The sequence below is a fragment of the Cetorhinus maximus genome, chromosome 20 (assembly GCF_964194155.1).
Source record: "Cetorhinus maximus chromosome 20, sCetMax3.hap1.1, whole genome shotgun sequence".
NCBI lineage: Eukaryota > Metazoa > Chordata > Chondrichthyes > Lamniformes > Cetorhinidae > Cetorhinus > Cetorhinus maximus.
The window spans coordinates 66,784,806-67,361,521 of NC_135898.1; the positions used below are offsets into that span (position 1 = coordinate 66,784,806).

Consider the following 576,716-nt stretch of genomic DNA (forward strand, 5'->3'; position numbering starts at 1 on the left):
TGCTGTGTTGGCTGCCGGACAGTTTGTGTTGCTACAGCACATGTTTTCATAAAGCCATTTTTTAAGGGTAAAGTAAGAATGAGCTTGGATTTAAGTTGCATTTTACTTGACCTCGGGATGTCCCAAAGTGCTTCACAGCCAATGAAGTACTGTCTCTCTTGAAATGAATCACTTGTGATGCAGGGAAATGCAACAGCCAATTTACAGTGAGGTAAATGGCATCAACCTCCAGCGTGCGCCCGCCAAACGAAATACCTAAATGACGCGCGATGACGTCGGAACGTACGCCTGATGTCATCGCGCGTCGGCATGTCGGGCCCGGTCCTGCTCGCCGACGGCAATATTCTGGCCGCTATCGTTCAAATGAGACATTAAACAGAGGTCCTGTCTGCCTCTCAAGTGGAGGTAAAAGGTCCCATGGCACTGCTCAAATATAAGGAGAGTTTCCCCACTTTCCTGACAATTATCCGTTTATCCCTAATACCACTAAAAACAAACAGTTTAATTGGTCATTTACCTCATTGTAAATTGGCTGTTGCATTTCCCTGCATCACAAGTGATTCACTTTAAGAGAGACAGTACTTCATTGGCTGTGAAGCACTTTGGGACATCCCAAGGTCAAGTAAAATGCAACTTAAATCCAAGTTCATTCTTACTTTACCCTGAAAAATCGGCTTTATGAAAACATGTGCTGTAGCAACACAAACTGTCCAGCAGCCAACACAGCACTGTGCAGAAATAGAAACAGGAAGTGTTGTTGGAAATACTCAGTGGGACTGGCAACATATGCAGACAGAGGCCAGAATTATTACTTCTGGCGGCCGGGCGCAATCAGCAGGCCCGGGTACAGTCGGGAAACGGACCTGCGATTGGCCCCTGACCGCGATTTCGCGCTGGCTGGCCAGTCAACAGCCAAGCCAGCATGAAACACGAACTGAAAAGCTCAGCGCTGCCGGGGTTGGGGGTGGGAAGAGGGTGGGCGATGACGTTTCCTCGAGCATGTGTGAGCGCTGCAAGAGAACTCCCTGAAGGCAGACAGCTGCCTCAAGGAGCTGCAGACCTGAAAATCTTAAAATAAGGTTTCTTTTAAAAACCGGAGAAAAAAATGTCCAAGCATCACAGTCAGGCACCTGAAAATATACCCAACGAAAATGCTGTTCACACATTTGTAATTTTTGTAAAAATTCACAATGGAAACCTCATCCGGCCTTGGGTGAGGCTTGATGAAAAATGTAAAGGCCGCCCTGCCAAATCGCCCGTCTGCCAACAGTCAGGTTGGATGGGCCACGAAAAATTGGAGACAATTGCACCGTTAATGGGCTTAATTGTCCTCTTAATTGTCAGAGGGCTTCCAACTTTTACGTGCACCCACCGATCAAAATATCGTGCGACAGCTCGCCCGACGCCCTCTCGTGCGATTTTACACCCGACCGGGTCGGGCGTGAATCCACCCGCGGGACGTAAAATTCAGCCCACAGAAACAGAGTTAACTTTTCATGTCGAATATGGCTCTTCTCCAGGACTGAAGGCGAGTAGAAATGTGACGGGTTATATGCCATTGAAAGGCTGGGGTGATGGAAGAACAAAAAGGAAGGTCTGGGACATGGTCAAAGAAGTTTTAAAGAAGATTCACATTCAACTCAAAACGTTAACTCTGTTTCTCTCACCACAGATGCTCCCAGGCCTGCCAAACATTTCCAGCACTATCTGTTTTTGTTTCAGATTTCCAGCAGCACAATATTTTACTTTTATTACAGAATATTAGACTATGTAACTGACTGGTTTAATCATGCAAAATTAGATATCAAAAACAGGGCCTATATTTAAGTTTATGTTAAATAGAGAAGAAAAATAATTCAAATATTTTTGAAAAAACAGATTTCCTTCAAATACCAATTCATTCATTCATTCTTACTTACAGCTTATGGAGCTACATGTGTAAATACTGATAGGCCCACAGATGTTCTCATAAGGATTACTTATGCTATTGTACAGGGCGACTACGGCACTTAGCAGTGTAAACAGCAGTCCAAAAACGAGGAACAGGATAACTAGGATGTGGATAGCTCTTGTAGTGCCTGCATTTTTAAAACATTCCAAAACTGAAAGTAAAAAGCACACAGAAAGAGTTAGGATGTTGCATTCAATATGTTGACATACAAAACCCATGAAACCAATCACCCCTTTTCTGTAATTTTCAAGAGATTCTACACGTTTACAATTTTCCTGAAGGTACTGAATAATTACCAATTAAAAAATTTAGCTTCTAATTTTCTCTACTGGAATTATGAAACCTTGACATAACTATTCTTTTGTGAGTTTGGCTTATTTGGTCTGCTGTTGAATGGCTCTTATTTAAAAATAGAAATAAAACCAAATCAGTCTATCTAGGATTTTGAAACAACCTTGCAATATAACTTCCTGCTCCGAGGTTGGCTGCCTGGCTTAACCTAGTCCAATTTATTGGAAGTATAATTCATTCTTTACAACCAAGTTATAAAATGGAGAACTTGATGACTAAAACAAAAAGGTAATCTTAAATCTACTTCAATTGAATTACATGTTGTGTGTTTTTTAATGATTAGCCCAGTATATCATTTAAAAAAGAGAAACAAAAATTATGAGCAACACATTTGTCCCATCATCATTCCATGAAATCAATTATTGGTGTCCATTTGATTCAACGCATAACTGTAAAATATATTATTAAAGATAATATTATTCCATGTTTAAGCAAGGGGATAACATAGATTGCTTTCTCAAGGAGAATTCAATTATTGTCAAAGAGTCATAGCCAGAAACTTACCTATGTCGTGCGGGCTGGGCGGGAGTGGGCGGGGGAAGGCGCGGAGCCGATCAGCTGCGTGCCATCATTTTACGTGGGCGGGCCAATTAAGGCCCATCCAGCATGACACATGGCCGGTAGCGCTACCTGTGCAGGCGGGGGGAGGAGGGAGAGTCAGGGCCTGCGCTCTTTCGTGCATGCGCGCAAAAGAGCAGAAATCCCCCTGAGGCAAAGGGCCGCCTCAGGGAGATTAAGTAGATAATAAAAGTTTGTAAATAATAAAGTTAAAAATTATTTAGGCATGTCCCCTCATGTGACCGTCTCACATGAGCTCAGACATGTTTGTGAATTGTGCAAAAAGTAATTAATAATTTTATAAAACCTTCAGGAAACCTCATCCCGCCCATGGATGAGGTTTCCTGGAAAACGCAAAGGCCACTTGGGCTCTTCGCCTGCCCGCCAACCTTAAGGTTGGATGGGCAGTGTTGCTAACTACTTTAATTGGTTTTTTAATGGCCTTAATAGGCTGCTGACAGTTTGGTGGGCGCGCAGCTGCCTCTGGCACACGCCCGCTTAACAAAAGATCTAAATGACGCGCAATGACGTCAGGACGCATGCCCGACGTTGTCTCGCGTCAGTTTGCACGTCGGCGTGTCGGGCCCGCCCCCCGCTCGCCGATGGTAATATTCAGGCCCATGTGTTGGAGAAAATACAGTCAGAAAAACTTGTACTGTCACTTTAAAGTGGTTACTGTGTTTCTACCTATAAATCTGATATACAGTGTGGATTTTATTTACAATGATGAAATACTGGTGGGTGGAACTTGTCCCATTTTCCTCAATTAGAGTCATTCGAGTGCAGGGTGGCCTCCCAGAAGATTCCCACCCTCAAGTTGGAGCCTGAGGTTCCAGGATGCAAAATCCCAGCCGGATGCAAAAGCAGAAGAAATATCTGGGCATTTAAAGGAGCAAAAGTGCTCTGAAAGCATCAGCTGAGACCAAGACCTAATAAAGTGAGTTATTTTTGGTTCGCAATGAGAAAGAGGAAGCCCCTACTATATCCTTTCCCTCTTTTTATACGCTTTGGGGCCATTATCATTGCTATCTCAGGTCCATCACCACTTCCTACCAGATGACCCTGGTGAGTGGCAGTAACTGGATAGGTAGCAAGAAAATGGAACAGAAGACTGGACTTAAACCTCTTGTCGGCATTTACTGTGGGTTAGGAATGGCCAGCAGTACTCTTGGCAGTGGGAGATGAATCAAGATTGACGCGGAGAGGCCATGTCATGCCTCACCATCCCATTTTCCTGCCATCATGATAGATGATGAAAATTCAGCACAATATCTCTCAGCAAATGCACATAGTACAGGCAAGACATTGAACATGTCAATGCCCGTGAACAGAAAATACGCCTTATTCTTTTGTATATTCAAGGCACCATTTATTACAAAGGGCAGATAGATCAAAATATTAAGTGGCTCATAGTAGACTAAATTTGACTATTCAAAATGGTACAGTTCATGTTGCTGGATTTGTAATATATGTCAATCATCAGGGATAAATATTTGAAGGAGGAGAATTTGCAGATCCATGGGGAGAGGTGGGGGAATGGACCTAATTGGATTGTTCTTTCAAAGAGCTGGCACAGGTATGATGAGTCAAACGGCTTCATTCTGTGCTGCATGATTATATGATCCATTCTCTCACAGAACTCAGCCTCATCCTCACCAATCTACCTGTTGCAGATGCATCTGTCCATGTTAGTTTTGATAGGACAGTTCAACGCGCAGCCCTTGTGGAGACAAAGGCCCGTCTTCACATTGAGGATACCCTCCATTGTGTTGTGTTGCAGTACCACCTTGCTAAATGGGATAGATTCTGATCATATCTGGCAACCTGATACTGGGCAGCCATGAGGTGTGGGCCATCAGCAGCAGCAGAACTCTGCACAACCACAATCTGTAACCTCATAGCCTGGCATATCCCCCACTCTACCATTACCATCAAGCCAGGGGATCAACCCTGGTTCAATAAAGAGAGCAGGAGGGCATGCCAGGAGCAGCACCAGGCATACCTAAAAATGAAGTGTTGCCCTGGTGAAGCTACCACAGAGGACTACTTGCATGCCAGACAGCGTAAGAAGCATGCGATAGAGCTAAGCAATCTCAACCGATGGATCAGATTTAAGCTCCTCAGTCCTTCCACACTCAGTCGTGAATGGTGATAGACAATTAAACAACTCACTGGAGGAGGATGCTCCACAACTATCCCGATCCTCAATGACCGGGGAGCCCAGCACATCAGTGCAAAAGATAAGGTTAAAGCATTTACAACAATTTTCAGCCAGAAGTGCCGAGTGAATGATCCACCTTGGCCTCCTCCAGAGGTCCCAAGCATCTCAGATGCCAGTCTTCAGCCAATTTGATTCACTCTACATATTAAGAAACAGCTGAAGGCACTGGATACTGTGAAGGCTATGGGCTCTGACAGTATTCCGGCAATAGTATTGAATACTTGTGCTCCAGAATTATCCACACCCCTAGCCAAGCTGTCGCAGTACAGCTACAACACTGGTGTCTACCTGGAAGTGTAGAAAGTTACCCTGTGTGTACAGGTATGTCTTCTACACAACAAACAGAACAAATCCAACCTGGCCAATTACCACCCCATCAGTCCACTCTCAATCATCAATAAAGTGATGGAAGGGGACATCAACAGTGCTATCAAGCGGCACTCGCTTAACAATAATTTGCTCACAGACGCTTAGTTTAGGTTCTGCCAGGGTCACTCAGTTCCTGACCTCTTTACGGCCTTGGTTTAAACATGGACAAAAGAGCTGAACTCAGGTGAAGTGAGCATAACAGCCCCTAACATCAATGCAGCATTTGACCAAGTATGGCATCAAGGAGCCCAAGCAAAACTGGAGCCAATGGGAATCAGGGGAAAAAGCTTCCGCTGATTGAAGTCACAAAGAAAGATGATTGTGCTTGTTGGGGGTCAATCATCTCAGTTCCAGACATCACTGCAGGAGTTCCTCAGGGTAGTGTCCTCAGGCCAACCATGTTCAGCTGCTTCATCAATGATGTTCCCTCCATCATAAGGTTAGAAGTGGGGATGTCCAATGATGATTACATAATAAAAACAGAAATACCTGGAAAAACTCAGCAGGTCTGGCAGCATCGGCGGAGAAGAACAAAGTTGATATTTCGAGTCCTCATGACCCTTCAACTGATGTTCAGCACCATTTGCAACTCCTCAGATACTGAAGCAGTCTATGTCCAAATATAGCAAGACCTGGACATATCCAGGCTTGGGCTGACAAGTGGCAAGTAACATTTGTCCCACACAAGTGCCAGGCAATGACCATCTCCAACAAGAGAGAATCTAACCATTGCACATGACATTCAATGGCATTACCATCACTGAATCCCCCATCATCAACATCCTGAGGGTTACCATTGACCAGAAACTGAACTGGACTAGCCATATAAATACTGTGGCTACAAGAACAGGTCAGGGGCTAGAGATCCTGCGACGAGTTACTCACCTCCTGACTCCCTAAAGCCTGTCCACCATCTACAAGGCACAAGTCAGCAGTTTGATGGAATACTCCCCACTTGCCTGGATGAGTGCAGCTCCTACAACACTCGAGAAGCTTGACACCATCCAGGACAAAGCAGCCCACTTGATTGATACCTCATTCACAAACAGTCATTCCCTCCACCACCAATGCACAGTAGTAGCAAGATACTACAAGATGCACTGCAACAACTCATCAAGGCTCCTCAGAGAGCATCTTCCAACCCCATGACCACTACCACCTAGAAGGACGAGGGCAGCAGACATATGGGAACACCACCGGAAGTTTCCCTCCAAGCCACACACCATCCTGACTTGGAACTATGTCGCAGTTTCTTCACTGTCGCTGGGCCAAAATGGAACTCTTGGAACTCCCTCCCTAACAGCCCTGTGGGTGTACCTACACCATATGAACTGCAGCGATTCAAGAAGGCAGCTCACCACAACCTCCTCAAGGGCAATTAGAGATGGGCATTAAATACCGGCCTAGTCAGCAACGCCCACACCTTATGAATGAATATTAAAAAAAGTATGATTCTATTATCCATCCTCTCCTAAAACCTGAATGTTTAAATTCTCTTGTAAATCTTAGCACTGTGTAGTAATTTAAAAAATGCAGCAATTACCTTTGACAGTCCCGTCATCTACGAGGATCGGACAACCAGATTTTTCACGTAAACCTTCAAACAAGCCGTACTTGAGTTTCATTTCTCCAACTGCATCACCACTTTTATTCTTGCAGTTTATTACGGTGTCAACCCATGAATCTGTTGCCATTATTGCAGATATTAACATACCAGTCCCCAGACTGACAGAAAATCCTGCCGCAAACATTAACCTTTTCCTTAGAGACGGCATTTTCTTGGGCTGCTATCTTCTCAGTTACGTACAAAATAATTTTAAAACAAAATGTGTTTAAATTTAAATGTTTGCTATCACAAATTTTATTGACAAAGCAATCGCAGTCCGTTTATGTCCACAGTCCAACTCAGCTGTCAGCTTGCCTCGTGAATCCTGCACTTTTCCGGAAATGAGAGAAAAGTAATGGACCTTGTATCAAGAGTAACAGCAATAAAGTGCTCCAATGATTAGACCTTGCCCAGGAGCAGATGGTTGCCATAGTTTTACTTAGTCACAGGGAAATACAGAAAAGAGATGTTTGGTATCTCCTCTTATCTTTTTATGCTGTGCACCCTTTTTAGATCAAGACTCCTCATGAACTGAAAAAAAACATTTAGATTTTGAATTGTTCACACTTTTCCTGCTCAGATACCATTGGTTTATTTCAGATTAACCAACATAAAACATGGAAAGTTACAAAACATATACTGCTCTTGAAGTAACTAAGTGTCCCATTTGAAAGGGGCACCGCTAACCCACTGTAACAAAACATCAAAACTGAAGGAAACTGAAATCAAATTAAAATAATATTCCCAGGGGTGATGAAGGATCCCAGTTTCCCCTCCCTGGGTGCCCACCGGTCACAGGAGACCTCAAGATTCGCCATGGGCAACGCGTGCTCCCTCTCCAGGGATGTAGCCGGGAAGAAAGGCAGGCCGTGAGGCCAAATGGCCCACTCAGCCTCCCGCTACCTCGATCTGTTGATGGCCATCTTGGCCAGGCCCAGGAGCAGACCAACGACGAGATCTCCCGATTTGTCATTTCAGGGGCTAAATTGGATTGTCGGCGGCATTGGTCACTGGTGTAGGTTACAGGATTACCCCACATCCAATCAAAGTGATGCAGGCACGCTTTGTGCTGCCTGCCCAATTCCAGCATTATGGCGTGTATCCCACAGTGAGTGCACTACTGAGTGGTTGGAAGGAAAAGTCATGGAACTTCCCAAGATGCGAGTGGGTAACGAAGCCATGGGTAGCTCAACTACTGAAGTGAACCAAATTAAGATTTCACCAAAGAGAACTTTGACCAACTGTGAAACCAAAATGAAGAACAAGTCAAAACTCTGCGGCAAACAGTATCAGATCCGAAAAGCCAATTGGCTATATCTCCAGAACCCTCTCTGCAGCCGAGAAGTGTTATTCCCAACTAGAAAAGGAAGGTTTATCAGTGAAATTTGGAGTGAAGATATTCCACCAGTGTCTGCATGGATGACATTTCACCATTCTGTCGGACCATAACCATTGATGGGTTTATATTTTTTCATTCATTCATGAGATGTGGGCTTCACTGGCTGGGCCAGCATTTATTGCCCGTCCCTGGTTGCGCTTGAGAAGATGGTGGTGAGCTGCCTTGAACCGCTGCAGTCCATGTGGTGTAGATACATCCACAGTGCTGTTAGGAAGGGAGTTCAAGGATTTTGACCCAGCGACAGTGAAGGAACCGTGATATGTTTCCAAGTCAGGATGGTGAGTGACTTGGAGGGGAACTTCCAGGTGATGCTGTTCCCATTTATCTGCTGCCCTCATCCTTCTAGGTGGTAGTGGTCATGGGTTTGGAAGGTGCTGTCTAAGGCGCCTTGGTGAGTTCCTGCAGTGTATCTTGCAGATGATACACACTGCTGCTACTATACGTCAGTGGTGGAAGGAGTGAATGTTTGTGGATGTGGTGCCAATCAAGCAGACTGATTTGTCCTGTACGGTGTCCAGCTTCTTCAGCGTTGTGGGAGCTGCACTCATCCAGGGAAATGGGGAGTATTCCATCACATTCCTAACTTGTGCCTTGTAGATGGTGGACAGGGTTTGAGGAGTCGAGAGGTCAGTTACTCATCACACGATGCCTAGCCTCTGACCTATTCTTGTAGCCACAGTATTTATATGGCTAGTCCAGTTCAGTTTCTGCTCAATGGTAACCCCCAGGATGTTGATAGTGGGGGATTCAGTGATAGTAATGCCATTGAACATCAAGGGGTGATGGTTGGATTATCTCTTGTCAGAGATGGACATTGCCTGACACTTGTGTGGTGTGAATGTTACTTGCTACTTGTCAGCCCAAGCCTGGATATTGTCCAGGTCTTGCTGCATTTGGATATGGACTGTTTCAGTATCTGAGGAGTCGTGAATGGTGCTGAACGTTGTGCAATCATCAGCGAACATCCCCACTTCTGACCTTATGATGGAAGGAAGGTCATTGATGAAGCAGCTGAAGATTGATGAGGCAGCTGAAGATAGTTGGGCCCAGGACACTGCCCTGAGGAACTCCTGCAGTGATGTCCTGTGACTGAGATGATTGACCTCCAACAACCACAATCATCTTCCTTTGTGCTAGGTATGACTCCAACCAGCAGAGGGTTTTCTCCCTGATTCCCATTGACTCCAGATTTGCTAGGGCTCCTTGATGCCACACTCGGTCAAATGCTGCCTTGATCTCAAGGGCTGTCACCTCGGGAGTTCAGCTCTTTTGTCCATGTTTGAGCCAAGGATGTAATGAGGTCAGGAGCTGAGTGGCTCTGGCGGGACCCGAACTGGACGACAGTGAGCAGGTTATTGCTAAACAAGTGCCACTTGATAGCACTGTTGCTGACCCCTTCCATTACTTTACTGATGATCGAGAGTAGACAGATGGAGCGGTAATTGGCTGGGTTGGATTTGTCCTGCTTTTTGTGTACAGGACATACCTGGGCAATTTCCCAAATAGCCGGGTAGATGCCAGTGTTGTAGCTGTACGGGGACAGCTTGGCTAGGGGCACGGCAAGTTTTGGAGCACAAGACTTCAGTACTATTGCCGGAATATTGTCAGGGCTCATAGCTTTTGCAGTATCCAGTGACTTCAGCCATTTCTTGACATCACGTGGAGTGAATCAAATTGGCTGAAGACTGGCATCTGTGATGCTGGGGAAGGAGGAGGCCGAGATGGATCATCCACTCGGCACTTCTAGCTGAAGATTGTCGCAAATGCTTCAGCCTTATCTTTTGCATTGATGTGCTGGGCTCCTCCATCATTGAGGATGGAGATATTTGTGGAGCCTCCTCCTCCAGTGAGTTGTTTAATTGTCCACCACCATTCAACTGGATGTGACAGGACTGCAGAACTTAGATCTGATCTGTTGGTTGTGGGATCAGTTAGCTCTTCCTATCACTTGCTGCTTATGCTGTTTGGCATGCAAGTAGTCCTGTGTTATAGCTTCACCAGGTTGGCACCTGATTTTTAGGTATGCCTGGTGCGGCACCTGGCATGCCCTCTTGCAATCTTCACTGAACCACAATTGATCCCCTGGCTTGATGGTAATGGTAGAGTGAGGTATATGCCGGGCCATGAGGTTACAGATTGTGTTCGAGTACAATTCTGCTGCTGCTGATGGCCCACAACGCCTCATGGATGCCCAGTCTCGAGTTGCTAGATCTGTTCGAAATCTATCCCATTTAGCACAGTGGTAGTGCCACACAATATGATGGAGGGTATCCTCAATGTGAAGGCAGGACTGCGCGGTGGTCACTCCTACCAATACTGTCATGGAGAGATGGATCTTTGGCAGGCAGGTTGGTGAGGATGAGGTCTCACATGGGATGTTTTTCCCTCTTGTTGGTTCCCTCACTACCTGCTGCAGACCCAGCCCAGCAGTTATGCCCTAGGACTCGGCCAGCTCGGTTAGTAGTGGTGCTACCGAGCCACTCTTGGTGATGGACATTGCATTGCATGAAAAAAGATGTTCTCTTCCAGTCCTAAAAATGTGGATTAAGCAGATGATTCAGATCCACGTGCAAGACTCCATGGTACATTTTGTGCCCTTGCCACCCTCAGTGCTTCCTCCAAGTGATGTTCAACATAGAGGAGCACTGATTCATCAGCTGAGGGGGGGCAGTAGGTGGTAATCAGCAGGAGGTTTCCTTGCCCATGTTTGAGCTGATCCCATGAGACTTCATGGGGACCAGAGTCGATGTTGAGGACTCCCAGGGCAACTCCCTCCTGACTGTATACCACTCTGCTGGGTCTGTCCTGCCGGTGGGACAGGACATATCCAGCGATGGAGATGGTGGAGTCTGGGACATTATCTGTACGGTATGATTCTGTGACGATGACTATGTCAGGCTGTTGCTTGATTAGTCTGTGAGACAGCTCTCCCAATTTTGGTACTAGCCCCAAGATGTTAGAAAGGAGGACTTTGCAGGGTCGACAGGGCTGAGTTTACCATTGTCATTCCTGGTGCCTAGGTTGATGCTGGGTGGTCTGTCCGGTTTCATTCCTTTTTTGTGCCTTTGTAGTGGTTTGTTACAACTGAGTGGCTTGCTCGACCATTTCAGAATCAACCTCATTGCTGTGGGTCTGGAGTCATATGTAGGCCAGACAAGGTAAGGATGACAGCTTTCTCTTCTCTCAAGGACATTAGTGAATCAGATGGGTTTTTACAACAATCAACAATGGTTTCATGGCCATCATTTAACTTTTGATTCCAGATTTTTTATTGAATTCAAATTCCACCATCTGCTGTGGCCCTTGGATCCCCAGAGCATTACCCTGGGTCTCTGGATTACTAATCCAGCGACAATACCACTAGGCTATCACCGCCCCCTATTCAGTGAGGATAAAGCCGTTCTGCCAATAGCCTCAGCAAGAATCAATGCTGGGCTTTGATAGTATCGGCATGTGAGTATACCTTTATGCACTGTCCTGGCTTCCATGTTCCAATGTGGACGCACTCAGGCGTCTCCCGTTACCAGATAGAATTGCACATGCTCCAGTGCCGCAAGAAGTTGTGCTTGAGGTGAATTTCTTGGATTCTTCGCCTGTGTGTGCGAAGAAAATAAGGAATTGGATGAACAGAGATCCAATTTTGTCGAAAGCCTGAGACCTTGGTAGAATCGGCCCAGACTTGCACTAAGTGCAGTAATGGGCGGTAAAATGACATTTTACCCATCAGCCACAATGGCGATTTTTAAAGCCGTATCATCCAAAACCCACCACACTACTTATGCATTCCCAGGAAACCATGGTGGGCGGGGTCTGATCCTCCTGCCACACTGTCACTTTGCCACTTCATCACGTCAGGCACCACATTTAAAGTACAGCCATGCTCAGTGCTCCCAGCCCAGGACTGCAGCAAAGAAGACATAGCCCCAAAAGGCAAGAAGTCTGTAGCCCTCCAGCGCCTTTTGGATGCCGTGGAGGCCCACTGTGATGTCTTCTACCCCTGCTCTGGCCACAAGAGGGGCAGCTAAATTACCACTCCAGCTTGATAGGCGATGGCAGTTGTGATCAGTGCCAATGCTGCACAGAAGAGGGTTAGCCAACCAAAGCAGATAGAGGATGAATGATATCATCCGCGCAGCCAGGATATGGCAACCATCTCATCACTCTAAGCTCACACACTCAACCCCATCACACATTCACTGGCATCTCACTCACTGTCAGCTCAAGGGACATCACCACTCACTCTCTCACACACACCCTCACATCTCCATCTGGCCTCATCACCTCTGGAGACTGCCTCCTCAGCCCTCACCATGTTGAGGTCACTTGCACAGATGAACATGTGCCCCCATACACACCCTGTGTTACCCTCCTTCCCCAGTACAGCCCTTGTCCTGTAGCCTCTTCCCTTGCCCTGGGGCCACTTCTCCCCCTTCCCCAAGCAAGAACTTGCCCTACAGCCGTTGAAAAGCCACCCACATATGGCTGATTTGGTCGGTAGAGACCTACTCGTGAGCCCCCCTAAAAGTGATGTGGTGCTGTGTGTGAAGCCATGGCATTGGTAGAGTGCTGACCGAAGCAAGGTAGACAAACAAACCTTGAAGTCCCAAGCGGAGTGCAGCCTGCCAAGTGCACACCTTATAAATGCTGTTATGAAACACGTCAGCGTGTTTCCCCACCAATGTGGGCAGACAATCCAGAGTGAGGGGATGATTCCGGCTGGCTGGCCTTACAAAATCATGTGTTACAATGAGATTCCCGACGTCCGATAGCAGGAAGCGCGGCCCACCAACAGCGGGCAAATCAGATGGTCGCAAACTGGTTTCACGATGTCGTGAAACTGGTTTTTTTAGGCCATCTTGCCATATTGTCCTCTCATGCCACAGATCGTGCCTCATGCCAGAGGGCATGGAAAATCCTGGCCCTTGTATCGCAAGGATGGTCGAGTTCACCTGTATGTGAAGAGATGATGAGACCATCCCATGCCCGAAAAACAGAGTTCAGTTGTCAAGATGGAAACTTGTGGGAATCAAGAGTTGGCATCCCTTCACAAGAACGAGAAGCACTCTTGACAGAGCTTCACAGTGCGCATCCAGGTATATTGAAGATGAAAATGCTTGCACAAAGCTATGTCTGGCAGCCATGCACTGACAGTGGGATTGAAAGCCTGGTCAAGCACTGTCTCTGCTGTCAGCAACAACAGAAGTTGTGTGTTTCAGCTGCACTGTACCTGTAGGAGTGGCCAGGTTGACCCAGGGTTAGACTACATATTGATTATGTAAGTCCATTCTTAGGTACCATGTTTCTATTGATCGTCGATGCACATTCTAAGTGGATGGATGTGTATGAAATTAAATCACTGACATCAAATGCAACTATTGAAAAGCTGCATCAATGTTTTAGTATACCTGGCCTACTGGAAGTCATCATTTTGGATAGTGGCACAGTATTTACCAGCACAGAGTTTCAGAGATTCAAGAGTTTAAATGGAATTAAGCAGATTAACACAGCACCATAGCATCCCTCATCAAATGGTTTAGGTGAAAGAGCTGTGCAAACTTTCAAAGCAGGAATGAAGAGGTTATCCAAAGGTACTCTAAAAACTCGACTTTCCCGCTTTCTTCTCAATTATCATACAACTTCCATTCACCTACGGGTTCAACACCATCTGGATTATTGATGAAACGCTGCCTACGTACAAGGTTAAGTCTGGTGTTTCCAAACTTAAGAGGGGAAGGTAGAGAAGAGTCAGAGTAATCAAAAATTGAATCCCAATATTCATAGCAAAGCTTGAAGATTTACTGTAGGATATTCAGTTTTCGTGTGGAATTTTGGAAGTGGGCCTTGTTCAGTCACTGGAACCATTGTCTCAGAAACTGGTCCCTTATCCTTCCTGGTAGAAGTGGAAGACCGAATTGTTCGAAAACATGTGGATCATTTTAGGAATAGAGAGACATTCCAACAACCAGCTATTCTGCCAATGACTAACGTCGAACCATAATCCCCAGGTCGACCTAGAATGGATATATCCGATGTCTCTGTAGAGTTGCCTAACCTTGAACTGCCACTTTCTAATGATGTACCTGATGCTGCAGCCCCTGATCATGCCGATCCAGTGGGAGAAGCTCAGATGGGAGCTACACTGCTCTAACCGAATAAGGAAACCACCTCAGAGACTTAATCTTTAATCATCTGACCTGTATATACATATATGTTGTGGATTAAAATGTTCTTTGTAAATAGAAAATGTAAAAAAACTAAACGGGGTGGAAATGTAGTGATTGAAGGTATAACCTTTTTCTCCTGCCTATCAGAGGTTACGTGATTGTTCTTGTAGATTCCGACTAATGAACCCTAAGCGTGGGTAATCCGGGAGGGGCGTGGTTTTCTAGTCGTGGACCTGGTTCAAGCACGCAGCTTCTGAGAGAGCTCTCTGTAATAAGGTTATCTGTTTCAAGTAGAAACCTGTCTGGTACATCAAGTCATTACACATATCTAATTGCAAAACTGCCACTTAAATTGCCACTCACTTTCCAAGGCTAAAGGGCTGGTGTTGGAAATTCACACCATCATACAGTAGTAAAGGTTTTGGGTGGAATTATCCCAGATTTGCACTAAGTGCAGTAGCAGGCGGAGAAAAGGATGTTTTACCTGCCGCAATGGCGGCTTTTCATGCTGTATCATCCGCTTCCCGCCTCATTAATTATGCAGCCAGAAGAAACAAGCCATCTCGCTGGTGGGCAGCCTCTGAATCGCCTGCCACACTGTTACCTCACCGTTTCCTCACTCCAGGTGCCATACCTAAACTGTAGCTGCGCACACAGCTCTCAATGCTTGCAGTTCAGGACTGCTCCAGTGAAGACATGGCCCTGAAAGCCAAGGAGAGTTCAGTGACCCATCACTAGAATGCCTTCTGGAGGCCCACCATGATGTCCTCCACTCACCCCCCACTCTGGCCACAGAAGGTCCAGCAATCTCACCACTCCGGCTTTGGAGGCGGTGGCAGTGGTGATCAGTGCCAATGCTGTACAGAAGAGGTCAGCCATCCAGTGCAGAAAGAGGATGAATGATCTCATCCCTGCCACCAGGGTAAGGCAACCATCTCATCACTCTAAACCCACACACTCACAAGCCCATCACACATTCACTAGCATCTCACTTACTGCCAGCTCAAGGGACATCACCACTCACTCTCTCACACACACCCTCATACCTCCATCTGGCCTCATCTCCTCAGAGACTGCCTCCTCAGCCCTCACCCTCTTGAGGCCACTTGCACGTATCAAGATGGGTCCCCTCACACATCCTGGGATACCCCCCTTCCCCAGTACAGCCCTTGCCCTGCAGCCTCTTCTCTTGCCTGATGCCACTTCTTCCCCCCATCTCCAAGCAAGGCCTAGCCCTGCAGTCATATTGAAAAGCCACCCCCGCCTTGTGGCTGGTCTGGTGGGTAGATACCTGCCTGTGAGCCCTCCTAAAAGTGATGCAGTGCTGCCTGTGAAACCTGGCGCTGATGACCGCATGTGCTGCCTGAAGCAAGGTAAGCAAACAAAACTCAAAGTCCCGAGCGGAGTGCAGCCCACCAGGTGCATGCCAGTTATGTTCAGTTGTTAAGTACGTCGACATGCCCGAATGATCCTACGTAGGGGGTTGATTCCGGTGAGCAGGACTTACAATAATATGCAGATGTATAGAAATGAAGTTCCCGAGCTCCAGTGGCGGGAAGTGCGGCTCGCCATTGACAGGCAGAGCGGACATTTGGAAACTGGTTTCACAACGGCATGAAACCAATTTTTGGCCTTCCCACCATATTGTCCATTCACGCCCACCATGACACCCGACACCAATGGGCACAGAAAATTCTGCCCTCCGTTTTTTTTTAGCTTTTCCTTGTTGTGTTGCTGCTAAAAAGTTAAGTTTAACTGCATCATTAAGAGAAACAGGAAGCATATGGAAAATGATGAAATGACATTCATTACTACCATTTGGAAACAAATAGGCACATTAGTGAGAGGCAGCATGGTTTTGTGAAGGGGAGGTCGTGTCTCACCAACTTGATCGAGTTTTTCGAGGAAGTGACAAAGATGATCGACGATGGAAGGGCAGTGGATGTTATCTACATGGATTTCAGTAAGGCCTATGACAAGGTCCCTCATGGCAGACTGGTACAGAAGGTAAAGTCGCACGGGATCAGAGGGGAGCTGGCAAGATGGATGCAGAATTGGCTTGGTCATAGAAGACAGAGGGTAGCAGTGGAAGGGTGCTTTTCTGAATGGAGAGCTGTGACTAATGGTGTTCCGCAGGGATCAGTGCTGGGACCCTTGCTGTTTGTAGTATACATAAATGATTTGGAGGAAAATGTAACTGGGCTAATTAGTAAGTTTGCAGACGACACTAAGGTTGGAGGAGTTGCAGTTAGTGAAGAGGATTGTCAAAGGATACAACGGGATATAGATTGGTTGGAGACTTGGGCGGAGAAATGGCAGATGGAGTTTAATCCAAACAAATGCGAGGTAATGCATTTTGGAAGGTTTAATACAGCTAGGAAATATACAGTAAATGGCAGAACCCTTAAGTGCATTGACGGGCAGAGGGATCTTGGTGTACAGGTCCACAGGTCACTGAAAGTGGCAACGCAGGTGGATAAGGTAGTCATATGGCATGCTTGCCTTCATCGGCTGGGGTATTGAGTATAAAAGCTGGGAAGTCATGCTGCAGCTGTATAGAACCTTGGTTAGGCCACACTTGGAATATTGTGTGCAATTCTGGTCACCACATTACCAGAAGGAGAAGGAGGCGTTGGAGAGGGTGCAGAGGAGGTTTACCAGGATGCTGCCTGGTCTGGAGGTTATTAGCTATGAGGAGAGGTTGGAGAAGCTTGGATTGTTCTCACTAGAGCGACAGAGATTGAGGGGCGACTTGATAGAAGCTTACAAAATTATTGTTGTTTATGAGTGGCATTGACAGAGTAGATAGTTAGAAGCTTTTTCCCAGGGTTGAAGAGTCAATTACTAGGGGACATAGATTTAAGATGAGAGGAGAAAACTTTAGAGGAGATGTGCGGGGCAAGTTTTTTACGCAGAGGGTAGTAAGTGTCTGGAATTCGCTGCCAGAGGAGGTGGTGGAAGTAGGTATGATAGTGGTGTTTAAGAGGCAGCTTGACAAATACATGAATAGGATGGGAATAGAGGGATACGGACCCCGGAAGTGCAAAATGTTTTAGTTTGACAGGCAATTTGATCAGCGCAGGCTTGGAGGGCCGAAGGGCCTGTTCCTGTGCTGTACTTTTCTTTGTTCTTTGTTCTTTGACATCAACTTCATTCTGCAATAAATCATACCATGTGAGTTTTGGAGCCTATCCCAAACTGTGACTAGGAGGATGCCCTTTCTCACTTATTAACAGAAGTGATGGTAGCGTTCAAATTCTTAGAAAACAGCTTCAGATAGTTCCCATCGATACAGTTACCAGCAGGATAGCTAATAAAATGAGATCACTGAAAACCCTTATAATTCACTTACGTTTATAAGACTGCATTTAGCTAACAGCGGAGGGTATATAGGAACACACAATACTTGTTAATGACTAGCATTTCAGCTCCTCCTAGTGGTTCTATCAATTATTTCTAGTCCAAAAGAGATGCAGCATAAAGGAAAATTGCAAATAAAACAAATCAGTGTAAAACCAGCAATGATAGGTGACTGGATAGCCCAATGGATTAGTATTGTTCTTTTCCTCGAGACCCTGAATTCGATTTCTCTCCAGGTGGATGGAAGTTGTCTCCATCTTCTGGTTGTTAGGATACCAATACAATTTCTAGTGGAATATCTTACCAAAAAAACGTTCATTACTTAGCACTAATTGGCACAAAACTAGCAATTTCACTCAGGGAGGCAGTAAGGCTGGCTGGTGTAGGAAAGGAAAGAAAATCATACTGATGCAACCAGGAAGATTTTGGTGTGGCTGGGGCTATAAGGAGCTTTGCAAGAGAGATGATTATAATCCTACACCACCACCCCTACTGAAGGCAATTAAGATTGGCCGGATGACTTATCCATCGATGTTCTGTACAGTTCCTGCTGTCTTAAACCCTGACCTGCTTTTCTGAGCAGGCAACAAGGAGACAGGCCTGAAACTGGTGGGATCCTTCTTTATCTTTGCAGAGGGAATGCTGTTAGGGGCAGGGAGCAGGTAGGTCCAGGCCTGGGGAAGGGGCTGCTACTGAAAATGGTGGGAACATTTTTCAAAGTTTTATGGATCATGTCTCTAATACAATAGTTTAAGGGAGGGGGTGGAATGCATGGGATTTTTTGAGGAGGTCTGGGGAGCACCCAACCCCTGACTGTGGCCAGGCACAACTGGTTCCAGCAGCTAAAAACAGTGCAGCTGAGTTGCCCTGTATTGGCGTGAGCACCCACTGAAATCATGCAGATGAGGTACTCTCCCCTGAACACCCTGGTGAGATCAATGCAGGAATTCACTCTTGATCCTGCGGGCCCCACAAAAACCTTTGGAGCCCCTTCCTCTTAGCTGCCAGGTTTTCCTATGTGCATAGGACCCTGATTTACATAGATTAATGAGTATACCACATGACTCAGGCAGATACCAAGTCCCTCAGTGGAAGGCCCAAGTTCAAATGGCAACGGAGGGGAAAGGGCCTCTGAGACAACCACCTCAATTTTAACACAAAAGCAAAATACTGCAGATGTTCAGAATCAGAAATAACAAGAAGAAAATGCTGGAAATACTCTGCAGGCCTGGCAGTACCTGTTGAGAGAAAAGCAGAGTTAAAGAGTTGAATTTTCCATTTATGAGACTAAGTGCGGTGGTGGGCGGTGTTGGCGGCGCCCACCCTGCTGGCCAGAATGGCAGGAACTTGTGCCCGATTCCACCCTTGGAAGCTCATTAATTATGAACGGGTGAGTATCGGTCTGAATCACCTGGTGGGAGGAGCTGGCAGGGTCGAAGGTCCAGCCGCCACATTGAAACACCAGTCCAACACATACTCTCATCAGCCCACCTGTCTTCAGGACATGTGCAGAGATGTCTTCCAGCCAAAAGAAGAAGGCCATAAGCCTCAAGAAGAAGGCAGCACCTCGCTTCACCCACCAGGCCCTCCAGGCCTTGATCAGAGGAGTACAGGCTCACAGGCATGCCCTGTATCCCAGGGATGGCTGCAGGAAGCCTGGGAGGCCATTGCAGAGCAGGTCAGCGCGGCTGGCAATCATGCCTGAAACACCATCCAGTACAGGAAGAGGGTGAATGATCTCATCTGCTCCGCCAGGGTAAGTCATCCTTCAACTCCCTCCAATATCAAACTCTCATCAAGGCATCATGCACTCAAATGGCTAATCTCTTCAGGGATCTCACACAACCATTAGCAGGGGACACATATATCAACACTCATTCTCTCACCAAGACTTTCACATCATCATCCCATCTATCATGTTGCTCACACTCCATCCTCTGGCTCTTCTGGTGAAGACTCACCACATACAGGGGACATGCATTGCACCCAACCTCTGCTCCATCCCTTCTCATCACATGCTCTCCTCCTCCCCTCCCTCTCCCCCTCTCCACTCTCCCTCTGCTCTCTCCCCTCCCACCCCTCCCTCTCCATCTCCCCTCCCTCTCGCTCTCCCCTCTCCCCCTCCCCTTCTTTCTTCTTCATACAAGCCAAGCTAGCACACAACAGGCGTGAGAGATCGCAGACCGGGGGAGGGATGGCCGACATCATTGCCCTCACTGAGTTTGAGGAGGCTGCAGCTCAGCTGACTGGGGAGGACATGGATTGTCCCTGTGGGGAAGGGCAGATCAGCCTCTCCCAGCAACCCAGTATGGATCACAGCTCCATCATCTCATCAAATCCTGAAAATCACAGTGAGCCACGTGCAATCTTATAGAGCTCATGCTCATCAACTGAAAGACTATTTTCTGTTTTCTAGGCACCAGCAGATCGAGCTCACAAGGCTGCCAAGCACCAGTCTGAGTCCCTAGACCACGTCCGAAGAGGAAGCTCTGGAAGAACCGTCATGGCGCTCATACGCATCCTCCACTAGCTCAGGACACGCCTGTCGTTGGGGCACAGCTATTGATTAGGCTCGGGCTCACTTTCTGGAGAACACCTCACTGACACGTCCTGCAGCAGTCAGAGGCAGTGTTATGACCGGTCCCTGGGCGATATTCCCCCAATTTATTGTGACCCCTGACAAGGTACCCCAAATTGCTATGCTCCCAATGAGGAGGAATGAACTGACTACACTTCTTTATTCAACTCCCTTGGTCGGTCGCAACAAGGTTAATTTAAAAAGGATCCCTTCCCTCCTGGATACCTTTTCCCAGTCCTAATGTATTTATGTTTTAAAAGGAGCCTGTAGAACCAGGCTTTCTTGGGTCAAAGAAAGAGTGAATTTATTGGTTACTAAAACGTGAGAAAAAATAATAAAAACACAGCATACATACACGCTGATTAGAAATGAGAAGTGAGTCCAGAAATAAAGGTTTAAAAAAATATACGAATCAGTCCTTTGGCTTGCCCGTGAGGAGTAGATGGTGAAACGTTGCAGCCGTTAAGTTGGGTGATTACGGTAGAGCTGACTTTGGCAGTTGAGCGGTGGGTTTGGAGAATCTTTGTTCTGCAGGTTAGCTGAAAGTAGTTGTCTTGTTTCTTTTTTGACTGTTGCTTTGCTGACTAGTGACTTGCCTCCAGAAATCAGAGAGAGGGAACTCTTTTTACTTGAAAGCGCAGGGATGCCGAGTTGATGTTCTTCAGTTGTAACCTTCACAGCACACCCTTGCACACCAGGCCTGGAACACCAGAACTAACACACAGATACCAGGGTTGCACTTGGCTTTTAACCCCTTTTCTTGTGTATTCCTAGAAGAGAAAAAACAAACATGTCTTTTGCCCAGAAAATGCTTTCTTTCAATTTAGATCATGTCCACAGTCTGGGATATAACTCATAGGAGATGGTTTCTGCTGAGATGGTAGCCAGCCTTCATTATTTCCACCACCACAGGAGATTACAGTTCAGTTTTTTGCATTGCATCTTTTCCTTTGAAGTGTCTCTGTCTGAAGTAGGCCTTTTAGGTGCAACACTCTGTTCTCTGAACTAGTTGGTCAAGTATAATCCACATAGGAATTTTCCAGCAAGTGGTTACTTTACAGTCTCAGCCAACTTTTGCTTGTATGTCCTTTTTATAAAAAACATGTCTTACTTATAAGTTAAACATATCCATAAGTCATTCGGGCTATGGCCTGGTGTCATGGCAGCAGGGACAGCCCAGGTCTCCGGCACTTGGAGAGTTGCTGGAAACCAGTCACCTGCTCAGGCCGAGTCAGATAGATTAGCCTCTGGAAGCAGCTGCCAACTCAATGCTGGTGTTTTGTTTTATTCATTCATGGTACGTGGGTGTCACTGGCTAGGCCAGCATTTATTGCCCATACCTGTTCAGCAGGTATTTAAGAGTCAACCACATTGCTGTGGGTCTGGAGTCACTTGTAGGCCAGACCAGGTAAGGAGGCAGATTTCCTTCCCGAAAAGACATTAGTGAACTAGATGGGTTTTTACATCAGTCAGCAATGGTTTTGTGGTCCTCGCATGCTTCCCCTCTTCTTATTCCAGATTTTTCATTGAATTCAAATTGCACCATCTGCCAAGATGGGATTTGAACCCAGGTCCCCAGAGCATGACCCTGGGTCTCTGGAACACTAATCCAGAGACAATACAACTATGCCACTGGTTTCCCCTAACGACCGGTGGCAGCGGAACATCAGGCAGACATTCGACAGTCACTCAGCAGACTAGAGCAAACAATTGAGGAATCTGTTGGCGTTCTGTCTGATGTCATAGCTCTGATATGCAAGAACCTTGTGGTCACCATGGGAAGGCTGGCGACCACCGTGGAGACCTTGGTCCAGCAGGTTTTGACGGATTTGTGCTCGACCCTGCACTCCATGGTCACACACCCTGCTGGGTACCATCAAGGTGTAGGTGACATGGGGGTGAGGCACCTTGACCTCCCTTCAGGCAAACTATCCCCTGCAGAAGTCAGGGCGGGGCCCTTGGGCACCTATCGGGAGGATGAGCGTCAGCTGGACACCCCAGGGACCTCCTCTCAGTGCACTCCAAGGGTGTGCAGCCACTGACAGCCCCCTCCGCCTGTGACCCCATCCACTCCAGCTTCTCAGGCCGCCGAGGGCACTTCTGCCCTTGAGCAGGTGACCCTTATCAGGCCCGGACCCTCCAGGCTGCCAGAGGACATCCGCCAAGGTCATCACAGACATCAGGATGTAGCAGTCAGCAGGCTGCCTCCACTTCTGCTGTGGATGTAGGGGCTGCACCCAGGTTTGGTGGTAGAGTTAGGAAAATTAAGAAATGTTGATGTCACTTTTAGGTCACGAGTGAGCTATAACTGTAAAAATATTGCACTTTTGTGAATCTATTTGATGGTTATGTGAATATTTTGGTCAACTAAAGGCACTATGAGTTTTTACATTGGAATCCTCTTATGCCGAGGTTTAGCCATCATCCCACTCGGTGATAGTGTCCCACATTGAGATTAACCCTGCGATGTCAACCTCAGTTGAACTAGTCTCTGCACCTTTGTGTGATGTCAGGGAGATGTGTTTAAACCTTTACTGGAAATGTGTGTTGTAAGCGTTTCGAATCCTTCTTTCTCAAGGAACACCATTGAGTGAGGGCAGATCATCAGCATCGATATTCTAGAGGCATTTGTGTCTCCTCAGTGGTAGTGGCAGAAGACAAGACATGGATGGGAGAAGATCCCTAGGCATGTCCACGTCTCAGTCGCAGCAGTGTTTGCATCATTAGATGGCGGCGAAGGTTTCAAGTCTTCTCTCGCATCGCTCCTGTTCCTCAGTGGACTCTCAGTTCCAGGGCACTGCAGACAAAAGCAGAGATTGTGGCCTGGCGATTCATGAGGCCAGAATGTGCATGTGTGAATGCAGCACCTGTTCTTGCTGCGAGTGGTTGGACATCCCCTGAGATGAAAGGAAATGGCATTGAGGCCTAGGAGAGATGTGGCCATATGCCCTCACTTAACTTTACTCTTCCTGGAGCCCGCCAGCAATTAAAGCATCAGGGGCATGTCTCCCATGTCTTCCTTTCTCCATGTCATGATCGTGCTCATACTGACCCTCAGCAGCCTCAAGAGGTTCCTGGGCCTCCAGATCTTCATCCTCCGATGAGCTCTCATCCTCCTCAAGTTCATCCTCCGGCAGGGTATCACCTCTTTACATAGCCAGATTGTGAAGGGGGCAACACACTGAGATGATGTGGGAACCCCTGTTGGGAGTGTATTGGAGTGAGCCACCTGAGCGGCCCAAGCATCTGAAGCACATCTTCAGAAGCCCTATGGTCTGCTCTATAAGGGAGCGTGTGGAGCTGTGAGCTGTGTTGTACCTCTCCTTGGAATGACTCTGAGGATGACGCACCGGTGTCATCAGCCAGTGTTTCAGTGGGTTCCCCTTATCCCCAAGCAGCCATCCCTGCAAACTTAATGTCTCTTTGAAAATCTCAGGCACCTGGGAGTGACTCAGGATGTAGGCGTCATGGCAACTCCCAGGGTACTGTGCAGAAACGTGCAGTATGTGCTTCCAGTGATCACACACCAGCTGTGAATTAATGCAATGGTAGCCCTTGCGGTTTATAAACATTAGGGGTTGCTGCCATGGAGCCCGTATAGCTACATGGGTGTAGTCTATTGCACCCTGCGCTCTTGGGAGGCCTGAAATGTCGGCGAAGGGGGTGAATCTCCCAGCCTGGCTATCTTCCCCAGAGCAAACCTGACGTAATGATGGGCCTCCCTGTAAAGGGTACCTGTGATCTCCTTTATGCATCGATGTGTTGCGGACTGAGAGATGCTGCACAGATCCCCTGTTGATCCTTGGAAAGACCCAGAGGCAAAGAAATTGAGCGCCGAGGTCACCTTCAAAGCCACTAGCAGGGGATACACTTCAACTCCATGTGGCGTCAGGTCTTCATGAAGAATGTGGCATATGTGATGTACCAGGTCTCGGGACAAGTGCAGATGTGCACGGCATTGCCTCTCACGCATTTGTAAATAGACATTCTTCTACGATAAACCCTGAGTCTGGCGAGTTACCCCCATTGTCTGGGTCTCTCCTCCTGACCCTCCTGTTCATGCTCTGGTTCTGCTTGACAATGTCCCTCCTGCTGGAGCTGCGTATGGCGTTGTCTCTCTGTCCTTCGCCTCCTTCATTGCATTAGGACCATGACAAAGGCAGCATTGAGTCCATAGGCGCTTTTGCCTTCTCTCTGAAAGAAAACATTGAAGACATTAATGATTCAAGGGGCAAGAAAGCAAAGCTCAGAAGATGACACGTTTGGAAATTGTAACGGTCCACAGTTTTTCCTGCCCTACTTGCATGGTGGTTGATGCCGCCTTGTCCCTGAGGCACTAGCGCACAAATCGAGTTGACCAAGATGGCATCGCAGATATATAACATCTTGAGCCCTTCGTGGGATGCTAAAGTTTCAGTGAGATAAATGACCCAACCAAGCTCTGTACTCCAATCTCTGATGTGGCATATTAATGACCAATCAGTTGCTCATGGTCAATGAGTGGATGTCCTTTGGCTCATTAGGAGTGTCAAATCTGGTGAACAGGTAACAGGCCTTGATTGATGGAATACCATATATGATACAACTGTGCCTCCTTCACTATTGCCTGCATTCCCTAATTCTACATTCCTATGTGTTACTCTTGAGATGCAGTGACTGTGATGTGAAGCCACTGAGTTCTGAGTAGCCCTTTAACAGTGCTAATGAAGCCCTTTAACAGTGGCTTTCAGTGGCTTTCATCACAAGGAGGTCTTCCTCCTTTCTCTCTAAGCAGACACCTGCTCACTCCTGCGGAAACAACAAGTTAGAGGGCGACCCCAGGAAGTACCACTTTTGTTTGCCCTTCCCCCTCACAGCCATTCCACAGCCATCCCCCCACTTTGCCCCCTCATGTTCACCCATCCCCCTCAGCCATTCCACAGGCTTCCCTCCCCTATGCCCCTTTCGTGTTCACCATTCCCCCTCACAGCCATTCCACAGTCTTCCTTCCCCATTGCCCACCTTGTATTTGTCATCCCCACCCTCACCTCACAGCCCAACCTCGATTGAAGTGTTAGTTTTGAAAGTGGAGTTCTGCCTGACTACCACTGCACAGTGGGTCCTTGTGGACAACGGTCTCAGCCACTGGGAGTAGAAGACCCCTGCACTCCCCAGCCCACAGTACTAGTCACTGTCTGAAAGTGGAGGCTTGCATGAGTACCACAGCACAGTGGTGTCCTTTGGGACAATGTATACAAGGAGCAGGAGCAGACCAACCCTACAGCCCCAGCAGAGTGGCATTCATTTCAACAAGACTGGAACAGCGCTATGGTAGGTAGGCTGTGTATGTTCCACTCACCTCAAAGCTACCAGCGAACTGAGATCTGACTTGTGCACGCCAGCCCTTTTCAAACGGGTTTGAGGCCGACATAATGTCCCACTGTCATAACGCAAGATTGGAAGGTGTGACAAGATTCCAGCGAGCAGCTGTTTTAATGAGCATTTGTGAGATGTTAATGAATGCAAATGGTGTTCAGGCCACTAGTCGGCAGGATAACTGACCTGCCATTGGGAGAATTGCAAACTGTTTTTATACCGGCAGATTTCCGACTTTTTACCTGCTGCTGTATTCTCTGCTCCAACCCACCACGAAACCCTCCGCAGGTGGGATGGGAAAATTCCACCCAATATTTCAGACCAATGATTGATCATCAGAGCAGGAAATGGGTCGAGATGTAACAGGTTTAAAGCAAGTAGAGAGGCAAGAGGTGACATCTGTGAGAAGGTGGGATGCTGGACAGATTATGTGACAAGTGAAATGATCGTGCAAAACAAAAGGAGATGGTAATGGGACCAATAAAGATACAGAAGGTGTGTCTAGAGGAGGTGTAAATGGGAAGATGTGTCTAGAGGAGGTGTAAATGGGAAGATGTGTCCAGAGGAGGTGTAAATGTGAAAATGTGTCTAGAAGAGGTGTAAATGGGAAGATGTGTCTAGAAGAGGTGTAAATGGAAATATGTGTCTAGAAGAGGTGTAAATAGGGAGGTGTGTCTAGAAGAGGCGTAAATGGGAAGATGTGTCTAGAGGAGGTGTAAATGGGAAGATGTGTCTAGAAGAGGTGTAAATGAGAAGATGTGTCTGGAAGCGGTGTAAATGGGGAAATGTGTCTAGAAGAGGCGTAAATGGAAAGATGTGGCTAGAGGAGATGTAAATGAGGAGATGTGTCTAGAAGAGGTGTAAATGTGAAGATGTGTCTAGAGGAGGTGTAAATGGGAAAATGTAGAAATATTGCTAACAGCTGACATCGAAAAACAAACACGAAAAAATGGGAGCAGAGGTTATGATTTGAAATTATTGAACTCAACATTGAGTTCAGAAGGCTGCAGATGTCTAATGAGGTGTTGTTCCTCAAGCATATATCGATCTTCAGTGGAACAGTGCAGGAGGCCAAGAGCAGAGAGGCCAGAGTGGGTATGGAAAGAAGAATTAAAATGATGAGCAACTCAAGGTCGAGGCCATGCCTACGAACTGAATGGAGAAGCACTTTGACTTTAACTTCAGTCAGGCTGAGAAATCGCCTCCTTAGTGCGTCATGCATTTGCTTAGCTAGTGCCATCCTGTCATGAAGATTAAAAAAGATAATAAATGCAGAATGGTGGTGGCATCATTCTTCAAGCTTGCTTCAGCTATTCAGAATCGATGGACAGAAAATCTAGCTCAAGAGATTTGGGGAAAGGAAGAGCAAAACAGAGAAGTGTTGTAAATAGAATTCCAAATACACAGGATGGAATTTAATTCAGCCTGTCGCTGCGGGGAGCATGGGAGTCAGGCCCACTTAATCACAGGGGAGGCCATGTGCCAGTCTCCTGTTAGTGGGAAAACCTCCCGCAATTAAGTCAGAGATGGGAATGGGCCCATGCAGGAAACTTGCTCGCTTGTGTGTTGTGATGTCAATTAAGCTCAACAATGAACCAGTTGACATCAGAATTTAGTGGTGTCTTAGGGATTAAAAGGGGGTTACACAGCTTTCCAGTGCTCCTGAAGGCTGCCCAACAACCCCGTTGGGTTTTTCTGCATCCTACTGGGGTGGAGCAGCGGGAGAGTCCCCCTCATTGTCAGACACTCTGAGCCCAATCGAGGGACCCTGTATCCGGCCGCTAAAAGCAAACCCCACCCTTGCCTTGGAACCCCCTGCTGCCCCTTTCCCATGATCCCCTCCCCACCCTCACTCACCTGAGTCCAGGGGCAGAATTTTTCACCTCGCAGGTGGGCATGCGCCCGACCCGATTGGGAGTGAAATAGTAAGCATCCCGGTGTCATCGCGAACTCTCGCAATTTTTTGGTCAGCAGTGAGTCCGCCGACAATTAAGAAACCTATTAAGGCCCTTAAACAATTAATTGATTTGTGATTTTCGCTGCCCGCTCAACCATTTAGTTGGCGGGTGGGAAAATAGGCCAGGCGGCCTTTGCATTTTTTACGAAACTACATCCACGGGAGGGATGAGGTTTCAACGGTTACTAAAAAAAAAATTATTTTACATTATTTTTTACATGCTCCTCATCATGTGACTGAGCCACATATGGGGGCATGTTTATAACATTTGTAAAATTTTTATTTTTGTATTTAAAATTCTTCAGCTCCCTGAGGTGGCTCCCTGCCTTCAGGAAACTTTCAGTGCTTGCTCCCCAGTGCATGCACAGACTTCAGCACTCATGCTCCTCCCTCCTCCACCCCGGCAGCGCTAAGCATTTCAGCATGCCTTCCATGCTGGCTGTTAATTGGCCAGCCAGCGTGAATTTGCAGTCGGGGCCCGATCATGGGCGGCGGTCTGTTTCCTGGTAGCTCTCAGGCCTGCTCGCTCGATAAGGGGAAAACACCCTTAGTGAGTCTTTGGAACTCTCTTCCTGAAAAGGTGGTGGAAGCAGAGTTTGAATATTTTCAAGGCAGAGGTGGATAGATTCTTGGTAAGCAAGAGGGTGATAGGTTATCGGAGGTATGTGGGATGCAGACTTGAGGTTACTATCAGATCAGCCACGATCTTATTAATGGCAGAACAGACCCAAGGGCTGAATGGCCTACTCCTGCTCCTTGTTTGTATGTTCATATGTAACATCAGAAACTGTGAGCAATGTCAGATGTGCTAGTTTTAATAGTTCACATTTGTTTTCCAATCACTGTTTGATGATCTCCTTTCTGTGCAGCTTTTTCCTATTCTGTTTAAACATTAAATTTGTAATAGGTATAATGATACATTCTTCTCTAAACAAAACACTTCAGACCTAAACTCAAGCTGGATAACTATTGACATTCCCATTGACTTAATGATTTGAAAGCACAGACATTTGAAATTTGGCCTCCGATGCAATATTCCATCGAGATTCAGAAAAACACAATTGTTAATATAAGATGAAGTAAAAAGAAAAGCAAGAAATAAAGGAAAACCAATGAAATGTTCAGGCAATTATTGCCTTATTATGCTGCGTACAACAAACAGGTAGCAAGGTTTAATTAAATATTCTTACACATAGATCATCAGATTCAGGGAATTTATAATACATGAATAGGATGGGAAAAGAGGGATACAGACCCCGGAAGTGCAAAATGTTTTAGTTGATGGGCAAAATGATGGGCGCAGGCTTGGAGGGTCGAAGGGCCTGTTCCTGTGCTGTACTTTTCTTTGTATTTTTCTTTCTTTGCTCTTATCTACTTTAAGTCCCATTAATTTCTCCAATACTTTTTTTAAACAAATATTAATATCTTGCAGTTCCTCGTTTACACTTGATTCCCTTTATTCTCCTTTATTTCTGAGTATTTTTCTCTGTGAAGACAGACACAAAGTATTTGTTTAATTTCTCTGCCATTTCCTTATTCCACATTGTAAATTTTCCTGACTTTGCTTGAAATGGACCCACATTTATTTTTACTAATATTTTCCTTTTTACATACCTACAGAAGCATTTACAATCAGTCTTTGTGCTTCTTGCTAGTTTACTCTCATATTCTATCTTTTCTTTCTTCATCCATTTCTATGTCCTCCTCTGCAGATTTCTAAAATGCTCCCAATTCTCAGGCTTTCCTTTTTCTGGCAACTTAATACATCTCTTCCCCTGCAACAGTTGCTGCCACTTTGCCTGGTTCATCTCTTCCTCCAATTTCCCAGGCAAAATAAGGTAGCCTTAGCAAGGTGCCTGTGAAAAATAGGATTCACAATATGTGTGAGCAACTATTGTTCTGTAGTAACCGCCTGAGTGTGGGACAGTCCCTTGTGCTTCTATCTGTTTAACTTGCAGGGTTCAGTTGGTAAAGAAATTACTTATTCTTGCAGGCTACAAGATCTTGTGTTTAACTGTTTGTTTTTAATGGATTCTCTCATTGCTTCGACGGACAAGTGTTCATCAAGAGAAAAAAAAATAGTTTGCAGTCTAGGTTGATGTCATTTCATGTTGGGCCAAGTCTTGACCTGCATAATCGCAAATGCTGAATTTGAAGTCAGTGTTGGAGGGATGGGTGGAGGCATTGTTTATTAACTGAAGCCTGGGTTTTCACCATCACAGAGAACCTCTCTATTGTGGCAAAAATCCCAGAAATGGGCAAAATTTCTAAGTCCTAACCCCGAACCTGGCCTTTTCCATCTTTGCGGGAGTGGGATTGGAGCAGGGCTGGGGTTCACGCATGCACGATTCACAGGGGCAGCTGGCCATTTAAATTACTAGCTGCTCCCACCAGCTGTTCCCATTTAAGTGGGATATTTGCTCCCTAGCTGTGTGAATCCCAGAGTGCGCAGAGGAGACCAGATAAGAGGAAGCCTGAACTTAGTGGATTCTTTGGTGAGCTAGGGTACTCCTTTGCAGAGGTAAGATACCCCTTTGGATAGGGTCCCGGGACACCTTTGGGAGAGGTAAGGTACTCTTTGGGATTGTTAGAATTAAACATGGGGAATTATGCACCTATTAAGACAAACACATTGGACCTGTCAAGCTATCCAGGAACTGTCAAGCTATCCAGAAAGTGTCAAGCTAAACAGAAAGTGGCAAAGCTGTCAGGAAGTGGCAAAGGATATTACGTGAGTTGACATACAGGGAGTAAGGGCAAAGAGTGGTGGATGGGGCGGTATGGGGTAGCACGAGTTGGCACTAAGTTGGCATGGGGGAATGAGGGGCTATGGGGGGTGAGTGAGGGTACGAGTTAGCGTAGGGGGTATGATGGGCCATGGGTGTGGGTAGAGGGGCATTGGCTGGCATAGGGATATGAAAAGTTATGAGGTGGGTAGAGGGCCATGGACTCGCATATGGGATATGAAAAGCCATGGGGTGGGTAGAGGGGCATGGGGTGGGTAGAGGGGCATGGGGTGGCATTGGTAGGCATGGATGGCACGTAGGCAGTGTGGGGTTGGTGAGGGCTGGAGGGATGTTTTTTGTTTCTTTTGAATTTAAAGACAGTGCTGGAGCCGACATGGGGACAAATATCAAGGCCTGAATCTTACTCATGACATCTGTTATAATCCTCATTTCTCTGTTTTATTTTAACTTTTATTTCCTTTGTTATCCAGGGCACATTAGCTTTGGATGCTGTACCTTTTCCCTTCAAAGGAATATACTTAGTTTACACCTGAACTATCGCTTCCCTGATGCCCTCCATCGCTCCATTACCACTTTCACCTGCAATTACCTTTTCCAGTCTACCTGCACGAGATCCCTTCTCAGTCACTGAAATGAGCTGATTACCAGTTGAGCATTTTTACCTTTGATGTTTTCTGTTCTCTTTCCATAATTACTTTAAACCGAATTATATTGCAGTGTCCAATCATAGATGAGGGAGCAGATGGTGGTCAGGGGATGTCTTTTCTTAGGGTTGGGTAGCTGATGGTGTTTGGGAGGGTTTACAGGGTAGCTTGTTGGACTTGGAGGAAACATTCATGCACCTCCTGGCCCACAAGCTGTGCTGTAAAGGCATCTGCCTTGTAGTTACAGCCCTTATAGCCTATTTTTACCTGCCAGCTTAACAGCTGGGAAATCTGGTCAATTGTGGTTAAAAATGCAATTACTATTAAAATGCAGCCCACAGTTTTCCTAAATATTTCAAGGATCAACCTACCTCCCATGAGTGGATTGGCAGCCTGAACCTCGTTCTGTTGCCAGTTGTGGAGGGATTGGGGTCCTTATTCAGATACCTACCTTCTAACCTCCCAACAAACCAAATCCACCAGTTTTCGTGGTGCAAAATTACCCTCTGCAAGTTCCTGGATGACAACTATATCTCCTCAAAGTTGATGCTCTTTTTCAAGTGCACTGACAATCAATTTGTTTATGACTAGATTCCTTCCATAATATAAGAATATTGCTGATGTATTTGTATGATAAGTAAAATCATCTGAGGCTTTGCTATTTTCAATCAAATCAGAAAAGTTCAATTCTGGTTTAAACTGATGAAACAAAACAAGAATGTGCCTAATCACAAATCCCATAAAAACCACAAATCCCATTGGACCCATCCGCTGCTCACATTTAGCTCACCAGTTGTCTTCATGCCCTGTCTACATGAGATTGCCAATTTAATGCCAAATTATGTTCAATTTTAATCTGTGGGCCTGTGCCCAGTGGGAAATGGGTCAAGACTGCACAAATACATTTTACATTGTTATGATGTGGCAGATGATGTGTGCCTGATGGACCAAATCCACAAGAGAAACTTGGTTGTGCTATCACAACGGTTTTGCAATTTGTATTTATTATGAGATGTGTGCACTGAATTCAGAAGTAATAAGTCCACCAAGACCTTTAGAGATTTTAAAAATTAAATTAAAATATTTATTAACAAAATATAAAATATTTCAAGTACACGTATAAGACTACAATTACTACTGTAATAACTCCTAAAATTTCTAATTAACCTGACTCCCAGTTACACTCCCTTTAAGTCAACAGTCCAGAATAGATTTTTGACTTAAAATAATATCCACTTGACATTGGAATTCCAAATAGCTTTTCCCCAACTTCAGTTTCATTATATAGCAGACTTATACATAAATGCTGGAGGCTTCATTAAGACTGTTTCACACACTCCTGTTAGATGTTACATGGCCTTCTGACACATAGCCTTTCATTCTCCTTTATATATGTTTCTCTCTTTTTAATATGTAAATTCTATTGTTCCATATGTCTTTGAAACTGTATCTTCCTCATAATATAAAAACTTTCATGTTGCCAATATTGTCAGTAACCTTTGGGAAAAATAAACAAAATTCTTAGCCTTGCTTATCTAGTTAGTTGTAAACAGATTAAGATTTGAAGTACAAATCTCTTCATTTATCTAGAAATGCAAATTCCCTTCACATCTTACATCTTTAGCCAGCATCCATGTTTACTCATTAGCATGTCAAGCACCGAGCTTGTCTCAGTACACAAACTTGCAGTCTAATTGACCCCACACATAATTAAATCACACAGCCAACTATACTTACCCCATAAATCTACTTCACAATAAACCAGAAAAATATTGTGAAAATGATTATACTTTCATCACAACAGGTAATTGTTATGACCGATGCAGTTGGTAAAGCGGAGTTATTTAAAAATCCCAGAGGGAAACTTTAAACAACTGTCATAACCTACTATTTTAAGTGTTATGGTTGAGATGTGACTCTAAATTCAGGAATCAGACCACCAGTTCTCGAGGTTTTACATTAAACAAAATGAAACATTTTATTAATTTACGTAGGTTAAAATATATATACACATGGCTACAAATTACTACCATCATAACTTATAACAAATTCCCAAACTAATCTCCATTAAGGCAACAGCAACCCACAGACTTAACCAGACACCAGGCAAAGCATTTTCAACTAACAAATTCCAAATTAGGTTTTTTTTCACTTTGGTTCCTGTGGAGAGAGTTGGAGGCTTGCAGCTGCCTTTTGATCTTACATTGCCTCTGCTCTGCACACCTGAAAACTGCTGAAGTTATACCTACCAGCCCCTCTGAATGTTAATTCTCATTGTATCAACAATCCCTGAACTAAACCTCTCTAATAATAAAAACCCCTTTCATATTACCACTTTTATTAGTAATATAAACATATGGCTTGGTGTCTGCTAGCGAGGCATCGTTTTTCACCCCACTTCTTGAATGTCCTATTCAAAAAATGCAAATGCAGACTATCTCTCTTACATATCAAAACTAGGACAAATCAAAGCACCCAGACTAGTTGACTGTAATTCAATTAAGACACACCCACAGACTAAACCTTTATTTTTAAAGAAAAATATTTTCCAATAATATTATAAACAGTAATAGCTTCATGACATAATTGATTTCTTGCTGCCATCATACCCAGCTGAATTTGCCCCTAACGCGCAAAGATGAAAGTTGCACAGAGTGCTAGTTTACTGGCCTTCCAATCCTCACTATCTTTTTGTTGAAAATGTATTACCTTCCTAAAATACACTCATGAAAGATAAAGTTAGGTTCTAAAAATAATTCTGAATATGTGCACTTCATAGATGTTTATTTCTTAATACTGCTAATGTTGGCTATTATGACTGTGCCCAACAGGAAGCCCACAAGCTTACTCTAGCCCACACGTTCCTTTCATCCAGTCCAATTCTTCTCAAAATAGAAGCACAAAGCCTCTTTCAATTATGGTTACTTCTGTTAGAAGCTTCAACGGAACATAGTTGAAGTTGACTTTATGCTTGGGGCAGGTGAACAGCTTGAATGCAATCCTTTAATGCCTTGGAAACTAGAAAGGGCAGGACCCTGAATGTTGGGTTTCGATCAATTAGTGAGCATCTTTCTTCTTATACAACTTATATTCAGATAGCACCTTTAAAGGAATAAAACATCCCAAGTCAAGCAAAACTTGACATCAAGCCACAGAAGGAGATATTAAGGGATTTAACCAAGAGTTTGGTCAAAGAGTTAGGTATTAAGGAGTATCTTAAAAGGTAGAGAGAGAGGTAGAGAGCCAGAGAGGTTTGGGGAAGGCTTTCCAGAGTTTAGGGCCTTGGTAGCAGTAGGCATGGCTGTCATTGGTGGAGTGATTAAAGTTGGGGATGCTCTAAGGTGCCAGAATTGGAAGAGCGCAGAAGGTTGTGGGGCTAAAAGAGATTACAGAGATAGGGAGGCATGAGACCATGGTGGGATTTGAAAACAACCATGAGCATTTTGAAATGGCTCTAAGCTGGAAGAGCTACAGCTGAATTTTTTTACAGCCTTCAGTCTTTGAGGGTGGATGCTTTTTTTTTCTGTATTTGGGAGGTGTATTTTTATGTGTGTGTGCGTGCGCAGTTTATGAAGTCTCTCATTTGTGGGGGTATGAGGGTTTGAATTCTTGTGCATCAGAGCTCACATTTCTTTGAAATACGTGACCCACTCACTGGTTTTAACATGAGTAAACATCAGCTCATAAAGTTTAGGCAGGCTTAGCCTAGTGCATAAATGGCACCAGCTGGTTTCCTACAGCGCCACACAATTCGCAAAACTGCAGGTTTGAATCTTGAACTGTGTTAAGTGCTTTCAACCAATTGACTTTAGCACCCAGGGGTTAAGAAGCCTTTTCCCGGTCGTAATTGTTACTCAGTAACTTCCCCTGGGAAGGGTAGATGAGAAGACGATTGTGTTTGGCGGCGATGCCCGCCACAGTCGGATAGCATAAAGTTGCCATAAATAATTACTACGTAGATAAGGTATCAGTCAGACTGGAAGGCTTCCAGCCTTCGGAAGAAAACTTGAAACAAAATCCTTTGGGGACTGCTAAAATTCAGGTGAGGCCATTTCGACAATTTTGCACTCGATCTTACAGTATAAAGAGATGTCAAACTCTGCCGGCATTTTCCAGCATCCGTGTAAAGTTAGCGGCAGTCAGCTCCTCCCTATAGCCCACGGTGAAGGAGGGAGGAGATACTGGGAATGTGTCTCTGTGCTCCCGCATTGTGCTCTTCGTGGTAATTCCCATTCCCCGCAGCAGGCGGCTGTCTGAGCTGAACACATGAAGGTGTAAGGCTGGAATCCGAGCGGGCACTTTCCCTGCCTCAGTGTTGGTGTTCAGGGAGGTGCAGTTTCTCTATCAGCTGCAGCAGGCGGAGAGCAGCCACTTCCTCTCGGTGAGTTCCCCCGGATCCCCGCCAAGCTTCTTATTTGGGAATAGAGTAACTCGGGTCTAACCCGGCTCAGTGATAGCTGTGTACCGGGTCTAACCCGGCTCAGTAACTGCAGTGACCCGGGTCTAACCCGGCTCAGTGACAGGGGAGTACCGGGGTCTAACCCGGTTCAGTGACAGGGGAGTACCGGGTCTAACCCGGTTCAGTGACAGGGGAGTACCGGGTCTAACCCGGTTCAGTGACAGGGGAGTACCGGGTCTAACCCGGTTCAGTAACTGCAGTGACCTGGGTCTAACTAGTGTCTAACCCGGTTCAGTGACAGGGGAGTACCGGGTCTAACCCGGTTCAGTGACAGGGGAGTACTGGGTCTAACCCGGTTCAGTGACAGGGGAGTATCGGGGTCTAATCCGGTTCAGTGACAGGGGAGTACCGGGTCTAACCCGGTTCAGTGACAGGGGAGTACCGGGTCTAACCCGGTTCAGTGACAGGGGAGTACCGGGTTTAACCCGGTTCAGTGACAGGGGAGTACCGGCTCTAACCTGCTTAGTGACAGTAATAGTAAAGCTTTTTTTTTACTTCAACCCTGTCACTGGCTGCAGTGTGATTGACCAGGGTCTGATCACATTGGGACTTTACGCCTATCCCGTGTGTTAACATGAAACTAAACCGGACCACAGTGGCTGCAGGTTGGTGATGTTGAGAGAAATGTAGCAGAGGCTGGCGGGGATAACCGACTACGAAGAGGCGGATTGGGGAAACGGTATGGTCACATATATGGTGCATTTGAGATTGTCTGGCTGTATAATGGGAATGCTGAGTGTGTCAGTTGTAATATTGAGGTGCAGTGAGTCACTTATAGATGGCAAGAGCGGGTATAGATAAAATCCTCAATCTTACAATAGAAAAGGGGAACCTAGTCGATCAACTCTTTCTGATCTTTACTATTGACCGATGAGGAAGTGCCCGTTAACTGGGTGCCTGGAATCTACCACTTCTACACTGGTCTCTTTCACACTGGTCGGTTTAGTTTATTTTCTGAAAACATACAGGGCGAATTTTCTCTCAGTACAGCTTACAACACTGGAAAGCATTATTAGCAAACTAAACAACGGGGGTTTGTACATCACAGCGTACCAGATGAATCATGCAGGATATTTACACATCCCAAATCTGTTACATCTCATTTCATCCGGCGCACATATCGGCCACTACACAAGGGGCGGACATGATTTGTGCTGTCCTTTGCATACCGATTACTGGAATAAGTAACAGTGCCTGTTATATCAGCACAAAATAAAGTAGAAACTAATTGGTCTGTTTATAGCGATGAATCGATATTGTAAGTGGCAATGTATATTTTTTTAGTTGATAGATTTGATTTATTTGTCGGGACATTTATTGCTGGATTGAATAGATTGTGAATGTTCAAACGAGCCTAAGATAGACCTATGTTTACACGTGACTCTGGTTCTGTTGGCGCTTAGCTTTGTTGAATTGAGTTTAGCAATAAGAAGACTAGTTGTGGGCGCCCAAGAAATTAGCAGAGAACAAACATTAGCACCATGGCACCCAAAATCACTCAATTTGAAAACAGAAAACTCTGGAAAGACTCAACAGGTCGGGCAGCATCTGTAGAGAGAGAAACAGTTAGAAGAAGTTAGAGATGTAACTTGTTTCTGAGCAAGTACAGACCCAGGGAAAGACGGGTGGAAGAAAGAACACAAAGGAAAGGGCTTGTGTTAAAGTGGAAAGTACAAGTCATTCATGGGATGTGGGCTTCGCTGGCTGGGCCAGCATTTATTGCCCATCCCTAGTTGCCCTTGAGAAGGTGGTGGTGAGCTGCCTTCTTGAACTGCTGCAGTCTATGTGGTGTAGGTACATCCACAGTGCTGTTAGGAAGGAAGTTCCAGGATTTTGACCCAGCGACAGTGAAGGAACGGCGATATATTTCCAAGTCAGGATGGTGAGTGAATTGTAGGGGAACTTCCATGTGGTGGTGTTCCCATTTATCTGCTGCCCTTGTCCTTCTAGGTGGTAGTGGTTGTGGGTTTGGAAGGTGCAAAGGGCCTTGATGAATTCCTGCAGTGCATCTTGTAGATGGTACACACTGCTGCTACTGTGCGTTGGTGGTGGAGGGAATGAATGTTTGTGGATGTGGTGCCAATCAAGCGGCTGCTTTGTCCTGGACGGTGTCCAGCTTCTTCAGTGTTGTAGGAGCTGCACTCATCCAGTCAAGTGGGGAGTATTCCATCACACTCCTGACTTGTGCCTTGTAGATAGTGGACAGGCTTTGGGGAGGCAGGAGGCGAGTCACTGGTCGCACGATTCCTAGCCTCTGACCTGTTCTTGTAGCCACAGTATTTATATGGCTAGTCCAGCTCAGTTTCTGGTCAATGGTAACCCCCAAGGTGTTGATAGTGGGGGATTCAGTGATGGTAATGCCATTGAACGTCAAGGGGCGATGGTTGGATTCTCTCTTGTTGGAGATGGTCATTGCCTGACACTTGTGTGGTGTGAATGTTACTTGCCACTTGTCAGCCCAAGCCTGGATATTGTCCAGGTCTTGCTGCATTTGGAAATGGACTGCTTCAGTATCTATGGAGAAGTGAATGGTGCTGAACGTTGTGTAATCATCAGCGAACATCCCCACTTCTGATCTTATGATGGAAGGAAGGTCATTGATGAAGCAGCTGAAGATGGTTGGGCCTAGGACACTACCCTGAGAAACTCCTGCAGTGATGTCCTGGAGCTGGGATGACTGACCTCCAACAACCACAACCATCTTCCCTTGTGTTAGGTATGAATCCAGCCAGCAGAGAGTTTTCTCCCTGATTCCCACTGACTCCAGTTTTGCTCGGGCTCCTTGATGCCACACTCAGTCAAATGCTGCCTTGATGTCAAGGGCAGTTACTCTCACCTCACCCCTGGAGTTCAGCTCTTTTGTCCATGTTTGAACCAAGGCTATAATGAGGTCAGAAGCTGAGTGGCCCTGGCGGAACCCAAACTAGGCATCAGTGAGCAGGTTATTGCTAAGCAAGTGCCCCTTGATAGCACTGTTGGTGACCCCTTCCATTACTTTACTGATGATCGAGAGTGGACTGGTGGGGCGGTAAGTGGCCTGGTTGGATTTGTCCTGGTTTTTGTGTTCAGGACATAGCTGGGCAATCTTCCACATAGCCGGGTAGATGCCAGTGTTGTAGCTGTACTGGAACAGCTTGGCCAGGGGCGTGGCAAGTTCTGGAGCACAAGTCTTCAGTACTATTGCCAGAATGTTGTCAGGGCCCATAGCCTTTGCAGTATCCAGTACCATCAGCCATTTTTGATATCACGTGGAATGAATCGAATTGGCTGAAGTCTGGCATCTGTAATGCTGGGGACCTCCGGAGGAGGCCGAGATAGATCATCCACTCGGCATTTCTAGCTGAAGATTGTTGCAAATACTTCAGCCTTATCTTTTGCACTGCTGTGCTGGGCTCCTCCAGCATTGAGGATGGAGATATTTGTGGACCCACCTCCTCCAGTGAGTTGTTTAATTGTCCACCACCATTCACGACTGGATGTGGCAGGACTGCAGAGTTTGGATCTGATCCGTTGGTTGTGGGATCGCTTAGTCCTGTCTATGGCTTGCAGCTTATGCTGTTTGGCATGCAAGTAGTTCTGTGTTGTAGCTTCATCAGGTTGACACCTCATTTTTAGGTATGCCTGGTGCTGCTCCTGGCATACCCTCCTGCATTCTTCATTGAATCAGAATTGATCCCCTGACTTGATGGTAATGACAGAGTGGGGTATATGCCGGGCCATGAGGTTACAGATTGTGTTCGAGTACAATTCTGCTGCTGCTGATGGCCCACAGTGCCTCATAGATGCCCAGCCTTGAGTTGCTAGATCTGTTTGAAATCTGTCCCTTTTAGCACGGTGGTAGTACCACACAACACGATGGAGGGTATCCTCAATGTGAAAGCGGGACTTTGTCTCCACAACGACCGTGCAGTGGTCACTCCTACTGATAATGTCATGGACAGATGCATCTGCAGCAGGCAGGTTGATGAGGATGAGGTCAAGTATGCTTTTCCCTCTTGTATGTTCCCTCACCACCTGCCTCAGACCCAGTCTAGCAGCTATGCCCTTTAGGACTCGGCCAGCTCAGTCGGTAGTGGTGCTACCGAGCCACTCTTGGTGGTGGACATTGAAGTGCCCCACTCAGAGAACATTCTGCGCCCTTGCCACCCTCAGTGCTTCCTCCAAGTGATGTTCAACAGCTGAGCAGGAGATTTCCTTGCCCATGTTTGACCTGATGCCATGGGACTTCATGGGGTCCGGAGTCAATGTTGAGGACTCCCAGGGCAATTCCCTCCTGACTGTATACCACTGTGCCGTCATCTCTGCTGGGTCTGTCCTGCCGGTGGGACAGGACATACCCAGGGATGGCGATGGTGGAGTCTGGGACTTTATCAGTAAGGTATGATTCGTGAGATGACTATGTCAGGCTGTTGCTTGACTAGTCTGTGAGACAGCTCTCCCAATTTTGGCACTAGCCCCCAGATGCTAGTAAGGAGGGGTTTGGAGAGTCGACAGGGCTACGACTGATGTTGTCGTTTCCAGTACCTAGGTCAATGCCAGGTGGTCCATCTGGTTTCATTCCCTTTTTGTGTCTTTGTAGCGGTTTGTTACAACTGAGTGGCTTGCTAGGCCATTTCATAGGGCATTCAAGGACATTGCTGTGGGCCTGGAGTCACATGTGGGCCGGACCAGGTAAGGACGGCAGATTTCCTTCCCTAAAGGGCCATTAGTGAACCAGACGGGTTTTTACAACAATCGATAATGGTTTCATGGTCATCACTGGACTTTTAATTCCGGATTTTTATTGAATTCAAATTCCACCATCTGCCGTGGTGGGATTCGAACCCTGGTCCCCAGAGCATTACCCCGGATCTCTGGATTACTAGTCTAGTGACAAAACCACTCTGCTATCGCCTCCCCCAGAACGTGTCATTAAAGGACAAGGCAGCGGTGGATGGCAATGGGACAAAGTTTTTTTTATTCAGCTACGAGATGTAACTCTGGCCAGCATTTATTGCCCATCCTTAATTTCCCTTGAGAAGGTGGTGGTGAGCTGCCTTCTTGAACTGCTGCAGTCCATGTGGTGTAGGTACACCCACAGTGCTGTTAGGAAGGGAATTCCAGGATTTTGACCCAGCAACAGTGAAGGAATGGCGATATATTTCCTGGTCAGGATGGTGAGTGGCTTGGGGGGGGGAAACTTCCAGGTGGTGGTGTTCCCATGTATCTGCTGCTCTTGTCCTTCTGGATGATAGCAGTCGTGGGTTTGGAAGGTGCTGTCTAGGAGCCTTGGTGAGTTTCTGCATTGCATCTTGTAGATGGTACACACTGCTGCCACTGGTGGTGGAGGTAGTGAATGTTTGTTGATGTAGTGCCAGTCAAGTGGGCTGCTTTGCCCTGGATCGTGTCAAGCTTCTTAAGTGTTGTGGGAGCTGCACTCATCCAGGCAAGTAGAGTGTATTCCATCACACTCTTGTCTTGTGCCTTGTAGATGGTGGACAGGCTTTGGGGAGTCAGGAGGTGGGTTACTCGTCGCAGGATTCCTGGCTTCTGACCTGCTCTTGTAGCCACAGTATTTATGTGGCTAGTCCAGTTCAGTTTCTGGTCAATGGTAACCCCCAGGATGTTGACAGTAAATATAAGTTCATTCATGTGTGTACACAGAAGTCATCCAGTGTCCAGCTCTTGAATCTAGCAGGCCAGTCATATATACAGCAGCCTGCATTCTGGAGTGGGGGGTTGAGCAGGGGGTGAGGTGGAGGGGGTGCTATTTAACTGTATCTCAAGAGCAAGGAGCAGTCTGCTATGAAACCATAGTAGAATTTCTGTTGTTGTTTAAGCAGATTTTGCCCATGTATCATCTTGTAGATGAACAGCTGGATGTGTGCAAATACCTGTTGTACTGTAATATTTGACCCTTTTTACAGGAAGACACCGCTAATATTTTCAGTCAACCAATGCCTCTCCAGGAACAGTAGCATATATAGTTTAGAGCAGGGAAGAATATAGAATCATAGACATTTACAGCACAGAAGGAGGCCCATCGATTCTGTACTGGCAGAGAAATAGCTATCCAGCCACTTTCCAGCTTCTGGTCCACAGAAGATTACGGTACTTCCCAGTGCACATCCAAGTGCTTTTTAAGTGCGATGAAGGTTTCTGGCTTTCACTTTCAGGCAGTGAGTTCTAGATACCCAGCACCCTTTGAGTGAAAAGATTTCTCTTCGATCCCCCCCCTAATCTTTCTACCAATTACTTTAAATCTATGCTCTCTGGTTGTTGACCTTTCTGCTAATGGAAATAGACCCTTCCTATCCACTCTATCTAGGTTCCTCATTTTATTCACCTCAAATAAATTCCCCTCAGCTTCCTCTGTTCCAAAAAAAGCAACCCCACTCTTCCGTCACAGTAAAATTCTCCAGTCCTGGCAACATCCTTGTAAATATTATCTGTACCATCTCTAGTGTGTTTACATCCTTCCTGTCATGCGGTGACCAGAACTGTACTCGGTACTCTAGCTGTAGCTGAACTGGCATAACTTCCCAGCTCTTATATTTGATGCCTTGCTAATAAAGGACAGTATCCCGGATGACTTCTTAATCATCTATCTACCTGTCCTGCTACTGTTGGGGATCTGCACTCCAATGTCCTGTGTTCCTCTACATGTCTCATTATCCTACCATTTATTGTGTATTTCTTTGCTTTGTTTGCCCTTTCTAAGTGCATTATCCCACATGTACTCTGGATTGAATTCCATTTGCCACTTTTCTGCCCACCTGACTAGCCCATTGATATTTTCCTGCAGTCTATGAAATCTTCCTTCCTGGTGATCAACCACATGGTCAATTTTTGTATCATCTGTTAAGTTTCTTAATCTGGCCCCCTACAATTAAGTCTAAAATATAAATTTGTACCGTGCAATGGGACCTATACTGGGTACTGCGGAATTCCACTGGAAAGTCACAGAAATCATTACTGTTTGCTTCCTGTCACTGAGGCAATTTTAGATTCACTTTGCCACTTTATCTTAGATCTCATGGGCTCTTACTTATTTAACCAGTCTGCCATGTGGGACCCTTTGTCAAAAGCCTTGCTGAAAGTCCATGTAGACTTCATCAAACATGTTACCCTCCTCAACTCTCGTTATTACTTGAATTTCCCTTAACAAATCAATGCTAACTGTTCATGGTTAATCTATGCCTTTCTAAATGATAACTAATATTGCCCCTCAGAATGTTTTCCAATAATTTGCCCACCGCTGTGGTTAGGCTGACTGGCCTGTAATTACTTGGCCTATCCCTTTGCCCCATTTTAAGCAATGTTACAATGTTAGCAGTCCTCGTCTACCATGCCTGTAGCCAGAGAGGATTGACAAATGATGGTCAGAGACTCCATTATTTTCTCCCCTTCATCTCTTTACAGAGATATATTTTCTGCTTTCTTACCTTTATGCCACTATCAGCACCTTCTTTAGCCCTTACCACTACCATTAACACTCCCTTTGTCTTGTGTCCATGACATCTTTGTCAACCTCTCCTTAGCCTCCACCGATCGCTGACCTTCTATCCAGCTTCACCTGCTCCACCTCTCCCCCCCCGCCCCCCCCCCACCCCCTCCCCCTTAAGCAGTATAAATTTCATCACATTTCTACATCTCTTTAGCTCTGAAGAAGATTCATACAGACTCAAAGCATTAACTCTGTTTCTCTCTCCACAGATGCTGTGAGACCTGCTGAGTTTTCCAGCATTTTCTGTTGATTTCCAGCATCTGCAGTATTTTCCTTTTACATTTTATCTGGGCCGGGCGAGTTGCCTACTTTCAAAGATGCTAAAGCCCTTAATATTTTCCCTTTCACTATGTTTACCGCATCCAATATTTCATGCGCCTCCTTAACTGAAAAGTCTTCTATGAAGAGACATGCAAAGTATTCATTCAGAAATGTGCCCACCTCTTCCATCTCCACACAAAGGGTTACCTCTCAGGCCTTTAATAGGTCTTGTTCTGAGTTATCCTTTTGTTCTTTATGTACTGTAGAGTAAAGTGCTAACATCAGAAGCATACATGATGCTGATATAAATATGATGTCAGATCACATGGCTGAGAAGTGAGAGAGATCTCGAAAGAGAAGTTCCAACCTCATGTAGAGGTCCAAGTCTGTAAATACTTGTTGTAAATAAAGAGTTAATGTTTTTGAGAAACTATAGACTCAAGCTGCTGGGCTTGCTACGTATTGGCTAAAATGCACTTTAGGAATTATGCACATTCTATACACTGATTCTATCCCAGTTAATATTAGGGTAGTTGAAACCCCATGCTATTATTGCCCTATTTTACACTTCTCAGAAATGCACTTACATATTTGTTCTTCCCTCTCCCTCTGACAGTTTGAAGGTCTATAGTATGCTCCCAGCAGTGAGCTTGCCTTTTTTTTAAAACATTTTTCATTTCACTCTAAATGGCCCCTTTTGATGAGCTAGTATATCATCTCTCCTTACAGTTGTAATAGTTTCTTCAACCAATATTGTGTCTGATTATAGTCCTATAGTTTTTAGGATTAAATACTTGTTCACAGAATAAGCATAATTGCACCTCCAAATGGCAAAAAATGCATAACCACAAAATATTAATTAAAATAAAACTTAATTTGCCTGCACACCATTAATTTAGTAGCTGTGGGATATTATCCTTCTACCCCAATCACTTGTTGTTTTAGTAACCAGGGGAAATAGTTTAAGTTTTACATTGGGTTTGGGGTGCCTTTTCCTCTGATGATCAGATAAAGTTTGGATGTATTGATATAAAAGTGTATTTGATAGCTATAAAATGGTGGCCCAGATCTTGTGATCAGTGGCAAAAGGGATAGAACTCTACATTCACCTTGCTGATAGCGGTCCACAATGTTTCTCTGGTCTTTTGAGTGGAGACTTTCTCTAATCTGGAGTCTGATCTGAGACAGAGCCCTCTACAGGGCATCTATGAAGTGTAAGAGCAGAGCAGGGAACAATTAGACCTTTTACCCTGCCTGTCTCTGTAAGGGTGTTGTTCAGGCGAACTTGAGGAAATGATTGTGAAATCATTTGGAGGGCAATTTCTGCAGATTGGTGTTAATTTGTAAATCCCCAATTCCAGCCCTTGGAAACAAATTGGGTTATCAAAGCAAAACAAGTAAAACAGTAGGCAAATACCTGGCGTTTTATTTTTATACATTCTACTTTTGGTACTTTATGTGTGATGGAGTCATACTAGACACACAAGTTTCCATACTTGTGGATCTCCAGTTCATTGCTTCCAGGTCCGGAGCATGGTTGTAATGTGTGCTCATTATCCTGTCATGTTTACCCTTTAAGGCTTCTGCTTTGAGTAGGCAGAAACAAGTAATTATAGCTACTTGCAAATGCTGAGGTCAGTTAGAGAGCAGTTGTAACTGCTTGCAGGTCAATGATGAATTTTCTTTTAAAATTGTTCTATAGTTGCAAAGTACAACAGGCATGTATTAGACATGGGGCTTATTTATTTTCTGGACTATGCATAATGAATAGCGGGGTCTTAACTTCCCTCACACTATCTGTCACATGAACTCTTTTAAAAGTAAAATGCTTGATCTTGCTGAAAGGAAAGCTAGCGACCAAATGGAAATTTTAACGACAATGTACAATAGCTGATTGTGATATCATTGTTGATACCATGGTGCTGGTCTAAAAGTTAAGATTCTGACATGCATGAGATACGAGACTTATTATATCAGAGACATGGATAATGTCAAGAAGACATAATAATGTCTATCATGTTATTGGAAATGATTTTAAAATAGAGTTCTACTGGTGTCTGTTTGTGTGTATATGTGTCTTAATTGAATTAAAGCCAGCAGGTCTAGAGGCTTTGATGTGTAGAAGAGAAGTAGCTTTGAAATGGTAATTAGGTAAACACAGGGAAGTTACAATGTGAAGTGTAAAGGGGGCAATTTGCATTTTTAAATAAACCATTCAAAAAATGGGTGAAATATTACACTTAGTCAGAAGAAGTCAAACAATGTGTTTACTTATTCCAAAGCTTACTAATAAAATTGGTGTGATGAAAAGGTTTTATTGTTAGCAGAGGTAAAGTTCAAAAAACCTAGTGAATATAATGAGAATTTGCATTCAAAGAGGAAAATATGTATAAAGGAAGAGAAGGCTGTTGGTAAAGAGAAAGGATTCTAAGATCTAAAGCCTCCAACCTGTAAGCCTCAAGCTGCTATGTGCAAGGATCCAGAGCTGAAAAAAACTCAGTTTGAATATGACTGTCCAGAGTGTGCTTTGCCAGGGGCCTGTTTAAATCTGTGTTTTCCTATGCCCTTAACAGAGGTGTAACCAGGAGTCAGATTAATTAGAGGATTTTTGTAGTTATTATAGTAGTAATTTTGTAGACATGTGTATGTGCTTACAATCTTTCTTGTATTAATAAATGCTTAATTTAGTTTTATAATAAATCTCTTGAGACTCAGTGGTCTTATTACTACTGAATTCAAAGCCTGCATCTTGAAACATACAGATTGCAAAATAGGTTATGACAGTTGTTTCAAGTTTCCCTCTGGGATTTGAACAGCCCATCATTTAGCATTGGCTGTGCCACAATAATAGTGGGTAGAAGGTGAACTGTAACAATTATGTTCTAAATGTATGATTAATTAAAAACTTTGAGTATAACTTTCAACATAAGCAAGCACACAAATAAAGAAAAGAATCAAAAATTACAAGATTTCAAACTGATTCTGCCTCATGTATAATAGACAGTTATTTAAATGTATAACAGTAAATCCCATCAATGATCCTTTTAACTATACCAGACAAACATTCAGCTTCAGCTGAAGTAAAAATTTTTGAACTGAGGACTCTAAATAAAGCAAAAATAAAAGCAAAATACTATGGATGCTGGAAATCTGAAATAAAAAATGGAAAATGCCGGAAAAACTTAGCAGGTCTGACAGCATCCATGGAGAGAGAAACAGAGTTAACATATCACGTCTATGTGACCCCTCTTCAGAGCTCTGTTGCTCTGAAGAAGGGTCATACAGACTTGTTTTTATCTCTAAGTAAAGCAATTTTTACAATGTAGTAACTGAAGTTTTAATGTATTTGTTGAATTCTCTTCATCTTTTTCCTAAGAAGTATTCTGTACACATTGCAGGAACAAGCAGGGACTGTCGTACTGTATCATGTTCTTTAGTAATGGGGAATTTACACAAGGATCAGTTTCCCATTAAGGAATTTTGTGACAGTATAGATATCCCATATGACTCTTCACACTTTCTGCATTACAACAGTGACTGCACTTCCAATGTAGTTTAATGTCTGTGAAATACTTTGGATGTCCTGGGGTCGCAAGTTCTTTCTTTCTCTTTCTTACTGCACTTAATAGTGGCGATTTTATTGATCCTCAGTCATGCAACATGGTGACGGTTATGGGAAGCTTAAACTGCTGGATTCTGTCAAGAAGGATCTTTTAAATTGAGGGGCAAATGCCTGCCACCAACTTAACTGTGGACACGATCAATACTGCACTGTATGCTGCTCATTCTGCAGTGGATTTTTGGAATGTCCCCTTGTGACTGCATGTTCTGATGTACCTCATTCTAATACATTAGACATTTTGTGATGTTACAATGCTATTATTATGCATATGCAGGGGACAATTTGTCAAGGTAGCTTTGTGCATGTGCAACCACCTAGAATGCACTTTGGTGCCAGTTCAGCAAATTACCAGGGGTGTAAAGACATCGGGCTGCCAGATTTGTCCAAAATAATGTGTGCAAATTGGCAGCAACTTGTGGTAAGGAAGAGATAATCCATGACTTGCAAATTGTTACACGTTGCTGGCTGATTTGCCTCACTCTGCCATCAGCTTCACAAAAATGGTATCCCATGCTTAACTGCCCATAAGTTTGATAAAGTTGCTTCATTTGCATGTTAATTGCCCTTTAAACTTGCCACAAAGTTAAGTCCAACAATTTACAGCGTAAGTATCCGTTTAATGATTTCATTATTTTTCATGACTGCCAATCAACCTTTCTTTCTCAGAAAGTAAACAATTATAAATGTGGGATGTCATTCCTTCAGGTGGCAAATTGCTTTAGGAGATTTTAGAAACATCATGTTTTAAATTTTGCTGGACCAGGGGATCTTGAGATGTATCTTATGAAATATACTTATTTGGGTGGGCTTAGGTTTAAAAATGTTGGCTCACAAAGTTCCTGGAAGTGTGAACGGATAGTGGTTCCGCAAGGAAAACAGGGCATCTGAAAATGGAAGCAATGGAGAAAACTTTTACATTTTGAGACTAATCCTTTAACTCTCTTCCTCTCTCAATCAAATATTTCTTTCCATCTTTTTATTTCTCCTTCCATACTTGATCTGACATTGAATTCACTCACCCTAATTTACCCTTCTGCTTAGTCCTCCCTCTATTTCTCAATCTTTAAACCTCACGATAAAGGGGATGAACAATTTGCCTCTTAGCTCATCAACATCCCAGGTGCCATGTTGCCCTGATGGTGCCATTATCAATTCACACTTACAATAACTTTCTGGGCAAAGGTTTTTTTAAACCTTAGCTGCATGAACAAGTCTTAACTAACAGGGTAGGTTGCTAAACAAAAACAAAAATAAAAATACCTCGAAAAACTCAGCAGGTCTGACGGCATCTGCGGAGAGGAATACAGCTAATGTTTCGAGTCCGTATGACTCTTCAACAGAACAAGATGCCTAGTCCAGCAAATTCTGATCCAATATATATTCTTGGGTTGCATCCTCAAGGCCCAGGATAGGCATACACAAAATGGGAGCAGGAGTAGGCCATTCAATAAAATCATGGCTGATCCTCTCCCTCAACTCCACCTTCCGGTACCATCTCCATGACTTTTAATTCCTTTAATATCCAAAAATCCTTAGATCTCTCTCTTGAATATATTTAATGACTGAGCATCCACAGCTCCATGTGATAGAGAATGCTCAAGATTCACAGCTCTTTGAGTGAAGAAATTTCTCCTCATCTCGGTCCTAAATTGTCAAACTTTTTATCCTGACACTCTGACTGTTAGTTCTAAATTTTTTAGCTGGGGGAACACCCTCCCTGCATCTACCCTGCCAAGCTCCTTAAGAATTTTAGATGTTTCATTGAGATAACCCTCTCATTATTCTAGGGAACATGGTCTTTCCTGAGTAGTCTTTCCTCATAGGACAATTCTCCCATCTGAGGAATCAGTCCAGTGAACCTTCAGTGCACTCCCTCGAAGGCAAGCATCTCCTTCCTTGGGTAAGGAGACTGAAACCTTACCCAGCATTCCAAGTGTGGTCTCACCAAGGCACTATTTAATTGCAGTAAGACAACTTGGCCATAAAATTTGGCTGTGTAGCGCCAATTTATTTTGATGCTGAAGGTGCAGCTTTGGGATTGAAATAGAGTTTGCACTGCATGGGAACATTTCTGGCTGTGAAAGGCTTGGCTTTGAACTGCGCCACCTTGGCTTGGGTGGCAGTCTGGGCTGACTGGCGACAGGCGGTGGCATAGTGGTATTGTCACTTGCCTAGTATTTCAGAGACCCAGGGTAATGATCTGGGGACTTGGGTTCGAATCCCACCATGGCAGATGTTAGAATTTGAATTCAAGAAAAAAAATCTGGAATTGAAAGTCTGATGATGACCATGAAACCATTGCTGATTGTCATAAAAACCCATCTGGGTCCACAAATGGAAATCTGCTGTCCTTACCTGGTCTAGCCTACATGTGACTCCAGACGCACAGCAATGCTCTCTGAACAAGGGCAACCAGGGATGGGCAATAAATGCTGGCCTAGCCAGCGATGCCCACATCCCATGAATAAATTTTTAAAAATCAAGGGCACTGGTGGAGAAGCAGGGATTGGGAGGATGGATGCCATCATCCTGAGAGACAGCAGGTTTGTGCTTCACGGAGCCCCTGTCAGTGGAACTGGTCGGCAGCTCAGCCATCCCAGCAGTGTGTCGGAGTGCTGGACTGCTGTGAGATATTGCCAGCTGCTTTGAACACTGCAATGGACAATGAACATAGTCACGAAGGCAACAGATCTTGTATGACCTTAGTCCGAGTTTCCATTTCAACAGCCAGACTTTGGGTGGGTTCTGCCCATGTTGCAATAGAGGCTGAGATATTAACCATCCCATGCTTCATGGGTGGTCCACAAGTATGTAAATAAAGTTGCCTACCACTTCCAATGCTAGAAAGAATGGGCTTCAAGCTCTGCATCATAATGGCGCTGGATTCTTCATGATCTTTGACAGTGACTGCACGCTATCTGGCAGACTTGCCAGTGCGCCAAGTATTTCTGTGCGCATTGTCAGTAACTGAGCTGGGGGTTGTGAATGTGAATGAGTGTGACAGGGTTTCTTCAGCATCAGTGTCTTCTGCGCTTTCACCTCTTTCTCTTCCACTACTGCCAGGCCAGATTGCAATTCTTGGATATCTAAGGAGAAAGGTGGGGTTGTAGTAAGGGGAAATGAGAAAGCCGGATGTGCATGACACCACTAGCTGCTTTTCCTTCATCGCTCAATCTCTGATTTACAAGTGGGATGGGAATAGGAGGATTAGGTATGAATTTACAGCTACCTTTGATGATTTCAGCACTGCTGCTGGCACAGGCCTCTTCCTCAGTCATGGCGGCTCCGCTGGGATCAAACACTGTCTCCTCCATGGGCATAAGGACATGTTGGGGCATGTACCCCTCCAATGAGTACCTACTGCCTCAAGTTATGTGCCACCTTGTCCTGCAAGAGAGAGGGGAGTTTGGTACAATATGTTTTGGTGATATTGTTGCCCTGGTCGAATAGCTGGCAATGTGAGATGTTGAGTCTTGCAGCAGTGATTAGTGTGTGAGAGAGAGGCATTGGGTATGAGTTGTGGTTGATAGGGATGGTTGGTATGTGAGTGATGGGGTTCTGGTGCATTGAGCAATGTCTGATACTTGTCAAGCAGTTGGGACATGGCATTTAAAGATACATTTACCAACCTTGCCTATTGTGTGAGGCTGTTCAACTTCTGGGGCACTACATCCAAGTCTTCGGGAGTACATTGCTGGTAATGACTGCAATGGCTGCCTGTTGCCACGGCCTTCTTACTATCTGGCTCGATGTCTTCCTGATCCCCAAGGGAATCCTGATCCTCCTGTGAACTCCTGCACCAAGGCTTCCAATGCTGGATCAGAGACCGTGGGTGGAATTTTCCGTACTCGCTCACGTTGAGCGAGCTTGGCGGCATGAGCGGATAATATGGTGAGAAAGCCAGAAATCGGCTTCACGACGTTGTGAAACCAGTTTGCAATTGTCCGCTCAGCCTATCGATGGCGCGCCACGTTTCCCGCCATCGGACATCGGGAATCTCATTGTAATACATCTGCATATCATTATAAGGCCAGCCCGCTGGAACCATCCCCCCACATTGGATCGTCCGCCCAACATGTTTCACAACGGCATATATAACGTGTGCACTTGGCAGGCTACGCTTTAAGAGGAACCCGGAGGTGAGTGCACAGTAACATTGCACAGCGCTCACCCGGGTCACTTATTGGACTTCAAGGTTGAAGCACATTGGAGCAGGGGAGGTGGAGGATGGGTAAGGCCTGCCCTGTGGTTGAGGTGCTTTGGAGGGCGGGGGCAAAGGCTGCCTGCGGTTGAAGGTAGTGCACATGCGGGGTGGAGGGGAGGGATGTGGCCATACATTAGGGAAATATTTTATAAAGTGATCATTCCTCTGCAGCTGAGACAGTTCAGACGCAGCCACATTGACATGCTTGGAGTCGGGCCTCTAGCTTATCTGCCCACTCCAGCAACACAGAGGCCTGAAAGTGCCACCAGCTTCTCCAGAGCTTTTCACCCCTCAGGCACAGACTGCAAACTAATGAGCTTTTTAGTGGACTGCAGAATAATTGGACGACTGGACACGTTGTACAATCTCCTTGCTAAAGCTGGCCATGGAGCAGTCACTGGTGGAGGTGCTCACAGCCCCTTGCAATGTCATCATCCCAGTTTGGACCAGTCTCCCCCATGGTTCAAGCTAAAAGTGTGACCTTGCAGTGCAGGTTAGGAGAATGCCTGCGCCTGAGCTGAGAGCACAGCATGCAGTCCAATGGGCAGAGCTGCCACCAATTGATCAGGTGGAGTAGGGCGGAGATGATTGGGGTTTGGGGCAGCCATGGAGTGCACCAAACTCTGGCCGTCCAAGTGGTGGCCAGAACTCTCCGGGAATTGTTAAGGGGCCTTCAGACTTAACCAAAAGAGGTTCTCAGTACACCCATGCTAACTAATGCATCTCTCTCTCTCATCCTGCAGTAGGAGTACATCAGGATCATAGAGCCTGGTGAACCAGCTGTATGCCTCGTGGCTTACAGAGAGTGGAGACGATGGAGAAGAGAGCAACGGAGATGCCTGGCTGCGCAGAGGGAGAAGCAGCATCCTCAGGAAGAAGGGGTGGCTGGGGCTACCAGACACACCGCTGAAGAGCCATAGGGAGCCGTCGCTGGTTGGCATCTAGCTACACCCAGGGTCTATAGACACCGCCTTTCATTCCTGCGGATGACCGAGAACCAGTGTCGGCAAAGACTGAGTATGTCTAGGGAACTAGTTGGTCACATTTGCCAGCTATTGCAGGATTTGGCACCACGGGGACATGGAGGGCATCTACTGCCAGTGGCCGTGAAAGTGACCATGGCACTCAATTTCTATGCCAGTGGCTCCTTCCAGGGCTCCACAGATGACCTATGTGGGATATCACAAGCCTCCACCCACAAATGCATCCATGAGGTCACAAGTGCCATCTTTGCAAAGGCACACAACTTTGTGCATTTCGCCCGGGACCAGGACAGCCAGGATGCAAGAGAGATTGGATTTTCCCAGATCTCGGGTTTCCTACAGGTGCAGGGTGTAATCGACTGCACTCACGTGGTGCTCAGATCTCCGTTGCAACACATGGTCAACTATGTCAACCGTAAGGGCTTCCATTTGCTGAATGTGTAGCTAGTGTGTGACCACCATGATCGCAGGTCTGCACACGGTTTACAGTAAGTGTCCACGACTCCTACATTCTCAGTCAGCCTCGGATCCTTGCAGTCTTCCAGGGCCTGCAGGGTTGGCTCCTTGGGGACAAGGGCTACCTGCAGAGGCTGTGGCTGATGACACCCGTGCGGCGGCCTCAGACTGCAGCAGAACGATGGTATAACAAGGCTCATGCTGCAGCTCGGAAATTGGTGGAGCAAACCATTGGAATGCTGAAGATGAGGTTCCGACGCCTGGACCAGTCTTGTGGAACCCTGCAATACAGTCCACAAGGGGTGTTACACATCATCATCGCCTGCTGTGCCCTTTATAACCTGGTGCTGCAAGAGGGAGAGGAGCTGGCTGAGAAGAAGATGGAGGAGCTGGAGGTCTCCTCTGATGAGGAGCATGTCGATAATGATGATGATGATGAGGGTGAGGAGGTCCTCAAAGGCGACGATGATGGTGATGAGGCCCTCGCACTGGCCAAACGAGGCAGGTGCACTTGGGAGGCAGTGAGGAGACACCATAGATCCTCACATTGCATCTATGGACGTTTGACTCCAGTCTGGCTTATGGCAGTGCACATACCCTCTGCGGTAATGTTCTTACCCTAATAGTCGCTTAATTGCAGGAGGATGATGACGACATGCAGTAAGGACACTCAATAGATCTTCACATAACCTCTGAGAATGTTTGACTCCTGTCTGGCTGAGTGCAGCTTGTTTGTGCTTTGTGATCAGGGTCATATCATGGAGATGCAGCCATGAAACTTTAAATGCACCTGATCGTTTATCCGCCTTCAGCACCTGAGCCCTTCAGGAGCACAGTGTCACTGGTCACAGATGCTGAAGAGATGGGGGCCAGCCACCATCTTAAAGGTGCTGTGGACACACAGAGAGAATGATGGAACTCTGTGACGCCTGCCCACTACATTCTGACAGCAATGACAAGCGCCATCGAGGTGCAGGCAACAGTAATGTGTCCAGGGAGTGTGAGGCCAGATCACCACTTTGGTCTGAAGGCTGCACAAAGCACAAACAAGAGGCCCTGGACTGAGACACCTGCCTTTATCTTGTGCAGAAAGGTTTCTCATCTGAGTGACACAAACATTGCTCATCAGAACAAGGAGCCATAGGCAGGGAGACATTGTTCAGAGTTTATTTACAATGGTGAACATTATGTACAAGTGGTTAACACCCGTCCCCAGGCTGTGCAACTACATCTTCCTAACCTTTCTAACACTGCCACTACATCTTGGTGCTCCCTGGACATCACAGCGATGGTGAGGCAGCCTGCTGACTGTTGTGCCCTGTCAGTGATTACTTTGGCGGGCGTCCTCTGGAGTGCTAAGAACTGGAGGGCCCGGCCTGCTTTTGGTGTCCTGCTGTGTGGCAGTGGCACCCTCCTCAAACTGTGGAGCTGGAGCTGCTGGGGTCACAGGAAGAGAGGATTCGGATGGGCTGGACACTCCTAGAGTCACTTGGATAGATGGCCCTGGGTGTGCACCTGCTGATCCTCCTCCCTATGGGTGCCCGAGGGCCCCTGGCTAACTCCTTAAGGAGAAGTGAAAGCTGGAGTGAGATCGGGCTGCCCTGCACCACTCTCACGTACATAATGTTGGAGGTCAACGCTGGCTTCAGCGATGGAGTTCAGCCCGTGCAGCAGTACAGGAGTGACATCCTTGACCAAGGTCTCCATGGCGGCCGCCATCCTACAAGTGTTGACCTCGGTGCGTTGCAATGCCGGTGCTATCACCTCAGACCGAAGGCAGATGGACTCCTCCATCGTGCCTTGCAATCTGAGGAGTGCAGCGGACATCCCTTCCTGATGTTCCCAAGTTTGCCTTCGCAGCTCCAGCAACTGTGACATGACCGAGTCCAGAGACTCGTCATCTAACTCAGACTCAGCAAATTTCTGGCCTCCAGCAGTCCTCCGAGTGTCTGGGACCAGGGAAGTCCCTGCCGCCTCCTGCTGTGGATAAAGAAATTACGGTTTGCTCGCTAGATTGTGATCCTGAGGCTACTCTAAAGCTAGGTCTCACAGAAGTGTGTGTCTCTGCACTGATGGATGATGTGGGTGAGCGCTGTGATGAAACTTCAAGGAGGATGCCTTCAGATTCCTCTTCAGAGGTTTCACCGGGGCTTGATTGGAGGCCCTGGGTTGTTGACTCCGTTGGCTATTTCCCAGATGTGCTTGCGAAAGCAAGGAGAGATAATTAGTGCATGTTACTGGCCTGTGAAGCAGGACACATCATTCACAGCACGGTTGCACTGCTGGATCCTCACTTGGTAGAGCACTGCCGATCTCACCGTCAGCACAGTTGGATGGCTCTGTTTTCAAAGTCCGTGAGGACCTTGATTGGAGTTGTTGACTCCGTTGGCTATTTCCCAGATGTGCTTGCGAAAGCATTCCTCTACCAGTCTGCGGCCAGTACCTCTTGTTGTGTGCCAGCTTGTCCTGCATGAATAGAGATGGAGTGTAAGCAGGATATCTGCCAGGCCAGATGATAAATATGCCTGGCCTGTGTAGGTGGTGAGTGGTCCCATGGACAGGATGAGGACAATGAAGGCGTGTGTGAGAGAGTGAATGCTGATGTCCCTTGAACTGGCAGTGAGTGAGGGCCCTGTGGATGTGTGATGGGTATGTGAGTGTGTGAGTTGAGAGTGATGAGAAGAGTGACTTACCCTGGCAGAATGAAGGAGATCATTCATCCTCTTGCGGCGCTGGGTGGCTGTCCTCTTTTGCAGGGCTTTGGCGCTGACCACCGCTGCCACTGCCTCCCAAACTGGATTGATGTTGCTGCCCATCCTGAGGCCAGAGCGGAGGTAAAGAACATCACGGCGGGCCTCCACTGCGTCCAAAAGGTGCTAGAGGGGCATGTCATTTAACCTGGGGGCTGCAGCCTTTTTTCCTTTCGGGGCCATGTCTTCCGTGCAGCAGTCCTGGGCTGGAAGCACTGAGACATGTGCGCAGGGCTGCACTTTAAAGATGGCGTCCAGCATGATGAAGCGCTGAGGTGATGGTGTGACAGGCGAATGAGAGCCTGCCCCCCATCAAAACAGCGTGTTGCCCGGAATGCATCGTTAATGTGGAAGGTTTGGGATGATACGGCATGAGAAGCTGCCATATTGGCCAGCGGGTAAAACGTCGATTTCCCCCACCCGCTACCGCACTTCATGCAAATCCGGGACAATTCCGGCCCATGACTGCAAGGCCTTTGCTCTTAGTCCTGGTGCACTATGTTTTCAGGTTCTCCCTGGTCTCCAACTTATCTTTCACTACTTTCAGCCCCTGCTGCAGCCAGAGTGCACCTTGCCTTTAAGAAGTGCAGTCTAGATTTTACATCGCGCTAGCCTTGTTCAAGCTTGGTCCTTGTGCTGAAGAATGCAACCATGCAACACATTCAGCAATGATCTGCATGCGACAATCACTATAATTAGCAGGCAACACTAAATTTGCGTGCTGCCTGTATTACTTTGAACAGGCACGTGTTAATCGTGCATCACGATCCCTTCATCCGATTTCGGGCACTATCCAATTTTGCTCCCACTGATACAGAAACATTACAAATCTACTTGATCGGATTTTAATTTTTATGCCATCTCACAGAGTGTAAAATTCAGGTGGCTGCAAGTATAACGCCATAAACAATATTGATTGGAAACATCCCTGCTCTCAGAAAAAGGTTTCATTTAAAAATACTGCCAGTACATAATCAAATTGAGCTTTGTCAATTTGTATCTACAAATGGAGATAGATTGGATTTCCTGAGGTTGGAAAAAAGAGCCAAATGTTTTGTACTCAAATAGTTGACTAAAGGGATTCACTTTTTTTTTTGTATATTGCATATTTTAAAAGCGATTTAATTGTTTACTTTTTAAGTACATTGGTAAATCAACACCATTTTAATTGTGCTTTCTGTGAGGTTGGATGCAGTATAACTACACAAGTAAGCAGCCAATTTGAATGCAGCTGTGAGCTAAGTGTACTGCAGAGTCTCATATTAACCTTCTAAATATGAACTTACTGAGATCAAACTTGCAAAAATTAGTCAATTCTCCAGTGTTGTACAAATATATCAAATACCATATGCTCCAATTGATTTAGGTACATAGGATAATGTGTCATGTCAGCTGAGGCTCAGTTGGTAGCAGTCTTGCTTTTCAGTTAAAAGGTTGTGGCTTCCACTTCCACTTCAGGACTTGAGCAAAAAAAAAGCAAGGTTGATACTCCAGTGTAGAACTGAGGGAGTATTGCACTGTTGGAGGTGTTGCCTTTTAGATGAGATATTAAACCGAGGTCCTGTCTCTCCTCTCGGGTGAATGTAAAAGACCCCATGGTACTATTGCAAAGAAGAGTAGGGGAGTTATCCTCGGTGTCCTGGCCAAAATTTAACCTCGAATCAACATCACAAAAAAATTATCTGGGCATTATCACATTGCTCTTTGTGGGAGCTTGCTGTGTGCAAATTGGCTGCCACATTTCCTACATCATAACAATGTGTTCACTTTAAACGTACTTCTTTCTAGTCAGATGCACAGTTCCAAAAATATCTTACACTATCTCTCGTAATTCTCAATCTATTTTCTCTGTAAAATGTCTATCCAGTTCCCTCTTGAATGAGTCTCTCTTGAGATCTGCCCCCTCCTTCTCTCAATCCTAACAGTTCCATGTATTAGTTCTCCTTTTTGCTGTTGGAAGCTGTCTGCTTGTTTTAGAATTCATGATTGTTGGGGTTGATTAAGGTTTACTTTCTCTATACCCGTTAGAATTTTGAATACCTCGAAAGATCTTTCCAAGATTTCTTTCTAAAAATATGAGCATTCCAGTTTCTATAGCTTCTCATGATAGCTCAGGTGTCTAATTCAATATATCAATTTGATTACCATTTGCTGTACCTTCACTTGTAGTAGGATGTTGGTTGTATGGTGACCAGAAGCGCACACAGATCACTCAGGATAAGTTTCCACAAGCTTATTATGATTCCAGGATCTCCTGTTTTGCCCGTCTGGCTACACAGTCCAAGACTCTGCATTATTTTTGTTACCCACCCAACGCTTATGGTTTTGATGAGCTATCCAGAGTTACCCCCAGATCCTTGTTTTTATGTTGTATCTTGCAGACTAATGCATGTTAGTTTACAATGCCATTGATTATTCTCCTCCTTCATTTGCATTTATCCAGTTATTGTGGGCTCAGCTTGTTCATCCAGCTATGTCCCCTGTATTCATTACTTGTTTCAAGTTGTTTGCAGTCCCCTTGTATAGCATGATCTTCCTCCTGTAAAGTAATGTGATGCCATATTATTTCATATTTTTCCAGTTGAAACATTAATCCCACCTTAAGGATACCTTCTACTGTGTTACCTAATATCAATATCAGACTCACTGGCTTGTCATAAATTATTGTTATGTTTCTTGTTTATAAACTGGTATTACTCTCACCCTACTCCATTGCTTAGGCAGCTCTGTGGATTGGCTCTACATTAGCTTGCGTTTTTTAGATAGTAAAACCTCTGTTGAAATTATTAGCTGCTGGAGCACTATTTGCTGTTCTTTCCACTTATTAGCTAAAGTAAACATATGCACCAATTCAGGGGACAAGTGAAAACTGAGGGTGAAATCATATAACATACCTCAATAAGAGGCAAGTGTTAGGAATATAATATTTTGTTTTTTTATATGCAGAAAATCTAATGATATTTTTAAAAGGAAACATACAGAAGGTGTTGGAAACATGAAATAAAAACAGAAAGTCTTGCAAATACATGTTGGGACTGTCAGTATTGGAGAAGATTAGCTCATGTTTCTAAACTTTTGTATTGAACTCCACCCAAAACAGTAACCTACCTTTTCTCTTTTCAGATACTGGCAGATATTCTGCATACTTACCAAATCTTTTCCTTTATTTACACTGTTCTAGAGCCGTTTTCCATGCTCCTCAGGATTAAATTCAGATCTTTGATTATCTGATCCCAAAACAGCTTGAAAGATCTCAGGAATGTCTTTGGAGTTTTCTGAAGGGCTTAATGAATTGGTAAATTCAGATTGACCAGGTTGATTGTAGTCACAAGCTGAATGTGTATCTCTCTGGGTTTTAGGCTGGGATGCAAATGCCACGGTTGGCCGCAGCAATAATTCTCGCCTTGGGGGCAATAAGCACCACACCCTGGTTTTAATGTGCACTGTCAAAACTGGTGCCCAATGTTCAGCAGGCAATTATTCCAGGGCTAGACTCGCTCTTCAAAGGGTGTGCATTGGCACCCTATGTTGTTAATGGAGAGGTTTTTAATGTTCCATCTCACCCCTATCTTCAAGGCTATCATGTCAAATGAACAGGCCAGTTTTTGACCAGGGCGAAGTTATTGCAACCGGGGTTCTTCCCATTAAGAGTCAGATTGAGGTTGACTTCCAGCACAATTTGAAAACCAGAGCAGTGCTGATCGATGTAGGCTGAATCATATGGCACATGGTGATAGAGGTTATTGCTCAAGGTATCATAAGTCATCTGACACCAGCGCTGTGTGATGTCACAATATTGAGCAACCACATCTTTTCAAATGATCTACTGAGCTGCTTATTTACCCACAATGATTGTCTACCTCAAAAGATCTGTGCTGTGCTCCTGTATTGTTCAACATTTAATGTTGTGCCTTACCTGATACAAATTTGCCTAAATTAATTTATGCTGATGACATCACCTTTGTAACATAAGGTGAAGACCTCATCAACATAGATGAAAACTTCATTAACTCGAAGTTAATGCCAAAATATTGCCAATGCCGGCAGCTCCAAAAATTTGATAACAGCTTTTCAAATAAAATAAACACTGCTAATTGGCTACTTAATGTAACATTTTGTCACCAAATTGAACCTCTCTGAAGTACTTGGCTATAACTTTGGACAGAGCCCTGACTTTTAAATTAAAACAGAAAGTGCTGAAAAAACTGGTCTGGCAGCATCTGTGGAGAGAGGAGCAGAGTTAACATTTCGAGGCCAATATTGACCCTGACTTTTAAAGCTCTTCTGGAAAAGGCTTGCAAAGAAGTAAAAGCAAGGGCCAGGGCAATAGTAGAGGTCAAACACTGAAGCAATGAAAACTGGGAAAATTCCAAGTTTTTCTAATTCTTCAAATGTTTATTAATCATACAAACTGAATGCTAAAGCACAACAAGATAACTCAGATACTTGATAACAACGAGGGGAGGATTTTCCCCTCATCGAGCGGGTGCGGCGGGCGGGCCTGAGAGCGGCCGCGAAAGGGCCCACCGCCCGCGATTGGGCCCCGACTGCGATTTCATGCTGGCGGGCCAGTTAACAGCCAGCCAGTGTGAAACGCATGCTGAGAGCCTCAGCGCTGTCAGGGTGGAGGCGGGAGGAAGGCGAGCGCTGAAGCCTGCGCATGCACGGGGGTGTGCTCACTGAAAACTCCCTGAAGGCACAGGGCTGCCTCAGGGAGCTGAAGATTTTTAAAAACAAAATTAACGGTGTTAAAAATCCGGAAAAAATGCCCGCACAGCGGACTCATTGCACCTTTTACATTGTGATTACTAAAATCCTGCCCAAACGCTTTTAAAAAATTTAATTACAGAAACCTCATCCCGCCCGTGGATGAGGTTTCGCCAAAAATGCAAAGGCCGCCTGGGCCATTCGCCCACCCGCCAACCATAGGGTTGGATGGGCAGTGAAAAAGTCAACTTAATTACCAGCTTAAGGGCCTTAAAAGCCTCTTAATTGTCGGCGGGCGCGCTGCCGACGCTCATGTGTGCCCGCCGACCGAAATATTGTGCGATGATGTCGGGATTCTTGCCCGTTGTCATCACGCACTATTTCACACTCGGGCGTGTCGGGCCACATGCCGAGCTCAAAATCCTGCCCCAGGAAACGTCTGCCTTTGGCATTAGGCCTGTTGGTTTGTATTTCCAACTTTCTACTTAATGCTTGGAGACTTAAGAGGCTAGGAATTTTTTTTTTTTGAGGAGACAGTTTGATGGCTGTCCCTCCATATCTTTTTTAATGGCTGGCACATCTACATAATTTGGGAATGATTGGGGTGGAAGATTATGTGCTGCTGCAGCACTTAAATGCCTGCAGCAGCGTAAAGGAGCCACAATGTGAAACCTCATTCATGTGTAGCTCATTTTTTCTGAAAATATTGGAGGTGACGGCTGGACAGCACAGAGCCCTTTTTATTGTAGCCATTATAGTGCCTCCTGATACACGGGCTTTACTCCATGTAGCTGCTCATGTCAAAATGGATCAGAAGGTCACGCTGAGGAGGGATCTCTTTGGAATGGATAAAAGGAAGTCTTGGGTGAGTGCCATCAGATAAGTGGAAAAAAGTGACCAGAGACTTGGTGCCAATTTCCATATTTGGTGCATGACCATTCAATGCAACAGAAGTTTATTGACCATCTAAAATAAAGCAAGATTGGAGGTGCCAGCCACATGTTACAAGAATGTAATATGCTAATCATATCTACATGCAATTACCTCTTTCTTCCTGAAAAGAAGTGTTTGAACAGTTTTCCATCAATGCCTATTAAGTTGTGCATTTCATTTTACAACCCCCTGACTTCACCTGAAAGCGTTCCTTCAGACCCATCATTACCTGTACCCACCCCACAAATGCCAAGTGTAGAATTATGGATTTCAATCCACTTCCAATTTTCCTGTACAAAAGCAAAATATTGCAGATGTTAGAAATCTGAAATAAAAACAAAGACCATTCTGATACAAAGTCACAGACCTGAAACCTTTACTTTATTTCTCTCTCCCCAGATGCTGCCAGACCTGCTGAGTATTTCCAGCATTTTCTGTTTTTATTCCAAATTCTTATAATGCCTAACACCCATTTCATATGGGCATAATTATGATTGGGAAGATGGTTGATAAATGGAAGATGTAAAGCCATTAATGGGGCCTGCAGGAAATAACAATGGAAATTTGGACAGAGAGAAAGTTGACAGGATCTGCTGTACCTGATCCCTTTCACATTTCCCGTCCTTTCACATTTCCTGTCCTTTCACATTTCCACAGATGCACTGTGGAAAACCCAAGCTGAACAGCCTTGCACATCACTATGTGGGGATAGGGATACCACTTCTTTGTTGCTTTTAAAGAAAGCCATGGCTTAATTATGCCATCTATCTAATGATGCTAATCTCCTATTTACTCCACCAGCTGATAGAACAAATTGCTTTCCAATTTTATTCTGGGATTAACTCTATTAATGGAGGAATATACGTCGAGTGAGAGGCACATGTAAAGAAATAGACAGTCAAGAAAATAGATGAAGGCTGCAAATTAGAGTGTGCATAATTTACAAATGACTGAAAAGCTGTGACTGGGTTATGGGTCCTTCATAAATTCTGGCATTTAAAAAAAATCAAAAATCAGCACTCTAATACTGAATTGTATTCCAAGAAAAGTGGATCGCTTCAGTGTTCAAACAGAGATTATTAATTGTTGTTTCAAAGAATGAACATTTAAAGCCCTTGTTTGAAAAATGTCCAATTTGTAATACATATAATGTAGCTTTTATAATGTAATAATATAAAGTAATGCAAATCTTCAGTTGCCTTACACTGATGGCTGAGCTCCGAAGTGCCTGCTTCTGATATTGCTACTCTCAGTAAGAAGAATTATAGGAACAAAATATGTAATGCAGTTCAGATATAAAGAGTTAAAAATTGTGTAGGCAATGCACTTAGGGCACAATATTGCACTTGTCGGGCGGGCGCGTGCCCAACCCGAACGAGTGTAAAATGACGCACTATGGCATTGGGCGAGCATCCCAATGTCATCGTGCGCTCACGTGAGATTTTAGTCAGCGAGCATGTGCGCGGGCGTCGGCAACGCCCACTGACAATTAACAGGCCTATTAAGGCCATTAAAGTTGTAATTAAATGACATTTTTTGTTGCCTGTCCAACCTTACGGTTGACGGGTAGGCAAATAGGCCAAGGGGCTATTGGATTTTTTGCAAAACTTCTTCCACGGGCGGGATGAGGTTTTGATCAGTGATTTTTAAAAAATTAAAAACTTTCAAACTAATTTGTAACATGTTCCTGCTCATGTGACAGGGTAACATGATGTTATTAACATTTTTAAATTCTTTACTTCTCATGTTCAAAAAGCTTCAGCTCCCTGTTGTTTTGTTCCCATCTCTCCTCTAAGTATGCAAATGTAGAGTGATGTGCAGATGGATACATTACTGTATTGTTCTTAGTTGTGTCATGACCAGCTGCAACTTATGTTAAAGATCTTCAACAGCAGCTAACCCATTAACACAAGTGACATAAGTAGCTGCTAAATTGTAGATGTGTTGCATATGGAGACATTTTATCATTTGTGAATGCTGGGCACAACTCTGCAACAATATAACACTTAAAAATAATAATTGAGTATTTAAGCAATCTAGCAGCATTAACGGATCAAATCAAAAAATGAAAGAATTTACGCACCTCAGACCAAGCACAGTGTAGGGCACTTGGTCTAAGGTGCACAAAGTTATTTCAGTTTTTGATTTGATCCGCTTATGCGGCTATACTGTTTCAATAGATGACCGCACCATAAACAGTACCCAGTTGAGTATTTCAGCAATTTTTCAAATGTAAGAATTATTTGAAGAAGCATATGCTATGACTGAAAATATGAATGTTATATTTAGTGATATTTCCCCCATTGAAATATTACACTACTGTATGTAATTCTTCAGTAGTGGCCATTTATAAGTGCAAATTTAGTGAGCTGCACTCACCGCTCAGAGCCTTATTTGATGGGATATGTGAATAGAAGAATCAAGTGCAGAGGACCAGGCGACCAATTTATTTGACCCACGGTTCTCTTGGATAAAGCTACGCACCAGAATTGCAACCTCAATGAGTTTAATTTAAATGTACAGTATTGTCATTTGATAAATATCTAGATTATGAAAGGCCGGAAGCATCTTACATGAAGCAGCATGCGATAAATGCTCATTATCTCATGAATGCAGAATATGAAAATTATTCCATGTACATGAGCTAAACAGTCAGGATTTTTCCATTAGCTGCTGGAAATTTTTTAAAAAATCAAAGCATTGCACACTCTCTCTAACTGTTTGCAAATGCTAACTGTAACCATGGAAACTTCCTTACAGTGTTACATTCTAGTGTGTCACTAAATTGGTTGACTCATCTCCCACAAACTGTCTAAATAGCAGGCTTGAATTATTTTTTCAAATGAGAGTTATTTTAACATTGTATTAGCCCGTTGAAAAGAAATTGATTAACCTGGTGTTAAAATAATTCCAACTGGAAAATTTAGGCCCTTGAATTACTGCACTCTTTTGAGATATAGCTCCTGATATTTTTTTTTGCAAAAATATACTTTATTCATAAAATATCTGAAAGAACATTACAAAACATTTCAAAATGGTCATCACAAAAAGTGCAATCATATTCAAGTTTACCACATAGACATGTCGCACCCTGAGGTGCTTCAATACAATCAAGGAACATTACAGATATTTCAGAATGGTCATAACAGACAGTCAGACAATGCAATGGTATTAAAGTCATCTACATAGATCATGTTACACTCTGGGGTGCTTCAATACAATTGTGATAGCTGTAATATTCACTGCATACATTCAATGTGTGTTATACAGTCCGAGGGATCAATACAATTCCCAGCCCCTCGGTGCAGAAAGGTCCTAGACCGCCACCTTTCCCCATTGCGCCTCTGAGGAGGCAGCACCAAGCTTTAGTGTGTCCCTCAGCAGGTAGTCCTGGACCTTGGAATGTGCCAGTCTGCAACACTCGGTCGGGGGCAACTCTTTACAATGGAAGACCAACAAGTTTCGAGCAGACCAAAGAGCGTCTTTCACCAAGTTGATGATCCTCCTGCTGCATGTTTGTCTCAGTGTGTGCCCCTGGGAACAGCCCATAGATCACAGAGTCCTGTGTCACAGAACTGCTCAGGATGAACTTCGACAAAAACCACTGCATCTCTCTCCACACCTTCTTTGCAAAGGCACATTCCACATGGAGGTGAACAACGGTCTCTTCCCCGCCACAGCCACCTCGAGGGCAATGTCCAGAGGGCGTGTAGGAACAATCTGACATGGAGGGCCTTTCTCACCACCAGCTAAGTTACATCTTGGTGCTTGTTGGAAAGTTCTGGCGATGAGGCATTCTGTCAAATCACTTTGACAGTCTGCTCGGGGAACCATCTGACAAGATCCACCAGCTTGTTTCTCGCAGGGCCTCTAGCACGTTACTGTGCCAACCACTGCCTGATGGACTTGTGGTCAAAGGTGCTTCTCTGCATCAATTTTTTCCATGAGGGACAAGTGGTATGGCACGGTCCAACTACTTGGAGCGTTCCACAGAAGCGTGGCCAAACTCATCCTTTGCAACACTCTTGATATAAACATAGCGATGGAAGTTAAGCATTAACAGCTCCTTGACTGCTTCAGGTTCATACTTGGAGAGTACTAGCAGCCCAACCACATCTCCATGATATTAGAACTTGGAGTCTGATATGGAGCAGCCAACTTCCATCAAATCCTCTGGCTTGCTTGGTTTTGCACTGCATTGAGCAAGTAATGGGTTTTCTTTGCAGCTGGTCAAACAGAATTGTGATACTCCATCAGTTCCTGGGCATTGATTATGTAAATCACTGGGTAACTACATAATTGTTTCTAACCAAAGAGATTTGGTAACTATATTGTAGAAGAGAGGTGGAAAGCCCTAAGCTGATGGGCAGCTTAAGGGCAGAATTTTCTGCTTGGCGTGCGGGTGTGCGCCTGACACGCTCGAGGCCTTTTGGCTAAGATCAAGTGTTGCAGGGGCGACACCATGGTCCTGCCATGGCAAGGTCGGGATGGAAGGGCGATAACCAATCGCAATCCAAATCTATACCGTGGGTTACCTATCACCGTCCGAGTCACGGTGAACCACAGCGACGAAGGAGGATCACCTATGGATCGGGGCTTCTTCACCAGGAGGATCCTGTTGAAGGCGTGTGGCTTCCAAGCTACGGAGATCTTCACCCTGCACGACTCCCGCAAAGGTGGTTATTTCGACGTGACTTTCAAGCGAGTGGCAGACTGCGTCCGGCTCCTGAGGGTGTTCGAGGAGAAGAGAGACCTGCCGGAGATGAAGATCCTGACGGCGGAGCCGCACTTTTCTCTGCCGTTGCAACGGGAACGTGAGGTGATGGTGCATGTGTACAACCCCTTCGTCCCTGTCGCCGACGTGGTCACCTTCCTCACCAGGTACTTCGATAAGGTGGGGAGCGGCACCGAGATTCGAGACGACTTGGGGATCTGGACAGGCAAACGCCTGTTTAAGGTCACGCTAAAGACCGATGGTAAGGGAGCCATTTTCCACCCTCCTTCCAGTTTCGCAATCGGGGGAAACCGTGGCTACCTGGTCTACGCTGGGCAACCCAAGCATTGTCGCTCATGCGGCAAGGCTGGCCATGTGGCGGCCAACTGCAGCGCCTCCCTCTGCAAGATCTGCAAACAGGAAGGGCACCAGACAAAAGACTGCAAACAGGCCAAGTGCTGCAACCTGTGTGGCGAGGCAAGTCACCTCTACAGGACCTGCCCCAAACGCTGCCGTACTTACGCACAGGCAGCCAAAGCCGACCAGGGGGAAGCAGAAGAAAGGTTCCGTGTCACTCCAACCACCAGGGCCCCCAGGGAGCTCAACGGGACAAAGGAGGACACAGAGAGAGACAAGGTGGAGAAAGAGATTGAGGCAACAGAGAGCCAATCAACAGCACTACCCCCTGAACCTTCCAGCCCTCAGGACAGCGAATCAATGGAGGAGGAGGCAGCAGTGGAAAAGCAGCAGGGGGAGTGGCGGACGGTGAAGAACAAGAAAAGTAAGAGGGAGCGAAGAAGAAGCAAAGGCGTTTCCCAGAGAAGCGGCAAGAGGCGTCTCCCATCCGACACGGATGACAAGGGCAGCAGCTCTTCGGATGATGAAGTGCCAGAGCGGCACCGACAGAAGAGGCGGCAAAGCTCCAGGGCGTTGGAGGACGAGACACCCGAGCTCCAGAAAATTGGAGACAACAAGGAGCCCAGCGCACCCCAACTTAGCCTGCAACCTGAGGAGGCCAGTGCACCACAGCCCCTGGAATCTGGGAGCAGTGAGGCAATCATCGCACCCCAGCTCCAGGAAGCCGGGAACAGCAACCCCCCAGAGGGGGTGAGTTTTGGAGAAGCTTCTCCAGCAAAGGTCATCTCAAAACCCGCTCACTACGTGAACCTCCAGATGCCACTGGAGCAGAACACGGCCAAGGAGATCTACCTCAGCCCATCCAAAGTGAAGGAATTTGAGCTCACTACGGGTATGAAGGAGCAGACTAAAGGTCTGGGACTCTCAGAGACAGTGGGTTTGGTAGGAGAATAAATGCTTTAATATGGGTTTAAAGATTGCATCCATAAATGTGCGTAGCATTAAATCTACTACGCGATGTGTTGCGACCTTGGACTACCTAGCCAAGGTCAAAGCTGACCTGTTGTTTCTGCAGGAGTGTGCGATACCGCACCTCAGCTCCTACAGGCAATGGTCACGATGGTGGTCCCACGGGCCATCGATCTGGTCGGGCGGAAACGACTCTCGTTCCTCCGGCCTGGGTATTCTGCTGCGGGGAGGCAACTTCACCGTCTCCGAGGTCAAGGAGGTGGTGGGCGGGCGACTCCTGGTAGCAGACGTAATGTACAAGAACGCTCCACTCCGGTTAATTAACGTGTACGGCCCGGCACAAGGGGCTGAGCGGCTGGAGGTTTTTCAGCAGCTCCCACTGCTGCTGGCGACCTCCAGGCCGGTCATTCTGGGCGGGGACTTCAACTGCATCATCGATGCGGCTGGACGATCCGGCAGGGCCGGAAGCAGATTGGACGCTACGTCCAGATCCCTGATGGAAACAGTTAAGGATGCCAAGCTGCACGACGTCTTCAGCAACCCTGCAGACGGAGCGCAGCGTAGATACACCTGGTCGCGGCCAGACGGGTCCATTCGTTCCAGGATAGACTTCCTGTTTGTGTCCCGTGCATTCACAGTCAGATCCACCGACGTCAAGCCGGTGTTCTTCTCTGACCACTGCCTCCTACTGGCGGACTGCCACTTGGAGGAAGACCTGAGGGTGGGCAGGGGGGCATGGAAGCTAAATGTGCAACTGCTGACCCCAGAGAACATTGAGGAGCTCAAGAGGGATTACAAAGGTTGGAGAACCGTGAAACCCCTCTTTGAGTCCCTGACACACTGGTGGGAAGTGATCAAGGGAAGCATCAAGAGGTTTTTCATCCGCAAAGGCACCCAGAAAGCTAGAAAGGAACAGAGGGAAATGTCCCGACTCCAGGAAAAGATGCAGAATCTGCTCCGGCTGCAGTCGATGGGGGTCGATGTCAAGGAGGAGCTCCAAGAGGTGAAGGGCCAGCAAGCCTCGCACTTTGCCTCGGAGGCCTCCAAGATCATCTTCCGCTCCAGAGTCCGCTCCGTGGAGCAGGATGAGACGTGCTCACGTTTCTTCTTCCAAAAGGTACACAGAGAGCGCTCTGTGATCAGCAGCCTGAAGGAAGAAGACGGCTCAGTAAAGTCATCACGGTCCGACATTCTGAGGATCAGCAAATCCTTTTATGCCGGTCTGTATGACGTGAAGCCCACGGACAGCACGGCCTCCCAGTCCTTCCTGTCCTCTATCACGGAGGTCTTAGACCACAGTACGCGGGAGAGCCTAGACAAACCGCTAACTCCTGACGAACTGACTAAGGCCCTCGAGTCCTTCGAGAAGAGTAAAACCCCCGGAAGCGACGGCCTGCCGGCGGAGTTGTATTCGGCTCTGTGGGACTTGATCGGCCCAGACCTGCTAGAAGTGTACGAGAGTATGCTCCTGGCCGGCAGCATGTCAGAATCCATGAGGAAAGGCATCATCACCCTCATCTACAAGCACAAGGGGGAAAGGGAGGAAATTAGAAATTGGCGACCCATTTCACTGTTGAATGTGGACTATAAGATTCTGTCCAAGGTCATCGCCAACCGGGTCAAATCCGCTCTGGAATTGGTGATTCACCCTGACCAGACCTGCTCTGTGCCAGGCAGGAAGATCTCTGACAGCCTGGCGCTGCTCAGGGATACGATTGCCTATGTACAGGACAGGGGTGTGGATACCTGCCTCATCAGCTTGGATCAGGAGAAGGCCTTTGACAGAATATCGCACACCTACATGGGGGATGTGCTCTCCAAAATGGGGTTTGGGGAGGGAATTCGAAATTGGATCCAACTGCTCTACACTAACATCAGTAGCGCAGTCTCAATCAATGGGTGGGAAACAGATAGCTTTCCGATTAAATCTGGAGTCAGGCAGGGCTGTCCTCTCTCGCCTGTCCTTTTCGTGTGCTGCATAGAACCCTTTGCCGAGTCCATCAGGAAGGATCCGGGCATAAGAGGAGTGACGATCCCAGGCAGTGGAGGCACTCAGGTAAAAGCCTCCCTGTACATGGACGACGTCGCCGTCTTCTGCTCGGATCCGCTGTCGGTGCGCAGACTGATGCACGTCTGCGACCAGTTCGAACTGGCCTCGGGAGCCAAGGTAAATCGTGGGAAGAGCGAGGCCATGTTCTTTGGGAACTGGGCTGACCGATCCTTTGTCCCCTTCACTGTCAGGGCTGACGGCCTGAAGGTGCTGGGGATATGGTTCGGAGGGACCGGGGCATGCGTTAGAAACTGGAAGGAGCGAGTGGCTATGGTGAAAAGGAAACTGGGCATGTGGGAGCGACGCTCCCTCTCCATTGCGGGTAAGAACCTGGTCATCAGGTGTGAGGTACTCTCGCTGTTGCTGTACGTGGCGCAGGTCTGGCCCATTCCACACTCCTGCGCGATGGCGATCACTCGAGCCATCTTCCGCTTTATCTGGAGGTCGAAAATGGATCGTGTCTGCAGGGACGCGATGTACAAGCCTCTAGATAAAGGGGGAAAAAACGTGCCCAACATCGCCCTCATACTGATGGCCACCTTTGTGTGTGGCTGCATCAAGCGGTGCGTAGACCCTCAGTACGCAAACACCAAGTGTCACTACGTGCTGAGGTTCTACCTGTCCCCGGTGTTGCGAAGGATGGGTCTGGCCACGCTGCCGCGGAACGCTCCAAGTAGTTGGACCGTGCCGTACCACCTGTCCCTGGTGGAAAAATTTATGCAGAAAAACACCTTTGACCACAAGTCCATCAGGCAGTGGTCAGCACGTAACGTCCTAGAGGCCCTGAGGGATAAGGAGAGGGTGGACCCTGTGGGATGGTTCCCCGAGCAGACTGTCAAAGTCATTTGGCAGAATGCCTCATCGCCAGAACTTTCCAACAAGCACCAAGACGTAGCTTGGCTGGTGGTGAGAAAGGCCCTCCCCGTCAGATCCTTCCTACACGCCAGGAGTCTCACCCCCTCTGCACGATGCCCTCGAGGTGGCTGTGGTGGGGAAGAGACCGTTGTTCACCTCCTTGTGGATTGTGCCTTTGCAAAGAAAGTCTGGAGAGAGATGCAGTGGTTGCTGTCGAGGTTCATCCCGAGCAGTTCTGTGACACAGGACTCTGTGCTCTACGGGCTGTTCCCAGGGACACACACCGAGACAAACATCGACTGCAGCTGGAGGATCATCAACTCGGTGAAAGACGCGCTTTGGTCTGCCCGAAACTTGTGGGTCTTCCAGCACAAAGAGTTGTCCCCGACCGATTGTTGCGGACTGGCACAATCCAAAGTCCAGGACTACGTGCTGAGGGACGCACTAAAGCTTGGGGCAGCTGCCGCAAAGGCGCAATGGGGAAGGGTCGCTGTCTAAGACCTTTCTACCACAGCGCACCGAGAGACTGGGAACTGTTTAGAGCCCCTCGGGCTGTACAGATCAAAATGAAAGGCTGTAAATGATTGTAATATTGTTTGTACTGATGCACCTGGTGATACATTTTGTAAAAGTTTAACCTGGATTGTACCCTTGTAATGTTGTTTTTGAAATGGTTTTGAATGTGATTGAAGATTTTTTATGAATAAAGTATATTTTTACAAAAAAAAAAGTGTGAAACAGTGCGCAATGATGTCGGGTAAGTGTCCCAGCGTTGGTGCGCGATGTTTCACTCAGTGGGCGTGCGTGGGAGTCGGCAGTGCGCCTGCTGACAATTAAGAGGCTTATTAAGGCCATTAAAGTATCAATTAACAGGGATTTTTCACTGTCTGTCCAATGTTACGGTTGGCGGGCGGGTGAATCGGCCAAGGCAGCCTTTGCATTTTTGAGGAGACCTCATCCATGACCAAATTTTAAAAAAAAAATCTTTGCACAGAATTTTTGTAACGCCCACGCACAGGTGACCCGATCAGATGCGTGGACATTTTTTCCGGATTTTAAATTATGTCTTTATTGATTTTAAGTTCGTCAGTTCCCTGAGGCAACTCTCTGCCTTCGGGGAGCTTTCCTTCTCTGCTCCCCTGTGCCCATGCTGACTTCAGTGCCCAGCCCCTTCCCGCCCCCTACCCCGGCAGTGCTGAGCATTTCAGCGCGCCTTTCACACTGACTGGTCGTTCATTGGCCAGCCAGCGTGAAATCGCAGTCGGGGGCTGATCGCGGGTGATGGCCCGTTCCCTAGCCTCTCCCAGGCCCATCGATCGTGGCCGTCCGCTGACCCGAAAATTCAATCCTCAGAGGACCAAATCAGTAACTTAGTCAGGGAAGTTTAGCACCTAGTTACTGATTAATCCCTTCCCAATAAGGAAGCATATCTCCTTCTGTTCGAAAGATATGGGCAAATAGAACTTTGGTCAGGCAATGGAGATTATATTTCCTTGATTCAGCTGGCTCATGCCTTTCAGATGTAGGTTATATAATCGTTCCTTTGCTAACTGCATAGTTTATGAGGCTACCATCAGGTCTTTGTTAAGGATAGAAACAGAGTGGGGCCAACTATAATTTCAGATGTCAGCGTTTGCCCTCCTCCCGTCCCCCACCCCAGCAGCGCCAAGCCTTTCAGCGCCGTGTTTCATGCTGGCAGGCCGTTAATTGGCCAGCCAGCATGAAATCGCGGTCGAAGGCTGATCGCAGGCGGCCGGCCTGTTTCCCGGCCACTCCCAGGCCCACCCAGCGCGCCCGCCCGACAACCCACAAATCCAGCCCAGATTTTAGAAAGCTGAGAGCTGTGACTGTAATTCTGTGCTGACCTGAAAATCCACTTTGGGGGAGTCAGAGAGAAAGCTTTTGTACGTACAACTCCGACAGCCGTATATTTTATTACTTTTTTATGCAGCTCGCTCAAAACCTTGACTTTGGGAACTCTGTATTTATATTTTGTTAACGTTTTATCAGTGCTGGCATACATCTGTTGCAAACTGATGGAAATAGGGGCACCCTCCCTGTTTCAGTTCCTTCCTGTGCTGCTGGTTTGAGATTGTACTTGCACTTAGAGTCCCGAGGTGTCAGAGGTAGGGTTTTTACACTGCCTCTGAAATTAAGGTTTAAAATGAGGTCCACGCTGTCTGCAACACTGAGAATAAAAAGCATGTGCAATTGTGATGCTAATGAAAGAGTTGAAAAAAACTTCTATAAGGTGATGCAATTCTGGTGCATATTTGATTATTGTGGGGCGAGTTGTCCGCGCCCATAATTTTTAATTTTTACTTCGTTGGGTGGGCGCAGGCCCGGCCCGAACAAGCGTAAAAATGACGCAGGATATTTCGGTCGGCGGGTGCGCAGGGGAGAGAGCAACGCGCCCGCCGACAATTAAAAGGCCTATTAAGGCCATTAATGATGTAAGTGAATCAAATTTTCACCGCCCATCCAACCTTTGCATTTTTTGTGAAACCTTACCCACGGGCTGGATGAGGTTCCGAACCGTCATTAAAAAAATTAATACATTTTCATACTAATTTCTAACATGTCCCTCTCTTGTGACAGAGTCACACGAGGGCACGTGTTTTTTTTTTATCACCTTAAAATCCTTTATTTTTATTTTTTTTTATATCTTCATCCCCCTGAGGCAGCTCTGTGCCTCAGGGAGCTTTCCCTGCGTGAATGCCCTCCCACCACCAGCCCTCCCCCACACAGGCAGCGCTGAGCGCTGCAGCACGTGTTTCACACTGGGCAGGCCTCTGTCGGCCCGCAGTGGAAATCACAGTCATGGCCTGATTTTGCGGGCGATGGTGGGCTTCCCGGACTGCTCCTGCTCGCCCCTGCCGAACCCGCCCGACGAGGGAAAAATTCCGCCCCATGTTTTTTTTTTTTGCCCATTAATGCTGATGGGCAGAATACTGAGTGGTACTCTCAATATTATCTGGGATGTGCTGGCTGTGTGTGAAGTCGTGCCTCTTCTATAGCTTTAGTGGGAGAGTTCATTAAGGTACAATAAAGCATCGCTGCATACAACATTGAATTCATGTGTGTCATATTCAGCCAGCCAGGCAGTACGTTGCCAGTGAAACTTAGAACAAAAATTGCTCTCCAGAATCTGTCTTGGCACATGGGCCTGAATTTTGCCTTCGTCAGGCGCGCGCAATTGGCGGGCCCGGGAGTGGCAGGGAAAATGGGCCCCCTACTGCGATCGGCCTACGACTACGACTTCACGCTGGCTGACCAATTAACGGCCAGCCAGCGTGAAACGCGTGCTGAAATGCTCAGCGCTGCCGGGGTGGGGGCGGGAAGAGGGCAGGTGATGATGTCACCGCGGGCGCGGGTGAGCGCTGAGAGCGAGTTGTCTGAAGGCAGACAGCTGCCTCAGGGAGGTGCAGGCCTGCAAATAATAAAAAAAACACAAAAAAGCTGCAAAAAAAATGTCCATGCAACACAATCCGAAAGCATGCCTCATAAAAATGCTGTCCCCACTATTAGATATTTCTTTTTATTTTATTTCTTAATGGAGATTTCATTCCGCCCTTGGATGAGGTTTAATGAAAAATGTAAAGGCCGCCTGGCTGATTCGCCCGTCCGCCAACTGTGAGGTTGGACGGCCACAAGAAATCACAGACAATGCGCCGTTAATGGGCTTAATTGCCCACTTAATTGTCGACGGGCACGCTTCCGACTTTTGTGCGTGCATGCCGAGCAAAATATCGTGTGTTGGGGTGCTCGCCCGACGTCATCTCATGCGATTTTATGGTTGGACGTCTGCCCACCCACGGGATGTAAAATTCTGCCCGTGGTTTATGCAGCCATTAATCTACAATCTTACACACATGTAAACTCTAACCTTTTTGTAAAAATGCATTATGAAAATAACCATGTAATCCTACAGGATAAGAGATATACCAACAGACAGTATGTGTATGTCCCTCTAGATCCTTCAAAACGTTCCCGCTCATTGGACAGAATTTTACAGCCCCGTTTCGGTGGAGACGGGGCCGTAAACTGCGGCGGGCTGTTATAAATCCCATTGACGACAGCGGGAACATAAAATCCCGCTGTCGTAAAATTCTGCCCTTGAAGTTGAAAACCAGAAAGTTTGAGCTGAAATAAATTGCCTACTTCTCCTTCTCCCTTGTATAAGTTGCTTTCGATTGTTTCCTTGCTTGTTAAAAAACAATATCCCACATTTTGCAGTTAGCAGTGAGTGAATAATGCTCACCATTCATTACACTTGCAGGTGCCCACAGGCTTTTCATGGGGTTTTGAGCAGCAGCTTATGGTACGATTATAGTGCGATGCCTTCTGCAACCTGTGTGAATAGGGCAAGCAATTGTTTGTCTGTTCAGCCAATCTAACTGAAGAATCCTTACTGAGGCATGCAGGGTGTAAATTTCATCTCTGCATGAGAACCGATCTCCTTCTGAGGGGTGCGTGCAGTGCTAATAACCATTTCCAACACCATGTACCATCTTGATAAAGGTGTTCACACAGGCTTTGCCTACATGCACCAGAAGCAGCTGAACTGGTACTATCCTAACATCACATAGTCCTCCTGGTTACCCATTGCCCAAACTTGGGCCATGGAAGTTTATTGTGTGAATTTGTACATAGTTAGGAAATAGAGATAGTTTAAGTAAGCTATATTTGTATTTGTGGGTATTAGGAATGAGTTTTAGCTTTAAAGTTTAAGTTTAATTTGTATTTCCGTATCTATTTGTTAAGCAAGGTCAAATGGAGTTTTAGTTTCACTTTAAAAGGCTGCTTGCATTTCTAATGAGATGTTTACGATCCCTATAAAGTAAAGGTAAAGACACAAGAGTAGAAAGAATAGTGCTGTTGCCTAGCAACGGAGGCCAAACAGACAGGTTCCTCCCACAGACATACGCAAAGAACTAAATAAATAGCAGTTTTAAGTTCAGTTGAAGCCAGGGTGCCAGAGAGACCAGACACTGGGAGAGGGAACTGCAGATTTCCCAAAGAATGAAAAGGTCCCAAGAGAAGAAAAACCTCAAAAAAATCCAGGAGAGTGGAAGAGGGGAAATTCCAAAGGAGACCATGTAGCCAAAGGAAGGATAGGAACCTGGGAAAAGGTCCTGTTAAGTGAAGTTAAGAGTGAGGGGCAGAGAGAAAGGCTCCAAGCTTCAGATTTAAAGTGAGAACAGCTTGCAAGAAGCAAGAAGGTTCAAAGAGACAACTGAAGGTATGTAATTCTTTGCTATGGGCATGTGAAGCAGTGGTGTACTGTTAAGGCTGAGTTGGGGGGTGAGAGAGAATGCGTGGAAGACAGCTTGAATGCATGTGGTAACCCAGGGAAGGGGAACATCAGAAGGGAGTTCGAAACCCTGAAGGTGAACCCTTGTGGAAGGCATCAGTGAGAAAGCGTCGATTTGGGACAAGATTCCAAAGTGAGGCCTTGGAGAGTGGAGATTGGAAACCGTTGTGTGAAGGACGGAATTCAGTGAGACTGGTTGGCTCACAGTGTGACAAGTGTCTGGGGGGAGTTGAAGAGAGATCCTTAGCATCCATTTGATGTGGCATCTGTCACTTCAGGTCAGAGTGTGATGTGTCTGATTACATGGTTTACATGGACTGTGTGCTTACTGTGTACATTAGACTATAAGATAGCTTTTGTAACTTGTGTTATCCTTACAAGTCTGTATACATTTGTAAAGATATAGATGTGGGTGAAGGAATGTTATAATGTAGGTCATCTTCTCTTGTTGAATAAATGTTTTATTCTTTTGTTAAAAGTTTATCAGCTGATTCCTTTGCCTCTGTTCAGAAGCTGCTCGCCACGTATTTAAGCAAACAAATTAAAGTTGGGATCTATCAAGCTGGGTCGCACCCTGGGGTCAGCCTTGTCTAGGGGTAACCTCTGCTGGGGATCATAATGACATCATTTACTAAAGATCTGGCATTCAGCTGCAAGAGGACCCAGCACTGGTGTAACATTAAGTGACTGTTACAAATACAAACTTTATGTTTTGGGACTCTTTGTTTAATTTAATGTAAAATGGAGAAGTCAAGGAGGTCATGTGACCTGTTTTGAATTCTGTTCGACAGAAAGCTTGGTTGCTTGGCTTGCTTAAACAAGGAGGGACAGGTGGGGGAAGATGTTGCACGATATTCATACATATAAACAATGACCCGGCAGCTATGGTGATGGTGGATAGACTGTTCATCTCCAAGTCACAGGGAGGTGTTAGGAATGTCAGGTGTTGTAAACAGTTACACTTAAAAATGTCTAATTCCATGATAGAATGAAGTTGGAGTATTTAGAAGATGGCTAATCAGCATTTCCACCTGGATATAAGGTTCACGTGATTCACATTGCCATGGAGATGGGCTTTGAGGGGAAGAGTCCAGAGCAAACCATTCTAGAATTGGCTTACAGGGTTTTCTTAAGGTATCCTTGAACCTCTTGGATTCTTGCAGAGTGACATGTCTGAGAGAGGAGAGCAGAGAGATAGAGGTGGCCAATCTCTGTTGTTTACCACGCAGAATGAGGGTGGCTTGCATTCCAATTGAGGAGACCATGTTTGTGAGGGTTTAAAAGAGGTTGGAAGATTCACCTAGCTTTGGCTAGAAGGGGGGATTTCTAGGGTAACCCAAACCATGAAAGTCAGCTCAGGAATTAGAAGTTACCCAGCTGGAAAAGATAAAAGGAAGCAAGCCATTAAAAGCTGAAAATATGTTTGAACTGGTTCCTGGAGAATGAAGTGTCTAATGAAGGGACAGGGGCCAGGATTTTTCCTATCGAGGGCGGGCTGGGCGGGAGCAAGCGGGGGTGGGCGTGGAGCTGATCGCCGCCCGCGATCGGCTCCATGCCACCATTTTACGTGGGTGGGCCAATTAAGGCCCGCCCAGTGTAATACACGGCTGGTAGCGCTCAGCGCTACCTGTGCAGGAGGGAGAGTCAGGGCCAGCATGCGCACAAAAGAGCACAGCAATCTCCCTGAGGCAGCCCCTCATCTGAGTTCCCTGTAGCAGGACTGGTCTGCAACCTTGTCCCCCAGTGAGCTGGCAAACAAACCACCCATTGGGTTATTTTCCCAGTTCAGTGCAAGAAAGAGGGAAGAATGTTAGTGATAGTATTGCAGTGTGTTTGAGTGATGTGCCTGCCACAGCTGAATAGATGAAAGTATGTGGCGGAAGCGGGAGGTGGGTGTGAGGTTGATAGCATTGGTAAGTATGTAAGGGTGAAGTGAAATATCTGAATGTTAGGCTTGAGTCCTGAATGCTGATGAGGGATGTGGATATGGTACATTGAGCAGTATGAGAGGCTGGTAAAGTGATGGGTAGGAGATGTTATGTATTCCCTGACCTTGACCACCTGCATGAGGTTAGTAAATATCTTGTGGTAATGCTGCCAGGAGTTCAGGTCCAGTCCACCAGGCATTGACCTCCCTGGCCACTTGCACCCAATCGATTCTGATTGTCTTTAAGAGCCTCCTGATCCCCATGGAAGCATGGTGTTTCTCCTCCTGTCGCCTCCAGCACTGCATTTGTCACCCAGGAGCCTCCGCCCAACCCTCTCCCCTCCTCTCCCCCAGGATTTGGTATTCTACTTTCCTTGTTTAGAATTACAGCAATAGCATTCAGTGCAACTTTCTTTTAAGAGGGACAGATCACCTTTAAGAGCTGAAGACTGGCTGCATCACATGCTATCAACACAATTCTGTTTGCTTCCCTGCTGAACACAGAAGCAGCTGGTAACGTGGGAGTGGCTCAGCTCTGTATTCCAATCATGGAAATGAGGTGGCAGCATGAATTTGCGTGCTGTCCATCTGCAACAGAACTGGCATGGGCAATCTTGCAACCCATTTGAATGAGCTGGCAAACTTTAGGGTTTTGCCTTAGGTAGTTGCTCTGATGCAGCTGTGCTAGCTGGTCCTGCAAATGTTGTGAGTGTCTTAGGCTAAGGGTGTACCCATAGCTAACTACATGATAGCCTAGTCCAGAGGCATAACAGTGATATCCTCTTGTGATCTGAACCTGCATAGCTGCGCCTTTGCATACGTGTTTCTTCAGTCTCTTCAAAAGTCGATTGAGGAAACAATAATGAATTGTTAATTGCTTTATATTACAATGAGAACATACAGAACAAGGGCTATGATTGGATTCACTTCATTTCAATCAGTATTTGTCTTTGCAGAACAGTGCAACATAATGAACACACTGTTTCCCCATACCAGTAGGTCACCGTGCTTGACTTGAAACAAAATAACTCCTGACCTTGCTGCTTCTATCTGAGCCTGACAATAGCTTTCCCTCATAGTTTTCTGGATCTGACTGTTTTTTACAGTATCTATTTAAAATCTAATTTGTCGATGCAGACTATGACTACCCTTACGGCATTGTGTTTGTTTTCAAATGACTGACAGCCTCCAGTCCCTGCCTCTGATTTTATGTTCCTCTATTTCTGTTATCTTAGATTTGTCTTTGGATTCGTGAGCTTCTTGTTCTAAAAGAGATTTCACTGGTGGCAATGATGTTTGTTCAAAATTTTTTAAATTATTCACTGAGGGGATATGGGCTTCGCTGGCTGGGCCAGCATTTATTGCCCATCTCTAATTGCCCTTGAGAAGGTGGTGGTGAGCTGCCTTCTTGAACCGCTGCAGTCCATGTAGTGTAGGTACACCCACAGTGCTGTTAGGGAGGGAGGTCAGGATTTTGACCCAGCCACAGTGAAGGAACGGCGATATATTTCCAAGTCAGGATGGTGAGTGGCTTGGAGGGAAGCTTCCTATGTGTCTGCTGCCCATGTCCTTCTAGATGCTAGTGGTCGTGGGTTTGGATGGTGCTGTCTAAGAAGCCTTGGTGAGTTCCTGAGTGCATTTTGTAGATGGTACACACTGCTGCCGCTGTGCGTCAGTGGTGGAGGGAGTGAATGTTTGTGAATGAGTTGCCAGTCAAGCAGGCTGTGTTGTCCTGGATGGTGTCAAGCTTCTTGAGTGTCATTGGAGCTGCACTCATCCAGGCAAGTGGGGGGTATTCCATCACACTCTTGACTATGAACCAAAATGTTTGTAAATAGCTAGCATGTAAAAACTTTCCTTCCTGGGTCAAGGTGGGTGGGTGTAAGCAGTCTGCAAACCCCCCAGCCCATGTTGTGGAATATTGGGTTTAGAAGCCTTCCCCCTCCTCCTGGACATTGCCATTTTAGGTGGAAATGAAGGTAATTTCTGTTTTGAGTAAATAGTTTTTGCAGTTGGTGCATGCAATTAGACGATGAATACTTGAACTCTGATTAATGGTTCCAATTCTGGCAATGAAAATATTTTATCTGTTAAAATTACTCATTAAGACGAAGAACTAACATCTGTAGTCATTATCCACAAGAATCTTGCTGATGTATATCTTTGTCTGAATGCTTCAAATGCTTCAAATGTTTTGAATAACATTGTTCTAGATATAAAACAGTTTTTTTTTCTAAATTGCATTGATAATTCTCCCTTGCTGTAATAAAGGCTCATAGAAAATATAATTAATGCACTACTCCTTAATTTAATCAAGAATGCATCAACATTTCCCTTACTGCATAGTTGTCTGGCTGCCAGTGACTATGTTCTACTTTGTATACTACTACTTCATGCTTTGAATGTTGGTCCAAACTGTAACTGGTATCATGAAGAAATTAGTCCTCAATGATAGCTCAGAAGTGAGGTTGCACAGGCTCGGGGGTGGGGAAGTAGGAGGGGATAGTTAAAAAGTGCACCTGAGTGGGTTTCCTCATTTTAAATCTGAGGTGACCTTGGTAGATGATTTGTGTAAAATTTAATATGTCTGTTGACACATAACAGAACTGTGGAGATCGACTGAAAACGTTATTGATGTATTGTCACACAGGAAAATCAATCACCATTTAAAAATAGAAAACTGGCTCAGAAGGCGTAGTCTGCCACTTGTGTCATTTTTTGATGCCATTGTGGTTCCTAGTTGTTTTTTAACGTATGAATGTTTTCTAAACTAGGAGAAATTTTAAATCCAGGGGAACGGTTTGAGTTGAGAGAGGAATGACACTTGGCACCAAGGATAACTGAAAGAATTGTGTTTTGTAGAGGCATGGCTGTGACATTTATTTCTGACAGGCAAACAACAGCTTTTTGCAACTTTTCTGCATTCTGTTACTGATGGCAAATACAGATGGATCTTTATATAAAATATGCCTAGGTTTAGCATTTCTGTTGAAAAATCATGTGACTATATTAAGGTCACTGGTGATTTTCTTTCCATCAGTTGTTGCAGGACTAATTAATCTTACAATGAAAACAACACACTACTGCTGTGAAAGTCACAAGAGCTGACGTTGTTAATCGTGTCCATTACACTCATTGAAGGAGAAAATGGCAGTGATATTGTATTAGGCCTGCAAGATGCAAAAATTATACATTTTCATGCTTCATTAAGGTTATAATCTGACCATCTCAACAAAAAGCACAATTTCTATTAATGTAGTTATCACATAGTCCTTGCAAAGGCACAGTCCCAACTTCACAGTGTGCATACCCTCAATATTTGTCTGAGATAGGCTAGATTAAGAGCAGACAAAACAGCCCAAAGCCACACTCTCCATAAGATAACTGTGAGCCATCAGTGGCAGCAGCACTAATGACTCATTCAGTCTTTTAAACCACACCTCCAAAGCTCACATCCTCCACTATCAAAAAGGAAAGCAATAGTTTAGGACCACCTTCACCCTTGGGCTTTTCTCCAAGCGGTGTCAGATGTGGCTTAGTTAGTAACACTCTTGCTTATGAGTCACAGAGTTGTGGTTCAAGCCCCACTCCAGGAATTTGAGCATAAAAATCTAGGCTGACACTCTAGTGCAGTACTGAGGGAGTGCTGCACTGGTGGAGTTGCTGTCTTTTAGATGAAACATTAAACTGAGGACCCATTTGCCTCTCAGGTGGACAAAAAAGTGCTCATGGTACTATTTCAAAGAAGAGCAGGGGAATTAATCTCCAATGGTCTAGACAATATGTTTCCCTTAATAAACACCATAAAAATAGGTTAACTGGTGATTACCACATTGCTGTTTGTGGGAGTTTGCTGTGTGCAAATTGGCTGCTATGTTTCGTGCATTAAAACAGTGACTACACTTCAAAAATGTAAATACATAAAAGATAAAAAAAAATTCAGAAGTGCTTCATTTGCTGTAAATCACTTTGGAATGTCCTCATGTCATGAAGGCACTATATAAATGCATCCTTTCTCTTTTTCAAGTAGTACACAAGCCTATCTTGGTTACCCATCATAGCTACTTCTCTACCACTGGATCAAAATCTAGAATTTGCTATATAACTGTATTAGCATAAGAACATAATTTTTTTGACAAGTTGGCATACCATCGCCAAGCTTCTTTGGAAGGGTGGGCAATAAATGAGAACTTACTGGCCATAGAGTCATTACAGCACAGAAGAAGACCATTCCTTCCATCAAACTCCATGCTGGCCCTCTGTAGGACTGCAATTCGGGCAGTCCTATTTCTTAGTTCTTTTGCCCACAAGTTTATTTCTCTCAAGTGCCCGTCATATTTCCTTTTGAAATCAGTGAGCATCTCCACTTCCAGCACCCTCGGAGGTAGGTGTTGTGTTAATGATGTTATTTGAAATCACACAGCTTAAGAGGGTTGCAATTCTTATCTGAGCCTAATTGGACAAATGCATTATAAAACTTCGTATAGATATTTTCTGTGATGCCGATAAGGTGAGTTTAGGTATCCATACATAGTTATGCTGGCTGTCTCTTGAGCATTGCTGCAAAATGGAAAGACAATTAAACTTTAACGTTTGTAACAATGCAAAGGCTCTGCTTGGTTCTCAACTCTCTTTTCTTTAAACACTTCACAGCAATTTGAGGCCAGTGAGCAGAGCCTTGTACATGCATTTATTTTGGATAACTTTGCACTGTGCACCTATAGCATCTTTCAAAAATAGTACTGGGGTCAAACCCTTAACTACAGCTAAGACTATGTTTTTCTCTTGTAAACATGAAAGCAAAAGTACTGGAAAAGGCCACTAAACTTCAAAAATTGTTTCATAGTTTGTGCTTTTTGCAGCAATGGGATAGATTTTCCAGTCAGACATAAGTCAGGTAATTGTGTGGCTATATTGGAAAACATAAATATGGGTGGTCTTTACAAGAGTCGAACGTGTATAGCTTAGCCTTAAAAAGCTTTTTGGGTAAAAAATAAAATGGCTGGCACAATAAATGTGGAGGTGGGAAATTGAGTCTGCAGCCAACTAAGCGGTGCAGCACTTGCCCCATTTGCTGACAAAGAGGAAAAGGTAGTGCAGAGACTGGCCTTGTTCAACAGTCCAAGGTATTCTGCCCAGAGCGAAGTACTGCAGAAGGAGACAGAGGGTTTTGAGAAGGTAGCTCATGAGTGCCAACTAGGTGTTATGTGTTAGCTGCAGATTTCCTGCAGCAGATAGCACAGTTTTATATTCTGGAGTATATGCAGCCAGTTCCTCATGTTTGTTACCAGGTCTCTGTCTTGGGACAGTTTTACTACATTAAAGGCAGAATATAAATGCAAGTTGGTGTTTGTAAATGCAAGTACGTGAATACTGGCAGGTGGGCACAATCTGCCTCATGTGCATCTTAACCTGTCTGACATTCTTGCATTGTTCCACCTATTCTTCCACCCATTTGGTAAACCATTGTCGCAATATTCTGGGCATAGCAAAAGCATGGGTATGCCTCACCGTTTGGCACAATATAAATCTTGTCGGCTGAGTGGAAGCAGGAAAGCAACAATAAAGCTAGAAAAAAATATTCAAAAATAGCCTCAAAATGTTGCAATAGAGGTTATAGGTGCTTTTAAATACATTGTTCCTAACAAAGCCTAGAACACCTAATCAGATAATTCAGCAGGTAGATCAAGTGAATTGTGTGGATGCACAAATGAGCTTGATGGGGCCTAATTTTAAAATGGTAAACTGACAGACACTTCCGGTGGCAGTATAAAACCTGCATGTTTTTTTAATCATTCATGGGACGTGAGCTTCGCTGGCTGGGCCAGCATTTATTGCCCATCCCTAGTTGCCCTTGAGAAGGTGGTATTGAGCTGCCTTCTTGTAACACTAAATGGATGGATGTCCAGTGTAGGTGACTTCCATGTATTTCCAATCCTTATTTCCAATCGCATTTCCAACTTTATACTCATTTATCAGACACAACCAGTTGGTGTAGCTAGTCTTTCTTCAGAACCAGGTATAGAAGTTTGAGTAAATTGATCACTCAATTAAGGCAGTGCTCCTGTCGTTTGTCCTTTTCTTTATTTTTTGTTTTCAAACAGTAGCCCATTAGCTTTTGCTTTAGAATCCCACTATAAATTTGCTCAGGCTGCACTTTGACATCAACTTTAGAACATTCATAAACAACATTTTTATGCTTAATTTCCAAACAGACAATGTAAGTATTGGATGTCCTTGATAACTCAGGAGATTCATGCGGTTTGTCCCATGTAACATCTATCAATTTTAAGTTCATATCATAGGACCGAAGAAAAAAAATTTAGCTCCATCAAGTTTTCCTGTTTATTCCATATGTTCCTTTATGCTGCTTTCCATGATGTATGGCTTGTATGAGAGATGCACAATTCCAGTTCAGATCTTCCTTTAATTTTCCTTTGGTGGCAAAATAAAGGCTTGCCACCTGATCTGAATGGGAGATGACTTAATCTGAAGAGAAGAAAAATCGTGTACTCCCTCAAACTGACATCAGCAGAAATTCTCCAAGATTCTGTTGCTCCACACCTTGGCTAACTGCCAAGAACAGATAACTACATTAGCAGCATTTCTGACACAAGCACAAAGATTAAACTGGAATGACACATGACAACTCTTGCAGCAGAAAATAAATCAGCAGGAATGGTTAAACAACCCTTCCAATAATATATTTTCAACTCTCTCTGGCTTCCCCCAAGCAAGCCACAGGAAATGTCAGCTGTCAGGATTGTCCACATACTACCTGTAATTGTGTGCTACTTGTCAGATTCTCTCATGTATTATAAGAACGCATACAGTATTAGCAATGCAGCGCAGCATGTATACAATAAGTAACTAACAGTTGGAAGTTTTCAAGCTGTGAATGCTGAGACACTTGAGTTTTGAAGTGTAAACTTCATTTTACACCAAGCTGATCATACTATATCCTTGAATCCCTGCAATTCTTTAGAATTTAAACTATCCAATAAGCAGAGATTGCTCATAACCAGACTGAATCATCTAAACAAGCTGGAAGTGATTGTTATAAGAAACCCAGCAACACTTCTGATCTTCAGCTAAAACTGTTTGCAATCCAATTTTTTTTTTTAGCATAAATGATGTGAGGTTCAGATATTTTGAAGTGGCTTCAGCACTTTTAACTCTAGGATTAAGATGGAGAATCAGATGCAGGTCATGGTACCATCATAAGATGCAGGAGCATGTGGCAGTGGTCTGGAAAGGATAACGTTTTGTGCAGCGGTCAAACCAGAAGAGTGGCAGGATAAAGAAAGGACTTGCATTTATATAGCACCTTTTGAAACATCAGAGCATCCCAAAGTGTTTTACAGCCAAGTAAAGTCACTGCTGTAATGTGGGCGATATGGCAGCCATGTTGCACACCTTAAGGTCCCAAAAAACAGCGTTGTAATGACCAGGTAATCATTTTTTAGGTGTTGTTTGAAGGAGCAATATTGATCAGGTCACAGTGAAAATTTCTCTGCTCTTCTACAGTATACTGCCATGGGATCCTATATGTCCATCATGGAGGGCACTTGGGTGTTTGGTTTAATGCCTCATCCAAAAGATGGCATCTCTACAGTGCAGCACTCCCTCAATACTGCCCTGGAATGTCATCCTAGATTTTAGCTTAAATCTTTGGAGTGGGACTTGAAACCACAGCCTTCCGACAGGGAGATGAGGGTGCCACCATAGCCATGGCTCACAGCATTGAAGGGGAGGATAAAATGTAGGGAGTTCAGGCACCATAAGGTTCCTGAAGGTACCCAAACAGAAGCTCATATTTCAACCTCAGCAATGAGCATTACATAAGGCAACTGCACTTCCCTATGAGACTGTATAGGAGTTGTGCTACAAGCTTGCATTGGACCTGAATCCTAGCATTGTCAGAGTGAACACATTGTCAATGCCCATGGAATTCACGCTAGATGTCTCGGGAACGTTTGCAACACCTGCCAATCCACTGTCCAATCATTGTTTGCTCAAACTGCCCAGTTTATAATTCTTCCCATGGATTGAATTCATCAGAATTGAGAGGGTCGCGAGCTGGATTTCCTCAGGTGCCAATCGATGGTACCCAGGAGGCTTTTCCAGAATATTATCAACTTTCACAACAGGAAAGTTATTCACTCTAAATATACAGCTAGTATGTGTTTATTCTTTCATGGGATGTGGGCATCGCTGGCGAGACCAGCATTTGCTCCCCATTCCGAATTGCCCTTGATCTGAATGGCTTGTTAGGCCATTAGAGGGCAGCTAAACATCATAAGTCACATGTAGGCCAGACTGGATAAGGATGGCAGATTTCCTTCGCTAAAGAGCATTAGTGAGCCAGATTTTTTTTTACAACAATTGACCCTAGCTGTCATGGTCACTATCACTGATACTGGCTTTATACTCCAGACTTTTATGAATTGAATTTAAGTTCCACCAGCTGCCAGAGCCTGGGTCTCTGGGTTACTAGACCAGTGACATTACCACAATGCCACTGTCTCCCCATGAACATAACGACCTAATAATTAATATTTGCTATGCAATGAACTGATCATGAATCTTTTATTTTAAGAGCCTCATGATATCATCAGAACTCGCAGCTAAAAGGTGCATGTTTGGCTGATGACTTTGGTTGGGATCCATAGCAGCCATGCTGAGCAGTGACATAATGGAGCTTAAGCCATGAGGATTCTAATTAAGTGAACCACTGGTACTCTGAAGCCATTCTTCAGGAACATCGATAATTTCGGGGGAACGCTCCAATATATTCCAGCAATGGCACCTCAAATTGTTGCTTTTTGCTTTATACTAAACAGGTTTTCAACTTGCATAGGACTCCTGATGAATGCCCCAGGGAAGAAAGAGGGCAGTGAACCAGGCCAGCATGGCAAGCAGGCAGCTGAGGCCCTGCTTCAATGCACAGGAGAACCTTTTGTCAACTGTACAAGGTTTTTAAACTGACCTTCTCTACAAATATCAAATCGCTCCTACTCGGGCATTCAGCTGTCATCTGCAATTGCCGTGGGCTTCCATTTTGGAAGCATTCTGTAACTCATTCTCCAAGGCATTCTCCACAATCCGTCTGCACATAAAAAATATATGCTCACAATTTTTAAATCAACAGAGCAATTGCAAATCAGGTGAGGCTTTCATTATTTCATGTTAGTCTGTGGATGAAGGTGAGCTTATGTTTTATGTATGTGCACACTGAATATGATTTTATTGGATGATTTATGAAAGATTGCCATTGGCTTCCTGTAGCCAGGTTTAATATTATGGTATTTTTAGATTTTGCAAAGATTGCTGATTAGAAATGATCTGTATGTAAGCTTGTGGTTGCTAAAACCAACAATCATGAGTCTTAGCACCTGTTCTACAAACTGAATTCATCCTGTCCCTGTTTTTTTCCCATTTGTCAATTGAAGAAAACCTCAGTAGTTTAACAGAAACTTGCAAATGTGACTCACAAGTCGCATGATGTATGGACTTCCTGAATTCACTCTAGATAAGATCCCTGTGGTAATTATGGTTTTGATAAAAATAGGGCTGTGACTTTAAGAAGAATTCTTTGTGTAAGATCACATGATCTGTGTAAACCAATCAGTTTGTAGCACAGGGAACCTCTAGGAGGGAGTCCTTCTTTCGTTGTAGAGCTTGATGTACACATGTAGCTGCTGCTGCTGCCTTGTAAATAAAGTTTAATGTTTCCACCAAGAAATGTTGCCTGGAAAATCAACTCTATAACAAACTGGTGACAAGGTTAAATTAGATCTGGCACTGTCCCTCACCCAGCGATTGTGAGTATCTAAGATAATTAAAAGAAATGAAGATATACTCATCCGAGATGCCACTGTTTGGCAGAATAGATCCCTTTGAGCCATCCACAGTGGATTGGTATCAATATGTAGAATGCCTTGGGTACTACTTTCAAGCCAACAAAATCATGGGGGAGGAAAAGAGGAGAGTGATTTTCCTAAATATTTGTGGGAGCAAGACCTACAATCTAATTTGAAGCTTGACAGCCCCCAGTGCCCCCAATTCGAGGACATTCAATGAATTAGTAGACCGCGTTAAGAGACATTTTCAATCCAAACCCTCAGCCACAATGCAGAGGTTCAGGTTCAATTCATGGCTTAGAGCCCCAGGGGAGACCATTGCTACATAATTGCTTTAATTTTGCCACATAACAAAATACTGTGATGTCGATGAAGTCCTAAATGATATGCTCAGGGATTATTTGGTTTGTGAGCGCAAGATGATGCTATTCAGCGAAGATTGTTGGCTGAAGTGGATCTTGATTTTAAGAAAGCGTTGGAAATGGTGCTTGCAATGGAAAGCGCTGTAAGGGATTCACAGGCTATTCACGGTGCACAAAATGGCGCCGTTTTACAAGTGGGGTGAGAACAGTCAGCTGAGAGTGGCACAAAAAGCTGGGAGTCCACCGTGAAGCGGGAAACAGCCCCCACTACCCGAAGATTTAGAGGAAGCAGCTCAGCAGCAAATTCAAAAACTAATTGTTGTCGATGTGGAAGCAATCATCCTCCTAACGATTGCCAATTTAATGAGGTGGAGTGCTATTTTTGCTATAAAAGAGGGCACATATTGAAACGTTGCAAAGCAAGGTTAAGACAGGCTTCCAGGCAACAAATAAAGTCAAATGAAGTATATAATTGGAAGAACCAGAAACAACCAATTCTGATTTTATTCCTTATTTAATGTAAAAGTAGGGAAGACAGAGCCAATCACCGTCACTTTACAGATGGATGGGAAACCCTTAAAAATGGAAATAGACACTGGTGCTCCTACTCTAGTAGGAGAGCACACCTTCAGATATTTAAATAAAGGTGCTGAACAATTAAGTTTGGAACAAGCTTCTGTCAAATTGAAAACGTATACAGACTAAGCATTCCAAGTGAAGGGTATTACCACTGTACTTGTTTATTATAAACACCAATCAGCACAACTTCCAGTGATGGTGGTAGAAGGTGAAGGACCAAGCCTTCTAGGTCGTGACTGGTTGAAAGAGATTAAATTAAATTGGTCTGAAATCTTCCAGTTGCGAGTAGGAGGACTGCCAGAGCTGCTAAAAAACAATGACACCATCTTCCGAGAGGAACTGGGGAGAATCAAAGGCCTACAGGCCAAGATTTATGTTGACTCAGAAGCAACTCCTCGTTTTTTGAAAGCAAGACTGGTGCCATATGCTCTGAGCACGTGGATCATTTAAGAAGAAGGGAGATACACCAACAAAATGATATGCCACCTGCAACCATTGCTGAATCTGTGGTTCCTGTTGAAATTGTTTAACCAAGGATAGGCATGCCTATCATGTCTCTGTCGGAGTGGATGATACTGAACTGCCTGTGCTTAATGAGGTACCTGATGTTAATGCGGTTCCAGAGACTGTGGTTCCTGCAGAAGTTTCGGAAGTCATCGCGCTACGACATTCCACACGGATCAGGAACTCACCTGAAAGACTTAACTTATAATTTCATACCCTGTATGAATATTGTAATGTCATGAGATAAATATCCTTGTAAATACAAATGTGCAGAAAAAGTTAAAGGGGGAAGAATGTAGTAATTGTAGTTTTGATAAACGTAGGACTGTAGCTTTAAGAAGAATGTGCCGCTGTAAGATCACATGATCTGTGTAAACCAACAGTTTGTGGTGCGGGGAACCTCTCGGAGGGAGTCCTTCTTTAGTTGTAGAGCTTGATGTACACGTGTAGCTGCTGCTGCTGCCTTGTAAATAAAGTTCAATGTTTCCACCAAGAAAAGTTGCCTGGAAAGTCAACTCTATAACAATCCCATAACCTGCTGATGTTTCCCATCAATTAAATTGTGCTTGTCTTGCAAAGATTGGGAAGGGAAAAGGAGGCAACGAAAGCTTGTGTTATTTTTGCCCAAGAAGCCCACTAATGTGTTTCAGTTCGATTTACATCATCTTGATGTGGATTTGTAGACACAGAATAAAGATTGCGAATGATTAGCTTAAGAATTCAGTGCTCTTTTAAAGAAGCTATAGGCCTTAACTGCTTTACAATTCGGTCAAGTGCTCTGTTGAAAGTTGCCCTCAATAAATTTTGTAGGTGGCCCTGTTTAGGAGTTGCAGAGGACAAACTTTCAATTATAAAAAATGTCCTTTGCAGGAGCAGGATCGATGTTCTGGGCCCACACGAGGAAGCATCCCCTGCTACGACCTTGCCCCAGCCCGGTTGGGGGGAGCATCATGGGACGGAGCAGAAGCCAATTCTGCAGACTTACCTGCTCAGCAGGTCCATAACTTTGCAGAGCTTCCAGTCTAGGATAGGTGAGAAGTCAGCAGTGGCATTTAAATGTGGTCTAGGGTGTTAACATACTGCAGATCTCTTTTACCACAAGCAGGCGAGTTTTGAAAACTAACCTTCAGTTAAATTCTGGGCCATCATACTTAGCACAAAGGAAGATGGTTGTGGTTGTTGAAGGTTAGTCAGCTCAGCTTCAGGACATCACTGTAGGAGTTCCTCAAGGTAGTGTCCTAGGCCCAACCATCTTCAGCTGCTTCATTAATGACCTTCCTTCCATTACAAGGTCAAAAGTCAGGATGTTTGCTGATGATTGCACAATGTTCAGCACCATTCGCAACGACTCAGATACTGAACAGTCTATGGCCAAATGCAGCAAGACCAAGACAATATCCAGGCTTAGGCTGACAAATGGCAAGTAACATTCCTGTCACACAAGTGCCAGGCATTGACCATCTCCAACAAGAGAGAACCCAACCATTGCCCCTTGATGTTCAATGGCATTACCATCACTGAATCCCCCACTATCAACATCCTGGGGGTTACTATTGACCAGAAACTGAACTGGATTAGTCATATAAATACTGTAGCTACAAGAGCAGGTCAGAGGCTAGGAATTGTGCAATGAGTAACCCACCTCCTGACTCCCCAAAGCCTGTCCCACTGTCTACAAGGCACAAGTCAGGAATGTGATGGATTACTCCCCACTTGCCTGGATGAGTGCAGCTCCCACAATACTCAAGAAGCTTGACACCATCCAGGACAAAGCAGCCTGCTTGATTGGTATCACATCCACAAACATTCACTCCCTCCACCACTGACGCACAGTAGCAGCAGTGTGTACCATCTACAAGATGCACTGCAGGGATTCACCAAGGCTCCTGAGACAGCACTTTCCAAACCCACGACCAATACCAGCTAGAAGGACAGGGCAGCAGATAGATGAGAACACCACCACCTGGAAGTTCCCCTTCAGGTCTCTCACCATCCTGACTGGGAAATATATCACTGTTCCTTCACTGTTGCTGGGTCAAAATCCTGGAACTCCCTTCCTAACAGCACTGTGGGTGTACCTACACCTCATGGACTGCAGCAGTTCAAAAAGACAGCTCACCACCACCTTCTCAAGGGCAACTAGGAATGGGCAATAAATGCTGGCCCAGCCAGCGAAGCCCACATCCCCTGACCAATAAAAAAAACAGAATTCTGTCAGGGGCATTACTTTGATTTGGTTCAGATAACCAGAGTATTGCCATTAATGTCCCCTTTTGTTTTAGAGTGAATACTGATGATTTCATCAATTAAATCTGTGACAATTTCATTATTTCTCTCATGTGAAGGGGCTGAATTTAGAGGATCCATCCTTTCTTTTCATTTGTTTGCAATAATAGAAATTTTGAGTCTACAGCAGATATTCTCTCAGATTCAGTGGCATTGATCACTAGCCGAACTGCATGTCTTCTAGAGAGCACCTTAACTGCCCATTATCTAATCCAGTGCCCAAAATCTAGTTAACTGATAGCGTGGTCAGAAATCATAACAGTGTGTTCATGTGGGATAGCAAGTGGGCAGCCCATTGTACATCTCTCACCTCCAGTCAATTAACACTCCATGGAGCTTTAAATGGTTGAGGGTCAGCCGGCATCAACGGGGATGTGTTTGATGCCAACTCTTCGGATGGTGGGGCAATGGCGTAGTGGTATTGTTACTGGACTAATATTCCAGTGACAATACTACTCACTGTTCTAGGATAATGTTCTAGGGACCAGGGTTCAAATACTGCCACAGCTGATGGTGGAATTTGAATTCAATAAAAATCTAGAATGAAAAGTCTAATGATGACCATGAAACCATTGTCGATTGTTGTAAAAACCCATCTGGTTCAACTAATGCCCTTTAGGAAAGGAAATCTTCTATCCTTACCTGGTCTGGCCTACATATAACTCCAGGCCTCACAGCAATCTGGTTGACTTTTAAATGGCCTAGCAAGCTACTCAGTTGCATCAAACCGCTACAAAGCCTTAAAAAAGGAACAAAATCAGATGGACCACCAGGCATTGACCTGGGCATCGGAAACGATAACAGCAAACTCGGCCCTGTCGACCCTCCTTACTAACATCTGGGGGCTAGTGCCAAAATTGGGAGAGCTGTCTCAGACTAGTCAAGCAACAGCTTGACATAGTCATCTTCACTGAATCACATCTTACAGATAATGTCCCAGGCGCCACCATCACTATCCCTGGGTATGTCCTGTCCCACCTTCTGCTGATTACCATGTACTGCCCTCCCTCAGCTGATGAATCAGTGCTCCACCATGTTGAACACCACTTGAAGGAAGCACTGAGGGTGGCAAGGGCACAGAATGTACTCTGGGTGGGGGACTTCAATGCGCATCACCAAGAGTGGCTCGGTAACAGAACTACTGACCGAACTGGCCGAGTCCTAAATAGCTGCTAGACTGGGTCTGCGGCAAGTGGTGAGGGAAACAACAGGAGGAAAAAACATACTTGACCTCATCCTCACCAACCTGCCTGCCACAGATGCGTGTACCCATGATAGTATCAGTAGGAGTGACCACCGCACAGACATTGTGGAAACAAAATCCCGCCTTCATATTGAGGATACCCTCTGTCGTGTTGTGTGGCACTACCTCTGTGCTAAATGGGATAGATTTCGAACAGATCTAGCAACTCAAGACTGGGCATCCATGAGGCGCTGTGAGCCATCAGCAGCAGCAGAATTGTACTCAAACACAATCTGTAACCTGATGGCCCAGCATATCCTCTCCAAGTCACTCACCATCCTGACTTGGAAATATATCGCTGTTCCTTCACTGGTGCTGGGTCAAAATCCTGGAACTCGCTCCCTAACAGCACTGTCGGTGTACCTACACCACATGGACTGCAGCGGTTCAAGAAGGCAGCTCACCACCACCTTCTCAAGGGCAACGAGGGATGGGCAATAAATGCTGGCCCAGCCAGCGAAGCCCACAGCCCATGAATGAATATTAAAAGAAAATCTGTTAAATTCTGTCCTGTATTCCAATATCCAAGTAATTTATTTATATGTGCAGTATTTATAAATTTTGTTACCACATTTGATGTTAGCAGCACCAACACTTTCGATGGCTCTTATTACAACATTCTGCTATTGATAGCAGAAGGAAATGTAATTGGATTTGACCTGTTGACTATCCTAGATCCCATTTATTTAAGTGAAAAGATTACATGATCAGTTAAATATTGGAATAGCAAATTGCCTGGTAAAACTTTGTTTTTACACATGTTTCAATCTTGATTTTAGTTTTCTCTTGTATTATTCCTGAGCCTGTTTCTTTTTCCATATTCTGGTAGCCGGGGGAATAATACTATAGGTCAACATGCAAGTTAGGTTATTTGTCTGCATTGATTCCTGAGTGATTTTTTATTTTTAAACGGGTCAGCAGTTTAACAAATAGAATTGTGTTTGGAGGACTTGAACTGAGGACTGTAGTTTTAACAAGTCATTTCCCTGTAAAGTCTCATTCTGGTTGTAATTCTTTAATTTAAGAGAATTAGTTACCTTCTGTTAGTTCAGTTCATTCGGTTTGTCTACCGTGCTTCTGGCCCATCCAAGCCTGGAAGTCCCAAGTTAAATCTTTACACTGATGCTGAGGTATCTGATCTTAATGGTAGAAGTACTACAAGTGGTCCCAGAGAGTCTGGGGTTGAGGAGAAAATGAGCCAAGTCTCCCATTCTCGATAACTATCCAATGACTGCAGCTGGGAAGTGTTTGTGTGCAGATGTTGGGTGGGGACATGATGTCCTTCAGTCAAGTAGTTTGTCACTACACACTGTTAAGGTTCACATGTCACTGGCATGAATTATCTTCATTTCTAGAGAGCAGAGGAGAGAAAAAAACTGACAAAAGAAAAAGTTGAAAGAAAACAGTAGATTTTAATTATACAAGAGTTACCAATTAATAATTAATGAGATATTAATTACTCAGCCTGAGGCCTTTTAGCTACTTTGAAGCACCATTTCCCAGAATCCTGAGTCAAATTTAGATGTGATTCCATTGCATCATTTCCCATCCTTAATGAGGGAGTTTGCATAATAAAAACTCGCTTTTTGCAAAAACCAAGTTGCTATTAATATCATTGTGAGTCAAAACAAGCCAGTGATTTATTTTTTCCAAGCAATTTTTCTTCAATTTTTCACACTACTGAATTAATTGAATCCTTGCTGGAGTACATGCCCTCCAGCTCCACACCATAGTTGTGGTTCCTTATGTGTAAGTTTCACAAGTAAATGTCAACATGCCATTGAGCTATGGAACTTTACCCAGTGCTAACACTCTTGCCTCTGAGTCAGAAGGTTGTGAATTCAAGTCCCACTCCCAGGACTACAGCATATAATCTCAGCTGACACTTTGATACAGTGTGTGCTGCACTGTTGGAGCTGCCATCCTTCAGTTGAGATGTTAGGGCCCTCTCACCCTCTTGGGTGGATGTAAAAGATTCTGTGGCCGTATTCAAAAAAAAAGAGCAATCAGCATCACTAAGAACATTAATTGTTGTCAGTGCGCAAATTGGCTGCTACATTATTCTACATTACCAAGTGACTATGGTGGTGGTGTGTTACACATCACTTGGAGTCTGTGTTGTTCTGGCAGCTTGTACTTTTACATGCATGTTGTAGTCTGGAGCTTTTGGATAGTGATGGTAGAGGCTCCTCCAACTTTCTTTCCATCACATGGCTGACCAGGAATCTCTTCCCATCTTACCACCTATCATTGGTGCATGACTGAAGGATTTACAGATTGATAATTAACTTGTTTGGCAGCGTTATGGATGCATCTCCCATGACCATCATATCGTGGGGTGGGACATGAACCTGGAGCTTCTGGCTTGAAGTCAGGTACATTACCTACTGCACCACAAGACCTCCACAAGTGACTATACTTCAAAAGTATTTCATTGGCATTATGGTGCTTTGGGATGTCTTGATGTTGTAAGTGGCACTATCTGAATGCAGTTCTTCCTTTATGGAAATGACAGAGTGAAGTTTGATCCTGCCTTAAACTGGTATTCACATGATGGAACTTCCAGCAACTGGGACCAGAAACCCTAAGCTGATTTTTTTTCTTCTGTTTGCATACCTCTTGGAGCAGTCTTTGGTATAAAACCTGTTTAAAGAATGAGTCAGCTGCAGAACTACATAGAAAATTCTGTGCAGCCTTTAAGAAGACTGTTCACCCTGCACCCTTCAATAGCAGATCGAGGGACAACCAGATAAAAGAACAGTGTGTGGCTTACTCATATTGTTTTCAATTAACTTTTTTATCGATATTTTTATTGTCCATGTCTAGAATAATGACAATTGTACCTAGAGAGCAGCAGGACCAGTTCCTCCGAAGAATGCACAGCTTTACAGATGCAAACCTCCAATTTGTCCTTGACTAATTTGGAGACAGGTGCCACAGACTCCTGGGCACGGCTGGCACCAAGCCTGTCAAGTGTGTAACTTCTGCTGCTGAGAGGAAACTGGCACTGACACTGGATACCAGAAACCTGCAGAGGAGCAGTGGGAAAAGTACAATGGGAAGAATTTTCTCCCCGTTGGTGGGGGGGGTGAGCTGAGTGGGCGCGGGCGGGCGCGCAGCTGATCACAGGCAGTGATTGGCTGCGCGCCGCCATTCTACGTGGGCGGGCCAATTAAGGCCCGCCCAGCGTGACACGCACTCGGAGGGGAGAATTTTCTCCCCGTCAGGGGGGCTGAGCGGGGGCGGGCTTGCGTGCAGCTGATCACTACCCGCGATCGGCTGCACGTCGCCATTTTACGCGGACAGGCCAATTAAGACCCGCCCAGCGTGATGCGCGCGCTGAGCGCTGCCTGTGCGAGCAGGCTGAGTCGGGGCCTGCGCTCTTTCGTGTATGACTGTGAAAGAACGCAGAAATCTCCCTGAGGCACAGAGCTGCCTCAGGGAGATTATTTAAATTTTTGATAATCAAACTAAAGAAAAAAACATTTTTAGGACATGTTCCCTCTTGACAGTATCACATGAGCTGGGAAATGTCAATGAACTTTAATAAAAAATTTTATTCAATTTATAAACACTTCAAGAAACTTCATCCCGCCCGTGGATGAGGTTTCAAGATAAATGCAAAGGTTGCCTGGGCTCTTCGCCTGCCCGCCAACCTTAACATTGGATGGGCAGCTCCGTTAATTATTTTAATTAGTTTTTAAATGGCCTTAATAGGCCTTTGACAGCTTGGCGGATGCACAGCCGACTCCGGTGCTCGCTCGCCGAACTGCAAATCAGAATGACGCACCGTGACGTCAGGACGTACGCCCGAAGTCACCGTGCGTCATTTTATGCATCGGCGAACGGGGCCCGCCCCTGCATGCCAACCCAAAGATTCTAGCCAATGACCTGATCAAGGGTGCGAAGGTTACACACAGGACACTCTCCTTTTCTTCCTTCCCTACCTTGTGGTCTAGTACACTTTTTACCCTATTTAAGCTACAGTTGGGCATCAGCAACAACAACTTACCTTTACATTACAACTATAATGTAATAAAATGTCCTAAGGGACTTCACAGGAGGATTATAAAGCAAAATGTAACAGAGCCACATGAGATATTAGGTTAGATGGCCAAAATGTTGGTCAAGGAGCGTCTTAAAGGAAGAAAGCAAGTGAAGAGGCAGAGAGTTGTAAGGAGAGATGAGTTTAGTGCCTAGGCAGCTGAAGGCATGGCCACCAATAGTGGTGTTATAAACATCAGGGACATTCGAGAGTTCAGAATGATATGAATGCATATATCTCAGAGGGTTATGAGGCTAGAGAAGATTAGAGAGCTAGGTAGGAGTGAAGCCATGGGGGATTTAAAAACAAGGATGAGAATTTTAATAGACATTGCTTGACCAGGACTAAATGTAGATTAGTGAACATAGGGGTGATAGGTGAATGGGACTTGCTGTGTGTTAAGACATGGGTGGCAGAGTTTTGGATGACCTCAAGTTTATGTAAGTAGAAAATGGGAGACCTGCCTGGAATGCTTTGGAATAGTCGAGTCTAGAGGTAACAAGACATAAGTGAGGGTTTGGCAGCAGATGAGCTGAAATTGGGGCAAAGATGGATGATATTACAGAGGTGGAAACACATGGTCTTAGTAATGGTGCAAATTTGCAGTTGGAAGCTCATCTTGGGGTCAAATATAACACCACAGTTGCAAACAGACTGGCTTAATTTCGAGAGCAATGGAGTCAATATCTAGGAAGTTTAGAGCAGGGACTGAAACAATAGTTTCAGTTTTCCCAATGTTTAATTGGTGGAAAATTCTGCCCAACAAGTACGAGCTGTTGGATAAGCTGTCTGATCATTTAACAACTGTGGATGAGTCGAGAGAGGTGTTGATGAGGTAGAGGTGTGTGTCATCAGCATGCATGTGAAAATGAATGCTGTGCCTTTGGATGAATTTGTCGAGGGGCAGTATGTAGGTGAGAAATAGGAGGGGACCAAGAATAGATCCTTGGGGGACACTAGAGGTAATGGTGTGGGAGTGGGAAAAGACGTGATATTCTGACTATGATTAGATAGAGAAGAATGGCACCAGGTGAGAGCAATCCCATCCAGCTGGATGACAGAGGAGAGGCATTGGACGAGGATGGTGTGGTTAACCATGTCGAAGGCTGCAGACAAAGAAGGTTGAATTTCACAGGAACACTACAAGCGATTTAGGGACTCTGTGGATTTTGGTGGGGATGTGTTAGGGATATTGGAGTAGTTGGGTTTTGGAGCATGTGTATTGTGACTGCAGAAGTGGATCTCTGCATAAATTAAAGTGCCTCAGTAAGTCCACCCTTATAATCTTTGAAAACATGAGATCAGCATCGTCCTACTAATTGGATCCCCGCTTTATTGACCAACCACAGGTCAGCTCAAGGTCACATGGCTCCTGATTTGTACCTGCACAGCCCTGAAATAAGTAGCGTGTTTGCCCGAGGAAGAGTTTTGTGACTCTTTCAGGTCCTTGTTTGGTGAGGTACACAGAACATCGTGTGGAGACTGTTCCTGGAAAATGGGGGTGTAGAGTCCCCTAGGATGTGGGCCAATTGGCTTTTTCTTTAATTGTTCCGTTTTCCTTTCAGGAGCTCTAGCTGTGAATGTGAACTCACCTTGTTAAATGGAAGAACCCCAATCTTTGTCAGCCAGGCATTTGGGAACCGCCTGTAACTTGAGTTATATTTATTTTAGGAGACGCAGTCACATTTTGGGATAGTAGTGGGATTTTAGGTAGGTTCAGTCCCTGGCAACCTGCTGTGAAACTTTTGAAGAATTTGGTCCCACTGGCTCATGCCTTCAGTCAAAACACACTCCATTAAAATCTGGTGAAGAACTGGACATTCAGTATAAAATTCAGATCACATATTTTTGTTACTTCATTTTTGGAAAGTGGATGCGATCAATAATTATACATCTTTAATTAGAAAACATGACACTTGTTTTACCAAGAGAACAGTGTTCCTTTAAGGAGCTTTATAGCTAATTAGCTTGTGCGACAGTGATGGTTTGTAATTAAGTCGCATCTCAAAGAGGAAACCACAGGAAGGTTTATTTTAAAGGAGGGTAGTGACAATAATGTAGTATCAGGAAATGAAAGGGATAAAAGTGTGCCGGAAGTGCTTTTTCACATTGTGATACTGGAGTTTTATTGAAAGGCAAAATGTGTAACTTTTGTAGGAAGTGTTAAAGTGCACACTTCTCAGAGGAAGGTGCTGATGTTTTAACTACACAGTTGGAGTGTTGATTGGATTGTAAATCTATTTACCACAATTTCTGCACCACATGACCCAGTTGATGTTAACTGGTGCAACTACTGTATAATACTGCTTTCTTAGCAAATACATGTGTGTATCCTACAAGGTCTAAAAACGCAGTTTAGTTTTAATTGCTGCATTACTATAGGATGTTGCAATGTTGAACATTTGTACAATGTTTGGAACACTAAGGTCATGTCAGGAAACATAGTTTCTGTTTGTTGTTATAATACAGTGCTGTGTTCACTGGAGAAATGAATACAGTACCAGCTATGTCTGTGTGAATGGAGGCGGGTTCACTGGCATGGACACAGGTCGGCTACAGTTAACTCATTGGAAAATGTTTCCGATTTTGAAGGTTTCGGGCAGATTCTGTTACAGTGCAAGACTTTTCCATTGCAGAAAATATTACATTGTTGAGATTTTTAAACCATTTACGGTTTATTTTCAATGTGTGGTGCTCTGGCCTGAAACAATGCATTGTGCTAATAAGACATAATTCATGGTGGAAAAAGAATAAAACTGTTGGTTCACTTAAAGCTTCTCAGCACATTGAGAATCTTATACAGCCTAAGCGTTAAATTCAGGAAATCAGATCTTGGGTTGCATGGGGTTGTGTTGCTGCAGCTTCTTTTAGACACTGATTAAATACGACAAAGATGTTTTTATTGCAGTTCCTCCCATCGTTGTCTCTTCAATCATGATCTCATTGAATGGTGGAACAAGCTCAAGGGACAGAATGACCTGCTCCCGTTCCTTTGTTCCTCTGCCTCACTTTTTGGACTACACCTTGAACTTTGCTTTTCTTCATTCCCAATTCTCTTAATTCTTCAGCTCTGCATGTAGCTTTCTCGACTACTCCCTCTTCCTCACCTCTCCATTACCTCGCAAAGTGTTAAGGGGGTTTCTGCTATTTATGCTTACCTTTTTATGCAGCAGCATTAATGAAGTAAAATCTCCCAAAGTCCTTCACAGAGCCCTAATCAAAAGGTGGATGCTGAGCCAAAGAAAGAAATAGGTGACCAGAAACTCAGTCAAGGAGTAGGGATTTTGAGGAGAGGCTTAAGGGACTGGAAAGAAAATTACAGAGCATGGAACCTAAATTGATGAATACATGGCTGCCAATGATTTGGGCTGAAGAAAGAGACAGGTTCATAAGAGGTCAAAGTCAGCAGAACAGAGGGTTTGTGGGGCAGGCTGTAGGGCTGGCGGAGGTGACAGGAATTGAAAAGGACAAATCCATGAAGAGGTTTAAACCCAAGCTTTAAGAAAGCCATAGTGTTGGGGAACTGGGAACCAATGTAAACCACAAAGACAGGAAAACCTCACTAACAGCAGACATGAAGAACGTTCTTGACATGCAAGGTTTTTTTTTATGAAGTATAAAGGGGCTAGAGTTCCTAGAGTGTGTTCGGGAAAATTTTCTGCAAAAGTATGTTCCCAATCCAATTAGAGGGGAGGTACTACTGGACCTGGTTCTGAGGAATGAAGTGGCCAAATATCAGGAGGAGAATATTTAAGTGACAGTGATCATTGTATCATGAGGTTTAGGTTGGCTATGGAAAAGGACAAAGAGCAATCCAGAGTAAGAATAATTAACTGGGGGAAAGGCAACTTCAATAGGGTAAGAATAGATCTGGGCCAAATAAATTGGAATCAGATGTTGGCAGGAAAAATGGTAGCTGAATAATAGGCCACCTTCAAAGTAGAGATGGTTCAGGCACTGTCAAGGTATATTCCCTTGAAGGGGAAAGATAGGGCATCCAGTTGCTGGATGACAAAAGAGATAGAGAATAAGATAAAGAAGAAAAAGTGTGCTTATGACAGATAGCAGATGGATAATACAATGGAGAACCAGGCCGGATACAGAAGGTTCAGAGTGGAAGTGAAAAAACAAATAAGAGAAGCAAAGAGGGCATTTGAAAAGAGATTGGCAACTAGCATAAAAGGGAATCCCAAAGTCTTCTATTGGCATATAAATAGTAAAAGGAGGATTAGGGCCAATGAGGGACCAAAAAGAGGATTTACGCATGGAAGCAGAGGGAATAGCTGAGGTATTAAATGAATACTTTGCATCTGTCTTTAGCAAAGAAGAAAATGCTACCCAGACCATGGTGAAAGTGGAGGTAATTGATACACTAGAAAGGTTTAAAATTGGTAAGGAGGAGGTATTAGATTGGCTGTCGACACTTAAAGTTGAAGAAGCATGAGGACCGCATGAGGTGCATCTTAGGACACAGAGGGAAGTGAGAGTGGAAATTGAGGAGGCACTGGTCTTAATTTTCCAGTCTTCTTTAGACTCTAGGATGGTGCCAGAGGACTGGAGAATTGTAAATGTTTACACCGTTGACCCTAAAAGGCATAAAAGATAAGCCCAGCAACTATGGGCCAGTCTTTTCAACTTTAGTGGTGGGGAAACATCTAGAAGCAATAATTCAGAACAAAATGAATAGTCACATGGATGAGAGCCAACAGGGACTTGTGAAAGAAAAATCATGTTTAACTAACTTACTTAAGTATTTTGAAGAGGTAACAGACAGGGTTGATGAGGGCAATGCTGTTGTGGTGTACATAGATTTCCAAAAGGCAATTGATGCAGTGCTGCGCAACAGACTTGTGAACAAACTTATAGCCCAACACGGTAGCAACACGGATATGAAATTGACTGAGTGAGAGGAAACAGAGTGTAGTGGCTAATGGCTGTTTTTTGTGCTGAAGGAAGGTTTGTAGCGGAGTTCCTCAGGGGTCAATGTTGGGACCCTTTCTCTTCCTGATATATATTGACATAGACTTGATGCACAGGGCACAATTTCAAAATTTTGTAGCTGATTCAAAACTTGGAAGCATTGTGAACTGTGAGGAGGATAGTGTAAAACTTCAAAAGAGCATAGACAGGTTTGTGGAAGTGGCAGATGAAGTTCAATGCGGAGAAATGTGAAGTGATTCATTTTGGTAGAACATGGAGAGACAGTAGAAAATAAAGGATAAAACACTAAAGGAGCAGAGGGACCTGGGTGTATATGTGCATAAGTGATTAAAGGTGGCAGGACAGCTTGAGGGTGCAGTTTATAAAGTATACAATTTCTAGTCTTTATTAATAGGGGCTTTTTTACAAAAGCAAGGAGGTTAAATTGAATTTGTATAAGACACTAGTTCGGCCTCAGCTGGAGTATTGCGTCCAGTCCTGGGTGCAGCACTTTAGGAAAGATGTGAAGGTACTTGAGAGAGTGCAGAAGAGATTCATGAGAATGGTTCCAGGGATGAGAAATTTCAGTTATGAAGATAGATTGGAAAAGTTGGGACTGTTTTCATTGGAGGAGAGAAGGTGGAGAGGAGATTTGGTGGAGGTATTCAAAATCCTGAGGAGTCAGGACAGAGTAGATAGGAAATATTGTTCCCACTCATGAAAGGTTTGAGAAAGAGAGGACACAGATTTAAAGCAATTGGCAAAAGAAGCAAAAGCGAGGAAAAACTTTTTCATGGCGCGAGTGGTTAGGATCTGGAATGCACTGCCTGAGCGTATGGTGGAGGCAGGGTCAATCGAGGCATTCAAAATGTAATTAGACTGTTGTCTGAAAAGGAAGAATATTCAGAGTTATGGGGAGAAGGTGGAGGAATGGCACAAGGTGAAATGCTCATTTGGAGAGCTGGTGCAGACATGATGGGCCGAATGGCCTCCTTCTGTGCTGTGAAATTTCTGTGATTAACTGGGAATTTATCTCATTGCTGGTTGTTGGGAAATCGCTATGTATAAAACTGTGTATTTCCCACATCATAAGCTCGACACTCAAAAAGTAATTGTGTCTGAAAAGTGCCTTAACATCATTGAGAACGTAGGAAAATGTGAAATTGTCCATTTTGGCAGGAAGAATAAAAAAGAAGCATATTACGTAAGTGGTGAGACATTGTAGAGCTCTGAGATTCAGAGGGGCCTGGGTGTCCTAGAGCATGAATCACATAAGGTTAGTATGCAGGTACAGCAAGTACAGCAAGTTTATTGCAAGGAGAATTTAAGACAGAGATGAGGAGAAATGTTTTCCCTCAGAAGGTTGAGAGTCTTTGGAACGCTCGTCCTCAAAAGGCAGTGGAAGCAGAATCATTGAATATTTTTAAGGCAGAAGTAGATGGATTCTTGATAAGCAAGGTGAAAGGTTATCGGAGGTAGGCGGGAGGTTACAATCAGATCAGCCATGATCTCATTGAATGGCGGAGCAGGCTCGAGGAGCCGAGTGTTCTACTCCTGCTCCTAATTCGTATGTTCGTGATAAAATGCTTTATAAATTGAAATATTCTATTCTTTCTGTTCCTTTTTGTTCTATGAAAGCAGGTAATGCATCGCACTTTGTGATTCCATAGTTGGGTAACATGGCTGGTTATACAGCACTTGTTTGGATAACATTTTTATTATGCTAAAAAGACACACTGGATCACCCAGAACTCAGCGTAACTAAGTCATGCAGACCCTAAACTTTCTTGTCCATGGTCAGCTAACCAATAAGAAATGTTACTGGGGAAGGTTTGGGGGGGTGGTTTTACCATCTAGTGACCCCTTTTGGGTCTGATGAGAATAGGTACTGTTTTGTCTGAAATGCATGGAATTATTCCTGCACCGTAACAGGTGAGCATCCAATATTGGGTTACGTGAGACCAGTGAGCCGTTGGCATCTGTTGGCTGTCCCCAGGCAAAGAGGACTTAATTTAAGGCCACTGCATCGCTGGTAGTTGACCTCGGGTCAGCCCTGAGGTATCGGGAATGGGCTCAGTCTCACGTCTTCCATTCAAGTAAGTATTGTTTTTGAAAAGCTTACTCTTTTGGCAGTCTCTAGTGGTCCCTTTCAGGTGATATATAAGGACCAGGTTTAGTCCAGTGCAATCCAATTTGTAAAAGGGAAGGTGTTAGGCCGCCTATTGTCATATGCTAAGGGCCACCTGTTTCAAGCGCAGGCCCTGGCTGCCTCTTTTTCTGTCTTCACCAGTGTAACAGGCAGTGTACTTCTGGGGTGTAATGAGCTCTCACCCTGCCCGCCATATTGGATGCTAAAGTGCTCATTTTGCAGCTCATAAAAAGACACAAATGTCTGGTGGGGGGCAAGGGGCGGGGTAAAGTGAGGAAAACTGACAAACAAAATAATGACTTTGAGAGCAAAATTGCTCTGCGACTTGCTGCTTTGTATAAGCTAAAAATTCGGCTGCTTTAGTAAATATTTTGACAAAACAATTCCCAACAGTGAACACGCCCAAACTGGAGGAGGTTTGAACTTTTGTACTATACTGGCAGCTCACTCATTCACAAAATATGCTCAGAATACAGAAGGACATTGTGTGTTTAAGTACACCAATGACATTACCTATAGTTATCACAGGAAATTGGCACGGGTATCCAAAGTATTAGGTCATTTTTAAATTCATTTTTAGTTTGCTGCACGATGAAATATTTAATTGTCCACCTGCATGAGTCATGAGCCCTTGAAGCACAAGTAATTGGCTCAACGGACAGGAAAGAAAAATTGTATCTCCAGAGCTGACTGCAATTTCTGTTGCTAAAAATCTGAACTAAGCTATTTTATCTAGTGCCGGGTCAAATGAATGCCCACATTTGAAAAGGTGATAAGATATTCTTTTTCTTCAAAGTTGTTAGGAATGTTGCTAACTTGAGTGTTTGGCTGCAGTAGCAAATTCCTGTTGTTAATTGAACCTAGTCACTCTGAGACATCACAGCTATGTACACTGAACGTTCAGTTTGGTGGAAGAAGTTGTATTTAGCTTGGACAGCAGAAGAAGTACGTATGACATTGCACACCTCCTTCCACCAGATCGAAAATCCTTTTGACCCTGTAGTAGATTAATTGCTTAGCTTTAAAATCTGAAATACCTCATCAGCACATCAATAAACCACATCTCCACCACATTCACTATGAACACTTCAGCAGGTTGTCCATAGCATTCTAAACACCTTAAGGTAATTAGTACATCAAGGTGCTTATTAGAATGACAAAGAACAATCCAGTTATAATTTCTGCAATTTACAGTGTGAAGGCCCCTTTGGAGGAGACTTTTAATTAAACAATTATCTTAAACAGGTTTTCAGCTCAGATTTCATCTGCATCTGCAGTAGTTTGTTGTTATCAGAAACAGATTACAATTTTGCATATTCATTGTGAACATTTAAAGTATATATTTTGTAAGTAAGTTTTCATCAATTTGAAAAGAAGAAAAATAAATAATGGAATCCACCAGACAACTTTATACAATGAAGCCATCTCTATGCAGCAAGTTACCTCCCTTGTGAAACTACTGTTACTGGTAATTTTCTCCCCATATTTGCCACCAAGGTGGTAGGAATAACTACGTCCAGGCCTTTAATTAAATGTTGCATTGACATCAGCATGGGCAGCATGGTTTCAGGAACAATTTCCTGACCAAAACTCTATTAAGTGCAATCATTCAATGCATTATTTCATTTGAAACAGGTACATTTCTTTAATTCCAGATTCACTGTATATAATGTGCCAGTGAATGGTGTTTGTCATGGAGATGAAGAAGGCAATTCTGGACTAAACAAATTGAAGAATAGCACTGGGCACGTAATGCTGCTCACATACCCTTTTATTTTCAATCATCCATGTAACTATAATATTTGTGTAAATTGATTCTTTGAGTACTTTGCAGCTTTCAAAGTCCTTCCATTTAATCCAACTTCTTTATGGGCAGGATTTTCGGGTCGGTGGGTAGCCGTGAGCGGCGGGCCCAGGAGTGGCCGGGGAACAGACTGCTGCCCCCAATCGGCCCCTGACCACGATTTCACGCTGGTTGGCCAATTAACGGCCTGCCAGTGTCAAAGGTGCGCTGAAAGGCTCAGTGCTGCCGGGGTGGGGGGGGGGGGGGCGGGAGGAGGACGAGCGCTGAAGTCAGCACAGGTGCAGGAGATCGCGGAATGACAGCTCCCTGAAGGCAGAGAACTGCCTCAGGGAGCTGAAGACTTTAAATTCAATAAAAACAGATTTAAAAATCCGGAAAAAATGCCCACACGTCCAAATGAGTCACTTTAACATATGGTTGCTGAAATTTGTGTCCAACCATTTTCATCTTCTTTAAAATTAAGCTGGGAAACCTCATCCCGCCCTTGGGTGAGGTTTCCTAAGAAACGCAAAGGCTGCGTGGCCGATTCACCCGCCTGCCAACCGTAACGTTGGATGGGCAGTGAAAAACCCGTTAATTGCGCCGTTAATGGGCTTAATAGCCCTCTTAATTGTCGGTGGGAGCGCTGCCGACTCTCGCCCGCGCCCGCCAACCAAAATATCACGCAAGAGCATGGCGACGTCGGGAGGTTCACCCGATGTCATCACGTGCTATCTTATACTTGAGCATGTCGGGCGCGCACTTGCACACTGAGCGAAAAATTCTGCCCTATATGAATAGTACCAGATTAAAGACTTCATTTTGTTTCAAATTTAGTAGGTTAGAAGGCAAATAAGCTCAATGTATTACATTAAAATTTAAAGGCATAATCAAGGAATGATATTTGCTTACTATCATCTGCAAATATTTCACAAACAGTGATGGTGAAGATTATTGCACTTTAGTATGTTCATTTAGGAAGAACAGCAAGAGATAATTAAAAATGCAGTAAAAACCAGAAAGTATTCAATTGTACAAATATGAGTCAACTCTGAATGTCAGACAGAATTCATAATGATTTTATTTATATTTTGTGCTGTTTTAACTGTAATAATTACAAATGTGCAGGGCACTTTCATTGTCTTCTGTAAGCTGTCTCTTGCCTCTCATTCTTCACTTCCCTGTTTTTACCATCTTAAATATGCTTAAATAGTACTGTACTGTTAAAAATTATACTTCAGTGAGTGGAGGGTTCAGATGTCATAGATTCCCTTTGGTTAATCGTTAATCCTTAAGTGGAAGCAACAACCAAAAACAATTATTAACTTGGCACCTCTACAGGCTATTGCCCTTTCAACAAGTCCACTTAAATAGGCTCCACAACTATATCCCAAAACAGTCTCTGAAATAAAAATGACCACTCATATTTTACCCCTGAAATATTCTGGCACACAGCAGCAGCCCTTTTCAGCATGGTTCAGGGGCTAAGTGAGAGGGCACACAGGTTCTCAGACATGGCACTATAGGTCCTGTTGGAGGAGGGATGTCCTGTACTCACCAGGGAAAGGAGTCAACTTTGCCTTCCCTCCCCTGCAACAGTTGCTGCCACTTTGCCTGGCTCATCTCTTCCTCCAATTTCCCAGGCAAAATAAGCTAGCCTTAGCAAGGTGCCTGTGAAAAGCATTTTCTTTCTTCTGAAGATGTCTATGAGGCATCCAGATAGAGTAGCACACCAAGTCCTGATCACCTAGCATCTCTGTGCTGGCTGAACTTTGGTTTTGAACGTCTTAATTTTAAAAGTTACATTCTTACTTTCAATCCCCCTGTGGCCTTATCCCTTCCTATCTCTGTAATCTTCTCCAGCCCACAAGCCTCCTTGAATTCTGCACTCCTCTAATTCTGGCCTCTTGAGCATCCTTGATTTGAATTGCTTCACCGTTGTTGGCCTTGGCTTCAGTTGCCAAGGCGCCAAACTCTGCAATTCCATCCCTGCATCCCTCTGCCTCACTTTCCTTCTTTAAGACCATCCTTAAAACCTACCTTTTTAACCAAACTTTTGACCATCTGACCTAATATCTCCTTACCTGACTTGTCATATTTTGTTTTCTAATGCTCCTATGATGCGCTTTATGTTTTATTACATTATATGCGTTACACAAACAGAAGTCATTTTTGTGTTGTTGCTGCACACTGCTTTTTAGGTGAAATCTTCATAGAGTCACTGAAATGAAGAGTCTTGATTAAGTTTTGGCAAAATATCTCAGGAAGTTCCCATGGGCAGAATTTTGCCCTCGTCGCGCAGGCTAGGCAGGGGCGAGCTGGAGCAGTCGGAAAACCGACCACCGTCCACGATCAGGCTGTGACCGCGATTTCACACTGGCGGGCCAGTTAAGGCCTGCCCAGCGTGAAACGCGCGCTGCAGTGCTCAGCGCTGCCTGTGTTGGGGGTGGAAGAGGGCAAGCACGCAAGTTCACACATGCGCGCGGGAAAAGCTCTCTGAGAGCTGCCTCAGGGAGACGGAGATTTATGAAAATAAAAAGAAAGATTTAAAAAATGTTAACAACTTGTCCCCTCGTGACAGAGTCATATGATCGGGGGCATGTTAGAGATTAGTTTGAAATTTTTTTTCATGGCGGATTGAAAACTCGCCCCGCCCGTGGATGAAGTTTTGCAAAAGATCCAAAGGCCACTCGGCCTTTTCAGCTGCCTGCCAACCATAAGGTTGGATGAGTGGCGAGAAACTTAATTCAATTAGATCTTCGATGGCCTTAATAGGCCTGTTAATTGTTGGCGGGCGCGCTGCCAACTCCTGCACGTGCCCGCTGACGGAAATATCGTGCAAGCGCGTGAAGACGTCGGGACACTCACCCGATGCCATCGCGCGTCATTTTGCGCCCATTCGGGTCGGCCGTGCGCCTGCCCGACGAGCGCAATATTCTGGCCCACGTTTTTCAAACCTCCAGCAGCCTTGTCAACATTGAAAGGTGATCTAACTTTAAGTAATGCTCAAAATCCTCTGCAATGGCTAATTTAATCCCAATCAGCCAGTTGCTGTTAGGAGAGATTGTAGGCCATTTCCTGGCCATCAAAATGCTGCGCAGTCTTATTAATGAGTGCTAGAAGTTGTTTAATAACCTACCTGGGTAGCTGCTCCTCATGCAAGCTTCAAGTCCTTTACCAAGAGGGTATCTTGCACTAAATGCAAGTTAAACCAGTCTTTCAGTTTAAGATCCTATCTTGGCCACTTTAGAGGCTCTTTATTATGTAAAGTATCTAGGAAAAATCTGCCGGTGTGAGTTTGATGTGTTATTCCAAAAATAAAAACAATAATCGTAACATGTCAAGTTATGTTGATGGAAACAGCTAAGTGAGAGTGGCAATGATATCCCAAAAGTGTGGAGTACAAATGTGGGCAGAAAACACGTATGAAGTTCTTGTCCATGCACCTGACCTAGCTGCGAAGGGAGAATATCCAAGATGTCTTCCCTCCACTCCCAACTAAACCGTGGTCTTTACTGTCCTTGCCAAACCGCACAGTAGTGACCAGGGACTCACCACATGGGGAATTAAACCGAAAGCCTAAATCTCCAGCGTATAGTGAGTTAGGACTTTTCACTGGCCAACTAGTTTTATGCCAGGAAAACCTTTTTGTTATTGGCTGAAAATGTTATTAATGTATCCATTATTTTGCAATTGTAATTAATTTTTTTGTTTGTTATGAGAAGGGCTGACATCATATAGTGTGTGAGGTGTTGTGAAGCTGTATTTGTAGTGGTTTGTAATGTACCCAGTAGCACAGTGGTAATGTTACTAGATTAGCAATCCAGAGGCTCAGACTAATGTTCTGGAAATATGAGTTCAAATCCCACTTTGTACTTGCTACAGCAAAGGTTTACCCGACTGATTCCAGGGATAGTGGGACTGACATATGAGGAGAGATTGAGTTGATTAGGATTATATTTGCTGGAGTTCAGTAGAATGAGGGGGGATCTCATAGAAACCTCTAAAATTCTAATAGGACTAGACAGGGTAGATGCAGGAAGGATGTTCCCGATGAAGTTCAGAACCAGGGGTCACTGTCTGAGGATATGGGGTAGACCATTTAGGACTGAGATGAGGAGAAATTTCTTCACCCAGAGAGTGGTGAGCCTGTGGAATGCGTTACCACAGAAAGTAGTTGAGACCAAACATGTATGTTTTCAAGAAGGAGTTAGATATAGCTCTTGGGGCAAAAGGGATCAAAGGGTATGGGGAGAAAGTGGGAGCAGGATGATCAGCTATGATCATAATGAATGGTGGAGCAGGCTCGAAGGGCCGAATGGCCTACTCCTGCTCCTAGTTTCTGTGTTTGACAATTTGGGAACTTAAGTTCAATTAATTAATAGAAGCTGGAGTAAAATGCTAGTCTTATTAATAATAATTATGATCAAAAAACATTGGAAGGAAATCTGCCATCCTTGTCCAGTCTGGCCTACATATGACTTGTAATGTTGTTTAATCTTAACTGCCCTCTGAAATAGCCTAGCAAGCCACACAGTCAAAGGGCATTTAGAGACGGGCAATAAATGCTGTCCTTACTAGTGATGCTCACGTCCCATCTAATTCCATCAGCGTACACTCATTGTTAAGCCAACGAAATCTGCACTGGCTTGACCGACTTCCATCAGATAGGTGACGACTGTTTACCCAAAGACCTTCTGTATGGTGAACTTGCTATTGAGTAATGACCTGCTTGACGTCCATACCTCTGCTACAAAGACACCTGTAAGTGATATATTAAGATGGCGGATATTGACACTGACACTGGGAGATAGTCGCCGATGGCCATGACCTCTAGAGGCCGACAGTTTGGAGAGGCATTGGAAGAGGTGAGGAGAAATGGAGAGCTCAGCTCACCAGGTTAGCGAGGCAAGAGAATCCTGCACCTTCTCAGCCCACTGTCATCATCTGCAGCAAATGCACCAGAGTGAGGCTCCTAAGCCACGCCAGGTAATATCTAACACAGAGTTGATCATGGAGGCACAAACCATCACCTTAGGAGACAAAAGGCTGTCAAGAATCACATATCAAGAACACATTTTTTTAAAAACTGGATTGGTTTGTCTCAATCTTCCTTCTTACCTAAGCAGAACATGTCACTTCTTCACAGGAACTGCTTTTTGTATTTCTAACTGTTTGAAAAAATAATTGGAGCTACAATACCAACTGTGACCTTGCCCTCAGTAGAGTCTTTTATATATAGTTCTGCTGTTGTTAAAGGTGTAGATGCCGGCAACAGATTTAACTAAATCTGCACTAATTTCTAACAGTATTTGTTCTGTTTTTTTGTATGAATGTGTCCTTTTTAGCTTCTGGTAAATTGTTGATGAAAGGGAGGAATGAATTTAATGAATGTGAAGCACAAACAGCTGCATTCATTGATCTTGGGCTCTTGTTTTGATCCTCTTGGTGCTTTCAGCGTTGATGTATAATGCTTGGGTTCGCATGATTAAAGCAGTGAAACATTTGGTGCCCTTGAAAGCAAAAAGAAAGGTCTCCGTTAATAAATAGCCATCATTTGACTAGTACAATTTGAATACTTGGAAGAACTGCTGCCCTAAAGTTTGCTAACTGTTTTATGTCCTAACTTGTTTCTATTTGAATAATATTCTTGAGCTCAAATGCAACACTGTGGTATGTTATCACTGCTTGTAACTAGTTTGTGATAACAAAGGGCAACAGGACAGAAGATAAGTTACGATCCCTGTGGGGAAACCAAAAACCAAAAAAAACAAATTTAGGGGAGGCAGTGGCATAGTGGTATTGTCACTGGACTAGTATTCCAGATACCCAGGTTAATTCACTGGGGACTCAGATTCAAATGCCACCATGGCAGATGGTGAAATTTGAATTCAATAAAAGATCTGGAAACCATTGCCAATTGTCTTTAAAAACCCTGGTTCACTAATGTCCTTTAGGGAAGGAAATCTGCTGTCCTTACCTGGTCTGGCCTACATGTGACTCCAGACCCACACCAATGTGGTTGATTCTTAATGCCCTCTGAACAAGGGCAATTAGGGGATGGGCAATGACACCCACACCCCACGAACAAATAAAGAAAAATGATTCCCCCAAATGAAGAAATGGCCAAAAGATTTCATTTTCTATAGCTTTTACTTTTTTAACAATGTAAATTAAAGATGAATTAACAGGCAAATGATACTATAAATAAAAAGGTAAATTTCACTTTAAATAATCAACACAACAAAGATACATCTGACATAACCATGGGCACCTGCATCACTGCCCATTCACAAGAGGTACCATGTGCAGTTCCAAAGTTCTCTAATCCAGCCTTTGGTAAGTAGGATCTCTTACTTTATCACTCACTTGATTCAGCTCTCAGCTTGCGTTTACCAGCAGCCATATTCCACCAGAGGTTCCTGGACATGGTTAACACCAACAAGGCGCATGTCTATGAATCCTCTCGGAGAAGGCCATTCAGCCTGTCGAGCCTGCTCCACCATTCAATACGATCATGGCTGATCAGACACTTCAATGCCTTTTACTTATGCTATCCACCTAACCCTTTACATTATTGTTAATCAGAAATCTCTCAATCTCTACCTTAAACGTACTCAATGACTGAGCTTCCACAGCCCTCTGGGTAGAGAGTTCCAAAGATTCACAACCCTCTGAGTAAAGAAATTTCTCCTCACCTCGGTCCTAAGTGGCTTCCCCCCTATTTTGAAATTGTGTCCCCTGGTTCTAGACTCCCCAACCAGAGGAAATATCTTACCTGCATATACTCTGTCTACTCCTTTAAGTATTTTGTAGGTTTCAATAAGATCACCTCTCATTCTTTGAAACTCTAGAGAATAAAGTCCAACTTGCCCAATCTCTCTTCATAAGACAGTTCTGCCATCCCCGCAGCAAGTCTGGTGAACCTTCGTTGTGCTCCCGCTATGGCAATTATATCCTTTCTGAGGTAAGGGGACCAAAACTGCACACAGTACTCCAGGTGCAGTCTAACCAAGCTTCTATACAATTGAAGCAAGACTTCACTATTCCTGTACTCAAATCCTCCTGAGATAATGACTAGCATTCCATTAGCCTCCCTAATAGCTTGCTGCAGTGACTTATGGACAAGGACATCAAGGTCCCTTTGTACATCTACACTTTCTAATTTCTTACCATTTAGGAAATACTCTGCACATTTGTTCCTTCTACCAAAGTGGATAACCTCTCATTTTTCCACATTATATTCCATCTGCCATGTTCTTGCCCACTCACTAAGTCCATCCAAATCCTCCTGTAGCCACTTTACATCTTCCTCACAAGAAACATTCCCACCTAGCTTTGTATCATCCGTGAACTTGGAAATATTACATTTGGTCCCCACATCAAAATTGTTGATATATATTGTGAACAGCTGAGGCCCAAGTATTGATCCTTGTGGTACCCCACTAGTCACAGTCTGCCATTGTGAGAATGACCCGTTTATTCCTACTCTCTGTTTTCTGCCTGTTAGCTAATCCTTAATCCATGCCAGTGTAATGCCTCCTATCCATGTGCTTTTATTTTGCTAATCAGCCTCCTGTGGGGGACATATCAAAAGCCTTCTGAAAATCCAAGTCCATCGACTCTCCTTTATCCATTTTGTTAGTAACATCCTCAAAAAACTCCAACAAGTTCATCAAACATGATTTCCCATTCGCAAATCCATGCTGACTATGTCCAATCAGATCATGATTATCTAAGTATCCATTTATCACATCCTTTATAATAGATGCTAATGTTTTCCCTACTACTGATGTAAGGCTAACAGGTCTGTAGTTCCCTGTTTCCCTCCCTTCTTAAATAGTGGGGTGACATTTGCTACCTTCCAATCTTCAGGAACCATTCCAGAATCTATAGAATTTTGGAAAATGATCACCAATGCATCCACTATCTAACCATTGCAACCTCTTTCGACACTCTGGGATGCAGAATATCAGGCCCCAGAGACCTGTCAACTTTCAGCCCCATTAATTTCTCCAATACAATCATTTTACTTATACTAATTTCCTTTAACTCCTCATTCTCCCTCGTCCTTTGGATCTCTAAATCTGGGAGATTTCCTGTATCTTCCTCAGTGAAAACAGACACAAAGTAATCATTTAGCTTCTCTGCCATTTCTCTATTTCCCATTATGAATTCTCCTGACTCTGCCTGTAATGGATCCACATTTGTCTTAGCCAAACCCTTCCTTATTATGTACCTATAGAAGCTCTACAGTCCGTTTTTATGTTTTTTGCTAGTTTGCATTCATATTCTGTTCTCCCTTTCTTTACCAGTTTCTTGGTCATACTTTGCTGTATTCTAAAAACCTTCCAATCCTCAGGTTTACTACTACTTCTGGCAACTTTATAAGCCTTTTCTTTTAATCTTATACAATCCTTAACTTCCTTTGTCAGCCATGATTGACTGACTTTCTTTGGGTTTTTGCACCTTGAAGGAATGTATGGGTGCTATAAGCTACGTAATAGTTCTTTGAAGACTATCTATTGCCTATGTACAGTCATAACTTTTAATGTATTTTCACAATCCACCTCAGCCAATTTGTCCCTCGTGCCTTCGTAATTTCCTTTATTCAACTTTAACACCCTTGCTTCAGCGTGAGCTACCTCACTTTCAAACATAATTAGGAGAATTTTCGGCTTGGCAAGTGGGGCGGGGCCCACTCGCCGAGGCATAAAATGACACGGGGTAATGTCAGGCATGCGCCCCGACCTCACCGCGCATCATTTAGATTTTCAATTGGTGGGCACACACCCGAGTTGGCTAAGTACCCGCCAAACTGTCAAAGGTCAATTAAGACCATTAATTAACTAATCAAGGCTATTGAGAAAACTGCCCGTCCAACCTTAAGGCTGGCGGGCAGGCAAAGAGCCCAGGTGGCCTTTGCATTTTTCATGGAACCTCATCCACGGGCAGGATGAGATTTCATGAAGGGTTTATAAATTAATACATTTTTTCATTAAAGTTCATTGACATGTCCCAGCTCATGTGACACTGTCACATGAGGGGACATGTCTTAATTTTTTTTTTCTTTAAAACATTTTTTAAAACTTAAAACTAATCTCAGAGATGCCTCAGGGAGCTTTCTGCGCTCTTTTGCGCTTATGCACGAAAGAGCGCAGTCCCGATTCAGGGAAACTACCCCCTCCTCCCCACCCGCAGAGTGCACAGCGCTTCCGGGTGTGCATCACGCTGGGCGGGCCTTAATTGGCCTGCCCACGTAAAATGGCGGTGCAGACCCGCTTAGGGACGCTGATCAGGTCTGCCCCCACACCTGCACAACCCCCCCCCACCCTGCATGGGGGGAAAATTCTCTCCAATGTAAAATTCTATGATATTGTTGTCACTCATCCCTAAAGGTTCTTTTACAACAAGATTATTAATTAGCCCTTTTTCATTACATAATACTAGATCTAAAATAGCCTGTCCTCTAGTTGGCTCCTCAACATACTGCTCTAGAAAACCATTCCTAACACACTCCAGAAACTTGTCTTCCACAGCATTAGTGCTCAATTGGTTTACCCAGTTTATATGCAGATTGAAGTCACCCACGATTACTGTGTTGTCCAAGCTACATGCTTCTCTCATCTCCTGATTAATACCATGCCTCACATTACCGTTGCTATCTGATACGAGTTCTCAGCTCCTTCACATGCCTGAGCTATTCACACTGCTTTTCGGATTCAGTTCCCTTTAGCTCGTTCATAAAGGGTGACTTGAGCTGATGGAATTCTTTTTTTACTGCCAAACAGAAAACTGACTTTTTCATAGACAGCTTTGCTGGCTTCCCCGCAAACGAATTATGTGTTCCTTTTTCTCTCTCTGTATGCTTTTTCATTTTGTCTGCATCTTTGTGCAGATCACCTTCTACCTCCAGCTCTCCTTTGTGTTATGCTGCTCTCTTTTGTGTCTGGCTATGTGGCTTCCAAGTCTTAACTTCCCATTGGTACTGCTTCCAGGTCAAAGGTTGCCAGGAAAAATGGACCAATATTTCTTATGATTCAAGAAAATTATAATTGATTCCTTTGTAATTGATGCAAACTCTTAAAAGTGATTTTCAAATATTCTTAAAAACAATTACACACTCCTCAAACATTTTAAGTAATTACAAATTTTCCTTACTGTTACTGCTTTTGGGTCAAAGGCCACCACAGATAGCAATGAACATTACATGGCTACCTTCGCCAGTTCAGTTAAGTGATCGGAGACTTATTTGAGGGATTTTTTGTTGTTGTTAATTTTCTCTCTTTCTCTCCCGGTCATAAAGGGAAATAAGTTCCGGCATCTTTCACAAGGGGCCAGTCCCTGATAGTACAGATGTGGTGTTAGCTTGCTCTATGCATCAATATGTATTAAAGGAACTAAGGTTATCTTTCCTTATGTAGTATTTCCTACAGGCAGAATCGCTCACAGCACTGCTGAAAAAATGAATTACCCCATTTCTAAAACAAGTGTTGGTCCCACTAGAAACAGCCATGGCAAGAAACCAATATATTAACATACCCCTCCCGCAAGCAGCGGTACATGTATTGTGTGAAATGGCTTCACAAGAACATGCCTGTGTACAAACAGTTGAAAATTCAATAAAGAGAAGAATTGTTACCTTCTTCGGCAATAAGGCAGACACTCATTGTCAGTCCAACAGCTGAAGTGCTGCTTTTGACAGCCTGGCCACCATCTGTTAGACTCAACACCTTTGCCAGTTACTTAGTTCTTGAATCTTCCTGAACTGAATGTACTGCACACACCAGCTATGGATTGCATCTTCTTGAGCACTGTACCATTTACTTCCATTCAAGGCTGCCAACTAAACAGCAAATCAGCAGTCCATGGCTTGCCGGTCACATAGATTTTGAATTTACATGCTGAATCTTTTTGTTTGGATCTTAAATATTTGCATTCCATTCCTACTCTAAATACAAATTCCCAGGCTCATTGTCATGAGCCACTGAATTGATTTCCACTGCATTTCATTGTGTGAATTAACATTTTTACCTACTCTATTATCATTTTCGGCTGTAGAAGGAATTATTTAAAATTAGAATTAAAAATAGATTCCAGGTACACTATGCCATTGGTCATCTTCATAGCTGCATATCAGTATTTATGTGTATAACTAAGAAGCTCAACGGATCCTGTCAGCTTTAATGGCAGCAGGCTTGTAGGGCCAGTACTGGGTCAGTTGAAACCACTTAAATATTTAGACCCACTTATAGCAAGAGAAACTATCTGTACTGTTTCCAGCAGAAGCAGCTGCTTGTTTCCAGTGGCTGATGGGCGAGTGTTCAACCTACTGCTATGACCCCAGCTGATGATAATACTGGACAAGTCAGATCCCAGAGTGAAACCTGGCTTGGTAGATCTTAACTTTGTTTTTTTTAGAAACTGTGGAAGTCAGTTACTGAACACATTTACAGGAGCCTGCCAGTATACTTTTAACACAAAGGATAAAACATTTATTAAACAAGAAAAAATGAAATATATTACACTAGACAAAAAGGTTGGAAAGATTTCAATATAGGCACCAGAAATTGATTCAAACTCACACTATTCCTTTTATCCCAGTGACCCTTACAGACACAGAACCCCAGTGAAGATTTACCACTGTCTCAACGCCAAGGTTTCTTGCTTGGGTTAGCTCGGTTTCAAACAGATTTCTGACCTCTGAGCATTTGCTAGATGCTTTTCTTCAGTAGGTATCTTTCCCTGAGACACTCATAAATTGCAATCTAATCTCACTATTACTTTAACTTCAGAGCAACACGAGTTGCCTGAAGTTTCCTAGCAGACTTGCAGGATTTCTTATTAGAGAGACCACCCTTATGTGTTTTCCTGTCTTTCTGTATGCCTCTGGACCCCTGTCACTAGGCAACAGCATAGTTTATTCTACTTTATGTTTTTTTTAACTTCACTAAACTACTAACCCCTTGATAACCCATCTCTTCACTTCAAGAGTTGTAAAACCTCATTAAAAATGCATGTATACAAACAGGGCCCCAGGCTTCCCAAAACCTCTAAATGAAACTAAAACCAGGTTTCACCTTTCTTAACACCCAAATATAGAGTATAAGTTGAAGCCATACATTGTTCCTAACACTAGCCATAGAGACAAGTGACCGATGTTGCAGTTCTCCAATTATAGGCCTATACATACCTTCTACACCTATCAGGGAACATTCAGATATAAAGTAGTGAATTCTGACCTTCTAACGGCTTATGCATGTGAGTTTCTTGTCTGGTACTGTTGATGCTGTGCAGGCTGCTCCATAAAGTTAATGGGAAGATAGCACAACACCAGGAACTGAGGTTATTACAAATCACTTTGTTTGTGGAAGTTGTGTCACATAAACACAATGTAGGTTTTGTGCTCCTTTGCATAAACCACTGAACTCAACAGCAATGACTTCCATTTATGTAGTGCCTTTAGCATAATGTTCCAAGATGCTTCATCAATGGAAAGATGGAAAGCCAATGCCAAGCCAGGAAAGATGTGATTATAGGGGTTAAGGAGCTTTTCATAGAATTATAGAATGATACAGTGCAGAAGGAGGCCGTTTGGCCCACTGAGTCTGTGCCAGCTCTTCGAAAAAGCAATTCAATTGGACCCACTTCGTTGCCCTTTCCCCCTGGCCCTGCAATATATTCCCCTTCAAGTATTTATTTTTTTAAAGAGAGGAGAGTTGAAACACTGGTTTAAACAAGGAATCCTTTCACGTGTCTTGTTTATACCACAAGTTACATGATTTTGGAGTTAAAACTGTGGAAAGTTAAATCACTTTTCTATTTATTTATTGTTCTATTACAGAATTGGTTTATTTAGAGAGGATAGTGAATAAGCAATCTAATACTGAGTTGATGTCATATGTCTTTGCACCTCAAAGCTCAGGATTTGTTTGTTTGCTAATCCGTATATACCAACACATGTCAATGGTTATGGTATTTTTATTCTGAGTCATTTTCCATGCTGTCAACCAGAAATATAATCTTACAAAAATTTCTGCACATAGATTATTTAAGAAGAAGGTCAATGCTGATGAGAAAAAGGAACAAGCAGGGAAAAGAATGATGGAAGTGAATGAGGTGAGTGGTGTTTAGAGATACGTTTAATTGTGCCAAATTTAACGAGAAGTTTTAACTTTAGCATGTGAAAGGCCAAGATAGGAAAGGGATAAGGGCAAAGAATGAGGAAACTCCACTTCAGATTGCTTGGAAATAGTACAACTTAAAAAATAAGTGATCAGAGATTTTATCTTCAACTTTCTTAGACGGTTTCTGAACCTGCAGCTGAATGGCCATGAGGTTCCAGAACCTATGCACCCCTGTTTTTAAACACGCATGTACCCAGTAGCTACCGGAATTGCACAAATTTATGAATATTGATGAGATTAGTACACTGGTTCTTCAAGTTGCACAACTGAGAAGTACCTTGGGATGATTTTCTTTCTATGTTGAAGGCACCACATGATTGCAAATTCTTGTCCTTGCGAGACAGCTTATTGTTGGTCAAATAACTAAGTAATAATAATAGCGGGATTTGTGTTTCTAAATGAATGATTGTTGGAATGTTTGAACCGAGATGTTGGTTGCTTACTAGTTAGCCAATATAACTGAATAATTTAGAATTCATGATCAGTTTTTCTGAGCAAAATGGTTATGTTTAAAAAGTCTGATTGTAACTCAGAACTGCATAAAGTTTGCTTAATGACATTCTTGGGTCTAATGAAAGCATTCCCAGTGACTAAGGTGGCACATACACTGCCCAGTTTGAACCTGAATAATTGACAGGAAGGCTCTAGATAGTGGAGTAGCTGATGGGGATGGGGCAGCTTGCTCCTGGTGTCCAGTGTATGGGTTTAAGTATTAAGTATCCTGTACCCTGCAAATTTTAAAGGCCATGAGATCAGCTTATTAGTGCCCAGTTTCTGGCACGAAGAGTGCCATTTTTCCTGCAAAATGACACCCGCAGCCCACATACAAACTTGTGGTATGAGTGCCATTCTGATGAATGTGTCAGTGAACATACGCAGAGTACCTACTGAAAGCAGGGATCGAATTTTTTTTTTCTCCGAGGCCCCTTATTGAGAGAAAATAAAACTTCCTAGCTTAATTCTGTCAAAGCTACATTTTGGTATGGGCTCCTTTTCCATTGGGTTTTTTTTGGGGGAGAGTGTTGAAATGGGGTGATAATAATGTTTTCAGAAAGAGAAATTATGATAGAGAAGAGCCAACTATTGACAATGTCAGCATGGGCATACATCAAATATATTAATCAAAGGCTGTAAATCTTGCCTAAAGGGCTCTCCCCCATGACCTTACAGAGCTTGGAAAAAACATCAAAATATCTAGAAATCATGAGGCACACTGGAAAGGAGCTTTAAGAATCTAGTTTGATCTTAGGGGTATACTTATTCTACAAACTATGCTAAATGGTTCCAGTTTACCACTAATGCTGCACTTGTTAACATCCATGAGCTGAAGTTGCCTGCTATCTGAAAAGTCTTGTTCATCACCTAAGTACAATTTCAAATTTACAACAATAGACTAATATTGCCTCCCCATCTGCCACCACAGGATTACAGGGAAATTAAAATGGGACAGACCTTTTCTCCACTGGCCCTTGAAGACACTTTCGGTCCAGACTTTTCCCTGGGGCTTGATCCTGGCCTTGTTCCTGGGTTTCTGGCCACCTCCTCCCTCCTTTTTCTGCTTTTTCTCCCCAGCCCACAGAATCAGAAGCAATGGGAACGAGGTAATCCTGCATTGCGATCACAAGGCCTGTTTTCGGGCCCTGTCCAGTTTCACAGCCGAAGTTTTTTAAACACTAATTCTTTGCAACGGCCACCCCTGAGGCAGTCTTGCCGTGTTCCAGACATCTGTAGACTACAAGTAGCTACTTCCCACTGCTTTCTCCGAGGTGGGAGTCCCGCTGTGAGCCTGGGAAAATGATGATGATTCCAGAAAATTTGACAGAATCAGCGGTGGCCAAGCTAGATGGGCACAAAGCCACACCAACTTCACCCTGACTTTCTACCAAAGTGGAAACCGCTGTTCAGTATTTACAGTAGTATTTTAAATACAGACAAACGTACCTCAACATTTTATATAACCAAGCACCTTGAATGACCTGTGAACAGATCCTTAACCAAAGATAATGGCAGCAATCTCTCAAGATCTTATCCGAATATGTGCATATCAGGCAGTATTAGGTGTGTGTTACGGACAGGAGGAGGATTTATTTAAACAGCCCTGATTTCTCCACTCACTACCCATCCATAAACAAAAAGGTGTTATTGATTTCTGATTTCCCCCTCTATAAGTATTTCCCCCGACCCTTCAGTTTGGAGTGATCCAATCCTCTATTAATAGCCCCACAGCAACCTCAAAATAAGATAAAATTAGAGGGTTGGTTTATTTTATACACACACAAAATATGGGAAGGGGTTTCGCAACGTCCGCCCCTTTTTGCACTCACACAATAAGAGAGGGAATAAGGGAAAGAAAGGGGTACAGGGCAAGACCACGATAAAAATAAGAATTATGATTTCACAGGAGTCCAGCATCCAGAATCAAAAGTCCAATGGGGTATTCCTTCAGAGGTTAGTAGACTAAAACTGTTGCAGGGTGATCCATCTTCCCAGAAGCAATGACTTCCCCGATGGAAGAAGGCACGTAGAGATAAGTGAGTCTTCTAGGCACAAATACAGGAGTTCCGATGTTCCAGTAGTTCACAGTGTAGCTGAGGGCCAGGCACTTCACCTGGACAGAGCTCTTTTTGCTGCAGCCAGTTAGGTGGTAAAATGGTAAACTGCCTGGATTCAGTTCCACACGGCAATATTACAGGTTCTAACAGCTTGGCGGAGATCATGTGACATGCCTCCCACTTCTTCTCCTGGGTTTTGGACAAAAGATGTGTTTTTCCAGGTCTGGAATCTTGAGAACTGTAATAGAGGAGTCTATGTAACTTGTTTACATAACTCTGGCTCTGGTTCTGAGCTATTGTGCTTTCAACCTTTTCTCAAAATTAAAATGGAAGTAATGTGGGTCAATGGTTTCTTCTGTGTGCATTCTGAGTTTAATGGGATTCGCAATTGACAGCAACAAGATTGAGGAAAATCGTTTACACTATAAGTTATTTCGGACTTCATCGTGAGACACCTATGGTATAGCCAAATACTCTTTGATACTTCATAGCGATGATTCAACAGCTTGACTGATGAGGTCAAATTGATTGCAAAGGTTTATTTAAGCAATAATTATTTTAAATATAATTTTCAGAAATTTAAATGCAGCAAACACCTTTTCCAAAATATTGAAATGCAGCCATTTGCTTTCTGTGACTCCCTGTCGTCTTCAACTCTTTTACTCTTTATATTAATTTATAAATTATTATCATTTGTCCTGCAGTTTTGGAAATTCTTCCTTTAGCTACTTCAACAACTCAACTTCACTGGAGTACAGTTTTTAATTTTAGTTCCATTTCCCATTTGAGCCCTTCCTGCTCCTCACTTTTCCTTTGAGAATGGAGCAGTCTCCATCTTATTGAGTTAACTTCCTGTCTCTTTTGCCCTCCACCTCCTTCCTTTTTCTATTCAATGTATTTCTTCCCATAACTTTTATTTTTTTCTCCGCGCTTTTGTGTTTGGGCCTATCTCCCACTTTTGAATTCAGTCCTTTAATCTCTAAGTGTTTTCTGATCTTTCTTGTTTTCTATTGCCCCAGACCTCAGGCTCACCCTACAACAAGGCAAAAGCAAAATACTGCAGATGCTTGGAATCTGAAATAAAAACAGAAAATGCTGGAAATACTCAGCAGGTCAGGCAGCATCTGTGGAGAGAAACTGAATTAATGGGCATAATTTTTAGGTTGGCATGCGGATGCGTACCTAACACGCCTGACCGAGAAATGAAGTGCGTTGACATCGGCCGAGCGTGCCAACGTCAACACACACCCTCGTCATGTTTCGCTAGGCAGGTGTGTGATGAAGACGGAGGTGCGCCTGCCATTAATTAACTGGCATCATGGTGCGTATGAATGTTCTCGCTGATGTCCTTACAAGCATCAACAATGCAGAGAAACGTGGAAAACAACAGGTTCTCATCCAACCATGCTTCAAAGTGATTGTGAGATTCCTGACTATAATGATGAAACATGGCTACATTGGAGGGTTTGAGATTATTGATGACCACAGGGGTGGGAAAATAGTTGTCAATCTCACAGGCAGCCTGAACAAGTGCGGTGTCATTAGCCCCAGATTCGAGGTTCATGTAAAGGAGCTAGAAAGGTGGCAAAATGGTCTCCTACCTTCCCGTCAGTTTGGGTACCTGGTTCTAATGACCTCAGCTGGCATCATGGACCATGAAGAGGCCAAGGGAAAACATACGGGAGGAAAAACCCTAGGATTCTTTTTCTAAAACTTAATACCAGTCTATAATAAATCATTGAAACCAAAAAACAAACTAATTAACTGGCCAGTTAAGGCCCTTGAGACACCAATTGTCTCGGACTTTACGTGGCCTGTCTGATTTTTCAGGCCATCGCATGGGCTAAACAGGCAGGCGGATGGGCATATTTTCAAAATCCTCATCCACAGGCGGGATAAGAGGGGTGAGTGCACTTGTTAATGCGAGTAGTTTCTACTTTCGCTTATAAGTTGCTGCTGCTTGCTTGTGAACAGGGCATCTTCATTTCACTTCACAGCTGCTTTGACAGAAATAAGAGGCTTCCGTTCGGGACTCAGTGTTGTTTTCCAGGCCCCCGGAGGATTTATGCCATTTGGGGCCTTCCAGGTATCAGACAGCCTTCCCTCACCTTGGGAAAGGGGATTGTGGTCTCCGCTGGAGGCACCTCCTCTGCAGAGGAAGAGAGGTCCAGAAGGGGGAGGAGGCCAGGTGCCCCTATTCAGCCTCCACGGGAGCGACCTGTGGGAGCAGAGGCACAGGCACAAGGGGTGCAGGGCCAACAGGAAGTCCAAGGCGGAAGGGGCTGCAGAAGACGCCACTATCCTGCTGCCAGGGTTTACAGGCAGCGATGCAGCTACCTCAATGTGTCTGAGGTGCAATGCCAAAGGAGGCTCCGTCTCTTAAGGGAGACAGTGACTTCCATCTGCCAGAGGATTGGCCCTGAGATCAGCTCCGACTGTGTGGGTGGATACCCCAAGCCATTGGCGCTGAAGGTCACAGTGGCCCTCAACTTCTATGCCTCTGCCTCTTCCCAGGGGTCGGTGGGTGATCTTTGTGGGATCACCCAGTCAGCTGTCCACAGCTGTGTCAAGCTGGTGACAGACGCTTTGTTCAGGCGTACATTGACTTCCATTCACTACTGTACGGACAAGGCCAGCCAGGCAGAGCGAGCCAGAGGCTTTGCAGCAATTGCTGGGCTCCCCCACATCCAGGGTGCAATCGACTGCACACATGTGGTCATTAAGGCATCAGTGGGTGAGCCGGGTGCCTTTGTCAACAGGAAGGGATTCCACTCCATGAACGTGCAGATAGTGTGTGATCACAGGATGCAGATTCTGCAAGTCTGTGCAAGTTACCCAGGCAGCTGCCATGACGCTTACATCCTGAGACACTTCCAGGTGCCGGGGCTCTTCAGTGCTTCAGCCAAGCTGGATGGATGGCTGCTGGGTGACAAGGGCTATCTCCTCAAAAGGTGGCTCATGATGCCTCTCCGCCATCCAAGAGCCGAGGCCAAGCAGCCGTATAACAGGAGCCACACCTCCACAAGGGCGGTGGTAGAGAGCCATAGGTCTTCTCAAGATGCACTTCTGATGCCTGGACCATTCAGGGGGCACACTCCAAGTGGGTGTCACTGATAGTGGCCGCATGCTGCACTCTCCACAACCTGGTGCTGGAAAGGGGGGAAGCAGTGGAGGAAAAGATCTTGACGCAGCTGCTCAGCAGCAGATGATGAGTCCAGTAGTGAGTCCGAGGACGAGCACAGTCAGGAGAACGCTGAGGGGATAGACACTGAACTGAGCAACCTCCAGGGAGGCAGGGACATCCAGGAGGCTTTGATCCAACGCTCCTTCAGCTAGCCTACCAAATAAGAAACACCACCACATGCCAGGGCTGCAGGCTCCATACTCGATCCCTGACAAGAACATTTGCTTGATCGATAACATGCACTATGTGCCATTTCAATGATATTTAATGGGAAACAAGTCAATCATAACATCATGGGTTACCCTGCACCTGCAGAATAAATGAAGCACCCAGAGGCTTGTTGTACAAAAACACATTTAATGATATGGTGCCTGCCATAAAGTTAACAAATGTAATTCAGAGGTGTTCTCCATCACACCAATTATGAATTAAATTAAAAGCGGGGAAAACAATTATCACCCATGCTCAGGCCATGTTGTGATTAAGGTGCTTTAAGTTTGCGCTTTACGTCTAGATGCTCCCCCCTCGCTGGCACTGGCATTGGAGACAGCCTGCTCACTCTGCTGTCCTGTTGGCCTTGATGACTTTGGTGGGCGTCCTTTGGCCCGTGGAGCCTGTGCTGGCCCCGCCTGGGAGGGAGCGGCCAGTTCCACGGCTGGCATCTTCCCGATCACTGCAGCCTCATCAGATGCCACGGTCACTGGCAGACGGGCAGAGGAGCTGCTGGCGTCACCCGGAGCATCCTGAGAGGAGCCCGCAGAGATGACAGGCAGCTGCTGTGCCGATGTGAGGTCGCTCTGGACCTCCCTGCTCACCATTGATGGACGGGCACCTAACTGGGATACTGGGTGCCCCATCCATCTCCCACACTGACACTGACCGCCTGAGGTCATTGCCGGTGTGAGGACTTGCAGGTCCGAGCGCATTCCCAGGAGGCCCTGTTTCAGCTCCTGGAGGAGCCTCTCCATGACAGTCGCCACTCTCTCCATGGAGGAGGCATTGTGCTCGGCCATGAGGGTCATTGCATTGCTCATGCTCCGCAAGGACTCCTCCACAACGGAGACCATGGCACACATTCCCTCATGTATCTCTGCCAGATCCTCCCGCACACCCTGCTGGACTTCCAGCATCTGCTGCCTGAGGGACGACTCCAGGGGCTCATCATCAGCCACCGACTGAGCATGTTCCTGATCCCCAGCAGTCCTCCGACTGCCGGCGCCCTGGGCACTCTCTGTCTCCGCCTGCACCTCAAGCGAGTGTGAAGTGCCCTCACCAATGTGCTCCAAGATACTAGCTGCTGATCTAATGCCCACCAAGGTGCTAGTATCTGCGCTGGTGCCTGCTTGGCAGAGGGGGTGTGACGCAGATGCGTTTCTATGGTCGCTGTCCTTTGGGTTCAGTGGTGGGCCTTCAGGCTCCTCACCTCAATGGGCTACTGGTGAGCCTGAAAGGAAGAACAAGGACATGTGGTTAGGTTAAGTCATTACACTGTTACTGTGCATGTCTGGCACGCGGAAGAGACAGAGTTACTTCAGGGAGTCCTTGTCTTTCCATTATCAATTACAGGTTCGAGGCTCACATCAATATAGAGACTACAGTGGAATGGTTGCAATGATAGACATTCTGACCTCAGTGCACTGCACTCTTACCTCCTTGTGGCACTCCAACCTCAACACGGCCACTTAACCTAGGTACATGGCACTTCTCCAGCTCCAGGGCCTCCTCCTCATATCGGGTCAAGATGAATAGGTGGTGTGGTCCCCTGCTGGCCCACAACTTCTCTGCATTGTTATGCGATGTTTTCTCCTGAAAGGAGAGAGGAGCATTAATTAGTCCACCCTGTCCTTGCATTGACATTGCAGCCTGGCCAACCCCACCTGAGGAACATGTCGGAGGGCTCAACCGATTCATGACCCTAGAGCTACAAGACACTCAGTCCAAGCAGCCAGGGGTCACCCCCTTGCCCAGATGCTGCCTCATTGACATTTGCCACTCACACTGTAAGACCTGTGAAGTCCAAGGGGAGGAATGGGCAGCTCCTGACCGCTGTGCTAAGTGACCCATGCCAACATGGTACTCACCCTTCCCCATCGCAGGAGATCATTGAAGCGCTTCTGGCACTGCACCCATGTGCGCCTCACCGCATCATGGCTGCTGACCCTGGATGCCACCTCCTCCCAGGCCCTTTTGGTGAGGTGAAGGGGGCTTCCTCCTCCCGTCCCTGGGGACAAGGATTTCTCGCTGTGCTGCCACTTCCTGCAGGAGCGCGGTGAGGTACTCGTCAGAGCAACGCAGGGCCTAACACCCCGCCAACCTGCCCTCCCGCCTGCCTTGTCCACCCGGAACTGGATCCATCATGACCACTTTGCCTCTCTCCGTGCCAACCTTCCAGGGGCTGCCTGGGCCGCTTTTGAATCAGCCACCATTGGACCGGACAGACATTGAGCTCCTGCCCCACCCACACCTTCTCGCTGTTGCTGCTGCCGCATCTTACGCTGGGTGGGCCTTATTTGGCCTGCCCGTGCAAAATCGCGGTGTGGTGCCGATCGCGAGCGGTGGTCGGGTTCCCGACCGCTCCACCCACCCCCGCCGAGCCTGCCTGACGAGTGAAAAATTCTGGGCAATGTTTCAGGTCAACCATTCATCAGCCTGAAACATTAACTGTTTTTCTCTCTCCACAGATGCTGCCTGACCTGTTGAGCATTTCCAGCAATTTTTGTTTCTATCCCAGTCTCGTTCTATCTTTTTCTTATTTCACCACCTCTCTTAGTTTTAATTGATGCCCTACAATCTCGTTCTTTCTTCTTCCATGCTGTCTGAGAAGGACGTGCTTTCGTTACAACAAATTGTTTGGGTCTATATTCCGGGAGCTGGCTACAAGCAGACTCTTTCAGAATATCTGTTTTCGTCCTGGCAAACTTGTGGTCCTGCTTATCGATTTCTTCTATTTAATGCAATTCTCTTGTATTCTTATTGGCTTACAGCTCTGCCCTGGAAAATCCCTCACCATTTTCCCAGTACACCACTGGCATTGCCCCAAAACATCCCTTCTATCGCTATTACTGTAATTCCTCTTGCGGTATACTTGCGGTATACTTGCTTGATGTATATACAATAACACCTGAATATCAGAAAGGAATGTTTGTCCTTTAAACAACCATTAAATAAAAAAAGGAATGCCACACAAGATTCCCTGCCAAGCCACACGCCATCCTGACCTGGAGCTATATCACTGTTCCTTCACTATCACGGAATCAAATTTCTGGAACTCGCTTCCTAACAGCACTGTACATGTACCTACACCAGATGGACTGCACTGGTTTAAGAAGGTGGCTAAACACCAATTTTCTCAAGGGCAATTAGGAATGGGAAACAAATGCTGGCCTTGCCAACGATACCCACATACCATGAAAGAATAAAAGGAAGGCTGAATAGCAGACTGGAATAATATAATAATTTATTTCCTAATTGAAAAAAGTGCACCTATTCTAAACAATGCACTATGGTGCTGCATTTATAATATTATCTATTGATGAGAAACAGGTGTGACAATATTCAGTGTTAACCAGATGATGAATCCAAAATTTAAAAAAAATGTAATAACAAAAACTAACTTTCGTAAGGACAATTGTTTTTAAAGACATTTTATTTTGCATTGATACCAAATATTTTCATATATAGAAGAATACTTTATGTAAAAACAAAAGGACGATTGTATGTTACTCCTACACAGCATATTGGCAGTTGAGGGAAGTGTTGACTTGCTGATTCCTATTTGGAAGCGTACAGTAACAGGCTCTTAGGGAGTGGGTGTGGGTGGGTAGACACTAATTTCATTGTTGATAACAGAACTCTAAAGAACTGTTTATTTTCTCTTGCTGATGTTGTTTAATTTCAGTTTCTTCAACATACTGTGAGAATTGATGTTTGTAAATGAAATAATATATTACATTTGTTTATCCTACAAATATAGTAGATTATTGACTCGTACTCTAGACCAGAAAAGGTATCTGATCTCCATTATGGAGGGGATACCATGCAGGTACTGGTATGATACTGAATTTCACCAGTGCATGAACCTAATTGCACAGTGTCTTGTACCTAGTTGGAGTCATAAAGTACTGTTGAATCTACCTAATGATGTGCATTTTACAGGAGCAATATGGCTGGTGTATGCAATGATTATATGAATTGCTGGATTTCTGAATTGGGTAGTGAGAGAAATGGGCCTACAAAACCCCAGGTCCTGTGCTCTGGCTCTGTTGTTGATCTCCACTTTGAATGTCGTTGATGTATCTGAGGTCAGAGCAGGATCAGCAGATTTTCGGACATCTGTGGCAACATCTTCAATACTCATTGTAGATTTGTGGAAGAATTTGACAGCCGCTGATATCCCTTCCGTCCCACTTGACCCAACAAGGTCATTGTTCCCTTGGTAAGAGGGAAAACATCTGGAGTCATTTCTGGGCTCTTCCAGGCCATGGCCCAGGTGGATCAATGATATGGATACCAGGTTCTACTCAGATCACTGGGCAAGGACCCCGCATTTCCAAGTTACGCCTAATTTTGCTCAACTATCAGGCCTCGTGCTCATATTTAAGTCCCTCTCTCCCATTTCCAACTGCAATCCAGGACTTGAAGAAATTCAGGGTTATAGGCCAGGATTTTATGTCCCCGCTGCAGCATCTCTCCCCCCTGCCCCCACCCCCCCGGTGGATGCAGCGAGCCATATAAATCTCCATTCAGTCTGGTGGGCCTGTAATTTCCTGCCGGGTGGGAGGGTCCATAGAATCCTGGCCATTGTTTTTGTTTTGAGCTTGTTTAAGTTGAATGCTTCATTGTTGCTTTTGTGCATTTCCATTTGCATATTGTTTGGTGAATTTACTTATAGCCTTTTTAAATTAAATTTGAATGCAGAAGAGTGCTAATGACAAAGCTATATCTGATCAGGATTGTGCTTTGCGGTGGTTGAAATGGTTTGAGCTCGCCCCTGATGCATTAAACTGTAAAAATTGGATCTATAGAAAGCACGGTTAATTTCCAGGTTAACTAGTGATCGACTGGCTGCTTTCTGCTGTGTAATAGATTTAGAATTAGATCCCTTTGATCCACTGCATTCTCAGAAGGCTGGAATGTCAAAATCTAATGTTTATTTCAAACTTTCTTTGTCAAAAGTTTAATCAACTAAAATAAGAATTTTAATTTAACTTTTAAAATTTAACTCAATGGCTGTGATTGAGACAAACTAAATCTAGTCTAAAATGACGAAGTATTGGCACCCTTTAAGTAAAGTAACAAGCTCTTTTAGCGTAAAGTTCAACACTTCCATTTGCTCACCAGGAATTTTTTTTTATGGATTTGTAAAATTTTGAAGATCGAGGATAGAAAACTTTTAAATGCCATTTGCTCCTTTCTATAACAATTGAAAATTGAGATGAGATGTGGAGATTCAGAGATTTCCTGAGCCAGATTTTACATCATATGAGGTAATGGGTAATTTACTGTCGCAACTGTACATGACCCACCTGTGTGGAGGGAGGCAGGATTGGCTTCTTTGGCGATGCACTAACATACTATTACCAACTCTTAATTGTAGTCACAGCTGATTAAGAGGATTACTACTTCTGTTTTTTTCTTGACTATCCCAGTGCTTTGGAAATATAGCCCACATTTATTATACAGACTGTAGCTACAAAATTGTGAGTAAACAAACAAGCTTTGTTATTCCCAGAGAAACATTTAGTAACCCTGTCTAGTGCAGTGACAGCATTTTCCAAGCCTGTATTTGTTGTTGTTAGTTGGCTTGAAATATACCATTAGGTTACATTTATCCAAATGACAAAGTCATGTACCCCTTGTGGCTTAAACATTGAGTAAATGTGAAACAGCTTCTAACCCTAAATAATGCCAGTACGCAATACTTTTTTACTAGCTCAGCTACTGTTCAACTTATTACAAATGCATAAAATTCTTATTCGTTCAATATAATTGGTCCTGTCAGAACTGTTTTTATGACATAGTACATTTCTAAGCTACAATGAAAAGACTGCAAGAATTACTTTTCATGCCATTCTCTTGCCTCTCCTGCTCTTTCAAAACATTGATACCACAGGAAGGATTTTCCCTTGAGCTTTGGGACCCCAATGTCAGGGACAAACAGGGTCAGAAACCCCCCTCCTCCTCCTGCTCCCCGGTGTGCGGGGAAAATCACTTGGCAGTGATTTTTCCCTGAATTGGCCAAGTAATGGCTCCAGGACGAGTAATTGCCCAATTCAGATGGCAGGAGGGCTCTCAAAGTTGGGTGATGATAGGAGGCCCTCCAGCACTGAAGAAGCAGAAGGCTGCCTTTTCACGTAAGAGAGGGAGAGAGGGTGCTACCATTCTTTAAAATTTTAAATAAAAAATAGACTGAGCAGCTGGGCTGCCATGGTGGGGAGAAACCCCTCTGTTTCATGTATAAGGACAACAGTCTTCAGTGTCTGTCTTTGTGAGAGGCTTTATTGAACTGCTGTAAGGTGTCTGCCTCCAGAGTCACATGACCATGGAAAGCCTGATGTGACAATCAGACTGATTGCATTTCGAAACCCAAACACTCTTTTTCAGGATGGCTGGTGGCTGCATCTGTGGTCAGGCAGGCGGGTGTGACCTCAAAACCTGCCTGGAATGTTGCCCTCCCCCTCCCCAAAAACCAGTCTGTCACCGGGAGGCCGCCCCCATGCAGCTGACAGTTGTTCCGAACTCCTCCAGGGGCCCAGAGGCTGCCTGGAAAATTCTAGTCTGTCAGTGGACCTGAAGTGGTCTTTAAATCATGTCGCCCTGCCACCTCCCATCCCACCTCCAGGAAAGTGACCTGGAGTGGGATCGAATCAGCAAACTGGTACGCCAGCAAGCAGCATGAATTTCCACACCCACCTGTCTCTGTGTTTATCTCCATCGGGGCTAAAAATCTTGCCCCTTGTTGGGATTTGGTTTGACCACCACCAGTTGTCCTGCAGTCCCTTTTTATGTAGTCATTATCCACATGCGATTCCAATCAGAAATGTCTGCTGGGTATTTGATTGTAGGGAGTTTCACAGCCAAGTCCAATCCTGTTCTCATGTCAGCATTAAAACCATTGGCCACTAGATAACAAACAGGAGAGAAATCTGGCGAATTGTGTATGCCATTACCCAGGGATTCTGAAACCGATTACAGCACCCTTATTGCCCCGACTAAAATACAATTGTCACCGACTGTATAGTGCACTTGAGATATTTCTATTCTGTATGACTTCAGTATTCATGGGACAAACCCACTGAATCATTGGGATGCAAAGCAGCTTCCTATCAGGAATTCATCTTTTTAGTGCTGTATCACATGACATGGAAGAATAGATTTTTCATTATTTATCTCCAGTTCTTGAATAATGTTACCCAGAAAGCAAATATGTTCACTAACCTCTCTCACTCTGTCAGGCTTTTCCAGTCCAAGACTCCTAATTATGTTACCAAAAGCCGGTATTTAAACATTATAACAAATTGACAGATTAGATGGAAGTTAGAATTAGGGATACTTGTCTCATTTGATTTTTAAAAGATTTGTGAAGGTTAACCGCTTCAGTTTACCTCATCAGCTCATCTTAGAATGGGAATGATGTCAATTTCTCAAGAAGCTGCATGGTTATTGCAGAAATTGGTTCCAATTTGATTCAGAGCACAGGGACAGAATTAGTAATAATATATCACATCTAGCGTACAGCTTCCAGTTTAGTTATATGAAAGCACTTCAATTTTAGCGTTCAGAAGCCGTGAGCTCTCCGTGAAACACTACTGCTTTTGTGAGAATGATTTGGAGTTCCTATTTCAACAGCATCACCCAGTCAGTCAAGTCAGTAATTGTGCAACCAAATGAAAAATATAAAACGTCAGCATTCAGTGGAATGCAAAGCTTCAAATCATGACAACAATTCCCTGCCAAAGGCAATGGCATGGGCACAAAAAGAAATGGATCAGTGGAATGAAGATTTACCCAGTACTATGAATGTATTTATCTCAGCTATATTATAATGCAGTAGCAATAATATCCTCATGACTCACTATATATACCCTAGTTCACATCTCACCATAAAATACATTTTAAAAAACACATCACACAAATGAAATAATCAAAATATTCCCAAAAGACGCGTAATGTTAGGATTTTTTCTTCCATTTACAGTTCACCTTGCATGTAATGTGGCACATGAGAAGCTTTATAATGTTTCTTTTATGGAAATGAAAAGCATACTTCTGTCTGGATCTGCATGTTACTTTCAACAGTTGTGATCAGCACTGGACACTCACTGGGAAAGATGCAACAACTGGTGGGTGAAGTCTGTTTCCTTTTGACAGTTATTCAAGAGATTGGAAGGAAGTGGATGAAACAAAGTTGGGAAAGTCCATGAGAAAATAGTAGTATAAGTGTCAAAGGTGAGTGGCATAAAAGCAGAAATTGTGAGAGCACAAATTGGCTGAGACGGAAGAGAAAAGGGAATGATAGATGGCGCTAAGCACAAGCAGAAGAAGAAACAAAGAATAAAGCGTAACATAAAGAAAGTATTGACAATTATGTGGTGCCTTTCACATTTTCAAGATATCCCATAGAGTTTTTCAACCAATGAAGTTCTTGTGAAGTGCATTCACTGATATAATGTAAGTAAAAAGGGCAGCCAATCTGCACGCAGCAAGGTCCCACGATTGGCAATTAAGTAAAATAATCTGTTTTGATATCTGGTTGAGGATAAGTGTTGTCCATGACATTGGAGAACGGAGTGCATGGGACCTTTTCCTTTCACCTGAGAGGGCATTGAATGTCTCTGTTTAACATTTAATCTGAAAGGCAAAACGATCGGTAGTGCACTTGGCTCACTCAGAAAGTCTGAGTTGCTGCAGCAACATGTATTTTAATATTCACGTTGTAGTCTGGAGCTATGGATCGTGATGGAAGAGGCTCCGATGTTCTTTCCATTGCATGGCGGACCAGAAATCTCTCTTACTACCTGTTATTGGCGTATGTTGGAAGGATTTGCAAATTGATAATCAACCTTTTTGGCTGCGGGTTATGAATGCATCTTTCTTGGCCATCCAATCCGGCGGTGGGATGCAAATCCAGAGCTTCTGGCTCAGAGGCAGGGACACTATCCATTGTGCCACAAGACTTCCCATCACTTCTTTAGTACTGCACTGGAATGTCAGGCCCGGTCATCTTGCCCACAGATGGAAGTGCTATCATTGAACTAAGGCTGACTCATGAAGAGAGACAAATTGGTATTGGAATAGAACTCAGCTCATCTTTTCAAATGATGGACTGTGGCCCTCATCTGGACTTGTTTAATTCTCCGGCCCAACATTGGTCTGGTTAACTTGTGACGATCAATCCAGGAACTGAAATTCACTACACTTTTCTTTGTATACCTCAGTGTTGATACCCTAAGTACCATTTATTGTTTTTGGACAGGAAGATAGAATTCATGTTTTCCTCATTATTCTCTGTCAGGGTGACATTTTCCCATCCTCCTTGGCTCAGAGATCATGACACTCCAGTTCATAGATGCTGTCTTTCTCTCTGCCTTGGTAATGTAGAAAAAAAAACCCTCACTATTTGAAGAATTTGTACTTCCAAACTCTCAGTTGTCACACAACTACTGTCTGCTAATTTTGTGTAATACAGAATATCAACTTGTGAGTTCACTTCAAGTGATGCCTGCTCAGAGAGATCATTTATTTTTGAACTTTGATGTGAACTCACAGCACTTCAGTTCTGGAAATAAGTACGTTCAATTATCAAACTTAAGTCACTTGATGTAAATACTTAACAAAAGCCATTGAGATAGTGATTCATATCTTGTCATCAACTGCCCAATAGTTAAAGGATTGTACTTATCTATATGTATTAGCAATAAAAATGTTTTGAGAGTTTAGAAACTTAGAAGATTTAATATAAAAATTTAACTCAATTACAACCACATTTTCCCAGCAAACTGTGTAAACTTTGCACCACAGTTCATGGCAATAAATGCATGTAGTGTGTACTGTGGCTTGTGTATCCAAGAATAGCAGCATTTGGACAGATGTACGATAGCTGAAGAAGGAACTGCATGATTTCAGGAAATGACTACTATCTTGATCTAGAATCCTCCTTTAACAAATATTCAGCAGTAACTATTCATGCAGAAACCTAGTGGAAAAGGTAGTTTTATGATAAAGTTATCAATTCAAATCTATGGTTTGATTAAGTGTTTAAACTACATTGTGAATGTTACAGTATAAAATTACAGATCAAACTTGACTCAGTCAGTGATGATGTGTGGTTTACTGTGACGTAGTTCCTGGTAGAAGTATTATAAGGTGGGTTGTTTTTAGGCAGTCTGCATCAATGAGTTTAATGATTAACTATTTTCCCGCTGAGGCGAAGTGAATTAAGTGCAGTTCATTAAATACAGGAATTAGTTTCAGTGTATTGAGTAAGATAAAAGTATCAGTGTACCTTAATGCAAACAATAATATATTGTACGTGTAGTTCTATTGAAAAAGCCATTTAAATCTTTCAGCTCTAAACTTTGGGGGAGGCAGTGGCACATGGTAATGTCACTGGACTAGTAAACCAGAGGCCCAGGTTAATGTCCTGGGGACATGGTTTCAAATCCTATCATGGCAGCTAGTGGAATTTGAATTCAATTAGTAAGACTGGAATTAATTCAATGAAGAGTGCAGAAGGACACGCCAGGAGCTCAAGCATACCTAAAAATGAAGAGTCAACCTGGGGAAGGTACATCGAATTCCAAACAGTGGACGCAGCATGTAATAGTGACCATGAAACCATTGTTGATTGGTGTAAAGTCCCGTGCCCTTTAGGGAAGGAAATCTGCTGTCCTTACCTGGCCTATGTGTGAAGCTAGACTGACAGTAGTGTGGTTGTCCTCTGAAAAGGTCTGGCAAGCCACTCAGTTGTATCAAACCACTACACAGCCTAAAAAAAGGAATGACACTGGATGAACTACACAGCATTGACCTAGGCACTGGAAAATGACAATGGCAAACTTAGCCCTGTCAACCCTGTCCTCCTCACTAATATTTGGGAACTTGTGCCAAAATTGGGAGAGCTATCTCACAGACCAGTCATATTTACAGTCCTTGCTGGCGTTGGGCGTGTTTGGTGGCGAGAGCGGACAATATGGTGAGAAGGTGAAAAATCACTTTCATAACGTCATGAAACCAGTTTGCGATTGTCCATCGCACTGCCCAGACGAGGTAGGCACGCTCGGGAGGCCCTTATAGCTGCTAGGTTTGTGGAGGATGATGAAATGCAGTGAGGAGACACCATAGATCCTCACAGTGCATCTGTGAACATTTGACTCCAGTCTGGCTTATGGTAGCACACATACCTTCTGTGATAAAAACAAAAAGCTAAAAGCTACTGCGGATGCTGGAAATCCAAAACAAAAACAGAATTACCTGGAAAAACTCAGCAGGTCTGGCAGCATCGGCGGAGAAGAAATCAGTTAACGTTTCGAGCCTTCATGGCCATGAAGGCTCGAAACGTTAACTGATTTCTTCTCCGCCGATGCTGCCAGACCTGCTGAGTTTTTCCAGGTAATTCTGTTTTTGTTTTACCTTCTATGATAATGCTCCTGTCATGGAGATGCAGCGAGGTCGCTCGATTGCAAGAGGATGATGACGACATGCAGTGAGGAGACACCATATATCTTTACGTAGCCTCTGTGAATGTCTTACCCCAGTCTGGCCGAGGGCAGCTCGCTTGTGCTCTGTGATCAGGATCATATCTTGCAGACACAGTCATAAAGCTTTAAAAACACCTGATTCTTTGTCCACCTCCAGCACCTGACCCCTTCAGGAGCACAGCATCACTGGTCATAGATGCTGAAGATATGGGGGCCAGCCCCACCTTAAAGGTGCTGAGAGCACACAGAGAGAATGAGAGAACTCTGTGACGCTTGCCCACTACATTCTGGCAGCAATGACCAGCACCGTTGAGATGCAGGCATCAGTAATGTTTCCAGGGAGTGTGAGGCTGAACCATCACTTTGGTCTGAAGGTTACACATTGCACAGGAAAGACGCCCTGGACTGAGTCACTTGCCTTTAACTTGCGCAGGAACCAAGGTTTCACTTCTGAGTGACATGAACACTGCTCATCAGAACAAGAAGCCATAGGCAAGGAGACATTCTTGGGAGTTTATTTACAATAGTGAACATTATGTACAAGTGATTAACACCCATGCCCAGGCTATGTAACTACATCTTCTTAAACTTTATAACCCTGCTGCTACATCGTGATGCTCCCTGGACTTCCACGGCAGAGGTTGAGGCAGCCTGCTGACTGCAACGCCCTGCCTGTGATGACCTTGGTGGGCATACTCTGGAGGGCTGAGCCCAGGAAGGCCCTGGCCTGCTTTTGGGGTCCTGCTGTGTGGCAGTGGCACCCTCCTCGGCCTGTGGAGCTGGAGCTGGTGGGGTCACAGGAAGGGGGGATTCAGATGGGCCGGACACTCCCGGCGTCACCTGGGTGGATGGCCCCGGAATATGCACCTGCTGATCCTCCTCCCTATGGGTGCCCAAGGGCCCCTGGCTGGCTCCTTGAGGAGAAGGGGTAGCTGGAGTGAGATTGAGCAGCTCTGCAATCCTCTCGTATACACACTGTTGGAGGTCAACAGTGGCATCAGCGATGGAGTTCAGCCCGCGCAGCAGTGCAGGACCGATGTGCTGGACCAGGGTCTCCATGGCAGCCGCCATCCTACCAGTGTTGACCTCAGGGCTTTGGCATGCCGGTGCTATCACCTCAGCCTGAAGGCAAATGGACTCCTCCATTGTGCCTTGCAATCTGAGGAGTGCAGCAGACACCCCTTCCTGTTGTTCCCAAGTTTGCCTTTGCAGCTCCAGCAACTGTAACATGACCGAATCCAGAGGCTCATCATCTGACTCGGACTCAGCAGATCTCTGGCCTCCAGCAGTCCTCTGAGTGCCAGACACCTGGGAAGTCCCTGCCGCCTCTTTCTGTGGATCAGACAGTGCGATGTGCTCATCTGATTGCGATCCCCGAGGCTACTCTAAAGCTAGGTCCCTCTGAGGTGTGTGTCCTTGCGCTGGTGGAGGGTGTGGGTGAGCGCTGTGATAGGTCTTCAAGAAGGGTGCCTCCAGATTCCTCTTCAGAGGTTTCTTCGGGGCTTGATTGGGGGCCCTGGGTCAGTGGACTCCGTTGGCTGTTTCCCAGATGTGCCTGCGGGAGCAAGGGGAGATAATTAATGCATGGCAGTGGCCGGTGAAACAGGACACATCACTCATGGCATGGTTGTCTGATGGATGTTGCACTGCTGCATCCTCACTTGGTTGAGCAGCGTCGACCTCACTGTCAGCACAGGAACAGTCCAGATCCTCGCTGGCCAGCTGGATGGCTCTGTTTTCAGAGTCCATGGGGACATTGATTTCAGGCACTCCTCCACCAGTCTGCGACCTCACCCTCTTGTGTGCCAGCTTGTTCTGCATGAATAGAGATGGAGAGAGTGTAAGCAGGACGCCTGCCAGGCCAGATGATTAGTGTGCCTGGCATGTGTGGGTGGTGAGTGGTCCCATGGACAGGATGAGGACAATGAAGGTGTGTGTGAGAGAGTGAATGGTGATGTACCTTGAACTGGCAATGAGTGAGATTCCTGTGGATGTGTGATGGGTTTGTGAGTGTGTGAGTTGAGAGTGAAGAGAAGAGTGACTTACCCTGGCAGAACAGAGGAGATCATTCATCCTTTTTCGGCACTGGGTGGCTGTCCTCTTTTATAGGACGCTGGCGCTGACCACTGTCTCCCATGTTGGATTGGTAATGTTGCTGCCCCTCTTGTGGCCGGAGCAGGGGTAGAGGACATCACAATGGGCCTCCACGGTGTCTAATAGGCATGCAAGGGATGCATCATTAAACCGGGGGTGGGGGGGTGGTCTGTAGTCTTCTTGCCTTTCGGGGCCATGTCTTCTTTGCAGTAGTCCTGGGCTGGAAGCACTGAGAGGTGTGCACACTTTAAATATGGTGCCCAGCGTGATGGAGTGGCGAGGTGATGGTGTGGTGTGTAAATGGGAGCCCGCCCGCCATCGAAACAGCATCTTTCCTGGGAATACATAATCAATGAGGTGGGATTGGGACAATATGGTGTGAGAAGCCGCCGTTGCGGCCAGTGGGTAAAACGTTTCTCCCACCCGCTTCTGCATCTAGTGCAAATTCGGGACGATTCCGCCCAATGTCTCAGACACCAGCATCACCACCCCTGGGTATGTTCTGTCACATCGGCAGGACAGGCCCAGCAGAGGTGGCGACACAGTGGTATACAGTCAGGAGGGAGCTCATGATGTCTTATGGTGTCAGATCAAACATGGGCAAGGAAACCTCCTGCTGATTACCAAGTACAGCCCTCCCTCAGCTGATGAATCAGTGCTCCTCCATGTTGAACACCAATTGGAGGAAGCACTAAGCGGGGCAAGGGCACAGAATGTACTCTGGGCGGGGGACTTCAATGTGGCTCAGTAGCACCACTACTGACCGAGCTGGCTGAATCTTAAAGGACATAGCTGCTAGACTGGGACTATGGCAGGTAGTGAGGGAATCACCAAGAGGGGAAAAATTTACTTGACCTCATCCTCACAAATCTACCTGTTGCAGATGCATCTATCCATGACAGTATTGGTAGGAGTGACCACCACACAGTCCTTGTGGAGACAAAGTCCTGGCTTCACATTGGAAATACCCTCCATTGTGTTGTGTGGCACTACCATGCCAAGTGGGATAGATTTTGAACAGATCTAGCAACTCAAGACTGGGCATCCATGAGGCACTGTGGGCCATCAGCAGCAGCAGAATTGTAGTCAACCACAATCAGTAACCTCATGGCCCAGTATATACCCCATTCTACCATCGCCACCGAACCAGGGGATCAACCCTGTTCAATGAAGAGTGCAGGGGGGAAAGCCAGGAGTAGCACCGGGCATACCTAAAAATTAGGTGTCTACCTGGTGAAGCTACAACACAGAACTACCTGCGTGCCAAACTGTGGAAGCAGCATTGCAAGAGACAAAACTAAGCAATTCCACAATCAACAGATCAGATTTAAGATCTGCAGTCCTGCCATATCCCTGAAAGGTGGTGGACAATTAAACAACTAACTGGAGGAGGGGGCTCCACAACTATCTCCACCCTCAATGATGGAGGAGCCCAGTACATCAGTGCAAAAGATAAGGCTGAAGTATTTGCAGCCATCTTCAGCCAGAGGTGTCAAGTGAATGATCCATCTCCACCTTCTCCTGGGGTTCCCAGTATTTCACATGCCAGTGCTTGGCCGGTTCGATTCATTCCATGTGACATCAATAAACTGTTGAAGTCACTGGAAACTGCAAAGGCCAAGGGCCCTAACAACTTTCCAGAAATAGTACTGAAAGACTTGTGCTTCAGAACTAGCCATGCCCCTAGCCAGGCTGTTCAATACAGCTACAACACTGACATCTACCCAGCAATGTGGAAAAATGCCCAGGTACGTTCTGCCAACAAAAAGCAGGACAAACCCAACCCGACTAATCACCGCCCCATCAGCCTAGTCTTGATCATCAGCAGAGTGATGGAAGGGGTCGTCAACAGTGCTATCAAGTGATATTTACTCAGAAGAAACCTGCTACTTGACACCCAACTTGGGTTCCGCCAGGGCCACTCAGCTCCTGGCCTCGTTACAGCCTTGGTCCAAATATGAACAAAAGAGCTGAACTCCCAAGGTGAGGTGAGAGTGACTGCCCTTGACATCAAGGCAGTATTTGACCAAGTTTGGCATCAAGGATCCCCAGCAAAACTGAAGTCAATGGGAATCAGGGAAAAACTCTCCAATCGTTGGAGTTATATCTAGCACAAAGAAAGATGGTTGTGGTTGTTGGATAACAATCATCTCAATCCTAGGATATCGCTGCAGGAGTTCTTGAGGGCAGCTTCAGCTGCTTCATCAATGACCTCCCCTTCCATTATAAGGTCAGAAGTGGGGATGTCTGCTGGTGATTGCACAATGTTCAGCTCCATTTGCGACTCCTTAGACACTGAAGCAGTCCATGTCCATAAGCAGCAAGACCTGGACAATATTCAAACTTGGGCTGATAGTAGCAATAAATATTTGTGCCACACAAGTGCCAGCCAATGGCCATCTCCAACATGAGAGAATCTAACCATCTCTCCTTGACATTCAATGGCAGTACCGTCGCTGGATCCTCCACTGTCAATATCCTGGGGATTATCATTGACCAGAAACTGAACTGGACAAGCCATATAAATACTGTGGCTACAAGAGCAGGTCAGAGGCTAGGAATCCTGTGACGAGTAATTCACCTCCTGACTCCCCAAAGCCTGTCCATCATCTACAAGGCACAAGTCAGGAGTGTGATACTCTCCGCTTGTCTCAATGAGTGTAGCTCCCACAACACTCAAGAAGTTCGACACCATCCAGGATAAAGCAGCCCATTTGATTGGCACCCCATCCACCACCTTAAACATTCTGTCCCTCCACCACTGACATACAGTGGCAGCATTGTATACCATTTACAAGATGCACTGCAACAGCTCACCAAGGCTCCTTTGAGAGCACCTTCCCATGACCTCTATCACCTAAAAAAGGACAGTAGATGCATCTGAAACCGCGACCTGTAAGTGCCCCTCCAAGCCGCACACCAGCCTTGGAAATATATCACCATTCAAAATCCTGGAACACCCTAACAGTGCTGTGGGTGTACCTACACCACATGGACTGCAACGGTTCAAGAAGGCAGCTCACCACCACCTTCTCAAGGGCAACTAGGGATTTGCAATAAATGCTGATCTAGCCAGCTACACCCACGTGCCATGAAAAGATTAAAAAACTGTTGTAAACTGCACATAATTACCTCACAGCAATTCACTGCATGAGACAAGCAGTTGATTTCAGGAAGTCTTTGAAGACGGTGGTTCAGAAGTTTGGCTATGGCGAATTAAGAGCCCAAGAGTGCAAAGGTTCTAAATTAAGGCAATGCAAGAGATTTTCGTAAACAAAAGCAATGTAAATGGAAATAGAAGTTTACCCCCCATCAGCCAGTTCATTTGATCAGCTTTCAGTTATTTAAACTATTAATTTTGGAATTCTAGATAATATTAGAAGTGTTTTTTTCACATTTGAGTTGTAAATAGTGGCACTAATGTTGATGCTTGCTTTTCAATGTGATTTTAAGGCCAGCCTAAGCCTCAGTAAGAATATCATTAATGTGGCCTAAGAATAATAGTCAGTTAAAGTAGAACACAGCTGATATTTTCTAAATTTTGAGTGTTTAGACATTTGCAACATTGCGTGTCCAGAAGTGCTTTTGACAATCAGAACCTCTGATACTCTGTGGAGGAGTTAGAAGTAAATAAGAATGTGTGTGTGTGTGTGTGTTTATAGTTGCTACTAATTTAATGCTAAATACATTTACAGCTCAATCAAAACTATAATCTGTTTTAATCCTTTTATTGTAGTCAGCCTATTGCCTGGCTCTGCCCTAAATCTCCATATACTCAGCAGATGATCTCAAATCCCAGTGAGATGGACTCCCTGTTAAAATTACCTGGAAAAACTCAGCAGGTCTGCAGCATCGGTGGAGAAGAAAAGAGTCGACGTTTCGGGTCCACATGACCCTTCAACAGAACTGAAGTATAGTTAGGAGAGGGGTGAAATCTCCTAACTATACTTCAGTTCTGTTGAAGGGTCGTGTGGACCCGAAACGTTGACTCTTTTCTTCTCCACCGATGCTGCCAGACCTGCTGAGTTTTTCCAGGTAATTCTGTTTTTGTTTTGGATTTCCAGCATCCGCAGTAGTTTTTTGTTTTTATCCCTGTTAAAATTACTTTGTTGGGCCTGAGGACATTATGGCTTTGTGGTTTAGAAATCTCTTTTTTAAGTTTAGTTTGCCTTATGATGCATTTTTAGCATTGGTGTGAAATGTATATCCAGAAAGAACCATGTGACATTCATGGGACATCACTGCAGTGAGGTGTCACCAGATTTAGAAAGTGTCTCCTGGATACTTTTTAAAACCACCTCCAATTAATAAAAATCTTTAGACAGTGTGGCCTACACTGAGCGTCTAGAATGTTAATGCAGAGAGGAGATTTCTGAGTGTGCCTGTAAGCATGCATGAGCAGAACTGTTTCTTGCACAGCAGCATGAATCCTTCAACCAAGCAATGCGATTGCCTGCAATCCAAACTACAGCTACCAGTCTTGGGCTGGTAGCTACAGGTGTAGTTCACCAAAACGTTCCTACATTTAGTAAACTTGGACTTGATAGTCTTGAACATAGAATCATAGAATGGTTACAGCACAAAGGGAGGCCATTTGGTCCATTGAGTCCATGCTGGCTTTCTGCAAGAACAATTTAACTAGTTCCACTCCCCTGAACAAGTCAGGTTATTAAAATTCCATTATGTCCATTGGCCATTTCTATAGGTGAGCCTTATCTCTGATGATCTATTGGTGTCTTCTGCATTCTGCCCTTTCAGAGGTAATGGGTGGAATATTAAACTGATGGTCCCTTGCCAAATGAAGGGACCTGTAGCAGCCAGGAACCCGTTTGCTCTCTGAGTCACAACATTAGCATCTCTCTTCTGGGTTTCCTAACCAATCAGAGGGCAAGTGGGATGATACTCCGAATCTGTCAAAGTAAGGATTTCTAATTAAAGGAACCCCGAATGCTCAATTGAACATGGATTCCTGAGGCTCCACAGGAATGGAGAGGAGATCTGGCAAGGCTGCTCCCTGGGTGTCTCATTCTTACCTGGAGGTCCAGCAGTGGGATCTGAGGGACTGAAATGAGATGATCTTTTCCAAGAATGGCAGGAAGAGGCCAGTCTCACAAACTGAGCAGGCATGCATGGAAGAGGCCATGGAGACCAACAGCAGGAGTGCGGTACCTCCAAATTTCTGAAAGTGCACAGAGGATCCAGGATCTCAGGGTGGCAAGAAAGGCAAGTGGCATATGCCAAGCACCACACTCCGACTTCTCCAGTGTTCTCCTCACAGCTCACCTCAGAACAGCACACCTTGCAGATCCATTCATCCCTCTCTCTGCAGGCACCTCACATCCCCATCTGAACAAACGACACTCACTCTCATGTTTGTGCCGTCTGACACCCAGCACAATTGTAAAATGTAGATTCTTGTGAGTTTAAAGGAAAGGGGTGCCCAGGTGAAAGATGAAATTAACTGAGCCAAGACAATATGAAATTGAATTCTTCATTCTGAAGTTGGAGACGGGTGGGGTGGGGGGGGCGGGGTAGTATGCTAAACAGGAAGTTTTTCACTCTCATATAAAGAACAGGCGATTTATTAAGTTGTTCCAGCGACAGTGAAGGAACAACAATATAATTCAAAGTCAAGATGGTGTGTGGTTTGGAAGGGACAATTTATTAAGCAGCAACAACAAAGGTAATCAATATCCGAGTTCGAAAGGTTCTAGATTCCCACGTAGTTAGGGGAATGAACAGCTCGTGATGCCTTTTCTCTCTTCTCTCCCTGCGTCTTGAAATCTGTGCAACAACTCTCTTCAAGTGGGTTCTTTTATCCTCTTCAGCCAGGGGTCTTGCTGTGTCCTGACATTTCCATGGTGCTTTGATCTTGTTATTTCATTTGTCAATGGTCATGGAGCCATGGTCACAACCTGAACAGGACATTCTTAACACCTAAGCAGCCCTTCGTTAACTTTTTCCTATATAACCATTTGTCAAACTTGATCATAAGTATTCTCATTTAGTTATAGCTCCAAAGTCCATTGATCTATAAATATCAAAGTATATCCTTTGATCACAACCGGTAACATAGTTCAGACATCTGGCCCTACCTTCCTTTTGCTATTCACACTATCAGTTCACACCACCAATTCCTATTATAGCATGACTTAAATTTAACTCAAGCCACAAAGGTAACAACTCACACATCTAAAATTAACCTTTCATCAACCAGGAGCTCATACAAAAATATTAAAAAGTACAAAAAGTAGGAAAAGGTTCACATTTCCTACAGGCTGCAGAATTCCCAGTCTCTGAGCTGCTCTTGTAGCTGAAGTATTTATATGGCTCATCCAGTTCAGCTTCTGGTCAATTATAACACCTAGGATGTTGATAGTGTGTTTTCAGTGACAGTAATGCTCCCTTTATTGAATGTCAAGGGAAATGGTTAGATTCTCTCTTGATGGAAATGGTCATTGCCTGGCACTTGTGGGGCACAAATGTTGTGAATATCTAGCTCATAATTAATATGTTTTAGCATATAACTTTAATTCCTAAAATTAAAAGTTTTAACTGTAGAATATGGGGGCATCTGGTTAAGAAACTGATAAGCAAACATTAAGTAAATGCAATTCAAACAAGCTTGGAATTTATTACACTTAAAAGGTTGGGACCCTGTTGATCTAAGAGATTAACAGCTAGAAAGGTAAGATCATGGCCCAGATCTTCCAGTTTCAGGATCGTCGGAGACCGGATGTACCTCGCAAGATACGCTACAGGATTCTTCAGAAGTCCCAATGTAATGACTCCCTGGGAATTTCCCAGGAAATTTTAACTTCTGATGGGCAATTCCCCTGCTCCCTGGCACCCTGTGAAAAAGTTGCCAACTCTGATTAGAGTTGGAGACTTCGGATGTTTCCGACTCACTTACTTAAATAGTTCCCTAGGAAATGTTAGACAGAAAAATCCTAGTCTAACTCTTGGATAGCTGTACAACTGATCCCCCAGACTCCCCCATCTACACCCGCTGACTACCCTGACCTGGCCTGACTAGCCCCCACCATCCATCAGCATCCCCAACCTGATCTGACCTGATCTCGCCACCCTACCCAACTGCCACCCTACTCAACTGCCACTCCAAGGGGACACTCATTTAAAACTAAGATGCAAAGGAATTTCTTCCCTCAGAGGGTAGTGAAAGTCTGAAATTCTCTACACCAGAGAGTTGTGGAGGCTAGATCACTGAAAGTATTTAAAGAGGAGGTAGATAGATTTTTGAAATATCGAGGAGTTGAGGGCTATGAGGAGCTGGCATGAAAGAGGAGTTGAGGCCTGCGTCAAATCATCCATGATCTTATTGAATGGCGGGACAGGCTTGAGGGGCCGAAGGCCTACTCCTGTTCCTATTTCTTATGCTCTTATGTTCTTTACCCCCTTACCCTCTTACTTTCTCTCTGTAGCTTTTCAAAGAATCTTTGGGATATTTAAACTCTTTACTTACCAGAATACAGAAGCTAGTTGCTCTAAAAAGGGAGGGTGGTTTCTGCACGGATTGCCTTTGCTGAAATCCTCTGAGGTTTCATGTGCTGAATGAGTTTGGAAGAACCTCCATCAGAAGATTCCCCAAAAATTTGAAGGAAGGTAAGTGTATTTTTTTCTCTGGTCAGGCTTGGAAACAAGGGTTCCGATCTTGATCAGAAGATTTGGGCCCATAAAATAGCAGGTGGGCTTGCTTAGCTAAATAACTGGAGACATGACATCTGCAGTAATTCCAGTAGAGGATATTTTTTTATTCATTTAGGGGATGTGGGCATCACCGACTAGGCCAGCATTTATTGCCCACCCCTAATTGCCCTTGAGAAGATGATGGTGAGCTGCCTTCTTAAACCGCTACAGCATCTGTGCTGTAGGTACACCCACAGTGCTGTTAGGGAGGAAGTTCCAGGATTTTGACCCAGCGTCAGTGAAGGAACGGCGATATATTTCCAAGTCAGGATGGTGAGTGACTTGGAGGGGAACTTGCAGGTGGTGGTGTTCCCATCTATCTGCTGCCCTTGTCCTTCTAGATGGTAGTGGCTGTGGGTTTGGAACGTGCTACTTAAGGAGCCTTGGTGAGTTTCTTGAGTGCATCTTGTAGATGTTACACACTACTGCCACTGTTAAGGAAAGCTTTGGAATTAAAAGGTAGTTAATTTGCATTATACCTGGGAGAGGCTGTGTGTGTGTCACATTGCCATGGAGATAGGTGGAGCTGAGTGAGATTCTTTGTTTTGAATTTGAATTTTTTTTGTGAATTCAATTAGGGCATAGCTGTTCCAAACATCAACCAGCCTTGCCTGCTGGCTAAGAGACTGTGTCAGCTTTGGGTTTTGTATAGCTTGTAGCACGTTGGAAGTTGAGAGATGAAGCCAGACGTTCAATTGAAGTACAGTAAATGCTAGATCTATCGTCCATGACTCAACCTGCGATTGGGAGCTGGCATTCGGACTAAGACAAAGTTGGTGAGGGGAAAAACGACCAGAAGGTTTGTTTAGCTGGAAGCTAAAGGAACAAATCTACAGTAATCTTCTCAATAAAAGGTAGTTACCCTTGTTGCAGTTGGAGTTCTGGCAGTAATCCGTTGGTTGCAGTTTGAAACCATAGCAGTGGGCTATTGGAAACCTAGGGTGTTTTCTGATGTTTTAAGTCACTGCACAGGAGTCACAGGGAAGCTTGAGTTGCAGAATCCAGAGTTGCTAAAGAAAAAGGTGGAAGGCCACATAGCCAAAAGTGAGTGGAACAACCCCAATGAGAATTTGTGTCTTGGTGAATAGCTGAAACGCTGAAAAGAAATCAGAGTAAATTCCAGAGAGCAGTGATATATCTTTGAGTTGGTCCCGGGAAAAGTGAATGAACCTTGAAGATTTCGTAAAATAGGGGAACTCTTAGGGAGGGGAAGTAAAAAAGAGTTGAATTTATAACATAGGTCTTTATAAGCTTTAGTGTCAGGTCCTAACTATACTCAGTTCTGCCGAAGGGTCATGAGGACTCGAAACGTTAACTGATTTCTTCTCCACCGATGCTGCCAGACCTGCTGAGTTTTTCCAGGTAATTCTGTTTTTGTTTCAGGTTAATAGTGTTTGTTTTGTTTAATTTCTCTATATATATGCAATAAAATGTTGATAAAAAGTGTGAAATCTTCTGGCATAGTTCTGTTGGTTAATTGCTGAGTGTTTGGATTTCTTCTTTAACAGTTAATGGTCCTTAACAGAATCGTAAAAATGTTACTTGCCACATACCAGTCCAAGCCTGAATGTTATCCTGGGGCAGAAATTTGACCTTGGCGGGCGCGCGCCTAACCTGCTCAAGCATAAAATGATGCACGTTGAGCAAGCGTCTTGACGTCAAGGCGCACTTGCGGGATATTTCGGTTGGCGGGTGTGCATGGGAGATGGAGCCGCACCTGCCATTAATTAAGAGGCCAGTTAAGGCCCTTGACACCCCAATTATTGGCGATTTAATGTTGCCCGTGTGATTTCTCGCCTATCGCATGGGCAAATCAGGCAGGCGGGCAGCCCACAATTTGCAAAAGCACATCCACAGTTGGGATAAGAAGGGTCAGCAGCATTGCCAGTGTGAGTAATGATGAGTTTTGGAGATTGTGTGCTGCTGGTTGCTTATTTGAACTGGACAGCTTCATCTTGGTTCTGAGCTTCATTCTGAGCATTACTAGGCTCCCTTTGAGGACTCATTGGTGTCTTCCAGGTCCCCGAAGGATTCGGACTGTGTGGGCCCTTCCAGGTATCAGACAGCCTTCCATTACACTGGTATTGGGGATTGTGGCCTCCGCTTCTCTGAGGGGGAAGAGAGGGGCAGAAGGGAAAGGAGGCCAGGTATCCCAATGCAGCTTCCAGGGGAGGGACCTGTGGGGGGAGGGGCACTGGCAGAAGGGGCGCAGGGCCAGCCGGTAGTCCAAGACGGAAGAGGCCACAGAAGACACCACTATCGTGCTGCCAGTGGTTTAAAGGTGGCGATGCAGCTACCTCAATATGTCCAAGGCGCAATGCCAAAGGAGGCTCCGCCTCTCCAGAGAGACCGTTAACTCCATTTGTCAGATGATCGGGCCTGAGATCAGCTCCGACTGGGAGGGTGGAACACCCCATACCAGTGGCTCTGAAGGTGACAGTTTCCGGCTCTTTCCAGGGGTCAGTAGGGGATCTTTGCGGAGTATCCTAATCAGCTGTCCGCAGTTGCGTCAAGCTGGTGACAGACGTTCTGTTCAGGCGTGCATTGACGTTCATTCATTTCCACACATACAAGGCCAGCCAGGTAGAGCGAGCCAGAGGTTTTGCAGCAATTACTGGGCTCCCCCCCGGCATCCAGGGTGCCATCAACTGCACACATGTGGCCATCGAGGTGCCAGCGGGTGAGCCGGGTGCCTTCGTCAACAGGAAGGTCTTCCACTCCATGAACATGCAGATAGTGTGTGACCATAGGACGCAGATTCTGCAAGTTTGTGCAAGGTACCCTGGCAGCTCCCATGACGTGCACATCCTGAGACAATCCCAGGTGCCGGGGCTCTTCAGTGCTTCAGGCCAACTGGATGGATGGCTGCTGGGTGACAAGGGCTATCCTCTCAAAAGGTGGCTCATGAGGCCTCTCCGCCATTCAAGAACAGAGGCAGAGCAGCAGTACAACAGGAGCCATGGTTCCACAAGGGTCAGTGGTAGAGAGAACCATAAGCCTTCTCAAGATGCGCTTCCAATGCCTGGACCGTTCAGGGGTGCACTACAGTACCCTCTAGAGCGGGTGTCACTGATAGTGGTTGCATGCTGCGCTCTCCACAATCTGGCACGGGCAAAGGGGAACCCACTGGAGGAAAAGGATTTTGACACAGCTCCACAGATCACAGATGATGAGTCCAGTAGTGAGTCCGAAGATGAGCGCGGTGAGGAGAAAGCTGAGGGCGTGGAGCCAAACCTCGATAACCTCCAGGAAGGCAGGGACACCAGGGATGCCTTGATCCAATGCTCCTTCAGCTAGGCTGCCAGATAAGAACTACTACCTCATGCCAGGGCTGCTACCTCCATCCTGGGTCACAGAAATAACCCTTTCCTTGGCCCCCCAGGGTACACTCAGTGCCTGTGCAATAAAGTTTCAAGAGGCCCACGTCCAGCATTAAATACTGGGCTACTTAGCACCTACAGAACAAATGAAGCATACTCAGGCCAATAACACAAAAGTAAATGTCATTTAATGTTGGAACGCTCAGATTCTTGAACTGAACAATAATGGTGTTGGTAGTCACACCATTAAAAAACAAAAAGCTAAATGAGGGAACTAAAGATCACCCGTGACCAGCCCCTCTTGTGCTTAAGGTGCTTTAAACTTATGTTTACGAGTGCTACGTCTTGGTACCCTTTGCTCACTGGCATTGGCATTGGAGACAGCTGCTGACTCTGCTGTCTTGTTGGCCTTGATGATCTTGGCGTTTGTCCTCTGGCCCGTGGAGCCTGTGCTGGCTCTGCCTGGGAGGGAGCGGTCAGTGCCACGGCCGGCATCTCTCCAGTCACCGCAGTCTCATCAGATGCCACGGTCACTGGCAGAGGGGCGGAGGAGCTGATGCCGTCATCCAGAGCGCCCTGAGAGGAGCCCACAGAGACAACAAGCAGCTCGTGTGCCAATTTGTTGGAGGTCGCTCTGGACCTGCCTGCTCACCATTGATGGACGGGCACCTAGCTGGGATACTAGGTGCCTCATCCATCTCACACACTGACACTGAGGTCAGTGCCTGTGTGAGGGCTCGCAGATCCGAGCGCAACCCAGGGATCCCTGATCCTGTCCCTGGAGCAGCCTCTTCATGAGAGTCGCCATTCTCTCCATGGAAGAGGCAGTGCATTTGGCCATGAGGGTCAACTCAGTGCTCATGCTCTGCAGGGACTCCTCCAAAATGAAGACCATGGCACGCATACCCTCTTGGATCTCCGCCAGATCCTCCCGCACACCCCGCTGGACATCCAGCATATGCTGCCAATTGAACGACTCCATGAAGATGCTTTGACTGAGCATTGTCCTGGTTCCCAGCAGTCCTCTGACTGCTGACACCCTGGGCACACTCGGCCTCTGCCTGCACCTCAAGCGAGTGTGAAGTGCCCTCACCAATGTGCACCGAGATAGCAGACAGTGATCTAATGCCCACCAAGGTGCTGATATCTGCACTGGTGCCTGCTTGAGAGGGCGGGTGTGATGCAGGTGCGTGGGGTGCATGGTGGTCCTTTGGGGTCAGGGGTGGCCCTTTTGGGTCCGGAGATCGGACGCCTGCTGGTGAACCTAAAAGGGAGAAGAACAACATGTCATTAGTTAAAGTCATCACACTGTCACTGTGCGTGCCAGGCACCCTGGTGAGACAAAGGAGATCTACATCATGGTGCCCTCGTCTTTTGATTATCAATGGGGACTCCAGGTTTGAGGTTCACAATTCAATCACTAGAATGGTTGCACAAGCTGAATTCTCACCTCAGTACACTGCACTCTTACCTTCGCCTGACACCCTAACCTCACCGCAGCTGGTTGACCGAGGTGCATGGCGCCTCTCAAGCTCCAAGGCCTCCTGCTGATAGTGGGAGAGGATGAGGAGGTGTGGGGGTCCCCTGACAGTCCAATACTGTTATGGGATGTCTTCTCCTGAAAGGACAGAGGGGCATTGATTAGTCCACTCTCTACCTACAGTGCCATTTCAGCCTGGCCAACCCCAGCAGAGGAACACCTTGCATGGCACATTCGAGTTGTGACCCTCAAGCTGCAAAGCGCTCAGTCCGAGCAGCCAGGGCTCACCCCCTTGGCCAGCTCTGGCATCATTGACAATTGGCACTCAGGCTCTAACACCCCTGAGGTCCACAGGGGATGATGACCAGCCCAAAACACTTCAGCACACTGGCAGATGCCAACATGGTACTCACCCTCCCTGAGCGGAGCAGGTCATTGAAGCGCTTCCGGCACTGCACCCAGGTGCGCCACACCACGTCGTGGCTGCTCACCCGGGCTGCTTCCTCTTCCCATGCCTTCTTGGTGAGGTGCGGTGGCCTTCTCCTCCCATCTCTGGGGGCAAGGGTGTCCCTCCTGGCAGCCACCTCCTCCAGGAGGGCAGCAAGGCACTCATTGGAGAAACATGGGACCATCTCCGCCTCCCACGTGGGTTCGCCTTCCTGGATCGCAGCCATGTCACTGTTTCAACTCCAACGCAGGCAGCTTCCCTGGAGCTGCCTGCGCCGCTTTTGAATAGGACACAAGGTCGCCATTGGACCCGGCAGACAACAGGCCCCTACACGCCCGTTCTGTGAAGATAGGAAACTCAGAAGAAAGACAAGATGGTCATCCAGTTAACACTTCTGGCTGAAAGATAATTGCAAACACCTCAGTGTTGACTCTTGCACTTAGCTGCTATCATTGAGGATGGGGATGCTCATGGAGCCTCGTCCTTCTATTAGTTCTTTAATTATCCATCACCATTCACGACCAGATGTGGCAGGACTACAGAGCTTTGATCTGACCTGTTGTTTGTGGGATTGCTTAGCTCTCTCTACAGCATGTTGCTTCCACTATATAACATGCAGTGTCATCCTGTGTTGCAGATTCACCATGCTGGCACCGTTGTTATATATGCCTAGTATTGCTCCAGGCATGCTCCCCTGAACTCTTCATTGAACCAGGGCTGATCCCCTGTTTTGATAGTCATGGTAGAGTGGGAGATATGCCTGGCCATGAGTTTACAGATTGTGGTTGAATACAGTTCTGCTGCATCTGAAGGCCCATGGCTCATGGATGCCCAGTTCTGAGCTGCTAGATCTGTTTGAATCTACCCCAGCATGGTCATAGTACCACACAATATGACAGAGCAAATCCTCATTGTGAAGACAGGACTTTCTCTCCCCAAGAACTATGTGGTGGTCGCTCCAATAATACTGTCATGGACAGATGCATCTACAACAGGTAGATTGGTGTGGATGAGATTAAGTAGGTTTTTTCCTTCGTGCTGATTCCCCCACTACCTGTCACTGACCAAGTCTGGCGGTTATGTCCTTCAAGACTTGGCCAGCTGGTTTGTAGAGGTGCTAACAAGCCATTCTTAGAGATGGACATTGAAGCCTCCGACCCAGAGTACACTCAGTCCTTCTTCCAAGTGGCGTTCGACATAGAGGAGTGTTGATTCATCAGCTGAGAGAGTGGATTGGGTGGTAATCAGGAGGAGATTTTCTTGCCCATGTTTGCCTATCCATTGGTACCATGAGATTCCGTGGAACCTGGAGACAATTCTGAGGCCTCCAGGGCCATTTCCTCCCAACTGGAGCACTATGTACAATTTTAGTCTCCTTATTTGAGAAATGATATAATTGTGTTAAGAGCAGTTCAGAGAAGGTTCGCCGGACTCATTCTTAGGATGAAGCGCTTATGAAGAAAGGTTGAACAGGTTGGGCCTATAACCATTGGAGTTTAGAAGAATAAGAGGTGATCTTATTCAAACATATAAAACCCTGAGGGGACTTGATAGGGTGGATACTGGGTGGACCCCTCTTATGGGGGGAGACCTCTTAAGAATAAGAGGTCTCCCTTTTAAGATGGAGATGAGGAGAATTTTTTTCTGATTGTCATTAGTCTGTGGAATTCTCTTCCCCAGAAAGCATTGGAGGCTGAGTAAGTGAATTTTTAAGAGTGAGTTAGATAGATTTTTGATAGACCAAGGGAGTCAAGGGGTATGGGGGCAAACAGGTAAGCAGAGTTAAGACCACAACCAGATCAGACATGATCTTATTGAATGGCAGAGCAGGCTCGAAGGGCCTAATGAGCTACTCCTGCTCCTAAATCCGATTATCCTAAGCTCCTGACTGTATGCCACTATGAGTCAACTTCCATATAAATTGAATCGCTCAAAGGAGTGACTGACAACAGAGAACAACTGGGGTAACAGCAACAGGCCCATGTTCATGCCTTTTCTGGAGCCTGGGATGCTGCAAGGTAGCCCGTCCAGTTTTAATCTTTTTTGAAAGCAGTTTGAAAAAGGGAAGTTAAGAGTCAAATGAAGGCCAGAGCTGGTAGGAACAGCAGATTTCCTTCCCTAAAGGACATTAGTAAATCAGATGGGTTTTTACAACAATCCTGTAGAGTCTTATGGTCACCATTACTTGTTCCACACATTTTATCTTACTGTGCAATAAAGCAACTTGCAATTCAAAGAAAACTTCAAAGTTTGTCTCATCAAGCGTTAGCTTGGCCTACCTTTGGAGAGATTGAGGAAGTATACTTGAAAACAGCACAGACTCCAAGTTCAGATTAGTTTTGCTTTACATTCCTGGGTCTGTTGCCATGCACTAGATGCAGGGCAATGTGAGTCAACTTCCATGTAAGTCAGACCCTCAAATTGCTCCTAGGAGTAACAAAGAACAATTGGGGTACCAGCAGCAGACCCACATTTTTGACTTTGTGTATGTGTACATTTATGTGACTGTATGTGTATACATAATAAAGTCACTGTACTTTCATTCTGTAAAGTGCTTTGAGATATTTTCATGCAATGTAAATGCAAGTTTAGTATGATATTAATATTCATTGTAATATTTCCCAGAAGCTGCTTTCATATTAAATCAGGAAAATCCTCATCTCATGCTGGTAGAACAGTTACAGCGAAGAAGGAATTCATTCAGCTCTCTGCATAAACTGTTCACTTGGTTCCATTCCTCTTCCTTTTCCTGGTAGCTCTGCGCATTTTGAGATAGTTTTGGATAATTTATAGATAATTACCAACTCCCTTTTGAAAAAACACAATTTGAATCTGCCTCCACTACACTCTCGCGCAGTGTATTTCACATCCTAAACACTCGCTGAGTATAAAAAGTCTTTTCTCCTGTCACCGTTAGTTCTTTTGCCAATTGCCTTAAATTGGTATCCTCTGTTCTCAACCCTTCCATCAATGCAAACATTTTCTCCCGATCTATTTTGATCCCTCATGATTTTGAATACCTCAACTGATGCCCTGTTAACCTTCTCTATAGAGAACAGCCCCAGCTTCTCCAATCTATCCTCGTAACTGAAGTTCCTTATCTCTGAAACCATTCTCATGAATCTTTTCTGTATGCTTTCCTATGGCTTCACATCCTTCCTAAAGTGAGGTACCCTGAATTGGACACACTGCTCCAGTTGAGGCCGATTTGGTGTTTTATGATGATTCACCATAACTTCATTGCTTTTGTACTCTAAGCCCCTATTTATAAAGCCCAGGATCCCATGTGCTTTATTAACTGCTCTGTCATCAATTATTTGTGCACATATAGTAACTTTAGTCTAAATCCATTCATCAAGGAACTGAACTGAGGAAAGCATTGTAATAGAATGAAATTTAAAGGGAAGAAGCTTCCTATTCTGTCAAGTGTATTTCTTTATTGTTAATGTGTAGCTAACTGTAGAATCTTTACTTGAACATCATGAAGGGATTTAACAGATAGTTTGGTTCCAGGAGATATTTGTGCCTGGTTGTTTAAAAAAAAAAGCAAGCTCTTTACAGAGAATTGGGTGTAATTAACATGATGGATCTTGCAAGCAAAGAGGTTCTTTATTAACAGTTATGGGATTTCCTATATGATGATATAAATTTCAATGAGGTTACAAATGACCGAGAGCAGACTTTATCCCCTTCTTAGTTTCGTCTTGCAATTATTGGCCTTAAGCCACCTCTATCTGCTGGCCTTGAGCAATATTTAATTGCCAATGTATTTTAATTAGACTGCAAAGTGCTGTGTTGGAAGGGCAGTGTTGTGAGGTTGGCATTATAAAGTCTCGTTGCATCGACCTCTGTTATTTATATGTGTTCCTTTCGTGCCAACCAACTTAACCTAAGCCAGTCATTTAAAAACTATCCTTTCACATTCTCTTTCAATCTGAATCTAATCCATCAATACCGTGGATTAGAACAGTTCAGAGCAGGAATTAATGCAGAAGTACATGCTATTAGTGGTTTTATACGTTAATATAATTTACACTTCCCGTATGTACGTTAGCCTTTAATTTAAATCCTGTTTAGTGATAGTAGTAGCCTATGACTTGAAAAAAGCTTGCTCAAAATGACTTGTTCAAAATTTAGCACATAATCTAGAATGATACTCCAGTGCAGCACTGGAGGAATGCTGCATTGTTGGAGGAACCATCTTTCAGATGAGACATTAAATCAAGGTTGGGTCTGCCATCTCATAAAAGACACAAAAGATTGCTAATTCAGAGTAGAGTAAGGGAGTTCTCCCCTGTGTCCTGACCAATATTTATCTCTCAACATCACTAAAACAGATTATCTGATGATTATCACATTGCTGTTCGTAGGATTTTGCTGTGTACAAGTCGGCTACTCAATTTCCTACAGTTCAGAAGCACTTAATTGGTTACACTGCACTGTAGGATCCTCTAAGGTTGTGAATGGCATCAAATAAAGGCAAAATCAAAATTTTATAAGTTTCTTCCTCTGTATCCATTACTGAGAGTGTGGGATGCAGACACATGTTGCAAAAATTTGAATCATTTCCTCTACGTTGATTTTCACTTCGTCTTGGTCATAAAATTCTTTTGAAAAAGCTGCTTGATTTGCCCCTGCTCCTGATTGTGATCCAGCTACCAGAAAGTGAAGGTATGGTTGTAGTAACTGGATTGGTTGTCCCTCCCTCCTGTCTATCAACCTTGGGTCGGTGCTGAGGGGCGTGGCTTCCAGCAGACAGAGGGCGTCAAGCCTGTGAGCATTGTAACAAGTGTCCTCAATAAAAGTTACGTTTTTCTGCACCAAACCTGCTCCTACCTCAAGTTATTACAGTTGGCGATGAGGATAAAACCAACTTATGCTGCATACTTCACCCTGGTTGCTGTGAGTAACATAAAGTTGAGAAATACTTAGCAATCATGCCGTTGTTCGGGAGCATTAATCTGTACAATGCTGATGCAGAGGATTGGAGTCAGTATGTCGAGAGGCTCGGTTTCTATTTCGTTGCGAATGAAATTACTGCTGAGGATAAATGTAGAGCTATCCTGCTGAGCATGTGTGGGAGCAAAATGTATAATCTTATCAGAAACCTGACTGCCGGGAATGCGCCCAGTACTAAGTCGTACAGCGAGTTAGTGGAGCTTGTGAAGTCGCATTTTCATCCAAAACCATTTGTAATTATGCAGCGCTTCAAGTTCGACATGAGAATTCGCGCTCCAGGGGAATCTCTTGCCATCTTTGCGGTGAACCTGAAACAGCTGACCGAGTACTGTGTGTTCGGGGATGCCATGAATGATGTGCTGCGGGACAGACTTGTATACGGGGTCAATGACAACGCCATATAGTGCCGTTTGCTTGCTGAATTGGATATTGATTTTAAGCGCGCTCTGGAACTTTCTCTCGCTATGGAGAGTGCCGCAAAATATTCTCAGGATTTGCAGCATGTGAATAATGGTGAGTGCACCATGTTGGGCAAAGGTCTGCCACTGAGCATAGTGCGAAAAGTGGCACAGCAGATTTTTAGCGCGATTCCCTGTCTACCGAACAATGGAGTCAGGAAGCCTAATTACAATGCATCAGCTGACAAGGTACACATTTGCTATAGATGTGGTGGGAATCATGGAGCAGATGTTTGCAGATTTAGAGAGACCAGAGTGTAATTATTGCCACAAGAAAGGGCACCTGACTAGGCAGTGCAGAACAAAAAATAAACAATCAGCAAAGCAGAGAACAAATCTGCTTGAGTCAACTGGCAATGCGGAAGCTGATGCTGCTGATGCATAATCTCTGTCTCGGGTGACTACTGTCAAAACTGAGTCCAAAATGGAGTTACCTGAGTCACGTGCAAATTGGCGTAGGGTAAATAAGATTAGAGAGGTAAATGCCTGGCTGAAAGATTGGTGTGGGAGAAATGGGTTCCGACTCATGGGTCACTGGCACCAGTACTAGGGAAGGAGAGAGCTGCTCCGATGGGGCGGGCTTTGTTTGAACCATGCCAGGACCAGTGTCATGGCAAACAGTATAACTAGAGTTGTAGATGGGACTTTAAACTAATTAGTGGGGTTGGGGGGAGGGTTCAATTAAAGGGAAGTTTAAAAAATCAAAAAGAAACAAGAGAGCAGAAGTGCAAGTTAGTGAAGAGGCGAACAATAATCACAGCGTGACAGGAAGGGGCAGAAAACATAAGCAGAAGAGTGCAGCAAAAATCAGGATCAGAATGAGTAATAATGGTTAAAAAGTCAAAGCTTAAGGCTCTTTATCTGGACGCACGCAGCATTTGTAACAAGATAGATGAGTTGTCGACACAATAGAAATAAATGAATATGACTTGATAGCTAATGCAAAGACGTGGTTGCAGGGTGATCAAGACTGGGAACTCAATATTCAAGGGTATTCAACGTTCCAGAAAAATAGACTAATAGGAAAAGGAGGTGGTGTAGCTTTGTTAATAAAGGAATGTATCAGTGCAGTGGTGAGTAGTGATATAGGTGCAATAGATCGTGATGTGGAATCAATTTGGGTGGAAATAAAGAATAGCAAGGGAAAGAGGTGGGAATTGTCTATAGGCTCCCAAAGAGTTGCCTCACTGTAGGACAAAGTATAAATTGGGAAATAGTAGAGGTGTGTAAAAGGGCGCTACAATTGTCATGGGTGATTTTAATCTGTATATTTACTGGGCAAATCAGATTGGCAGGGGTAACGTGGAAAACGAAGTTGTAGAGTGCATCAGGGATTGTTTTTTAGAGCAATATATTGCAGAACCTACCCAGGAACAACTATTTTAGATCTAGTAATGTGTAATAAGGTGGGATTAATAAGCGATATCGTAGTTGAAGATCCTCGAGGGGATAGCGATCCCAACGTGGTAGAATTTCAAATTCAGTTTGAGGGTGAGCAACTCAGGTCTCAAACCAGTGCCCTCAACTTAAAAAAGGGTAATTACAGAGGCATGAAGAAAGAGTTGTCTGAAGCAGGCTGGGAAAATAGCCTAAGGGGAAGGTCAGTGGATGAGCAGTGGCAGACATTTAAGCAGATACTTCATAATGCTCAGCAAAAATTTATCTCGGTCAAAAAGAAGGACGCGCTGAGAAGGATGAACCACCTGTGGTTAACAAAGGTGGTCAAGGAGAGTATCCAATCAAAAACTAAGGCCTACAAAGTGGCAAAAACTAGTGGACTGGGAATTTTTTAGGAACCAGCACTGGATGACTAAAAAGCTAATAAAGAGGGAGAAAATTGATTATGAAAGTAAATTGGCAAGAAATATAAAACCAAACAGCAAGGGCTTCTATGGGTAAATAACATGAAAGAGAGTGGCTAAAATGAGTGTGGGGCCTTGGAGGATGTGACTGGAGAATTGAAAATGGGGAACAGGAAAATGGTAGATAATTATATTTTAATTAATTATTATACTATAAACAAGCCAAAGATATCAGATAAGCAAGGAGCTAATGGGAGGAAAGATCTTGTAACAGTCTCAATCATGAGGGAAAAAGCATTTGACAAACTAATGGGACTAAAGGCAGACAAGTTGTCAGGAGTTGATGGCCTGCATCCAAGGCTTTTAAAGGAAGCAGCTGCAAAGATAGTGGAGGCATTGGTCAAAATATTCCAGAGGCTACGTTTTCCCCCTGTTGGGGAGATGTAGTTGATACAAAGATAGGTGGAGGGACAGGTAGTAATGAGGTGGCAGGGAGGCTGCAGAAGGATTTGGACAGGTTAGGAGAATGGGCAAAGAAGTGGCAGATGGAATACAACATGGGCAATTGTGAGGTCGTGCACTTTGGTAGGAAGAATAGAGGCATAGACTATTTTCTAAATGGGGAGAGAATTCAGAAATCTGGAGTGCAAAGGGACTTGGGAGTCCTAGTCCAGGATTCTCTTAGGGTTAACTTGCAGGTTGAGTCGGTGGTCAGGAAGGCAAATGCAATGTTGGCATTTATTTCAAGAGGATTAGAATATAAAAGCAGGGATGTGCTGCTGAGGCTTTATAAGGCTCTGGTCATACCACATTTAGAATATTCTGAGCAATTTTGGGCCCCGTATCTCAGGAAGGATGTGCTGGCCCTGGAGAGGGTCCAGAGGAGGTTCACGAGAATGATCTCAGGAATGAAAGGCTTAACATATGAGGAACGTTTGAGGACTCTGGGTCAATACTCGATGGACTTTAGAAGGATGAGGGGGGATCTGATTGAAACTTACAGAATACTGAAAGGCCTGGATAGAGTGGATGTGGGGAAGATGTTTCCATTAGTAGGAGAGACTAGGACCCGAGGGCACAGCCTCAGAGTAAAGGGAAGACCTTTTAGAACAGAGATGAGGAGAAACTTCTTTAGCCAGAGAGTGGTGAATCTATGGAATTCATTGCCACAGGAGGCTGTGGAGGCCAGGTCATTAAGTGTATTTAAGACTGAGATACATAGGTTCTTGATTGGTAAGGGGATCAAAGGTTACGGGGAGAAGGCGGGAGAATGGGGTTGAGAAACTTATCAGCCATGATTGAATGGTGGAGCAGACTCGATGGGCCAAATGGCCTAATTTCTGCTCCTATGTCTTATGGTCTTATGCACGGGAGCCGGTGCGGGCAGGCGGGTTCCCGATTGGCGTCCCCACTTGGGGGCACACTGTCATTTTATGTGGGCGGGCCAACTAAGGCCCGCCCAGCGTGACGTCCGCTCAGAAGCACTGCACGCTCCCTGTGCAGGAGGGGGGGCTCCTTGAGCCGGGAGTGCACTCTTTCGCGCATGCGTGCAAAAGAGCACACAGATCTCCCTGAAGCTAAGTGCTGCCTCAGGGAGAGTGCTGGAAGTTTCAAAAATTTTTAGAAGTGTGAAAATGAAATTCCTGACATGTCCCCTCGTGTGACACTGTCACATGAGCTGGGACATGTCAATTTCTTTCATTTCAACATTTTGTAAACATTTAAAATCCCTCATAAAACCTCATCCCGCCTGTGGATGAGGTTTCATGTTTTTTCAGAAGCCCACCTGGGCTCCTGGCCTCCCTGCCAACCTTAAGGTTGGACGGGCAGGTCCATTGATTACCTCAATTACTTTATTAATGGCCTTGAGTGGCCGGCGACAGGTCGGTGGGCGTGCAGCCGACTCAGCTCCCCGCGCGCCGACCTGAAAATGTAAATGACGCGGGGTGACATCAGGATGCCTGCCCGACATCACACCGCATCAATGTACGTGTCAGTGAGTGGGCCCCACACCTGCTCGCTGACCGGAAGATGCAGTCCCAGAGCTCACTGGATTCCGGGAGGGTCCCAGCCGATTGGAAAAGCACTAATGTGACGCCCCTGTTCAAAAAGGGAGGGAGCAAAAAGCAGGAAACTATTGGTCAGTTAGCCTAACATCTGTTGCTGGGAAAATGCTAGAGTCCATTATTAAGGAAGAAATAGCAGGACATTTAGAAAAGCTTAACCCAATCAAACAGACTCAACATGTTTTTGTGAAAGGGAAATCATACTTGACAAATTTGTTAGAGTCCTTTGAGGATATAACAAGCAGAGTTGATAAAGGGGAACTGGTAGATGTAGTGTATTTGGATTTCCAGAAGGCATTCGATAAGGTGCCACATAAAAGGCTATTGCGCAAGATAGGAGCTCATGGTATTGGGGGTAACGTATTAGCATGGATTGAGGATTGGTTAACACACAGAACTTAGAGAGTCGGGTTTAATGGGTCTTTTTTAGATTGGAAAGACATGACTAGTGGAGTGCCATAAGGATCAGTCCTAGGGCCTCAATTATTTACCATTTATAATAATGACTTGAAGGAGGGGGCAGGGTGTAATGTATCCACATTTGCTGATGATTCAAAAATAGATGGGAGGGCATGTTATGATAAGGACAGAAGGAACCTGCAAGGGGGTATAGGTAGGTTGAGTGAGTGGCCAAAAACTTGGCAGATGGTGTTTAATGTAGGAAAGTGTAAGGTCATGCACTTTGGTAGGAAGAATCAAAAGGCAGATTATTATTTAAATGGAGGGAGACTTCAGAAAAGTGCAGCACAGAGGGATCTGGGTGTTCTTGTGCATGAAACACAAAATGTTAGCATGCAGGTGCAGCAAGTAATTAAGAAGGCAAATGGAATTTTGGCCTGTATTGCTTGGAGGTTGGAGTTTAAAAATAGGGAAGTCTTGTTACCACTCTACAGGGTGTTGGTGAGGCCGCACCTGGTGTACTATGCACAGTTTTAGTCCCTGTATTTAAGAAAGGATATACTGGCATTGGAGGCAGTTCAAAAGAGATTGACTAGGCTGATTCCTGGGATGAAGGGGTTGACTTATCAAGAACGACTAAAGAGGTTAGGCCTTTATTCATTAGAGTTTAGAATAATAAGGGGTGATCTTACTGAAACGCACAAGATTCTGAGGAGGCTTGACAGAGTAGATGTTGAGAAGATGTTTCCACTAGTGGGGAATCTCGAACTAGGGGACAAAGTTACAGAATAAGGGGACACTCAGTTTTAAATGAGATGCGAAGGAATTTCTTCTCTCATAGGGTAGTGAATGTCTGGAATTCTCTGCCCCAAAGCGTTGTGGAGGCTAGATCACTGAAAGTATTTAAACAAGAGGTAGATAGATTTTTAAATATCAGGGAGTTGAGGGCTTTGAGGAGCTGGCATGAAACAGGAGCTGAGGCCTAGGGCAGATCAGCCATGATCTTATTCAATGGCGGGGCAGGCTTGAGGGGTCGAATGCCCTACTCCTGCTTCTATTTCTTATGTTCTTATATTCCAGTGACAGTGCAGGTGAATGGCAAGCAACTGCAGATGGAGGTGGATACCAGTGCTTCAGCTACTGTTGTTGGGGAGCACACGTTCAAGTACCTCAGTGAAGGGAGTTAGCCATTGACATTGGAGCGCACGTCTGCCAAACTGAGAACCTACACTGGAGAGCCCATTCATGTCAAAGGCATTGCTGCTGTTCCAGTCAGCTACAAACAGCAGACAGCCCATCTTCCTGTGATGATTGTAGAGGGAGCAGGGCCCAGCCATTTAGGTCGGGATTGGCTGCGAAAAATAAAACTTGACTGGTCAGAAATATTCCATTTGAAGTCCGATGGAATTCCAGAGCCCTTGAAGAAATATGACACTGTTTTTCAAGACAAATTGGGAAAACTGAAGGGCATGCAAGCTAAACTACACGTCCATCCCCACAACACCACATTTCTTCAAGGCCAGACCACTGCCTTACAAAAAGCAAAAGTGAAAGCAGAGTGGCGCAGGTTGGAAAACCTGGGAATAATTCAGCCTGTCCAGTTTTCTGAATGGACCGCACCCATCGTTCCAGTTGTCAAGCCCAACCAGACCATACGTCTATGTGGTGACTACAAACTGACAGTCAACAGAGCTGCAGAGTTAGACAAATACCCCATTCCTAGAATCGATGACTTGTACGCCAAGTTAGCAGGAGGCAAGTCATACACCAAACTAGACATGTGATGTGCCTATCAACAGTTGGAATTGGACAGCACTTCAAGGAATATGTGATAATTAATACTCGCAAAGGCCTCTATCAGTACACCCGACTACCTTTTGGAGTTTCATCAGCATGTGCTATTTTTCAGCGCACCATGGAGAATCTCCTGCAGGGACTTCCTTGTGTGGTTGTATACTTAGATGACATCCTCGTCACTGGACTGACCGAAGCTGAACATTTATCCAACTTTGTGGAAGTGCTGAGAAGATTTATGGAAGCAGATGTGTGTTTAAAGTGAGAAAAATGCACATTCCAGGCAGTGAGGTAACCTACCTGGGTCACAGTGTGGACGCTATGGGGTTGAATCCTGTTGAAGACAAGGTCCAAGCCATTAAAGATGCACCAACACCCTGTCATGTGACAGAGCTTAAATCATTCCTAGGGATGATAAATTATTACAGCCATTTCTTACCTAAACTGTCCACTGCGCTTGCTGAAGAAGAACCACCGCTGGTCATGGGGTTCACAGCAAGAAGAAGCCTTGGCAGCAGCAAAGAAACTGCTTCATTCATCTTGCTTGGTGGTACATTACGACCCAGCTAAAGAGCAAGTGCTGACTTGTGATGCTTCTCCCTCTGACATAGAAGTCATACTATCACGTAAAATGGAGGATGAGTCAGAGAGGCTCATCGGCTACATTTCAAGAACACTTCCCCAGACTGAACAGGGCTGTTCCCAACTGGAGAAAGAAGGGCTGTTGGTTGTGTTTGGTATCAAGAAGTTTCACTAATACCTACACGGGTGACATTTTACAATCGTGCCTGACCATAAGCTGCTGACAGGTTTGTTCAGTGAAGACAAAGCTATTCCCCCTATAGCTTCAGCAAGAATCCAGCATTGGGCCCTGACACTATCAGCTTATGAGTACATATTCACGTACCACCCTGGCTCACATATAGCCAATGCAGACGCACTCAGTCATCTTCCATTACCTGGCAGCCCTGCTAACATGCCCGTTCCATAAGAGTTAGTGTTGTTGTTAAATATTTTGGATTCATCACCTGCATGTGCTGAACAGATCAAGAATTGACCGAGCAGAGACCCAGTACTATCAAAAGTCAAAGACTTTGCTTTACAAGGCTGGCAAAGTACATTTGTGCCTGACCACCTGCACCCCTTTTATTCCAGAAGCACTGAACTGAGTTGTCAGGACAGAATCTTGCTGTGGGGTTCCAGAATTGTAGTCCCTTCCCAGGGCAGAGAGTCACTCTTGGCAGAGCTCCACAGCGCACACCCAGGCAGGTCAAGGATGAAGATGTTGGCACGTAGTTATGTCTGGTGGCCAGGAATAGATAGTGACATGGAAAACATGGTTGAACACCGTTCCCTTTTCCAGCAACGCCAGACGCTACCTGTTTCAGCTCCTCTTCACCCATGGGAATGGCCTGGTTATCCTTGGGTTAGACTGCATATTGATCATGTAGGACCATGTTCCTATTGCTCACCGATGCACATTCGAAGTGGCTTGATGTCTACGAGGTAAAAATGCCAACTTTAGCTGCAATTATTGAGGAGCTGCATCGTTCCTTTAGTTTACATGGTTTGCCTAAGATTATTGTCTCTGACAATGGAACAGCTTTCACCAGCGTCGAATTTCAGAGGTTCACAGACCTGAATGGTATCGGGCATATAACGACTGCTCCCTGGCATCATTCGTCAAATGATCTCACTGAAAGAGCTGTCCAGACCTTTAAAGCCGGTATGAAGAAGTTGTCTAGAGGCACTTTGGAGTCTTGTCTTTCCAGGTTCCTTCTGAGTTACCGCACCACACCACAGACTACTACAGGCTCCACAACATCAGAGCTGCTGATGAAGCGTCACTTGCGCACGTGTTTGGATTTGTTGTTTCCTAATTTGGAGGGGAAGGTGAGACAGAATCAAACCATTCAGAAACTGAGCCACGGCTTACACAGCAGTGTTTGTACGTTCAAAGTAGGAGACCCTGTGTACGTGCGTGGCTTTGGAAGTAGATCATGCTGGACTCCAGGAGCCGTTATTTCAGAAACAGGTCCATTATCATTTTGAATTCAAGTTGAGAACAGAGTAATGTGCAAACATGTGGATCACATTCAAGCAAGAGAGACATCTTAATGAATGCCAGATCAACTTGTGATTGTTATTTCGCTGCCAACCCCTGAAGTGTGTGGTCGCATTACAGTTGCTATTCCTGACACATCCAACAAGCTGATGAATACAGAACGACCCAGTTCCAATGACGCATCTGTCTGTGCAGCTCAAGACCCCAGTGTTCCTGTTCCAGAACCTCCCTCAGAAAGGCTGCGTCGCTCCAACCGTCCCCACAGAGTACCTCAGAGACTTACTTTGTAGTCATAGCCTAGAAGTGATTGCCAAAGAAAGTTAAAGACAAGAGAGATTACAAATGTTTTGTTAGTTTTCAAACAAGTTGTTGTCGTAAACATATAAGAAACTTAAGGGGGAGGAAGTGTAGTAATCGGATTGGTTGTCCCTCCCTCCTGTCTATCAACCATGGGTCGGCCCTAAGGGAAGTGGTTCCTGGTGGACAGAGGGCACCAAGTGTGTAAGCATTGTGTCCACAATAAAAGTTAAGTTTTTCTGCACCAAACCTGTTCCACCTCGAGTTATTACTGTGGTTGTTGGCTGAAGACTGATACAGGGTAAACTCCCACCAAAGTTGAATGCAGATATTTCCCATCCATGCTTACACTTAGGTGAGGAATGACAGGACTGCCAACACCCAGAACATTGTTCCCAAGTATGAGTCACTACTTTCAAGATAATTAGATCAAAAACAGGCTACATAAGGCATGGGGTGGGGGGGTGCTGAAAGGCAATGGATTGATGGCAAATTTAAACCTCTCAAAAGTTTGCAACCTCAATTGGGAAGCCATCTTGTGATGAGTTTTTAAAACATTTTTAAAGTATTGGGGGCTTTATTGACACCAATTAGTCAGGGGTGGGGGGGGTGGGGGGATTGAATGACAATAGCCAACCTGCTACTACCCAGTGTGAAACCCTACCAAATTTTGAATTTCATTCCATTGTAAAAAGTTCTGTTAATCGTAAAACTTTCAATGTTGGAGCGCTTGTTTTGAAACGTGTTCTCATGCAGCAAACAGTAATAAACCATTACAAGGATGTGTTTGTTCTGTCCTTTTTAGAGGAAGCAGCGAGTAGTATTGATTCACCTATTATGAATGGCAGATGTATACTTTTGCAAGTATTTTCTGTTGATCATTGTGTCTTTTATATTTTATACTGCTCCCTCCTATTAAAATAAAATGTAGCGGTATTCATGAAATACTATTTAAATTTGGTCCTAAACAGTTCGAAGATTATAAGTTGAAGAAATGATTGACCATTTTGAGTCTTGTGATCTGACTATATGTAATATGCTCCCCTGCTGCATATAAGTTAAGTCAGGAAAAACTGGTTTGCAGCTTGAACAAAGAACAGTGGTTGATGAAGTGAATGATGGTTTTAAATCACCACTTCTCTGAAATCTCATTACCACTGCAGAGAGGACCAAAATAACAGGCACTGTACTGCAGCATCACCATGGAAACTGTTGGGAATATTTAGGTCTCAAACTAGCTATATTTCTGCCATTGCCTTGTTTGTTTTCAGCTCTTTGAGGTTTATTGCTTTTTCTCTTGGTAGATTGGTTGCATGTTGTCTGACCTTGCATAGATTTACTAACATTGATTTCTCTGTATGGGCTGAATTTTCGAGCATCCAGCCTGATGGAAGGATGGTGGCAGGGCTACATATTGTGGCCAAGGACTTACTGCTCGTTTCCCATTGAAGGTGCTGTCAGTGCCATTCTCCTCCCAGGGTCCCTACCTGAACCCAATGATAGCCAAATAATCTTAGGCTAATCTGGATTCTCTAACATCAATAGAATCCAGTTGCTACTTTAGGAGTGAGCTGGGTGGAGTGCATCCACTGCCTAGTATCGGCTGAAGTGGAGTCTTCCCTTGCCACACGCTCTATGAAACCACCCTGCCATTGCCACTCTGGCTTCTCACCTCTCTCCAAATGCGATACCCTCCATGGACCCAGCTTCCTGCAGCCTAGAGGCTGAATGGACTATTTGATACACAGTAGCCTCTAAACAGAGTGTTGCCGTGGGTACTCACTTGGGTCCGCAGCCCCACTATTGTGGGCTAATGAGCCCCTCAAAATGGAATAGGCCTTCCCGCCGGCACTATCAGCCAGTCAGCTGGTGCTTTCCACCAGTCACCACCCAATGTCTGCTTGGGGTGCAATTCTACACCTGTGTTTCAGCGGTGACTTTGATTACATGACTAAATCCACAGTGCAGAGCCCAAAAAACGAGTGGTTGTGGATAACATTGATCTAATTGATTAGATTTATTTTCTCTCCAGATTCACTTGAAATGAATTAATTCTGACTGAATTTTATCTTTCAGGTGGAATTCAGAATCAATTAGATGGTTCCGCTAATTTCAGAATCACGAACTGCTTGGGAGCAATAAACAAAACACTGGCTTTTCCAGTATTGAACTTGACCTGACAGGGAGATGTACTGCTGATGCTACATTCTTCATAATGAAGATGCAAACAGGAATACCTGCTTTAGCTGAACTTCCGTCTTTTCTCACAAAGGATTGCTGAGAATGCAAAACGTGCCTTTGTAGTGGGAAAGAAAGATCTGAAAAGAAGATTTCTTAACTATGAATTTAGAAGAAGCCTTTGTTTGACTCTCGTGATCTGAAACCCACAGCTAATTGTAAGTATTTTTAATTAATGCCTCAATTATTTTCTACTTTGGGGTGATTAGAGATAATTTAATGCAACACACTTTTTTAATAGAAATGTGGTAATGCATTGGAAATGTCACAGTATATGATACTGAGTGTAATTGAGAATTATGCTTTGTTTTGCATATGCAAAACTATAATCCAACAAGACAGAGATTCTTTTAGAATTGTGTTTTTTAGACCTATCTTGTGAATTTGAGAAAACTGAAGACATTACACAATGTGTATTTTACTGGTTAAATGGAATGTGCAGTGAAATGTAAATCATCCCTTATTCATGTGAAAATGGGAAGATAGAATCTGTTACTTTTATGAGATAACGGGCTAAATGGTGAATTCAAGTGAACATAATATGTTCATTCATCCTGCTGATTTGGCTCATGTCATGACTTTGTTATTCAGATCTCTGCCTTGGATTTAAAATACTTGTAGGTGTTTGAAGGGATTTGCTCTGCTAAACACAGGTGTAGCAGTAGTACGTGTTATTTAATTGTTAAATCAATGTAAGTAACTAATCATGCTCCCTAGGTTTAATGTTAACTATTTATTAATATTTAATATTCAAATCTTTTCGTCCTCTCCTTTCTTCACAATATATTTTTGATAAGGTGCCAAGGTTCAGCATGGGTGAAATTTGACATAAGCAATAAGGCAAAATGGACAATACTGAACTGGCAGTCCACTTTAATCACTGCCTGAATTTCTGTCCAATTGACTTTAATGGAACAGAAAGTTGGATGGGGTATAATCGGAGCTGTGAATTTTATCCCCAAATGCTTAATCATTTTGGTTGAAGGTTACCAAGAATCCTAATTTTGTTATTTTTGGATTCAAAAATAATAAGTAACAATCTGTTCTATACATGCATCCTTCATTGGCACAAGGGTGAGCTTTTTAGTCTTTTGTAACAAGCTCAATGCAAGATGCAATTTTTCCAGTAGTAAAGCAATTATTAGTGACTTGCTGATCCAGAGCTAAAACTGACACTGGAAGAATACAACACTTCTTATTGTGCATTTCTGTTCCATTGACATTTGTGGTTCACAAAATCACCAGATAAATACTGTTTAGGGAGGCTGTTCCTGGCTTAGTTATTAAGAAAGATGCATTATATTTTTCCCACCATTACATCATCTCATTATGATTTGACGTTAAGCCTTTCGCCTGCTTACCTTATCTGGAAGACCATTCCAAGTCCATAATGAAATTTTTGCTGCCCTCTATCCCAAATTATCCCATTACCAGTTTTGGTTTATGCTGCTTTGTTGTCATGGAGTGACTTACCTGGAAGCATTGCTTGTCTAAGTCACTTGATGTGCTTCTTTCCAAGACCGAAGAGCCCCAGTTTCACCAGTTTTTCCTCATAACTCAATCTGTTGATGCCAGGGGTCAGCCTCATGGTTTTTTTCTGTATTGCTTCTGTTAGTTTTAAAAGGAAATGAATCAGCAACCCTCTGAAGCCCACCAACCGCCCCCCCCACTAAATAAATTCACACGCTTTCTTAGCCGTTGTGGCGTCACAAAGACATATAATCTCCCTTCGTGCAAATAAGTAAAATTGTTTACATGCATAAAGCTTTAAAAAATTGTGCAGAAGCAAGTGCAGTTCTCTTCCTCACCTCATCTTTGTTTCATTCAGTACGTGGAGAAATTCTTTGTTGGAATGCAACCCTGCTGCAGCTCCCATCCTCTTTATAGCATAACACAGGTATCATCCAGGGAAGCAGAGACTGTTGTTCATTTTCCCGTTGTCTGTTTGCACCTGTAATCAGGAAAGCATTCATTCAATCCAGCACAAACAGCATTAACACAACGAGCAGAAATGTTGGGTCAAGGCCTTAAAATTATGTTGGAGTTTATAAGCTTTGAAATGGCGCCTTTAAATATCATAAATGTCCCTAAGTGTTTGACAGAGTGGAAAAAGGATGGAGAATAGTAGCAAAAGAACTAGAAGTGACTAAAAGTATGATTAAAGTGAGAGGTTTTGAGGGGATGAATAGATAGGTAGAAAGACAAAGGGTTCATTTAGGCAATTGGTTAATGTGTTTGCTAAAAATATTGCCGCTGAATTCCAGCCAAACTCAAAGTGTTCCTACTCCTGTAGTCAATGGTATCATTTCATGTGACACAAATTGGGAATTATTTTCTCCATTATACAGTGAACAGAAGAACTATAAAATGTTGTTTCTTCTGGAATTTAAGGAAAATTAAGCGCAATTAAAGTTCTACTGTAAAGGATGTAAATCGTATTGTAGAATTCCTAGGAATTCACCCAGCACCGCAAGTATTAGAAAGCTCAGATAAAATGCAAAGCTGATGAATCTCACACAATGTCCTCGTATATATTTGCAATCAGCAAGGATTCCCACCACTGGAAATATTGTGTCTTTGGTTTTAGGAATGGGGAGCTGATCAGCGTGGACTAGATCATTGCTTCTGTGCTATATTAATGTTAGGTTTTATCAAGCAAAAATCATTTTGCTTTTATGTGTTTCTGCCACAGTTCTTAAAATAAACTGGTAGCAATTTATCATAGCTAAACCGAGAAAGTTGAGATTGATTAAAAATGTAATAGTCCATCAATACCAAATCTAATCTAAGACAAATGTATTTTTCTCTTCAGTAAACTAAGTTATATTTTCTGATTGGTAGAGCTTCTTTATGAATGCCTGTACTACATACTCTTGCAATATTTTTAAACAGGCGTTTACCCCTTTTAAAATAGATGGGATTGCACCTGCTGAAAATGGATGGAGAAGAATTTAGTATTAGCATGTTAAACATTTATATGTGAATGTCACCAATCAGAAAATATAGCGGATGCTGGAAATCCAAAACAAAATAAAAACAGAATTACCTGGAAAAACTCAGCAAGTCTGGCAGCATCGGTGGAGAAGAAATCAGTCAACGTTTCGAGCCCTCATGGCCCTTCAGCAGAACTGAAGCATAGTTTCAACAAGGGAGAAATATAAATTGGTTTAAGGTGGGTTGGGGTGGGTGGGGGGGGAAGAGACACATTGAGGGTGTGGTGTGAGCAGATAATATAGCTCTTAATTTCCACGCATCAGGGATCGTCTGATGTGTCTATCTACATGTTGGGAGGTAAATTTAAAACCTCAAGTCTGTAATAAAGTGACATGTACATTCCTTGAATAGTCAACAAGCTGTGGAAAACACTTTAACCAATATTATGGACATGGCTTATATGAAGTGATTTCATTTGGAATTTGGAATTTAACACTTTGTTGATCTTCTGTCAAGCTTAAATTCTAGCAATATATTCAAACCAGAACCATTAATTATTTTTTAAGTGAGTCTGAAAGTAGAAAGCTATTGGAGTAATGGTTTTCAACCAGGAGTCCATAGGATCTGAAAGGTCACATCGTGAAATATAGATTTTTTGCCAGTGATTTTGTGATTTGTTAGATCAGTGTTTGGCACATAGCCTGTTTGATCCTGGAGGAACTATACCATGACCATATAAACACAACTATTCGTTTATCACAACTAAAAAATGAGTTGATGGTGTCAATTCACCAGCCACACCTTCACATTTCAGCTCAACCGTGATATTGCCAAAGATAGTAACCAATAGTAACACGAATAATTTCTTAAAATGTGTAAGTGGTGACCAACTAGTAAAGAAATCATTTGTTGGCAAGGAGTTGCCTCTCTCAGAAGATCATGCAGCAAGAGCATTACCAATACCACAAGATTACCTGTTGACAGTCTCTTTTGAAAGTTTTCAGGTAAGGGACTGGGTTTTTAACCCCTGCTAAGGACGGGAACAAAGGTGAGTGCAAGCAACACGTAGCCAGTTGACCCATTTAAAGACCTATTAAGACCTGTTAATAGAGGTTGACTAGGATTTTCCAGTCAGCAATGGGGGAGAGTATAGCTGCCTGGAGATGACCTCCCTCTGGCTCATCGAGGGGCCAGTGCTCCAGGCAGGCTTGGCAATAGCTCATTGCTTCTGTACGTATGGGTGGACTGGGTATGGAGGGGGTGGGGGTGGGGGGAGTGGGTGGGGGATGCATGGAAGGGGCCTGAGGTAATGAAAGGGGGATGGGAGATTATGGAGAACATGGAGGGGGTGAGATGTGAGGGCTAGAGGCACAACTATCATGAATTGAACTAGGCCGATGTCCCTGTAAATGGAGGCGGCCCTTCTAACCTGCCGGCCTTGCCATCTGCCCACCTCTGTTGCTGATGGCCTGCCTCAGGAGGCAGCAGCCCCGACTCCCACCTGCATCTAACACCTGGAGACAAAAATACCAAGTGAGTGGGCTGACTTTTAGAAGTCTGGACCGCGATGTTGGGAAATGGCCTAACTCACGATTCCCACAATGACGACAAAAATTCAACCCTAAGACTCCTAGGGAAAAATTTTCCCCCCACTCAGGGGTGGGGGGAGTTGTGCAGGGGTGGGCAGAGCCGAGCGCAAACCCGATAGGTGTCCCCGATTGGGGACGCGCCGCCATTTTATGTGGACGGGCCAACTAAGGCCCGCCCATCGTGATGCACGCCTGGAAGCGCTGTGCGCTCCCTGTGCAGGTTGGGGGGATTCCCTGAGTGGTTCCTTGTGCTCTTTCGCGCATGTGTGCAAACGAGCGTAGAGATCTCCCTGAGGCACGGAGGTACCTCAGGGAGATCCGTTTGACATGTGTAAGTTTAAATAAAGGAAGGAAAAAACTTTCGAAACATGTTCCCTCATGTGACACTGTCACATGAGCTGGGACGTGTCAAAAGAATTAATGTAAGAATTTTTATTACATGTTAAAACACTTCATGAAATCTCATCCCGCCCGTGGTTGAGTTTTCATGAAAAATACGAAGGCCGCCTGGGCTCTTCGCCTGCCGGCCAACCTTAAGGTTGGACGGGCAGCTAATTTAATTGAGTCAATGACTATTTAAATGGCCTTAATAGGCCTTTGACAGTTCGGCGGGCGTGTAGCCGACTCGGCTGTGCGCCCGCCGAACTGACAATCTAAATGATGCGCAGTGACGTCGGGATGCACGCCCGATGTCACCGTGCGTCGGTGAGCGGGTCCCGCCCCCGCTTGCCGACTGGAGAATTCTGCCCCTAGTCAGGGGAAACACACTCATTAAAACCTCTCTCTTTGAACCAGTTTTTGGAATCTAACCTAATATCTCTTTATGTGGCTTGTTTTATCATTCTTGTGAAGCACCCTGGCTCATTTTATTGTGTAAAAGGCACTATATAAATGCAATTGTTGTACATTAATAGAAATATGTTCTATACTGATGGGTCTTTCAGGAGTTAGGATTGGGTCCCCAGGAGCGATAACTATTTGCAATGGGCCCCTCAAACACACAACATTTGGAAAACTCTGATTCAGAGTAGTGGCTCATACCTGGGTTCAACTTGAACTCACACAAATGTAATAAAAGTACAGCCTCCTGGTGAATCCTGACTGACAGTCAGGGGAAACAACCTCTCAGCATTTATCCTGTCGAGTCCTCAAGAGTTTTTTTATGTTTCAATAAGATCACCTCTTTCCTCAACTCCTAAGAATATCAGCCCATTCAATGTAATCTCTCCCTTTGGACAGACTTGACATTTCAGGAATTAATCTAGTGAACCTTTATTGTACACCTTCCAAGGCAAGCAGATCTTTCCTTAGGAACGCAGTCAAAACTGTATGTAGTATTCCAGCTGCAGTCTAATAATTGCAGCAAGCCTTCCTTACTCTTGCACTCCAATCTCCTTGCAATAAAGGCTTAACATACCATTTACCTTCCAAATTGATTACTGTACCTGCATGTTAACATTCTGTGATCCCTGTACAAGAACAGCCAAGAGCCATGTGTTTTGCACTAAGTTACTTGGAACAGAAATAATAGAATTGAGTAAATAACAACGCATGACTGATAAAAATGTTTCTTTCATGTTCCGTGTTACTTTCAGAATTCCTGTCAGGCTAAAATGTGTTAAGTAAAATTTGTCAGAAGAGTTCCCTTGAAAGGACTATTAAAGCTTTGTTGAAATTCTGTCATGAATTACATTACTGAGTCAGTCAGGATTCACCAGGAGGCTGTACTTTTGTTACATATCTGTGAGTTCAAGGTGAACCCAGGTATGAACCACTTCTCTGAATCAGAGTTTTCCAAATGTTGTGTGTTTGAGGGGCCCTTTGCAAATAGTCATCGCTCCTGGGGACCCAATCCTAACTTCTGAAAGACCCATCAGTATAGAACATATTTCTATTAATGTACAACAATTGCATTTATACAGTGCCTTTTACACAATAAAATGAGCCAAGGTGCTTCACGAGAATTATAAAACAAGCCACATACGGAGATATTAGGTTAGATACTAAAAACTGGTTCAAAGAGAGAGGTTTTAATGAGTGTGTTAAAGGAGGAAAGTGAGGGAGAGAATTTCAGAGTTTATGGCCTAAGCATCAGAAGCCATGACCACCAACAGTGGAGCAATTAAATTCAGGAATGCTCAAGAGGTCAGAATCAGATGAGCGCAGATATCTCTGAGGTGGGTGATGGTGAAGGAGCTTAGACAGATAGGGTGGGGTGAGGCTATAGAGGGATTTGAAAACGAGGATGAGAATTTTAAAATCAAGACATGCATCGGGAGCCAATGTCGCTCAGTGAGCACAGGACTGACAAGTGAACAGGACTTGGTACAAGTTAAGACATGGGCAGAAGAGTTTTGGATGACCTTAAGTTTACTGAGGGTAGAAAGTGGTAGGCCAGCCAGGAGCATGTTGGAATAGTCGAGTCTAGAGATTATAAAGGCACGAATGAGGGTTTCAGCAGCAGATGAGCTGAGATGGGTGAAATTGGGCAATGTTACGGTGCTGAAAATAGGCAGTCTTAGTGATGTCAAGAATATGTGGTCGGAAGCTCATTTCAGGGTCAGATATGACCCCAAGGATGCAAACAGACTGGCCTAGTCTCAGACTGTTTCCAGGGAGAGGGATGGAGCTGGTAGCTATGGGAACGGTGTTTAGAGTGGAGACTGAAAAGAATGGCTTCAGTCTTTTCAATATAACAGAGCTGATATGTTAATAAGCCTCAAGTACAGAAAAAAATTAGGAATATGAAATTCTCATGACATGGCTATTGTCATGGTGATGCCTTGGGCTCCAGATGGGGGTCAGAAGTGTCGGCAGGGGTTGACTTTCAGCAGGCCCCTCCCCCCCACTCCTTCCTGATGTCAGGTCCTCAATTGGGCACTGAGTGCCTGTGGATGACAGACACCCCTGGTAGGCAAATCTGAGTTTGCTGGGCAGCTTCCCTGGTTGTATACTAGCAGCGACAGGGTGAGGCCCTTAAGTAGGCACCCTCTTCCCTTCCCACCCTGAGCTTGATTGGTGGAAGCGGGAAGGCGGTGGGATTCCCCACCCTGCCCGATCAAACAGACCCCATTCTGCCTCCGAGCACTCCTCCGGGAAGCAGTGGGCATTAAATCCCACTCTTGATTTCATTGATTCATAGGATCTGTGGATCTCTGCTTGAAGTATTAAATAATACAAACACTACCATGAATATTTATATTAGCAAGCAGATTTTGATCAAATAGTTCTTTGCTCAAAAAGCCTAGTGAATTTAGTCAACTTTATGGGATGTGAAACAGCCGTATAAATATTGCAGCTAATCCAACACACATTTTGACAATGTTTGCTTCTCTAAATGCCACGTTTTAAAAGGAAAATATATCAATTGCACCAACATATAAACTGGTGAACATTATTTCTTGGTCCGGTCAGCAAACTCGATAGCACCTCCCAAGAGGGAGGTGTCCCTCGTTCACAGGCACTCTGTGCCTGATCGAGGGACCTGGCATCGGGAAGAGGGCCCACTGAAAGTCACCCCATGCTCTTGCATGCAACTGCCCCCTCACTGGTGAACCGCTCCCACAACCCCTATCCTGCCCATGCTCACCTCTATCTGGGGACTCCCTGGAAGGCCAGTTCCTCACCTACTGCTGGTATTTAAGTAACTCTTTCGAGTTATCAACAGATCGCATGTAACTCTTTCGAGTACATTCACAGTTCTTGGTTTCCGGGAGTGGGACATGAACCCACAACCTTCTGATTCAAAGGCGAGGGTGCTATGAACTGAGCCACAGCTGACACCTCCTGCTGGTATTTAACTCTTTCGAGTTATCAACAGATCGCATGTAACTCTTTCGAGTACATTCACAGTTCTTGGTTTCCGGGAGTGGGACATGAACCCACAACCTTCTGATTCAAAGGCGAGGGTGCTATGAACTGAGCCACAGCTGACACCTCCTGCTGGTAGTTAACCAGCAGCAGCGGGATAAGGCTCTTAAGTGGCCCTTCAATGGATACTTAAGACCTTCAATTGGCCTCAGGGCAGGAAGGCTTTACTTCATCCTTTCCTCCTGGACCTTAATTGGGGGGGAAGGCTGCAGGGTTCCCACACTGCACCCTCACATCCAAGTAAACAGCACTCCTTGCCTCTAAACTCACCTCGGGTGGTGGGAGTGGGGGTGAGGTGGGAGGGGGCACATGTGGGTGGTGGGCATTAAATTCCGCCCACAGGTTTTCTCAAAGTCAAGTTGAGAATTTTCTGTATTATTCTTTTTACTGGACTTACATAATTGTGCTCCTTTCAGGGATTGAAAGCACATTTTAATGCGAATGTGTTATTAAGTGCTGATCTGGAGCTGTGGTGAATGCTTTATTATTATAACATTTATTAATATATTGATTAATTTGATGTGTGTATACATATATCTTCCTGACTCCAAGCGCTTCTGCTGGCTGTGATCAGCCCCACTTCTTGTTCTCTCTTTGCCTCCTGGGACTTAACCTGAGGCCCTTTGGCAAGATAGATAGTCCAAAATTCCATCCTCCTGAAGGGCAAACTGCCTGTGAAGACACAGCAGCTGCCAACAGTTTACCCAGAGTTGTAAAATGAGACCCAAGGCCAATTTTGGGCTGGCCTCCGGCTTCTCGGCTTTGTTCTGCATTGCCAATATGGTGCCAAGTTTAGGCCCAAAAATGGGCCCAGATGAATTTCTGCCTTGTTGAAGCCCTGAGCCCCATACTAAGCACAAGTGAATATTCTGATGCAGTTCATTCCATTGATGTTGCAGCACTTTTTAACCTTTCTGCTTTCTCAGTAATATCAGTGAATGTCCGAATGTTATTAAGTTTTTTTTATTCATTCATGGGATGTGGATGTCACTGGCTAGACCAGCATTTGTTACCCATCTGCTCATACACAAATATAATCCAAAATTTAAGTGTTGTATCTATGACATTCAGTGCTGATGTCTGTTAATTCTCACATCCACTCAATGTTCACCTTCTGTAAGATTAAATAAACAATATTGGCATTCCATCTGAAATGTTTGCTGGTTTGGAAGGACAGATGTGCTGCCAGTTGTGCAATTTCCATCTGGCTAACATGACACTTTCTCAGTATGTTTTTAACCATAGGAAAATGGTATTTGCATTCACTTTGATATTTTACAACATATGTCAGTCTAGTACTATTATAATCAATGCAAATCAGAGCACTGTAGTGAGGCAAAACTAATTTTGCAGATTCCTGCATTAAAAGCTAACAAACAGTACTTAATTTTATTCTCTGTCTATATATCCCTTTGGTATCTGAGAAAAGAAAGGTATAATCTGACATGCACAAATGAGGACTACTGGTCAGGGTTGAAATAACTATGTTTGGTTTATCTCATTACCACCTCCAAGAATTACAACTTTTATTAATTTCTGCGTTACACTAAAGATATAAGCCCAGAATTTGCTTCGAAAATAAGGCCCATTGGAAATCAGCTAGTACCTGTGGTGAAGAAGAAAAACCACGTGAACTGTGAATCGCCATGAGTTGCTGGACAATTCTTATTGGCTGCTATGAGCTTTGTGAAAACAGTGTTATGTCCTTAATCTCTGTGAATTTCGTGATTTTATATTTGCACATTAATTGCCCCTTAAATTCACCATAGAAAGTCAAGTCTGGTAATTAACAATGTAAGTATTCTTTCAGTTATGTGCTAGTTGTTACTGGTTACTGGTCAACCTCTCTGGCCCAGTTAAAAGTCTGGAGCTTTATATCTTTAAGTAGAGAGTTGTTGGGAATTTTAAAAATGCACTCGAAAGAAGCATCACTTCACCGTGAGATTCCTAAAATTGTTTGTTCCTTATCTCCTTTGACTTTAGGATTAAATTCCACAGGGATAGAGAAATAAGCCTAATAGTCTAAAACTGAACCACTAATTACATGGCAACAAAAAAAACATAGTTCTGATTTCAAAGACATTCAAATACTTTTCCTTGCCCAAGATAAAAAGGATTGTAAATACAGATAATTCCCAGATTTCTGCATAATTATGCTACTTCACTGGGAAAATAGAGAACTCTGGAACAGTATTTTCCAATATTTTTTAGTAGACTAATTTTCTTCTCCAAGACCTCTTCTTTCTAAAATGGCTTGCTATCTTCTATATATCAACAACATTATGCTTTAGAGGTCTGAGAATGTCATAGTTTACAATGACATTTCTGAATCTCGATGACAATTTCACAGTTTTTCTCACTGTCAAGTTCAGAATTTTTCTGTGCATTCTTCTCGTTATTAGACTTGGGTAATTGTGTTACTTTCAGAGGTTGAGAATGTTTTTTTTCCAATCTGTTTCTTTCTTTTTCCTCTCCTAATCCAGTCTTTGTTTGCTTCTCTTTATTTCTCTTTTTATACCTGATTTAACTGTATTTCATGCTCCTTCTCAGTCCTTCCTCTGTTATTTTTCAATCCTTAAATATCATTACATAAGGGCATCTACTGTTGGTCCCATCGTTAACCAAGTAACTGTAAATGCCTTGCTGTCCTCGCCTTGCTATTATCAACTCGCACTCCCAGCAACTTTGTGGGCAAAAATGTTTGAGCTGGGGCCGAACTAACAGGACAAATGTGAGATGCCCCACTCCAGCAAATTCTGGTTTATATTTTTTCACTTGATCATGCACTCCGCTGTGTGATTGTTTCCTCAATTCTGCCGCTTACCCATCTATTGTGTTTCAGTATGGGTGACTGTGCAACCATACATGTTTTTATACAGATTGGGATGTATTGACAAAATATTAAATGGTACCATTGCAACTTCTCCAATAAGTGGTAAGTTGGAATATTTACTCAAGTTTTAACATAGTTGGTTCACCGAGTACACGTTAGAGGAATTGGCAATAAAAACAGAAAATGCTGGAAAAACTCAGCAGGTCTGGCAGCATCTGTGGAGAGAGAAACAGAGTTAATGTTTCGAGTCCGTATGACTTCTTCAGAGTGCTCTTCATGAAACTCTGCTTGCTTATATTATGCATTTCTAAATGCTCTGCTATTACATCCTTTATAACAGACTCAAACATTTTCCCAATGACAGATCTTAAGCTAAATGGCCTATAATTATCTGTTTTTTGTCTCCCTTCCTTTTTGAAAAAGGGTGTTACATTGGCAGTTTTCCAATCCTTTGGAACTTTTCCAGAATCTAAGGATTCTTGGAAGATTCCTACCACTGCATCCACTATCTCTGTAGCTACTTCCTTTAATATCCTAGGATGCAACCCATCAGGCCCAGGGGACTTATCGGCCTTTAGCTCCATTGGTTTCCCAAGTACTTTTTCTTTAGTGATAGTTATTATATTTATTTCCTCCCTCTACTTTTTCCCCTTGATTATTTAGTATTTTTGGAATGCTATTAGTGTATTCTACCATGAGGACTAATACAAAATATTTATTCAACTCCTCTGCCAATTCCTGGTTCCCCATTATTATTTCCCCAGCCTCATTTTCTAAGGGGTCTGTGTTCACTTTGGCCTCTCTCTTCCTTTTTATAAATTTAAAGAAGCTCTTACTGTCACTCTTTATTTTTTTTTTTGGTCAACTTTTATTGTTTTTTAAAACTTTCCCAATCCTTGTCTTACCACTAATCTTTGCCACGTTTTATGTTTTTTTCTTTCAATTTGATACTATCCTTAATTTCCTTGGTTAACCATGGTTGGTTTATCCCCTTCCAAGAATTCTTCTTCCTCACTGGGATATATCTTTGATGTGAGTCATGAACTATTTTCGTAACGCCTGCCATAGTTCATCAACCGTCTTTTCTGCTAAAATCCTTTCCCAGTCCATTCCAACCAACTCTGCCCTCATTCCTTTGTAATTACTCTTATTTAAGTTTAGCATGGTTGTTTCCGACCCAAGTCTCTCACTCTCAAATTGAATGCTAAATTCTACCATGCTATGGACATTGTTTCCTAGGGGATCTTTTACTCTGAGATCATTTATTTAACCTGCCTCATTACACATTACCAGACCCAAAATAGCCTGATCCGTAGGTTAGATCTACAACATATTGTTCGAGGAAACTGTCCTAAATACACTCTATGAACTATTGCTCATGATTACCTCTGCCAATTTAATTTTCCCAATCTACAAGAAGATTAAAGTCACCCATGATTAATGTACTGCCTTTTTTACATGCCCTCATTATCTCCTGATTTATTCCCTGTCCTATATTATAGCTACTGTTAGGGGGCCTATAGATTACTCCCACCATTGTCGTCTTCCCCTTATTATTTCTTACCTCCACCCATATGGATTCTACATCTTCCGATCCAAGATCATTTCTTGCTATCATACTTATTCCATCACGTACTAACAAAGCTATACCACCACCCTTTCCTTTCTGCCTATCTTTTTGAAAAGTCGCATACCCCTGAATATTTAGTTCCCAGCTTTGATCTCCTTGTAACCTTGTCTCCGTAATGGCCATAAGATCATACCCTCTGTTTGTGCTGTTAGTTCATTTATTTTGTTCCGAATACTATGTGCATTTAAGTAAAGAGCAATTAATTTTGCCTTTTTACCATTTTTTCCCCCTTTGACCCTATTTGTTGCTGTTTTTTTATGTTTGTACACTCTGTTCCTTCCTGTCACACTCTGGGTGTCATCACCTAAATAGCTGCCCTGCAATGCTGCCATATCCGTTTGCTTTGTAAACTACATATCCCCTCTCCAGAACCCTTCCCCACTCTATTTAGTTTATAGGCCCCTCTACAGCCCTAGTTACTCGGTTCGCCAGGACACTGGTCCCAGCATGGCTCAAGTGAAACTCATTCCACCGGAACAGCTCCCTTCTGCCCCAGTACTGGTACTAGTACCCCATGAACCAAAACCCATTCCTCCCACACCAATCTTTGAGCCATGCATTTAACTCCTTGACTTTATTTGCCCTATGCCAGTTTATCCATGGCTCAGCTAGTAATCCCAAGATTATTTTTAATTTAGCTCCTAAAGGTTCAAATTCTTTCAGCAGAACCTCCTCTCTAGTCCTATCAATGTCCTTGGTACCAACGTGGATGATGACAACTGGATCCCTCCCCTCCCACTCCAAGTTCCTCTCCAGCCCTGAGGAGATGCCCTTAAGCCAGGCAGACAACACAGCCTTCCAGACTCATGCTCGTAGCTGCAGAGGACAGCATCTATTCCCCTAATTATACTGTCCCCTACCAGTACTACATTCCTATTTCCTCCACACACTTGAATGTCTCCCTGTACCATGGTGCCGTGGTCAGATCACTGATCCTCCCTGCAGTCCCCGCTCTTGTCCACACAGCTTTCAAGAACCTTGTAACTGTTGGACAGTTGCAGAGGCTGAGGGTCCTCGAACGCTACCTCCAGGTCCTCAAACCTGCCTCACCTGCAGTCACACCCTCCTGTCCCTGATCACAGACCAAATTTGAATTACCTAATCTGAGGGGTGTGACCGCCTCCTGGAGCTAAGTGTCCAGATAACTTTCCCCCTCCCTGATGTGGCGCAATGCCTGTAGCTCGGACTCCATCTCCTCAACTCCGATCTGAATTTCCTCGAGCTGCAAACACTTTCTACAAATGTGTTTGCTCTGGATCACCTTGGTGTCCAGCAGTACCCTTATGCTGCAGCAGCAACACATCACCCATTCTGCCATCACTATTGCATTTTATTTAATTTATTAATTAATTACTTGAGTATCCCCGCTCTTTTTTAAAATAAAGTCTCCCCACTCTCTACGCTCTTTTTAAACGAAGCCTCATCACTTTTTTTAAATGAAGTCTCCCTGCTCTCCATACTCTTTTTAAAATGAAGTCTCCCAACTCTCTGTGGTCTTTTTAAAGGAAGTCTCCCCACTCTCTCCGCTCTTTTTTAAAGTGAAATCTCCTTGCTCTCTGTGCATTTCTTAAATGAAGCCTCCACTCTCCCCACTCTTTTTTTAAAATGAAGTCTCCCCACTCTCTCCGCTCTTTAAAATGAAGTCTCCCCACTCTCCCCGCTCTTTTTAAAATGAAATCTCCCCACTCTTTTTTAAAATGAGGTCTCCTCACGTTCCCCACTCTCATTTAAAATGAACTCTCCTTGCTCTCTCCGCTCTTTTTAAAAGAAGTCTCCCCGCTCTCTGCGCTCTTTTAACATGAAGTCTCCCCACTCTCTTTTAAAATGAACTCTCCTTGCTCTCACCTCTCTTTTTAAATGAAGTCTCTCCGCTCACTGTGCTCTTTTTAAAAAAGAGCATTTTCGTATATGATCGTTGCTGTTTGACTTCAGTTATTCAGTATCATTTGCATTTGTGCATGTCCAAAGACAACACATCCTGCTGCTCCGTCTGGTCCTGCTAGTATTTCTGACTCTCATACTGTCTGTTGAATAACAGCAAGAGCTCAATACATATTCATGGCAACCAGTTACACAGTTTTCTTCCATGTGGTGCTGTGGCAGACTATTGTACAATTATAAATTAGCATATTGGAAGCAGTTACACACTGATAAAATGATCTGCAGGTTCTACAAGTTTCATCCTATGCTAGTTGAAGCCTATGGTTCAATTGCTTTATCCTGTGCATAACAAATGGGGGGGTGATCCTGGCCATTTTTAAAAACCATGAGAATGACACAACAAACAATGGTCACTATAGCTCCTGTGCAGACCTTGGAAACTCTAGGAAGAAAATAATTTTCACAGGAAGAACTTGCTTTCTGAGCTTTGGATAGGTCCAACATTCAAATTGTATGAGAATGGTTCTTAGCTGGTCTAACTTTTTGAGCATAGCATCTGATTCCATTCCAAGTAGGAATTGGGTCTTCAGAAATTGTTTTCCCTTTTACTATCTTCGGCTTATTAGATGCCAAGGCTGCCTTTCTCACCATCGATGTCAGCAATTTAAGTAGCTTTGCCATGACCCCGTTAATAGCCACCATCTTGTGTTTATGTTCTACCATCTCTTCTTACGATTTTAAAAAAATAAATAAAATATTGTATTTTCTCAGTGTTCCTGTTTTCCTACTCTCAAACCCACTCTGCAGACACTGTCAGAGGTAAAGATTTAAATAAAGTCAAGAGGTCTGCTGTAACGCTGGAGAGGAGGTAACCTTGCTCAACATTGTATAACTGTTATCTACATTTATTGCGCAAACATTACCTAAAGCCAAGCACTTTAGGCTTGATGGAACTCTGCAGTCTTGGACAAAAGCAATGTAACAGATTTGAGGAATATCAATCAACCTGCTTCACCACATGTTGTGACTTTCTCTAATGTTTTAAGCTGGTGATGGCCTGGATTGGAAATCTTAAGGAAGAGTTTAAACACGAACATTTACAAAACTATTTATTTGTTATTTAATATAATGAAAATAACAAAGAGGAACAATCATTCACTACTGTGCACTAGATCTTCAGATGAAAATGCAGAACTGAATTTCATTAGCTGTAGGATGGTGCCAATCTGGTTGAAAATGTTTTTGCTGTATGTGCATTATCAGACTGTTGTCATTTGTTCTCTGACTGAGGTTAAAATCATATGCTATATCTCGTGTTATTCCTGGCTTGTCTTTTTTTTCTGTTGACTATGCAGCTGCAGTTATTCAGGTCATTTTCTGATTTATCCCTTGACTTATTGACCTAAAAAGATCTAAATTTTTACTTTCAAATTTGCGACCATAATAATACTTACTCTAAAACACAGTGCTAAACAATTTTAGCTGTGTTGAAGTTTTACTCCACCTGGTATTACTGGTGGTATGGAATTTGAATATTTTATTGTGGGGAAGATTAGTGCTGGTTAATCTTCATTCAGAGCACCATTAACAGTGTCTCTGCGCTGCCATGTGGATTTTAGTTCAATGAACCTCATAACGTCACTGACTATATGCCACCAGAATTCAGGGTAAGGCATAAGTATGATTGTACTTTCCTCCACGTTGATGAGTAACTTTCAGACTGGCTAATCTTGAGGGTTTTTTTCCATTCCATGGACAAATTGTTAAATGTGCTGCCCTTGGCAAACAGCACTGATTGATGCATTATGTTTGAGCTGTTAATTCATTCTGAAGCCAGATGGTGAAGTAGGAAATCAAAAGCCAATCTTCTGCTTAATACTAGATTTATTTACAGAATGTAACATTACATATATCTGCCTCCTCTCTAACACCCAGTGTCCCAGAAGTCGATCTTCATTTGTACTCAAGGTACTTAATTAGTGTATCCCTAACCTTAATAATACGATTAACATTCCATTAACAGATTCCCCTCTTTTCTTTAAATTAAAACATTATAACACACAATATTTCAAAACAAATTGAAGAGAGAAAAAAATGATTTTCCGTATTTTGTACACCACAGCATAATACAAGCATCCCTCTTCTAGGAGCTCCAATAATCTCTTTTAGCAAGCGTTCCTTTCATGTAAAACAATCCAACAATTGACACTAGCAAGGTCAATCCTTAATCTTTATTCAGTCACACATCTTGTCAAAAGTATGTTATCCCACAGAACAATTATCTAGATAAAATTCAGGGCAAACTATTCTCAGAACACCCCTTGTGTAGAATTTCACCTAAAATATTTGACAAGTAAAACCTCACCTATTGCTTCTACAAGAGTCAGTGTTCCTGTAGCTAAAGGACATTTAGCTTATTTTTTTCATTTTCTTAGCTTCCCAGGCCAAGGAACAATATTTTCCATTTTTACCCATCAAAAATATTACAAACTCAGCCATCTGGAAGATTGGCATAGGAATCGTCACTAAATAGGACAACTTTCGTGTCCTTCGGGTCCCCTAAGGGTGGAAACTTGAGTACACATGTTTAATTTCTTCAATGATTTATTTGCTCTTAAAACACCCTCCATTGCAGTATGCTTCATCGTAGTACTTAATTCTAATACGTCAAAACTGGGATCTGCTCTTGTCTGATTACATAACCAATTAAACTGTCCAATCAAGCTTCTTAACTGCTTTGTTTCTTCTTTCGGTGTAAGGTCATATTTCTTTGATGACCTAGTACAACTTATTCGGATATGAATAATACTTTCTAAATAAGATTGTTGATTCAAGGTTACTTCCGACCTATTCTATCTAAGCCTAAGTATTTAAAGGCTCCCAAAGCCTAACTTCCATTCTTAAATTCCTCTTTAACCTTATTTACAATGAATTGCTCAAATTCCACAGAACGTCCCCAAAGAAAATCATTGGCATGCATCATAAAGATGCCTGAAAGTTTCCCTTTGTGGTATCAGTAGAACATTGTTGGATCTGCTTTCGGTTGAGTGCAGCCTATTTTCAGCAAGACAGACCTAAATGAGAAATACCATGTCCATTGATGCATCATGCATTCCATAAACACATTTGTTTCATTTCCACAGCTTCCCTTCTACATTGCTTGCCTCTTTCGGCAGTTTCAACAACACTTCTCACTGAAATATTTCACCCTGCAAAAATGGAGCTTTTATATCGATTGACCTACATTCCCATGAGTATGTGGCCAACAGAGCTCAGAAAATTTTCAGGATTACTTTTCCTGCCATGAGGGAGTCCACTCTAACATCTTGATCTCCAAGCCTCTCTTTGAAACCCCGAGCCGCTAGTCTCATTTTAGTCTTACTGATCCCATCTGGGAGAACTTCTTCCATACATTGCATCTGTGTGGTAAGGCTGGCTGTCTTCTGGCACTTCAGAGTAGACACCAAATTCCTTTCAATTAGCCAAGGCTTTTTGTTCTGCCTCTTATTAATTTATCTTCTAGCCACCCAGTTATAGGGACTTTTGCTTCTAGTAGTGTTCCTAGATTGTTCAGTAATCCTTGTCCTATTGCATAGCCGAGTCAAGCTACAGCCTTTACTTGCCCTTCTATATCTTTCTGGAATACTGCTCCAGGATCTCTCCCTTCCATAATCAGAGTTTTTAACGCCAGTGTGTGATTGTTTCTTAGTGCAAGAGTCAATCCCAGATCTACATTTAGAACTTGCACTGAATTATCTTGCTTTCCACCATTTCACTCATTTTGCTAGTCCATAGATCTTACCTTTTGTCCATCATCTTGGACATTTAGCCAATGTTTGAACTTGCCGGTAGTTTTCCTTGTCTCCCTACAATAGTCACACCCCTCCATTCGCTGGACCCTTCTGGTAAGTATGTCACCCTAGTACTGACTCTGGGCAGTTGTCCTTTAGATGCGATAGCCCTGTTGTGTGAGTCAATACCATTCTGTCTCTTGCCATCCAAGCCCTGATCTCCCATATTTGGTTGCTCATAACTGTCAAACACATGCGTATATGAGATAGAGAGTGCCTCAACACCTTCTATTAATTGCTCAGATTCTGAAAGTTTATAATCAATCCCAATTAACAGATGAATGGGCTATTAATAGTTTGACTACTGTGTCTTACTATCACACCCTATCAATTTACCCATACCTTTTCACTCTTTATGACCCTCCCTTTTATAGTAAATGTTAATCCTGGGGATTTATAATCTCAGACAGTTTTATGTGATGCATTAGAGCTCTCTGAATTTTCCCCAAACTCCTGCCTTGATGAATGCCCTTCTCCCTGCATGTAAAGTATTCATGTCTGCAGAAAAAAAGGGAGCCGAGTGTAGTCCCTCCTAAGGCCGGAGGACTAAATCACAGCACAGAAGGTAATTTGGGATTCCTCTGATAAACCAATTGATGAGCACCATTTACCACTGCCCCTCCCCCATCCCACCCCACCCCACCCTACCCCACCATTTGAAGAGAATTCTTTGCATGGATTTCTCATGCCAGGACAGTTGTTAACTTGCAGTTTGGTTGATCTGCTAAGATCTTACAGAGCATGTGATCGATGATCGTGTGCTTTCTTTCACAGACTCCATTGCTGAAAGGACTTTCTGCTGCAGTGTTCATGAGTTCAATGTTCATATTTTTGCACATCTAAAGTCATCATTAGCAAATTCCACCCCGCCCCACCCCAGTGTCAGTCAGAAATTTAGCCAGTGCTCCCGGTCCACTTCCTATCCATTTTCCATGACTTTTATGTAAAATTACCCTTTTGTTTTTGCCATGTATTAACGTAGAAAGACTGAATCTGGTAGCCATGTCTATAAAATATAAAATGAAAATGTTTGTCTTTGTGCAACACCTTTAAATTCATGGCTACTACTTCATTAAAGTCTCATTCCAATGGAAGACTTACAATGGGATGTGGCGGTGTCCTCCGATACTTTTTATATATATCACATTCACTGATCTCTTCGATGAGCCTTGTGGACTCATCGCCAACCACCCCTGCATCCTTTAGTAGGTTGTTTAATCTTTGACAAGAAAGGTGAGCAAACTGTGTAACTTCAAGGCAATTTGCGTTCTTTCTCTCAAATTTTTATCACCTGATGCCATTAACACTTCTTTAACGTTTTGATTAGAAATGTCAGATTTTGTTAGGGGGATGATTCGTCCGCCCGCTGTCAGCTGGTGGGTTCAAAGGCCTGGCTGCAATATTTAAAGGCCAGTCCAACACTTTAATCTCACTCTCTGCAGCCCACAAGCGATGTCTTGCAGCCGGAGGAAGAAGGCCGAGAGCCTGAAGAAGAAGGCAGCACCCTGCTTCACCCACCAGGCTCCTTGAGGCCTTGATCAGAGGGATGATGAGCACAGGCATGGGCTCTATCCCTGGGATGGCTGAAGGAAGTGCAGCAACCTCGCCTCTCTGGCCTGGGAGTCCCATCGCAGAGCAAGTCAGCGTGGCTGGCAACCGCGCCCGCAATGCCATCCAGTGCAGGAAGAGAATGAATGACCTCATCTGCTCCGCCAGGATAATTCATCCTTCAACTCCCTCCAATATCAAACTCTCATCATGACATCATGCACTCAAATGGCTACTCTCTTCAGGGATCTCACACAACTATTAGTGGGGCACACAAATCAACACTCATTCTCCCACCGAGACTGTCACATCACCACCACCCCATCTATCATGTTGCTCATACTCCATCCTCTGGCCCTTCTGGGGAGGGCTCACCACACACTGGGGACATGCATCTCACTCAACCTCTGCTCCATCCCTTCTCATCACATGCTTTTCTTTCTTCTTCTAACGGGCCAAGCTGGTGCACAACAGGCGTGAGAGATCACGGACCAGGGGAGGGACAGCCATCATTGCTCTCACTGAGTTTGAGGAGGCTGCAGCCAAGCTGGCTGGGGAGGACATGGATCGTCCCTGTGGGGAAGGGGTGACCGGCCTCTCCCAGCAAATCCTGACAATTACAGTGAGTCACGTGCAATCCTATCTAGCTCATGCTCATTAGCTGAAACTCTATTTTCGAGGCACCGGCAGATCGAGGCCCCCAAGCCAGTCCAGCACCAGTGCGAGCCCACAGAGTTCATCCGAGGAGGAAGCTCTGGAAGAACCATCACGGCGCTCACACACACCCTCCACTAGCTCAGAGACACATACATCAGTGGGGCACAGATGTAGGTTAGGTTCCGGGGAACATCTCACTGACACATCCCCGCAGCAGTCGAAGGCAGAAACAGCCCAGGTCTCTGGCACTCAGAGGGCTGTTGGACACCAGCCACCCGCTCAGTCTGAGTCAGATGATGAGCCTCTGGAATGGGCCGCCAAATCAATGCAGGAGATGCAATAGCATGCGGCAAAACATCAGGCAGAGATTCTACAGTCACTCAGCAGACTGGAACAAACAATGGAGAAGTCCGCCCACGTTCTGTCTGATGTCATGGCTCCGACATGTGAGCGCCTCGAGGTCACCATGGGAAGGCTGGCGACCTCCATGGAGACCTTCGTCCGGCAGGACTTGCCGGATTTGCTCTCGGCTCTGCACTCCATGGGGCTACACACCCTGGTGGGCACTATCAAGATGTAGGTGACATGGGAACAAGGGAAGTTGTTCCCTCTATATGCACCATCTCCTGCAAGAGTCAGGGTGGGTCCCTCAGGCACCCACAGGGAGAATAAGCATCAGCCGGACTCCCCAGGCTGTCCCCTCTCAGGACAATCCAAGGGTGTGCAGCCGCTCACAGCCCACTCTGCATGTGACCCCATCCACTCCATCTTCTCAGGCCGCCAAGGTCATCACAGACATCAGGACATAGCAGTCAGCAGGCTGCCTCTGCCTCTCCTGCAGATGTTGGGGCTGCACAGAGGCTTGGTGGTAGAGTTAGGAAAGTTAAGAAAAAATTATGTCACTTTTGGGTCACAAGTGTACTAGATATGTAAATAAATAGCACTTTTGTTAATTTATTTGATGGTTATGTGAATGTTCCTGTCAACTGAAGGTGTTGTGATTTTATCTTTTGGAATCTTCTTATTTTGAGGTTGAGCCTTCCTCCCACTCATTGATAGTGCCCCACGTTGAGATTAACATTCCTGTGATGTCAACCTCAGTTGAACTAGTCTCCGCACCCTTGTATGATATCAGGGAGATTTGTTTAAATCTTTTATGGAAATGTATGACGTAAGCATTTCTCACCCTTCTTCCTCAAGGAACACCACTGAGTGGGGGCAGCTCATCAGCATTGCTATTCTAGAGGCATTTGTGACTCCTCAGTGGTAGTGGCAGATGGAAAGACATGCAGGGGAGGAGGAGATCCCTAGGCATGTCTACATCTCAGTCACAGCAGTGTTTGCATCATTAGAAGCAAATGCTTCAAATCTTCTCTCGCATCGCTCTTGTTCCTAAGTGGACTCTCTGTTCCCAGAGTGAGCTCACTCACAGGGCCCCATGAACCAAAGCAAAGATCATGGCCTGGCAATTCATGAGGCCAGGATGCGCAGTGTGATTGCAGGCCTCGTTCTTGCTGCAAGTGGTTGGACATCCCCTGAGATTAAAGAAAATGGCATTGAGGCCTAGGAGAGATGTGGCCATATTCCATCAGTTAACTTTACTCTTCCTGGAACCTGTCAGCAATTAATGTATCACGGGCACGTTTCCCACATCTTCCTTCCTCCATGGTGCGATCGCACTCATACTGACCCTCAGCAGCCTCCCTGAGGTCCCTGGGCCTCCGGGTCTTCATCCTCCAATGAGATCTCATCCTCTCCCAGTTCATCCTCTGGCAAGGGATTCACCTCTTTGCATAGCCAGATTGTGAAGGGCGCAACACACTGTGATGATGCGGGAAACCCTATCGGGCGTGTATTGTAGTGAGCCACCTGAGCGTCCCAAGCATCTGAATCTCATCTTCAGAAGCCCTATGGTCTGCTTTATGAGGGAGTGCATGGAGCTGTAAGCAGCATTGTACCTGTCCTCAGACGGACTCTGAGGGCAACGCAGCGGTGTCATCAGTCAGCATTTCAGTGGGTTCCCCTTATTCCCAAACAGCCATTCCTACAGACGTAATGGTCCCTCGAAAATCTCAGGCACCTGGGAGTGACTTAGGATGTAGGAGTCATGGCAACTCCCAGGGTACTGTGCACAAATGTGCAGTATGTGCTTCAGGTGATCACAAACCAGTTGTATGTTGATGGAATGATAGCCCTTGTGGTTTATAAACATTAGGGCCTGCTGCCATGGAGCCCATATAGCCACATGGGTGTAGTCTATTGCGCCCTGCACTCTTGGGAAGCCTGAGATGGCGGCGAAGGGGGTGAATCTCGCAGCCTGGCTATCTTCCCCAGAGCAAACCTGACAGAGTGATGGGCCTTCCTGTAAAGGGCATCTGTGATCTATTTCATGCATCGATATGTTGCTGACTGAGAGATGCCTTGGAAAGAACCAAAGGCCAGGAAATTGAGTGCTGCACTCACATTCAAAGCCACTGGCAGGGCATACCCTGCAACTCCACGTGGCATCAGGTCTTCACAAAGAATGTGGCATATGTGACGTACCAAAGCTCAGAACAAGTGCAGACGTGCACGGCATTGCCTCTCACTCATTGCTAAATAGGAGACTCTCCTACGATAAACCCTGGGTCTGGTGGTCACCCTGCTTGTCTTTGTTTTTCCCCCGACCCTCCTTTGCTTTGACTCCGCTTGACCATGTCCCTCCTGCTGGAGCTGTGCTTGGAGTTGCCTCTCCCTCCTTTGCCTCCTCCATTGCATTAGGACCCTGACAAAGGCAACATTGAGCCTTGGACCCATATCTGCTTTTGCCTTTTATCTGAAAGAAAACATTAAAGATATGAAGAATTCAAGGGGCAGGAAAGTGAAGCTCAGAAGATGAAACATATGGAAACTGTAAGAGTCCACAGTTTTTCCTGCCCTACTTGCATGATGGCTGATGCTGCCTTGTCCTTGAGGCACTGGCACACACATTGAGGTGACCAAGATGGCATCGCAGATATGTAACATCTTGAGCCCTGCTTGGGATGCTAAAGTTTCAGTGAGATGAGTGACCCAACCTCGCTCTGTGCTCCAATCTCTGATGTGGCATATTAATGACCAATCAGTTGCTCATGGTCAATGAGTGGATGCCGTTTGGCTCATTAGAAGTGTTGAATCTGGTGAACACATGACAGGCCTTCATTGATGGAATGCCATATATGATACAGCTGTGCCTCCTTCACTATTGCCTGAATTCCCAAATTCTACATTACTATGCGTTACTTGTGAGATGCAGCGACTATGATGTGAAGCCACTGAGTTCTGAGTAGCCCTTTAACAGTGCTAATGAAGCCAGTGGCTTTAAGTGGCTTTTGTTGCAAAGGGGTCTTCCTCCTTTCTTTCTAAGCAGACACCTGCTCACTCCTGCGGTGACAAGAGGTTAGAGGGCGACCACAGAAAGGCCCCACTCGTGTTCGCCCTTCCCCCTGACTGCCATTCCAAAGCCTTCCCTCTCTGTGGCCCCATTGTGTATGCCAATCCTGTCCTTGCCTCACAGCCCACCCCCAGTTGAAGTGTTTCTGAAAGTAGAGGCCTGCAGGAGTTCCACAGCACAGTGGTGTTATTCGGGACAATGTAGTCAAAGAGCAGGAGCAGACCAACCCTACAGCAGGGTGGCGTTCATCGCAACAAGACCAGAGCAGCGCTATGGCAGGTAGGCTATGTATGTTCCATTCACTTCAAAGTGACCAGCAACCTGAGGCCTGACTTGTGCACGTGACCCCTTTTCAAATGTGTTTGAGGCCGAGGTAATTTCCCACTGGCAATATTGGAAGGCCTGACAAGATTCCAGCAAGCAGCTGTTTTAATAAGCACTCATGAGATGTTAATGAATGCAGATGGCGTTCACGCCACTAGTCAGCGGCATAACTGATCTGCCATAAACCTGCCACCGGGAGAAATGCAAGCTGATTTTATGCCAGCGGATTTCTGATTTTTTGCCTACCACTGGAGTCTCTGCTCCCACCCGCCACGAAACCCGCTGGGGGCAGGATGGGAAAATTCCAACCTGCATCTGTGCTAATGAAGTGGATTACACCAGCTATTTTACATGGAATCACCAATCTTGTCAGTGACCTTAATGTGGTGTCATCTCCAAACCTGAAACAAGTAGATCTTTCATACCCTCTGACCTTACTTTGATCTTTACTACTGAGGGAATCTAAAAAAATCTTCTAACCAATCTGTTCCACGCACTGTCGAGGTGCAACCACTATCTATCATGGCACAATTAAATGAATCCACAATTAATAAACTTATTCCCAGACTAAAACTTCTTGTGACTAGTATAATTCCCTCAAACTGATCACGATCATCATCTTCAACTGCTGAATTCTCTGTCATGTACCGCTTTAAAAACCCTGCTGTTCCGCTTTGGCTAGTTCATTGTCTAATGATATTATGTGTCTCATCTTAAGCACCTGTTAACTGTTCCCCTGTGCATACCTGGGGTTCATTCATCCTTTATTGCTACTCCAACCCCACTGTCTGCCAGATCAGCTAAAAACGCCTTCATCCTCATCGCTTCTGTCTGTAAATCTTCTGATGTATTGAAGCCTGCTCCCCATATCTGAATAATTTCATTGACACAATCATTGAGTCCTCCATCCTTTCTGACACTGCGGAATGTCTCATTTGTGCCATCAGGGATGCTGGAAATGAATGCTTTCCCAGGATTTTTTTTTTTTTAAAAACAGCAGACATTTGATCCAAAAAGGTGTCTTTTTCTGAGAACTGAACACCAGGAACCTATCCATATGCACCACCTTAGCACAATCCAGCAATGTAAATGTAAGCACTGAGTAAGGAATCGCCAAATTGAATTTTTGCAAACTTTTATACGGCCTGTTTAAGTCCATGATATTTTCCTCTATGGAATGATTGTCTATTAAAATCTATCAACACCTGACCTTGGCTTGTAGGCATCTAATAGATAATCTTTCTTATAAATTTCGTCCAAATCTTCATCAGTATCCAACCAATGGGAATCCAGTGGAGAAAATACTTTGCTTCTGATCTTACTTTTGTTAGGAAGAAACAATGTTAAGGCCATATAAGGCACAAGACAGGAGTGTGGTGGAATGCTCTCCACTTGCCTGGATGAGTGCAGCTTCAACAACGCTCGGGAAGCTCGACACTGTCCAGGACTAAGCAGTCGGGTTGATAGGCACTCCATTCATCAAATTAAACATTCACTTCTTCCACCACTGACACACACTGTGGCAGTGTGTACCAATTACAAGATGAACTGCAGGAACTCATCAAGGCTCCTTAGACAGCAACTTCCAAACCCGTGACCTCTATCACTAGAGGGACAAGGGCAACAGACACACGGGAACGCCACCACCTGTAAGTTCCACTCCAAACCACACACTATTCTGACTTGGAACTATATTGCTGTTCCTTCACTGTGGCTGGATCAAAACCCTGAAACTTCCCTCAGCAGTACTTAAGCGTGTAGCTGCACCAGATGGACTGCAGCAGTTCAAGAAAACTTCTCAAGGGCAATTAGGGATGGGCAACAAATACTGGCCTTGTCAGCAACATCCACATCCCACAGGAGAATTAATATCTTGTTTCCTTTTCGGTAAGTACATAACCTGTGACCACATGTCCACTTGATGCTTCCACTCATCATGAGGTTCAGATTTAGAGAATGTTGGTGGGTAATCAGACCCTGAGAATTTTCACTCGCTTTCAGCCATTCTTCACAAAGATAACTTAGATTACAATCTTCTTTCTGAAAAAAAAAATTCTTAGTTCCCAACCTTCACCTTTAGGCAACCATCCTCTGCTACCATGTTGATTCGTTCAGAAGACAGATGGATGAAGTAGGAAACCAGATGCCAATATTTTACTTAATGCTAGATTTATTTACAGAATACAACATTATATATGTCTGTCTCCTCCCTAACCAACACCCAGTGTCCCAGAGGCCTCTCTTTATATGTGCTCAAGGTACCTAATCAATCAGTGCCCTTCAACTGTGTATCCTTAACCTTCATAATACAATTAATATGAACGACTGCCTGATTTGACAATAAAAGTTAAATATGGTAATGACTTTGCCTGCTACTGGCAGGGCTTTCCCTGTGCCGAATATAAGCTGAAAGCTGAACTCCACTAGTTTTGTCACCTCTTGAATTAAATGGTTCTGTCTGGACTGTAATTCCTGGGCTGCCTGTAGGTGTGTACCAGCTGCCTGTTGTGCAGGTGCAGCAGCCTTTCCTCTCTCCAATGAAATGATACTTCCTCTTCCAAATGCAGCACAACCATTGGCAGGTCCAATGGAAGGCCCCTGCTGAGCATGGTGCTTGCAGCTGTAGAAGGCAACTGGTGGCTGCAAGCTAGTCGAAGAAGTGCTGAATTAATTTTTAAAAAGCAGCAAGCAGCAGGAAAAACATTATCTCTAATCTACTAATTTCTGTTTATCAGGTCTAAGACAGCTCTCTCAAATATGACACCATAGTTTTAAGTAATGAGGTACTGGAGGGCGCAGGTCACAGAACTCTGGGCACCCTGTGAGTTAAGAGCTGCATTACAGGATAGCATGAGGAATTTATTTTGGAATTTATTTCTATTCATCCAAATAATTTAGTGCGCCTATCCAGGCTTGTATGTGGACATAGCACTGTCTCACAAACATTGCATCCCATAAAACCAGTTCAGTGTCATGTACAGAAGCCTACCCATGGGCCTCACACCCTGTGCTGATCACAAACTACTCTCTGAATGTAACATCAGGGAATCTACCCTTCAGTATCCTGCTGCTAAGAATATCTATTGGAGATTCAGAAATAAATTCCTGCATGAAGTGTCTTAAAAGTCATTTACTTTAAATATATCATTATACAGAAACAGTAGCTAAATCCAACATTAAAATAATTCAATATGCGTTTAGCCATATAAAAATTTTACACTCCTAATCCTAGAGAACCCCACTACTACATTTTACATAGTACATTTCCTTGAATAACTGTAGGCATCTGGGATGAAAAGAGCTAATGAGCAACCTGTCAAGTGTGCATCTCTGCATTAAACTATAATTTTTGCATGCAAACATCTGTTATGTATATGATGATATAGAGTTCTCCATGTTAATCTCAAAATACAAGCTGAGTCTTCATTCACTTATAGATACTGGTGGTGTTTTCCCCATGGAGCTCACACTGTTTAGCCCTGCACTTGCAGCCTTTCTCTGTGTTTTTCTCATTTCCTGTTGCATTGAATGACCTAGCTCCAAGCCAAAAACCCCATCTCAGTGCTTGGAGTGGACAAAGATAAAAACAAAAAGCTAAAAGTTGCTGTGGATGCTGGAAATCCAAAACAAAAACAGAATTACCTGGAAAAACTCAGCAGGTCTGGCAGCATTGGCGGAGAAGAAATCAGTTAACGTTTCGAGCCTTCATGGCCCTTCGGCAGAACTGAAGCATAGTTAAAAGAAGGGAGAAATATAAATTGGTTTAAGGTGGGTGGGGGGAGGGGTGGGGGGGGCGTGGAGAGACACATTGAGGGTGTGGTGATTGTGGAGATGAGCAGATAATCAAAAGATGTCACAGACAAAAGGGTCAAAGAGGTGTCGAAGGTGGTGACATTTGTCTGAGAAAAGTGCTAATTAAGAATGGAAGACAGGATATTCAAAGTACAGCTCTAGTTGGGGTGGGGTGGAAAGACTAACAAGGTTTTAGTTTAGATTTAAAAATAATGGAAATAGGTGGGGAAAGAAGAATCTATATAAATTATTGAAAAAAAAGGAGGGGGGGAAGAAACGGGGTGGGGATGGGGGGAGGGGGAGTTTAAGATCTAAAGTTGTTGAATTCAATATTCAGCCCGGAAGGCTGTAAAGTGCCTAGTCGGAAGATGAGGTGCTGTTCCTCCAGTTTGCATTGGGCTTCACTGGAACAATGCAGCAAGCCAAGGACAGACATGTGGGCAAGAGAACAGGGTGGAGTGTTAAAATGGCAAGCGACAGGGAGGTTTGGGTCTTTCTTGCGGACAGACCGCAGGTGTTCCGCAAAACAGTCGCCCAGTTTGCGTTTGGTCTCTCCAATGTAGAGGAGACCGCATTGGGAGCAACGAATGCAGTAGAATAAGTTAGGGGAAATGCAAGTGAAATGCTGCTTCACTTGAAAGGAGTGTTTGGGCCCTTGGACGGTGAGGAGAGAGGAAGTGAAGGAGCAGGTGTTACATCTTCTGCGTGGGCATGGGGAGGTGCCATAAGTAGGGGTTGAGGAGTAGGGGGTGATGGAGGAGTGTACCAGGGTGTCCCGGAGGGAACGATCCCTATGGAATGCCGTCAGGGGGGGTGAAGGGAAGATGTGTTTGGTGGTGGCATCATGCTGGAGTTGGCGGAAATGGCGGAGGATGATCCTTTGAATGCGGAGGCTGGTGGGGTGATAAGTGAGGACAAGGGGGACCCTATCATGTTTCTGGGAAGGAGGAGAAGGCGTGAGGGAGGATGCGCGGGATATGGGCCGGACACAGTTGAGGGCCCTGTCAACGACCGTGGATGGAAAACCTCGGTTAAGGAAGAAGGAGGACATGTCAGAGGAGCTGTTTTTGAAGGTAGCGTCATCAGAACAGATGCGACGGAGGTGAAGGAACTGAGAGAATGGGATGGAGTCTTTACAAGAAGCGGGGTGTGAGGAGCTGTAGTCGAGGTAGCTATGGGAGTCGGTAGGCTTGTAATGGATATTGGTGGACAGTCTATCATCAGAAATTGAGACAGAGAGGTCAAGGAAGGGAAGAGAAGTGTCAGAGATGGACCATGTGAAGATGATGGAGGGGTGGAGATTGGAAGCAAAACTAATAAATTTTTCCAGGTCCCAACGAGAGCATGAAGCAGCACCGAAGTAATCATCGATGTACCGGAGAAAGAGTTGTGGGAGGGGGCCGGAGTAGGACTGGAACAAGGAATGTTCCACATACCCCATAAAGAGACAGGCATAGCTGGGGCCCATGCGGGTACCCATAGCCACACCTTTTATTTGGAGGAAGTGAGAGGAGTTAAAGGAGAAATTGTTCAGTGTGAGAACAAGTTCAGCCAGACGGAGGAGAGTAGTGGTGGATGGGGATTGTTGGGGCCTCTGTTCGAGGAAGAAGCTAAGGGCCCTCAGACCATCCTGGTGGGGGATGGAGGTGTAGAGGGATTGGACATCCATGGTGAAGAGGAAGCGGTTGGGGCCAGGGAACTGGAAATTGTTGATGTGACGTAAGGTGTCAGAGGAATCACGGATGTAGGTGGGAAGGGACTGGACAAGGGGAGAGAGAAGGGAGTCAAGATAACGAGAAATGAGTTCCGTGGGGCAGGAACAGGCTGACGCGATCGGTCTGCCAGGACAGTTCTGTTTGTGGATTTTGGGTAGGAGGTAGAAGCGGGCCGTCCGAGGTTGGGCGACTATCAAGTTGGAAGCTGTGGGAGGAAGATATCCAGAGGAGATGAGGTCAGTGACAGTCCTGGAAACAATGGCTTGATGTTCTGTGGTGGGGTCATGGTCCAGGGAGAGGTAGGAGGAAATGTCTGCGAGTTGACGCTCAGCCTCCGCGAGGTAGAGGTCAATGCGCCAGACAACAACAGTACCACCCTTGTCAGCGGGTTTGATGACAATGTTGGGGTTGGACCTGAGAGAACGGAGTGCAGTGAGTTCAGAGAGAGACAGATTAGAAGTGGACAATTGGAGTGGACAAGTTGTATCAACAAGACCATATTAGGAGTGCCTGCCTTGAACTGTTGACTAGAGCGATGACAGTGAAGAGATGAGTTTGCACTTTGGGCGGTCCTGTTTGCAGCGGGTGTCATAGTGGGCGGGAGCAGAAAATATCAGGAGATCACAAAAATTGGTTTCACGTCGTCGTAGAACCAGTTTGCGATCATCTGCTCCATCCATCAAACGCAGGCTGTGTTTCCTGGCACCACACGTCAGGAATCTGACTTTTTAGCATCTCATTCTAAGCCCTGCACGTTGGACACAACTGTACCTAAGCAATGTGCACCTGGTGGGCTGCACTTCACTTGGGACTTTGAAGTTTGCTTGCCTACCTTGCTTTGGGTAGCACTCGTGATCATCAGCGCCAGGCAGCACCACATAAGTTTTAGGGGGGCTCACGGGCAGGTCTCTACCCACCAGACCAGCCGTAAGGTGGGGGTGGCTTTTCAACAGCTGCAGGGCGGAGGCTTGCTTGGGGAAGGGGGAGAAGTGGCCTCAGGCGAGGGAAGAGGCTGGAAAAGAGGGGTGTGTGGGGGCACATGTTGACCAGAGCAGTGGGGTGAAGGACATCATGCTGGGCCTCCAAAAGGCGTTCCACTGGCGGGTCACTGAACTCTTCCTGGTTTCAGGGCCATGTCTTCTCTGTAGCAGTCCTGGGCTGCAAGCATTGAGAACTCTGTGCGTGGCCGCAGTTTAGATATGGCACCTAGAGTGAAGAAACGGTGAGGTAATGGTGCGGCAGGTGATTCAGACCAGCGAGACGGCGTGTTTTCTCTGGCTGCCTAATTAATGGAGTAGGAAGGGGATGATAGGGCACAAAAACCTGCCATTGCGGCTGGCGGGTGAAATGTTGTTTTTCATGCCCGCTACTGCACTTGGTGCATTTCAGGGGTGATTCCACCCTTTGTCTTTCAACTTGCAATGGTCTTCCAGTGGCATCTATGGAGAGAGTAAAAGACAAAGTTCCCAGTGTTCCTTGGGAACCCCCCCCACCCCCGAGAAATAAATCAAATTTAAAGGACCAGACTAAATAGGTCAACATCGCAATAAAATGACATTCCACACAAATTCCTGCTTCCCAAACCTACTCAGTGTAGAAATCACGTTCACATGTTCTCTGGTCCATTGATGATACACATCTCCATGAATATACTGATGCAAGAATGATTGCCATAGCATGTCTCATTTATAACTTTATAGTTTTGTACTTAAAGCAACCACATACATAAATTGACCAATTCTCTTCCCTTCTTGACTGAAGGTTTATTGAAGTAGAACTCTGAAGGCACCAGGCACTCCTCCAAAGTCATATGCATGCCTTTGTTACGTCTAGACTTGATTCCAATGCTCTTCTACTGATAAGTACTTTGTCAAATCTTAGTTGCACAGCCAAGAACAGATTTTTCTGAGTGTTTAAACTTGGGAGACATTCACAGCCTTTGAGCTCAACTTTAGGTAAGCTATGCTTCTTTACTACAGGCCCAATTTAAGCCAAATTACATTCTGGTGTCAATGGTGAATGTTCGGAGCCAACAGCTTTTGCCCTGGGGTCAGATGTTTCTTCTGCCAGTATCCAGTTCTACTGGAATTTAACACAGATGTAACTCTGGTGTATCTGATTTATGGCCAATAATTCTGACCCCATATAATAGAATCAGACCATCTTTGTACCAATAGAAATTAGAATTTTGCACCCTCTACCTTAATGGAAAATGCTTACATGACTTAACATTAAGCCTTTAAAAATCATTTTTGCTACTGCAATAACAATGCTGAACTGAGTTTACGAATAGAGATATCTTTATTTTAGACAAGTTCATTTTCCTCTATTGAAATAAAAAGCAAAGTATACCTAAAAATGTAGAGTGGGATACTTTCTTCAGTGAAGTCTTAAAATAGCTTGACTGGATTTATTTCTAGAACAATATGATAAATTTGGCATGTTCATCAAGCATCGAGGGATATATAATAGCAACCTTGTTTGGTTACATATGCTCTGTGGCAGTACTACACTCAAAAAAAGTATTAGCGTTTAAGAAGGTTTTTAATAAAAGTCTATCCCGAGTGAACAGTGAAATGTAACGGGATTGACATTTCTGCAAGCTTTAAATCCTTTTCTAAGTTGGATTTAATTACGTTTTTAATCCCTTCCCCCTAAGAGAAGAGCTGGTCCTGTCAGTCACCAAATAAAAAGAGCTTTATAAACCTGCTCAACATTTCTTTTTAAAGAACTTGCACTTATGTTGCTCCTTCAATTTCATGGTAGGCCCTAGCATATTTCACAGAGTGGGCATTGGACCTGAGCAAGAGTAGGGAGAGAAGCTAGGGCAGGTGTATGATCAAAGAGGTAAATTTTGAGGGGGCTTTTGAGGAGAGAAGCACCAAAACGTAGAAGCATCAGGGAACATTCCAAATCGTGGGGGTCAGATTGTTGAAGCCTTGCGGATCAATAGTGGAGTGGAAGGAGGGAGGAAGCAAGGGGTATACATTGGACAAGCTTCAGATGACGGAACAGTCAACAGGGGGAGTTTGCAGAAATGAACTAGATTGAGAGGACCTTTACAAACTTTGGCACCATTAAATTCAAGGAGATATAACCAGTTGCTCCTGTAAGCAGATACCATTTTTGTTTATATCTGGAGTCAGTTCACACAGTGCAATACCTATTTAAACAATAGGCAAATCCAGGAGGCGAAACAGTTGTTTCCCCAAACAAAAACAGAATTACCTGGAAAAACTCAGCAGGTCTGGCAGCATCGGTGGAGAAGAAATCAGTTAACGTTTTGAGTCTTCACGATCCTTCGGCAGAACTGAAGCATAGTTAGGAGAGAGGTGAAATATAAACTGGTTTAAGGTGGGGGGGGGGGGGAGAGAGAGAAGTTGAGGGTGGGGTCGTTGTAGGGATAAGCAAGCAGTGATAGGAGCAGATAATCAAAAGATGTCACAGACAAAAGGATCAAAGAGGTGTTGAAGGTGGTGATATTTGTCTAAGAAAAGTGCTAATTAAGAATGGAAGACAGGACACTCAAGGTACAGCTCTAGTGGGGGTGGGGTGGAAAGACTAACAAAGTTTTAGTTTTAGATTTAAAAATAATGGAAATAGGTGGGAAAAGAAGAATCTATATAAATTATTGAAAAAAAAGGGAGGGGGGAGAAACGGGGTGGGGATGGGGGGAGGGGGAGTTTAAGATCTAAAGTTGTTGAATTCAATATTCAGCCCGGAAGGCTGTAAAGTGCCTAGTCGGAAGATGAGGTGCTGTTCCTCCAGTTTGCGTTGGGCTTCACTGGAACAATGCAGCAAGCCAAGGACAGACATGTGGGCAAGAGAACAGGGTGGAGTGTTAAAATGGCAAGCGACAGGGATGTTTCCCCTTGATGTATGATTCCGATACCATCAACTGGTATGTGCTCCCACGTGTTCCTCTCCAATTGACAGGCAAAATGATGAACATTCTGGTAAGGTGAGGTTGATGACAGTTATGCTGCTGGTTTATTTTACAAGACTGAACATCAGCAATTCCAGACTTTCTAAAGCTTCTACAACCCTTCCTGTAACAACACAAAACAGTAGAAACATGCTAAATCATCCTGAATAGCGAATGGAATATTCATTTTATTGAATTTATTTTGTGTCAGCTTCTAGCTGGGTAAATGAGCCTACTGTACCTTAATTCCCAACTGAGGACAAATCCTCCCTTCTCACAATCTGAATGAACCTGACTGACCCTCAATGTGGGTTATCTCTCCAATGTTCATTTTAACCCCATGAATCAATAATCTTGTCAGATTACAGGCAATTTAACCCTGCTGAGCGCAAATGAATCGATTCATCAGAGCCAAGTTTGAATGATCACCGAAATGTCCAAACTAGTTTCAAAGGCCAATGTTAACACAATTGCAGGAATGCGGTCTAGTGAGCTGCTGGTCCGTATGGCAGCAGCAATGGTGGGGGGTTGGGGGTGGGTGGGGGGGGGGGAGGGGGGGGTGGTGGGGGGTCGGGGGGCGGGTAGCAGCGGGAGGGGGTGGCCTGGACAATTTTAAAAGCCAGGGTCTCATTTTGTGTTGTCAGTAAACTGGAGCATCCTATAGATAGTTCCTGTATCCAAGTTATCTACATACATTAGGGACCCAAACACTGATCCATGTGGGATTCGACTCAATACCTCGCTCTTCCCTGGTATGACATTAGGGCCCTGGGTTTCCTTAATGTCCATTGCATCATCATAGTGTCAAAAAGTTACACCATTCATCAGCAGAGGGAGTTTTACACAAGTTTCCAACAACAATTTGTACTTACCTAGTGCCTTTAAAATAATAAAACATCCCAAGTTGCTTCATAGGAGTGTTAATAAAAGCAAGCTGTAGCATTCAGCCATTGAAAGTGATATAGGGTAGCCAACAAATAGCTTGAACAAAAGTTAAGTTTTAAGGAACATCTTAAAGGAGGAAAGCAAGATAGACAGACAGAGGGGTTTAGGGAGGAAATTCCAGAGCTTAGGACCTAAGCAGCTGAAGGCATGACTGCCAATGGTGGAGCAATTAAAACCGGGGATGGTCAAGAGGTCAGAATTGGAGGAATGCAGATATCGCAGAGTTGTGGGGCTGGAGGAGATGAAATCGGTAAAGGCAAGGCCCTGGGGGATTTGAAAACAAGGGTGAGAATTTTAAAATTGAGGTGATGCTTAACTGATGGCAATTTAGGTCAGCAAGCACGGGAGAGATGAGTGAATGGGGCTTGGTACAAGTTAAATTAAATGGGCAGCAGAGTTTTGGATGGCTTCAACTTCGCAGAGGAGAGAATGTGGGAGGCTGGCTGTTAATAATTTGAAATAGAATAGAGGTAACAAAGACATGGATTGGGTTTCAGCAGCAGATGAGCTGAGGTAGGGATGGAGTTGAGTGATGTTAGGAATGTGGGAACTGACAAATATGTAGACATAGCTCATCTCAGGGTCAGATAGCACGTTGAGGTTGTGCTGATTTGGCCTCAGACAGTTACCATGGAGAAGAATGGAGTCAGTGGCTAGAGAATGGAGTTTGTCACAGGGACTAAAGACAATGGCTCATCTTCCCAATATTTAGTTAGTGGAAATGTCTGCTCACCCAGTACTAGATGCTGGACAAGCATTCTGACAGTTTAGAGACAGTGGAACTTCATTCACTGAGGGCATTCCCCATTTGAAGTATCTTTTGCCAGAATCATAAGCGGTCACATGCTAGCTGTAGCATAAAAACAGGAAGTTCCTAGGCGGAGTACCAACAGGTAAGTGATGCTCCTTTGCAAATGAACCCAGCAGGGCTTTGGTGGGTAGTTCTTCAAAGCTGCCAAACAGATGAAAGAAACCCGTGCCTGGTGCATTAACGGTGGATAGGGAGTGCAATGTGCAAACTGGAAGTTGAATCAATGTTTTCTAGCACAATATTGATGCAGTAATTGAATAAGTGCCGAAGACAGTGAAGATGATCAGGGCCTACACCTTTCACGAACACTCTTTGTTTCTTCTGTTTCCTCCTCGTCTATTCCCATGTTCCACCCCATATTTCTGTGGGATTTTCCTTTAATTAGAAGTCTTTTGTGTGAGATTTTGACAATATAAAAGTTGAAATAACCTGTGCCATACAGAATACCCCCTCCCAGTTTAACTGCAGCATCTCCAAGGGCATAAACCCAAACATTATTCTGACATCACAGAACTTTGTCACTAATCCAACTGAAGGTTGTGGGGACAGCAGGAGAAGACTTCATGAGTGAGAGGGTTTTCGGCAGGGTGGAGTCCAGATGTGGTGCAACCGCTGCCGCCCCCTGCACCCCCCACCCGCCGGCCCCTCACCCCTCTATCGTGGGTGCTGCCAAACCACTGCCCTCCCCTCACCCCCCCCACCACTTCACATCCCTCAAAGGTGATGGATCATGGTCCCCTGTGCGAGAAAGAGTTCTTTGCCAACTTATCAGGCTTCAGTCACTGATTGTCCAGCATGTATCCACAGGGATCTCTTTTAGGGACAGAGTTTTTAGGTCAGTGTGCAGGCGCACGCCTGACCTGATGGGATGCAAAAGCGTGTGTGATGACTTCTGGTGTGTGTCCCGACGTCATCCCGCGCTTGCGCGATACTTCGCTCGGCAGGTGTGCGTGAGTGTCAGGCGGGTTCTGACATTTATTCTTTACCATACGGACGAGGCCAGCCAGGCAGAGCGAGCCAGAGGGATTGCAGCGATTTCTGGGTTCCCCTGCGTCCAGGGTTCAATCGACTGCACACATCTGACCCACAGCGGATGAGCCCGGTGCCTTCGTCAACAGGAAGGGCTTCCACTCCATGAACGTGCAGATAGTGTGTGATCACAGGATGCAGATTCTGCAAGTCTGTGCAAGTTACTCTGGCAATTCCCATGACACGTACATCCTGAGACACTCCCAGGTGCTGAGGCTCTTCAGTGCTCCAGCCCGACTAGATGGATGACAAGGGCTATACGTTGACGAGGTGGCTCATGACGACTCTCCGCCACCCAAGAACAGAGGCAGAGAAGCGTTACATTACGAGTCATGCTTCCGCAAGGGCGGTGATGGAGAGAATCAGAGGTTTTCTCGAGATTCTCTTCTGATGCTTGGACCATTCAGCGGGAGCACTACAATACCCTGCGCCCCCCGCCCCCCAGAACGGGTGTCACTGATCGTGGGTGCATGCTGCACTCTCCACAATCTAGCACTGGCAAGGGGGGACCCACTAGAGGAAGGGGTTCTTGACAGAGCTGCAACGGCCCCAAATGATGAGTCCAGTAGTGAGTCAAAAGAGGAGAATGCTGAGGGCTTGGAGGCAGACCTCAGTAACCTCCAGGGAAACTGGGGCACCAGGGATACCTTGATCCAATGCTCCTTCAGCTAGGATATCAAAGATCAGCTTTAGCCTCACGCCAGGGCTGCTGCCTCCATCCCAGATGTCTGAAATGACCCTTTCATTTGAACCCAAAGTCCACTCAATGCCTGTGCAATAAGGTTTCGAGCAACCCTCATCCAGCATTACATACTGGTGTACCCTGCACCATATTAAATCAAAAAGGTGAAGCATATTCAGGCCATTATGACAAAAGACAATTGATCTCATGTTGACACATTGAGGTGTGTGGCGCCTCTCCTGATCCAAGGCGTCCTGCTCCTATCTGGAAAGGGTTCGGAGGTTAGCTGGGCCTCCACCGGTCCGCGACCTTTCAATATTGTTATGGGCTGTTTTCTCCTGAAAGGACAGAGGAGCATTGATTAGTCCACTCTCTACCCGCAGCGCATTTGCAGCCTGGCCAACCCCAGCTGAGGAACACCTCGCAGGGCACACCCGAGTCAAGTCACAAGGCACTCAGTCCAAGCAGCCAGGGCTCACCCCCTTGGCCAGCTCTGGTGTCATTGACAATTGTCACTCAGATTCTAACACCCCTGATCTCCATGGGGGGACACCTTAACACTTCAACACACTGATCCAAGCCAACATGGTACTAACCCTTCCTGATCGCAGCAGGCTGTTAAACCTCTTGCTGCACTGCACCCATGTGCGTCACACCACAACATGGCTGACCAGCACTGCCACCTCCTCCCAAGCTCTTTTTGTGAGGTGCGGTGGCCTCCTCCTTCCACCCCTGGGGACAAGGGTGTCACTACTGGCAGCTGCCTCCTCCAGGAGGACCACGAGGCACTCATCCAAAAATCGGGGGGGTGGGGGGGCATGTGCCCACCCGACCTGCCCTCCCGCTTGGCATCTCCAGCCGCATTACTCCCCATAATTTCCACTCGCCTGCTCACAACACTGGAGTTCTCCTTGTCGCCGTCAGCCTTCCAGGACCTGACTGTACCAGTTTTAAACCGGCCACCGGATCGCCATTGGACCCGGCGGCCGATGGGCCCCTGTCCCCGCCCACCGCTTGCCGACCAGTGAAGAGCCGCATTTCACACCAGGCGGGCCTTAATTGGTCCGCCAGTGTGAAATTGCAGGTCGGGAGCCAATCGGTGAGGGGAGGGGGCGGGGAGGAGATCATTTCCCAGCTGCTCCTGGGCCCGCCCACCACGCCCGCCCGACGACCTCAAAGTTCTGCCCCCGGGATCATTTATTGCCTGTCCTACTTCCATATCATCCTCAGAGGCTGCACAAAACTAGTTGGGTTTAGCACAGAAAATAAGGCAGAGACAAGGAAAATATAAAAGAATATAAATGTGCTTGCTGCAGACTTCAATTAGTTTCTTTTAAGCTGTACACACCAAGAATTTTACGCCAGCGGGATTTTACCTTCCCGCTGAAGTCCATGGAGTTTAGAATGGCTCACGGTGTTCTTCGGACCCACCCCCCCACCGCGAGGGGGCTGTAAAATTCCGGGCCCAAATGTGGACATTTCATTGGTTTTGAAATAAATGAAATATTGTCACAAGAATGCAAAATGTTTGTTAACGAAATAATTCAACAGATGCCAGTACACAACAGAGACATCAAGCTGCCCCAAAATGTAAAAAGTTAATGAATAATAGTATCTGAATCCAGATCATAACATTGGGAAATTACATGTAATTGCATGTAGAAGAACTACTTCACTGATCTCATGCAAGTTATCATTGCCTTCCTATTAATATGAATACAATGTTTTAAAATATTTAATTATATTTAATCAATTCTGAGGATAAATAGAATTTTAAAAGCTGAATGTTTATCAAACATGGTGCATGATTTTGGATCTTATAATCCTGACCCTTTAATGGCTTAACCTGTACTTTTCCTTTAAATCTTTATTATGATAAAAAGAAGCTGTGCAATCTCTCTTTGAATCATTAAGCCAGTGGCTTGCAGAAGTTAGTTTGGTGCATGACAAGTCACGCTAAGCTGGCAGGCATTTTGAGAAGTGCACTGTCACAACACCTCTAATCATTGCAGGAACCTTACATTCGCAGCTTGTCAAAGTCCCACCTGAGCCCTTTCTCGCAAGTTAATGTGTCCCATTTTATTTGTTTGCCTGGAGTCCTTGGATTTACTATTGATGTCATTAAGCATGGTTACAGACCATAACCCCTGTCACCTGAAAGCAATTGACTAATAAAAAGGCATAATTCATTCAGGATGATTTATAAAAATAAGAAAGTTAACCAGCCAACTTTCTTGCAAAGCACCTAACCTAACTCAGTTTCCTGTAAAGACAAGGCGTTAAAATAAAATGCATGAATTGTGGTATGATCCTGACTATTTGATTACTCTGACTGTTTTTATGATGGTATAACAAACTTTGTCATATCTTGAAAGGATGAAGTATTTTCCTATTATGTTAATTACTAGATTTTTCCTTTGAGGATATGAGTAGTTCAAACATGCATACAGAACTTTGGGAACTTCATCAGCATTATACTTTGTTCTATTATTACTATTAATATTTGGTTGTTTTTAGTATCTTGAGAAATGAAACTTTCTTGCCAGTTTTGCTGAGTGAGAATTATAGCTTATAATGTATTTTAAAGCCTGGGCTGACCCATCCTTGTATTCACACACATAACTCAGTAAATTGACCAAGAGGCACAATCTGAGTCCTACAGTTAATCCCGTTTCCTATATCATATCTTTGAGAAATTGATTTGATTTCTCATGCCTTGATTGATGTTAACTGAGCAATTTGCTTTAATGAGGAAGACGGAACGAATTACATGAACTAACCAGCAGCATGGAGGGAGGGGCAGGCTGGGGCTAAAACATTCTCTGCTGCCAAAAAATTAGCTATTCAAATTCTGGAGGAGCTCACTGCATTAGTTCTTCTACACCTGGTGCATCTGAAGTTCTAAAGAAAGATGGCACTTATTACTATGCAATATTCAGCCTTTGCAAGCAGATTCTAATGCAGATGATAATAAATTACTTTATATTTCAAAATCCATCTCCTGCACCATCCTTGTGCTGTTCAAAATAACTTGTTTTGGGTATATTGTACACGTGGACCCCTGCCAAGTTATTCATCCCTCTACTATCAGTAGAGCTGGGTGAAAGAGATACTGTCTGGGGTGATTTTGACTTTGGGAAATAGTACAAAATGAGCGATAGTGGATCAGCAACCTATTCTAAATCTCTCATGATTTTCACTTCAACTGAAGTCAGTGTAAGTGAAAGTTGGAAGATATGTACGATGGGTGGCTAATCCAATATCACTCATTTTTAAAATTTATTTTTTCATGGAATGAGGGCATCGCTGGCTAGGGAATGGTGAGCTGCCTTCTTGAATTGCTCAGTTCAAGTGTTGTAAGAACACCCACAGTGCTGTTAGGAAGGAAGTTCCAGGATTTTGACCCAGTGACAGTGAAGGAAAGGCAATATAGTTCTAAGTCAGGATGGTGTTTGGCTTGGAGGGGAACTTGGAGGTGGTGGTGGTCCCATCCATCTGCTGTTCTTGTTCTCCTAGGTAGTGCAGGTTGCGGGTTTGGAAGGTGCTATCGGTCAAAGTCAAAATGATTGCCTTTGATTTTCTCTCTGGTAACATGGTTGGCTGTAACCATATTAATTCATCTCCTAACTGAAAAGACTTTATAGGAGCATGGGACTTAGGAGCAGGAGAAGGCCATTCAGCCCTTCGAGCCTGCTCTGCCATTCATTAAGATCATGGCTGATCTGACTGTGGTCTCAATTCCACTCTCTTGTGTCCCCTCCATAACCCTTGACTCCCTTGTCTATCAAAAACCTATCGAACTCTGCCTTGAATAAATTCAATGAGCCAGCCTTATGTTTCAATAAGATCACCTCTCAATTTTCCAAACTCCAATGGGTGTAGGCCCAACCTGTTCAACGTTCCTTCATAGGTTAGGCCCTTCAACCCAGGAATGAGTCAAATGAACCTTCTCTGAACTGTTTCTTATTGCAATTAGATATATTTTTTCAAATAAGGAAACCAAACCTGTACAAAGTATTCCAGATGTGGCCTCACCGGTGCCCTGTACAGCTGCAGTAAAACTTACCTACTTTTCTATCCCATTCCCCTTGCAATAAACACCAACATTCCATTTGCCTTCCTAATCACATGCTGTAGCTACATACTAAACTTTTGTGGTTCATGTACCAGGACACCCAGATCCCTCTGTCAAACTCTCTGTAAGCAATGTTGAGCCCACCGGAAACAGGTTTTAAATAAGGTACCCCAATAACAAAAATGGACACTGGGTGCGTTGATGCAAAGGAAAACAGGCTAGCAAATATAAACGGTAAAATAAAAGGACATAAAAGAGGGAAAGGCGAAGGAAGACCAGAAATGAGAGAACAGAAGTAATTAATTTTATATTAAGGATTCTTTTCAAAATGCCAATATCCTGGCTTTATTACAGTAATATTGGTCCATGATTTGCTGTCAAAATAATGGTGAGGCTAATAGTGCTTACCTTTATTTACGAGCAAACATTTCAGCCACATCATGCAAGAGCAGATATGCTGTAAAACATGGAAATCCAAAAGCTGCTGTCTGAGATGTGCCATTCTGCCATTAACTTAGCAAAAATGGCATCTTGCTGTCTGATTAACTATTGAAATGCATTGAACAGCTTGACATTGCTGTATTTGTGGGGTAAATATTATCTAAACTCGTCACAAAGTTAAAGCTGACCTGAAGTGACGCAAAGAGTCTGCCTTGAAGACATTTCAGGTGCGTACATATTTAATTAAACCTGGAGAAGCTATTAAATTTTCCTTGAACAATGTGCGAAGTGTTAATTACTGTCAATGCACCTCCTGGCACTGAACGTTAACAAATGTGGAGTCTCAGTCCTTCATGATTTAATTGTTGGACATTTTTAAAGATATAACATTTAAAATTAAAATTTTTAAAAAAAATTTCCTTTCTGTCTTTTTATTCTCGCTCTCTTAATCCAATCTTGTTTTCTGCCTTTGTCTCTCTTTTTGTACCTGATTTGCCATTGAATTTACTCAATTTTCACTTCCTCCTCAGCCCTTGCACAGTTTATTCCATAATGCTTTACTCTGACTAAGGAGGTACACAGTTATTTTCCCTGTTCACTTCAGGTCCCAGATGCCTGATTCCTCTCGCTGTGATGGAATCGACTCTGTTTCAGCAACGTGTCGCGTAAAATATCATCCAGATTAAACAGCCAGGAAAAGACTAACTAATGTTGAATGCTGTGCATAGCCCTGTTATGGTGAATTATAGGCCATTATGAAATGCTGGAGTCTTGCTGCATGTGAAGCAAAAAATTTGAAAATGCCTAGCAAAAACATTGCAGAAGCATTGGAGGTATTAGCACTATAAGATAACAATGTCAGTAAGAATTATTCATTTGCACCTGAAAATGGGCAGTAAATTTCAATGAGTGACACAGTATTGGTGTTTTCAAAAAAATTACTGAGACCCCAAAAGGCAGTGGTGCTAAGGGAATGTGTCATCATATGAAACTAATATTAAAGTATGAAGTGAGCACTGACATTTAGCCTGATTAGTTGACTTGAATTATGACAAAACTTTCACTTCTCTGACACAATAGCTGCATGATGGGTTTTAAATAAAGAGCAAAGTTTGGAAATGCACAGCAGATCCATTCACTACCGAAAAAAGATTATTGGAGCCTCAAACACATGCTTATGAGACAGTGATTTACACGTACTGCCTCTAATCCAGTGTATTCACCACATATGGGTCTGCCTCATTGGAAACCAAACACACATTGGGTGACTGCTATACTGGATGTCTCTATTTTGTCTGCAGGCATAATCATTATCCTTTTGATGACTGGCTGCATCAGTTTCATTCCCAACCACCTCACCTCGCCTCTGTTTTGACAGGCAATATGATCGGCACAGGCTTGGAGGGCCGAAGGTCCTGTTCCTGTGCTGTACTTTTCTTTGTTCTTTATTCTTTGCTCTCTCTCTCTCTCTGACTTTTAGTTCTTTACCACCTTTTTTTAAACTCATTTATGGGATGTGGGTGTCACTGGCTAGGCCAGCACTTATTGCCCATCCCTAATTGCCCTTGAGAAAGAGATGGTGAGCTGCCTTCTTGAACTGCTGCATGTGGTGTAGGTACACCCACAGTGCTGTTAGGGAGGGAGTTCCAAGATTTCGAACCAGTGACAGTGAAGGACAGTGAAGGAACAGCGATATATTTCCAAGTAGGGATGGTGAGTGGCTTGGAGGGGAACTTCCAGGTGGTGGTGTTTCCATGTATCCTCTGCCCTTGCCCTAGATGGTAGCAGTGGTGGGTTTGGAAGGTGCTGTCTAAGGAGATTTGGTGAGTTCCTGCAGAAGAATTTAGTTCTAACCATTCCATTTCTTACATTGTAGCAAATAGCCTTTAAAACCTTTGAGATAAGAAAAGCCAGCTAAAACAGAACAAGAGAAAAGGAAGTTAATGTTTCAGGTGAATCTGTCAGGAAACGGATGGTAGCAAGAGTGTCACTGTGTAGAGTGACCCAAAAATAGAGCCACTGTGTGTCAGTGGTGGAGGGTGTGAATGTTTGTGGATGGGGTGCCAATCAAGTGGGCTGCTTTGTCCTGGATGATGTCAAACTTCTTGAGTGTTGTTGGTGCTGCACTCATCCAGGCAAGTGGAGAGGATCCCATCACACTCTTGGCTTGTGCCTTGTAGTTGGTGGACAGACTTTGGGGAGTCAGGAGGTGAGTTACTTGCTGCAGGATTCCTAGGCTCTGATCTGCTCTTGTAGTCACAGTATTTATATGGCTGGTCCAGTTCAGTTTCTTGTTAATGGTAATCTCCAGGATATTGATAGTGGGGGATTCAGCAATGGTAATGGTAACAGCAGGGCTGTTCTCATTCCCTCTATTTTTGGGTCACTCTACACAGTGACACTCTTGCTACCATCCATTTCCTGACAGATTCACCTGAAACATTAACTTCCTTTTCTCTTGTTCTGTTTTAGCTTGCTTTTCTTATCTCAAAGGTTTTAAAGGCTATTTGCTACAATGTAAGAAATGGAATGGTTAGAACTAAATTCTTCTTAAAATTTCTCAGCCGAAGTTCTCGAATATGCTTTATGGGAATCAGAAAGGCTGCTGCGAGTCCAGATCAAAAATAACTAAAAATGTTTTCATCCTTTTGGCTGATGTGTTGATAGATCGCAATCTTAGTGGTTTGTGCTGCTTAGGGTGAAACTCTTTATTTTAAGTGTATTCTCACAACATCCTGGTCATGTTCTTGATTGCCATGCACCAACTCATCACAAACACTAGAGTGATCCATAATCTGATCATCCCTCACCCTGCCTCACTGTCTTGAGAAGAAGTGTCTGGTCTCTGTCATGACTTTGTCATATGGTGCGGTTAAAATTGCGAGATCAGCATGAAGTACCAGCCTGTCTCACATTCCACTATTTAGGAGATCCAAAGGGTAAGTGGCACCATACTGTCTCAGTGATCTTTATTCTTCCATGCCCAAGTTAATTATCTGATTTAAAAAAAAGGCTTGTTGCCCTGTTACTATCTAGAGGGAGCAGGCTCGTGTTCAGTATTGCCAGTTTTTGAGCCCATCTTGGTACACCAGGTGCTATGCTATTAGTAGCATAGCTGCTTCCTTAAAGCAATGCACTTGTGATTGGCACTATTGTATTGTCCTTCTATTTTTTTCAAGAAAAGATATCCTCAAAAGAATGAGTGGTTTGGTGTTAGATTTGAACATTTATACAGGAAAGTATGAGTAGGGCTTAAGTGGGTGATTCTCACTTTTGATACATGAAACTTGACAGTTTTAGATCTTTGCTGTCAAGAAGCTTGATGTATAATGAGAGAAACATCAGCCAGCATGAACACAAATACTGATGCAATCCCTGAAGGATAACAAGGTCTACTGCTAATTCTGTTGTGGAAACTACTCTGGATTATAATATATAGCTGCTGCAATAACAGAATCTGCTTACACTGTGACTTTTCTATTTGCTATTTTATCTTTGACTGCAGGAATCACAAAAAAAACTCTTGGTTGACTGAATATTTACAGGAATAGTAGAAGATCAGTAGTTTTTTTAAAGAAAGGCACAGTGGTGTAACATGATATGGTTGATGCTGCTGTGGCCCTTTGGTCTGCTGCGTTCTTTTTTGTGAAGCATGAGTAAATGGCCTCTATTCCACTACTTTCAGCAGAAGAATTCCAAGAAAGCATGATACAACACATCTTGCCTTATTTCCTTTTGTATTTTTAAGCATGGAAGGAAATGGTAAGAAATGATTTCAAAACAGAAAAACGGTTCATTGCCACTGACTCTCTTTTCCACACCAGTTTACTTCTTTTGCTTCTCTGTCTTTTCCTTTTCTTTCACATGGGAAGTGGTGCACAATATAATCATTTTCTACCCATGGTGGTTGACAGAGCCCTTAACTGTGTCCAGCCCATCTCCCGTGCATCCGCCCTCACACCTTCCTCTCCCTCCCAGAACCATGATAGGGTCCCCCTTGTCCTCACTTATCACCCCACCAGCCTCCGCATTCAAAGGATCATCCTCCGCCATTTCTGCCAACTTCAGCATGATGCCACCACCAAACACATCTTCCCTTCACCCCCCCGGCGGCATTCCGCAGGGATCGTTCCCTCCAGGACACCCTGGTCCACTCTTCCATCACCCCCTACACCTCAACTCCCTCCCATGGCACCTTCCCATGCAACCACAGAAGGTGTAACACCTGCCCCTTTACTTCCCCCTCTCCTCACCGTCCAAGGGCCTAAACACTCCTTTCAAGTGAAGCAGCATTTCACTTGCACTTCCCTCAATTTAGTCTACTGCATTCGCTGCTCCCAATGCGGTTTCTTCTACATTGGAGAGACCCAGCACAGACTGGGTGACCGCTTTGCGGAACACCTTCGGTCTGTCCGCAAGCATGACCCAGACCTCCCTGTCGCTTGTCATTTCAACACACCACCCTGCTCTCATGCCCACATGTCCGTCCTTGGCCTGCTGCAATGTTCCAGTGAATCTCAATGCAAACTGGAGGAACAGCACATCATCTTCCAACTAGGCACTTTACAGCCTTCCGCACTGAATATCGAGTTCAACAACTTTAGATCATGAACTCTCTCCCCCATCCCCATCCCCACCCCCTTTCCGATCCTCCTTTTTCCAATAATTTATCCATTTTTTTTTTCTTTTCCCACCTATTTCCATTATTTTTAAATGTATTTCCATCCATTGTTTTATCTCTACCTTTTAGCCTTTTTTGATTCCTTCACCCCACCCCACCCCCACTAGGGCTATCTGTACCTTGCTCGTCCTGCTTTCTACCCTTAATGTCATCATTAGCACATTTCTTAGCTAATATCACCACCATCAACACTTCTTTGTCCTTTTGTCTATAACATCTTTTGGTTATCTCCACCTATCACTGGCCCTCTATCCAGCTCCATCTGTCCCACCCCCCCCCCCCCCCCCCCCCCCCCCCCCCGCCCCTTAAACCAGCTTATATTTCACCTCTTTTCTATTTTTCCTTAGTTCTGTTGAAGAGTCATACGGACTCGAAACGTTAAATGTGTTCCTCTCCGCAGATGCTGTCAGACCTGCTGAGTTTTTCCAGGTCTTTTTGTTTTTGTTTTGGATTTCCAGCATCCGCAGTTTTTTGCTTTTAAATTATGGTTTTCCCTGGTTGACCCACTGTTTTACCTGTTCCTGCCCCAATGAACTTATTTGCCCCCACCTTGACTAGTTTTCACACACCACTGTGCCCCTCCCCCCCATCACACCTATATCTGCCTCTACAACTTTAACAAAACAGACTTTAACTGTTTTCATTTCACCATGGACTTCCAGCCCCTCTACATCTCCATTTTCTATCAGGACAGCCAGCAGGCCTCCATTTCTTCCCTGGATAGAGGACTAAACAGTCCCCATCCACAACCACCCTCTTCCTACAGGCTGAACTTGAAATTCCTTCAAAGAAAAGTTGTCTCTATGATATCACATAAGTCCTAGCTATGCCTGCCTTCACATGGAATATGTGGAATGCTCTTTGTTCCAGTCCTACTTGGGTCCTGTCCCTCACCTATTTTTCTGGTACATTGGTAACTGTATCCGTGTCACTTATTGCTTCCGTCCCAAAATGGAAAATTTCATCAACTTGGTTTCCACACCACCCTCACCTTCACAAGGTCCATCTGTGACTCTTCCCTTCCTTGTCTTCTCTATCTTCACTTTTGTGGGTAGGCTGTCAAACTATCTGCTAAACCCACAAGTTCCTACGGCTACCTTGACTACACTTCCTCATACACTGCTTCCTGTAAGGACTGTATTCCATTCTCCCAGCTTCTCCATTTCCATTGCATCCATTCTGATCTTCAATACCAATGCTTCCAATATGTCTTCCTTTTTCCGCAACTCAGGTTTCCCCACCACTGTGGTTGGAAAGGCCCTCGACCATGTACATCCCATTTCCTGCACTTCTGCTCTCACCCTTTCCCCTGTGTCCCAGAACAACGTTAAGGTTCCCCTTGTTCTCATCTTCCATTTCCATCACCTCTAGTGTGATACCACCGCCAAATACATCTCCCCCTCCTACCTTCAGCATTCCGAAGGGACCCTTCCCTCTGCAACACCATGGTCCACACTTTCATCACCCCCAATTAACACCTCTTCTCCATCCCAAGGCACCTTCCCATGGAAGTGCAGGAGATACAACACCTTCCCTTTTACCCCCTCTCTTGCCCCCAACCAGAGTCCCAAACACTCCTAAGTGAAATAATAAATTACTTGTACTCCTTTCTATTCAATATATTGTATTCGCTGCTCATGATTCGGTTTGCTGATATTGGGGACACCAAACAACATTACGTTCAACAATTTTGGATCATAACCACTGCTGCCATTTTCTCAGAACAGCAGTTGCTGGTAATAATTCTGCTGTTGTCATTTTCAGCTCCTGTAGACCCGTCTTTTGTTTCTTTCATTGTCCCACATTACTGCCCCCTTTTGCCTTGCCCCATCGTCCCTTTTGTTATTTAATTACTCCTGCCTTCCATCCAATCATAAATCTTCCCTTCTATTCTTTCCTCCACCCCGCCACCCCCCCCAACCTTCTCTGCTTCTACTTGCTGTTACATCTCCAGCTTTTTCCAGTTCTGATGAAACATCATTGACCAGCAGCATACATTGTTTCTCTCTTGACGGATGTTGCCTGACCTGCTGAGTTTCTACGATTTACTGTTTTCATTCCAGATTTTTGCATCGACTTTGTTTTGATTTTGTGCTAGTATGTTGTGGCGTAGCAAAGAGAGGAGCCACTGTTGCTGAGGGCTGCATTTGATGTGGGGTTGCATGGAAAATGTTTCTTTCAATAGCTCCCTTCCTCACCTCTTTCATTTAACTATTTGTCACCTTGTTTCCACACTAGTTTACTCATGTCTATTTCTTAAATTTAGGGAGAAAAATATGGCCAATGTTTTAAAGAAGCTTCATCTTAATTCATCTATCCAGAGAGTTCCTAATGCTTTCCCATTTAAGGCAGCCAATTGTTTCTTAAATGATTCCAAAGATCCTGCCTCTGTTTCCCTAAGTGAACACTGATCGCTCTTTGTGCACATGGAATTTCCTGGTCTCAGTCCTGAAATTATCTTGTATTATTTTGGATTCCGAGCTCTACTCCTGGAGTTTAATTTAAAACAACATCTGGGCTTACACATTCTTTATCCTTAACAATCATATGTACCTCTATCAGGTCACCTCACAAGATATCTTCTTCCCACTCAGAGAAGTCCATGCCTGTAGTTTTTTCCTCATACTGAAACACCTGGCACTGGGAATCAACAACCTGGCTCTTCACTACACTGTGACCGCAGCTTGAATGCCTCTTGTGCCTTGGTAGCCAGAATTGGATTCAGTACTCAAAGTGTAGTCTAAGCAGAGCAACATACAATTTAATAATTAAATTCCATGACTGAATTATGTTCTATTAGCTATAAGGTTCAATATCCTCCCGGCTTTTTTTGATTGTTTGATGTGTCTAGCATTGAGCCCACTGAGACTCCTAGGTCTTGTTTATCTGCATCCTTATCTATTCATGTTGTATGTATGCCATCAATTTATCCATCCTGTGTGTAATATTTTACGCTTCCCTACTTTAAAGATCATCTGCCGTTGTTCTACCTGCTCACATATCTTGTCCTACTCATTATGTAATTTTTGAGCTGCCTTTCCTGATTCCACCCATCCTTTTGATTTGCTTCCAGTTGCAAATTTGACCACTTTGCATTGGATGCCATAATCTAGGTCATTTATGTAAAGTAGAAGCAGGCATGGTTCCAGTACTGAGTCTGGAGCTACTCCACTCAGTACTGCACTCCACTCTGACATAACTCCTCTAACTCTTCAGTTGGTGTCTTATCTGTTTTCAGGACTTACCACAGCATTTACTTTAATTCATAACCTGTCATGTAAAATGTTATCAAAAACTTTTCCCAGCAATCAAAAGCAAGAGAAAGCACCTGTAAAATTCCAGCTCAGCTTGATGTAATTTGCAGAAAAGGAATGAAGGAAAAGACAAAGAAAACAAGACAAGGAGAAAGAGAAAAGAAAAGCAAGAAAAGGAAAAGAGGATTAGGAAGTGAAGTCTATTTTAATGACACCTGGCCATTTCCTGCAACCTAACGGAGAGACATAAATCCTTGTTTTTAACCATGTCTCTGCCTTAGGTATATGATCTGCGTCTGGAACCCTAGGATTTGTCCGATGTTCATAGCTCTGGCTGAAGAATGTCATGTCCTGATCTTACCCCCGTCACTTTGTTTGTGGTTGTGGAAACGCATGGTGGACCACAGCACACTTCTTCCCTGCAAGAGTCCAAAGTAAAGTAAAATGAGCTATTGTAAACCGAGTTCCTGTTAGTGGGAAAGGAAGCAATATTTTAGCTAAAGTAAGCAATCTCATTCAGAGATGCCACAAAGATAGTTGATGTGAAGAATAGAAGTCAAATCACACTGGTGTATTGGAAGATGGGGCTAGTCTTCTGCTGTTGAGATTAGCATTATTTTGCATCTGGCAGTGCTGTATTTGATCCATGTCTGCTTGGGGCTGACACTGGTGGAAACTGCCCAGACCGTTCTTTTCCATCGTACCCTTATCTTAATGACCATCAAAAAATACATTAATTAAAATTATCAATGAGCCCAAAAAAAACAGTCTCCCAGAAAAAAAATTCAGAACTATTTTTATCAAAGTCTTCTTGTAGAAATGCATCAATAACGTGAACCAAACAAGTGGAATTGCTTTAATAATTGTCTGAGTCTTGGGCTGTACAGCAGGCTGATTTATCTCACTGTAGCTCTTGAGAGTGCAACATGGATTGATTTGCTGACAAATGCAGTGCTAAAGGTTAAAGAGGTCGCAGATAATCTGTCGATCAGAGGCACACCTTCTCTTATTCTTTGCTAGCTGCGGTTTATTACTGAGTCTGCTGGGATAAGTACAGTATCGCAGTTGACTGTTATTGAAAGCAAGTTAAAATGAAAGTTAGGATTTCCTGATTTGAAGTGTTCTTCCAGCTGACTTCACCTGATCAGTGCAGATGCTGTAAAGAAGGACAGGCTTTTCCAAGCTGAATGCTAATACTGCGTTCACATGAGAATTATACTGTTTTAAGACATGCCAGCTTGCCAACAAATCCAAACAGATGTCAGGTGGTTTTTATTACATCTCCACACTGAAAGTCAGCCTCCTACCTTTAAGTCTGCTGCCTTTTGTGCCCATTTGATGTTTAGTCTTAAAATAAGGATATCACCACAAGGAATGAGCAATTCAAATGTCTAATCCTCATATTTTAAATGCTAGTAACGGCAGTCAACCAATTACAAATTTAAGACTAGAAATGACTGTTGTTGATATTGGTAATTGTCTTCTATTCTTCTACTATTGTAGTAGAGTTGTTAGCTCATTTCAGTTAAAAGCGTTGCTGTAAGCATTAAAAGAACTGAGAGGGGAATGTCACATCAATGCATTTATGCTTTCATCTGCTAATATTATCAATAGTCATGCATAACCCATAGTGTTTAATTTGTCCTTGGCCAGTGTTAGGGACACCAGCAACAACATTCAATGTGCCATTTCACCAACTGCAACCAGTGCAAGAAAGCTGCTACTCGCTTCCTAAAGGGCAGTCAGACATGTTCCTGTCAGTGCCTATGATCATCTGGTACTTCACCCAAGCATCCATTCCTCATGTAAGCATTGGGCAATGACCACTGGAAGATCATCATTCATGAAGGATGTTTACAGCTGAGTTTAATTCAATTCTTATCCAATCTTTATATTCATGCACTGCCACTGGGTGGCAATCAGATGCAGGAACTCAGCCTGATATTTGTTGTTTTTGCTCAATGAACAATTTTAGGTGTTCACTGCCAAAATGGTTGAGTTGAGGTAACTCTGAACAGACCAAGGATTAAAGTGGGACCTTCCTGGTAACAAAGCTCAGCTTTAACCACTGAGGCTTCAATACAATTGAGTTAGGGTTCAATGAAAGCTTTCTGGGCATCTCCTAGATGTGGAGCTGGATGAGATTACAGAGATGGGGAGGGGCGTGGCCATGGAGGAATTTGAAAACAATGATGAGGATTTTAAAAACAAGATGTTGCTTGACCAGGAACCAATGTAGGTCAGTGAGCACAGAGGTGATAGGAGAATGGGACTTGGTGCGAGTTAAGGCAGGGGCAGCAGAGTTTTGATGACTTCAAGGTTACAGAGGGTAGAATGTAGGAGACTAGCCAAGAGTGCAATGAAATTGTTGAGTCTAGAGTTAACAAAAGCATGAATGAATGAGCAGATGAGCTGAGGGTGGGGGGGGTGTGGGGGGTGAAGGTGAGCAATGTTACAGAGGTAACATATGCAATCTTAGTGATAGCATGAATATGCGGTCAGAGACTCATCTTGGAATCAAAAGTGACACTAATGTAGCAAACAGATTGCCTTAACCTCAGACTGTTGAGGGGGAAGGGATGGAGTTAGTAACTGGGGAATGGAGTTTGGAATGGGGACTGAAAACAAGGCTTCAGTCTTCCCAATAATCTTTACAATTTATGGAAATTGAGAAGTATTGGACAAATGTGTCATCTAAGGTATCCTTTATAAAGCTATTAGTCTGATTGTCAATAACATTTGTTAATTTATGCAGTTCTACTGGAAACCTAGGGCCGAATCTTCCTCTGGGCTTGGAAAACCCGATCTGCGCACTTTCATGGCTCACAAACTACATACTGCACCCATGTGTGACTTTACATGCCTTTTTGTCTTTTCACACCAGAATCAGGCTCACAGTACAGTTTGCAATCTGTGTGGAGTGCATGAGTGTCGAGGCGGCCTGGTTAGAAGGCCCATCTTGGTTCTCGAATACAGTATCCCAGCTCGCAACAGTATTTAAAGATCCCCTGAACGTCACCTCCCCCACTCCCCGCCCCAACCTCCCACCCAGCCCATGCAGGGTATCCACTATGTACAGTCCTTAGATTTTATGTAATATCAGTGGAAAATACCTTACATCTTAATAAAAGCCACCATATTGGTATTGAGGAATAAATGCATTCTACCAGGTGAAAAAACCTTGTGACCTTGTAATCCTATTAGCCCACATCAAAGGCATAATCTGTTATTACGACTATTTGAAACTGTCATTCATTCTCAGATGAATGGAACACCTACTGTGCTGAAACCCATTAGCACTTGAAACTCAGCCAAGCATTGATAATTGCCACAGCTGTTCAAACAATAGACTATTACCTGGAAAGGAAAGAACAGAAGGTGCCCATTTCAATTTCAAAGCAGTGTTTGTCAATCAGTGTAAGGGAGCAGGTGATTAGATTTTTTTCAAGTGTCAAAATCAGTTTTTAAAAAATCAGCCACAGCCATTTAAGTCACAGTAGAAAAGATGACAGCACAAGCTGACAGGCCATTTTATAACATTTTTCACCGTATAATTTTATTTTTTTCCATTTGTAAAGCACTGGAATGCATTTGAACAAATACACAAGGCTAGTCAATGTAAGGGTCAACTTACCTTTAAACAGCAGATCTCTGCGATGAATTACTGAATTAAGAACATATCTACATTACAATACAACACCTAATAGTGACATTTGAAGGTGTGAAACACTTTACACTTACCTTTCAGTATGTTCCAGATTCCTCAGCAGGTTTTCCATTTTCCTAAAGAAGTTTCAAACTGGCCTGCTTTTAATGGGCCTCCAAAATCCCGCACCACCAGACAAAAATCATATGCAGGGGGAAATCTGATTTTCATCCCCCATTTAAATTGGGGAACCCCAGAGGGGGATGGGTGTATGTTTTCACAAGGCATTCCCAACCCAAAAAAAGACTATAGAGAAAATGCACAGGGTCAGGAATTTGAAGTTAAACAGGATTTCCTCAAAAAAAAAGTGTGGCCAGTCACTCACTGAAATGTGCCTCCGGACCCAGAAGAAAATTCTGCCCCTAATCTTCATCTACAGCATCCACAAATGAATACAGTATAATTAGTTTTGGAAAACAGACAATGCTTTCAGAATGTTGCACTTGTAAGTTATTGTGACTGGAACTACTTATAACCAAACATTTATAATTTGGTGAAATAATTTAAATCTGAAATTTAGATTTCTTTTAGTTTTCCATTTGCATTGATTTCAGTTTGTTTTATTTGCTTGAATGTGACATATTTCACCGGCACAATCTTCCCCTTGGAAGCATGCAAATTCTGTTACTTCAAGCGGTGTTGACAAACATACTGTACTGTTGATATAAATCCTGAGCTAATCATTTAATTTGAATGATGCTTGAAACAATGAAAATCTACATTATATCTGAGCATTAACAAGGTAACTGGGTGCCCAGCCTAACCCCTGCACTAAGGTCTCTTAAGAGTTGGATAAACCCTAAACTCTGCCAAGAATTCTCCAACATAAGTTCTACAAAATCTTCAATGATTCTAAATTTAAAACCATGAGCTATTGTTACATCACTGGTTAAATAATCAAATTAAAAGGCTGGAAAAGATTAAATTCTCAGGCTACTGATTTATTCCATAGATCACACCATTTGATAGAACTGAACCAGGACTCTTGCTGATTTTCACACTCCCTTCACTGGCACTGGACATGTGACATGCTGTCATATTTCAACTGTTAGTCTGTTTATTGTGTGAATTTCTTTTCTGCAAAGCTGTTCAGGTGACAGCTGAGTATGAATTGGCCATAGAGTCATACTCTTAGTGGAGGTGGAATGGTGCATTCCCTTCCCTTCCCTCACTCCTTACTTTCTTTGAAGCAGAAAAGATTTTAACTCCAGAATGGTAGTTTTTCTATTTTTGCAAAGGTGCCCCTGGTTTCCATCAGATTAACCTAAACTTGTGTTGTACGTGGAAACCTGCTGCTAACTTAGCAGAAAAGCATCATGCACTCCAGGGTGAAATTTCAGATCTAGTGATATTTTCCTTTATTCGAGAGCTGTTTTTAAAGTTGATTTTGTTCTTTTTTAAAAATTTCATTCTTCAGATATGGACGTTACTAACAAGGCCAGCATTTATTGCCTTCCATAATTGCCCTTGTTCTTAAGTCTCTGCAATTCTTGTGGTTAAAGTGTTCCCATTGAGTCACGTGTTCCAGGATTTTGACCCAATGACGAAGAAGGAATGATGTTGTCCAAGTCAGAATTCAGAATGGTGTGTGACTTGGTTGGGGACTTTGAGATGGTGCTGTTCCTATATGTCTGTTGCCCTTGTCTTTCTGGTGGTAACAGGTTTTGGAGGTGCTGTCTGAGAAGCCTTGGCAAGTTGCTGCAGTACCACTTGTTGACAAAGGAGGAATAGTGCGCAAGTGGTGGACAGGTGAATGGTCAAGCTGGTAGATGGACGGCTGACCAAGCAGAGGTATATGCATAATAAAAGAAAGACTTGAATTTACATACCATCTTTCACAACCTCAGGAAGTCCCAAAGCACTATACAGCCAATGAAGTATTTTGAAGTGTAGCCACTAATGTAGGAAATTTGGCAGCCAAACTGTGCACAACAAGCTTCCACACACAGCAATATGACAATCAGTTATTTAGATACTCCTTTTTTAAGTTATTTTGTTTGAGGATGAAGTATTGACCAGGGCACCAAGATACACTTTGTCAAACTGGTGTCATGGGATCTTTTATATTCACCTGAGAGGGCAGACGGGGGCCTCAATTTAACGTCTAATCCCAAAGAATCCCAAATTGCAACACACTCTCAGTACTGCATTGGGAGTGTCAGCCTAGATTTTTGTGCTAAATCTCTGAAATTGGATTTGAACTCCTGACCTTCTCACTCAGGCAAAAGTGCCACGGACTGGACCACAGCTGATATGACCGCCTATACTTACTTGCAAAACTCCAGCTGTGTCTCTTTTCCTGCACAATGCATTCCTGTACAGTGGAAGCCACTCCCTGTAACCATCCTTAGGAATATTGTCTTGATTGTATCTGTGCAATCTGTAATTTGTTTGGAAAACTCCACAAAACAAAGCTTCATAATTAACAAATAGTCAGATAAATTTAATTGTGATGTTTATATATCCTACTTTTCACTACATTCACTGCAGCCCAAAGCTACAACTTACAATTTTCCATTTGGTGTTTGGTTTAGATGTACACCACCTGGTGAATCTGTACTGTAATCTCGATAGATTTAACAACCCTTCTATAATGTAGTGCTCAAAAATGCACTCTGCTTTAACTGGACCATAATCAATGTCTTACACAAACATTATTATTTCTCAGCTCTTGTACTTTATGCCTATATTTATATAACCTAAAACTCAGTTGGGAATGGAAGTTATTGATTAAGTTAGAGCTTGTTTTTGTTTCTAATTGTGTTAGTTATCTGCAAAAGCTTTCAAGTCCCAACTTGTTCTCTGATTTTCAATGCTTTATTTTTTTCTGAGTTAGCTGCACTATGTTGTGGCTCTGCAACTAGCTTTAATATCTCTGAATTAGAGAAATGAAAAGTGCTTCTGCTCCTGATTGCCTTCCGGTGACTCCTCTTGGAGTCTGCCATCGTGTCAACATTGGCTCATTTGGGAGCACTCTTGTCTCTGAGTCAAAAGGCTTTTTGTTTATGCCTTCCCTCAGAGACTTGAGGACAAAAATCTAAGATGACACTCCAATGCATTAATAAGGGAGTGCAGCACTGTCAGAGGTGCCACCTTTCAGATGAGACATTAAATGGAGGCCTCAGCCACCTCTCAGGAGGGTGTAAAAGATCCCTTGACACTCTTTCGCAGAAGAGCAGGACAGTTACCCTCAATGGCTTAGCCAATATTTGTCCCTCAAGTGACATCACTGAAAACAGGTTATCTGGTCATTATCACATTGCTGGTTGTGGAAGCTTGCTGTTCATAAATTGGCTGCTGCTTTCCCTACATTGCAATAGTGACTACACTTCAAAAGTACTTGATCTACTGTAAAGTGCTTTGGGACATTATGAAAGGTGTTATATAAATGCAGGTCTTTCCTTCTCCTGTTGGAAGGTGTGTGTGCGCACATTGATGGGGGACATAGCCTGCTCATCCAGGGGTATTTTTTTAATTTATTCTTTCATGGAATGAGCGTCACTGACAAGGCCAGCATTTGTTGTCCATCCCCATTGCGCTTGAACTGAGTGGCTTTGCACACCATTTCAGAGGGCAGTTAAGAGTCAACCACATTGCTATGGGTCTGGAGTCACATGTAAGCCAGGAGACTTCCTTCCCTAAAGGGGTATTAGTGAACCAGGAGGGTTTTTAACAACGATGGTTTCATGGTCACCATTACTGAGACCAGCTTTTCAATTCCAGATTATTATTTGAATTCAAATTCCACCAGCTGCTGTGGTGGGATTTGAACTCTTGTCCCACAGAATATTAGCTGGGCCTCTGGATTACCACTACACCACCATCCCCTCATTGTACATACAGAAGGCCTCCAAGCAGACGTAGAATCAAACCCCAGAAAAAATAAGTGCATTCAGAAAAATGGGAGAGAAAATTAGCAACAAAAACTATTGTAAAGCATTAAACATGTTTGGACTAATTTTGTGATCTCATGCTGGCAGCAGGAAGCTGCACTCGCACGAAGCTGGGTTAGAGATAGGTTTTGAGATTGTGTGCTAAATGAGACTCTGTAAATGACATACTATTTTGTGCTGCCAAAGGCTAATAGGATTGAACACAGCCTGAAGTAAATGTAAATCCTATTTATGACCTGTGCAGTCAATATCTAAAGCATATTCAGCAGCAACACTGAAACCAGGAATCATACAAAGATGTTGCCAGCAATGTTCACTAGACACTTGAACTATATATAAGCTTCCTGTTGCAGAGTATAATTAAGATTCTTCAATGCTTCAGAGTTCAGTTTGGTATTCAGAGCACTACTCTCAATTTGCATTTTTATTTTATTCAGTACGTGCGCAATGTCCTGTTAGTCGCCCACAAAATAATAAACACCATTCTCACTGTCACTGTACCATATCCAACTACACCGATGGGAAAGTGTTTCCTTGGTAACAAGATGCCAGTTAGCCCTTTATGTCACTGCTGCAAGGCTTTAAATTGCCAGCTCTATTACTTCACCTGCAATTGAAAATGGTCCATTATTTCGTTAGTAAACTGCAGATAACTTAATTAGGTATCGACAATTAATCATCCGTAAAGCTGCAGCATGCAACAGTTTGTACTATTGAGGTAAAGATAAAATATTACTTGTGAATGGATTTAATACATTCTGAAGCTTCAGTTGTGTGCTTACATACATCTTTAATGAGCGATTACCAATGCATATCACAGGACATATTTTAACAGGTCCTAGGTGACATTCCCCAGAGTGTATGATAGCTTGAAGGGAAAAGTTAGTGTTAAATGAACAGCTTAACTTGATCAGGAATTTAATGCCAATGATTAGATGTAAAAAGGCTTCCACAACCAGTTCAAAATTCAATTTAAGAGAAATGGCTCATATTGCAGCATTGATTATAATGGGTATCCCTGATGACCTAGAGGGTTTAGTAAAGCCTGTGCAAAGCTAAGCCAAGTAAACTAAATCTCAGGTTCCTTCTTCAGTCTGTGTTAGTTGATCTCAACCTTGCTAATTAGAGTACTTAAATTGGCCACAAAGTTCCTGAGTTAGGGCCAAGAAACCTGCCAGGTTTTCTGTTCCCAATCATTGCTCACCAATTTTTGTTGAAAGTGTGCGAGTGTCAATGCTAGGATACAAATCAGGCTCAGCTGCCCTATCCTCTGCCGTCAAATAGGTCACAAACACTGACTGTTCATCATCTGGTTTAATCCAGCTGCAGAGCAGACTGAATCTAACTAGAGTAACAGACACAATTACCATTAGTAAGGAATTTGCATACCTCATGAAAATCCAGCAATATGTGTGCTGTCACAGATCATGAAGTAGTGGCTGTTTGCCCTGTTGTCAAAAGCTTAGAGCACTGGTGCAGGTGACCCACTCTCTCCAGCATGGGTTTGTGCCATCAACTGCCTCTGCAAAACTCATATGATAAAAATGAACAACAATCAGCTGGAGCAAGCTGGTCAGAAGGTCGTAAAAATGCTAGAAGATCCCACCTACATGTTTCAATTTGTATCATTGTAACACGTGTTTATCCACTATTTAAAATAATGGCAATCAGGGCTTACAGTTCCAATATGTCCTGAGCTTAAGGGTATCAACATCGGAGAAGGCTTTTTTCAGACTCTCCAACAGCGCACTTGTTGCTTCTATTCAAGATGCACCTGGTGTAGTTTACAAGGCAGTGATATCAAAGGCCGGACAGGTGGCTGAGGTGGTGGTGGGCGAGCATTTTAGCGATAGCGACCACAACATGGTACAGTTTAAGTTTGTTATGGACAAAGAAATCAATAAGTTGCAAAAAAATGTTTTGGACTGGGGGAGAGTGGATTTTAGTAAAATAAGGCAGGATCTGGCCAAGGTAGACTGGGAACAGCTACTTGTGGGGAAATCTACAGAGGAGCAGTGGGGAGTGTTCAAAAAGGAAATGGGGAGGGTACAGGCTCAACATGTTCTCTCTAGGGTGATAGGAAGGAGTAACAAGCCCAGAGAACCATGGATGGCCAGAGATATTCAGGTTACGATGAGAAGGAAGAGAGGCTTTTAGCAGGTACAAGGGAAGCAAATCAGCAGAGGCATTAGCGGAGTACAGAAAGTGCAGGGTGGAGCTTAAGAAAGCAAAGGAGAGCAAAGAGGGGATATGAGAAAGCTCTGGCTGGTAAAAGTAGGGAAAATCCCAAGATATTCTATCAGTATATCAATGGAAAGATGATAACCAGGGAAAGAGTAGGGCCCATAAGGGACCAAGGGGGCAATCTATGGATGGAGCCAGAGCACATCGGCAGAGTGTTGAATGAATACTTCACATCCGTCTTCACCCAAGAGAATGAGAATGTAAGGTATTGAACTCGGGGAGAGAGACTGCGAGGTTCTTAAGCAAATTGATATAGGGAGTGACAAGGTATTGGAGGTGTTGGCAGGCTTAAAAGTGGACCAATCTCCAGGTCCGGATGATTTGTGTCCCAGACTGCTGAGGGAGGCAAGGGAGGAGATCACAGGGGCTCTGACCCAAATTTTTAATTCCTCTCTGACCATGGGGGAGGTGCCAGAGGACTGGAGAACAGCTAGTGTGGTTCCACTATTTAAGAAGGGTTGTAGAGATAAGCCAGGGAACCACAGGCCAGTGAGTCTCACGTCAGTGGTAGGGAAACTATTGGAGAAAGTTCTGAAGGAGAGTATCTATCTCCACTTGGACAGGCAAGGATTGATCAGGGATAGTCAGCATGGCTTTGTCAGAGGGAGGTCATGCCTAACAAATTTGATTAAATTTTTTGAGGAGGTGACCAGGTGAGGGTAGTGCAATTGATTTATAGTAGTATATATGGATTTCAGCAAAGCCTTTGGCAAGGTCCCACATGGAAGGCTTATAAAGAAAGCAAATGCACATGGGATACAGGGTAATTTGACAAGGTGGATTCAAAATTGGCTTAGTTGTAGGAGGCAGAGGGAGGTGACAGAAGGATCTTTAATGACTGGAAGCCAGTGTCCAGTGGCGTACCACAGGGATCTGTGCCCCATATTATTTGTCATTTATATATACAACATAGATGACTATGTGGGGGGGGGGCGGTAGGATTAGTAAGTTTGCGGATGGCACAAAGATTGGCCGGGTGGTTAACAGTGAGGTTGAGTGTCTTGGGCTACAGAAAGATATAGACGGGATGGTCAAATGGGCAGATAAGTGGCAGATGGAATTTAACCCTGAAAAGTGTGAGGTGATACACTTTGGAAGGAGTAATTTGACAATGAAGTATTCAATGAAAGGCATGACACTAGGAAGTTCTGAAGAAAAAAGGGATCTTGGCATGTGTATCCATAGATCTCTGAAGGCGGAGGGGCATGTTAGTGGGGTGGTGAAAAAGGCATATGGGCCACTTGCCTTTATCAATCGAGGCATATATTACAAAAGTAGGGAGGTCATGTTGGAGTTCTATAGAACCTTAGTGAGGCCACAGCTGGAGTACTGTGTGCAGTTCTGGTTGCCACATTATAGGAAGGATGTGATTGCACTGGAGGGGGTGCAGAGGAGATTCACCAGGATGTTGCCTAGGATGAAACATTTAAGTTATGAAGAGAGGTTGGATAGACTTGGGTTGTCTTCGTTGGAGCAGAGAAGACTGAGGGGCGACTTGATCGAGGTGTACAAGATTATGAGGGGCATGGACAGGGTGGATAGGGACCAGCTGTTCCCCTTAGTTTAAGGGTCAGTCATAAGGGGGCATAAGTTCAAGGTGAGGGGCAGGAGGTTTAGGGGGGATGTGAGGAAAAACTTTTTACCCAGAGTGTGTTGACGGTCTGGAATGCACTGCCTGGGAGGGTGGTGGAGGCAGGTTGCCTCACATCCTTTAAAAGTACCTGGATGAGCACTTGGCATGTCATAACATCCAAGGCTATGGGCTAAGTGCTGGTTAATGGGATTAGGTAGGTAGATCAGGTGCCGACTCGAGGCCAAAGGGCCTCTTCTGCACTGTGATTCTGTGAAAGGCATTTAATGATTCACAAGGGTGCATCATGAAAATCCAAATAACTGCCTGTGTCACAATAGAAATAAAATATGAACAAAGAGTATTCCTCCCCTTTATTCATTGTCATGTATGGAGAATACAACAGTGCTATGGCAGAACAGATCTTTCGCAATGTGTAGGAAATACTAATCTGGTACCATATAGAGCTGAGTACTTAATCATAGAAATTTCAGCACAGAAGGAAGCTATTCGAAACATTGTGCCCATGTAATTGCTAGTTGCACATCCGAGCTACCTAGGGACATGTATGTTTCTCAACTAAAATTGCTAGCAATTAAAGCTTCACAGATCAGCTTGCCTTTTTGCACTAGGCTTCCTGTTGCTGGTGGCTCCAAGGCAGAATTTTTCTCTGCCAAGATACCCGGCCCAACTCCTCATTGTCTTTCAAGGTGGAGCATGCAGTCCACACCACAATGTATCATATTATCTAGACTTATTACAATTCTCCCCTTCCCAAACCAGTTTAAACATTCAAAAAGTTGTGCTGTTGATTAAAGTTTGGTAGTTAAAGTCAAAAGCCAGGGATAGAGGGAAAGTATTAGGTCTCTCAGATGGTAGCGAACTGACATTCTTATCTTTGAACAATTATGGAAATTCTGATTCCCAAAGGTGTCATTATTCCTGCGAGCTTTCCATTCATATATATAATTCAATGGCAGTGGTCATATAGCATTTGTGCATACTTGGAGTATAAAATCTTCCTATTGATGTACACCGTAAGCCAGTGTCTCGTCAATTATGCACAGTACATCTGAGAAACTTAGTGTAGTACTGTAATAACATTTTTAAAAATTCAGCTGCTGCAGATGTTCTCTACTGGATATCATGTGTTTAGTGTAGAAATACATGGCAAACAGGCTAATTCCAGGGATCACTCCAGCAGGTGAATGGAAAGTCATAACAGTGTAGTGCCATGACAATTTAACTGTCACTGAGTGTGTAGGGCTGGTGTAAGACCTTATTAAAGTTTGATTGCCACAGACAACTGAATGTAGTCACCACCACCCAACTAAAAGAGTCTTCTAAATAATGTTGTTCTGTGAGCTCCAAATAACCATTTCTAGCATATTTCCCATGTTCCTTAAGGTATCTGCCGCTCACAATAAATAAGTAACAGTTACTCCACCATACGAAAAGGACAAGCAGGAAAAGATCAACTTATGCACACCATGACCCCATTCTCACTACAAACCACTCTCACCAGCCTCGCAAAATCCCAAAGGAGAAGAAATAGAGAAACAAAGCAATTAAAGGATAAATGCCAACAGATTTCATATTCAACTTCATACCAATACCACCAATATCCCATGTCTTTTGACATAATACACGTTTCTCTGCTAATAAAGGGACTATGAATTCCCTGCAACATACTTCCCACTGTAGAGTGTCGTGACCACGGATCCTATCCCCGAATTACTTATGGACGTATTGAAGTAAGACGTGTTTTTTTTTAAAAAGGACATACAAGCAAAAGCTGGCTGAGACTGTAAGGTACAACTTGCTGGAAAATTCCCATATGGATTACTTGACCAACTAGTTCAGAGAGAATGGAATGTCACACCTAAAAGGTGTGACACGGCCTACTCCAGACAGAGGCACTTAAAAGGAAAATACAAACTGAATTGGAATCTCCTGTGGATGTTGAGATGATGGAAAATGATACCATTTCAGCTGAAACCACCTCCTGTTGAGTTATGCCCCAGACTGTGAACATGAACTGAGTTGGAAAGAAAACAGATCTGGGCGAAAGACATGTTTGTTGTTTCCTTCCAGGGACACACAAGGAAAGGCCAATTGCAACCCTAGTTCTGTGTGCTAGTCTGGTCTGTTCTATTCTGGTGTGTGTGTGCTGTGAAGGTCACAGCTGAAGAACACCAACAGCGCATCCCTGCGTTTGCATGTTAGAAACTCTCTCTCTCTCTGATTGCTAGAAGCAAGTCACAAGTCAGCAAAGCCATAGTCAAAAACGAAACAGGACAACTCCTTTCAGCTAACCTGCAGAACCAAGAATCTCCAAACCAACTACTCAAACTGCCAAAGTCAGTGCTATCAGAATCACCCCAACTTAACGGCCACAATGTTTTGCCATCTACTCCTCACAGACAAGCCAAAGTATTGATTCTTATGTCTTTTTAACTTTTATTTTTGGACTCAATTTCTCATTTCTAATCTGTGTGCATGTGTGTTGCATTTTTATTATTTGTTCTCATGTTTAGTAACGAATAAACTCACTGTTCCTTTGACTCAAGAAAGCCTGGTTAAATTGCTTCATTTTAAAGCATAAATACATTTGGAATGGGAAAAGGTATCCATGAATTAACCTTGTTGTGACCAACCGAGGGGTGTTGAGTAAAGAAGTTGAGTAAAGAAGCCTGGGAGCATAACAGTTTGGGGTACCTTGTCCGGAATCATAACAAATTGGGGGAACCTCGCCCGGGGACTGGTTGTAACAAATGTACAACTCAAAAAGATAGGAAGAACCTGCTATATTTAGATGTTTGCCAAGTTACAAAAAATGGGATTCAAATTTTGAGCCCAATTCATATTTTGTTCACAGGTGAGGATTTCTGTAAACTGTTTGATTATTATTGTACTTTCACCCATGTAGCATAGGAACATAAGAAATAGGAGCAGGAGTTGGCCTTACAGCCCCTCAAGCCTACTCCGCCATTCAATAAGATCATGGCTGATCTGACCTTGACCTTAACTCTATTTTCCTGGCAGTTACCCATAACCCTTGACCCCCCTTGTAGTTCAACTTGAATATATTCAGAGACTGATCAGCAATTGAATCTAAATTAAACTCCCTATGTTGTTGCACAATCTGATATTGTATGTGAAGTTGTTACAGTGTGAATGAGATTAACATATACTGTACTGACACTGTGCAGTATTCTGAAACAGAAAAATATCAACCATTTGGGAAGATTATATTACTGGAGCCACATTATATATTTAACTGTTGGGGTTGGGTGAGGAATTCTGTGTAATGGGAGAGGCTTGGAAGTGACTGAGTATGTTGGAATTCTGTGCTTGGTTAAGAATGACACTTTATCAGATCTGTATTTTTATCTGGAGTCATCTGTACATAAAAACAACAAAAAAGTTCAGACTTTAACAGAGAGGTTGACTTTGTCTGTGAGCTTGTACTCTATCAAAGCTGGAATCTAAATTGCATAGGAGGAGTTGGTCAGAGTAATTAGGCTGACATTTCAGTGCAGAATGTCACAGTATTATTAGAATGAATGGCATTGTCTTAACAGAACCTTAAATCCTGAGATTTTATTGTTCCTTTGGGCTAACTGGCACAATTCCTGCAGCACAGAAGTGGGTACACCTGGAAGCTGCCTTCTGATCATGTAGCTGATGCTTTTGCTGAGTTCTGTCAGTTTGCACAGTGTTCAGCAGAGGATCTAAACCCCATCCTAATGAGTTAAAATATCTATATAATGAGGCAGGAGCAGTCTGGGATTTCCGTCACTATCAGTGACTCTCTGTAATGAGTTCTTCTTTCCCAATTTCCTGCAGACTCTTAACCGAGTCCTTTATAATTCACGCCAGTAAAAGTCTGAAATGGCCGAGCCTTCTGATAACCCAACGTGGATTACTATTCTACACTGCTGTGATAAATTTACTACCTGGATTGAGAACTGTCACAACTCGAGTAACATTTACAGTCATTAAACAATGCTGAGTTTAGGACATTGAGAAGTGATCTAATCAATGTGTTTTCAAAACGATGAAGGAATTTGATAGGGTAGATACAAAAACTATTTTCCCTAGGGGGAAACCTAAATGTTTTGGATCAGCCTTATATCTGGTCCTGAGAGGCTTGGCTCCTGGCACCGGACACCTTCCACTGGTTAGCAGAGATAGCCGAAGTGTGAGCCTAGATATTGAGTGGAAGTAAGCTACTTGATATTGGGGTTGGGCATGAGTTGTGATCACAAAGTTGCACTCACCTGATGTCCACAATTGTGCACTTGCAGCAGAAGTCCCTGGGAAAGAAACAGGAATGGTGATGCCTCCCATCATAGAGCATGTACTGAGGCCAATTACTGTGTGTCCTACCTTCCACCCTGACTGATATTAGCTAAATCAGCACAAATTGAAGATTGAACTTGGGACCGTGTATGGCTCAGTTCCTTTCTAAATAAATTTACTGAGAAATTAGAGAAGCGTTCTAGTGTATCCACTGAGCAAGAGCATGGCTTCACTAAACCGCTGGTTTCCTATATTAACCAGGGAGACTGTAGTGGACTCATACTGCTGCCAGACCAAAACTGAGCACAGAATAGGACTGCTGTAATAACAGTTCTGTTGCCTGGATTGGTTGAGTATACAGTCTACAAAGGTCAGCAAAACTACTGTGGACTGCTGAATGTCTCATAATTATACAGTTCAAGAGGCATAATTCTGCAGGGGATGGGGGGATGCTCAGAAAGAGGGGATGGAACCAAACAAAAGAGACCACCTGCAGATTTACCAGCACTCCTTGAACAGCAACACGGTCATGAGAGAAGACGAAGATTAATCCTAAACTATTTAAAAGGTCATAGCTTCTTGGATGAGGTTCCCCTGGTTTGACACACCAATATATAAGGAGCATCCCACCATGAATGCACAAGCCAGCCATATACTCCATCATAAAAGGCAAAGAAAACAGCAACAATTTTTACAACTACTTGCAGTTAATCGTGCACCTTACGTGTCTGCTTTTCTTTTGTAGGTGCTTTTAATGTCCATGGATATTCAGAAGGTAAAATTGGTCTTAGGCAATAGTGCAAAAATGGGCAATAGCTCTTCATTAGTCTTTTTTACACTCTGCTTGATTTTCTTCTCCAGTGACATCAATGGCTATCCTTGCACTATCACTCATTTTGCCTTTCCACCAAAGGCCAATTGTGTCTTGTACTCTTAAACTGGGAAAAGAAGGAAGCAAGTTTGTCATTTGCTGCCTTTCCTGAAGTAGTGTGAAGTGGCTCAGGCCTCTGTGTCTGGCTACCCAGGCAATTCTATGAAACCACATTAAGGAAAGCATCAATAGTAATCTAAGGTCATCCTGAAAATGCACATTTAGCAACACCCAATATGGTGTATATCTGATAAGCTGCCTAATGGCAGAATATGTAGGTGAAACAAACATTGCTTGAGAGAGGAGAAAGGGGAAAGAATGGATACTCGTCTGCAGTTTCACTTCTGTCACATGCATGTTCTCTCTAATGGGGACTGTTAATTACATATTAATTGTTTTTTATTGTGTACAGGTGGTGGGCATTAACTGAGAATTCACTTGTGAACACACAAACCTTTTTTGGGTTAGGAGGTGTATGTTTCTAATGTGTACCTTTGTAACTAAATGCTTATGAAAGTGTGTAAAGATTTGTTCCAGTTATAGTCTTCACCATCTGGCTTTCTGGATTATAACAGGGGCCACAGGGTGGCAATCCACCATGTCCAGCGTGAATTCTTGAACCCTGTCAACAGCTGGAGATCCTGTTGTCAGGTTCTTCTTTAGTTATGGGCTGCAGTCAGAAGACATTAAAAAAAATGCAGCCTGTCTCTGAGGCCCAGAGCTAAGCAATTGGTTACTATGCTTCCTCTTACAGGAACACAAGGATAAGCAGCATGTTTACACTGAGGGAGTCCTTAAATGGCTACTTGCCATCAATGAAAGGGTTCTTGAAAAGGTGAAATATAAGTCAAGAATAAATAAGGGTTGCCTTAGGCTAATAGCAGAGAGCGAAGGGGTGTGTAAAGAAAGCATCCCATGTCATTACGCAGCTATTTGAAAAGGAAGTGTGAGTGTTTTGCAAGCATGTTATTGTAAACCACTGGAAAAAGATAACCAGAGGACTCGCTTGTCTTGGCAAACTCCTTGAATGTGTTGAATTTTTCCTTCTCCTGGGAGGAGGACCTTTTGAGTACAGACACTACATTCACCTTGCCAGCAATCTTTTCCCAAGTTACCCTCACTGCAACTTGCTGGAGAGAATGCTCCTCATATCCCAAAATGGCACACCTTGCAGGACCTCCCTTTACACCACCTTCCGGGCTCTCTCTCTAAATGCTCTCTCCTCCTTGGGATGTATGGCTCATTTCCTAAAGAATGACAGGATTAGTGGCACAAAGGAAGCTTTTTCCCCGAAAGAGGAAATGCAAGTGCAGCTTTACAGTGCTCCACTTGCACTTTGAAAGCTCTATGAGGTTATTCCAGCCTCCCAACTGCTGCAGTCCCTGCACATGACATAAATCACACTGGGGACGTGCCTATAATACGTTAACAAGGTGATATAGAAAAACTCCGGGAGGTCCCCTCTCTACACTAGCCAGGGATTGGGGTATAAATTCAGGTCTCAATATTCTTGAGCCCTTGAAATATGTACAGCACCATAAAAGACACCTTGCACAAGTCAAGAATGATTGAATTTGGTCCGGAGACAGTGCAAGTCTTTTGAAAATTTGCTCTTAAGGTCAATGAATACTTACAAAACATATTGGATTCCTATGGTGCAATTTCATGAAAAGAAATGAGAGTTTCTTTATGAAATACTAAAATATATTAATTTAGTGTGATTAGTCCTACTTTTTAATATGTGGAACAGGCAAAAAACCTAAAAGAGCGCTAATTATAAATACTGTTGGGAATGTCACGCACAGCAGATATGATTTTAAATAGTTTTGAAATATGGGCTATGCATTGAAGGTAAAAATAAATGAAGGTCCTGAAGTGTTAACCTTTTCATCAGATGGCTGTGCTTATTGGAACTGGCAGTAAGTACATGGTGGTCCGTAAAGTTACCCTGAAACAAAATTGTTTCAATGGCTCCATTATTCCTCTTGCTAAAATTAATGCAATTGCTGCTACATGAAGCTAGGTAAAGGTGGGTTAAAATTAAATGACAGTGGCACAGATTTTCCAGCCTCCGATCATCAGAGATCGGATGTACCCCTCAAGATGTGCTAACAACCTCTCAGAAGCCCCAATGCACTGACTCCTTGGGAATTGACCAGGAAGTTTTAACCCACCTTTACCTAGCCCTATGTAGCAGCGATTTCATTAATTAGGATCAAAAACATGGGTTCCACCCTAATTGAAAGGTTTGGGCCAATGTTCTTGAGTTATAATGGTGCTTATGGCTGAATAACCTGCCAGCTATTAATATGTAGACTCACCACTATAGAATGGTCCTTCAGGTAAGGTATTGGAAAACAGCTGGCACCAAATCTAACATCTTAAACGACAACAAAACCTTGCATTTATATAGAACAAATAACGTAGTGAATGCATCTCAAAGCATTTCACAGGAGCATTATCAGACAATATTTGACCCCAAGCCATATATATAGAGATATTAGGACAGGTGGTCAAATCCTTGGTCAAAGACTCAGGTTTTAAGGAGTGTCTTAACAGAAGAGAGAAAGCTTGTGAGCCAGAGAGGTTTAAGGAGGAAGTTCCAGAACTTAGGGCTTACATAACTGAAGGCAAACTAATTGAGAGACGAAGGAAATCAGAAATGTACAACAAACTAGAGTTGGAGGAATGCAGGATTCTCAGCAGGTTGTAGGACCTGAGGGGGTTACAAAGATAGGAAGGCCATGGGGCCATATGAACACAAGGATAAGAATTTTATAATTGAGGCATTGCTGAACCTGTAGTTAATGTAGAGATAAAAACAAAGGGTCGTGAGGACTCGAAACGTCGACTCTTTTCTTCTCCACCGATGCTGCCAGACCTGCTGAGTTTTTCCAGGTAATTCTGTTTTTGTTCTGTAGTTAATGTAGGTCAGCAAGCACAGGGGTGGTGGGTGAATGGAACTTTTTTCTGAGTCAGGATATGGGCAGCTGAGTTTTGGGATGTGCTGAAGTTTACACAGGGTTGAAGATGGGAGGCCAGTCAAGAGAGCATTGGAATAGCTGAGTCTAGAGGTGACAATAGCATGGGCGAGGAGTTGTATAGAAAAAAAATCAGTGACACCTATAGCGACACATGTCCGTATTTGCATGATCTTCTGGAAAGCAAGCTTCCATCCCTAATGAAGACACATTTATTGTATATGACAGCGATCATTTTACCTGTTCTACCTACAACATAGACTGGTTGGGACAAATTCAAATCAAAGTGTCTTGCGTGGAGATGCTTTTGATCATATTGCGCATGTTACATAATGCATCAATACTTATTGAGAACAATTGAGAGTTATATAGAGTTATTAGCAACATTGCTTGATGTTTATTTTAGGGAACTAGGGCAAGAAACCTAATGCCCTTTAAAGTAGGGTGTCATCAGATGGTGTGGAAGGGAAGCCCACGATTGATTCATCAGGCAAGGGTTTTGGTTGAGATGAATGGGGTGACCATTTCTCATTTTGGATTTTGTATTCTGTTGAGAATTGCATTGTGCATTTTGCCCACTTAAGACTGTCATATACGCTTGTACCAGCAGAGGGAGTCTAGAAGGAGAGCAAAGGAATCCATGGACAGAATTTTACATTTACGTTCTCCTGCCAGCGGGTTTGCAGGAGGCTTGAGTGGGGGGGGCACCATAAAATACTTTGGATGGCCTTCCCACTGGACTCCTGCCCACCCCAACCTCCCTGCAATTTTACAATGAGACAGGCGAGGCTTGGACTGGTCCACCCTTGCCCCAATTGAGGCCCTTAATTGGCCAATTAATGACCACTTAAGGGCCATTTCCCGCCCAGCCTCAATTTTCAGGCTGGCAAGATGAGTTCAGGAGCAGAGGGGAAAACCCAAAAAGTGGCCCTGCTCAAGCCTCGAGCGGGAAGGGCAGGGGGCATCTCCATCAACAATCTGCTTTCCACATTGGGCACCCCACCCCCTCAAGATCTGGCCCCTATGGGTGCTCCATCTTTCTCCATTCTCCCAGCCTTTCCACCAACAGAAGTCCCCACTTCTGCCCACCCCCTGGGCTTCACCTCCCCTCCCCACCCTGAGAGCCCCCCAACCCTTACCTGGTCCTGGACTCTTGGTACTTGGACTTCGGTGATGTTGAAAATATTGAATGAGAGAACAAAGCACAAATAATCAAAAGTTGTTCCTCTAGTCAACCACGCCAAAAAGCATTCTAGAAAGACAGAAAGCTGTCAGACCTGTTGGAGTTAGCAAGATTGCTATCTCTTTCAGAGTCCAAAGCAACTGAAGTTGAGGCCGCCAACAGTAACTACCACACTCCAAGTTCAACTCCTGTGAACACTTCATCGCTCTCACATGCTAAGAAGCCACCTGCAAAGCAACAAACAGCAGTCCCTCAAACAGAGTTGCAACTTGTCCAAAAATAATGTTTCCATTGTGGCGGTGCTCCTGCACCTGGCAAACAGTGTAAAGCCTGTGGAAAATTTGAGCGCTTTGCTCATGGTTATCGCTCATCAACAAAATGGACAACCAAGACCAATACCACCAAGTGTGTGTACCACAGCAGAAGGGTCAGACAATGTAGCCAATGTAGAGGTGGATGACCCTAAATATACTTTTGTGCTGTCTTTTGACATAGAAACCAGCCAGTGACCATTGGCTCCTCGGACATAGATGCTCGGATAGACACAGGGGCATCTGTCAATGGCACAGGAGACAAATTGCTCATCCAACTTCAGAACTTCCCCATTCTCTGCAAACCAGAGAATACAAAAATCTTCCCTTACAACAGTGATGAACCACTGAAGGGTCTTGGGACTTCTGAAATGCCAGCCTCATTCAAAGACACTAGAACAAATGCTGTATTCTAGGTCTTACCTGGAGAATGTGACACCAGTTTCCAAACAGCAACAGATCTGCACATGATTGCTGTTACATACACAATTCCTACACATACCAGCAACATTCTTGAATTGTATGTTTTCTATTTCACTGTTATCAGCAAATTGAAAGGAGTTTCATGCAAGCTGCATGTAGACCCCAATGTGCCCCCAGTTGTGCATCAACGGTGATGAATACCATTTCATGTCAGGAAGCAGACTGGGAAGGCACTTCAGCGTCTACTTGACCTTGACGTTATTGAGAAAGTTGGGGATAAACCTATCTCTTGGGTCTCACCCAAACAAGTTGTCAAGAAACGCAAGAGAAAGAACCAGATTAGAATCTGTGTTGATATATAACGAGAAAGACACTTGACACTGACAATCAATATCATGGAGAAAGTGAATGGTGCTAAACACTTTGCCAAACTTGACCTCAATATGCAGGCTCCTGTCAAATCAAGCTTGCAGAAAAATTGAGGGCCCAAATCTTCTGGTCTCCAGATTATTGGAGATGCACATTGGGACCATGTGGAAGTCTTGACATGCTGACCTCTCTGGGAATTGCCCTGGATGTTTCAACTTCCAATGGCAATTCTGTTCCCTGGGACTTTCCACTGAATTCTCCGATTCTGCGCTCGAGTTGGGGACTTCAAACAGTTCCAAAATACATACCTGGATAGTTAGTCAGGAAATGTGAGACAGGAAAATCCTAGTGTAACTCCTGGTTAACTATACAGCTTGGGCCCCAATCACATGCTGACCACCCCCCCCCCCCACCCCCCACCCAACTACCCCCTTAGCTCCCTGAATACCCCTCCTGACTGATCTTTCCCAAACTACCCCCTGACCTGATCACCCAACTATGCCCTGATCAGACCTGACTACTCCCCACCACCCAACAAACCCTCCCCGACTTGATGTTATTAGCACCTAACCTGACTACCCCACCTGAAGTGACCAACCCTCAGACCCAATCCACTTACCCAATGCACCCACCTTACCCACCTACTGTCACTGGCAACTAGAACAGATTCTCAGTTGTAGAAGTAGCCAACTTCAATGAAAGTAGTCATCCCAAAGCTTGACCAGATTTTTGCTTTGTTTGGAGTGTCTCAAATGGTGACCCACCTGCCACCCTATCCACTGCCACACTATCCACCTGCCACCCTACATACCTGCCACCCCACCTATCTGCCAACTCAACAACCTGCCACCCTAAACACTTACCTCACCCACTTACCCACCTATCCCCCTACCCATTCACTCATTCATCCATTCACCCATTCATTGACATTCATCCATTCACCCATACATTGACATTCACCCTGGACATGTAAGCTTATCATATGGCAGCTACTGCCGTAAAAAGGGAGCCTGTCTTATCTTCCCCCGCCCTACAGTGCTGTGTTGGAGTTCTTCGAGGGATGCTGCACTTTGCATTTTTGGATAGGCTGGACTCAGAAGACCCTCCAACAAATGCGGAGTTGCATCCAAGTGGGAATAAGTTCGAATGGAGTGGTAATCCGATGATAATCGCTGTTATGTAGAAGATCTGGGCCATCTCGCAGTATTCTCCACTCAGATCCAACTTTTTCGATACGAGAGGCTCAACTTTGGATTATTTCAGCACATGATTCTGTCTGCACTTCAAGGACTTGAAGGCATGCTGAACATCACTGATGACAGTTTGATGAATTCTTCGACCATGTGTTTAGCGATGAAGGATGTTCACCTGATCCACAGAAAGTTGAAGCCATTACAAAAGCTGCGGACCTAACAAACATGCAGGAAGCCTGGAATTTTCTAGGACTCATCATGTACTGTAGTTGCTTTATTTCTGACCTCTGACATGATATCTGCCCCCCTATGCAATCTGACAAATGAGACTGCCAAGTGGGAGTGGACTGTATCACACAAACAGGCTGTACACCAGATCAAGCAACAATTGTCAGCAAGTTGCACAAATGTCTATTTTGACCCTAAGAAAACCTGTGGATGCAAGCCTGGTTGGCTGAAGTGCAGTTCTCGTACAGAAATACAAAGCAGGTAACCCATTATTTGTTGCAATGGCAAGCAGATTGCTAACACCTGTGAGCAATGCTATTTGCAAACAGTGGGAAGCGCTCTCAATCATGGGGTAGCTTGCACTTTCATCTCTATTTGTAAAGAAGTGAGTCTGAGGTTAATAACTACCATAGACCGCTAGTAAGCTTGTTCAAGACATCCACATATAAACCACCCAATTGAGTGGAGTGTTGGATACTCAGACTACAAGTGTATGAGTTCCAAGTTGAGTATCAGCCATGCAAGCTCAACCCAGCGGACTAGCATTTGCAACATTCTTTGCTGGCAGTCTGCCCTACCAATTGTGAAGAAAAGACTGCCAAACAATGTCTTAACCAGGTAAGCCTAAATGCGGTGTAAAAGTCACTAAAACAAGCTGACATCAAAGCAGCAACAAAACAAAATGAGGCTTTACAGCTATATATGATGGCTATGGAATCACAAAACTGGAAAGATGTGATCGAGAGCATGTCCACGAACGAAATCGCTCACACGCTGCAAGGTCTTCACAGTGTTCGAAATGAGCTCACCTTTACGACCACATCTGATCTTGTGTTATGCAACAATTGTATTGTTACTCCACAATCACTGAAGGAATGTGTTGTTGATATAGCACATTAAGGTCACCAGGGAATTGTCAAAACCAAACAACTCCTTAGGGAGGAACTCCCAGAAATTGACCGCATGGTTAGACACAAAATCACTCAGTGTTTGCCATGTCGAATAACCACAAGGTCAAATCTTCACGATCTATTTAAGATATCTGAACTACCTCCAAATATTGTGAAACTACCTTCAATGATTGCAGAATGACTACATTTGTAATGAGATCAGATGAGGTTTGAACAGTGATCTCATTACAAACATTGTGAAGACCTTGCCGTGTGTGAGCGATTTCGTTTGTAGACATGCTCTCGATCACATCTTTCCAGTTTCACGATTCCAGGATCATGGATTGAAGTTGGTGTTGATTTTGCAGAACTGCACAATGGTGAACACCTACTTGTTGTCACTGACAACTAGAGCAGATTCTCAGTTGTAGAAGTAGCCAACTTCAATAAAAGTAGTCATCCCAAAGCTTGACCAGATTTTTGCTTTGTTTGGAGTCTCTCAAATGGTGAGAAATGACAATGGACCCCCATTCAACAGCGATGAGCTCAATAAAGTCATGAACTACCTGGGTTTCTCTCATTGAAGAATCACACCCCATTGGCCAAGAGCTAATGGAGAAGTCAAGAGATTCATGTGTACCCTTGAAAAAAGTGGTTTGTAGCTGAGAGCAGGTCATGGAAGCAAGAGCTGTATCACTTTCTTCACAATTACAGAGCTCTTCATCTACGGGAAAGCCACCCCTACACTCATCTTTGCACATCTGATATGCATGTCTTCCTGAGCTACCCCACGGAGCTAACGATTAACATGCACACAAACGCAATCGAGAGCAGAAGGATCGAATGAAAGTAAATGCAGAGTGAAACGCAATTTAGAGCTACATCACTGTTTCTTCTCAAGAACTTCACATGTTCTTTAAAATCAACTTCTTGCGCTATGGGATACAAGTCTGCCTGCAGTATCAGGTGGCACAGAAACTATTAATGATTTTATAGTCAAGTGGGATAAAATGGACCTCTGCCTGAAAGGGGTGCCATGTCAGTGGAGCAATCTCTCTGCGTGCCAGTCTATGATGGTGTGAGGCTCCTTCCACATTCAGCATTGGCATCATCTTCATTTAATTGGTTAGCTGTATGTGCCAACTGGACAGCCAGAGGGAGCTTGCTGGTACCAATGGCAGCAACATGAGCCAGCAGCAACCCTTAGGTATGTCCAATAAGAGTTGGAGGAATGGGCTAGAGGGAGTGAGCTTTGGCCAACAGCAATCCTCTAGGTATGAACCGTGAGAGTAGAGGGGATGTGCACAGTGGGGCGTGCCTGGATCAGCAGTGGCTACTGCTGTTTCGTGAAACCAGGAAGAACACCCCTGCTCCTTCCAACTTGACAAAATACGACATTGTTGGTAGTGGCCACTGGTGGTCCCTTTTTAGCTTGATTCAATTTTGCAGGGTCCGTGGTATTTTGATGATGCAACCAGAATTTAGACCCCGCTTCACCTCTTTCAGGCTTGAAAATGTATTATGTTTTCTTTCCACATTTTCTTCCCTGGATCTCATTGATTAGAAGTGTGATTCCTTTTTATTATTCGTTATTTGATTTTCTTTTAAATAGTCCTTCATGACTCATCCTCTGATTCACACATATCACACTTGTAAAACACCAGACAAATATGAGTTGATTTCATGCAAAAGGTGATGAGAATGTGGGCCTAAATAAAGGCTCATTCTGCCCTCAAGTTAAAGTGTCTTTTTAGAGCTTTATGCAAAAGAAAACATGAACGGAAGTGACAGTAAAGATAAACGTCATGGATGTTTGTAGAAAAGTCCTTCAGTCCTGGTTTTAGATTCGATAAAAGAGGCATCTAGATGGCATAGCTTTGGTTTTTGTCCAATTGAACATTTACATTGGATTCAATTGCCGTCCAAATTTAATCTTTGTGATGTAACTTCTGTGGAAGCACATCCCACATTTGCCAGCCTGTGTCCTATCTAATGAGCAGCAAATAAATGAATTACGAAGGCAGTCCACCAGCCAATGTGCTCGACCAAGCATGGCAACATTTAAGGAGATGCGCATGACATGTTGGAGCAGCAGGAAGATACCAAAACCTCGATTGCATTTGCATTTCAAGAAAATATCCATTGACAATTAGTCTTGACTGAAACAAATGGACATGGTTTGTTTTGCATTCCGTGAAATGTTGTTTTTACTCCCCATGTTTGGTGTGGTGAGTACTTGTTATTCCAGTTTAATTTGAAATGATGTTTAGGCAAAAACATCTAATAGGTGATGGTGTTTGGTTTCTGGAATTTTTTTATATAAAGTTAAAAAGCTCAGAAATTTGTAATTGAACTTTGTGTAAAATCTGTTGATGATTTGTGCGCAACAGCAATAACCACTAAATTTGTACAGGATACTTGTTTCAGCAGGGATTAAAATAAATTCATGTTTTACTCTAGGAGTTTAATCTTTCCATTGTGGCACCCAGCATATAATGAAAGAAACTTAAGGGCTTTTATTGGATATTATAGCCTGAGAAGAATAGTTTAGATATGCAGGACTTTCTGTTTGTGAGATATTTTGAAAAGCTTCACTCTGAAATATTTAGTGGTAAATTGGTGTGGTTTGTTCTACTCAAAATAACTCCTTCACTCGCTGGGGTGTGATATCCTAACTGCTCTTAACTGATTACCATGTTAGCTTTCTTGCGATTTATCATATAGTTCATTCAATGTTTACTTGCCATAAACTGAGGATTGCCTCCCTTTGCAGCGAGCTCAGTGAGGATATTAAAAGGTTACCAGCTATGAGACACATGTGCATTTTGGGTGAGAAGATATGTTGTCTTTCATCAATTAGTCTAGTGCTGTTTACTTTCTTTTTTAAATGTATTCATTCAATGGATGTAGGTGTCACTTGCATGGCCAGTATTAATTGCCCATCCCTAATTGCCCTTGAGAAGGTGGTGGTGAGACACTTTCTTGAACTGCTGCAGTCCATGTGGCGAAAGTACCCCCACAGTGCTGTTAGGTAGGGAGGTCCTGGATTTTCACTCAGTGACAATGAAGGAACAGAGCTATATGTCCAATGCAGAATGGTGTGTTAAATAGAGGGAAACTTACAGGTTATTGTATTCCACACAACTACTGCCTTTGTCCCTGTAGGCGGTAGAGTTTGTGGGTTTGAACACTGCTGCTGAAGAATCCATGATATGATGTGCTGCAGTGCATTTTGTAGATGGTACACACTGCAGCCATGTTGCCCCAGTGATGGAGACAGTGAATGTTTAAGGTAGTGGATGAGATGCCAATCAAGCGGCTGATTTTTCCTGGATAATGTTGAGTCTCTTAAGTGTTGATGGAGCTGCACTGATCCAAGCAAGTGGAGAGTATCCTATCACACTCCTGACTTGTGCCTTGTAGATGGTGGACAGGCTTTGGGGAGTCAGGGGATCAGCCATGCATCACAGAATACCCAGACTCTGACCTTTTCTTGGAACTACAGTATTTATATAAGTTTTTGGTCAATGGTGACCTCCTGAAGGATGTTGATGGTGAGTTATTTGACAATAGTAATGCTTTTGAATGTCAAGGGGTGTAAGTTAGACTCTCCATTGCTGGATGATTGTTGCCTGGAACTTGTGATGCGCAAATGTTACTTGCCACTTATTAGCTAAACCTCAATGTTGTCCAGGCCTTACTGCATGTGGGCACAGACTGCTTCAGTATCTGAGGAACTACAAATGGAACTAAACACTGTGCAACTATCAGTGAACTTCTTCGCTTCTGATCTTACAATGGGGTGAAAGCTGCTGATGGAGCAGCTAAAGATGATTGGGCCAAGAACACTTACTTGCGAACCTCCTGCAGTAGTGTCTTGGGACTGAGATGATTGGTTTTCAACAACCACAACCATCATCCTTTGTGCTAGATGTGACTCCCACCACCGGAAAGGTTTCCCCTGATTCCCATTGACTTCAATTTCACTAGAACTCCTTGATGCCACACTCATTCAAATGCCACCATGGTGTCAAGGGGATTCACTCTCACCTCATATCTGGAATTTGAACTCATGTCTCCAGGTTATATTCTAGGCCTCTGGATTACTAGTCCAGTAACATAACCACTTTGCTGCTGCATCTATTATGCTCAAGTGACGAATGGCCTTGTGGGTGCAGATATGGGGGACTTTAACCTGGCAAGAATCAGCCAGGGGATGGGTGGACAAAAATAGAACATTTATTGGTGGTGGTACAGAAGCTTTCTGGGTTGGTGGGGAGATGTTGGGAGTTGGATTAGAATTTAATGGTGTGTTACCATACCTATAGTTATAGTTTGGATACAAAAGAAGGGACCCTGAAATTCTTCTGGAGTTCCAGGGGGAGACTGGCAAACTCTCCCTGAAATGCAAGAAATCCAGTTCCATTGGGCCTCTGCTGTTTTTAGCACCATCAGCATTGATTTGTAATGTATAGAACAAGGCAAATGATGAGCTGAGGTGTGGGACCATAAGCGGGGACTTGCTAAACCAAGAGTTCTCAGTCTTGGCCGTGAAAGGGCATCCAGTGTATGGCCAGTTGAGAGATACTGGCATGCATAATGTTTCAATGTATGCTCCACACAGACCTGGAAATGATGTGGATCTCTGATGAGGAAACTTTTCGAAAGAAAATAATTGCTGGATCAGATTAGCAGAGGGGTGGAGTGGCAGGGGTGGGGAGGTGGTGGAGCTGTGCAACCACCTCGCCACAGGCAAAGGGCATCTGTTAACCAGGAATATGGGGTAGGCAGATGCAAAAAGTGTGCCAGAAGTGAGATTTGAGCTCATGCTCTGTGTCCTGCCTGCAAACTCTTGCAGTGGTCAATATTGGAGGGGATTGGCAAACTCCCTCCCTGTAAAACTACCAAAATCATCATCCATGGTATTTTGGGAGGAGTCTGGATTTTTTTTTTTGCACTGCAATAGATGGAAAAGTTTGGAAATTTGAGACAAACATGGCAGTGGACACACAGTTTGCATTTGTGTCCCTTGCTCTGATAGATTCCTGTGCAGTTTCATGTGCCATATACTTTATTATGTGGGGCATTGATTCACATCTAGCGCAAATTAACAAGCGTTCACTGAGATTAATAGCATGAGCCACTTTCATTCTGATTTTCCCTATATTGAATCAAGCCTCCAATCACCAATTCAACAATGCAATCTAAATTAGCATCAATAAATTAAAATGTTTAAATTAGTGTCACTGCTAATTAAACCTGAAATTGCCTGAAGTCACCTTGTCTTGTTGGACCTGTTTTGCTCCAAGCTAATTTCCCTTTGAAAGCATCTCTGGCACCTTCAATGTTTCAGCGAGTTCATCCAGTATGTAACTGAGCAGTAGACCCCAACAAGACCCATGGTTTGATCCCTAATGTGTGCTGAGGCCAATGAACATGAGAAATTGGAGCAAAAGTAGGCCATTTGGCCCCTCGAGCCTGTGCCACCATTCAGCAAGATCATGGATGATCTGATTGTGCCCTTAACCCCACTTTCTTGCCCCCACCACCCCCAGCCCCCATAACCCTTGACTCCCTTGTAAATCAAAAATCTGTCTAACTTAACCTTGAATATATTCAGTGACACAGCCTCCACTGCTCTCTGTGGATTAAAGACCCTCTGAGAGAAGTAATTTCTCCTCACCTCCGTCTTAAATGGGAGTCACCTCCCTGTATCCCCTAGTTTTAGATTCCCCCATTCTCAACATCTGACCTTTCTAGCCCCGTGCCCCCAATCTTATATGTTTCTATAAGATAACCGCTCATTCTTCTAAATACTAATGATTAAAGACCCAACTTGCTCAATCTATCCTCACAAGACAACCCCTTCATTCCTGTACTCAGCCCAGTGAACCTCTGAGCCATCTCTAATGCAACTATATTCCTCCTTAAGTAATGATACCAAAACTGTATGCAGTGCATAAGAACATAAAAATTAGGTTTGATCTCAGCCAAACAGTGGCTGCGGCCTACAAAAACTGATTCCCGTGTCCATGGCCCAGGTAAGTGAAAACTCGCCGTGGTTTCCACTGCTGTAATGCTATGTTGTGACCTATGCTGGAATTGTCTGGATTCCCACCGGGTGGCTGCTGAAGAAAGCACCAAAAGCTGCCGGCTCCTGGCAGTCTATAACCCTAGCAGAGAGCCAAAGCCTTCATTGAAAAGCAGGAGAATTGTCAGGCTAACTAAAAAGCACACTTTTCTGATCGTTTTATAGGATGTCTTTTCTGAAGATTTGTTCTTCCTCCCCCCCAAACAATGGCACGTGTCCTCCTCACACCCCCTCTCCCTGTGTTTTTGCCCCTGTTGGATTCTCCACACTGGGCCACATGCCTCTGTGAGCAACAGAATGAGGAGGGCGGTTAGTTGCTGCTGAATCCATGGCCACAGGAGATCAATGGGAAAACAACATTTGATTTTCTCTGTCTCCTGAAAGGGAACCTAGGGGTAGGTTTTTATTGCTGCCAGGCGTAAGACTAGTTCTGTGGTTCAACTGCATGATTTACGCTTCCTGCTAGTTCAATGAAATGATAAACTTGGAGAGTTTCTTTAAGCTTCTAACCCCCAATGTCAGTTTTACACCTGGCAACAAGTTGAAATTCTATCTCCTAGCCTCTCCTTGCCACCTCCTTATATCATTGCTATGAGAGAGAACGAGCACCCAAGTACCTCTGCTCTGTGATACTGCACAATAGGGTTCCTTTGCAGAATACCAACACTGTTTTATCTAAAGTTATATTTAACTTGATGTCCTAACATGTTGTTCTAAAACGTGTACATATTTAAAGAATGCATTTATGAAATTTTAAAATGAAGATAAATGGAATAGAAGAGATTATTTGTCCTATGCAAATCTATTGGCTCAAGCACACCAGCCATTATGATTGGTATAGTCCAGGCGAAGCTATTAATTTCCAGTCTACTTATTAATACACAAGGGAGTCTACTAAAAGAATGTGTTATTCTGCTGCTATTCCAGTGCAGTGTGGAAGCCCAATCTTCCAAATGCAGGACACTGAAGACATTTAATAGAGAGTGTCTTTGCCTGGAACTTTCTGTCACTGGTGAGATTTTCTTTTTAACTTTATAGGAATAAATGCTCACAGAAATCTTTGCATGACCTTTAAATAAACTTTAAAGCATTGAGGTGGCTAACAACCATTAAGTCATACAGTAATTCATCCATGTGGATTGTGACTTTTACTCTTATATTTTACATTTAAACATCGCTTGGCTGTTCAATGAAAATATTTTTCATTCCTATACAGCAGAAATTGTTCATCTGTGATGACACTATTTTGGTGTGTTGATTCACCCATAGTTCAATTATAATTAAGTTACTGCACTGAGCCATGTTTTAATGGTTTGCATTATGTTCTAGAGTTTTTAATCAAAAAATGAATTGGTGGCTGTGTATTATAAGCGCCATTTAACCGTTAAACAAACGTAGCATGAGTGAAATGAGCATCTTTCATGGTCATAAAAATCAGTGGTGTTGTCTCAATGTCAGTTCAATATCCTGTGCTTTGCAGTGACCAGAAAGTAAGACTTTCTATCAGGTTATGCATATCTAAAATGTGACTCTTCACAAAATGTTTCAGAATATTTAGGGGTTTGCTAATTATTGTCTTCAATTCTTTTTCACCAAAGCCATATTATTCAGCAGGCTGCATTTTAATGTATCTTCATTGGTAGGGCAATTGTTTGTGTTAACTGTTATTTATCTAGTTGATATCATGCAGTTAGGACTATTCAGCCCTTCTAGCCTGTTCCGCCATTCAGTAAGCTCATGGCTGACCTGGCTGTGGTGTCAAATCCACTTTCCTGCCTACCCTGCAGAACCCTTGACTCTATTGTCTATCAAAAATTTAACTCAGCCTTGAATAAATTCAATGATCTGGCCTCTACTGCTTTCTGGAGGAGAATTCCATAGATCAACAACCTTCTTGAGAGAAAAAAAATGTCACCATATTTCCATCTTAAAAGGGAAGCCTCTTATTCCTAAACTGTGTCCCCTAGTTCTATGTCGCAATACTTATTCTCATAGGATTTACTAACGATCTCTTGATACCATAGAAGGTGGCAACCCACGGGAACCAAGAGCTACACTTTGTGTAGTTGAACTAGCAGGAACTAGGTGAAAAAGCAATGGAAGTGTTAATGAATTAGGCTTTAGTCTTTAACTTAGTTATCACTTCAGAATGAACTAGATTTCTGCTATTGTACAATTCTTGCTGAGGTGGTAATTAAGTTAAAAGTTAGAGTCTGAGGAAAGATAGCAACTTGAGATATAGAGAGAGAAATTATGGCTAAAGTCTGCAAAGGCCTGTTGGCTGAGAGCTGGGGATCATGACAACTGAAACACATTATAGCTCAAGTACTAGATCTGCAAAAATTATACTTGGTCTGTAATCTTATTTGAAACAAGCTTCACAGAGGAAATAGAAATTAAGGCACAGATTAAACTACTGCACTTACAAATCTTCTGTGCATTTCACAGCAAATCTTTCTGAATCTTTTAATATATTTAAGCCTGAAAAGTATGTTCATTGATGCTATTGTACAAGCACTTTACCGTACTATATTAAATTTGTCTGTTTGTTTCATGGAGGTGCTAACCCATTTATTTTATTTAAATGTGAATTTTGGAAATTGATTGGAAGCATAAGGCCTTAACCATCAGTCAAATGTCAACTTGTCCTTTCTCAACATTTCTTGTAACCTTGTGTGGTGAGAAGTGAAACAAGGGGGTCAATTTTAATTGCAAAAAACAGACAGGATTGTTTTAGTGGAATGTTAAATTTTAAAAGCCTCAGACCCAACCCCAACCTACATCTAACTTGCCCACTTCCAATTTTCATGAAGGTGGGAGGGAGGGCTTGGTAACCGACCCTCTCCGAAGAAGTGAGTTAGTCATTTAAATATTATAATGAGGCTGCGTGCTTCAGCTTTAAGCTGTCCTCTATGTTTAGCCCTGGCTGGCTGGGTTTTCCAGGCTTCTGGAAACCAAACAGCTAAAGGGAAGTGAGGAATGCTTTGTGGAAAGTGCCTGGAACTCCCTTGCATATGACAGCCCCTTCCCTCCAGAATTAAAGATTGGACCTCTCCCCTCAGGATCGAATATCCAGTCCTCATTCCCCAGGATTGATGACACCCTCTCCCGATCCCAAAAAGATCTGAACCTTTCCTTTGGGGTCAGCAAACATACTTTCCCAAGTTCCGGATCCTATATCTGCAACCCCCCACCCACACAGCACTAACCCAACTCCAGGCTCCCTTCTTTCGTTGACAGCACTGTTACCCCGACTGGTTCTGAATATTTCTCCATTCTGGACAGAACAAATGAGTTTTGGAGCATCCCGGTTAGGAAGGAAGGTGGATATAAATTTGCATTCACGTTTGAGGAGCAGAGTGTAAGGTTCATCCCTTAGTTCTGGACATAGGCCACACTCCTTGAATTGCAGCTTTCGGTCTTCGTCCTAATTCCCTTTAAAATGTAGTTGTACACGGTCCACATTTTTTTATATAGATACAGTGAGCATTCCCTTTAAATTTGCAGCTGCACATATATATTTTTCCTCACAGAACAAGGCCTGAGTGCTTTTTTTGGTTACTGCCCAGCCTCACAGTTACATAGCTTAGTGGGAACATTGCTCCCTACCTTCTCCTGACTTGAGACCTCCTTCAGAGAGTTTGTACCCCGCCTGTACCGAGAGCCCAGCCTGTCAATATATCTGACTCCAAGCTTGGAAAAAAAATAAAGCACATTCTAACATTAAAAACGTTGGTCTACCTGGCCAAAACTCCTTCACCTGCCCATTAAATTGTGGGACCAACAATGCTAACACTTTTAATGGACTAACATTAAAATTAGTTCTAGAACTAAACAATAGTGACTGGTAATTCTTTTGTAAAATAAAAATTAGATAAATATCTGGTTAAGAATGGGATTAGAACACAAGCATCAGAGGAATGGTTCAAATATTACTGGGACAATGGACAAGCTGCAATGCAGCTGAGTGTTGTAAGATAGGATTGCTAGCTTGAGATTTGTTCTGTCACCTTCAGAAATTGTAGTGTGATTTCACATCAGGTTATCTTCTTGGAGTTTATCCAAAGTTGGTCAAATCCATCAGGAGATTGAGTGAAGGGAATAAGTTTGATGGGCTAAAAGGCCTTTTCTACTGTCTGTTTTTTTATGTTCTCATCATGCTGTGCAATTTGCATAACTGCTTAGAATATTGCTGCTTATTAAGGCCATGGATTTTGACGTTTAGAAGTATGTGAAGCATTTTGAGACATTTTTGCTATACAGTATTAAAGGCACTATTTAAATGCAAGTTGTTGTTATGGAATGATGGCCTATTTGGGTGCTTTGTGACCGCAATTGATTTGGGTGAGGGATTTGGCTGTGGAGCTGGGATGAAGTGAACTCCACTATCAAAGTTAAATGTTCAAACTTTCTCCAGGGCCTTTTTAACTTTATGGCTACCAGGGCAGGCTTTGATGCTCCCTCTCATTAAGTACCTCCTTTGATAGGAAGAATAGAAAAGTATTTGAAAAAAGTGCAGCTTAGATTCACACGGTTGTTATCAGGAATGAGGAGGTTGTAGTGATCAGAGAGTTGAGAAGTTGACATTTTTGTCACTGGAGCTGATCTGAAAGATTATGATGACATAAATAGTAATAGATTATTTTCATTGGTCAGTAAATTAGCACAAAGAGGACACAACTTTAAACTAATTACAAGAAGAATTAAAGGGGGGTTAGAAATAAAACTGTACAAAGGGTGGCTAAAATGTGGAAATGTTTGCCAAAATTTATTGTTTAAACAGAATCATGAATTATTTTAAAAGGGAATTAGGTAGTTGTTTCAAAAGGAGAAAAAATAAAGTCTATGGAAGTAAGGAGAGTTAGATGAGACTAGGTGGCTGCTGTGAAGAAACACACACACACACAATTTCTGTTGTAACATTTATGAATCTAGACTTTATTGCCCACCAAGATATTCTGGTTTTATACGGTCAGAACACCAGATGGAGGGAGGAGTCCTGGAAGATAACAAAAAAGATTGTCTGCGCTTACTGAATCTCCTGTGGTTTGCTGTCCACGTACCATGCCTTTTGCATAAATGCCCCTGAAATAATTAAATGATTCTGAGCAAATCGGAAAGCTAACAATTTACTTTAGTGTGTGAGCTAGTAACATGGCTATAGCCTATGGGCTCAGAGAACTGAAATTAAAGCACTGCATTGTATTATATAACGTGTAGAAGGGGAAGCTGCTGTGCCTATACAGATGGAATCTATATGAATTATATATATATATATATATTTGTAGATTGAAGCTTTTGCAAGGCAGCAGTGTTGACCCATGCTTTATGGGAGAGCACTCCATATATATTTTTGCAAATCCTTTTTATGATTTATTGCATTATTACTTTGGTTGAGAATATTGCTATATTTAAGTAAAATGTCGGGAAAATATCATAGTTTTGGGTGAACTGTTCTCAAAAAAGTACTTCAAGAACATAATTCCGAAAAGCTCCAACAACATTCATCTCTCCCACATGTCTGCAAACATAAGCACCAGTACATATTTCCTGACATAAAGTATAATGATGTGCCATTTTAAGCGGCTTTCCCATGAAACCAGTTATTATCCTTATAAAAGTTGTAAAATATATCTATCATGTATTAACCATCCGCTGTGAGCTCCAGTGTGATTGCTGTCGCATCCACCTCCCATTGCAATCTTCAGTATCTTCACCACCCACTGTGATCTCCACTGCCCATTGTGATTTGCTGTAGCTTTTAGCTCTGATCTTCCATGCTATTGTCCAAAGATATTTCTTTGAACGTTGAAGCTGTGTGATGAAAACTGCTTTCTGATTGGTGACTGAAAGCTGTTCCCTCATTGATCTAATTTGACCAATCCAGGAGGAATTTTATCCATGAGGTTTTTCCAGGGGTCCATAAACCTGACACAAGGTGAAATATTATGTACTCAAAACAAGTAAAGATTACAAAACTATACTTTAAGGAACATATAAAAAATTGATCCTTTACAGAAATCTTGAACACATGTAAGCAGGAGGTGATTTTCTCTCATATTTGTGTGTTGAGACCCTGGTTGAGTTTGGAAGATGGATCTTTGCAACTTCAATATGATAGTGTCTGGTATGGAGTGTTTGACATAATTAGATAAATAGATAGATACATCATCTCAGCCTTGCCACTGGCTCTATTTTAAAGGTGTTCTAATTCATTTATTAGTAATATTTCAATATATTTTAACAAATTAATTCTGAACAAATTTTAATACATGTGAACAAATACCAGAGAAAGATATTTACAGAACTCACCTCCTTGGCCTAATAGATAAAGGTAATGTGGCCTTACTGCAGAAGATTGAATGTGATTGGTGGGATTTTTTGGCCCCGCTGGTAGTCAATGGAACCTTTGCTGGTCTGTCAAGTTTTCCACCTAGCCCGCGATGATTCCTGTGGCATGTGGGACTGTAAAATCCCGCATAATGTGTTGCATGGTTCAAAATTCAATTATTGCTCCGCCTTGCTCGGCCAGCAGTTAAAGTGCCTAATTTGAGACTTCGGGCCCTTGCAAAGGGGGAAAGGAAGACGGTCTGCATTCCCACAGCCGATTGCTACCCATGGTGCCTGTTGTCATGAGGCTATGCCCCCTTATTTTTGAAAATATGACTTTTCAACATTCAGCTGACTGCAAATTTTGCAATTTGAAATGAGACAGAACAAATTACTTAAAAATGCAAGGCCACCATCCAAGGTGAAGGTGAAAAAGCAAACAAGATACCTTCAGGGGAGTGTGAAGAGAGGAACATTTCTTATAATTCGGAGACCCGTCGAAACTCGTCACTGTCTCAGGAAGAGATGTTTAAATGCAAAGTGCTGGATATTGAAACAATGGCTGCCACTGACAGACCCACCCAAAGCCCCTTGGAATGGGTGAAGTATAACAGGCCAGGAAGCAACCACTGCAGAGAGATTGCAGGAAAGATTTCAGTAGAAGAGGCAGGCTGAAAGCTCTCTCTCCCTTTCTCTCTCTTGGAACAAGTGTATTAACTGCTTTGGAAGTCAACTTTACTAGAAATCTAATAGCGAACGGAGATCTCGTAATAATTGTAACATCTTCTACATCTGACTGCATTCACGAAACTAGCTAATCCAAATTGGCCACAGCATTTAAAACTCTGCACCTCAAGGACAATCGAAAGACATTTAACCACAGTCTTCTACCTTTTTTTATTGGACTCTAACTTATGTGTGTGTGTGTGTGTGTGTGCGCGTGAGAGAGAGATCGCCAGTTTAGTGGTTAATAAATTTTCTCTTTAAAAAACCCTGTTTGATTGGCTCCTTATTGCCCACACCTTAAATAGTTAAATACATTCTGATTTGGAAAAGGCATATCCTTGTGAAAAAGAAACTTAAACCTTTGTTGTGATCAACTGAGGAAGCTGAATAGAGGGGAGCCAGTTCGCTCCTTCTCACCTGGTCATAACACTGTTCACAGCTGTGATAACCTCCACAGTTGGATAGCTTTCCAATATGCATGTCTAGACTCACAGGGAAGGAATAGCTAATTGGGTGAGATCTGGGAGAACTGCAAGTATCTGTGTAATATATCCTATCAGGAGCCAATACTTTCAGCAGATACTAGGACAAAATTTGATTTTAGTTCCCTTGCAAACTTTTAGATTTCGCATTAGTTTCATAATTTATATTCAACTAACATCATGAATGAGAAAAAGGAAGATTTGCATTCATATAGAGTCTTTATCATGTTGCTCAGGAATGTCTTAGAGCACTTCACACACAATTAATTACTTTCAAATTAGTAACTGTCACATAAAGATGTTTAAAGATATTTACTGCTGTTAAAGTAAGCTTAATTGACTGGATGCAGTAACATAACAAATTTGTGTGCATTTTATTGAATGACAGTTTGTGTGTGTGTCTCTCTCTCTCTTTTTCTCTCCTGTCTATGTTTTTTTATTTATTCTTTCATGGGTTGTGGGCGTTACTGGTAAGGCCAACATTTGTTGTCCATCCCTAATTGCCCTTGAACTGAATGGCTTGCTAGACCATAGGGCAGTTACGTGTCAGCCTCATTACTGTGTGTCTGGAGTTACATGTAAGCAGGCTAGGTAAGGATGGCAGATTTCCTTTCTTAAAGGACATTGGTGAACCCGATGTGTTTTTACAACAATGAATGATAGCTTCATGGGGGCACCATTATTGATTTTATTAATTGAAATCAAATTCCACTAACTGCCATGGTGGGATTTGAACATGTCCCCAAGGCATTAGCCTGGGCTTCTGGATTACTCGTCAGTGCTATTGCCACTATACCATCATCTCCCCCATATGCATATATAGTTTATACAAGTTTATTAATCTATTTGTAGATCAGAACATGAACATATCTGCAGCATGAGGTTTGTGAAATATCAGTTTTGTGGAATGATGGATGAAGCTTTCAGTTTGATTGTGGTTAGTGTTCCATTAGTATTGCATTTGACCATCCAGTTATCAGTGTTTCCTAATACTGAAACTGCTGAGTGTTTTCACTTTTCAGTGACTTTCTGAGACTAGATTCAGACCAATAGCCAGCTACACTCATTAGTTTTTCCCCTCCATTTTCTTCTATTTTTCCACTTCCTCTTGGTGCTGCATCAGGTTCCATGTGCACCAGACACCCATAGAACCATAGAACACTACATCACAGAAAACAGGCCATTCGGCCCTTCTAGTCTGTGCCGAAATATTATTCCGCTAGTCCCATTGACCTTCACCTAGTCCGTAACCCTCCAGACCTCTCCCACCCATATATCTATCTAACTTATTCTTAAAACTTAAGAGTGAGCCCGCATTTACCACGTCAGATGGTAGCTTGTTCCACACTCTTACCACTCTCTGAGTGAAGAAGTTCCCCCTAATGTTCCCCCTAAACCTTTCCCCTTTCACTCTAAAGCCATGTCCTCTCATGTTTATTTCTCCTAATCTAAGTGGAAAGAACCTACTCGCATTTACTCTGTCTATACCCCTCATAATTTTGTAAACTTCTATCATATCTCCTCTCATTCTTCTACGCTCCAAGGAATAAAGTCCTAACCTGTTTAATCTTTCCCTGTAACTCAACTCCTTAAGACCTGGCAACATCCTAGTAAATCTTCTCTGCACTCTCTCAATCTTACTGATATCCTTCCTGTAGTTAGGCGAACAGAACTGCACACAATACTCCAAAGTTGGCCTCACCAATGTCTTATACAACCTCACCATAATATCCCAACTCCTATACTCAATACTTTGATTTATGAAGGCCAGTATGCCAAAAGCTTTCTTTACAACCTTGTCTACCTGTGACGCCACTTTCAGGGAATTATATATCTGAACTCCCAGATCCTTTGTTCCTCCGCACTCCTCAGTGCCCTATCATTTACTGTGTATGTCCTACCTTGGTTTGATCTTCCAAAATGTAACACCTCACACTTTTCCGCACCACATTCCATCTGCCATTTTCTGGCCCATTTTTCCGGTTGGTCCAGGTCTCTCTGCAAACTTTGAAAGCCTTCCTCGCTGTCCACAACACCTCCAATCTTAGTGTCATCAGCAAACTTGCTGATCCAATTCACCACATTATCATCCAAATCATTGATATAGACAACAAACAACAACGGTCTCAGCACAGATCCCTGAGGCACACCAGTATTCACAGACCTCCAGTCTGAGAAGCAATCATCCACTACCACTCTCTGTCTTCTCCCACACAGCCAATTTTGAATCCAGTTTACAACCTCTCCATGGATACCAAGCTTCTGAACCTTCTGAACTAACCTCCCATGTGGGACCTTGTCAAAGGCCTTACTAAAGTCCATGTAGACAACATCCACGGACTTTCCTTCATCTACTTTCTTGGTAAACTCCTCAAAAAACTCTACAAGGTTCGTTAAACACGACCTACCACGCACAAAGCCATGCTGACTATCCTTAATCAGCCCTTGGCTGTCCAAATAATTATATATCCGATCTCTCAGAACATCTTCCAATAATTTACCTACTACTGACGTCAGGCTCACTGGCCTGTAATTACCTGGTTTACTTTTGGAGCCTTTTTTAAACAACGGAACAACATGAGCTACCCTCCAATCCTCCGGCACCTCACCCGTGGCTAAGGACATTTTAAATATTTCTGCCAGGGCCCTTGCAATTTCTACACTAGTCTCCCTCAATGTCCGAGGGAATATCATGTCAGGCCCGGGGGATTTATCTACCTTTATTCGCTGTAAGGCAGCAAGCACCTCCCCTCTTTAATCTCTATATGTTCCATGAAACAACTGCTTGTTTCCCTTCCTTCCTTATGCCAGTTTCCTGAGTAAATACTGATGCAAAAAAACTGTTTAAGATCTCCCCCATCTCATGAGGCTCCACACATAGACGACCACTCTGATCTTCAAGGGGACCAATTGTGTCCCTTACTATCCTTTTACTCTTAATATACTTGTACAAACCCTTCGGGTTTACCTTCACATTATCTGCCAAAGCAACCTCATGTCTTCTTTTTGCCTTCCTGATTTCCTTTTTTAGTATTTTCTTACATTTTCTATACTCTACAAGTACCTCATTTGTTTCTTGTTGTCTATACCTGCTATACACCTCTCTCTTCTTCTTAACCAGATCGCCAATATCCCTTGAAAACCAAGGTTCCCTGTGCCTGTTAACTTTGCCTTTAATCCTGACCGGAACATGCAAACTCTGCACTCTCAAAATTTCACCTTTGAATGCCTTCCACTTACTGAACACATCCTTGCCAGAAAACAACTTATGCCAATCCACTCTTCCTAGATCCTTTCTCATTTCCACAAAATTGGCCTTTCTCCAATTTAGAATCTCAACTCGAGGACCAGACCTATCCTTATCCACAATTAGCTTAAAGCTAATGACATTGTGGTCACTGGACCCAAAATGTTTGCCTACACTACTTCTGTCACCTGACCTGTCTGGTTCCCTAATAGGAGATCAAGTATTGCATCCTCTCTCATTGGTACCTCTATATATTGATTTAGAAAACTTTCCTGAACACATTTGACAAACTCCAAGCCATCCAGCCCTTTTACAGTATGGGAGTCCCAGTCAATATGTGGAAAGTTAAAATCTCCTACTATCACAACTTTCTGTTTCTTACATCGGTCTGCTATCTCTCTACAGATTTGCTCCTCCAATTCTCTCTGACTATTGGGCGAACTATAATACAACCCTATTAGTGTGGTCACACCTTTCCCATTCCTCAGCTCCACCCATATGGCCTCTGTAGACGAGCCCTCCGGGCTGTCCTGCTTACGCACAGCTGTGATATTTTCCCTGACTAGTAATGCCACTCCTTCCTCTTTCATCCCTCCCCCTCTATCATGCCTGAAACAACGGAACCCCGGAACATTGAGCTGCCAGTCCTGCCCCACCTGCAACCAAGTCTCACTAATAGCAATAATGTCGTAATCCCACGTGCCAATCCACGCCCTAAGCTCATCTGCCTTTCCAACAATACTCCTTGCATTGAAATAGATGCACCTGAGAACATTTCTATCATGTACGGACCCTTGATTTCTGTCTATACATGCATTCCTCGCTTGACCTTTATCCTCCTCCACCTCACTATCTGCTCTAACACTCTGGTTCCCCTTCCCCTGCAAATCTAGTTTAAACACCCCGGAGCAGCACTAGCAAACCTACCCACAAGGATGTTAGTCCCCCTCCAGTTCAGGTGCAAACCGTCCCGTTGGAACAGGTCCCACCTTCCCTGGAACAGAGCCCAATTGTCAAGAAACATGAAGCCTTCTCTCCTGCACCATCTCCTTAGCCACGTACTTAGCTGCATTATCCTCCTATTTCTAGCCTCACTAGCACGTGGCACGGGTAGCACTCCTGAGATCGTAACCCTGGAGGTCCTGTCCTTCAACTTAGCACCTAACTCCCTAAACTCTCTTTGCAGGACCTCCTCCTACTTCATATCCATGTCATTGGTCCCTACATGGACCACGACATCTGGCTGCTCACCCTCCCTCCTGAGAATACTGAGAACTCGATCCGAGATATCGCGGACCCTGGCACCAGGGAGGCAACAGACCATCCGGGATTCTCGATCTCTCCCACAGAACCTCCTATCTGTCCCCCTAACTATCAAATCCCCTATCACTACTGTTCTCCTCTTTTCCCTCCCTCCTTTCTGAGCTGAGGGTCCAGCCTCGGTGCCAGAGACGCGACCACTACAACTTGTTCCTGGTAGGTCGTCCCCACCAACAGTATCCAAAACAGTATACCTATTGTTGATGGGAACGGCCACAGGGGTGATCTACTCTTTCTGTCTATTCCCCTTCCCTCTCCTGACATTCACCCAGCTGCCTGCCTCCTGACTTTTAGGGGTGACTGTCTCCCTGAAACTCCTGTCTATTATTGCCTCTGCCTCCCGTATGATCCGAGTTCATCCAGCTCCAGCTCCAGTTCCCTAACTCGGCTTCTCAGGAGCTGCAGCTGGATGCACCTTTTGCAGGTGTAGTCACCAAGGACAATTGTGCTGTCCCAGACTTCCCACATGCTGCATTCGGAGCACTCGACTGCCCCAAATGCTGCCTCCATTACCTACTCCTAATTTACTTAAAGGACTTTACCTGGCCCTACCCTACTGGGAGCAAGCTCGTACTCAGCCTCTGCTCGCCTAAGCCTCTCGAGCCAAAGCCTCAAAGCTCCACTCCTTCACTGGACCACTCACACAATGGCCACTCCTCTTCCCTTTGGTACCTCACTCACAATATGTTTTAGCAAAGATCAACTGAGCAGAACCCTATTTTAGTTGACTTAGATCAAGACCATTGTCCGAATGAATCCAAACTGCTGTTATTCTGAGTGCTTAGAGTACTTGAGAGCTACATTGGTGGATCTTCCTTCCAAATTCCCTTCTGCCCTGTTCAAGTAAAGGTCCGATTCCATCCCATTGTGCCTAGCAGCCAAAAACAAAAATGTACCATCTGGGTATTAGTTCCAACCTATGCTTCAAAATGTTGCTCAAGAACAGTATAGTTTGCCATGGCATCACAAGTGAACTTAGACCCAGGAGTAGGCCATTCAGTCCCTCGGGCTTGCTCCAGCATTCAGTTAGATCGTGGCTGATCTGTCCCTCAACTCAGAAACAAAGCATATGTGTACAGTGAAATCAAGCGCACAGGAAAAAAAAATGCACTTCAAGGAATTTCAAAGTTACCCCCAGTCAACCCTTAAACAAAGACCAGCTACGGAGGGAGTGTGCATTTCTCTTTCTTTGCCCCACTGTCGGGAGTTTGTAATTCCTATGGAGAACGGGTGCAATATTTTCACTCAGGACTTCTGATTATCCAGCAATCTTGGGTCTCCATTTAGTAGGCATGTAAACTGGAGCCCATTTAAAGTGAGTCTCTTGCTCAAGGAGGTTACTCATGGGGACTTTCAAGCACATGAATCCTTTCAAGCACATAAATCCTTTGTAAGGCAGCTGCTGGACAAACAAAATGCAATTCTCTCACAGCGAACATAGAATGACAATCAGGATAGAGGGCTCACAAATCTCCTATTTAAACTGTGGGGTAGATTTTCGACTTGTTTCCAACAATAATATCAGCAGAATTCAAATAGAATTGGCCAAACCAGCACAAAAGATTGCTTATTTTAAACAGAAATTATGTTCAAAACGACTTACATTTGAGTTTTCTGCAACCTTTTACCTAGTTTGAGATTTGCTTCACCCAGAGCGGGTTCCACCCACAAAACTGGCCTTGCCTCCGGGTTGAAATTGTAAGATTCCACCGATTGTGCTGGGTCGAGGAGGCCCTTCAAATTGTACTCTTTTTCTTCGGCAAACAAGCACTAGTAGGCAGGTTTTAAAAGGCTATTCATATAAAAAAACATTTAATTTAGTAAGAAATGGATTAGTGTACACCAATGGAACTATTAAATCGTTCAGTATTTACCTTGAGGCCATGGGTAGTGATTTTAAATCTGGTTACTTAGGGATGGAGAACTGGGCATCCTTATTAAAAATGCTTAGTTTTGTGGCTAACCCCATTTTCAGCACCACATTGCTGCTCTTAATTACATCAAAGTATGCATTTTACTGGGAAATAAGAGTAACAATTATACATGCTATTAACACTGCCTGATGCATTGGCTGATATAGATGTTACATTTCCAATTAGGAAATGAGTTTTAGCAGAAACCTGAACTGTAACCTAACCAACATAATTCCAGGCACATTTTGGTGCAAGTTCCCACTTGTTCCTAAAGTAGAAACTCTACCTCACATGTTTTCAGAACTACGTTGAAATGACCAGTTGGAATGAGACAGTAGAGTGTATACAATTTATTATTTTTGAAACAGTGATTTATTTTCTATGTGTTCCTCTGTTTTATTCCAGTTCAGGGTTCTCACTGTTACAGCATACGGAGCCTTTACTGCCACAAAAGCCTTTCTGTGCAGAGCCAACAAATGCCTCACAATCTATTAACTGCTTCCCTCCATGCTGGCCTTTTGGTTTCTTCTTCTTTGACTATTCTTCTTCCCAACATGTCACTCACCAGAAGAATCACAGCAATGCATATCCCTAACACTGCGCTTTATGAATATAATTTAAAATGGATGAGGAGAGAGGGTTTATGGTGAATTAAATCATGTCAACCTATACAATCCACATTACTTTGATATTGTATTGTAATTTATGACTCTGTAAGCCACTGCTATTCATCATTCACACTCTGGAATGAGATGACAAAACATCTAGGCTGGAAGATTGAAAAGGACACAAGGTGAAAAGGAAATCAAGGAGGAATCATAAAATACCGCATTATAAAGATGACTTAAACTTACTTCTCCTTAAACAGCAGTGGTAAATTCAGATCAAAAGATGTGCTACTGCCTGGAACACACAAAGAAGTGTCAACATTATATAAAAGGATAAAACAGGGTCGACAAACAATTCTCAAGGACAAAGTGATTTTTCATTGAAAAGGTGGGAGAGAATGAAAGAAACAGACAAGTAATTGTTCATTATTGATGAGCAGTCTTCTTGCAATATTTCTATCTCTCTTGAAATACAGGGTTCATTACCGATTTCATGTGGATCTTAACTATCCCTGGTTAAATTAATAATGAGCAATGTTATGTGTGATCTTGTGGAATAGAACTATGGTATAAATGAGCCAATCACAATGCTATTTTACTCATACCCCTTTAACGTTTGGGAATAATATAGCTAGAAAATCCCAATTTTCTCCAAAGCCCTGGGTGTAGTAAGAATTCCAATGGAAAATTTGTGTTGGGTTGTGAAGAAATATAAATGGAAGATAGTAATGTTAATTTGACATGACCTCTCCACCATAATGAGGAATATTGATTGCTCTTGAGGTGACGATGTGCACAAAAGCAAAAGATTCAAAATTTCTTCCAGCCGTACAGGTCAACTGGATCCAAAGCTGAAATCTGTAAATTTCTCTGTAAAGGTGCAATGGAATATGTCAAAAACCACAGCAGTTTCCCCTTTTCTCTACTTTCATTGGCTGGAGACTCTACAGAAGACCAAAAGGCTGATCTTTCTCTCCTGGCTGTGATGAGGGGCAATGTGGACTCAGCACACTGAGAATACAGAGCACTTGGGTTGCTGATTAGCACTGGGATTTTCTGCTGACCCTTATGGAGTGGGCAGATGCCAGGCACTGTTGGAAGCTCTTCAATGAAAGTCATTAGAGGAAGTTGCAGTGCTGAATGGGCATCAGTATTATTAGAGGGGAGGTCAATGTAAGCCCCAGATGACCCTGAAGATCCTAATTTTCTTAAAAGGTAATGGACAGAATATCTATGGTACCAACTTGTGATGAATTGAGGCCTGTTTGCAGTTTAATTTATGTTTCAAAAGCTATGTCACCGGATTCCATGTTAATCAATTTGTACAGCTGTAACATGGCTAAGACAGCAATAGCATCACAAGCAGTAATGTAATGTAATATAATGGATGTAATGCTGGAACTGTATAAAACGCTGGTTAGGCCATAGCTGGAGTTTTGCGTACAGCTCTAGTCACCACATTACATGAAAGAGTACTGAAGAGATTTACAAGAATGTTGCCAGAGCTGGAAAATTGCAGCTGTGAGGAAAGATTAGGTAGGCTGAGGTTGTTTTCCTTAGATCAGAGGAGGTTGAGGGGTGACTTGATTGAGGTGTACAAAATTAGGAGGTGCATGGACAGAGTAGACAGGAAAGCCTTGTTTCCAATAGTGGAAAGGTCAATTACCCGGGGCATAGATTTAAGGTGATTAGTAGAATGATTAGAGGGGATATTACGAAAAACCTTTTCACCCAGAGGGTGGTAGTTGTCTGGAATTCACTGCCCGGATTGCTGGTTGAGGCAGAAAGCAGCAGCTGTCTGTATAGTTCTGCAGTTTGTCGCAGTGAGCTGGTAAGGGGTTAGCATTATTGTGCCAAGTATGAAACAGGGTAAACAAATGTAGGCATGATGAATAATGACGCCGGTTTGACAGTGAGGTTTCACATTTGACTCTAACTGGTATAGAGCAGGAGTAATGTGAGGAACAGAGATGGATTGCTCCACTGTTAAAGGAAAACAGTTGTTAGTCACTCAGGAAAGGCCCAGAAAAATGAGTTCAGCAGCTATTAAGAGGGCTTGAGGTTTTTCCTCTTGTATCTGCCTCCATATAAGCCATATCACGAAAGGACAGATGTCACAGTGCTGAATGTGGCCTTCAACTCTAAGATTAAGGAACAAACTGCATGCTGCAATAATCATGGAAGCAGAAGTAGCATGTTTAGTTAAAAGTTCTTGGCAATACCAATACCAATACTCTATCTTCAGAAGATAGTACCAAAACAACAGATCTAGAATCAGTAGTGCCAGTTTTTTTGCCAAGTGCAGTTTGCCCAGATTGCAACTGGCACCATTGGAGGAAATCAGGTTGCAGGGTCTCCAACCCCCATATGCACATTATTCACATTGCTGCACCCTCCTCAGCCAGGCACAGATATCAGAAAAGCAATTTGCAGAGCAACTTGAGAGCAAAGAATTAGCAGCCGTTTTCTTCCATGTTGCATCTGTTGTTCAGGCACTGTTTGGGAGTAGGGCAAAGAAAAAATGGCCCTATAGTATCTTCTGATTGTTTTCCCTGCATGCCTGGACTTTAGTTTTTGGCATGAGTGATTGCCAGTTGTAGGGTCTGAATGGAATGATGGACGACGTCTGTTCCATAAGGACATAGGTGAGCGTTTCTGATGATCCAAATAGCAATGGAGTCTGAGTATTCTGGACAGGCAGGGAGACTATTAAAAATATGGATTGCTCCATTACACCACAACAAAAATGAGGATGAAGAAGGTAGAATCAGAGGAACAGCGAACTCAGTTATTCAGCATGGATGGAGCAAGCACTCAGGGGAAGCAGCCTGAACCCAAAACCCATGCACTAACCTTACAGCTAACCATAGATTCTACCTTCCCCTGACCATACTTGGCTGATCTTCCAGTGAACTAGCCAAAAAGTTCATAACACTATTTTGCAGCATATTATCATACAATGTCAACTGCAGACAAAAGTTTTAGCGACACCTACTTGGAAATGTAACATTTTTGATCCAGATTTTGACACAAAATGTTGTTTTCGATAGGCCAAATGCGCAGCAATGACTCTAGGACAATTTTGGCAGCTCCAGTAAAATAAACGCCCCGTTGTCAAGTGTAAGTTAGCATTCAAATAAGGTTTGTGGAGATGGCAACTGTGGCAGTACAGAAACATCTCAAATTGGTGGGTGAAGCAGCCAGTTCTTGCACTAGTTTAGCTGGTTCAGTGGGTGTTTTTTGATGAAAGTAAATTCCATTTTTTTTTTCTTTGTTTAAGTGGGGACCAGTGGCAGAGCAGGAAACGGATGTGAGATAATTTTAACTATGTACTTAGAGGAGTGGGGTGGGGGGTGAGTTTAACCACACTCATTTGATTTCCTAGTCGCACTTTAGCACATGAAAATCATTTCAGTGTGTCCTTTGAGAATCAAACTCTTCCTCACTGTGTTTCTTCAGCATTTGTTGACAATTTTAGAAAGATCCAAGAGATTCTTTTCTGATCATTTTTTTTTTACAAGATATACTGGGTTTAAAATGACTTGTTATTGCCTGGGCAACTAACTGCTAGGCCAGCATCTTGCGGTTGGCGAGCTGGGGCAGGGCCCGCTTGCCAATGTGTAAAATGACACGGGGTGACCTGGGCATGCATCCCGATGTCACCCCGCGTCATTTAGATTGTCAGTTCAGCAGACGCGCATCCGAATCCGATGCGCGCCCGCCGACCTGTCAACGGCCTATTGAGGCCATTACAAAACCAATTGAACTCATTAATGGACCTGCCCGCCCAACCTATGGGCGGGATGAGGTTTCATGAGGGATTTTAAAAATGCAGAATATTTTACAATAAAAGTTATGGACATGTCCCAACTCATGTGACAGTGTCTAATCTTTATTCAAAGTTTTAAATTGGAGCCAATCTCCCTGAGGCAGCACCTTGTCTCAGGGAGATCTGTGCAACCTTTCGCACGCATGCGTGAAAGAGGCACGCCTGGCTGAGGGAATCCCCCCCCGCCTCCCGCCCACACAGGGAGGGCAGAGCGCTTCCTGGCACACATCACGCTGGGTGAGCCTTAATTGGCCCGCTCACGTAAAATGGCGGCGCACCCCCAACCGGGGGCACCGATCGGAAGCCCGCCCGCTCCCGCACTCCCCCCAGGGGACAAAATGTTGCCCCTAGATTTCCTCCCAGCCCAGTGGTATAACCAATCAGATGGTAGCAGGAGGAGTGCAACATGATCAATGTCGATAACTTGAATACCATTGCGCTGCCTGTAACGACCATGTTGAAATGTCTGTAATGTTCATTGATTGTATTGACGAGCCTCATGACCCATGTGAAAAAGTTGAATATGACTGCACTTTTTGTGATGGCCATTTTGAAATTTTGTAATGTTGTTTCAGATATTTTGCGAATAAAGTATATTTTTCCAAAAGAAAAGCAGGAGGACCCCTCCCCCACTCCATTTGTGGTCAGCTCATTCAGTCAATGTTGGCTAAATCATAACAGGCCAGTCTGAAAAGGTACATGTATTCACTGAGGCTGAGCCAGAAGAAAGTCTCCAAAATGTGCTCTCCAATTCTGGTGTACTGCCAAAGATTAACAATGCTCCCTATATAACCGAGAAATAGTATCAACCCACTGAAACACAGTCAACTGAAGAAAACTCTGAGAAAAGCTGATTCGGTGGTCAAGGCTCCACTAAACATTACCACAGTATGACATTGTAGCAGGATAGCTAAAAACAGGCAAAGCATTAAGAAAAAACTTTGAATTGTTGTAATCCCAAATATTGTAGCATCCTAAGTATAAGATGACTCATGTTAAATCAGGTTAAAAATAAAATAATCTGTAATTTTGGACGCCATACCATATCTATTTCACAAATATATTTTAAAATACTGTAATGTTACATTTCTTCATTCACCTCCCCAGTTCATGAAATATTTTAGTCCCATTCCTATTCACTCTAATTTTAAAATAGCTGTCTTATTTCAATGTGCTGTTATAACCATTTTATTGCTGGATTAATATGTAGGAATCAATGTTCAAAATAAGCTTTTGGAATTTTTGTTCTTCTCTGCTTTTCAATCCTCTGAGGGTGACAAACTGGTGCAAAGTCTTTTCAGTAATTTGGATCAAAAGAAAAATAACGCCACACTGAGTAGTGGTGAGACATGTTATTATTTTAGCTTAAAGATATTGCTGTTTCTTACAATGAGCAGTCATGTTTGCATATTGGATCTGTGACTGGAGCAATCTTCTAATTCCAACCCGTCACACTGCTAACTTAAAGAGTAAAGCTTTATACATCGTGCATAAAGGACAATATCCAGTACTATTGACCTACTCAATGCAGCCATCTATCAGTGGTTGATTGGTAAGAAATATGATTATTTGCCTTAATACAGTGTAAGATGAAATTTTGGTAATGGTTCTTCCTAATTATCAATCATTTCTAGTATTGTTGAAATGTACATTAAAGTTATACTTATATTCAAAACTGCACTATAATAACAAAGAGAACAACTCTGTACTTACAACATCACAATGGGCTGGAGTTTCATACTCGAGGTGGTTAACAGGAGTTGGGAAAATTCCCAGTTTGGCTCTCCCACTTTGGGCGAAAGTGCCAGGAAAGATAGGATTTTCATTGTGGGGGGAGGGCGAGCTGCAGTCAGGCAAGGCAACGTGACTATGGGATGGGCTGGGTGGTCGGTGGGAGTGGTCAGTGTGGGAGTTGGAGCAGTCAGGGGTTCGGGTGGTCAGTGGGTGAGTCAGATTTTCAGGGGTTTCCCGTGGAGGGCTCAGGGGTTGTGGGGAGTCTGGTGGGGATTCGGTGCTATTGTTAGCCAGGAGTTAGAAGTGGTTTTAATTCTTCTAACTTTTCCTGGGTACCTATTGCTGTAGGACAGTCGGAAACATCCGAAGTTTGTGATTTAAATCATACTTTTGGATGGTTCTGAGTGCAGGGTCAACGGAAGTTTGAACTTCCCGGGCAATTGCTGGGCAATCCCTACCTGGAGACTTCTGAGGGTGCAGGGGGTAGGGGAGAGGGTTCCTCAGAGCATCTCTGGGGTACCCCTCAGTTACGACTCCCAGAAGCTTGGAAGTTACATCCTGTATAAAACCAGTGAAACCTATAGGCCAGAATTCTGAGGTCGTCGGCCGGGAAACGGTTCGGCGCCCACGATCAGGCCCTGACCACGATTTCACACTGGCTGGTCAATTAATGGCCAGTCAGCATGAAAGGTGCGCTGAGGATCTCAGCGCTGCCGGGGTGGGGATGGGAGAAATGCCAGCACTAAAGCCTGCGTATGCACGGGGGATCGTGGAGTGAAAGCTCCCTGAAGGCACAGAGCTGCCTCAGGGAGCTGAAGAATTGTGGATCCAAAAATAAAGATTTTAAAAATGAGAGAAATATGTCCCCACATGTGACTCAGTTACATGAACAGGGACGTATTAAAAATGGCGTTTGAAAATTTTTATTTTAATTTTTCAATTACTATTGGAAGCTTCATCTGGCCCGTGGATGAGGTTTCCTAAAAAATCCAAAGGCCGCTTGGTCAATTTGCCCGCCTACCAACAGTAAGGTTGGAAGGGCGGTGAAAAGTACTGCTTAATTAATTGCTTAATGGCCTTAACAGCCCTCTCAATTGTCAGCGGGTGCACTGCCAACTCTCGCACGTGGCCGCCAACCAGAATATCGCGCCAGTGCGCAATGACGTCAGGACACTCACCTGATGTCATCGCGCGTGATCTTACGCCCAGTCGGGTCGGGCGCACACCCGTCTGATGAATGTAAAATCCTGCCCATAGGAGATGCCCATCGCCACAATGGAGCAAAGACAGGAGTGCAGGGTATGGGCTTGCAACCCAAAGCAGCCCGCACCCATAAAAGGCACTCCCGAAAATCTGAACCCTCAGGAATGGCATCGGGAATCCTGGAATTGGGTCCTGCCCACCATTTGCACCCCTCCCCAGAGCCTCCCTGATACCATGAAAACCCAGCCCAACATCACATTAACTGATGCACAGCTGAGAGAATGAAGGGGACCAGAGCCAGGTGGTGAAACCATGGGAGAAAGTATTATCTATAGAATTAAGCTTCATTGGACACAGGCTTGACCAGCTTGTTGTATAATGTTTAGTGCGGATTGACAGTATAGAATATGACCATTATACAGAGGTACCTGACATGCCGTAGATCAGCCTCACTTTCTGTGTATGGGCTCATTCAGCCTGAACCACAGCATTAGAAGAGCTCCCTCTGTTGAAATAAGGGATGAGTGTCCACACTTAAAGGGACACTACAGCCTTTACAAGCCTTAGATTTAAACAAAAATTACAATCCTATTTTTAAGCTTTGTTTGTAATTAGTTTTAATTATTTCAGACATGTTTAAAATTAAAGTGATTGATTTTTCTTTAATGGAAATTAAATGTAAAGCATTCACTTGAAACTTTAAAAAAAAAACTTTCAGCAGGCCATAATGTTGCAATACTGTAAATTTTTTGAAAAAGATAAGTTTGCATTCAGGAATTCCACAGGTGGCTAATCCTGTGATACATCCAGTGTATTAACAGATGGTAGCTCATTGTCTTGCCCTTGTGCTACATACAGTCAGAGAATCAGCTCACTCAGTGCAGGCAAGGCATGCACGATTACACCAATCCATCCTCACCTTTCCATAAAATATACAGTTTTGTATCAAAATTCTGGCCTTTATAATAGCAAAAAAAATAGCCAAATTTTGGAAAGAATTCAAAGACCACAAGAATGGTTCCAAGTCCTAGAGCAATGAGATACTAAAAAAACTCAAGTAATCAATGAAAAGAGGGAATTGAGAGATGCTGTAGTGTTTTGGAGTTTAAGACCAGTCATTTTTAATTGCTTCTGTTTGGCACCAGCGCCCTGGACCTTTCATTGCCACGGAAATTGTGCACCCACAGCCATGGCATTCTGGCAGCTAATTCTCATGGGTCAAACATCACGGGCTGCCCAAAGGCACATTCCTTGCACATGCCCACCATGCAGTGAAGACTGTCCAAGCAGAAAGTTCCCTTCAAAGTACCCACTGATTTAAAATTTGGCTATTCGGTTTCGAGTCAAATACATGGTGGACCAAAATTCTAGGGCCAGAGGAGGGGAGGAAAGCAGTACACTGTCAGTGGGATATCCGCAATCCACCATGCATAATTTACCTCTGATTCAGCAGGGAGAGGGGGTGGAGTGTGATTCTCACTCTCTCCTATCCAACATACATTGCAGATTTGCATTTCTCTCTTGAGATGTTTCACGGCTATCCTAGGCACTCCAATCACTACTCTTTCTTTGCCCCAGTGAAAGGCACTCAGCGGAGAGCTGGTGTCAGACTGTATTGGGCCTTTCAAATGACTCAAGAATGGTACCCAGAATGGATTGATTAGAAGGCAGGCTTGGTATCCTTCAGGGCCTTGTACTGACCTCTTCAGCCTAATGAGGGCCTCTAGCTCCATCCTCTGCTGCAATGCTGCAATTATAGAGACACAGACCAACTTTCCACCCTCACCACTTTAATAACTCCAACTTTGAGAACAGCAATAGGCTTCACAACCCAATAATTGAAGGTTAATCTCTAGGGCACAGCTGCGAGCAACCCTGAAGCAAAATCATTGGGACGTTTAAAAAAAGCGCGCTTTTTAAAATTTTCTTTGAACACCCTCTGCTTATTAGTTGTAAGAAAAATATTGAAGAGGGTAAAAAGGGCTGTTGATTGAAGTTGAGAATCATCATTTGAACAATAAGATTCTATTTGTTTCCCAATAGGCTGTGGGAAGGCAATGTTAGGACAGACGGGCTGATGGAGGCAGGGGAGTGGGATATGTGCAGTCGCCTAGTGAAAACTCCAGTCAGAATAGGTTCAGACCCACTCCTTCAGGTAGTCAGGCATCAGTAGAGCTGGGACACTAGAATTTCAGGCCCAGTATGTTCAGTGCGATAGTGGATGATTGATTGATTTAATATTTTCCGTAGGGAGGAATTTTCCAAGTAATGTGTGGGGACAATCATTCCACTCATTTGTGGCAAGCAGGGTGGAGTCCTTTAAATTTATAACGTTATTGAGCTTGAGGTTTTAAGGGCAGATTTTATTGAAGCTCACCCACCACTCCCCCTCCCCTCAACAGGAGCAATACCCCTGGGAGGGCCTAGCTCTAGTGGAAGGGGCAGGCAGTCAAGGCTTGGTTGCTGGCCTCCAATTGCATCCCAGGAGACTTCTGGTGCGGTATTTTAAATTAAGCTTGCCCTGGGACTGTGGTGAATCATCAGGAGGTCAGGGTAAGCCATAGTGCCTTATTCTTTTGGTGTCCACTAAGTCAACAAACAGGGAAGTGAGACTGGAGCACCTCTCTCACCGAATTGACATTTCCTCAGACCGATTCCCTTCAAGCCAAGCACCTCTTTCCCCTCCCCCTAAGAAAAGCCCCCAAAAAATCTCAAGGCAATGTAAAAGGGATAGAAATCTAGAATAGTGGATCACCTCCATTTTTCTCCTGATCTTTGCACCTGGGAAACAGAGCATTTCCAAGCTCAAATCTCAGGAAGATCCACCCTTCGAAGTTTTATCAGGCTTCATTCTAATTTTGGATTTGCCCTTCACTTGATGATAATCAAATTTAACTGGATTAAACCCTAAAAAACTGATGATCCACTTATTCATGATATATTTTATCATTTCTCTGTTTATCTCCTTCTCTCTTCCCTTCATGTTTCTTATTGAAGTATATTAGTCAGTTTTCCTATTGTGTCTTGTCATTATTCGCCTTTTCCTAAACAACCGAGTCAAGAAAACAAACCCGTACCCTGATTCCACGGGCAGAATTTTTAGGTCGGTCTGGGGGCGGGCGTCCGACCCGCTCGAGCATAAAATAGCACGTGATGATGTCGGGCAAGCGTCCCAACGTCAACCTGCGCTCGTGCAATATTTCAGCCAGCAGGCGCCCACCATCAATTAAGAGGACAATTAAGCCCATTAAAGTTGTAACTGTCCTCGATTTTTTTGTGGTCCGTCCAACCTTACAGTTGGCGGAAAGGCAAATCGGCCAGGCAGACTTTTCATTTTTGATGAAACCTCATCCAAGGGTAGGATGAGGTTTCCGTTATTAAATTTTAAAAATTAAAAATGTACGGACAGAGTTTTCATCATGTATATGGTCAGGTGACTGATTGTGATGCATGGTCATTTTCTACTGGATTTTAAAATCTTTCTTTATTGGTTTTAAAATCTTCAGCTCCCTGAGGCAGCTCTCTGCTTTCAGGGAGATTTCATTCTGCACTTCTCCATGCCCGTGCTTATGTCAGCGCCCGCCCTCTTCCTGTCCCTACCCTGGCAACGCTGAACATTCAGCACTTCTGTGGTGCTGACATTGCACCACTCCAACTGTTCAACATTTCCAGTTTAAGATTTTCTGTTCCTGCCTCTAATTCCCCTGACCCCTATAACTGCCTCCACATCCTTACTCTCACAAGTCAATGTCCAGTTCCTCTCTCTCCCACTATCTGCCCCAAATTCTCAATGCCCTCTCAATACTGTTTTGCTCCATTCCCTACCCACCTATGTGAAACTGATGGTTTCAGTTTTACTAATGGTCAGCATAATGCTGCCTTATTGCCCTGTCTTCGACTGGAGAAACTGGGATAGCTTCATCTTCTGTTAACACTTGCTGCATCTTACTGTGTGAAAGAGTAATGCTGAATCCTGGAAAAAGCTAAGAAACCAAGAAAGATCCTAGGAATTTGGCAGGATGGATAAAGATGACTCATGGTGGGAACTCCAAATCATTGCAAGGTGTTAAAGGAGGAAAAAGAGAACTGAAGGAAAATAGTAGACTTCATCAAATTTGCTCAGCCTTCATGTGTAGAAAAGAAAGAAAAGAAGGACTTGCATTTATTGCATCTTTGACAACAAAAGGACATCTCAAAGCATTTTACAGCTAGTGAAGAACTTTTGAAGTGTAGTCACTGTTGTAATGTCAGAAACACAGCAACCAATTTGTCCACAGCAATTTCCCAAAACAGCAATCTGATAATGACCAGATAATCTGTGTTTTTTGTGATGTTGATTGAGGGATAAATATTGGCCAGGAGACTGCAGATAACTCCCCTGCTCTTCTTTGAAATTGTGCCGTGGGATCTTTTACATCTACCAAAGCAAGCAGATGTTTTGTGGTAAAAACAAAAAACTGCGAATGCTGGAAATCCAAAACAAAAACAGAATTACCTGGAAAAACTCAGCAGGTCTGGCAGCATCAGCGGAGAAGGAGAGAGTTGACGTTTCGAGTCCTCATGACCCTTCAACAGAAAACAGATGTTTTGTGGTCTGGTTTTAATGACTGATCTAAAAAAACAAAACCTCTAGCAGAGCATTGTAGATTCTTATCCTCGAGCCCTAGAATGGGACTTGAACCCAGAAGGCAAGCATGCTACCAACTGAGCCACAGCTCACCTTGAGTCATCAGCTTAGGTCACAACCTGAAGAAGCAGACAATACATAATGCTCTTTAGATTTGAGTGTCTGAATCAGGGGTTTAATAGCTTATCTTGAACTTGATTCCTGATATAAGATTGTTTTTTTCTTGTGACAAAGCTTCACTTTAAAATGCCCACACTTACATACAAACATACGAATTAGGAGCAGGAGTAGGCCATTTGACCCCTCGAGCCTGCTCCACCATTCAGTAAGATCATGGCTGACCTGATTGCGGCCTCAACTCCACTTTCCTGCCTATCCCAAATCCTTTGACTTCCTTGTCAATCAATTATCTATCTAACTCAGCCTTAAAAATATTCAATAACGCTGCCTCCACAGACTAAGGACCGTCTGAGAGAAAAAAATTCTCTTCATCTGTCTTAAATGGGAGACCCCATATTTTTAAACCCTGTCCCCTAGTTCTATTCTCTCCCACGAGGGGAAACATTCTTTCAGCATCCACCCTGTCAAGTCCCCTCAGGATCTTATATGTTTCATTAAGATCACCTCTCATTCTTCTAAACTCCGATGGATACAGACGCACCCTGTCCAACCTTTCCTTATAGGATAACCCCCTCATTCTGCAAATCAGTCAAGAGAACCTTCTCTGAACTGCTTTTAATGCAATTCTGTCCTTTCTTAAATAAGGAGACCAAAACTGTACACAATACTCTAGACAGGTTCACTTAATTTGTGAACATTAAAAACTAGGAATTTGCCTTCCACTGTGATGGGAAAAGGTTGGCACACTGAAAAAACTTTTCATCTTGATACAATCTGTAACATATTTTGGTCCAGATTTTGTGTTAGCAGTAATGGTGAGGCTAACAGCTTTCACTGTTATTATGAATCAGACGTAAACTTCTGGACTATGCAAATGTATGGTTAAATGCGGAAACCCAGAACATGTTGTCCATGTCATCTGCAGTATAAGAGTACCTCGCCATAGACTTGGCATCGAAAAACAAGCACAGCATGCAGTCAGAATACTTTCCCATCATCTTTGGCGGGAAAGTGTACTCACAGCATGCAGTGTTCTTCGGGAATTTCCGTTATAAATGTGGACGTAGGGAGTTACAGATGTGAAGTTCAGTGAGACTCCCTTTCACTGGGGAAATGGGCCAGGTGGGGGATGGCACTAAAGTGATATTGTTTGGTTGGCCTCGTATGCTAAGCCTTAGGGCAGCGCTGGTTCCAGAGCTCGGTGTAAGTGGGGAAATATACAGTATTAATGTACTGAACCATGAAAGGTGTGGTTCATAAGTGATGATGAAATATGATCATGCTCCTTTTTGCTGTCCAGGCAAAGAAGGAGAATTCGGAGGTAGCTAATTTCCACACAGCAAATGAGATAATTCTAGTAAAATAGCACCCTTGACACTTTTAACATAGATATTTGTGTTATTTTAAGGTCAGCAGGAACCCCAAAATAGTTTACCACCAGTGTTAAAATAATGCCGATATGAAAATTTAGGCCATGCTTGCTTTCTTTTTGTGGGGTGATGGCTGGCCCCTATCTGGTAGCTGCCCACAATGGCATGCTTGGAATTAGAAGCTCACTGGGACACTGCAGGTCCTGACTTGTATCCCATCATTCCTGGTCCTCAAGCAACACAACAGACTGACTTGTTGCAGTGCCAATTATCTACCATTAGATGTCATCTGTGCACTTTGTAAATTCTGTACCACTCAGTGGAATACTGATCCTTGGATCAGGGTAATGCTTGCGGATTAGGACTCTATGTATATTGAAAGTGAAGAGCAATTGGTCATTATTTTCTGTGCAGACACAAACTTGCCAAGTTGCATCTATACTATTTGACACCAGCAATGTAGCTAGAAGTCTCTTGTGGCAGTGAAGAATATTGCATGTGTTGATAGAAACTGTTTTCAGCCTATTTGTTTCCCCATGAAGTGGGCGGTGATAATTGTTTAGTGACATGGTGTGACTGAATTATCAGATCTCAGGAATTTATTCAGTGGTGCTAATGTTCATTCATCGATAGTAAATAAATCCCACCCAAAATTATACGATAAATAAAGATTAAAACAGTGATGTAAAGAAGTTATTGAAAGGTTATAGATCTGGCAGAGGCAGCCATTTTGAAGTATTGTGGTGTTACCTCTGTTACACTGATAACTATAGTAATTTGTCATTTACTAAACTTTTATTAATCCTGTCACTTGACTGTAAAGCATCATAGTATAACATATACTATGATGCAGGAAATGTATGTGGTTGGGGAAAGAAAATACCGGCACTGGTTTCCCAGCTCTGTTCCTGGTGGAGGAGGATGCCCACAAAATCCCACCTGATCCATTAAGAACACAATTAACATTGTTAAAGAGCTCATTGAGAGGCATGTTCAGATTTTTACAAGGGTGCATGGGCTGCACACTCTGTCTGGAGGCTGCACACAGTAGGAAACCAGTCATGGCCTCCCCAGGGAATTAGCTGGGCCCCATGAAAGGATGAACAGCGCAGAGGGAAAGTCGCCCATTGGCAAATAAGCGCAATCTGGTCAGTGCAGGTTGCAGGGAAAGTAATCATTGAATGCTCGGGCAGCCTGGGGGGGGGTCATCACCCTCCTGGCATTGCCGGTCCATAAGAGGAGGGAGAAAGGCTGCCAAATACAATGAAACATAATGCAGGGCCACCCAAGCATGAGAGTCCCCGATTCTGCAACACCCTCCCCAGGAAGGGCAGAGCCCTGGGCATCAGGAGGGAAAATGAGAGGGATGAGGGGCAGGAAAGACACAGAGGCTATACTCTCAATATAGGACGTACTGTAGAAGACTGAGATACCTTGAGGTGACCGAGAAGCAATGCTGCAGGAGACTGTGAGATGAAAGCAAAATACTGCGGATGCTGGAAATCTGAAACAAAAACAGAAAATGCTGGAAAAGCTCAGCAGGTCTGGGAGCATCTGTGGAGAGAGAAACAGAGTTAATGTTTCGACTTCGTATGACTCTTCGGAGCTGAAGAAAAGGCAGAGAAGAAGAGTCATACGGACTGGAAACGTTAACTCTGTTTCTCTCTCCACAATTGCTGCTAGACCTGCTGAGTTTTTCCAGCATTTTCTGTTTCTATTACTGCAGGAGACTGTGACTGGTGACAGGCAGCTCTGCCCTCGTTGCCAAAGACCTCACACCTCTCAGCACTGCTTGGCATGCCCTGCCAGTAACCGTCAAGGCCACTGTGGCTTTGAACTTCTTCACTTTTGGCTCTTTTCAACAACAGACCTTGGTGGCATCTTGCAAATGGCAGCTCACTGTTGAGAGAGGTGGGAGGAGAGAAGCGGGGAAGAGAGGTCACTTTGTGAGAGAGAGCTGGGCAGATGGGACCTCACGGGCACAGAGGGTATGGGGTTTCACCGCCTTCGCTGGAGCTCCCCAGGTGCTGGGCGTCACCGATTGCTTTGCATGTGGCCATTAAGCCATCCAGTGACCGGCCAATGAGACCCATTAACAGGAAGGGCTTCCACTCCCTCGACATCCAGCTGTTCTGCAACTATAACAAGAACTCCCTCCAAGTGTACTCTCCCTTTCCTGGCAGCTATCATAATCCTTTCACCCTCCAGCAGGCCAGGCTGCCTCCACTCACTCCAATCCCCAAATTCCATGGATGGATTTAAGGGGACAAAGGATATCCCTCGAAGAGATGGTGACTCATGGCTTTATGAGAGCCAGAGACAGAGATGATAGAACCAAAGCTATCTGCTCAAAACAGCAATTTTGAACTAGCAATCTGCAAAAGATGCAGTTCCAGTGACTGGGCTGGTCAGGTGGTGCCCTGCAGTACAATCTCGCGAGGGTCTCACTCATTGAGGTGGTCTGCTGAACTCTCCATAACATGGGCCTCCAGGGAGGTGTGGACCTTGAGAATGGTGAGACCCTGGAAGCACACAGCTCATGGGAGGAAGAGGAGAAACAGGACATGGAAGAGGAGGTGGAGGGGGAAGATGCAGAACACCAAGGTGCTCTGTACAGGAAGATGGTCGGGCCCAACGCGGAGCTCAAGGTCTTGTCAGGGTGCCACCAACATCAGGGATCATCTGATTCAGGCTTGTTTCAGCTGAACTCTGCCTCTGGCACCTCCTCCTGCTCATTAGCGAGGCGCTCATCATCCAGTGCCATCCTATCCAACCACATGTGAGGACCTACCGAGGTAACTGTATCTGCACTGTTGGAGGGTACATGTATATGGCTTGATGGTGCCACTTTTGAGCTCTGCAGTTACTGTGCTTGGCCTGGTGATGGTGAGGGAGTTGGTCTCATTACCTCGATGTGTGCACCTGTGGGAGAAACAAGAAGAGATCATGAGAATGAGCCTTGGAGAGCAGAAGCTCCTGCAGTGCTGAGGCTTCCCAATATAACTCAGTGTTCAGTCTGCTGCCAGACAGACTGAACTCCAATACACCCCTTTAATGAAGGCATTGTACACTCTAATCACCATCTCCACCGAGCGGCCTGCTTTGCCTTGTCCGACTCCCTCGTGGTGCGTGACATGACTCAGATGATGTCCGTGGCTCCCTTCTCCCTGGCGGTGGTAATGTGTATGTAGGAGATCCCTCTTGTAGGCATTTGAGCCTGTTTCTCCTGCAAGAACAAGAGAGAATGTGATAAGGCACCGCTGGCTTCTGTGGCCATTGCCAGCTGCATGTTTCAGTGCTGGCAGCTCCTCAGCAGCGCTATAGCTTGGAGCCTTGTTGAGGAGGCATCAGTCAGTACCCTGGGCACATACCCACCCCATACTCTGGAGCAGCAAGCACCCTGTGGTCGCTCAGCTGGTGTGTCTGCTGGAGGGGTAATACCCAGAGGCCAGTCCAGAGGATCGGGGGTTGCAGTCATCTTGTCAGAACAAACCCAGGCCATTAAACTTTTTCCTACACTGGATCCAGTTTTTGCTGATGGCGTCAGCTATCTCAACCAGGCCAACTTAGTCTAGGTGGGTGGCCTCCTCCTGCCACCCTGTGTGAAGAGGACATCCTTCCTCTCTTTTACGTCTGCCAGAATCGAGAGGCTGTTCTGTCCCAGGTTCCAGGCCTCTGGCCCTCCTGGGATATTCTATAATCTTCAATACTGAAAATGAAGCAGTGAAGCAGCAACCACAGTAATGGTTGCCCTGCTCTATATCAATTGGGGTACACTTGTGTAGCCCCGCCTCTATTCCCACCACTACGGTGGCTAATTAGTTGACAAACCTGTCTCCAGGTCAATGAAAAGGGCGTCCCCATGAAAACTGAGGCCATTGACTCCTCCCCCCCACCAGGGTACGGAAATGGTTCCAATTTCCATTCCCTGCCCCGGAAGGAAAATCCTGTCCCTTGTTTATTTTTATTTTTAGTTCCCGTGTGACGAATTTAATTGAAGAGAAATGTCATTTGTCAGATATTTGGTGGCTTTGATTTCTTTAAAAGTTATTTTACGGTCTTGAAAAGGCGCTGCCATTATTTCCCGAAATATGTGGAATGTTTCTGAGTATCCTACAATCTGATCTAATGAGAATTAGCTTCTCATCTCTGGTCATGTGCATTATGACACTCAAACCGTGCATGTACTATTATTAGATATGGAATGACAATTGGATTGTAATTGTCTATGGTTCAGGGAATGTCATAACACAAGAATGTTCAACTTTTGGAGCCGATGGCTGGGTATGTCTGTCAAAACTAGTGAGTCGACTGCAAATGACAATACAGACAGCAGAGTCTTAATACAGCAATTGAGAAACTAGAGAAAATGCTTTGAACTAATCTGAGGATGTTAAAGGCTTTATAAAAGTGCAAGCTTTCTTTCATCCCTTTCCCCATAGACAAAAAATGAAGACATCCAACATAAAGATGTGAGAATCCTCATGCATAAAAGAATGAGATTGCCCATCCACGAAAAAATGGAAGATTCCATACGTGAAAATGTGGGAACCCCTTAGACATAAAAGCTTCTATTCCTCAAGGCCATCCCAGCATCTTGAGCATTTGTCTGCTGCTATTTCCAAGCTCATGGATAAGGCACAAATTGTGATGTAGAAATAGTGAGGTAGGCCATTCAGCCCTTCTAACCTGTTCTGTCATTCAGTGAGATCATGGCTGATCTTCATCCTAACTCCAACTACTCATCTTGGCTCCATATCCCTCAATACCTTCAATCTTACAATTAAAATTATTAATTGAGGTGGCATCCATTGCTTTTTACGGGGGAATTCCACACTTCTATCACCCTTTTACTTCTTCTCCTGAATGCACCTGGCTCTGATTTTAAGATTCTGTCACCTTGTGCTCGACTGTCACCAGCAGAAAGATGTTCCCTCAGCAAGCTGTGAGAAGGCCTGAATGCTTTGTTTGAGTGGTAGAATGTCATTGATATAACTGAGAAACAACAGTAGGCTGGGAGCAGAGTCCTGAAAACTACTGCCATTGGGCAAAATCTGGTAGTAACTTCTTTGTCCATATTTCTAATAACAATTGTGCACCCTTTCAGAAAAAGTGGCATTCGTGTAATCAGCTGACTGGGGGTGTAAAGCTGGGAAATGGTGCATAGGCTAGCCCATTGTCTGCAATCCTGTCAAAAGCCTTTTCCACAGCCAGGAACATCATCAATATACACTCTCTTGTTAAAGTTTTGGAGGATGTACTTTGCAAGTCGTAGCAAGTTGCTCTGTAGAAGTCAATGCTGTTGAGGTAATGCTGGAGATGTTACATGATGACTCTCTCCATCAGTTTCCTCAGATAGCCGTGCACAACTGGTTGCCACCATCTTGCAAAGCAACCCAGCACTAGTGACTTGGTGAAGATCTTAATCTGTCTTGTGCGTCATCACATCAGATGCTTCAAGGAGCATACAATTAGTGCTGTCATCTCCTCCTGGGGTTTCCCTTGCATGCCTTATAACCCCAACCAGATTTCAGCAGCAGTAATTGGCTGGACCAGTTGCATTGTTCTTCAGTGTACCATCTTCTGGAGAACTGAGAACGGCCTTTTCCTGATTCAAGGTAAAGGATTGGTTTCTGCCTGGTCCAAATCCATCAATCAAGGAGTACACGCTTCTTTTACTCAAGGCCTGCAAAAATTCTGAGACTGAGCTGAGCCAAGATTGAAATTAGCTTTATGCGCAAGCACCTTTAAAAAAAGAACTGGCAGATGCTTTATAGGCCAGTTTAAAGAGCGTTCACCAGCTGTAACAGACACACAGGCTATGTGTTGGATGCTCTGATTACAAGACATGTACACGTAGTTTGCGAGCTATGTCTGAATTCTCAGATGACATTGCTTCTTGTAGCTCACTACAACTGTTAACGCAACTGCCAAACATTGTCATGGACCCCATAAGCATCTAACATGATTGACATTCTAAAACTGAAGGTTGCTTTGTCACATGATTGATTATCTTGTTATGTATAAATGACCTGTGCTTGTGTATAAAAAGTCAAATTTTGATGTTTGCTGATGATACGTAACTTGGGAATAGGAACATAGAGGAATGGACTATCAAGCACTTGAAGCCTGTTCCTCCAATCAATGAGATTATGCTGATCTGCAGCCTAACTCCATATAACCACCTTTGCCCCATATACCTTGATATTTCTGTTATAAAAAATCTAGCAATCTCAGTTATAAAATTTACAACTGATCTATCATCATTTGCCATTTGTGGAAGACAGTTCCAAAATCCTATCACCTTTGTGTGAAGAAGTGTTTCATGGGCCAGAATCTTTGGGTCGGCGAGCAGGGGCGGGCCCCACTCGCCGCCGTGTAAAATGACACGCGATGACATCGGGCGTGCGTCCTGACGTCACCGCGCGTCATTCAGATCTTCAGTTTGGCAGGCGCGTAACAGAGTCGGCTGCGTGCCTGCCGAACTGTCAAAGGCCAATTAAGGCCATTTAAATTCCAAATAAAATAATTGACTGAGCTGCCTGTCCAACCTTAAGGTTGGCGGGGGGCAGGCGAAGAGCCCAGGCGGCCTTCGCGTTTATCATGAAACCTCATCCACGGGCGGGATGAGGTTTCATGAAAGTTTTTAAACTTTAATAAAAATTTTAAGTAAAATTTGTCATAAGCATCTCACATGATTGACATTCTAAAACTGAAGGTTGCTTTGTCACATGATTGATTATCTTGTTATGTATAAATGACCTGTGCTTGTGTATAAGAAGTCAAATTTTGAAGTTTGCTGATGATACATAACTTGGGAATAGGACATTCATAGGCATGTCTCAGCTCGTGTGACACTGTCACATGAGGGGACATCTCTGAATTTTTTTTCCCCTTTATTTAAATTTTTAAAAATCAAACTAATCTCCCTGAGGCAGCTCTGTGCCTCAGGGAGATTTCTGCGCTGTTTCGCGCGCATGCACGTAAGACCGAAGGCCCCGACTCTCTCTCCTCCCACCCGCCCCCCCTCCCCCCTCCTCCTCCCCCTCCCCGCCCACACAGGGAGCATACAGCGCTTCCGGCTGCGTCTTAATTGGCCCGCCCACGTAAATTGGCGGTGCACGGCCAATCACGGGCAGCAATCGGCTGCATGCCTGCTCCCGCCCAACCATCCCGACGGGGAGAAAATTCTCCCCATGATTTTGCTCCTGAAAGTTCTGGCTCTATTTTTTTGACTGTACCCCCAGTCCTCGACTCCCCAACGAACAGAGATAATTTCCCTCTATCTACCCTAACTAGTCCCCTAATTTCTTGAAACTTTGATCAAATCACCCCCCTAACCTTTATTTCTGGGGAATCCAACATTCAATTGTTCAACATAATATAAAAGCAAAATAGTGCGGATGCTGGAAATCTGAAACAAAAACAAAAAAATGCTGGAAAAGCTCAGCAGGTCCGACAGCATCTGTGGAGAGAGAAACCGAGTTAATGTGACCCTTCTTTGGATTCGATTGTTCAATCTCTGCTCATGCATAGTTAACCCTTGGAGTCCAGGTAACATTCTAGTGCAGCTACACTTCCTCCAAGACCAGTATACCCTTCCTAAGGTGTGGTTCCCAGAACAGTTCAAAGTTCATGGGGCAGAATTTTGAGGTTGTCGGGCAGGTGTGGTGAGCGGGCCTGGGAATGGCCAGGAAACGGCCTACCACATGCGAGTCGCCCCCCCCCAGGCTGCGATATCACGCTGGCTGGCCAATCAACAGCAAGGGGTGGCGGGGGTGACGGGAGGAGGGCAAACATTGAAGTCAGCGCAGGCACTGGGGAGTGCGCAATGAAAGCTTCCTGAAGGCAGAGAGCTGCCTCAGGGAGCTGAAGAATTTAAAACCATCAAATAAAGATTTTAAAATGCAGAAAAAAATGACAAGACATCAGACTCACTCACTTAAACATATAGGTTATAAGAATTCTGCCCAAACATTTTTATATATTTTTTAATTAATATCAGAAACCTCATCCCGCCCTTGGATTTTACCCTCAGGCGTGTTGGGCGCGCACCCGCACCCCGAGTGAAAAATCCTGCCCCACGTGTGGTCTAACCAGGGCTTTACATAGCTCAAGCATGACTCCTTCCCCTTTTATTCTTTTCCTCTCGACCTACAGGGCAGCATTCCATTAGCCTTTTTGATTATTTACCACGCCTGTTCATGATGTGTTAATAATTTATGTACTTGGACTCCTAAGCCTCTTTAGACTTCCACTGTTTCTTGCTTTTCACCATGTAGAAAGTACCTTATTCTACCCTTTTTGGTTCCAAGGTGGATGAGGTCACATTTGCCTACATTGAAATCCATTTGACACAGCCTGCCCATTTCTATCAATAACTCTGTAATTTTATGCTTCTGTATACACTGCTTTGTTGAAATAATTCTTTGTTCGTTCACTTGCAGTGCCATGATGAGTAATACGTCTAATGATACAAATTTGTATTCTGCGACCTCCCCAAACTCAACGAAATCACCTGCTAACTTTAAACGTAAGTAATGTGGCTCTGGCGTTGTCCATGTTTAGTAGAGTTGATGATTAAAATCTGTTGTTTAAAGCTTTGCTGTGAATAACAAGATTCTTACAGGGGCACAGTCCTTATGAAGAAGTAGTTGGAGAAGTGCCAGAATAGTAGTGCTATTTTGATCACATTCTAATCCTGCCACTGCTACCAGGAAAAGGAAATTGGGAAATTGGCTTCCACTCCATCCACCAGTGCATGTGTGGTTTCTCCAACCACTTGCATCACAATTGTGCACTCACTGCCTGCCATCTGCTTCCCAAAACTTGGATCCTGCCCGCTGCCTGCTCCCCTCGCTGCTTTTCCACCGCAGCTTATCACCACTCCCTTTGCCACTTCCTCCCCACTCCCTACTGTGACCCCTTGCCTCTTCCCTTCTGCGGCCCCTTGCCACTCACTTGGCCTCAGGCTAGAGCAGGAGGAAAAGGTGAAAGAAAATGGCAGGGAGCGGCGAAGGGATACGTGAAGCAGGAGGGAGCAGCGTGGCTGCGGGAGGGAGCAAGTGGAGCGGCGAGGGGATGCAAGCAGGTGGGAGCGAGAGGAGACAGGCCAGCAGCAAAGGGTGCAGCAAGGGGAAGTGGGAGGCAGCGGGAGGATGTAAGGGAGCAGTGAGAGGAAGTGGGAGGGAATGGAGGGGCATGTGAGGGAATGACAAAGGCAGTGGTGAGGTGGCCTAGGGGGTGGCAAGAAGGGGAACCAGCATGGTGAGTGGAGGAGGGGGGGCAAGCAGGAAGGAGTAGCGAGCTGGCCACACGAGGGATCGTGGGGAAGCAGGAAGAAGTGGGGAGTGGAAGCATTAAGGAACCAGACCAGTGAAGTGGTTTTTTGTCTCTTCTTTTGATCTTTGCCATCTTTAATGCAGGCACTGACACTGCAGGAAGTGCTGCCAGAAGTATTGCGGCACAAATAAACGCAGCTGCTCCATGTAGTGTTAATGGATGGAAAATTGTGTGGGCCATGGCCACTTAAGCACTGAATTTGTGCAGAGCCCTCCTGGAGCTACAATTTACCCATAAGTTACCCATCAACACATTATCAGATTATTGAAAGCCACGGGTTGGTGGAGAATAAATTGAACTTGGTAAAGATTAAATGACTTTCACTGGCAGTCTCAATAGAAGATACTTGCTGGGAATTTACACTTCCAATTTAGTTCAATACAAGTGCATTTACTACTCACTTCCACAATTTAATTTGATAACATAGAAAGCAACCAGCTGTCCAAAAATGATAAGCAATCCATTCTCTTAACATACCATATTGTGCAAAAACAAACAATGACTATCCTTTATATGCACGAATGAGATGTTAGGCTGTTTACATATGCAAGAGAAGGGACGTTACGTCTGTTTCAGGTCTCCACATCAAAGTTTGCGCAGAGGCAGCCAGTGTCAACGCTGGCGGTACTTGGGGAAACCAATCCTTAACATTTCCTGGAATAATTGGTAAGTTATTCACCTGCAAAGTACCATTCCAATCACTGCCACACCCAACCCTAAGATACCCAATCTGCAACCTCCAGAATCTGGCCCTGGCCACTGAAGTATTTTCCTTCTGGACCTGACCTCTAGCCTCCCCAGCCCCCAATTGCTGTCCCTCCCCCCGGCCATTTCCTCCCCCATCCATGAGCCCTGTGATCCCACCACTGACCACCAATCACTTGCCTGTGTGTCGTGGCAGTACTAACAGATAGCTCCTACCTCCGTGACATACTCCTGCAACACCTTCCCTTCATCAACGAGTATGAGGCCCAATATGCCAGGGTTCCGTGAAGCTCAACATTTATGTGCATTTCTGGAATTTAGGTTGTACTTTAAACAATGATTTAAAACGATGTTAATGCACTCACGCAAGTGCTGGAAGTTTGTGTCTGCCATTGGCCTATGCTGTTGTATGTCTGCAATCTGTGAATGCTGATCTAGCTTGTCCTGGCATGTTGTTTCATTATTTACCAAGCAGATGTTTAGTGGTGGCATGGGGGCTATTTATCTCAACAATATTGTTCACCAGAACTGGAGGCAGCCAAAGCACTATGCACTAAAAGTGTACACATTCAGCTGTTGAAAGTTGTTAACATTTAAAAAGGATTTAATTTACAATGAGCAGCAGGCTAAACAGAATTATCCTTCTGGCTGCTCTTGGGTTCTTGTACTTCTGGTTTGTTACAGCTGACGTTGGAGAAATAATGCAGTCCAATTTATAAAAGAAAGTGAAAATATGCAATTTTATGTTTCAGTGACTCCCGTTCTGAACCAATTCTGATGTTCTAATCTGAGCAATCCACCTCAGAATTTCCTTTCTAAAGTAAATTTGCTTTGCATATGAAACATTTTCTTCTGTGCTTTATATTAGTATTACATTTCCTTTAAAATGAAAACGTTGCTATATGCACCATACACATTCCACAGCATGGGTGGAATTTAATGCCCTCTGCCATGGCGAATTTGGTGGTTATGGGGCGTTTCATCGGGCAGAAGGGTGGCGAGTGAGGACCCCGCCACCTTCCCGCTCCTGCCCTGATTAAGTCCGTGGCAGGAAGGCCTGTCCCACTGCCAATTGAGGCCCTTTAAGCGGGCAAATAATGCCCACTTAAAGAGCTCATCCCGTCACCCAGCAGTAGGCGGAGGAGCTCGCCATATCGGGAGCCCAAAAAGTAAACCATGTCAGGGTTGATTGTGGGCTTCTAGGGGGGTGGATGCAGGGGTCGGGGTGGGGAGCGGGTGTGTGGGTCCCGTGATCAGAGGTGCACAGTGCCTGATCGGGCCCTGGCATCGGGAAGGGGGGCCTGCTGAGACCATTCCTTCTCCCACCCCTTCATGACCCCCACACATGATTCCCATCCCGCCATCACTCACCCATGCCTGAGTCCTTCAATGATGCTGGATGTCGGATGGGTGTAGTACCAGCTGCAGCCACTGCCTCCCCAGTGGTGCTGCCGAGCATTGAGGAGCTGCCAGCCTTTGATTGGGTGGCAGCTCTCAGCGGGCAGGACTTCAGCCTCCAAGCTCCTTGGTCTGGAGAATGCTCACCATGGCCCAGTTAAGTGCCTGAAAAGAGGCGACCTGGGGCTCTCATTGGCTCGCGAGCTGGTGGGCAAAAGCCATTAAATATCACCTCATGCTTCATTACCACTTCAAAATCAGGATTAGATTTCCAATTCTGAGAATTTGCTCCTACAACATTGTGAAGAAAGTTTATTTATATTTCTTGGTGTTCATTTCAAATCAAGAGAGTAGAATTCCCTAGCTTTGTCCTCACATAAAGCAGTGCCAAAAGGACAAATTTAGTCCTCCGTGAATGACTAATATTTGTGCATTAGTTACATAGGGAGTTGATATTGTTTTATTTTTGTAAGAACATGAGGAGCATCACAAAATGCTTTTAACTTTGTTTCAAAACTGCTTTCAAAAATTTGTTACAAAAATATTCCCCACGCTGGGTCAGGGATGCCAGGTTTACATCAGATGTTTCCCAACTGGTCAGATTGTGACATCACACGGCTGTCCTGGCTGATTTGAGGCACAAATTCCAATCTTAGATCTTGCAGGTTCACTCAATGCATTTTGTTTATCACTCACCGAAGACCCCATGTTCAGAGGGGACCGGCCACATGCCCTATTTAAAGAGCCAGCCAACTAACATGCAAGTAAGATGATTTGGACGAACATCGGTTATTGGAAAGTTTGTGGGAAAACAGTTGTGTATTTTTGCAGGCGTTGTGGCGAGGGTATTTGGCAGGGGGTGTTGCTGCATCTTCACAGGGAGGGTGGAGGATTTGGTGACCTGTCTACACAAAAGCTGCAACAGGTATGGGGGCTGCAGCTGCAGTGCCTCTGGATTTGCAGGATGGCAGGAAGATGGAGCCAAGGCTGCGGAGAGGGCAAGCTCTGTGCAGTACCCTCTGTCAAGTTGAAACCAGACTCCTCCATGCTCCCCAATAGGGGCAGAAGGCTGTTGGGTAGGCTAGCCAATATACCCAGCAATTCAGTTTGCATCCTTATCAGGGTTCTCCTATAAGGAGGGATCCTCATCTGAGTCCCTTGAAGTTGGCACATGATCTGTCCCTTTCCTCTGACCTACCTGCAGCCTACACAGGCTTGGTGACTACTCTATACTAGTTCTAAGGTACTTGCAGTGCCAGCATCTGAGCTGGCGGCTGGGGGTGTCAGGGCAAGTAACTTTATCATTGCTGTGTTGCTGCTCTGTCGCCTCCTCTTGTGGTGCAGTGGCTGGTCAGGTCTTGAGTATCTAAAAGCAGAAAATCAGAAGAGGAAAGTTGGGGTGGGGAGAGGGGGTAGGGTGGAAAGGTAGCGGTCCAAGTTAATGGTGTATGTAGTTTGTTCAACATGCCAGAAAGCAGGATCAGGGTGAGGTGGATACAGAAGGGGCATGAAGCACAAACATACTGTTATCCTGAATGCTTTCAGTAATGCCAAATGGCACAGACTCTGTTGCAGCCAGCACCATGAAGCTGGGAATCATTTCCTCACTAGGGCTTAGGAGATGCAGTAGTCCTTGTCCCCCATCAGTTCTGCCGTGCTCTCTCCTATTGTGGGCCACCTTGTCCTGCAACAATGTCAGTGATTACATTGCACTGTGTTTGGTGATGTGTCTGCCAAAGCTGAATAGCTGGAGGTATGTGGAAGCAACAGGAGCTAGGTGTGAGGCTGGCAGCATTGGTAGGTGTGTGAGGGTGAGGTGGAGTATCTGAATGTTAAGCCTGAATGCTAACCACTGGTGCTGGGTGAGTGATGGGAGTGTGCTGCATTGGGCAGCGAGGGTGTTGCCATGGGTAGGAAGATGCCCTTTGAAGATTCATTCGCACACCTTGACCACTCTTTTGAGGTAATTTAACTTCTTGCAGCACTGTTGTTAGGTCCTGGGGGTCTGATTCCAGGCATTGACCTTCCCAATCACTCATTCCCATCGGAGCATGATCATTTGAGGCCTTCTGGTCTCCCATGGAAACCTGACCTCTCTCTCCAGTCAACCTCCACCGCTAAGGCACCACATCTGTGAACCTAGGAGTGCTCTCTCTTCCCTGGTGCTCTGTTTGTGCAGCTCCCTTTTGCAGCTGCTGTCAGTATAGGCAGTCAGCAGCACTTTTCTTCCTGAGTGCAGCTCACCTTTAAGAGGGGCAGATACCCTTTAAGAGGGGCAGGTTGGCTGCACCACGTGATATCAGATGATGCAGCTCAGATCCTTGCTGATCAGTCAGCAACAGCATGGACCCCACTCAGACCAACACTACAATCATTTAAACAAGGAGGCCGCACTAAGTTTGGGAGCTGCCTGCCTCAACAGGCATGGGCAGAGCATAAATCATGGCCCTGTCCCTGAAAGTGGACTTTATCAGATCTTTAGCACAAAACATTCAGAAATCAAAGGTTTGTTGACTGAATTATGAAAAAGCGGGAGATAATCTCTCAAATAAAATACTGTGAACAGTGGAAAAATGCACCATGGGGTGGCACACTGGATTACAAAGACCCTGAGGTGATCTTGCATTTGGCAGACATGGAATGGGACGATCACACATCAGCTGCCTGATATTGCCTGATAAATTTTGATAATCGGCTCCATTGGAATAAAAGCAAGTTGTTCACACTGAATGAGCCCTGACAGGCAGCTTGCCATTCGGGGGGGCGGGGGTGGGGGGGGAAGTAGGGGCAGAGGTGGAGAATCAGGTATCCTGGCAGCTCCTCAGGTAGGAGTTGGGGGGCAGGTGATACCTGTGGGAGGTACTGTAGAGGGCCCAGGAACAGGCAGAATGCTTATTGCTCTTCCTGGATCCCAAAATTCATTCAACAGACTCACAGTTAAGGAACACAGGTTAGGTCATTCTTATAAAAGCAAAAAACCGCGGATGCTGGAAATCCAAAACAAAAACAGAAACAGAAATACCTGGAAAAACTCAGCAGGTCTGGCAGCATCGGCAGAGGAGAGCACAGTTGACGTTTCGAGTCCTCATGACCCTTATATTTCACCCTTTTCCTATTTTTACTTAGTTCTTTTGAAGGGTCATGAGGACTTGAAACATCAGCTGTGCTCTCCTCCGCCGATGCTGCCAGACCTGCTGAGTTTTTTCAGGTATTTCTGTTTCTGTTTTTGTTTAGGTCACTCTTATGTTTGGTCCAACTGCGCGGAGAGTGCTACATTCACTCAAACAGTTGGAAGAATTGCATCGAGACTTTAAAAAAAAAATTCATAGGACCCCAGTTTAAATGTATTGTTGAGGCTCCTGCCTGGTTTGAATGGTCACCTGTCTCAAGGCCCCCTGCCAAACCACATCGAGCATAGGGATGCCGGAAAGTTGGCACTAAATCTTTCTTGTGATTCTCGCCCCATTATCATTCCATTCCCACTGAAAGAAAGTGGGGTAGCAAGAAGAAAATCACCCCCTTCCCAAATTCAGCCCCTCATCTGAGCTACCTTAGCCAGGGAAGGAGCAGGGATAATGTATGTGGTCTCAATGTACACAGACTGACTGTTGGGGTGGGGATACGGCATAGTTCCTGATCCTGATTGCTATCTGATGATCTCTGCTGGAGTGCATACAATTGTAAACAGGCCAAAATGAAGGCTAACTTTGCTGATCTTTGCAACCACATAACCTGCCAACATCCACTATCTGAACTCACACTTAAGGAACAACCATGTGGATTGCGCCAGAAGGTTCCTGTAGCCCAGTGGCAGCCGATTGGGGAAAACGTAAACAATCGCATTAATCTCAAACCACCAAACAGTGACCATGTTCCAATTTCTGTACTTTACTGAAAACCAAGTGTACGATTTTAATGAATCTGTGCTCCTTTTCAAAATGATTTTCTCTACTTTATTCAGATTCCTATGTTCCTGTATATGTAATTGTGCCACTGGCGATTGTGATTTTAATTGGCGCTGTTCTTTATTTCAGGTAAGCGTTCAGCTTTTTGAAAAAAATATATAATTGCTGTAAATATGTATCTGACAGAAAATATGTTGCATTTTACAGGCTAAGAGATTTTGTATGCAATCTACATGTAACATGACTTGTGTAATGCTCCTATGAAGCATCCATTGTAAAGCATTAACTAGTTGCTTTGGAGATTTATGAAGCGCACAGTGAAAGCAATTTTCTCACAGTGTTCTGCAAATCATTTTCTAATAGCTCTGCAGTAGTGACAAAGGAGTTTAGTACTTCTTCTGACATCATCGGACATTCTCCTGCACTTGCAGATCCAGATAAAAAAATGGAATTTTTATTTAAACCAACCAACATTTTATTTAAAATTCAATACAAAAGAATTATCAGAAAATGAAATCACCGCCATGTTACCCCCTAATACAAAAGCAAAATATTGTGGATGCTGGGAGCCTGAAATAAAAATAGAAAATGCTGGAATTACTCATCAGGTCAGGCAACATCTGTGGAAAGAAAAACAGAGTTAACATTTCAGAGCAATGACCTTTCATCAGAAGGAAAGGTCACCAACCTGAAAAAATTACAGCAGAATTTTATCTTTCATGTCAGGTCTCAACGGATGTCAAGGAGGGTGATGGATCTTCCATCTCGATTTTACCGGCGGGAGTTTAACCATGAGCTGCCATCAGGTTTTGCCGTCGGCTGCTGGCCCAATCAGAGGATTGGCAGCTCAGCGGTACCACCAGGACCACTGGCCACACTGCTGAGGCATGCAGGGCCCCTGGAGCCTACATGCTCTAGGCTGAAGAAACATTTTAAAAACTTTTAACAAGATATCAATAGAGGGGAATCTTCTGTGACCTAATTGCTGGGGTCACAGGGCCAGGCTGCCTTCCCTGTCTGATTGCCCCACTTTGAATGGAAAAATACTGCCCCCGCCTGAAACCCCATGGACTGCCACTGGGATGCTGCCTGCCTTCAGCTGGAGGCCTCCACACCCCATGGGGCTGTGTCGATCCATCATCAACAAAATGTCAATGGCCATTAATGGGCCTTTTCAATATTCAAGTTTGCTTCCTGCTTCCTTCTGGTGGGAAATGCCCCAATGGCAGGACCATGTCAGGAAGTTGATCCAACCTGGCTTCCCCCTAATATTACCTGCCACCCCCCTCCATGCTGTGATCCCCCCTCCCGTGGCCAGTAAAATTCTCCTCCTTGTTTCTCTCTCCAGGGATGCAGCCTATGAAGTATATCCAGCATTTTCTGTTTTTATTTCAAGTTACTCCCTGGTGTGCGTGGTGGCCGAGTTGGTACTATTGATAGAATTAATCAGCAGGTGCTTTTAGGTGGAAACTTTTAGTTTATTTACAAAGTACTCAGCAGCAACTACGCATGTGCTTTCACTTCAAACTCTGTCTCTACACTACTAACTACTAACCACAGAGCCCATGCCACTCTCCTATTGGGTACTAAAGATCATGTGATCTTCCTTAACAAGTATTATTCTTAAAGGTATATTACACACTAAATAAAACCATAATTACTACATCCCTTCCCCTTTACTCGAATATACATATTATATTTACAAGTACAAATTTCTCAAGACAACAAATTATTTACACTGGGTAGGGAATTTACAAGTTCAGTCTTTCAGGTGGTTTCCTGATGCATGTATGTTTCAGCTCTACAACTTCAGATGCTTTGTCAGGAACCTCCTTTTCCGGAGTTGCCTGAACATCAGGTTCTTCGGTGGGCACCTGCAGTTCTGTATCCTCAACTCTTACAGGAACATCAGACATATCTGTACTGGGTTGAGTCCTCTGAACAGGAAACGTTGACCCGGTCGTGAATACTGTTGGAAACAATTCTTGGTAATTTGTTTCTCTCTGCCTTAGATGATCCACTTGTTTCTGTGTGTCTCGGCCTTCCACCTCCATGTGGTAAGATAGCAGTCCAGTCACCACTTATTTCACCCGGTAACCACTTTGGTCCTTCTCCAAAGTTCTTCACGTATACCGTCTTTCCCACAGTAAATTTCATCTCACGACTATACCAGTCATGTCTGGTTTTCTGGCTCCCCTGACTCCACCTTCTCCTCTAAATTCAGCATTATTAAGCTCAATCTCGTCCTGAGACAGTGTTTCATCAATAATTCCGCAGGTGCAACACCTGTCATTGTGTGAGTGGTAGTCCTGTAATGAAAAAGAAAGCATGCTAGCTTTGTTGCTAAAGAATCTCCAGTTAGCTTCTTTATAACTGCCTTGAACATTTGAACTGCCCTTTCAGCCAGTCCATTTGAGGAAGGGTGGTATGGTGAAGTTTTTACATGAGTGATACCGTTGAGGCTGAAAAACCAATGATGCTCATAAATGCTCTGCTGTTATCACAAATGGACTGCTGGTAGCCCGTTAATGGCAAAATTTGATGTAGCTTCTCAATTGTAACAGAAGACGTTGGTGACTTCATCTCATTTACATCCAACCATTTTGAGTGGGCATCGACAATGAGCAGAAACATTGTTCCCATGAAAGGTTCCACGTAGTCAATGTGTAACCGCGCCCATGGTCTTCCTGGCCGCACCCAATGACGTAACGAAGCTGTTGAAAGCAACTTCTGCAGTTGCTGACGTTGCACACAATGTTCCTATAAGAGTTGAGGATACAGAACTGCAAGCGCCCACCGAAGCACCTGATGTTCAGGCAACTCTGGAAAAGGAGGTTCCTGACAAAGAGTCTGAAGTTGTGGAGCTGAGACGTTCCACACATATCAGGAAACCACCTGAAAGACTGAACTTGTAAATTTCCTACCCAGCGTAAATAATTTGTTGTCTTGAGAAATTTGAATTTGTAAATATCATATGTATATTCAATATATTTCATTATTCATCCCAGGCCACTATAGGTAGCTGTGTGCTATGGCCTTCATTCAGAATATTTGTGGATATGCGCTGTGTAGTTCAATTAAAAGTGGCTCCCTTCCCTTTGGAGAAACTATCACTCATGCTCCCCACCATAAGATGCCATCCTGGCTGGTTATTTCTGTCTTCTGTTAAAGTACAGTTTCATTTCATCAGATAGGGGCTCCTGTGACCAACCATTTAGCACTTGTTCCCGTACTGGAGATAGGACTGGGTCTTGACTTGTCCAGTCTCTGATCTGTCGAGCGCATACCGGCGAGAAATCTAAAAAATTTAACAATAAAACTGTGGAACTGGGACATCCTCATCTTTTTCTTATAAAGGCAAATGACTTCCAGGCTTATGTACGAAAGTATAATCGTATGATGCCAGGATTAAAGTTTTATTTGTGTTTGTGTGTCTTCTATCTATGTGCCTTCTTCTTTATAGCGCTGACTTTAATCTTTTTGACTTCAATATTAGCCAGACTTCTTTCAAGCTTGACTTGAGTTGAGTCTCCCAAAATTTCATCATGTCTGCTCCTTAGAAAATTCTGCGATTTTTGCCTCCAAAGCCTCTTTGGCTTCATGTAGCTGATTCTTCAGCTCTTCCATCTCTTTTATGTATTTGTTTGCTGCCTCCTGGAAAATTGAACATTGTTGTGATTTCTCTGCCAACTCATTCTTCTGTTTATTCAGAGAAGTGTTGAATTCTTTCTGTTTCTCTTCATACTTTTCCAGAGGTACAAACTTTGACCTGAGGGAACCTTGTAGTGTGTGAAGATCTTTCAGCAGGTTTTCTTTTTCCTTTCAATGGTTGCTCACCTTGTCTCGAACTCTGTCCTTAAACATGTTCTCTTCAAGTTCTTTCTACTGTTCTTCCATATTTTGGCTTAAGACAGCCTGCATTTCTTCAGGTTGTTGAGTCCTTACACACTCCTTTTCAAAACAGGAATGCTCCCAGCTTCCTTTTGGAATCTCAGTGGTCAATCAAGGTCGATTTCCCTTAGCCAATTTCAGCCTAGGAGGCTTGGTCCTCTGTCTCTCATTACCAACACTGGCAGCTTTACCGATTGGATTCCATAATGGACAATACTCGACTTATGCCTCTGACTTGAATGTCTTCATCCATGTATGTTCTTAATTGGGCAGTTGTTTCTTCTAAATTTAATTGATGTTCCCCATTATTCAAATACCTGAAGGCATGTTCCCCAATTACTGTAGTGGAAGCTCCTGTGTGCACCTCATTCTAACAGGTCTGCCATTTACTTTCACTGTTATAAGTATTGGCTATGTCGTTCCAACTTTCAGATTAAGCAACGAGTAAATATCTGAATTTGTTGTTTCAGGCTCTTCTACATTGTAGATCTCACTGGGTTTTTTCTTTTGTTTAAAAGCCTGCTTGAATCTTCCCTTGCACTGCTTCATTATATGCCCACTTCTGTGACAATAATAACATTCGAATTTTTTAAACTACCAATCATTAAAAACTGCTTGTTTCCATCTCTATTAAATTATTCTTTGTTTTTGCTGCCAAGTCATTTTTTTCTCATTTTCCAGCTAGCGTGGGCTGTTTCCTGCTTCTCAGTCGAGTCTTGTCTTTTCACGCCCTATTTGGCTAGAGTTTCCCGCCTGATGTGGAGGATGGCTCCATTTTGAGCGCCCTGAATGGCTTTTGAATCTTTTACTGTGCTTTCCATGGCCAGTGCTATCTCTAGCATCTTCTTGAAATCCAAATTCACTTCGGACAATAATCTCTTCTGAATCGTGTCCTCATTCACGGCGCACACTAAACGATCTCTGAGCATGTCGTTTATAGATGTACCAAACTCACATAGCGTGCAACTGTCTCCCCTGGAGCTCTATTTCTCGAGTTAAACTTGAATCTTTGCATCGTTACTGAGGGCTTAATGACCCTTCACGAGGTCCACCAATTCAACAAAATTTTTCAAATCTGGGGCACTGGGTGCTGTTGAACTTTCAATCAAGCCATAGGTTTTATTCAAACATATACTTAAGAGGGTCGTTGACCTCTCCTCTTCCCCCATAATCTCGTTCACTTGGAAAATGAACGTTCAATGTAATGAGACCAATTGTCCATGGCTAGATCGAAAGGATCAATTCTTCCGAATTTCGGCATTCTGAGAGGGAATTACTTCATCGATTTGAACGGACTTACAATTACTTACAATTACTGGGCGAGGTACAGTGGCAATTTCATTTCACTTGATTTCTTCTGTTAAACTTGTTTTGTCCTCGTCGCCAGTTTGTTGTGAGTTGTGGACGAGTTGGTACTATTGATAGAATTAATCAGCAGGTGCTTTTAGGTGGAAACTTCTAGTTTCTTTACAAAGGTACTCAGCGGCAACTACACGTGTGCTTTCACTTCAAACTCTATCTCTACACTACGAGCCACTAACTATAGAGGTAGCCCTTGCTACTCTCCTATTGGGTACTAAAGATCATGTGATCTTCCTTAACAAGTATTATTCTTAAAGGTATATTACATCCTAAATAAAACCATAATTACCACACTCCCTAATCATGACAAATACACTAAAAGCTCCTCCCGGGAACCAGAAAGGTTTGTCCAACAAAACAATTTAGCCATCAGTGGAAAGTGCTCTTGAAACCAATTTGTTCTGAAGTAATTCCATGATTGGAAAATAACCCTAACAAAGCAGAATCTATAGTCCTTACATAAGGCTGGTAAAGGAGGTTGGGCAACTATTAAACCAGCAACAGACAGAGCAACTTGCATTCATATAACACAACCTTGCTCTGAGGAAGGATTATACGGACTCAAAATATTAACTGTTTCTCTCTTCACAGATGCTGCTAGGCCTGCTGAGTTTTTCCTGCATTTTCTGTTTTTGTTTTCCAGCGTCCGCAGTATTTTGCTTTTATCATTGCATCTATATAACACTGTATTTAACTTAGAAAAAGCTGCTTCTTAGAGGCATAGGGCAAAAATGAACAGGAATCCAGAAGGGGAAATATCAGGAAAGATAACAACAGTTTGGTCAATGACATAGTGGTATTGTCACTGGTAATCCAGAGACTCAGGGTAATGCTCTGGGAGATGAATCCCACCACGGCAGATGATGAAATTTGAATTCAATAAAAATCTGGAATTAAAAATCTAATGATGACCTTGAAACCAATCTCGATTTTTGTAAAAACACACCAGGTTCACTAATGCCCTTTAGGGAAGGAAATCTGCCATCCTTACCTGGTATGGCCTACATGTGAGTCCGGATCTGCAGTGCTGTGGTTCACTCTTAAATGCCCTCACAAATGGCCTAGCAAGCCACTCAGTTGCATCAAACCACTAAAAAGTCAATAAAAAGAAATGAAACCGGATGGCCCACCGGCATCGGAAAACGCCAACGACAAACCTAGCCCTGTTGACCCTGCAAAGTACTCCTTATTGACCTTTGGGGGCTTGAGAGCTGTCTCACAGAATAGTCAAGTAACAGCCTGACACAGTCATACTCACGGAATCATACCTTACAGATCATCTCCCAGATACCACCATCACTATCCCTGGGTATGTCCTGTCCCGTTGGCAGCACAGTGGCATATAATCGGGAGTGAGTTGCCCTGGGAGTCTTCAACATCAACTCCGGCCCCCATGAAAACTCATGGCATCAGGACAAATATGGGCAAGGAAACTTCCTGCTGATTACCACGTGTCCCCCCGCAAACTGCTGAATCAGTACCCCTCCATGTTAGACACCACTTGGAAAAAGCACTAAGAGTGGCAAAGACGCAGAAGGTACGCTGGGTGGGGAACTTCAATGTCCCCAAGAATGTCTCGGTAGCACCACCACAGACAGAGCTGGCTGAGTACTAAAGGTCATAGCTGCTAGACTGGGTATGCGGTAGGCGGTGAGGGAACCAACAAGAGGGAAAAACATACTTGATCTCATCCTCACCAACCTGCCTGCCACAAATACATCTGCCCATGACATTATCGGTAAGAGTGACCACTGCACAGTCCTTGAGGAGACAATGTGCCCATCTTCACATTGAGGATACCCTCCATTGTGTTGTGTGGCACCACCACCGTGCTAAATGGGATGGATTTTGAACAGATCTGGCAATCTGTCCTGGGCATTCATGAGGCGCTGGAGGTCATTAGCAGCAGCAGAATTGTACTCAGCCACAATCTGTAACCTTATGGCCTGACATATCCCCCACTCTACCTGGATCAACACTGGTTCAATGAAGAGTGCAGGAGGGTATGCCAGGAGCAGCACCAGGCATACCTAAAAATCAGGTGTCAACCAGGTGAAGCTACAAAACAGGACTACTTGCATGCCAAACAGCATAAGCAGCAAGTGATAGACAGAGTTAAACGATCCCACAATGAACAGATCGGATCTAAGCTCTGCAGTCCTGCCACATCCAGTTGTGAATGGTTGTAGACAATTAAACAACTCACTGGAGGAGATGGCTCCACAAATATCCCATCCTCAACGATAGAGGAGCCCAGCACAGCAGTGCAAAAGATAAGCATCCGCATCAATCTTCAGCAAGAAGTGCTGAGTGGATGATCCATCTCAGCCTCCTCCGGAGGTCCCCAGCATCATAGGTGCCAGTCTTCAGTCAATTCAATTCACGTGTTATCAAGAAACGACTGAAGGCACTGGATACTGCAAAGGCAATGGGCCCTGACAATAATCCAGCAATAGTACTGAAGACTTGTGCTGCAGAACTTGCCGCGCCCCTAGCCAAGCTGTCCCAGTGCAGCTACAACACTGGCATCCACTTGACTATGTGGAAATTTGCCCAAGTATGTGCTGTACACAAAACCAGGACAAAGCCAACCTGACCCCTTACTACCCCATCAATCTACTGTTGGTCATCAATAAAGTAATGGAAGGGGTCATCAACAGTGCTATCAAGCGATACTTGCTTAGCAATAACCTCCTCACTGATGCCCAGTTTGGGTTCTGGCAGGACCACTCCGCTCCTGACCTCATTACAGCCTTGGTTCAAACATGGGCAAAAGAGCTGAACTCCAGAGGTCAGGTTACCATGACTGCCCTTGACATGAAGGCAGCATTTGACCATGTGTGGCATCAAGGAGCCCTAGCAAAACTGGAGTCAATGGGAATCAGAGAGAAACTCTCCACTGGTTGGAGTCATACCTAGCACAAAGGACTGCGGCTGTGGTTGTTGGGGGCCAATCATCTCAGTTCCAGAACATCACTGCAGGAGTTCCACAATATATATCCCAGGCCCAAACATCTTCAGCTGCTTCATTAATGACTTTCCCTCCATCATAAGGTCAGAAGTGGGGATGTTCGCTGATAATTGCACCAGGTCCTCAGATACTGAAGCAGTCCACGTCCAAATGCAGCAAGAGCTAAACAACATCCAGGCTTGGGCTGACAAGTGGCAAGTAACATTCGCGCCACACAAGTGCCAGACAATGACAGTCTCCAACAAGAGAGAATCTAACCATCACCCCTTGACAATCAATGGCATTACCATCAATGAATCCCCCACTATTAACATCCTGGGGATTACCATTGACCAGAAACTGAACTGGACTAGTCATATAAATACTGTGGCGACAAGAGCAGGTCAGAGGCTAGGAATCCTGTGGTGAGTAACTCACCTCCTGACTCCCGAAAGCTGAGGCACTGGGGGAACAAGAGCCAAAATAGCAAGGACAGGGGAGATGATATTTGGCGCAGAATAACATATAAGCAGCAGAGTTTCAGATAACCTAAAATGCACAGATTGTGAAGAGTTGAAGGCTATTCAGGAGAGCATTGGAATAGCTGAACCTGGGGTTGGCAAAGGCCTGGGCCAAGGTTTCATCAGCTGATGGCCTGAAGGTGGCTTGAATGTTTTAGTTAACAACAACAATCTATTTTCCTTTTGGCAAATAAGCAGTGCCACTCTCCTTGCTACCTCCTCATGTAGCACCAGTTCTCCTTTACAAACAAAGGATCAGATGTGGGCTGCTCCACTTGTCAGTAATATTTTGTGTCTTCACGTTGGCTTTCTTTTTATTTCTTACCCCTCTGCCTCTTCAGCATTAGCAAAGGCTGCCAGTGGGTCGAAATAGTTTTTGAGCCTTTTCCAAAGGCCACAACAATCCATGACATTGCCCCATCCCCTACTCCACATGAGGTTTACCATTTCCCTTTAAGTGCCTGCAACTCTTCATGTTTCACCTGAATGCCAACTCCCTAGTTCCTCACACTAGGCGACCTTCATGCATATATATACAAAGCTACACCTGGAGCCAGTAATAATTTTGATAATGAGTTGATCCTATACAGCCGGTCAATACACTGCATTAAACTGCAACCAGATCAGAACATCTAGACCACAGCCTCACTGACAGGATGCTTTGCGTAGCATATTGAGCGAAGGGTTTTATCATTTGTATTGTGACAAAAATAAGCTTGTGCAGCTTTTCCACAGTCATATTGTTGCTGCAGATTCCCTGTGCGCTGTAACTTTTTGTTTTCTTTTTGCCCGTTTATGTGCCTGAATAAATAAAATAAACCACGCTGTACAGAAAGAACATCCATCTTTATTTAGCAAGCTCACAACCAATCAAAGGAAGGATCAAAACTTCCACTCATCAATAGGTGGAGCAGTTCATGTAGCCAAACAGGAAGGCAGCGACAGAGTAGGAAATGCATGAACTGCCCAACCCACTAATTCAAATGTTGATGCGGCTGATAAGGTCCCAGGAGAGTGCATTGAAAGAGTCTGGAGGAATCTAGCTTTTACAACACCGAAGGCAGAAGTACTTTGTACGTAGCATACCAGAAATCCTGGGTCTTGCTTCTTTGACAAGAGTAGCTTCAGTGTTAACACAGCTAGTTCTAAGATACTTGTGCTGACTTGCTTCCTCTCTCGACTCAGTACTCATTTCCTTTTCTTCAGGTTCCACTCACATAGGCCTAACGGCCACATTTCTAACCTTCTTTCTTGCGCCTGTATCTTAAAACAATCAGGTTACTTCTGTCAAACTGTTTTCACCTTTCTACTTGTACGTCAATTGTACAAGTTACATTTACTAACTTCCTGGAAGATATTTCTACTTTAATTTATGCTTTTAAAAACATGTGATAATATTGGGCGTTCTATATCCATACCTTAAAGCTTAAGTTTAACTTGTTTACGCATGAATTTAAAGATTGTACTGCAGAGTAAGTTGTGTTAAATCTGGTTCAAAGCAGATGCTTTATCTGAAAGTAAGAAACATGCCAATATCTGGGAGTTCGTTATCTGCACACGTGCTTCTATTTTATATTTATCTTAAGATTAAGAAAAAGGAAAAAGGACGTTGTCATTGGGGGAGAGAAGAAGATTCCAAATGGTATTTTAGAAGAACAAGGTAATTTGAGTTTGTGTGTGCTGGAAATTTGAAATAAAAACTGGAAATGCTGCAAATACACAGCAGGTTTATCAGCATCCAAACAGGAAAAAACTTAGGTTCATGTTTTAGGAAGAGGCACTTCGCTGCAATTGAAAATAGCCCTTTCATCTTCAACCAAAATGGTACCCTTTTTTATATCTAGATATACATGTATGCTGGCTGACCTGCTGCATTTTTCCAGCATTTTTAGTTCTTATTTGAGTGAGTTTGTATCTGTGACGTCCGTTCTGAGCTCTGTTTGAAAACTAGATAGAGAATATGTAACAAGGAGTTATAGGATGCAAATTGAATTGCGCCTTACTGGGCTTAGGTTACGTTGTACATAACTCATGAGCTATAAAACCACAGGCAAGTAGCTTATGACCATATTCAACAACTATTTGTACATTTCCTGGTCCTGCAGGTTCATCGAACAAACCACATGAATCAGATGCAAATAATGTATTTGCTTACAAATTGTATTACTTGGTAAATTGCATTTGGTTTCAAAACGTGATTCTGAGAAACTCAGAAAGATTGTGACTCTTAATTCATGAGTTTTAACAGCTTCATGCAGAAAAAGGCTGATTTTTTTTTTACATTGTGATCCAGATGTTAACTTGGACGTCCAAAGCTCTATTTTCTCATATTTTCCCAATGTGATTAATGCAAAATTGCTTATAGCAGACTTTTTGTAATTGTTACATTTCATCTCATAGATGTCAGTGAATATACTATATAAATGTGCCCTGGATCATCTTAGCACCCTATTACGCACTTTATAGACTTGTGACAAAAATTAAACCTTTCAGAGAAAAAGATGATGAAATCATCATATCTATAATAATGAAATCTTTCCTTTTACTTCTTTGTTCTGTCTCTTGGGGAAGATCATAAAAGTCTAATTTACACCACCAAGCTCAGATTCATTCTTTATGCTCTTTTGATGGCAAAATTAACTATCTCACTAAATTAGGAATTCTGTGAAGAGCCCGCTTTTACAGTTAAGGTTGTAATATTAATTAGATGTTGCTAGGGATGAGCTCTGAAATCATTTCGACCTGATTTTGACCTCTCTGATTGTTCCTGAATTTTCTATGTTTTGATCTATTCAGACAGCGCATATAGCCAGATGAAATAAATGCAGCTACAGCATTTTTTATTTCTTCCATTCATGTTCAAATTTACTTGACACTCTTCCCAAGCCATCCAATAGTTCCCTAGCTAGACAGTCAGTGCCTCTGCCTCGGGCACTCATAAGTTGATCTCTGGGAGACAAGTGTAGACAGCTTGGGACATGACCTGCTTGACTCCCTGGCCTCTGCTTTCCTCCTTCTCCACATGCATAGCATAAATTAGAGCTCACTATGTGTGGATCTGCTTCACATGAGCCACACTGCATGTTGAACTGCCAACACAGCATGCTGACTTACCATCAACACAGGCAGAACTAATTTCCTACAAATCCATTTGCTTAGATTCATATATGCTTTTGCTTAAATTGATTTGCTGAAGTATGTTATAAGGATGATTGTGACATCTGCAAATCTGTTCCTAATTGAACAATAAGCAGTCCTATTGTATATAAGGATTTTGTTTCTTTGCAACTTTAGTCCACTAGAGTCTCTTGCATGGTGTGGTAAGACTCCACTGTTCACACTAAGTATGTCAACTAATTAGTTATCCAAACAGGGAGAATTTGACCCTTAAACAAAAACAAAAATACCTGGAAAAACTCAGCAGGTCTGGCAGCATCTGTGGAAGGGAGCACAGTTAACGTTTCGAGTCCGCATGACTCTTCCACAGAACTAAGGAAAAATAGAAAAGGGGTGAAATATAAGCTGGTTTAAGGGGGGGTTGGGACAAGAGAGCTGGATAGAGGGCCAGTGATAGGTGGAGATAACCAAAAGATGTCGCAGACAAAAGGACAAAGAGGTGTTGAAGGTGGTGATATTATCTAAAGGAATGTGCTAATTAAGGGTAGAAAGCAGGACAACCAAGGTACAGATAGCCCTAGTGGGGGTGGGGTGGGGTGAAGGAATCGATAAAGACTAAAAGGTAGAGATAAAACAATGGATGGAAATACATTTAAAAATAATGGAAATAGGTGGGAAAAGAAAAATCTATATAAATTATTGGAAAAAACAAAAAGGGGGGGGGAAAAATCAGAAAGGGGGTGGGGATGGAGGAGAGAGTTCATGATCTATAATTGTTGAACTCAATTTCAGTCCAAAAGGCTCTAAAGTGCTGAGTTGTAAGATGAGGTGCTGTTCCTCCAGTTTGCGTTGAGCTTCACTGGAACAATGCAGCAAGCCAAGGACGGACATGTGGGCATGAGAGCAGGGTGGAGTGTTGAAATGGCAAGCGACAGGGAGGTCTGGGTAATGCTTGCGATCAGAACGAAGGTTCTGCAAAGCGGTCACCCAGTCTGTGTTTGGTCTCTCCAATGTAGAGGAAACCGCATTGGGAGCAACAAATGCAGTAGACTAAGTTGAGGGAAGTACAGGTGAAATGCTGCTTCACTTGAAATGAGTGTTTGGGCCCTTGGACGGTGAGGAGAGGGGAAGTAAAGGGGCAGGTGTTGCATCTTCTGCGGTTGCATGGGAAGGTGCCGTGGGAGGGGGTTGAGGTGTAGGGAGTGATGGAGGAGTGGACCAGGGTGTCACGGAGGGAACGATCCCTACGGAATGCCGCCAGGGGGGTGAAGGGAAGATGTGTTTGGTGGTGTCATCATGCTGGAGTTGGCGGAAATGGTGGAGGATGATCCTTTGAATGCGGAAGCTGGTGGGGTGATAAGTGAGGACAAGGGGGACCCTATCATGTTTCTGGGAGGGAGAAGAAGGTGTGAGGGTGGATGCGCGGGAGATGGGCCGGACACGGTTGAGGGCCCTGTCAACCACTGTGGGTGGAAAACCTCGGTTAAGGAAGAAGGAGGACATGTCAGAGGAACTGTTTTTGAAAGTGGCATCATCAGAACAGATGCGATGGAGGCGAAGGAACTGAGAGAATGGGATGGAGTCCTTACAGGAAGCGGGGTGTGAGGAGCTGTAGTCGAGGTAGCTGTGGGAGTCGGTAGGCTTGTAATGGATATTGGTGGACAGTCTATCACCAGAAATTGAGACAGAGAGGTCAAGGAAGGGAAGAGAAGTGTCAGAGATGGACCATGTGAATATGATGGAAGGGTGGAAATTGGAAGCAAAGTTAATAACATTTTCCAGGTCCAGATGAGAGCATGAAGCAGCACCGAAGTAATCATCGATGTACCGGAGAAAGAGTTGTGGGAGGGGGCCGGAGTAGGACTGGAACAAGGAATGTTCCACATACCCCATAAAGAGACAGGCATAGCTGGGGCCCATGCGGGTACCCATAGCCACACCTTTTATTTGGAGGAAGTGAGAGGAGTTAAAGGAGAAATTGTTCAGTGTGAGAACAAGTTCAGCCAGACTGAGGAGAGTAGTGGTGGATGGGGATTGTTCGGGCCTCTGTTCGAGGAAGAAGCGGAGAGCCATCAGACCATCCCAGTGGGGGGTGGTGCTGTTGTTGTCTGGCGCACTGACCTCTACCTCGCAGAGGCTGAGCGTCAACTCGCAGACACTTCCTCCTACCTCTCCCTGGACCATGACCCCACTACTGAACATAAAGCCATTGTTTCCTGGACTGTTTCTGACCTCATCTCCTCTGGAGATCTTCTTTCTACAGCTTCCAACCTGATAGTCTCCCAACCTTGGAAGGCCCGCTTCTACCTCCTACCCAAATTCCATAAACAGGACTGTCCCGGCAGACCGATCGTGTCAGCCTGTTCCTGCCCCACGGAACTCATTTGTCGCTATCTTGACTCCATTCTCTCTCCCCTTGTCCAGTCCCTTCCCACCTACATCCGTGATTCCTCTGACACCCTACATCATATCAACAATTTCCAGTTCCCTGGCCCCAACCGCTTCCTCTTCACCATGGACATCCAATCCCTCTGCACCACCATCCCCCACCGGGATGGTCTGATGGCTCTCTGCTTCTTCCTCGAACAGAGGCCCAAACAATCCCCATCCACCACTACTCTCCTCCGTCTGGCTGAACTTGTTCTCACACTGAACAATTTCTCCTTAAACTCCTCTCACTTCCTCCAAATAAAAGGTGTGGCTATTGGTACCCGCATGGGCCCCAGCTATGCCTGTCTCTTTATGGGGTATGTGGAACATTCCTTGTTCCAGTCCTACTCCGGCCCCCTCCCACAACTCTTTCTCCAGTACATCAATGATTACTTCGGTACTGCTTCATGCTCTCATCTGGACCTGGAAAATTTTATTAGTTTTGCTTCCAATTTCCACCCCTCCATCATATTCACATGGTCCATCTCTGACACTTCCCTTCCCTTCCTTGACCTTTCTGTCTCAATTTCTGGTGATAGACGGGGCCCTCAACCGTGTCCGGCCCATCTCCCGCGCATCCGCCCTCACACCTTCTTCTCCCTCCCAGAAACCTGATAGGGTCCCCCTTGTCCTCACTTATCACCCCACCAGCTTCCGCAATCAAAGGATCATCCTCCGCTATTTCCGCCAACTCCAGCATGATGACACCACCAAACACATCTTCCCTTCAGCCCCCCTGGCGGCATTCCATAGGGATCGTTCCCTCCGTGACACCCTGGTCCACTCCTCCATCATCCCCTACACCTCAACCCCCTCCCACGGCACCTTCCCATGCAACTGCAGAAGATGCAATACCTGCCCCTTTACTTCCCCTCTCCTCACCGTCCAAGGGCCCAAACATTCATTTCAAGTGAAGCAGCATTTCACCTGTACTTCCCTCAACTTAGTCTACTGCATTTGTTGCTCCCAATGCGGTTTCCTCTGCATTGGAGAGACCAAACGCAGACTGGGTGACCGCTTTGCAGAACACCTTCGTTGTGTCTGCAAGCATTACCCAGACCTCCCTGTCGCTTGCCATTTCAACACTCCACCCTGCTCTCATGCCCACATGTCCGTCCTTGGCTTGCTGCATTGTTCCAGTGAAGCTCAACGCAAACTGGAGGAACAGCACCTCATCTTCCGACTCGGCACTTTACAGCCTTCCGGACTGAATATTGAGTTCAACAATTTTAGATCATGAACTCTCTCCTCCATCCCCACCCCCTTTCTGATTTCCTCCCCCCTTTTTGTTTTTTCCAATAATTTATATAGATTTTTCTTTTCCCACCTATTTCCATTATTAATAAATGTATTTCCATCCATTGTTTTATCTCTACCTTTTAGCCTTTTTCGATTCCTTCACCCCACCCCACCCCCACTAGGGCTATCTGTACCTTGCTTATCCTGCTTTCTACCCTTAATTAGCACATTCCTTTAGATAATATCACCACCTTCAACACCTCTTTGTCCTTTTGCCTGTGACATCTTTTGGTTATCTCCACCTATCACTGGCCCTCTATCCAGCTCTCTTGTCCCAACCCCACCGCCCCCCAACCTTAAACCAGCTTATATTTCACCCCTTTTCTATTTTTCCTTAGTTCTGTGGAAGAGTCATGCGGACTCGAAACGTTAACTGTGCTCCCTTCCACAGATGCTGCCAGACCTGCTGAGTTTTTCCAGGTATTTTTATTTTTGTTTTCGATTTCCAGCATCCGCAGTTTTTTGCTTTTATCTTAGAGTTTGACCCTTCTTACTCTTCCTTCACATCAAGCCGTGCCGATGTGAAAGGAGAGATTCTGTTTTCCTAATTTTCTACCTACCTCCTCCGTTCCTTTCCCAAAGGTGCTGACCCTGGTTGGGAGGTGGTTGCATGGGAGCAGGTCACTCTGGTAGCTTACACCAAAGGCATTCTTCCTGCATCAGATGTGATGATGAGCTTTGGCTGACGAATTGATTGTGGAGGGCTTCAGTGCTGAGTTTGATCATCCAACACCCGCACACATATAATTCCCAGCAGCAATCAATGCGTAGAGATCGGGAGCAGGATTTTCTTTTCCCCTTCTGTAGGCCAGAAGCACAATGGTCAATTGCAGCGCCCAACTGGGGATGTGCTAACTTGGTACAGGCCAGGGATCTAATCTGATTAGTATGGCTCAGTGCCAAACATAGTGATGACTTTATCCACTGAGTTTATCAGGAGTACTAAAATTGAGTGATTGACATGTATAACTTTGGATGTGAGGTAAGCACCACCATGTGCAGTCAGGTGCATTGCATCTATCATAGTGCATTTAATGCACATTGTACGGAGATTATGAATCTGTGAAAGGGAGGATGTATGTGTGTGAAGTGATTAAGAATGATGGAATTCTGAACCTGGGTCAGGTATGGATTTTTTTTTTGATTTTGGACTCCACTCAGAATCATTGCCTATCAGCAGTTCATATTGAAAATCTGGGGATGTACTGCTCAGTTTCTCAACCATTGGGTTAAATGACATGAAAATCAGATGCAATGTGCAGTCAAATTTACAGTATGCACTTTTGGAAGAGCAGCACAAAGGCAGAAAAAAATGATCCCTAATGGGTTATTGATTCTTGTCCTCATCATTTATTCTGTTCCTCCTTGTGATAAAACTGAACTTAGATTTATACAATAATACATCAATCGCTTTCATTATGTTTGCTGGTTTTTAATGAACTCTTTAATCAATTTCTGATCAAGCAGAGCAACAGACAGTGATGCTACTCACCAGATCTCCCACAGTTTCAAAGAGGTACCCTCCTATTCCAGTAGAAGCTTTGGAACATGAAGTTCAGAAACGCTCAGCCGACGAGGGCAAACTATTTCGGGAGGAATTCAATGTGAGTTTTTTAATCTCTGCAATGTGATTCTATGCCAAAATGAAGAAACTGCAAACTTTGTGAGCCTTAGTGCTGTTCTGGAATTCAGTTAAGCATAAAATACACCTCTATAATACACATCCTTAGTCGGCAGGAAGTTTGGCAAATTTCCCTACAGTCTTCATTACACTTAGGTGAAGCGCACAGTTTAATTACTTTTGCAATATATGATTCTGCAACAAAACGTTTTCTTGACCACTAGGGTGACTGTATATTGAATCATTACTCCAAAGCTCTGTCATGAAGAGTAGAATGTGAGTGGCAGCCACATTTTTTCATGCGTTAAGTTCCTGATCATGTTGTCAGGGTGAAAGCACTAATTGAAGTTGAGATATTTCTCCAAAGGCAAGGAGTGAAACTCACTGAGTGAACCCGGACCATTCACACATCTCCAAGTAGCCAACTGAGGAGCACTGTAGGCAGAGGCATAGGAACCAGTAGCCCACACACCCTCAACAAAGTAATTAGGAAAATTGTAAAAACAGCACTCTATTTTCATTAATTTTGCTAAGAAAATAATTTCCTTTTAATTAAGAATTTGCCTCCCCAAAGTTTCTGATCCACATACTGGTAAATAAGAGACAATATTACACCCAATATTAATGCTCCCTTTATCTAGGCATTAGACAGACAAGTGCACGCTGCAATAAGGCTGAGAACATAGGCACAGCTGCAGGCCTCACAGTGTTCTGGCTGCTGTTGAAGAATAGTGATCAGAGGTAGCCAAGGCCTGAAGATCTGCTAGGACTCTGCAAGAAGAAAGCATATTTATCCCCCCTTCACCTTCTTAATGGTTGGCCATAGACCCCTGACCTGAGAGGGTTCCAGAGGGGAGGCCCATCACCAGCTTCTTGGGAAATCATTAGAAATGTGTGACCTTGACGCAGGAAAACAAAATTGTGGAGGCAGGTTTGTGATAGCTCCTTCCTATCTCATTTCATGGACACCCTGGGTCTGTACCTATTGCAAATGCAGGCCCAGGTCCATTAATTTGTGGAAGCCTGGAAAATTGCAGAGAAAATGCAAAAGGGATGTCATGGGTTTCCATGCCTTATTCCTTTGTAGCGCCTGGGACCTGAGCATTCCCCAGCTGCTACTGAGAGCAATATTAGGATCCGCTAAACAAGAGGAATTCTAAGGGAGGGGGCAAACTGCCTTCTTAGTTTCTTTTGAGGCAGTTTCTGGTAATATTCATCAAAAAACATATTTTATGCGGACTAATTACCTGTGGAACATATAGCACTTAGAACTTGTGATGTATGTCCTCTGCCAAGATCTGGGAAAGTACCATGCTATCTGAATCCCCTTACTGGGGGCCCACATAAGTTCTCTTTCATGAACCCCCTGACAAGACACCCCCTGCTGAAGCAGGAAGGCTGATGTCAGAGAGAAACAGCCTCCACCAAGTGTACAAGAACAGTGGGCCCAATTTTAACTCCGTGTCTGTGGATGGGTTTTGAGTGAGTACAAGTCTCATCCCATGAGGCAACACAATAAAACCCCAGGGCAACAATTCCTTAGGGCAACAATTCCCTTTGCACATGTATCCAATGATTTACTCGATGTTCATCACCACTAATGCTTATAACTTGATTGTTGTTGATTGTCCGTTTGCTTTCACTGTTGAATATTTGTAATAATTCATTTAATCAAATGACTGAATTAAAAAGTGATATAATTTAATCCTGGGCTAAGTTAGCTGACCACAACATGGTGGTGATGTTGAGAACGCCACAAATTAGATGTTTGGCCTGGAACCGGTAAGAATATAGTGATTCTAAGCTTTCCGGGCCATAGACGTGCCATTACCAGGTCCAATAAAGGGGCGATTGATTGTTATTAATAATGTGCAAAATGGCTTAGGCAACGGTCACAGATAAAATTTATCTCATTGACCACTTTGGGGAGGTTAGACTGATCTTGGTTCCCTGAAATCCCAATGCCCCCAAACAAGTGCCTGCCTCTTCTGTTTGAAAGTGATCTGGTCTACAGGATTTTGGATGGGATCAGGGTGAAACTTGTAACAGTACAATCCCCACACCATAACACAATATTTTGTAGCTGACAAAATAACCTTGATGTTGGTTCAGAACTGAGTGTACAGAGAGAATAATACTTGAGTATTTTGCAGTGTTAAAAGTGCAAGTGGCTTCCTGCTTTACCATTAATTTGTAGTTAACACTCAATAAACTCCCTTCACAATCCTAATATTCTTTGCCTGGTTTGCTACAGTCTCTGCCAATTGGAACATTAGTAGGATGCTGTGAAGCAGCAAATAGAGAGGAGAACAAGGACAAAAATCGATATCCCAACATCCTGCCAGGTAAAGACATCTCCTTACTCTCAGATTTCCATTTCTTCAGTTAAAGTTCTGTGCCGTCTTACATCCTGTCTTATTCATTTGAAATTTATATTGTGAAGGAATACAGTATGTTTGTGCTATATGGACAAGGCTTATGTTGATATGTTTTTAAGTGTTTTATGGTACAAGCAGAAATGGCTAGTAATTATATGCCTTGTGCTGGTGCAATTTCCATTTGTGTTTAAGGTGAAATCGCAGTAATGACCATCAAGATCTAACTTAAGATTTAAGAACATTTGGTAAAGTGGATATTGTACTCTGCTCATGTTTACAATCTGGAATAATTTTGGTGGGGCCCACTATATACGTCGTGTAATATCTGTTAATTTTGATGCATATATTAGATATGCTGGACAGCACTGTAATGACTTCCTTGCAACCTGTATTATCTTGAGATGTTTCTCTGTCACTGCCATTACATATTTTAAGGCTGGAGATATCACCTGCAAGTTCCCTCCAAGCCATACAAGGTTCCCCTTGGAACTATATCGCCGTTCCTTCACTGTCACAGAATGAAAATCCTGGAACTCCCTTCCCAACAGCACTGTGGGTTATTTGCACCACATGGATTGTAGTGGTTCAAGAAGGTGGCTCACCATCATCTTCTCAAGGGCTTAATTAACAAATGCTGGCTGAGCTAGAGATGCCCACATCTCATGAAAGAATAAAAAAAAACCCTGAAGACTGGATATAAAACCAACAATTCAGGAATTTAAAATGTTTTGCCCTGGCTCTACTCTGAAGGCTTTATTCCAAGTTTCATCTGAAGTAGAATCTGTGCTGAATTTACCCCAGAAAGAAAAGATCTGGGGGGTCAATTAGACCAACATGCATTCCTAGAAGGAAGCTACCATCAAAGGAAGCAAGGCTCAGAAATTCAGTGCTGCAGTATTTTAACCCTACCTCCTAACTGCATTCTCTTCAAATGCGACAGTCTGTTGGAAGCAGAAGTGTAAAATGTCTAATGGAGTGACAAGGCTGCCAGTGGCAACACCTTTGATGACAAGGTTGTACTGTAAATAAGACGAACCTGCTGATGCAGTAACACAGAGGTTGCTGGGCTATTTTTGCACTGTAAGCTTGCATGAACTTTTTTAGATAACAGGCAAAGTATACAGGCAGAAAATGAGTTGTGCTTTTGAATTCATGCATTCGCAGTTGCATAATTCGCACTGTGGAGTCCAGCTGACCATGTAAACAGGCAGATTCCACAGTACCAACAGGCAAAACACTTGAAACAATTCTGTATAATATCAAGGAAACAATAGATAAGGATTTTGCATTTGCAAAAGCAATAGTAGATGGAGATATTAAATCATGAATTTGCAGTAACAACGAGAGGAAAATGCATTCATTGTGTTAATCACACCTTCACGCGTACTGTAGTTCGTACTGATTGCTAAGTTTCTACTGATAAGACAGTTGGCCATTTATGCTATTACTGAACTCCAACACAGGCCCAGAACCTTTTGCTTCCATTAGGGACAGGAGTCACAAGCTGTATGGCTTATGCTTTCCACCCAAACCCTTCCCACATTCATAACTTGGGAATGCAAGAGCTAAGCGTAGACTATAGCCCACATGTGTGTTGTACACAGGGCATCTAATGTACAGTTTGTAATTGAATTTTGCAGAGAATGGATTTCTATTAATGTTTGGTGATTCTTTTTGTTCATTTTTTGTCAGTATAATATCAAACTTTGTTGACGTGTAAACTTTCTTCCAGATGACAATTACAGAGTGACTTTGACAGCTATAGATGGGGTGCCAGGCTCAGATTACATTAATGCCTCATACGTTGATGTAGGTGCTCATTCTTTTTATTAAACTATTTGCAATGCATTTAACTCTAATCAACATATTGGCAAACATTTTCTGTGCAAAAGATAAAGAAAAGTAACATGATGTATGTACATGGCGGCCTACAGTAACTTGATCACGAATACTGAATTTTTCCCCTTAGGGCTTTAAAGTGAAGAATAAGTTCATAGCAGCTCAAGGTAAGTGACTGTTATATAACCTGTTATTTATTCTTTGTATTATTCATTGATAGAAGCTGTAATCTGAGAATTATAACTGTTAGATGATTTGCAAAAATTGCTTTCAGTGACATGACCAGATAAACACAATGGATGTAATATTTGGCACCGTAATCTCTTCCATTCACTAAGAATCAGTATTATATTTCTATTTGCATTTTCTCTCAATACAAATTTCGCTGTAGTGTGGCATTTGTTGTGAAGATGTCATTATGGATTAATAGCTACTCACACTGGTGGTAAACCACGAGCCGAAGGCACTTTTCCATTTGTGTTCATATGTATATTAAAAATATATATGTATAGATCTTAGGAACGAATGGAGGAAGAAGTGCTACTTTTACTAACAAAAATGATTCAAATGAACATCCTTACAAGGATTAGCTTGTAGCATTGGCAGGGACTGCAGCAGTTCAAGAAGGTGAATCACCACCACCCTCTTAAGGGCAATTAAGGATGGGCAACAAATGCTGGCCTTGCCAGAGATGCCCACATCCCTTGAAAGAATTTTTAAAAAACCTGAAGACTGGATATAAAATTAACAACTCAGAAATGTAAATGTTTTGTCCTGGCTCTACTCTGTAGGCTTTATTCCAAGTTTCATCTGAAGTAGAATCTGGACTGAATTTACCCCAGAAAGAAAAGATGTGGGGGGTGAATTCATCAACACACATTTCTGGAATGAAGCTACCATCAAAGGAAGCAAGGCTCAGAAATTCAGTGCCACAGCATTTTAACCCTATCTCCAATCTGCTCTCTCTTCAAATGCGACAGCCTGTTGGAAGCACAAGGCTAATGAATTTCAGGCATTGATGCATGTTAGACTTGGTCAAACATAAAGAAAGTTCAGTACCTATTATTTTGAGCCCTGATGTTGGGGAAATTTAGTCAGCCAGATAGACAGGACAAAGCCAACTTTAAGGGTCTCTAACTGAAGCTACTGAGAAATCTACGCTCACCTGTATGGTTACTATTTGCCCAGTATCATGTATACACACTTTCCCCCATTTACACAGACATTTGCTAAAGTTCAGGGCACTTCGATACTGATAAAAGACAAAACTTTGGGGTCTCCAGAGCGTTCACAGTGGTACCATTATAGTTTAACCGATTCAAAATTGTGTAGTTTGGCAGAGCTGGATCACCTTGGTCTTAGAGAGACCCTGATTTCCTATCCTGCTCAGGAGGATTACCATTCAGTTGATTCTCCTGTCAAGCACACATTTCAGTCCAAGCTTAAGTGGGCAATATGTGCTTGGAGTTTGTCACTAGTGACATGGCGAGGGCTCAATTCATATTAATATGTGCTGATACATTGGCATTATTCTCCTAAACACAGATGGACACCCATCATACCCTATTGAATGGTAACTCATGCAGCTGCAGAAATAGAGCTTCATCAGTAGCCATTTGCCTCTCTGCACCTCAACAGTATTGCCATAAGCCCTGGGCTGTAAGCACTAGATACCACAAGAGAATGTTCTCATACCCAGCACACCTTCCAGCAGCTGTCAGAGCAAATCTCTCAATTTCCTCATCAGCTGTACAATTGATCTCTGCACTGTGTGTGCTGGAAGGACCTAAACAGAACAATTTTTTTGATAATAGCCAGCTTGATCATCTAGACAGCTAAATCTAGGACTGTGTACCAAGTCACCAGCTACTTAATTTAAGTTCTGATGTGAGTGGCTTTGATAAAGAAGAGCGCCCACCATCCATGGTGTGGCTGATTGACCCGTGGGGTGCTCAGTGGCGAGTCAGTATTGTTATGGAAACATGCTTTATGTCAAATAATGATTTTTAATCCACCGGGTAGAACCCTGGATTGAACTTTTAAAAACAGACTAGAGATATTTTAAACACAGGGACTAAAGGTGACTTGAGCTCACATCTAAAGATGGCTACCCCAACTTGCATCACCATACGTACCACATTCCAATCCATTGGGTTGGAGACAGCAGGTCTGAAAAGATCCATCAAGAAAAATGGTTTGGGAAATATGAGTGAATCACATATACTGCCCCCATTAGGCAGTCGCCCAAGGTATTCAACTGGTTGAGACAAACCATTAAGCCTAATCGCTTGGACAACAGGACCATGGCCGGGAGGGTTCCACAGACATGAACTCATTGAGCTATAATGGGAATGCCTTAAACCCACTCACTTGAACAATAGAACTCTCACTGTGAGAGGAGGACTCCCAGACATGAACTGATTAAAGTTGCAAGGGGAATACACTAGTGACGAACACGTTTGAATCACTGGGTGATGACCATATGACAGGCCCACCCTTCATGTGTTTTAAGCTTCTGCTTTCTCTGCAGTAAGAGGACAAGCAACTGAGTCGCTGACGAGAAAAGATCTGAGTGGGGTCCCTCTTCCTTCCCTCACTCTCCAACCCACCTTGCAAGCTTAAAATTCTGTTTGCTGACTGTGACCATCCGGGGACATGCCTGCTACATACAGAGACTTCTGAAAATAATTTAACCCAGCAGTACCTTCTTGAGGAGAACAATCAAATCAGCTGTTTACATCTTTAAATCAGAAGCATAGGGACCACCGAAGGAAAGTCACAAGACCACCAAATTCCTTTTATTTCTCTGGACTATAAGTTAACAAATCTATCCTTCCCCAATCTACCATCTATTTTTGTGTGGGCGTGGGTGTGGGTGTGTGTGCGTGCGTGCATGTGAAAATTGGACTGTATTTTATTATTTCCTTCGATTGGTTTAAGCATAATAAAGTAAACCTCTCTTTGTGAAACTCAAGAAAACCTGTCCGATTGGTTTTTCACTGCCTCCTGCCAACGTGAGATGGCTGTGCATGTTGGCTGCCAGTACCCGTCTGTACATGTGCACTTGTCTGTGAACACACAGGAAACCAGTGCCAGCAGAAACCCCAAACTAATCTGATAGCACAGAGGGGGTGGGCTCCTGGACATGATTGACATCCACATCGACCAATAGTAAGTTCACATGCCAGTTTGAGGGAGCGGAGTGATGTGTGTAAGCCAATCAGAACTGCGTGTGTGGGACAGAATGGATCATGTGTGGTTGTAGCAGTTTGGCGCCTGCTGAATGAGGCCAAATTTGTTACCAGTTGAGGCCCAGAGTGAGACAATGAGCAGGTTAAACCATCGAATTGGTGCCCAGGACAACAGCCCACTGCACCTTTCGGTGGCCTCCTCCAGATTGGGAAGCTGTGGGGTGAATGTTGTTGGGTGCAATGTGAGTATTTTTTACTGGTTTGGAGACAGGGTCTTGCCTGGTGTTTTCTTGCAGCATCTGTATTTGCTTAAAATATTTTTCAAAATTCACAGGGCAACGTCTTTAATAGTTGCCTGTTAAGTATCTCTGTTCCTGGCCGCTGCCTACTCCGCCGCTCATAATGAAGTCACGGAGTAAATCAATACAGCTGTGCATGCAAGCCGTGGATTTTTTTATGATCTCAGCGCATAAACAGTTAGGTACTCACTAAATTGGCAACTATATCCTTTTCAAAACAAAAAAAAGCCTGTTGCAGTCAAACAAGGAGCAGGAAAAGAGGGGATCCATTCGAGCCCTCCTCACCTGATTGTAACAGTATACATTCTCCTTCCCTACCTGCAGCTGGTTCTCTTTTTGCCACAGTTCCAACCCACATTAGGTTGTGGACCTTGCAAAAAGGAACACTGTCACCAGGTTTAGGACCTCACACCTTAATCCTCGAACACCTCAGCAAATGGCCTACAGGCATGTTATCTATAGTGGCTCAAGAAAATTCAGTCAAATAGTGATCGTAAAATATAGCACAAGCCCAGATTTTTTTCTAAATTATGTGTCAGACAAAAGCAGTCATTGAAGTTGCTTTATGCAAATTTCTCTGGAAAATATGTCTCACCATCAGTTCATTGAAACAGAGGGATGGAGATGGAGTAGAAAGAGGAGGATGGAGATGCAGTGGAAAGAGAAGGATGGAGATGGAGTAGAAAGAGGAGGATGGAGATGGAGTAGAAAGAGGAGAAAAGAAATGGAGCATACAAGGAGAAAGGAGACGGGGTAGAAAGAGGAGGAAGGAGAATGAGGAAAATGAGAATAATGTAAAAATAATACCATGCAAGCACTGAGGTTCAGTTGCCTTTTATTCCAAATTTTTTCTGAAGCAGACCCTCACTTTTATCTCTGTTCCCAAAAGGTTCCAAAGAAGAGACTGTTTCAGATTTCTGGCGAATGATATGGGAACAGAAGTCTGCTACCATAGTTATGTTAACAAATGTAAAAGAGAAGAAGGAGGTGAGTATGTGAATAGATAAAGATTATCTTATCAAAAATGTGACAAATCCTGCCTACTTAAAATATTTTTTGATGTGAGGAATATGTACCATAGTTAAAGATAGATTATTAAATTTCACAGATAAATTTACCTTTTCAAATTATTCCTAATCAGTTTTTACTGATTTATTCACAAAATTCCAGTTTCCAGCTGGCCTCATTTCCTGAAATATCTCTTTTTGTGAGATATTTAGCCTGCCCAGCGACACTGTAGCTACAAAGGCCGGAATTTTCCAGCCCCTCACGTCAGCGGGATCTTCCGTTCCCGCCGATGTGAACAGAGATTTCGATGGCTCACCGGCCCCATCAAGGGAAGCTGGAAAATTCTGGCCAAATGCATCATCAGAGATATAAAGTTGTGTGGATAAATAAAATAAAACATCAGCAAAAGTATTTTTAAATTATATCTATGAAATGAGTAAAAGAGATGAAGAAACTTGTTTCCTTTGCAAGAGGATTAGGTACTACAGGTACCTTTCCAAACCTAACCGGGGGCTTGATGTTCAACTCGGGGTCAGGAAACCAAATAGTTTCCGGGTGCTTCACCTGCATCACCCATGTAATGCAATCTTTAAATATTGATGCCCCGATTGGGCCAGTGGGGAGCTCATGCAGAGCACAATCGTCAGAGGCCGTCAGCAACTGTAACACGCCTTGTAGAAGAGAGGAGGCAGAACATCGGAGGACCAGGAGCCTCATGACAGACAAAAGTGGCCAAACAGCACTGAAGGGCACTGTGCCCAATCTGGAACAAAAACCCCTGGTGGCAAAAAATTTTCAGCATAGAAAACATGTTCTCCATTGTACCTGATAGCTGTGTTCTAACATGCACCATACAGTTTGGGTTTGGCAATGTGCGATTTGAAATTTGCCTTCTGGCCCTCCCCAGCCTATTAACAAGCTCCTCAAGGAACTTAACAAGTCGTTAATTGGAGGTGAGTGGGTTCCTGGCTCCTCCCCATTGCCCCCCACCCCCCACCTCCACTGCCCACGCTTTGAAAATTGCAGCATGTCCTGGAGGTGTCAGGACATGACACGCCATCTGGAAGCATTATTTTCAAAATGAACCGCTCTCATTCCAGGCCCCATGGGCGATTGCAAATCCTGGTCTTGGTGTCTGTGACAGACAAAGCACGGTCTACCAAACAGCCCCATGCTTAGCAACTCGCTACCCAAATAGGTGCAAATCCTGAGAGCAAAATGTGGCTTCACTGTAACAACAAATGTAGCATATGATAAGGCACTAAAGTTTACAGGCTGTGTACTGGACTATCTTCAACTTTCTAATGCTATGAAAGAACCAATCAATCAGTCTGACCTTTGCAAAATTGACATCACCAAGAAGAGTATTGAATTTCTACAGCTTGAGTGGTGCAAATCGGGCAGTATAATTTGAGTATTGCTGAAAAAAGAGACATGTCTAAGCTTTTTGTCTTCACTCATGAGGACACTTGCAAGAATAGCGATAGAAGGGGAAAAGCAACAATTTATACTATATGCCCTTTGCAAGCTGCCTGGTTTAAATTTCAAACAATGCTTGGCAGTTAACTGTCAGTCACCATCAGTGATGCATTCTCCATAGCAACGCCACTTGCCAACCAATCAGCGCTCTCTTGGCATGTAGTATAAATTGTCGTTTTCCCCCTTCTATTGGCATTCTTGCAAGTGTCCTGATGAGTGCAAGACAAAAAGCTTAGACATGTCTCTTTATTCAACAATACCCAAGTTCTGTACTGCCAAGCAACTTAACTGTATAATTTACTAATCCAAACTTGTCTTAAAACAGATTCTGTTCTTAACAGGACCTGCAGTAAGACTGTAGCATCATATTTTAATATATGCCAGTGGATCCTCTGCAGTATTGCTCACAATAAGCAGAGAATAGAATGAGGGTGGGAATGTTTCATTTTGTTTTGAACTGAAGCTTATAGGGACAGAGGTAATTAGAGCACATAGTATATGCCAAGGTGGTAACACTGGGTGGAATTTAATGCGTCCGTCAGTGGTCTTGCCCACCTGTAGAAGAACCGGTGGGAACCCCATGTCCTTTCTCTCTGGGCAGCCCGACATAATTACCAGGTAATCAGGCACTTACTTGGACAGTATTGGGCCTCCCATTCTGTTAAGCCCTGTGTAGTGCAGAAATCCTGTCCCTGAGAGCTGCCAGCCAATCAGAGGCCAGCACCTCTCCAGTACCAGCACCACTACCAGGAGTGGCGGCAACTGCCCATATGACGCTCAGGCCTGCAGGAGGAGTTGCTGATGGATCCCTAGATAGAGGTGAGTGTAGATGGGATGGGGGTCACGGGGAGAGAATCACCAATAAGGGGGGATGGGAGGGTTGGAAACAAGGGCAGGGGAGTGGTTATCAGTGGGCCCTCGATTGCCTGCCACATTCCCCACCCGGTAGGCTGCTGTCAAGTCCGATAGGGTTTGCTGGGTAGCTCTCCGGATGGCAAGTCTTCCTCCTGCTACTGGTTGAACACAAAATACTTGTTCAAACTCTGCCATTTCCTAGTTTTCCATTATTAATTCCCCAGGCTCACCCAATGCTTACTTTAGCTACTCTTTTCTTTTATATACTTTTAGAAACTTTTACTGCCTATTTTTATACTCCCTACTAGTTTTCTCTCATATTACACCCTCTTTATTATTCTTTTGGTCCTCCCTTGCAGCTTTCTGCAATTTTCCCAATCTTCTTGACTACCATTAACCTTTGTAGAATTGAACATCTTTCTTTTCAATTTGATACCATTATTAACTTCCTTAGTTAGCCACAAGTGTTGCATCCTTCTCGTGGTGACTTTCTCAATGGAATATATCTTTTTAGAGAGTTATAACCACCTAGAAGGACAAGGACAACGGATACATGGGAACACCGTCTGCATTTCCCTTCCCCCCCCTCCACCACCAAGCCACACACCATCCTCGCTTGGAACTGTATCACCGTTCCTTCATTGATGCTGGGTCAAAATCCTGAATCTCTCTCCCTAGCATCACTATGAGTGTACCTACATGACATGGACTGCAGCGGTTCAAGAATGCAGCTCACTACCACCTTCCCATGGCAATTAGGGATGGGCAATAAATGCTGGCCTAGCCAGCGACACCCATAACCCATATACGGATTTTAAAAATGGAATATCTCCTTAAATATCTGCCACTGCTTCTCTACCATCTTACCTCTTAACCTATTTTCCCATTCTACTTTAGCCAATTCTGTCTTTATTTAAGTTTCAAATCCAAATTTCTCACCCTTAAGCTGAATATAAAATTCTATCACGTTATGATCACTCTTACCTAGTGGACCCTTTACTATGAGGTCATTAATCCCGTCTGAGTACACGTTACCAGGTCTAAAATAGCCTGTTCCCTGGTTGGTTCCAGGATGCATTTGTTGTAAGAAACTCTCCTGAAGACACTGTATGAACTCATCCTCCAGGCTACTTTTGTCAATCTGATTCATCATCTAATCTATATGAAGCTTAAACGATTATTCCAGTTGGTAGTAGATGTCCTTTTGAAGATGTATTCACTGACTTTCATAACCTGCATGAGGCCACTGATCTACTAATGGTACAGCTGCCAGGTCCTGGGGGCCAGACTCCGGGCCGAAGTTTTCCAGGTCCATTGACGGTGGGCTGGGGACAGAAAGGCTGGTAACATGGTGTGAGAAGGCATCAAGGAGAGCATGCCTGACGTCTTCTTGCTGCCATGCCATTTAGCCAGTGGTGTGAATGGTGGCAGAGCCGCATGCCCAATTGAACCACTTAAGTGGTTAATTAGGAACCTCTTCCTGCCTCCACTGGCATTTTGTCAGCAGCGGAGGGTCTTATCACCACGTGGAGAAACCATCAGGTTAAGCTGGCGGCCATCCAGCAGGCTCAGATGGGGGGAAAGGGCATTCTGGGCACTCCTTTCCCATGAAAGGGCTGCTTGGTGGCAATGGATGCCCTTGTGTCAACGGCACTATCTGCCCCAGCCAACCCCCACCCACCTCATTGCCAGGGCCTGCCTGACTGACCCTGATGTCCCAGATCCCACATACCTTATTTTGAGGGCACATGGCCATTGAAGTGCCCCTACCCTGCAGGTGCAGTCTCAGAAATGGCCACCACTAGAGATGGCACTGCTGAGCTGCCACCAGCAAAATGTAGCCTAGGTCCCAGCACCTGCTGAATCGGGGTCTTCCCCTCTCCCCAATCCTGCATTCAAACCTAGTGGCGGCCCCCTGCTGCTACTGCAAAACTCTGTTCCTGGCAGTTGACTTCCCTCACCACCTACATCCATTGACTTTGGAGGATGTTCCTCTCTGTCCCTGGCAGAATCATGACCTATCTTCTCCAGTTAACCTTCATCACTAAGGCCTCCAGCCCTGCATTCATGAAGCTAGGACCCGCCCTTATTCCCTAGTGCTCCATTTGCTTGCTTGCTTCTTGTAGCCAATTGCACTAAGGCAGTCAGCAGCAGCTTCCTTCTATTGACTCAGCTCCCCTTTAAGGCAGAGCAGGCTGCCTTTAAGAGGTGCAGACTAGCTGGACACATGATAACCACGGACACTCCTAGGCCCCCTGTGGAGGGATCAGTCAGCCAGCAGCACAGGTCACACTTGGCTGAACGCCACCATCATTCGAATGAGGAGGTAGGACAAAATTAGCAAATTGTCTACGTCAACGGGACCGGCTATTGGCAGATTGCAAATCATGACCTCTGCACCCCGAAAATGGGAGAATACTAGTTTTTACCCATAGACAGCAGAATACTTCTAGCTATTGCCTTATATGTTTGCCAGTCAGTAATTCACGCTAAAAATGTAAAATGACAGTGGTAATGTGTATTTCCTGCTCACAGAATTGTGATGTTGTCATACTGGTGCATGTTTAGTAAGAATTTGATAAATCACGGAGACCTTTATCATCTACCATGTTACACTCTGATACAACAGGATACTGTTTGTGGTCCCCAGATGAGTAGAGAAATAGAAACCATTTTCTATAACGTGCCCCTAGTGACCAAAGAAAGTATTACTGAAAGGAATTGCATTTTTATTGTACCGATTATCATTAAGTATCTGCTTATTCCTGCAGGAAAAGTGCTATAAGTACTGGCCTGACCAGGGTATGTGGACATATGGAGCAATTCGGGTATCAGTGGAAGATGTCACAGTTCTTGTGGATTACACCATACGCAAATTCACCATACAGAATGCAAGTATTTTCTGGATTTACCTCTATTGGTGAATTAAATTACTTGCAAAAAAAAGTTTTAAACCATTTACTTGTTGGCTTAATTAATTTGTATGTCAATAATTAATCAAATTTTCAAAGTAATTGCCCATTATTTTCTATATGACAGATATAGTTGCCACCTTCAGAAATGTTTCAGTTTGCAGTTTAATAGCCAATAAATACACTTTAGTTCCCAGATGAAAAGACCCTTGTAAATAAGATTCTACTTTATTAATATATTAAAGTGTAATGTAAAAATACATTAAAACAGAAAATGTTGGAAATACTCAGTGGATCTGGCAACATCTGTAGAGAGAAACGGAGTTAACGTTTCAGCTTGATGACCTTTTATCAGGTAACAATTATGTTTTACTCTCCACAGATGCTGCAACTGCTGAGAATCTCCAGCATTTTCTGCTTTTATTTCAGATTTCCAGTATCTGTTGTATTTTGTTTATGTAAAAATACATGTTTGTTGTCAACTTGCACAATATTCTTAGCATTACAGAATTATTAAGGGTATCTTTGTTTCACTTTTCCTGAGTACATGTTTACTGCAACCTTTTTCCATAGTCCTTACATTGCTGCAAAATGATGTGCCTCAGCCTCCAACCTTATACAGCAAGACCCACTTTCCCCATCCCCCATGACCAGTTAGTATGACATTTTTCTCATCATCTATCTGCATGGCCTGTATGAGTTTGATTACAGATTTAGTTAGAGATTATGGACTGTAAATTTCTGTCCACTGGAACCTGTACTGTCAGATGTCCCAACTTACATTAGCTAACTTTTAGCAACAATTAAAGCATGTGTACTGAATTTTCCTGGCCTGTTCTGAATGTGAAAGTATTCTAACAAATATATCACCTGACCTGCAATGGATATAAAAGTTACATTGAAATGTTGTCATAGAAATTTATAATTATATCCTCCAGAGCCATTTTCTTCCCAAATGTCCTCCTCTCCCCTCCACTGAAGGTTTTGTTGGAGTATAGGTCATAGATAGCAAGTCTATTTTACTACCAGTAGATGTAGTATACTTGGATTTACAAAAGGCATTCAATAAGGTGCCATACAAATGGTTAATATGCAATTTAATATGCAGTTGGAATTGGGGTGATATATGAGAATTGGTTAATGGAGAAAAGCAGAGAGGAGGGATAACCAGGGCATTTTAAACTTGGCTAGCTATGACTAGTAGAGTGCTGCAAGGATCAGTGTTGAGGTTTTAGATATTTACAATCTATATTAATGACTTAGACAAAGAGACCAAAACTAATCCGTCTAAGTTTGCTGATGATACAAAGCTAAGTAGGAATGTAAGCTGTGAGGAGGACACAAAGAGGCTGCAAAGAGATACAGACAGGTTAAGTGAATGGACAACAAGGTTGCAGATGGAGTATAATGTGGGGAAGTGTGAGGTTATTAACTTTGGTCGTAAGAACAGGAAAGCAGAATATATTTTAAAAGGCGTGAAACTGCTAAATGTTGATTTTCAAAGAGGCTTGAATGTACTCATACAATTCATGCAAGTACAGTAGACAAATGGCATGTTGGCCTTTATTCCAAGGTGACTAAGAATACAAGAATAAGGAAATATTGCTACAATTTTAAGGGGCTTTGGCGAGACCACATCTGGAGTACCATATGCAGTTTAGATTTTCATAATGATGGAAGCATAAACTTGCATTGGAAGCAGTACAGAGAAGTTTCACTAGATTGGTTCCTGGAATGAGAGGGTTTCTGTTGAAGAGAGGCTGAGTAAACTGGGCCTGTACTCAATGAAGGTTAGAAGAATGAGAGGTGATCTCATTGAACAAAATTCTGAAGGGCCTGGACAGGGTAGACATTGAGAGATTGTTTTCCTTGACTGGGGAATCTTGAATATAGGGACACAGTCTCAGGATAAGGGTCAATCATTTGAGATGAGAAGGGTTCACTCAAAGGGTTGTGAATCTTTGGAATTGCCTACCCTAGAGAGTTGTGGATGCTTCAACATAGAGTACATTTAAGATGGACAGATTTTTGATCTCTTAGGGAATCAAGGGATTTGGGGAGTGGGCAGGAAAGTGGGGTTGAGGCAGAAGATCAGCCATGATGGTATTGAATGGCAAAGGAGGCTCCAGGAGATACACTGTTTACTCCTGCTCCTATTTCTCATCTTCTTATGTACTTAGCCATTCCTATTATGTGTGACTAAACAGTGAGTGTCAGCAAGCCATCAACCTGTGGAAAGGCATAACAGTCAAATCCTGAATGATAATTGAAAGCCACAAACCTGATTGATTTTTTTTTCCCTTTCTAGTCCAGAGACTCTGAGATAAACTCTAGGTATCTACTGCCACCCTGAATAATTAAGCTAACTCAGCACACACAAGAGGTTGAATCATTCTGACATGTACTCACTTTATCGCATCTCTCCATTAAGTCATAAGTGCCACTCAATCCTGACATGTTTAAAACAGACTTGTTACTGTGCTTTTAACTTCAATCAGGTCTTTGAAGGAAATTAAGATTTTTGGAGACACATTTTGGCATGGCGCTTTTTCTGAAGGAATAAGAGGTTGAGCCACATTGTTGGATTAGATTTAGTTTAGTACATACAGTTAACCTGTCCCAGTTTTAATGAAAATTGTGTTTCCTTTGAAAGAATGACATTTTCTGTGTACTTTTCACAGTAACCATGATGAATTTTAACTATAAGATCCTTCCAAAGTTATACTTTAATGTGTATGCTGTCCCTTTGTTTTCATGTTAGACTGACAGTGTTGGTTAATTGCTGGGAACATTTAAATGCACTTGTGCCTTTCTTAATCTGTGAGAATTATGAGATGATTGTTCATTTGTTACAGCAAAGAGCGGGCAACAAATCTCCAAGACTAGTGACACAGCTTCACTTCACAAGCTGGCCTGATTTTGGCGTGCCATTTGCACCCATTGGCATGCTCAAATTTCTGAAGAAGGTGAAAGCAGTGAATCCTTCCCATTCAGGACCTATTGTGGTTCATTGCAGGTAATTGCTGAGTTTCTTTCTGCAGTAACGAGTGACACATGATTAAAACGCATTATAATCCCAAACTATATATAGTTTAGTTGGCTCTGCCAAAGTAGTATTGCTGTCTAGAAATGTTGTAAGAAAAGAACTTTGATTACTATTGATGCCTAATTATTGTATAACATTAGTATTGAGCCACATTATGTACTGTCTTGATCAAGAACACGTTGGGCTGTAACTTTCGACTAGCTTCGGAAAGTGCTGGCCTGCAGAAATTAGAAGAGATAAATGCACACTTAACCTGGTCTTGAAAATTACGTTGCCACTTCCGGAGCTGCTTGGGGCCTGCATTGAAAGATTCCTCACAGGCCCAAGCGAAGTGTAGCTCCAGCAAATTCAAAGAAGCCATGCCCCCCATTTTTACAGCACCTGCTGCTGTAAAGCAGGTAAGTTTAAAGGAACAGGGAAATCGACAGGCCAGGGAGAAGGTAAGTGTCTAAAATAAGTAGATAGGATTTTGGGGGTTGGGGGTGTTCAGTGGGAATGGTGGTGGGATTTGGGAGTGTTCGGTGGGAGGGGGGGGGTTCCAGAGGTTGGTGGGGTCCGGAGGCTGGTGGGGTTACGGAGGTCGGGAGTGAGGGGGGAGGGGTTCCGGGGGTAGGGAGGTCAGGGGGAGGGGTCCAGGGGGTGGGTGGAGTCCAGGGGGGGTGTCCAAGGCTGGGGGCGGGGATCTGATGTTGGGGGGAGGGTGGGGGGGGTTGCGGTAAGGTGGGGTTGTCAGAGACCGTGGGTGTGGGGGAGTTCCGTGGGTTCTGTCTGGGTCTTTACAATAGTTACCCAGAAGTTAGAAGAGGTCCACTTCTGCATTCATGACTTCCTACCTGTTCGTGAGCTGGTAAATGTAAAAATAGGATAATCCATCCACTATTTAGTGTATTAGGTTAGGGAAAGCATACAGACTACTGAGAGGCACGTTTTAGTCAATATTCATTCTAAATAATGCCCCATTTTTCAATATGAAGTACTGAGTGTTCTGAACTCTGTCTTGTGCCCAGTTTCCTTTAGAAACCCATCAATAGGTGTTTCAAAAGAAGTACTTTTAACAGTTGATGTTTATGTTCTATTTAGTATATGAAATATAAGTGGACTGCCTGCGAGTATCCATTTGAACTATTCAGACCTACTGAACTGTGTTAGTAAAGTGTTAAATGAAGTTGAACTAATAATTTACCAACTTTGCTCAACTTTCAAATGTTTTCTTTCTTTTGGTTCTTTGTTTTGCTTCTCTCACTTCCCGCTCTCACTCTCCCTCTCTATCTCTCTCCCTCTCTCTTGCTCCCTTTCTTTCTCTCATTTTATGAATTCTACTTATGTCACACACTTCACCTGCCCAAGATAAACTAGAGCGCTAGTTGCAGACCTCCACCAATGCCGGTCTGTGACTTTCTCATATCTCTCAGGAGGTATTTGCCCTCCATGTGACTACTTCCCATGGTGGCACAATTAAGAATAGAAAGTCACTTTGTTTAGGAGCAAGAATTCTTAATGACTTTTACCCTAACCTGATCTGCGGCACTCAGAGCAATTATTGCATCTAACTGTTGCCCTAGTTGAGATCAGCTAATGTAACATAAAACCTGAGATCTTCTGCTGTATATCATTTAGCACTATGAACATACAATAAAAGATAGCAAAGGACCAGCTGTTTTTATATAGCTTGTCCCATCCCAAAATTGGGTAACTTTCACACACAATCACTGTAAACTCACCTACCTCCTCTGCTGCTCCCCCGCCTCCTCCCTGCAGTTATCAATCTCCTTGTAGAGGCAAAGATAAATAAACTTTAAGCCAACTTTGGAAAAGCCTCCTCTCCTACTCCCAAAGATGATCAAACATGCTGCAGGAGATCCTGATGACTGGATGACCCATCTGCCTTCTACATGCAGTTATGCTGGTCACTCCTTCACCCCCTGCTGAAGTTAAATGGTACCTTCAGGGTGCTTTGAACATTGTCTTAAATTAGGATATTTATTTTTTTTTGTCCTTTTATTGATAATAAGCAAATGGCTAGTTCACTTTGGTGTAATTACACTAGAACTTGGGGAAGTTGTAATGTAAATTCAGAGTCAGTGCCCAACCTGGGAAAGGAAATCTCACTTCACTTTGCTTCAGAATCAAGTTGGGCCCTGACTCCAGATTTATAATACACCTTCTTCACATTGCTGCAAAATGTAACTCATTTTGCACTGATGCTATGCTTCAAGAAGTTTCTGATTCTCAGAGTCAAGCAACTTGTCCAAGAACCTTCAATAAACTGCTGCAACCCCACAACAAACACAGAGCACCAGAGCAGATCATGTCAGTAGTTTGGCTGCCACTTATGGCTCACACTTTTTTCTGTCTCGTCCCTTATGATGACAGTGATACAGTTTACAGCGGCAGCAAAAGAGGAGGATGATTTGAAGGTGAAGTAACATAGGCTAAATCTGAACTCGCAATGACAGCTAAATAGATTCCTCAAAAAGGAACACAAGAAATAGTAGCAGGAGTAGACCATATGGCCCATTGAGCCTGATCTGCCATTCAATACTATTATGGTTGGTCTCAGGCTTCAACTCCAGTTTTCTGTCTACTCCCCATATCCTTTGATTCCATGAGAGATTAAAACTCTGTCTATCCCAGCCTTAAAAGTATTCAACAATGGAGCATTCACAAACCTCTGGGGTAAAGAATGCCAAAGATTCACAACCTTTTGACTGAAGAAATTTCTCCTCATCTCAATCCTAAATGATCTGACCCTTATCCTGAGACTGTGCCCCCATGTTTCCCTGACCAGCGGAAACAATGTCTCCCTGTCTACCCCATCAAGCCCTTTCAGAATTCTATATGTTTCAATGAGATTGCCTCTTATTCTTCTAAACTCCAGAGAATATAGACTCAATTTACAAAGCCTCTCATCATAGGACAACCACCGCACCTCAGGAACCAATTTAGTTAACCTTCACTGTACCACCTCCAATGCAAGTGTATCCTTCCTTAAAAATGGAGACTAAAACTGAAAAATTCAAAGACCTCATGTAATTCACTTAGTCCTCCTCCTTTACATACCATGCCCTTGGACTTCCATTGTCCATGATTATGCTTGGCAAAGTACTAGTGGTTTACCTTTGCCTTCTGCAGTATGGCTGACTACGAAACATTCCTGCTCTTACCACTTGCCCCCGTCAGGAATATTGGAAGGATTTATAGGCTGTTTGGTTGCATTATGAACACACTTTCCGTGGCCATTAAGCCCTGAAGTGGAACTTGAACCCGGAGCTTCTGGCCCAGAGGCAGGGATGCTACCATTGTGCCACAAGGATTCACTTAGTAGATAGTTCTAAACTTAAGATGTGTGGCACAAACACAGTAAAGATTCTGAAGATATAGAGATCCCACATCCAAGGAAAAAAGTTAAATATGTCAACATTCTGTTACGCTAAAAAGCATAATTTCTAAGCCAGGCTTTTTGCTTTTGAACCCCCATTGTAATGTTGTTGAGGTAAGGTTTGTGTCCATCTGAATTACCTGTTGCTCGCACTGGCAAATATTCCAGGCTAGGCTGTTTGAATAATTTTTGCAGGTGAGATCCCTGCCTGCAGCAGAGAGCCCAGTTCTGAGGATGGAGGAGATCTCAAAGGTTTGGAGTAGCAGGGCAAGGCCAGCTCCTTCCATGCAACCCAATAGATCAGCTATTTATTCTATAAATTTTAAAGGACAGTAATTCATTACTCTGTGATTGATTACACATATTAAGGATGATGGGGCTGGGAGTGATGGAGTTCAATTTGAAATAGCCTCCCACCTATCAGTTATCACCCCATCAGTCTACTCTCGATCATCAGTAAAGTAATGGAAGGTGTCATCAACAGTGCTATCAAGCGGCACTTGCTTAGCAATAACCTGCTCACTAATGCCCCGTTTGGGTTCTGCCAGGGCCACTCAGCTCCTGACCTCATTACAGCCTTGGTTCAAACATGGACAAAAGAGCTGAATTGCCGAGGTGAGATGAGAGTGACTGCTCTTGACATCAAGGCAGCATTTGATTGAGTATAGCATCAAGGAGCCCTAGCAAAACTGGAGTCAATGGGAATCAAGGGGGAAGAATCTCCGCTGGTTGGAGTCATACCTAGCACAAAGGAAGATGGTTGTGGTTGTTGGTGGTCAGTCATCTCAGCTCCAGGACATCACTGCAGGAGTTCCTCAGGGTATGTCCTAGGCCCAACCATCTTCAGCTGCTTCATCAATGCCCTTCCTTCTATCATAAGGTCAGAAATGGGGATGTTCGCTGATGATTGCACAATGTTTAGCACCATTTGCGACTCCTCAGATACTGAAGCAGTCCATGTCCAAATACAGCAAGACCTGGACAATATCCAGGCTTGGGCTGATAAGTGGCAAGTAACATTCGCGCCACACAAGTGTCAGACAATGACCATCTCCAACAAGAGAGAATCCAACCATCGCCCTTGATGTTCAATGGCATTACCATCACTGAACCCCCCACAATCAACATCCTAGGGGTTACCATTGACAGAAACTGAACTGGACTAGCCATGTAAATACTGTGGCTACAAGAGCAGGTCAGAGGCTAGGAATCGTACGACGAGTAACTCACCTCCTGACTCCTCAAAACCTGTCCACCATCTACAAAGCACAAGTCAGGAGTGTGATGGAATACTCCCCACTTTCCTGGATGAATGCAGCTCCTACAACAATGAAGAAGCTGGATACCATCCAGGACAAAGCAGTCCGCTCGATTGGCACCACATCCACAAACATTCACTCCCTCCACCACCAACGCACAGTCGTAGCAGTGTGCACCATCTACAAGGTGCACTGCAGGAGTTCACCAAGGCTCCTTAGACAGCACCTTCCAAATCAACAACCACTATCACCTAGAAGGACAAGGGCAGCAGATAGATGGAAACTCCACCACCTGAAAGTTCCCCTCCAAGCCACTCACTGCCCTGACTTGGAAATATATCGCCGTTCCTTCACTGTCGCTGGGTCATAATCCTGGAACTCCCTTCCTAACAACACAATGGATGTACTTACACCACATGGACTGCAGCAGTTCAAGAAGGCAGCTCACCACCACTTTCTCAAGGACAACTAGGGATGGGCAATAAATGCTGGCCCAGCCAACAAAACCCACATCCCGTGAATGAATATAATAAAAGGCAAATCCAAATGCCAGTAACAAGCTGGTGTCCTTTGTGTCAAGTCTTAATATGGTGGTAATGATGGGCAAAACGATGGTATCCCATTATCACCCACTTATATCTCATTCATATTTGTGTGGACTTAGTCAATGGCCACTGTCACTTCAAGCAGAAAATCCTGGAAGGGCAGCGAAATAGCAGGACCACAACTGAACCGCTCCTGGGTCATTTTTCCACCCATTTTGCATTTGTAGCTCCCAAAATCAGGTACAATGGAAGAGAAAAATCACCAAGTGCCTTTTGGTTGAGGTAACAGCTTTGTAACTTCAGCACCTGTATAGACACGTCCCAGCAGGTTGCTAGGAGAGCTGTTCAACACATTTGGCTCAATTAGATTGGTTTCCTAATAAACTGCAACAAATCTCAGTGACTTAAACTGAAAGAGCTCCAGGACAGGTAAAGGCGCATGGAAGACAAGCATTAAGGGAACGCACATGGTGATTAGTTGACTTTTGTATGCAATGCGGCATAATTGCAATTATGAATTTGGTTTTGAATGTTTATTTTGTGTTGGCTTTCATGTGTACATTGTGGTGCCCAGAAACACAGGTGCTAATGAGCCCAATTTCTCTCACCCATGGTTTTAGATATGTCATTTCAATACTCCCTTCAGTATCCCCTTTTGGAAGTAGCTCCATTAAAGTTTATGAAATAGCTACATCAGCTTTTGCACATTCCCCTTGAAGGAAAATCCACTGCCGAGTATCTTTTATCTTTACCTTCATAAGGGGAGTTTGGATATGTCAAGTTTTGATGCTTCTGCTAATCCTACCATGGGATTTGAACTTTATTTTACACAACCTTATATATTAATTCTGTGAACTATTCTGCTCATGTATTATGAAGTTTCTTAGAAATCAATACTGGTAGCAGTGCTGATATTTGTAAGCAGAGCGCATCAGCTACAAGCTCTTGTGTAGACAGCTCTTTCCTCTTTGCATAACACAAGGTTGTTCTAGCTTTAATCCAAATCCAAAATCTTTCCAATTGATTCAGGAGACAATTCCTTAATCTCTTTATGCCTCATACTTGTCCTTCAGAAGTGGAACATAGGTTTCACTGTGAAGATGTGCTTTATACTGTTGTACTCGGGGAACCTAGGCAATTGTGTATTTCCCTTGAAATCTTTTCTCGAGAAAGCTACTGTCAAAGTAGTATGTATGTTGCATTATCACCAGCCTGCAAGATAACAATCTTTCGTGAAAGGTCAGGCCACCTGTGCCATAGGAACCTCAGAAGTTTTGTTTGAGAAAATGTCTCCAAGATGTATGTAATATCTAAGGAAAATATCAGCTAAGCACCAGTCATTTAATCTATCCTCAGAAAACAAACTATTACAGCCTCCTACAAATACTGTCACCACCTGATTGGACCTCTATGTTATCAGAATATTAATATCATAATGGATGAAAACTCAGTGGTTAAAATAGACAATGACCTGCATGTGGTAGGAACTCTATTTCTTTGAATTATGTTATCTCATTCATTCCTAATTCCTGACTGATCAAACATGTAGGTTGTTTTGGGAATTAGTGTTTGTATAAAAATCTTTGAAACTCCCTATTCTGCCTCCTCTGGGCAAAATAAAAAGTTGATGTGCGTAGCCTAAGATCGAGCTTGGTATAGCTGTAGAGAAGTACACTTGGCGCATAATGTTTCCAATAAGCAGAGTCCCTGTGGCACTGGCCTGCTCCCCATGATACCACCGTAACATTATCCTGCACATAGATTTGAAGAAAGGCGGGGCATATATCTTCATAATTTTGTCTGAAGGAGATAGCGGGCATTCTGTAAGTAGAATATGGCAATTCTGTGGTTGAAATGTGGGTCTTCATGCATGGTATGGTTAGCAACTACCCATACACAATCACAAAAAAGCAGGTTTTATCCCCAAGCTATGCAATTGTTTTTGAATAAATCACAATGTCAACAAATTAAATTTAGCCTAAATGTGTAAACATTTGTCGAGGAGGGGGAGCCTTTCAGAGACGCCTGCTCCTGGGATCTGGCAAAGAAGCAGTCAGTAACACTGGTGCTACCACAAGTACAAACCCAACAGCATAAAAGATGTCAGAGTGTATTATGAGGGAGTGTTGCTCAGGCTTGCGAAATGTCAGTAACTGTGACAGAGAACCGAAAAGACAGAGCAAAAGACAGGAAACAAAAACAAGAGAAAGGGAACAAGAGAAAGAAAAAGAAATAGACAATGAAAGAGAGAGAGATAAAGAATGAGATTAAGAAAAATAATGACAGCAATAGGCAGGTTTAAATTCTGGTGCATGTCCTTTTTAGGGCCAGTGTTAACCTAATTGCTTAATTTCATGACTCCACAGTGTTAAAAAAAGAAATTAACCTGTTTTGTGTTTGTTTATCAGTTTGCAATTTGTAATTTGGGCACCTGAGACTAGAACAGATGTGCCCCACCCGTTTAATTTGGAATTATTGTTCAAAAATCCATTTATTGTTTCCAGATATGGAGAGAATTGCTCAGTACATACCAGATCTATTCAACTAAAAGATGTAGTTATCTGCATGGGTTTCATCTGGAATAGCTTTGTACAAAGGAAGTGAGAGTAACTTTAATGAAATTCTGTAAACAAGCATATAATTCTGAAATTCTTAGTGAAGTGAATGTTTGAGTCCATACGTGTTTGTAAACTTTAGCGCCAGATAAAGGTAGATAAAAAATAAGAGCAGGGATATACACACCCCCATCGATCCTGCTCAGCCATTCAATACGATCATGGCTGATCTTGGGCTTCAACTCCATTCTTCCGTCTGCTCCCCATATCCCTTAATTCCCTGAGGCACCAAAAATCTGACTATCCAAGCCTTAAATGTATACAACAATGGAGCATCCATAATCCTCTGGGGTAGAGAATTCCAAAGATTCACAACCCTTTGAGTGAAGAAATTTCTCCTCATCTCAGTCCTAAATGATTGGCCCCTTATCCTGAGACTATGGCCCCGTGTTTTAGATTCCCTGACCAATGGAAACAATCTGCCAGCGTCCACCCTATCAAGCCCCTTCAGAATTTTGTAGGTTTCAATGAGATTACCTATCATTCTTCTAAACTCCAGAAAATATAAGCCCAATTTACTCAACCTCTCATCATAGGACAACTTCCTCATCCCAGGGACCAATTTAGTGAACCTTCGTTGTACCGCCTCCAATGCAAATGTACCCTTTCCTAAATGTGGATTCCAAAACTGCACACAGTATTCCAGATGTGGACTCACCAAAACCCTGTACAATTGTAGCAAATCTTCTTTATTCTTGTACTCCAATCCCTTTGCAATAAAGGCCCACATGCCATTTGCCCTCCTAATTGCTTGCTGCACCTCACACTAACTTTCTTCATTCCTGTACCAGCACACCCAAGTCTTTGAGCATCAACACTTACAAGTTTCTCAGCTTTTAAAAAAAAAATTCTGCTTTTTCATTCTTACAACCAAAATTAAAACACACAAAATCACTTTTCTATATCTAATGCTATGTCAGCTGTTGGAAAATAATGTAAACTTGTAGCCTGGTGGCATGTACGTGTGACAATGCACTGAGTGGAATAGGGATGGAACTTGAATAAACAGTTGCGATTCCACATTTGTAAATTCCTATTTTCACCTCGGGAACCTGAAGGGTGTGACAATCAGAGGAGAGGTGATTTTTCATAGAAAAGTGAGGAACTGTAGTGTTTGGTGCAGTCTCCCCCCTTCTATTATCTAAATAGGACTAAAGCTTATGGTATGCATTCTGTCCACCTATGGCCCTGGAATGGTGCATGGAGCGCAAAGGTTTTGAAGATGGATTTTATTATTTCTAATGCTGCATGGCCAACTGCAAGACTCCTGAAGCATGAAAGACATTTGGAAATTTAATTCTGCTTTTTAAATTGCAGTGCTGGTGTAGGGAGAACTGGAACATTCATAGTTATCGATGCTATGATAGATATGATGTATGCAGAGCAGAAAGTGGATGTCTTTGGTTTTGTGTCAAGAATTCGTGGTCAGCGTTCACAGCTAGTTCAAACTGATGTAAGTATTAACCTGTTTCTATCAGGTATTCCTGTTCGGTTGGAATGGTACCAGTGCTTTAAAGGAAAAAATGCCAGTCTTTGTCTCCGATAAGAATTTTCTCTCTCAGGTTGCTATTTGCCCCAGTTTATTTAACTTATTTTCATTACTGTGCATATAGCTGATGCTTGAATACAGCTCTGTTGGTGTCTCGGGAACTGTCCTCTGCTTCTAGTTGATATTTGTATAATTTATGACATTGTAAAACTGTGCCACACATCTAGGTGTTAATGTGGTTTTCATTCACTTTATTGTTCCTTGCAGATGCAGTACTCCTTCATTTATCAAGCTCTGCTTGAACATTACTTATACGGTGACACAGAGCTGGATGTGAGCTCTTTGGAGAAGCATGTACAGAAGCTTCACAGTAAAGCAGGACAGTTTGATATCACAGGCTTAGAAGAAGAGTTTAATGTGAGTCACTAAGTTAATAACCGGAGAAGGGTTAGCTATTTAACTTTGCACTAGCTACAAAAGTTATTCTTTGGACTGTAATATCTAACAATTTTGCCACTGATTAACACATTATGGGCAGAATATTACACTCGGCGTGCAGGCGTGCGCCTGACAGGTCCAAGTATAAAATGACTCGCGATGACGTCAGGCATGCGTCCCAACATCATCACGCTGTCTCATGATATTTCGTTCAGTGGGCACGCAGCTGACTCCGGCTGCACGCCCACCGATAATTAAAAGGCCTATTAAGGCCATTAACAGTCTAATTAAATTCAAATTTACGCTGCCCATCCAATCTAACAGTTGGTGGGCAGGCGAAAGGGCCAAGGGGCCTTTACAGTTTTTAGGAAACCTCATCCACGAGTGAGGTGAAGTTTCCTAAAGCTAATAAACATTAAATATAAACTTTGTTTTTGAATTAAAAACATGTCCCAGCTCATGTGACAGAGTCACATGAGGAGACACGTCTTACTAAGTTTTTATTCTCTTCATTATTTTTTTTACACACAGTGCTTCAATCTCCCTGAGGCACTTTCTCGCGCACACGCGAACTGCGCACTAGGCCCGGCTCTCCCTCCTCCCCCCGCCTGCACAGGCAGCGCTCAGCATGGCCGGCCAGCGTGAAATCGCGGTGCGGAGCCAATCACGGGCAGTGGTCGGCTTCCCAACTGCTCCCGCCGAGCCCACATGCCAAGAGCAAAATCCTGCCCTATATTCCAATACTCTAACATATAGGTTTATTTTTAAGAACATTTAGTGCCAACTGTATAACACTGAGGCCAGTGAATAGATAAATAATTCTCATGATTCTGCTCAGAAAGAACTTCAAATCCTCTCAGCTAGTAAAACATTCTACACTATGCTTTTATAAGGAATCTTAAAGTCAGAATACTTAGGAACAGGGAAAGGCCATTTGGCCCAAGGGCATCTTCCCATATCCCACAGGCCTGCCCTTCTCCAGAAACTCCTGTCTCTTGAATCCATTTATTGAGTCTATTTCAATTCTCTCCTTTGGTGATTTTTAAAAAAATTTGTCATCAGGATGTGAATGGCAGTGGCCAGGTCACATTTATTGCCCACCTCTAGTTTCCCTCAGAAAGTGACATTGGAGCACAAATTTGAATCTGCCACTCTGGTTTCTTGGTTTCACCTGTCTGGTGGTGGAGTGGGCAAAGGGGAGACATTAAGATTATGACAGGCACTTTTCCATTAGGAGTGAGAGGAAATTGGCTGCAGAACTAATCCAGAATGATATTGCACCTCTACTGCTGATGACTACAAGGCAATAATGGCAGAAGATAAAGTGCAAATTATGTGGCCCCTTTGCCTGCAATTTGAATATGGCTGAAGGAGAAAATTGATGATGGTTTTTGGGGGTTATTTTTGTGAAAGGGTGAAAACAGGCACTGAGTGGGTGCTTTGCGAATAAGACATATCTGCTTGAAAGTCTGGTTTTAGCACATAATTTTGGTCCTAATTGTTGATTACCATAATTTGAACCTGCCTGGAGCTTTTAAAACAGACACCTGCGGTTACACAATTTTCCTGGACCAGTGTATGTGGGCTGCAAGCAGCCACTTCCAGTAAAGGTGTGGAGTGCACTAGCTGACACTCAATGGCACATTTCAGGATGGCTCAGGGATCAAGTGGGAGGGCACACAGGTACTCAGGTACAGGCACTGAAGCTCTTATGGAGGAAAGATGTCCTGTAGCCAAAGTGGGTAAGGAGTCCAACTTTTACCCTCCTGTCCCTCTCTCCTGCAGCAGCTGCTCCGCCTCACACAATGTCCACCTGCAAACCAAGGGAGACTCCAAGCAAGATACCCATGAGTACCTCCATTTCCCGGTGACTCCTAAAAGGTGTCCAATGAAGTGGAGTAGCACAACATTTCCTCTTTTTAGATGAAGTCCTAAGAGAATTTTCAGAATAAATGTTGATAAGGTATTGATGAAGTCTTGACGAACTGCCCCCAAAGTCTCCTGATGTGTTTCAAAAGCCCTCTTCAAACCTCAAGTAGCGAGTGAGTAAGTGAATAGTGAAAGGTGATATACCTTTCAGGAGCACTCAATCGTCTTGCGTACTCGCAATCGGTTTGTGGGGTGTTAGGAAAGGGTGTTAGGATACGCGCTGTCCACCAAAATGCTATGCAGTCTCATTACTGAATGCTCTAAGTGGTAATAAATTCCTTTCTCAAGATGGTGTCTTATGCTAAAGTTGGCTCAAGGTCACATCTTGGCCACCTCAGAGGCTTTAGCACCTAAGAGAATGACAAAAACTGCCCCCATTATTTTTCAAAATAATATTTCCCTCTTCTTTTAGATGTTCTTTATTTTGCTTCATTACAGTTCAGTTTTCAAACTATATATTAGAAGTTTCTAATTTTTGATTGTTATTTTGTCTTGACTATTTCCATCCTATATTGTTACTGCAGAAATTAATTACAGTGCGAATAAGGAAGGAGAATATGCGAACAGGGAATAAGCCGGTAAACATGAAAAAAGCCAGAGTCCTTCAGATTATTCCCTGTAAGTAGTTTAAGATGTAAAATTAATGAACTATTTTTCTTCATTTATTCCACCTCCACATGTATTGAAATAATTCCCATCATGCATCAGGAACACTTTCCTTCAAAGTTATCTCATAAGTTCCCACTCTCAATTTCTCATATTAGTTCCTTATTATGACCACACTGTCAGATTGAGGCAGTAAACAGAACATGCTTTCCTGAAAGGTAAATTGGAGAAGTGTCAATAAATTCTACTAAAGCCGTTTGCAATGCTCGTTCCAGAGAAAGTTAGAAAGTGGCATTGCTTTAGAATAAATTTCCTGCCTGCACTCTCACTTAAGGAGTAGCATGAGGCAAGGGGAATAAACAAAACAAGGAGTAAAATTCAAAGCATTGCCTAAATCTTCAATTTAAGACTTTTTGAATTAAGTGGTTGAGTGCTCAAAGAGTTGCTAAACTGTCTCCATGCTGCTAAGTACTGTGGGAGTGATCATAAGGATTGGTTGGGGGCAGGGGGACATGCATTACATTACCATCTGTGTAATATTGTCCCATGAGAATATGGCTTAGAATTGTCAAAATTAGCTCAAACTCAAATCGACTGATTTTATTTTTAAGTGGGTGAATACACAGTGGAATAGCACATTATTTATACACTTGAATCGGAGTTAAGCTTTAAATTGATGGCACTCTTTTGATATTAACGCGGGGAAATTGGAGGTACTTATTCCCTTTGCATGTGTTGTTAGTTTCTTCGTCCAGATTTCCCATGGTCATTATTATAAATCTGTGTGTGGGCTGAGTCAAGGAAAGCCAACCCATCGATGCAACTTTAATCATTGATTGACAGCATCTAGTTTCTGGCCTATCCAAATTTAAAGTTCATACCTCGGGCGGAATCTTATGCTCTCGCTGGTGGTGAGTTTGGAGGCAGGAAGGGCATGTACTTCATTTTGGCAGGAAAAATAAGGTGAGACAGTATAAAATAAAGGGAAAGCCTCAAAAGGAGGTGCAGGAACAGAGGGACCTTGGTACATAAGTACATAGGTCATTAAAGATGGCAGGGCATGTCGAGAGAGCAGTTAATAAAGCATATAAAGCATCTTAGGCTCTATTAATAGGGACACTGAATACAAGATAAGGATGTCATGTTGAACTTGTATAAGACACCAATTAGGCCTTATCTGGAAAACTGCATCCAGTTCTGGGCGCCATGCCTGAGGAAGGATGTGAAGGCATTGGAGAGAGTGCAGAGGAGATTCATAAGAATGATTCCAGGGATAAAGAACTGTAGCAATGAGGATAGATTGGAGAGATTGAAGCTGTTTTCCTTTGAGAGAAGAGTGTTGAGAGGACAATTGATAGAGGTATTCAAGATCCTGAGGAGTATGGACAGGGTAAATAGTGAGACACTGTTCTCCCTCAAGAGAACATCAAGAATTAGAGGACACAGATTCAAAATAATGGGCAAAAGGAGTAAATGTGATGTGAGGAAAAAATTTTTCACCCAAAGGGTGGTTGAAGTCTGGAATGAAATTCCTGAAAGGGTGGTGGAGGCAGGTTCGATTGAGGTATTCAAAAGGGAATTGGATTGTTATCTGAAAAGAAAGAATGTGCAAGGTTACGGGGATAAGGCAGGGGAGTGGGACTAAGTGGAATGCTCCTTCAGAGAGTCAGTGCAGACTCGATGGGCCGAATGGCCTCCTTCTGCACTGCAAAGATACTATGGTCTGAATTTTTCCCTCGTAGGGCGTGCGCAATCGATGGGCCTGGGAGCAGTCGGAAAGTGGGCCCTCGACCGTGATTTCACACTGGCTGGCCAGTTAACGGCCAGCCAGCTTGAAACGTGCGCTGGAAAGTTCAGCGCTGCCGGGCAGAGGATGGGCGACAATGTCATCACGGGCGCGGGTGAGCACTTCCACTGGGCTCCCTGAAGGCAGACAGATGCCTCAGGGAGCTGCAGACCTCCAAATAATAAAATAAAGCACAAAAAAACTGCAAAAACTGTCTATGCGGTACAATCAAGCACCTGAAAGCATACCTCATAAAAAGCTGTCCCCAGATATTTCTTTTTATTTTATTTCCTAACGGAAATTTTATCCTGCCCTTGAATGAGGTATCGTCAAAAATGTAAAGCCCGCCTGGCCGATTGGCCCATCCACCAACCGTAAGTTTGGACGGGCCACAAAAAAATCGCTGACACTTGCGCCATTAATGGGCTTAATTGCCTGCTTAATTGTCGCGGTGCGCTTCCGACTTTTGCGTGCGCGCCCGCCGAGTGAAATGAGTGTATGATAACGTCGGGACCGGATTGGGCGCACACCCGCCTGTGGGATGTAAAATTCTTCCCTGTGATACTTAGGTAGGATGGTGATGTATCAAAGTCCTGCCACCATCCCGCCTCGGCCTGAATCAATTGCTGGATGGGAAGGCCCATGGTCAGAATTCCCACCCCGCCGCCAATGGAGGCCCTTAAGTGGCCAATTAAGAACCATTTAAGGGCCTCATCCCGTCACCACTGGGATTAACCTAGCTGCCAGCAGGCCTGTCGCCGTGCAACGTGTGTAACAGTTGATGCCCTGTGGGCGGCCTGTCACCTCTGAGGGGGGTAGGGGGTTCTGAACATTGGGACAGGGAGGCCCACTGAGAGCCGCCACCCTATGCTTACTTTCGATGACCCGGACACCCCCCCCCTGTCCTCGTGACCTCCACCTCACAAACACCCCCATTCCCACCGCCCCCCCCCCCCCCCCGCCAAACCCACATCACTTACCTTTGCCCTGGGTCGCTCCACGATCCCAGGACTCCGGGGTTGTTCTTCCAGCAGCAGCCAACTGAGCCCAAGAGCTGCCAGCCTCTGGTTGGCCAACAGCACTTGCTAAGTGAGACTTTTGTCCCCTGAGGCCTGATTCCAGAGGAAGGCCTGCTGCTGGTCTCGCCACTGCCTGATTGGCTTGTGGTTCGGCGGCCTTCTGGAAAAGAGGCGGTGTGGCTCCCTCGTCTGCTTTCCAGCCAGCAGGCGAGACCTCCACTCCACACCTCAACCCTAGCTTTAGAATCCACTTTTTCACTTGGGGTATGCCTTTTATTGGTTAATAGCACATCTTGTTGCGTTATTGTTAGTACAGCAAATATAGTACTTTTAAAAACCTGTACTTCCCCTAAAAAACTTGAGCTCCATTGAAAACAAAAGATTTGCATTTATATAGTGCTTTTCACGACCCCTGGGTGTCTCAAAATGCTTTACAGCCAATGAAGAACTTTTGAAATGTAGTCACAGTTGTAACGTGGGAAACGTGGCTGCCAATATGTGCACAGCAAACTACAAAAAAAGGCAATGTGATAATGACCAGATAATCTTTCTTGTGATGCTGATTGAGGGATAAAATTAACCAGAGCACTGCTCTTCAAATTAAGGAGTTAAGAATATCCTCCTTATTCCCCGAATGTGGTATACTCCTCCCTCAAAGTGGACCAAAGAACAAGGGTTATTTTCATTATGTTTTATTACCTGGTGGAGCACAGTCTCACTTTGACACTTATTTCTGTAAAATTGCTAAGGGGATAAATTCAGTTAGTATTAGGTTAAATGTGATTTATTTTATGTTTTTAAGATGATTTCAACAGAGTCGTACTGCCCAGAAAAAGGGGGCAAGAGTTCTCAGATTATATCAATGCTTCATACATAGATGTAAGTATGCTTACCATGGGTTTATTTTTTGGTGTTTACATGTATTATTATGGATAACGCCTGAAAAGATGATTTGTTTGCTTGCTTCAGGAACTTCATAAATTACAGGTGCAGAATTTTGCCCTCCGCAGGGGTGCTCAGGGTGGGCGGGGGGCAGTCGGGAAGCCGCCCGCAATCGGCACCAGGCCGCGATTTCACACTGGCAGGCCAATTAAGGCCCGCTCAGCGTGAAATGCGAGTGGCAGTGCTGAGCGCTGTCTGTGCGGGGAGGGGAGGAGAGCGAGCCAGTGAGGCAGATGAAGAGATATGAAAAAAATTAAAATGTAATGAAAAATGTCCCTTCGTGTGACTTTGTCGCATGAGCAGGGACATGTTATTAATGAAAGATTAAAGTTTTAATTTTATTTTTATTTGCTTTTGGAAACCTCATCCCACCCGTGGATAAGGTTTCCAAAAAAATGCAAAGGCCGCTTGGCCTTTTCACCTGCCCGCCAACCATTAGGCTGGACCAGCAGCAAAAAATTTATTTTAATTGATCACTTAATGGCCTTAACGGGCCTTTTAATTGTCGGCGGGCGTGCCGACCGAACTATCACGCGACTGCGCATTGGCGTCAGCACACTCAGCCAACGTCAACGCCCGTCACTTCACGCTCGAGCAGGTCGGCACATGCCCGCCCTCCGAGCGAAAATTTCTGCCCCAGGTGAAAATGGTTAATTTGCCTACATGTCTTTCATTCTATTTTCCCATCCAATTGTCATTTCATTGGACTAAAACACTCTAAATACATATTGTAAAACAAAGTGATTGGACTTGCAGGATATTCTATTGTCTCTTTGTGAAATTTGGCAAAAAGCACCTTACATTTCGGAAGCTGAACTTTCCAAAGTGAATAGTTGTTTCACAGTGTATGGTTTCAACATAGCTTTGTATACAAGTGCATGCAACAGAATTTTACATGATAGGAGAGATGGGCTGATGATTTATCCTCTTAATAATTTTGTCCTTGGATTGGGTTTCTTGAGTTGACTATAACATGTCTGATGTCAGAACAGTAATCATTTTCCAAAAACAAATCAAGATACTACAGGTGGTACTTGAGGCCCAGTCTCAGCCTTATTCCTGTAACATGATGCAAAGTTTTGCTAATGGAAGTGAAATAGGTGAAAATTATTTTCCAGCCAAGCCATGTTTAGCAGCGAGTTCTGTGTACTAAAATGTAGCTTAATACTGGCACAGTTTGTACACATAGCTTTGACCATCACTGAACTTCTTTATTACAGGGCTATCGGCAGAAGGATTATTTTGTTGCTACTCAAGGCCCCCTCCATCATACAGTGGAGGATTTTTGGAGAATGGTTTGGGACTGCAAGTCCCACACCATTGTGATGCTCACAGAACTCAGAGAAAGAGAACAGGTATAATATCATAGAATCACACTTAACGCCATGGGCAAATGTAGCGTGAAGTATTTCATTGCAATAAAAGACCAAAAGTTCACAATGATAACTCAACACTTCTGCCTCCTCATCCATTACATGCCAGAAAATGTGTATGTCTTGACACTGCAACGATCTAGCAGCACTCAAAAGATAAAGGGCTGACTTTTCCCCTAGTCAGGGGGGTTGTGCGTGGGCAGGTGGAAGCGAGCGCGAACCCAGTCGGTGCCCCCGTTCGGGTGCAAACTGCCATTTTACGTGGGCAGGCCAATCAAGGGCCGCCCAGCACGACGCACACCCGGAAGCGCTGTGCGCTCCCTGTGCGGGCGGACGGAGGATTCCCTGAGTCGGGGCCTGCACTCTTTCGCGCATGTGTGCCTCGGAGATTAGTTTAAGTTGTGGAAAATTTAATAAAGGTGAAAAAAAATTTAAGGACATGTCCCCTCATGTGAAACTGCCACATGGGCTGGGACATGTCCATTAACTTCTTCAAAAATTTTTATTTAATTAATAAACCCTTCATGAAACCTCACCCCGCCTGAGGTTTCGTGAAAAATGCGAAAGCCGCCTGGGCTCTTCGCCTGCCGCCAACCTTAAGGTTGGACGGGCAGCATTCTTAACAACTTTAATTACTTTGTTAATGGCCTTAATAGGCCTTTGACCCGCCGAACGGACAATCTAAATGACACACAGTGATGCTGGGACGCCTGCCCCCGCTCGCCGATGGGAAAATTCTTTCCAAGATGTAATAAATTGTCACAAAGAAGTACAGCAGTTTAGAAATATTTTCTCCAATGTTAATTTACTAAATGTTTCATGCAATTTAACCATTTCGTATCAAGAAATATTATGGATTAAACTGCAACATTTTATAAAATCTTAGTCTAAGTGCAATATGCCGCATCACATTTTAACTAATAACTTGCATAAAATTCAGCCATTTGCCTGTACTGTGTCTGAAATCGGCACTTAATAGAATAGTTTAGCACATTACCAAGCTGCAGACGTGCTAAGGGGAATATTAGGCCCCTCCATCTGATTTCTGAAGGTTAAATTTGGGGAGCTCTCTCCCACTTCGGTACTACCCAGAGGCAACTTTAACACCGAGTGGTTTGGGTGGATACCTCATTAATATATGTTAATTGGAGTCCTGTGCTCAGCCACAAGCCCCAAGGCAATTTTAATGGCCTACTGGCCTGAGTGACCACCATAGTTATATCGACCACTGAAACTTGTCAGACACTTGGTGGAGGTCTTGAAGGGCAGATAAAAACTCTTTCCTATGGAGCCTTGCTACTGTTTCCTAACTTGACAGAAAACTTTCTGTTGAAGGGTTCTGCTATGATTTTGAAAGATGCTTTAACTCTTGTATTCTTTCTTCAGGAAAAGTGTTCACAGTACTGGCCATCAGAGGGCTCTGTGACGCATGGAACCTACACAATAGAAATGAAGAATGAACACATCTCTGAAGCTTTCAGTGTCAGAGACCTCACCGTCACAAACACCACAGTATGTATTACTTCAGATCTTATTGTAAATATAAGGCTGCCTCTTGAATAATTCAGAAATGATGGACAGTTATAGGTTTATTTTAGATCTAGTGATGCACCTTCCCCTATCTCTTGGTAATATGGTAGAGAAAAATGCTTCAATAATGTAAACAACATTGTATTTCCCTACCAGATAAAAAGTCCAGCATCTGTCCCAGTGATGCCTGTTACTAGGTGAGTTTCACCAGTCGCCCACAAGAAAGCAGGCTATTTCATTTTGAAGGGACATTCTGTTTCTTTACTCAAAAAAAGCAAATCTTTGACCCCATTGTCCTTGCAAGCTATCATCCCATCTCCAACTCCCCATCCTCTCCAAATTCCTTGAACGTGTTGTCCCCTCCCCAATCCATTCCCTTCTTTCCTGGAACTCGATGTTTCAATCCCTCCCATCAGGTTTCCACCCCTGTCACAGTACCAGAATAGCTATTATCAAATTCACAAATGGCATCCTATATGACTCTGACAAAGGTAAACTTTCCCTCCTTGTCCTTTTCAACCTGACTCCAGCCTTTGACAGGTTGACCACACATCCACTGTCACCCAGCTGGCTTGGACTGCTCTCAGCTGATTCCATTCTTATTTATCTAATCGTAGCCAGAGAATCACTTGCAATGGCTTCTCTTCCTGCTCTTGTAACGTTATCTCTGGTGTCACCCAAGGATCTATCCTTGACTCCCGCCTATTTCCCATCTACATGCTGCTACTCGGCGACATCCTCCAAGAGCACAGCATTGTTTTCACATGTACCTTAACAACAACAGCTCTACCTCACCACCACTTCTCTCAACTCCTCCACCATTGCTAAATTATCAGACTGCTTATCTGACATCCTGTACTGGATAAACAGAAATTTCCACCAATTAAATATTGAGAAGACGGAAGCCATTGCTTTCAGCCCCCCACTCCAAACTCCATTCCATAGCTAGCGACTCCCTCCCTCTACCTGGCAATAGTCTGAATTTAAGCCAGTTTGTTCACAGCTTTGGTATCAAATTTGATCCCAAGAATGAATTTCTGACTTCATATTTGTGTCATTACTAAAATCACCAATTTCCATCACTGTAATATCGCCCAACTTCACCCCTGTCTCAGCTCATCTGCTACTGAAATCCTCATTCATGCCTTCATTAGCGTGAGACTTGACCATTCCAATGCACTCCTGGCTGGTCTCCCATCTTACCCTCCCTAAACTTGGTCATCCAAACTCTGCTGCCCATATCTTAACTCGCAGCAAATCCTTTTGTCCTATCACCCCCATACTCGTTGACTGACATAGGCACCCAGTCAAGAAACATCTTAATTTTAAAATTCTCATCCTTGTTTTCAAATCCCTTCATGGCCTCACCCCACCCAATCTCCCTAACCTCCTCTAGCTCCACCGCTCTCTGCAATTCTGCACTCCTTTAATTCTGACCTCTTGCTGTGCATTTCCAATTTTAATTGCTCTACCACTGTTGACACCTTCAATTGCCAAGGTCCCAGGTCCTGGAATACCGTCCCTACATCTCTTCCCCACGCCCCACCCCCCTCCACCCCAACCTTACTTTCCTCCTTTAAGACACTCTTTGAAATCTACCTCTTTGACCAAGCTTTTGATCATATGGCTTAATATCTCCCTATGTGGCTCAGTGTCACACTTTGATTCATCATTCTCTGTCAAGCACCTTGGGAGGTTTCATTATGAGCAGCATTTTCCCCCTGTTGGGGGGGATGTGTGGGAGCGGGTGCGAGCGGGCAGGTTCCCGAGTGGCGTCCCCGGTCAGGGGCATGCTGCCACTTTACATGCGCGGGCCAATTAAGGCCCGCCCAGCGTGAATTCCGCTCGGAAGCGCTGAGCGCTTCCTGTGCGGGCGGGGGGTGGATTCCCTGAGCTGGAAGTGCGCATGTGCACGAAAGAGCGCACAGATCTCCCTGAGGCAAAGTGCCACCTCAGGGAGATCGGTGGAAGTTCTAAAAATTTTTGGAAGGGTGGAAAAAATATTCCTGACATGTCCCCTCATGTGACGCTGTCATATGAACTGGGACATGTTGATTTCTTTTATTAACATTTTATACGCATTTTAAATCCCTCATGAAACCTCATCCCGCCCATGGATGAGGTTTCATGTTTTTTCTGAAGGCCGCCTGGGCTCTTCGCCTGCCCACCAACCTTAAGGTTGGGCGGGCAGGTCCAATGGTTGGTTTAATTACTTCTTTAAAGGCCTTAAGTGGCTGTTGACAGTTTGGAGGGCGTGCAACCGAGTCGGCTGCGCGCCCACCGAACTGAAAATCTAAATGACGCGGGGTGACGTCAGGACACACGCCCGACATCACCCCGCGTCAATTTACGCATCGGCGAGTGGGCCCCGCCCCACCCCCCCGCTCGCCAACCGGAAGATGCAGCCATATGTTAAAGGTGCTATATAACATAAGTTGTTTTCTGAGAAGTGCAGAGACTACTATGTAGGCAAGAACAGCATCCATTCTGCACTGATCAAGATCTCAGATGCAGCAATGTAAACAGATAATCTGGCATTGGTGGCTTTATTTGAGGGAGCAACATTGACCAGAACATTGAATAAACTCCCTGCTGTTCTTTTAATAGTGCTATGGGAATTTTAACATCTGTCTGAACCATCAGAACAAGTAAATGAGGCATCTCTGACGACACAGCAGTCTCTCAGCACTGTACAAGAGTATGTCTACATTATGTGTGATGACTGGAGGGATTGAAATCCTGCTCCTCAATATTAATAATAAATGTGTTAACAGATTCCTGTGAAAAACCTCAGTCTATTACATTAAGGAAAACACTAACTCTTCATTAACATAATGGACAAAGGAATTTTATACAAATACATGAGTGTGTTCATTGTTTCATTAAACATCACATTATGATAATTTGAGTGACAACAAAACTCTTCCATTTTGGAGGTATTTTTCTAGGGGAAAAACAGTACCGTAATTTTTTTTTGGCCTTCCCAGGAACAAAATGGTCAATTTTCCAGACTGCCCATTAAATTTCTGACAAGCCAAAGAGAAAGTACACTGCAAATTGGTTTAAATAAACTTGTGAATAATTAGTGAAACTGAATTTCATAGATAAAACAGTTCTTAGTGATTGAAAGGAATAGAAATAATCATTGTAGTGCCAGCTTTCATGTAGAATAACATTTAAGACATCGTTTATTTTTAATAGGAATGTGGAAGATTTTGTAGCACTAAGATTTTTGCATCAGCTGCAGCTATTTGTTTATCTTTTCATATGTCTGTCCTATATTAGCACCAATGATATCAATAAATGTATAATTATGATATAATTTAATTCCTCCAAACTAATTATTTCCATTTCACTGCACAGACCTGTTATCATCTGAGAAAATGTTGCACAGAAACTGGCCATTCATCCCAACCTGTCTTTGTTAGAGCTTATGCTCCTCAAAAATCTAATAAGAAACACAAGAAATAGGAGCATGAGTAGGCCATTCATCCCCTCAAGCCTGCTGCACCATTCAATATGATCATGGCTGATTTGACTATGATCTTAACGTCACTTTCCTGCCTGTAACTTTTGAATCTTCCCACCTTCATCTCACCCTGTCAATTCTTCTTTCCCTCATGTACTTGCCCAGCTTTCTTTTAATAACTTATAAAATAGTTATTCTATTAGTTACATTCAACAAATCATAAAACAAAGTACAAAATAACTACATAAAACAAAGGAGCAATATTGATATATTATTATGTACTGCCAACAGGATTTATTTTACACAATTTTTTATTCATCCATGGGATGTGGGCATCACTGGCTAGGCCAGCATTTATTGCCCATCCCTAATTGCCCTTGAGAAGGTGGCTGTGAGCTGCCTTCTTGAACCCCTGCAGTCCATGTGGTGTAGGCACAGCCACAGTGTTGTTAGGGAGGGCGTTCCAGGATTTTGACCCAGCTGACCATAAATGTAACATGCAACACGGAAGTGTTTGTAGTTGGCAGTATTTTATATATTTCTAGGTTTTGTTTAGATTATGCTGATGTAATAGGTAACCAATACAATTTTAATTAAGAAAAATAACATTGCAATTAAAATGCAGGAAAACAAGAGCAGGACAGTTCGACAGTTCCATTTTCATGGCTGGCCTGAGATCGGCATTCCAGTGGAAGGTAAAGGGATGATAGACCTGATCGCGGCAGTCCAGAGGCAGCAACAACAGTCTGGCAATCATCCAATCATAGTGCACTGCAGGTACTTCATGATGCAATATACAAGTAGTGATAGAAGCTGACACCAGGCTTCCTAATGCACAATCATGACTCAGAAATGCTGATTTGGTGGATTGGTACTGTCGGTGGGAACCATCGCACACCATCTGCACCCATCAGGGAATCAGACAAGCTTCCATTCATTAACAGATAACAAATTGTGAGCAGCATGGCTGTGATTTTCTGCTGTGTGTAGCTGGAGGGTGAGGCTCCCCGTCAGCACCATAAAGTCAGATGTTCCTCCCACTCTAAAGATGAAATGCTCTATGTAAAACAGTGGAAAGGTAAGACTCACATTTATCAACTGCCTTTCAAGACTAGAGAATGTTCCAAAGTGCTTGACACTCAATTAAGTACTTTAGAAATGCAGTCACTGTTGTAATATCGGAAACTTGGTGGTCAATATGTGGATAGCAAGTTCTCACCAATAGCAAGGTAATAATGACAGACAATTTATTTGTGTGATGTTGATATAGGGAAGAATATTGGCCAGGATACCATGAAACTCCCCTGCTCTTCTTTGAAATCATGGCATGGGATCTTTTATGTCTACCTGAGAGGACAGGCTGGACCTTGATTTAACATCTCATCCAAAAGACACACCTCCAACAGAGTAGCACTCCCTCCATGCTGCACTGGAGTGTCTGCCTTGATTGTCATGCTCAAGTTATAGAGCAGGACTTGAACCCACAACCTTCGCATTGGGAGGCAAGAGTGATATCAACTGAGCCACACCTGACACTAGTACTGGGTCTTGCAGGCCAGGAGGGCTCCATTTTCAGTCGTTGGCCTATTAGCTGACCACAGTTGAAGTAGAACCATAATTGGCCTCAGCAAAACGGCACTCGTCGGAGGAAACTTAACCAAGGTTTCCGCTTCTCATTGAATGCAGGATTGATGCTGAAAAGTGCACAATCTGCTGATGATACAAGTACAGGATTAGGTTGAGCAGTGATGCCTTTCCTCTGATTTTATAACTTGTCCGCACTCATTATCTAGGCTTAGAGTTAAGAATGACCAAGAGGACCAAATGCTGGTGGGTTGCCGCTGCCTCCATATCATTCTCCTGTATGAATCATGAGAAAAGTCTATAAAATCAAAACTGGCAGTTCTGCAATTGATTGCAGCAGGTTCTTGATCTTTTACATTTTAAATTCACCTCTCCTCAACTACTCACAGCAACATTGAAAACCAAAGATAGCTGGCGCAAATTGGCTGATATATGTGCATACGAATTATGAACAGGAGTAGGCCATTGGACCCCTCAAGCCTACTCCACCATTCAATAAGATCATGGCTGGTCTGATTGTGGCCACAACTCCATTATCCTTCCTGCCCCCATACCCTTTGACTTCCTTGTCAATCAAGAATCTATCGAATACAGCATTTAAATTTTAATTGACCCTGCCCCCACCACTCTCTGGGGAAGGGAGTTCCACAGACTCATGGCCCTCTGAGGGAAAAAAATTCTCCTCGTCTCTGTCTTAAATGGGAGACCCCTTATTTTTAAACTGTGTTCCCTAGTTCCAGTCTCCTCCCCCAAGGGGAAACATCCTTTCAGCATCCACCCTGTCAAGTCCTCTCAGGATCTTATATGTTTCAATAAGGTTGCCTCTCATTCTTCTAAACTCCAATGGATACAGGCTCAACCTGTCAAATCTTTCTTCATAGAATAATCCCTTCATTCCAGGAATCAGTCAAGTGAATCTTCTCTGACCTGCTTCTAATGCAATTATGTCATTTCCTAGATAAGGGGACCGAGACTGTACACAGTACTCTATATGGGCCTCACAATGCCCTGTACAACTGTAGCAAAACATCTCTACTTTTATATTCCATTCCCTTTGCAATTAACAGCATTCCATTTGCCTTCCTAATCATTTGCTGTACCTACATGCTAACTTTTTGTGATTCATGTACCAGGACACCCAGATTCCTCTATATCTCAGAGTTCTACAATCTCTCTCCATTTAAGTAATGCTGCTTTTCTATTCTTCCTGCCAAAGTGAACAAGTTTGCCGCATTATACTCCATGTGCCAAATTTTTTGCCCATTCACTTAACCTATCTGTAGCCCTTTGCAGAGTCCTTATGTCCTCTTTATAACTTACTTTCCCACCTATCTTTGTGTCATCAGCAAATTTAGCAACATTTGCTCCCATCATCCAAGTCATAGCTTGTAAATAGTTGAAGCCCCAGCACTGATCCCTGTGGCGCTCCATTCATTACATCTTGCCAACCTGAAAGTGACCCAGTTATGCCTGCTCTCTCCTTCCTGTTAGCTAACCAATCCTCCATCTAGGCTAATATGTTACCCCCTACACCCTGACCTCTTACTTTGTGTCATAACTTTTGATGTTGCACCTTGTCAAATGCCTTCTGGAAATCTAAGTGTACCACATACTCTTTATCCATTTTGTTTGTTACTTCTTCAAAGAAGTCTTAATAAATTAGTCAAACACAATTTCCCTTTCACAAAACCATGTTGACTCTGCCTGATTGCATTGAGATTTTCTAAGTGCCCTGCTTTAATCTCCTTATTAATAAATTCTAGCATTTTCCCTTAGAAGATGTTAAGCTAACTGGCCTGTAGTTTCCTGCTTTCTGTCTCCCTCCTATCTTGAATGGAGGAGTTACATTCACTACTTTTCAATCTGATGGGACCTTTCCAGAGACTAGGTAATTTTGGAAAATTAAAACCAATGCATCTGCTATCTCAGTAGCTACTTCTTTTAAGACTCCAAGATGAAGACCATCAGGCCTTGGAACTGGTCAGCTTTTAGCTCCAGTAATTTTCTCAGCACTTTCCCTGGTGATTGTAATCATTTAAGTTCCGCCCTCCCTTTCACCTCCTGATTTACATTTATTTCTGGGATGTTATTAGTGTCCTCTACAGTGAAAACAGATGTAAAATATCTGTTCCATTCATCTGCCTTTCCCTTATTTTCCATTATTAATTCATCATTCTCACTCACTGGAGGACCAATGCTCATTTACCTCTTTTTCCTTTTTAAATACCTGTAAAAATTCTTACTATCTGTTTTTATATTTCAGGCAAACTTACTCTCATACTCTAATTTCTCCCTCATTATTTCTTTAGCCATTCTTTGCTGTTTTTTATATTCTGTCCAACCTTCTAACCTACCACTAACCTTCATGGAATTGTATGTTTTTTTATTGAATTTGACACTGTTGTTAACTTCCTTAGTTAGCCACAGATGGTATGTCGTTTCCCTGAGTCTTTCTCACTGGAATGTATATTTTCTGAGTATTACAGAACATATTCTTTAATGTCTGGCACTACTTTTCTACTGACATATCTCTCAACCTAATTTCCCAGTTCATTTTAGCCAGCTCTGTCATCAGACCCTCATAATTACCCTTATTTAAGTTGAAAACACTAGTCTTAGACCCACTTTTCTCTCCCTTGAACTGAATGTGATATTCAATCATGGTATGATCATTGCTACCTAGGGGCACCCTTACTTTGAGGTCATTAATTAATCCTGTCTCATTACACATTACCAGATCTAGAATAACCTGCTCTTTGGTCGGCTCTAGCACATGCTGCTCTAAAAACTGTCCTGAAAACACTCTATGAACTCATCTTCCAGGCTGCTTTTACCAATCTGATTTGCGCAATCTATATGTAGTTTACAATTGCACATGATTATCGCCGTACCTTACTCACAATCCCCCATTATTTCTTCCTGTGTGCTCGGTTTTATAGGGTGGTTACTGTTAGGGAGCCTATAAACTACTCCCAAAAGTGATTTCCTACCTTTACTGTTTCTTAACTCTCCCAAACTGATTCTACATTTTGATCTTTAGAACTAAGGTCATCTCTCTTTTCTACTATTGTCATCCTTAATTAACAGAGCTACCCTTCCACCTTTTCCTAGCTTCGTGTCCTTCTGAAATGTCATGCACCCTTGAATATTCAGGTTCCAGCCTTTGTCATCTTGCAGAATGTCTCTGTAATATTTCTGTCATTTGCATTATCTTTGCAGTACATTCACCAATACCTAGGCAGATTATATCTAGGGCTCAGCATAACTCAAGTGCAAAAATGAGGTACTTTACAGCCTTCCAGACTTGCCATTGAGTTCAGCAAATTCAGATCATAACATCTGCCCCATTTTTTTTGAATGACAAGCGATGATTGTGCTAATTCCATTTCCATCTCCTCTCAACCCAGCTTTTGTTTATTTATCCCACAACCATTCTTTTTTGATTACACCATCAGCTCTTTTTTCATTTAATCTCTCCTACCTTGCACCTTATCACAGACCTACCCTTTAGTTCTTCCCTTCACCCACATTTTCCTGCCTCTGTACTTGCTTAAAACCTGTTAGTTCTTAACTTTTACAATTCTGATGAAGAGTCATTGGCCTGAAATGTTGAATTTTCCTGGCCCCACGGAGACGGGGTTGGAGGCAGGCAGGGGGCTGGGACAGGAAGATAGCTTTGGGATGGCTCCCCAATGCATTCCTGCCTCCTGTGGAGTTTCACAAAGGTGAGCTGGGAACAGGGTTGGTTGCACACTCCCTGCAGGTAGGCAGCCATATAGGACAATCTAGGCCCCACGTATGGGCTATTTTGTAATGGCATAGTAGTTTCCCACCTTTGGAGTGGACCCTCCTTAGTTCGGAACATGACAGGTGTTAAGACCAATCCCTGGGCGAGGTCCCCCAATTTCTTTAACTACCCGAACACCAGACCCTAATTTTGTTATGCTCCCAGATGAGGAGGAATGAGTTGGTTCCCCTTCTTTATTCAACCCCCTTCGTTGGTCACATCAAGGTTAATTTAAAATGGATCCCTTCCCTCCATTTCCTTATCAAAATGTACTTATTATTTAGAAGGAGCCAATTTAACCAGGTTTTCTTGAAACAAAGAAAGTGTAAGTTTATTACTTCCTAAAACTCGAGTAAAAGATTAAAAACACAATAAACACACACAGGTCAGAAATGAGAGGTTAAGAGTCCAAGAAAAATTTATAAAAATATACGAATCAGTCTTTGGCTTGTTCGTGAGGTGTAGATGGCAGTATGTTGTGGCCATTAAGTTGAATGATTCTGGTAGAGCTGACTTTGGCAGTTTCGCAGCTAGTTTGGAAACACTAAGTTCTGCAGAGTAGCTGAAGAGGCTGTCCTATTTTCTTTTTCATTGTGGCTTCTGCTGAGCCTTGCCTCCAGCATCAGAGAGAGAGAGAGAGACTTCACCTGCAACTGCAGGGGTGACTAGTTGGTCGTCTTCTTGCTGTCATACATGCAGCACACCAGCATACACAGTACTGCTCTGCAGCTGGATTTTTAACCCATTTTCCTTGTGCGTTCCATGAGGGGAAATAGTCGTATTGAATTCATATCAGAACCCTTGATACATTCTGAGATATAAATCAACAGGAGATGAATTTTTGGGTGACTGCTGAGACATGTAAATCAGTCTTTTGTCTGCGCAACCACAGGAGATTAAAGTTCAGTCTTTTGCATCTCTCCTATCTCCCTTTCAAGTATCTCTGCTTGAAGAAGGCCATGGTACCTTTTCAGGTGTGACATTCCATGTTCTCTCAGGACAGGTCTGTCAGTATAATCCATATAGGAATTTTCCAGAAAGTGGTCACTTTACATTATCAGCCATCTTTTGCTCAGTGCCCTCGCTTGTAGTTCTTTAAAAACTCACAACTCCTTCCTAAAAAGTTCAATGTGCCCCTTGAAGTAATTTGTGACTGTAATCGGCTTTCCATGACACAGCTCGTTGGGGGCAGCCTCCTGGCTGCAGGCCCGGGCTCACCCGAGGTTTCATGCTCCAGTGAAGGGGCTGCGGGATGAAAAGTCACAACCTTGTCCAAAGCTAATCCCGTGCAGGAAGTTTCCCTCCATCTAAATGGCCCGACTGCCTTTGGGCCCCTTTTTGTCAGCATCCCTGGAGGCAATGTCAAGCCCTCACGCTCATTTTCCTGCCTCAGCAGCTGCCACTTCGCCTGGTGGGGCTGCTGGCCATCGTGTGCTGCAGGCCCTCCAATTGGGCTTCCAACCATGGGAACCCTCTTTCCATCCTTAATAGGGGAGTGGGGCGGCAGTCAATTGAGAGGTCACTGCCCAAAAGATAAGGACAGTGCATGTGCTGGCAACAAGATCCAGCTACAGACCCCCATAAGGCCCCAGTGCCTACTGGAAAATTCACCCCATTAACTCTGTTTCCCTCCCTTCAGATGCCATGTGAGCAACTGAGTAATTCCAGCATTTTATTTATGCTGCAAGATCTAGGCTTTGTCTATATACAGAACAAAATGACAGAATACATGTTGGTTTTAATTGTTGTCCTTGGGCAGAATCTTCTGGTTGGCATGCGGGGGCAGGCCCCACATGCTGTCGCGTAAAATGATGCGCGGTGGTGTCGGGCGTGTGTCCCAATGTCACCGTGCGTCATTCTGATCCTCCGCTCGGCGGGCACTGGAGTCGGCTGTGCGCCTGCCGAACTGTCAAAGGCCTATTAAGGCCATTAAACAACTAATTGAAGTACTTAGATAAAAGCAAAATACTGCGGATGCTGGAAGTCTGAAACAAAAACAAAACTGTTGGATGCTGTCAGACCTGCTAAGTTTTTCCAGCTATTTTTGTTTTTGTTTGTAATTGAAGTACTTGTCAGGTCTGCCCATCCAACCGTAAGGTTGGTGGGCAGGCGAAGAGCCCAGGCGGCCTTCGCATTTTTCATGGAACCTCATCCACGGGCAGGATGAGGTTTCATGAAGGGTTTATTAATTTAATAAAATGTTTCATGTAAATTCATAAACATGTCCCAGCTAATGTGACAATATCACATGAGGGGACATGTCTGAATAATTTTATTTTTCTTTTTTTCCACCTTTTTATGACTTTTCTTAATCTCCCTGAGGCAGCTCTGTGCCTCAGGGAGAGTTTTGCGCTCTTTTGTGCACATGCACGAAAGAGCGCAGGCCCCGACTCTCCCTCCTCCCCCTGCTCGCATAGGAAGTGCTAAGCGCTTCTGGGTGCACGTCACACTGGACGGGCCAATTAAGGCCCACCTAAAATGGCACGCAGCCGATCATGGGCAGCAATCAGCTGCGCACCCACCCACGCTTGCTCCCATCCAGCTGTTCCGACGGGGAGAAAATTCTCCCCCATGTCTAAGTCGTGATGTTGCAAGAGCTAATTATGCAAGAAAATCTGGCATCTATTTCCATTATACTGCCTCCAAGCCAGTGTCAGCTTCAGGAGCGGGGTAAAGATTGAAGGATTAGGGAGGTGTGATCCAATGCTATGTTGCTATTTACATCAGACTCAAAATAGCAGCAGAATCACAATTGGGAATTTAAAAATTAGTTGCAGTCAGTTTTGCCCGAATTGGCCAACCTTAAAATGATTCGGGACTGATTCATGACCCCCCACTGGCTCTGACACTGTTAAGTCTGAAATCTGCCCCACAGATAAGTTTACTTTGGCTGAGAACTGATTCAAAGGGCAGAAGTTGCATAATTCACAACATTACGTGTTGGATGGATTTCAGAAGATATTGGGCCTTATGTGACCTCCAGTTGACAACGCAAAGTACTAGAGTAAGATACTGTTAATTTACTGTGGAGTTGTTCCCCCAGGATTAATTTACTCAATGTTAGGATTGAGAATCAATTAGTACAAGACAAATGTGGACATTAAAATTGTGTAAAGCATTTGTTAATCCACTAAATCCATATTTTCCACTGGGTCAGCAGCAGGAAATAGCAGTTAACAGCCATTACTTATTCATTCTAGAAAATCAAGTGGCATTTAAAGTTTCACTGTGTCAATTGGGAATACTTTCTCTCATGTTTGCTTTAAAAGGATTTATCTTCCTCTAAATCACTTTCCTGGGATGGTGAAGCTTGGCTCCGAGCACAATAGTGTTACCATTTTGATGCTCTCCTCATTTCTGCATCCTTGCATCATTTTTCCACCTGTCAGGTAGAATCCTATCAAGATGATTTACTATTTAAATAATACTTGAATCTATTTATTTTGCAGTGCCGGAGCTGGTAGGACAGGTACGTTTATTGCATTGAGTAACATTCTGGAGCGAGTGAAAGCTGAAGGTCTTCTAGACGTTTTCCAGACTGTCAAGAGCTTACGAATGCAACGGCCACACATGGTGCAAACATTGGTATGATATGTTCTGTTTTAGATTTCCTAAAGCATAAAAGAATTTGAAGCAAACGTAAAGCTGATTCTTTAAAAAATATATATTGTCAAGTATCAACTATATTTCAATTTTTTAAAGAAAGTGTTTTCCTTTTTCTTTGCAGGAGCAGTACGATTTCTGTTACAAGGTGGTGCAAGATTTCCTAGACATACACTCCGATTATGCCAACTTCAAATAAGTGTTTGCCTTACAGATTTTTTTTTTACCTTTTCAATTGTTAGCTGACAGGCCAGTAAAGCATCTTTTGTACATTAAATTATCAAGAATTTATTTTGTATTTTGCTATGCACTTGTTGTCTAGAAGAATATTACTAATACGTTGAAGGTCTTTCTTTTATTGTCTTGTGACCGTGCTTTTGAGAACTTAGGTTACAGTAATTGAGGAGTCATGCATCTGTTAGGAGTCATTCAATATTTTTAACTGAATGAGGTAAATGGAATACATTTACCATCTGTCACACTCCTAAAAGAGCATTATTTAAAAATAAATCTTTTATACGTCATTATCAGTTAAGTTTTATTTTGAACCTTGAATGTACAGAAGATTGAATTAGATCTGCTGAAAAAAAATTATTTGCTTTGTGAAAATACCAACAATGTTTGACCCCCTCAAAGTGTTACAAAATGTGAATTTATACTGTGCATTGAAGTTTGCATTATTTTCAAAAGGTTGGGTGTAATGCATATATAATAGATATATTTTTATATGAAAAGTTTACAGTGTTATAATGTTAGTTGCATATCATGCGTTTTGACATTGTGTTTGCTTACCTAAAATGTTTGTTCTTAAACATGTTTAATGACAATACACTGTTGTCCAGAAGTTATTCTTTTTATCTATTTATTTTATAAATTACCCCACAAAAAGAACCTGGGCTGGTGTTGCATCAAGACCGGACCCCCTCCTCCCTGCAATGGTGACCCCTATGTCCCATTGCTGTCGGCCAGGACAGCCCAACATTAGCCAGCCTAAATCTGGTGAGGTGCATCAGGACACCCAATTTGCATCTCATTGAAGTGATATAAATGAGGCTAGGGTCTCAAAATCATGGCTCTCTCTACAACACAGAACATGCAACTGGTCAGCCAACCACCAATCTGTGGCCCAAAATTCAAAATCCAGTCTCTGGCCATTCTACACGCCTACACATGGCAGGTGAAATTTGTTCACATAACTCCACTTCTAACAGTGTAGCATAGACTATGTTGATTCCCTGGGGGCAGACAGTGCTATAGGCCTGCACAGCCCACAAGGTGTTCCTCAATGATATCAATGAAGAAAGCTGCTTGGAGTACATGGGTAGTGACCCACAATGCTGCCTGCCAATGGACAATCGACGTAATTCTGTATGGCATGCTACACGATCAAATTTCTACCCCAGAGGACTTAGGGCATGTTTTAAATAAATACAAAACTCTCTGTACCCATAAACTTTGTATGTTTATTCAAATTGTTTTGCTGCAACATTTGTTTTGCACAAAAAGGAAAAGCGGTGCCCATTTTATCCACAGCTCCGTTTCTTCAACTATAGAATGATAATTGTTCCCAGTAGAAAATGATAAAAATGCATCAGGTTGATGAGCTTTTGAGCAAGAAACAGAGTGTGACATTTTTTCAGAAGTTTTCTGTCTATTAAATAAATTACCTATGAGCAGTTTCAGCATTCAAATGGGGCTTTATTGAACAGTCACAATGATTTTCAGTGTTAGGAAGGAGTGAAAAAATAATTTGATATATTTACAGTAAATGAGATGCCAATTTAGAGCATGATGAGTGCAGCTGCCAATTATTTAGTATCAAACCAAATGATAACTGACATGGACAGTACTGATTTCCGTTTAGATCCTGGGCAAATATACTCAGGAAGTCAAGTGAAGGTAAAATAGAAGTGAAAAGAAGATAAAACTGGAATTAAATTAGGCATTCTGTTTTGTGTTAGACTGCCAGAAATGTGGAGAAAATGATGAAATACCAGAAACAAATACTTAAAAAATTGAAAGGAAGAAATGAAGTTGTTTTTCACTGGTGCAGATTATCACCAAATTATTCAGAATGCTACTGAATCTCTTGTTGCCATCTTAAAATGTTACAGTATAGAAATAGGTAATTTGGTCCATGAGATCTGTGCAATTGGCTCTTCAAAGGAACCAAGCCTAATTCCTCATGGTCCCTCTCTATACCCTTTAATATTCCTCTTTTTCAAGCAACTTTCTAATTCCCTTCTAAAAGAACTCACTTTAACAACAGTTTGTAGGAAATTCCTCACCATGTATGTAACCATACTTAAGGAAATATATACTTGTATTAGAGGCAGTACAGCAACGGTTCACTAGATTGGGTTGAGAGGGTTGTGCTATGATGAGAAGCTGAGTAAATTGGGTTTATAATCTATGGAGTTTAGAAGAATGAGAGATAATCATGCAAAGATTCTGAAGGGGCTTTACAAGTTACACTAAGAGGTTATTTCCTGTGGCAAGGGAATCTAGAACATGAGGACACAGTGTCAGGATAAGAGGCCCATCATTTAGGACTGAGATAAGGAGAAATTTCTTCACTCAAAGGATTGTGAATCTTTACGATTCTCTAGCCCACAGGGTTCTGGATGCTCCATCATTGAATATATCTAAGGCTGAGATAGACAGATTTTGCAACCGGTGTATCTGCATGCCAAAGTCTTTCTGCTTCCATACTTCATTTAAAATCGTGCCATTTCATCCTTACTTCCAAAATTTATTGCTTCATATTTTTTCTGCATTGAACTCCATCTGCCACCTATCTGCCCATTCGGCTGACATCTGGCCCCTAGTAACCTTCACAATCCTTGTTACAATTTGTTATACATAATTTAGTGTTATGTGCAGATTTCAATATTGCTCCTTCAGTGGTTGCCCATAATATTTATATGTTTTGTAAAGATTCCATTATAGAGCCCCCTAGAACACCACTCAAGACACCCTTTCATTTGGAGAAGTTTTTTTTTAACCTTTAATCTTTGTTTCCTGCTCACCAACCATCACTATTTGGTCACATTCCCCCTAATTCCAAGAGCCATTATCTTTGCCATAAGACTGCTGTGTGTAATCTTATCAAATACTTCTCGAAAATCCATATGAACTACATTCACTGCGTTACTTTATTTATTTGAAACAATACTGAAAGCTGATTAAACATAAGCTGGCGTAAACTGTGCTGCTTGGCTATGCTTAGCTTATGATTCTCCAAATGCTGGTATCCAATTCTCTTAATTTGCTAACATGAAACCTATGCATAACATTTATCACAAGTTCAGGTTGCAGGTTGTTTGCACTTGGAATCTATTACAAATCTATCCATTGCATTTCCCAATAGTCCACGGGAATTAATGAAAAAAGTAGTTTCTACAATCTATATTTTGGTGTCCCAGTAGATTACATTTAAATTATTGAATTTAATAAAAACTAAACACATCTTTCAATATCCTTGATTTTTAAATTGGTTTTGTAGATATTAGAAGAATCTATTTTAATATCTAAATGTAAATCTATTATTAAAATACAATTTTCAGATTTTTTTTTGGACAAATTGAAAGGCTGCTGATAACTTTGCCGGGCATATTTTGGGATACATCAAAGTGTACAGTTTACCTTGCATTTAACAAGAGCAGGATCATCCAGTATTTGGGTCTATTCAAAAAATGTGAAGTTATTCAAAAAACCTTTTCACACCACATCAGATGTGGCTGTATATAAACTATGGATGAATATCATTTTTTAATTTTCAAAAGGAATGTACTATTCATAAAACTAGCTTGCAAATTCCAATTGAATCTGTTGGCGGTGTTGACAGTATGCCATTGCAATTGATGTGCTTTCTTCAGTGATTGCTTTAATTTTATTTGCAACTTAGTTCTTTTTCTGCTTACCTCTTCCCCTCAGTGCCCATTCTTCTCTCTATTACTTTTCTCCCCTTCTGCTCAAAATGAAGAACTCTCCAAGTCAGTAATCAAAATGTAATTCTTACAACCATTACTTGCTCCTTAATGTTCTGATTAGTATGAGTTGAGGCAGGACCTTGTTTTCTTTCTTGATCATCAAGGTGAGGGATGTTATTTCATGCAGGGATTGCTGGGGTCGGGGGGTGGTGGCGAGCAGGGAGCTGAAATTTTTTACATTTCAGGAATCCAGGGTGGAGATTTTTCAGCACTCTGCTTCAGCCATGAAGGGAGCAATGCAAGGGAGGCACTGCAATACGCGCCCAAACCATGAGGCCCGTGTGGCCAGCCCAAAATTGGGTCTCATTTAAATAATGTGCTGAACTCACTGGAGCCTGTCCTGCCTCCACCAGCAGCTCACTGCCTGGCTGCTTCAAATTACAACCAACCCTCAGGTAAGTGCCTGGGGTTGAGGAAGTTGTAGGGTGCATGTGGATGGAAGGAGAATGGGAGGTAGATCAATCGCATGCTGGCAGCAGCCCAAGAGGCACAGAGGTAGGAGGAGCACTACCGCTCCACAGAAACATTTTTCAAACTCGCCTTTCATTAATACATGCTACTTAAGCCGCAGCTGCCATTGAAAATCCTGGGCTGGGCAGGTCCATCTCCCAATCCGCTCGTGGCAGAACATCTTTGGCGAAAGCACGTAATATAGGCATTAGTTCCCTCATTTACATATATATATATAAGGACCTACTGCCTGTTTTAGGCAGTCTCCAGGAATGACAGAAAAATGACTATCATTGATGAGGACTTGAAAGGATGAGTAGTCTGGAAACTCTGGTGTAATTCCAGGGTCCAGCAGGGTTTGCAGCTATTCAGCCAGAATGGGCAATGTATTCAGATGAAAGTCTTACTTAGCCAAAAGATTATTTTGCACAGGGGTCCAGCTTAAGATCCATTATCAACTGTACCTTTCCCCTTTTATTTTACATTCTAATTTTACAAAGCTTTGAGATCATGTAAATGTATACTGTATTAGATACAGACTACTTTTTAAAAATACATATTAGCATACAAAATTAATTTTCAATCTCTAACTCTCATCTTTAATACTCATGACCTTTTAGATTACTACACTGAGGGAATTGAAAAGCCACATCACCAAAAAATCTATTTTTAAAATGTTTTCAAGAGGATAGAGAGAATTAATATTTCATATTAGGTATGTGAATCATATTAAAAGTAAAACTAAAACCAAACAGAATTCTTTCTTCTTCCACTATTAGTTTGTATGGATTAGATACCTCAGTGCATGCACCAGAGTTTCTCTTGCAGATCATTATATAGTGAGCTGATTCTTACAGTGGATTGGAAATGTGCAGCCTTTGATGTTCTCCAGTTCTGTTATCAAGTATGAAGTATCAAAATCATTCATACACAACTATACCTGCACCTTGCCTTTCCTTTTCAACTGAATTGGCCACTTGGAGAAATGCCTAGGTTACTTATTTAAAATTTTGGTTTTACTTGGCATGCCTGAGAATGTCTTAGTGCATTTTATAATATGTACTTCCACTGTGCCACAGTTGCCTAGGGAAGCATGCATGAATTAATTAGCATGAGTGTGATTTAACAATGAAAAGTAAATGTGTTGCCATATTTTTAATAAATTGCGGGTATTTTTACACCCAACCTTTAAGAGAAACTACAGGCAAACAAGCTTGTCAATCTGAAAGCACACTACTATGTGTATACTGCCATTTATTACTGTTAGTCTACCCAGTGAACTGCTTATCTTTCTGTGCAATATGCAATTGAATTATTTGTATGTAGGATGTATACAGTTAAATCAATAATATTAACAAATACAGATTTAATGTGGAACGCTTTATTGTGCTCATTGTGTTAATAAAATGCTAATGTATTTTTCAAATTTTACATATACTTTGCAGATGAGATTTATTTGTTTTACATTAAGGTGCATAAGACAGTACTTATAAAAGGCCAAATAATGATGAGAAGAAACTTCTGATCATTTCATCTAGATCAGTCACACTGAGTGACTAAAGCTATTGAATGATGCAGCTCTTCATCAGCCTCATTTCCCCATCAACTTCAATTGTAAGCTGAATCTACAGTGAGACCCACTGTAGTTTATGAAGTTCCTAAGTGACAATACTGATAGCACTGCATTTATCCGAATAATTTCCTCTGTGAAAATTGTAAATACATTTACAAATTTGTTAACATAAATGCTGATTAACAGCAGATGAAATTGTGGGGCTTTAATTAGTAATGTGATAATCAAGGTGATGTACTCAGCACAATTCAACATCCAGGTTCATCCAAACCCGTTTTAGCCCAAAGGTAATGGAGGAAAATCAGCAAGTATCGGGAATACGGCCACCTCCTGCCCTGTCTGTTTCCATCCTCCAATAGCCACTCCAACCTTTGCCTATTACACCATTATATACAGACTATCTGAAAAATCTGAGCTTAAAGAGTGGGAAAAATACATACATATTACCATATCAAGCACTGTCTTTTCCCCAATTATTTTTAAACACCTCTTCTGTGTTTTTCCCCTCTTAAAAATGATGAATGCGCTCAGGTAGTTAGTTCCCTGCACAGTGGCCAAAATAAATATGGGAAATGGTTTTAGAAGGGCAAGAGCAGTTTAAAAAAAAGGGGGACAATATTTTTCTGGGTGCAAATAATTCAGTGCAGGAGCTCATGTGTCCCTTTTTGTGGTTAGGCCTCCAGAGCATTTCAAATTATTGAACAAGCTCTGAGGTTTGTCTCAGGTAATACAAACAATTATCAAAATTGAAATGTAAATCTGATGTCCAGTTTGAGGTATTTTATTGGTATAGAGTGGTATTGTTGGCTTATGGCATTCTTGAGTGACACGTGTTATTAAAACTGCGGGTCGGGCATCACCTGGTATCTGTCCTCAGAGCTGTCCCATTGTGAGAGTTGCCATTTATCTTGGGCAACTCTACTCTGGGTACTTAGAATGTGATAGATTAAGTTCCAGTGCCCATTAATTTGAATTGGGGTTCACACATGATATCTAGAATAATGCACTGTTTTAATAAATGTAAACATGTAACAGATGGAAGTGTTCATTGCAGCATTAATTCACCATATTTTGTTGTAGTGCTTCAGAAGTTCTAAAACAGGTACAATTAGACAAAACATTTGTGTCTTTCCTCAGTAATGTATATCAGATTATATTTATAAACATTTGGACTGATTAAACCAAATTTAACGAAAAGGGAAACAAAAGAAAAGTTAAATTACAGAATTATTTTCATTTTGGCCTTTTATAAGTCTACATTGACTTAAAGTCTATATCTTTTATTCAAATAAAATATGAGATTCTGTGTATTTGTTTGAAATTATGTAATTATTTGATCCTGAGACCTTTCCCATTGCACTAATCTACTGACTATTGTGCTTTAAAAACACACAGAATATATAAAGACCATTGTTTTGATTTTGAATATGTGAAATTTGCCTGAAATTTAAACATATGATTGCAAAAACAGATCCTATAGCTTTAATTTGCAAGAAGTATTGTTAAGGGGTGGCATTTTTTTTGATGGTACGTCAATAATCATTTTAAACATAGACAAAATAACATTATTCTAGTTATTTGTCCTTGGAAATCTATTCTTATTTGTAAAAAGGCTTTGATTTGGTTGGTAAAAGTATTTGTTTCAGATATCATTACGATTATAAGAAATATATTCAAACAGGGAAAGAAGATTAATTGTCATTTTTCAGATCACAAATTAGCCTCAAGATTATGCCATCCCTAAAATGATATATGAATGCTGTTTTAGATGTTTCTTTTTGTTGAAGTATGATTATGTATAAAAAGACCATTATTAATCTATTGCAAAAAAATCTATGTTAATTTGAAATTTATACCATTTTACCAGCTAACGTGCTCATGTTTTGTTCATGGTGATCAACTGCCATATTAATGTTATTTATCCATTTTTGCTAAATGATATTTTTGCAGTTCGAACCCATTAATAAATGGCAAACAAGAATCTTAAATTATCTATGTGGTGCGTCTGTTTATGTTTTAGTATATTGGTCTATTTTTAAGTAGAACACATGCTCCATTAAAAACTGCAATGTCAATATTTCCTTTGGGAATTTAAACATAGCAAAGTTGTTGAATGCAACTCCGTGGTACAATTCTGTGCCAGAGTGTTATTTCACTAAAATACTATCGTCAGAAAGTTATCTAAGTAAACGGTAAGATCGTATTAGAATACAAATAGTATGAACCTCTTTTCAAGGTCAACAGAAAACATCAATGTCCTCTATTATGAAAATGTGTATATCTTTACCCCCGCCGCCCCCCCCCCCCCCCCAATATAAAAGGGAGTTAAGATAAAACTAAGTCACAAAGTCTTATCATGACCTCTGATATGGATTAGTAACATTCTTGACCCTGGCACCAGGAAAGTAACATACCATCATGGATTCATGTCCGCAGCTGCAGAAACACCTGTCTGATACCCTAACTATTTAATCCCCATCACTATTGCTGTCCTAATCTTCCTCCTGTTCCCCTGTACAGCTGAGTCAGCTATGGTGCCATTGACTTGACTCTGGCTACACACTCCACTGGAACCATCACCCTCAGTCGTATTTGGAATGGAACCATGGTTAGAGAGTGAGATGGACTCAGGGGACTCCTGCACAACCTCCACAGTCCTTCTAGACTATCTGTTGGTCACCCATTCACTCTCTGCCTGCATACCCTTGAGCTGCGGGGTGCCCACAACTATTAAAGTTACCTACGAAACTCTCATTCTTGCAGATGCACTGCAGAGATGCCAGCTAATGCTCATGCTCTGAAACCTGGAGCTGGAGCTCTTCCAGCTGACAATGCCTCCTGCATATGTGGTTGTCCAGGACATGAGAAGCATCCCAGAGTTCCCACAGGGAATAGGATGTGCACTCCATTGTTCTGTGGCAAAGGGCCGAGGCCATGTGGGGGATTTACAACAAGGATAAGAATTTCAAAAGCAAATCATTGCTTAACCAGGAGGATGGTGGGAGTAGGGACACGGGCAGAGTTTTGGTTCTGAGCTGCCCTGTTATGCCTCTACAAATATTAAACTTCTTAAATCGATAAAGGCTCACAAGCTACTCACAAATCAACTGCTTCTCCTGTACTGAAGCCAGTTTATTTTGAAAGAAACTTAATTGAAATGTTTTTACTTAACTCATCATTTAAAAGCCTTAGGTTTGAATTTACTGAAAAATTTAGACTTTTTACCTTACTATCCCCTATTATTTAATTTCTACTTATGCCCTTGATCTGACTGATAAATCGAGCACTAATTTTAATTATATGATAAATTATCAAATCGACTTTAACTTTTAGGTTTTATACTCATTCAAGCAAAATTTGACACCGAGCCACATAATGCAATACTGGGACAGGTGATCCAAGCTTTGGTCAGAAAAATAGGTTTTAACAAACGGCTCAAGGAACAAGTGAGGTAGACAGAAGTCGAGATTTAAGGAGAGAATTCCAGAGCTTAGGGCCTTTGCAGCATGAGGCATGGTTACCAATGGTGGTGCAATGAAAATCAGGAATGCTCAATTGGCCAGAATTAGACAAGTGCAGATATCTCAGAGGGCTGTGGGTCTGGAGGTGAGTATAGAGATTTTATGGGGGTGGTGGTGGTGGTGGTGGTGTGGCAAAGGGCCGAGGCCATGGGGGGATTTACAACAAGGATAAGAATTTCAAAAACAAGATATTGCTTAACCAGGAGGATGGTGGGAGTAGGGACAGGGGCAGAGTTTTGGATGACCTTAAGTTTACAAAGGGTAGAATGTGGGAGACCAGCCAGCAGCGTAATGGAATAGTCAAGTCTGCAGGTAACAAAGGCAATGGATGAGGGTATCAGCAGCAGTTGAGCTCTGAGGCAGGGGCAGAGTTAGACGATGTTATGAAGTGAAAATAGGTGGCCCTGGTAATGACAGAGGTATGTGGTCAGGAGCTCATCTAAGGGGTCAACTATGGCACTAAGTTTGCAAACACACAATGGTTCAGTCTCAGGCGGTTGCCTGAGAGAGTAATAGTGTTGATAGCTAGGGGTAGGAACTGAAGACAATGTTTTCTGTCTTGCCAAAATATAATTGGAGGAAATTTCTGTTCATTCAATACTGGATGTCGGTCAAGCAGTTTGGCAATTTAGAGACAGGATTAGGGTGGAGCTGGGTGGCGTTAGCATTTATGCAACAACTAATGTTTTTGTACGATGTCACAAGAGGCAGCAAGTAGATGAGAAATAGGAGCAAACCAAGACTAGAGTCTTGAGAAACACCACAGGTAACAGCGGGGAAGTGAGAAGAGAAGCCATTGGAAGTGATACTCTGGATATGATTAAATAGATGAGAATGGAACTGGGTACTGGAACTGGAACTTCCTCCTACCTCTCCCTGGACCATGACCCCACCACAGAACATCAAGCCATTGTTTCCAGGACTGTCACTGACCTCATCTCCTCTGGAGATCTTCCTCCCACAGCTTCCAACTTGATTGTCGCCCAACCTCGGACGGCCCGCTTCTACCCAAAATCCACAAACAGAACTGTCCTGGCAGACCGATCGTGTCAGCCTGTTCCTGCCCCACGGAACTCATTTCTCGTTATCTTGACTCCCTTCTCTCTCCCCTTGTCCAGTCCCTTCCCACCTACATCCGTGATTCCTCTGACACCTTACGTCACATCAACAATTTCCAGTTCCCTGGCCCCAACCGCTTCCTCTTCACCATGGATGTCCAATCCCTCTACACCTCCATCCCCCACCAGGATGGTCTGAGGGCCCTTAGCTTCTTCCTTGAACAGAGGCCCATCCACCACTACTCTCCTCCGTCTGGCTGAACTTGTTCTCACACTGAACAATTTCTCCTTTAACTCCTCTCACTTCCTCCAAATAAAAGGTGTGGCTATGGGTACCCGCATGGGCCCCAGCTATGCCTGTCTCTTTATGGGGTATGTGGAACATTCCTTGTTCCAGTCCTACTCCGGCCCCCTCCCACAATTCTTTCTCCGGTACATCGATGATTACTTCGGTGCTGCTTCATGCTCTCGTCGGGACCTGGAAAAATTTATTAATTTTGCTTCCAATCTCCACCCCTCCATCATTTTCACATGGTCCATCTCTGACACTTCTTTTCCCTTCCTTGACCTCTCTGTCTCAATTTCTGATGATAGACTGTCCACCAATATCCATTACAAGCCTACCGACTCCCACAGCTACCTCGACTACAGCTCCTCACACCCCGCTTCCTGTAAAGACTCCATCCCATTCTCTCAGTTCCTTCGCCTCCGTTGCATCTGTTCTGATGACGCTACCTTCAAAAACAGCTCCTCTGACACGTCCTCCTTCTTCCTTAATCGAGGTTTTCCATCCACGGCCGTTGACAGGGCCCTCAACCGTGTCCGGCCCATATCCCGCGCATCCTCCCTCATGCCTTCTCCTCCTTCCCAGAAACATGATAGGGTCCCCCTTGTCCTCACTTATCACCCCACCAGCCTCCACATTCAAAGGATCATCCTCTGCCATTTCCGCCAACTCCAGCATGATGCCACCACCAAATACATCTTCCCTTCACCCCCCCTGACGGCATTCCGTAGAGATCGTTCCCTCCAGGACACCCTGGTCTACTCCTCCATCACCCCCTACTCCTCAACCCCCACCTATGGCACCTCCCCATGCCCACGCAGAAGATGCAACACCTGCCCCTTCACTTCCTCTCTCCTCACCGTCCAAGGGCCCAAACACTCCTTTCAAGTGAAGCACCATTTCACTTGCATTTCCCCTAACTTAGTCTACTGCATTCGTTGCTCCCAATGCGGTCTCCTCTACATTGGAGAGACCAAACGCAAACTGGGCGACCGTTTTGCAGAACACCTGCGGTCTGTCCACAAGAAAGACCCAAACCTCCCTGTCGCTTGCCATTTTAACACTCCACCCTGTTCTCTTGCCCACATGTCTGTCCTTGGCTTGCTGCATTGTTCCAGTGAAGCCCAACGCAAACTGGAGGAACAGCACCTCATCTTCCGACTAGACACTTTACAGCCTTCCGGGCTGAATACTGAATTCAACAACTTTAGATCTTAAACTCCCCCTCCCCCCATCCCCACCCCGTTTCTCCTCCCCCCCTTTTTTTCAATAATTTATATAGATCCTTCTTTCCCCACCTATTTCCATTATTTTTAAATCTAAAACTAAAACCTTGTTAGTCTTTCCACCCCACCCCCACTAGAGCTGTACTTTGAGTGTCCTGTCTTCCATTCTTAATTAGCACTTTTCTTAGACAAATATCACCACCTTCAACACCTCTTTGATCCTTTTGTCTGTGACATCTTTTGATTATCTGCTCCTATCACTGCTTGCTTATCTCCACAATCACCACACCCTCAACTTCTTTCTCCCCCCGCCCCCCCACCTTAAACCAGCTTATATTTCTCCTTTCTCCTAACTATGCTTCAGTTCTGCCGAAGGGCTGTGAAGGCTCGAAACGTTAACTGATTTCTTCTCCACCGATGCTGCCAGACCTGCTGAGTTTTTCCAGGTAATTCTGTTTTTGTTTTGGGTAACAGTAGTCCCAAGTGAACGATACTGAAGAGGAATCGGGGGAAGATGATGGAATCAACAAGGTAAAGGGCTGCAGACAGGTTGAGAAGGACAAAGGGGGATAGTTTACCTTCGTCACAATCTCATAGAACGTTATTTGTGACTTGAATAAGAGATATTTTGGTACTGTAATAGGGGCAGAAACCTGATTGGAGGGATTCAAACACTGAGTTCCAGGATGACATGGATTTGAAAGGCGACAACTTGTTAAAGGACTTTGGAGAGAAAAGGGAGGTTGGAGATGGGGCAGTAGTTTGCAAGGATGGTGAGGTCAAAGGTTGTTTTTTTTTAAGGAGGGGTGATGATGGTAGATTTAAAGGAGAGGGGGACAGGACTTGAGGAGAGAACTGTGAACAATATCAGGTAATACAGGGACTAGGAGGAAAAGTTGGTTAGTTAGCAATTCAGTGGGAAGCGGGACATAGGTCTGTTGGACAAGATGAGTTTGGAGAGGCCATGAGGGGAGATTGGAGAGAAACTGGAGAAAGATGGGAGTTCAGAGATAGGGCAGGGAAAGCTCTGGAGGAAGTTTGGTCCGGTGAGCTCGTTGAAGGAAGTGGCAGACACTAGTGGTTGGATGGTCTCAATCTCAATGACAAAGTCGTCCTTTCAGGAGTGAAAGTAAAAAATACTTCTTTTCGAAAGGGTGGTAGAAGTTTAGAAATTCCTTCTGCAAAGACAATTGATGCTAGATCAACTGTTAATTTTATATCCGAGATTGACAGATTTTTGTTAAACAAAGATAATAAAGGATACGGTTATATGGAATTCAGTTGCAGATCAGGCAATACCTCATTGATTGGTAGAACAGGCTGGAGGAGCTAAATAGCCTCCACCACTTCCTACGCTCCTGCAGCAGCCAGTCCGTGTTTTCTATTGTGACCCCCAAGTCTGAATATTCAACCACAGAATGGAGAAAGGCATCACAGCTGAGCCCAATCTTGCCCTCATTCAATGTTACACCTCCAGCAGTGTAACTAAATTATGCGACACACCACAGGTATATACATATTTTATGCATAATATATAAAGTGTGTACATTACACACACACATTCTAGCCGCCAAAATCAGCAAACTCAGCACACGTCAGCAATCAAACCCAGGGTCGGCATGACCCACATACTCATTGCCCTCATTAGCTAAAAGATCAGGCACTCTTAGATTGGTTTTAATACTGTGTTATTTTTAGGGATTTCTTTTTAAATGGTGATGCATACGCCAGCAGATCCTTGTTGCTTCTGGTGAGAAGGCAATGCACTTTCTTTTTTAAAACCAACAAGGTGTTACCAAAACATGACAGGGAAAATATTATGGGGAAGTTATAGGAGTAAACTGTGACAAATAAAAAATCTGTGCAATATGCAATACTTAACATATTACAAGGAAAAAGACTTGCATTTTTATAGCGCTTTTCACAATTACCAGATGTCTCAAAGTGTTTTACAACCAATGAAGTACCTTTTGAAGTGAAGTTATAGGAAATGCAGCAGCCAATACACACAGCAAACTCTCATAAACAGCAATGTGATAATGATCAGATAATCTGAGATGGTGATTGAAGGATAAATATTAGGCAGGATACCAGGGTTAACTCACCTGCATTTCCCAACATAGGAGTCTTGACATCCACCTGAGCAGGTAGATGGGGCCTTGGTTTAACATTTCATCTGAAAGACGGCACCTCTGACAGTGCAATGCTCCTCCAGCACTGCACTGGAGTACCAGTCTTGATTTTTCTGCTCAAGCCCTTGAGAGGGGCTTGAACCCAGAACCTTGTGTCATGCCCAGAAGATATGAAGGAATATGATTTTTTTAAAAACAGACAAAGGCTTTACACTGACTGAAGCCTGACTAGATATGACTTGCACAAAGGGGATTTCTAGCCTTCACAAAACAGCAAGGTTCTCATTATCTCTAAAGAGAAACTAATGACTCCTGTGATTTCAGAATCAAATTCTAAGGAAATGCACAAAGACCCTTTACATTTCTAAGGCAGAGCTCTGGCCACTGGAGATGATACATCTGCAAGGACAAAGGGGCCCTGAAACCATTGAAACTTATTAATGCTTGCAACATTAACCATCTCAAGAATCCAGACCATGAACCTACATCCTTTATCCAAGCCAAAGGGAAGAAGTGGGAATTATGTCACGTAAACACCCCCACAACTTCACCCCGACCCTCCTTCTCCCACCAATCTGCTGGAACATGTAATATTGCCTTGTGGAGCTGAATCCAGGCAATCTGCCATCTTCCATAAACAAAGCAGCAGCAAAAACAGAGCTCTGTCCAGAATCATCTTGCCTGGCCCTCATCTACACTGTCTTTACTGGAACATCTGAACTTCTGTACCAGTCCCTACTGCAACACATTCTTCTCTACATGCTTCTCCCGTTGTGGAAGTGAGCGCTACTGGAAAAGTGGATTACCCCGCATCAGTTTCAGCCTGCTCTCTGAACGAATACACCATTGGGCTTCTGATTCTGGACTCTGGGCTCACCTGAAATAATTATTCTTATTTTGTCTGTTGTCTTTGCCCTGTACCTCTTTCTTTCCCTTATCCGTCTTTTATTGTGTGAATGTAATATTGCAAATCCCCTGCCCACATTTTTGAGTGTGTGTAAAATAAACTAACCCTCTGATTTTACCCTATCTCGAGTTTGCTGTGGGGTTATTAATAGAGGATTGGATCACTCCAAAAACTGAAGAGTTGAGGAAAATACGTCACCACTCATAAAGGGGGAAATCAAAAATCAAAAATACCTTTCTGTTTACGGGCGGGTGGTAAGAGGAGAAATCAGCACTGTTTTAAATTAAACCCCCTCCTGTCTGTAACACTTGTGATTCAGAGGTGGGTTTGCTGTCAACTGAGCCACAGTTGATATATATTGCAGATAAATATATAAAATATGTATATACCTTAAACATGTAGCACTGTGTAGTAATGCTGTAGGCATCAATTTGATGTTGGTATCTGCTTATGTGATACAAGTCAGCAGCAGCAAGTTATACTGTCTGGTCTCCATTGCTGCCTGCCCAGATTAACTGGATGTCTGTCTGTATATCTTTGCAAATGTGAAGCTTTCCACTCACCAGCATTAAAGTTTGAATGTCAGCAATGAACCAGCGGGCATGTGGCCCACATTATTTCATTCATACAATAATAGAATGCACAACCTAAACTAGGTGTCCAATTTAGACCACTGGTCCCCGATGTTTATGGGTGGTACCCAAGTTTGGCTGCGCAAGTGATTGAGAGAAATAGGTACAGCAGACTACATTCCCCATTCAGTACTATTTTAACATTGGTGTTAACCCACTTATTGCAACACATGAAATGTGACATTAAATGAGTGTCCATCAGGCAGCCTGGGGTACTTTATCAATACAGAGCCTGCACAGGCCAAGCAGCACGGGTCAGGCAGCACACATCAGTCTCGGGACCTAAGGAGCCAGGCACCTGTCCTGAGAATCAAGGAAACAGACCAGTTATCTATCTTGGTGGCTAAGATGCCCATTGCCTGGCTCAGGGAGACTCCAGTCCTAATCAATAGATGTGTCATTTCAAAATGGGATGACCTCAGTAACTGTGACTGAGGGGAGGGCAGTGGAAGATAAATTCTGAAAGAGTAACCACTTGGAGAGAAAAAAGCCCATTAGGTATTGATCCTCTGCAATTAACACTGTCGCAATCTAACCATGTGATACTTCACGCACAAATCAAAGGCATGACTAAAAACATGGATACATTCACCAGATCAATCTCATGATTCTTTAGTTAATTTTTGCCCCCTTTTCACAGTTTAGTATTATCATTCCGTGATTGGAAATTGCAAAAGCGCAGACAAAAATCCTTCTCCCATCAGCTCACGAAGGAATGGTGCAGGGTACGCCAGTAAGTAATGCTGGCCGTAAGTCGCTCTGAGCTTTATTGCACAGGCACTGAGTGTTCTTTGTGTTCAAATGAAAGGGTCCTTTCAGTCATACGGGATGGAGGCGGCAGCCCTGGCATGTGGTTGAAGCTGATCTTTGGTAACATAGCCGAAGGAGCCTTCCTGGAGGTTACCCAGGTTTGGCTCCATGCCCTCAGCGTTTTTCTCATTGTGCTCATCTTCGGACTCACCACTGGACTCATCATCTGTTGCCTGTGGAGTTGCGTCAAGATCCTCTTCCTCCAGTGCGTCCCCCCTTGGCAGTGCCAGATTGTGGAGAGCATAGCATGCAATCACTATCAGAAACAACCACTCTGGGGGGTATTGTAGTGCTCCCCCAGAACAGTCCAGGCATCAGAAGCGCATCTTTAGAAGACCTATGGTCCTCTCTATCACCGCCCTTGTGAAGGCATGACTCATATTATAACGCTTCTCTGCCTCTGTTCTTGGCTGGTGGAGAGGCGTCATGAGCCACCTCTTCAGTGGATAGCCCTTGTCACCCAGCAGCCATCCACCCAGTCGGGCTGGAGCACTGAAGAGACTCGGCACCTGGCAGTGTCTCAGGATGTAAGCGCCATGGGAGCTGACAGGGTAACTTGCACAGACTTGCAGAATCTGCATCCTGTGATCACACACTATCTGTATGTTTATGGAGTGGAATCCCTTCTTGTTGATGAAGGCACCGGGCTCATCTACTGGCTCCTTGATGGCCACGTGTGCAGTTGATGGCACCCTGGTTGCGAGGGAAAGAAACAATCACTGCAAAGCCTCTGGCTCGCTCACACTGGCTGGCCTTGTCCGTACAGTAAAGAATAAATGTTAATACACGCCTGAACAGAGCTTCTGTCACCAGCTTCACACAAAAGTGTGGACAGCTGATTGGGACACTCCACACAGATCCCCCACTGAGTGCTGGAAAGAGCTGGAGATATAGAAGTTGAAGGCTGCTGTGATCTTCAGAGCCACTGATGGGGTGGCCATCCAGACAGTCGGAGCTGATATCAGACCCAATCATCTGCCAAATGGAGGTCACTGTCTCCCTTGAGAGGCGGAGCCTCCTTCGGCATCGCACCTCGGACATATTGAGGTAGCTGCATCGCTGCCTGTAAACCCTGGCAGCAGGATAGTGACATCTTCTGTGGCCCCTTCCACCTTGGACTACCTGCTGGCCCTGCGCCCCTTGTGCCTGTGCCTCTCCTCCCACAGGTCCCTCCACTGGAAGATGCACTAGGACACCTGGCTTCCTCTCCCTTTTGCCCTTCTCTTCTTCCTCAGCGGAGACCACAATCCCCATTACCAGGGTAAGGGAAGGCTGTCTGATACCTGTAAGCGTCCAGATGGTCTGAATCCTACAAGGGCCTTGCAGACAGCAAATAGTCCTGAAATGAAGCCTGGAAATGCTAAAAATGAAGCCCCGAACAGAGATGCAGCTGCCAAGTACCAATAAGCAACCAGCAGCAAACTATCTCCAAAACTCCTCACTATTCACACAGGCAATGCTGCTGAACCTTTTTATCCCGCCCTTGGATGAGGTTTGTGAAAATGTAGGCTGGCCGCCTGCCCCTTTGGCCCATGCGACGAACTGGAAATTGCACAGGCACGGAAAAATCGCATTCATCTGGACTCTCAGGGCCTTAAGTGGCTGCTTAATTAATGGCGGGTGCCGCTCCAGCACCCGCTGAGTGAAATATCGCACGAGTGTCATCGTGCACTATTTTACTTCCGATCAGGTCGGGCGTGCGCTTGCCCGTGGGACATAAAATTCTGCCCATGAAGTCTGGAAATCCACAAATAACAGCAGGTGCAAATTCTACAGTGTGTTCCTACTGTATATGTCCATCCAAGGGGGAGATTCCCCCCGTCCATGGTTATTCAATCAGAAACTTTCCGGAGGCTTGAGGCGGAAATTGCAAAAGTCACCTGACCTTCAGCAGCCACATTAGCCGCCTTGTTACTGTCCATTTTTAAATAAAAGGCACTTCCAGAAAAATTTATATTGAGTGCACTCCATGTTTAAAGGTATGACCAGGACATGCCTTCACTGACACTGCTACTATGCAGTAACGACTCTGGTGGTATTTTTCCACTAACAGGAGGCTGCCATCAAGCCAAAAAAATGTTCTGCCTCCCACACAAATAAGCAGTGTGGTATATGAATTTCAGTGCCGGTGTACTGCCAGATACGTAAGCTTTACTTCCCAATGACTGGTGGATCGTGTCAAACAGCACACCCCTTCGGCAGTTTGTAATAGGCAGAGTACTGGTTATATTCAGTCCGTGCTTGAAAAACTCAGAACATAATGGGCAAACTTTTTACCTCGGCCGGCAGGCGTGCACCCAACTCGCTCAAGCATAAAATGACCGACGTTGAAGTCGGGTGACTGTCCTGACGCCAACGCACAGTCGCGCGATATTTCGGTTGGTGGGCCCCCATGGGAATCGCCAGCATGCCCGCCGACAATTAAAAGGCCTGTTAAGGCCATTAAAGTCTCACTTAACTGACAATTATCGCTGCCTGCCCAACCTTACAGTTGCCGGGCAGGCGAAGAGGGCAAGCGGCCTTTGCACTTTTTGGGAAACCTCATCCAAGGGCGGGATGGTTTCCAAAAGCAAATAAAAATCACAGAATCACAGTGCAGAAGAGGCCCTTCGGCCCATCGAGCCTGCACCGGCATCTGAGAAACATTTGACCTACCTACCTAATCCCATTTACCAGCACTTGGCCCATAGCCTTGAATGTTATGACGTGCCAAGTGCTCATCCAGGTACATTTTAAAGGATGTGAGGCAACCCGCCTCCACCACCCTCCCAGGCAGTGCATTCCAGACCGTCACCACCCTCTGGGTAAAAAGGTTTTTCCTCACATCCCCCCTAAACCTCCTGCCCCTCACCTTGAACTTATGCCCCCTTGTGACTGACCCTTAAACTAAGGGTTTATCCTATCCTCCCTATCCACACTGTCCATCCCTCTCATAATCTTGTACACCTCAATCAGGTCGCCCCTCAGTCTTCTCTGCTCCAACGAAAACAACCCAAGTCTACCCAACCTTTCTTCATAAATTAAATGTTTTATTCCAGGCAATATCCTGGTGAATCTCCTCTGCACCCCCGCCAGTGCAATCACATCCTTCCTATAATGTGGCAACCAGAACTGCACACAATACTCCAGCTGTGGCCTCAGTAATGTTCTATACAACTCCAACATGGCCTCCCTACTTTTGTAATCTATGCCTCGATTGATAAAGGCAAGTGGCCCATATGCCTTTTTCACCACCCCACTAACATGCCCCTCTGCCGTCAGAGGTCTATGGACATACACACCAAGGTCCCTTTGTTCCTCAGAACTTCCTAGTGTCATGCTGTTCATTGAATACTTCCTTGTCAAATTACTCCTTCCAAAGTGTATCACCTCACACTTTTCAGGGTTAAATTCCATCTGCCACCTATCTGCCCATTTGACCATCCTGTCTATATCTTCCTGTAGCCCAAGACACTCAACCTCACTGTTAACCACCCGGCCAATCTTTGTGTCATCCGCAAACTTACTAATCCTACCCCCCACATAGTCATCTATGTCATTTATATAAATGACAAATAATAGGGGACCGAGCACAGAGCCCTGTGATACACCACTGGACGTTGGCTTCCAGTCACTAAAGCATCCTTCTGTCATCACCCTCTGTCTCCTACAACTAAGGCAATTTTGAATCCACCTTATCAAATTACCCTGTATCCTATGTGCATTTGCCTTCTTTATAAGTCTCCCATGTGGGACCTTGTCAAAGGCTTTGCTGAATCCATAGAACCTACATCAACTGCACTACCCTTATCCACACACCTGGTCACCTCCTCAAAAAATTTAATCAAATTTGTTAGGCATGACCTCCCTCTGACAAAGCTATGCTGACTATCCCTAATCGAACCTTGCCTCTCCAATTGGAGATAGATACTCTCCTTCAGAACTTTCTCCAATAATTTCTCTACCACTGACATGAGACTCACTGGCCTGCAGTTCCCTGGCTTATCTCTACAACCCTTCTTAAATAGCAGAACCACATTAGCTATTCTCCAGTCCTCTGGCACCTCCCCCATGGCCAGTGAGGAATTAAAAATTTGGGTCAGAGCCCCTGCGATCTCCTCCCTTGCCTTCCTCAGCAGTCTGGGACACAAATCATCTGGACCTAGAGATTTGTCCACTTTTAAGCATGCCAACACCTCCAATACCTTGTCACTCCCTATATCAATTTGCTTAAGAACCTTGCAGTCTCTCTCCCCGAGTTCGATATCTTCATCCTCATTCTCTTGGGTGAAGACGGATGTGAAGTATTCATTTAACACTCTAGCAATGTCCTCTGGCTCCACCCATAGATTGCCCCCTTGGTCCCTTATGGGCCCTACTCTTTCCCTGGTTATCCTCTTCCCATTGATATACTTATAGAATATCTTGGGATTTTCCCTACTTTTACCAGCCAGAGCTTTCTCATATCCCCTCTTTGCTCTCCTAATTGCTCTCTTAAGCTCCACCCTGCACTTTCTGTACTCCACTAATGCCTCTGCTGATTTGCTTCCCTTGTACCTGCTAAAAGCCTCTCTTTTCCTTCTCTTTGTAACCTGAATATCTCTGGTCATCCATGGTTCTCTGGGCTTGTTGCTCCTTCCTATCACCCTATATATAAATAAATATTTTAAAATTTAATTAATAACAGAGTCACATGAGCAGAGACATGTTTCATAACATTTTTCAATTCTTTTATTATTTTTTCTGAAAACTCTTCATCTCCATGAGGCAGCTTTGTGCCTCCGGGAGATTCTCAAGCGCATGCGCAAAGTTCGTGCTCATCTCGCTTGCCCTCCTCTCCCCCACCCCCCGCACAGGCAGTGCTGAGCGCTGCTGCTTGTGTTTCATGCTGGGCGGTCCTTAATTGGTCCACCAGTGTGAAATCGCCTTACGGCCTTGATTGTGGGCGGCAGTCGGCTTCCCAACTGCCCCTTCCCAGCACGCCCAACAAGGGCTAAATTCTGCCCAGTATCTAACTTTAGATGTGATTCCACGATTGGACAGCACAGTGTGCCAAGAATTACATTAACAACCAATTTTAAGATTATCAGTCGGGCTTGCAATGTAGCTCACTTAATTTTGCTAGAAGCCACGTATATTCATATGTAGGGACATGTCCTCTGAAAGGCAAAAGTAACAGGTCCAGGCATTACATCTTTTTGAATTAAACAGAAGTGTGAAGGACAAAAATTTCCTGTTGCACCCGCCATGGCAATGCCTTTACCAATCAGAGTTGACTTGCCAACCAATTAGCACCTCTTTCTCAAGCAGTATAAATTGTTGCTCCTTTTGAAATTTGACATTCCTGCATCTGTCCTGATGAGTGCAAAATGAAAAGCTTTGACTGCATTTCTCTTTTTTCAGCAATACTCAGGTTCAGTAATACTATGCGACGATTTAGAACCTTTTAATTTTGGTATCAATTCTAGTAATTCTTTTGCACCTTGTCCAGTGCCCCTATATCTTTTTCATTACATGGAGACCAGAACTGTTCACAGTATTCGCAAGTGTGTTCTAACCAAGGTGCTATACAAGTTTAACATAACTTCTCTGCTTCTTGGTTCAACACCTCTAGGAATGAAGCTCATTGCTTTGTTTACTTTTCTATGGTCTTATTAGCCTGTGCCACAACTTTTACCGATTTATTTAGCATCAGATCCCTCCACCCCACTTGGAAAATTGTTTTCTAAGGAGTATGTGCTCTTGTTATTCTTCCTAACAAAATATGCCATCTCATGCTTCTCTATTTTGAAGTTAATTGCTTACACTCCTATTCTACAAGCCCATTGATTTTTCCTGTATTTTTGTGGCAGTTTTCATCTGTATTAACTACACCCCCAATTTGTTGTCATCCGCAAATTTTGGAATTTTTCTTCCAATTCTCTAGTCTAACTTGTTTATGTAAATGGTGAACAGTTTTACTATTAGGGTCAAAAACTGTCATTCTCAATTTAATCTGCTACAGTGCGATTCTTACCTGGGATTTTAAATGTAACAGGTTAATGATGCTGCCTGAAATAAAATAAACTCTGATAGCAGCAATGCTTTAAAAGACTATCCATTGAATTTTCTAGACTTATGGCAGTTTGGCATTTGTTTAATTTATTCAAAAAGGCATTTGCAGGAAGCATAAATATTTCTTGTACTTCTAAAAAAATAACTAAAACTAACATTAAAAAAAATTGCTTGTATTCTATCTCCTATGATTCTTACACAGAATTAACAAGTTTAATTAGCAGTTCGAGCAGCTTACTTTCTTTAGCTTCCCTAACTCGTATTCTGGGATAGCCCGTCTATTAATATTTACTATAAGCCTGCTAACTCACACAGCTCCCTCGATTACACTTTGCTTCATGTAGCTACTCTACTCAATTCTCTCAGTTTCTCCATCTCATCTGTTCTGACGATACCACCTTATACATAAATGCTTACAATAAGTCTTCCTTTTTCCTCCACCGAGGATTCCCATCCACAATAGTTGACAGCCTTTGACTATGTCAGCCCCATTTTCTGCATTTCTGCCCTTAGTCCTTCTCGTCCCACCCAGAACCATGACAGGGTCCCCCTTGTCATCACCTTGCATTCCACCAGCTTCCAAATTCAATGGATCATTGTAGGCCTGAGGCCTGCAATCACTAATTTTTGCAATTTTATATTTTTGCATGTTATTTCCGCTTTGCTTTTGATTTTAAGTGATCCAGTATTTAGCCTGTATTGAATTCTTAAAAATTAATTTGCAGACCTTGATTTAAAACAAAGTGCGATTGTGCTCTAATTAAGTCAAATAATCAATCAATAGTAGCCAGTAATGACATTATTAACTGTGGACTTTTTTTTCCTCTTCAAGACTTTGTTTTCATGCTGGTCAGGCCATGTTCACAGCTGTTGTTTAAACTACTGTTTTTCCGTTAAGTGCTAGATCTACTAAGATAAAAGTTATTTACAGGAATCAATTCTTACTGCATTCAATGGCCCTTGAACTACAAGCCAGGACAATGGATAACCTTGCACATATGGTGGTCAACTATGGTGTGGAATCAGGAGATGGAGTTTGATTGATGGACAGTATAACCTGATTGATAGAAGGTGGGAGACACCATCAAAGAGATGTGATTGCAAAGCCTGCAAGCCTTACAGTGCATGTGAGAAGAATTTGATAAGGACTGATTGGATGCCAGACTCTTGTTTTGAGAAAGCCTGAATGGAGGCGTCCGAAGGTTGGAATGGAGCCAGAAATTGGACTTAAAAAGACACAGCATCCAGCATTTGGGGCTGCAGCCAGAGTAGAATAGCCAACCACTGAAGACTATGGAAGAAGGGGTATTGACAGAGTGACTGACCGAAGAGTCCACCCCTGTGCAACGTTCTTCGGAGACTTTGTATAAACCAGGGGGAATTTTACTATTTTCGGGAACTGCCTTGAACAGACTAATTTGGGGCTGTTTTACTATTTGGGGAACTGTCTTGAACAGACCAATTTGGGGTTGTTTTACTATTTGGGGAACTGTCTTGAACAGACCAATTTGGGGCTGTTTTACTATTTGGGGAACTGTCTTGAACCGACTAATTTGGGGCTGTTTTACTATTTGGGGAACTGTCTTGAACCGACTAATTTGGGGTTGTTTTACTATTTTAGGGAACTGTCTCGAACAGACTAATTTGAGGTTGTTTTACCATTTCGGGGAACTGTCTTGAACAGACTAATTTGGGGTTACCATTTGTGCTACAATGAAGTTGTTTTTCTTCCTTTCTTTTTATATACAAAGTGGGTTTTTTCTTCCCTTCTTTCTCTTTAATAAAGTTATCTTTCCTTTTTAAATCGTTAATAACTGTTTAAGAAAAAATGTTGTTTTTATACATTATTTAGTATTGAGTCACTCATTCCTGTTCATCCAGAGTTTGGTTCCAAGCCTAAGTGAGACTCTGCAAGGGTCTATCGCTCCCCTCCATCATCCTTCACCTTTTCCATCATCTCTAATGTCATATCAGCATCAAGCACATCTTCCCCTCTCCTCCCCTTTCAGTATTCTGAAGCGATTGTTCCCTCCGTGACACCCTGGTCCACTCCTCAACACCCCCTTTCCTTCCCAGTGCACCTAGCCACACAAACACAGGAGATACAACACCTACCCTTTTACCTCCTCCTTTCTCATACCCCAACTAGGGCTGCCTTCTACTAGGGTTATATTCCTAGAGGTTTCATTACATGACTTGCCCCACGTTCCAGCTATTGGCTGGCAAACACATCCAATTTGTGACCCACTGTGCTCCTACACCAATTGGAAAGCAAAAAAGATGCATGGGAGATACTTGACTGTGTTAACCAAACAGCCACCCCCCCACCATTTTCAATATCTCTATCTGGTAAAGAGAAATTTCTAAGAAAATTACAAAATAAAAAATATTTTTTAATGTCCCTATGATTTTTCTCCACAGTTGCACACAGGAGATTGGTTTTCAATTCCTGGAGACTCCAGGCCAATCCTGGAGGGTTGGCCACCCTACCCTAAACACTCCTTCCACAGGGTGAAACAGCGATTTACTTCTACTTCTTTCAATTTAGCATACTATATTTTCTGTTCACAATGCAACCTCTTCTATATTAGAGAGACCATATTCAGATAAAGAGAGACTTTGCTGAACTTCTCTGTTTGGTCCACAAGCATGGATTTGAAGATCAGCATAAGCTCAAAGAACAGCATCTCATCTTTTGATTAGGCACTTTTCCATACTCAATATTATATTTCACATTTTCAGATCATAACTCCACTCCCATTCTTTCAGACAGCACTTGTTAGTAATTGCCTTTTACACCTCCACTAGACCCACTTTTTTTATATATAGTTGTCCCATTACCATCTCCTTTTGTCTTACACCATCATTCCTTTAGTCTGTTAATCGCTCCGAGTCTTCCGTCTATCACAAGCTTTTCCTTCTATTTTTCCTTCTCTCCTGCTTTCCCTGCCTCCATACTTGCTTAAAACCTGTTACGTACATCTCTAACACTTGCGTGTTCTGATGAAAGGTCACCAACCTGAAAAGTTGGGCTGAATCTTAACTCTCAAAAATGGGTAAGTTGGGGTCATATCCATGGTTAAAATACAAAAACCTTTAACAGGAATCAAACGCACCCACTTTCAGACTTAACAGAGCATGATGGGGGAGGCAGAATGGGGGAAATGGGGGTTGGGAAGTGGTGACCAACCCGCTTGCAGGAAGCATGTTGGTCCTTTAAGTGTTGTGATAAGTCTGTGTGCCTTCATTTTAACATTCATTCTATTTTTAACCACAGGCAGCAAGGTTTCCTGAGCCTCAGGGAACTCATCAGCTTAAAGCAGGTGAAAGGGGCTGAATCCATGAGGTAAGTGTCTTTACAGACAGCTTGTGGGCCAGGAGGAACAGGAGTGCTTCTTCCAAGTCCAAAAAACTACCCAGTAAACACCACTGGCCCACTCCACCCCCCACCCCCACCTCCACCTCCACGATCTGTCTGTTCCCTGACCACTATCAAATCCTGTCCTGCAATCAGGACTCCCCAGATCACCAGGGAAGACCACAACCCCAAATGATTTCTCTCACTCTCCCAATACACCTATCTTCCCTCGTAGGCTTTGGTCCTGTGAAACAGGTTTACCGCCCGAAAGGCCTCCAATTAACTATTAATTAATCCAGCTGCCTGCAGGCAAGAATCCAATGGTTGACTTGTGCAAGACACTCAGGAAACACGTTTTTCTGGATTCTGCAATCTCACGACTGTTCCACCCAGAACTCGCTTCCAGGCTGTTACCTCTTTCTTCACAAATGCTGTCTGACCTACTGACTTTTTCCCATAATTTCTGATTATATTTCAGATTTCTAGCATTAACCTTCATCCACTTCCGTTGGGACCAGGCAAGCCAGATGGCCACATGTGTGCAGTCGATTGCACCCTGGACACGGGGGAAGCCAGCAATCGCTGCGAAGCCTCTGGCTCGCTCTGTCTGGCTTGCCTGGTCCCAGGGGTAGTGGATGAACATCAATGCACACCTGAAAATAGCATCTGCCACCTGCTTGACAACAGTGTGGACAGCTGATTGGGAGACACCGCAAAGGTCACCCACCGACCCCTGGAAGGAGCCAGAGGCATAGAAGTTGAGGGCAGCTGTGACCTTTAGAGCAACTGGCATGGGGTGTCCACCCATACAGTTAGCGGAGATCTCAGGGCCTATCATCTGACAGATGTAGTTGACTGTCTCCATTGAGAGATGGAGCCTCATTTGGCACTGCACCTCAGACATATTGTGGTAGCTGCTTCGCCGCCTGTATACCCTGGCAGCAGAATAGTGGTGTCTTCTGCGGCCCCTTCCGCCTTGGACTTCCTCTTGGCCCTGCACCCCTTGTGCCTGCGCCTCTCCTCCCAAAGGTGGCTCCCCTGAAGGCTGAATGTGCACTCCTGGCCTCTTCCCCCTTCTAGCCCTCCCTTCCTCCTCAGAGAAAGTGCCTCCAGTGGAGAGCACAACTCCCATTCCCAGGCTAAGGGAAGGCTTCCTGAAACCTGCAGACCCCAAAAAGGATCTTCACTGTAGTGTGCTAACCTGAAGGTTGTGAGTCCTGTCCAAACAGCTGGTATGAGTTTTGAAGTATTTCTTCTCACACAGGCAAGTATCAGTAACTTTCCAAATTAAATATCTGACTGAGCACATTCATGACCCCACTGAACCCTCTTATCCCACCTGTGGATGAGGTTTATACAAATGTGTCCTACCCACCAGTCCGTTGCGCCCGTGTGACGACCTGAAGATCACACGGGCCCTGAAAAATAACCATCAATTGGTGCCGCAAGGGCCTTAAGTGGCCCGTTAATTAATGGCGGGCGCGCATCGGAGCTCATCGTGCGCCCACCCACCGAAATATTGCGATGGCGCGCCATGACGTCAGGACGCTTGCCTGCCTTCACCACGCATCATTTTTACGCATCGGCATGCTGGGCCCGCCCCCACATGCCAACAGGAAAATTCTGCCCTCGGTCTCCACCATTTAGAAAGTTACCTGTTCTATCTTGTTGAGGAGAAAAGATAAAGACATCCTATTTGCCTATATTAAAATCCAATTGCCACCATTTTGCCCATTCAATTCAACCAGCAATACTACATTGTAATTTTATACTTAGATTTGAACTGCTAAAAATGCCAACTTTGTGTTACGGGTTGCAGTGTTTCACTAATTGAACAACAAAAGTTGCGGTGTGCCCAGTATAAATAACACAGGGTGCACTGTGCCCAGCATAAATAACACAGGGCGCAGTGTGTCCATGTTATGACCAGGTAAGAACTGGTGTTGGGATTTGACCTTTCTTTCCCACTCCTTTATAGATCGTAACAGGGTATTTTTAAATTCATAAGGATGCAGCTATCAATTCAGTGTCTCTGCCTGACCATTAACATGCTGATTGCAAAGAACTCAGTCCAATGTGCTTTCTTGAGTTTAAGCACTAATGGAATTAGTTTTTATTGTGCTAAAACTCACCCAAGTACATATATAAAGATGTTTTAAATATTAAACACGTGTCCCTTGCTTTGCAACACACACAAATGCTCACAAGCACATAAAATTACAATTATACAACAGAGGAGGTCAACTTTTAGCCAAATTAAGATTCAATGATAAAAGGTAAAAAATAGAGAGTTCTTTGTTTATGAGTCCTTCATTGTTGTTCATGGCTGAAGGAGCTTTTTCACGGTCTTGAAATTTTAGTGTTGTTGAGGCTGATGTAAATTGCAATTTCTGTAGACAGTTCCTTTTAAACCATAATCCGTCTTTCTCAGAAGTCGATGCTATTGCTCCTGAGTTTTCTTTCAAATGAAAGTCCTTAACTTTGTGATGGATTCCACAATATAATAGAAATAGGGCTCTGAACTTGAGAGGTAGGGGAGAACGATGGTGTTACTTGCCTATTTACAGACTTCTTCAGACTGCCAAAAACTAGAATGTTATAATAAAGACAATTTAAAATAGTGATTCTTGCCATGTGATTTCTCTCTCTCAATGGTGAGTATTCAACAGGGGATAATTAATTAGCTCATGTCTGAACAGACCTTAGCTATTGTTATAAGGCCTCGGTAATTAGTTTTTTTCTAAATGTGCCAGCCATCACTTCTGAATGTGCCAATCTTCCTTGTGATGAGCTAGAAAGAACATATAAACAACTATATGGACATTATCCTGATAGACTTTCTGTCTCTTCAGGAAGTTAGCTTTATAGAAATGCAAATAGTGATAGCCAGACCATCTTTGAGGTAATTCTTGACATCAACAGGTGTGAAATTCCACAGGAGGTTTGTCTTGGCAGGTCCTAATTGTAATCCACTTTGTAAACTTCCAGAAACTGACCAGCTTGTACTTCCTGATATGACAGGTGGCAGCCATCAGAAATCAGTGCCTTTGCTTGCTTTCAAAGTCCTTTTAAAGAATATATATCTGACTAGCTGATGAAATTAAAGATTTATATTACACATGCTGGAAAGGCATATGAGGAAAGGTTGGACAGACTAGGCTTGTATCTGCTGGAGTTTAGAAGAGTAAGAAGCGACTTGATTGTAACATATAAAATCCTGAGGGGTCTTGACAGGGTGGATGTGGAAAGGATGTTTCCTCTTGTGGGACAATCTAGAACTAGGGATCACTGTTTAAAAATAAGGGGTCACCATTTAAGACAGATGGGGAGAATTTTTTTCCTCTGAGGATCCTGAGTCTTTGGAACTTTCTTCCTCAAAAGACGGTGGAAGCAGAGTCTTTGAATATTTTTAAGGCAGAGGTGAAAGGTTATCAGGGGTGGCCAGGAGTAGCGGTTAAAATCAGATCAGCCATGATCTCATTAAATGGCGGAGCAGGCTCAAAGGGCCGAATGGCCTACTCCTGCTCCTAATTAGTATGTTGAAATGTTCATAATTTTAAAAAAGTGAAGCATACTTAGGCCATGACAACAAAAGCAAAATTTATCTCATTTTGACAATTCCAAACTATTTACATAAATTTCTCTGGTCTTCATTCCAAGGCCAGTATAGACAAAGTAAACATAAATGAGCATAAAAACACTTGTGACCTGTCCCTCTTGTGCTCATGGTGCCTTTAACTTATGCTTGCGAGTGCTACGTCTAGGTGCTCCCCCTTATTGGCACTGGCATTGGAGACGGCCTGTTGACCCTGTTGTCTTGTTGGCCTTGATGACCTTGGCGATCGTCCTCAGGCCAGTGCAGCCTGTTCTGGCCCTGCCTGGGAGGGAGCGGCCAGTGCCACAGCTGGCATCTCCCCAGTCACAGCAGCTTCATCAGATGCCAAGGTCACTGGCAGAGGGATGGAGGAGCTGAAGCCATCATCCAAAGTGCCCTGAGAGGAGCCTACAGAGACAACAGGCACTCCGTGCGCTAATGTGAGGTCGCTCTGGACCTCCCTGCACACCATTGATGGACAGGCACCTAACTTGGATACTGCGTGCCTCATCCATCTCCCACACTGACACTGACCACCTGAGGTCAGTGCCTGTGTGAGGGCTTGCAGGTCCGAACGCAACCCCAGGAACCCCTCATTCTGTCCCTGGAGTTGCTTCTCCATGAGAGTCACCACTCTCTCAATGGAGGAGGCAGTGCGCTTGACCATGACGATCAATGCAGTGCTCATGCTCCGCATGAACTCCTCCACAACAGAGACCATGGCACACAGACCCTCATGGAACTCCCGCCAGATCCTCCAGCACATCTCGCTGGACATCTAGCATCTACTGCCTAACGGACGACTCCAGAGGTCAATAATCTGCCTCCGACTGAGCATTGTCCTGGTCCCCAGTAGTCCTCCGAATTCCGGTGCCCTGGGCACTCTCTGTCTTCGTCTGCACTTCAAGCGATTGTGAAATGCCCTCACCAAAGTGCACCGAGTTACTAGCCGCCACTCTAATGCCCACTGAGGCGCTGGTATCTGCGCTGGTGCCTGCTTCAGAGTGCAGGCGTGATGCAAGCGCATATAATGCCTGATGGTCCTCCGGTGTCATGGTGGCCCTTGGGATCTGGAGAGCGAACGCCTGCTGGCAAATCTAAAAGGGAGTACAAGGACATGTCATTAGTTTAAGCTATCACACTGTCACTGTAGATGCCAGACACTCTGGTGAGACAATGGAAATCTGCACCATGGTGCCATCGTCTTTCAATGATCAATGGGGATTCCAGGTGCGAAACTCACATCAATGAAGAGACTGCACTAGAATGGTTGCGCAAGCCGAAACTCTCACCTCTGTGCACTGCACTCTTACCTTCTTCTGTCACCCCGGACTCCCCACGCCCGGTTACACGTGGGGAGTGCTGTTTCTCGAGCTCCAGGGCGTCTTGCTCGTATCTTGAGAGGATTAGGAGGCTAGCGAGGCATCCGCCGGTCCATGACTTTTCTATTTTGTTGTGGGCCATCTTCCCCTGAAACAACAGAGAAACATTGATTAGTCCACTCTCTACCTGCAGCTCCATTGCAGCCTGGCCAACCCTACATGAGGAACACCTTTCAGGGCACATCCCAGTAGCGGCCCTCGAGCCACAAGGCTCTCAGTCAAAGCAGCCAGGGCTCACCCCCTTGGCCAGCTCCAGTGTGATTGACAGTTGACACTCAGACTCTAATACACCTGAGGTCCATGGGGGGACAGCCAGACCTTAACACATCCGCACACTAACCCATGCCAACACAGTACTCACCCTTCCTGAGCGCAGCAGGTCATTGAAGCTTATAGCACTGCACCAAGGTACGCTGCACTACGTCGTGGCTGCTCACCCAGGCTGTCACTTCCTCCCATGCCCTCTTGGTGAGTTGCGGTGGCCTCCTCCTCCCATCCCTGGGGACAGGGGTGTCCCTCCTAGCTGCCGCCTCCTCCAGGAGGACAGCGAGACACTCATCTGAAAAGCAGGCGCAGCCGAGTGCCCGCCCTGCCTGCCCTCCCGCCTGCATGTCCAGCTGCACTCAGGTCCATCGCGAAGGCTCAGGGGATGTCCTCTGTGGCAGCCTTCCAGGGGCTGCCTAGGCCGCTTTTAAACCGACCGCCGTGTTGCCATTGGGCCAGACGGCCGACAGGCCACCACCCCTGCTTGGCCCTCCCCAGCCAGTGTGAAGCCATGTTTCACGCTATGTGGGCCTTAATTGGCCCGCCAGTGTGAAATCACAGTCGGAGCCCAATCACAGGCGGCGGTCCATTTCGCGGCTGCTCCCAGGCCCCGCCTACCATGCCTGCCCGACGAGGGGAAAATTCTGTTCCATGCCTCCAAGTTCAAAGCTTAACAAAGAAAGCTGCAGAAGCCAACTTATCTTGAGTGGGTGTGAACAGGCCCCTGTTCATTCTCCATTATGTACCAATAGCTTCTCACTTTAAGCCATTCTGGATGAACAATAGCAGTTGATAAAATGACCAAAACTATCTTTAGCTCATAAATCCTTTTATCTCAGGAACCAGAGAGAAACTGCTCCGTCTGCAAAGAACATAGCAAGAAACAGCAGTTGGAGAAAAAGTCCTTTTAACAAACTGGAAACTGCTAAATCTTAAAGTCTCTTAGACATTCCTTTTTAGAGTCCACTAGAGAAAACCACAAGTATCCAATTTTGTGATCTGCTGAAAAAGATATCTCTTCAAGGGAATCCTGCAACAATGCTGATATACGATTCCAGCTATTAAAACCACCCTTTCGGAGTGAACTATCTTCTATCATGGGCCCGCACAACTGCTTTTCCTATGATGGTCATACATAAAAACTATGAGCTATTCTTTTGTTTATAACTTGTAAAAGTGCACTATCCTCTTGAACTGTATATTTCTTGAGTGTGTGTGTGAGTGAGTGATGTAGCATTTTGACTTTTGGGGTGAATGCACAAATAAATAATCATCTTTATTTAAACACTTGAAAGCTTGCTGCTGATTATTTAAAAATTGACCGCACACACAGGGGTTGAGAAACATGCCCACCTTCATTTCCAAAAGTACACTGATTATGTACAGTAAGGGAAAAGGGACAGGGTTTTCAGTTCCTCTCATTTTTGTACATAACAAGCAGCATGAAACAGCTAGCTTCGCCGATTGCTCAAATTTTTGAGACATCTTACCCTTCCCAGGTAATTTAAAGTAGACTGGGCATTTTTCAGGTCCAAAACTGGCGACCTTAGGCCCTTTCGTGAATATGCATGATACACAGTGAGCAAAGATCTGATAGAGGTAGCTTTATCCGGCAGGATAGCTTTGATGCGCCATATTTCAGCATCAAGCTTGCACGATGAGCAAATAGCTGGGGTCCAATAAGGCCAATCCTATAGTGCCTTCTATGGAGAAGGGTAGGAGGAGCATAAGCAATGGATTGGGCATGTTGTGCTTTCTCTGAGAGATGGTCATTCTATCTTGGACTCTAGGCATGAGACTTGGTTAGTAGACAGATTGTAGACATATCTGGTCATACACTTATTTATTAGTACTACTTCTAAACTGGTTACAAAGTAGGCATGTTGCTCCTAGGCATGGTGTTTTGACCTCTTTCTCTCGAGTCTAATACATGACTGACTGATGTCAGTGGCACATCATTTTCTCATCATACATTAGCATATATCATCTGTTAACCCTTTATATTACAGTCCTGAATGACCTGTTTCTGTGCTGTAAATGCTACATAACACACGTAGGGTGGAATCGTCCATGCCTGCTGGTGTTGGGCGTGTTCAGTGGCCTGAGCGGACAACATGGTGAGTTGGCAAAAAATCGGTTTCACGACATCGTGAAGCCAGTTTGTGATCGTCCGCTCAGCTTTCAATGGCAGGCTGCGTTCCCTGCCAGTGAATGTCATCGTAATACATCTGCATAACATTATCAGGCCAGACCTCGGAATCATCTGCACCACCCCCCGCCCCCCACCCCCTCCCCCACCCCCGTGCTGGATCATCCGTCCATGTCGGTGTGATTGTATGCCGGTGCAGGACACACCCTGAAAAGTGTGAAGTGCAGAAGTTGGGACATACCACCAGGGCCTTGCTCACATCAGGTACATCAGAGGAACAGAAGATGCTGGAGCCCCACAGCAATGGCACACTGGAGGAACATCTATGGCTTGCTGGGGGGATTCTCATGGGCATGGCTCTGCTGCAAAGCAGCCCACGGAAGTTGGAAAGTCACTGTTGAGGGTCTACTCACAACGGATGATGGCCAAGGGGGTGGAGAGGATGGTCCAGCTGAGTTTGGGAGAGGAAGGTGTACCAGGGAGTGGGAGAGGGAGAGGTGACAGGATGGCGCAAAGTTGGGAGACGGGGAATGAAGGTGTCAGGATGGGGTGAGGTTGGGAGAGGGGGAATGGGGATGTCAGGATGGGGTGAGGTTGTGGGGAGGGTGTATGAGGGAGGAAGAGGAGGAGGTAACAGGGGAGAAGACAGGAACTGGGAAGGTAGGTGTAAGAGGGTGGAAGGTGTAAAGGAAGGAGTTCGGAGGGATGAAGGAGTGCAGAGAGCGGAAGGAGTCCTCGGGGAGGACGGAGTGTGGAGAGGGGGGGGGATGTCCTGGAGGGAGGAAGGAGTGTGGAGGGGGGGAGGGAGTAAGACTGGAGGGAAACATAATGGAGCCAGGAAGGGGGAAGGAATAATGCTGGAGGAAGATATAAGACTGGAGGAAAGAATTGGGAGGGGAGAAGAATTAAGGGTAGCGAAAGGAGTAAGGGTGTCTGAAGGAGTCAGGAAGGGGGAAGGACTTAGCACAGTAGAGTCCAGGGGTGGACAACCAAGCAGGCACAGAATGGGGGGTTGGAGAGAAGTGGGATGCAATGAGTTCCAAGGAGGGAAGGGGTTCCAAGGGGGGGAATGGGTCTTGAGGGGGGAATGGGTCTGGAGGGAGGGGATGTCCAGGTGAACGTGAAAGGGAGGGATCGGATGAATCTATGACTGCCTCCTGGGGAGCAATCTGAGGGTGGGCATGGTACGAGGGAATAGTAAGAATGATTGAGGGGAGACTGAGGCAGTAAGGTGGAAGGTTGACAGTTTGACAGTAGCAGTAGAAGGGACAGTGAGGGCGGTTGGTGGGGATTCGGAGGGAGACATGGACCCTGGGGCTGGGAAGGAGGAGGTCGGGGAGGTGAATGTGGATAGGGGTGGGATTTTCTCCAAGGAAGGAAATGTGCATGTTCACCTGGACATCCCCGAAGGAAAAGGGTTGCGGCTGGTCGGTCACGGAGGAGAAGTGGAAGGTGATGCCAGGGGGGTCAGCAGTAATGGGGGAAAGGAAATGGGTGACTGGGAGAGGGGAAAAGGCAGGGGAGCACCTGAGAAACCGAATCCAGACTGTGCTGTCTAAATCGAAAGTGAAACGACAGTCGTGGTGGGCGAGATCAGGTGCTACATGGGAGTGTGATCATTGGGCAGGCAGAGATGCAGGTCAGCTCAGATGGACAACTGAAAGCGAACCCCAGCAGGCAGCATTGAAAATGCTCAGGGCATTGAGGTGAGAATGATACGTGAAGGATCCAGAGAGTGCTTGCACAAGGCTCCGAAAGGCCCTGCCCCACACACACATTTCTCCCTCCAGAATCACTTGTTGGCCAGCTGCTCCCTCTGAGGTGACAGAGGACGAGATTGAGGAGCTCATAGGCAAAGGGGACTTGGAGGTAGAGGACAGCCTTTGAGATTCCTGAGTGGATGTCCCAGGGGTGTCCAGCTGCCACTCCTCCTCTCTTCTGGGGTCCCGGCCTGGCTTCTTGAGGCGGAGGAGCATCTGGAGGGACATCAAGGTGCCCTGTTTCCTTCTTATGTTATCACTGCAGGGACTCACCCGTGGCTCCCGTGATGGAGTGCAGGTCTGCACACATCTCAGCATTCTGCTGGACCAGGGTCTCCATGGTGTCCGCCATCCATGCCATGGAGACCTCCATACATGCACAGAGAGCAGGGGGACGCACCCCTCTGACTCATGTGCCATCTGTTGAGGGCTTCCAACAGCTCTGCATGGTGTTCCCACGCCTTCTGCTGACTCTCGAAGATGAGTTGGAAGGCCGAATCCAGAGGCTCATCAGCTGACTTGGGCCTCACGGATGCCTGATCCCTAGCAGTCCTTCGAGTGCCGGGGAGCTCGGCCGAACCTGCCTCCTGCTGCTGTGAACATGTGTCCTTGCAGTGACCACCAGATTGTGAACCAAAGTCTGCTCTAGATCTAGGTCCTACTGTGTGTGTCTCAGCACTGGTGGAGGGTGTGAATAAGAGCTATGATGGGTCTTCCATGCTGCTTATTTCCAGCTCTTCAATGGAGGAGGTGTCCTCTTGGCTGAAGGTAATGACCTGGATGGAGCTGAGGGGCTGGCTGGCTGAGGGTGTCAGTCGCATGGCAGATCCCCCCGTGAGCCAAAGTAGAGATAATTAGTGCATGGAGGCAGAGTAGAAAGCAGGAGAAAGAGCATTCACAGTTGCATTGAGAGAGGGATGGTGTGGTGCAGGATCCTCACGTGGGTGTTCACTGCCGACCTCACTGTTACTGCAGGCACGGTCCATGTCTTCACCAGTCAGTGCAATGGCACGCTCCTCAAAGTGAGTCAGGGGTTTAATGTGGGCCACTCAACCCCTGGTCTGGGACGTCTTCCCGCTGATATGAGCAGGCCTCTCCTGCATGAAAACAGATGGGGACTGTGTGAGTAGGATGCATGGCACTGTATGGAATGTTTGTATGGTGAGCGGAGCGATGGACGGGATGAGGACACGAGCTTGGGAGGATATGAGCCTGATGGAGATGTGAGGGTGTGTGTGAGAGTTAGTGGCATTGTCCTTTGAGATTTGAGATCCCTGTGGATGTGTGATGGGTTTGTGAGTTGAGAGTGATGAGAAGAGTAAGTTACCCTGGCGGAACGGATGAGACTATTCATCCTTTAGCAGCACAGGGTGGCTGTCCTCTTTTGCAGGGCATTGGCGCTGACCACCGCTGCCACCGCCTCCCATGCTGGATTGCTGATGCAGCTGCCCATCCTGCAGCTAGAGGGGGGGTAGAGGATATCATGGCGGGCCTCCCCAGCATTCAAAAGACACTCGAGGGAACGCATCACTGAAACGGGGGCTGTAGATTTTTTGCCTTTCGGGGTCATCCTGACTTCCGTGCGGCAGTCCTAGGCTGCAAGCACTGAGAGCTGAGCGTGCGGCTGCCCTTTAAATGTGGTGCCTGGCGTGATGAAGCGGCAAGGTGATGGCGTGGTGGGTGAATGAGAGCCTGCCCACCATGGAAATGGCGTGTTTCCCAGGAATACATAATTAATGGGGCGGGTTTGGGATGATACAGCGTGAAAAGCCACCATTGCATCATTTTACCCGCCCGCTACCACACTTAGTGCAAATCTGGGATGATTCCGCCCGTAATAACTGATCCCATGTCCAGAAACAGATGTTTCAGTGTCTTTTCCATCCTACAGCAAAGGTTAGGAAAACTGCAATTTATATCAACACCAAATTTTTAAGATGTAGTTTTTAATACTTAAAATACTTAATTCGTAAGTGTTTCCATCTATTGTTTACCTGGGTTAATGTCAGAGCACCTTGGGAAAGCTAATTTGGTGAATGTTCTAACCCTATCTTCTGTTATTTTGGCACCTTCCACACGAGCAGTGTGTTTCTGCCAGGTTTGAATCATCCAGCGTTTGTTATTTAAATGTAAATGGGTGATTTGAATTGGAAGTACTTAATCTTTTGAAGCAATGATGAAAATTGATTTTGCATTAATGATAATTATTCACTTGTTAACTTCCATTGAGCTTTTAATGTGATTTTGAGCAATTGAATATCACTTGAATAATATGTCTAAAGGAACGCGATCTTAGAGCAATAAATCACAACACCGACAGGTAACTAAGGGCCGTGCAGTGTCATTAGTTTAGTCTAAGTGGCAGTGGTGATGAAATTGGTTTTAATTCAGTTAAATTGCAGTCACTGTTGATTTAATTGGTGGGGGGGGAGCTATTTTCATTAACCCTTCACTGTTTCGAACTGAAGGGGGTTGTGGTTGTGATGGAGCATTGATGCATAAGTCCCAGGAAATGTTACAATGGTATCAATCACTAATGCCATAATTAACTTGCACTTTTTTGCTGTAAAACTGGCTCCACCATCTAGATGAGCTATCACAAGGGCATAGGTCTGCAGGAAATTCTGGGCTGTAATATCTCCTTTTAATGACACTTTTATATGCCTCACTATGTCAATCTGATGACTTACCTGTCACAGTTCCATGTGACACCATTATGTGGCGCTGTAATATCTTTTCCCATAAGTCAGTCAAATTTTTTTTTGCAAATTTTCTCTCAAAGACTGAAATCTCTGTCTGAAACAAATTTTAAAAATCAAAAATTTTTATACTTTACAATAACACAATTATATGTTTTGCTATGATCAGGTGAGAGGGGAAGAATGGCTCCCCTCTTTTCCCACTCCTTGTCTGACCGCGTCCTTTTAAAAGGATGCTTGCCAATTCAGTGAGTGGTTAACTCTTTACATGCTGTGACTGTAACAGACACACACGGACAGGTTTCCTTGTACATTTTTTAAAAAAAAAAGAGAATAGTATTTATTGTACTTAACACCCACTTAACGTTCCAACTCTCTCACACACATACGCTCAAAGGTTCGCACGCACATGTGCACGTGTGCACGCGCGTGCGCGCGCACACACACACACACACACACACATGTGAGTTACAAAGTGAGAGGATAGATCAAGCAATTTTTTAAAGTCCAATAAAAGTCAGTAGTATACGGATCTGGTAGACTGATGAATTGGATGGTTTCAGGCTGGGCTCAATGGCATTGAGATGGTTTAAAGATGTTGACAGATGATTTTCTTCTTGAGGCAGTAGCTGCTGGGTCGCATTTCAAAAATCTGCCTGGGGCACGTGGGTGGTCAAACAGGCAGGCCTCAGGCTTGCAGGCTGAACGGAGAGGGAGTGCCCACCTCAGGCTCTTATTTCTTTGACATCTCTTCCGCTTCTGTCCACTCTGGTCTGGAGAAAAACAGTTTCTTAAACACAAAGGAGGTTAGTTGCTCATCACATGATCCCCTCTCACCAACTGACCAGTTACCCAAACATGATCATAGCAAGTTGATTGTCCATGATTTAGACATGGTTAGGTTATGTCTGGATGGGTTCCTTTCTCCACCAGAGTCCATTATCCAAAGTGATTACGTCAAGCGCTTGTTCTCCACCCAGTTGAATACACTGGTGATGGTATGGATGTATTTTGAATGGGTCAGGTCTGGTCATTCACATTCCTCTAAGGTGATTGTCTTTGGTGGGTTCATCCAGACAAGGTAACTGCGTTTTAATGGATTTGCAATTTGTAAGGTAAATTTGTAACAGTACTGTGAGTGTACCTACACTACAGGGATAGCAGCGGTTCAAGAAGGCAGCTCACCACCACCTTCTCAAGGGCAATTAGGGATGGGCAATAAATACTGACCTTGCCAGCGACGCCCACATCCTGCAAATGAATAAAAAAAAAACTGATGTTCATTAATATGCCACAATCTGGAGCAAAGAGCCAGATTGGGTCACTCATCTCAATTAAACTTTAGCATCCCATGCAGGGCTCAAGATGTTACATATCTGCGATGCCATCTTGGTCATCTCGATGTGTGCGCTAGTGCCTCAGGGACAAGGCGGCATCAGCCACCATGCAAGTAGGGCAGGAAAATCTATGGACCCTTACAGTTTCCAAACGTGTCATCTTCTGAGCTTCACTTTCCTGCCCCTTGAATCATTAATGTCTTCAATGTTTCCTTTCAGAACAAAGACAAAAGCAGACATGGATCCAGGGCTCAATGCTGCCTTTGTCAGGGTCCTAATGCAATTGAGGAGGTGAAGAAGGGAGAGGTGACTGCGCACATCTCCAGCAGGAGGAACATGGTCAAGCAGATCCAGAGCCTGAACAGGAGGGTCAGGAGGAGAGACCCAGACAATGGGAGTGACTCACCAGACCTCTGGTTTATTGTAGAAGAGGCTCCTACTTATAAATGAGTGGGTGGCAATGCCGTGTATGTCTGCACTTGTCCCAAGCTCTAATGCATCACATATGCCACATTCTTTGTGAAGATCTGATGCCATGTGGAGTTGGAGGGTATCCCCTGCAGTGGCTTTGAAGGTGACTGCAATGCTAAATTTCTTTGCCTCTAGTTTTTTCCAAGGATCAACAGGGGACCCATGTGGCATCTCTCAGTCCACAACACATCAATGCATAAACGAGGTCACAGGTGCCATTTACAGGAAGGCCCATCATTGTGTCAGGTTTGCTCTGGATGAAGATAGCCAGGCTGCGAGATTCCCCAGCCTCACCGCCATCTCAGGCTTTCCAAGAGTGCAGGGTGCAATAGACTGCACCCATGTGGCTATATGACCTCCATGGCAGCAGGCCCTCATGTTTATAAACCGCAAGGGCTATCATTCCATCAACATATAACTGGTGTGTGATCACCGGAAGCACATACTGTATGTTTGTGCATGGTAACCTGGGAGTTGCCACAGCTCCTACATCCTGAGTCACTCCCAGATCCCAGGTGCCTGAGATTTTCAATGAGCCATTATGTCTGCAGGGATGGCTGCTTGGGGGTAAGGGGTACCCACTGAAATGCTGGATGATGACACCGGTGTGTCAACCTCAGAGTCCTTCTGAGCAGAGTTACAACCTTGCTCACAGCTCCGCATGCTCCCTTACAGTGTAGATCATAGGGCTTCTGAAGATGCGCTTCAGATGCTTGCACCACTCAGGTGGCTCACTACAATACACTCCTGACAGGATTTCCTGCATCATCGCATTATTTTGCACCCTTCACAATCTGGCAATGCAAAGTAGAGAGCCCCTGAAAGAGAATGGATTGGAAGAGGATGAGAGCTTATCGGAGGATGAAGATTCGGAGGCCCAGGAACCTCATGAGGCTGCTGAGGGTCAGTATGAGCATGATCACACCACGGAGGAAGGAAGACGTGGGAGACGTGCCTGTGATACGTTAATTTCTGACAGGTTCCAGGAAGAGTAAAGTTAAGTGAAGGCACATGGTCACATTCTCCTAGCCTTCAATGCCATTTACTTTCATCTCAGGGGATGTCCACCCACTTACAGCAAGAATGAGTCCTGCAATCACACTGCGCATTCTGGCCTCATGAATCGCCAGGCCATAATCTTTGCTTTGGTCTATGGGGCCCTGTGAGTGAGCTCACTCTGGGAACTGAGAATCCTCATAGGAACAAAAGCGATGCAAGAAAAGATTTGAAGCCTTCGCCGCCATACAATGAAGCAAACACTGCTGCAGCTGAGATGTGGACATGCCTAGGGATCTCCTCCTCCCATGCATGTCTTTTCTTTTGCCACTACAACTGAAGAGACACAAATGCTGCTAGAATATCAATGCTGATGAGCTGCCCTCACTCGTTGGTGTTCCTTGAGGTAGAAGGATTAGAAACGTTTACATCACACACTTCAAATAAAGATTTAAACACATCTCCCCAACATCACACAAGGGTGCGGAGACTAGTTCAACTGAGATTAACATCACAGGAATGTTAATCTCAATGTGGGACACTATCATTGAGTGGGAGGAAAGTTAAACTTTGAAATAAGAGGAATCCAAAGTACAAAATCACAACGCCTTCAGTTGCCAAGAACATTCACATAACCATTAAATGTTTTCACAAAAGTGCAATTTCTTTACATGTCTAGCACACCCGTGACCCAGAATTGACATCAATTTTTCTTAACTTTCTTAACTCTACTACCAAGCCTGGGTGCAGCCCCAGCATCCGCAGCAGAGGTGGAGGCCACCTGCTGTCTGCTATGTCCTGATGTCTGCGATGACCTTGGCCGTCCTCTGGTGGTCCAAGACCAACGGGACCCGGCTTGATAAGGGTCACCTGCTCAGGGGCAGAAGTGCCCTCGGCGGCCTGAGAAGCTGGAGTGGATGGGGCTGTGAGCGGCTGCGCACCCTTGGTGTGTCCTGAGAAGAGGTCCCCAGGGTGTCCAGCTGATGCTCATCCTCCCTGTAGATGCTCGAGGGTCCCGCCCTGGTTCCTGCAGGAGATGGTGCATCCGGGGTGAGGTCAAGGTGCCTCGCCCCCATGTCGCCTACATCTTGATGGTGCCCACCACGGTGTGTGGCCATGGAGTGCAGGGCTGAGCGCAGATTCGGCAAGGCCTGCTACACCAAGGTCTCCATGGTGGTCGCCAGCCTTCACATGGTGACTTTGAGGCACTCGCAGGAGCCTTGACATCAGGCAGAACACGGACGGACTCCTCCATAGTTCGCTCTAATCTGCTGAGCGGCTGTTGAATCTCGGCCTGATGTTCCGCCGCCTGTTGTTGCATCTCCAGCATTGATTTGGCGGCTACTTCCAGGAGCTAATCATCTGAATCAGACTGAGTTGGTGGCCAGTCTCCAGCAGACGTCTGAGTGTCGGAGACCAGGTCTGCCCCTGCCTCTGACTGCTGCAGGGACATGTCAATGAGATGTTTTCCAGAAAGTGAGCCAGAGCCTAATCTACATCTGTGCCTCACTGACGTGTATGTCTGTGAGCTGGTGGAGGGTGTGTGTGAAAGCCGTGATGGTTCTTCCAGAGCTTCCTCCTCGGATGTGGTCTGGGGGCTCGCACTGGTGCTCGACTGCCTTGGGGTCTCGATCTTCTGCGGCCTAGAAAAAAGAAAAGAGAGTTTCAGTTAAGGAGTATGAGCTATGTAAGTCTGCATGTGACTTGTCAGGATTTGATGAGGTGATGGAGCTGTGATCTGTGCTGGGAAAGGCCGATCTCCCCTTCCCCACAGGGATGATCCCTGTCCTCCCCAGTCAGCTGAGCTGCAGCCTCCTCAAACTCAGTGAGGGCAATGATGTTGGTCGTTCCCTTCCCCGGTCTGCGATCTCTCGTGCTTGTTGTGTGCCAGCTTGGCCTGTATGAAGAAGAAAAAAAGGCATGTGATGAGAAGGGATGGAGCAGAGGTTGGGTGAGATGCTTGTTCCCTGTGTGTGATAAGCCTTCCTCAGAAGGGCCAGAGGATGGAGTGTGAACAACATGACAGGTGTGATGGTGGTGTTGTGAAAGTCTCAGTGAGAGAATGAGTGTTGATATATGTGCCCCGTTAATGGTTGTGTGAGATCCCTGAAAAGAGTAGCATTTGAGTGCATGATACCATGGTGAGAGTTTGACATTGGAGGGAGTTGAAGGTTGACTTACCCTGGCGAAGCAGTTGAGATCATTCACCCTTTTCCTGCACTGGATGGCATTTCGGGCATAGTTGCCAGCAGTGCTGACCTGCTCTGCGACAGCACCCCAGGCTACAGAGGTGAGGCTGCTGCACTTCCTGTAGCCATCCCTGGGATACAGGACTTGCCTGTGGGCCTGCACCCTCCTGATCAAGGCCTGGAGGGCCTGGTGGGTGAAGTGGGGTGCTGCCTTCTTCTTGAGACTCTCGGGCCTTCTTCATCTGCCTGCAGGAAATCTCTACAGATGTCCGCAAGACAAGTGGGCTGGAGAGAGTGAGATTATGTGTTGGACTGGCCTTTAAATATTGCACCCAGACCTTCAATCCTGCCAGCTGACGATGGATGAATCAGCTGCCGACCCACCAGGTGATTCAGACCCATACTTGCCTGTACATAATCAATGACCCTCCAAGCGTGAAATTGGGCATGAATTACTGCCATCCTGGCCAGCGGGGTGAGTGCCACCGAAACCACCTGCTACCACACTTAGTCCCATAAATAGAAAATTCAGCCTTATGGGCTGAATTTTCCCCCCGTTGAGGGGTTTGTGTGGGGGCAGGCGGGAGTGAGCGCGAACCTGATTGGCGCCTCCGATCGGGTCCGCGCCACCATTTTACGCCAATTAAGGCCCGCCCAACATGACACTCACCCAGAAGCGCTGAGTGCTCCCTGTGTGGGTGGGGGGGGGGGGCGAGATTCCCTGAGTTCGGGCCTGCGCTCTTTTGCGCATGCGCGCGAAAGAGCACAGAAATCTCTGAGGCACAGAGGTGCCTCAGGGAGATTTGGTTAAGTCTTAAACATCTGACTAAGGTAATTAAAAAGTTTTAAAACATGTCCCCTCAAGTGACAGTGTTGAGCTGGGACATGTCAATGAATTTTTAAGATAATTTTTATTGAATTTTTAAACCCTTCACGAAACCTCATCCCACCTGTGGATGAGGTTCCGTGCAAAATGCGAAGGCTGCCTAGGCTCTTCGCCTGCCCGCCAACCTTAAGGTTGGACGGGAAGCTCATTTAATTATATCAATTAGTTCTTAACAGGCCTTAATAGGCCTTTGACAGTTCGGTGGGCATGCAACTGACTCAGCTGAGCACCTGCCAAACTGAAAATCTAAATGACGCGCGGTGATGTTGGGATGCCTGCCAGGTGGATGGGTATGCATGTCACACAGTGGTTCCTTGAACCCTGTTACACATCGACTGCTATTCCATACTAAACACTTAATATAGCACAGTGTGTCTCTAATTCCTTCCTATTGATCGCATAGTGGCAGCTCAGTGAAAAGTTTCAAGTAAAATCCAGAAATAAGTGGCTTTGACAGCATGGATTTTTCACAAAATCCAAAGGGATTGAAGTGGTGGCTCCCTCTGTGGACAGATCAAAAAAGCATGACAGATTGGTCTACAAGTTTTCTTCTTCCAGTTTCTGCCAAGGAAAAAGAAATATTTAACATCAGGAAGGTAAGGGATTAAATTAGATTCACTGGTTACAATCATGCCCCTGGTGTCAGTGTTCTTTCCATTTTATTTCTTTGGCACTAAAGATAATGGGGTAGGCAGACACAAAAAAAACTACACATCACAAGAAGGGATTAAGATTTCTTTACTGGTAACAGGTAGGAGACGGTGGCATAGTGGTAATGTCACTGGACTAGTAATCCAGAAGCCCAGACTAATGTTCTGGGGAATAAAAACAAAAAATGCTGGTAAAACTCAGCAGGTCTGGAAGCATCTGTTGAGAGAGGAACAGAGTTAACGTTTCAAGTCCATATGGCTCTTCTTCAGAGCTAAAGATAAGTTGAAATGTGATGGATTGTGATACTGTTGAAGAGGGGGTGGAGCAGGTGAAGCAAGATAGAAGGTCAGGGATCGCTGGGAGCTAAGGAGAGATTGACGAAGATGTCATGGACACAAGACAAAGGGAGTGTTAATGATAGTGGTAAAGACTAAAGAAAGTGCTGAAAATGGCAGGATGTGTTGATAGCAAAACAAGAGTGAGCGCTCTGTGAAAGCACAATAGAGACAAGTGACAGATAGACTTGTGGGGATGGGGGGGATTGGTGAAAAAAGGATTTAAAACATGAATGAATAAATAAAAATAAAAATAAAAATAAATACGAATAATAGTAAAAATTAAAACTAAAATTAAAAAGGGAGTAGAGATGGAGGAGAGTTCATGGTTTGTAGCTACCAACAGGAGTTACAAGACAAAATAATCCTCCTCTCATCATTGTGGAATCTCACATCCAATTTAAAGGACATTATAATCACGGAACCAGGGAACTCAGAGATCAAAACTTGTTATGCCTGCAGAGTTGTTAACAGACTTAGCTTACACCTGGGACTGTCCAGGTTCATTACAAAAGGGAACCATTGAAGGGACAATGGATGTCATTTGCATCTTGATAAGCTTAACCCTCTATTGGAGTCAGAAGGTCTGCCCAGAAAATGGCTTCCTGACACAATATCCTCAACATGGATGGTAACTCTTTCGAAAGCTAATGGCTGGGACATTATCAGTTCTGAAACTAAAGCCAGTCCCGGGCAATAGATAAACATTCCTTATGACATCATTGTGGAGAAAGAAGTTCACATGATTCGAGTGCCCATTTTGGAATCTCTACATTCCTTTGAGAACTGAGAAACCCTTAGTCTGCGGAATTACCAACTAATCAAACAGACCTACAGCAGAACTCCCAACTGACCAATCAGCTGGTCACCGTGTCTCCACTCCTAAAAGCCTGTTTGGTTTTAAAAGTCTCTGATCATTGCCTGCCAAGTGGTCTAAGCACAGAAATCCCATCATGCTGCATCGTCATTCGTTTCTAGGATTTTCATGTTGCTATCTCCAACCAGGAACTCATCTGGACTGAACTCTGCCATGAAGGAAACACCCCCTGGACTTTGACTTTCCAGACTCTGGAAATCATGTGATCTGATATTAATTTCTGTGGTTCTTTTACTGTTGTTATCCATAGTTGTAAAAACTTCCTCTCCTCTATCCCCTCTTACTATATATGTGTGTGTGTCTGAGATTGTGCATAATCCTCCCCTACCCATGGGTTTGAATGTGAAATAAATTAACCTTCTGAGTTATTCATAAAGAGAGTTTGCTGTTTGTTACCTATAAAATTGGACCACAAAAACTGAGGGTTTGGGGCAATACACCACAGCCCACTTTAAAAATAATTCAAAAACACCTCTGCTTATGGACAGACGGGGAAAGGATAAAGAAGTTCAGTTTGTTCCTCTCCTGTCTGTAGCACCACTGAAAAGCTTTCCCCATCACAGAATTGAACGCCTCTCCTGTGCATGCTGCCAGCACCTTAAATTTTAATTGTGAAGGAAACAGGTATAGTCAAGAGAGTAGAAGTTGTGCATGCATCAGTTTCCACTGTTGGGAATGACATGCCACTGATAAAATTCTGCCCAAGGGTTAAATTACAAGGAGAGATTACACAACTGGGGTTATATTTTTTGGAATTTATAAGGGTAACAGTGACTTAATCAAGACATTAATGGGGACAGATAGAGTAGATAGAGACAAACTATTTCCGCTGGTTGGGGATTCTAGGACTAAGGGCATGGTCTAGAAAATAGAGCCGGAACTTTCAAGGGTGAATTAGGAAACACTTTTATACACATAGGCCAGTATTTTATGGGGCTTGTAAGAGCAGGAAATGTGGTGGGCAGGGTGACTTATTTAAGCCGGGACTGAAATTTTGGTCTCCCAAAGGCAGGTTGAGATGCAGAGATTAAGTCACTAGTGTGTTTATGGCAGGTTATGCCTCACACCGTCCCGTGGCGGGTTCCTATGTTTGTATGCTCATGGATACCGCAGAAAATTCCGTTCAAGTGCAGCTTATCCAGCTGTTTCTGTTTCCCATTGAAGTAATGGTGTAATTGCCTTGCCAGCTCAGTAAGATGTTACTTGATGTCAGTTTTATCAATGTCCTGCAACTGTAGTTCATTTGTTATCAGGACCTCAGGCATTTTTGGGAAAATTTAAGGGTTGGCATGAGGGGGCAGGCCCGACATGCCGACGCGTAAAATGATGCGCGATGACATCGTGCGTGCATCCCAACGTCTTAATGTGTCATTTCAATATTTCGTTCAGTGGGCGCGGGCTGGAGGCGGCTGCACACCCGCCGAAATGTCAACAGCCTGACCCTAAGGTTGACAGGCAGGCGAAGAGCTCAAGGGGGCCTTCGCCTTTTTCAGGAAACCTGGCAGGATCAGGTTTCCTTAAGGTTTTATAAGATAATTAAATAAATTTTCCAAACTTCACAAATATATCCCAGCTGTGTGACACTGTCACCTGAGGGGACATGTTTAAACAAATTTTTGCTTTATTTATTAAAAACTTTTATAATCCATTCAATCTCCCTGAGGCACGGAGCTGCCTCAGGGAGATTGCTGCACTCTTTCGCACACATGTGCGAAAGAGCACAGGTGCTGACTCTCCCTTCGCAGGGGTAGTGCTTAGCTACCAGCCGTGCATTACACTGGGCGGGCCTTAATTGGCCCACCCACATAAAATGCTGCGTGCCGCAGATCAGGTGTGCGTCCACCCGCTCCTGCCCAGCCCACCCGCCATAGGAAAAATTCTCCCCTAAGTATTGTTTTCCTCCACAAAGTGAGTCCAGAATTCCAGTTATTTTATTGTTGACACAATTTTGTTCTGGATAGTGAAAATGTTCGCATTCAGTCCTCGAATTCCTAGATATAGCTCATACAAGTAAGAGAATATATCTCGCAAGAAACCCAGCCATTAGAACCAGGCTTTGTTATACAGGCAGTGATAAAGTGGAAATGGGTGGTAGGTAAAGAATAATAGGACCTCAGATCAAAGTTCAAAGAAATGTGTCAGGACCTTGCCATGCAGCAGCCATCTAACCTTCATGACAAGCAATAGATCGATGTTCTCATTTCCCACCTCATTACATAGAGCAGAAAATATTCTTGAACTCAAGGGTTGAATTTTTCTAAAGTTCACTATCTTCACAGCTTTGTCCTGGACTCCCTTCAAGTTGGTAGGCATGCCTTTAGCGATGAGTGCTTTCTTTTGTATACTGCAATGCACCCACAAGACATTGGGATCAATTGCTCTAATATGTGTCACTGTACCATTGTTTCTATCAGTCATTGACTATGCCACATCAGTGTAGATGACAATACATTGTGAACAGGAGATTTCATGGTGATTTATGATGCTGTCAAGCAATTGAAATATCTCCTCAGACGTTGTTCTGCCCGGCGGTGCCTGGCAAAACAAAATGTCCTCCCGTTTTACATCTTCATAAATTTGCCTCACATGCAGCAGAAGGTGAACTAAGCCTGTCATGTTTATGGATTCATCCAGCTGCAGAGTAAGGTACTGGCTTCTAATGACAGCTTCACTAATTGAGTAAGACTTCATCGGCCACGCATTCTCAGAACTGTCAGTTATCTGAGAGCGATATCTTTCCCCGCATTCCATGTCTCATTGTTGTTCTTTATCATTCTTTCTTTCTTTAGCCTATCAGTGCTGGGATCTGCACAGAACTTGTTTAGCATAATTTTCAGAGTTCGGTTTCCTCTTTCCACGACTCCAAATGACTGTAGGTGGTGAGAAATGTGGAATTTATGTGAAATACCCATTACCTATTGTTGCTTGATAGAAGTTTGGCCAGTGAAATGTGATCCCTGATCATTATTGACTTGGATTGGCACTCCTCATCCTGCCGATCACCTCAATAATATTCCTTATGCTTCTGTAGGTGTTAGTAATTTTAAATGATTGGCATGTCATAAATTAATATGTTTCAAACAATAGGTGCAATTTGACAATTTCCACCAATGTAACTGATCTTACAGATGGTTGATGGTTGTGTTTATAAAATTAGGAAGTAGCTTTTTGAAAAATGGAATGCCACCTTAATCTGCTACAAATTAAAATATTTCCAACCCAAAGAATTGTGAAATAAAACAGAGTGCTGGAAAAAAGTCAGCAGGCCTGGCAGCAACTGTGGAGAGAGAAACAGAGTTAACGTTTGAGTCCAATAATACACTTCTTTGGAATTGAAGATAGAAATGTGATGGGTTTTATGCTGTTGGAAAATTGGAGTCTTTTCTTGTTAGTCTTTTTGACACTGGATGCTTTGCTGTTGGGAACCACTTGCCAAAGGTTTAGGTAGATAGGCTGCATGTGCAGTTGTTTGTCGATTATTGGTCGCGTCAATCTGTCCTGTCCTTTGATGTAAATCATAGTACGAATTCTTTATTTTATTCAAATACACCTTGGAGGCAATGGATTGATAATCAAAGTGCTTTTAATAGAGAAACCAGGCATTATATAAAAGCCGTTGCAGGTCAAAAGAATGACCTTCCACACATTGAATTATTTGTCAAATTTAGAGTTCCTTATATTTTTAAATGAGACTATCATTCAATTCAGGATCTCTAAAGAAACAAAATTCTTTAGATGCCGGAGAATATGCCATGATATAGTTTAGATTCTAGAATTTAGCCAAAGGCAAGAGGGAGCAGGAGCAAGAGTGTAGGGGGCAAGCAAGAGAATCCACCACCATTACACAATTTCTCTTCCTCATCCCCAGGTGATGTCTCAAATATGTCCAGGGGTACATGTACAACAATTTGGGAACCTCTGGTATAAAACATGCATATCGGATAGGTAGCAAATTTAAAGAGATCAGATTGACAAGAATGTTAGATGCCAATGTTTGGACTGCTCTGGACAAAGTGGTTGTGATGCAACAAAGGCAAAACTTGCCATACAAGAATAATATTTTTGACTGGTGATGATGTGAAGATTGAATAAAATCCCAGCAACTGTCCAGCCAGGTGGTTAAGTGAATTTGTAAGCTCTAAAGCCCACTTAAGTGCTTTAATTTAAAGCGCATTTTTATATACCAAGGGATTTTTCTTTTCAAAAAAACGTGTGTTTTCATCTTAACGTTCTTAACGGATTATAAACTGGTTCTCGGCCTGGTTTTAAAAAAATATTAAATCCTTCTGTTGTCAATTAGTGATACAATGTTGATCTGCTATATATTGAAGTGCCACCACCGAAAATTTTATTTCTCGAGAAAAAGAATACCTCTGAGTGAAGAGTCCTCGTGACAAGTAATTACCTACTCGTCACATCTAGCATTTTTAGTCTTTTGACGCTAAATAAGGAACAGATCTGTTTTGCACATTTTCTTTGGAGCTAATTTCTATTTCTTATCCCATTTTATAGAAGTGCTTCTACTTTTCCTGAATCCTTTTCCTCTTCATTTCAATGGAAGTTACCAAAATAATTTCCATCCATTTTCTGATGGCAATGGCTTTTACTGCTCATGGTTGTATCTCTCAACACTGGTCTCATGGTTGGCTGCCTGGAGGAAAAAGGAATGCAGTAAGTATGGATGCCTATTTAGAGGTAAGACCCAGTCTTTATTTAATTGTTATTTGTTATATTGCTAACAAACACAAAGCTCATTATATCTTTTTTTTGTTCATTCATGGGATGTGGGCTTTGCTGGCTGGGCCAGCATTTATTGCCCTTGAGAAGGTGGTGGTGAGTTGCCTTCTTGAATCGCTGCAGTCCATGTGGTGTAGGTACACCCACAGTGCTGTTAGGAAAGGAGTTCCAGGATTTTGACCCAGCGACAGTGAAGGAATAACGAGATATTTCCAAGTCAGGATGGTGAGTGACTTGGAGTGGAACTTCCAGATGGTGGTGTTCCCATCTATCTGCTGCACTTGTCCTTCTAGATGGTGGTGGTCTTGGGTTTGGAAGGTGCTGTCGAAGGAGCCTTGGTGAATTCCTGCAGTGCATCTTGTAGATGGTACACACTGCTGCTACTGTGTGTCGGTGGTGGAGGGAGTGAATGTTAGTTGATGTGGTGCCAATCAAGCGGGCTGCTTTGTCCTGGACAGCGTCAAGCTTCTTGAGTGTTGCTGGAGCTGTACTCATCCAGGCAAGTGGGGAGTATTCCATCACACTCCTGACTTGTGCCTTGTAGATGGTGGACAGGTTTTGGGGAGTCAGGAAGTGGGTTACGCGTCACACGATTCCTAGCCTCTGACTTGCTCTTGTAGCTACGGTATTTATATGGCTAGTCCAATTCAGTTTCTGGTCAATGGTGATCTCTGTTGTAGCTGCTATGATGTTGAACTGTTAACTTGTTAATAGTTAACAGCTAACTAGATGGTACCTCACTCAAGTTCTCATTGTGTGCAACTGAAGAAAGTGAATTGTTTACTGGTCAGTAAATCATGGGAGGTGACCTCAGCCAAGCTTACAACACTTCTTGTCTAACATGCTCATACATTCATTTTCTCACACCAGTCTTTGAAATCACAGTCATTTGTACAAACCTGAAACAGTTTTCCCCACCTATCCTGCTAGTGCTAACCATAAGGAAGCTAAAATTCTGTGAGGGTTAAAACTGTCTCTTGCCATGACACTAGCAGGAGTCCAGTAGGACCCCTAGGGAAATGATAGAATGGATTATGTTCAGTCGTTTCCCCATTTTTTCTGGGTCCTCTGCTAGACTGAGGTCAGGAGAGAGGTTGAACCCTTATGGAATTTCAGCCCCAGAATTTTTACCTCACCTGAGCTGAGGTCAGCTAACTTAGTACAGGCTAGGGTTGAGTCAGCTACTTCTCAGGTTTGTACTCCTTAACATCATTTCTGATGTAATTTGTTCCCTATTGAGGTGAGCTACTTTAGCTGTTCTAATCCATTTCCAACAACAAGGTCACATATTAAGTGACATTGCTATCAATCACTCCAACTTGATGGCTCAGTTTAAGTTTCAAATCTGTCAAAGCTGTGAACGTATTGAGAAATAGGCGAGTGAGTTCAATCAACCCGGTATAAACTGGAAATCTTCACGCTTGCAGGGAATCTAAATCACAATTAGCTAATACATTACGAAAGCTCTTTTTGTTCAACGCATTAAAAAGCTGACTAGCAATTAACTTCTACGTGGCTTAGTCCTAGCAAGTAATCAGCACAGCATTTAGCATGTAGAAGTAGTGGAAGTTTTATGGACTAGTGGCCAAAACAGGATTATATTTGATATAATCCTAAAAATTATACCATTAGGGATTAAGGCAAAATTACATAAATGCATAGTTGGGAAGATTTTCTTTATCCAAATTAGTGAATCCAGCAGACTGCAGAATCAGGGGTGGAGAGGAGGCAGGGAGGTTGGGGCTGGGGAGGTGGGAGATGAGGGGCAGGGCAGGGGGGAGGTGAGGGGAAGGGGGACCTGATGTCACATGCATGTGCTGGTGCTGGTTGAGAGCACAGCAGGTCACACACCCAGAAGGTACTATGATGACCTGTGTCACATTGCAAAAAAAATACAAAACAGCAAAAAAAATCAAAAGTTAAAAAAATTTATTTTTTCCACATTTTACAATGTAAAGTATTCAATACCCATTATGAGTCAGCAGTGTTGTTTGGAGTGAGGTTTCGCATATCGCTGCAGAGAACTGATGTCTGCAGTGGGGTGAGATTGGAATATTTATGAAGAACCTTGATGCTGACCTCAGGCATTGGAGGCAGACCATGGCAAATAACTTCAGGTTGATAACCAATGGGGATTTAAAAGAGGCAAAATTCTCTCTGGGCATTGCTGCAGCATCCAGGGCCTCAGCTCACCAAGAACTAAAACCCATTGTGGAAAGTAAGGTGAAAGGAAAAAATATTTCTAGAAGCATATGTAAATAAATGAGAAGAAGAAGGAAGACTTTGGAAAAAGCGGGGGAGGAATAAATAAATAAAATGCCTGTGCTTTTAACAAATACTATAAATCCACCTGGGTGATAGAACAGAAAAATAAATATTTTATAATGGCCTGGATTTTGCTGTGGTAATGGCGGCAAATCTGTCAGCATTCACTGCACTAAAACTGATAGCAACTTCGGGTGTTTGGACATCTGCAGAATAGTGTGGAAATCTAAAAGCTGCTGTGAGTGAGTTCAGGCCCCTCCATAGGCTACACTGTAGGGTTCCCACAGGCTGCCATCTTTTTGCAGTCATGAACTGACAAGAATTTCACTCTAACGCTGTTAGTCTCACTGTAAAAACCCACAAAAAAGTTGCACCTTGTTGAAATGAGATGTAACTGGGTTTTTAATGGCAGGTCAACGTCATAATTAAACACCCTCACTGGCCTTGAAAAGCTAATTTTATATTTGTGGAATTTCAAATTTCTCCACAATGATTAAAAATTCCACATATTTTTAAAAATATAAAAAGATTTTTTTCTTAAAAGTTTCTTTAGCTTCATATTCGCTTCTGCCTTCATATTATCATACATTTATTCCACAAGCTTAAAATTTAATTAAAAGTTAAGAGTTTTAAGTGTTTTTAACTTTCTGGTTTGCTGTGTGTGAATACTTCAGCTTTATTGGTTGCCAACCTTCTACTGACACAGATCATCGCCTGGCTTTGGCACCAGGTTTAAACTGGCGTCGGGAAAGGAGAATTTCCGCCACAGAGATCACTAACTAAATCTTTGAGGGCAGCTTTCTTTGTGGTGCAGATGAGGTGAATTTCCTCACGGTTCTCCTGTTTGGCTACCAAACATTTGCCAGAAAGCCTGTTTACCTTTGTTTCGGTTGAAATTACAGTGACTATGGTGACCAATTGGAGAATCTCCTGAGGAAATTCCTGGCAATAGTTTTCTACTGACAGATTATACAGGTAGTCTGGGACCTGGAGGACAGATTTTGATTCTTACTGTGATCCTGTGGAAGCCTAAACACAAAGGCAATTTGACTATACAGCAAACATGAAGCAGTATATCACATAACTGATTTGAAGTACAAATTATGGCGGGATTTTGAGTTAAGAATAATGATAAGGCTATCAGTGCTCACCGTTATGAAAGAGTAAATCAGCCAGAAACTTCCAGTGATTGCAGATGTGCAGCTAAACACAGGAATCAGGAAGTTGTTGCCCTGCTCCTTTACAAGCTTTGCTATACCCGTATTGCACCAAGAGACTCACCATTGAGACTCATAGAATGCATGAAGTTGCTGAACTTATCAATAGATACCCACTAAATGCACCAGAGAATGTTAAATGCTTACCTATTATAGATTTTTAATGGTATAAGAAATCTTATTTAATGCCAAACAACCTCTCTGGTACTGAAAATTAGCTTTTAAAGTGTGGACTCTCATTCCTTCAGACCCTAACTATTGTTGAAAACTTTAAAAAAGAATAATTTATTTTCAATATTTTCTTTCTGCTTAATTTATCTCCCTCTGCCATCTGCATGCCCTTGGCCAGCTGCCTGCCTAAAACAGAAACTGTGGGTTAGGATTTGCAGGATGGGCAGGGTTAAGATCCTGTTCACACAGCCCTTATTTACACATGATTTGTCAGTAGCTCATAAAGCCTTCTGAAACATTTGGGACTGGATTTTATGGAGGTATTGGGGGCCTTGACTGCTGGCTGAAGCATTGGTGAGAGACTCACATTGCCTCTCCCGGGATGGCCTGCGGATATTAAGTAACACTCAGCCAATTAACAGGCTACTGGCAGGCCTTTCCCGGGATCAACAACCCCTAGGGCGGAATTCCCACCTACTGAGAACTGCTGGCCAATCAGAGGCCGGCAGTTCTTTTGAACAGCATCACCAATGGGGAGGCCGTGGCTGCTGCCTGCTGGAACAACGCCTACTGGAGGCCCAGGATCAAGGAGTGAGCGAGGCCACAGGTAATAGCAGGATGGGTTTCCTGGGTTGGGGGTCGTGGGGAGAGAGGTGTATGGAGGGTCGGCAGCAATGGCAGGGGGGGTGGTTCTCAGTGGGCCCCATCCTTCTCAATGTCATATCCCTCGTAGGCACTGACAGCCTCTGAATGAGGGACACCCCCTCCTCCCACACCTAGGACAGGCTGCACAGTTTTACAAGCATGCAGCTTGTCGACAGGCCCACCCGCTGCTGGATTAAAACCAGTGCCAGCGGAATGAGGCCCTTAATAGGTCATTAGAAATGTTTGACCATGGGCCTTCCCACCCTGACTTAATTCTGGCACAGGCAGGAAATCAGGGTGGGTGGGGTTGATGTTAAGGCGCGTGACCATCCCGCCTAACTAAATGCCCTTCCATTTCCATACACATCATGGGAAAGGCCATAAAATTTCACCCTTGTAGTTTTTCAAGCTGTGCAGCTAAATCAGGCATTATTGCTCCAAATCACAGATGAAGGGTCAGGTCTTTTTTTTAGAGAAGTTTCTAGTCAGCATTAAATTACAAACTTTATGGGAATAATTTTAACATAATTGTGAATGTGTTTATCATGCTTTAAATGTTAGTTTTATCTGTAGGTACTGACCTGAGCGAGGAAGGAAAATTGCAGGTTGAAAACATTACTCGAGCAATTAATTTAGTTAGTGTTGAGCAGATAATTGCTATTCCTTGATTGCTTAGTAGTTTTTTGCTCACTGTCTAGTCTCTTTCTATCTAGTAGCTTCTCCTACCTGGATCATAACCAGTGGACATTTGAGCCAATCAGCATGGCTAATTAAACAGATTATTTAAATTAATTAAAGTGACACAGCATACATGGTTAAAGTATGATGGATGTTGCACCCCAGTTGTGATATTCTATGATGCATGATATACACAAGACTATCAATTAAAAAAGCAAAAAAAGAATGCATTTGTAGAGCACCTTTTCATGTCACAGAAACATTCTGAGGCACTTTGTATATAATTAATTATTTTACAATGTAGTTACCATGATTTAGATAAATGTGACAGCCATTTTGTGCATAAGATGTGCACCAATAACAATGAACGAATAACTGTTAATCTGTTTGGAATACAGATATGCATATCTTGAAAAATAATGAGTACAGATTACACATTTGTAAATCTGGGGTGACTTTGAATGAGGAGCCTGTTCGCCTAACTCAGAATAGTTATGCCCTTGCTAATATATGTACCATAGTAACAGTATGTACGTTTTATCCCTCAATGTGGAGACGGTGGCTTAGATTTTTATCCACTCATGGGATGTGGGTGTCGCTGGCTAGGCCAGTATTTATTGCCCATGCACAGCAATGGGTGGAAGTTAAATTCGATTAATAAAAAAAATCTAGAATTGAAAGCTAGTCTCAGTAATGGTGACCATGACAACTATCATCGATTGTTGTAAAATCCCATCTGTTTCATTAATGTCCTTTATGGAAGGAAATCTGCCATCCTTACCTGGTCTGGCCTACATGTGACTCCACGTCCCCAGCAATGTGGTTGACTCTTAATTGCCCTCCAAAATGGCTGAGCAAGCCACTCAGTTCAAGGGCAATTAGGAACGGGCAACAAATGCTGGCCTTGCCACTGACAATCACATCACATGAAAGAATTTCAAAAAACAACTCTCTCCCTGCCCTCCTCTACTGAAAGCATAGTAACCTGTTGGGTCCGGTTCTACAGACCCTGATTATCCTCTGCTACTTTACCTTAAAAGATACAGTTTTTAACTGGAGGACTTTAAACAATTCAACCTCTGGAAATGGTAATTTGATAATTTTGTAAAATTTATTTTTTCATTTCAGATGGTAAATGATGAAGGCATAATAACTGACTTTGACATGCCCAAATATCAATATTTGTACCAGAAGGTGAATAGTCCTCAAGCTGTTATAGTAAGTATCATTCATAAAATGCACGATGATTCTGAAAGAAACAAAGAAACTTGGGGGAAATTTTAAACCCCCCCCAAAAAATGGGCAGGTGTAGGTCAGGTAGGGAGTTATAGTATTAAAAGTTTGAATCCCGAATCCAAACTGCCCATTTCAGGTTTTAAAGGAAGTGGGATGGAGTGTGGAGATGGGGGCAGGCAGCCAACTCATTCCCAGCAGATGAGTTGGCACTTTAAATGTCATAATGAGGCTGCATGACTCATTTTTACTCACCATTTGAAATTTAACTCTGTTTGGCCAGGATTCCCAGGCCTCAGGAAACTGAGGTCTTTCCACTTACCCGTCCTCCCACCAAGCCTCAGACATCCAATTTCCTCCTGGAGGCCTTCCAACCCACTTTCCCCCACCCTCTGATCTCCAACACCTCCCCCATGGGAATGAACCTCTCGCCTACCCAATGCCAGACTCCCCCACCTGCAGGCTGCGGATCTACCTGGCCCTGCGTCCTCCTCTGGACTGCACCCTGCCTAATTGGAAACTCTGCCTGTCAATCAGGTAGGCTTCTGGGCAGGGAATCTGTTGGTGATGTCTTCTGGGTTTTCCGACCTCTATTGAGCAACCACATCCCCACTGGTCATGGTGAGTAATTTCCCTCTTGATGTGGGCATTGTAGGATTTTATTTTCTTCACAATATCAACTATTAAAAGTAATATGGAATTAAATATGTGACACTGTTTTTTTGGTGCGTTATTTATATTTTTTCATCTTCATAAAAACATCAATTGAATTGCTTTTGTTAATAATTGTTCAATTTTTGGTTGTGTTCCAGCCAGACATCAGCGATAGAAAATTTCAGAAAAAGAGGAAGCTCCAATCAAACTTGCAGCAAAACATTGACTGACTGTTTATCACAATTGCATTTTTTTTTTCAAACATACTTTCAAGTGGAGAAGATTTGTTCAACATTTAGACATTAAGATTTAAGTGAAATGTATTAGTATGTAGGAGCAACTATATCAGATACTCTGAAGTAGCTAAGTTTGTATCACTAGTATAAGGAATACAGATAAATATTAGACTGTTTCCATTGCCTGAAAGGTGGGGTGTTTCCTTTTCATTTTTGATAAGTGGTTACATTTTTAATTCTTTCTCCAAACATTGTTGTAAGAATCATTCAAGCCTTTGTCAATGTATTTAAGTATGAGGCGTATCGCCCTATGAATTGCCCATCTAACATTCTACCACAAGAACTAATGTTTCTGATACTTAACTTTTTAGAATATACTTTGCTCAAAAATGCCCTGGTAATCAAGTGAAAGTATGGGCTTGATAAGCTTCCAGTAATGGTCCATCAATTGCTTATGCTGCGCAGTGAATTATGTTATAAATCAAGGCAATAGAAGCCACTGCACTCAAAACTAAATTTAAATCACTTCCAAAATCAACAGCATATTTATATAATAAAATTGTGTCAGACATGAACTTAGAATATGTCATCTACATTGCAACTATTAACCTGTCAACTCAGTCATCTATATTGGGCTCTTAGTCAATTTTTTTGCTTATCTGTTAAGTCTCTGTGGATTTCTCCTTTCTAATTGGTTATCTTTTATTTTTATTCACCAAACATCCAAAGCCTTTCTCCCCAACATTATCAACACAGCAAAAAAAAAAACTTCTGAGCTACAGCCAGTCTATATCCCTAAAAAATAACATGTAATAGTTTATTTTTGACCTAGTTGGCTTTGACATCTTTCTTCCTTCTGTACAACTAAAGGGTTAATAATACGGTAGAGAAACAAAAACAGAATTACCTGGAAAAACTCAGCAGGTCTGGCAGCATTGGTGGAGAAGAAAAGAGTCGACGTTTCGAGTCCTCACGACCCTTCAACAGAACTGAGTATAGTTAGGAGAGGGGTGAAATATAAGCTGGTTTAAGGTGGGGGGCGGGGGGAGAGAGAAGTTGAGGGTGGGGTGGTTGTAGGGACAAGCAAGCAGTGATAGGAGCAGATAATCAAAAGATGTCACAGACAAAAGGATCAAAGAGGTGTTGAAGGTGGTGATATTATCTAAGAAAATGTGCTAATTAAGAATGGATGGCAGGACACTCAAGGTACAGCTCTAGTGGGGGTGGGGTGGAAAGACTGACAAGGTATTAGTTGTAGATTTTAGAGTAATGGAAATAGGTGGGAAAAGAAAAATCTATATAAACTATTGAAAAAAACAAAAGGGAGGGGGAAGAAACGGGGTGGGGATGGGGGGAGAGAGTTTAAGATCTAAAGTTGTTGAATTCAATATTCAGCCCGGAAGGCTGTAAAGTGCCTAGTCGGAAGATGAGGTGCTGTTCCTCCAGTTTGCGTTGGGCTTCACTGGAACAATGCAGCAAGCCAAGGACAGACATGTAGGCAAGAGAGCAGGGTGGAGTGTTAAAATGGCAAGCGACAGGGAGGAACAAGCTGAATATAGAAAACACAGATCTAAAAGATGGAATAAGAGGGGCAAAAGGAGAGTAGATTTGTGGCTGGCATAAAAGGGAGCCCAATTTTTTTTTAATAAACACATTGTCAAGGGCAGGATGGGGCTGATTAGGGACCAAGAAGCAGATATTCTTGCAGTGGAGGAGGACATGGCTGAGATACTAAGAGTACTATGCACCTGTCTTCACTAAAGAGAATGCTGTCAATGTAATAGTAAAGGAGAGGCAGGAGCGATACTGAATTGGATAAAATTAAATAAAAAGGTACTTGAAAGGTTGGCAGTCTTCAAAATAGAAAAGTCACCCAGTCTAGATGGGATGCATCCTAGGATACTGAGTGATGAAAGTGTTGAAATTGCAGAGGTTCTGGCTGCAATTTTTCAATCTGTCTTGGATCTGGGGATGGTATATGTGGACTGGAGGATTGCAAATGTGTACTCCTATTTAAAAAAGGGCTGAGGGATAAATCTGACAATTACACACCAGGCAGCCTAATTTTGATGGTAGCGACACCATAAACCTGGGCAAAATTAATTGGTATTTTGAAAAAGTATGGCTTAATAAATGAAAGTCAGCAAGGAAAATTGTGGGATCTATGTTGATTGAGTTAAAAGCAAAATACTGTGGATGCTGTAAATCTGAAATAAAAATAGAAAATGCTGGAAAAACTCAGGTCTGACAGCACCTGTTTCTCTCCTCAGATGCTGTCGGACTTGCTGAGTTTTTTAAGCATGTCGATTGAGTTCTTTGTTGAAGTAACTGGGATCATTGATGAGATTGGTGCGGTTGATATTGTGTACATGGAATTTCGAGACGTATCTGATAAAGTACCACATAATAGACTTATCAGCAAAATTAAAGCCAATGGGATTAAATAACAGTGGCATCATGGATGTAATATCGGCTAAGAGATGGAAAGCAGAGAATAGCGCTGAACAGTTGTTTTTCATACTGGAGTTGTGTACACAATGATATTCCCCAGGGGTTGGTATTAGGAGCATTGCTCCTTTTGATATATATTAATAGCCTGGACATAATTTCAAAGTTTAGATATGATACACCACTTGGAAATGTAGTATAAAATGAGGATAGTAACAGGCTTCAGGGGGAGATAGACAATCTAATGAAATGGACATGCATGACAGATGAAATTTAACGCAGAGAAGTATGGTGTGCTAGATTTTGGAAGAAAGAATGAGGGAAGCAATATAAACTAAATTATACAATTTTAAAGATGGTGCAGGAACAAAGAGAGCTGGGGGTGAATGTACATAAATCTTTGAAGGTGGCAGAGCAATTTCATATGTTGAAAAATGCAAATGAGATTCTTGGCTTTAATAACATAGGAAATTCAGGAAGTTTGACCAAACCTTTATAAAACACTGCTTAGGTCTCAATTGGAGTATTGTGTTCAATTCTGGGCACCACATTTTTGGAAAGATGTCAAGGCCCTGGTGAATTGCAAAAGAATTTATCAAAATGGTATCAGGGATGAAAGACTTCAGTTGTATGGAGAGATTGGAGATGCTGGAGTTGTTCCCCTTAGAGTAGATGAGATTTGATAGGGGTGTTCAGAATTATAAATGGTTTTGATAGACTAAATAAGGAGAAGCTGTCTCCAACAGCAGAAGGGCAGCAACCAGGGGCCACAGGTTTTTAAGGTGAGTTGCAAAAAAAAAAAATCAGAGGTAACATGGAGATATTTTTTATACAGCAAATTGTGATATGGAATGCGCTGCCTGAAAAAGTGATGGAAGCACATTCAGTTGTAACATTCAAAAAGGTTTGGCTGATTAGCTTGTGGCAGACATGGAGTTGGGTCCCTCCTTAAAGATACCTCTGGCTCCACTGGAGGTCCCTCCTCCCTGCCAAGGTATAAACTAACCCCAGGTTCCCAAACCTCCAAGGCTTTTTGCCTGTGCCCCTGTTGTGGCCAGCCAGCTTGGCACCCGGGGAGACCCTGGCTAACCTGCTGAGCTGGACCCACAGCTTGTCTCGTCTCAGCTTCACTGCAGTATCGGCACTGGCCACCGCACCCAGTGGCACTGTTGATACCAATGAGCTGCTTGCCTCTAATTACCAGCAGCTTCCTGAGGCCAGACTTTATAATTCCGAGAGGCAGAAATCTCGCCTCAACTCAATTAATGGCCAATCAGTCATTTAATGGTTTCGAGGCAACCATCAAACTCGTGATTTGGCTCCCCCCACCAGCGTTTCAGCTGGGGGAGGGGATGCTGGGACTACGGCACCCTGTTAAATCCGGCCCATAGAGTTATAGAATGATTACAGCACAGAAGGAGGCCATTAGGCCCATTGCGTCCATGCAATATCTCTGTAAGAACAATTCACTAGTCCCACTTCCCCACCTTTTCTCTGAAGCCCTGCAATTTTCCTTTTTTCAGATAATTATCCAATTGCCTTTTGAAAGCCACAATTGAATCTGCCACCACCACACTCTCAGAACCAGAACCTGAACATAACATTTTTTTTTCTCATGTCACCTCTGGTTCTTTTGTGCTGTTTCACTCCATGATCCTATACTCCCAACAGGTCTGTCATTATTCAGTTCTTGGCTTATGACCAACATGTTTTGATCTTCATCTGACCAGCTGAATCTCTCACATCTGAGATTGGCTGCACAAATGAGCAAAATGTGCACATGCAGGAGTCCGTCCATTCCCAATGTTAGAGACTCGCAGCTTGGGGAGCAGACCCAAGATTTAATCATTCAATTATTACATTCCATGAACTACAGATCTGGGTATAGTATTCTAGGTACCTGTGAGGAAGTGGAACTATATCTATATCTTTAAGCAGTTTACATATTTCAGCCACCTGCGACTGAAAATATCAGTGTCTGCTGTCAGTTGGGGCCTCAGTTCAGTCTCTGTTTCAGTCTAAGTTCATGTATCCGAGCCAACACCAACAGTTACAGGAAAAGTGCCAGGCTTCAAGAGCAGCAACAGTGCTCAGTATTGTCCCTTCCAAAGGTGTGGCAAACATACAGCAATGGCAAAGATAAATAAATGTAATGAGTTATACTGAAAAGGGAAAGAAATAAATATGAAAAAGATGGAGAGAAAAACTGATGGGAAAAACACAAAGAAAAAACGTAATAGGGCGAAAGTACAACAAAAATTATGTGCAGCAGAACATAAGCCAAACAGATAGAGTTTTTATTGAAAAATAACTACTCAGGCAGAAGTAAATTCTGAGAAACAAAGAAATTAAGGAATGGGAGTGAAAGGGAAAGAAATAAATGGAGCCTTGCTTTTTACAGACCTCCCAGTATAAGCATCCATAACTTGAGGGGGTGAGAAATGCTTAGTTTAGTTAAAGCTCAAAGACACTTGACAATTATAAACATAATGAACTGCTGACCCCGATATTTGCCTGCCTATAATGAACATGCAAACTGCTGACTTTATTTTAGTAGTACCCAGTAACAGGGAGAAAACGGAGTGTTGGATTGGGGGTAAAGAATGAGACTGTTGTCTTAATATGGGAGAAGATATTGGATGAACAACCCTTTTGGGGAGCCATTAGTGATGGGGAATCAAGAAAAGAAAGAAGGGGAATTTGTTGTAACTTGGAATTAAGGGGGATTTGTTGTAACCTGGAAGCCAAGTTTCATCAGATTATAATATCAATGCACTCATCCACAATAAGGTAAAAGCAAAATACTGATGGTGGAAATCTGAAACAAAAACAGAAAATGCTGGGAAAACTCAGCAGGTGTGACAGCATCTGTGGAGAGAGAAAAACAAAGTTAACATTTCAAGTCTGTATGACCCTTCTTCAGAAAGGTCTTTATGACCGTCATAAGGTCATGATGGCAAAGTCCTTGTTTGTAAGTGAATGGCCATTCAGGAGGGAGATGCAGTAATTATTGATCTGCCAGCAAAGTCCTTGGTATCAGCAGTGGGAAGTCATGCAGGATAGGAAGGAGATTGGTATGGTTAGCCTAACATGCATTTGGGATGAAAAAGCAGAGGAAAGAGAATGGGGCACTTGAGATGGCTACTAAGGAGTCAAAGACATATGCTTTGACAGACCTCACAAACCCAATTACAGTATTTGTAGTATATCTAAGCAGTATTTGGATGTGCACCTGAGATGCCATGGCATACAAGGCTGTGGGCCTAGCGCTGGAAAATGGGATTAGAAGTTAGGTACTTGTTTGACCGTTGCAGACTCAATGGGCCGAAGGGCCTTTTTCTGTGCTGTAGATCTCTATGCCTCTATGACCAACAAGCCCAGTCAGACCTGCATCTGCTAACAGCAGGCACAAGTTGGCTCCGACAATGCCTTCATAAAGTTGTTCCTTGGTTTGTCAGTATCAAAGATTTGGTTATCTTTGACCTCATTGGGTCTCTGACTTGGGTGCTTATTTTAAAGATACTGTCCCCAAAACTTGGTATGGGATCAGCAGCAGGGAGAAGTTATCCCCTTGGGAGGGCCCATGGAATTTTGAGACTAGGGCAGTTAGTGCTGGAATTTCCTGTTAGAATTCCTTCAATGCTCTTCCTATATAGAGTATTGTCAATTTTATGGAACTTCCAATGCAGAAAACATTAAAATATTATTTATGAGACTGAGTGCTATTATTTTACAACGGGGTTGCCTCTTATTTATGGATGCACGTTCTCCCTTCCCTTTTTCAGGCCTGTCCATATCTTGAGGTCTGAAGAGACTTCACCTGGACATGTGGGTTTCCAGCATTTTCTGATGGTGTTTTCAGAAGCGCAGCTTCTCGCTTTGAAAGAAAGCGTGACCAAGTTTAAGTGAGTATCTGGATCTAAGGCCTGAGTCCAGACGAACGCGGGAGTAAGAGTTCGAAAAAATCATTAAAATCGCCAGTCCACCCATATGCAGCAAATCAATCCTTCCTCGGACGGACTACAACATCCACCGGCCGGAACCGCGCAAGCGCAGTGAAGGAACCAGAGACAGCGCGCACGCACCCAGTCTAGCTTTAATGTGATTGGTCGTGGGCAAAACGTCATCGAACAATGAGCCAATCAGTTCTTTTGGCGCCGGAATTCAAACGGATTTTTAAACGAGTGGAAACGCGCGCGCGCGCGCCTTTGGGTGGGGGGGGTTTGGAGGATTTTTAAAAAAACGTTGTAAAGGGGCCGCGCAGCTTTAGCGGGGTGGGAGAGAAAATAGCTGATCGTCGATTTAGTCAGTATCTGAGAGTGATTTTTTTTTTGGTGAGGGTGTTTGCGCTCTCGGGACTCCGCCGGTGGGTGTGGGTGCGGCTGGCTCGAGTGGCTCTGACGGTTGGGGCGCGGGGTCCGGGATAATTGTCAGTTAGAGAGAGGCAGACAGACAGGGGGTGGTGGTGCTCCGGAATCCAGTCCAGCCCGACTAGGGAGAAATTAAATATAATTGCATCCAAGGCCGAATGGACGGAAAGGACATTTAAACCTTGTCCACAGGTGGGTTTATTACAGTCAGCAAAAGATCTGTTCGGTACGAAAGCTCTCAGGTGGGAAACGGGCCGAGCGTTGCAAGTGGATGTTGAGCAGAATTGCATCGTGCACCGTTTTATGTGTGGGTTTTGTGTGCCTATGTATATAATTCCTGCTCAATATCGTTATCTACAGATTTTTTTTTTGTTTTTGATGCTGTAGCAATGCTTCAATTCCCTGCCCCGACTTATGACGATTTTGGGGGGGGGGGGGGGGTGGAAGCTGAACTTTGTCTTCGTGTCTCGGGGTTTTTTAGTGCAGATGTGAACAAGGAGCTGCTGGCACAACCTTTTGTAATTTGGGTTTTTTTTTAAACCTTCCCTACTTCACAGCGTTACAAAAATTATTGACGTTTTCCACCCCCCGACTTTTAAAAAATTCTCTCGTCCCCTTCCCCCCCTTACAAACCCCAATTTCCAGCTGGGGTTTTGTTTTTTTTAAACAGTCCTGATCTGTGTTGCATTTGTAAAATATTAAAGGGCACCCATGAGGTGAGGCAGGCGGGCATTTGCATTTTCGGACCCTCGAACCTGTTTCCGGATTTGCAGGGTATAATTTTTGCTTTTGATCCCCTGATTCACCGAGCTTATGGCTGAGGGTGGGGGAGAAGAGCCCGCTCTTTCTGAAATGTCAGTAGATGTTGCTCACACCGCACCTGCCTGTCCCAGTCGGACAACCTCGAGGGGATACCATTCCCACCATTATCCGCAAAAGTGTTTATTTTGACTTGTTTCATTGCACTTCATTTCCTTTCTGGTGCAAATTCCTCCCTCGATCATATTTCCTTCTCAGTAAGATATCGGTTTCTTTAAAAACCTACCGATTTTTTTAAGGGGGAGTGCGGAGCAACTCTAGCGTCTCTTCAAAATGGGGGCTCAGGGCACAGGCGACCTATATTTTTTCTGCTTTGCGAATTGGTGCTGTTACTTGACATTTTCTTTTAAACAGTGCAACACCAGGATAACGAGTTTTGATTAATAGTAGACCTAATATACTCAACCTAAGAAGATAACAGGCATGAATAAAGAAGAACTCCTAAGTATCACTCTTGTCACAGGGAATGGCTCGTACAGAAACGCCGTGTATGGATAGGGTTATCCTCAAGATGTTTGCTTATTAGCCCAGTTCCGTCCGCCTCTTGTCACAGCTCAGGCAGCGCCGAAACGCCTACCCATACGTCTAAATTTGTCTATTCTCATACTGTTCTGACCAGCCTCGCACTCTAAACTTAAATTCGTCTTAACTCGTTCAAAGTCCTGTTCACCCCTGTGCTCGCTAACTGACGTTAGTTCCTAACCCAGCAACACCATTTAAAAAAAAATTCTCGTCCGTTTTCAAATCCTTCCATAGCCTTGTCCCGCCCTCTCTATCACTTCCTCCAGCCACAGAACTGTCCCAGATCTCAGCGTTCCTGGCCTCTTGCACATTACAATTTTTTCTCCTTGTGCCATTGGTGTGCTGCCTGGCCCTTAGGTGTGGAATTTTCTCTCTAAATCTCTGCCTCTGCTTCTAAAATACACAGCCTTCTGACCAAAATTTTGGTTACCCCTCTTTATCTCAATATCTTACATGGTTTGGTGCTAAATTTTGTTGAATAATGCTGTTATGGATAACTTTGGGACATTTTACTATGTTAATGGTATATTAATGCACATGGTTGTGTGCGAAATTGTTCAATTTGGTAGTGCCCACATTGTTTACTTTGAGGAACAGTGCAATTAATCCATGCTTTTCGACTTTTTTTGTCATGTTTCTTTGTCGATTTACTGTGTTCCCTCCCACAGAGAGTTGGTTAAGGGAGATAAGCAACAGTGAGAAAAGTCCCACTGGTTTGTGGTGACACAGTAAAAGACAAAAATGCTTTTGACTAAAGCCAGTTGAATACTTCAAATTACTGAGCTGTCATGTGGGATGATTGAATGAACTTAACATGAAAGCTATGGGTGGAATCTTATGCCCTCACCCTTGGTGAGTTTGGCAGCAGGGGAGGGGCATTTAACCATACAGGATGGTGGCAGGTGGGCGCCCCAATTTAAGTCTGTGAACGGCCTTCCTGTACTGCTGCCAATTGAGAACACCTTAAGTGGACAATTAATGACCTTATCTGCTACTGTTGATATTAACTCAACGGTGGGTGGGGGTTTGCCATGCAGAGAGCATGACAAGCAAGCCCTAGAGCATTTGCTCGACGGATGGGGGTGCGGGACAGGGGTCCTTTCATCAAAGGCATTCAGTGTTGATTGAGGGACCCAGTATCGAGAGGGGAGGCCTGCCTGGAGCCATCCCTGCCTTTGCTGCTGACATCCCTCTGCCCACCCACCACCCCTTCCCGTCATCACTCACTTGTGCCTGGGTCCCTCCTCAATCCGAGGCCTCGGGTGAATGTAGTGCTGGCAGCAGCCACCTCCTCCAATGGCGCTGCTGAGCACAGAAGAGCTGCCAGCCTCTGACTGGCTGGCAGTTCTTTCGTGTGTAGAATCTCTGCCTACGGGGTCCATGATCCCAGGGAAGGCCCACTGCTGGCCCCTCAATTACCTGAGTGGCACAAGATGAGGTGGACCTTCTTAAAAGGTGACGCAGGGGTCTAGCCGGCGGGGGAAAGTGGCAGTCGGATCCATACCAGTCCACCTTGCATGTTGTTAAATGTGGTTATTTGTTGTAAGAGTTGGTGGTAACAACAAACTAAGAATATTTTTTTTACACCTAGTTTTTGAGATTAATTTCAAAGGTGAGGGTTGTGAACACTGGGCAACTTATACCTGCTGTCACCAAACACTTGCAGCATTTTTAATTAATGAGATGTGGGCATCACTGGCAAGACCAATATTTATTGCCCACCCCTAATTGCCCTTGAGAAGGGGGACCCTCCCTCAACTCTCTTTCCGGTACTGTACGTCAATGACTGCATCGGTACTGCTCCCTGCTCTCGTCTGCAACTGGAACAATTCATTAATTTTGCTCTCAATTTCTACCCTTCCCTCTCCTTCACATGGCTCATCTCCGATACTTCCCTTTCCCCCTCCATCTTCACTTCTAGGGATAGGCTGTCTTCTAACATTTATTATTATTTTATGGGCCAGCATTTACTTCCCATTCCTAGTTGCCCATGAGAAGGTGGTGGTGAGCTGCTGCCTTGAACTGCTGCAGTCCATGTGGTATAGGTATACCCATCGCGCTGTTAGGGAGTTCCAGGATATTGAGCCGGCGATAGTGAAGGAATGATGATATATTTCCAGTCAGGACGATGAGTGACTTGGAGGGGAACTTCCAGGCGGTGGTGTTCCCATCTGTTTGTTGCCCTTGTCCTTCTAGATGGTAGTGGTCATGGGTTTGGAAGGTGCTGTCGAAGGAGCCTTGGTGAATTCCTGCAGTGCATCTTGTACATGGTACACACTGCTGCTACTTTGTGTCTGTGGCGGAGGAAGTGAATGTTTGTGGATGTGCCAATCAAGTGGGCTGTTTTGTCCTGGATGGTGTCAAGTTTCTTGAGTGTTGTGGGAGCTGCACTCGTCCAGGCCAGTGGGGAGTATTCCATCACACTGCTGACTTGTGCCTTGTAGCTGGTGGACAGGCTTTGGGGAGTCAGGAGGTGACTTACTTGTTGCACGGTTCCTAACCTCTGACCTGCTCTTGTAGCCACAGTATTTATATGGCTAGTCCAGTTCAGTTTCTGGTTAATGGTAACCCCCAGGATGTTGAAAGTGGGGATTCAGTGATGGTAATGCCATTGAACATCAAGGGGTGATGGTTGGATATTCTCTTGTTGGAGATGGTCATTGCCTGACACTTGTGTGGTGTGAATGTTACTTGCCACTTGTCAGTCCAAGCCTGGATATTGTCCAGGTCTTGCTGCATTTGGACATGGGCTACTTCCGTATCTGAGGAGTCGTGAATGGTGCTGAACATTGTGCAATCATCAGCATACATCCCCACTTCTGACCTTATGATGGAAGGAAGGTCATTGATGAAGCAGCTAAAGATGGTTGGGCTGAGGACACTACCCTGAGGAACTCGTGCAGTGATGTCCTGGAGCTGGGATGACTGACCCTCCAACCACAACCATCTTCCTTTGTGCTAGGTATGACTCTAACCAATGGAGAGCTTTCCTCCTGATTCCCATTGACTCCAGTTTTGCTCGGGCTCCTTGATGCCACACTTGGTCAAATGCTGTCTTGATGTCAAGGGCAGTCACTTTCACCTCACCTCGGGAGTTCAGCTCTTTTGTCCATGTTTGAACCAAGGCCGTAATGAGGTCAGGAGCTGAGTGGCCCTGGCGGAACCCAAACTGGGCGTCAATGAGCAGGTTATTGCTAAGCAAGTGCTGCTTGATAACACTGTTGATGACCCCTTCCATTTCTTTACTGATGATCAGGAGTAGAATGATGGGGCGGTAATTGGCTGGGTTGGATTTGTCCTGCCTATTGTGTACAGGACATACATGGGCAATTTTTCACATAGCCGGGTAGATGCCAGTGTTGTAGCTGTACTGGAACAGCTTGGCTAGGGGCATGGCAAGTTCTGGAGGCGGAGATGGATCATCCACTTAGCACTTCTGGCTGAAGATTGTAGCAAATGCTTCCGCTTTATCTTTTGCACTGCTGTGCTAGGCTCCTCCATTATTGACGATGGGGACATTTGTGGAGCCGCCGCCTCCAGTGAGTTGTTTAATTGACCGCCACCATCCATGACTGGGTGTGGCAGGACTGCAGAGCTTAGATCTGATCCGTTGTTGTAGGATCGCTTAGCCCTGTCCATTCCTTGCTGCTTATGCTGTTTGGCATGCTAGTAGTCCTGTGTTATAGCTTCACCTCATTTTTAGGTGCTGGACTCTTGAACCAGGGTTGATCCCCTGGCTTGATGGTAATGGTAGAGTGGGGGTTACATGAGGTTACAGATTATGTTCGAGTAAAATTCTGCTGATGAGGTGTCAGCTGTGGCTCAGTTCATAGCACCCTCACCTTTGAGTCAGAAGGTTGTGGGTTCATGTCCCACTCCAGGACTTGAACAAAAAAAAAAGTCAAGAACTGTGAATGTACTCGAAAGAGTTACAATTCTGCTGATGTCCCACAGCATCTCATGGATGCCAAGTCTTGAGTTGCTAGATCTGTTCGAAATCTATCCAATTCAACACAATGGTAGTGCCACACAACATGATGGAGGGTATCCTCAATGTGAAGGTGGGACTTTTCAGGGTCAACAAGGCTGAGATTGCCGTTGTCGTTTCCGGTGCCTAAGTTGATACGGGTAGCCCATTCAGTTTCATTCCTTTTTTGTGACTTTGTAGCTGTTGGTTACTACTGAGTGGCTTGCTAGGTTAAGAGGGTATTTAAGAGTCAACCACATTGCTCATGTAGGTCAGGTAAGGACGACAGATTTCCTTCCCTAAAGGACATTATTGAATTGGATGGGTTTTTACAACAATTGACAATGGTTCCATGGTCATCATTAGACTTATAATTCCAGATTTTTATTGAATTCAAATTTCCCCTTCTGCCGTGGTGGAATTTGAGCCTGGGTCCACAGGGCATTTCTCTGGATTACTAGTCCAGCGATAATACCACTACGCTATCGCCTACCCCCTATTATAGGTCAGCTAACTCCCAGTTGCTAGATTTGTTCAAAACCTATCCCATTTAGCATGGTGGTGGTGCCATGCATCGCGATGGAGGGTATCCTCAATGTGAAGGTGGGGAATCGTCTCCACAAGGACTGTATAGTGGTCATTTCTACCAATACTGTCATGGACAGATGCATCTGTAGCGGGCAGATTGGTGAGGATGAGGTCAAATATGTTTTTCCCTCTTGTTTGTTCCCTCACCGCCTGCCGCAGACCCAGTCTAGCAGCTATTTCCTTTAGTACTCGGCCAGCCTGGTCAGTAATGGTGCTGCCAAGCCACTCTTGGTGATGGACCCCCACCCAGAGTACATTCTGTGCCCTTGCCACTCTCAGTGCTTCCTCCAAGTGGTGTTCAACATGGAGGAGCACTGATTCATCAGCTGAAGGAGGGCGGTACGTGGTAATCAACAGGAAGTTTCCTTGCCCAAGTTTGACCTGATGCCCTGAGACTTCATGAGGCCTAGAGCCTATTGTTGAGGACAACGCCCTCCCAACTGTATATCACTATGCTGCCACCTCTGCTGGGTCTGTCCTGCCAGTGGGACAGGACATACTTAGGGATGGTGATGGTGGTGTTTGAGACATTATCTGTAAGGTATGATTCCATGAGGTTGATTATGTTAGGCTTTTGCGTGACTAGTCTGTGAGACAGCTCTCCTAATTTTGGCACTAGCCCCCAAATGTTAGTAAGGAGGACTTTGCAGTGTCGACAGGGCTGAGGTTGTCGTTTCCGTTGCCTAGGAGGTCCGTCTGCTTTCATTCCTTTTTTGAGACAACTGAGTGGCTTGCTAGGCCATTTCAGAGAGCATTTTGCTGTGGGTCTGGAGTCACATGTAGGCCAGACGGTAAGGACAGCGGATTTCCTTCCCTAAAGGAAGAACGAAATCTGCCGTCAAAACATACTTGACCTCATCCTCACCAATCTGCCTGCTGCAGATGCATCTGTCTATGACAGTATTGGCAAGAGTGACCACCTCTAAAGAAGGTGGTCACAGATGGTTTTTCACAACAATGCTTTTATGGTCATCATCAGACTTTTAATCCCAGATTTTTATTGAATTCAAATTCCACCATCTGTCATGGTGGGATTCAAACCTGGGTCCCCAGAACATTACCCAAGGTCTCTGGGTTACTAGTCCAACAATACAACACTATCGCCTCCCTGTAGATGTAACTAGTGCCACAGAGATCAGTTCTGGAGCCTCAACTACTTGCAATCTATGTGAATGACTTGGATCAAGGCGTCGAATGTATGCTAAATTTGCTGAGAACTCAAAGATCAGTAGGAGAGTAAGTTGTGGGAGGACGTAAGGAGCCTGCAAAGGGATATAGATAGGTTAGTGAGTGGGCAAAACATTGGCAGGTGGAGTATAATGTGGGAAAATGTGAACTTGTCCATTTTGGCAGGAAGAACGGAAAAGCAGTATATCATTTAAATGGAGAGGGATTGCAGAACTCTGTAATACAGAAGGATCTGGGTTTCCTGGTACATCAATCAGGGAAAGTTAGTATGCAGGTACAGCAAGTGAATAAGGTGGCCAATGGAATATCGTTGTTCTTTGTAAGGGGAATGGAATATAAAAGGGGTGTTTTGCTACAGTTGTACAGGGTGTTGGTGAAACCACATCTGGAGTACTGTGTTCAGTTTTTGGTCTTTCTTAGGATATAATTGCATTCAGAGCAGCGCAGTGAAGGTTCCCTCGACTGATTCTTGGGATGAGGAAAGATTGGACAGGTTGGGCCAGTATTCATTGAAGTTTAAAAGAATGAGGGGTGATCTTTTTGAAACCAAAAGATCCTGAGGGGACATGACAGAGTGGATGCTGAAAAAGTATGTTTCCTCTTGTGGCAGAGACTGCTCTTCCTCGGAGCAGTGGAGGTAGGGTCATTGAATATATTTAAGACTGAGTTAGCTAGATCCTTTACTGACACGAGCATCAAAGAGTACAGGAGTAGACTGGAAAGTGGCATTGAGGCCACAATCAGGTCAGCCATGATCGTATTGAGTGGTGGAGCAGGCTTGAGTGGCTGAATGGCCTTCTCCTAATTCATATGTTGGTATGACTACACTTCTCACACCCTGCTTCTTGAAATAACTCCATTCCACTCTCCCAGTTTCCCTGTCTCTGCATCCGTTCTAATGATGCTACTTTCCATAATGGGTGCTTCTGGTATGTCTTCCTTTTTCCTCAATTGAGGACTACTCCCCGCTCTGGTGGACAGGGCCCTCAACTGTGTCCAACCCATTTCCTGTATGTCTGCTCTCACCCCTTCCCCACCTGCTCAGAGCCATGATAGTATACCCCTTGTCCTCACTTTCCACCCCACCACCTCCAGCCTGATCCCACCACCAAACACACCTTCCCCTCCTCTCCACTGTCAATATTCCATCCTCTCCACTGTCAATATCCTCCACGACACCCTGGTCCACTCCTTTATCACCCCAAACACCTCATCCCCTTGCCATGGCACCATCCCATGCAATCGCAGGAGGTATAACACCTTTTACCATTCTCACTGTTCAAGGCCCTGAACTCCTTTCAGGTGAAGCAGAAATTTAAAACAAAAGCAAAAAGTGCTGGACAAACTCAGCAGGTCTGACAGCATCTGTGGAGAGAAAGACAGAGTCATACAGACTCGAAACGTTAACTCTGTCAAACCTGCTGAGTTTTTCCAGCACTTTTTGTTTTTGTTCCAGATTTCCAGCATCCGCAGTATTTTACCTTTTTGAAGCAGCAATTTAGTTGTACTTTCAATTTAGCATGCTGTCTTTGTTGATTACAATGTAGTCTACTCTACTTTGGGGAAACCAAATGCAGATTGTGTGACTGCTTTGCGGAACAACCCAGCTCACTCCCCAGGCGTGATCCCGACCTTCTGGTTGCTTGCCATTTTAATTCACTACCTTGCTCTCACACTAATTTCTGTCCTCGGCCTGCTGCAATGTTCCATTGAAGCTCAACACAAACTTGAGCAGCACCTCATCTTCTGACTAAGCATTTTACAGCCTTCTGGAGTCAACATTGAGTTCAGCAACTTAAGACCATGGACACTCTTCCCCCATTTTGTTTCTTTCCTTTTTTTTGCCAAGTGCTAGTCTGTATCTTGTTTTCATGTTTTTGCTTTCAGACAGAGCTGTCCTTTATTTGCCATGAACACCTACCCTGGACAATGTTTTGTCTCTTTGCTACAGCTATCTCCAGCTATTACCACTCCCTTTGCCTTTTGCTCCATGCCATTTTTGTTATTTAATCTCTCCTGCCCTCTAACCTATCCCAGACTTTTTTGTTCTACCTGACCCTCCCCCCTTTTTCAACAGCATAAATCCCATCTGTTTTCTACCTACTTCAGCTCTGAAGAGTCATTTGACTTGGAACATTAACAGTTTTTCACCACAGATGCTGCAGACCTGAATTTTTCCAGCACTTTGGTTTTATCTCTGATTTCCAGCACCTACAGTATTGCTTTTATTACAATGTTTGTGTGGCTGGTCCATTTAAGCTTTCTGCTCAATGGTAACCCCCAGGATGTTGATAGTTGGAGATTTTGACAATGGTAATGCTGTTGAATGTGAATTGGGTTGGGCGGCGGCGGTGGGGGGGCATGTTGCAGTTAGATAATGTTGTTGGAGATGACCACTGCTGAGGGCACCTGCATGGCATGCATGTTACTTGCTACCTATCGGCCCTGAATGTTGTCCAGTTCCTGCTGTGTGGGGGTTTGGGCTACTTCATTATTTTGAGGAAGTGTGAATGGAATTCATGTTCAATCATCAGTGAACCTCCACACTTCCGACCTTATGATTGAAGAAGGACATTGAAACATAGCGCGCTGTCCTGAAAAACTCCTGCAGCAATGTCCTGGGGCTATGATAATTGATCTCCAAATACAACAGCGGCTGCTTTCTTTTGTGCTAGATATGAATCCAGGTAATGGGGAGTTTTCTCCCTGATTCCATTGACTTCAATTTTAATGGACTGCTTGGTGCCACATTTGATCAAATGCTGTTGTCTTGTCAAGGGCAATCATTTTCACCTCTTTCTGGAATTCAGCTCTTTTGTCCATGTTTGGACCAAGACTGTATTGAGGTCTGAAGCAGAATAGTCCTGGTGGTCCAAATTAAACATTAATGAGCAGGTTGTTGATCAGTAAATGCCATTTAATAGCTGTCAATGACCCATTTCCATTACTTTGATTGGGAACGCTGTAGACTGATGGGGCAGCAATCATTTAGATTAGATTCATCCTGTTGTTTGTGGACGAAGTCCACCAGGGCAATTTTCAACTTTGTCCTGTAGCTCAGGTACAACATGGTTAAATGCAGAGTAAAACTGCTTTAACACTGCCACTGCCATTCTGACGAAAGGTCATCTTAAACTGAACCTTTAACTTGGTTTCTGTCCCCACAAATGTTGCCTGGTTTATTGGGTATTTCCAGTGTTTTCTGTTTCTATTCCAAATTTTAAGCACCTGAGGTACTTGGCTTTTGTTTGACACCATCACTTGGTTGGTTTGGTTTTAGACATTGTCTTTTAGTGTGCTTGCATTTATGCTAAATTTGCCTTGCCTACCTTGGTGCTAGAATTATAAACCTGCAAACAAAAAAGGTCTGCTATTATGTCATTGGAATTAAGAAGCAGAATTTGGTATTGCGGGTTTGGAGGGGGTTACCCCTCAGACTCTAGTCTTTCTACATTCCAACTAAACAAAGTATATCAGCTGGTAAGTTGTCTGTTGTCTTAACATCCCAAATACATGTTTTATATTTTCCTTGGGACACACCTTCTATCCTATGACCTCTTGATGGTGGGTGGGGGGGAGGGGAAATGTCAAAAATTTATTCAGTTAACTGTTTCGTGCTGTATATCTACACCATAAGAAATTGCATTAATGCTGCCTAGACACATTTCAGGCTGGTATTTAACTTACAGCACCATCATTTGCTATGTAGTTTATTTAATGTTTATCTGAATTTGAGACAGATTATAATTTCAGTGTATCTTTAAGATAAATCAGATAATAAAATGACAGCTGCCATCAATTTTTTTTTCCAGGATTTGTACCAGATCTGAAATTTGAAATCCATGCATTATGGTGACAATTTGGACTGTAGTGTGGTTAAGATTACTGCATCTTTCTATAAATTTTATATTTTCTAAGGGTAAACTGCTCTAATTTGCTCTGTGGGTGGGATGCCCAGTAGAGTTGGAAGATTTCATTTTTGTATTTCAACAATAGCCCTACCATAAATATATAGTTTACATTTGGCTTTATGATATATACTCATTTGGAAGTTGCTGATATCACTGAATAGTTAAATATTCTTGGTCTAAGTGCTGAGTGCTAAATTTCTAGTTGCAGGGAATCTTCGGAGCATGAATATAGTAAGACATATTTTAAATAGTTTCGGAAAAGTCACTTAAAATAATGTGTAGAAATACTTCATGGTGCAACTTTTCATCATTGAATTCCTCTGCTTTCAGGTGAGAAATTATTGTCCTAGAAAATGCCACTTTACGGTAAAGTTATAGTTATCAAGCGTACTGGAGCAGATGGATATAATTTTCCATTAACATCGTCTTCATGCTTGTTTGGAAGGTAAGGCTGCTGTTCTGCATCTATGTTTTCAAATATAACTGTCCTATAAATAAATAAATAAGTGTTCTTATTTACTCTGTGATTTGGTATCTAGGAAAGCTGACTGTGACATCCGTATCCAATTGCCTCATGTTTCAAAAGAACATTGTAAGCTTGAAGTGAATGAAAATAATGAGGTAATTTTTTTATTGTTTTAGTTATTTGACTTTAGCAAATCCTATGCTACGGGAATGATCTACATTTTGGACACGTTACTTTTTGCTTTACAGGTAATTTTAACTAATTTGAGTGAAGTGAATCAAACTCATTTGAATGGCAAAGTTGTACTTCATTCTGAACGCCTAAAGCATCGTGACATGTTCACAGTTATTGATCGTTCTTTCAGGTAAGAGGATCCAAATAAAATTCAACCTTTAGTTTAACTGACGGTTTTATATTATTGATAGGAAGGTAACACTAATAGCATTAGATTTCAATATTTATTTTGTGAATTATAATTGTGATCAATAATGAAATATTTAAACGTTATTGGTAATTACTCCTTGCTATGTTGTCAAGCTGTCCTGTCCAGGTATCATCAAGGAGCAAGTGCTGGGCTTGGCCAAGTTTATGTTGCGGCAGATCTTTATTTCTTTAAAGCTTCATTTGGTCACAGGTGGCTGAATTTCATTTTGGAGCCTGTTACCGGCCACTTTTTCTATTGTTGATTCTAGCTCCAAAATGGATGCTAGTGTCAAGATATAGAAAAAGTTGAATACTTTGTTTGTTTATTTAGAAAACATGCAGAAGCCGATATGTTATTGGGAAGTGAGATGTATCCCTGATGAATGCAATAAATGAAAAGTGCAATATGGAGATGCCAACCTAAAAGCTTAGTTAATGCTTGATCATCCATGCCATTAGAAGTGTGTGGCATTGCAAAAAAGACAATTGGGGTGAGGCTGAAAGTATTATAAAAGCGTAACAGGAGTTTTGATTTGAATAAAACCCTAAGTGAAAGGCAATTGTAGTGAAGGTACTTTTTGTACAAAACTATGTATTTGCCAAAAAAAGCTTTTAAATATAATTTTTCTCATTTATGAAGATGCATGAGGTTGGCTTCTTTCCCTCCTAGAGGTCCCTGAGGGAAAGTATCTCAGTGCATCTATTGCAAACAATGGGTGCCATTGCTTTAGATAATAAATCATATCACTTCTGCAGGCCATCTCTTCCAGCAGAGCAGGAGTGGGTTCTAAAGGGTAAGATCAAAGTACCTTCCAAAGCTACTTCACAGTCTATTGCTTTGACTACCTTTTTGGTCTAGTCCCTTGCTCTTCTGATTAGTGCTCTTTTCTGCTTTTTGAAGTGGCATGGGATGTTGACTATATTGAAAGCATTACATAAGGAGGCTCACTCAGCAACTGAATATATTGTCTATTAAAATGGGCAGTATTTTGGAAGAGAAGAAATCCTAGACTTTTTACAAAAATACTTCAAAAATTTGTATTTTCCTGGCTCCTTTTGTAGTATACTTGGGTCCACAGTTATATTTACCAGGTTATATAACTGGGCTACAGGTATAGTGGATCAGATGACTTGCATCAACTTTTTTCACTTAAGGCTTCCATCTTCCATCAATTGTTCTATCCATTATATCTCTTAGTTGAACTATAGACTTGCTTCAGTATTGCACTCAATTTCTCCTGGCCTCAATCTTGCTCTTATCTGTGCTTTTGTTATCTTCAGTCGTTTCTTTTCCAATATATTTTCCTTCTGGTCTTGCATCTTGCTCGTCATAAACTCTGATTTGCCAAACCCCTTCCTCTTAAATCTTGACCTGCACACGCATTACTGATGCGAACATACCAAATTCAAAATCCTCATCCTTGTATGAAAAATCCACTTCTTCATACCGTCCTATACCTATAACCTGCTCCCATGCTCGCCCTGTCTTTCTGATAGGGAATGTACAGAATTCCAATATCTCCTGCCGCACGAACAATAAATACATAACTTCTCATTCAAATGACTGTTCCTTACTACCTCTCTCCATCAAAAAGTTTCTCAAAACCTGTCTCTTGACTATTCCTTTGGTTGCCTTGCTAAGTCCCTTGTGCCATAAGAGGTTCACTCTGTAAAATGCACATTGTGTTAATATATTTCTTGATTGTCAGTTTGCATATATTTTTTAACAATTTATATCAACTGAATGCTTTAATATAAAATCAGAACTTAAATTAGTGAAATAGAAGCTTGGGTGGACAATTTGGTGCTGCTGATGGCAGGCCTTTTCTGTTTATTCACTTGCAACTTCTATAAATACATGCAATAGGAACAGTTGCGCACTTTAATGTGGCAAAAATTCTGGAAATAAATGTCTTTTTTTTCCTTTTGGTGTTAGGTTTGAATATCCTTTGGATTCGGTGCATAACACTAGCCCAAGAAAAAGACGGAGTTTGTCAAGCCTGAAGAATGAAACTCTACAAGTATGTACCTGCATATTTATGTAGTAGGGGAGGGAGGAGAGAAGAGAGGGAGTTATCAGTATCAATCCTTGCAGCACCTTGCTGGTACAGTGATCTTCAGATTACTTTCTTATGCTCTGTGTAAACTGTTATAATGTTGATGTGCATCAACATTACGAGTTCAGATTTCCTTAAGATGGATTGCCGTCTTCTGTAATCACTAGGAAGGGAAACTTGGAAGTGCATTTTGTTCTTGCTACCCCAGTTTATACTGTTTAAATTGTGAATTGGAGAAAAAAAATACTAATAGTATTTTCTTTATGGAGAGGTGAGGGAATGTCCTCCACATTGGGGCTTTTTGCACTGGGATACTCTGATCTAAGGAAAGGGTATCTTGGAATAGGTTCATTAATTGCTGCTAGGCCACAACAACACATCAATCTTTGAACTAGTACGAATTCATAGCTGTAGAGTATGCTGATTGATCACTGGATGACAGGTGATGAAAGTGAGAGACTTCAAGGATCTCATCTGTTGTTGCTGAGATCAGTTGTTGACTCTGGTCAATGGCATTGAACACTATAAAGACTGCTGAAATTTGCGCTCGCTAGCAGAGACAATAGCCTGAAAATTTTGCCCGTCGGGTGCGCATGATTGGTGAGCGGATGGGAAACAGGCCCCTGACCGCGATTTCAACTGGCTGGTTAATTAAGGTCCGCACAACGTGAAACTCGTCTTCTGGATGGTTGGGAAAGGCAGGGTGGGGGCCTGTATGGCACCGGGTCCAATGGTGACCCGGTGGGCGTTTTAAAACTGGCAAAGGCATCCCCGGAAGGCTGCCAGCGGAAAATCCCTAGAACCGGTCCGGAGACGAGAACAATGGCCTCACCAGTGGCAGGAAATGTCAGGTGGGGGGGCAGGTCATGTGGGCACTCGGCCCCCTGTTTTTCAGACGAGTGCCTCGTGGTCCTTGTGGAAGAGGTCAGCGTCAGGTGGGACACTTGTACCCAGGGATGGCAGGAGGAGGCCATCGCACCTGACAAAAAAAAGGCCTAGGAGGAGGTGGCAGCCGAGGTCTGCAGCCACGACGTTGTGAGATGCACATGGGCGTGGTGCTGCAAAAGGTTGAACGACTTGTGCGCTCTGCAAGGGTGAGTACAGTGTCGGCATGGATCAGTGTGAGAAACGTTAAGGGCTGCCCCTGCCCCGTGGAGCTCAGGAGTGTTAGAGTTTGAGTGCCAACTGCCAGTGATGCCGGAGCTGGCCAAGGGGTTGAGCCCTGGCTGCTTGGCCTGAGTACCTTGTGGCTCGAGGGCCACGACTCGGATGTGCCCTGCATGTGTTCCTCGGGTGGGGTTGGCCAGGCTACAATGGCACTGCTGGTAGACGGTGGACTAATCAGTGCTCATCTATCCTTTGAAATAAATGCCAACATTGCATTTGCCTTCCTAACCACCGACTCAACCTGCAAGTTAACCTTAAAAGAATCCTGGACTAGGACTCCCAAGTCCCTTTGCACTCCAGATTTCAGAATTCTCTCCCCATTTAGAAAATAGTCTATGCCTCTAATCTTATGGTCCTCTGTATCACTGCCCTTGTGGAGGCATGACTCCTGTTATAATGTTGCTCTGCCTCTGCTATTGGGTGGTGGAGAGATGTCGTGAGCCACCTTTTTAACAGATAGCCATTGTCACTTAGCAGCCAACCATCCAGTCGGGCTGGAGCACTGAATGGCTTTGGCACCTGCGAGTGTCTAAGGATGTAAGCGTCATGGGAACTGCCAGGGTACCTTCTACAGACTTGCAGAATCTGCGTTTTGTGGTCACAAACTGTCTGGACGTTGATAAAGGGACCCGGCTGACCCACTGGCGCCTTGATGGCCACGTGTGCAGTCGATTGCACCCTCGATGCGGGGGAAGCTAGCAATCACTGCAAACCCTCTGGCTTGCTCAGACTGGCTGACGTCGTCTGTTCGGAAATGAATAAATGTCATTACTCGCCTGAACAGAGCATCAGTCACCAGCTTGATGCAACTGTGGACAGTTGATTGGGAGCTCCACAAAGATCCCTCACTGACCCCTGGAAAGAGCCAGAGGCGCAGAAATTGAGGGCCACTGTGACGTTCAGAGCCACTGGCATGGGGTGACCAACCATACAATGGAGGTGATCTCAAGCCCAATCATCTGACACATGGAGGCCACAGCCTCCCTGGAGAGGCGGACCCTCCTTCGGCATTGTACCTTGGTTCTGGATGGCGTCAAGTTTAGGGAGGATAGAATGTGGGTGCCAGAAGTGTGTCTAGTTTGGAGGCAAAAAATGCATGACTGAGGGTTTCATCAAATGACCTGGGGCAAGGGTGGAGCTGGGTGATGTCAGTGAGGTGGAAATGGATGGTCTTAGTGATTACAGTGATATGTGGTTAGAAGGTAATTAATTTCTGGCTCAAATACGGCATCAAAGCTGTGAGCAGTTTGGTTCAGCCTCACGGTTTGCCAGGTAGGAGTCGGTAGCTAGTGAATGGAGTTTATGGCATGGACTGAAAATAATGACTTCAGTCTTCAGTGTTTAGTTTGTTTGAAATTTCTGCTCATCCAGTAATGTATGTCGGATAAGCAGTCTGATTTATTGACAATGAAGGATTCGAGAGAGGTGGTATGGTTGAGCTGGGTGTCATCAGCGTGCATGTGAAAATTGATGCTGTGTTTTTGGCTGATGTTGCTGAGGGACAGTATGTAGATGAAAAATAGGGGCCAAGGGACATCAGAAGTAATGGAGTGGGAAGAGAAGCCATTGAAAGTGTCACTAGATAAGAGGGATGGGGGGGTGGCGGCGGCGAGCAATATAAATACCGTGGCTACAAGAGCAGGTCAGAAGCTGGGAATCCTGTGGCGAGTAACTCGTGTCCTGACTCCCCAAAGCCTGTCGACCATTTACAAGGCACAAATCAATAGCGTGATGAGTGCAATTCTAATAACACCCAAGAAGCTTGCCACTATCCGGGACAAAGCAGCCCGCTTGATTGGCACCCTTTTCCACAAATGTGCACTCCATCCACCACAGGCAAACTGTGGTAGCAATGTGTACCATCGACAAGATGTACTGCAGAAACTCACCAAGGCTCCATAGGCAGCACCTCCCAAACCCACAACCACTAGCACCTAGAAGGACAAGGGCAGTAGAGACACAATTGCAAACTCCCCATCTGCCTTCATCCTGGGGCATATAATTGACAAGAACCTTAACTGGACTAGGCACATCATAAATTGGCTGCAAGAGCACTGCAGAGACTGGGTCCTCTGATTAGTGATTTGCCACTAATCAGACTATTCTGCACTGCATTCCCTTTAAGATGAATATAGCCTTCCTGTGGTGTGGTGCTCAGAACTGAACATGATACTCCAGGTGGGCTCTAACCAGTGCTTTGTATGATTGCAGCATGATTTCTGATCACTTGTATTTCTCAACCTTTAGATACGAAGGCCAGCATTCCAGCACTTCTGTTTCTGCTATATTTTCAGTAACTGATGATTTGGTGTAGAGTCCTGGTATGGAAATGGCTCAGCATTTTTATATGAAAATCAAAACGCTTTCTTCCTTGAATTTCCTAATAGTGTAATTTTGCTTGCCTAATACTAAGATTCTTTTAGGTGTTTAAGAGATAATGTGGATCCTGGAGAATAATATCCTCCTACCCCCCAGTTTGGATACCCAAACAGCTTTGTGCCTCATCTCTCCCTCTTTTTTGCATCCCTTCTGAACTGTCTCCTATGTTCCACTTTGTTCTTGTACTGCGTTACGGTAGTTATCTTTATTTGCCATTTTCCCTGATGCCATGGCTGCTCAGAATGGATGTTTGCTGTTTGAGCAATTGATAAAATATTTACATTGGTTTGATTTTTCAAATTTGCAGTGAAAGCAGTCCTGTTAATGTAAACCCCGTACACTTCTGCTTTCTATTGCTAACTGTCAAATTCACCAGCTTATTGTGGATGTTTTGGCTCATAAAATTGCTACAAATCCTGGTACACTCATACCGCCATAGTCTGGTTGTGTTTAACATTGTATGAATTTGTGAAAGTGAATTCATGCAATGTGTTTTTCATATCTTCCTTCCTGCACATTACTTTACACCTATGTGTTAAATTTCATCTTTTTTTCCCAACATTTTGCTTAGCCTGTCCTATAACTTCTGAATTGTGACCTTGGATTTTATGGCCACCCTTAGTTTGTTATCATCTGCAAATTTGATTAATTTAATGAAAGTCATTAATATAAATTAGAAATATTAGTGGGTCTAAAAAGTAAACTGAAAACCCTGCTCTGTGCCTTCTACCTCCTCCTGCCATTACTTCTCTAACCAGAACCTTTTGCTTAGTTCAACTTATTTTAATCATTCCCCAAGATTTGCCCTCAATCCACCAAATTTGTTGATGCCTTTTTCCAATTCGGGCAGACATTCAAGGCTCTCCGCACTCTGTTGTCTTTCATTTCAATAAGTTCTGTTCAAGTAGGGTCTTCCCCTTCTGGAGCCATGCTAATTGTCATTTATTAGATTATTGTATAGAAAATTAGATTTACCCCTGATGATTCTATTATTTTATGTGAAATTGAAGTTTATCAGCCTTTTTGAATGTCAGTGCCATATTTGCCTACTTCCAGGGTACCTCAAAAATTACCTTCCCAATGATTGGCAATGCCTCTCAATTCAGCCTATATTCTGAACGCTTAACTGTTCTAAAAACTCAGCAGGTCTGACAGGATCCGTGGAGAGAGAAACAGAGCTGACGTTTTGAGTCTGTATGACTCTTTAGAGCTAAAGAGAAGTAGAAATGTGATGAAATTTATATAAAGGTGGGGGTGAAGCTGCATAGAAGGCCAGCGACAGGTGGGGGCAAAGGAGAGATTGACAACGATGCCATGAACAAAAGGACAAAGGGAGTGTTAACGGTAGTGGTAAGGGCTAAAAAAAAGTGCTGATAGTGGCAAAAGTAAGAAAGATTCGCTCCCAATGCGGTCTCTTCGACATAAGAGAGACCAAACGCAGACTGGGTGACCGCTTTGCGGAACGCCTTAGGTCTGTCCACAAGCATGACCCAGACCTTCCTGTTGCTTGCCATTTCAACACACCACCCTGCTCTCATGCCAGTATGTTCATCCTTGGCCTGCCCAACGCAAACTGGAGGAATAGCACCTCATCTTCCGATTAGGCACTTTATAGTCTTCCAGGCTTAACATCAAGTTCAACAACTTCAGACCATGAACTCTCTCTCCTCTATCTTTAGCCTCTTTTTATCACTTTTTTCAAAATTCATTTTTATTTTTTATCCACTTATTTTTATTTATTTTCATTTTAATCAATTTATTCATTTTTATCCCCACCTTTTATCCTATTTTCGATCTTTTTTCCCCACCACTGTCCCCTTCCCCCCACCCTACCCCACCCTCACAAGGGCCACCTGTCTCTTGTTCATGTTCTTTTCAGAGTGCTTACCCTTGTCCTGCTATTATTACATTCTGCTTTCTGACCTTAATGCCACTATCAGCGCCTCCTTTAGCCCTCATCGCTACCATTAACACTCCCTTTACCCTTCTGTTCATGACATCTTTGTCAATCGCTCCTTTGCTCCGCCTATTGCTGGCCTTCTACTCAGCTTCACCTGCTCCACTCTCTCTCTCTATCTCTCTCCCCTCTTTTCCCCCCCCTCACCCAAACAGTATAAATTTCATCACATTTCTACTTTTCTTTAGCTCTGAAGAAGTCATACAGACTCAAAATGTCAACTCTATTTCTCTTTCCACAGATGCTGTCAGACCTGCTGAGTTTTTCTGTTTTTGTTCCAGATTTCCAGCATTCTCGGTATTTTGCTTTTACTCTTAATATTTCCTTCTTTAATTTGATAATGTTTCACTTAACAGGTTCTTCATGTTCAACAGGGAGTAGATGATGGTTCACAGCCTTCTGGCAAGGCTCGTCGGTCTGCAAGTGGACAGAAGCCTGGTTGGTATTTTTTTGCATTATATACATTTTTTTTAAAAGCTAATTCACGAGTTCTAACTATATAGTTTGCATATACATATCTAGAACTCTGATTTGCATGTAAACCTTTTTCAGGATGTGGACATCACTGGCAAGGTTGACATTTATTGACTATCCATAACTGCTGCAGTATGCGTGGCAATGGTGCTCCCTCAGTACGCTTTAATAGGGGGTTTAGGATTTTGACTCAACAGCGATGAAGGAATACGAGTTGGAGTGGTGTGTGACTTAGAGGGAAAGGTTTTCCCACAGCTGCCTTTAAGCTTCTGTGTCAGTGCTTCCCAAACTTTTTTCTTACTGTGATCCCATTTTAATGCTTTTAAATTGCCATGACCCAGAGTGGTGGGGAGGAAAGAGTTGCAAGACTGTTTTGAAGGCTCTGGAGGCAGTGAGGGAACCTTGGTTTGAGAACCCCACTGTTAGGGTCTAAGGCCTCATCCTGTTTTTTTAAAGTATAAAATATATAGAGATATGCTCATTGCTACCCCTAGAAATTTAAATTGAACAAAGACCTAACATCAGCCATGTCTGTCTGTGACCCTCAAACAAAAAGGAGTTATCTAGCAGTATCGGAGAAACTCACATCTCATTATCTCTGAAGAGCCACTAACGACACAATGTGGGCTGCACAGACCAAACTCAAAGAGAGCTGTACAAAGGTTATCTGCATTTCATAACCTAGGCTGGCCAACAGGAGTCTGTGTCTGCTAAGACAAAGGGCCTCACAACCTTTCTTTCAATTCTTAATGGTTGAGACATTCCACAATCTCAGGATACACACCTGTCAAAGACAGTGGTGAGATCGAAGTCATATGAACATATGAAGTAGGAGCAGAAGTAGGCCATTGGGCCCCCCAAGCCTGCTCCATCATTCAATACGATCATGGCTGGCCTGTTTGTGTTTCCAATTCCACATTCCCATCTACCCCTGAAAACCTTTGATTCCTTTGCCTGACAAGAATCTATCTACCTCCGCCTTAAAAATATTCAATTTTTGACTTCTGTCAAACTGTTGCCCAGTGTAATTAAATCTTTCCCACCACCCCCCCCCCCCCAGCTTTCTTCACAGAGTAACACACTATACCCCAAAATATTTTTTCAAAATATTCATTCTCACATATCCCATTTCAAATGCAGTTGCACTGTGAAGGTTACTTGCATTAAAGCAGTTAATAGTCATTAGGCCTCAATTTCTTTCCCCTAGTTTCCCATTTTTCTCCTGAAGAGAATCATTTTTCCCACCCCACCACTCCAACAATAGTGGAAACCGTTTTTTTTCATTTTACCCACTCAAAATCATTTATAATCTTGAAATTACTCTACTGGAACTTGTTCCCATGAAAAGAGTCCTGATTTTGCTCAACCTCTTATAGCTTATTCCTGATATCAAATCTATTCACAAATGGGAAACCTTGCCTACAGTAGTGCATCAGAAAATCATGTGCTGTGTTTATCAAGTGAACTTTCACGCTAGGAGCAGAACATTTATAATCCTCAGTGATAAACATACAATGCATGTTTTGTACTAGATTACCCTCCTGTTGAATTGCTGTTTCTGAATGTCACTCGTGTTTATATCTTATTACTTGAACCTTGCCTGTTAACTAATATTGTGAATTGCTTTTATCCTTTTGAATTTCATGGTGTTTTGTCAGATAAGCTAGATGTGGATAAAATCTTTGAAGCACCAACGAAATCTGCAAACGCTACGCCAAATGAAAGGGATGATTCCCCTCCAAAGCACCTGCGCAAGAGAAGCTCCACAAAGGTTCTTAATGATGAACAACTTGCAGATGAGGAATATTTATCGCCTTTCTCCAAACTTTATGAAATGTTCAAGCAGGAGGTCGCAAAACCAATTCAGATTAAACCAAACGAAATTAATATGCACGTACCAGTTAACGAAAGCAGCACTGACCTGACAAAGCAAACCAGTGTCCCAGGAAAAAAATCCGATGCTGCAGTTTCTCAATATGTCAAGAATCCCCGAGCATCTCTGAGCGCCAGACGAATGTCTGGGAGGAGCAGCAATATTACACTCAAAGAGGGCAAGATTGAAAAAGATAGTGACTATGATAAAATGAACAATTCAGATACTCTGTTAATTGAGGGTATTGCAACTGCAGACCTTGCAAAACCAACTGCTAACATAAGCAGCCCAAAGAAAAATGTTTTAATGGAATTAAATAAATTTACAAAAAATGCCCCTTCTGAGGCAACAGTTACATCACCTACATTTTATGATGTAGGTGTTAAAGGGAAAGAGCAAAATAACCACCTGTGCTCTAAATGTACACCAAAAACAAAACAGAAGTGTCAACATTTCACTACTCGCAAATCCTTAACTGCAGGTGAAGTTGTAAAGAAACCTCAAGAGATTCTTGAGCCTTCAGTGGAAAAGGGACCAAGTATGGTTGCGAAAACTGTTGAAGTAGAGCAAACACCAGTTAATGTTGGCAAAGAAAGGGCTGAAACCCCCAAAAAACATGGCAGATCATCTTTACGTAACAAAACTGCGGAACCTGCATATATTCAGTCAGGGCAGGCTGAATTCACAAATGTTTCTGAGCTTTCAGCTGCAAAATCAGAAGTGAAAGATGAATCGGTAGAAATGGAACATACAGCAGCTAATGTAGGCAGAGAACGGGCTGAAACCCCCAAAAAACATGGCAGATCATCTTTACGCAACAAAAATGCAGAACCTGCAGATATTCAGTCAGAGCAGGTGGAATCCACAAATGTTTCTGCGCCTTCAGCTGCAAAATCAGAAGTGAAAGATGAATCGGTAGAAATGGAACATACAGCAGCTAATGTAGGCAGAGAACGGGCTGAAACCCCCAAAAAACGTGGCAGATCAGCTTTACGCAACAAAAATGCGGAACCTGCAGATATTCAGTCAGAGCAGGTGGAATCCACAAATGTTTCTGAGCCTTCAGCTGCAAAATCAGAAATGAAAGATAAATCGGTAGAAATGGAACATACAGCAGCTAATGTAGGTAGAGAACGGGCTGAAACCCCCAAAAAGCATGGCAAATCATCTTTACGCAACAAAAAAGCGGAACCTGCAGATATGCAGACTGAATCTGCAGAGATTTTGGAGTCTTCAGCTTCAAAGTCACCTGCCCTGGTTAAACAGAAAAGCGGCACCTCTCCCTCTTCAGTCCATCTGCTCAGGGAAAGTGATGCCCCTTATTACCCGACCAAAGCAGAGTGCTTGAAGAGAAAGAGTTGGGCATCTAAAAGTCCACGAGACTCTAATGGTGAACAAACTGAGAAAATAGTTGCTGGGGGAGACCATATACGTCCTGTGAATACAGCTACTGTACAATTGGAAAGGTTTTCATCTGTAGACATTGAACTTAATCACTATACCAGTAGCAAAGAATACCCTTCATCTCCAGGTAAAATCTAGCACTGTGGGAACTGGAGATTATATATGGGGAAGAATGGTTTACCTACATTAAGTTTACAATCTTTTAATGTACAGCAATCTTTAAAAAAAAAACCTCTGAAGCAGCTTAATGATTTTTCTGCACTAAAACAGGCTATGTTAATGAGTTTAAAAAAAAGATCTAGTAAGCAGTGAAAAATAGTGGGTATCGTGTTAAGAAATTTGATCACCAGATAATTCCAGTTAAGTGACTTGAATTTGTAATAAAATGATTAAATTGAGATTGGAAATTAAAAATGAGTCACTTGCTGATTGAAGCATTTGAGCACACTTAGAATCTCTTTTTTTTGAAGTCAAGGTTTTACTGTGGACTTGATGGACTATTATGCAACACTGGCACACTGCAGTGCTACTAATTATGTAACTTGGATAGTGGAAGCAAGATGGAACTTTGCAGGATCTTTATGAATATACTCTCACATTGCTAAAATATGGTGGCTTTTTAGTTTACCTGGGGTCTGAAATTTTAAGATAAATCTCACTTGTTTAGATTAAATTTGTTTTTGTGCTTTTTAACTAAATTGCTCCATTTTAATTATTTCTCAACAGCTGTTACCTCCTATTTATCAAAAAAGCGCAGAAGTGAAAATGAAGAAAATTTTTATGGCCCAAGTTTTAAGCGAAAGAAAGTTTCTTTTGGTGCAAACCTAAGTCCAGAAGTATTTGACAGATGCATGCCACCAAGCTCTCCTCTGAGAAAAGGAGGCACTCCGACCCGAGTAAGCACACCATTTCGATGTACTCCACGTACGGTACTGAAACGTGCTTCCAGCATTGGAATACACGCTTGTACAATTCAGGTAACTATTGATGTGCATTTGTGGATAGCTTAACCCTTTATGCATAGAATCATTCCAGCTGATCTGCATCAGTACAGGGTTATTTCTTATCCACTTGGTTAACCCTTGGAACTTCTAGTTGTCATTGTATAATTGCTTGTCTGTGACTGCTTTGTAAAAAGAAAAATCATATTTACAGTATAGTCACACTATACATGGAATGGTAATACACATTGGAAATATGGGAACTTGAGTTATCTTGTGGATCACTATCATTTGCAGTTGATTACTTGGAAATCCATTGACATATAATGTATAACTTCACTGTAACACTTGTGTCATGTAGCAATGCAATATTCTTGTTTCCCTACAGTACATTGCTTTCAGTTGCATATTATAATCAATATTATATTGTAAAAGCTTGGTGACAGTACCATCTTGTGGCAAGAATCTGGTATAACAATTATTACCAGATGTGAAAATTTTGATTTTGAATGGGAGTTAAAATTTTAAAAAGTAAACAATAGGACAACAAAGTTGCTAATGTAGAAATGCCTTAGAGGCATTTTTGCTTTTACAGAATCTGTACCTGAGCCATTAACTTATAAAATTGGTTGACCCATGGAATCTTGTGCAGGATAGTGATGCTATATTGTGAAGTGCCAAACCAGTCGAAAGATGGACTTCACAGTGCTTTTGAAGCCAATGGTTGATTTGGCATCGAGTATTTTTTTTCACATGAGGGAAGTTGGCTGAATGGTTCAGTTTGAGTTTACAAGGCCAGCAGTGATGTTTTGTCATTTACTGATCTGTATGGAAACTGCCATAGCTATTGGGAAGGTCAATGGACCAGAGAATGGTTGGAGTGAATAGTTGACAATTGCTTGAACTTGTGTTACCATGCTAGGTAGGGAATGTGTGGTAAATATCAGCATATTAAACAAAAAAAAAACTGCCAATTTTTGTAGTTGCCGTTTAATATCTACCTGTCTCAAAAGTCAGAGACTAAAATGTTGAGCTATCACTGCCAATCGCTGATGAGCACATGGAAAATAAAGACTGAGTACAATAAACAGTTTTTAAACAGATTCAAATGCCTGACTGTTCAAAATAAAAACCATCAATTTAGTATAGTTTTTTATGAAGTATTATTTAAAAATAAACATTTTTTGAAAAATATGTCAGTGATGTTCTCCAAGCCCTATACAGATTTGCTGTGGAAACTGCATTCTTAAGTCATAAAATTTGGTTAGACTTGTGACAGTAATTGATTTTGAAATCTGTGGAATTCCAGAATCCTTGCATGTATTTTTCATCTCTAAGGCAATATGTACTTTTTTGACATTTGTATTTTAACTCAGAAGGCATTTTGGATAGTTTAGTTCCCATTATACTATTAATATCAAATAGCCATTTTATTATCAAGTCTCGTCTGAAATAATGCAAATTTGCTTTCTTCCCCCTCAGGAATTCGGTGAGCTAAATGAATGTCATCCAAGTCCCACGAGGTCAAGTATCCCTTCAGCAAAGGCCTCGCCCAGGCAAACTAAGAAATCACCTGCCAAAGTTCCCTCACTAGGCAAGGGGTTTTTGTCAACAACTGGCGTAAATCCACCTGCAAAGAGGTCACCTTTGGTTAAGATGCCAGCATCAACTAAGGCACCCTCCCTGTTAGATGTCAAACAGTCACCTGATGCCAAGACTCCTTTGCCAACAAAAACACCCTCCTTGCCTTCCTCCAAGAGGTCGCCTGCTGCAAGAACTCCTTTACAAAACAAGACGCCCTCAGCCAGCAAGAAGTCATCTGTTGCCAAAACCTTGCCTACCTTGTCACCCAGCAAATTGGTGGCCAATAAAACGTCAAGTCTGATTGCTGGAGAATCCTCTGATTGTTCTCCACATGTACGTGGGCGTTTCTCCATCACGCATGTTGCTACTCCTCCCCACTTAACCCGGTCCAAGTCTCCTCGGCTTACACCAGCTCCTCTCAGTTTGGTGCTATTTGAGCAGCCTCAACAGAACGCCAGTTTAGTGGCAAGTTCCGGGAAAAAACCTTCCAGAAAAAGCACTAGAAGAAGTGGTTCATTATTTGCAGCAGTACGTTCCAGAAGGCAGGCAGGGGCTTCAGCTGCCAACCTGTTGGGTAAGGCATTTTCTAAAGTTGCTGATTTTTTACTGGAATTAGCTAGGGTTGTACCATATTTATGACACAGCCTCAAAAATTAACAACTGTTCCACTTTTTAAAAAAAGTGGTTGGCCATAGATTGGCAAGACAGTGGCGCAGGCCATAAATTTACAGTACTTAAATTGCTGGACTTTGTGACATTGGCAAAAATCATTTAACCTTACTTCTTGCCTGGTGAATGCTGCGAGTGACTCAAAAGAGGGGGAAAAATTATAGCTTGATAGAAGTAAAAATTGGCATCCTGTGTCATGGCATTGATTGAATGACACAGAGCATAATTAAGCCGAGTTGTCACAAGGATTTTAGTAAAGCTTAGTGTGAGAAATGTTTGAAATAATTTGACTTGAACTATAAAACATTTCAGTAATGTGATTAGATTGCACATTCTGCCTGTCTAAACTTTGTGTATGAGGCGTATTTTGAACTTATGGCAAAACTGGGAGCAATTGTCTTGAAGAATTATCACAAGGAGCATATTAGCACAATATTGCAGTGTCATAAGCTGTCCCTTTACTTCCACTGCACCCACCCGCCAATCCCATATCTGTATCTTCAGATGCTGACTAACTGGGTACACATTACAACTACTGAGGGATGGTATTGAGGTTACTGTTCTCGTTGATGAATTGGTTTATTCAAAGCATTTTTAAAAATCAGTCATTCCTCAAGGTGTCCCTACATGGTACAGAACAAACAAATCTATGAATAACTTTTATACTGATAATAGATCAATGTTTGCATGGCACTTAGGTAAGATTGTTTGAAGGTTTTTTTTTCCTGTGATAATTTGAGTTGCATGCATCTCAGGTTATTATGGTGAGAAGTGCATGTGCCAATGCTTCTGACTCTGAAAACAATTCCACTTGGGTGATGCACATAAGGCACCAACCTTGTAAGTGGAAACCACTGGAAAATGTTACAGATCACATTCCTCTTGCAGTGGTTACCTGGTGATCTTCAGTTCATCTGGAGAACTGATTTGGGATGTTAATTCATGTACTGCAGGAATTCACCAAGGCTCCTTAGACTGCACCTTCCAAACCCACGACCACTATCATCTAGAAGGATACTGGCAGCAGATAGATGGGAATGCCACTACCTGGAAGTTCCTCTCCAAGTCACTCACCATCCTGACTTGGAAATATATCACTGTTCCTTCACTGGTGCTGGGTCAAAATCCTGGAACTCCCTGCCTCTGTGGGTTTTACCTACACCATATGGACTATGGTGATTCAAGAAGGCAACTCGACACCACCTCCTTGAGGGCAACTAGGGATGGGCAATAAATGCTGGCCCTGTCAGAGAAGTTCACATCCTGTGGATGAATTTTAAAAATGTTGGAATCATGCTACAATGGATTGCATGCTTTAGTTTGTAATTGAGAGCAGCTGCCACCAATTGGGGAGAGATTAGGGAATTATTCTGTGTATAAAAACCAGCTTACACCAGGTGTAGGGGTGAAACAAGGGCGTCTGTGCCTGTACTCTGTTTTGTGAATAAACCTGGATTAAGGAAAAGACTGGCTCCAGATTCATCCTTTCCTCAATGTATGAACAGTGACTTTAACATGGGGCAGCATGTTTCAATGAAAGAAATAGGGCATTTGCACACAAAGCGCTTTTCCCTCTATCGCACATTTCCCTTCCAACTCAGTATGGTTGTTTTTATTATATAGTTTGCTTTTGCATGGCACAGAGCTAAGTAGATTATAAGCAAAATAACACATTTTCCAAAAGGCAAAATTTCCAAGCGATTTGGGCAATAGAATGGAAGTAATATCTGGTTATTATCTGGAAATTGAACCTACTTCATAGAATGAAACATGTTTGACCTAAGATAGGTAAACTAGCAGAAGATTTGAATTTACCTGATTATTTTAAATTGAATATATGCAATTTGATTTTAGTGACAAAGTCGTGGGCACAGATAGTGAAGGAAGGAGTGGCAAGACCTCAGTTGCGATGTGCTAGGAAGAAATCTGCTGTGGTTCAAAAACGGACAAAGAATATATCTTCGGAAGTGGTAAAAGTTTATTTAACATTGTAATGGGAAATGATAATTCAATATGATCTTTTCATGTAAGACTGCATTTCATAGCGCTGAATCAATTTGTAAAGTTCCTTATTAAAATGATTGTACAGTATATTTCAAACTAACGGCAAACCGGAATCATCTGGTCTTGTTGGTGGCAGGCATGAGCGGACAATATGGCGAGAAGGCCAAAAGTCGGTTTTATGTTGTCATGAAACCAGGTTGCGATCGCCTGCTCCGCCCATCAATGACGGGTCATGTTTCCCTCCGCCGCATGTCGGTAACGTAATTTCAATACTTCATCTCATTATAAGCCCTGCTGTTTGGAATCATACCCCTTGCTGGATCATCCAGCCACCAGGCCAACGTGTTTCACAACTGTACATAAGTGACGGGTAGCACTCGCCATCAACAGCGCCAGGCTTTACAGGCAGCAAAACATCACTTTAAGGGGGTGGCTCACAGGCAAGTCTCTACCTACCAGACCAGCCATAAGGTGGGGGTGACTTTTCAAAGGCTGTAGGGCTAGGGCTTGCTTGGAGAAGGGGGAGAAGTGGCCTCAGGCAAGGTAAGAGGCTGCAGGGCAAGGGCTATACTGGGGAAGAGGTATATCCCTGGATGTGTGTGGGGGCATATGTTGATCTGTGCATATGGCATCAAGATGCTGAGGGCTGAGGAGGCAGTCTCCAGAGGAGATGTGGCCAGATAAAGATGTGAGGGTGTGCATGAGAATGTGAGTGGTGATGTCCCTTGAGTTGGCAGTGAGCGAGATGCCTGTGAATGTGTGATGGGCTTGTGAGTGGGTGAGTTGAGATTGATGAGATGGTTGCTTTACCCTGGGGGCACTGATGAGATTATTTATCTTTTTTATGCACTGGATGGCTGATCTCTTGTGTGCAATGTTGGCACTGACATGTGCCACCACCTCCCAAGCGGAGTGGTGAAACTGATGGCCATCTGACGACCAGAGTGAGGATAGAGGACATCGCGGCGGGCCTCCATGGTCTCCAGAATGCATCCTAGGGATGCACCACTGAATTGGGGGCCTGCACTCTTCTTGGCTTTTGGGGCCATGTCTTCACTGGAGAGTCCTGGGTTGCAACCATTTGACAACTCTGCGCGTGGCTGCAGTTTAAATATGGTGCCCAGCATGAGGAAGCAGCGAGGTAATGGTGTGGCGTGCAAACCTGAGGTCAGCCGCCAGCAATCAGGTGTGTTTCCCATGACTGCATAATGAATGAGGAGGAAGGGGGCAATATGGTGTGAAAACTCGCATTGTGGCCAGCAGATAAAATATCTTTTCTTCACATCCACTACTGTACTTCGTGCAAATCTGGAATGATTCCACCGTTGGTCTCAATTGTAGAAAAACTAGTTTAGGTCTCAGCATCTAAACTTTGATTCTTTGTTTTCTGTTTGTTCCATTTACGTTATCTAAAATTTTGTTTCAACAGACACCTGTTCGTTCAGTGAAAGGTCACTTTAGTACTGGCCATGCGTCTTCCCCAGCAACAATAGTCATTGGCAAGTCACAAGCTACTACCATTAAGCCAACTAGACAGGCCCCACAGGCCATAAGACCTGTTTCACTGAAACGTAAAGACCATGAAATGGAAGAAAGCTTTACAGGTAAATTAGACTGCTTGAGGTACTAGTTTTTTTCATATTCTGAGTTTTTTGAAATTTCTATTCTGTTGATCAGCTTAAACTTGATGTGGAAGTGAGGTCATTAAAGTCCAGTTTCACCAAATGTGATGGGTTGAATTTTTCAGTTTTACCCAATTTTGTGCTAGTGTTCTGACATGGTGTTTATAATTGTACTGATGTGGTGATGTACATCCCATTTCCAACTCCTATCTTCTGTGAGTCAATTGCACTCAAGATAAAGTGGGCTTCTAGTATTGCTAATGATTAAGAAAAGGCAAAGTTTATGTAAAGGACCCAGCAGATATTTTAAATAGAAATAGCTTATTTTGTAGCCATTTTGCTTTTTTTTTGTGCTGACCATTGCATCACTATACATCTTTATAATTTTTGCTGGTGGACTCCTAAGCTTGACCATGTAATCAGTGGAGCTGTAACTTCTACTATGGCCTCTACTGCAGTTCTACCCAGAGTTCCCTCATGAACAACAGGATGGGTATTAGGTTCTCGGTCCACATATGTTTTCTATATTTACCTCATCCTTTCAGAGGAAAGACCAGAGTGATTTTTGCATTAAGACCCTTTAGCTAAGGGCTAGCATCTCTCTAATTCGCTAGTAAGCAGCATCTTCCTCATTTACCACTCTCTACTTTGGCTACTGCTCACTTGCTCTATGTTTCACAAGTAACTCCCTTCTGCCTGAGCCTCTTAATCATCCTGAGGTAGATATAGCTGTAGTGGCACTTGGAGGGAAAATGTTGGTGTTCCAATCTCCCATTGCTGTTACTGACAGTCAGTTTTACAGTATTGTGAATATGCAGTCAGAATGGTGGATAAGGTTGCCGATTGTGGAAAGGTATGTGGGCAAGTAATGATTCAAAGGGAAATTGACTTTTATTAGAGGGACTTCAACCAATTATCGGTAATGATTTGGTGGATGGATTTTAATGTAGATAGCTGACTAAACTATATTAGTAAGCATATGAAAAATGGTGAGCATAATTTTAAATGGCTGTCCAGACCCATCAGATTGCAGGTAAGGTTGTAGTCCAGTGGGCATCCATGAGGTACTGTGGGCCATCAGCAACAGAATTGTATTCGACCACAATCTGTAGCCTCATGGCCCAGTATGTCCCTCACTTTACTACTACCATCAAGCCAAATGATCAACCCTGGCTCAGTGAGGAATGCAGAAGCACACCAGGCATGCCTAAGAAAACAGCAGAAGCAGAGTGCAATGCACAGAGCAAAATGATCATATATGCAACTGATCAAATCAAAACACTCTAGTCCTGCCACCTCCAGTTGTGAATGGTGGTGCCTAATTTAAAAAACTAACGAGAGGAAGGAGGGTCCACAAATATTCCCATTCTCTGTAATGGAGGAGCCCAGCACGCCAGCGTGAAAGATAAGGCTGAAACATTTGTAACCATCTTCAGCCAGAAATGCCAAGCGGATGACCCATCTCTGACTCTTCCTGAGGACCCCAACATCTCCAATGCCTATCTTCAGCCAATTCAATTCTCTAAGTGATATCAAGAAATGGCTGAAGGCACTGGATACAGCAAGGACTACAAGCCCTGCCAACATCCCAGCTGTAGTCCTAAAGACTTGTGCTCCAGAACTAGTCACGCCTTTAACTAAACTGTTCCAGTACAGCTCCAGCACTGGCATCTACCCAGCAATGTGGAAAATTACCCAGTTATGTCCTGTCCACAAAAAGCAGGACAAATCCAACGTGGTCAGCCCCACTAGTCTACTCGATCATCAGCAAAGTGGTGGGAGATGTTGTCAATAGTGCTATTAAGCACTAACTTGCTCACTGCTCAGTTTGAGTTCCGCCAGGGCCACTTGGTCCCTGACCTCATTCAGCTAAGGCTACAGTAATCCAAGCATGGACAAAAGAGCTGAATTCAAGAGGTGAGGTGAGAGTGACTGCCCTTGACATCAAGGCAGCATTTGGCTGAGTGTGGCATGGAGGAGCCCAAGCAAAATTTAAATCTGTGGGAAATGGAGGTGGGGGGGTAACTTTGCACTGATTGAAGTCATATCTAGCACAAAGGACGATGATTGTGGTTAGTCACTTGGTAGTACAGAACTTGAGTATTGCTGGAAAGAGAGACGCTATCAAAGCTTTTTTGCCTTGCACTCATCAGGATAGCACACAAGAAATTACCAATAGTAACGGGGGAATAACAATTTCTACTGCATGAGAAGGGAGTGCTGATTAGTTGGTGAGTGGATTCTGGTAGAGGCGTTGCCATGGAGAATGCAGCATGGGACAATTAATTGCCCAGCTTTGTTCACATTCAAGCCAGGCAAGTCAACTATGGCCCATGGCAGTGCCTCCACGAATCAGTCCACTTGCCAACAAATTAGCACTCTCTTCACCTGTTATATAAATTGTTGTTCCCCCTGATACTGTTTATAATTTCTTGCCAGCTGTCCTGATGAGTACAAGATGAAAAGCTTTGATACCAGGTCTTTTTTTTTTAATGATACTCAAGTTATGGTTGTGGTTATTGGAGTCCAATAATCTCAGTCCCAGGACATTGCTGCAGGCCCAATTATTTTGAGCTGTTCATGAATGACCTTCCTTCCATTATAAATTCAGAAGTAGGGATGTACAGTGCCTAGTACCATGCTTGATTCCTTAGATGCTGGGGCAGTTGGTGTCCATATGCTATAAAACCTGAAGAATATTTGGGCTTGGCTGGATGAGCGGCAAGTAACATTCGTGCCAAATAAGTGCCATGCAGTGACCACCCCCAACAAGAGAAACTCTCTCCCCCCCCCCCCCCCCCCCCCACCCTTGCCATACCACCCTTATAAATACTGTGACTACAAGAACAGGTCAGAGGCTGGAAATTCTGTGGCAAATAACTCACTTCCTGACTCCTCAAAACCTTTCCACCAAAAATGGTACAAGTTAGGAGTGTGATGGAATATTCTCCTCTTGCCTGGATGAGTGTAGCTCCAAATACTCACTCTCAACACCATCCAAGACAAAGCAGCCCGCTTGACCGGCACCCCATCCACCATCTTAAACAATCCTTCCTCCGCCGACATGCACTGGCAGCAGTGTGTACTGTATACTGCATGCACTGCAGCAACTTGTCAAACCTCTTACAAGAGAACCTTCCAAACTGACAATCTCTACCAACCTAGAAGGACAAGGGCAGAGGGCACATGGGAACATGAACACCTGCAAGTTCCCCTCTAAGCCAAATGCTATCCTGCCTTGGAACGATACCACACGACCCAACGACAGTAAAGGAACAAACAGCATTTTGTGTGTACCTACACCAGATGGACTGCAGCATTAAGAACTATACGTTATCTGGACCAGTAAGATAACTAGATTAATTTAGAATGAAAAGCTTTTCTTAGTGGAAAAAAAAGATAATTTGTATTTGTAATGCATTTCATCAAACTGAAAATTTTTACAACCAATTTTTTTCCTCTATATTGGCAACCATTATGTAGTCTAGAAGAGGAATTCAAATGAGCATGAAGGAAATCTTTCGGTTCGGAGACTTCTACTGTATATATCCCTTTTCAAAGTTGCTGCTGTATTTGACAAAATATTATATTTATGCTACTTGTACTTTTATTATTTTAATATAGGTATAGCTGAAATGTTCAGCACTCCTACAAATGAAAATGATAGTGCATACCCAGTACGCTGCACTTCGAACATTGTTGATAATTCTCAAACTGCTCTGGCCAATCCTGTAGCCCAGAAGTCATTTGAAGACTCCATTATCAAAACGCCTGAAGAAACTGGTTAGTGCAATACAATTTACGACTATATTAAGAGGATGGCTCTCTACCCTTATTGCTGCCCCAGTCTATATACTGTCCCTTCATAGCATCCCCATCTTTCCTGCATTTGTCATACCTGCTTGCTTTTATTGCCTTTCCCCAGCTCAAACTGCTTCACTTTCCCACCATCTTTACCGCATTGCTTGGAAATCATTGTACAAACTTTATAAAGCACTTGCTGTGTTTTTATTTTATGTACATTAAGTGCTTTAAAGATGTTGTCACATCTTAGAACTTTGAAACTGAAGAATAAGAGGATGCTGGGCAGGATGAGGTGGCTTAGATTGTGACTAAAGTGTGAAGGGTCAGTGAGGTAGAAACAGGATAGTGGGATCAGCTTGAGGCACAGAGCTAGGTAAAACCTAGTTAGTTAGAGGAGCTGGGGCGTGAGTGGACAACTTAAAAACCTACGTCAGGCATAATGAACAAAGGGGAACGTAGAGGTACAGGCCTTGTAGGTATGGGAAAGGGTACAGGATGGCTGTTTAGGGACAGGGTGATAAAGAAAAGCTATTGGTATTGTGAACCACTGTGCCATGCAGCTTTTGAAGGAATAAAATGGAAATGTAAAGCAAGTAAAGACAGATTGCAAAGATTCCATCAAAAATAACTAGTCATGACAGACAAAATGCCTACAGAGATACTATTGTGGTTTATGTAAGCTCTTTTTAAGATAAGGCAATCTCATAGTATTGCACATGGAGTCACGATCAAGCGTGGTCTTTAATGTTGAGAGTTTAAAATGGTGCTCTTATATAATCCTATCGTCATTTCAAAGTCATAGATTTATAATGTAACTAATTACACCTTCCTGCCAGAGGTGGTGCTGTAGTGCAACTGTCCTGCACAGGTGGGGATTTAATTTCAGTTTAACCAGTTTACAAACAATACCTGCATTTTATGATCAGGTGAGTCGAAGGACTCCCCTCTTTTCCCCCCACAGTTGACTGCAACAGGTTTTTAGTTTTGGCTAAGGGTATCCCTTCTCAGTTTTAGTGTGTACTTAACTGTTTACATGCTGTGATTACAAAGAACTAGTCAGACAGGTTTTCAAAGAAAGTTTAACAAAGAAAGAGATTAGTTTATTTATATTTAAACCTATTTAAGTGATACATACACACAATCACACACTCGAAGCTCACACACAAATATCGATTACAGAGTAAGTGAGGGTAGATTGGCCAAATTAAAGTCTGTAAGAAATAAAAGAAGTTCACAGTTTGTGGCTTGCTGTTTCCTCTGACTGTATGTAGAATCCAATAATCTTGTTTCCAAGACCAAGGCAGTTCAAAGCTGTAGTCGGTATTTCTGCCCCTCTGACAACACTGTTATGGAATTAAGTCTTTAGGACCATAAGAAATAGGAGCAGAAGTAGGCCTTTCGGCTCCTTGAGCCTGCTCCGCCATTCAATAACATCATGGCTGATCTGTTTGTGTTCCGAGTTCTACCCCTGATAACTTTAGATTCTTGTTAGGCAAGGGAATCAATCTACCTCTACTTTAAAGATATTCAGTGACCCCCCACTTCCACCATTTTCTGAGGCAGCATGCCAAAGTCATACAGTCCTCTGAGAGAAAATAGTTCTCTTAATCTCTGTCCTATAGGGAACCCCTAATTTTAAAACAGTGTCCCCTAGTTCTGGGCTCACCCACAAGAGGAAACATCCTTTCCATGTCCACCTACTCAAGTCCGTTCAGCATCTTATACACTTTAATCAAGTCACGCATCACTCTTCTAAACTCCAGTGGAAACAAACCAAGTCTGCCCAACCTTTCCTCATAACACAGCCCATTCATTCCAGATATCAATATAGTAAACCTCCTCTGAACTGCGTTTACTTCCTTCCTTAGATAAGGAGACCAAAACTGCACACACTATTCGAGATGTGGTCTCGGCAATGCCCTGTATAACTGAGGCATAACATCCTTACTTTTATGTTCAATTTCTCTCGTAATAAAAGAAACATTCCATTAGCCTTCTTAATTACTTGCTGTACCTGCATTGTAACTTTTTGTGACTCATGCATGAGAACATCCTAGCCTTGTATCCCAGTTCACTTAAGCTAGCTCAGCTTTCATGCCCACGTAGTTACCCATATTTAAGTTTAAAATACTAGTCTTAGACCCACTCTTCTCCCTTTCAAATTGGATGTAAAATTAATAATATTGTGGTCACTGCTACCTAGGGGTGCCTTTATCCTGAGGTCGTTAATTAATCCTGTCACATTACACAATACCAAGTCTAATATAACCTACTCCCTGGTTGATTCCAGAATGTGCTGCTCTAAGAAATTCTCAAATGTTCTATGAACTCCTCATCCAGGCTACCACTACCAATCTGAATTTTCCAGTTTATAAGTAGATTAAAGTCACCCATGCTTATTGCTGCCCCTTTTATCACAAAAACCCAATATTTCTTCTTGTATACTTTATCCTATATTGTGGTTACTGTTAGGAGGCCTGTACACCACTACCACTAGTGTCTTTTTTTCTCTACTTTTCTTCATTTTCTCCCAAACCGTTTCTACATGCTGATTTCCTGAACCAAGGCCATCTCTAGTTATTGCACTCATGTCATCCTTGATCAACAGTGCTACCTCTCTACCTGTACCTAGCTTCCTATTCTTCTTGAATGTCATATACCCCTCAATATTCAGGACCTAATCTTTGTCATCCTGTAGCCACTTCTCCATAATGGCTATCAGATCATATTTATTTACTTCAATGTGCACTATCAACTTGCATTGAGATACAGAGCCTTTAGTTTAGTCTTTTTGTTATCTTTGTAACATCTAGTCTTAATCCTTGGTGCATTCTTAGGTTTTTTTCTCTCTGTCCCTTGGTGCCATTCTGTAACCCTCATTTCCCATATTCCTATTTTCCTCTCTTATCATGTCTCTACTCTTTTGATATACATCTTGCCGCATTTGATCCCTTGCCCCCACTATTTAGTTTAAAACCCTCTCTACTTCTGTAGTTATGCGGTCGCAAGAACACTGGTCCTAGCACAGTTCAGGTGTAGACCATCCCAATGGTATAGCATCCACTTTCCCCAGAATTGGTGCCAGTGCCCCACAAACCAGAAATCACTTCTCCCATACCAGTCTTTGAGTTATATGTTCATATCTATAATTTTACCTACTCTGTGCCAATTTGCACATGGCTCAGGTAATAATTCTGAGATTATAGGTTTGAGGTTTTGATTTTCAATTTAGTATCTAGCTCCTCATACTCCCTTTGCAGAATGCCTTTCTTAGCTCTACCTATGTTGTTGGCCCTACATGGACTATGACAACTGGATCCTCCCCACTCCCACTGCAAGTTGCTCTCTAGCCCTGAGCAGGTGTCCTGAACCCTGGCACCGGGCAGGCAACACAGCTGTCTGGATTCTCTCTCTTTGCTGCAGAGAATAGTGTTAATCTCCCTCACTATACTGTCCCCTACTACCACTACATTCCTTTTTGCTCCCCCACTTGGCTGGCTTCCTCTACCACAGTGTCATGGTCAGTTTTCTCATCCACCCTGCAGCCACTGCTCTCATTCCAAATAAGCTAAGAGAACCTCAAACCTATTGGATAATTGCAGAGGCTCGCACTCCTGCCCTCTGGATCACCTTACCTGCCTCACTCACAGTCACACCCTCCTGTCCCTGACCACTGACCAAATCAGAAGACCCTATCCTAAGTGATGCGACTGCCTCCTGGTTCAAAGCATCCAGGTAACTTTTCTCCTCCCTGATGTGTTGCAGAGTCTGCAACTCAACCTCCAGGTCAATGGCTGAGCCGAAGTTCCTCGGGCTGCAAACGCTTACTGCAGATGTATTTTCCCTGGATCGCAAGGCTATCCAGGGGTCCCACATGCTGCAACCTTGTCATATCACCTGTCCTACCATCCTTAATGTGTTTTAATTAATTGCTTAATTATATTATTCACTTATGTTGCTTTTTTAATATATTTTTATTAACTTTTTCACCAATTTGTGTACTATTTTAAACCTTAGGGATAGAATAGAACTTACCCACTTAGCAGACACTCAGCAAACAGCCAGCTCCTTTCCCTGTAGTAGAATAAGAACTAATTCCTACAGGGTGAGAAAGATAGAAAAAGGAAACTAACACCTCCTTCACCCCACCGCCTCCTTTGCCAAACTCCAAGGGCAGGATTTTACTGTCGGCGAGCAGGGGTGGGGCCCGTTCGCTGATACGTAAAATGAAGCGCGGTGATGTCGGGTGGAACTCTCAACGTCACTGCGCCCCATTTAAATTTTCAGGAAAGCTGGGGTGCAGCAAAATCAGCTTTGTGCCCGCCGACCTGCCAATGACCATTTGAGGCCATTGACAGATCAATTAAAGTAATTAGTGGACCTGCCCGTCCAACCTTAAGGTTGGCGGGCAGACCAGGAGCCCCAGTGGCAACTAGAAAAAACATGAAACCTCATTCACAGACGGGATGAGATTTCATGTAGGGTTTTAAATATTTTAATAAAGTTGTTTGGAAATTATGAACATATCCCAACTCATGTGACATTGTCACATGAGGGGAAATGTAAGGGAATTTTTCTTTTTCTATTTTTAATATTTTGGAAAGTAGAGGCGATCTCCCTGAGGCAGCACTTAGCCTCAGGGAGACGAGTGTGCTCTTTTGTGCACGTGCGCACTCTCGATTTTAGGCATCCCCCTGCACAGGGAGCGCGTAGTGCTTCCCTGTGGATGTCACACTGGGCGGGCCTTAATTGGCCCGCCCACGTAAAATGGCGCCGATTGGAAGCGTGTCCGCACGCGCCCACCCATCAACTCCCCCCCAACGGGGGGAAAATTCTGCCCGAAATTTGCACTCAGTTTCCTCAGCTGCATTCTGTTTACCTTAGCTGCACTAAAGGCCTGTATATATAGCCAACTGAACTGGAGCTACGTTAACCAGATTCAATCAGTTAGCTTTCACAGCAGATAGTGAGTTTACTCTGTTAAGCTGCAGGAAGAAAAGAACTTAGCCTGCTTATAAAGTACTTTCCAGTTGCTGCTAATTACAGACTAGATTAGATTTTAAGAGCAAAATTTAAGAACAAAATTACCACTTTAAACTCCGCCACTCACCAAACTCCCAAGTCTGTACTCCAAGTTTCCTCAGCTGCATTCTGGTTTTCTTTTTAAAAATCTCTGTCTACTGCAAATTGATACACGATCAAATTAGTAAATAGGGTCCAAACTTGCCAAGTGGATGGAGAGAGAGATAGAGGCTCAACTACTAGTCCTGTTCTGCTGAAAAACACATGCTTAAACAGAGTTTGGCTCATCACATGACTTCTCTGTCCAACTCCCAGTAATTTGAACGATAATTGTTATTTTAATTATAAATTGATTAGCTCGTCTGGAGAGCTATTTTAAAAACTAAGGTATTTTTTCTGAGCAATTAACCTTTGAATGGTTCATCTTCAGCTGTTGAATACTGTAGGTGATTTCCATAGCTATCTTGTCAATACAGCAGGAAAGAAAGTCTTTCATAGCCCCTGGAGTTGTGGGGGCGCAGTCATTGTCCTTGGTGCGTTTTGCAGACTTGCGTCTCCTTTCCATAGGTTGGAATGCGGAATGTATATAGTAATATAAATTAGTGGCCATCTTGAAATTGAAGGTTGAAGTCACTTTAGCCTGTATCAAGAAAAAAAGCTTTTTAAAAGTTCAATTCCTGTTTCTTGCCAGTGAATTAACGATCAATATTTGATATAAGCACATGTTCATAATTTAAATAGCACCTTTAATATGGTAAAAATCCTAATGTGCTTCACAAGAGGACTATCAAATAAAATTTAACACTGAGTCACATGAGATAGTAGGCCAGTGACCAGCAGCTTGATTTAAGGAGCATATTGCATGGGCAGAGAGAGACTGAGGAGTTATGGGAGGAAATCCCGGAGTTTTAGGCCTAGACAGCCGGAGGCACTGCTGCCAATAGCAGAGTGATTAAAATGGGTGATGCACAAGAGGCCAGAAGTAGAAGAGTGCAAAAGAATTTGGAGGGTTATAAGGCTGGCATGATAGGATGAGCCATGACATGGAGGGATTTGAAACTGATGGTGAGAATTTTAAAAACTAAGTGGTATTGGACTCTGAGTCAATGTAGATCAACAAGAATGGGTGATGGGTGAACAGGAATTGGTGGGAGTTAGGATATGAGCAGCAGAGGTTTGGATGAGCTCAAGTTTATGTAGGATGCAAGGTGGGAGGCTGGCCAGGACAGCATTGATATTTTAAATCGTAAATGTGAACGTTAACGACAGAAAAACCTGGCAGGAAGTATGCACAGATAATTTATTAATATATTACTTTGAATGTGTCCAGTAAGTAGTGATGACCGATTGCACAAATGCAATGTTGTAGAGGGTTTTTTCAGTATTGAAGATACTTCACATTTTAAGATGTCTGTATTGCTTTTTCTTTTAGGTGTAATGACTGTCTCGCCACTAACTACCCCTGGTACAAGAAGTAGTAGAAAATGCAACAATTCAGTTTCACGGTTACTGAGATGTAGAGCTGATTTCTCTTCTAGTTTAAATGATCTTTGTGAAAGTGTACCCGAAGTACCAAAAGTAAAAGGCAAGCCAGTGGAAGATATGGTTGTTGTAAAAAGAATCATGAAGACCCCTAAAGTTAAAGGCAAGCCAGTGGAAGACATGGCTGGTGTAAAAAGAATCATGAAGACGCCCAGAGTAAAAGGCAAGCCGGTAGAAGATATGGTTGGTGTAAAAAGAATCATGAAGACGCCTAAAGTAAAAGGCAAGCCGGTAGAAGATATGGTTGGTGTAAAAAGAATCATGAAGACGCCTAAAGTAAAAGGCAAGCCAGTGGAAGATATGGTTGGTGTAAAAAGAATCATGAAGACGCCTAAAGTAAACGGCAAGCCAGTGGAAGATATGGTTGGTATAAAAAGAATCATGAAAACGCCCAGAGTAAAGGAAAAGCCAGTGGAATATTTTACTGGACTACGTATGCTCATGGCAGAACCTAAACAAAAAGCAGAATCTCCTGAGGTTAGTTATGTTGGAATTAAAAATTTGTTTCACCCAGGAAAGGAGGCGGAAAGCTGTGACTATAGTGGTTTGAGTGAAATGTTTTCAACTGCTATAAAAACAGAAGAGAGTTCAGATTTCAAGCTGCAACAAATGTCAAAAACAAGTACAAGTGAAGAGGAAACAAATAGACCATCTACGCCACTTGAGAAGATATATAGTGATACACAGACAATGGAAACATCTGAAAATAAATTGAGCCAGATTGTAAAACAGCACAATGAACAGCTATTGACAACAAAAAACCCTCCCCAAGAAACTGGTGGAAATTCATGTTTGCCATCAGATGTTCAGGTAAATAAAACCTTAAGTTTTAACATGGTAGTAGAACTGGACTCAAATGATATCTGTGAAAGCATACTCAGTTATTGGTATGTCCATTTTAATTGATAATGGCCTATGATTCATTTCTAATTTAATATAACTTGTAAGTCCTCATGACTTTACAATCACCAATTTTCGTGAGGATTGTTTTCCCACGCAGGACATTTGATGTCAGTTTGACCTGGGGGCTGATTGTTCCTTTATTTCCTTTGAGCTCTGTTTCCTTTAGCTAGTTGGCTATGGGTTGCTTTGAGCTTTGTCGTGCCATTGTGAATCATCTTTTCCCACGTTATCCTGTCAGAAATACCATGTTCCTATACATCAGTAAAAGTTTTTGTATTTGCCTTTAGGCAATCCTAATATTTTGAACTGACCCCACAAAAGTGCTTACCTAGCTTCAGTTCACTGTAGAAATACCATCATTGGATACTTAGTATCAGTCATTCAAACCAGGTGACCAGCCCACATTATTCCTGCCATATTTCCTCTCAGAACATCAGTGCCCTTGCCACCATTAAATTTTCATATTCGTTTTCACTTAGATGGGAAGAAAGATTTCTGATGTAGTGGCTAAGTAGTCCAGAGATTTCATACTTAACTTGAGGCTTACAAGGCAGTAATTATATTTTCAGTTTAATGCCCTTTTGCTCCCATTATCTTTCAAAGCTTTCCAATAACACTCTTAGCCATAAGCAACCTGTGGTTCACCTCATCCTTTAGGAGTACATCATGTGGCTTGCTGCTTCCTAGGTAGGCGAGTTTATTCACTGCATGCAGCATGTGCCTTTTGATGCTATTACGTGGCACATGAAGTTTTGAACAGGTTCTTCAGAGACCTTAGTTTTGGGCTGCAAGGGCTGGAGTTTTAAACTGGCAGGGTGAGTTTTCCTCACCGTCTTCAAAATGGAACTGTATGGATATTTGCTTGAGGAAAAATTGGGTCTCCAAAGCTAGAGTCACCTGGAATTCAAAAAGAATGGTTGTTAAAACAGAAGAAAGGAGTTTTTGAAAAATACCAAATACAGTAGAAAACCAAGCAGAATGGAGTGCACGGAGCTAATTAGGGGGAAAAATAAGAAAGGCAAAGAAAATTGGCAGGTCACATAAAAGGGAACCCAAAAATCCTTTTTCAACATTTAAAAGGATAATTTTAAAGAAATAGTGGGGTTGATTAGAGATGAGCAAGGAAATGTTATGGAGGCAGAGGATATGGCAGATATGGAATGAGTAGTTTGCATTTGACCTCACAAAAGAGGATGAAGTTAATGTTGCAGTAGAGGGAGGTGGGAATATATATTGGTTAGGATAAAAAAAACAATAGGAGGTACTAAAAGTGTTGGCATCACTCAAATGTTAATAAGTCACCTAGTCAAAATGGAATGCACCCTAGGTTGCTGAGGAAAATTAGAGTATGACATAAAAAGCTCTGACAATATTTCAATCCTCCTTGGATATGGAAGTGATGCCAGAGTATTGGAGAATTGCAAGTGTTTACAGCCCTATTCAAAATAGAGAAGCAGAATAAACCTGATAACTACAAGCCAGCCAGCCTAATATCAGTGGAAGGAACTACTAGAGAACATTGTAGAGAGCATCATTAATTCACACTTGGAGAAATGTATGTTAATAAAGAACAGTCAGCATGGATTTGTTAAAGGCAAATTGTGCCTAACTAACCTGATTTTGAGCTATTTGAAGTAATTGAGGGTTGATGATTGTTGTACAGAAGATGTATACGTATTGAATTTTGATAAAATACCAAATAACAGACCCATTCGGAAAATGGAAGCACGTGGGATTAAAGGGGCAGTGATAACTTGGGTATGTAACTGGTCAAGGGTTAGAGGCAGAGGGCAATGGTGAACAGATGTTTTCTTTGCATGATGAAAATACGCAGTAAGGTCCACCCAGGAACATTAGGCCAATTTCCTTTGGCATATAAATGATCTGAATTTCAAGCCATGCTGGCGAAACAAAACTTGGCAATATAACAAATAGGATAGAAACAGACTAGAGGAAGACATGGACTGGTGACATGAGTAGACACATGGCAAAGGCAATTTAAAGCATGCAAGTGTGAAATAATGCACTTTTGGGGGAAACAGAATGAGAAAGCAGTATAATCTAGATCATAGTTCTCAAACTGTGACCTGGAGACCCCTGAGGGTCTGTAGAGACTTTACAGAGGCCTGCAAAATCATGTGAATGGGACTTGTTGCTCTCTGGTGCAGGTTGGGCACATGCGTTGGTTACCTCATTTATTGGCAGTGTCACAATGGCAGAAGTGTTGCAACCAGGCGTGTTAGTATGTTCTAGTGGAGATAGATTGATAAACAGCAACAGAAATCCCTGAAACACTCAGCGTTTTGTAGTGTATAGGCAGGCAGTAGAGGATTACACCTGAAAGCGTGTCAGTGTTCCCAACAGTAGCCACTGAGCCCAATTTCACACGAGGAAGAACAGGAAGGTGTTGTGTGGTGAAGTATTCAACAGGCATGTTGTTGAATCTGTAAGATTGTCTTTCAGCTGAAGGGAAGATGGAAGTTTTCAGATCAGCAATCACATCAATGTTCACTGTATCAGACAGCTCTGGCAAAATTTCAGCAATCCTTTTAACATGACATTAAAGAAGCTTACATTCAGAAATGTAAATGAGAAATTAGTTTATTATAGTTTTAGATGGAGGATGTCTGTGATAACTATAGTCCATTTGAAAAGGTATCCTTCTCTCAAAAAAAGCTTGAGAACCACTGATCTAAATGGCACTGTTTTGGGGGTGGTGGGGGGAGGAATCAACAGCGGAGGGACCTGGGAGTGCAAGTGGCTGAGCAATTTGATATGGCAGTTATGAAAGCTTATGGGATACATGACTTTGTAAGTAGAGGTGTTGCTTTTGTCCTCTGAAGTCACCCTTACTACAAATTGCTGTTTAGGCTTCAGTGGGAGTTTTGTGTACAACACTGGGTACCAAACTTTAGGTATGATGTTGAGGCCTTGGCAAGGATACGAAGGAGGATTACTAAGTTGGTACCAAGGATGAAAAGTTTAGTTTTGTGGAGCGATTGAAGAAGCTGGGATTACATTTTTCTTCAGAGATGAAGAAAATAAGGAAAGACCTAATAGAGGTATTCAAAAGTGAGGTGTTTTAATAAAGCAGGTAGGAAGAAACGGTTTCCTCTGGCAAATGGTTCAGTAACCAGAGGTCATAGATTTAAAATAATTGCCAAAAGAACTTTAGGGTAGATGAGAACACACTACCTAAAAATGGTCGATTCAGATTCCATAATTTCAAAAGGCAACTGGATGTGTACTCTAAGGACAGGATTATGGGAAAAAGTTGAAATTAGGATTAAATGAGTTAGTTCATTCAAATATCAAGCCAGCACGGGCGTATTGAACAAAATGGCCTCCTGTTCTATAAGATTGAGCCTTTAGCCCATCTAATACTTGGCTCACCTCATGACTGATAACATTTTTGACATCATCCTGGTGGACCAACATGTAGTCAGTGTATGGAACTAAGGTGGACCCGTGTAGTTTTATGTTTGCTTGGAAGTCGATGCGTTGGCAGTGGTCAGGTGGTACACATACATCTTGAGGAGCAGTGTTCCATTAAGCATAATTCCCTATGCTATGTCTGCCTCTGGGACTGATAGGGCAGCTTCTGCTTAGCTGAGAGCAACAGTGTTATACCATCTTAGTGCCCTGCTGAGCACACTTTCTTTTTCAGGTCTACCTGTTGACCCCTGGAGTGTTCCCTCATTCCAAGCTGCTATATTTAAGTATTTTTTGTTTTGTTTTGACAGCTTATGGGAGATTTCTGTCTGCTTTGGTAAACTGGCCACCAGTTAGTGAAACTGGCATTGTTTAGGGTGCCTTTTATAGCCCCTTCGTCCATGCTACGGAGGTGAGCAGTGCGACCCTAACTAGGTCTACTCAATCATTTGGGACTGCCAAACTCCACTGTTGCTTTGAGTTAGTGAAATGTGACTGTGTTACAAGCTGCCACTGTAGGCTGTCACTACAGCCCTGCACCTGCTACTTTGCTGCTATCCCATTGCAAGAGTTTGAAGTGTGGTGTTATGAAAATGACACCAGCGTGTAAATTGGATTCTAATACAGAAGATTTGTGCAGATTCTGCCTCTCTAATTCGTTATCTAGATCCCATGGCAAGACATTGACTTCATATTCAGTTCTCTGCAGCTTTAGTCTCTTATCTGTTGCACCTGTACCAATAACCTTGCTATACATATAGCTTTGCTACTGTGCCTTCTCAGTTGGAAAATAAGTATAGCTGCTGGTTCCAAGTGACCTGCCACACTTTGCATACTGGAAAGAGAGATGGGGGTGTCTCAAGAACTCAAGGACATCCATTTAAGTGTTACCCTTTACCTAGTTTAGCCTGTAAGCCTACTTTGCTGCATGATGATTAAGGTGGGTGGAAATTTGGCCAAAATTCAGTTTTCTGTTCCAGAAACAAAACCTCGTGTTTATGCCCCATGCCCTTGAAATTGCTCCAATTTATGTCGTTATCAAACACAATTTCAAGGTCATTAATAGTAACTGGGCAACTTGATTTCTGGCATTTCATCATATGCTACAAAAACAATATAGTGTTATGATCTTGGTAGAGGCCAGTAACCTTTTTTATTTTTTATTTACTAAAAGAATGAACACAAGATTTTTCCACATCAACAAAGCAAACACCAAATACTATATATCTTGTACTCTGCATCCAGAGTTAACATGAGTCAAACATGAATTAATAGGCAAATTGTGGTTGAATATGAACTATAAATTGCACATTAAATGGCAGATACAACCAAGACGAATCCTACAAATCCACTCGAATTTTGGTGACCATACTGTCACAAAATCCTTAATTCTGCCTTCCCCACGAAGAACTTCAGCTCCTCTCCTCGGAAGTAGCATGACCCCCTGCCGACAGCAGCACACAACCAACCCGAGTTTCATAGGCATGGACTTCACAAATGGCACAGTTCTGCAGAACCTGCTCAACTCGGTCTGGCTGGTGTAGACCCACCAAAGTTATCGCTGTAGCAAGTTATTGTCAGCTTCTGAATCTGGACTCTGACTTCTTCAGTCGTCTTCAACTTGTTTGTATGGCACCAGTGGGCTCATCAACTGTTATTGCCCAGCTTGGACTGATCGGTGTCCTTTTCTACCTTTTAAATAGGCTCAGTTTGCCAGAAGGTTTGGTTTCCAAGCCTTAGTTTGTTTTTATTTTCCTTAAATACTGGGAGGGTCAGTTTTCTTTCTATGTTTATTTGTTCTTTTCCTTTCTCAGTTCAGTTTCTGTTTTAGTTTAGGGTTTGCCTCAAAAAAAATTTCAAGCTCCATATTGGTTGGAGTTAAAATTGGACTAAAAATGACTGACAAGATGGGTGCTTATGAACAGTTGATCCTCTGACTATGCTGAAATGCTTAAACTAGCTGATGTTTCTTTACATTTAAGTTAAAATTGAGTGGAGTGTTAATTAGGTATGTGAAACAGGAGACTTTCGCGCACACTTTTGTTCTGTACAGCTTAGCTATCTTGTGAGTAAGTATCTTTTTTGCTGCATCAGGTGACTAGGAAGGGACAAGTTCAAGCCAAAAGTGTGACCTCTCCATCTTCCAATCAAGATTGCATGCAAAGACCTAAGCAGCCTGAAGCTTCACAAACGGTTCCTGAGGATGAGCGTGTTGATTTTTCAGAGAGGGGAATAACTGGTAAGTTTTTTAAAATTGAATTATTAAACAGTTATTATTTGGGCTAAATCTTCCATTTACCTAAGCATGTCACTCACTTGTAATACTTATAATGAATTTCTAGGAGTGAAATCTGATTTTAAACTTTTTCTAATAATTTTCCTAAATCTAGCAGATAAAGAATGTTTTTTTAAGGGTGAAGACCTCTCTCCCGATAGAAATAGTAGCCAACAACCAAAATATCAGCAAACCCAAGTTTCAATATCGAGAGTTCTGTCTTCAATTTCTTGGAATAGTTATCTCCTTTTCATGCATTACTACAGTTAGACCAGGTATTATGATCCAGTGCATCTATTTCACATCCATGAACAGCATTCTGTTGGTCTGCTAATTTCACCACGCTCTGTAGTCACTCTCTTAGACCTGGACCTTCAGTTCATTTAGATTCCATAACGTGCCAGACTTAAAGACCAAGGCTGGAAATTTACACAATCACCCTGCCCTGGTGGTTGGCAGGTGGGGGGTGGAGGCGTAAGATCAGGTGGGATGGCTGTGGGCACTGTTCCAATCGCCTACCTGCATCCACAGGTATTTTACCAGCAGTAAGGTAGATGTCAGGTAGACTGTCCTAAGGGCCTGTTCCCAGCATCACTGGTATTTTACTAGCAGTAGGTGGCACACATATCATGTGCCAGCCTGGGGGTGGGGTTCCCTCCTGTTTGGGCACCCTGTGCTCCACAAAGAGCAAGTGAAAAGGGCTGCCCCAGTTTGATGACCCTGCCCACTAGCATTTCGATTGCTGCTGCCCGCCCCCCCCACCACCACCCCCAAACCCAACCTCCTTGCCAGGGCCTGCCCTGGCTAGCCTGCTGCACTTAACTTCACTGATCTCCGTCGCTGGCTTTGTCTAGGATTGCTTCCAGTGGCGTTGCTGGGACCAAAAAGCTTCCAGACCCTTGAGCCGGCTGGTAGCTCATGGAGGCTGGACATCCTGCTTTGTGTGGTGTTGAATCCATGACCTCAGGTAACTAATTGCCTTAGCCCTGCAAAATAGTGTTATGGATTCCTGAGCTGGTGGAGGCTTTCTCAACCCTGACTTTCCAGCTGCCGGGCAGGGCCATGACTTCCATGTTAAATTCCAGCCACGGTGTGGAAATGTGCAAAGCAGTGACTTAGATATTGGCCATTTACTTTTGGAACTTGAATTCATATGCAACCCAGAGTTAATACTAGGCGTGAATTCAATTCATAATTGCCAACATCCGTCACTGTAAGCACAGTTGAAGAGCAAATTGATTTGGTTTTGAACAGTTATTGCATACTGTTTATTTTTGGGAAGAATAATCTGTAAATTGGATTGTCTTAATTTTTATTTTTATTTTGGGATGTGGGCATCACTGGCTAGGCCAGCATTTATTGCCCATCCCTAATAGCCCCTGAGAAGCTGGTGGGGAGCTGCCTTCTTGAATCGCTGCAGTCCATGTAGTGTAGGTATACCCACAGTGTTGTTAGGGAGGGAATTCCAGTGTTTTGACCCAGCGACAGTAACGGAATGGCGGTGTCGTGTTGTTGGAACTGCATTCATCCATGCAAGTGGAGAGTATTCCATTACACTCCCGAGTTGTGCCTGGTAAGATGGTGGACAGGCTTTGGGGAGCCAGGAGGTGAGTTTCTGCAGAATTTCCGGCCTCTGACCTGCTCTTGTCACAGTATTTATATGGCTGGTCCAGTTCAGTTTCTGGTCAGATTATTATCTGAATGGCTATAAATTGAGAGAGGGGAGTGTTCAACGAGACCTGGCTGTCCTTGTACACCAGTCGCTGAAGGTAAGCATGCAGGTGCAGCAGGCGGTAAAGAAGGCAAATGGTTTGTTGGCCTTCATAGCCAGAGGATTCGAGTACAGGAACAGGGATGTCTTGCTGCAATTGTACAGGGCCTTGGTGAGACCACACCTGGAATATTATGTGCAGTTTTGGTCTCCTTATCTGAGGAAGGATGTACTTGCTATAGAGGAAGGGCAGCGAAGGTTCACCCGACTGATTCCTGGGATGGCGGGATTGACATATGAGGAGAGATTGAGTCGATTAGGATTACATTCGCTGGAGTTCAGAAGAATGAAGGGGGATCTCATAGAAACCTATAAAATTCTAACAGGACTAGACAGGGTGGATGTAGGAAGGATATTCCTGATGGTGGGGGAGTCCACAACCAGGGGTCACAGTCTGAGGATATGAGGTAGACCATTTAGGACTGAGATGAGAAGAAATGTCTTCACCTAGAGAGTGGTGAGCCTATGGAATTCGTTACTACAGAAAGTAGTTGAGACCAAAACATTGTATGTTTTCAAGATGGAGTTAGATATAGTTCTTGGGGTGAAAGGGATCAAAGGGTATGGGGAGAAAGCGGGAGCAGGCTATTGAGTTGGATGATCAGCCATGATCATAATGAACGGCAGAGCAGGCTCGAAGGGCCGAATGGCCTACTCCTCCTAGTTTCTATGTAACCCCCACAGGATGTTGATAATGGAAGATTTGGCGATGGTAATGCCATTGAACGTCAAGGGGAGATGGTTAGATTCTCGTTTGAAGATGGTCATTGACTGGCACTTGTGTGGTGTGAATATTACTTGCTACTGATCAGTCTAGCTTCTGTGTTGACACTGTTTAGTTTCATTGCCAGAGTGACTAGTTAACTGCATGCATCTAGTGAGGGAAGTGGTAATTTTGGATGTGCATTAGGCCAATGTGTGCACTCACATGGAAATTCTATTTGAGTCATAATGGTCAGCAAGCATCTGATCTCTTTCTGACTACACAATTGCACCCCTTTTTTCTGGAATAGTCTGCAGTTTTGACAAATTGAAGACTGCTCCAGTTATGCTGTTGGGAGGGTGGGGTTGGAATATAGAGCATAAGGCCCATTTTTTTGAAACCATGGTCTCCTGTTATCAGGTTCAAACCTTTATTATCTTAGATTCCCCAACTAATGGGGCTTATAAAATGGAAAAAAATTCATAATCAGGTGCTCATCAAGAAGTTTAACTCATTCTTTTGAAGATCATCTGATGTTGAAGCGCTTGCAGCATACTTGATGAAAGGTTGCACCTACGTTTGTGCACCTGTCTGACACAACTTTTTCTGTTGTCAGAACATTTGATCTTCCAGTCAGGTAGCCTGAAGATTAATTTAATTTTCCTGCTAATGTGGGATCTTAACCTAATTATATGTATATGTCAGCCTTAAAATAGTAAAGCCAATTGAATAAAACCATGTCTTTATCCATGTGTATGTAATGTAAGAATTAGTAAACATGAAGTTAGTTTTTTCTTGTGTAGTTTTAGCCTCATTGAAACATATAATTTGTAGTTCTAAAGTTGTTGAACTCTAATGTGCTAATAAATGCAGCTAGCTAGGCACAAATGTTTCATTTTAGAAAAGGCTATGGATTCCACCACTTCTTTAGTCCTTTTGCCTAAGAGTCAAAAGGGTTTCAGACTCTTGTCCCACTCCACAGACTTGCACACAATCTAGCCTGATATTCCAGTGCAGTGCTAAAGGAAATCCTCTTTTTTTTCTCAGATGCCATTTAAATCAAGGTCCTTTCTTCTGCTCAGCTGGACATAAGAGACCCCATGACACCACTTTGAAGATCAGTAACGTTTCCTCTGTCCTGGCCAGTATTTACTCCCAACTAGCATTGCTAGAGCACAGATCTGGCCATTGTTACATAGCCGTTTATGGGACCTTGCTGTGTACAATTTGGCTGCCATATTTCCTGCATTGCAATAGTAACTACACTTCAAAAACACTTAGTCGTAAGGCTCTTTGGGACGTTCTGAGCTTGTAAAAGGTGTTATATAAATACAAGTTTTTTTTCTTTCCAGAATCTAAAGATGAACAAGCTGCAGTGAACAAACTGACCCTACCAACGAGGCGATCTTTAAAAGAAAGGACTGGTGCCGACGACTCCCCAACAACAATAAATGCCACACCAAATAAGAATGGATGTTCAATTGAATTTGCAGAGGAAGTAAGCAAAATGGCTTCAACGAGGAAATCGTTAACAAGGAAGAAAATTGATGATGATGATGTGAAAATGTCACTTATGCCTAACAAAACTACAGGCAAGAAAGAATCTCCCCATGAACAAAGTGAGGAAGTAATTGTTTTGAAACCACAGAGATCATTGAAAGAAAAGGATAAAATTCAAAAGATTGAATTGGAAGAATTGCCTGTCTCAACAAGAGGGAAGAAAAATTACAATGATCAAGATGCTGATGTGAAAATGCCACTTACACCAAACAAAACTACAGGCAAGAGAGAATCCCATGAACAGAATGAGGGAGTAATTGTGTTGAAGCCACAGACGAGAGGATCATTGAAAGATAAGGGTGAATTTCAAAACATTCCCAATGTTGAATTGAAAGAATTGCCTAGCTCAATAGCAAAGGACACCACATCAAGCAAAAATGAATCTCAAGGTAGAACAATTGAGGAAATTAACCAGCTGGTTTCGCCCATAATTAAACCATTGAAAGGGAAGACGGAAGTCCAAAATGTCCAGAGCAACGAAATGACAGAATTATTCACACTTGGCAAAACTACACCAGACATGAAAGGATCTCAAAATGGGCAGATTAATGAAGTAAATGAAATTACTTCAGTAAAGGAATCATTAGAAGCCAAGAAGGAAGCCCAAACTATTCAAGAAGTTGAAATAATAAGTCCACCTACTTCAGCAAAGACCGCCACACAAGATAAGAAACTAATTCCAGTGGCACAAATTGAAGTGGTGCATACAACTTTAAGAAAGAGATCACAGAGAAGAAAGAAAGAAACTGAAAATATCCAAGTTACTGAAGTGAAAAAATCGTCTGTTGTAACAAAGTCCTCAAATGGTAAGAAAGAAGCTCAATATGCACAAATTGAGAAACTAGGCGATTTATCTTTGAAAATGGTAACGCAAGAAAAGGAGAACATTGAAAATGGTGAATCAGAGATAATGAAAAATGGATGTGCATCACCAAAAACCTGCATAAAAGACATAGAAGAGGTTAAAGATCATCCAATTGAAGATGCAAAAGTACTCACTAGAATAGGAAGAGCACAGAGAAGAAAGAATATAAATGTTGAAGAAACAGAGGCACATAAACCACCTGGAACAACAAATGGGTACACAAGGAAGAGACGTGATCGCTGTGCATCTGTTGAGAACATAAAGGAATCAGTTGGCTCACAAGGTAGTTTAAGAGATCAGGAAGAGGTTGATAAAGCAGGAGTAAATTCTGACCCAGACCAATCTGAGAGAAATGGAGTAAAGACTGAAAACCTAAAAATACTTGCAAAGAAAGACCTGGTTAGCTCTAAATCTATATCCACACGAGGAAGGAGAGGAATTAAAGACTTGCTTTTGGAAGAAGTTAGTCAGGATTCTGTTCCAGCAAAGAGATTGCGAAAAGAGAAAGAATTGGATGAAGCTCCAAGTAAAACTGTAAACTGGGATTCTAACATTGCATCTCCCAAAGTAGCAGACTGTACAGTCGAGACATTACAAGAGGCACTTAATAAAACTGAATTGCCTATACTTGAAAGGAGGTCACGAAGAGGAAAAGCTGCAAAAAAGGAAGTAAATCCACAAGTTTCACTGGTGTCAATAGAAACGTCAAGAAAAGCAGTATCTGAGCATACAAACAGCAAAGTAATTACTGATGCAAATGTACCCCATGAATCAGCTGAACAGAAAGGAAGGCCAAAACGGAACAAAACTGATGTTTCACTTGAAACACAGGCATCCACTAAAAACGATAAATACAAAGATGCTGAAAATACCAATGAAGAAATACCTGTAATGAAAAAGACTAATCATACTGAATCAGTCTTAAAACTATCACCTACACCAATAAAAAGATCACTGAGAGGGAAGGGTGGACAGAAAGTAACTCAAATTAAGGAAGAGCATGTAAAGGAATTGCCTTCTAGAAATTCAAAAAGAAACACAAGAGGGCAGAAATTAATGGCAACGACTGGTGAAGAACCACACGTTCCAGTAAGGGGAGCTTTAGGGAAAGAAGACGAACATAAAATGGCCATGCCTTCATCAAGGGCAATGAAGAAAGACAAGCAAACAAAGGAATTGCTGGTTGAATGTGAGGCTGTACCAGAACAGCAGCAGTGTGTGGCTACAGTTGATGCACAATTGGATACTGCAAGCAAACAGGTGTCACTGCAAGAAATCAAACCAATTACTCAAAAAGGCAAAGGTAAAGTTTGTCAGCGGGCAAAGGCCTCACCTAAAGGAGCTGTTGCTTGCCTGTCAAATGTTGACATTGCTGTCGGAGAAATGGCTGTGCAAGAGAAGAGAAGCCATTTGAATGTCTCTGGTAGCAGTGAAGTGGTTGATTATTCAGATATCCCAAGTAACACTCAAGCTACGAAGCAAACAGGGGATGCTGAAGTGATGAGCAGTACTAAGAAAAATGATGTGACATCTCATGAATATGAAATCAAAGAGAACACTCGACCGAAGAGAGGTGTTGGAAAAGGAAGATCTGCAAAGAAGACTGCAACAGAAAGTGAAATGGAAAGTTTAGTTATTGATACTGCTGAGGAAATTGCAGAAAGATTGAATTTACCTAAGAGGGCTTCAAAAGCATCTACTGAGTTTAAAGATGCTCAGAAAACAAAATCTGATGGCAAAAAACTGCCTGAGCCAGCTATTAGTAAATGCAGTAAAAGGAAAATTGTAAAGGAAGATGCTGCATCAGTTGTGCAAGCAATTTCAGAGGAAGGGCTGCAAATTGAGAAAGAAGTGGTTGATCCTGTTAAGGCCCCCAGAAAAGGTGGCCGTGGAATGGTTAAAAGAAATACTTCAGCTGTAATCAATCAGGAGTTAAGCATGGGTGTAACTGAAAAGAAACAGGTAATAGTAAGTTCAGCCAACAAAGCTGAAAAGGGCAAGAAAGCCAGAAGAGAACAAAACTGTTCTGACAAGGACACTGCTATTACTCAAGTAGAGAAAGGTGAATTGATAGATAAAAAGGGGAGGAGAGCTAATCTTGAAGCGCGAACAACTGACGATGAGAATATACAATCCAGGAAAGTTGAGGTTGAAGATAAAGGCAAAGAACAAAAGATGAGTTTCCTGCCAGCGGAATCCTCAAAACCAGCTAGGAGGGCTACAAGGGCTAACAAATCTTGTGAAGTTGCAACAGTAGAGCCAATTTCAGTTCAACCACTTGCTAGTGCATCGCTTAAACCAGCATCCTCATGTCCCTCAAAAAGAACCCTCAGAGGAAAGCGTGTTATTGCAGAAACCTGCGATCTATCTCCTAAAAAATCAAAAATAGGTAAGAACTTATTTTCATTTGCTTATCAAACATTTAGTAATAAATTCAAAATAAAGCCTGCATTACAAATTTTTGATGCTTTAAAGCTGCACATAAATTGCTTTTAATTCATTAATAAAGTTATCTGGCAATAGTGAGTGTAACTATATGCACTGCCCCTCCTCAATTATCATTCTACTAGGAGGCAAAAACGGGTTTAATATCGGTTTAACATGGGCAGTGCTGGCTGGTTTCAGTAGTTTAAACTTCAATTCCAGTTTGAATTCCATTTTGGTCTACACTGACTTACAATACTTATTTCACACAATTGCCTTTGTCTTTATTGTGTCACTTTGTAGATCAGACCGGTGCATCTTATGGTTTCATTAGAAATTCTCTGACTTATTCGTCCATGTTATAAGAACATAAGAAATAGGTTGAGAAGTAAGTCATAACGGCCCATTGACCATGCTCTGCTATTCACAAGATCATGGTTACGCTTCTACATCAAATCCTATACATCTCCAATACCCATACTTCTCTTTGAATGTACTGAATGACCCAGCATCCACAATCCTCTAGTGTAGAGAATTCCAAAAATTAATTAAAGAAATTTCTCCTCATTTTGGTCCTAATTGGCCAACACCTTACCCTGAGACTGTGATCACTAGTTCTAGAATCTCCATTCAGGGAAACGGCCTCTTAGGATCTACCTTGTCGAGCCCTATATATACTAGGGAAAATATTGTTTCAATGACGTCACCCTATTTTTTTAAATTTCAGAGTATAGGCTTCTGTCTGTCATAAGCCCTCTTATCCCGTGCATCAATCTATTGCACCTCTGTTGCACCCCTTTAAGGGAAGCATCTCCTTCCTTAGTCAATATAATTTACCGATCTACCTCCACCAACCTGAACCTGAGTAATTGGCTTTGTTTAAATGTAAGTCCTTAGCTTTGGACTTAATTACATCTCTATCAAACTTGATATGAAAGTCATCATATGATCATGCTCTCCCGGAGGTTCCTTTACTATATGATTACTAATCAACCCTGTCACATTATACAATGCTAGATATTGTTTATGTATATCACTGGTGTTTTAAAACTTGGGTTTTCAGTTTAATTCTGAATTTCACATTACAGAAAAGGAGACTGGAAAGGTAACGACCCACAGCAGAAAAATGACGAAAGCAGCTGTGAATGCAAAAAAGGCCCTTCCTGTCACACCACAACCAGCCAAGCCAACTGGGCGTTCTACTAGATCCCGAAAATAGAGAACCCTACATCCAGTCTTTTCTTATAAGCCATCTGCATGTAGATTGTAGAAATTGTATTTCATTGGCCCTTTTGATTTTCCTACTTTTTTGTTTGCTTTTCGCATGTGTGAGCTTATGACATACTGTACAATTTGTTCAGTAAATTGCTTGTGGCAGTCTGTGGAAAAAGGATATATTAATGCTGTATTGGAATTTTGGTAGAAGGACCAATGTTTTTGCGATTTTTTTTAAGTTTAAGATTTTTAAAGTTTATAGCTGGTGGGGATAAATATGAAGCAATTATCAATTCATGAGCAAAGTGTTAATTGTGAAGATGTAAACTCCAAACTATGAAAGTCTGGGGTTTTTTTTTTTGCTTGCTTTTAAGGTTTGGAATTGTACATTGATAGAAAAAATGCATTTTTATACTCTCTAAATTCTTGTTGCAAGAGATTTAAATTTAGCAATAAATTTTGTATATTGTATTCCTTGTCTTGCATCTAGATTTTCCTTTTAAAATGAGACGGCATTTCAATAGATTTAAACTTCTTTGTTAAAAAGAAATGTCTGTCCTTATCTTGCTCAGCTGAATGTGTCATTGCAATGGCATGGATGTCCCAACATTATTTAAAGGGATCATGCAGTACATACAAGTTTGTTGCTGGATTATTTCTTCTGGCTGCTGGTCAACTTGTAAGCATTTTTGAAGGTTCTCTTGATGGTTGATGTTTTATTATGCTACATGGTGTGGCTTGGCTGGACTTACGGCCCTATTTGTGCCATTTAAAATATTCTGGTATGAGGTTGCTTCCAAGTATAGGAGGACTGGTAGGGCTTACTCTGAGAATTGAACATGATTGGGGAAAAGAGAGAGGCCACACAGGGCAAGACAAGCTGCAAGAAGCAGACTGCGCAGCTGGAGGCCAAAACTGGAGCGTCTGAAGGGAGCAATTCCGTTAGCTCAGTTTCAGCAAGGACCAATGGCATGCAGGTGCATTGTTTCACCAAGAAGCAGTTACTGAAATCTGTCAACTGCTGTAGTCTCAGCAGAGTAAGGGCCCTATTTCCTATGGTGTCAAGTGGACTCGCTTTGAATTTTTTTATTCCGCTTTCTTCTTTCAGGCTACTGCTGAAGATAAAAGTTATCTCATTCTGCAGTGCATGACTGTAAAACAGAGGTGTCTGAGGCTCCCTAATGGGAGAAGTATGTCTCATTCCCATTTGTCAAAGACGAGCTCAAAGTTTTACTCATTGCAAACTTTCCTGGGTAAGGTAACATTGACTGAAAACTCCTCATGTGAAGTTTGCCATTTTTATTAACAAAGGAAATTCATTCCGTTTCCTCAGTCTGCAGCTTTCCTGTGACCACAAGCAGGTGAATGCCTGCTTTCCTATGTCTGATCAGGCACTTGCACACCATGTGTACAATGAAAAAGCATGTTGTAACAAGGAACATAAAATGGATCATTGGTCTCAAACAATGTCCAGGCCACTCTGAAAGAGCCCTGTAGTATTCAGCTAAGTGGGCAGAGAGATTTGTGGTAGCATGCAGCACAATCTGTCCAGTTTGAGAACAGCACCAATCAGGTGGCAAACTCGATGGAAGTTGCAATTATAGTCCCTTTCTGCCAAGGCTCCACACAATTAGATTATGCATGAGTAATAACCTCAGCTGTTTCCACGTTCACCAATACTTGCACTCTTGCTGCCCATCACATCATACTCTTTCCAGCAACACTTATTCATACCTCCCTCAGTTTACTTCATTAAGTTCAAAATCAAATGCAAAGTCAAATCCAAATTAATCAAGTGAATCACTAATATATGTTAAATGAAACAAATCACCCTTGGTGTTTGCCTTCTGTGTCTTTACTTTTCTAGTCCTCTTATGAGATGTTTCCCCAGTGGCTGGAGAAGAGGAAGTGGAAGGCTGCTGACATTCAATCAAGACTTTAGATGACAGTGTGACCTTAAGTAGCTTTGGAATGGAGGGCCTGGCTATAGACTGCACTGTCTCTGCACAGGCTACAGTAAATGGGCTGACAGGCAAGAGCACTGGTTGGAGTGACAGATGGAAGCAGGAATGCTGTCACCCTGATCCTCTTCAATGGAATCACTGACATTTGCCTGGGGCAGTGCCTCAACAATCCTAGTGATCTTCTGGAGGATAGATTGCTGGGCTGTTATGTCCCTGTCAACAGTGGCATATAGAACCATGATGGCAGTAGTCTGGGCTTCCATCGAAGCTCTTTATATTTCCATCATAGCAATCTAAGCTGCAAAGCAAGCAATCTAATATTCCATTAGTCAGAACTTGGATATTGCTGAAAGACATTTTTTGTCTTGCATTCATCAGGGCAATTGGCAAGAAAATGCCAATGTCAGGGGAAACAACAAATTTATATTGTATGGGAAGAGTGCTGATTAGTTGGCAAGTGGACTCTGGTAGAGGCTATGGAGAATGCACCAGTTGATAGTTAACTGCCAAGCATTGTTTGAAATTTAAACCAGGCAGCTTGACTCTGGTCAAGACATTGCCCTAGGAAATAAACCAGTGAATGGCTGTCACTTATTTTGTTAGCTGAAGCAGGTGCAATATGTGTACATGTTCTTTCTGTTTGCAAAGGGCCCTGTGTATTAATATATATAGCTTACAGTGCACGCAAATGTATTACACTGCAAGCCCAACTGACAGTCCTACATTGGTTGTCAGCATAATTCTTAGCACACAGGATTATTTAGCAAATGTTGTCCAATCGCAGCCTACAAGTGATATTTGTCACTAACAATGCTGCCGTTGAACCAAAAAGATGTTCTGCCTATCACACAAATGAGTAATGTGGTGTATCAATTTCAGTGCGATGCTAAGTATGTAGGCCATACAGCCCAAAGACTGATGGATCATATAAAACAGCAAGTCCTTTCTGCTGTTTGCAATGGGCAAGGCACAGGTCATACTCAACCAACCGTGCTTGTAAAACTCAAAAGACTGTCCAAAGTTAAATGTGATTCTGCGATTGGACAACATTTGCTAAATAATCCTTGGTGTGCTAAGAATTATGCTGACAACCAATTTAAGATAGCCGGGCTCACAGTGTGGTGTATTTGCATGCATTGGAAGTGACATATATTAATATACAGGGCCCTGTTCTTTGCAGACAAGACATGTACACACATTGCGCCTGCTTCAGCTAAACAAAAAAAGACAGCATTCGCTGGTTCATTCCCCAGGGCAATGTTTTGACCAATTAGAGTCAAGCTGTCTGTTTTAAATTTTCAAACAATGTTTGGCAGTTAATTGTCAGTCCCCATCAACTAGTGCATTCTAATGACAACACCTCTACTAGAGTTCACTTACCAACCAATCAGGACTCTTAACAGTATACATTTGTTATTTCCCCTACTTTGGCATTTTCTTACAAATTGCCCTGACGAGTGGAAGCTGAAAGGCTTTGACAAAAAATGCCTCTTTTTCAGTGGGTGGAATTTTCCAAGCCTGCGGCGTGTGTGATAGATGGTATGTGCAGAAAATATGGCGTGACCTGCTTCACAACGGCGTGAAGGCAGGGCGTGATCATCCGCTCAATCCGCCGGCGGTGAGCCGCGTTTCCCGCCATCGGTCGGCAGGGAGCTAATTGTAATACATCATATAATTAAAAGGCCATCCTGCCAGGCTCTTGGAGCCCCACCGTATCGTTCGTCGGGAAAGCACGCTGACGTGTTTCAAAACCGCACGCAGGTGGTGTGCACTTGGCGGCCTTCACTTTGGGGGGACTGAGGTGAGTGAGCAGCAGTGTTCTCCACAGCTTTCCTGTTGTTTACAGTCCTCTGGGGTGCAGGGGCAACTGATACCTGGCCCTGGAGGTGACTGTTGGGGGGCAAGTGCTGGCCAGCCTTGGAGTTGACTGTTGTCAGTGGTGTGGTGGGGAGTCAAGTGTTGCCCTGGTGCTGCATCCCGCGCACAGCCAATCGAGGTGGGGACCAGGGTTAGCAAGGGAAGTGGCCACACATTAGGGATACCTGAATAAACTGACCATGTCTCTGCAACTGGGACAGATCAGGCGTAGCCACAGTGATATGATTGGGGATCGGGCTTCTAGCCTGCCTGCCCATGCAAGCAATGTGGTGGCACCAAGTGCCCCAAACCTTACCCTCTGCACTCCCACCCTCAACCCATCCGACACACTTAAAATCCACCACCACTTAATTGGACCGCAGAGCAGTTGCACTGCACACTTTGTACAATCTCCTCACCAATGCTGGCCATGTAACAGTCACTGATGGAGGCGCTCACAGCCCCTTGCAATCTCAGCATCCTGGTTTGGACCAGTGTCCTCCATGTCTCAGGTTGACAGGGCAGCCATGCAGCGCACTCATCTCTGGCCATCCAAGGGTAACCAGCACTCTCTGGGAAGCATTAAGGGCGGTCACACAGGGCCAGGAAAGGTGCTAAGTACAGCCATGATCACCACATCTCTCTCTCATGTTGCAGGAGGACCATGTCAGGATCATGGATCCTGATGGCCTACAGAGACTGTAGAGGATAGAGGAGAGAGTGGCTGAGGATCCTGGCTGCGCAAAGACAGGAGCAGCAATCTCATGAAGAAGAGGCAGCAGGGGCTCCTGCACACGCTGCCCAGGAGCGACAGTGAGCCGTGGCTGGCCGGTGCCCAGTGACGCCCAGGGTTTATATATGCTGCCTGCCATTCCTGCAGATAACAGAACCAGTGTTGCTGACAACTGCACATATCTGGGGACCTGGTGGCTCACATCTGCCACTTACTGCAGGACTTGTCGCCAAGGGGACTTGGAGGGCATCCACTGCCAGTGGCTGTGAAAGTGACCGCAGTGCTCAATTTCTACGCCAGTGACTCCTTTCAGGGTTGCACAGGTGATCTCTGTGGGATTTCACAATCCGCCACCTACAAATACATTCATGCAGTCACTGATCCATCTTCTCCATGGCACACAACTTTGTGCATTCCACGCAGGACTGGGACAGCCAGGATGCAAGGATCATTGGATTCGCCCTGATCTCAGGATTCCCACAGGTGCGGGGTGCGATTGACTGCACTCATGTGGTGCTCAGGTCTCCATCACTACACTCAGTGGACTTCATCAACTGCAAGGGCTTCCATTCACTGAACGTGCAGCTGGTGTCTGATCACAAGAAACGCCTCCTGCAGACGTGTGCACAGTTTCCAGTGAGTGTGCACGACGCCTACATCCTGAGTCGCTCACAGATCCCTGCAGTCTTCCAACATCCACAGAGGCTGCAGTGTTGGCTCCTTAGGGACAAGGGCTACCCGCAGAGGCTGTGGCTGATGACACCCATGCAGAGCTGGTGCACAGCATCACTGGTCGCAGATGCTGGTGTGATGGGCGGCAGCCCCACTTTGAAGGTGCTGAGAGTACACAGAGAGAATGAGAGAACCCTATGGCGCCTGTCCACTACATTCTGGCGGTAATGACCAGCACTGCTGCGGTGCAGGCCTCAGTAATGTTTCCAGGAAGTGTGAGGCTGGACCATCACTGCATCCTGAAGGCCGCACAGAGCACAGGGAAGAGGCCCTGGACGGAGACACCTGCCTTTTATCATGTACGGAAAGGTTTCACACCTGAGTGACAACACTACTCATCAGAACAAGGAGCCACAGGCAGGGAGACATTCTTAGGGCTTTATTGACAATAGCGAACAGCATGTACAAGTGATCAATAGCCACGCCCAGGCTGTGCAACTACTTTTACTTAACTTTGCTAACCCTGCTGCTACATCTTGGTGCTCCCCGGACATCCACAGTAGAGGCGGAGGCAGCCTGCTGACTGTGACGCCCTTTGGCGGGCGTCCTCTGGAGGACTGAGACTTGGTGGGCCACGGCCTTCTTTTGGCGTCCTGCTGTGTGGCAGTGGCACCCTCCTCAGCCTGTGAAGCTGGAGCTGCGGAGGTCACAGGAAGAGGGGATTCTGATAGGCCAGTCATTCCAGAGTCACCTGGATGGATGGCCCCGGATCGTGCTCCTGCTGATCTTCCTCCCTATGGGTGCCCGAGGGCCCTTGGCTGACTCCCTGAGCGGAAGGGGTAGTTGGAGTGAGATCAAGCTGCCCAGCACCCCTCTCGCGTACACACTGTTGGAGGCCAACTATGGCATCAGTGAAGGAGTTAAGCCCGTGCAGGAGTGAAGTCCTGGACCAAGGTTTCCATGGCAGTTGCCATCCTGCCAGTGTTGACCTCAGTGCATTGCAATGCTGATGCTATCCCCTCAGCCTGAAGATGGACGGACTCCTCCATCGTGCCTTGCAATCTGAGGAGTGCCGCGGCCATCCCTTGCTGTTGTTCCTAAGCTTACCTTTGCAGCTCCAGGAACTGTGACATGACCGAGTCCAGAGACTTTTCAGACTCAGCAACGTTCTGGCCTACAGCAGTCCTCCGAGTGCCAGGGACCTGAGAAGTCCTTGGCTCCGCCTGCTGTGGATCAGAATGTGCGATGTGCTCACCAGATTGTGGTCCTGAGGCTACTCTAAAGCTAGATCCCACTGAGGTGTGTGTCTCTGTGCTGGTGGAGGATGTGGGTGAGCGCTGTGACGGGACTACAGGGAACGTACCTTCAGATTCCCCTTCAGAGGTTTCTTCGGAGGTTGCCTGGAGGCTCTGGGTCATGAACAACTTCTGCTACTTCCCAGATGTGCCTATGAAAGCAAGAGGAGATAATTAGTGCATGGCAGTGGCCTGTGAAAGAGGACACATCACTCACGGCATGGTTGCCTGATTGGTGTTGCACTGCTGGACCCTCACTTGGTAGTGCAGCACCGACCTCACCGTCAGTACAGGACCGTGCCCGGTCATCGCCAGCCAGCTGTATGGCTCTGTTTTCCAATTCTGTCAGGACTTTGATCTGCAGCATCCCTCCACCTGTCTGCAATCTTTCCCTCCTGTGGTGTGCCAGTTTGTCCTGCATGGGTAGAGATGGGGAGAGTGTATCAGGATGCCTGCCGGGCCAGATGTTGAGTATAAAAACAAAATACTGCGGATGCTGGAAATCCAAAACAAAAGCAGAATTACCTGGAAAAACTCAGCAGGTCTGGCAGCATCGGCGGAGAAGAAAAAAGTTGACGTTTTGAGTCCTCATGACCCTTCAACAGAACTGATCAGTTCTGTTGAAGGGTCATGAGGACTCGAAATGTCAACTTTTTTCTTCTCCGCCAATGCTGCCAGACCTGCTGAGTTTTTCCAGGTAATTCTGCTTTTGTTTCAGATGATGAGTATGCCTGACTATGTGTGGGTGGTGAGTGATCCTATGGACAGGATGAGGACAATGACGGTGTGTGTGAACGAGTGAATGGTGATGTCCCTTGCAATGGCAGTGAGTGAGGGCCCTGTGGAAGTGTGTTGGGTTTGTGAGTGTGTGAGTTGGGAGTGATGAAAAGAGTGACTTACCCTGGCGGAATGGAGGAGATCATTCATACTTTTGCGGCACTGGGTGGCTGTCCTCTGCAGGGCATTTATGCTGACCACCGCTGCCTCCCAAGCTGGGTTGGGGACTGCTGCCCATCCTGCGGCCAGAGAGGGGATACAGCACATCCCGGCGGGCCTCCATAGCATCCAGCAGTCGCTTGAGGGACCCGTCGTTGAAGCAGAGGGCTGCAGCCTTTTTTACTTAGTTGGCCATGTCTCAGGCAGCGGTGGTGAGCTGGTGGCAATGAGCGTTTTGCTGGTGGCTTCTTTTTAAAAATGGGGGCTGGCATGATGCAACAGCGGGGTGACGATGGGCATGTGAATGAGAGCCCACTCGCCATGGAAACGGCGTGTTTCGCGGGAGTGAATAATGAAGCAGGATCGGGATGATATGGCGTGAAAACCCGCCATTTTCATTGGTGGGTAGGACTGCATTTTACCCGCCCGCTGCCACTTGACTTAGTGCAATTCTGGAAAAATTCCATCCAGCAATACAGAAGTTCAGCATCAGGTGCTGCATGATGGTGAGTTCCACGGATGCCTAATGGAAGTGACTGTTGCCTTTAAGCGATTGCAACATGACATCACTAGAAAGGAAGCGTGTCATGTGATCCAGTTTTCATTTCACTTGGTTTCAGCAGAGTACACACGCACAGTTCTGATGTCTTCAAGTTTTATGCCTCTGTATAAATGTTCCGATGTGCCTAGTCTCAATAAATGAACCCACAGTGTGCTTGCACCATCCCTTATGAGCAATTGGTGCCTTTATATTTTAAAGACATGGCGTGGTGTGCAGCAGTGGTTCCTTCTAAACAACATGGTGCTCAGCTGGGTAGCAAGATTAAGCACTGGTATGACATGGTGAACAGTCTTGGATCATGCTACATGACATGAGATGACCACAACGAAGCTGCAGCATTGGAGAATGTTGAAATCGCAGCATGATGACTGCACAGAAAAGCTTTGAAGAGACAGTGCTGGGATAGAGCTAGGCATTGCTTGGGGAGTCACCATACCAGAATCTTTGTGACCTGATAATCTTCAACAACTTCATCATTCACACATGGGCATAGATCAGACGAGAAGACTCGCAAGAGAAACAGTCTATTGGCTGGGTATGAACAATGACACTGGAGTTGCCAACAAGAAGTGTGAGGCATATCAAGAGCATATGCCAAGTCAGCACAAAAAGTTCCCATTCTCCTTGGTCCAAAGTTGCATCTGACTTCTCATAACCCTAGATCTAATGGCCTAGCTGAATGAAAGATTTCTATGGTGAAATCACTAATTCTCAAATGTAGACAGACCAAGTAAGATCTACATGTTGCAATGTTACATCAGAGAACAATACCTTTAAGTGCAACTATCCCATCACCGGGAGAGCTCATGTTTGACAGACTAGTGTGTACTAATCTACCTACTCTTACCCCTTCTACTCTCTCAGAAACAAGAGAACAACTTGTAAAACTGCAAGAGAAGATGACCAATGTGCACGATAATACGGGAACAGAATTGTCAAGTTTACAGTAGGGACAAGAAGTTTACATCCAGAATCCCATAGAAGGTACATGGCAACCAGCCAAAGTGACGAGGATTTGTTTGGAAGCAAGGTCCTATGAAGTCAATACACATAAAGGCCCAACGGTGAGGCTTAACCAAAGACAAATCAGATCGAATCCAGATTCTCAACCACCACAGAGTCCTTTTGTATTTTTTAAATTATTTGTTCATCTAGGACAAGATCCAAGATTGACAATCCCACAGATCATTGTGAGCAATTAAAGACCCCTCCAGACAAAGTTACCATAACAAGATCTGGGTGTACCAGCGAATTACGTTTATGCCTTAGTGACTCATAGGTTCATCTGTTCCATACATTTATATCTGTATAAACCTGTATATAAACCTACCGGCCCAACCATCTTCAGCTGCTTCATCAATGACCTTCCTTCCATCTTAAGGTCAGAAGTGGGGATGTTCGCTGATGATTGCGCAATGTTCAGCACCATTTGCGACTCCTCAGATACTGAAGCAGTCCATGTCCATATGCAGCAAGACCTGGACAATATCCAGGCTTGGGCTGACAATTGGCAAATAACATTTGTGCCACACAAGTGCCAGGCAATGACCATCTCCAACAAGAGAGAATCCATCCATTGCCCCTTGATGTTCAATGGCATTACCATCACTGAATCCCCCACTATCAACATCCTGGGGGTTACCAGTGACCAGAAACTGAACTGGATTAGCCACATAAATACTGTGGCTACAAGAGCAGGTCAGAGGCTAGGAATTACGTGATGAGTAACTCACCTCCTGACTCCCCAAAGCCTGTCCACCACCTCCAAGGCACAAGTCAGAAGTGTGATGGAAAACTCCCCACTTGCCTGGATGAGTGCAGCTCCCACAACATTTAAGAAGCTTGACACTGTCCAGGACAAAGCAGCCTACTTGATTGGCACCACACCCACAAACATTCACTCCCTCCACACAGTAGCAGCAGTGTGTACCATGTACAAGATGCACTGCAGGAATTCACCAAGGCTCCTTCAACAGCACCTTCCAAACCCACGATCACTACTATCTAGAAGGACAAGTGCAGCAGATGGATGGCAGCACCACCACCTGCAAGTTCCCCTCCAAGTCACTAACAATCCTGACTTGGAAATATATCGCCGTTCCTTCACTGTCACTGGGTCAAATTCCTGGAGCTCCCACCCTAACAGCACTGTGGGTGTACCTACACCGCATGGACTGCAGCGGTTCAAGAAGGCAACTCACCATCACCTTCTCAAGGGCAACTAGGGATGGGCAATAAATCCTGGTCTAGCCAGCGAAGCCCACATCCTGTGAATGAATTTTTAAAAATCATGAACATGTAAATAGTTATATGTCTTTGGAAGGGGACAATATCTTTAAAAAGAAAGGGAAATGTTGTAACATGCCTTTAAGGGATTGTAGCATTATATCTAGAAAGGAAGTGCATCATGCGATCCAGTTTTAGTTTCACTTTTGCTTTCAGGAGAGCACATACAGCTGTGATGTCTTTAAGCTTTATCCCTCTATATAAATGTTGCCATGTGCTAAGTATTAATAAATGAACCCACAATGTGTTTACACAGTCCCTTATGAGCACCTGGTTGCTTTAGGTCATTATAATGAAAACGCAAAAGTGACCACCATTCAATGTAGAAAACATGGGCTCCAGGTTCTACGCAAAGCATTGTGCCCAAATGGAGGTGAATTCTTCCATGCTGCTTGACATTGTGTGCAAGGTTTCCTCCAGGATGCATTTCCACTATGAATTTGGTTGTGTATGCCCATGAGTAACATTCTGTAGCCTGGGCTACCAGTCATCATCTGACTTGTAGTCCAAAAATGGCATGTGATCTTGCCCCCCACCACCTCTACTGCCCCATCTTCTGTGTACTTGTGCCCAAAATGTCTTCAAAGCTTTCCAATTTAATCTTTAGTAACTTGAAGATGTTGAGCAAGCTTTCATCAGGCATTGGTTTTCACATCACACCATATAAGTTTCTCACCAGACTTTGGATTGATAGGATTAACCAACATTATTAAAATATACCGTGGTCATTATCAAATTGCTATTTGTGGGACTTGCTGTGCACAAATTGTTTGCCACATTCCTATATTGCAAAAAATGGTTATACTTTAAAATGCACCTGAGTGATGTAAACTGCCTTGGGACGTCCTGAGGTATTAAAGTTGCAAAATAAATGGAAGTGTTTCCTTTTTACATAGAATTTTACAGAAACAGAAGGCCTGCCAGTGTTTATTCTCCACACAAACCTCCTCTCACCTTACTTCATTTCACCCTATTAAAATATCCTGTTTTTCTCTGATTAACTTACCAAGCTTTCTATTAAATGCAGGGGGAGATAGTGGTATCGTCACTGGGCTTGTATTCCAGAGACCCAGGGGAATTCCCTGGGGACTTGGGCTCAAATCCCACCATTACAGATGGTGAATTTTGAATTCAATAAAAATCTGGAATTAAAATTCTGTTAATGATTACATAACCATCGCTGATTGTCATAAAAACCCATCTGGTTCACTTAACGTTCTTTAGGGAAGGAAATCTGCCATCCTTGCCTGGTCTTGCCTACATGTGACTCCAGACCCACAGCAATGTGGTTGACTCTTTTAAATGCCTAGCCAGGGATGCCCACATCCCAGGAATGAATAAAATAAATAAATAATTGCCTCAACTACCACATGTGGTCGCATTTAGTTCCATACTTGAACCACTCTGAATAAAAGTCTTTAATAGGTTTAATGGTGATTATTTTATATTAATGATCTCTAATTTTGGACCCTCCAACAAATGGAAAAAACTGTCTACTCTGTCAAACCTTTTAATCATTTTAAATAGCTCTATTGGCTCACTTTGTTTAAAGTGGAAAAATCCTGAGTCTGTTCAGTCTTTCCTGATAAGTATACCCGATCAGTTCTAGTATCATCTTTGTAAATCTATGTTACACTTCCCATGGTTCTATATCCTTTTTGTAATATGGAAACCAGAACTATGCACTTTCTCTTTTGTAAATAGATTTACTAGCAAATTGCATAAATGTCAGATCTATAACTTGACACCTCTATTCCTGACGCAGTTAAGTAAAAATTTGTCACATTCTATAAGGTCATATTTAATTTATTTTGAAACATCACATGCGAAGTGATGTTTTAGCAGTTGTCTCGTGAAGCTTCATTAAAACAGGAGCCGCTTAACTATAAAATCACACTAATGTGGTTGCTTGCAGTGGGATTTGTCTTGCAACTTTTTTTGCTTTCATTTCAAGATTCCTGTGGGGCCTATTGGAAATTACAAGCTAAAATTATCTGGGATACTAACTGCTTTGTTCCTGGTTTGTTTGAAACGGAGGAATTTAATTTCTTGCCTCAATTTGGTAAATTAGCATGTATGTATTCTATCCTATCTCGGGGGGAATGCATTGCTTCTGTCTTAGGACTAGACGAGTAACCTGTGCCAGTATAGCTCCTGAGCTAGAAACTGGGAAGACTCCAAATAAATTTTCTTCTGTTTTTAATTGTTGACTTCTGTGCTGTGCTTTCCCTTTTTGAACATTGTATTTTCCCCAGTTCTCTAGCTTGACTCTCCATTTCCCCAACACAAGATAATCAGATTTGATCCATCTCAGCCTCCTGAGGGACCCATCATCTAAGATGCCACCTTCAGATAATTCAATATACTCAATGTTATATCAAGTAATGGCTGAGTGCAATGGACAAAACAAAGGCCATGAGCCTTCTTCCTGGCAGCAGTGCTGAAGATTGGTGCTCCAGAATTAGATGTGCCTCTGGTCAAGCAAGGCTGGCATCTACTTGACAAAGTGGAACACCATTTGTCCACAAAAATACAGGACAAATTCAATCCAGCGAATTGTAGTATAAAGAGTTAACAGATGGGATATGCTAATGTATGGTGTAAATGGTAATGTACCACTGACACTAGTCAGTCATGTGTTAGATTCGAGAGAGAGGTTGGAATCATGACTAGGAGCTACGTGCCTACTCTGTAACCTGTTTAGACGTAGTACTAATAAACAAGTGTTAAGCAGATTCAAGAGTATACCTATAGCCTGTCCAAGAACCAAAGTCCCATACCTAGAGTCCAAGATAGAAGAATACATCTCACAACAGCCTAATTCAATCATTGGCAAAGTGATGGAAAAGGTTGGTTACATTGCTATCAGGTGGACGACCATACGGCTCCAGACCTCATTTCATCCTTGGTTCAAACATGGACAAAAGAAATTAATTTATGAGATGAGCTGAAAATGATTGCCCGTGATCTCCAGACTGCATTTAATGGAATGTGATGTCAAGGAGCCCTGGTAAATTTGAAGTCAACAAAGCAATCTGCTTGATTAACACCCATCCACCACCTTAAACATTCAATTCTTCCACCACCAGCACAACATGCCCGCAGTGTGTGCCATCTACAACATACATTGTAGCAACTCACCAAGGCTTCTTTGACAGCACCTCCTAAACCTGTGACCTTTACCATCTAGAAGAATAAGGGTGGCAGGCGTATGGGAACACCAACGTCTGCAAGTTCACCCATACCATCCTGACTTGGAAGAGTATCACCATTACTTCATCATTGTTAGGTCAACATTTTGGAACTCCCTCCCTACAGCACTGGGAGCACTTTCACCACAAGGTCTAAGTATCAACAACTTCCAAGGGAAATTAGGGATGGAAATTAATGTTGGCCTTGCCAGTGACACATCCAGTAACTGGATAATAAAAAAGATGAGGAAAAGGATTAAATGTGTTATTTGGGCAGTCATTAACAGTTAGAACTGAGCTCAACTGGCAATTCAGAAATGCTTGCAAAACTTTGTATCTTTATTTAGTGTTTTAGTTTGTGTCAGTAGTTACGAGCATTTTTACAATAACAACTTACATTTATATTGTATCATTAATATAATTAAAAAGACCCAAGACACTTCACAAAGAGCATGAACAAATCAAATATGATACTGAGCCACATAAGAAGACACTAGCTCAAATGACCAAAACCTTTGGCAGAGATAGGTTGTAAGGAATGTATTAAAGGAGGAAAAGCAAGGTAGGGAGGTGTAGGAGGGAATTTTAGAGCTTAAACAACTGAAGGTATGATCACTACTGTTGGGGCAATTAAAATTGGGGATTCAAGAGTCCAGAGTTAGGTAAACATAGATATCTTGGAGGGTTATGGGGTTGAAGGAGATTACAGGGATAGGAAGAGGCAAGGCCATGGAGAGATTTGAAAAAAAACAGGAATTTTAAATTAAAACTAAATGTGGGAAATACTCAGTAGGTCAGGCAGCATTTGCGGAGAGAGAAACAGAGTAAAGGTTTCAAATCAATAACCTTTCATCAGAACAGAGAATTGAGAAATGAGAATTTTTAAATTAAGACACTGCTTCACCAAGAGCTAATGTGTGAGCAGGGAGCACAGGGCTTTTAGGTTTTGAAGTGAGTCCAGGATGTATTGAGAGATATCCTTTCTTTAAATGCGGTGATTACATGATGCCCTACATTGGTTGACTACATTGGCCCCAGTCATTGACAGCAGATTTTAAGAATTCTGGGGGCCTATTTTGGGGAAAGCGTGTAAACAGGTGCTAAATGGGTAGTGTGCTAATAAGACACTCCTCTCTAGTTTTAGCACATAACTTTTGGCCTAATTGCTAATTACCATACTTTGAACTTGCCTGGATGTGCTGTAACAAACTCCTGCAGCTTCAGAACTCAAACAGTCATTACACACAATCTTCATGAAGCAGTATATGTGGACTTTACTAGTCCACTTCCACTGAAGGTGCAGAGTGGCCTGGCCAGCACACAGCATGTTTAAGGGTGGTTCAGGGAACGAATGAGAGGGTGCACAGGCTCTTGAATGTGGCACTATAGTCCTGGTAGAGAAGGAGGGATGTCTTGTATCTGCATTGGGGGAAAAGAGTCCACCTCGCCATCCTGGCCATCCTGCTGCAGCAGCTGGTACTGCTATGCTGGGCATCATGCCCTCCCATTCCTCCTGCAGACCAAGGGGGGACCACTAGCCAGAATCCGAGCATGCCCTTTCTCGTGGTGGCACCTATGAAGTGTCCTTAGTAGCAAAGCATTCACTCTTATTAGGAGAAACCCTCAGGAACTTTCCAGAACACATGTTGATAACGTATTGATGAAGTTACTGCAGAAAGTCCCTTGATGTTTCAAAAAAAACCTCTTCCAACCTGCAGCAGGAAGTGAGCAGTAAAATGTGATACACTCTTACAGTGCTCAAAATTCACTGCAATGACTAATTTATATCCAAGCAGTTAGTTGGTGTTCAAAAATGATACCAAGTGAAGGGCTGGCTATCAATATTTCAAGCAGCCTTGTTAATTAGCGTTTGTGAATAATTTAAGTGGCAATTAGCTGCTTAATCTTTTGGGCGTTCCTTCCTTGCACACAGTTCAACTCCTTTGCTATGATGGTGTCTTGTCCTAAATGCAGGCTAAATCAGTGTTTCAGCTTAAGATCTCATCTTGGCCAACTCTGAAACTCTAGCACCTAAAGCAGCTGGGGAAAATCACCCCTGGACCTCTTGATGTCGATAGTTGGCACTTGTGTTTTAGATTGCATAATTTCTCATGCTTGTTTCCCTTGTACTCAGGGTGGAATTGTCCCAGATCTGCACTAAGTGCAACCTACATCCCAGGGTAATAAAGGAGGTGGCAATGGAAATAGTGGATGCGTCGGTTGTCATCTTCCAAAATCCTGTAGATACTGGAACAGTCCCGGCAGATTGGAAGGTGGCAAATGTAACCCCACTATTTAAAAAAGGAGAGAGGGAAATAACAGGAATTAGACTGGTTAGCCTAACATCAGTGGTAGGGAAAATGCTAGAGTCTATTATAAAGGATGTGATAACAGGACACTTAGAAAATGGGATTAGACAAAGTCAACATGGATTTATGAAAGGAAAATCATGTTTGAAAAATCTAATGGAGTTTTTTGAGGATATAACTAGCAGGATAGATAACGGAACACCAGTGGATGTGGTGTATTTGGATTTTCAGAAAGTTTTTGATAAAGTCCCACATAAGAGGTTAGTGTGCAAAATTAAAGCACATGGGATGGGGGGGTAATATTTTGGCATGAATTGAAAATTGGTTAGCTGACAGGAAACAGAGAGTAAGAATGAATGGGTCTTTTTTGGAATGACAGGCGGTGACTAGTGGGGCACTGCAGGTATCAGTGCTTGGGCCCCAGCTATTCACAAGATATATCAATGATTTGGATGAGAGAACCAAATGTAATGTTTCCAAGTTTGCTGACGACACAAAACTAGGTGAGAATGTGAGTGATGGCAGCAGTGGTCAGTGCCAGTGCTGCACAGAAGAGGTTGGCCATCCAATGCAGATAGAGGATGAATGATCTCATCCGTGAAGCCAGGGTATAGCAACCATCTCATCTCTCTAAACTCACACACTCAAGCCCATCACACATTCACTGACGTCTAACTCACTGCCAGCTCAAGGGACATTACCATCCATCCTCACACACATACTCTCATATCTCCATCTGGCCTCATCTCCTCTGGAGACTGCCTCCTCAGCCCTCAGCATCTTGAGGCCACTTGCATAGATCAACATGTGCCCCTACACACACCCTGGGATACCCTCCTTCCCCAGTACAGCTCTTGCCCTGCAGCCTCTTCCCTTGCCTGAGGCCACTTCTCCCCCTTCCCCAAGCAAGCCCCAGCCCTGCAGCCGTTGAAAAGCCACCCATTTATGGCTGGTCTGGTCGGTAGACACCTGCTGTGAGCCCCCCTAAAAGTGATGTGGTGCTGTCTGTGAAGCCTGGCGCTGATGACTGTGAGCGCTGACCGAAGCAAGGTAGGCAAACAAACCTTTAAGTCCCAAGCGAAGTGCAGCCCGCCAAGTGCATGCCTTATATATGCTGTTGTGAAAAACGTTGACCTGTTTTCCCGCTGATGTGGATGGACGATCCAGCGTGGGGGGATGATTCCAGTGGGCAGGCCTTATAATGACAAGCAGATGTATTATAGTGAGGTTCCTGACATCCAATGGCGGGGAATGTGGCCCACCATCGGCGTGCTGAGCAGACAATTGCAAATTGGTTTCACGATGTCGTGAAACCGATTTTTGGCCTTCTCGCCATATTGTCTGCTCACACCACTGAACACACTCAATGCCAGTGGGCAAGGAAAATTCCAGCTTCTTTTTCAGGCCCTCAAAGGGATCTTTTGGACTTTCAAAACAATCCGAGAACGATATTGTTTGATCTTAGCAAAGCTGTGTACTCCAGTTGTATTTGAAACATACAATTGGCATTTAGCATCAAGCGATCCCATAGTGCTTTATGAAGAGATATTGAAGGAGCAGTTGCTTAGCTATTTGAGAAAGCTTCAGAGAGGTAACTGAAGGCATCAAAAATGTATGTTTCAAGGAGGACAAAAGAGAGGCAAAGAATACTAGAATGGAATTTTAGTGAGTAGAATTGTAAGAGGGTCCTGCTGCCGTTTCCCCTTTACGGATGCTTCTTGACTTTAGGATTTTTATAAAGGACAAAATTGCACAGGCACAGGGTTTGGCTCAAACACAAACTTGTTGTTTATAAAAAAGAAATCTCCTAACACCCAAATACAAAGACCTCTAAACTGGTTTAAATGACACCACACCACACTTCAATTGGTTAGTCTGATTTAAATCCCTCCACGATTTAACCTTGGCTCCCACACAAAGTCACCACGACTTATTAGAAAACCTTTACTGAAAAACCACAGGCAAAACACCATGTTTCTGCCCCAAACCTTGCTCAATTTAAACTCAAACTTCCCCAGAATTTGGTTGTTACAATGAAGTTACTTTAAGACCTCAGCCCCAAAATCCCTTGGATTTGGCTGATAGTTTACAATCCTCCCACACAGTTGGTCCCTCCTGTGTGAATGGTAGGTCAGTGAGTCAGGTTGAAGGTTCCTGTCACTCCTTCTTGACTGCAGTGTCAAACCCTTTGATCTCGTCCTTTCTATGATGACTCTTATCAGAATATCATGAACACATTTCCTGAGGCCGTTCTGCTGGATGGTCAGTGCTTAGCACCTTTCAATCCCTTTAGCCTGTTACATGCCCTGGTCCAAACAGACTCGCTCAGTGCTGATGTTATTTCCATAACCAAAAACAATGGACTCCTCCAAGGTGAGGTATCTCTGGCTCCACAGCTGATATGCATTTAAAAGTTTCTCTCCTTCCTTGACTGCAGTGAATGCTGTTGTGTGATGGCTGTTGTCTGGGGCTGTTTGGTTGTAACAATTTCTTGATTGGGTCACATGATGGCAGTTATCTTGTGCCACTTTTGTGATAATGTTCCCATTTCTGGTTCTTTAATTGTGTTAGTTCTTTTGCAATGTTGGAATGTTTGGAATTAACCCTTACAGCATAGCCTGCTTCTGTGTGTTTTGTGTTGAGGTTTAGCTTTTATTTATAGTACTTGTGCCCATGGTTTTGGGGTCTCTCATATTTCATAACATCCAGTTGGAGGAGATTCCAATCTCTCAGAATTGAGGTGGGGAAACCTGCAGTGAGTAGGGATGGGTGGTTGGACATGAGGCTGAAGAATGATGACAGGATATGGGAGGGATGTATGATTGGAGGTCGTTAAGAGCAACAGGCAGGAGTCTAGAAAGATTGATTTTGAAATTATTTTAAATTGCATAATGGGTAAATAGGATTTAGTGCAGTGGAAGATGCAGACTACAACATTTTGGACAAGTTGGGAGATTTTGGCAGGTGAATGATGTGAGTGGCCATGATTGGCTGGAGGAGAGCATTAGAGTAATTGATCCTCTATGTGAAAAAGCTGTGAATATGTTTTGGCAATGGGGAGCTGAGGTAGTGACAGAGATGGGCAATGTTGCAGAGGCAGCAGTAAGTGGATCCTTCTGCCTGACTGCTCCTAAGAAAATTGGCTGGTGGTGGGAAGACATCGCTGGACATCTCTGACATGTTCCCCAACATTTTACTGGCCCACCAACCCCTCCTGCCTTCAAGCCCCTCACCACAGGGCTAGTAAAATTTGATCATTTACAACAACATATTGGTCAGAAATGTGATGTCATATCTGGATTTTTAATTATCCATATGTGGGCAGTGATTGGTGTATTGAATAGCAATTTTTAGCATATTGGCCTGCAATCTGTTGTTTCAATAAAAGAAAGCCCAATTTTTCAAGTCTGCATTTCCTTATACTGGGCAGTATACTAGTGCATTTCATTATATCATTATATCATTATAAGGCCTCAATGCTCTTCCTATGTGTGGAGCCCAATATTGCACACAGCACTCTGATGCACTATTTGTTAACTGACAAGTATGCAGCTGAAACATTGGGCTTAACTAGTAAACTTACAGGGGAGCTTCCTTTAAGATGAAATTTTCCTTTGAAAACCATTTACACAAAAATTGGAACGTTTAAAAACCATTAGAAGAACATCAAATCAACCCAAAGTATGATTTCCAGTTATCGGGGGAGGCCATTTAGGCATATTGAATGAGAGATACAGTATGAGTTCTTGAATAAACTCAATGTATTTCTGGAGAGAAGGGTATGAGATGCATGGTGAGAAAGTAAATAGGGCTGACCTTTGGAAAATAAACACTTTATTGGGCTTTTAGCTGCTCTGAAAAGCTCTTATGGAAAGGACCTAACACTCGGGAAGGTCACATTAACATTGGCAGCAGTCCAAAACTAATAGTTCAGGTCATTTGTAGCATAAACAGTGACTAAGATCCCAAATTTCCTTGGATCATAATTATGGTGGGCAAGGACAGGGGTGGAGGGTAGATTGGGAAGAATCCAGCAATACCAGGACTTTCTCCAAAGGCACTTATGTGTAAATTTCTTCCAGAAATGGGGACAATCATTAATTACTTCAGCTGTCTGACAGTTATCTTCATCTTGCAGTCTTGCAGCTATAATAAGAACATAAGAATTAGGAGCAGAAGTATACAATTCAGCCCCTGGAGCCTGCTCCCCAAATCCCTTGACAGCCCGTGAGACCAAAAATGAGTTGATTTCAGTCGTAAATATATTCAAGGAGTGAGCATTCGTAACCCTCCGGGGTAGGCAGTTCCGAAGATTCACAACCCACTGAGTGAAGAAATTTCTCTTGATCTCAGTCCGAAATGATCGACCCTGTATCCTAAGTCTGTGTCCCTGTGTCGTAGATTCACCAGGCAGAGGAAACAATTGTTCAGATCCTGTTAGGGACCGTTAACTTTTAAAGAAGAAGTCTGAGCATCCAGCAATTAATTGACAGATCTATGCCACCAGATTTCATGATTTTTAACAAAAACAAGCTGTTGTGGATATAAAGAGAAATTAAACAAAGCAAGTTCCATTAATTTAACACTGTAGCGTATAAAAACTTATGCTATAAACTCAGTTCTACTATTTTACTCCCCCCCACCCCACCCCTCCAAGGGTTCCTTTATCTTATGAAATCTTGAAGGTTCATTCACTTGTCCTGGGAACAATCTAAAAAGTATGCCACAGGTCTCCAGAATTTACTTTAATTCTCCTTAGCATACCAGCTATTCCTCAAGGTTCAAATTACATGGACATTTGCCAGGACACTGATCCCGGCCCAATTTAAGTGGACCCCATCTCAGCGGAATAACTCTTCCTCTTCCGAGTACTGGTGCCAATGCCCCAAAACTGAATTGGGTTTAACTTGATCCCCTCTCTCTCACTCCAACTTCGACCCCAGCCATGAGGGGTTGTATTTAACCCTGACACAGGAACCTTCAGAGCTCCTGGGGCAGAATATTGCGCTTGTCAGGCGGGAGTGTGCCCGACCCGGGCGAGCGTAAAATGACGCGCGATATTTTGGTCAGCAGGCACATGCAGGAGTCGGCAGCATGCCCGCCGACAATTAACAGGCCTATTAAGGCCATTAAAGTAATAATTAAGCCTTTGGATTTTTTAGTAAACATCATCCATGGACAGGATGAGGTTTCCAACAGTAAATAAAAATTAAATAAAAATGTTTAAATTTCATTCATAACATGTCCCTGCTCATGTGACAGAGCCACTTGAGGGGACATGTTCTTAACATTGCTTAAGTTTTTAATACTTAATTTCAAAAATATTCAGCTCCCTGAGGTAGCTCTATGCCTCAGGGAGCTTTTCCTGTGCGCATCCATACACCAACTTCAGCGCTCGTGTTCCTCCCACCCCACCCCGGCAGTGTAGCAGCGCACATTTCACACTGGCTGGCCGTTAATTGGCTAGCCAGCCTGAAATCGCGGTCGGAGTCGGATCGCGGGCGGCAGTCAGCTTCCCGACCACTCCTGGGCCCGTCCACTTCGCCTGCCTGACCACTGGAAAACGCTGGCCCTGGTCGCAGTTGCCGACAATAACATCTAGTCCCCAGGTTATACTGTCGCCTATCACCACCACATTCCTTTTCAATTCCCCCACTTGAATGGCTTCCTGCACCACAGTGCTATTGTCAGTTTGCACATTATGCTGCAACCCTTGTTCTCATCCACAGAGGTAGCAAGCAAAAGTCAAAGTCAAGGTCTAAAGCTCTTTCATCACTACATCCTACATTCCCTTACCTGTCTGACTCACTGTCACACCCTCCTGTCCTGACCACTAACCAACTCTAAAGTTCTACCTAACCTAAGGGGTGACTGTCTCCTGGAACAAAGTGTCCAGGTAACTCTCCCCCTCCCCGATGCCCTGCCTTGCCTGCAGCTCGAACAGCAGCTCGATTTCTCTGAGTCAAAGTTGCTTGAGGTGCAGACACTTACTGCAGATATTGTTGTCCAGGATTGCAGTACTCTCACAACCTCCCACAGTCAGGGAACACCACCTGTCCTTCCATATCTGCTTATCCTTTTTCTTTATTTCTTTAGTCAACTAGTTACTAACTCAGTAATATAAAGTAAGAGCAAGTTACAATCTCCTAGCTTGGAGACAAAAGAATATTCACAGCTACTGGAGGTAAAACAAAAGGAATAAAAAGCAGTACGCCCTTCCCTCTCTGAAGAGAATTCCCACAGGTACCAAGTTCCCAATTTTAGCACTCACTTTATGAAGCACTCTGTTCCTCTATCACTCTATGATCCACACTCATTCCCTAGCAACCTGACCGTTATCTTCCTGTAACAGCCTAAAAGTTATCTTCTTGCAGTCTGACATTTCAAAGGGAGGTGGAGCCACTGTGATGGCATTAGTTGCCAGAATTTAAACTGCTCCCTGCCTTTGAAGAACTTTTGTGGTAACAGGAGGAAAGCCGAGGTAAATGGACCCGACTTTGCATGCTTTATTTTATTATTGGGTTTTAGTCTGTGAACTAAGGGGAGGCAATGGCGTAGTGGTATTGTCGCTGGACTAGTAATCCAAAGACCCAGAGTAATGCTCTGGGGACCTGGGTTTGAATCCCACCAAGGCAGATGGTGGAATTTGAATTTAAAAAATAATATGGAATTAAACTATTGTCAATTGCTTCAGAAATCTATCCTCCTTACCTGGTCTGGCCTACATGTGACTCCAGACCCACAGAATTGTGGTTGACTCTGAAATGGCCTAGCAAACCACTCAGTTGTATCAAACCATTACAAAGACACAAAAAAGGAATGAAACTGGACGGACCACCCGGCATCAACCTAGGCACTGGAAACGACAATGGCAATCGCAGCCCTGTTGACCCTGCAAAGTCCTCCTTACTGACATCTGGGGGCTAGTGCCAAAATTGGGAGGACTGTCTCACAGACTAGTCAAGCAACAGCCTGACAGTCATCCTCATGGAATCATACCTTACAGATAATGGCCCAGACACCGCCATCACCATCCCTGGGTATATCCTGTCTCACCGAAAGGACAGACCCAACAGAGGTGGCAGCATTGCGGTATACAGTCGGGAGGGAGTTGCCCTGCGAGTCCTCAACATCGACTCTGGACCCCATGAAGTCTCATGGCATCAGGCCAAACATGGGCAAGGAAACCTCCTGCTGATTGCCACATACCACCCTCCCTCAGCTGATGAATCAGTGCTCCTCTATGTTGAACATTACTTGGAGGAAGCACTGAGGGTGGCAAGGGTGCCAAAATGTACTCAGGGAGGGGGACTTTAATGTCCATCACCAAGAGTGATTCGGTAGCACCACTGCTGGCCGAGTCCTGAATGACATACCTGCTAGGTGCCAGGTGGCGAGGAACCAACAAAGGGAAAAACATACTTGACCTCATCCTCACCAACCTGCCTGCTGCAAATGCATCTCTCCATGACAGTATCGATAAGAGTGACCACTGCACAGTCATTGTGGAGACGAGGTCCTGTCTTCGCATTAAGGATACCCTCCATCATGTTGTGTGGCACCACCACCACCATGCTAAATGGGATAGATTTCGAATAGTTCTAGCAACTCAAGACTGGGCCTACATGAGGCGCTGTGGGCCATCATCAGCAGCAGAATTGTACTCGAACATAATCTGTAACCTCATGGCATATCCCCCACTCTACCTTTACCATCACGCCAGGGGACCAACCCTGGTTCAATGAAGAGTGCAGGAGGGTATGCCAGGAGTAGCACCAGGCATACCTAAAAATGAGGTGTCAACGTGGTGAAGCTATAAAACAGGACTACTTGCATGCCAAACAGCATAAGTACCAAGTCATAGACAGAGCTAAGTGATCCCACAACCAACGGAACCTGCAGTCCTGCCAGTCATGAATGGTGGTGGTCAGTTAAACAACTCACTGGAGGAAGAGGCTCCACAAATGTCCCCATCCTCAATGATGGAGGAGCCCAGCACATCAGTGCAAAAGATAAGGCAGAAGCATTCGCAACATTCTTCAGCCAGAAGTGCCCAATGGATGATCCATCTCGGCCTCCTCCGGAGGTCCCCAGCATCATAGATGCCAGTCTTCAACCAATTTGATTCACTCCACGTGATATCAAGAAACGGCTGAAGTCACTGGATACTGCAAAGGCTATGGGCCCTGACAAAATTCTGGCAATAGTACTGAAGACTTGTGTTCCAGAACTTGCCGCGCCCCTAGCCAAGCTGTTCCAGTACAGCTACAACACTGGCATCTACCCGGCTATGTAGAGAATTGCCCAGGTGTGTCCGGTACACAAAAAGCAGGACAAATCCAATCCGGCCAATTACCGCCCCATCAGTCTACTCTCAAACATCAGTAAAGTTATGGAAGGTGTCATTAACAGTGTTATCAAGTGGTACTTGCTTAGCAATAACCTGCTCACTGATGCCCAGTTTGGGTTCCGCCAGGGCCACTCTGCTCCTTACCTCATTACAGCCTTGGTTCAAACATGGACAAAAGAACTGGACTTCCGAGGTGCGGTGAGAGTGACTGCCCTTGACATCAAGGCAGCAATTGACCGAGTGTAGCATCAAGGAGCCCTAGCAAAACTGGAGTCAGTGGGAATCAGGAGGAAAGCTGGTTGGAGTCATACCTAGCACGAAGGAAGATGGTTGTGACTGTTTGAGGTCAGTCATCTCAGTTCCAGGACATCACTGCAGGAGTTCCTCAGGGTAGTGTCCTAGGCCCAACCATTTCCAGCTGCTTCATCAATGACCTTCCTTCCGTCATAAGTGGGGATGTTCACTGATGATTGCACAATGTTCAGCACCATTCATGACTCCTCAGATACTGAAGCAGCTCATGTCCAAATGCAGCAAGACCTGGACAATATCCTGGCTTGGGCTGACAAGTGGCAAGTAACGTTTGTGCCACACAAGTGTCAGGCAATGACCATCTTCAACAAGAGAGAATCCAACCATCGCCCCTTGACGTTCAATGGCATTACCATCACTGATTCTCCCACTATCAATATCCTGGGGGTTACCATTGACCAGAAACTGAACTGGACTAGCCATATAAATACTGTGGCTACAAGAGCAGATCAGAGGCTAGGAATCATGTGACGAGTAACTCACCTCCTGACTCCCAAAGCCTGTCCACCAGCTACAATGTCAGGAATGTGATGGAATACTCCCCACTTGCCTGGATGAGTGCAGCTCCAACAACATTCAAGTAGCTTGACACCGTCCAGGACAAAGCAGCCGCTTGATTGACACCACATCCACACACATTCACTCCCTCCACCACTGACGCACAGTAGCAGCAGTGTGTACCATGTACAAGATGCACTGCAGGAATTCACCAAGGCTCCTTACTCAGCACCTTCCAAATCCATGGCCACTACCACCTAGAAGGACAAGGGCAGCAGGTAATTGGGAACACCACCACCTGGAAGTTCCCCTCCAAGACACTCACCATCCTGACTTGGAAATACATCGCTGTTCCTTCACTGTTGCTGGGTCAAAATCCTGGAACTCCCTTCCTAACAGCACTGTGGGTGTACCTACACCACATGGACTGGAGCGTTTCAAGAAGGCAGCTCACCACCACCTTCTCAAGGGCAACAAGGATGGGCAATAAATTCTGGCCCAGCCAGTGAAGCCCACATCCTGTGAATGAATTTTTAAAAATGGAGCACTTCAGGGAAGCAGCAAGCAATATATGGAAACAACCTTTTCCCTCTTCTATAATCTTTTTCTGTTTAGCAGCCATAGGGCACTTTTCTCGCACTATAATATGTGCGTTGAAAGATGCGCTGACAACCAACACTCCTATTAGAACTAATATGCATGTTGCATTGGAATGTCTCAGAGAACGAAAAATGTATACTAGCCGTAGGGCTGGTGGTGCAGTTGCTCTGCCAAGTTATAACATCTGGATACTTTGTTTGTGCTTCAATAGAAAGTTTGCTCACAACTAGCATGAGCAAACTTACAATGGCAAGAGACATTCCAAGCCAAACAATTGTCAAGATTTAGGATGGCATTGGTATTTTTGGCCCAAAGTTTGTTGAGAAATTAGTGAAGGGGGATTTTAAAGTCAAGCTGCCAAGGCCAGCTCGTGTTTTCCTTTTATTAATCTCATTGTTGTTATCCATGTGCTCACTCAGCAACACACTGGCATAGATTGCACAATAGTTTGGCACGTATTACATTGCATAGGGGAGATGGTGGCATAGTGATAATGTCACTGTGCTAGTAATCTATAGGCCTAGGTGAATATGCTGGGGACATGGGTTCAAATCCCACCATGGCAGCTGGTGGAATTTAAACTCAATTCATAAAAGCAAACCAACATATGAAATAGGAGCAGATGTAGGCCATTCAGCCCCTTAAGCCTGCTCCATCATTCTATAAGACCATGTCTGATCTGTTTGTGCTTCAATTCTACATTCCTATCTACCTGTGATAATCATTGATTCCCTTGCCTAACAAGAGTCTATCTTAAAAATGTTCAATGACCCTGCCTCCAACACCTTGTGAGGCAGAGTTCCAAAGTTGCACAACCCTCTGAGAGAAAAACATTCTCCTCATCTCTGTCCTAAAAGGGCAACCCCTAATTTTAAAACAGTGCCCCCTAGTTCTGGACCCACCCACAAGAGGAAACATCCTTTCCATCTTGTCAAGACAGTTCAGGATCTTATATATTTCAATCAAGTCACTCTTCTAAACTCCAGTGGAAACAAACCAAGTCCGTCCAACCTTTGCTCAAAAGACAGCCCGCTCATTCCAGATCAATATAGTAAACCTCCTCTGAACTGCCTCCAATGCATTTACATCCTTCCTTAAATATGGAGACCAAAACTGTACACTGTATTCGAGGTGTGGCCTCAACAATGCTCTGTATAATTGAAGCATAACATCCCTACTTTTATGTTCAATTCCTCTCGTAATAAAATCTAGCATTCCATTAGCCTTCTTAATTACTTGCTGTACCTGCCTAGTAACTTTTTGTGACTCATGCACTAGAACTCCTAGATCCCTCTGCACCTCAGAATTCTGCAGACATTCTCCATTTAAGTAATACCCTGCTTCTTTATTCTTCCTGCCAAAGTGAACAACTTCACATTTTCCCATATTATACTCCATCTGCCAGATTTTTGCACTCACTCAACCTATCTATCTCTGTCTGCAACCTCCTTATGTCTTCTTCACAACCTACTTTACTATCTTTCTTTTGACATCTGCAAATTTAGCTATCATGTCTTTGCAACCTGGAATATAAAGCTAGTCTCAGTAATGGTGACTGTCATCGATTGTCGCAAAACCCATCTGGTTCACAAACGCCCTTTTAAGGAAGGAAATCTGCTGTCCTTGCCTGATCTGGCCTAGATGTGACTCCAGATCCACAGCAATGTGGTTGCTCTTAACTGCCCCCTGAAATGGCCTAGCAAGATACTCAGTTATATTCAGGAACCACCTTCTCAAGGTAATTAGGGGTGGCCAACAAATGCTGTCCTTGTCAGCAGTGCCCATATCCTATCAAAGAATAAAGAAAAATATTGTCTCTCTTGGAAAGCTTTAAAACTTATAATGCATCTATTCTCTCATCCTGCAGGATGTTTTGAAGATGAGGCAGTGGCAGGCAAGAATGAGCACATTTCTGCACTCCACTTAATACAAGCAAACTTCATAGATTCAAACATCCCACAGCATTTAGATAGTAACTTTAAGGAGAGACACTGAGTGAAACACCTTTCACAAGTGAGAAGGAGCAAGGAGGGGGTGAACAGTAGGTAGCTATCATTGCTTATAGCCGTTTCATCCCTAATTGTACTGGCCAAAGATTGGTATCTTACTGGACTTGCCTTTTGAAAGGAATAGATCAATAACCAAAAGATCTCAATGTCATCTTTTAAGATTGTAATGAACACACATTGAAACAAAATGAAGCCAACTGTCCCTGCCTCACACTATTTGCCCTGCCAAGACCTTTGGGGTGATGGTGTGCCTCTTATTACCAAATCTCATTTTGGTTTGTCCCTTAATCCTCTGGCACTTTCTCCTCCTTTGAGCATCTCACCCTCCTTGCCTCTCATTTATAATCCTTTTTCTCTACCACTCATCCAAGAACCATGAAAGTTTATTCACCGAGATATCTTCGTCGTTTTCCCCCCACAGCCTCTGTACTCAAAACTTCTTCCTTCAACTTCCACCTCAATTCATTGTGCTCTCTCTCCTTGCAGTTCAATGCCCTCTTATCCTTTGACATTCTCTCTCCCCATATAAACTCTCCAGTACATAAATCACAGCCACTGCTTTGACCTTGCCATCTTATGTGGCTTTACTACTCCATCGTGTCAATAAGGCCATCTCTGAACAATCCCTTGTATCATTCTCCACCTACATCCCTCCTCCATTTCCCCATCGCAGTCCCAACCCTACTTTCTTCTATGTCCATCCCTGAATGAAACTCACTTCCAATTAACTTAAAATTGCACTTGCAAAATCCCAACGGAGCCTCTGGCCCTCCATTTATTATGACATTCCTGCAGCTACCAATCTGTTTAACCATACTCTCAACTCCACCTTTCATGCCTGAGCCCCCATAAACCCACCACTATCTCTGCCATTCCCCCAGTATTGCCCTCATCTCTACTCCCTTAAGCCCAAAGGACACAGAATTGAACAAATAAAGCAGACAACTGATTTTGCCCTTCAGCAGGATTATCCTAAGAGGCAAAGGTAAACCTTGGCATCTTTTCTCCATTACACCACCCTCACATCCAACAACGCTTCTACAGAGTTTATAAATTTCTTTATCACAAAGATCATAACCATCCAATCAGCTGCCTCTGCCTCATCCCTCCCTTCCCCGAGCTCACCAGGTCAAACCTCCTGGTCTGGTCCTGAACTTGCCTCTTTCTCTAGCATTTCTCTTTTCTCACCCCATGTCCTCTCTGACTGATTCTTGCTGATGAGACCCACTTTCTACTTTCTTGACCCTATTTCCACTAAATTGCTAACCGCTTAACTTTCCTTCCTGGTCGCCATGTTAGCTGACATTGTTAGCAGTTCCCTCTCCTCAAAAATACCCTTGATCCCACCATCCTTGCAAATTACTATCTTATCTCCAATTTCCCTTTCCCCTCCAAAGTCGTTGAATGTATTTTTGCCTTCCAAATCTATGCCCACCTTTCCTAAAACATAATGTTTGAATCTCAGCAATCAGGTTTTTGCTCTGCCATGGTACTGAAAGAGCTCTTATCAAAGTCACAATTAACATCCTATGTGACTGTGACAAAGGTAAACTTTCCCTCATCCACCTTGACTTGTCTGTAGACTTTGACCTGATTGACCACGCCATCCTCCTCCAATGCCTCTCCAATGTCGTCCAGCTGGGTGGGGCTGCTTTCACCTAGTTTGAATCTTATCTATCTAATTAATATCAGGGTATCACTTGCAATGTCTCCTTTTTCTGCTCCCAAACCGTCATCTCTGGTGTCTTCCCTGGTTCTACCTTTATCCCCTCCAATTTCCCATCAACAAATTGCCTCCTAGTGACTTCATCCATTAATAACGTCAGTTTCCATATGTATGGTGCGATAATCTAACTTTAACTCACCACACCTCTCTAATAGAATCATAGGATGGTTACAGCACAGGAGACCATTCAGCCCATTGTGTGTGTCAGCTTTCTGCTGGAGTAAATCAGGCTCACTCCCTTGCATTTTCCCTGTAACCCTGCAATTTTTTTTTTCTCTTCAGATAATTATCCAATTCCCTTCTCAAAGTCATGATTGAATCTGGCTCCTTTACACCCTCAGGCAGCGCATTTCTTATCCTGACCACATGCAGTGTAAAAAAACTGCTCCTCATGTTGCACCTTATTCTTTTGCCAATCACTTTAAGTCAGTGTCTGCTGTTTCTTGACCCTTCCACAATGGGAACAGTTACTCTCTATCTACTCTGTCCGGACCCCTCATGATTTTGAACACCTCAATCAAATCTCCTCTCAATCTTCTCTTCCCTAAGGAGTTCAGTTCCAGCTTCACCAATCTACCGATGTCTCGCATCTCAATCCCTCCACTGTTGCTAATTTATCAGGCTACTTGCCCGGCATCCAGTACTCAATGAACGAAAGTCCCTCCGTCTAAATATTGGGAAGAGAGAACCCATTGCCTTTGTACCCCACTACAAACTTAATTCCCTGGCCACTGACTCCCTTCCTCTCCATGACAGCTGTTTAAGGCTGAACTAGACTGTAACCCTGGTGCCATATTTGACCCCAAGGTGAGCTGCTGATCATATATTCATGATATTGCTAAGACTGCCTTTTTCCACCTCTGTAACATCACTTGACTCTTAAGGTGAAGATGAGGAGAAATGTCTTTACGCAGAGGATTGTGAATCTTTGGAATTCTTTGTCCAGTGTTCTTTGTAGCCATGAACGTGGATGCTCGATGGTTGAGTATGTTCAATGCTGTGATAGATGTTTGGAGCTGGAAGCTCTGCAATTCCCTCTCCAAACTCAGCTGAGTGGGTACTTGTAACTTGGGTGTGGCTCACAAAGATGTATAAAAGTAAACAGTCTGAGCTGACTCTCAGAGTGGTCATAGAGTACATCGTAAAAAGTTGGGAATTTGTTGAGAGGGAAATTGCTACAGATGGGAAAGGGGATGCTTCTTTTTGCTTCCAATACTTGTAATGGTTTGTGTAAACTTGAGGCAGTAAGTCAAAATTTTGTCTAGTATTTTAATGCTTAGTGCAAGTTAGTGTGTGAAAATAGTAAAAACAGAAAAAAACTTACAGTACTTAATAAATAGATACAAATAAAAAGAATTTAGACAAAGAAAGACTAAAGAATTAGGAGCTAAATTAAAGAATAGGACCTCAAAACCTTAGATTATTATGTGAGCCATTTGGAAATTGGTGTATGGAATAAGTAGATTAGGAGGAGAACACAGGAAAGTGATGTAGTGTTGCGGGAAAGCGAGTTTCCATTTCATGAAACATTGCTATTGGGACAGGAAGAAGCTGTACTGTTGATGGGCACCATCCAAACCGGGCTGGGACCAGGGTCCGAGTGAAAAAGATAAGTAGGGCAGTCATGAGGACGTTTAACTAGTAAATAAGTGGGGGGGGGGGGTGGCGTTGGTGCTCAGGCGGGAAAGTTAGTGGGCAGAATTTTTCGCTGAGTGGGCGGGCACATGCCCAACTAGCTCGGGGGTAAAATGACGCATGATGATGTTATCGTGCATTCGTGTGATATTTCGCTCAGCATGTGCGTGCGGCAGCCAGAGCCGCGCCCGCCATTAATTAACAGGCCAGTTAAGACCCTTAACAACCCAACTGACGGCGATTTAATGTTGCCCATGTGAGTTTTTTGCCCGCCACAGGGGCAAAGCGGGCAGGCCACAATTTGCAAAATCTCATCCACGGGCGGGATAAGAAGGTTCAGGGGCATTGTCAATGTGAGCAGTGAGGAGCTTTGGAGATAGTTTGCTGTTGGTAGCTTTTTGAGACTTGGCAGCTTATCCTCTGATCGGGGCTTCATTCTTAGCATTTCCAGGCTTCATTCCTGGACTTATTGGTGTCTTCCAGGCCCCCTGAGAATTCGGACTGTGTAGACCCTTCCAGGTATCAGACAGCCTTCCCTTACCATGTAATGGGGATTGTGGTCTCAGCTGGAGGCACCTCCTCTAAGGAGAAACAGAGGGGCAGAAGGGAGAGGAGGCCAGGCATCTGATTGCTGCTTCCAGAGGAGCGACCTGTGGGAGAAGAGGCGCAGGCTCAAGGAGCGCAGGGCTAGCAGGAAGTCCAAAGCAAAGGGGCCACAGAAGATGCCACTATCCTGCTGCCAGGGTTTAAAGGCGGTGATGCAGCTACCTCAATATGCCCGAGGTGCAATGCCGAAGGGAGGCCGTGACCTCCATTTGCCAGATGATCGGGCCTGAGATCAGCTCCGACCATGTGGGTGGACATCACATGATAGTGGCTCTGAAGATTACAGTGACCCTCAACTTCTATACCTCCAGCTCTTTCCAGGGCTCAGTGGGGGATCTGTGTGGAGTCTCCCAATCAGCTGTCCACAGTTGCATCAAGCTGGTGACAGAAGCTCTGTTCAGGCGGGTATTGATCTTTATTCATTTCCGTATGAACGAGGCCAGCCAGACTGAGTGAAGAGGCTTTGCAGCAATTGCTAGGTTCCCCTGCGTTCAGGGTGCAATCGACTGCACACATGTGGCCATTAAGGCACCAGCGGGTCAGCCGGTTGCCTTCATCAACAGGAAGGGATTCCACTCCATGAGCGTGCAGATAGTGTGTGACCACAGGATGCAGATTCTACAAGTCTGTGCGAGGTACCCTAGCAGCTCTCATGTCACTTACATCCTGAGACACTCCCAGGTCCCGAGGTTCTTCAGTGCTCCAGCCCGACTAGGTGGATAGCTGCTGGGTGACAAGGGCTATCTGTTGAAAAGTTGGCTCATGACGCCTCTCTGCCACACAAGAACAGAGGCGAAGCAGCAGTACAACAGGAGCCATGCCTGCACAAGGGCGGTGGTAGAGGGAGCCATCTGTCTTCTCAAGATGTGCTTCCGATGCCTGGACCATTCAGGGGGTGCATTGCAATACCCCCCAGAGCGGGTGTCACTGATAGTGGTTGCATTCTGCGCTCTCCACAATCTGCCACTGGCAAGGGGGAACCCTCGGGAGGAAGAGAATGTTGACGCAGCTGCCCAGACCACAGTGGATGAACCCAGTAGTGTGTCAGAAGAGGAGCACGGTGAGGAGAACGCTGAGGGTGTGGAGCCAGACCTTGGTAACCTCCAGGGAGGCAGGGACACCAGGGACACCTTGATTCAACACTCCTTCAGCTAGGCTGCCAAATAAGAACTACCACCTCATGCCAGGGCTGCCGTCTCCATTGTGGATCACAGAAATGACCCTTTCCTTGGCCCCCAAGATACACTCAGTGCCTGTGCAATAAAATTTCAAGCCACCCACATCCAGCATTACATACTGGCCTACCCTGCACCTACTAAACAAATGAAGCATACTCAGGCCAATAATACAAAAGCAAATTTAATATGTTTGAACTTAACATAGTCTTGAACAGAAAGAAACCGGTGTTGGTAGTCACACTATTAAAAAAGAAAAAAAATGTGGGAACAAAAGATCACCCATGAGCAGTCCCTCTTGTGCTTAAGGTACTTTATACCTATGTTTACGGGTGCTACATCTAGGCGCTCCCTCCTCACTGGCACCAGCATTGGAGACAGCCTGCTGACTCTGCTGTCTTGTTGGCCTTGATGACCTTGGCGGTCGTCCTCTGGCCAGTGGAGCCCGTGCTGGCCCCACCTGGGAGGGAGCAGCCAGTGCCACAGCTGGCATCTCCCCAGTCATTGCATAGTCACTGGCAGAACTGCTGCCATCATCCGGAGTGCCCTGAGAGGAGTCTGCAGAGATGACAAGCAGCTTGTGTGCCAACGTGAGGTCGCTTTGGACCTCCATGCTCATCATTGATGGACGGGCCCCTAGCTGGGATACTGGGTGCCCTATCCATCTCATGCACTGACACTGACCAGCTGAGGTCAGTGCCTGTGTGAGGTCTTGCATGTCTGAGCACAACCCTAGGAACCCCTGATTTTGCCCCTGGAACTGTTTTTCCATGAGAGTTGCTATTCTCTCCATGGAGGAGACATTGCACTTGGCCATGAGGGTCAATGCAGAGCTCACGCTCTGCAGGGACTCCTCCACAATAGAGAACATGGCATGCATACCCTCTTGGATCTCCGCCAGATCCTCCCGCACACCCCGCTGGACATCTAGCATCTGCCGCCTAATGGACGTCTCCAGAGGCCCATTAACAGCCTTCGACTGAGCATTGTCCTGGTCCCAAGAAGTCCTCCGACTGCCGGCACCCTGGGCACTCCCTGCCTCTACTTGCATCTCAAGTGAGTGTGAAGTGCCCTCACCAAGATACTATCCACCAAATTAATGCCCACTGAGTTGCTGGTATCTGCTCTGGTGCCTGCTTCAGACAGCAGGTGTGACACAGGTGCTTGAGAAGCATGGTGGTCCTCTGGGGTCAGGAATGGCCCTTCAGCGCCCAGACAGTGAGCGCCTGCTGATGAACCTAAAAGGGAGAAGAAGGATATGTCATTAGTTAAAGTCGTCACACTGTCACTGTGCATGCCAGGCACCCTGTTGAGACAATGGAGATCTGCGTCTTGGTGCTCTCATCTTTCAATGATAAATGGGGACTCCAGGTTCGAGGGTCACATCAATGAAGAGACTACACTAGTACGGCTGCACAAGCTGAAATTCTCACCTCAGTGCACTGCACTCTTATCTTCGCCTGACAACCCAACCTCACCACGGCCTCTTGACCGAGGTTCATGGCACCTCTCGAGCTCCAAGGCCTCCTGCTCATAGCAGGTGAGAATGCAGGGGTGTGGGTGTCCTCCTCCAGTCTGTTACCTCTCAATATTGTTATGGGAAGTCTTCTCCTGAAAGGACTGAGGAGCATTGATTAGTCCACTCTATATCTGCAGCACCATTGTGGCCTGGCCAAACCCCAGCTGAGGAGCACCTTTCAGGGCACATCTGAGTTGTGGCCCTCAAGCCGCAAGGCACTCAGTCAGAGCAGCCAGGGCTCAGCCCCTTGGCCAGTGTTGGTGTGATTGACAGTCGGCACTCAGACTCTAACACCCCTGAGCTCCACGGGGGGACGGCCAGCCCAAAACAATTGAACACACTGACCCATGCCAACGCGGTACTCACCCTCCCTGAGCGCAGCAGGTCACTGAAGCACTTCTGGCACTGCACCCAGGTGTGGCACACCATGTCACGGCTGCTCAACCGGGGCTGCCACCTCCTCCCATGTCCTCTTGGTCAGGTGTGGTGGCCTCCTCTTCCCATCCATTCTGGCATCTCCTCCTCCAGGAGGGTAGCAAGGCTCTTGTCAGAAAAACGGAGAGGCTGAGAGCCCCTACCAACCCCCCCACCCCCACCCCCCACCACCACCGACCTGCCCTCCTGTCTGGTGTTTGCTGACAATCTGGACTCCATGTTTGCAGTGGCAAACAGGCGTCCATCCCTGGTAGCTTTTCTGGGGCTGCCTGGGCCATTTTTAAACAGGCCTCTGGGTCGCCATCGACAGGCCCTTGCCCCGCTCGGCCCTTCCCGGCCAGTGATGAGTCGTGTTTCATGCTGGGCTGGCCAACTGTGAAATCGCGGTCAGGCCCCGATTGCAGGCAGCTTCCCGCCCACCCCCGCCGAGCCCACCCCCCCCCCCCCCGCCGAGCCCACCCACCCCCGCCCCCCCCTGCCGAGCCCACCCACCCCCGCCCGCCCTCACCTGCCCCCGCAGAGCCCGCCCCCCCCGCCGAGCCCGCCCACCCCCGGCCCGACAAGGGCAAAATTCTGCCCAGTATAACAGTTCAAAAACAGGAACTGTGCTTTAGGCACTACAGGGTAGAGAAAAGCTAAAAGGTATAAAATCATTAAACCAGGAGAGAGAAATAAGGAACGTGTGAGCAAAACATTAGAAGAGAAGGGCAAGTTTAGCGTGTGTGGCCCAAATAAATGTCCTTTATACAAGCAGACAGGGTATAAGGAACAAACTGAATGAATTGCAAATTCAACTTGGAAGGTACAACATGGTAACAATTATTGAGTCAGTGAGTGGAATTTTACAGTACCCGCCCCACACTGGAAGCAGACTGGGATGCAAGGGATGCATAAAATTGGGTGGCATGAAGAGCCCCATGGCCAACCTGCCTCCACTGGCATTTTATCATTGGCGAGAGAGGTAGCAGGCAGTTGCCAACCCTTGGGCCAATTCAGACACTGAAGTGGCCAATTAATGGTCATTTAAGAGCCTCCTCCCGTCACCACTGATTTTTTAAGGCCTGCGGGGTGGTGCCCACACTATGTGGCAAGGCTGCCAGGCAAACCCTAGTGGCCTTGTTGAGGGCTGGCGGTCCCTCCTGTCAGGCATCTACCCCCGTGTGTTTCCCCCATCCCACACCCCTGAATTTTCCCCCTCCCACCCCCCCGCCACACGCATTTCACTAGGGTCTATCAGCCTGGCCACAGTGAAAACTCAATCAGATTATTAACTACCTCCAGTGTTGATCATCACTGGGGGCTGGCAGCAGGCCCATCTGTGTTCATTGTACTGGGTGGCACTGCTGGAACTAGGGGGCTGCCAGTCATGAGATTAGACATCAGCTTTCGGAGGTGGGGTTTCCTCCCAGATGGGGCTGGAATCTTTGGAAACTCATCTGGTTCGCTAATGTCCTTTAGGGGAGGAAATCTACTAGCCTACATGTGACTCCAGACCCACAGCAATGTAGTTGACTCTTAAAAATGCCCTCTGAAATGGCCTAGCAAGTCTCTGAATTGTCACCACCACCTTCTCAAGGGCAACTAGGGACGGACAATAAATGCTGGCCCAGCCAGCGAAGCCCACACCTTGTGACTGTAAAAAAACCAAAGAGTAGCATTGAAGGTAAAATATTTCATTTATATTTCTGTTTGAAAGCATGTCATGTTGTCATAAGGATGGATTGTTGGGGTGGAAGATTCTTTTGTCTGAGTTACTGATAGAAACATGCAGTTCAGACAGAGGCAGTTACAGCTTTGCTTTAGTGTAGCGTGCATCTCATTACATTGAGAGAGCCAACAGTTGATGATAGTCAGCCAGGCCTGCACTTCAAGCAAAGCAAAAACAAACTTCATGGTTCACCATGTGGAATGTGGATGGGGCTGTATCTCAGTTTTGATTTTGTGAGGGAAAAGCAGCTGGAAGGTTGCTTGCAGCTTGTGGAAGATATTCTACAGTGGTCCTCACAGAGTCTTGTAGCAGAAAACAGTCAGCAGAGTTATCTTGGAAAGCTGCTGGCAACCTAAACAAGGAGCTGAGGCATCCTCAGCCGTGTGGTCTGTAAAGAAAAGTTGGAAGGTCGCGTAGCCAAAAAACTAATGGAAGGATCCCCATAGAATCTTACCTTACAAGATAGCTGCAACACCGAGAAGAATTAAACCACTATCAGCAACTTCTGGATGTTTGTGTTTAACTGCATATATGTGGACACCAGAAGTTGCTGCCACTTTCATGGAGTAATGATTGGAAATGCAAACAGTTTTGCTGTCATTACAACGCAAAATCCAGGCCATTTCGTATTGTTGCCTGTACAAATACCAACGCTCAGGCACACAGTTATCAGTCCATCAGCATTAAAACCATGAGCAATAGAGTCTATGCTTCCCATTGAAACTGTCATAGCCAAGCTTCTGAGCATTGCAGTTATGGGTTTTCTATTTTACATACAGTCCCTCCTGAATTCCCAAAGGAGCAGAGTGAGATTGTAGACTATATTTTTGTTGCAGATAAATATGATGCATAATGTGAAGGAAAGAAAGCCCACATGGGTTGGAGTGACAAATATATATAAGTTCAACTACTACTAGAAGGAAGCATTGGATGCCTGGTAGCAAAAGGAGCTCAAGAGATTAATGAGCAGGTTTGTGCATAGTTGAATCACTTCTGGCTTCTGAATCTTCAACAGACGATATATGCCCTTGTACTACTTTGGATTCATTGAAGTTCATTGCTAAAAGGCCGCATATTAATTTCTCTTACTCTGCTTTTCATTCCGATAAAACACAGCAAACATAGAAGTGAAATCTTCCCAATAAGCTGCTATTCTGTCAACACACCATCATCTAGAAACTTCATTCACTCCATCACATCTAAGAGCTAGCCCAGAGACAGCTACCCAGCAACTTTAGACTAATGAGAGGGAGTATTATGTGGAGCACTTTTGGGGTACAGTCTGTAGGATTCATGGAAACGCTGCAGAGGACACCAGCAAGAATGATACCGCCAGAGTTTTATTAGCTTCCTAAGGAGCAGGGCATATTTCTGCCACAGAGGCGGGGACAGGAGCATTGATATTGATTCTCAGCTATGATGGAAACCATCCTCTGTGTCTTCCAGCAGATTACAGGCCCAATTCAGAATATAACCAGTACCAGTGGCCTAGCAGGCAGGCTTAAGGGCATCAATAGGCCTCAGGGTGTGCGGGCTACCTGACGCCAAGCTCATCCACCGTATTGGGGAACAGGTTGGGAGTAGGCGGGAAGGGCATCCGCTTTATTTTACGAGCCCAACCTTGTTTTCAAATATGCCGGCGAGGGGCTGTAAAATCAACCCCTGGTTTCTGTATGTCCGCAGTTAAACGCAAAAATCCACTAGTTGCTGTCAGTGATTCCCAGTCCTCCATAGGTTGCGTGATTGAAGTTCTCGCAGATGGATATCATAGAAGCCAACTGAATTGATGTTACCTTCCACTTGTTATGCTGTTAAACCCCATGGGCAGAATATTGTGCTCGAGCGCATGTCCCAATGTCATTGCGCACTCACGCGATATTCCGGTTGGCGGGTGTGTGCAGGAGTCGGCAGCACGCCCACTGACAACTAACAGGCCTAGTGAGGCCATTAAAGTTGTAATTAAATGAAATTTTTCACTGCCTGTTGAACCTTACGGTTAGCGGACAAGCGAAAAGGCCAAGCGGCCTTTGGATTTTTTACAAAACCTCATCCATGGGCGGGATAAGTTTTCGATCAGTGATTTAAAAAAAAATTTCAAACTAATTTGTAACATGTCCCCCCCCCCCACACTCGCCGACGGTAAAATCCAGCCCCATGTGTATGTCCCAATCTTTGCTGCACCCTCTGTAAAAGATGAAAACGTGAATAATAACCGTGCTTCTTGCATCTGGGTTTGCTTACCATCCTTGATGATATCATCATTGTTGGATGCTGTAGATCCCCTATAGCTGGCACCAAATTGGTACTGCCACTTTGCCACTGTCTGCCAAATCTGGGCCAAAGATTGTGCCAAGAAGACTATCTAAGAGGCGGTGCATGGAAGACCTTTAAAGCGATGGGTGGCATAGCTATGTTGCCCATTCTGGTTGTCATTCCAGAGTTGCTGATCTGGGGTTTGTGCATATGATAATTATTGCTTCGGCCATGTTGCTATGCTGTGCCTTATGAAGAAAGATCTCTTCCCCTGTATGATAAAAAGTCCTGGAATTCGTCCTAATTTCTTCCCCAGCATTGATGAAGTTTAGCACTCTCCTACCTGTAGGATTTTTAGCTGCCGTGATTTTTAACCTGCTCCACTGAACTATTTGTCTTCAGGTTTCCCTTTAGGGTATTCTTCTTTTGAACTTTAAATCCTTTAGCAATACCTTAATTTCTGTCCCCATGGGTAAATGCATTTCTTTCACTGGTGGGTCACCAGCAGAATGAAATAGATAATTGTGGAAATGGCTAAGCCCAGGAAAATTTGATAGGGGGTCAGCAGAAGGGTCAATACCTGGGTAGAATTATAAATATTTTGCACTTCAGCCAGCTCCATAACATTGGGTGATCCAGATCAACTGTTGGGACAAAGACTGGCATTCCTGGATCTTTGTGTCAAAGCTCAAAGTGCAACCTGAACCCTATGTTCTGGGCCGGATCTTCCGCGGAGCAGCAATCATCGTCAGATTGCTGCTCTGCTTGACCTTTTCTACAGTTCGATGCTTCTCTGCACTTTGCGCTGGGTCTTGCAAGCCTGGCTTGTCCAGAAATGAGGAACGCAGCATCCCTTAAAGAACTCCGTTGTAGTGCTTTAGTGTCAGAGGCAAGACAGGACTCGTACTTTTTACAGTATTAGCTGGCGTATGGCAAGTTTAAATGCCCAGTGTGAATGTTAGTGAATGGGTGAGTGGATGAATGAGTAAATGGGTGACGTGGGGTGAGTAGACCGGCAAGGTAAGTGGGTAGGGTGGAAGGTCGGGGGGATATTCAGATCTGCTCTGTGGGATAGTTGGAGGGGTCAGTTGTGTAGGTACCCAGGAGTTAGACTAGGTTTTAATCTAACATTTCCTGGGTAACTATTTAGTTAAGAACTGTCCCAATTCTCCGACTCAGAGTTGGAGACTTTCATGGAGAGTCCAGGGAGCAGAGGAATTACCCATTGAAAGTTCGAACTTCCCAGGCAATTCTCATGGATGTCAGAGTGTTGGGACTGCCATGGGGACCTGATGTATGTCTTGGGTCATACGTTCAGTTTCCGATGATCCGGAGATTGGAAGATCTGGGTCCATGTTACCAAACATACGAATTAGCAGCAGGAATAGGCCGTTTGGCCCCTCAAGCCTATTTTGCCATCTGATAAGAACATGGTTGACCTGATTGTGGCCTCAACTTTGTTTTCCTGTCTACTCCCCATAACATTTGACTTCCTTGTGAATCAAGGATCTAACTCAGTCTTAAAAATATTCAGTGATCCAGCCTCTACTGCTCCCTGGGGAAGAGAATTCCACAGACTAACAATCCTCTGAGAGAAAAGAATTCTCCTCATATCAGTATTAAATTGGAGGCCCCTTATTTTTAAATTCTCTCCCATAAGTGCAAACATCCTCTCAGCATCCACACTGTCAATTCCCCTCAGGATCTTATATGTTTCAATAAGACCACCTCTCATTCTTCTAAACTCCAATGGATAGAGGCCCAACTTGTCCAACCTTTCCTGATAACCCCTTCATCCCAGGAATTAGTCAGTGAACCTTCTCTGAACTGCTTCTAATGCAATTATATCCTTTCTTAAGTAAGGCGACCAAGACTGTACACAATAATCCAGAAGTGGTTTCACCAACACCCTGTTAGACTGTAGCAAATCGTTCTGACTTTTATATTCCATTCCCATTGCAATAAACAACAACGTTCCATTAGCCTTCCTAATTATTTGCTGTACCTGCAGACTTACTTTTTGTGATTTATGTACCAGGGCACCCAAATCCCTTTGTACTGCAGAGTTTTGCAATCTCTCTCCATTTAAATAGTATGCTGCTTTTCTATTCCTCCTGCCAAAGTGAGCAAGTTCACATTCTCCTGCATTATACTCCATCTACCAATTGTTTGCCAACTCACTTAACATATCTATGTCCCTTTGCAGGTTCCTTAATGTCCTCTTCACAGCTTACTCTCCTACCAATCTTTGTGTCATCAGCAAATTTAGCAACCATACATTCGGTCCCTTCATCCAAGTCATTGATATAGATTTTAATAGCTGTGGCCCAAGCACTGATCTGGCCTAAATAAAATATTAGTGAAAAATCCAGAACTAGGTTGCATACGACAATCGAGCATTATAATTCTTATAGCTGTTCATTCAAACAATGTATTTCCTCAAAGTCTTCTTCTCTTTGTGCCTCCTGGCATTTCTTCCATTGCTTTTACATCTAGCAGATCTGAATGCCATTATTGTACTACTGAAATTAACCCTTTCTATTTAGCAATTAGTCTGCGTGTATATATTTTTTTAAATCAGAAAAGGTTGAATGTTAAAAAAGTTTCCTGGTCCAGCAGATTCCATTGATATATTTTGTTATCATCTTTAAATATTACCTTTAATCTGCTGAGGTGTGAAGGATATTTTTAATTTAATTTTAATTATAAAAATATAATGTTGTACCCAGAACATTCAATATTGTAAAACCAAATGAGAAAGAAAACCTATGAGCATATGAAATAAGTCTCTGTATAATATATAAAAGGTTGTGTAATTATTTGAAATGTGTTACTGTAATGCTGCTGCTGTCTTCAAAATATTATCTCCATACCACATCGAAAGTTAAATAATTAAATACTTCCAGTATTTATCTTCTTATCCGTGGTCTAAAGTAACCTCAGTCTTAACCCTGAAAATAATTTCCAGCCTTGGGTGTAATATACATATACACTTTTTTTTCCAATTAGAAACTGAATCTTTAAGTTAATTTTTAGCTTGACATTGATATGCTGTTTTTCATAAAAGCCTAATTACACAATATGTACACTTTGGCATTCATTTCTGTCCTAGTGGTTTTCTCAAATGATGTTTGTAAAATTTGCAATTTCATATTACAGTTTAAAAATTAAAAACTGCAGGAGGCTAGCATTAAAATGAGAATTCATTTCAGGGAAAGCCCCATAGACAAAATTCACCCTAATAGAATTGTGCATAAGGGGCTGCAAATCATGATCTATTGTTACACAGGGGAAGGCTTGTCAAAACCAGTATTGTTGGCCTGTAGTTGTATTCACAGTATTAAAACCATCAGTGAAGCCACTGTGGGGAAAAAATTTGAACATTATCAAAGAACAGTAAATTAGCAAGAAATTAAAGCATATATTTTTGCATTTTCAAAACAAAAGGTCTCTTTATTAGAAACCTTTCTTCAGTGACTTAATATTCATAGCAGTAATTTGCATAACTAAATCAATTTCCACTGGTGAGAAAAAGAACAAAGTTTTCTTTAATTTTTTTCCTTTCAATGAGCTCTATAATTTTTGATTAAAATTTTATACTACTAGTTGAGCAGTATAAGGAGTTTAACCTCATTATTTAGTAAGAAGCCCTGTTACAAAAAGAATACATCATTTTAAAGATTACTGTCTGATCCAAAACAGATGAAAGCCATTTAGGCATGTTCGGTGCTACATGCTTGGTTGGATTATAAGACATTCTTCAGCCTTTTTTTTTGCATTTACATTGTATCCACCAATACTAACATCAAAAATCAATAATGCTATAAATGTTTTATCAGTAAAGTTGAAAATATACATTATTTTTCTTTTAATGGCTCCATGGTTGCCATTCACATGATTACCATTTTGTGTTTTGTTTCAAGTGTTATCTAAAAAAGAGTAAACATAGCATTGCATGAATAGAAAACAAGGGTTTTATGCATTCCATGTATAGAACATATATCTTCTCAAACCCTCTCAAGATCAAGTTAACTTTTACAAAAGAGTAAGAAATTTTGATTTCCATTATTGAATCTTGCAGTTCATGAGAATTTTCTTGAGCCATGTGAAAAATAATGAATAACCTGTAGAACTTTGCACTATGTTGCAAAATGTGAAAAATGGCATTTATTGGACAGCTGAGATCCAACCACACAAAGAGAAAAATATCAGGAATCAAGACATCGTAAGATTGCATTAGAACAGAAGGAAATGTTTATTAAAGGGATAGATTTCTCACAACAAGGGTTTGCTCTGGTCCAGTGCACTATTTGCACTAAAATGATATTATTTGATTTAAAATTCAATTTGAATCATTGAAAATAATAAGTTACTTCAGGTGCGCTACAACGCAACATAGCATCAGCCTTCCTGTAACATGAAATAATCACAATCTGCCCAAAACATCAAGTTTGATTTTTTTTGCCAGATTATTATTTTGTTTTAAGATAAGTGAATGCCCTTGTGCAATCGGGCCTCTCATTTACATTAAGCACATTGCGACATTGTGTCAGAATACAGGAAATGCACATCTCACTCATCAATAACAAAGAAGGATAGGAAAGGACAGAAATAAAATGATTACTTCCTGATTACTTAATGATGTACATTTTTCACATTTTATCTTAACAGACAGGGCTATTGCTATTCCACAGTACAGACTAACCTAATTATGCAGTAAAGCACACATTTTTGAATTAAAGAGTTTAACAGGTGTGATGAATAGAGTATTACTGTAAATATATTATAAAGTGATAACACATTACTTGGTAAGTTCAAAATATAAACTCTCTGAGACTTAAGTTTATTGTTTATATTCCTGCTCATGTGTTAAATCACTGAATTTCACCCACATCAGCAGTATTATATTGAGATTATCGACAGTTTCATTTACTGATGTATACGAAGAGCAGAACCTTAATGAGGCATTGGGGGTCTTGCCTAGCAGCTGAAGAGCCAGTGAGAGACACGCACTGTGTCTTTTCAGGAAGGTCTGCTGACCACAAACCAATCAGGCACTGGGGAGGTTAGCGGTGGGCTTTCACCTGGAATCAAGACCCTGGAGACGGAAGTTTTGCCTAAAGAGAGATTGGCCGGCAGCTCTTGTGTTCAGCAGCGTCAATGAGGAGGCTGTGGCTGCTACCTCAAGGACAGGCACCAGAGTCCCAGGATTGTGGAATGACCCAGGCCATAGGTAAGTAATGTGGGAGAAGGAAGGTTGCAGGGCAGGGCCCCTCTCCCCCCTCCCGCAACTCTCCTCCCCCTTCATGAGGTTCAGTCCCTTGATCGGGCACTGAGTGCCTTTGATTGTGGGAAGCCTTCCCAGAGGTGACAAGCCGGCCGCACAGTTTTAACTGCCATGTACGCTGCATGGCAACAGGACTGCCTGCAGCTGCGTTAGTACCAGCAGCGACGGAATGAGGCCCTTAACTGCTCATTAATTAGCCACTTAAGAGCCTCAATTGGTGGAGGGGCAGGAAGGTAGACCATGGCATTCCCACCCAGAAATTAATTCCAACGGAAGCGGGAAGGTGGCAGGGTTCAGCTACACCACCATCCCGCCTAATTAAATGCCCTTCCCACCTCCAGAAGCTCACCACCAGAATCCACCTGCAATTGAAAACCTGACACAAGTATGATACATAGGGCCCACTGTGCCTGATATTTGTGTTCAAGAAGAAAGTACTATTGAAAACAGAGAAACGTATTTTATGGACTAGAATTTTGTTCACTCTGTAGTAAAACAACCTCTTTAACATTACCATCTGGCATTACTGAATTGTAATCGGCTGTAAGCCTGCTTCCAGATCACTGCTGTGATAGGAGGAGAAGGATAAATGTTAAAGTGCACATTGAAATAATTGATAAATCATCAGGGAACGAAGATTGATTAAATATGTAAACCATAAATTTTCTTAATTTGTGCACTGGAAACAACTGTTTATTAAACAGGGTTTAAATCTAACTATGATTCTGTGTACAGTTTAGTCACCCAGTGTGCCATTATTAACTCAGCAAAGGAAGTGCATGTACCTTAAAGTTAAGAATTTCTGTTTTTGCTTTATCATAACTCTGTGCCTCATGTTTACTTCATTTTTGCCTATTTTGGAAGCAGGACAAGTATTTTTTGTGTGCTAGATGCCCTCTCCTTTGACTCGAACTCATTTCAAAAAAATTAACTTCCCAAATTAATCTTATTGTGCCTTTCCAGAGTTTCTGGTTTTTAACTTTATCTTACCCTTTTAAGTGGGGAGAGTTTCTTCATCCATATCTATTCATCAGCCAAAAGATCTAGCGAGGTCTCTTTAACTGTGATATGAAAATGGTTTGCATTGAGCTTCGCTGTTGGGAACATGCAATCAAAATATTATTTATTGTTCAAAGTGCTATTTAAATGAAAGCTGTCTGGTAAGGTCAAAGGCCTTTGATGCTCAATAAATCAGTACTTTAAAAGTCATTATGGGAAATTTCTAGTCTCTCTTACATATAAAAATGTATAAATAGGATATTGAGGCATTTCCCATAATGCAGAACAACTCTATTCCATTGTTTCCTTCAGCTCTCTAACTGTGTTAGTTCTACACTTTAATCTCTAACTGAACTAAGTGACACTATCATTCTCATATTTAAATATTGTGACATTAGATTCAGGAGAAAGACATTCAGTTTATTCTGTTCTTGGGGAAAATAAAAGTAAATGAATCTGTCTCAGTATCTTGCTCTTTTTTAATATTGTCCTTTCCAGTTTTTCAAGGGAATACTTGTTAATGGTATTATCAATATCTTTTAAAACACAATTCAAACATTTCATCCTCTTTATGATTTCTTAAGTTACAACATTGAAAGGGCAAATGAGTTGTATTAGTCATTTACCCTTTTTACATTTTCAAAATGTAAAAATAGAAACATTGTAATTAAAATTTCAATTTAAACCATTTCCAGTCTCTGGTTTTAATGTATAATTATCAAATTCAATAGCACTCAAACTTCTCTGTTAACATTTCCTGTCACTGTGGGGGGAAAAAATGAGGTTCACTGCTGCTATTTTCCTAGATTGCAGTGTAACATAGTAATATGCACAATGTTAAGCTGAGGTTCAGTGGTGTATACTTCATGGATAGTTTGGAGAGGACAGTGATACAACACGTAAGATCTTATTGAAAATTATTAATTTTGTAGCATTGTTTTAACATGCACAATTGACAGGGATAAAAGACAGCAAGAAAATTATTTTTCCTTCACTCGCTGGGTAAACAGACAAGGCCTGGTGCAAGTTTCGATGTCTTAGAACTAAGCACTGTAATGAAACATCTAAAGGTCAAGGACATTTTACAGGAAAATGAAACATTTTTAAAAATCAAAGATGGAGAAATGTGTGCTGAAATTTCAATCTTTGGATGACCCCAGGAATATAAAATTGATTATTTTAAGCAATGCTTCTCATGCAAACCTTGGTGATGTGTTTTCTAGCATAGCCAGTCTAATATTATTTCTTATGGGAGAAAGTGGGAAATGTTGTCCCTTGGTTGGGGAAGCCAAGAAAATAAGGAAAATACTAAAAAGTGCTCTGGCTGCTGAAACTCTCATACTTGTTGAGGCAGTTTTCATGGCATTCTTTGAATCAAAGATATTAGGGAAATTCTATATCAAGGAGATGCCGAAGAAACCGTGCCTATTGAATGTTACATGAAAATCGTTTGCTTTCGGATAATTTGCACTCCACAAAATGTGTGAATGAGAAGGGTTTAAGAATTGGCAGAGGGTTTGAAACAAATGTTGGAGAAAAAAGAAATCTCCAAACTTAAATGGGTAGATGCAAGCCATCAATTATCTGACTGTTTACCAAAATGAACGCTTCCTGAAAAGTTATTGGTAGACTTAGAAAAAGGACGCCTCATGATGGGAATGTAAGATTCATTTCTCTCTTTTCAGTTTTTTTCCTGATATCTTTTCTGTAATAAGCCCAGCAACTACAGGCCTGTCAGTTTAACTTTGGTGGTGGGAAGCTCTAGAAACAAAAATTTGGGACAAAATTAATAGTCACTTGGGCAAATTAAAGAAAGCCAGATTAGATTTGTTAAGGAAAAATCATGTTTAACTAACCTGCTGGAGCTTTTTGATGAGGTGACAGCGAGGGTTGATGAGGACAATGCTGCTGATGTGGTGCACATGGATTTCCAAAAGGCGTTTGATAAAGTTCTGTACAACAGACTTGTGAGCAAAGTTATACCAAACATCACTAAAAGTATCACTAAAAATAATCAATTTTATATTCATGGGGTCACCCAAAGATTGAAATTTCAGTACACATTTCTCCATTTTTAATTTTTAAAAAATGTTTTATTTGCTCATAAAATGTCCTCGATCTTTGGATGTTTCATTACAGTACTTATTTCTAAGACAGCTGCTCCATCTCAGCTTTGGAAGTATCTGCATCTTTTTGTGAGGCCTGAGCATGATTGACTGTGATAGGGATAACACTTTCTAAGTAAGATTGTTGATGTAAAGTAACATCAGGCCCAGACTATCTTATTTCCAACCCATTGTATTTAAAGGCCCCAGAAGCCTGGCTCCTAATCTTAAATTCTGTTCTAATCCAGTCAATAACATTTAAAAAAAAATTGCTAGTAGCCCTCATAAGAAATTGCCAACATGCATCATAAAGATGCCTGAGATTTTCCTGCCGTGGTACAAATAAAACATGGCAGGATCTGCTTTCAGTTGGAGACAGCCCAACTTTAACAAAATGGACCTAACTGAAAAATACCATACTCTGAAAGCATCGTTCAAACCATAGACACTTATTTAACTTTCAAAGTTTTTCTTCTACATCTGGAGGGGGTTGGAGAAACACTTCCCTCTGGAGGTGATTCTCCTGCAGTAATGCAGCTTTTATGTCTATTGACTTACATTTTCAAGAAAATGTTACTAAAAGAGCCAAAGAAATCTTTTAAAATTACCTTTCCCGCTGTGGGCAAGTCCATTCTGACCTCTTTATCTCCTAAGCATTGCTCAAAACCCCAGGCCATTAGCTTTGGGCTTATAAATTCCATCCAATAGAACTTTTTTTGTGCAGATCCACCTCTGTGATAATGCTGGCTGACTTCTATCTGCAACCTGTGAATACACACCAAAATCTCTCCAACTTTCTAACTCTTTCTTTTTAGCCTCCTGTATAGCTTTTCTTCTAATTTGTTGGCAACTACAAAACCATCTCAGTCATCAGGAATCTGCTTCCATTATTTTGTCAGGGTGGTGCTGCGTTCTGCATTCCACTTTGACCTGAAAGCGGCTGGAAATAATCGCTTTCCCAAAAATTTTTTAGGACAGCTGCCATTTGGTCTAAAAGAGAATCTGCTCAATATATTGAACCCCCGTTAGTACCAGAGGTCTGTGCATACGTGAAATCTGTGCACAATCTAGTAATTTGAATGCAAGCACAGACTCAGGGATCTCTAGGTCAAACTTTGTCAATCTCTTATCAAAGTCCATATATACTCTTCCATGGATGGATTGTCCATCTTCTTAAATTTATCAAAAGTTGACCGTGCTTCATGGGTTGCTATCAGATCATCTTCCTTGTAAATCCTATCCATAAATTGTAATAGAAGAGTTAATCCCTCTTCAGCATCTAAGTCACCCACATCCAGCTCTGAAGATATTTTACTTACTCCTACTTTCTCCTGGTAGTGACAAAGCCAAGGCCATACCTTGCTTCCTCTTGTGTAACGAGGTGACACGAGTCCACGTTTCCAGCTTATTTTTCCACTGCTCATATGGTTCAGACTGCAAAAAAAAAGTGGTGGATAATCAGAGCTTGAGAATTTGCACCAGGCCTCAGCTATTTCACACCAGAGGCTGTGGGGAGTATTACTTTTGCCAGAAGAAAGAGACAAAGATATCTTATTCAGCTTCCAACCGCCACAAATTGATGTTAAACATTTGCTGCAATGTTATTGTGCTGAGCAAGCACTTGGTAAAGGAAGAAGCTGAAGCCAGCCCGACTTCAGCATAGGTTTATTCACAAAACCCAGTGTAACATAAGTGCAGACTACTTTTGCCTTTCACAGTTTCTCACCCACACAGATAGAAACTGGTTCTGACATGTGTGCCCTAACATTTCCCAATTATCAGCTGCTCTTACTCACAACTAGGGCATGCACGCAATTGTCACATCACTTGCAACATTAACACTCACTGCCCCCGAGAGCCACACCCCTGCCCTTGCTGCCGACACCCCTTCCCTGTGATCCCCACCCCGCGACCCCCATCCTGCCTTCAGTTACCTTTGGCATGGGGTCCCTTGGCAATCCTGGGCCTCTAATGGGTGCATTTCTAGCAGCAGCCACCATTCCCACTGGCGCTGCCTACAATGCACACTTGCTGGCGTCTGATTAAGTGGCAGCTCTCATGGATGGGACCCCTGTCCCTGGGGTATTTGATCTCGGAGAAGGCCCAGAGTTGACCACTTATGCGCTTGATGGGCACTTAATTAGGTTGGTCTGCCTGAAAAGAGGCAATTTGGGGCTCTTCCCGGCACTCTAGCCAGCGGCAAGACCCCGTCACCTGCATTAAATACTGCCCTTGGATTTGCCCTGATTGCCTAATTTAGGCTGACCTCAGAAACTGCATAGGGTTTTGCGTTGATAAGAGTGATGCATTACCCTATCTTCTTGGGATGTTGCTTGAGCAGAATGTTCCAACAATTGATACCACTCCAATATAACAATAAACTATAGCACAGTGCTACTCGTAACTAGGTCAGTCAAAGTATCTCTGCACTAGCTATTTTAAATTAATCAAACAAGTGAAATCCATTTAACTGGGTTATCACAGCTTTTAAGATCTATCTATCTGTATTATAAATGCGGTATAGTTGTTCAACATATTTCAGGTATCACATTTTTGTGTCACACTTTAGGTGATTTTAATGTACATATATGTGTTATACAGTAACCTGACAGACTGAATTTTCATAGATCTGAAAATTCCTATCCCCTGATGAAATGGTAGCACAAATTGGGCGTTGGTGGTTGGGCAAAAATGGAAATTTAAACAAGACCTGAACATGCTGGATCTTCATTCATCAGACAATTTTCTCAATGGCATGATTAAACTTACATGTAAAATTCTCTTTAATGTCTTTGTGCGTCTTCGTTGATGATTTCATTCAGAGGCCTCAGTCTCACACAAAAGGCTGAACTTGGAATTGAGATTCTTTGCAGAGCTATCACTCTATAAGTAAAAGAGTGCTGCATCAGTTCCTGCAATTCCCAGGGTTCTGCAGTCAAAGAAAATGCAATATGCTGAAGCTCTCAACAACTATGAGCATGATTCACTCAGTGTAACCATGCCTTTCCTTAGACAATAACACCATTGATGAGATTGCTTTTCCAAGTAATTTAAAAAACAAACACTGAAGTTAAGGTGTAAAAGATATTTTTAAAGTAAAGAAAATCAATATGAAGTGATTTTTTTTACTTCACTAAAAAACTAGTAGAAACAGAGACAGAAAAGTCAAATGCAAAGAGCTGTTATTTATACTTACTATTGAGAAACAATTCTCCGCATGACAAATTAATATTAGTACTGGGGCTAAAGGAATCTGGAAGAAAAGATTGATAAGATGGTGGAATGGGCAATAAAGTGAAGGCATTTAATATCTGTGAATGTGAAGTGGCACATTTTGGAAAAAAACAATAGTATTATTATGCCTCGAATGGGGAAAGCTCAGTTATGTCGAAGAGGAGAGGATGTAGGAATTCAGGTCCATGAGACATTAAAAACTATTCCTTAAGTAGATGAGGTCATAAAAAGTAATTGAATGCTGGATCTAATGGAAAGAGGTAAAGAATTTAAAAAGACGATGCAATGGTGAATCTAGAAAAACTTTAGTAAGGCCATAGTGTGCAGTAATGGGTTACTCACAATGGGACGGATGTTGTTGCAAGACAGAGTACAGCACAATTCACTAGAACGTTGTCTGGTATGAGAAAGTAAAGGGATGAAAGGATAGTGCAGAGTAGCTAGAAGTAGATTTGTTTCCAGTGTCTTAGGGGTGGAGAAAAAGTGGACATAGATATAAGATTCAATGTAAGTGACTCAGTGCGGAGGGTAGGAGAAACATTTTTACACAGATTAATGAAGCTGTGAAATGCACTCCTAGAATTAGTGATTGAAGCAGAGACCAAGTCAACATTTAAGCAGATTAGATAAGTGGGTGAAGGAAAAGGGAATAAAGGAATATGGAAACACACAAACAAATGGGATTATGACTACTGCTAATGTGGACAATAAACATTAACATAGGCTGATTGGGGTGAATGATCTGATTCTGTACTGTAATTTCTATATTATACAATACAATTAATTTCTTTGTGTAAAACCTGAAGCCTGTCTTTCCTTAGGCTATAGTAAAATTGATTTTTTTTATTGCTTTTTCAAATAATTTGAAACCAAGGTGAATTTCAGAAGCTTTTTGAGGTGAAATTTCAGAGGAAACCAATATCAAGTATGTCAGAGAGAAAGTGTGGGTGATTTCAACACTGATGCTTTATTTTGTCTATACTGAGAATTCAAAATGGTGTGAGACACGGGTGTGAATTTGACTCAAACATTTTATAAAATGAAAGGAAACTGCTGCTTCAGGAAATGGCAAACTGAAGCACGAGACAAATAATGATGTATACCTGTGAACAAAGTTAGTAGACCCCACCCCACCCTTTTCCCCCCACCTCTGGCAAAGAAATCCAAAACTAGATTTTTGGAAAATCTTCATATCACCAATTGCCCATCTCTAGGGTTATCAATTTTAGCATCACGCAAAAGTATTAACTGAAGTGAGGTTTTAGTTTAAAAACAAGATTGTGTAGCAATATTTCTGTAAATTTTTAAAAGGGTTCCAGCTGAAAGTTATACAACTAAAGATCTTTTTAGGAATGCAAACTACATCAGAACCTTCAAAGCCTTGCATTGCACTTCTGGCACATCCCACATAATCACATGCTTCTGAGTCACAAATATCAATCAATGTTTTGTATACGTTTCTATATATATATATTTGGCAGTTTACTAGAAAGACATAAATTACTTTTGGTATCCAATCACAAATCTACCGAGAGAAAAATGTCGACACTTTCAATAGCCTTTAGTGATGCCATAGACCCTTTACACTTGATGAGGCACTTTTCAGGATCAATGATAAACACTTGGCAATAATCAGTAGCCAAGTATGTGGTTCACCTCTAAAAGATTGCTTCAGCTCAGTTTGAAATGCTGAACATGTTTCTGTCAGGCATGTCCATAGCAGTGACATCAATCCTCTTGTTATGGGTGAATACCTTGACTCTTGACAGGAAACTGTCAGAGGCGAGCTCTGATCAGTTGGACATCCTTCTGATCAAATGGTCAGGTATGCTTTGTTAAACCTTTCTTCTTCTCATACATCTGATAGTTCCTATGTCTCTCAGGAATAAAGAAAATGATTCCAACTTCTATATTAACAGTTTTAGTAACACGAATATTCCTGACAAGCTGATGTATTTGTCTTTGTTACATAAATCACACACCAGCTGAAGCTAATTTTCTTGTAGCTACTGTATTAACTGGACAGGTGGCCAAACCATAGGTATAATAATACATGATGGAGTTACCCTTCAATCCTCTCAGCTGGCATTAATAGGGCAGTAACAACTTCAAAATGGAGGTAATAGCCTTGCCACACTGTTAACACCGGTGAAGCAGGCAGCACTGTTTTTAAAGTGCACTGCAGGCTTCGACCAGTTCCATGGGCAATGGGGAGAAGAGAAACAGGTAAGCATTAAATGATTTTTTTATATGTGCCCCCAGGACTTCCACTTTAGCATTGAAATGGTACCAAGGTTGAGGGACTTCAGTTATGTGGAGATACTGGAAAAGTCTCCTTCGAGCAGAGGTTGAGGAGATCTGGTGTAGGTGTTAACATTCATGAACTGTTTAGATAGAGGAAACAAGGAGAACCTGTTTCCAGTGGCAGAAGGATCAGTAGCTAGAGGCCAGAGATTTAAATTTCTTTGATCAGTCAAAGAACCAGAGGCAACATGAGGAAAACATTTTTTAATGCAGTGGGCTGTGGTCTGAAATGCACTAGCTGCTTACAAGGGTGGTGGAAGCAGATTCAATTGGATAAATACTTGAAGAAGGAAAGAAAATAGGACTGTGGGGAAACAGGAGGCAAGTGAAACTAATTGGATAGCTCCACCAAAGAGCTGGCACAGGCACAAGGGAGCAAATGGTCTCCTTCTGGGCTGTTTCATTCTATGCTTTATAATGGTTGGCTAGCCAGCACTGTCTGCTAGTTGGCTGCCTCAAAGTCACGGTAAAAACTTGATGAATCTTATAAGGATTGTTCCTCTCCTTAAGCACTCTAAAAGCTTTGTGAAAAGATGCCTCCCTGCTGATGTAGGATAACTTTAAAAAAGAAAATTCTGCCAATTAACTTTTTTTCATGACTGGATTGTTCCCTAGCATTATTAATGTTTCTACAGCACTGAATCCTGAATGCTGATTTTCTGAGGCCCCACTGCTGGTGTGGGCACTCGTTGGTGTGGGTAGAAACCTGGAGGTGGGGTGTGTAACCTCAAACAGCTGATTTGCAGTTTACATTACTTTCTAATAGGAGATCTAAGGATAAAATTTAAACCATTCTATCAGCAAGGGTCTGCTTTAAGTATTAAAATTGGCTTGAAAAGATCCTGTCCTGAATGGTCAGACTATTGACCATAGCTCACCTTGCACATTTAACCTGGGTACATGAGGATCCCCAGGTAGGCTTGTGTAAGCCAATTTCTTAAAGAAACTTAATTGTTTTGGTGTTTTATCTTCACAGGTTAGTTGGTTTGGATGGGTGGTCTCCAATTTGTGCAGTATTTTATTTTTCCAGCCAATTCTTCCATTCATTGTTCTTGATTGCGCTGGCATTGACATCGACTAAACAAAGTGGCAAGGGTGGGTATCCCTGGGTGCTGCATGATTTAGATGAGGAAGATGAGGTCTAGAAAATGCAATTGCAAAAACTCCGGAAGGCTGGATCACATCCAACATGGCATGAGAACCTGTGTTTATTAACCCTCGCCACACCTACCATTCAGAGAAGACTAGTCTTCACTGCTACCAGTTCACTAGAATGACTGCCGACACCTAGAACTGGGATGGCCTTCGTAAAAAACAACAGATTACTATAAGCATGATGAACCTAAGGGCCTCCCTATGCACTTTGTGATTCTATGGGTGGAATCTATTGGTCTTGCCAGCAACGGGAATCGTGGCGGGTGAGGGCACTTAATTTGGTGGGAGGCGAAAAATCTGTTTCTTGACAGTGGAACAAACTGTTTGAATTTTGTTCTCCTGGCTTTCAAGGCAGGTTAAAAGCAGGTCAAGCTTTCCGACGAGCAATGTTAGGAACCCCATTTGCATACCACTACGCAGAAATTAAGCTCCGCCTCCAAATTCAGTTCGCCCCCCCCCCAAGCGAGAATTTAGAATATTCAGCATATAAGTGGCGTGCACCTGGCTTCCCTTCTTCCACGACTTTGAGTAGATGCTGCTTTCGCCTTCCTGGGGACCTCACATAACTTCACTCATATCGGTAGCAAACACTGTGCCAAGGCTGGATATGTGAGGCAGGCTAAGCAGAGATGGGGGGGGCAGGGAGAGATTGCCCGTGAAAGGGGTGGGGAGAGTGTCTAGGAAAAGGTGGGGGGGACCAAGTGTCTTAGAGGACGGGGTCAGTGGTGTTGATGGTGGAGTCCTGGGGGGTGAACTCAGGGTACTGGTGAAAGGAGGGAAAAGTCACAGTTAGAGGGAGGAATGAGATGCGGTAGGGTGGAGGTCTAGGGTGAGAGCTTGGTAGGTGAAGATCTCATGGTGGGTACACGGTGGGGGAATAGACAGGTGGCTTGGATAACGGGAGGGAGCAGGGTCAGGGTGGGCATGGGGACGGTAACAGGTGTCGGCTCTGAGGGGAAGGAAGGCTTGTGGAGGTGGATAGGGTCCAGGGTAATGGGGGAATTCAAGAGTGCCAGAGCGGGGAGGAATGGTGACATTGGGTGAGTCAGGGATGATGGGGGGAAGTTGGTAGGTGACAGCGGGAAGGTAGAAGGTGGTGAACTGGGAGATGACGCACACCATTTTTCAAACCTGACCTTGACCACGCAGTTAGTCAGTAAGTGAGATCCCTCAAATAGGGAGGAAGGTCTTTTCGAGTGGGTAGGGTTCAAGGACAAGTGGCCGACTAAAGTGACACCCTGATAATCATGAGGCAACTGGATGTCAACCATACTCAGTTGTGGTTTCCTATCTATGGTGAAGCCCACATTGCAGCAGGTTTGTTCCCGACTCATGGGTCTCATAGCATCGAGATCTCAGCAAGTTATGGATCTCCACACCTAGCCATCGGCTGCTGTCAAAGGCAGGGGTGAAGAGAAGGAGGGAGGTGGATGCATCTAAGGGGTATGACTGGCGGAGGGCAGCCAATTTCTGCCTCCAAATATCCATCCTCCCTATTGAATGGTCAAGCCTGACAAGGGCTCATGTGGTTAGTCTCCCTTTGCTGCCAAGGCAATGGTCTCTCTATAGAGTCTCGAGGGTAGTGGAGGCTGACGGAATAGTGTCAGAGGGAGGTTTCTTACACAAGGTTGTCACCACCCCAATCAAAGAGCAATGTCTCCATGCGCTGTCATGTACGAATGGGATGAGCATCCATCTGTGCTCCTCCAGGTTGCCCTTCACCTGGAATGGGTGAGGTAGGGATGCCATGGAGCCAGGCAAAGGGCTTAGCACTGGCCTGCTGGCTTTGATATGGAGGGAAACCTGTAAAGCATATGTTCACTAAATTTATCACTTCAATTCATTCACACATCCATTGAGGCATCAATGATGCAGGTTGCAGGCAACCCTGCTTTGGTAATGGCTCTCATCCAGATGAGGAGAAGGAAGGCCCAATGCAGGCTGGCACAGAGGTAGGAGGAGAAAGGACCTGAGCAGCAAGAGGTAACGGGGCCTCAAGAAGTTCAGGATGCTGGTGAACAGAGTCCGCTGCAACGGCAAGCACTGGACTGATCTTATGTGTATTGCAGGCGGTGTTCTTATTTAGAAATGAGTGAAAGGCAATACCGGAGGTGCTTTCGAATGTCCCAGGCTGCGGTTGGTCACATCTGCCAGCTTCTCCTGTATGAGCTGCAGCCAGGAGGACTCTGGGGGGGTAATGCAGACCTCCTGGCCTTCAATGAGTGAATGGCTGTCCGGGTGCTGTTTAATTCTGGTGTCAGGACCTTTGATCCCATGAGGTAACAGCGGTGTAAGTGACTTGCTGCCTGCCCTGGCACAAGGCTTGCCATGCTCCCTGTGGATGAATAATTAATGAGCTGAACAGTGGAAGATTGCCTGTGTTCAGCTGTCCCGCTGTCCAGTGGGACTCATGCCCAATTTCCGGCCTGCCACCAGACTTGGACTCCAGAATGGAAGATTCTGCCCTTTGATTCAGGGAAAAAAAATCAACCTTCTTGTTTACTATTTCATGCATAACATTAAACTTGCTTGAAAATTTGATGCAGTCGAGCATCTGATTTGGGCAGAAATCTAACAGGGAGCTGCATGGCTCCAGTGTAGATTAGGAGTTTGCTGCTCCCTGTCTGGCGCACTGACCTCTACCTCGCAGAGGCTGAGCGTCAACTCGCAGACACTTCCTCCTACCTCTCCCTGGACCATGACCCCACCACTGAACATCAAGCCATTGTTTCCAGGACTGTTACTGACCTCATCTCCTCTGGAGATCTTCCTTCCACAGCTTCCACCCTCATAGTCTCCCAATGTCGGACAGCCCGCTTCTACCTCCTACCCAAAATCCACAAACAGAACTGTCCCGGCAGACCGATCGTGTCAGCCTGTTCCTGCTCCACGGAACTAATTTCTTGCTATCTTGACTCCATTCTCTCTCCCCTTGTCCAGTCCCTTCCCACCTACATCCGTGATTCCTCTGACACCCTACATCATATCAACAATTTCCAGTTCCCTGGCCCCAACCGCCTAGTCTTCACCATGGACGTCCAATCCCTCTACACCTCCATCCCCCATCGGGATGGTCTGATGGCTCTCCGCTTCTTCCTTGGACAGAGGCCCGAACAATCCCCATCCACCACTACTCTCCCCCTGGCTGAACTTGTTCTCTCACTGAACAATTTCTCCTAAACTCCTCTCAATTTCTCCAAATAAAAGGTGTGGCTATGGGTACCCGCATGGGCCCCAGCTATGCCTGTCAACCTTTATGGGGTATGTGGAACATTCCTTGTTCCAGTCCTACTCCGGCCCCCTCCCACAATTCTTTCTCCGGTACATTGATGATTGCTTCGGTGCGGCTTCATGCTCTCGTCTGGACCTGGAAAAATTTATTAATTTTGCTTCCAATTTCCACCCCTCCATCATTTTCACATGGTCCATCTCTGACACTTCCCTTCCCTTTCTTGACCACTCTGTCTCAATTTCTGGTGATAGACTGTCCACCAATATTCATTACAAGCCTACCGACTCCCACAGCTACCTCGACTACAGCTCCTCACACCCCGCTTCCTGTAAGGACTCCATCCCATTCTTTCAGTTCCTTCACCTCCATCGCATCTGTTCTGATGATGCCACTTTCAAAAACAGTTCCTCTGACATGTCTTCCTTCTTCCTTAACCGAGGTTTTCCACCCTCGGTGGTTGACAGGGCCCTCAACCGTGTCCAGCCCATCTCCCGCGCATCCGCCCTCACACCTTCCTCTCCCTCCCAGAAACATGATGGGGTCTCCCTTGTCCTCACTTATCACCCCACCAGCCTCCGCATTCAAAGGATCATCCTCCGCCATTTCCGCCAACTCCAGCATGATGCCACCACCAAACACATCTTCCCTTTACCCCCCCTGGCAGCATTCCGTAGGGATCGTTCCCTCCAGGACACCCTGGTTCACTCTTCCATCACCCCCTACACCTCAACCCCCACCCACGGCACCTTCCCATGCAACCGCAGAAGGTCCAACACCTGCCCCTTTACTTCCCCTCTCCTCACCGTCCAAGGGCCCAAACACTCCTTTCAAGTGAAGCAGCATTTCACATGCACTTCCCTCAATTTAGTCTACGGCATTCGCTGCTCCCAATGCGGTTTCCTCCACATTGGAGAGACCAAACGCAGACTGGGTGACCGCTTTGCGGAACACCTTCGGTCTGTCCGCAAGCATGACCCAGACCTCTCTGTCGCTTGTCATTTCAACACTCCACCCTGTTCTCATGCCCACATGTCCGTCTTTCGCCTGCTGCATTGTTCCAGTAAAGCTCGGAGGAACAGCACCTCATCTTCCAACTAGGCACTTTACAGCCTTCCGGACTGAATATTGAGTTCAACAATTTTAGATCACGAACTCTCTCCTCCGTCCCCACCCCCTTTCCGATCCCCCCTTTTCCCGAAATTTATATAGATTTTTCTTTTCCCACTTGTTTCCATTATTTTTAAATGTATTTCCATCTATTTTTTTATCTTTACCTTTTAGCCTATTTAGATCCCTTCCCCCCACCTCACCCCCACTAGGGCTATCTAGTCCTGCTTGTCCTGCTTTCTATCCTTAATATCACCTATTAGCACATTTCTTAGATAATATCACCACCTTCAACACCTCTTTGTTCTTTTGTCTATGACATCTTTTGGCTATCTCCACTTAGCACTGGCCCTCTATCCAGCTCTCTTGTCCCAACCCCCCCTTGAACCAACTTATATTTCACCTCTTTTCTATTTTTCCTTAGTTCTGTGGAAGAGTCATACAGACTCGAAATGTTAACTGTGTTCCTCTCCGCAGATGCTGTCAGACCTGCTGAGTTTTTCCAGGTATTTTTATTTTTGTTTTGCTCCCTGTCTATGCTGCTTTTCCTCTGCACTGTCCTTCCTTTCTACCACTGCCATTTCGCACAGGCTGGTTGAAGAAATAATGAATGGCGGGGTAAGGTTGGAAAGGTTGAAAAGGGCTTTACTTAGTGCTGAATAGACCATTAGTGAGACAAAAAGGAACCTCAAAAAAACTGGTCATTACTCCTGAGAGAAAAAACTGCGTTGAGCCAGTCAACAAAGGAAGTAAACTCAGTATACCTCAAGAGACCAAATAGGAATAAAAGATCGATGCATTTTTACTATTAAAGTCAGGTGACACCCCATCAAAAACACCATGACAAAGGACACTATCCATGTCAAAACACACCACTGTATCTATAAACTCTTGGCAATAAAGATAGGGAGGAAAATTAAAGTTTAAGAAATGTGAGGAAAACCTTCAGTGCCGAACTATATTAAAAATGACATCTGCTTTTAACAGTCAGAGTGTATAACCATGCCCTGTTAGAAGGGTTTGGTTCTTCAACTTTCTGAGCCCTATCTCTTAAGTTGCCCATTGACTTTTGCCTTGAACAACGTTCTTGACTGACAGTATTCTGATATGCAAGGAAACCCACCACTGTGTTTAAGAGTCTTTAAGTCAAACAATTCACTCACCTGGCATTTCTGTTGCTCAATATGGAGTGTACACTCTATCCCTGTTGGAAAATTTCCCATTTTCCTAAATCCAAAGAGGTTAGGGGCCTAGATAGAGTAGACAGGAAAGACCTGTTTCCCCTAGTTGAAGGGTCAATTACCAGGGAGCATAGGTTTAAGATGATTGGTAGAAGGATTAGAGGGGACATGAGGAAAAACCTTTTCACCCAGAGGGTGGTGGGCATCTGGAATTCATGGTCTAAGTTGGTGGTTGAGGCTGAAATGCTCAACTCATTTAAAAGGTACCTGGATCTGCACCTGAAGTGCTGTAACCTGCAAGGCCACAGACCAGGTGCTGGAAGGTGGGATTAAAATGAGTGGCTAGTTTTTTTTTCTCTCTTTTTTGGTCAGTGCAGACGTGATGGTCTGAATGGCCTCTTTCTGTGCCACGCCTTTTCTATGGTTCTATGGTTCTTTGTTGGAAGGGCAAAGGTTTTAGGATGCCCAAGCGTTCAAAGAGATATTGGCATAAAAGCAAAATACTGCGGATGCTGGAAATCTGAAATAAAAACAGAAAATGCTGGAAAAACTCAGCAGGTCTGACAGCATCTGTGGAGAGAGAAACAGAGTTAACGCTTTGAGTCTGTATGACTGTATGCTCTGAAGAAGACTCGAAACATTAACTCTGTTTCTCTCCACAGATGCTGTCAGACCTGCTGAGTTTTTCCACCATTCTCTGTTTCAAAGACATATTGTTGGAATGGAACATATTGAAACTGTACAGTTTTCCAGAATAAATCAGTGGTAAAATTCCTGCTGCTTCTCCAGCTAGTACCACCATTAAGGCTTTAACTTGCAGATTATCTAGAGCTAAATGAATGCAATCCCTTCAGGATCCATTACTGAGTTCATCTACAGTGCCCTGGAATTCTGCAGATCTTCCTGCCTCAGGTATTGAACTACCAAGTTTGCCAGCGAAAGTTAGTTCAGTTAAGAATTTGTGGATATGAAGTCCTTTGGGATGTCATGAAAATATGCTTTATAAATGTAAATGTTTATTTCTTTGGTGCCCTTGGAACAGCCACAGGGGGTGATTTCTTTGTGGTAGCTAAAATTCACCACTGGAGCAGATTTGCAAATTACCAGGAACAGAGAAGCAGAAATCCAATGAAATTTGCAAATTACCAGGAAGTAGAACTCAATGGAGTTAATGCCAAGGCAACAGTGAATCAAGTCACTCTGGGACTGTTTTGAGTTATTTTTCCCAGGGTATTTTCCTCAATATTATGGGCAGCTTGAATGTTGAAATCCAGAGCTTCTTATTACTTTGAAGATTTTTTTCAAGTGTCGAAGAGTGAACTGAATTGATCAAACGGATTAAAAAATTTTGGCTAAAAAAATTACTATGATCACAGATCATAATCTAGAACTCAATCAGTCAATCAGTAGTCTTTTAGCTGCTCAGGGAACACTCATGATCTTATTCCTACATTTGCAGAAAATTAGACCTATCACCAGTTCAGAAATTAATCTTTCTTCCAAAGAACAGCACAATTTCTATTTGGTTTTAAACTAACTTTTCAAAGATGCAGCTTGGGAGCTGACTATATTGATGCTTATGAGTCTCTTGTGAGAGATAGAAATATCAGACAAAAATAAATATTGTTCTTTCTATTGGATTTTCCAACAAAAATCTGATTGAGAATAATACCAAAATGGAAACCTATTGTCTGTTTTCCTTCTGTTGGGCTCATGGTCTAACAAATTATTTAAGTGTATCCAGCAGGAATCAGAGAACCAGGCTCCAGCTATCATAATGTTATCTCACTTATGAAGCAATAGAATGAGCTGCTTCGCTGGAAGAGAAGAGATGAACATTTGTAAATCAGTGGTGCAGGTAACAAAATGGAAAGTCAGTGGTCACAGGAAATTTGTGTATGCCCCAGATGACTGCTTGGGGCATGCACATTCCCCTTCATGTAAATGTCTGCAGCTCTCATCCAAACTCTGTCACCCAGCTTCAGGTCAAGCCCACTACGAGCCCATGACAGCCCTCCACAGACCTCCGATGACAGCTTTCAGCCGAGTCCAATGACAGTTTGTGCACTGAAATAAATAAAGCTAAGGCTGACTTGTCAGCTGCTTCATTTCTGTGTGTTAGCTATTCATTGATAGCTTTCATTTCTTCCCAATATTTCTGAAATTAACACTTATAAATAACTTCCACATCTATATATTAAGAATGACTGAGTAGTTGATGAGCTTACGGTTGGGACGTCAGTCAATGTTAAATGGAGAGGATGGCCATTGATGGGGGAGGGTGATGGGATAAGTGTTAGCTTGAGAAACATTAGCATGAGTGCCTATCAAACAAATATTGAACCAGCTGACAAGTCAGCCCTTAACTTAAATTAGTCCAATAAATAGGTTATTCTGGCAGGCCACGATGAGGACTGATAGTGGAGGTCAGCTGATGGTTGTCGCAACACAATAATGCTCTGTTGAGAGTGAGACAGGTACTCACGTATCCTTTCCCAGATTAACTTCTCAACAGATATTCTGAAAAGGCAGGTTTGTTAGCATTATGCTCTGAGGAGATCATCACAAGCTGTCCAGAATTTTGTTGCAACAAGCGCATTACATGCATTAATAATCTTTTTACAATGTTCTTTTATTTTTTTCCATAATTTTTTCTTCAATTCCATTGTTTTGGAGACATCCCGCAGACTGTCCTTTTTATAATGACTTAGGCACTGTTTACTCTTGCACTCAAAGGGCAGAATTTTTCCGTCAGCGAGCTGCGGGTGGGGCCCGCTCACCGACGCAAAAATGATGCGGGATAACGTCGGGGGGAACCCCCAACATCATCCCACCCCATTTAAATATTCAGGAAGGCGGGAGGGACAGTGCGATCAGCTGTCCGCCCGCCGACCTGTCAATGGCAAATTGAGGTCATTGACAGGGTAGTTAAATCAATTAAAGACCTGCCCATCCAACCTTAAGGCTGGCGGGCAGGCCAGGAGCCCCAGCGGGCTTCTGAAAAAACATGAAACCTCATCCACCGGCGGGATGAGCTTTCATGTCGGTTTTAAAAATCTTTAATAAAGTTTCTGTGATATTTATTAACATGTCCCATCTCGTGTGACATTGTCACATGAGGGGGACATGTTAATTATTTTTTTATTTTTCTATTTTTACACTTTCAAAAACTGTCGGCGCTCTCCCTGAGGCAGCACTAGTCTCAGGGAGATGTGAGCTCTTGCGCGCATTCTGACTGTTGGGGAATCCCCCTCCCGCCTGCACAGGAAGCGCATAGCGTTTCCTGTCGGGCGGCCCGCTGGGTGGGCTTTAATTGGCCCGCCCACTTAAAATGGCAGCAGGGCCCGTTTCGGTGGTGGCGATCGGCTGCCCGCTCGCCGCCGAGCCAGTGGGGCCCGCCCGCCCGTCAAGAGCAAAATTCTGGCCTTTATAAATCATTGTATGGGATTAAGCAGGCTATATGGGCCATATTGCCAAGAAGATGCACGGGCGTTTAAGACATGCCCACATGGAGCAGGCTGTGTGTGGTGAGTGACGAACAGAAAGGGGTCCTTGAACAAAAAGAATCAAGTACGAAGCTGGTTTCAAGCTAAAAAAATCATAACATTTGCTAACTCGTCAAATAACTGCTGCAGCGAAGGAATTCAATGTTGGTGCAAAACTGGTGCAAGAATGGAATAAGAAGTAATTCGTCCCAAAGAAGATGCCCAAGACCAAATGCGCTACAAGAACGGGTACCAGCCACTGGCCTGATCTTGAGAAGCATGTAACAGAACGGGCCCTTGAAATGCAAAACCTATATATGCACTGAAATGGGCCAAATCAAACCCTGAGTCCAGCAAAGATTTCAGGGTAACAGCTAGCTGGTCTAGCTGCTTCATGGAGCAAAAATGTCTAGTGTTGCGACAGAAGACCACGATCACTCAGAGACGACTAAAAGACCTCAATGCCAAAATTACCAGTTTCCATCAATTCATCATCAGACAGTGGCAAAAACATAAGTACCCGTTGTGTCACATCAGCAACGTGGATGAAATGCCCATGAATTTGGGTCTACCCAGCAACCGAAATGTTGAGAAGAAAAGTTCAAAAACAGAGAAAACCACAGGACATAAGAAGACAAGATTCACAGTGGTACTAGCCTGCATGGTTGACGGAATAAAATTAAAGCCTATAGTAATTTTCAAACGTAAAAAAAACCACACCGAAAATCAAATTCCCTGCAGGAGATTTTGTGCATGCCCATGACAATGGTTGGATGGAGTGAAGTTATGGATAATATGTGGAATCGGAGTCCCTGTGGCCTGTACAATGAATGCGGCTTATGAGTGTGGGACATGCTCAGATCTCATATAATCAAGGAAACCAAGAGGTGCCTGCCAAGAAAAACCACCCCAAAGTGCAGTTATACCATGTTGACCATGCATCCAGATAGAAATGCTAATATACCAGGAGGCCTAATGCCCTTTGGATGTGTGCCTCAACAAGTCATTCAAGGGTCATGTTCGCACTGAATGGAATGGGTGGATGGTCGATGGGACAAACAACATTAAAAGGTAATGGAATTATGTGTGCTGTCCCACTTGATGTTTTGTGTGGCTCTGCCGTCAAATTGTGGGATGCTATTAATGAACAAACTGTCATCAGATCAGGCAAAAATGTGGAGTATGCAATTCAGTGGATAGAGAGGAAGACAATTTGCTGTGGAGGGATGATTCTGAAATCAAAAGCGCCAAATCAGATCCGGAGGTGGGGTCCTTATGATGATACCACAGACAAAGCGACTCAGAACGAATTCAATGAGCTCCTTGGGCAGACTTTTCCCTCATCAGGCAGGTGCCCGGCCGAACCAAAGGAAAGTAAGATATTGCGTGATGACGTTGGGCGAGCATCCTGACCGTCATCATACACTCTTACAATCTTTCCCTTGCTGGGCGCACGCAGGTGCTGGAACAGCGCCCGCCATTAATTAACAGGCCCTTAACAATGCCATTGTCTGAGATTTTTTGTGCCCATGCGAGTTCCTGCTTGTTGCACGGGCACAATGGGCAGGTGGCCAGCCGACATTTCCTCAAACCTCATCCAAGGGTGGGATAAAAAGGCTCAGCAGCATTGCCAGTATGAGTAGTGAGGAATTTTGGAGATCGTTTGCAGCTGGTTGCTTATTGGTATTTGGCAGCTTCATCTCTTTTCAGAGCTTCATTCTTAGCATTTCCAGGCCATATTTCAAGACTCATTGCTGTCTGCCAGGCCTCCAGAGGATTCAGACCGTGTGGACCCTTCCAGGTATCAGACAGCCTTCCCTTACCCTGGTAACGGGGATTGTGGCCTCAGCTGGAGGCACCTCCTCTAAAGAGGAAGAGAGGGGCAGAAGGTAGAGGAGGCCACGTGTCCCAATGCAGCTTCCAAGGGAGGGACCTGTGGGAGGAGAGGCGCAGGCACAAGGGGCGCAGGGCCGGCAGGTAGTCCAAGGTGGAAGGGGCCGCAGAAGATGCCATTATCCTGCTGCCAGGGTTTACAGGCGGTGATGCAGCTACCTCAATATGTCCGAGGTGCAATGTGGAAGGAGGCCCCGCCTCTCAAGGGAGGCAGTAACCTCCATTTGTCAGATAATTGGACCTGAGATCAGCTCCGACTGTGTAGATGGACACCCCTTGCCAGTGGCTTGGAAGGTCACAGTGACCTTCAACTTCTATGCCTCTGGCTCTTTCCAGGGGTCAGTGGGGGATCTATGTGGTGTGTCCTAATCAGCTGTCCACAGATGCATCAATCTGGTGACAGAAGCTCTGTTCAGACAGATACTGACCTTTATTCTTTACCATACAGAAGAGGCCAGCCAGGCACAGCAAGCCAGAGGCTTCGCAGCGATTGCTGGGTTCCCCCGCGTCCAGGGTGCAATCGACTGCACACAAGTGGCCATTAAAGTGCCAGCGGGTCAGCCAGGAGCCTTCGTCAACAGGAAGGGATTCCACTCCATGAACGTGCAGATAGTGTGTGATCACAGGATGCTGATTTTGCAAATGTGTGCAAGGTACCCAGGCAACTTCCATGATGCGTACCTCCTCAGACATTCCCAGATGTCGAGGCTCTTCAGTCCTCCAGCCTGACTGGGTGGATGGCTGCTGGGTGACAAGGACTATCCGGTGAAGAGGTGGCTCATGACGTCTCTCCACCATCCAAGAACAGAGGCAGAGCAGCGTTGCAATACAAGTCGTGGCTCCACAAGGGCGGCAATAGAGAGGACTATAGGTCTTCTCAAGATGCGCTTCCGATGTCTGGACTGTTCAGGGGGAACACTACAATACCCCCCAGAGCGGGTGTCACTGATAGTGGTTGCGCTCTCCACAATCTGGCACTGGCAAGGGGGACCCACTAGAGGAAGAGGATCTTGATGGAGCCACACAGGCCACAGATGATGAATCCAGTAGTGAGTCAGAAGAGGAGCACGGTGAGGAGAACGCTAAGGGAGACCTTGGTAACCTGCAGGGAGGCAGGGACACCAGGGATGCCTTGATCCAACGCTCCTTCAGCTAGGCTACCAAAGATCAGCTTCAAAAGCATGCCAGGGCTGCCGTCTCCATCCCAGTTGTCTGAAAGGACCCTTTGAACACAAAGAACACTCAGTGCCTGTGCAATGAAGTTCAGAGCTACATACGTCCAGCATCACATACTGGTGTACCCTGCACCAATGAAATAAAAAGGTGAAGAATACACAGACCATGATGATAAAACCAAATTTATATCATTTTGACATGTACAGACTACTTATATCAACCTCTCTGGTCTTAAGTCCTAGACCAGTATACATTAACTAAACATAAATGAACACAAAATCACCCTTGACCTGGCCCTCTTGTGCTCATGGTGCTTTTAACATATGCTTTCCAGTGCTACATCTAGGTTCTCCCCACCTCCCTAGCACCAGCATTGGAGACAGCCTACTGACCCTGCTGTCTTGTTGGCCTTGATGACTTGGCGGTTGTCCTCTGGCCAGTGGAGTCCGTGCTGGCCCTGCCTGGGAGGGAGCGGCCAGTGCCACAGCTGGCATCGCCCTAGTCGCTGCAGCTTCGTCAGATGCCACGGTCACTGGCGGAGGCGCAGAGGGGTGGAGGAACTGCTGCCGTCATCCAGAGCGCTCTGAGAGGAGCCCGCAGAGACAACAGGCAGCTCGTGCACCAACATTAGGCCACTGTGGACCTTCCTGCTTACAATTGATGGTGGGGCACCTAGCTGGGATACTGGGTGCCTCATCCATCTCCCACACGGACACTGACCATCTCAGGTCATTGCCTGTGTGAGGACTTGCAGGTCTGAGCGTGACCTCAGGAACCCCTGATCTGTCCCTGGAACTGCCGCTCCGTGAGAGTTGCCACTCTCTCAATGGAAAGGCAGTGCGCTCACCCATGACGGTCGATGCAAGACTCCTCCATCACGGAGACCATGGCACGCATACCCTCATGGGTCACTGCCAAATGCTCCCGGACAACTTGCTGGGCACCTAGCAACTGCTGCCTAATGGACAACTCGAGAGGCTCATCATCTGCCTTCGACTGAGCATCATCCTGGTCCCCAGCAATCCTCCGACTGCCGGCGCCCTGGGCACTCTCTCCCTCCGCCTGCACCTCATGCGAGTGTGAAATGCCCTCACCAATGTGCGCCGAGATACTAGCTGCCGAACTAATGCCCCCCAAGGTGCTGGTATCTGCACTGGCGCCTGCTTGAGAGAGTGGGTGTGACGCAGGTGACAGTGACACCCAGTGGTCCTCTAGCGTTGGGCATGGCCCTCCAGGGTCTGCGGATGGGATGCCTATTGGCAAATCTAAAAGGGAGAAGAAGGACATGTCATTAGTTAGAGTTATCACACTGTCACTGTGCATGCCAGGCACCCTGGTGAGACAATGGAGATCTGCATTACGGTGCCATCGTCTTGGGGATGCCAGGTTCGAGGCTCACATGAATGAGGAGACTGCACTAGAATGGTTGCGCAATCCAAGAGTCTCACCTCTGTGCACCGCGGTCTTATCTTCGTCTGGCACCCCTGCCTCTCCATGCCTGGTTGCATGGCCACCGTGCCGACTCTCCAGTTCAAGGGCGTCCTCCTCGATCCGGGAGAGCAACAGCAGGTTGGGTGGGCCTCCGCCTGTACCTGCCCTCTCGGCTTGGTTATGGCTCGTCTTCTCCTGAAAGGACAAGGGAATATTGATTAATCCACTCTCTACCTGCAGCGCCATGCCAGCCTGGCCAACCCCACCTGAGGAACACCTCACAGGGCACATCCGAATTGTGGCCCTCGAGCCGCAAGGCACTCAGTCCAAGCAGCCAGGGCTCATCCCATTGTCTAGCTCTGGCGTGATTGACAGTTGGCACTCAGACTCTAGCACTCCTGAGGTCCAAGGGAGGACGGCCACACCTTAACACATCCGCACACTGACCCATGCCAACACGGTACTCACCCTTCCTGAGCGCAGTAGGTTATTGAAGCGCTTCCGGCACTGCACCCATGTGCACCGCACCACATCATGGCTGCTCACCAGGGCTGCCACCTCCTCTCATGCCCTTTTGGTGAGGTGCAATGGGCTCCTCCTCCCATCCCTGGGGACAAAGGTGTCCCTCCTGGCAGCCACCTCTTCCAGCAGGACGGCAAGATACTCATTGGAAGAGCCGGGGGCCGAGCACCTGACCTGCTCGCCCGCCTGGCGTTTGCTGCCACACTCGAATGACAATCAGATGTCCTCCCCTGGCAGCCTTTCTGGGTCTGCCTTGGCCTTCTTTATACTGGCCGCCGGGTCGCCATTGGACCCAGCCACTAACAGGCCCTGCCACTGCTCGGCCCTTTCTGGCCAATGACGAGCCGAGTTTCACGCTTGGTGGGCCTTAATTGCGGTGAAATTGTGGTCGGGGTCCAATCGCGGGTGGCGACCGGTTTTGTGGCCGATCTCAGGCCTGCCTGCCACACCCACCCGACGAGGGCAAAATTCAGCCCTTTGAGTCAGATGCCAAAGGCAATGGTGGAAGTTTATGGCAGCTGGATTTTACATCGCACTGAAGCCAATTGAGTTTAGAATGTGTTACGGTTTCAGCTGAGGCTACCCCTGATCCCAGAGCGGAACCCAGCTTGATAGATCCTAACTTTTATTTTGTTTGTTTCGGTATGTGGATAGTAGCTACTGAACAGAGTCACAGGGGTCAGCTGATGAACTTTTAGCAAAAGAATAAAGCATTTATACACCAAGAAAAGATGAATTATATTACAATACTCCTTCACCCACAACTATACCCTTACAAATGTGTACAGTTTTGTAAGGATAACACAAGTTACAAAAGCTATCTTATACTCCAATGTACATAGTACACAGTCCATGTAAACCTATGATGGCCTGTGGTCAGATACACCATACTCTGAAATCAAGTGACAGATGCCACCTCAACCAGATGCTATGGATCTCTCCTGAAATTCCCCCAGGTGCTTGTCACACTGTGAACCAACCAGTCTCACTGAATTCCATCCTTCACATGAGGGTTTTCAATCTCCACTCTCCAAGACCTTGCCTTGGAATCTCCTCCCAAACTAACGCTTTCTCTCAGACGCCTTCCGCAAGGGTTCATCCCCAGGGTTTCAAACTCCTCTTCTAATGTTACTCTTCCCTGAGTCACCACATGCATTCAAACTGTCTTCCACACACTCTGTCTCTCAGACACAGCCATTAACAGTACAGCACTGCTTCACATGCCCATAGCAAAGAGTTACAGATCTTCAGTGGTCTCTATGGACATTCTTGCCTCTTGCAAGTTGTCCTCGCTTTTAACCTGCTATCTGTAGCTTTTGTCTCTTTAAACCTGAAGCATGGAGCTCTTCTTTCTGCCCCTCACTCTTAACTTCACTTAACAGGACCTTTTCCCAGGTTCCTGTCCTTCCTTTGACTAGAAGGTCTTCTTTGGACTTTCTCTTCTTCCACTCCCCTGGATTTTTTGGGGTTTTTCTTAGCTTGGGACTGGCTCTCTGAGCCTTTTGCTTCAGTCTCTCCTGGCATCAACTTTCAGAACCAACTGCATTAAAACAGCTTCCAAAACAACTGCTGTTTCTCTTCTTCTGTGTGTGTGTCTATGGAAGGGACCTGCCTCTCTGGCCCCCTGTTGCTAGGCAACATTTCAATTCTTGTACCCTTGTATATTTACATTCTCTTTAAGAGTCGTAAAACTCCTCATTAAAGATGCAAGTATCTTTTTAAAGTGAAACTGTAACTCAATTTGACCTTTCTTAACACACAGATACAGAAATACAAATTAAATTTAAACTTTAAAGCTAAAACTCATTCCAAACACCCACCAAATACCAATATAACTGACGAACTATCTCTATTTCCTAACAAATGGCTCGCCACATTTTATGGCCCCATCCCCACCACAACTGGATGGTAAAATTCTGGCCAATGAATTTTACAGTTTTTTAAAGCATTTTGATTGTGTTTAAAGATATCTTTGTAGAATTAATTCATTCAATGGAAGTGTAACATTGGTCTGTGGATTTTTTTCCACATTTCTTAATGGTGGCCACATACAGCAATAGAAGCAGTTCACAATTCTGTGGTTTATGAGGTAATTATACTTTTGGACTGCAGCTTTAAATTTAGGGTAAATGAAGGGGTATCATGTGACCTGTTATGGAGTCTTCCTGACAGCAAGTCTGGGTGTTTTAATTGATAGAGATTAAAGGAAGGCTTAGGCTTTTTTTACTGAGAAGAGGGTGCAAGGTATTTATACTTGGAGACAATGACAGCAGTCTCTGAGTTTACCATGGGGAGAATTTTCTCCCTGTCAGGCGGGCTGGGTGGGAGCGGGTGCGGGTGGGTGTGCAGCCAATCGCCACCCGTGATTGCCTGTGTGCCGCCATTTTATTTGGGCAGGCCAATTAAGGCCCACCCAGCATGGCGCATACCCGGAAGCGCTGAGCGCTCCTTGTGCGGGCAGGGGGAAGAGGGAGAGTCAGGGTCTGTGCTCTTCTAACGTCACTGTGCGTCATTTTATGCGTCGGTGAGTGGGGCCCGCCCCCGCACGTCGACCAGAAGATTCAGGCCCATGAGTAGAACATGAGTCCCCTGAATTCCTAGAAAGGTGTAGAAATCGGGTTGTAAACTGATATGCTGTCAATCACCCATTTACTTCTAAGATGAAAGGGAGTTGAGGTAAAAAATAGCTAATTAGCATTTCTACCTGAATGCATGGTTAATATGTTTTGCCTTGCCATGGGGAAGAGGGCAGAGGAAGCCACTTTTCAGATCAGGGTTAGAAGCTCCCCTGCAAATCAATGACCATCACAGGCAGACTTCAGAGGCTCTGTGTGGTCAGCAGAGAGAAAGGGCTGTTCAACATTGTGAGCTTTTACAGCCAGATCTCTAGTCGAAGAGACCCAACCTGCAGCCTTCTATAGATTCTGGGAGATTTGTTTTGTATGACCAGGGGAAAGAACAATTATCGAAACAAGCTTTACTGCTGGTGGCGGGTTTAAAGGTCGACTTACATGCCGTGACCTATGGTATATGTTTGAGCCTCTTTGTTCATGTACACTGTTCTGTACCTTTTCATTGAGTGTATACTCTCATTCCTCACCCCTCACACACAACATTTATTACCTTAAATTATTACTCTAAACTGGACAAATCTGTTAATCTGTAAAACGGCAGAAGAAGGTGTTCAGGAAATCATTAATCATGAGACAGAACCAGTTTCTACCCCCTAAAGGGCAAGTGGGGGCCACACTAAAGAGGTAAGAAACAACATAAAACCAAAAACAAAATCATATAAAATGTGAAAAATAGCGTGGATCAAGGTGAATGGGAAAGATACAGAAAGATGGGAAAGAGCAGCAAAGGGTGACAAAGCGGATAGTAAGAACACCAAGAAGGGAATATGAAAAGAAATTAGCAAGAATATTGAGGTCAACGCAAAATTATTTTACAATTAAAATAAGGAAAAAGAGGGTAGTCACATGCAATGTGGCCCCCTTGAAAACTGATTAGAATGATTTTATCAATGAAAATAAGACTAATTGTAGATTAGTTAGCCAAACATCTGGAACAGAATTTAATGGGCCCATCAAGCGGCTGGAAAAGCCGTGGCAACCCCGCCGAGGCCATTTTCTGGAGGCCCGATGGGGTTATCAGCACTTACCTGCCTGCCGTCAGGCTTCCTGCCTCACAGGAGATGAGGGAAACATACCCTCAAGAGCTACTGGTCAATGAGAGGCTGGCAGCCCTCTAGTACCAGCACGCTGCCAGGAGCGGTGGCCGCTGCTGGTACTGCAGTATGGCCTACATCAGGGAATGATGATGGAGCCCCAGGATACAGGTGAATGGGGCAGGTTAATCAGGGCCTGTCACAGACAGAGAGGCCCCAGTAAGAGGGATGGATAAGGGGGATGGAGGGGGCTTGATTTGAAGGGTGGAGATCTTACTCTGGGTCCCTCTGTTCCAGCCAGTGGGTGTCTCCCCTACCAGGCCTCAGGCTTATGTGCCAGGGCATTCCTGATGGTAGGCCAGCATGGCTTTGTCACCGCATGCCGCTGATATTCAACCAGTGGTGGCAGGATGAGGCCCTTAAGTTAGCCTTGATTGGCCACTTAAGGGTCTCAACTGGCCTCTGGGTGGGAAGACCGTCCTTCAGCCTTCCACCCTGGATTTAATCAGAGGGATGCAGGAAGGTGGCAGGATCTCCACCGGTGACTAAAGTGGTGACTTAAGTAGTGGACAGGGAAATGTCTATGGGATGTTAGATATATGGACTTCAAGAGGGCATTCAATAAAGTCATTTACCTAAAGTTGAAGTTTATGGAATTGAAGGCAAGTTATTGACCTGTTTAGGAACTTAGATGAATGGGAGGAGATACAGAACAGGGATAATAGGCAAATACTTTGAAAAGGGATGTGACTGGTTTTATTCTGCAAGGATCTATGTTGGGACCTTAACTACTCATTGTGTTCATTAGGTGATAGGATAGAAAGCCACATGTCCAAATTTGCCAATGCAGGTCAAGTATTCCTTAGCTATAAATCCAAAAGCCGAACACATCCAAAAACTGCACTTTTTTTCACCCTCATTGACCTTTAGCACAGGAAGTCTAGCGGTTTGTCTGTACTGTTCACCTTGTGATTTTTGTGGTGAACATGTCAAAAAGAAACTTTTAACAGGTACCCTGTATTTATTATTCAGTGATACACATTACTTTCTAGCCATTTTATTTGCTTTAGACTATAGCTAGCCTAGACTTAGGTTGTTGTAATGTAAGTTTATATGCGGTATCCAAAAACCAAGATTACTTGAAATCCAAAATGCAATCAGCCCCAAGAGTTTCATATAAAGGGTACTCGATCAAAAGAGTAGATTGGGAGAGTCAAATTCTGTTAGTTGGGGAGTCCAGACCTAGGGGGCTTAGTCAAAAAATTAAAGCCAGACTTTTCAGGAATGAAACTATTAAACACTCTTTCACAAAAAGTGTGATAGAGTTCTCTTTTGCAATTGGTAATTGATGCTAGATCAGTTGTTAATTTTAAAACTGAGGTTGATAGATTTTTGTTAGCCAAGGGTTATGGGGCAAAGACAAGTATACAGAGTGAGGTTGCAAATCAGTCTTGAGCTTACTGAATGGCAGAATAGACTCGAGGTGTTAAATGGCCCACTTCTGTCCCTATGTTCCTACGTAGACCTCTCCATATTAAATGCACCCTACCACTTGCCTGCCTATTCAGTTTAACTGTCAATGTCCCCCTCAATTTTTTTGGCATGATCCTCATTGTTTGCCTAACCCAGTACATTTGTGTTGACTGTAAATTTCAATATCGTTCACCCTATGTCCAAATTCAAATTGTGCAATAAGCAGAGAACAAAAGTGGGCTTAGCTCTAGCCCTTATTGTTCTACACTTCCAACATTCCCTTAATCTGAGCAATATTAGGCAGAATTTTCCCAGGCCTGGAGGGCAGGCGGAGTGGGAAAGTCCCGGAAATTTTCATCGGCTTGGGAATCCAATGTGACCCCACTTTCTACCGATATTGAAGGCACGTGGGGCGACCCCTTGAATCTGTTGGGTGTGTAATTAAGAAGTTGTTGAGGTTCTTAACCCAATACTGAACTGTTATAGCATCATGGGTCTCCCAGCCTTGGAACCTGTTTCACAACCTGTTAGCAACTTGCCAGTGTCACCGAGGCGAGTGCACAGCAACAAGAGCTGCTTCAGTGAAACTGACAAGCTGGGAAAGCTTTGATCAGTTATACTGAGGAGAACCTGCCATGGCCATTGTGAGAGACTTTGTCTCAGAGAGTGCTTGACAGGTGATTGCCAACTCCTTGGAAGGCACTTCAACTGTCGAGCACTTCACTTATCTTCAGCTGCACTTCCCCAATGCCAGCCTTCAACATGGCTTGGGAGCAGCATATCTAGCTTCAGCTTTCACCGCTGCTGAGGGACTAGGGTAAATGCCACACCAATGCCAACTGCTCCTGCAGGAGCAACACCAGCAGCAGGACCAGCTACCTTCTGCTCAACCACTTGTCCTTCCACAGGGCAGATGGGATGGATACCAAGATCTAGCTGGAAGGAGGAGTGATCCCCACCATTGGGTCTCTAGGCATAGGATCAGTTCTCTCGACAGCAGTGTCCCAGGAGGCTCAGCCTCTTACAGCAGCACGCTGCTGATATCTGCAGCCTCCTGGGACAAGTCCTCCCTCCCAGTGGAGCAGGCAGGCATGCATTGCCAGTGACCAACAAGGTGCCTGTCACTGGAAGGCCACGCCCACCCCCCCCCATGGATCTCTAACTCTCGTCAAGTTGTCAGATCTCTTCTCCTGCAAGGAGAGAAAGCAGAGAGGTCTGAGTGTCCATAATGGATTGTGTGGAGAGGAGGGAGGGAAACCATTTGTGGAGAGTAACTTTGAGGCATGGGTGCGAGAGGGCAATAGGCTGATGGTGAGTGTGAATGTTGGATGTTCAAATGGGTATCCGAGGTGCCTGCAGAGAGTGAAATAAGTGTAGCTGCAGGATACGTTGACCTGAGGTGAACTGTGCAGGAGAACGCTTGAAAGTCAGAGTGTGAGACATGGCTCATGAAAACATTATACTAATCAACTGTCATGTCCTCCTGAGGTTCTGGATTCTCAGTGCACTGTCTCAAGGTCAAAGGGACCACATTTCTGCTTCTGACTTCCTTCTTCACTTCAATCCACGACTGCTTGGTTGGAAGATCACCTGACTTCAGTCCCTCAGGCCCCACAGCAGGGCCTCCACTATGAGTGAGAGACCGGGGTCAGCTTTCCCAGCTCTCCTCTCCATTCCTGAGGTTGCTGTAGCCAGAAATCTCCAAATGCTGATGACCTTTTCTTACCATGCAGCGGTCCATTTAATTAGAAATCTTACCTTTCACAGAATGGACAAATCATCCCGCCCTCTTTCCCCAATTGTTCCTGAAACCCTGAGGTGAGATGACAATTGGTTTGCTCTGGTAAAGAGCAACTGCTGGGTACAGAATTCAGAGAGTTGAGCTCCAAAATAGTCCTGCTGTTCTGTCAGGGACCAAAGTGATAGGATTCCACCCATTAACTCTAACCTTTTGTTTCCTGCCTGTCAATCAGCTCACTATCCTTTTACTCCCTTTAAAAATTCTCACCGCCCATCCTCTTCATGGCCCTGAGTGAATATCAGGGCCCACATTTTAGACTTTAGTAGAAATACTGAACAAGCATCTTCACAGATACATTTCCTAAATCCCTCCACACTGCAAACAGAGAAATTCTTTTTTCCTATTCTTTCATGTACAAATAATGTGTTCAATGTCACAAATTAGTGATGTTTTATTGAGATCCCCAGTGAAGGAGGCAGGTAAACTATTCACTTGTGACTCATTCACATTGAGTATAAACATGCTTTCATTAGATATTGACTGCTGGACTCCAGTAAACTTGTTGATAAATCGCTGAATCTGTTGTCACTAGAGTCACTTCTAAATTGTTATAGCTCACATCCTATTAGTGCAATTATACTTACATCATTGTGAAGTAGCTTTTACTTTGAGTGTCAGCTGTGGCTCAGTTGGTAGTGCTCTTTTTACTGAGTCAGCGTTGTGGGTTTAAGTCCCACTCAAGAGTCACAAGTATAAAAATCGAGGTTGATGCTGCAGTGCTAGGGAAACACTGTTGGAGCCTCCTTCCAGCTGGACCTCATCTTTCAGATGACATGGTAAACTGAACTTTGTTTTATCACGTGGATGTAAAGTTTTCCATGGCACTATTTTGAAGAAGAGCTGAGAAGTTATCCCTTATGTGCTGGCCGATATCCTTCAATCAAGTTATTGGGTCATTATCCCATTGCCATTTGTGGTACCTTGTTGCTTGCAAATTGGCTGCTGGATTTCCTATACCAGTTACTAAAAGGTATTTCATTTACTGTAAAGGACTTTGGGAGGTTCTGAGGTTGTAAAGGGCACTATATAACTGCAAATCTTTCTTTCTTTGGATTGACACAATATGGGCAGTATAATTGGAGGCAACTGCAGCCAATGTGATGTTTTATGTTGGCAGTGGCATCCAGTGCTGACAGGAGAGATGGTGGGGGTTGGGAGGGTGTTGCAGTGGGTGAAACTGTACTAGGGCCCTGAGCTCTGGGAGTGGGAATGGGTGTGGCCGTGCGTGGGTAGGGTGAGTTTATGAGTGACACTAATTAGTGATGCTAAAACATGGAGCAAAGAAGATCAAATACAAGGAAGTTTCTAAATTTCTGTATAAATTATTTTAATACTTTCAATTTACAATGGTGCATTTCTTGCCTTTTTTTTCTCAGCAACTGAATCAGTAGTGTCATTGAAATCTCCAGGTCTTGTTAATCATTTTCAATAGCACAAGCTGATAGGTTATTAAGTCTGACTGGCCCATTATGCGGTAATGGTTCTTCACATGTTTAAGCACTAACCAATCTTTCTGCACTGACCACAGACCACAGTTTTTAGCAAAAAATGCAAAAGGCAACAAGCAGCTGAGGAAATGGTTTTGAAGATTGACAACATGCCGCCTTTTTTATGAAGCAGTAATGTTTCTTTTTGGTCACTGCTTTTTTTTTTGTAAATGTGTTTGAGAGATATCAGCGACATAAAAATTGAGAAAAATCATTGAGATCAAGATTTTAGAAGAAAGGCCTATAGGAATTTGAATCTTTTACAGGTACATGCCAGCCCATCAAAGCACTTTTCGAGACCGCTCATAACAAAGTTCACGATGGTGAAGAAAATATTGTCTCAACGTTGGCCCTTTACCTTCCCCTGTGAATAGGGTGATGCTGCAAGTACATATGGAAGATGGTTGCTAAGATTTACTCATACTTATTAATAATTATGTTCCCTTTTTGTCTCAGCTGTACCAATTCAGTCTTAAGGCTGATAACGCTGTCTCTTTCAACATCAATCTCAGTACTCAACGGCTAGATTCCTTTCATTGGCGGGGATTAGAGTCTTTAGCCAAATTGATGCAAATAAAATACATTTAAATTAGGATATGTACTTGAGTATTCTAGCAGTGCTACTCCTAATTGTGAAGTCAGGTTCAATTCAAGCAATTCATTCAATAGTATTTTTAAGCCCTTTGGATTCTTAACAAAAGAACACAAGCAATCAATTGTGTGTTGACTACCATATATCAGACAACAGGAAAATTCTCCCTGAAAATCTCCCAATTTTGTGGACTTCCACTGAAAATATTGCGCAAGAACTCAAGTGTCCAACAAGCACAATACAATCAATTGAAGACTGCCAGTTCAACACCACTTAGGTTCATAGAGTCATAGAGGTCTACGGCACAGAAAAAGGCCCTTCGGCCCATTGAGTCTGTGCCTGTCAAACAAGTACCTTACTATTCTAATCCCATTTTCCAGTACTAGGCCCATAGCCTTGTATGCCATGGCATCGCAAGTGCACATCCAAATACTCCTTAAATGTTATGAGGGTTTCTAACTCTACCACCCTTTCAGGCAGTGAGTTCCAGATTCCCACCACCCTCTGGGTGAAAAAATTCTTCCTCACATCCCCTCTAAACCTCCTGCCCCTTACCTTAAATCTATGCCCCCTGGTTATTGATCCCTTCACCAAGGGGAAAAGTTCCTTCCTGTCTACCCTATCTATGCCCCTCATAATTTTATACACCTCAATCATGTCCCCCACCTCAATCTCCTCTGCTCCAAGGAAAATAACCCCAGTCTATCCAATCTCTCCTCATAACTAAAGCTCTTCAGCCGAGGCAACATCCTGGTAAATCTTCTCTGCACTCTTTGGGTGTGTACGGCACATGGAAATAAAGGTGCCTGTGGATTCTGTACCACCTGAGCTCTAGAGTACTTTGCTGCCAAGTCAGCTGCATTATTGTAAACTTATTGAAGAAAAAAAAATGACATTTAAATTTTCTTTAAGAATTTTTGCCACTTCTTTTTTACAGTTGAATGAGAGGATGCTTTTATCATCTTTCAACCTTCTCCTATCTATTCATTTCATACAGTATTCCCTGTTCATGTTACTTCTTTCATGGCCAGGTGTTCCCTTATAATTTGCTTATTTGATTGTCAATTGCAATCTGCAGTGCCCCCAATTGATGTGGGTTCAGTTGCTGCATCCCGAGGGAAAAGCCAACATAGGAATTGAATAAGCAGGAAGTTGTGTCACTGGTGTCCATACATATTCAACACTTCCTCCATTTGGAAGAGTGTAGGAGAGCTGTGCATGAAGAAACAGCTTTCCTTTGATATTCCTATTTGGATGGAATGTTACTTTCCAGTTATAATGCACGAGTCTGTCTTGTTTTAAACACCTGCACTTGAAAAAATTTCCTCACAGAAACACAAGATGGCTTCTGTTAATTTTTGTGCTCTCCCTGTTCCTGCATCTCCTCGAGACTAGTAATATCATCATCATCTTCATTTCTTCTGCTTCAGACTCAAACTGGTTCTGCTCCATTCCATCCTCATCGGCACCAGAATGAGATGTGCTATATATTTCACCATTCTCTTGTTCAATCTGTCTTCTCTGATGAACAAGAAGATATCCCTCTGCACTGAATTGGTTTCCATCCAAAAGGTTCTAAAGTTCTTATTCTTGTGTCTTACTCTGTAATTATTCTTTCCTTCTGTTTCTGACTTGTGTACACATTTTATTTTTGACTATTTTATCTATTTATTAAGAATAGCCCCCAGAATTCAGTTTCTCTGTTTGTACCAGTAAATTGTCTCTATTTCTGAAACAATAAAAGCCTAGGGCGTTCCAAAAATTTGGATCGCTGTGACTCAGTTGGTAGTAGCAGGGCCTGGTACATAAATGGTTAATGAGAGACTGAGTACAGTACCATCCACACAGTGATGTAAGAAGGCACATGAGCCAGAGTCAGCCTATAGATGGACAAAGACGGGTAAAGACATAAGGTGGAATTTTCCATGCCCATTAGCATCAGGCATCATGGCGGGCTGAGTGGAGAATATGGCAGGAAAGCCAAAAATTGGTTTCACGATGTCGTGAAGCCAGTTTGCAATCATCCGCTCTGCCCATCAGTGGTGGGCTGCCACATGTTGGGAACTTAATTTTAATACATCTGCATATCATTATAAACTCACCTCGTCGGAATCATCCCCCTACGTTGAATTTACCACCCATGTCAGCAGGAAAACACGGCAGCGCAGAACATGTCTTGACAAGTGTGACGTGGAGAAGTCAGGACGTACCGTCAGGGCCTTGCTCACATCATGGGCAGAAGATGCTGGAGCCCAACAGCAACGGGACCCTAGAGGAACATGCATCACATGTTGGGTGGATTCTCATGGACATGGCTCTGCCGAGAAGTGGCTCATGGAAGGTGGAATGTTACTGTTGAGGGTCTGCTTCGGGACACCAGTGTCTTGGCCATGGTTTGCTATGGATGATCATTGAAGGGGTGGAGAGGAAGGTCCAGCTCTGAGTGGGAGAGGAAGGTGTGTTGGCAGGGGCTGGGTGAGGTTGGAAGGGATGGAAGGAGTACAGGGGGAGGAGGGTGCAATGGGGGAGAATACAGCAACTGGGGAATTAGGTGTAAGGGAAGGAGTTCGGAGGGGGAAGGACTTCGGGTGGAGGAAGGAGTTCGAAGGGGGGGCAGGGCTTCAGGGAGAGGAAAGAGTTCTGAGCTGGGAAGGAGTCCGGAGGGCGGAAGGAGTCCATGTGTAGAAGGAATCTGGAGTGGGGAAAGAGCCCAGGGAGAGGAAGAAGTCTGGGGGAGAAAGGAGTAAGGGGGGAGAAAGGAGTACGGAGGAAGGAAGTAGTAAGGGTGGAGGAAGGAGTAAGGAGTGGGGAAGGAGTAAGGGTGTTTGAAGGAGTAAGGGACGGTGATATCCAGGTGAACGTGCAAGGGAGGGGTCTGTGGAGTTGATGACTGCCACCTGGGAAGCGAACTGAGGGTGGTCTTGGTAGGATGCAATGGTGAGAATGAGAGAGGGCAGAGTGAGCCGGTAGGGTCGGAGGGCGCGTGGTAGTGGTAGAAGGGATGGTGAGAGTAATTGGTGAGGACTTGGAGGCAGATATGGACTCTGGGGGTGGGAAGGAAGAAGTCAGGGAAGTGTAGGTGGATGGCAGTCGGATTTTTGGGAAATTAGGGAATGTGCACATTCACCTGGACATCTCCGAAAGAAAAGGATTGTGGCTGGCAGGTGACAGTGGGGAGGTGGAAGGTGATGCCAGGGGGCTCGACGGTGATGGGAAAAAGGACATGGGCGACTGGAGGAGGGGAAAGGATGGGGGAGCTAAAGACAAATGTTACCAGCACCATGCTTCTAAAACCGAAAGTGAAAAGAGACTTGTGTTGGCAGGAACGGGTGCTGCATGGGAGTGTGATCAGTGGGTGGGTGGAGATGCAGTTCAGCTCAGATGGACAACTGAAAGAGAATCCCAGCAGGCAGCACTGAAAATACTCAGGACATTGAGATGAGTGTGATGGGGGAAGGCTCCGTGTGCATGGGAGAGGCTTACACGAGGCTCCGAAAGGCCCTGCTACACACACACTTCTCCCTCCAGAATCACCCGTGGGCTGGCTGTGTGCAGCTGAACTGCTAGTGGTGGGGGGATGCAGTGGGAGGACTCGTGAAGCCTGTCAATGAGACTGAAAGATACCATTACACATTATTCAGTTAAAGTGAATATATTTTCAGATTATAAAATGACAACTGTGTTCATCTGTGCAACCAACTGTGATCAGAATTTCTTAACTTTTTCAGGCCTAACACTTCTAGGTGCTGCCCTGACATCCGCAGCAGGGGTGGAGACAGCCTGTGCAATGGTTGGACCTGTTGCCTCTGATAACTTTGGCGTGGAGTTTAGAAGAATGAGAAGGGATCTCATTGAAACTCATAAAATTCTGACAGGGCTGGACAGACTGGATGAAGGGATGATAATTCCTTTGGCTGCAGGGGGCTAGAACAAGGGGCCACAATCTTAGGATATGGGGTAGAGCATTTAGGACTGAGGTGAGGAGAAACTTCTTCACTCAAAGGGTGGTGAACCTATGGAATTCTCTACCACATGCATGGAGAGCCGGGACTTTGAGGACCCCGGCTTGCTTTGGCTTTCTTCCTGTGGACCAGCTGCTCCCTCTGCTGTGACAGAGGATGAACTTGAGGGATCACAGGCAAAGGGAACTTAGAAGGAGTGGGCAGCCTCTGGGATTCCTGAGTGGATGACCCAGGGGTGTCCGGCTGCCGGTCCTCCTCCTTTCGAGTGCCCGAGGGCCCTGGCCTGACTCTTTGAAGGGAAGGAGCACCTGGAGCGATGTCAAGGTGCCCCGTTTCCCTCTCACATTGCCACTGCAGGAACTCACCCATAGCTACCATGATGGAGTGCAGGACTGTGTGCATCTCCGCACCTTGCTTGACCAAGGTCTTCATGGCATCCACCATCCTTCCCGTGGAGATCTCCATGCACGCACATGTGGGCACCATTTCATTGGAGAGCAGGTAGACACACTCCTCTGACTCACGTTCCACTCTGTTGAAGGCTTCTAATAGTTCTGCGTGATGTTCCCCTGCCTTTTGCTGCCTCTCCACATTGAGTTGGAAGGCCGAATCCAGAGGCTCATTGTTTGACTTGGACCTCACAGACACCTCTTCCCCTGTAGTCCTCCAAGTGCTGGAGAGCTCAGCTGAACCTGCCTCCTCCTGCTGCGGACACGTGTCCATGCGGTGACCAACAGATTGTGAACCTGAGCCTGCTCTAGATCTAGGTCCCTCCGAGGTGTGTGTCCCTGCGCTGGTGGAGGGCTGTGACTGGTCTTCCAGGCTGCTTATTTCCAGCTCTTCAATGGTGGAGGTGTCCTCTTAGCTGGAGGTGAGGACCTGGATAGACGCCCTGAGGGACCAGCTGACTGAGGGCGTTGGTTGCTTGCCAGAGCTCCCTGTGAACCATGGCAGCAGAGTCAAAAACAGAAGAGAAACACCCACATTTATGTTAAGAGAGGTATGATGTGGTGCAGGATCCTCATATGGGTGTTCGCCACCGACCACACTATCACCACAGGCATGGTCCACATTCTTACCAATCAACGCAATGGCATGCTCCTCAAAGTGAGTGAGGTGCCTAATGTGGATACTCCGCCCCCTCTACCTGCTGTTGTGAGCCAGCTTCTCCTGCATGAAAACAGATGGAGAGAGTGTGAGCAGGACACATGGCACTGCATGGAATGTTTGTGTGGTGAGCGGCGCCATTGATGGGATGAGGGTGCAAGTTCCAGAGGACATGAGCCTGATGAAGATGTGAGGATGTATGCGAGAGTTAGTGGTGTTGTCCCTTGAGGTGTGAGATCCCTGTGGATGTGTGATGGGTTTGTGAGTGTGTGAGTTGAGAGTGATGAGAAGAGTGACTTACCCTGGCGGAACGGATGAGACCATTCATCCTCTTGTGGCACTGGGTGGTTGCCCTCTTTTGCAGGGTATTGGCGCTGACCACTGCTGCCACCACCTCCCATGCTGGACTGGTGACCTTGCTTGCTGGTCTTCACCCAGAGCGGGGTAAGAGACATCACGGCAGGCCTCCACAGCATTCAAAAGGTGCTCCAGGGACATGTCACTGAACTGGGGTGCTGCAGTCCTCTTGCCTTTCAGGGCTATGTGTTCTGTGCAGCAGCAGCCCTGGGCTGGAAACACTGAGAGATGTATGTGTGGCTGAACTTTAAATATGGCGCCCGGCGTAAGGAAATAGCGAGGTGACAGCATGGCGGGTAAATCGGAGGTCACCCGCCAGCAAAATGGCGTGTTTCCCGGGAATGCATGATTAATGAGGCGGGATTGGGACAATGTGGCGTGAAAAGCCGCCATTGTGGTCGAAGGGTAAAATGTCCTTTCTCCCCCCTTCTACCTCGCTGAGTGCAAATCTGGGAAGATTCCACCCCTAGACTGGAGTCAGCTCCATACCTGTACCCTTCACTGTAAATGTGTACATAGTTATTGATTGTTAATAAAAGACTTGCTGTTAACGTACTCTAGACTACGAAACCTACGTCATGGTGTCCAAAGCAGGATTCTTCACTGGCCACACAACAACAGTGTCTATGCTTCTAAAGTACTTCATTGGCTGTGATGTGCTTTGGGACATCTTGAGGTCATGAAAGATGTGATATAAATGCAAGTCTTTCTTTCTTTATTCTGGATTGGCATGGCTTAGTGAGGAAGGGTGATGCCCTATGGTACCCTGCCGTTACCAAGTGTTGACTGCAAATCAGGTCTTACAAAAACTTGTTTTGATTAAAATAATTGCGTTTTGATAGAAAATAAGTAAGTTAAAATGTATGGAAATCACATTTGTATATGTTTTATGTAGGATTAACTCAGCCACTCGGAAATCTGCAACAATAATATCATGGGCAGAGTTTTATATTTTCAGTCACTATCCCGAATTTTTCTGTTTTCTGTTTCACAAATGTCAATTTTTAAAAATAATTCACTAAATGATAAAAGTTTCAAATATTTGTTTCCTAAATTCCTTTGGTTTATAAGCTATTGATTTTGAAATTGAACTAATTGAAATTGAACTAATTGGCTCAGCATCTGGGCTGATATATCCAGGGCGATATGTTAGACCCCCAAATCAATCTTGCTGGGCTTGATGTCACCACATAGAGGAGGTAGTCCCACAATAACCAGCTGCATTATAAAGCTGGTAATAATATTGTCAAGGTAAATCTGGAATGAAACTAGGGAAGTACACATTCAAATTAGCAAAAGCAAATTTAAGATTTATCAGGGAGATTTGTTTTATTCATTCCAGGAATCACTAGGCATTGAATGTCAAGGGGAAATGGTTAGATTCTCTCTTGTTGGAGATTGTCATTGCCTGGCATTTGTGTGGCATAAATTTTACTTCTTCTGGGTAGGAGGAGTGAGCAACCAGTGGAATAGACTTCTGAGTACGATACTGGAGACTAAAGTTCTAGACTCAAATTAAGAAGCAACTGGAACTGTAGGTTTGGATTTGTAAGCTACTGTGGACCCAATATCTTACTTCACCCATAACCATTTTATCATCTTCTGACTAAAATATATACTAATCTTAAACTGAATCATAGTCATAAAATAATTCAATTTTATTTTATTGAACTTGTGATGAAGCTAAATTGTTAAAATGTTAATGCAATAAAATTTGCTCAGTTGAACTCCTTTTGCTTTAGGACTCTTTTTCTCAAGATTAAGAAACACTAAGTGCTTTTATCTCATTCAGCCTGGTATGTTAGTCCTCATATTTCTAATTGAAGAGGTGTGCTCTAAACTTGATTTAACTGAACACCCCGAACACAAAAACCTTTTACTCCCGATTGCTTCTACTTTTTAAATGAAAATTTCCATGACTGCTGGAACTCGTGCTAAGTTGCTTGACTGTGACAGTGCATGTGGATTGGGTTTAAGAATAAGTTTATATTACCTCATTAAATGTTTAAAACAATCCATGCCTTTGTTACCTCCAGACTTGACACACTCCTGGCAGGCCTCCTGCATTCTACCCTCCATAGACTTGAGGTCATCTAAAACTTTGCTGCCTGTGTTCTAACTCACATCAAATGCCACCATCCGTCACCCCTGTGCTTGCTGACCTACACTGGCTCCGGTTAAACAACACTACAATTTTAAAGTTCTTATAGTTATTTTCAAATCTCTCCATGGCTTGGCCTCTCCCCATCTCTGTAACTGCCTCCGGTTCTACAAGCCTCCGTGAAAGCTGCACTCCTCTAATTCTGGCCTTTTGAGCATCCCAGATTTTAATTGCTCCACCAATGATGTCTGCGCCTTCAGTTGTACAGGCCTTATGCCCTGGAATTCTTTCCTTAAACCTCTCTGCCTCTCGACCTCACTATGCCCTAATATGTCCTCTTTTTTCTTCATTTATGGGATGTGGGCATCACTGGCTAGGCCAACATTTATTGCCCATCCCTAATTGCCCTTGAGAAGGTGGTGGTGAGCTACCTTCTTGAACTGCTGCAGTCCCTGTGGTGTAGATACACCCACAGTGCTGTTAGGGTGGGAGTGTGAGGATTTTGACCCAGTGATAGTGAAGGAACGGCGATATATTTCCAAGTCAGGATGGCGAATGGCTTGGAGGGAACTTGCAGGTGGTAGGATGCAAGTAGTCCTGTGTTGTGGCTTTACCAGGTTGACACCTCATTGTTCATTATGCCTGATGCTACTCCTGGCATGCCCTCCTGCGCTCTCCATTGGACCCCTGGCTTGGTGGTAATGGCAGAGTGGGGGGTATGCCGGGCCATGAGGTTACAGATTGTGGTTGTATACAATTCTGCTGCTGCTGATGGTCCACAGCACCTCGTGGTTCCCTAGTCTTGAGTTGCTAGATCTGTTCAAAATCGAACCCATTTAGCGTGGTGCTGGTGCCACACAACACGATGGAGGGTATCCTCAATGTGAAGGCGGGACTTCATCTCCATAAGGACTGTGCGGTGGTCAATCCTACTGCTAATGTCATGGACAGATGTATCTGTGGCAGGCAGGTTGGTGAGGATGGGGCCAAGTTTGTTTTTCCCTCTTGTATGTTCCCTCACCACCTGTCGCAGTCCCAGCCTAGCAGCTATGGCCTTTAGGACTCATCCAGCTTGGTCTGTAGTGGTGCTACCGAGGCACTCTTGGTGATGGATATTGACGTCCCCCACCCAGAGCAAATTGTGTGCCCTTGCCACTCTCAGTGCTTCCTCCAAGTGGTGTTCAACATGGAGAAGCACTGATTCATCAGCTGAGGGGCAGGGTGGGGGTGGGGGAGTGCAGTATGTGGTAATCAGCAGGAGGTTTTCTTGCCCATGTTTGATCTGATGCCATGACACTTCATGTGGTCCAGAGTCTTATGCGGCTCAGTGTCATATTTTGTTTTCCAATGCCTCTGTGAAGCACCTTGGGACGTTATATTACATTAAAGGCGCTACACCAATATAAGTTGTTGTTCTTTGTAACAGAACATGGGGGATTTCTACTGCATTAAATTTTCAATTATTTACTTGTTAGTGCCTGAAACTATTTTTTTAATGAGCTATATTAAACATGAGGATGCATGCTACACCATGAATTCTGCAAAAATAGTTCATCAAATTGAAAGTAAGTGTCTTATACATGTAGAAACTATGAAAAGATTGATACTCAGGAGGAGTTTCAAAGTTTTAGTACTCTAAGCAGGTAATGCACCTAAATATTTCATTTATGTCTGCTTTACTAGTATACTATAGTACATCGCTACTTTGCAAAGTCAACATTTTGTTAAAGCAGTTTTAAATATTTCTTAAAGCTGAGTTCAGCCTATGCTTCCCTTCAATTGCTGTTGTGACTGAAATACATAAAAAGTGGTGTTTGTTTGGGTTATTTTGATTTATTTCAACCTTTTTCTCCTTTGGAAGCCCCTTGTGAATCATCACTTTGTTTATTACAAATTAAAGTTCAGCTGATTGTTTGCCAGACTCCAGGCCCTGTATGTATTTCTATAGCTGTTGCCTTTTCATATCACAGCCCAGCATTCATTTGCAAGTGGCCCTCATCTGCATGAGAATTATACAATTAACTTTTGATTAACCACCTAGTTCGTGAAAGCCATAGTGTATAGGATATTCTGCATTTAAATAAATTCCCTAAATTAGAGCAGATCTTCCATTAATCTATGACCCACAATAAACAACAACACTGGGTGATAATCAGGGTCAAAACAATAGACCCGGCAGCAGGGCTAGAATGTCATCTTTAAATATAACAGCCCAGATAAAGGCTTCCAGATTGCACCTTATCATAACACAAAAAAATCAAAGCTCTCTCTTGTCTGTGGCAAAACGCCAGAGCCCAGCGTCTAGAGCTACCATTGTTTGGGACCACAACCATTGCCAGATTTGCATTCAGAAAGACAGTTCTAACACACATTACATCACGTACAGCACTTATCTCTGCGTCTGACAATAATTATCAGTAAAAATGTACTTAGAATGACTTTTTTGTGATATTTATGCATCACAGACACAAGGAAGGTGAGATAACAGCATTATGAAAAAGAAGAGTCTCAGAAGGCATTGCACAGTGCTGTGCTCTTCGATTAAATTTACTCTGACACTCTGGTGCTACTGAACAAGTGAAAAAAGACTATAAAGCTTTTATTTAATGCAATAATAGCTATGAACACATTTCTCTCTGAAAGATAAGATTCTTTGTCAAAACAAACAAAAGATCCTGTATTAAACATTATCTGAAGAATTTATATGAGGAAACTAAAATCTCAGCTTTATTAACAAACAATTTGTTTATTTGACATTCGAAATAAAGTGTGTGTGCTTGTTATCCTGCATAGTTAAAATTGACTGAACCATATAATGGTAAAAAAATACCACGGCAATAATATACTTCACACCATTGTTGTGAATCTACATATCATTATTTTGTTTTCATAGTGGAGAATATGTAAAATATGCAGACTTCTTCCATTCATGCTTGCTTGCTTGGAGTTAGGCAAATGTCAGATAAGTATTAATAATTAGATGATTACCACAATGTTACCAAGCAACACACTGGAAAGTTTATTCATTATGCGAATCACGGTTTTAGATTTTTATTCAGCTTTTGTTTATACAATTTGAATGTGCTTTCCCTGCAAAGTAAAGGCTAAAAATATAACTGCAGTCTACTGTTATCATTTGCAGGATCATTTGGATGTTTATTCTTAATAAGATCAAAAATTAATACTCTGCTTCTGTACCTTTACTAAAACATTTTAATAAAATTGGAAGCAGCTCTAGATAAACATAACAGTATTAGAAAAACTGTGACCATAATACATAGCATCATCGAAGGCTTAATACAAATAAAATGGAAATGAGTATCTTCACAAGGTTATTGGGCAAAAATCTGTAGAATGTTTGTTTTCACACTGACTTAATAATTTATCAGTAAGAGAAATGACCCTCATAGCCTGTAAGAATATAAATTTAATTAATTGTATGAATTAAAGCTACAATATGTTTATTTTATATAACACAATGCAAGAATAATTGTGGAGAATGTTTCTGTTAACATTTTAAGCACCAGCACTGGGCTAATTATTCCAGCAGCAGGAAATTATGACCAAATTAAAATAATACGTTAGAGACTGGTTACATAAGGCCCCTGCGGTAAATGCTTCAATTACATTTGAGAGTCCTCTTTTAGCAGACCTTGTCTGAAAAGGTTTCGAACGTCTTTATGGTAGCAGTTGTCATGCTTTAGAAAAATCACATGCAGTAAAAAGTCAGAATTGTCAGTTCTGAAGACATTGCTTGTTCCGTTGGGTAAAGTAGAGAAAGCAACATTGGCAAACGATCTTTAGAAAAGGACAGAAACAGCAGCAGAATGAAGATAAAAAGCACTGCATGCTTTATTCTCACTGAAGGATGGCAACAGTAAATCATTTTGAGAAGAAGTGGAATATCTGATAGGTCATCTGTTGTATAATGAAAGAATGGGAGACAAGAGAGAAGTTAAAGAAGGAAGGTGATTCAAACTCTCTGGGGATGTTAGATGCAGACACATGTTTAGGTGATGAAGATGCATATGCAGCATCTGCCATCTGTGTCCTTCATTAGCCCAGGTGAATTGTAACACTTGCATCATAGTCTACATGCAAATTTTGTCAACTTTGTATATGGTTAATGACAAAAGCAGCAATACATGTACTGAATGTTTGGATTTTGTGTCAAGTCCTAATGGTTTGCTGTTCTGGGCCTTAAGTAGCCAAATCTTTATTGAGTGGTAAACCACTGGGACATTTTAGACTTTCAGAAGGTTATTCTGGTTACTACTGCTTTAGTGGATAAAATCCACAAGGACACTCTTTTAACTTGTTTAGACTATAACCATTCGGTTTTATTTGATTTGGATCCACCAGGGAGGTGGCTAATTTAAACATGTCTGGAGTGGCTTTCATTCTGGGCTTGTGCTTGAGAAATGCAGGCAGGTGATCTTTAAATGGTCCCCTTATCCTGGTCAAAGAGCAGGGAATGTATTTTACTTTTAATATTCCACATGGACATACTGTTTTCAAATCAGTACCCCTCCCTCTGCACTTAGACTGAATTGCTTTTGTGGGGCTGTACAACTGTAAGGTTTCTAGTTCTACTTGGTGAATGTTCGGTAGGCAAACTAATTTTCCTAGAATCTAATCTGAGGGGTTTAAAGTAACAACTCAACACCGGCTTCCCAGAGGTCACAGTGCTATACACCATCTGAGCTTCATGCTTATTTTAGATTTGTGTTGATGGAGGCTTAATGAGGAGGAAAAGGTTTAATTACCATATGTTTCCTAAGGTTGTTTAATAGAACAGGAATTACAGTTTTGCCAGGGTCACAGGGTCTATGAATAATGTTGAAGTATATTCTGCATTATGTTGTTAAATTTTACTAGTCTTACCTTTGATTTTGCTCGATTTTCATTTGCAAAGATAAGTTAGGGATTAGTGGTAGTTGCAAATCATATTAATAACCTAAATAGTAAAAAGCTGTAGGCATGGATTTCTAATTTAAAGAAAAATTATCAAGATCCAAACACAGAACATCCCTCTCATTTCTGGCAATAATTAATTTAATTTCCAATGCATAGTAAAAATGCATTTTAATGGGAATGATATCCACTTATCTGGTGTCAGCCATTATCTGCTTTAGGAGATCCATGGCAGCCTTTCATCATTAGATCATGATTTGATAGGGCTTTGTTGCTGGCTGAAGAACAGGATGTGGAAGTCAATGAATTTTGGGACCTTTATGCCCAGACTCATTCTATTGGTAGATTATAAATTGATACGGTCAAGAATAAAAATCTATTTTTAAAATTAAAAATAAAAACTTATTAAACAGTCATTGGAGGTTGACTGTTCTAGTTTTCCATATTACAGCTATTGGAGTGTATGGTGAAAAATGATGAACAACCACTCCAAAGTATTTAAGAGGCAGATATCAGGCACTTATTCTTCCTTCCAGAATAATGATTTATTAATGCCAGAGAACAGATAATGCTGGTGTTACATATATTAAATTAGCATTGTCCAAATGTGTTATTATTACTATAATATTTATGCTTTAGAACAATTGTGAGTGCGTTTTGAGGTTTTGAAGAGGATTAACAATTTGTTACTCACTCTACCCTAAATTTTATATACTTTACATATTAAATATATATATATATTTCTATTTCATTTAAAACATGCCCTGTCCCCTTAACTCTACTGAAGGATGTTACTTTACTGTGCTATGTGTGGTCCAATAATATAAGTGCCTGTGCAGGAGTTAGGAAAAGTTTACTAGTACAACTAGCACATCTGTTACTTCTGGGTTTTCCAGATAATGTGTAAACAAATGACATAATTACTTAACTCCAGATTACACTGTGTGGGATTAGTGTATCCACAGTTTGGGGATTAATCCAGGGGTTGCCACACATGGGGCGAAATCATCCCAGATTTGTACTAAGTGTGGTATTGGGCAGGGAAAATGACATTTTACCTGTTGATCGCAATGGCGGCTTCTCATGCCATATCGCCCCAATCCTGCTGCATTAATTATGCATCCCCAGGAAACACAGCGTTTCGATGGCGGGCGGGCTCCGATTTGCCCACCACGCCGTCACCTCGCTGCTTTATCACACTGGGTGCCATATTTAAAGTACAGCTGCACCCGCACACCTCTCAGTGCTACAGTGCTACAGCCCAGGATTGCTGCACAGAGGACATGGCCCTGAAAGGCAACGAGAATGCAGCCCCCAGGTTTAGTTATGTGTCCCTCGATCACCTTTTGGATGCTGTGGAGGCCTGCCATGATGCCCTCTACTCCCACTCTGACCGCAGAAAGGGCAGCAACATTCACTCTGGCTTGGTAGGCGATGGCGGTGATGATCAGTGCTGATATTGCATAGAAGAGGTTGGCCGTCCAATGCAGATAGAGGATGAATGATCTCATCCATGCAGCCAGTGTATGGCAACCATCTCATCACTCTAAACTCACACACTCACTGGCATCTCACTCACTGCCAGCTCAAGGGACATCACCACTCATTCTCACACACACACCCTCACATCTCCATCTGGCCTCATCTGCACTGGAAACTGCCTCCTCAGCCCTCACCACTTGAGGCCATTTTGCACAGATCAACATGTGCCCCCACACACACCCTGGGATGCCCCTCTTCCCCAGTACAGCCCTCACTCTGAAGCCTCTTCCTTTGCTTGAGGTTACTTTTCCCCCTTCTCCAAACAAGGCCTAGCCTTCCAGCCATACAAAGCCTTATGGCTGGTCTGGTAGGTAGAGACCTGCCGTGAGCCCCCCTAAAAGTGATGTAGTGTTGCCTGTGAAGACTGACTGCAAGTGCTGACTGAAGCAAGGTAGGCAAACAAACCTTGAAGTCCCAAACGAAGTGCACGTCACTTATGTGCTGTTGTGAAACATGCTGGTGAGTCTGGTGGGCTGGCCTTATAATGATGTGCAGATGTATTACAATGAGGTTCCCAATGTCCGAAAGCAGGAAACGCGGCCCGCCATCGACGGGCTGAACGGATGACCGCAAACTGGTTTCATGATGTCGTGAAACTGATTTTTGGCTGTCTTGCCATGTTGCTCGCTCACACCGCCGAACACGCCTGACACCAGCAGGCAGGGAAAATTCCACTCATGGTGTCCGTGATGGCCTGTGAACTAACACTTTCAGGTATTGAAATGTTGCAGATCAATTCATTGTCTTCAGTTCCTCAGGTACCCAACCTTTAACCTAATTCCTAAACTAGATCAGCGGAGTGCAGCAGCAAGGAAAATATTGTGAATATTGGAAATTTGAAATAGAATACTGGAAAGGTACAACAGGTCTATCAACATCTGAAAGAGGAAAATAGGCACCAGAGAATCCCCTTAGCTAGGACTGCAAGGACAAATTAGGATTAAGAAGGCAGAGAGGAAGGGAGGGAACTCCAACAATTGTTCTCCATATCCCTCAGGATCTTCTTGGGTATATCCTGACTTAACCTATACAGAACAACATAAGGTGCTTTCTAACCTGACTGCCAGTTTGGCTGAAAGTGTGCACCTGAAAGAATAACCTCTTTTTCTCTTTAAGACACTGAACAATCTGCTGTCGTTTTCTAGAATTGAATGCTGTAGCATCGCTTAATGTGATCCATATTTTTATGACGGTTGTATTTCTTGTCAGACTCGCAATCTCCTCTCCTCTTCTAGAGCATGTTCCAATTTGTCCATGTAGTTTTAAAGAACTTCACTTTTGCATCTGAAAGTAACATTTTTTCACCTCATTTATCTTTGCAGTGAGTTTATTTTGCAATATGCAAACAAACATATATAGCAAATACATTAGCTCTCTGTGCAATATTGCAACTTTAACCATACTGAGGTCCTTCCTTCAGATCATTTTTGTAAATATCCAATCTAGAGCATACATTGTTTATTTAATCATACATTATTTATTTCATCATACATTCATTTCTTTGCCATCTTTGATGAATTTGCAGAAATCACGTATTCTTGTGGAATTATTTCAGTTTATTTGCTCTTATGTTGGAGCTATGTGCTATTCCCAACATTCCTATTAGCACTGTGGTAAAGGAAAGACCTCAACAAACCACATACTGTCTGACTTAAAAACATAAAGTGCTGGAAATACTCAACAGATTTGGCAGCATAGTGGAGAGTGAAACAGAGTTTTCATTTTGAATCAAATATGACTCTTCTTCAGAGGAAGAGGCTGAAGAAGAGTCACATTCAAGTCAAAATGTTAACTCTTTCTGTCTCTACAGATGCTGCCAGATCTTGAGTATTTCTAGCACTTTCCATTTTTAGTTCAGATTTCTAACATCTGCAATATTTTGATTTTATTTTACTGCCTGACTTATTGCTTTGATTGTAACTGTAAGGCTAAATGGAAAAGTGTCAGGAATGCATCACTGCAAAGCTAAGTTTGTAGTCACCCTACAGCTGTAATGGCAGTGCAAAATGGTTCATCTTCACATGGATGTTCCAGTTGTAATGTAAATGCAGTCTAAAACATAGGAACTAAATTTTAATTATAGTTTTAAAAAATAAAGTAATAAATAGTAATAGCTTTGAAACAATTGCTGTGAAACGTGTCTTAATGTGGGAGGCAGATAGAATATTTAGAAAGTAACACTTCCACCTTCAAAGAACTCCATCCTCGAACTGTTCATTGACACAAGTGGACTCATAACACCAAAAACTAGTAGGAAATGTTTTGCCTGTGCCATTCTCTGTGAGGAGAGCAATAGACATTTGTCATGGATGCTTTTGTTCAAATTGCCATATAAATTCTTTGGAGACCAAAATAAACTAATTGAAGCATTTTCTATTGTTTTCCATTAGATGGCAGTCTTCAGCTTCCTAATGAACACATTTGTGTTGCTCTTCACACTGAAAAGAAATGATCCAGGGCGTTTTTGATATTGTGTGCAACGTTGGGAAGATTGTGACACATTTTCTTGGCAATTTTAAAGTTACTGAACTTTGTAGGAGACTGAGAGCTCTGTTTTTATTTCCTTGAACTGTACTTTTATTTATTTTCCAGAACATTAAACATATGAGCCCACATTTGTGTCTACAGTGATTTCAAACTCTAGTTTGTGCATTTAGTCTTTTCTTGGGTTTGTACCACTGTAACAAAACTGAGCTTCAAAAAATATGGAAACATTCAGCATAAAATATTCTTTTCATGTTTAAAAGTTGTTCAGCAATTATCTCGTAGATATGTAGTAAGGTATTCCAGTGCCAATCTACGTGAGGTAGATTTTCACTATGTGTGAGAGTGTAATATTGTTATTAGTGAATAAGCAGCTCATTTCACATCTCTCCTGGTTTTTATTTCCATTGAAGGCAGAAGCTAAGCCCATGTGCTTACTATAATAGACTTTTTACAGGGACAAGATGCATGTCAGAGAGGGAATTTGAGAGTTTGGTTTAAAAAGAAAAACAACTCTGCAAAAAGTGGTATAAAACAGTAACAGTGCATCACAGGAAAGTTTCTGAAGCTGCTTTACAGTAACAGCCAGAAGAATTTAAAGTGACAATTTGAAGACTATATATTATTAAGGATCTGCGTACACCTGGGAGGGAGAATCACTGTTGTCATATCATTCTATTGAACTTATGTTAAGCACCATTTATTGGTTTAAGCAGGCTGAATTCATTTTTTCAGAACATGTACAATAAAAATGTAAAAGGCTCGACAAGACAGGAGAGACGATGTGAGGGACTAATTGTCTAGCATCACTGGGGACCCTATGGAGGTGGCACTGGCCAACCCTGTTAGATGCATTTACAGCCACTCCTTTGTCATTCAAAGAGGCGATCTCTTCTTCAAAACCCCTCTAGTTGAAACATGCAGTCCTCACCCCTGAGCCCGTCACTCAGGGGAATTAGCTCCTTACAATCAGAAACATCAAAAGCTTGAGCATTTGTTCATTTTGGGATTTGGGGGTTCAACACAGGGACATCCAGCATGCTTTCAGTATCACTCTGTCTTGATTCTGACAGCAGGAGGGACACAGTATTTTTATCAGTTAATTAGAAACCTGAAGGCAGTGGGGCTTGCACTGGTAAGCCACCTTCTGCTTTGAGTGTGCTGTGAAACTTTGGTCCTCACTGCTCCTGGCTGGCCATGATCACTCAAAGCAGCCAACAGAGTAACGTCCCTTCTCTCCATGCTGGCTGCCTTTGATCTAACTGATATCAAACTATTTTGTACAACCGGGGGATGAACTGCAGACAGCGGCACCACAGTAACCAGCAGTGGCACATATATAGGACAGATTTCTTACCTCTGTGCATTAAATTCAACCTGCGAACTGCTACATGACATCTAAGGCAATGTGCAATTGACTGCTGGTTTAATTAGATACCAGAAATTATAATATTATGTTAAAGAACAAAGAGTCTCCAAAGAAAATATGTGCTACATATGTGACAGAGATAAATTGGATTATTCAAAATATTCCTGATGAAATATTACATTTTGCTACTAATTATCAATCTGTTTTATCTCGCGACTGGTGGGGTGGGTTTTACATGCAAGATCTAGCACACCAATCGTCTTTAAACAATCCTGCAATATTTACATCCTTAATTTTGAAAATAAAAATATGTTCGAATCAGTGGGTGTAAATCACGGCTGAGAACAAAGTCTAATCTTGTTGAATTCCTTCCAAGCTGATACTTTACTAATGAAGTTCTTAGCTGTGTGAATAATGTTATCATCAAATTATAGCAGCAGTGCCAAATTACGCTTTGACTAAATAAGGTCCACTTCTAGGGAGAACATGTTGGGTATCCCTCCTGACAATCATAGCTTTTAACATAATTTTTTTCTTTTGAGTTTTGATCATTAAAGTCACACAAGTCAGTCAGTTCAGAACTGGAGTAAGTGTGAGCATAAATGTTAATAAGTTGCTATCTCAATATCAGACATGGTGCAAGCCCATTTTCTTCAGGCACTATATCCATGTGGTGTGAGTATTGATCTATTGATACTGCCATGTCTAATAGTTAGGCCTAATGTTCGGAACAGAAAATCCCGCTGCCTCGTTCAGAATTTTAAGTATTAAATAAAGCTTTGAAAAATTGTTGCTTACTTCTGTCGGGGAACCACTGATTTCAATGCATCTGTGAAGACCAAACAGTACTTACTTATTTCCACCCCCTCCCTAATGTCTTTGGACCATGTGGTCAGGTGAACTAATCCCAGGCCTCATTCAACACTTCTTTCAGCCAGCCACTAGGTTGTGAATAAGACCAGACCCAGGAAAACTCTGCTGCTGATTTCCCCTCTCTCTTCCCCATTAGGGGAATAGTTCACCTCTTTACAATGGCTGAGGCGGTAGAGTGGATGAAATCTGTGTGGCACCTCTCTATGCTACAATGTGTTGACGCTCTGGAGTGCTGCACTGATGAAATAATTCTTATTTACAGCTGTAAAGTAGGTTTTACTCTAAATAGAAGTTACAGAGCGTCCAACTTAAAATTTACTGTGTGCTTGACATAAATATGTTCACTTCAAAATTCCTTTCCATTAAACAACTCCTGCCTCTACCAACACTAGTTTTCAACTGGGTGTGAAACTAATTGATTAGAATTATGAATTATTCAAATTAGGATTCCTTTTCTTATTGTAGCGTACTGATGAAATATAATTTGATTTTATGTGGTACATGAACGAATTCAGTATAATGCCCTGTAAATATTGGGGAATTCAGCAGAGATCAATGTGGTCAGAATTATTCCCACTCTCCCACGAAAATCATGATTGTGCACACAATATATGAATATTGATAGTCCAGGTTTTTTTTCAAATAGTGTTTTCTATAAATTATAATTACCTATAGCTATATCAGTACTTAAATAATTTGATGTGCACAATCAGGGTAGATTCAAACTGACTGATCATTGCTTCCCAGGTTCAGGAATCTTTAGAAGCTTTCACTTGGCTATGTCGTTAAAATAAATTCTCATACATTAGCTTCATAGTGAGGAATAAACATAGCAACAATGAAAAAAATAAATAAGACAAAATATTAAAAAAATGAAAAATTCCTTTAGATTTTTTAAACTTATTAAAGGAAAATAGAATATTGATTGTCCAAATAACTGTTTTTGAAATAGCATTTTCAACAAAACATATATTTTATTTAGTTTCCCTTCAACAATTATTGTAAGTGATATATATTTGATTTAAAGTACATACACTAGCCAACTTAAAGCATTATTAATTCATATATTTCACAGCATTTGCATTTTACCAAATCTGAGATCCCAAGCAGTGCATCTTTTCTCATGGCCATTGCCGCGAGCAAATTTTATACAAACCCTTTTCCTCTGAGTAAATTTGGCCTCACATCTTTGGTCAATCAAGTGCTATATCCTCCAGAGAAAGTGGAAAAAAAATCACTCGAAAATGACTGGAAAAAATCTTTGTTCCATAAGGAGTTTAGAAAAGGTGGACTCAAGGTCAGTAAAGTGCTAAATGCTGTTCCTGACTCTCTTGCCAATCCCTTGGTGCTCTAGTTCATACTCCAAGTTGATTAGACCAAATAGGGTTGACTACTCTTAAGTTATCTCGCACAGGGCCTTTGTGTATCTGTTAGCCGCATGAACATATACATTTAAGGCTTGGCAAAAGCATGTTTCTTCACTTTGCCTCTCCATGAAGAAGAAAGACCAATATGTGATCAAGATGCCATAAAGTGCCAGCTATGTTTAAATGCTGTATTGTAAAATGATTTGGAGCAGAAAGAATTAATTCCCCATAGGTATCTGTACAAACTACTATGACATTTTAGTGGAAACCAAATCAGGGTGAAATAAACAATCTCAACTAACTAAAAAAGTTGTTTGATGTTTCTTTCTCAGAATCTGAAATGTACAACTTGCTGCTGAGCAGTGTGTTGCCGATGCTATGTTTTAAAGATGTGTACTGCGGAATAAATGGTGTTTTTCTTGGTCACAACTCCCCACAGCACAGGAAAATTAGTTTCCCATTCATTTTCAGATCTCCAACTGAGCATCGAGGCAAACAGAGAGGGAAGTTTGCACACTGCGAACATTGTATTTTGACGTTCTTGCGTTACAAAAGGCTTTTGTTTAACTGAGAAACAAACCTGATATATTTTCAGTTTCTGTTTCAATTATTAAAATCAGCACATTCCAGGAGTATTGCTGTTTCAGGTTTGTTGCATTATGGATGCAATGTACTACTTTAGATGAAATACTCTGTACAGATCATCATCCACATTATGATAAACTGATCCATGTAACTTTTTACACATTTAATACTGTGTTGATAAACAGGCAAGACATACAAGAAGAGAAATGAATCCTTACTAGCAATTGACATCATATGTGCCGGTTACTATATTATCTGCAATATAAACATTATGGCTTGATGCAGCATATCATAGGTGTAACATATTGTGCCACATTTAACTATCTATACAGCATTTAGAATTTTCTCTGTTATTACCTTGAGGTTAATTTTACTGCCTCTTTTTAAAAATTCATTGTTAAGAATGGGCAAAGGCTTTTGAAATTCACTGATGTGTTAATTATGACCTTTAGAAACTCCAGTTCTCAAGATTAAAGATGAGATTGTTTTAAACATGTTGGAACAGGGTTAACGGAGGAGAATGATAAAGGCAGGAAAGAAAAGGGAATTTAAAGTTGACAGTCCTACTTAAGACACTGTCATGCCAAGAAGGCATGGAAAAATTTTAAAAGAAAATTGTTTCTTTTCCATATTCTCTTGTTTAAATTCTTTTTTAAAAAGTGGATAATTGCTGGGCTGATAAAATGGCCACAGCTAGTCGCATACTGGTAGTTCTGTAAAATTCTGAGCAGGCCCAATAGACAAAGGTGAACTCATCAGCCTCCTGGAATGTGACTTGTATGAACATTCCAGCTAAGCCATCACAAAGAACTAGTGGACGGGACACCTGCACCAGCCAGCTCTGGACAAAGGCAGAGCTATTTGTGACTCCTCATCTCCAACGTTGCGTTAATAGTTCCACAGTTACTGGCTCAAAATCCCATGGGCTTTAACAAGGGGGCCTCGTTAGCTGAATGGCTCAACCCGAATCCACCCTGTCACATGACTAATATTCCACCCTGTCACATGACTAATATTTGAGCTGTTTGAATTGCTTCAATTATACAGCTTTCGGATTCCATCTTCAGTTGCTGTTTAGCCTCAGAAGAGAAAACAGGACTCCAGGCTATAGCAGCCCGCCTCTGACCTCCGGCCTCAAAGCCCGATCTCCAGAAAGAATCCTGCATTTCGTCTACAAAGTGCACTAATTCTCAGAATACAAGAACGCTTTGTTGCGCCTTCACCTGCCTCAGCCTTCAACCAAGCTCCTAGGAAAAAGACCAGGAATTCTGCCAGACAAAGCCAACTGAAAGAACCTTCCTTGGACAGTGACGTACTGGACTCTGGACTTATGTGAAACAATAATTCTTTTTCTTTTGTGGTCTTTGTCCTGTACCTCTTTCTTTCCCTTATGTCTCTTTTATTGTGTGAATGTACCGGGGTTACGGAGCGACGCTCCCTCCCCGTATTTTGAGTGTGTGTAAAATAAACTAACCTTCTGATTTTACCCGATCTCGAGTTTGCTGTGGGGTTATTAATGGAAGATTGGGTCACTCCAAAACTGAGGGTTTGGGGAAAATATGCCACCACTTATAAAGGAAGAAATTAAAAGTCAAAAATCAAGAATACCTTTCTGTATACGGACGGGTGGTAAGAGGAGAAATCAGGGCTGTTTAAATTAAATCCCCTCGTATCTGCAATAACATCTTTAACTAATATTCACAAAGGTTTACAAACATGCTCCAAACAAACTGTTGCAGTTGAAGTATACCAGATCATATTTTAAAATAACTTGCCTCAACGTCATGCAGCGCATGTTAATATGCTACATGCCAGAAATCAAATCTGGCAAGAACTTTTAACAACAGTAAAGCAATGTCAAAGGACACAGATTCTCTAATATAACATGCTGCACTATTTTTGCAAACTCCATCTGGAAATTGCCTGAATCAAATATGTTAATCTGCCAACTTTACATCAAATTTTGCCATAAAATTTCCTTGCAATTGCAAAATATGATACGTTTGTAACCTGCAATGAGAGGCAAGTATGGGTCTGGGATGGGGGACATAAATAGCTGACTCGTCCCAACTCATCAGCATGAAACACAGGCCTATTTAAAATTCAGGCCTTCTTCCCATAATGCAGGAATGCCTTGCCCAACTCCAGTGGGAATGATAAAGAGGCTGGTGGATAGAGGTGGGGTGAACCCAGGGTTCTGCAGGAATGTTCCTCTGGCAGCCAGGTCATTGCATTGAGGAGGAAGGATATGATTGCAGCTGGGAGATGGGGGCAGCCGGGGCAGGACAAGCCCAAGGATTCCTTGTGGGAACATTCCTACTTCCCATGGGCCCACAAGGAAATGGTTAAAAATTCAGACCAAATAACCTTATTGGCCCCCTCCTGGGCCTGCTGCTCCATGACGCCTAGTGTTCCTGGCCAGCCTGGCACCAGACACCGAACATACAACCCAGTGTTAAAATAGGGTTGGGACCTGAAGTGTGTCAGCGAACCCTGACTTTTACATTTCACACTCTTCCTGAAATCCGGGTGTTAAAAAGCAGCTGGCACTGTCTCGATTTTTATCCCTCACATGCCCTGTGCTTGCCAAATATGGGGGTAGGCAGGGGAGGGGACCCTGTTGGGTGTAGGGGAATTGGGTGTGGATGTAAAATTGGCCCTAATATAGTCATAATAATTACATTTAGTTTTGTACTAAATATCTTTTTTCAGATTTATAGTTTTGAGAAATTAAGGTAAATATGTAAAGAAATTAAATACTGACCATTTCTAAATGTCATAAGCATGTTTTTTATCTTTCCTCCCCAACTCCCTCAATAACACACACCCAATACAACCAGCTCTTGGTTTGTTCTCGGTGTGTTTGTGATTTGATAATCTCTCCGCCACAGGCACTTTTGTTTTTCTTGAAACTATTGGTTCAACATGTCCCATTTGGATGAAATATATTACAGAAAAGTGTGAGGTGCCATATTACCATAGCTGAGATTAGCAGCACAGAAGGCATTTGTAAAGCAGTAATTCACATCAGTGCTTAGAGCGAGCTGGTGTAAAAACTCCTGTCTCTCACACCCCAACATCAACTTCTTCTTGCTTTTGCTCCTTTATCTTTTTCCCTTCTGTAGATATTTTTTTCTTTGAAGTTACTCCATACTTCAGGATGCAGTCTGATACTAAAACTAGAAAGCTAGTGAAGAAATTGCTTGGTTGCCCAAAAATGCCTCTGGCGAGTGATCAAAAGTTCCATGCCAATAAGTAAAAGTTTTTATTTATAGATATATCATAAGGAAATTCATATTGCAGCAGCATGACCATTTTTGGCAAAGTCAAATTAAAGGGGCTAACAAACCCTGGAAACAATCTCGTACAGTATTAGCTCAGGATCCTTTGTTCCAACTGATGAAATGAAACATTGACTGCCCTTCACAGGAATTCTCCAAAAAATGAATAAGGTTCAACTATTACTGGAAAGACTGGTCCATACTGGCAATCATAAGGGGAAATAAAGGGTAGTTATTTAAATAGATTGGTGGCAAGGAATTAAGCATGAGTTTATGCTATGTAGAACAGTTACCTCCTATTCTTAGTTGAGCATCACTTCAATAACAAAGAGCATTATGATCTAATTTGCGCGCAACCACTTAGTGTTCAAAGCAAATTACTCACTTTAGTGTTCTTGCTCTGTCAACTCAAGATTAGATGCAATAGTTCACCTTTCATTTACATCTTTGCCTTAGTCAAATTATTTCCATTACATTTTTTTTATTCATTCAAGGGATTGGGCATTGCTGGCAAGGCCAACATTTAGCGCCCATTTCTAAAAAAACTGAGAGGCTTGCTAGGCCATTTAAGTGGGCCATTAAGGGTCAACCACATTACTGTGGATCTGAAGTCTTACACAAAGGCCAGACCAAATGAGGGTGGCAGATTTCCTTCCGCAAAGGACATTAGTGAAACAGGAACAAAAACAAAAATTGCTGGAAAAACTTAGCAGGTCTGACAGCATCTGTGGAGGGGAAGACAGAGTTAACGCTTCGAGTCCGTATGACTCTTCACCAGAACTAAAGAGAAATAGAAATGGGGTGAAATATAAGCTGTTTAAGGGGGGTTGGACAGGTGAAGCCGGATAGAGGGCCAGTGATAGGTGGAGGCAAAGGAGGGGTTGCCAAAGGAGTCATAAACAAAAGGTCAAAGGGGTGTTGA

The 576,716-nt window shown here is 43.7% G+C and overlaps 3 protein-coding genes and 1 pseudogene across 6 annotated transcripts in view; 3 read left to right on the plus strand and 1 right to left on the minus strand.

Annotated features, from left to right (window-relative positions):
- clrn3 (clarin 3) overlaps positions 1 to 7,225 on the minus strand; it is a 9,268-nt gene extending 2,043 nt beyond the window's left edge. Inside the window, exons 1-2 of the mRNA XM_078565202.1 lie at positions 6,994 to 7,225; positions 1,920 to 2,102 (exon numbers count right to left, since the gene is read on the minus strand). Coding sequence (XP_078421328.1) covers positions 1,920 to 2,102; positions 6,994 to 7,225 — 415 coding nt within the window. The remainder of the gene's footprint in view (positions 1 to 1,919; positions 2,103 to 6,993) is intronic.
- A 28,342-nt stretch (positions 7,226 to 35,567) lies between these two features.
- Positions 35,568 to 356,789, plus strand: ptprea (protein tyrosine phosphatase receptor type Ea). The gene is made up of 22 exons (XM_078564878.1): positions 35,568 to 35,641; positions 118,088 to 118,160; positions 166,628 to 166,947; positions 282,883 to 282,968; positions 289,842 to 289,914; positions 300,096 to 300,169; positions 306,820 to 306,959; positions 309,231 to 309,321; positions 311,087 to 311,163; positions 311,324 to 311,360; positions 315,573 to 315,670; positions 320,797 to 320,916; positions 323,793 to 323,953; positions 333,099 to 333,234; positions 333,538 to 333,687; positions 336,162 to 336,255; positions 339,851 to 339,927; positions 341,211 to 341,345; positions 342,750 to 342,875; positions 346,988 to 347,139; positions 355,183 to 355,318; positions 355,461 to 356,789. The coding sequence occupies exons 4-22, from the start codon at positions 282,887 to 282,889 to the stop codon at positions 355,533 to 355,535; spliced, it is 2,034 nt and encodes a 677-aa protein (XP_078421004.1). The 5' UTR covers positions 35,568 to 35,641; positions 118,088 to 118,160; positions 166,628 to 166,947; positions 282,883 to 282,886; the 3' UTR covers positions 355,536 to 356,789.
- LOC144694682 (small ribosomal subunit protein uS8 pseudogene) lies at positions 122,099 to 122,526 on the plus strand (annotated as a pseudogene).
- A 62,559-nt stretch (positions 356,790 to 419,348) lies between the features above and the next one.
- mki67 (marker of proliferation Ki-67) lies at positions 419,349 to 475,561 on the plus strand. Of its 4 annotated transcripts, none has more exons than XM_078564879.1 (16): positions 419,408 to 419,751; positions 430,885 to 430,999; positions 431,094 to 431,175; positions 431,269 to 431,384; positions 433,380 to 433,464; positions 439,360 to 439,441; positions 441,136 to 442,881; positions 443,481 to 443,731; positions 445,178 to 445,853; positions 447,803 to 447,918; positions 449,382 to 449,556; positions 453,199 to 453,357; positions 459,833 to 460,752; positions 466,372 to 466,516; positions 470,379 to 473,840; positions 474,964 to 475,561. In XM_078564879.1, exons 2-16 carry the CDS (start codon positions 430,908 to 430,910, stop codon positions 475,092 to 475,094), a joined length of 8,238 nt encoding a protein of 2,745 aa, XP_078421005.1. In that variant the 5' UTR covers positions 419,408 to 419,751; positions 430,885 to 430,907; the 3' UTR covers positions 475,095 to 475,561. The 4 variants fall into 4 exon arrangements, with proteins under 4 accessions (XP_078421008.1, XP_078421005.1, XP_078421006.1 ...); XM_078564880.1 differs by having other exon boundaries at positions 470,388 to 473,840; XM_078564881.1 differs by having other exon boundaries at positions 443,481 to 443,650.
- Positions 475,562 to 576,716: the final 101,155 nt, after the last annotated feature.

Coding starts and splice junctions, on each gene's coding strand:
- ptprea (XM_078564878.1), top strand. CDS start 282,887: ATGATGAGTAATACGTCTAATGATACAAATTTGTATTCTGCGACCTCC. Junction 289,915..300,095: donor GGCGCTGTTCTTTATTTCAG/GTAAGCGTTCAG, acceptor ATTTATCTTAAG/ATTAAGAAAAAGGAAAAAGG. Junction 306,960..309,230: donor TATTTCGGGAGGAATTCAAT/GTGAGTTTTTTA, acceptor GGTTTGCTACAG/TCTCTGCCAATTGGAACATT.
- mki67 (XM_078564879.1), top strand. CDS start 430,908: ATGCCACTTTACGGTAAAGTTATAGTTATCAAGCGTACTGGAGCAGAT. Junction 431,176..431,268: donor AAGTGAATGAAAATAATGAG/GTAATTTTTTTA, acceptor TTTGCTTTACAG/GTAATTTTAACTAATTTGAG. Junction 445,854..447,802: donor TTCAGCTGCCAACCTGTTGG/GTAAGGCATTTT, acceptor ATTTGATTTTAG/TGACAAAGTCGTGGGCACAG.